Here is a 487,587-nt window from a genome sequence, read left to right as displayed (position 1 = left end):
GGTTGACAATGGCAGTGCTTGCAAAGATGAATCACCAGCGGGGAAAGCAGTACAAAGGAGGGAAAAAAAAAATCACCAAAAAATCCCAAACCGATACCAAAACAAATTGCACCAGAAAGAAACTCCAGAGAAGAAATACGAGTGCAGTTGTGAAGATGTTTTGTATCATACCTCAACTTGAGGATGTTACTCTGTCTGGATGTGACCTGAAAATACTTTAGAACAATGGAACACTTGGGATTTATGCTTTTGTTCATTTTTCTCACTGCTTCAAATGATGGTTGTACACCTTCCTACAAAACAGTTTTTCACACATCAGAAGTTCTTATGAATCTCTGTGGAATTCTATGCTTCACATTTCTTAATCCTTGCACTACTAGAATAGATGATTGCTGGTGGAAGGATTATCTTTCTTTGTGCTTTCCTACAATCTTCTATTCTGGGCCCCCAACTGTGGGGGCTTTCATGGGAATGTTTTTGTAACAAATCATGTCCATCATCCTTCAATGACAGCAAAAGCAAGAAATACATCACCTTAACACATACAACAGAATAAAGCAGAATTCCAAGACAGGAATGACCCCTTTTAACTACTTCCCACCCAAAACTTTGGAAAAGAGGACAAGTCTTACTTAGCCTTTTTTGTAGCTAGTTAACTGCTAAACCATCAAGTACCTCATGGGGAGGCAAAGGGAGATTTTGCCAATGGATTAGGTGGCTTGCCACATTTTGAGAGCTTTATGAATAATTAAGCACCTCTTCCCCTCACAATGACCTCAGGCGAGCAGCACACAGCGTTGGCAGCAACCTGCACTCCTCCTGTTTCAGCATTCTATGTGAATATGAGCTAGTCCTGGAATGGAGAAGACAAGTGGCTTCTGGGGAAGAAGTCACCTTCTTTACAACTTCATAAGGGTCAAGGCTCACAGAACACGAGGGCCTCTTCACAAACCACTCTCTCAGTTAGCCAGCCAGCTAGAAAACATCACTCTTGTTCTTCACAAGCAAAGCACTCAGTTACCACAGTGTTCCTTTTGCTACTTCCTTCATTTTCACATCTTCTATGAAGAATGGTTTAGGGACTGTGTATCAATCGAGGACAAGTTTTGTTTTGCTTTGTTTTTCTGTGCCCCAGTGTAGCAATCTGAGCAACACCGTGAATCACCTTTTCTCTCAGTAGGAGAGAGTAATTCCAACCCCTGCCTTCATTCAGGAAATGGTAGATATGGAGAGACAGAAGTCAAAATAAACACTGTAACCAGATGTTCAAAACATTTCTTGGTTTTTTTTTTTTATATGAATACTCAATGTATGAATGCCCAGAATACCTTAAATTTCAAAAGGATGCTAGGGTATTCTGTGAGGGGAAGTTACACAGGTCAGAATTACCTACAATAGAACAATACTGTCTTCCCCCGGGTAGATTCTACCACTGTTACCACAAATGTTAAGAATCAAAGCGTGTTCACTATCAGCGGGGCACCTATTCTGTCACTGTACATTCACCTTAAAAAACCCTCTTTCCAGTGTGCATTACTTATAAACGTGCTCAGTCAGATTAACTCTGCCACTTTATGTTCTACGGTGAATTAGGAAAGGGTCTGTTAAAGGATGATACAGGCCATTCTTTTGTGATGGTCTGCAATTTTCTCTCCCAATACATTTTCTTTTTATTTAGCACTTCCATTTTTATCCTGTGTTCCTCTTCAGCCATCTCACACTCTCTTTCTATTTGCTGTATTTTAGCCACGTGAACTTCATTCATTTGGATTAACTGCAGTTGCAAAATAGACATTTGCTGATGATGTTCTTCCTCATGCATCTTTTTCAAAGCACTTTCCTGAGACGCTTTACTTCTGTAGTTCTTATCTGCTGCTATTCTGACATCAGAACATGAAGGCTCAGGCTGGGAGGTACCTTCACACACAGGGAAATGTATCAGCTCTTTCTCTTCATCACAAAGTTCTCTATTTGAGACAACAAATGACTCTGCAAAATGTAAGAAAAGAAGTATTACAGTATGTTCCTCTATTCCCTCAAGAAACACAAACCTGTGACAATAGAGTTACAGAGGTGTATACATCTAAACCTTATGCTTCTGTACCACAAGACAGGAGCCACTATATAACGCTGTTGTGTTACAGAATACTGAGGGGATAATGATTTGAACTGAACCACTTTGAGCTCTGTCAATAGTCCTCTATGACTGTAATGGGAGCTCAGAACACTAAAGCAAATACAGGCAGCTCTAAGTGGGCATCTAAATTTAGGTGGCTGAGCCTGGAGCTGAACCTTAATGCAAACATTCAAACCAAATCTCTACATGACCTGAAATAATTTTATGAAAGAACTGAGTAGCAGGTAAAGGGCTGCATCTACATCAACAGCAACAAATGGAGGAAATACTAGGAAGACTGTACTTACACCTTCTGTTCACTGTACATGCCATAAACAGAGTGTTGTACAACTTTTAGGAAAAAAAACTACTTTGTTCTCACTTTGAGAAGGTTCTATCTATTCTACGGAAGGAAAAGAAACTATTTATGGAATAAAACAGCAACCACTGCAAATATGGCTCTCAAAATGCATTCCTTTACAAATCCAAATTACCACTTATGCTAAATACAGTGAAATTACTGATGTCTTTTTAGCAAGAACAATCTTTTATATATGTTCCTGACAAAGTAAAGCCTACAAGAAAGCATTACAGGTGCCCTCTCTTCCAGTCTTGTATTATTCCTTCCCTATATGCTTGCCAAACAAACAATATTGTATCCAGCCTTTTCAGAAACGCCATTCTTCAATGTGCACTGCAGCATCACATATAACTCTATAAACACTAATTAGTCCTTCTTGAAAACAAATAAGGGAAGACCTGCATAGAACTCTTGCAGCAGACAGCTGTCTATCAATTTGCTGCTGCCACATTTCTGTTCTATTTTTTTACTACTCTGATGTCTTCCCAACAAACTGATACTTTATTAAAGGATGAAAATAGCTGATGCTTGTTACAAAGCTTAAGAAATGTCAATAACTTTGCTTAAAAAAACAAGAAAAAAAAACCAAAACCTCTGTTTAACCCTTGGGGGCCTAAGAAAATGCATAGAGTCTTGTAATACCGCAGCTCTGAAATTACTTTTCTGGGACCAGCAGTTACAGGTAAGTGGATAGATTCAGACTACTGAAAGAGACTCAGCAGCAAAACCACAGACAAAAGAAAATGACATGCACCATCACAATGACATTTATACCTTGACTAGAAGCATCAGGCTGATACTCAGAATCTTCTTCTGGTGGGCTCTGCAAAAAGTATATTTGCTCAGGCATTATGCTGGCAATCTTCTCCTTCCCTATGATGTGAGTATTTATAAGTGGACTAATGCTTTTTACCTTCTCCCGCCTTTCATGTGCCATTATCTTTTTTGTCCGTGCCTTGATATTTTCCCAGCATTTCTTTAACTGTTTGAAGTCTCGCAGAGATACACTGGGCTGTGAATTATATTCATGAGCTAATGCTTGCCAGGTGCGCTGTTTCAGAGCAATAGTCCTTGCATCACTTTTTTTACACTCAAGTACATATCTGTATTTCTCCACTAGTGCAAGTAGCACACTCTTCTCCACTTCTGAGAAGTATTTAGCAGGCTTTATTATTTCGTTTTGCATTTTCTACTGTTTCTCCAAGAAGCCAGAAATCCTACAAAAGCAATGTTAAAAACAAAGAATTAGAACACACGTTAAAACTGCTTACAGCATCAAGAAACTGGGTTTCAGCAAACAACTGCTAAATATAATCTCTGATTCCAAAACAATTTCTTTTCTGGAATAGCTTGTGCATAGTTCTAGGGTAAATAATAAAACATTCACGGCCTAACTGTAAGTTGGCTTCTATTGCTAATTTAGTGGCTACACATTTCCACGTGAAGTATATGATAACAGGAAGACAGTGTCTATCTCTGTTAAAATTTGCACCTTGATACAAAACATGCAGTCTTCAGTTTAGTCAGTAACTTATTTTTAATAACATGTTTCTCTATTCATTACGTGCAGAGAGTTTTCAGAACCCTGAGCTGTGGAATACATTCTGAAGCCCTTGGTAACTCCTGATTTAAGTTTAAAGCCACCTACAGTACATTTGTGTTCCCTTGGATACACTAAAGACCCTTTTCTGTCCATACTGGATGCATATTTACCTCTTCTCTCTTTTCTATAATATTTGGAAGCTCTATGAGAAATGATAGTATGAAGATCTCCTTTTAAAGACTTCTATTGGTTGGGTACGCCCCCAGCGTTCAGCCCTTCTTGACTGACATCCAGGAGGAAGCAGGGTCCTCACTGATGATGCTGAGAGGAGACAGGGGTTGCAAGAACTAATTATGAAAATTAACTATTCTGAAGGTACAGGTCACAGAATCACAGCATAGCTGAGGCTGGCAGGGCCCTCCTCTGGATCCATCTTGTCCAACCCATGGTCCAGCAGGTGCACCCAGAGTAGGGGGTCCACATCCAGATCCCTGAATACAGAATCATAGAACAGTTTCAGTTGGAAAGAACTTCTAAAGTTCATCTAGTTTCAGACCCTCTGACTTCCTCCACTAGACCAGGTTGTCCAAAGCCTCACCCAGCCCTCAACATTTCCAGGGATGGGACACACACAGCCCCTCTGGGCAACCTACTTCAGAGCCTCACCACTCTCATTCTAAAGAATTTCTTCCTATTATTTAATCTCAAACCTACCCTCTTCTAGTTTTTAAACATTACTCCTTGTCCTATCATTATATTCCCTGAAAAAGAGTCACTCTCCATCTTTCCTGTGGGACCCCTTTAAATACTGGAAGGCTGCTGTAACATCTCCCAGCTCTCTCAGCCTGTTTTCATACAAGAGGTGCTCCAGCCCTGTGATCATCTTTGTAGCCCTCCTCTGGACCCACACAAACAAGTCCATGTCAAGTTTGTGCTCCATGGAGGGAAATTCCACAAACTCTCTGGTTTATAGATGGCTGAACAGCTCAGCCATCTACACAGCAAAGTGGTCCCTTACTCTCTACTGTTGAGCCAGCATGTGTGTCACTATTCCTTATGGTTTTGTAGCTAAAAAGAGCTTTGGTCTCACTCAGAGCACTGCTGTATACTTACACCATGTTAACTACCACCTGTCTTCTCAAGCCTAAAACTTGAGAACAGGAAACAGGAAAAGCATAATTGATACCAGGGAACTCTTAGCTAAGGAAGAAAATCAACAAAGCAGTGCTTCCATGAGTTATTAACGTTAAGACCAGAATGAATGAATTTTCTAGTATTTTGCCCAGTTTCCACTACTTTACATTACATTTACTTTACATTATTTTACTTTACATACTCTACAGAACATTACCTGATTATTCAATAGATGTCACCATCAGTTTTCCTCCTTTTCAATCAAAATATTTTTTCTTAACTGCACTGCACTAGCATTCTCTTTGTACCATCCCTGTAATTCCCTTCCTCCAAATGTCCTAATACTTAGAGTTATTCTCACCTTTCCATGAAAATAACTACTTATACATACAAAGAAAGCTGAGAGACAAGCTACTACTGAAAGGTTTCTCTGCTGGCCTTCAAGACTCTGTGCTGAAACCACATATCTGCTTACTCCTGCAATTTGTAGCCAAAACGGGCCTGTCCTGCTGCCCATGATTCCCTTCTTCAGCTGCTCGTGGATCTCCATCCCCAAGGTTTACACAAGAGATAACAGACACCAGCATTTTTAGCCCTTACTTGCAAATCCCTCAAACAGAGTCAAAAAGGGACGATGCTGTTTCCCAGTGAAGCACATAAATCCCTTTTCTAGCTTTGAAAGGGTGCAAGAAACTCAGACTGCAAGTGATTATGTGTAAAAAAAAAATCCTTTCAATTAGCATAACAATATTCTTTTTTTTTTCAGGAGCTTTGGAAATTGAGTCCAAAAGGTTAAGGTTAGTAATACCTGGATTTCTGTATTCCAGGTGCTAAAGGTGCTCAATATTTGGCTACAGAGGCTGACAGATCACCTGATATCAGTAAATATTTAAAACACTTACAAACGCAGCTTCATTTATGTTCACACCCTGTATATTAGGATAAAAGCCCATCTTTCATGGTTGAAGCCACAGCACACACTGAAACATCACTTTTATACGCAAAGTATCACTTTCTGCTGTTATTTTTATTCCAGTAGCATCTGAGATCCCAAGTAATAAGCTCAAACACTGCACAACTAATAATGGAAACGTAGGCTCTGATCTGAAAAGAATACAATATATGATATAGTCTTTCCCTTCTTCATATACATTCCTAGCTATTTTTCTTATACATACACACTGTACCTGTGTCCCTTCATTGAAAAATCAAGGATTATGGCTCAGGATACATAAAAAAAACCCTCAAGAACTTCTAAAAGTAGTTTAATGTGCTTAATAGAGGGAAAAAAATCAAAGTTCTTGAGGATTCTTTTCAATCTGTAATATATTTAGATTGCTTGTTTCAATAAATTAAGGCCCATTTTCAACGTTGAGAGCACTCTGAGATGCAAGAAAACGTAGAGCACTGAGAATCTGCAGCATGTATTTGTATTCACCTGTTTCTTTGTGGATATCAATCACTTTCTGACAGCCCAATGGCTCCTAAGTGGAATATGGGAAAGGGTTCTCTCAAGCTCAATTCATTTCCATTTCAGGATGAAAGATGCTTCCAAGATGTATGTCCAGGATATAATTTAGTCTGTTGGAACTTGTGTTGAAATTGAACTTGTTTACTGAGTATTGTAAAAACAGCAGTAAACAGGACTGTGTAGGCATATGAAGACAGTCATGGTGTATATACTAAGAATCAAAGGATGGAAGGCTTCTCAGACTCATACAGGTGCCCAGGTTGGTAAGACTGCACCGTGCTGCGAGGAATTACTTTGTCCCAATGATCTCTTGGCACAGTTCTACTTGTAACTTGCATTAAAACAAATTAGCATCCTAAGTTCATAAGTTCATAAGTTCATAAGGTTGGAAAGGACCTATAAGATCATCTAGTCCAACCATCCTCCTATCACTATCTCTACCCAACTACTAAATTAAGTCCTTTAGCACCTCATCTAAACGCTTCTTGAACAGCGCTAGGGATGGTGCCTCAACCACCTCCCTAGGCAGGCCATTCCAGTGCCTGACCACTCTTTCAGAAAAGAAATGCTTCCTCAGGTCTAATCTAAATCTTCCCCGGTGCAACTTGTGGCCATTCCCTCTCGTCCTGTCATTACTTATCAGGGAGAAGAGACCTACCCCCTCCTCACCACAACCCCCCTTCAGGAAGTGGTAGAGTGCAATAAGGTCTCCTCTGAGCCTCCTCTTCTCCAGACTGAACAATCCCAGCTCCCTCAGCCGCTCCTCATAAGACTTGTGCTCCAGGCCCCTCACCAGTTTTGTTGCCCTTCTCTGAACACGCTCCAGGGCCTCAATGTCCTTCTTGTAGTGAGGGGCCCAAAACTGAACACAGTACTCGAGGTGCGGCCGTACCAGAGCTGAGTACAGGGGGATGATCACCTCCCTGCTCCTGCTGGCTACACTATTTCTAATACAGGCCAGGATGCTGTTGGCCTTCTTGGCCACCTGGGCACACTGCCGGCTCATGTTGAGCCGAGCATCAACCAACACCCCCAGGTCCTTTTCCTCTTTACATTCTTCAAGCCATTCTGCCCCAAGCCTATAGCATTGCATGGGGTTATTGTGGCCAAAGTGCAGGACCCGGCACTTGGTCTTATTGAACCTCATCCCATTTAGCTCAGCCCAGCTGTTCAGCCTATCCAAATCCCTCTGAAGGGCCTCCCTACCCTCAGGCAGTTTGACACATCCTCCCAGCTTTGTGTCATCTGCAAACTTACTGAGGGTACACTCAATTCCCTCGTCTAGGTCATCAATAAAGATATTAAACAAGATGGGCCCCAAAACTGACCCTTGGGGGACACCACTCGTTACAGGACGCCAGCTGGACTTAACTCCATTAACCACTAAGTACTTCTCTCACACAAACCTTTATTTAAAGATAACAAAAACATCTCTCAAATCCTGACACGCTGAAGTATTGTGTGACGTTCTCCTCCTGAAGTCTATAAGGAATGGACTGTGATCTGCTGGAAGAATATCTTGAGGAAAAAGTCACACAAGTGAAGAAGTGCACATACGCTCCTAAGTACGTCTATGCATATTATTTTGCTTGCACACACTCAGACAAACTCAAGCCAGTTACACAAAAGTCAATATAAAAGAAAATCCCTTCATGCTGACATGCGTGAACATCGTCAGTCCCCGAGGTATTTATTTAGCCATGAGAAAATGCATGGAGAAGGGTATGGTGGAAGTCATAAGCCAAATGTGAAGGTTACTCTGAGAAAAACAGAGATAACAGTTTGCTAGTGAACCGCAGCCGCTCCCGGTACGAACATGGAAGACATCTGTCAATGCCAACGGGCTTACTATCAGATATTGCTAACGGGAATAAAAAGAAAATCTATCCAACTTAAATTACAGTTGAAGCTTTAAGCGCAATTGGCCATTAGCAGCACTGGAAACCAGTCAGTGTTGTACTTTTCACCGTCTGAGGGCGGAAGGCATGGGAACGCCGCCACAACAACAGGTTTATGTTTCATGTGAATGACAGAAGCAGCAGTGAGCAGCGTCCTTCCTCCTCCGGTGTTTGCTTTCCTCGCAGCGCCCATCCGTGCTCCAGGCCCGACCCTGCGAGGAGCGGCACCGCCGGGAAATGAGGCGCACGCTGCGAACACGACCGCGGCCTCGACGGAAATGCTGCCAAGCATCAGCAGCGAGCAGAACCTGTTGAGCGCTATTATCCGTTTTAATACTAATTAACTGACGCCGTGGTACACCCGGCAAACGAGCAAGATCATCTGTTGGTAAAAATTCATCGCGTTTCGCCGACAGACCTGCAACGCATTGTTAAACTACGTACAAGGTGACGTTGCATTTCACGAACGCAGATAGATGTATCCTAACCGGGTCATCCCGACGCCCGCGGAGGCCACGCGAAGCAAGGTGACGGATGCGGGTCGGCATCCCAAACGACCGCCTGAAATCCACCCCAAACGGCCATAAACAGCGATCCTACCAGACTCTCCCGCACACGAACTTCTCCCGCATCAACTCCAGCTCGCTGCCGTCTCCTCGCTAGCTCCTCTTCTGCTCGGCCGAGGCAGGAGAACAGCTCCCAGCTCGACAAAGGAGAACCCTCCACCCAAGGCGGACATGCAGGCTGCAGCTGACACGCGGTTTCAGCAACATCTACCGCGGAGGGATGGATGGATGGATGGAGGGACGGGCGGAGGGACGGACGCCGCCGCGGCCGCGCCGTGCCGGTAACAAAGCGCCGCCGCCCCCACCCCGCTCCGCGCCGCTCCGCTTTGCTCCCCCCTCAGGGGGCTCGCCGCCACTAAGCAGCTCCCCGCAAAGCCCGCGCTGGATTGCCTCCTTTCCGGAGGCAGCGGGCAGTAGGTGCGGCCCCACGGGGCACTCCGGCCCTACGGGAGGAGAAAGGCGGCGCGGGGCGGGGAGGGCGCGGCGCCGCCAGAAGGCACCGACGCGTTTTGCGAGCCCGGTGGCACCCCGACCTCCTCGCGCCGCGCCGCGCCGGGGCTCGGCCCCTGGCCGGGCTTTACCTCCGACAGAGCCCGGCGGCCGTTCAGCAGCGCTCCCAGCGGCCGCCTTGGGAGGCGGTGGGCCGGGGCTGAGCGCGCCGCTACACACCGGGCCCCACCGCCGCCGCCGCCGGAGTGTGTGCGGGCGGCCGTGCCGCGCTGCCTGCGGGCCCCGAGCCCAGCGGGAAGCGTGGCCGAGGCCCTTCGCTCTCTGAAGCCGCCGCTCGGCCTCGGGGAACGCGGGGACGCTGGGAATAGTACGGCTTTGTTCCGCTTCGGGGCCGACCGTGACCTCGTGGGGGCTTTCTGGTGCTCGAAGGAAGCTTCGGGGGAGGAACGGCTTCTGCCCGCGGCTAAAAATGCCGCCGTGGGGACGGAGGTTTGGGCGCTCAGTGCCGCCGAGCACGAGGCGCGACCTAAAAGTGGAATACGCGTAACGCTTGGATGCGCGGAGCCGATGTTTTCCTGGCGCTGAAATAACAACTTTGCCATCTTTCCGTAGTTTTCCCAGAGGTACCGCGGCATCTGAAGGGCGGCAATGGACCCCGAGGCGGAGGTGAAGAAGCAGGTGAACCCTTTCTACTGCAACGTAAGTACTGTGCGATGACAGCTGTAACTAACGCTACATAACTGCTACAGCAAAATCGAACCGAACCGGGGATGCGATGCTTTGAGGTTGGTTTCGTATATTGTTTAAAATCTTGAGCAAAATCGGTGCAGAGCCGGCATTTTATTTTAATTAATTAATTAATTAATTTTCCTTGGAAAGCTTTGGCTGTGTTTTGAAACGGGTGCTTCTTTCCTCACCCACTTCCTGTGTCAGAAGGAAGGAAACAAGACATCTCGATGTTAGTACAGGATCCCGGGTTGGCTGAAGGCTGACACGCGTTGCCTAGTGAGAATCGGTGCAGAACAGGGATTTTGTACAGCTATGGGGGTTATTCAGAGCAGTGCTGCATTGCAACACCCTTCTTTCTTGTGTTTACTTGCTTCTAGCAGTGGGCTTCCTCGAGTTGACCCCTATCGGTAAGGGGGGTCATGCCAAGGGAAAGGCATGGAGCTGCATTAGGGTAGGGTCTTGTTGGGGTTAGGGACAGGTTCTGCACCAAAGGGTGGTGTATGTGGAGCAGTTTGCCCAGGGCAGTGGGCATGGCCCCAAGTTGTTCAAGGAGCACCAGAACTCTGCTCCTAAAAACAGGGATTGAGTTTTGTGTGTTCCTGTGCATAGCCAGGAGATGGACTCCATCATCTTTACGTGTCCGTTCTAACTTGGGATATTCTGTAATGGCATCCTACTAGGAGTGCATGTAGTACAGAGAGACTAAGATAACAACAGCCTGATGCAGATTCCTTGCTGTTATCTTTCCTTGTTACAAATCTGTTTGCCATTTTTTAATATCTTGAAAAACTTGCTGAGGTTTGTTGGTTTGAATTCAAACCAGACAAGGGAGTTTCAATTACTGTGTCTGCCCTACTCCTTACAAATACTGGTGTTAAGAATGGCTGTGTTCACACTGGCTTCTGTCAGTGCTGGGTTGCTGGTTTGCCTCTCTTCTGATCAGTTATAAAGTATTTCCATTTATAACCCACGTCAGCTTTCCTTAGTAGCATTTTTAATGTTCTTGCAAATGTTTCCTATGTGTTCTCTGTGCCATATTGTGTGATCCTTATAAGCTTAGAAATTTAAAAGTTGCATTATTTTTTCAAAACTTGAACAGAAAGTATTTTCGGAGGCTGCCAGGAACGTCAGAATCCCAGGTAACAATAGCTGTGAGGTCTTGCCTGCTAGGTGTTCTGCAAATACAGATCACATTAACACAAGCATCATTTCTTAGTTTGATTATTGCTATTAATGATGTTCAAGAAGGTGTAATAAAGAGTTACCTTCCCAAAATAGGTCTCTATACTTAATGAGATGGGTATATAAATAAAACTTTATGTGTAGAATCAGATGTTTGTCTAGTTAAGGAAGCTCTCCTGTTGGGTCATGAGGCTCAGAAAGACCCCCCCTGCCTTGATTTCTAAACTCCTTCTCTGAGCGAAATCTGGATGCAGCTAAGCCCAGTCTTAGTCCCAGACTTGCTCAATTGTTTATGTCCAAAGGATTATGTATAGCCCTTACCAGGGGGTCAGTATTTGCCTGTTAGAACATCTCAGGGATTTGCATTGAAACAGGTTTGCAAAGTTGAATGGTTGATAGTTTAGCGAGGCAGCGTATAAAACAGATTCAGCAGTGCTGTTGCTAAATATACTAGCTGCATTGGTGCTAAATATCTTAAGGCTAGATGGTAATTAATTAAGCTATATTAACAATTTGCCTGGATGTGCCTGCCAATGGGCAAAGGAGGATGAGTCAGTGTTCCACCCCTCTCTCTGGTTTGTTTTACCGAGCAAAAAGACAGTGACTATGGTGCACTGATCGAGTGTACTAAAGCAATTTATCACATGTATTCTGAGCAAGATATAAACAGGAGTATGAAAAACGCTTGACTTTGCTGAAAAACAAAGAAACTTCTGTTGGTTCCTTAAGACCTCATTTTCAGTTCCCCAAAATGTGAAGAATTGTTCCTATATTCATTATCATACGGTTTTATGGTTGCCATGTTTTTGCCAGACATTTGTTCTTAGAGCCTCTCATGTGGATGTTCCAAGTCAGTATAAAGATCCCTGCTGATTAATTTAACTTCATTTCAGGTTTTTGGGGGTCTTTTTTCTCCTTAAATGTCACTGGAATCAAACTTATGTTTCTCAATAACGACCCTCTTTTAAAGTGGAAGATTATACTGCAGCTCTTGATTTAAAAAAAATAGGTATCTTAGGTGCTGATTCCTATTATGCACGCATATTGGTGTGTAACAACCATGCCTTCCTTCTGGTTCGGTTGATAGGATGTGAGGAAAATGTTGGATCGGTCTTTCCTTATACACACAAGAATATGCCATGAGATAGCTGCAGTGTTCTAGTGACACCCAAAACTTTTATGCCGTGTGGATATTCCTTTTAATTACATTGTTATTTTGGGGGTCTTGGAACCTCATGAAGAAAAGTTTTAGATGAGGCTTTGGCTTGTCTTTAAAGAACAGTACTTCTGTAGAGCTTACTTGTGTTGACATCATGATTGCAGAAGTGATTTGTTTTGACATCAGTGGTGTTATCTTTTTTTTTCTACTGGCTTGTATGAAATGCTAGAAATATACTTCTGCTCTTTAACCTAGATTTGCAAAATCTGGTGCGCTTCTGCATTGAACTTGCAGACTCACTTCCTTGGATTCAAGCACAAGAAGGTAAGATAAGTTTTTCAGTCAGATTTACTTAACAGTAGAATATGGGTTTGAAATATCTTTTTTTTTTTTTTTGGTACATTAATACCATCAGAAAAGGTGCATAAAACTTTGTGTCTTGTATTTTGGATTAGTAACCAGAATACATCAGATTGTTGAAGAATACAACAATACAGTAAGTCCAGAATGGAAATATTTAAATCCTGTGCATATTTTTGCCTAGTTAGATTTTTTTTAAAGTATAATATAATTTTCTTTAAGTAATCTAGAGTGTTAATATAGCTTCTTTTATTAACAATGGAACTTCAATATTGCTATTTTTTGAATCACGAGTGACTTTTTTTCTTCACTGGTGGTTGATTACTTAGGTTGAAGAAGCCCTGAAGGCTCATGGCATTGGTAAGTGCAAGATTTTATACTTCCTATTTTATTTTACAGATGTACCTTTCAGCCTTTCCCAATTTAGAGGAATAAAAAAGAAGACTTTCTCAAGATTTCTGTACCTGTTCTGTGTTCTTTAGTGATGTAACTGTATGAACTTACAGAAAAAAAATAATAATGTGAGAAAAGTTCATTAAAATGCATTGGCTACAATTCGTATCATCACCTACATTAACATTTTGAGAAACATCGAAGAATTTGAGACCTTTATGATTTAAAACGCATTTACAAAAAGTATGCCTCCTAAAGCACTATTCAGTGCACACTTCCTGTTTGGTTTTTAGAAGAGCTTATTAACCCCTCAGTACTGTGTCCACGTCTGGGGCCCTGAACACAAGAAGGGCATGGAGCTGTTGGAGGAGGGCCACGAAGATGATCATAGGGCTGCAGCTCCTCCCCTACGTGGACAGGCTGAGAGAGCTGAGGCTCTTCAGCCACAAGAAGAGAAGGCTCCAAGAAGACCTTATAGTGCCTTTCCAGTACCTGAAGAGGGCCTACAGGAAAGCTGGGGAGGGACTTTTTATAAGGGCATGTAAGGACAGGACAAAGGAAAATGGCTTAAAACTGGAATAGAGTAGATTTAGACTAGGTATTAGTAAGAAATTCTTTACTATGAGGATGGTGAGACATTGGAACAGGTTGCCCAGTGAGGCTCTGAATGCCCCCTCCCTGAAGATGTTCAAGGCCAAGCAGGATGGGGCTGTGAGGAACCTGGTCTAGAGGGAGCTGTCGCTGCCTCTAGCAGGGGGTTGGAACTACTTGATCCTAAAAGTCCCTTCCAACACAAACCATTCTATGCCTCTATCATCCTAATAATTAATGGAAGTGAAGGACTTTGATAGGTTTAATTTATACTTCAGACTTCTCCATTTTTTTATGCACTGATCTTGTTCCACTAGGAATGGCTATAGCTGTTCTGCTACTTCATGATGCACCAAAATATATTTACAGCTTTGTACATTGCACAACTCATATTTATGAGTTTATTATTTCTATTATAGTTTTCTTTAAGTTCTGCAGCTGCAAAACTATCACATGCCATATGTGGACAGGAAAAATATCTGACTGGGGAGGAGATAGCTGCAGAGCTTTTAAGAAAGGTGGGAAGGGTGGGCTGAATTGAGTGCCCTGGGAGGCAAGAGGTTTAAGTGTCTCAGGTTCAGTGGATTTAAACTCATCTGTTGTGGTGTATTAGATTAAAGGAGACTAGAAATCTATGAAATGAAGCTTTGTTAATTATAGCATAAGAGATATTTGTGTTGCAGAGAGTCAGTCAGACTTTTCTCTTGTTGCAGATTGCCTTCTATATAAATTAAATTACAGCCAAAATTACTTACAATTCAAGCCACTCTTAAAGAATTTGATTTTGTATGTGCTTATCCCCATGCTGTGAGATAGCTAGTGGTTGAATTGGTCTTTCTCTGCCTGCTTCTTTGTTTTAATAGAGACATTTGTTGTTGTTTGGTATAAATGCGTGTTGTCTTTTTCTTTTTTTTTTTTTCCCAAGGACATCACATTGTAATTTTCATGTGTGGGTTTCTTTAGTTTAGTTTTATTTTTGTGTTCTAGTTAAAACTGCGAGTGGCGCAGGGGACCGAGGGACAGCACCTGCAATAATTCCTGATTATGGTAAGAATGTTTAATGCCCCTACCACCACCCACCCCCCCTCCAGAAAAAAAAGAAAAAAGGAAATAGGCAAAAGAAAATGTTTTGAGGTACAGGTGTCTGAACCATAGAGCATTTGGAGTTGATTTCTATCAATTTTATTTCTGATCTGAAGTACATTTTATAATAGCACCTAGAACAATACTTAACAAGCTAGGTATTACAGAAAGTGAAAATAGAACTCTGTGGGTTATGTTACTTGATAGCTGACTTGATTTGTGATATGGGGCCCATCATAAGCAGGGCTGCTCTTATGAGTGTATTACTTAGCAGATGTTCTCTGGGCCAAAGATTGGAGTGAGGACTTCATTTCATTTTGGAGTTTTGTGACATGACTTGAGACTATGAAGACTGACTGGTGGGTTTGTAATGTGAGATTACATAAAAGCGGTTTTATCTTACAGTGCAAACAAAGCCAGAAAGGTATCATGGACAGACCTTGGAAGAACAGCTTAATACATGTAAAGATTCGGAACCTGCACTTGGTGAGAGTTTTTAATTGTGTAGTTGCTTGTATGATGTTTATCTTTGGACAGTATCGAGTTATTTTTTAAAATGTAAGCCTTTATTATACATTATCTAATTCTACTGAATGTACATTGATACCCAGTGGTTTGGTTTGTGAGGGGACTCAGTGACAGAATTATTCTATTTAATGTGGAATGTTTTCATGGTCTAGAAGCAACTTAAGGTGGTGTGACAGTAACACTCATTTAAGTCAGTTTCTTTCTGTGTTTTTTTTTTTTTTTCCTAATGTAGTGTCCCATCCTGTGGAGCAAGGGGAAAATGGGATGGACAGGAAAAATATTAAAACATATACAGAAATACCCTCAGTACCCTCTTTTCTGAATCCTAGTTGCTATTAATTTCTAAGTAATTTTTTTTTTCATTGTATCAAGTTCTATGTGGTGAACATAGGGCATCTTAATGACATTTTATGTCTTTGGTGTTGAAGAAGTCTAGAAGACAAGACAGCCAAAACATAAAATAACTTGTTTTCAAAATCTTAATTCGTGTGTTTAACATGCAATATTGATAGTTTCCTTTAATATCTCTTTCATAGATTGTTTCTGGTTATTTGTTTCTTAAGCTCCAAAATACTGTTTAAGCAAACATCTCATTTCCTAACCTACTTATTTTTTATTACTATATTTTTTTAATCAATGCAGGACTTAATTATATAATTGAATATCGATCAAAAGACAATTTTCCGTTTCTCTATGAATGTCAACTGTGCCACTGTAAAACAGGACTGAGCAACATGTTCATGCATGTTTGTGGCTCCAAGCACAGACTGGCATACCTGGTAAGATTTTACTTTAAAATAGTTATGTTTTATTGGTGTGGATTTTGTTTTGTTTTAGCAGAGAATTTGAAAATGGTATTTTTTAATTAAAAAAAAAACAACACTTTTTTTAAGCTGTTATGTTTTGACAGAAGCTTTTATGTATTTAAGCTGTAAGCATGCACATTGGTTAATGTTCTAAAACATGGATTTAGAGTTCACCTCATCGATAATCCATATGCCTGGGTGTTGTGACACTGGGTTATTTTATTTTGGTTGACCAGCAATGCCAATAATGAAATATACAAGTTACTACAAGTAGACTTTTAATTAAAAAAAAAAAAAGTGTTTTAAAGAATTGGATGAATGAAGAACTTGTCCCATCTTTCAGAAGCTAGTGATATAAGACATATTGCATTGGTTGTGCAATTATGTCCTTCTTATACATCATTCTGGTTTTGTTCATTCACTCAGCTGGATGTGCTCAGTACGACTTGTATTGATGTTTTTTGTGCTATTAGCTCTTGTATTTCTTGTTAGCTTTGAATTGTTTCCTTCAGTTCTGAATCTTACCGCATCTGTGTTATATTCTTAAATACTGTAAAGCATAGTAATAATATTTCAGCAAGGATAATGTTTAATTCATGCACCTGGGATTGGTTAGCCTCAGTGGGACAGGCTAGTTCTGAATAAGAACTAGAGGTCCTTGTGACCAGCAGTCTATATAGATGACTAAGTAGTGTACCTTGGCATCAATGGATATTAATAGCAAACTGAGGTATGCGTACAAGGGTATAGCCAGTAGATCAGGGGAAGTGATTATTTCCCTTTTCTCATTATTTCTTAGTCTGTATCTAGTGTACTGTGTACAGTTTTGTGCTCCAGCAAACAAGAAAGTTACTGATGAGATTGACCAAGTCCAGCTGCCAAAATGATGAGAAGGTTGGAACACTCCTCCTTTGAAGAGAAGCTGAGGTAGTTGGACTCGTTCAGACTGGGGAAGAAAAAGCAGCAGGAGAATCTGGTCCTTCAGTACCTCAGGGGAGATTGTGAATAAGACAATCAAGTCCACTGTGGAGGTTCATGGCAGGAATTTAAATTCAAGCAGGACGATTTGCTGCCTGATGTAAGATTTTTCACTATGAGGACAGTCAAACATTGGAGCAGGAAAGACCAGAAAGATCGTGAAATGTCTTTCTTCAGTGCTTTTCAAGATGAAGTGGACAAAGCCCTGTGCAACCAGTTCAGATTTGAGTGTTGAGCTTGAAGATTTGGCTTTGGTCCTCTCAGTTTTTCTGCAATTATGTATCTAAACATTTTAATATGTTCTGTTTTGTATATATACAAGTTGTTTTTTCGCCCATCAGTATTAGCTGTGCTAGATCTTGAGAGGGTTGCATGGGGTAAATGTGATTTCATGATTTGCATTTCCTTATTTATCTAGAAACAACATTATCCTGAGATAGCAGAATCTGATGAAGTTAAAGGTAAAGGCTCTGAACTAAACAGAAAAGTGAGGCAAGTTGCATTAACAATTGAGAAGAAAGAGGGAAGAAAACAATTAAAGGTATATTTCTATGAGAATTTCATAATGTATACAATTGTAAATAAACTAAAAATGATTTATGTTGGGTGGGTATGCTCGGGATGATAGGAAAACTTTAAAAAAAAAATTCTTTTTACCCTTTATTACAAGTACTTTTATCTTCTTAATACTTCTTTCAAGAGTACCCTGGATGCAATTTTCCATTGGTGGTTCTCTTCATAATTATGTCTTGTCTGGAACAATATTTGAGCTACCTGAGTAGGAACTGCAGGGAACATGATATACAGAATATCTGTATTAATATGTAATTAATTCCCAGCTGTGTGTGCAAAGTAACTTGTTTCATTGTTGCTAGGAAACTGCCTTTTATACTTTCCCAAATGTATTTCTGCTTTGTTAGCATCCTGTGGCAGTTGACAAAAGAAACAGATTAAAAAAAGAAAAAAAAAAGGAGTGGAAGTTTGCAGGTGAATTTGGGGTTCTCAACAATGGCCTGGCATCATAGGAGCACTGTGAGCATAAATTGTTGAGGAGCAGCACTATTAGAAGCATGTTCATAAGAAGATGTCTTATATTGCTTTCAGTTGTTCAGACCACAGCAGTGTTTGAAAAACAACTTGATTCAGGTGCTTATCAGTCTTTATTCTGTGCCTTAAATTTGTACTGATTTCAATGTCTGTCAACAGTATGCTTGCTAAGCAGTGCTTCTTGGCAAAAGCTAATGCTAATAAGTGTTCTTTTTGTACAGGACCAAAATCTTGTTAAATTATGCAAGGTCTGGCTTTTGGCAGACTTGTAGGTTCTTAACATCTGGAATTTGTTTGCACACAGGATATTATTGCTTTCAAACAAAACAACATAATGTGATTAATACTTTTCCAGCATGATTATGGAAATAATATACATATATGTTTATTTTCAGATATGTCTCAATGGATATGGAAATAATTGATTCCATTTATATTTTGTAGATTGTTTCTAAAAAAAAAAAAAACCAACACAAACCAAAACAGTTTAATTGCATCTGTAACAAAATCATCCTTAATTTAAGGAACTCTGAAGTATAGAGTGCATAAAATCTGTTATTAATTTCATTGATGTACTTTTCAGAAACCAGATATTTTAGTATTTTACTTTTATTTTATTTTATTTTTATATTTTACTAGTCGTACCAATACAAAGTAAATATGTAATGAAATACTTAAGAATTTATCTGCAAAATATCTAACATAACTGTGTCTTATTTATAATAATTATTTTATAATATATATACTATTATATATTATTTTTTATTTTATTTTATAATTTGTAATAATTATTTGTATTTTTTAGGTTGTTATAGAAGCTCCGGTAATCAGGAAGAGATGGCAAGAATGTAAGTGCTCACTGGGATGTAAATTGTACATTTTTAACTTGGGTAAACTTGTTTTAATTTAAGACAGTTATATCAGGGCAGGTTGAAAGATTTGATCAGAATGACCTTGTGTGCATGTGTTGTTAGGTGTGTTTTGTAAGGTCTGATATACTGAAAATTTGTTGGATGAACAAGTTTTTTTTTTCCATGAGCAACTACAGAGGCCTGTTACTTATGTCTCCACTCTCTCTCTCCCTCTTTCCATTCCCCCTCTCATCCTCAATACCAAAAAGTCTTCCTCGTTTTATAAAAACCTTTGTTGTTTTTTTTTAACCTGGTAACAGCTGTAGTCTCCTCAGTGTTGGCTGCTCACAGGCTTTCTGGGGAACTGGGCAGGAGCAGGTTGCAACTCAGTGTGTACAATTACCAAGCTGTCCAGTAAGCCAGGTGTAAGTCTCTTAACCTGTGGAAGAAAACCTTTGGTTTTACCAGCCATTGGTCTTAGAAAGCTGTAGGAATGTGGTATGTGTGAGACTTCACTCAGTTTACTCTTCCACAACTTGAATGATATCATCTGGGTGGACCAACAGTCCAGTTGTAGGCTGTTCTAGGAAATGGATAGGAATTGGTACAGAACTCTTTATTTTTGGGGCTTGCATGGAGACTTGGATTAAAACTGATGTACGAATTTTAATGCGTATTAATATGTAAACTGTGTCTTAAAATATCTCAGAAATAATATGAAGTCTATTTCTATGCTTATCTTGATTAGCAGTGTCATACTCTCAAGAGGAAAGTTAGCCATTTCAGAGCTAGGGTGGAGTTTTTAAATCCAGTTTCAGTTAATGAGTCTAATTTTGCACATGATATGGCATTCTACTATGTTTTATAATATTTAATTCCTTTAAGAAAAGAGATTTGTGTGTAACTGTAACCAGGCTTTAAAGTATTTAAAACTTTTAGTTAATCTTTTTTATGTTGACACATAATAACGCATACAAACTTATTCTCTTAATGTTTGTAACTAATAATGCACAGAAAAAGTGCTAGTTAAAATTCAAATGCACTTTCTGAACCACTACAATTTCCTTTTAACTTCTATCAAGATACTGTCCATCTTGCTACATTTCAAGCATGTTTGTTTAGATCCTGATGCAGATGATAGCCCTTCGAAAGCTAAAGTTCAGCATGTGGATACGTCAGTTAGTAATGAAGAAGGAATAGACTGTAAAAATAAGGATGGAAAAATGCCAGATCCAATTCAAGGTCAGAGAACAGGAGTTTTGTTTGTTTGTTTTTTAAACTTGTATCACTGCATGAATTATTTATTCAGTATGTACTCGTTTATGGCTTCAATAGCAATGCTCTGCTGTAGACGTTTTTACACAGTGCGTGGATGTGTTTGATATCTGTCAGGCAGAAAGAAAACTGTCTAGGTTTATTTAAAGTTGCTATAGGTGGTTACTTTAGAACAGAAACAGGATTAATAAGCAGAACTTTTAACTGTTTTTACTTTACTTTTTGGAGCAAGGGGCCCAGGTTCTTTTTGAACATACTGACCATTCTTCTGTGTCAGAATAAAAGCAAACTAACAGAGAAGAGCTGCAGGCCAGACTGTTTAGGGCACAAAAAGAATACAAAGAAAGTAAACTGGCTATATATTTTTTGAGCATTTAAAATATTTGATTAATACTTATTTTCTTGAGAGAAAAAAACAGAAATAAGTTACAATTAGCGAATGCCATGTAATGGAAGAAGCATCACAAGTTACTGCTTGTAAACTTAATGTCAGAGGGGGAAGTGGGCTACTGTGTAAGTACATTATATTTATTCTCATTCAGAATATTTCTGGTCAGAAATACAGACTTGGTTCAGCCATGAAGCACAAGTATTTGATATTTAGATTTTGATTTTATTTGGGCACCTTACTTACACTTTATTAATACTGCTCTAAAAATTTTCAAGAAATACTTAAAAAAATCAGAATTTCAGAAAACTGTTACTAAGTATACTGGTTTTTATTATCTTTAGAAGAAAAGAATGTTCAGGAGGAGCAGGAAAACTGTCAGAAAGAACAGGCAGTACCAGATGAGAAGGTTGAAACTAACAAGGCTGTTGAAAGCACTGAAGGTGACCACACTGAAGAAGGCAGCGAAGGGAACAGTTCTGAAAAGTAAAACAAAACCAGATAAATCCATCACCCCTGAACCCCTTAAATTACGTGAGACTAAACTGCTTGATGTTTGTATTTATTAATAGTAGTACTGTTTTATTTTTAATTTAAATCATCCACCTTTGTGTGGGGGGGAATGCCTTTAACATCAGCTACTTTTGTGCAACACCAAGGACCTCAGGGAAGTGTTCAATATGGGAAAATATGCATATATTCATTAATTAATATTCATTAATAGTTCACTGACTTTGCTTTAATGACATTCTTACATAATATTTCCTAATTTTAAACCAGCTGTATACCTATCAGACCTGAAGGGCTGGCACCTTCTGCTTATTTAGGAAAAGGAAAAATGTCTTTTTCTAGACTTTTGCCTTGCTGTTGGGGAGACATTAAGGATTAGTTGCAATTGAATTCAAGTCCGTGTTTATGAATCTTTACATTTATTTGTTCTGTTTCCAAAGGGCTGTAGCAGCTCTTAATCTGGAGAGTAAATTAGTTTGTAAGCATCAGACATAAGGAGCTAATAAAATCTCAGACATTCACATTTAGATTTTAAGAACAGAATCCTTAAGGAAATCACTCATTAGTCTGGCTATTAGGTCAGGTCCTGGGTGATTGTGATCTTGGAAGGCTCTAATTTCAAGACTCTGCAAATATGGGTTAATAAATTTAAGCCATATCAGTCTTTGGTATTACTGTAGCCACACTATAGAGCACTACTTCTTTTCTTTTTTTTTTTTTCTTTTTCCTGGCCACATCTTTGTAAACACAAGTTTGTTGAAATGCTGGTACAGATTAGAAGCCTTGTCTTTCTGCAGTGCATACAGAATTATTATAGGTTTTACTACCAACATACAAATTTTTCTTAATTCTGGCTTTTAGAACTTACATAGTAGCTAATTACACTCAAAAACAACAACAATTAAACAAAAACTAATAAATGAACTTTACGATGGTATCTGGGCCCACTGAAACGTTTGCAAGGAAATATGTGACCTTTCAGAGACATCTTTCAAAGTGTAGTGTGTCAATAACTTAAACTGATGAACAATTGCCTGATAGATCAAAAAAAAAAAGGATAATCTGTGTGCGTGTGTTTGTCTGTGTGTATTATTTTAATACAATAAAAGAAATAGCATATGTTTTCTATCCAAAGATGTGAGACCAATGTACAGCTGCAGGAAGAAAACAAGGAAGTTGAGGTGAATATTTTTCCATTAATGGGTTGTTCCAGTTTACACGTAGTTGGGATTATAATGACTTTATGGCAATGTTTGCTTTTGCTTACTCAAATTAATAATATTATCTACAACAAATTACCCATGAGTTACTAAGCAGAACTTTCACAACGTTTTTTCTGATATTGTTGTGAAAACACATTTTTCTGTGCAAGCACACACAATTTTATTAGAGCAGGCATCTAGAATAACCATAGTAATTATTACTGTTTAATTTCAGTTCTAAATAGTGCACCTAATAGATGTTGCTTATGTTAAACAGCAAGCATCTGTGGCAGCTGCTGAAGAATTCACTAGTCAGGAGGAACTATTGAGTTACCTGGTAAGCATTACATCATAAGCCTTGCAATGTCATTCTTGAAAAACTTTCACAGAATTACTAATTGCTCAAAAATTACTCATTTTGATTAGTAATTAGTCAGTAACAAGTTCTGAATTAGTAGTTGGTAATAAATATTACTCAAACATTTGAGATAAGAACAAAAGGGAAGAGGCAGTTTTCAAGGGATAAAATGTGAGCTTAAAAATAAATACTTAAAAAAATACTTAAAAAATAAATAAATTCCACCTCCTCACGTTGTAAGAGTTGGCAGAACAGCTGAATTCTGCTCAGTTGTCAAAAATATGTGTTGTTTACACATTCACTGCAAGAGTGGTAAGTGGTGGGAATTGTAATTTTGTTAAAAGCTTCTGTGAAGAACTTAATGAGTGTCTTAACGGGTGGTTACTGTGAGTCAATGGCTGCATGGCATTTCAAGCAGTATTTACTCTATTGTGCGTGTATGTAAGTGTGTCTGTATATCTATACATTTTTCCCTCTTAACAGTGAAACTGAAAGGATTCTACCTTACTGGTAAGGGGTCCTCTTTCTTCACCTGGTTGTCCTCTGACACCTAGGGGAGGACTGTTGGGATTGTGACTGAAAATTGTTTAGTGTTAGCATTTTTATTAGTCATATTTTCACAGACTGCATTATGTGTTTCTGTTGATTTTTGCTTTAATCTCTTCCTCTTCTAAAACAAAAGTTGTGTTATGTAATGGAAGGTAATTATACAAGTATATTTTCTGGAGTTGCTCTTCATATTGTGCAGTGATTTCCAGTTGTTTTTTTTTTCAATGATTATTCTTACTGCATAGTTTTTAAGTGAGAAAAATCTGTATGCTCATTTTTTATCATTAATTTTCTTATTACCTGATAGCAGACACATCCTTGCCTGAGTTGACTCCTTTTCCTCCCTAGTTTTTAACAGGAGACACAAACACTATTATTATTAAAAATATAATCTAGTCCCTGCTATCCTGTCACGTATGACTTGGTGCTAGTTCCTGGTGATTACTTTTGTCTGGAGTATTTAAAGGTGTTTAATTTCAATCTGGACAGTAGCTTATTAGCATAGCCACAAGTATGATACACATAGCTGTCTTTGTGAGGGCTCTTAGCGCTGCAACTTTCTTCTCAAAGAGAACCCTCTGATTTTCCCTTTGGGCTTCTTCAGAGGTATTATAAGGGCAGGTGGTGTATATCTTCAAGTTCAGAAGTGTTCTGTCTTTTTGCTGCTTTGAAGAGAAGTGGGTCATGACTATCTGGCCTCAGGGAGGAGATTGCATAAATTCTTTTGAATACAAATAGCTCAGGTAGAGATCAAAACACTTAAGGAAAAGCATTTTCCTGCATGTTTTTTTTCCAGGAGCATCCTGGTGCTATTTCTTTCCAAGTGATTGTCTTGGATAGCTGCTGCAGTGTTCTGTTAGAAGCCTCTCCCATTTGTCCCCTCCTACTATGGTTTCTGGGATTAAAAATTGAAATTTTACTTTCTAACAACAGCCATACCTGACAGGATAGAAATACAAAAATGAAATGAAATTTCAGGATTTATTTATATGTTGTGATACTTGTATCATGTTGTGATACTTGTATCTTTCAAAGGCAAAAATTTTTGAGTTGTGAACTTCATTTTTTTTTTCCAGCAAAGTTTTGAGATACTAAATGAAGATGATGCTGCTTTTATCCTAAAAGTCACACAGACACTCACAGATGCGTTGGTGGAATATCGTCAGCAAGCTGCATCAAAAAAAGTAATGAGGTTTTGGTTCTACAGCTCTATAGATTTGTGAGATGAGGCATTTTTGCTATTACAGATAATTTACTTATAATTAAAATTGCCATGGCATATGTACTGAAAGTTTTGGCTGTTATATGCTCGAAGAATTTTTGAAGTGATGGCAGGATAGACTCACAGCTTTTTTGTTGAGGAGTCTCAATGCTCTTTGTCTTCAAAGATACTTTTTATTGAATTTACTTTTTTTTTTTTTAAGAAGACAAAATGCATTGCATCCCTTGTTTCCCATGCTTTCCCTTGCATCTTAAGTTTTTCTTCTAATTCACCCCTTTTCAATCCCAACCTTTGGTTTTCTCATCTCTGCTGACCTCCCTGACAGTCGTGTTCTGTATTTCCTTTCCTAGCCTTATCCTGCACTTCATTCACTGTGTAATCTAACATTACTGGCATCAGTTTCCTTTCTGTACGATTTTTGGTTTGGTCCTACTCTTAGATTGTTCCTTTTGAGGTCTCTTTCTTGCTCCACTATCAGAAACCCAGTCCCTTTTGACTGACTTGTCTTTAAACAACCACAATATGAAGGTGTCATGTTACATGATATAAAATTCAGACTCCACATTGACATCCAGCAGGGATGGTAGGAACTTTCCTCTCGTTGGTAATCCATTTGACATACCTGTCATTGGAAACCATGCCCTTTTTGCCTCCTGACTTTTCTCATAGAATTGTCAGTGTCAAACAAAATTTTCCTTTCCTGTAGCAGCTACTCCTGCTACTCCAGCTACGTAACTACCTCTTTATTTTAAAAGGTGAGGCTAAGTGGAAAATGCCAAATGAGATACCAGCCAAACAAATTGAAGGGAATCAGAAAGGATATGATTCAGGAAAAAAAAAAAAAAAAAAGTGTGGTAGTTTTTTGCTTTGTTGTCAAAAGCCTTTATTCAGAATTTTATTGTAATTATTTATTTCCCTCTGATATTCCATCTTTACTTCTTTCTGCTTCAAAAAGTCAATACTTCTCCAAGATAAATTATATGCCTATAATTCTCATTATTTACTCCTTTTAACTTCCTTAATACATTTACATTCATCTTATCCCTGCTGTTATTTCATAGAAGATTTTTTGTTGATATTCATATATAAAGAGGGCAAAATGCTTCAAAGCAGTTGAGGTCTAACTGAAGTAACTTCTAGCCTATGAGTTACTGGTAAAACTAATTACTAGTTTTAGCTTTCTAGCTAAAATAAACTGATTTGGGAAAACTCTTAAATATCCTGAATCTTGATCTTTCAACAGGTACTTTTTTTTAATTGAAGTTTGAAGTACTTGCTTATTTTGATCTGGCAGGCTGAGAATTAGGTTCTATAAGCAGCAGTTGGCCTAAAATAGTGCTTTCTAGGTATAGACTGATGCCATGAGCAATGTGCACAGAAAAGTTCATTGCCAGCTATACGATTTTCAAATAACTTTGTTTTTCAAATTTGGTAGCAGGAAAAGTGTTGTCTCATCTGTTTTTGTGGTCACTAAAATGTAGCATTGTCATTTTAGAGTTTTGTTTTGCTGAACACAACTATTTTCAAACTTGTAGGACCTCTTAGACAATCAGCATAATGGAGAAGAAGCGTTGGAACGTTCTACTGAACAATCTGAGCTGACTCCTGCAGGTATTAGTGATTCTGATACTGGTAACTTTAGCATAAGCGTCTTGAATTGCTTTAATCTAAACACTAGTTAAGATTAAATTGTAGAAAGCTACTTTTATTTTTCTGCTTCTCTAAAAGTAGAGTTTAAAAGCAGAACAAGGCCAAGTAACTTAGATTAATATCTATGCATCCTCTACAGATGTATAGAGAAGGCAGCCTACTAATAAACATTCATCTTACTCTAACTGGGTGATCAGTTCTGATTTTCCTCTGTCTAAAAGAAGCTCTTTCTAAAGAAGCTTTCAAAGAATAGCTCTTTTGTTTTGTTTTGTTTTTTATTTTTTGGCACATCTTTTTCTGTTTTTGGTGGAGAAGAGGCTTAGTGCAGGTCTAGTTCAAGCAGGATGGTAGCATAAACAAAGCTGTTAAAAATTTGTGTGTTTCCACTGCTTGATTTCAGTACTTCTGATGAATCTTAAAAAAAAAAAAAAAAAGAAAAAAAGAAAGAAAAAAATCTTGGGGATTTCTGTGAGAGTATTTCATTTTCAGTATTAACAAATCATTATTTTTCATGTAATTTGGTAGGAAGTACCACTCTAAATTTGGAGAAAAATATTCTCAGAGTACTACTGTATCTGTTTTGTGACATTTTTTTTTTTCTATACAGTGGCAGCTTTCTTTTCTGTAAAGCTTAACTTTTCAAGACCTCAGTTAATGCAGTGCTAATAACAAAAATTGCAATTACTTGCAATATAAAAGAATTTGAACTCTTAGATGTTTTTTGTAAGTGACAATGGAAGGAGCTTTTACTCATATGCCACCTGTGCTCTCCTGGGATTTTCTGTAAATAGAGGTCATTCTTGACTCTTCAGTTGTGTGAAAATATTAGTGGAGTTGGATGTGGCCTTTGCTAATGATGCTGCTGTGCTAGACTGGAAATGTTAGTTTTGAAAAGCTCTATTTAGAAAACTAAGTAATGAAGACTCTTCAGAATCTTCTCTAGCTGAAAAACAATATTACTTTTCTTTAAGACTATTCAAGCAGCCGATCAGCTAAGAAGTCCTTATCAATAAATGAGGAAGATGAATTGCAAAACTTTTCAACTGGCTCTTCGGACATAGCACATGAGAACAACATCACCACTGAATTTTTGAACAGCGTAAGAAATATGGATGTTGAGGAAGTTACTGCTACTCTACACAAAATAGCAGCTACGAATCCAGCTTTCAGAGGTATTTCGTGTATACTTGAAGACAGAAACGTGTATGAAAATGTACATAACAATTTCATTAGCTCTGTGAAACATCAATGATTATATGGGGCAAAGAACTCTGTGATACTAGAGAGGTTGTTGCCTTTTAATTTTTAAGCCAGTTTAGGCTGCCCCTACTTGGGGGGGCAGCTGTCCCAGCTGCATCCACTCTCAGTCTCTTAGATTCATAGATACATTAGGTTGGAAAGGACTAACAAGATCATCTAGTCCAACTCTTGCCCACCCTCAGCCTATTCAGCATGAGGGTAGTGGGTGGGGAGAAAATGGGAGAGTCTTGGCATTGTGAAAACTGTCTTTGGCAAGAGTAATAACACTGCTGTATTATCAGCATTATTTTAGCCACAAATCCAAAACACACCACCACATGGGCTGCTGAGAAAGTTAACTTCATTTTGTGCAGAGGCAGTACAGGGTTCTAGAAGATCTTTGAAAATACCACCCTCTGTTGGCTAGGTGAATAGAAACTATTTAGAAAAGCAGGGTGGAATTTAGTGAGCGCTTGGGTAAATGGGATCTGCTCAGAGTGATGGTATTAGAGATGAATAAGAAAATTCTTCCATATAGACTTCCTGGAAATGTTTGAAATGGGAGTCAGATAAGGTTATTCAGTTTGTATAGTCAGTCTGGAATTCCAGGAAGCTTTTTATAGATACTTTTGATAGATCAGAGGCTTTGAATAGAACTAAGTTGCTGTGGGAAGAGAAGGACGTCTTTGCACTGTTTAAAAAATAAACAGATAGCAAATGGACTATTATTTTTTTTTACAGCATATTGAGGTCCCAGTAGAACTGTGGTCCTGTGGTTAAGGACTGCGCTGTTTAAATGACCTGAAAAAAGGGATGAGTATCTGAGTGACAAACTTCTGTGATGACAGTGCTGTTCAAAGCATTTCAAGTGTTGGTGACTGAAAAAGTTAAAATACTCCTCACTGAATCAGTGGGAATAACAGCTTACTAGTCTGAAGAACAAACTGAATACAAAGAGATAAGGAAGGAATGAAAAGCAAGATGAGAGTCATTATTTTGTTATTGCATAAACATGCTTTGCATATATCTGGAATAGAGCATATGGTTCTATTTTCCCTTATATTATATCAAGGACTTTAGAGCTGCAAAGGTTTAGAGGAGGCAACAAGATGTGGGGACAATTTCCATATAAGAAGCAATAGAAAACTAGAACTGCTTTTGACGTGGAAAAGAGATGACTGAAGTTATAAACAATCTGTAAAACCGTAAGTGGGTAAAGACTGGATCAAAAGACATAGGAAATAACAGATTCCTAAACGTGGAGTATAGAGGAAGCCTGATTTCAACATGGTCAAAAGATTATTCTTTATGCAGTAGGTAGATGATCTATAGGTTCATAGGTTCATTAGGTTGGAAAGGACCTACAAGATCATCTAGTCCAACCATAATGGAATGCATTACAACAGGATGCTGTGGTTATTAAAATATCACCTGAGTTCTTGTCTCTCCTGTCTGGGTCAGACAGTGTGAGACCCAGTGAGCACTACTTAAAAGTTTGCCATAGCAGACTTGGAAAGTTACCAGCTATAAGGAATAACTGAGGCTGGGAGAATGCACTGTTCTCACAACGCACCAGACTTCAGATACACTTGTTCTGTTCTTCCTTTAGCATTTGGTTATGGCCACTGTGTGGTGGTTACCACTTGAGCTGTCCCTATGTTTCTTATACTACTCCCCTACCTCCACCAAAGTAGTATCCATCACTTTCATCAGAGCAGCATAAGCTTCTTGCTTGTGCTCAGGAGAGACCATGGACTTACAGGTACAGTGATAAAACAGAGCACTTCTGGTAATGCCTTACAAATTATCAACTGCAGAAGTAGCGACAGGATGAGGATAAATGGCTTTAAACTGAAAAAGGGTACATCCAGACTAATTAGGAATAAATTCTTTCCTGTGAGGGTGGTGAGACATTGGAACAGGTTGCCCAATGAGGTTGGATGCTCCCTCCCCTGGAAGCACTGAAGGCCAGGCTAGATGGGGCTTTGAGCAGCCTGGTGTAGAGAGAGGTGTCCCCCCCTGTAGGGGATAGGAACTACATGATCTTAAAGATCCCTTCCAACCCAAACCATCCTATGATTCTTTTGTCTTTGTAAGTCAGTAACAGACTAGATGGGGCTAGGCATACCTTAACTGAAACAGTGCAGCTTTTCAAAGGAACGTGGTTTTTCAGTTTCTAGGCAACTACGTGGTGCATTTTGCTTGGTAATGGGGTATTTTTTCACTGAATAAGAGCTCCAAACTCATGTTATCAGTCTTAAGTGTTTCAGTATAACTTGTGCTTTTAAATGTTGTATCATCAGAGCACTTAGTTTTTCTTTTTCTTTCTATTCTTTTCTTTACCTTTGACAAAGGAATGGATATACCAAATGTTGTAAAGATCCTGACTGAAAGTGGGACTCTGAGAAGAACAAGTAATGGCAGCACACAGTGATGTGGTAGTTAGCAGAATTAATATTGCAATGTTTACTTTCTGTAAGTTTTAAATCATTCTTTTGCTTAATAAGACCTCATTGTAGCTGATTTTGCTATATCCAATTACAGCATGATGTTCTTTCAATTAATAATTTGGTTTTAAGATTCTTATTAATTTCTCCTATAGTGGAAATATTTGTGGAAAAGTTAAATTTCATGTTCTTTCATTTTCTGTTGGCCTGTATTTTTAAAATGAGTAGCTGTTATTTTCCTGAATACCTTTGCATACTGCATATTAGCAGTCTGATCTCTTCTTAGTGATTTTTATGGCTCTTTGTAAGAGTTAATCACAAAATTGTAGGGGTTGGAAGGGACCTCTGGAGATAGCCCTACTATAGCAAGTTCCCTACAGTAGGTTCCACTGGAAGTCATGCAGATGGGTCTTGAATATCTCCAGAGAAAAAGACTCTGCAACCTCTCCAGTGTTCTGTCACCATCAAAATTTTTTTTTTCCCCACATTTACATGGAACTCCCCGTGTTTCAGTTTGTGCCCGTTGCCACTTGCTCTGTTTCTGGGTGCCACTGAAAAGAGCCTGGCCCCACATGCTTGACTTCTGTCCTTTGGATATTTATAAGTGTTGATAAGCTGCCCCCTTAGTTTTCTTCAGACTAAACAGTCCCAGGTCTCTCAGTCTTTCCCATAAGGGAAATGCTCCAGGTGCTCATCATCTTTGTGTCCCTCTGCTGGACTCTCTGCAGAGGTTTGGTGTTTTTCTTGAACTGGAAAGCCCAGAACTGGACACAGCATTCCAAATGTGGCCTCACCAGGGGAGGAGGGAGAGGGGGAGGAGAACCTCCCTTGATTTGCTGACCATGCTCTTTTTCATGCACTTCAGGACCTCACTGGTGTTCTTGACCACAGGGGCACACTGCTGGCTGTCCACCAGGACACCCAGGTTCCTTCTCTGCGGAGCTCCTCTCCAGCAGGTCAGCCCCTAACCTGTACTGATGTGTGTGGTTATTCCTCCCCAGGAGTAGGACTCTGTACATGACCCTGGTGAGGTTCAACAAGGGTTTCTCTGTCCAACTCTTCAGCCTGCCCAGATCTCACTGAATGTCAGCACAGCATTCTGGTATGACAGTCACTCCTCCCAGCTTTGTACAGTCAGCCATCTTGGCTGAGGGTGCATTCTTTCTCTTCATCCAGATTATTGATGAGGATCTTGAGCAAGACTGGACCCCATACTGACTCTCAGGGAACACCACTAGCTGCAGACCTCCAACTAGACTCTGTACCACCGATCACAACCCTCTGAGCTCTGCTAGTTAGCGAGTTTGCCTGACTGACTACTTGTCTGTTGCACAATTCCTAAGCTTGCCTATGAGGATGTTGTGGGAGACAGTGTGAGAAGCCCAGCTGAAGTCAAAGTATGCAACATCTGCTCCTCAGCCCCACCTACCCAGTCAGTCCTGACGTCATAGAAAGGTACCAGATTGGTCAGTGATGATTTCCCCTTGGTGAATCCATGCTGACTACTAATAACCTTCTCTTCCATTACAGCAGTCAGTAGTACAAGTGCATCCTGCAGCAAACAGTCAAATTATCCCCTGTGGCTGCATGGCCATACTGAAAGGCTATTTGAAATTAAGAGATATCCACCCATATAAAGATTATGAATTGGTCTCCTGTTTTGCAATAAAGATTAAAAATTGTAACAAATCAGTGCTGCTGGTCCAGTTCTGAAAAGTGTGTGGATTATAAGTAACTTTGGGAGAGAAGTTAACTGGAAGTGTTAGCAAACTCAACAGAAGTTGACTTCTTTGGAAATTTGGGGATGTGTCCCAAGTGATGTAACCAGACTATATTTAAGAAATGCTGACATGGTAATGAAAGAATCTTTTGTCTTCTCTTATTTTACCCGTATAAGCATGAACTGAAAGGTGGCTTATACTTTCCTTCAATTTATGCTCTTTTAAAGTAAGGTTTGTTTTTTTTTAACCTATAGCAATAATGTTTTTGACATATATAGACAGGGATTCTGTATGTTAGCTGCTATTAATTTTGTAGGATGATAGAAAGATGTTTTGGATGGTTACAGATGTGTTTGGGGAAAAGAATTCAAAAAATTAGAATTGTGTGATTCAAATTTGCATTCTGAGTAGCATTCATTGCTTCTAAAAAACTCTTCAGCATTGCTGTCGTAAGTTGGTACAATACAGATATGGTGGAGGCAGATTGCAAACAAACCTTTTAATGTTAACAGAGTCTTTTTGGAGATCTGGATGAAATTAAGAGTCCTCATCTTTGTGTTTTCACATCTTCACATCCTGGAATGCAAGATAGCATGAAAAACAAGATAACAAAGAAAGCAGCAGTTAAGGAGGATGGTTAGTTAGGAATGAAAACAGTTCCATGACAGTTAAAGAAGTTAAAACATAGAACAATTACTGCTTTAAAGTAATAATGAAGAATCTTAGAATGCCTTTAAATATGTTCTCGTGAGAAACAGAGGTGGAACCATAGCTCTTACAGCTTGTTTTCACTATCATAGGGACAGCGTTCATATCTACTTAGTGAAGATGTGCTTGGTCAGTAAAAACATCTTAGAGTTTACATGGAATATAAATATGTTCCTGAAGTATCTGCAATAATAGCAACTTCATGTTGTTGTCTGTTGTTTTTTTTTTTTGTTTGTTGTTTGTTTCATAGTGCAGAACATTCTATTAAAATATAGACTGTTCAGCTGTTGTAAATGGCTGTCTCTGGTACATCATCTTTTTTCACTTGCTGTGAAATCCTTCCTAATGGAAATAAAATTGAGGGGAAATTACTTGGATTTAAGTATTTCTTCTTCCTCGGGTCCATTAAGCATATGCTGAAAATGGAAAGACTTTTGAATCTATAGCACACTGATATAGAATGGTTTGAATAATATGCTGCAGAGTGCCAGTGTACTTCTCAAAGACAAAATAGCATAATGCAAAAATAACAAAGTGCATGCTTCTGGAAACGTTTCGGGAAGGAATGTCTAACAAAGCATATTCAGTTGTGCAACTAATCTTCCTTTATAGCTTTCTTTTCTGGTGCAGACAGAGGCTGTAAGAGAGCTAGATTATTTTGTTTGTTCTTTTGCCTGCCTGTGTTTTGTGATGGCTTGCTATATTCTCACAGTAGTAGAAAACTGTATACCTATTCCAGAACAGTTTTTAAGGATAACATCTAAATTGTACCAGAATTGTGTGGTTTAAAAGAGAAGAAGAAAAAAAAAAAGGCACTATCTCACCATCTCTGTCAGTGATACTTAAGGAATGTTACTGACTGTATTTGATGTTATACATTGATTGTTACAGTACCATCGAGACACAAGAAAAAATATACCGAGCAAAAATTGATTTTTCTTTTAGCAATTTGTTAGTTCACCATATTTTACTGAGACACCAGAGAGCTTTGGGAAAGTTGTCTTTAACAAAACTGCAGAAATTGAACATCTCTTAGAAGGCATAAAGTCGAAAAGAGAATGGTATTCGCAGGTGAATTGACAGGAAATTGAAAGTTTTGACTGTGCAACAGAAGACACTGTCTGGTGTAGGTTATAATGTTCTCTGTTATAAAGTTCTGGAAACATTCCGCTGTTATAGAATCATAGAATCATTAAAGTTGGAAAAGAAGTTCAGCCACCAACCCCTCCCCACCATGCCCACTAAACCATGTCCCTCAGTGCCACATCTACACCTCTCTTGAACGCTTTGAGGGATGGTGACTTCACCACCTCTCTGGGCAGCATTACCACTCTTTTGGAGAAGAGATGTCTCCTAATATCCAACCTGAACCTCCCCTGGCACAATTTAAAGCCAGTAGGTCTCATTCTATTGCTAGTTTCCTCTTGTTTTGCTTCCATTTTCTTCTAGGACTGTGATAATGTCTTTCTCGGTAAAGAAACGGTTATCCCTTTTGAAGCAGCAGGCCCTGCCTTGTGAACCTGATCTAGGTATCAGTGTACAGAATCACTGACTGCATTCCCTTCACAAAAATTATTCTCAAGTCATTTAAGTGCTTTTCTACTTTGTAAACGCAAATGTTGGTGTGTTTGTTTGTTTGTGGAAGGAAATATTATTAGCTGGGTTCATTTATGGAACATAATTAAAAATATTTTCATGGAGCACAATATTGTTAAAGTTTCATTGAAAATACTCATTTTAATATACCTGTTAACACCTACCTTCTGTCACTGCAGGTAGAGCGAAATAGAATTGAGCAAGTTTTAAATGACCTCTAGAAATTCCTAAAAAGATTCAGAGTAAATACTGACAGAAGGTAAGAGAGACACACAAGGTAGATTAGCTGTGCTTAAAAAGGTGTGAAAGTGATCCTAGTATGTACTACAACTTTGAAGTCTGAGGCAAGAGGGCTCAGATTGTAGTAATTAAATCATGTAAGGCCTTGTGTAGTGAAATGCTTCCAGTGCTGTTCTAACTCATAGTGGATGTCCATGCAGGATCAAATCAGAACAGTGTAATGTAAATCCCTTCAGTGACCTGACTGAGTTGTGTTGAGATGGGACGGGCTGCTGTGGTCAGAAAAGAAAGCGGGGTGAGACCTGCAGGCTGCCTTGAAAACCACATCAGCAGCACACTGCAGAATAGATCTGTTCCCTTTCTGTATCTGTCAGAGCTCTGCAGAGCTGGCATAAACAAAAACCAGCGAGTGGACTCCTGAAGATGAATCCTTGTTAAATAGTGTGGGTACAAAATACTTACTTCGAAAAGGAAAAAAAAAAAAAGTACTTAGAATCTTGTTAGCAAGGAAGCTGACAGTAGAAAAAACACAGCCGGCGCAGCAATTTCGCTTGAAGGAGCGACTTGGGTGGACCTCCGGGGCGGCAGGGGGCGCTCCTGGGGGAGGCGCGCTCTCCACGGCGCCGCGCGCGCTGCCCGCCGCTCACGTGGGCGGCCGTTTCCGGGCAGGCTCTCGGGGGCGGAAGGGGGCTCCGCTGCCGCGTGGTTGCTGAGGGGCCGGGGTGGCGCGCTCGGGGCCCGGCGGCGCCGTTGTGCCCGCGAAGGAGGACGGAGGAGGGGAAGGAGGCGGCGCGGCCCTGTCCGCCCCGCGCCGGCGGCCGCCTTTTGTGTGAACCGCCCCCTTACCTACGCGGGAAAGCGGCCGCCGCGTCCCGCGGAACCGACAGCCGGCTGGAGGGCGGCCCCGCCGCACGGCACGGCACGGCACGGCACGGCGCGCGGCCGAAGATGCGCCGGGAGGAGCGCGCGGCTGCCTAGGCGGGCCCCGCCTGCGTCGGGCGGCGGGTACGGTACCGGCGGCGGGAGAGCGGGAGGGGTGCGGGGCGGGCTCCGGGCCCGGCCCTGTCCGCCTCCTGAGGTCCGCGCGGGGCCGGGTTCGTGGGATCGCGGTGGAGCGGCGCTCCGTGCGGCACGCCGAGCCCGGTGCGAGGGAGGCCGAGCGGCGCCCGGAGGCGTCACGAGCGGGCAGGGCCGGGCTGGCGGAGCCGCGTGGCTCTTGGTGCTTCGCTTCGAGCCGGAGGCGGTGGGTGCGCTCGGCTCGGTGCTGCCGCGGGAGGGCCGGCAGCTGGACGGCTGGGGCTGCGCGCTGTGTTTCGCCTCGCTGAGACGTGCTTGGAGCCGTGCGCGGGCTTGCTGGACGCCTCGTTGCTCCGGTGTTGTCACAGCTCTGCTTTTGTAAATGTTTTCCCTCCGGTCTGGCCTCCTGCAGGACAGCTGGAGACAGGCGCCTTGAGGTTTCTCGGAAGTTATTTCTAAAATGTGCGGTGCGAGATAAACTGCTGCTCCCTGCTAGAGGGAGGTGGTATATTTTATAGGCTTTCTCCTTTAAAGTAACTGTAATTTTATTTTCGTGCGTGTATGTCTCCATTTATAAAGGTAATGTTAAGTGGAAGGCAGATGCTTCATCATGTAGGGTGAGACTTAATGTCTTTTAAAGCAAGCATGGCAATAAATGTGCATAGAATCATTCAGGTTGGAAAAGAACTACTAAGACCATCTGGTCCAACCATCAGCCCACCCCGCCATGCCCACTGACCATGTACCTCAGTGCCACATCCACATGGTTCTTGAACACCTCCAGGGATGGTGAATCCACCACCTCCCTGTGCAGCCTGTGCCACTGCCTCCCCGCCCTTTCTGAGATGAAATTGTTCCTAATATCCAACCTGAACCTCCCCTGCCACAGTTTAAGGCCATAATCTCTTGTCCTGTTTTTTTTTTTTTTTTTTCCTAAGGGAGGAGACTGACTCCCTCCTCGTTATCAACTCCTTTCAGGCAGTAGAGTGTGAAAGGTCTCCTGTGAATCTCCCACGCTCCAGACCTCTCACAGCTTCACTGCCCTTCTCTGAACACGCTCCAAGGCCTCACTGTCCTTCTCATAGTGAAGGGCTCAAAACTGAACATGCCACCTGAGGCGCAGCCTCACCAGTGCTGAGTATAGAGGGAAGATTACCTCCCTGCTCCTGCTGACAGTGCGTGTTCAGCTGTTTGTGCAATTGAGGAGAGAAGAAACTTTGTTTTATTTTTCCCTAAAGGATAAATGAGGTTTAAAAAAACACAAAACAGATGAAACCCCAAAAGGTTATAAAACCAGAAAGCTAATGTGTCTTGTTTTTAAAGGACTAAAACCTAAGGTATTTTTAAAACTTTTCAGACGTTAAATATTAGAGCAAAACTTCAGTTCAGGCAGCCTTACGTAGAGCTATGATGTGGATATGAAGTAATATAATGCAGCACAGATGTACCAGATCTGAAGTCCATTGAAAAATCATCTATGGGATTTTATTTGCTAGAGTGAGTGGTGATCACATCTGCTTTATAATAAGTTTTGCCACCAATGTATACTTTTTTTAAAAATAAAATTAGCATTTAAATGTTGAAACTTATGTTCACAATGTCATATATTAATAATGTCCAAAAGCCAGTTACCCACAGAGTGGCTCAGAAGAGAGATTCCCTTATACTGAGAAAGAATCAAGTTTATAGGCCTGACAGCAGGAACCTTTAAAGCTGGATTTAAGTGCTGGATGCATTGAGATCTGGAAGCAATCAGATTTCCAGCTGTGAAATGTTAAACATCATAACCACTTTCTACTTAATCTCCTTCCTTCCCCTTTTAAATTGTAGTAATCTCCACAAATGCTTCTAGGGCTCATCAGACCATGGATTTGTGGTCTTAATTAACAGAAGTCTGAGTGTGATTTGTGCCTGATGTTGGGTATTGTGGCCTTCAGTTTAAAAGTATGGGAATGGCGGGGGAAGGAATGTAAGGAACCAGTGGTGTAGCCTGTTTTCTTTGATCTGGCTGATCTAAGCATGCTCTTACCTGTACAGATGTACTGAAGGCTGAGCAGAAATCGAAGCGATGGTTTGAATTTGTTCTGCTCATTGCATGTCTAGTCCAGTATGACAGTGCATCTAAGTAGAGCTGTTCATACCACCTTTTTTTTAATTCCTTATTAAATATGACTTAGCTTTTAAGCATCTTTTCACTCTCCATGTCCTTTTAGCCTTTTGTTGTTCTTTTTTCCTCCTTTCTTTTTGTTAGTCTTTAATGCACAGCTGCACTTTTGAAAGCATACTGGAAGTTTGCCTGGTCCTGTGTGCTGTGCTATCAATGAAGCTATCTCTTATAGGTATCTGTGGTTTTACCTGTGCAGATGAGTGTGCTGTTTGTGATGGAGTTGTTAGGCAACATGCAGATGAAATAAGACATTCCACTGAACTCTTTAGCCTTGACAGGTGCTGGGTATATAAAAAGTTGCTGTACCAGCAGGATTTTTTTTTAAAGAAAGAAACAAACAAAAAAACAAAGAACCCACAACTTCGACATATTCTTATAAAGCAGTGGAAGATGAAGATCTTCAGGTGATCTTTTTCAGTAAAGTTGTTCTCAGAGTGAAGACAACCAAAGGAACAGCAGCATGTTTTCTAGGCACTAGGACAGCTGTAGTGGATCAGCCTGCAGGTCTGCTTAGCTTAGCATCTTGTCTCAGTAGCAGGCAGTAGTTTATGCAGAGGAGATATGTAAAATCTGTAGCTTTCACTAGGAGTTTGCTGCTTTTTGGTGAAAAATGTTTTGTGTTTAATCAAATTGAAATTCTGAATGTCTTCTTGCAGAGAATCAGGATGACTAAAAAAAGGAAACATCAAGAAGACTTCCAGAAAGTGAAATTAAAAGTTGGGAAAAAAAAGCCTAAACTAGAAAATGCAACAGATACCACTTTCAAAACCAAGGCCATACAAATTCCTGAACAGCTTAAAGAAGATGGAATGCTTACTACGCAAAATAGAAAACTTAACATTAAGGTATGTTCTGGGCAATACGTTCTGAATTGACAGATAGTGACTTGATGTTTGCTTGACTTTGCTTTGCTTAGAGGGGAGATGGTCACAGACTGATGCACAGGAAATTTGGCACAAATGTGTGTGGGAACTTCTTCACAGTGCAGTGAAGGAGCACTGGCACAACTGCACAGAGAGGTGGTGGAGTCTCCTTCTCTGGAGACGTTCAAGGCGCCTACCTGTGCAACCTGGGCTAGGGAGCTGCTTTGACAGGGAGGTTGGGCTGGATGATCCCTTCCAACCCCTACAGTTCTGTGATTGAAGTTCCTGTAATAGATTCTAAGAAAAAAAGATGGATGTAAAAAAAAAGAAAAACCAACAACAAAAAACCTAGGCTGAGCCATGAACTGAGTGACTTAAATTTCTGGGCCAGCATATAACTCATGGCTGGGCTTTTCAGCAATGGAAGGCTGAAGTTGTGTGCTCTTCTAAGTGTTAATTAATTAATTAATAATTAATTAATGCTGTTTTTGAAAGTCTTAGATTAAAATGTAAGAGCTGGGTTTCAAAACCTCTGCTAAGTCAGTAGGGTTGTATATATACTTCAGAATGAGAGTTATCTTGTTACCTGAAGAACAAGTGGTACATTGTTTTTCCTGTTGTTTGAATGTTGCTGATTTGGTCATTGTTACACCACGTATTTGTATAATATATTTGTTTAGAAATTACATTGGTTTTACAGACAGCAGTGCATTGTTAGAACAGATTCTGTATTTTTTAATGTTTAGGAGAAAAAAAGTACTAGAACGTAGGTAAGGAAGTCAACAAGTTTAGAGTAATGGAGATAACAAATATGTTTCTTTCCTTGCAGGATTTACTTTCACAGATGCACCATTATAGTCCTGGGGTTAAACAAAATGCGCTTCTCGGGCTCAAAGAACTCCTGTCTCAGTATCCGTTTCTAATTGATGCACACCTTTCAAACATAATTAGTGAGGTGGCAGCAGTGTTTACAGACAAAGATTCTGGTGTCAGGGGAGCGGCTGTTCACCTGCTTCAGTTCTTGGCTTCAAAAATAAGAGCTGAACAGATTGCTCCATTTTTTCCTTTGGTAAGTGCCCATCTCTCCAGTGCCATGACTCACATCAGCGAGGGAATTCAGGAGGATTCATTGAAAGTCTTGGACGTTTTATTGGAAACGTACCCAGCTCTTCTTACAGACCGCAGTAGTATATTACTGAAGAATTTTGTAGAGCTTATTTCTCACCAGCAACTGTCCAAAAGACTGAAAAGCAAAGACAAACTTTCCTGGATGCTGTCTGTTAATCCAAACCGCAGAGTAACATCTCAGCAGTGGAGATTAAATGTACTTACCAGGCTCAAGAAGTTCCTCCAGGCAGTGGTGGATGGATCTAATGAAATGGAAGATGAGGGGCTTCAAGAACAAAAGGATAGCCCTCATTCTGTGAGGAACCCAGTGTTTATAAGCTGGAAGGTCCATGCAAATAATCAACAACACGTACATCTGTATCAGAATGATGGCTTACGACCAAAGATGAACTCATCATTTAGATTGAGGTGAGAAAAGTTTAATTCCAAAATAACTTAATGTTAGCTGTATGATCACAGTTAATGGTAAACTCTGGCTTATTGATCTTGAAGGTAACTATTTAGTTCTTACTGTGGCATTGCCTCTGAAGTGTCTTCCAGAGCATATAGGGTAGTGTGAAGTTTTACTGCAGTAGCTTGAAAACTGGGCAGTACTCGGCGGATGAGTGGGCTGTGTGTGTAGATAATGAGCTTTCTTGCTAGCAAGTTAAAACTTTATGATACAATAATACTGGAAGAACAACTCTTCTCTTGAGTGTTTTCTTTTTGGATTGCAAACCGAAGACTACAAGTTATTGCAGGATATCAGACGTGTAGGGGCAAGCAGACACATTTCTCTGTACTGAATGTAAATGTATTTGTTATGCAGTGGTAATGAATTTGACTGAAATTTTATGCTTTTACCTTAGGAAGTATAATAGCCTTAGAAGGAGTCTAATTTCTTCTTCTTGAAGTAACCTCTTTGTAAAATAGTATGTCTGGCTGTTTGAAGTTCCACTGAGTTTCCAGTCCTAGATGTTCTTAATTCATCAGTTTATATCTTCACTATGAATAAAAGGTGTTTCTTCTGAGACACATTACTGAAAGTGGGAAAAGGTGTAATTTGTTTAGTCACAGAGAGGTCTGTGTGGTTTTTAGTAATTCTGTAAATAGGTCTGAGGTGAAGTTTAGGGGAGAAGTAACTAACAATATTTGTTACTCTCCCTCTTTTCTGGTTCACTCACTCCTCAAGCCAGAGGGGAGCCTTCCCTCCCCAGCTTTTTTCTTATGGTAACTTTGAATGTTGCCATCCTCAAGTATATGTGCTTCTGTAGATGTTACACGTGTGGTGACAGAACACCTGGAAGGAGCTACCTGGGGGGGGAAAAAAATGTTGTTTAGCTGTTACGTTACTTTTAGTCCATAGATTTCAAAGCAGTTTGAAGAGAAACCACAATCCTTGTTTTACTGCTGAGGAGGACAAACTACACTTAAGTGGGTTTGACCAAATTCGTCTTAAGGAGGTCAGTGACAGAAAAAAGATATATAAAACCCACTGTGTTGCAAACTAGGTTTTTAATCCATCATTAAGTCTCCCTCCTATCTTTGAAGGAGGCACTGAAGGAGTGGTGTTCTCCTTTAGTACCACAGGTCTTGGTCTGAATTAGCAGGTCTTTTCCATCTCCGTGTTGGTGACGTGCGAGTGACTGTTTCATTCCTGTTCTCTTAGGCTTCCTCTTGGTAGAGAGTGGATTACTTAGAGTAGTTACAGGACTCTTATGTTAAGGTAATTAAAATGTGCAGCGTATTCTTAGGAAAGTGACTGTTAACTATAGCATAGGAGTTCAGTCACAACCAGCAGTATCTGCTGCGGTGAAAGCCAGTCTTGAGGCAGCAGAGGGGGTTCACTGCTTAGTGAAGAACAGTCCTAAGGATTTCATCTGTGCAGTCAGCATCGTACAGTTAGGGACCGCAGAATATCAGGGGATTCTTTTATTGTGCACTGAATGATACGCAGTGTGTGATGTTCCGTGCCCTGTAGTAGTTAAAGGTGCATTGTATCCAAGGTCTAGGAAAGTAAACTTTACATCTGGTGTCACCTGAATTGGATTCCCCTTTTCTGAGGAGCTAGATTTCGGTGAAACATCGTGATCCACTTCTGGTTATAAATACTTTCAAAAAGCCATTTGCAAGCGTGAGGAGGAGCCAGAAGAGCAGAAGGAAACATTGCTAACATCCAAAGCAAAGTTGGCAGAGAAAGCTGTTGGGAGCGGAGCAGAAGAATGGAAAGAGAAAGCCTACCCGTACAAGGTACTTGAATATTCTTTTTATTGCATATGCTCATGGCTTTGGTGTAGGCTTTTTTTTTTAATTATTTTTCAAGGACTCATAAAGCTTACTTTACTGGATATTCATGGTGTATATTAAGAGCAAAAAGTATTCTGCTAGCTTTTGTATTTGATGTAAGAAACAGGATGGATACCTACAGCATGAAGCCCATCTCCGTGAAATCTTTTCTGAAGAAGCTTAGTTCTTTTTCATCCAGTCCCAATGATGGGGATTTTCATTTTTTCCTCCAGTCCCAATGACAGTCATTCTTTTGCCTCTGCTGTGACCGTTACTTATAGTGACAAAAATGACCTCAAGTAAGAGGTGTGAAAGGTCCTTAATGCTCTTTGAAGCTAAAATCTCAAACAGTGTATTTTTCTTTTTTTTTTCTTTGAAGAAGTCAATGCTGAAGTAATGAAGTCTTAACTATAGGTAATAAGAGCCATTCAAGCCAGAAATAACTATTATTTGCATCGTGTGTGCGTTGATGATAAAAGGTCTCATCACCAATACTACAAATAAGTTTCAACTTTATTCCTTAAAAAGTACAAATATCACTAATATTATTTCAGTTTTTTTTGTTGCCAATTTGTGTTTTTCTTGGAAGTTCTATAGTTAGGGGGTGCCAAATCCTAGATAATCTAGTGATTACAGAACAAGGTTTTCAAAACAGGCAGCAGTGTCAATGTTTGGTAAACTGTAGATCCCTTCTGAGCTTGGCATGCTGAATGGTCCAGCGGTGCACATCATAAGACTATTATATCCTGTCGTGTGTTAGGTTTTCCTACTATATGTGAATAAAAGATCATAATAAGTAAATTACTGGGATGTTCTCTGCCTTATGTGCTGACTGCTGCATTCTGCATCAAATTCATTTCAGGTTTGGGAAAATGGAAGGCCTGCACAACTTGAATTTGGTGATACCAAGGTGTATGATCTTGTTTTGGACTGGAAATGGTACTGAAGCAAAACAGTAGAGCATCTGTTCCTGCTGAGAAAGGACAAACTGAAGCTGCATTGTAAATTGGAGAAGACTTGAGTGGCTAAAATGGAAGACAGCATAGTAAATACATGCTGTGACCTGTGTATCAGATAGACATGTGGAGAATTAAGCTGAGTGTTTTTCTGCTGATGGATACACCTGTAAGGAAGAGGAGCTCTGACTTCAAGACCAAAAAAAAAAATTGATAACTTCCAGTGACTTCCTATTTTAAGCAGCTGGCAGTTGTTTTCCTATTTTCTGTTTCTTTTGTGCTTCCTTGACGTTTCTTTCCAAAATTTCTTTTGCTCTCCTACTCTCGAGTTGTAGATACGCTGCCACAAAAAATAATTGTTTGCTATTTTTCAGAAGAATGTTAGCATTTTAAGGGAAGTGACAGCGTAAAGGGCTGTATGTATGAGTGTCTGACAGCTCCCCTCACTGATATTTTCTCCCGATGTGAAGATAAGGTGCTTTCTGGCTTTTTCTCAGAGCCACCCTACCTTTAGGGAATACTGATAATGGACATGTGGCAAAAGGGTCAACACTTCATTTGACATCCAGCTTTCCTCGTTCCTGTGTCCACGTGTTGGCAAAGGATATTGCACTCTTCAAATGCATGCTGAACAGATTACACTTATACATGTAATCTGTTACTGTCAGCCAAATTTCATTGAGTCCTTTTGCTGTCTTACTTTGAATGTGTGAAAGAGAATATCTTGAGATGTATGAGCTTCTTTTGTGGGGAGATGTAAAAGTGTTCTTGCCCAGATACTTTCAGTATCTGGTTGAGTTCCTGTTGGCACTGCTTCTCTCTTCTCTGGGTTTTTATTTTTATTGTTCCCTGTTCCTTGTTTCAGGTATCTATTAAAATAGCTGATTGTGCATTATTATGCTTTTGTGCTGATATTCAGGTATTGCCAACTTCCCATGTTTTGTGCTGTTCTTCTAACCGGGTATTATATTTAGAGAAATGATGAAGAAATAAGACTTCAGATCTGTGTTAGCCAATTACTGACGCTATGCAATTTCAGCCAAGTCTTCTCACGTCATTAACATTTACAGGACAACTGTTCAGTAAAATTACAGGTATAAGCATATGTCAACTTTCTTGTCCTGTGATGCTTTAAGGCTCCGTGATGGCCGTAACTGGCCAGGTCAAATTTGTCTACCATGTATTTAGATGTCTACATTGGACTTAACTCACCCTAAACTTTGTAGTCTGAAAAATCTGATGCCTTAACTGTGGTGTCTACAGTGTGTAGACAATTAACAAAAAATGCTTTAGTTTAATAGGAGAAAAGCCCGATTAAGTTGACCAGGTATGTTGGTTGCTGCTGCTGAGTTTAGAGGATGAGGGGAACGTCACAGAAAGATGTAACTAATTGGATGGCGTGGAAATTGCAGAATCATCAGAGAAAACAGCTTTGTCTCTTTAATCCAATCTGAAATTGAACTGTTTATAAACAATCTGTGGCAAGAAAGCAAGTAGTGAGTCAAATCTAATTTTGAATGTGTGTCTGTAAGGAGAAGTATCTTTGAGAATATCATTGAAAAGGATTTAGTGGGAAATTCAGCATACATTTTTTGCATGCATTAGGAATTTAGAATTATGGGAATTCCTTAGCATGAGCATTCTGTGAAAAAATCTTCATGGAGTGCAGCATCAGCACTTGTAAGTTGAAGTTGTTATTGCTCTTCTGTGTTGGTTTTTTTTTTTTTTTTTTCCCATATCAGGTTTTTAGGGACCCATTCAGAAGTTTCTGTATTGCTTAAAAACAGCAGGAGTTCTTCAGGTGTTCCTTTCTTTAAAGAGTTTTCTTTACAGAATGGATATAAATTGTCTGAATTTATCCAGGAGCAGAATTTTGTCGTCAGTGTGGATAATCCCTAGAGAAGTGTTCTGAGAACCTCGTTTTTTTGCTTTCTAGGATATACGTAGTTTAAACTATCTCTTTATTTTTGGATAATTTTTGTCTTCATTAGCAAGTAATTTTAATAACTTTTGAGCCAGTCGCTCTCCAGAGCTTTATTCTAACTTAAACCATCACAATGGTAATTGATCTATTTTTGCTTAATTATTTTTCTATGATTATGAGCAACCATTGTGTTAGTTAATAATGATCTTCAGCAGTAACTGTAATAAACCTCATGTGTTTGAAGATACGTTGTAGTCAGTTTCATTATTTTGCTTCAGGGGACTTAAAGCTTTTTTATTCTGTTGTGCTGAGCACAGTGGAATTTCATCTGTTGCTGGAAATTGATATGATAATGCAAGTCGTATTTCTCCTTTTATGTAGACTTTACGTGTAACAATGGGATGTGAAATAATAACATGTAAGAAGCTGTTCTAGAAACACGAATATGTGGGGACTCAGGACCAGGTTTGTTGCACTTGGTTTGAGCTCCCTTTTAGATTGAAATATCTAGTGAGAAAAAAGGCTAACTTAGTGTGTTGAAAAATATATTTTTTACTATAAAGAAAGCAGGAAAGTGATTTTGCTCTAAACTGTTTTTAAAGGTGTGATCTTTATCTTTTTTCTTTTTTTTTTCTTTGCTTTTTGTCGTATAGGTCTCTGGCAAGTGTAATGGACAGTGCAGAAAAAGGCCTGTCCTCGGCTGAAAATTTGAAAGGTTTTATTGAGATAATAATTCCATTACTGATTGAGTGCTGGATTGAAGCATCTCCTGCACAATCAGCTCCCATTCTCGGAAATCTTTTGGAATCAGATTGTCAGCAACTTATGCAGCAAGTGCTTAGTATAATACATTTGTTGTGGAAGCTCACAAAGCGACACGATGAAACGTACAAAATGGTAAGGGAGAATTGAAATGTGGTGTAATAATGAGAGTCCATTTTTGTTTTGATCAGAAACCAGTGAGTTGGTTGGTGAGTTGGTGACTGGAAGTAGTGGAAGTATTTTATTGAGTAAGAGACAAAAAGCCTAGGCTTTGAGCAAAACTTGAGCTTGGATTTTTTTTTGTTTGTTTTAAGTCTTTAGGGAAGAAACCAGTGAACTCATTGCTCAGTTCAGCAGTAGTCTCCAGGAATCCTTGATGACTGCAGCACAGAAGGTTTTAAGACTGAAAGTCATACTGGAGAAGAGGAGCATTGTCTCCCAGATAACCTCTAGAATATAAATTTGAGGAAATGTGGAAGTGTTTGTTCATTTAACATGTTGAAAAGTTTTACACATTGGTGAAGCAGAGGTAAAAACAAACCCTAAGCCTTTGGAAAGGTAAGGGATGGGTGGAATGAAATCCTCTGACTGATTGGTAGAACTTACACTGCTATGCCATGACTGGTAGTATCCCCCATGGCACCGAATCAAAGCATCAGGTATTTTGAAAACATCCTTGAAGCATTTTTGCTCTGATTTGTCTCTTTACTTGATATATGGACTGCCTTTTTTGTTACTTCTGCTGCTCTTCAGAAGACCTTGCAAGCTGGCAAATGCATACTTTCCATTTCAGCTCTTGAGGCCAGTTGGAAGGAGAATCTTGGCAACAGCTCTTTGGTTTTGTCCGTGTATGGGTTTGTAGAACTACTCTGTATATGGAACATACAGAATAATTACTGGAAAAAAAATGTGGAATCAACCCATTAAAGCAGGGTTAGCCCACATACACAGCCTGAGGGGTGAATTTGATGTGTCCAAACAAAACATGCTGTTCCCATTCAACTTTTCATCCTTTTGCCAGGACTGCTTGTAAGCAGGCAGGATCTTGGGCACCTGCTGCTGCTGACCTTTTTTGTTAGGCTACTTCAGGGCTGCTGCCCTTGGCTGTAGGGTGCCTGCCTCTTGGTCACATGGAAGAAGTACTCCAGTGTCAAGGTGTGAGACGTTTTCTGTATGCACAGTTGCATTATGACCTCAGGGTGTTTAAAATAAAATGATGGCCGTGCAACTTATTTTTTGAGGATAGTGTATATTATAATTGTATCCTCTCTATTCCTTCATAGTCACCTTTATACTTAAAAGTGCGTTCAAATAGAGCTCAGTTTGAAAATGAAAGTGCTGCTCATTTAATAAGTCCTTGGGCTATAAGGACCAAAGTGGTTATTGGAGGCATCTTATAAAATTGCTCTGAATGTGCTTGTTAATCTTGGAAATAGTTTGGTCATTTTCTTTATACTTGAAAATAAAGATTATTGTGCTAGCAATGCAGGCATTTATGTGTGTGTTGAACAGTGACTGAGTGTCTGGTAACCCACAAACTACAATTATTTTTGAATATAACAACCTTTTTCTGTAAGGATAGACTTCTTAATGGAAGATGTCTCATATTTGTAGTTCAAAGCCTGCCAACATGTTAAAAATGGGAAAGATGAAGGCATTGTCAGAATATGTCTTTGGAAAATTCAAGACAGTCACTCCAAGTAACTCATAGCATCACTCTGAAAAGCTAATGTTAAAAGCATTTTCAGTTGATACTTTTAACTCCCTCGGTTTAATATTGCATATATCCACATTAGTGTTTGCTTGGAGCACATACCAGTCCATTTTGGATTAAATGTTATAATCTTGAATTGTATGCTGTGTTTTGTGAACCTTACAGTTTGTGCATGATGTCTTTCACTTACTAGCATTTTTTCTGTCGTCTGCTTTCCTTAATAGGAAGTATGGCTTCGAATGAATTACCTTGTTGATTTCAAGCACCACTTCATGCGTAATTTTCCTTACTCTTTACAAGAAACAGTAAAACACAAAAAGAAAGATGCATGCAAAGGGTAAGAATAAACTCAGTGTTGTGCGACAGCTATTAAGTTTCCTAAAATGAGACAATATGTGTGAGTCAGTATTAAGTTTCTGATAATTCTAAAGCTGTTTTTATCATGTGTTCCTTGGAAGGTCTGTGCAACCAGAGGGTTCTGGTTGTACTTATTAAAAGCACTGTATTAGGAAGTCATCTTGATCTCCTCCAGTAGAAACGAAAACGCTGTTTTAAAGAAGTGAAAGTAGTTTATTGAAAGCTTTTATCTGGAGTTTGCATATTGTTTAATAGTGATCCATGTTAATTATGAAACTAGTCAGATTCTGTTTTCTTGGTTGAATTGCATCAAAACATGGTTAAAACATGCTTCTTCAGCCACATCTGCTGGATGAGTACAGCTGGAGAGGTGCGTGGGTCTTGTTGTGCCTGACCTTTGTGGGAAGGCAGTATGGAACAGGCATGGAGAAGCTGAACAAACTCATGCTGTTCTTAGCTACTGAGCTGGCTAGCCAGAACAAAACATGGTTTTTGTTCTGGTACAGGCCAGTAGCAGGCTGTGTCCCTTTTCAGCTCCCAGAGGTCAGACTGTATTAGCACAGAGTCTGTTCCGGAGTTGTTCTCTGCCATTGCAGTCCGTGTAAATGGGTAGCAGCCAGCATCTGTATCATAGTACTACTGGTAGCATTTAACTCAGCATTTTCTGAACACAAAAAAAATGGTTAAAAGTTTGTGATCTGTAAATGATGCCGCCCATAGGTTGGGATTTATCTCCATGTATCGTAACAGCTGACTATATTGAATTGAAGATTAACTGCACTTAATGTTAGTGCAGTTTCACATGCTCTGCTGTGTCACTTCAAACCTCCGTGTTCTGAATTAGGCATTCCTGTTAGCAGCTTTCTGCAGATAAATTTCATGGTAACTCTCAATTTTGACTTTCAGACCTTGGTGGGATATGGTGATGGTGGCAGATAGCTTTCTTATTCTACAGGAGTTAGGAAAAAAGGCACATAAATGATTTTTTTCTCTGTTCATGGTGCTTATTATTGTTAAGTGGTAGTGACAAAAAGCGCGTTTCCTCTCAGGAAAAGAAATGCAAGAGAATCTGAATATGAGGAGTCATTTTGTGATATTCCTTTCCCTGTTTTAGGCTCCCGGAAGTGCTGCTATGTCAAGGTAAAAATGCCCAAGAGCTATAGGGACACAATTTAGAGCTTTGGTTCTTGTTGCCACAATAAACATGAGCAAGAGATATCATGTTGGCAGAACTAAGATTGAAATTAACCTAAATGTGGTGTAGAAGTCAGATATGAAGACTTTTGAAATGTTTGCTTTAAAACTTCAGCGTTTATTTTTTTCCCAACATAGTGTAATTCCTGTCAAAGTAACAGCATATTGAAAGACGTAGAATGTTTTTTGAGATGTTTCTTTTTCTTCCTGCTCCTCATTAGCAACAAGTATTGTACGACATCATCAAACAATGTAGACCATCTTTTGCTGAACTTAACCTTGTGTGACATAATGGTTTCACTAGCAAGTGCTTCAACGCTTCAGGCGGATTCTGGTTGGCTGGACATGATAAGGAAATTTGTGACCGATACTCTCCAGGATGGCAGCAGGCTGAATAGCAAGCAGGTGAATAGACTGCTGGGCGTGACATGGAGGCTAATGCAAATACAGCAGAACAAAGGTAAGATAAGCTTCTCCAAAGTGACATCTGTGCGCTGGGAAAGGTTGAGTAATTTTGTTGTTTCTGGGTCACTTTGTCTTATATTCTTGGTTATTACAAGCATGTTGTGTCTATACAGGTAAATTGAATTTCACACATGGCATTGAAAATTGTTTCATGTTTTAGGTGCTGACTTTGTACTGCTGATACTTAAAATCTAATGTGTACAGTCTTGTATCCGTCTTCTGTTTTCACTTCTTTTACATCTTAAGACGTTCTTAGAAATGAGAAGACAGAGTTCTCTTTACTGGAAGAAGATAAGTACCAGGGAGGAGAGTTGTGTGATGCTTTCATATTTCAGTCCTTATTTAAAATCCTTAATGTAGCTTGTAAGCATTCTTGAGTAATGCCAGATAACAGTAATAGTTCTCTGGTAACATGAAAAGTGCTCAAGGCCAGGTTGGATGGGGCTTTGAGCAACTTGCTCTAGAGGAAGGTGTCCCTTCCCTTGGCAGAAGAAATGGAACTAGGTGATCTTTAAGGTCCCTTCCAACTCAAACCATTCTATGAAATACCAGGGTGGTTCTGATGAAAGCTGTTGTAGTGTTTGATTTTAATCTATTTCTAAGGGAAAACACATTCCGATTATGACTTAGTGGATCACTAGAGTGTTTTGTGTTCTCTCTGCCTTGCCAAAATAATGCTTGATTGTGATCCAAATAAGGCCTTGCATGACGTGGTTGATGCCACTTGTGGTCTCATTGGGTATCAGTGTTGTAGAACTGAATTCCACAGCCAACTGGAGTTTATGGAAAGTGCTTTGCCCTTAGCAACAGTTTTCGTTGTTAGTGTTGTAAGACAAGATTATGTCAAATGTCCCTGAAATATATTTTGGCAGTTGGTTTCTCCTTTCAAATCCATTTTGGTTAGGAATCTGTCTAGTACGGTCTCCCAGACAACAAAGATAATAACTAATCATTCCTATCTACACTCCAAAATTTAGCCTCCTATTGAAAACAAATGATAGTCCACAGTCAGAGATGTGCCCATCTCATCATCTGAGCTAAAGCAAAAGAGCTGTTACTTAAGGAATATGTTTACAGCTATTATTAAACTGTTAAGTCAGGTGCTTCATGCTTTTTCTTGTATTAAAGCATTTGCTTTGTCTGCCAGACTTTTGCAAGACAGTAGAAAAAAATGTTATCTAACTGAAGTAGCAGTTTTGGTAAAAGAATTTTCCTAGAAATGGCAGAAAATAAGTGAAATGAGCTTTAAAAAATAAAAATATAAAAAAATAGTAATTAAAAAAAACCAAACACCACAACAAATTCTTCCGCAAAGTGAACTTTCAAAAGACTGGTATGTATGGATATTGTCTGCTGATTCTGTAAAGGCTTGGGAATTTTGCTGCATGTAGGAAATTGTTTACCTCAGAAATCTGTATGTGTGTGGACAGTTTCCCTTGTCCTTTCTAAATAATCCTTGTGCAGTAGAAAAAGCTTGACGAGAAGTAAGATTAAACCTCATTTACTAGATATTGAGGAAATACACCTTTAACAGGCTGGATAAATGTGCTAGCAAGAACCTCATGCATTTCAGTAAGAGGAAGTAAACCTGAGGAAGAACAGCCCCATCCATTAGTACATGCTGGGGCTACCCAGTTGGAAAACAGTGTGGCAGAAGTCAGCTTTCAATGGAAATGAGGTTGATTGTGAGTGAGCAGTTTGCAATTGTGGCAGAGAAGGCCAAACACTATCCTGGACTACATGAGGAGGAGCGTTGCCAGCAGGCTGAGGGAAACGATCCATCTTCTCAGCACTGATTAAGTCACATGGAGTACTGTTGACTGTTGGACTTTCAGTTTGAGAGATACAGTGCAAGTGGAGATAGTCCAGTGAAGGACCACAAGATGATTGTTTGTTTGTTTTTAAATTTTAGTTTTTATTTGGTGCTGTAGAGAATCTAAACTGTATTGTGCAAGATTATAGTCCAAAACTTGGTACATACTGAACACAGAACTCTGAATTGTTTAAAATTTATCTTAAATTGAAATGAATGGTCTGAAACAGTTTGCTTTCTTTAGAAGACAGTACAAAAGAAAAAATGAGCTATTATAGTCACTGTTTTCTTAGAAGACAATGGAAAACAAAGGAGGGGAAATCTAGTTAGGAAAAAACAGATAAAACAGAAGCAAACAAAACCAAAACAAAATAATCCCACCACCCCAAACCTAAGAAAGGAGAGATTAAGTAAAGCCCATTATTAACTTCCTCAGCATTATGCAACACAAGTTTGGTGATATCTTTGCGGTCTTTGTTTGTTTGTCTGAGTGTGTCTGTTTTAAGTAGCTATTTATGCTGGGGTGAAATGCACCACTTAATTTGCATGTCTAGAAGAGCTTTGAGCTGACATCTGAGGATTTCTCTCCGTTGTTTAGGATCAAACTCTGGATCTGGTTTTTATAATAAGAAGGTTTGCTTCTTTCTTGCATTCCTCAGGTATGACTTCAGGTGCAGTTTACCTTCAAGTTGTATTTTTGATCATTTTTCTTCAAATGAGAGGGTCACTTCAGAAGTAGAGTTGCCATGTGATTAAAACTAGGGTGTGTTAAAAGCCATGAGTACTTGCATTTTGTAAGTCTCTACATTTTGGACCTTTTAAATACTACTTTTTTAATAGTGGATTTTCGAATTTTGTTTTTAAACTTATGTCATTTCTAGGAACCAATTCAAGCAGTAGAACTTGCTTTACAGAATGTGCCATGAGGAGTTATTGGAAAGTGGCTGAATGTTCTATGTGCTTAGAATATTTATTTCTTACTGCAGTTCAGTTAACATTTATATCTTTACATGATTTCTAGCTAATTTATGAACTGCTAGCAAATTAAGAATATGCTAATGTGCTGTTTAAGAAATGTCCAAGATAGATCTTGGACATGTGAATGTGAAATGGGTAAGTTAATGCCCCTGATGAAATCAAAATAATGTAGTAATTTACCTTAATTAAATTTTTTTCTAATATTTGATTTTTTTTCCAGTTGGTTGACAAATTTGTCAGATTTCAACTTCTAAATGACTGCCTGCATTATGATTGAGTATGACCATGCCATTTCAGGAGTTTTTTATAGTGTGTCTTTTACCCTGTATAGTAATTCTGTATCATAAATGTAGGGTAACTTAAATATATTCCTTGTTTTTGGTGGAATTTTACCAATGGGGACCCAACCCCTGAACTGGATCTATAGTCACTTTTAGTGACTAGGTGATTAGGCTCATTCTTGTTAAAACGTTTCTGTGGACGAAAGTAGCTCAGTTCTGTTACTTTAACTGGTTTTGATATATAACTTAAACTGCTTTGTTCATTTGAATGGAAAACAAAGGTCTGTATGGTCTTTTCACTCTTAAGTTTTACTTCCAGTATTTTAGACTGGCTTCTAAAGATGTTTCATCTTGTTCTTAGTGTATTGTACCTTCTTCACTTTCTGAGCAGTTTTAGCCAACTTTAACGTGAGGTTAGAACTCAGACATCATTTTAAGTCTGATGATAAAGCGTAGCTGTCTGAAGCTACAGAGAAGAAAAGGTTGCAAGTTTGGCAGTTCTCTTTGTAGTGACTCACCGTTGCCTGTGGAAGTATGCATTTTCTGGTTAATCAGCAAACGTGACTTGGAGCTGGCTGCTTCAAAGATGTGGAGAGGTGACCAGATTGATGTGCGTAGGGAGAAAGATAGCTGAAGGCACCGATGCATAGATGAAGAGTAAAGGAGAATGTTGTTATTGCTGTAGGGAAGAAGGCTGTGGAACGGAGCTGTGGAAAACAGGACTTCGTTAGTTCTGAGCTACCTTGCAACCTGATGAGCTTATTTGTCTTCAGGAGGCTCTGAGCATTTGCTTTTTGCTTTTTTTCATAAGGTGCACAAGAAGGTGATGTAATGATTTAGAAGTGTTCAGCAGTTGTTGTGAAACATTTTGGTCCTTTGGAGATGACTGCTCATATTTTCAGATGCACACACAGGACGTATTATCAGTATATATGCGTGAAATCAGAAGATTGAAAAGCACTGTTTCAAATTATTATTATTTTTTTCTTTCTAGTGGCTACAGAACCCTTGATTAAAGCAGTATATACGCTATACCAGCAAAGGAATCTCCTCTTTCCTGTCCGTACACTGCTTTTGAAATTTTTTAGTAGAGTTTACCAAAAAGAAGATTCAAAGACTCAACGAATCAGGTAAAAAACACTTTGGTATTCTTTTTCATTCCAACACAACGTATTTATTTCAAAAGTAAGAATATTAATTTTCTGTGTCTGTGTGTTGTGAAATGTTCATGTGGGTCTGGTTTGGCAGTGCTACTGAAATTTCAAAGTTCTGGTTCTCTCTGAGTTGAGGTTGATACATATAAGCCTCTGTCTTTTTTTTCCTTAGTACGAGTACTTGGTTTAACGTTTAACTTGCAGTAAGTTGCTGCAAGCTCACTGTTCCTCATTGTTTCTCATTGTGTGTTAACCTTCCCTAAGGTTGTCAGTGCTGTGCATCTATAGCAATGGACCTGCATCCGTTACTCCAGCCCGAGGTCGTGGACTTGTGACTAAGTAGTTCTGTTAGTGCATGTCTAGCCTATTGTGTTATTTTATTTAATAAAAAACTTTGCTTTGATCACTTTGGATGAGTGGCTTTGAAGAGGCTAGGATTAAGAAAATGTTCTTGTCCTTTTGATTCCCAGTTTCTTGAATCTATTACATACCAGAATTGCTTCAGGTAGGAGGAAATGATTTTCTGTGTTGCTGTTAGAGTTTTTCAGTGCCTAAATTATTCTAGAAAAGTTGAGACTTGGCAACTTATTTGATTCCAGCTATGAAAAATCCTTAAATACAGATCAGTCTGCATCAGTTTTGAGAACTGAAGAAGGACATATGATTAGATCCACAATATCTGCTTCTGTTGCTAGGTAAAAATCAAACCTCAGGGCTCCCAGAAATGGTGCTGCTCATTAGTGAAGTCAGTCTTTGGGAATTCTTTTCTGCAGTTCTTCTACTCTGTCAAGTCTTGTAAAATGGGCAAGACTGAATATAGATAATTGGATCTAGAGACTACTTCTACTGTTTTAACAGCAGGAAATAATGGAGGGAATTTCAGGGACGGGAAAAAAGCTAGGGAACATCCTGTTTTTCTTTCATATATACATGTATGTGTGTGTGTGTGTGTGTATATATACTCAGTTCTCTACATAGAATGGTGGCATTTTCAGTAACAGAAAGTTTCTCTGTAGACATTTCTTCATCATGATTTTTGTGTCAAATATCCTTTTTCTAATTGCTAATCCTGCAAATGGAACTAAATTATTCTTCCAGTTCCCCTTATAATTCCTTTTGATAGTGGTTTCTGCGTTTGCAGCGTTCTGCTTTGTGTTAATGTTCACAGGGAAAATGAATTACTGTTGTCTCTGAATGGCTTGTGGGTAGGGAGAGTAATTACATACATGGATTGGTCAAAGTTTTCAGTGTGATTTTGAATATCTGGAGGTAATAGATCTGTTAAGAGAGTGAATGTCTTTGAATAACAGCACCTTTAGGATGTCACAGCTGAGGTAGTTTGCCTACATGCCATAGGAATTCAGTGGTGAGGCAATAAATAGGATACAAAAATTCTTAATTATTGTATTAATATTTAAATTGCACCAAAAGTATTTACTTTTTTTGAATATACATTTTTTTTTAAATATAGAAATACAAATTTGGACAGTGTGAGTAGATGACCATCTAAAAACTTTAATCATTCTCATTATGTATGTAAATAAAAATGTAATAAAATTTAAAAAGACAGAGCAATATTGTCAGGTCAGTATTTTTGGTGGGGAGGAGGTAATAAGTTTTGGATTTGTTTTTGAAAACATCTACTTTTTTTAGTCTCATTTTTTAATATTGTTGCTTTTTAATCATCATTTGATTAAGAAATGAAACTAGATGAAAAAGAAGTTTGAGATCTTCAGTGGGGGGAAAGAAGATGAGGAACTTCATTATGGCTGACATAAATACTTGATCTACTGTAGTAATTGAATTGAGAAAGAAAATAAACTAAAGTAGTGTTATCAACTCCTACTGAAAGGAATGAGTTCTAGTTTGTCATTCTCTTTTAAGACGTATCTGATTTGAAAAGCAAGATGTCAGTAAAGGTGTAATTGAATTTGAAAGTCTGCGAAAAAGAGTAAGAGCTTGACTGGGGAGTTCAGTAGTATTCAGGATATAGTAATCACATTGAATTTCAGCTTGACTCATAATTCATTAAATACAAAATGATAGAACTCAGGAGAAATGAAAATGTTGCTTTGCCTACAGTTCACAGAAATACTTTCAAGAAGAGTTGAAAGTATGTATTGCAAAAACTATGGACCAAATAAATACCTTTATTATAACCCTAGTAGCACGCCAGCGTGCTCAGCTCTTCATAGGAAATATTAATGTATTATTATAAGCGAATCATTTTATTGCAGTTAGTTGTAATTTAATTACACTTAACATTACAGCAAGTCAAGACTAGAAAGGGTAAATGGTTGTGGTTTTTTTCCTCCCTTTCTTTAGAAGTCGAAGTAAAGTTTTATCTCGCTGGTTGGCTGGTTTGCCTCAGCAACTTGCTCTGCTTGGCCTGAGAAACCCTGAGCTTTCAAATCAGCTCATTGATATCATTCATTCTGCTGCTTCTCGTGCGAACAAGGAACTATTGCAAAGTTTACAAGCCACTGCTGTTCAAATATACGGTAAGACTTTGCACTACAGCATTCCAATTTTTTTCATTCAGTTGGCAGGAAAGTTGCAGTGTGTTGAAAATCATAGAATCACCGAGGTTGGAAAAGGCCTTGATCATCCAGTCCAACAATAATTCTCTCTAAACCACGTCCCTCAACACAATGCCTGAATGTTCCTTGAACACCTGTGGGGTCGGTGACTCCACCACCTCCCTGGGCAGCCCATTCCAGCACCTGACCACTCTTTTGAAAAAGAACTATTTCCTAATGTCCAGCCTGAATCTCTCCTGGCGCAGCTTGAGGCCGTTCCCTCCAGTCCCATCACGGGTTACACGAGATCAGAGGCTGACCCCAGCTCACTACAGCCTCGCTTCAGGTAGTTTCAGACAGCAATAAGGTCTCCCTTGCGCCTCCTCTTCTCCAGACTGAACAATCCCAGTTCCCTCAGCTGCTCCTCATAAGGCGTGTGCTCCAGACCCCTCACAGCTTCGTTTTCCTTCTCTGAACAGTGCAGAAAACACAGGTGTATCTAAGTGAATGTCAAGTGTGTATTGTTTGTGGAGAGATCTGGTCAGTATCTCACAACGAAGATTGAATGGAACCGTGGCACCATAGGTTCCTAGGTACATTAGGTTGGAAAGGACCTACAAGAACATCTAGTCCAACCATCCTCCTATCACTATCCCTACCCAACTACTAAATCAAATCCCTTAGCACCTCATCTAAACGCTTCTTGAACAGCGCTAGGGATGGTGCCTCAACCACCTCCCTAGGCAGGCCATTCCAGTGCCTGACCAGTCTTTCAGAGAAAAAAAAATTCCGTGTATGTCACTTGCAAAAGTTGAAAATCGGTTAAAGTTAGCAGGACTTCATTGTGATAGAAGTTTTTAAAGAAGTTTGAAATTTGACATTTTTAATGCTCTTTCTAGAAATTCACAAATATTTTTTCTTCCATTCATATACTGTACCTGTAAACTATTCTGCTAAAAAGAAAATACATTTCTCTGCAGACACGTTGTTGTGTGGTCTGACGATTTTGTTGCGAGTGTTGTGATACACTTAGTTGTCTCAACCAAGGCGTATGAAGTGGCCTGGTTTATTTTCAGTTCGAAGATGAGCTCGGTCTCCTTGTTCTTGAAAATGTGAAATTTTAAATGTGAGACAACAGATTTCCACACTTTAAATAAATATCAAAAGAGAGAATGTTCCAAATGTTGCTATGCTAAAATTTCTTAGCGACTCTAGGAGAATCTAAAATGTATTTTGTTCCTAGCTTGTAATTCTTTCTTTGTGTTGTTTCAGACCCACTAGATGGCACTCTGGTTCTTCTCCCAGCCGAGGCCCAGCGGCGGCTGGTGCAGCTGGTGTACTTTCTCCCGTGCCTGCCCGCCAGCCTGCTGACCTGCTTGAGTCGCTGCTGTATCATGGGAAGAATGTCCTCTGAGCTCGCGGCCACCCTTATTGGGATACTGCGCATGAGGTAATGTGCTTAACCCGCTCCTTCACGAGCAATAAAAGCACCAGTGTTTTTGTTAAACGTGAACGTGGTTACTGGTTGCACTTGTTTAGAACATGGAAGATCAGTACAGAATGTAAGAACTGACACCATGAATGTGGCTTAATGCTCTCAAATTATACTCCTAGACTTTCCCTTTGACTGTGTCCTTAACACTGACCGATTTTCTGCAGTGCTTGGTCACAGACTCCTATTTTTTATGCTCTCTACCTACAGCGTTAACACTGGTGGCCTTTGGTCTGCCACTGATGGTAGCTTTTTTCATAAGTGCTTGGGCTTTCTAGTATCTGAGGGAGGCCTACAGGAGAGCCAGGGAAGGACTTTTTATAAGAGCTTGTAGCAGCAGGAGAAGGGCACATAGCTTTAAACTGGAAGAGGGTAGATCTAGACTAGATGTTAGGAGGACATTCTTTCCTGTGAGCGTTGTTAGACATTGGAATAGGTTGCCCAGGGAGGTTTTGAGGCCCTCCCTGGAAGCATTGAAGGCCAGGCTGGATAGGGCTTCAAGCAACCTGCTCTAGAGGGAGGTGTCCCTGCCTATAGCAGGGGCATGGAGGTAGATGATATTAAAGGTCTGCAGCTATAATAATAATAATAATAATAATAATTCATTACCATAAGCTGGAAATTCATTGGCAAAGTGAACAAATCAAGGGAAAATGTTTCAAGAACTGAAGACAGTAATAAACACTGAGGTGCTTCATTATTTTTTAATTAGGTCTCATCTGATTTTCAGTTTGGGAGATTTTTGTAGTAACAACATAGCTGTATTCTGAAGATTATCTGAAGGTGCAGATGGGCTGTGAGCACTTGATCATTTTGGCAGAAGATGTGAGAGTGCTGAAGGGCAGCATACTTACCAAAAGGAGGTTACATCTTGGTGGCGAAGGAGAAGGAGCAACTTTCATTTCTCAGAGGCGCAAAGAAAGTCCTTTTACCTTAATTTATGGCATTTGGAACATGTTTTACATGAAGTTGCATTCAGAGGTTGTGGATTATCTTCCTAAGAAGTTGATCTGAAGTAACTATGAAAAATGAGACTTTGAAAAGAGATTCTAATCTTAACTGAGCATTGTTCCTCTTCGGTATGACAGTTCTCACTGCGTTAAGAGGAGTCACTGTTAAACAGGAACTTGATCCATTGTCTTTAGAAATGCACCTGAAAATAACACAAGTCCTTGTAAAGATTTAAATAAGGCTTTTATAGACAAAGTGAATTCAACAGCGTTGAGAATACTCTCACCTACGCTGCCAACTTTTGTAGCAGAAATCTTAAAGGGCTTGAAAAGAGATGACTTTTTTTTTGCTGTGGCTCAAAAACTTTTTTTGTGAAAGGTGTATTTTCTGATCATGATCAAAGACTTTTATCGTAAGAATTTCGTCACAGGATGCCTTTAAGAACTGGAGAACCTATTATGTCAGAAAGTGGCTGATGTGAAGTGGATGTCTAGAAAGAAAATTCTTTGGGACCATTCTTTGGTGACTGAAATTAGCCACCAGCTGTGCAAAAAGCAGAGTGATAAGTAACAGTTGATATTAACTTCTGGAGAACAGAACAGTTGCGTATGTCTTCTTGTTGGGAAGAGATTTGTGCAGTTGAGGAAACAGTAGTCCATTCTCTAGATCTGAGCTCTGTCTGGGCTTTTACAAACTTCATTACCTGTTATGTTAAATAATGGTTTCAGATTAGTGGCTTCCTTCTAAGTAATGATGTGGACAAACTGGACTGAGTCTAAAGGAGAGCAGACTAAAGAACAGAAAGTCTGTTAGCTGTGATAATGGTGCATGACTAACAAATTGGCATTGTTAGGCAAAGAAGACTGGGAAGGAGGGGGAACTTGTGTATGTAAAAGGCTTTTGAAAAGGAATGGGAGAAAACATTTTTATCAGGATTAAAAATACAGATACGAAGCGTAAGAAAAATAATTGCTTAGAGTGCTAGAGATGTGTACTAAAGTAAAATGTGTCAGAAGAGGGTATAGAATATGTGCCACAGGAGATATTTAGAATTGAATGGATGAAAGTATACTGTGGATGACAGAGGATAAAACGAAAGAAAGAAGAACTAGGAAACTTCAGGCAGTCATTTATTAGAATTGTGTCATTGTGTTTTTAAGTTAAACATGAAGTTCTTGACTAACAGTACTATTTCAAAATGATATTTATAACTTAGTAGTGCTGTGTCCCAGTGTGATTCATTGGAGATTTTCTGTAGCTTTAGCTTTAAACTTTGTTTAAAGCACCTGTTAGAAATCAGCTCCTTCAGAGGCCTCATTTATCAGTCCAAACGGTATTGTCACTAGGTGGCACTGTTTTTCTTCTGTTGCATTTGTGTTCTCTTTCATAAATTTCTTTTTGCTAAGCCACCTGCTTATCTGTCATGCATTTAATAGATTGCATTCAGTAGCATCAGAAGCTCACTGCTGTATGTGGGAATTGTTTTCAGTGTCTTTGAAGGCCTTTATTTCCACATTATTTTTGACTCATGGACCATGTATGTTCTTACGTACGTCTGAGGATGTGCATACATGCCCATGTATGCTTGCTGGGGAGAAGCTGTGTGAAAGTAGATCTGATGGATGTACATATGGATGATAATAAGACTGTTAAAATTATCCCAGGAACAATCATAAACTGAAAAAGCACACTGTGTGTGTGCTTGTGTGCAAACTATTAAAGTACACAGTAAATGTATCTGGATGGCTTAAACCACAGTCCTGTTATGTTATCAGTTAGTGGACATGAAATTATAACTATTGTATACTTCGAAAGCTTTTGTTGATGGGGAAATTGATTTTTAAGACATACTGTGTTCTTCTTATTTTTGTGATGGTAAAATGTACAGCCAGGTGGTCTGCAGGAGGCCACCAAGTGAGCCATGGTGGACTGCATGTGGACACTACTGCTGTACGTAACAGGAAGGCTTGTAAGAGTGATCACCTGTGCTGCTAAATTACTAGAACAGCTCCTGACACGCTTTTGGCTTCTGTTGACTAAAGCTGTCCCAGAGAGTGCAGGCCAAGGACCATTTGGAAATGTACAGTGGCTTAAATAGAGCCACACTGTTCAGATTGGTGGCAGTTTAGAAGTGCGAACATGGCCAGACAACACTAATTGATGTCTGCTGCCAGGGAGCGAGCCTAACTGCTGTCAGTTCTCTAGGTTAGATACAGATGATGAATTTCACATGAAAATGAGAGATTGAATGTGGTGGCTTGGCTTACTTTCCCCTCTCTTCTTCTCCAGTGCCTACTGGGCAGGATCTGAGATGTAATTAACTTTAAATCCAGTCAGGTTGGGATTTGAGAGATGGAGAGTCAGGGGATGAAAACTCCTGTAGAAGAGGAAGGGTCTGGAGGAACACGAGAACTGTCTGTGCATGGTCAGAGTGAGAGAAATTAGAGCGAAGAGCTTCTTGGAAGGAGATGAGTTCTGAGTCACTCTCTGGTTTAAGCCTCTAACAGGCTAACACTTATGGAAGCAAATGGAAGGATATGGGAAATGTTTTATTAAGTGTTTGCCCTGAATCTGCAAGATGGAGTTGTCATTATTTAGATGGCACTGCTTTGATGTATTAAGACAAACTTTTCATTGTGATGCAACATGCCACGTTCCCAAGACAGTTAACATCAAAAATTATTTTTCATTCATGATTTATTGGAATAGCTTTTAGATAATCAAATAGTAGATCTCTGCTAATTAAAGAACGGTTAAAATGTGTTGAGCACAGAATACTCTTAATAAGATAATGCTTGTTTTCAAAGGAGCCTCACAGATAACATAATCCAAGTACTTAGTGTGATGTATTCTATTCTACAAAATTTGGATTAAGAAATGCAGACTATGACGTCATAATCAAATATCTTAACTAAGATATTAGAATGATGATGCTATGGGAAAAGCTCTGTCTCCTCTTAATGTGTTCTGTGGTACAAATAAGGAAAATCTGTTCGGCATAATTACATGAATGCAGTTTATTTGTATGCTTTATTTGTATGCTTTATTAATGCGTAATAGTTATGAGCTTTTAAAACCTCTTTATCTACTGAAATGGAGCATCTGGAAATCGCTGCAACAGGGAATTAAACAGATAACATTGTATTGCCTAGATTTAAAGTAAAAAGGTGTGTGGAGGGAATTAATCTGTGGTATTTCTCATACGAAGTGTGCGTAAGTAAGATAGCCAGTGGCTTCTCCCAGCTGCTTCTGTTGCAGTAGAAATGGAGGATGAAGGCTAAGCACTTTGTCTGAGCAAGATATAAATGATGTGGGAAGTCCTAGTCTTTATAAGTTATTATTGGGGATCACTTCCATCCCTGTAAATGGACTATTTACTTAAGAGAGAGTGCTTTAAACTGTTCTGAAAAGAATGGCAGTTGGCATCTCATCGAGCAAGTGGGCATGTTGGTTCCTACTGCCCTCAGGAGTCTTGTGATTGGGAAGAACATGAGTGGACTTCTACTTTCTGCTATAACGAACACCAGATATGTTATCTGAAGTTGTTTTAGGACATAGTTTTTAGTTATTACTACTTCTCTATACTCAGTTACGTGATCTACAGCCTTCTGCAACATGGCTTGAGGAGTCACAGTGAGAATGTGAAGTGTAGGTCACTAAGAGATTGCACTCTGCTTTATTAAAGACTTATGGAATCCACTGTTGTAGTAAGGAAGAACATCTCCAGGAAGTATTTACAAGCAGGGAAAATCTTGGAGAGAATATTGTAACTAGTCTCTGCGTATGAGGGCTTTTATCTCATTTGAGATAAAACAACACCCTCCCTCCATCCCTGCTTTCAAGTGGTACAAGTCATTACAAGTGGTACAAAGGAAGGTTAACTGGATTCACCTTGGAGTATAAGCTGAAAAGCATACAGGTGAAGGAAGTTGTAGTTGTTATGAATAGGTTGCTAAGAAAAATATAAGAATATAAGACTGTATTCACCCTGAGATTCAGATCTGGGGTGTTTCATAGCTCATTCCTTCATCCAAATCTTGCTCTGTGTAATGTGAAGCCTAAGACTTGAAAGGGAGAATGCTAAGCTTTTAAGGACATAGCCTCTAAATTTGTCCCCACATTCTTGTTTGCAGTTTGATATCCCTAACCAAGAGAAGAATTATATTACTGCATTTACGGTTGCAATGCGGTAAATGCCTTTTGCTCGTTAGTGAATGTTTCTTCTGATTTGTGCTGTCATTTATAATGCGTAAGCATCTTTTTTCTTCATACAGCTTTCACAACCTTAGAGCAAATGAGTAGCAGACAGGCTTACTTTTAACAAAGCATAGCTCAAATTGTTATCTTTTTCTTAAAATAGGATTCATATTTTTCTGCAAATCCTTCTTAATTCCTTCCAGATGTTTGTTGTGTTTTGACACATCTCCAAATGGAAGCACTTGATCCTTAAAGAGATAACCTCACACCGCTAGCAAATGATTGCCTACATACAACAGCCTGTTAAAGGTAGAGGAAAAGCTCTTCACTTGCTCTCGTAGTTCATGTTCAAGACGCATGCTACCTGCAGCTGAGTTGGTGTGAATGAAAATGAGGTGGAGGCAGGGCTGGAAAAGAGTTCAAAGATGCTGAATTTTCTATAATTTCAATGTTTGCATGTCTCGGCTTCCTGCCCTTTCAAAATCTGGTCTGCAGACACGGTGTCCTGATCCTCACTGACAGTGTAACACTTAACTGATTTGTTTTGTGCACCCATTCTAGTACGGTGTTTAACATGTGGATTTGTTCCTTCCAGTGTGTTTCATTGTTTATGTTCACATAATTCTTGAGAATGAGAACGTGGGAATGTTGAGGATGTGTTGTAATGTGCTTGCCAAACTCTTCAATGCCAGCTAACTCCATGGTTGTTTCTTTACCTTATGTTTACTGGTGTTTTTACATACAGGCACCAAGTTAAAGGTCATTGGCACTGCTGCTAGTTGTGCAGCTTGGTGCGTATGTAAAACATGAGGGGCTTGTAGTCCTTCTGTGTGGAGACTTGCTAGGTGAGAGACCTACATCATACTGTCCTGGAAGGGTCTTAGTCAACATCTTGGACAGTGATCACTGAGCTGTGTGCTGCCCAAATGGGAGACCTCAACTCAGGAGAAGCTGCTGTGGCATCTTGGTGGAAGTCTCCTGCTCCCAGTGAGAGTTAGCTAAGTGGTTTTGTATAGATGGTTGAACTCTCTGGGCTGGTATCAGGCTCACCGTGTTCAGAAAGTATAGATGACCTATGTCATTGAAATAGGAAGTCAAAAGAAAGAGGAAACCATTTCTTCGCTTCTTCGGAAGACTTGTGAGCACAACACCTGATTGATCTCTCTTCATGTAAAGACCTTCTCTCCTACATTGTGGCTTCTTAGTTTTCTGGATTTCTTTTTCATGAGTATTACAGGTTTTTCCTTATTCATGTATGTTTCCCCCTTAAGAATGCTTCTAAAAGCCATGTAATGCAAAAAGTTATTTTTGAGAAAACGCTATCTGTTCCCAACCCCAAAATACATTTTCATGTATCAACTACTTCTATCCATCGTGGTAGCGTGTATAAATCTGTCCAGTGCAGATGTTAATTTTACAGACTTTAGTTATGGTCAATTTATTTTAATATTAATGAACAGTTGGCATCATGTTCCCCACTTCACATCTAGATGCCAGGTAGCTTCTCAGGTGGAAGCTTAACTCACGGCCGCTAGCTGTTCAGTTCATCCTTGTGTTCCCTTAGGGCTCAGGAGTGAATGCCATCATGTCTTGGTTATTCCTTTCTGCTTTGTTTGGTTCAGTAATGTCATGTGTTAGCTGCTAGAGGTTACAACAGTACATCTCCTGAGTCCTCAGGAGAGTTCTGCTGAGTTGGGAACCTGCACAATTTCTTCTATAGTGAACAGAGATAAGTGAGTTCTGCCTATAGGCATAAGATGGCTGAATGCCTTCCTCATGTCCTGGTTGTCTGTTGGATGTAGATCTTTGGTAAGTTTTCTGTTCCTGATGAATTCAGAAGGCAATTTGTTATCAGTATTTCAGTGTTTAACACACTTGCTGAGGATGCAGAAAATTCAGGTTTGCTACCTTCCTCTGAAAGGGAGGCCTATTCCTAACAGAGAGACTTGGTCATTGGACTGTTTCAAAGAGGGGTACTCCTTAAATATATAATGATTATAGCTAAGCTTTCTTAATTCATTTTTCACTGAGTTGGGGTCTGGTGGACTTCAGTTTTGTTTTTCTAAGAAATGGGTGAATCAGCTGATGGCTGTTCCTGACAGTATCTACCTGTTCAGGAGTGTACCAGCGGAAGACATACAGAACTCCTTTTAGGAAACTCCTTTCAGAACAAATCTGTAACCTGAAAGTGAAAGGACAATTGTAGGAGGCCTTGATTTAAATCTCTGATCAGTGGTTAAACTAAATTTTTAATGGGCTCATTCAGCACGGAGTGAGTTAGGTTTCTCAGCCTGTTCTCTTTCAAATGCTTAAATGCTTCTGTAAAATTTCAGGAACACTGTGTGCCAGAGTATCCTCTGTTATGGCAACAGAAGCACTTTCTTGGAATTTGAAAGAATTGGATTTCAGTTTCCTTGAACAGAAAACTCAGATTTTTCATCTTAGGCTTCTTGAACTGTGCAGTCGTCACATTTATGAATAAAAGGGTGATGGTATCAATGTCTCTGAAAAACAGTGAATCTTGTATTTGATTTTCCTTTTTTACTCTAACTGAACTCAGTATTTTTGAGGTTTATTACACTTATTTTCAATTTTATTACTGAACGACGACAACAAAAAAGCCAAAATAACCCAACCCAAATTCTGAGCAAGGTTTGCCATATTTGATAGGTGCATTGCTGCCTGGAGTCTGAGCGCTGTGTTTTATAGGAGGACAAGTAGAAGGTTAATAATTATTCCAGCAAGTTTCATCAGAGTTCTTCTATGGGAGCCCTTCTTAGGCTTCTTAGGACTCTGTCAAAACCAACTGCTGAAGCCTGAACCAGAAATCAGTTGGTAGCTACTTTAGATCAGGAAGGACAACAGCGATAATAGGATGTGGTTGAGAAATCACTTGTGTACAAACTGCGGTTCACAAATTTTATTTGCAGTCCTTTGATGTAACCTAAGCTGAAGATAATGTCGTGAACAGAAATGGATCTGCTGTTAAGTGTTAGCAGCAAGTGGTAGAAGTAACGATATGCATGTGTGCTGTCACAGATAAATATGTTCTATGCTAATGGCAAGGGAGGTGGTGATTTTTAAGTTAATTGGATTGAGATTTCCCTTTATTACCATTTGGTGTACAAAAAGGGTTACCTAAAGGTGCAGTTCTAAGTCTTGGGAGAGGTGTTCTTACAGAGAGCAGGTAGCCTTATAGAAATGGCAACATTCAATTCTTTGTAGTTAAACGTGGGTTTGGACTAGCTGTCAGAAGGGTCTCACTCATACAGTTGGTAACAGGTTCCCATTGTCAGTGAAAATCTGTTCGAAGAAGGGAGATTATAATGAGCTTGTTGCCTCTGTTCTGCCTACAAATCATTTTTTATTAAATGTCTAACATTCCATTTATGAGCACTTAAACATTATAAAATGCACATAGTTCTTAGTCATCTGTAGCAGTAGTGTTACTAGATCTGACTAAGATCTCTGAAATGATTTGTAATGTGATTGTAGTACATCAGTATCTGTTCCAGAATTAAGTTTCAGTTCTGTGTTCTCTATTTCTGGCTCGCCTTAGCACAAATCCCAAAATTGAGTAGCTTCGGCTATGCTACAGAGATTGGGATTCTGAGCTAATTGAGTTTGTGTTTGCATTAACTTTATGCTGTAGTGCTCTTCTTGTGCTTGCACTACTACTAAGCACATGGGACTTAGTGTTAATCTGATACAGTGTATTTGTGAGATCCTGATCGAGTCCTTGATTTCGTGATCTTGTGTTGTTTTTTCCATGCTGCATTGTGTGCTGAATGCACCACAGTCACCAGGGGAGTACTGATATCAAGTTATGCTTTGTCCTTTGGGAGAAGACCCTGTATTTTATTTACTGTATTATGTCTGTATCCTTGGATATCCCTTAGAAGACCAAGTGATTTCCCCTGTGTGTGGGATTCTGTGCTGCGTTTTTCACAGCTGTACGAGATGTTGGAGAAAGACACTGGCTGCCCACACAAATGAGGAACTGAGGCAAGGAAAATGTGAAACACAGAAGCACCTGCTAGATGGAGGAATGTAATGAAACACTTAGGAGCTGGTTTGTCAGAGTTCTTAGCGTTTTCTTCCTTGAAACCAGAAGACTGACTTTGATTTCACTCTGAGTGCAAGTAGGGCACTAGAGGTAGGGCAGGCCTGTGAGCTGCTCTTGTTGCTGTCCTTTCAGTCTTGTACTCATTTTTGAACTTTCACAGTGCTAACAATAGGAAGAAAAGCGTAAGAGGAACCTCCACTCTGAATAAGGTTTTTCTGGTCTGAAAAGAATTAGTACCTAACTTGAGGATGAGACCTGATGGGGAATGTTACCACTGAGTTAACTGTCTCCCAGTTTTAAAAAGTTTATGCTTTTATCTCATGGAACTTCTGCTGTTCAGAGAAGGATGCAAACCAGTATGCCTAAAACCTCTTTGCTCACCTGAGTTTGTAAGCTGCTCCATTCATACTTTCCATCTAATTATTAAGGTTATTAAGGCAGGAGCAGGTCAGACTGTGGTATCCTTTGTTACATAATCTTGATTAGTCCATTCATCTGTGAGTTGAATGAGGCAGATTTATGTAGAGACAGTGATATGTAACAACATCGTACTCCAAGGCGTACGCACAAAGGCAAAGCTGAAGAGTATAGGCAACTTCCTCTGTCACTTTCTAAATTGAGTGCTAGATTATTTTTAGCCTTAGTGCCCGTGTAGCAGCGAGGCTTGTTTTTATGTATGTGATAGCTTTGGCATTTTAAAAAAGTAGACTGTAACTGAGTTCCAGATTTTGGTTTTGTATGTGCATGTGTCTGTGCAGCTCTGCTTACAGATGAGTCTAAAAACACTCAGTAGTCTCTTTCTGTGGGTTCTGTGTGATCCCAGAGCAGAATAGTGGTGCTTCTCTGCTTCCTCATCTGTAGACATCAGTGACACTTAGCATGGCATCCTGTTGGGCTGCTTGAAAGGCTAGTTCTGTTTCTGTGAGTGTGAAAGTAGTTAGGTGTGAGTAGCAAACCAACACTGGTAAAACATGTAAAGGAATTCCAGAGTCTTAGCCATAAGCTTCAGAATCCTGTGTGTGTGGGTAAGCTGATGTGAGGAGAAAGTAACAGCAGTGACACTGCTTTGGACCAAAGATGCACATAGCCCAGCGCTGCCCATGGCACCAGCTACAAGTGAAATGCATAGGGAAGAATGAAAGCAGGGCCCTAGCACTCAACGTTACATTTCCACACGTATGCATGGTTTTTAATTTGAGAAACAAAAGTGGACTTCTTACAGATGGCCCCTAAAAAGGGAGAGGTCAAGCAGCTGCATAGGTTTTAGCACATTGCTCCATCATATGCTTTAAACTGCAAAAGCGGGTCTTTAGTTCTGTGTTTAGTAGCTTCAGCTACTCTAAAGTAGACAACAAAGCTGCTTTCAAATGGAATCTATTGTTATTGCAAAGGGTTCTATCAAAATCAGTGAAGGTAATGAAAAAAACGAGTAAGGGAAATGAAACTAATTTACTGCGTGTCGGCTGTTGTCACTATAGGAAAGGTTATAATGGTGTTAATGAAAGTTTGCTACCTCAGTAATTTAGTCTGCGTGACAACCAGAGCCAGTGTAGGGGCACGAAATTCAGCAGTACCCAAGTTCTGGGTAGAACAGAGCAGACCAAGTTCTGTTTTTGAAGCTGTTTAAAATGCTACTCTGACAACAGCGGTTAGAAACAGGAATGCTGAAATTAATAATTTAGCCATGCTAATTGATTGCATTATGCCATTAGGTTGTGAATTCTTAATGACATGTTTTTTTTAATAAACTATCTGCTGTTGGTTTTGTGTAGATCGTCCTTTGCAGGCTGGAAGTGCCAAGTGCAGGATAATGCAGTGAATGATGTGGACTATTTCAGCTTCTTGTTTTCAACCCTTATAGGTAATTCACGTGAATGTCATAATTCAGATTTAACAACCTGGAATTTGTTTTGGTAGTTGGTTGCTGGGTTTAACTTGGAATAGATGGTAAAGTAGTTACTTCCTGAAAGTGCTTCTAATCTTGTTCTTTTTGTTGTGATATATCCTTTTTTTTGCTCTTGATCCGTTTTCTGACAGTCTGTTTATATGCTTTGATTTTCCATTTTGGCTGAATATTTGCATTCTTTTTCTAAATGTCTAGCAAATATTAAAAAAAAATTACGAGGAAAATCTAAATTCAGCACGTAGCTTGAATGAATTGTTCTAGACTTGAAATGCCTCTGATTGGTTCATAACAGTATGAATTTAGAATGCCTTTTGGATTTCCTATGGACGTGTTTGCACCATTAAGAACATTCCATCAGAATGAAGTGATCAAAGAATGTTGAAGTGAACTGCCCAGAGATGTCACTTGTACAGAACCACCTCCGTGCTACATTTGCACTCAGTTATCTCCACGGAACAGAATTATTGTTACAACTTACTTGGGGAAGGTGCAGTGGTTAAAATGGCATAATGCTACTGAGAAATATTTTCCATTAACTTTCCCTGTGTAAAGAGAAGCATTTCTAATGCTCAACTGCTTTGCATTCCTAAATTACCTTTTTCCATGAAAAACTGATGGCAGCGGTATTGATGGTGCAGAAAATGAAAATAAGGATGAACTGACTGTTTTGAATCAGCAGTTCTGCTTTATTAAAGCATTTAATACCTGGCTAGAAATAATTAGGTGAATTAATTTTTTAAGCCCCTGGGGCTATTTGAAAGCCCTGCATTATTGTGAACACCCTGTGAATCGTCTTGCATTATATCTGCTTTTTCAGTTTTTGAAGATATGTGTGCTGAAAATATAATGAGGGCTCTGTACGGTCTTGCCCCCCATGTTACAGTTTAAATTGGTATTCCTTCAATTTGGGGTTTTCTTTTGGAAATGAGAGCTTAAATTCTGATATACTTAATTTAAAATACCAAGCAGGATCTTGTGAATGATGCTGTTGAAGTAGAAGAGTGCTTGGCTTGTCTCGTGACACTGTTGTACTGCTTATTTTTCTCTAGGGTTTTCAAGAGAGGAGTTGACTAGTCTCCAGGGCATTAGAGGAAAACCACACATTAGCCAGACACAGCTTTCACCTGTCCGTCTTTACCTAACAGATCTGGACCAGTTTTTACACCACTGGGCTGTGACAGAGGTAATACATGATGCTAATTCTAAATGACAGCATTCAATCTTGAAATGCTCTCTATCCCTTTTCTGCAGGTGTCTAAAATCTTGTCCCGAGTTGAAAAAAAAGAATGAAAAATGTTACAGCAGTCAAATCCGCTAATGTTTTCTTACAGCCAGCAGATAATATTTTGAAGGAAGCTGCTTTAGAAGGTGAATGTTAGGTGTGGTGTGCAGAACAGTGGACGTGGAAAAGAATGGGTAGAAGCCTTGGTGGAAAGTTCTCCAACACTAACAAGTTTAAGACCAGCAATACAGTTCGTACCTGTTTGTAAGATCCTAAGTACTGAGAACCAGAAGCTTAATTTTATTATTGGTTCTAGAGGGATCTGAGCCACCAGACTTTATTCAGAACTGGTAAATATTAATCTTCATTGTGGCTCATCTCTTTTTTTTTTATCGCTTGGTCCACAGAAACCATATCAAGGTGTGAAACCACGTGTCAGTTTTACAGCATTTATGAAATCTATCATGAATACAGAAGGAAGAATATAACAGTTTTAGCTGTCTGATGTATTTTGGTTTTTCATTGCAGTCTTTTTTGGAGCATCACGGGGGATTTTTCTCTCAACTTCCCCTTTGTGAAGTTGAAGCGATAATCTGCTAAATGTAATGACAGTCCTAGGCATATATTGCATGTGTGCTGTTTTCCATAGAAAACTTGTTTGGTACCATGACTGATACAAACCTTACAAGTCCTGCCTACAGTTAGTTGGCCTCTGGAGCTGTTGGATTTTCCTTCTCATTTTCTTCACTGTCTCTTTTCTGCCTGCTGATGACACATTCTCTCAGCAAAACCCCTTTTCTTCAGTGTTGAAACACTAGAACATTCATTTTTTTCCACCTGCACTTTACAGAATACAGGATTGTCCCTCTGTGAACTCACCAGAGGGATCATTTCCCAATCTTTCCCAGCATATTACATATATTTTGTTAGCTTTTGAAAATGCTGCCCTTGTATCTTCTTTCCATCTTCTTTTTTGATTCCTCCACAACTGTATTAAAATTGGCTGAGAGAACCACACAGTAGGAATATGTTAACCTGGGGACAGTGAACTTGGTGGGTTATAGATGGATTGTTTGCATCCCTGGTTCCTGCTTTCAAGTTTGCTTTCAGGTACTTCTCTTAGCTTTGGTGCCAATGAGTAGAGTCGTTACGAACAGAAACTTGTTTTTGTCAGGTTCTCCAAAGTGAACTGCAGTTTGTTAAACAGTGAGCTGGATATCCCTGATTGGTCATGGAAGAGGATTTGAGCACCAGGCCGAGCATTGCAGTACTGATGCATTTATGTGTTAGGCTGATGTCTTTTCTGGGACTAAGTAATGAGAGAAAATAGGAACAAAAGTCCCTGTGTAAGGAGCAGCATGACCTTCCAGATCCAGGGTGTTTTTGTAGATTCTTAACCAAAAGGATGTTCTTGATAGCTGGTTACCACCCTGAGCTTGATAAGGAGTTTGGAGGGCTTTCCTCCATAGTGTAGATTGTGGAGAGAAAATTAGGATGAGATAGGAAACAGTCAACATGGATTTATGGAAAATGAATTGTGTTCAATCAGCCTGAGAGCCTACTGCATTAAGGCAATATCATTTATCTTGAGTTTTGTGAGGTTTTTGATACTGTATCCCATAACGTTCTTGTCTCTTCACTGACAAAGAGTGGTTAGGTAGCTTGACACTGAGTTGAAAACTGCCTGAATGGCCAGGTAGATCTAGAGGGTGATCAGGGACACAAAGTCCAGGTGGAACCACATCACTGTGATGGACCCCAGGAGCCAGTGCTGAAGCCTGTACTTTCTAACCTCTTCATTAGTGACCTGGACAGTGAGGCTGAGCGAGCCCTCAGCAAGTTTGCAGTTGGGCAAAACTGAATGGATTGTGTGGTAGATGAGTCGGTTGCATTGCTAGTCCAGAAGGATGGAGAACTGGGCAGAGAAGAACCTCATGAAGTCCAGTGAAGGGAATGGTAGATTCCTGCATCTGGGGAGGAGTAACCACGTGTACCCTTAAGTGCTGGAGCCTGGCCAGCTGGAAAGCAGCTCTGCAGAGGAGACGTTGGCGTTCTGGTAGCTGATAGTGCGTTGGATCTGGGTTTGAGGCATGGGTGGGTTCTTTCTTCTTAAGGTTGAGGGAGATAGGTTTGCTATTAAGTGGTTTCTAACAAAACCCTTTTGAGGCCGTTGCTGTTTGTAACTGTTTCGACTAGAGTGCAGTAATTGCTAATACTGGCAACCCAGAGCCACCTTACTTTCGTTGCAGAGGCTCGTAGGCAGTTGTGATTTTTCACTCCAGGAGCAATGCTTGAGAGAAGCGTCCCTCTAAATACTGTTTTGTGTAACTATAAAGGTTCATCTTCAGGTTTCGTCTGAAAGAGATGAAATGTAAATTTGGAAGCCTTGCTTCGTTTTCTGGAGCAACTTCTACTTAAAATGACTTCTGCCTTATTAAAGCCAATTATTTAAAATCATATCCCTGCAGCTAAAATAGATGGAGCTCCAGAATAGATTGCTGCAGCCTAAAGGGAGAGGCTTCAGACTCGGTTCATTTTAACGGCGCCCATAGTGTTTGTCGGTAATGTTGTTCACTCCCCTGTAATTGAATTGCTCTGTCAGGATCAAATGAGAAAGCGCCGACAGAAACGAGCAGATTAACAAGGTAACGACGTATACGTGATCATTTCTGTTGTGATAATATTTGGTATTTGTGTCATTTGAATGCTGGGGGAGGAAGAAGGAAAGCACCATTCTGAAGTCCTGCTTGAAGTCTGCGTTCTGGAGTCGTACTGGGCACGGAGCTGACTCAAAGGGATAAAATGATCGGGAACACATTTAAAATGGTTAAGAGCAAACACCAGGGAAAGTCAGCTATTAAAAGAGGGCTGCGGCTCAGAGCTCGTGGGATGGATGTAATGGAACGCACAAAAAAGTGGAAAAGTTTTACAAATGAGGTAGCTGTGAAGGCTGATGTGCTGTGGCAGACTGAGCCAAATTGCAGGCTCTGTGAGAAACAAGAGCTCGCTTCTGAAGGGCATGCTCTCCAATGTTTCAAGTTCTTTGTCATGGAGAGGGGGCAGGATGAGCTGGGCTTTTCTTGTTTCTCAAGTATGACTTCATTCTCCTTCTGGATCGCGTGTTAGCTATGGAGCCCCGTGTTCTCACTACATAGTTTCTGAAACGTCAGTTTTTTATCAAGACAGGACTAACTGCAGCCAGGAGTTCTGTGCCTCCTGGTACAGGTTTGGTTGGGACTATGCTGCAATTGGTGCCATTCAGCAGATGCAATCCAAGACTGTGTGCTGTGGTTACTGTTTCTGAGGCAGTAACTGGGCCTTGACTGCGTTCCATAGTTCTTCTAAATGCTTGGAAATATGTCGGATGTCAGCGTGTAGAATAATATATCATTTTGAATTCTTTTCTGATGTGTTTCTTTGTCATCCTGCTCTGTTAGTGCAGAGTTAGGCACATGCTGTTTTTCCCCGTTGCCCAGCTATGTAATGCTCTCCTGCAGACTGCATTTTTCCTTTGTTTCTTATTTTTTTTTCTTTTTAACTTAGGTTTTGTTTCTTGTTGTGATGGTGTGTGTTTGCTGTGTTGTTTTTATCCTTTTTTTTCTGGAGTCACTGAATCGGGAATACCTTTCACATCCGCCCCCATGAGCTCAGCCCAGGCAGGTGAACAAAGATCTCTGGTTGTACGCGGCTTTCTCAACAACTCAGGGCACTGTTAATATTGCCCTGTCAAATCAATTTAATTCAGAAAGAGAAGCGGGCCCTGTCAGGGGAGTACATGTCTGATAAGGCAGGGCGCTTCGGGGGAGCGGGCCTGGCCTCGGAGGCCAAGCTTCATTGCCTGCCCCATCACCTGAAAACTTCTCATTTTCTACGCTCTGCAGTAACGTGTTACACTGAGCAGGGTCCTGCCTGCAACAGCCATTTCTCCAGGGCTGGGGAATTGGCTGCAGAACAGCCTGTTGTGTTTCAGCCACCGTTGTTCGAGGTGGATGGGAACGGGGAAGTGCATTTTAAAGTTGGCATTGGGATACAGCGCCTGGTGCTTGCCAGCTTGCCCTCAGAATACCATCGCTTCTCTGGGGTGTGGGCTGTGTGTGGGTCTGACTGCACGCAGGGCTTGTTCCTCCTGCCTGTTGGGTTCTGCTCTGCATGCGTGTCTTCAGTGGAAAGCGGGGATTTTTCTGTGAAAAAGAGAATACTTGGCAGCGTGATTAAGCTGCAAGTAATAACACTTTGTTATTTTTGCTGGACAGTTACTGATAAAATGTTTCCCTTGAGGCTTTTTGAGCGCAGAATATCTCATGTTATGGGAAACAGGGAGTGATGCAGGGAGTGGGAGCAGTTCAACATACGGACAGAACGTGGCTCTCGGTTCGTCATTTGTCCTTTTGCCATGAGGGCTCACACTGAGCCTGAGGGTTCCTTCTAAATCCTTCTTTTGGAGTTGAGAGCATCTTAGAGATGAGCAATATTAAACGGAAAGGTTTGGGCTTTTATTTATTTTATTTTTTTTTGCTTAATTTGCACAAAGTGGGGCATTCAGACAAAATGGAAGACCAAACCCACAGGCCTAAACCAAACCTGTCATTAGATACTCGTCTCAAAAAGGCGTAAAGCCCTCTACGATCAAAAAGTGCCCCTTCTCTGTCCATTCACTTTGGTGATACTGTGAAACAAAATTGCTCTGGCTTTAATCCAAAACTCATCTGCAAATGCACCAAAAATGTGATAAATGCTAATCAAATGTAAAATAACGAATCAGCTGTGACATTTTATTATGGAAATTAAACACCACGCAAGCCCTTGCCTAAGGAAAATAAATTGTCGGGAAAAATACTAATTTTCAAGGGATAATTAAGTTTTCTTTGCTTTTCATTTCCATGTCTAATAGCGTTTCAGTTTCACTTTTTATAACAGACATTTGTTATGAAAGCCATTTCAAGCAGGATTTAATTTATAGAATTGAAAAGGATTACCACTCCCACTTAATCATATGAAAACAGAGAGCTGGGTGTAGGGTGTGTGAGTGCTATTTTGAGGAAAAAGTGAACCTGCCAGGCACTGTGCACTTCAGCACAACCCTTACAAGGAGATACGGTGCTGCTCAGTGCTGCAATGGCTGTTTTCCTTCTCCAGTTCTGGAGAAAGCTGAGTCTCAGCAAATTGCACCTCTTATGAAGTGCTTCTGTAACTTGTTGTCTAAGGGACAGCCTTTGTGGATTGCTGGGGCTTTTCTAGGGGCATAAAGATGAATATTTAATGAGGGTTTTATTATTAGTGAGTCACAGTTTGCTGGGCAGGTTTGGCAGACCTGCCTTCTAGGTCTTCGATTTGTTGACCTCGTGGTCATGTATTGAATTAAAAGGGATCTCTGTAGGTTACTGTCTAGTGTGTTACATAGTCAGGAGCTTTTTTGCACACTTCTTCTGTAAACTTTCTGAGCTCTCTCAAAAGGGCAGCAGAGGTGTCACGTGCTCTCTCCAGTAAGCCTTTCACCATCCTCCTTCCTAATTTTCAACCAGTCAGCCGGGATCATGGCCACTGGCGTCGCTGTTTGGATATGTTTGTTCTCTCACGTCAGTTCTCACCTGCTGTTGTAAGAAGCACTGGCATACCTGCTTAGCTGTAGCTCTGCCAGCCTGAGCAGGTGAAGTCCTTTCCATTTAGCTGTGTAAGACAGGTTCTCCATGCTCCGGGTGATTTTTCTTGTCCTGTTCAGTTTAAATGCACCTGTGTTGAAGAGGAGCACCTCCTGTGTCGTGGTATCTCAGGACGGATGCGTGTAGGGTCTTTCTGTTTTCTGAATGTCTTCTCCTCAGAGGCAGGCAGGGTGTAGCCTTGCGTTGTAGGATACTTGAGCTGGGTGGAGTATTTTTGGCTTTCTACTTTGTTCACAGATGTAAATGGAAGAACACCATTACCAACAGGACCAGTGGTGCAGGTCATCGTCTCGTTAAACATTGAATAATTTATGCTGACAGTGTTACTCTGATACACTGCCAAGAACCAGTACCTTTAGAGACAAAGCTGCCATGTCCTCGTAGGTACTTTGAATTTAAGTCTGTGCAGGGAATGGTTGCTGGCTGTATTTTCAAGTGCTTAAATATAACTGGTTTATTAAAACAGGTGATCTGTCACAGCTTGTCCACTATACCTTCCCAAAGTCAGTGCTTTGACATTCTCCAGACTGGCATCTGTAAATACCTGGTAAGTCACATTTCGTTTCCCATCTTAACTTGCTTGTGATAAATCTTGTGATTGTCTCTGTAACCCTCAAATCCAGCTGAGCTGGTGGGGGGCAGCCCTGCCCACAGCAGGGGTTGGGGATGGGTGGGCTTTGAGGTCCCTTCCAGCCCAAGCCATCCTGTGATTCTAGAGTGCTCTCATCCCTGTCGAGCACACTGGATTTCAGAGACCAGCTCTGATATGGGTATCGTGTGCTTTTTCTTTCTGGAGAGTTAAACTCTGGGTTTCCTTCTACTTCAGTGATGGCTCACTGCTGCTTCAAGACACAGAAGGGGTGCTCTGTCCCATGATATGTGTTTAAAAGGAAAGACCTGTTCTGTCTGAAAGCTGCTTTTGTGTCTGTACCGTCCTCCAGAGGAAGGCTTTAAAGCATTGTTTTCTCTTAAATACATTTGGGATGAAAGTTGTCTTTATTTAGCGTGGATGGAGTTAAGATTCTTGTCTCCTTAACTGGTTATAGCTGCTGTTAGCTGTATTTTTATCTGAAAGGCCGTGGTTTAAGTGCTGGAGAAATTCCTTAGAACTTTTGCACTAACGGGGCTCTGTTTCAGTACCGATGCTCAGAGGATGACCTAAATCTGGACTTGCAAATTTGCTTCTAGATTTTGTCCTCTTTTTTTTGGCTCTCTGTATCAGACACACAAAAAGCAGCTCTGTTCTGAAAGCCCCGTGGGGTGCAGGGATTTTGATAAATGATGGATGCTTTCCAGACCTAGTGTTTCTTCAGGTAGGGGACTTCCAATGAGAGAGGCTCAGGACCACCTGTCACGCTGAGCAAGGAGAAGGTGTACCAATGAGCACCACTTTTGGTTTGCTGATTGTCTCTACCTCTTATCTGTCTCTGCAAAATGTCCCGGAAGTGGTAATGCTTTCTCTAACAGGCAGTGGGTGCTTGGGCTTAAGTACTTTTTAACCTTCAATGGCTGTGGTTTTTAACCTTCAATTACTTGCTAAGGAAAACAGGATTTCGTTTTTAAAATGCAGCAGTATCTGCTAGCTTGAATAGAAACAAAGTCATGTTTGTAGTCGTGTGAAAGAACAGGCACATTCTGCTTTGGAATTGTGTAACAGCAGAAACTTGTGTATAGAGCGATGAACTTGGGGGTTTTTGTTTTAATCCAGGTTGGATTGGTTGTAATACCTGATAGCACAGCTGGATCTGTTCTGTGTGCCATAAATAAGCTCTTGGATCAAGCCTGCATCTTGAGTGAAAATCTGCACAAGTTCTTAGCCTCCTGTTGTTACAGCCTCCTGTACTTCCTGCTCACTCTGGACAAAGAAGATGCAGAACACGTACAGAAAAGGTAATGCTGCTCTTCACACCGTACGAATTCTCTGCCTTTGTAGCACAAACATTTAGAGATGTAAAGCCAAGGGCCAATCCCTCCGACTGCAATTTACTTTGCCCTTTTGCAGGTTGATCAGAGTTTACTTATAAGACTCCTCCCTCACTTACTGTATTTATTAGTGTATCTATTACAAAACACTGATTTGCATTTTTCTGTATTTTTGTTGAGCCTTAAAGATGTAAAAGGTTCAGGTGTATCAGAATTAGAGCTGAAAGAACCCTTCTTCACTGCCTCAAGTGGAAGTCACACTGCATGAGGGCTTCAGCAATATCAGTAGCTTAATTAATCAGGACCTTAATTTTTTTCCATCATTTTAGCATATTTTCAAGTGTAGTGGTTGCCAGGACATATTTTCTGCTTCAGCACTAATTGCAAATGTAGCTGTGCCAACTGCCATCAACACAGGAGTACGTTTCCTGCTCCATGCAAGGCGTCGGCTACAGAAGCGTGTCTAAAATGAGCTGCTCTGATCACTTCCCATTTTCATTCACTTTCTTCCCAGGGATATGCTGTGGGGATCGTGCATTTCTGCATTAGCGCTCCTGCCGCGGCTGCTGAGACTGATGCTGCAAAGTCTCCAAGTGAGCAGGATCTGCCGGGAGGAGCTGCCCGTTGTTGCTCAGCTGCTTCGCTTACTGATGCAGCACGGTCAGCTCAGGAGCCATATGATGACCAACGAATTCCTGGTGCAGCAGATTATCAAGGACATCATGGTAGGAATCCTGCTGTTGTCTGCCAGGCACCGCAGGCATATACGTTGTGTTTATGTTGAACAGTGATTGCAAACCCTACGCTCAGTTTGCATTGTAATCGACTGTCCGTGGCAGAATTGTGAGGTGAGCAAGCTGCTGTAATTAAGAGTAAGAAGTTGCATCTGATAGAACTGACACACTCCATCACGTACCTCTGTGTTAACGTAGCAAGTGGTAACACTTTATTTTGCCAGCACTAACGGACGTACCGTGTTTAAACATACAGGTTAAATGAGGAAAGTCATGAGGTGAACGAGGCCAGCGGGTGTCTGTTAGCAGAGCACGTGCTGAGCTGAAAGAGCAAAGCAAAGCTTTACAAATGCTGTTGCTGAATTCCTTCCTCCCCCTTTATTTTCTAGACCCTGAAGAGTGGTGAAGTCCAAGAGCAGTGGCTGACAGACCTCCACTACTGCTTCAACATCTACCTGGCCTCTCACCCCCAGGGACCCAGCCCGATAAACACGGTATATTAAAGAGGAGGAACTGCATTTATTGTAAAGCATTTACTTCTATTTAGTTTTGAACGGGAGACGTTGGAACAAAGCTTGTCCATTTTTTTGTAAGTGAAACAGAATAAAAATTTTACAAAGAGCTGCATCCCTCCTGTAGCCTTCTTTTCAAGCAGGTAACCGCAGCTGGGTTTCCTAGAAGGGATCTCTGCGAGGCTTAAAGTGCTCGTAGGGAAGCAGAGACTCTTGTGGAGTCCATCCAATTCAAGGACTGGAATTATGTAGTGCCAACTAGGAAAAAATTCACACATCCACCACTTGAAAAATATTCTATTAGAAATTCTAATTTATGAAATTCCTATTTTTGAAGACATTGTGCGGAGTAAATACTGTACAACAGCAGCTCCCACTGCTCTGAAGACAAGTTTCCTACTAGCACAGGCCCTGCCCTGGTTTGCTTTCTGTAGAAACTCATTTTGTGTGTGTATAAAAATACAGTTCTTAATGAATAAATAACAGGATTATTTCGAAGAGTAGAAAACACAGCTAGCACTTTCCATAGGCTGGGGGAAGACATTTACTTACGGTGCAATTTCTCTGTCAACATTTTTCCTTATCCTTCCAAATCCCTGGTAGATTGAGAAATGACTTATTCCTTGTGTTCTATTTCTGTACTAAATTCTATGCCTCCTTTGCTGTTTAGGTTCTGAAATACATTTTGAGGTGCAGCTGAGCAGCACTTAGTGCTACAGCTCCAACACAGTTTCGCTCTCCTTTGCAATTGCATTTAATGAACACATCCTCAGAATTATGGCTTCCAACAATGTAAACGTTTGTGAACCACTGCACCTCTACTGCAGGCTTAGCACTTAATTGTCTGCTTCCAAACACAGCTCTGATTTCATCACAAAAGTAAATAAATTAATTAAAACTTAAAAACAAATTTGTACACAGAAAGTCCAGCTCCTTAGCAGCCTGCTTGGCATGCCATGCAAAACTAAAAATGTGTTCAAGTTTATATGCTGTAGACAGTTTGCCTGTGATGAAGTCACATTTGTAACAGAACACTCCTTCAGTCCCAGACACCCACTTTTTCTTAGTGCTCGAGTCTTGTACTTTTTGGTTTTGGAGCAGTGGTCGGTCTCATGTTATATGAAAACTGCTTTGATTTTCCCATGCTCTCCAGCAAATTAACATATTGCAGGTTGTTCACTGTAAAAGAACAGAACAGTTTCGATGAATAACTCCAAATGAGGAAAGTTTAATCCATGCTGGTTCTGTATTTCATAAAAGAACTTCTCCATCAGCAACATAACATGCCTTGTTCCTGACATCTCACTGTTACCTGTAAGTAGTTCTGTTTCCGTGGCACTCAGTACAGCTTAAACGTGGCTGTGCTTGTTCAGTGCAGCCCGTAATAATGGAGCTTAAGATTTACCTTGATGAATGAATGAGCGCTTTCAGGCTGATGGTACAGTCACTAACTCAAGTTCTTGCTGCTGAAGAAGAGCAAGGGATTGTGCTTCCACCTTTTCTCCCTGTCATCCCTTCCCGGCTCCCCTGCCCCTTAACTTTCCATATTTCCTTTCACTACTTCCTATGTCCATGTCCCCACTCCGCAGCTTTTGCTGAGAAGCTCACTGAGCTTGGTGTCAATCCCCTGTCAGAGATTTGTCACGGCATGCTTTTTCCACCAACTACTTGAAGGTGAAAACCAGGGCTGATAGTCAGTTTTCACCTCCCCAGCTGCACCTTCCACAAGAGAAGAATCAAACTGAGCAGTCCACGCTGACCTACTCCAGGCACCTACGTCAGCAGCAGAGAATCTGGCATTAGCCACTGACAGCTCTGAACTTTTCCAACAAACCTAATGTTGTCATGCATGAAGGCAGGCAGATGAAAAACATGTTACTGTCTTTAAGGAAGGGCTAAAGTTCCCCCGGCTCCTGGTAGGTGAATCAAAGTAGGTAGTGTTCTGAGGGAGCTGGGCAGGGTTCCTATCGCTCTCCTGTTCGTCACCGCGTTATGAAAGCAAAGGACGGGCAAACCTCACAAGAGAGCCTTTTCATTTCAGAAGACAGGGACAGCCGTTGTCCTGGAAAGCTAAACGAAGAGCTGCTTTATTTGCTGAAGCTCTTTCTTTTAAAATTTACATTGGTGTCTGTATGAAGAGGTGGCAATCGAACACCTGTCTGGTCATGCCTCTTAATTAAAACAGTTTAGTCAGTTATTTCAAATACTGGAAGAAAGAAGGCTTTGTCTCTTTCTCACCAAGGCAGAAATTCACCTGCATTTCTAACTAATTCAAGGCTAAGGCTGCTGCTGGATTTCCTTTTGATTTCAGAATGTTGTAAACTAGTAGGAAAATGGGTTTTACTTTCCTATGCACGTTATCTGAACTACTGTCTCCTTGAAGCATTTCTTCATCTCCCCTCAGCCTGCGGCCTGGCTCTGAGCTACATGAGATGCAGCCAAGGCTAAAGACCAACGAGGCACTGACTCCTCAGACAAAGGACTAAGATTACCACAGCTCCTAGCCCTAAGTGCATACACTTGAAAAATTCCCCCAAAAAAGCGATTTACTAAAAAGGAGTATCCATAGAACCGTGTATTCTACCCTCATTTTTAAGTTATCTGTCCAACTACTGCCCCACACGTAAATCTTCTGACCTTGATAATACTCCTGCAAGCTGCATTCCTGGATGCTGTTCTGGATGATGCACTGTAGCTCCATCTCTGCCTGCATGTCCCCATCAGCCAACTCTTGAGGTCTTGTCTGAAAACTGCTGCAAATTTTCACTTACAGAACAGAGGATTTCCCAGGGAAAACCTGGTAATAACTAACTACACAGCCTCTGCTAAGCAGCGGATTAATGCAGATTGATTGCTTTAGAGCCCTGAAACGTACTGCACATAATGTTCTGTGATCTGATTGAGGCTCTGCGCACAGGATGGGAACACCATTGCAGAAGAAAAGATGGAGATTAGATCCCTTTGTACCTTCAGATTTTATCCCTGCACTAAAGCATGCGTTTCTAACAAACAGGTGTGTTAGCACATGGTACGTGTAGAAATCCACTACTTTTACTTCTGTCAGTCTATTAAATATCTGTGCTGTGTTAGTTACACCTCTTGATCTTTATGTCCCAACTCTTGAAGAGGTTTCTGGTGATTTTTCTTTGCTAAGAGGAGCCCAATCACACACACATACGTAAAACACAGAAGTCATTTGCTCTGTACCCAGTACTGTTGAAAGTGTCTTACCTGAGACCAGCTGCACATCAGAAAGTTTCAGCTTAGAAGGAGGTCTGGCTGGCTGGCACGCTCTGCCTTCCTGAGAACGCCCTTGAATAAACAACACAAACAGCTCCGTGTTTATTCACAGAGATATGGCTATGCACTGCTATAAATTAAAAGAGGCTGCAGCATTATTTTACCCTCAAACATTCTCATTTATAATGAGGAAACTCCTAAGACATTCTTCATTGCAGAAAGTTGTTACAACGTTCACTTCTTTTTTTAAACTTTGGTGACATCCTGCAGTTGCTATGTAGAAGAAGGAACATTAAGTGATGGCCTAAAAAGATCTTTAATGAAATAAAGCTATCCAAACTACAAACCCATGACAAGTTGCCACCTGTTAATGTGCGCAGAGCTAGCTTGTCTTTACTCCATTGGTGATCACAGTGTAAAGGAACTTGAGTTTTAAAAACAAATGCCTTTCCTCCCATTTCCTCAGGATGCATTCCTTGGCAGAATGAGCATTCAGACTTAGTGTAAAAGCAGTGCTGTGCTACAAAAGATTATCTCGCTCTTCCAATAAAGACTGGATGTCTTCAAGCAAGGAATATACTGATATCAAACAAGATCATATTCTTCACATGGGAATATTTAAAATATGATAAAAGTTTAAAGCAATGCTTAAGAAGTTCAACTGTGTTCCAGACAGACATACAGCCACTGTGCATCGATGCAGCCAGCTAGGCCCAGTTTAACAGCTCTGTTCTCCTTTCACACTTATACATTTGAGCAACTCTGGCAAGGGAATATTCAATTTGGTGGCTGAAGAACTATGGTGGAATAATGATGATACAGTGATTCAAAACCATTTTAAATCACCAACGTAATTTTTTTCAACCTGAAACGGTTACAGAATTATCCAGAACACTTGAGATTTCAGACAAAATGTTGCAAGTAGTTTCAATCCCTAAAAATTGAGCCGAAAATGTATCCAAGAATTCAAAATATAGGGAATGTTTTGTTATAAAATTAATCCTGTGGTTCTTGAAAATAAAAGTATAGTGAAAACGTTACCGTAGATCTGCTTGAGGATGGACTGCTTGCTGGTTTTTATGGCTGAGCTGGTTTTGTTTACAGATTTCAGGTTTTTACATGAAGGAACTGACTTCTGAGGGCTATGGTTCAGCTGTTTCTTCCAAGCAACTTGAATGAGGAAGGCAGCTGTCTCTTGTCTCCATTTGTCTTCATCTTCTTTGCGCTGCTGCTTAGCACTAAGAAGCTGAGACAACTCCTGTCTGAGATGGTAACTAGAGAGCACAAAAGAGAAGAGCACTTGTTTTAGGTGACCTGTTTTAACTTCAGTGCTTTCCATGCATCAGTTCACACGGAGGATTACATGAGTAGCTGGGAAAACAGAACTCCCACTGATGTGCTAAGTCATTTGGACGAGAAATGTTTGCTCAGAAGTAAAAGCGGGAACTGGATCCAATTCTACATGCACCCATTATTTCACACAGCTTATAAAGATGTGGTATTACAGGCATCAAAATTACAGCTCAGTAACATCTGCTTAACCATACACAGAAAAACTGGAGAACGCAATCTATAAATATTAATAACAGTACGATGACAACTGCTTTCTCATCTTCCCTAGACTCATACAGTAATAGCAATATTTCTGCTGCACTTCACCACTTTGCATTTGTGAATTGGTTCAAGAAGCCAAATATAGCTCTTACAGGTTCAGCTGCACATTACCTCTACAGAAAACCGTTTTCTGTGTGTTGTCTGAAGGTGCCCCCCTCCCACCTCGTTTGCAGCAAACTCCCTTTTGCTCTTCTCCCCTTCCCTTAAGAGTCTCCCCATCTCCCAACCCAACTCTGCCATTGCTGCTTAGGTGCAACATGAAAGCAGCTGAGGGTTACCGGTCTTCTCCCTGAGTACGATGCCATCCAGCAATGGCATCAGCAAATGGAGATCCTTTCTTGGTCTCAAATGAGATAAAAGTAATCCCTCAGATACTGGCATTTCATGCTCACAACCGGCCTAGCAATTAACTCAGAATCTTCCCAATACAAAACTGTCCCAAATGAGTATAAAATATTAATTAAAATTGTTTGGTAACGGGTGAAAAAACATTGAGTGCCATCCCCACTGACCTCAGTAAAGGGAAGGGAGGGAGAAAAGAAGTGAATTTGTTCCACTGCTGCACCTGCAACGAATTCTAAACTAAAATAACACAACCACACACAAACTGTTTAAAAATGTTTAAACAGCCAATGAGCTACAGAATTACAGCAACACAGCAGCTGTGTATAGGAAATCAGTACATAAAAGTACAACAGAGCCAAAGGGATGTAATGGGATGCCCAGTTAGAGTTCCACCAGTTTTAAACTTTCAGAAAGCTTGGTAAACTACCTCTCTGAAATGTGCTGTGTGAGAAAAACATATTTAATCTTAATTTAGTGGAGCTCGAGAATTCAGATGCACTGTTCCACAGCTTGTTAGAGTACATAGGCAATGTGGGGAGCAACTCCAATGGGCAGTAACATCTGTAGTGCCTACAAGAGGTAAAGCACCGCACGGCTTCAGAACAGGAGCACTATCAAAAGACAAGAAAAATGATTGTTTGGTTTGATAACACATCTCTTTGAACTCTTCAGTGGAGAACAAGCACGAGAAAGTGAGGGCAGTATGATGATGACTTGTGCCTCGCTAACGTAACTTTTGCTAGGGATGAGCCATGTGAACACCCCTGCAGGAAAAACAAGTGGGGAACTGTTTTAGATGTGAGCGGAAAAGAACAGTAAGCTGTTGTGTTGGAATTCAGTAATTACTGCCAGAAGCATTTGCTGATGCTTGAAATGAAGCATTTGCATGTCTCCATGTTTGCACCCAGATAGGATTCATCCTTTGTAGTTTTCTGGTAGTTTTGAGCAACAAGAGAACAACTCTGAGGCTCTGAAACAGAGATGTAGGCAGTTATCTTTGGTGTGTGTATGTGTGTGTGCTTTTTAAATTAAGCTCCTCCTGTAACAAACTGTTCTGATTCTAGTGAGGAAAGGCAGAACGGGACCAAGTTTGATGCTGTGTCAATCAACCCAGTGCCTTAACAAAAACTATTTCAACGAAACTACTGCACACAGATGTGGAATGCAATGCAGAACGATGAGCAGTATTCAGGTGCACTGTTACAAAGGCTCAAACCTCGAAATGCTGCTGGTAAGGTAGGTATGCAGCCATAATGGATTGGGAACACTCAACTCCAGCAGGAGACCAACAGTATGCCAGCTCACTGCCAGCTTCTGTCAACTCACTGTGGACCACGGAGGACAGCGGTGGCCCCAGTGCCCCAGATGAGAGTAAGGCAGACACGGGATCTGCAAGCCTCAGTGAGCAGGATGAGCAATTGACCTTTGGCAAGGCATACACCTTGAAACACACTTCTGAGGAGTACTTCGATTGTGGACTGTGGGAATTGAAACGTCTTCCCGAGAGAGGGAAGTTTAGCATGCTTTGGTAGACCAGAGCCACTGTGCTGCAGCTCACAACAGCTTTTGATACATTCTCAGTTAAGAAAATTATCCCTGTAAAGTTTGCAGAGGCAAAGGTATTTAATCCTAAGTAAAGAAATGGTAGATCTCAAGCACACACCACATCATCAGCATACTTCTATACTAACATGCAGTTCTCTTGCTGTCTACGTGTGCACCTCTTTTACCAGCGCAAGCCTGGACTCAAAACAGCAACCAGGAAGAAGTCAGGTTTCCAGTTAGAAGAGAAGTCAAAGAACAATGGAAAGCACATGGAAAAAATTGGAGCTGGTGGCAGGAGTGGTGGATTAATGGGAAAAAAAAGGGATTGCTTTGCAGTTGAGTGTAGATATAAGGAATATGTCGTATGCTGTAAATGGAGAGCAAAGGTTACAGTACAGAAGTGCTGTGCACAGTGATACTGCACAAAAATGTCAGAATTTTCACACACGCAAAAAGCTCAAAAAATGAATTAAAAATAACATTCTCCAAAATTTCAGCTTTCCACTGGAATATGAATGTACTTAGAAAAGTCAACTGCACTTTCACATGCCAACAACAGCAAAGTGATAAATAAGAATATGACTGGACTGTAATGAGCAATATTTAGATTGATCAGTCAGAAAGCAGGAGCAAACAAAGGATTTCCCTGAGCCATTAGCGATGTTTAAATGGTCACATTACAATTTAGGATGAACTGCTGTGAGAAAAACCCAGCAATCCATACAAAAAGTGAAGAAATATTCAGTAAAAATAGGAAATAAGAACTGTATAGATGTTACACGCTCCACCTACTGCATCCACACTCTGTCTAATTTAATAATAATTAAAAGAGCAGCTCTATCAAGAGTAATTCCCCTTCTGCTCATGAAAGCAGAACAAAGCTGTGGGAAAGCAAACACTGGAACATCTCATCCCTCCCATGTGCCTCTTTTGTACTGCAGTCATTCCTTCTGAATAAAATTACTCAGGTTAGGCCTAGGTTTTGACAATAAGCTCCATCTGAGCTTCCCAACTTTTTGTTGTTTGGTTACTGAGTTAGAAGATAATTTCAGGTGTTCCATTAAATGGCGGTGGAAGATCCAGTAACAAAAAATATTGCTGGAAGAAAATTACATTCCTGCATGTTTGCTAATGAGCACGAGAGCAGTAACTCTAGGCTCAAGTGAGTGTTGATCAGCACTCAACAAAGAAATATCTATGAAATAGAAGTTTAGTAAGTTCTCCAACTATTAAAAGTCATCACTTACTTTGCACTTCCTATGAACTTACTGATGGCAGTCTAGGGAACTGGAACATACTTCCATTCATTGGGTGAAAGATTATTACGTTCCTGATTTATCACAGTTACTGTTATAAGCAAAGGGACCACATAAAGAACACTGCTGATGTCTACTGCCATTTACATCTGAACGTATCTCATCCTTAGCTACTGAAATAGCAGTCTTACCTTCTCCATGTCCTCTGTATAACTGTAGCAGCATAGTTTTTCTTGCGAAACAGCTCTTTTCTTGTTCTTTCTTTTTCTATTATTTGCATTCGAATCTCTAAAGGGATCAGTTCAATGTTTGTACTTTGCCACGCAACAGAACATAGTTGGTCATCTGCATTCCTGGATCCAACTTCACCTGTTTTTTCCAAGTTCAAACTGCCATCAGGAGCAGAACACGTTGCTGGATTTCTCGGCCCAGTTCCTGTAGATTTGGTCTCAGCAGACAATAACAGGGAGGCCTTTTTTGCTAATTCATTATTTCCCACATTGCTAGCATGTTCTGTGGCACGAACACTGGCACTTCTGGTGTTTACAAAAACCACTTTGGCACTCCCTGGTCTACTAGAGCCAGCTGGTGAACACCTGTCGTCATTTACCTCTTTATGTCTGGATTTTTGCTGATGCCTTTTGCCTTTTGGAACAGCTTCACACTGCCTGGAATTTCTTGCACTTCCACCAGCACAACCGACATCGCACGATACCACGGAATTTCCTTCACAACGGCCCCTGTTACCACCAGATGAAGACTGACTTTGATCTCTCGTTTTTTCCCCAGCACCAGCAGTCCCACAGGCAGAAGCATGCCTTCTGTTACCACGAGCAGAAGCACCATTTGCCTCCACAGTGTGCTCTTTGTGCTTCTCTCCATTCAGTTCTGTAGCAGCTGCAACCTGATGTTTCACTTCAACTTTCGTTACGTCTTTCGCTTTGCCGCAATGGAAATGGACACAACTTGGCTTGCTTTTGATGTGTTTTCTCAATAATTCTATAGACAGAAACAAACATTCAGTCTCTGATTGAGCAAAACAGTTTATTACTCTCATTCCCTTTTGCTCATTCACCTTTGAGGCACACTAGGATCTACTTGAAGAAACAAGTAGAATCGGGAAGAATCAGGAGAGGTAATGATTACCTGACTATCATCCCAAACTTCCTCACTTGCTTACCATTCTGCATGTCTCGCTCCCTTGCACTACATTAGAATTCGATACCTAAGAAAGTTCACAGAGGAATTTACCTACCTGAATAAAGCAGTCTTTTCCACAGAAATAAGCTCACCGCACAGCAAAAGAATGCAGCTGTGTGAACACACCTGCTGGTTCCAGTGACAACACCCTAACAGACTGTCATTGTTTCCAGCTTGTTTGCTGAACTTCTGCTCTATCCACCTTGCATCCCAGCACATCACGACAATGTAACTGACTCAGGAAACCCAGAGGGTTTGATTTGTCAATACTTCTGATTTCCTAAATGAAACTCTGAGGTCCTTCCTGCTTTTCCCTTGCTGCAAGATTTCTTTTCCCAGTCTCCAAGGCCACGGAAGAAAAATAAATCAGATGTTCAGCTGCTTCCAAATACTACTGTGAGAATGATGTGGCAGCCAGACTGGAGCATAAATGCCTGGATTAACCAAAACCTGGTAAAACCACGCTTTGTTTATCCTCACCATAGCACCTTTACAGTACACTCTCTTGTCTGGATGGCCGAATGTAGCAGAATAACAGTTTATACAGAAGAAATTCAGGATTATTAGCACTGATATATCTGACAGAGAAGATTTATCACAGTGACTGGTCAGTATGGTTTGAGAGTCGATTCTAACTTATACAGGACTGTCATACAGGTAAATAGACCTGTACACATTGTAAGACAGGAAAAAACAAACAAACTAATATATGATCTATTTTAATCTATTATTTGTTTAAGCAATTATTACCTCTTTTAATCTTTCTTTTTTCCCCATCTTCCAGAATACAGAAGGAAATTCCTTCTCTCTCACTACACCAGTGGAACAGATGATTTAAAAAATGTGCTGCTACAATTTGAAAAATGTGCCTTTTAACAACAGAATTTCTTAAGGCATAATTCCACTCCCAGTGAAGCCAAGTATAAAATTACCAGTGTAATCAATAAGAACAGTATGGGGCTGACATTCAGTTCACAAGCATGAAATTTCCAGCACTGTCACAACACTGTTTTGACTTCCCCAAAACTCAGTTATAACTCATATATAACTCACCCAAAATCGCTACCTGATTTGTAAATATGGGATGTAGAACTCCTTCTTTTATTTCAGTCCTAAAACATTCAAATCTTTGAAGAAGTATGTATAAAACTTCCCAGTCTGAACAACTTGCTAACTCCAGAATTGAGATAAGAGCATTAAGTATTCTAGATCACCTTCAGAGATTGAAAACAACTTTCTTACACAGAAGCAACATCAAGTACAGAGCTCAAAAAATAGCTTTTCTGTTGCTAATGCACTAAGGAAACTGCAGTTGCAAGAGAGATAATATACATAAAAACGAGGTTTTCAGAGTGGAGATAACAGATAGAATAGAGTCATTAGCTAAATTATAGCTTTTAGCTGTTGAAAGATCTTTCCAAAGTGCCAGCCCACAGGATCTAAGTTTATATTTATAGAATCATAGAATCACGAGGTTGGAAAGGATCTACAAGATTCCACTGAAACTTCCAGTGAAGTCCACTGAATTTAAAGTCACTAGAAAATCGACTGTAACACCTCATGAGAACCAGTTAAAGGACTTCAGGAGTTGATCTTTACTACATTAACTTTACTGGCATCAAAACAAAGAATATTTGAGTAAATGTATGAGTAAATATGGCATGCATTTTTGACTGCACAAGAGGAAGTTCTCTCAATAACCCGAAGGTAATTTGTTTTTACTGTGTTAAGTAAATGCATGTTACCATGCATTTTCAGTAACACCCTGTGTCAAGATTTTTGTTCTCTTTGTGCTCAATACTGTCATGGGGAAGACATAATTAAAATGGTGAAGCAAATCATAACTCCATCGTTGGAGAATTTCTTCTATCAAATGTATACTGGAAAAAATAGCAACAGAAAATATCCAGGCAACGGCCTATATAAGTTAAAAATTTACTTATAAATCATCAGCATGGAAAAACTATTCTGGCATAGCTAGTTCAGGAAATCTCCAGCCTCAGGGAAGCCTTTAAAGCAAAAGTTCAAGCTATGAGCTACTGGCATTTACTGCTGGTTTGAATTCCCCAGGTATATGGGAAAAGTGGTGAATACAGCTGAACACAGATGTGCTTTTTTTCAAACCTAACCATTAGAATCCTATGCAGAAGATCCGGCAAATTCAGGCCTGATCTCTGAAGTGACTTTGACCTTATACTCCACGTTTCCCACGTAGCTACCTACTTCTCCCTTCAGGTTGTTATTTCACTGCAACATTATATTTGTTCCAATAAACAGTGGAGTCTTGACTGATGCAATGCACTGTTCCATTGGTTTTACCGATGGAAAATTTTGGCAAAGAATGGATACAGCAGTCAATAAAAGGCTGTTCATTTTTCTTTTATAATTTTCTTAGTCCTTCTCCTCCTCTTTTCCCTTCAGTCTAAACCTTTCTCGTCTCCTCTGTTATCAGTTTCTCCTCATTATGTTCATTACAATAATTCATTTCTCTTTGGTAACTGCTGTTTCTGATTACTGCTAATTTCAAGTGTTTGACTTTGCAATCTGATTTTAATTAGCATATTTTTGTTTCATATGTACTCAGATAAAGCCTGCTAGCATTTTTAACATCTCTGTTAATCATTATTAAGTTATTAAAGATATATTAGGATAAAGTAGATGTCTGCCTTTACAATGATAACACAGACAAGTATTCTGTTTACAAAGGCATTCCCATCTAAAAGGAAAATCTAGGTAAAATTACTTAGTTGGAAAAGCTCTTTAATGTAAAGGAAAAGAAAGTCACTGTAAAATTCCAAGTAGCAGTAATTTTACATCTGAAAAGGAGCATTCCTGCAGCTTATGTTTAACAAACAACTTATACAATTTTTACTCTTAATGACAGCAAAGATGCTTTAACATGACTGTTTTTCCTATAACTGGCTACAATCAGAACTGACTGAAACATTACTCAAGTGTGTGTCTTGCAAAACTAATACAGGACTAGTTAACAAATTATGATAAACAGATGATGCACTTACAGATACAGTAAGAGTGTACTGTATCAGGGCAAATAAAGTAACAAAGAACTCAGACACGTTTCTACATTTCTAAAAAAAAAAAATTAAAAAAAATCCTAGCATGCTCTCAGAAGGAGGAATTAAAAGGCAAATCATAGGAAAAACCTGTCATGGAGAATGAAGCTGCCTTCTGTATGTTAGAGATGCGCCTTGGAAGAAATTTTACCCTTGTTTTTAAACCAGTTACAATTCTCCATTAACATTCTTCAAGAATCCTATGCGTACATCAAATATCTTTAATCTCCTTTTTTCTGAACAGTGTGGCTAATAGAACATCTCCTGACCTCCCATTCTCACATATTTTAGGTATTGCTACAGTTACTGTGCATACCGATATCTTTAACTACCCAAGATGACAGAACACATGCAAAAAAGAATCTGTATCTAAGTTTATCCCATGTGATCTGCTTAAATAACAACAGAACAATGAATAAAACGAACAGTAAAACATATATAAAAATTCCCCAAACATGGACAAAAAAGGATAATCACACCAACTAAAAGTGATGACAAACCTTGCCTGTTGTTACGACCTTCGCTCTGAGGTTCTGAAGACAGGCAGCTCTCCTTTGGTGACCCTTTGCTGTGACAAGCTTTAGGGGAACCTCTACTGTTTCTCCCTAGTTGAATTTGGGAAGTGCTGACAGAGAGAGGTCTCTTATTCTGTGTATCAATTTGTTTATTAGATAGCTGCAAGGTGTCGGTAGTCTTCTCCTGATCAGCTGTACTTGGCTGTACCTGAAACTTGTTTTGTTCCACTTGCTGCATTCCTTTCTGTAGCTTGGCTTCTTTTCTCTTACTTTCTTCTTCACGTTTCCTGTAATTATAATAAATATCATGAAAATTCCAAAGACAAAATCTTGGGAGCATGTACCTAACTCGTAGACATTCATCTCCAGAAACCTGACACTGCCACAGCAAAATGTTGGTTAAGTGAAATGAAGGTTAAGTCCTTAGTAGACAGTTTCTCATTCATTTCGCAGCAGTTGGAATTATTTTTAAAACAAACCCTATGTATATATATGGATTTGCACAAGTGATAAATAATGAAAATAGGAGATGTGAATTAATTTCTTTTTTAGCAGATATTTTATCCTTACAATATTTGGTTTCCAAAAATGAAAGAAGTCGTGTATCTCTTAAATAGTGCAGATGTAAAAGAGGATTTTGGACAAGGATAGGAAAGGCACATCTGTTCAATAATGTTTTGCAGCCTATTCTGAAATACAGTGGAACGTCATTACACTTTAGCTTTTACAATCTTCTTCCTGCAAAGCAGTATAAACCCAATAACAGGCAGCAAACACTACATATCTACCTACCATTGAACTTGTTTTTATAAACTAAGCACTGGTTATAAGATGAAGTGACACTTTTCCTGTTGGAATAGACAGCTGGTAAATGTCGTATCATGTAGCTGCCTGATATTTTAACTTGCTTCCAATGCTACAACACAGTTTGCAGACTGTTGACACATTAGCTCGCAGCACAGCATATGACAGGTTAGTTATGCAGCATGCCATCCTCAGTTCCTGTGAGTCGTATCAATGCCAGTGTATGTCATTTCAGTGTGATATGCCAGGGAGAAGCCTTAACTTTATCTGTCAGTACTATCTTATCAAGCACTTGCTGCAGAAGAAGCTGATTGAACTTTGTACCTGAAAAGCTGTTAATTGATCTAAAAAATACACTCCTGGCAGTCTGAGGCTCAGTATTCCCCACGGCACAGAAAAAAGTGGTTAGTTTCAAATAATATCGGCATTCCACGAATAGGCCATGTGGGGATGTCTGTCTGCTGTACAGTATGGATCTCACTGCCATTAGATTTGATAAATCAAATCTTAGCCTTCACAAAACAGTCATTTTTATTTTTTCTTCACAACAACCAAGCTACCTATTAGCAGCACCCACCACTCAGGGTGGTAGAAAAACAACACATGAGCCAAGGCTGTGCAATACACAAGGAAGCCAGAGCAAGCCTGCACTCTGGGAATAGAAGATCAACTCAAAACAACATCAGCAACAAACTAATTGTGAAGTTATTTAAATGCCACAGAATAGAAACTGAGAAGTAAGTAAAAGGCTGTGGTTGTTGCGTATTTTTTTTTTTGTGTATTTGTTTTCTCACTCTTTTTTTTTTTTTTTTTACAGTCTTGTTGGCATGCTGATTTTTCAGATAAAACTAATGAAATCATAAAAGGAAGGGATTTCAAACCTCCCTATTCACAGGTCGCCATCCTTGTCAAAGTAGAGCTTCACTGATTAGTAGTTATCTGAATACCTATAAACTTCTCCACGGAGAACACTTTCTTTAAAGAGAAATTCAGTTTGTCTTACAGTGAAAGATACTATCAAAATTACAATTTTCAAGTTTTAATCTTGTCTAAGTTGAGAGACTAGGTTTCATTAGCAGGTAAGGGAAGAAGACAAGTTTCACAGCTCTCATTCATTCTCAGGAGGTTCCAGCAACTCATCAGGATCCAAACTCAGTCTCTAAAGTTAGATAAGTACAGCTACAGTAATAATATACTAAAATTATCTACACTAACTGCAACAGAATTTTGTCCTTAGGAGTCATAAATTTATATTGTATTGCAGAAAGTGATAGAGCAGAAACTAAGGTTTTGGCATCTGCAAAGGAACAGTTTCAGCCTTAAGCATTTGTGAAGACACAGAGATGCTTTGATTTTTTAATTCTGCTAAAATGAATTCAATCTTTTCTGTTTTGTTAACAACACTTTGATTTTTCTATCTATTCTGTGGAGGACATTTTAAGTTTAGAACATGTCCATATGCCCAGAGAGCATTTATAGAGTTATCCTTGCAGAAGAAGTTACTTTAGAAATTGTAACTGCAAATATAAATCACCAGCTGTGATCCTACCACAATTGAGGCTTTATCTTGACCAAGAGGAGTTATATTGCCTGATGTATAAACAGCTGTCTCTTGCTAATATGGTCTCGCACATGTGCAGAGCTATGCATTTGTCCTTACCCAACCTCCTATTTCCTATGGTTAACTCAGTCATTTCTCATATGCATTAACACATTCTAAATTAGAATTCAGTGTACTCGCAGTCTTCTGCATCTTGGTACCACTTCCAAATCTAACATTTTAATTTTCAAGTGAAAATACTGCATTGTATGCGATTCAGCATGGATTTATGAGAACTTCTAATCAATATGTACTTCCAGTTTAAGGCTGAACCGTTATGAACTGCTCTGTGTATGTTCCTCTAAGCAGTTTTTCACCCATATAGTCAATGTTTTGAATCAAGCTGTATTGGCCTGATTTACTACTGAAATGTATGAAAACTTCAGGCAAATCTTAATGGCAGCTACTATTTCTCCGTGGCCACAAAAATTGTTACTATGGTACAAAAGGAAATCTCATTGGTTTGACAAAATTCATTTTAGTAAAGTCAAGACTGACATTAATTCTTGTTTTGTTCTGTTCCCGATACATAGAAATAACACTATTACTTATTCCAGTACAAGAAAGATATGGAGTTACTGTAATGAGTCCTGCAAAAGACCACAGAGATGCTTGAGGGACTGGAGCATCTTTCACAGAAAGAAGCTGGGAGAGCTGGGAGTGCTCAGCTTAGAGAAGGCAAGACTCAGAGAGCAGACTGCCCAGAGAGGTGGAGTCTCTGTTTGCAGAAGTATTAAAAACCTGACAGGACACAGTCCTGGGGCAACCTGGGCTAGCTGACTGTTTGAACAGGGGTGGGGACGGACTATATGATCTTAAGAGGTCCATTCCAACCTTAATAATCCTGTGATTCCATCACTCTTAGACCTAATTTCACAAATACTGCAGCCCAGCAAGTCCTACACATCCTTTTTTAAAGGTAGCAACTTTAAGATTATTTCAGCTAATTTCCAAAATAGCCCAGCATGAATTTTATCAGCCTAAGATGACCTGAAATCATCTAATACATCCAATTAGTCTCTAACTGTTCTTCCAGTATTTCACAGTGTGCTTTTCTGCCTTTTGTTTCCAGTGTGAATTTCATCTGCTATTGAATATCATTTGACATCTAATGAAGACTGAAACAAAGCAAAACACTTCAGTCTTTCCAGCATCACCTATGGATCAATACTTTTGTATTCCTTTTAACATGTGAATGTTTACCATCATTTCTCATGATATATCACATCTCTTACTAGTTGCTCTTATTTTGTGCCTCAGTTTGTTTAATTTTATCATTGTATGTTATTTCCATCCCTCTTCTTAGCAATGGCATCAACTTTCCCCTATGTGCTTTCCCTCCTCAGGTTGCTGAAAAGCTCATTATTTTCTCTTTGCTCGGTGTGCAGGCCTTGCTACCAGTTTTCTGATGGATCTTATAATCTATTCACACTCTCTTGCATCCTGGTAAACTCATTTTACTGAAAGCTATTTAATTGTTATTGTGTTATTTTCTTGATGTTCTTCCCTTCTTATATATGACTTATTTACTCATTCATTTTTGTCCAAGTTCCCTCTCACATTCACAGTCTAAAGCAGTTGCCTCCAACTGGCCAGAATCTAATCCTGAAGTCTTTGATAAAAACAGAGAAGTAAGGGTTCAGGAGCTTATTCTGAAAAATTAAAAAGGATGGTAAAGAAGTGACAAATGAGTTCTGAAGTCCTTTCAGATCTCAGTATGTTGGAAACTGTTTTTTTCTGAATACAATTTAAACCCTTTATATGGACTGTAACCTTTATGACTTCCTATGACCAAACTCTCTATATGGTCTGTCTTTTAAAACAAAAGTCCGTTTCTGAAAATGTTTAAAAGTCCTGACTTAGTCCTCATTCGTTTCTGGCAGCTCTCCTCTTTCTTGAACCATTCTCTAAGCACAGGGTTTTGGGAGACCTTCCTGGGGAAGAATGAGGACAAACATCTCCACCTCCTCCTCTAATTCTAACCAAATCCCACATGCTATTCAGCAACGGGCCCACACTGCTCAGTTCTTAGAATCAGCACAGAAGCAGAAGGTGAGCAACTTGCCTGGGCTATCCCTTTTGATCTTAGCTTTCAGTTTCGTCTTTCCTGATGCCATCCCTATGTGCCCATGTGGTGGTAAGCTCCTCTTTTTTAGGACTGTCCCTGGTTGCACCTCTGACATACTGCCATTTTACATCTAAACTCTGTCAAAGCTTCTCTGCTTAGCCATGCAGGTCCCCCAACATGTCTCTGAAGCAAATTTTTTTTGTTGGTTTTGGTTCTTTTTCAATCTAGGCATTCACCATCATTCTGGATTTGCACATAACATCTACTTTTATCTGGAGAACAGATTTTTAAACATGAATAGGGATATTACTTGTTTGTGTGTAACAACACCCTGGCCAAGTTTCACTGTGGAATGCACAGATGGGTATGCAGAATGATGACAACATAATGTCCCCTCCAGTTTATTACAGATCATAAAACTGCAATTAAATAAAATTTGTTATGTGACAACTTGATTTGCTTGTATGCTCCAATTATATTTTAATTCTGTTTTTATGGTTTTTGGTATGCAAACTTTATTTCTATTGTTTTCAAACAAATAACAACAGCTTAGTAAGTTTCAGAAAGGACATTAGAAACTCACAAAGGGAAACAATGATAAAAACATTCCAAAATTTCTATCAGGCAAACCCTTCTTGTATAATGTGTTGGATGGGGTATCACAGATACTTCCAAAAATGACTGTCATCACAAAGAATAAAACTACTTCAACTTTGTAACGTCATAAGATATTAAGGATAATTTCAAAGACAGATTCTCCATACTTCTGACTTAGTGATACTGACTTCAGAAAATGCAGGAGTAGGAGGGGCTTCAAGTTACCACTTCAGGATCTAAAGACGTGAACAACAGACTAATTAACTAGCAGTTCTAGTTTGATTCTTAATGGGCATTAAACAACTATAACCGATATGGTAGTAGCACACAAACTCAATGAAGGTCAGACTGGCCAGTTATGCAGAGGACCAAGCTAACTAATTTGAAATACAGCACTCTGCAGCTGACTTTGCCTAAGATAGACAGACACACAAAAGAATCCTCTATGTTCAGTGATTACTGTCTATCAATTAATATGACCCCTCTTTATATGAATAATACAATGAATATTTTTTAGAAACATTATATCAGAACTACTAAAAATATTTTCAGATTTGTGCTTTTTATTTCAGAATCAGACCACTAAGAGAAACCATGTGCTAATTTGTTACTTTTTTATACAGCAAATCTAAAGGATAAAGACTAACCAATCAGAATATTTTGATGATCATTTATGTATTTTTGCATTTTAGAATTTTGTCCTTTTGCTACTCCAGTTCAATCAGAACCTACACATCTTAAAAACAGCTATCTGAATTGTGTATGTTAGTTACATATAATCTAATATAATGATTTCACGATAAATGTCTAATTCAAGTGCAGAAAATCTCATTGCCAGGACAGAAGTTGCAAATAAAATCTGGAAGGAGTTCAGTTTTCTAGAAAAGCTAAGCCTCCCATATGAAGCAGTTAAGCCTTATTTAATCAAACTTTTCCAAGTACCTATTTATTTTCTTCATCTACTTATTAATTTAATTTCAAAAGTTGTATCAAAGAGACACGAGGCCAACAATTATTTTCATTATTTTAGAGTGATACATGTTTTCCAAATATTTTCATCATCACGCAGATTATCAGCTAAAGATAATCATTAAGTTAATATGCTAGTTTCCTGGCCTTCCATTATTTTGCCTTGTTCATGTACATCATATAAAGACTGTTATTTAATTTGGGATTATCTGGAAAACAGTTTTCATATGTGGAAAAAAACCGTCTATTTTATGCTTGCACATTTCATGAATTTTACTAAGAGTATATAATAATAAGTATGATCAGTAACAGATAAAATCATGCACATATATATAGAAACTTATGACAAAAGTCTATTTGCTAGAATAGATTCTGAGTCTCAGACTTACTTGGCAGCAGCATCTTTTCTCAGCTGTTCATGTTTCATTAAAAGATTCTTCCTCTCCTGAAAAGCCTTTCTAACTTTATATCCTTTATAGACAGCCTGAATTTTGAAAGCAGCAATGTCCTGTATGGCAGCTATAGAAAGAGCTCCATGCTCTAACATGAACTGAATCACTTCATGGTGTTCACCAAGCAAGGCATAATCGAGTGGAGTATACCTAAAAAAGGACAACAATTAACAATGTAGTACATTCCTAATCATAATGTACATTATGAGATTCATGTTGATTTCATAATAAGGCAACTTCTAGTATGAAGACTGCTTAAACACTGCTTTCAGAGGATTGCTGCTCTTATTTTAAACATTATTTTCCTGTCTGTTTTTATTGTGCATACCATGATAATGTTTAAGGCTTATTTTAGTTACCTAACTTAGAGGAGGTCAAACAATATTAAGTACAGTACTACAAAGTCCTTTCCACAGAAGTAACTGCTTCTGAACAAAGTGAACAACGACGTTAAAGTTCATACATTGAAATATTATCTAAATAAAGCAAAACATACTTTGTGTTACTTACATATGCATTGAAGTTCTGAAAATTTACTGCCAAATCTGACCTAGCTTCTAGAACAACTGAGGACAGTATAGTAGCTGACCAAGCAGCAGTATTAAACTTGCATTAACGGATAACACCTTTTATTTTTATTTAAGTACTAGAAAGAAAAGTCTGCCTTCAAATCAACACATGTGATAAAAATATGAATCGCCTTTGCTTTTAAATAGCATTGAACCTACCTAAGCACTTTTAATACAAATTCCCCTTATTTCCACTGTCTGGATAGGTGCAAAAATGTGCCTGCCTCCCTCACAAGCACTGAAGCATAAGGCAAAGACATTCGGTGATGGAAAATTATCAGTCACAAACCATAATCAAGACCATATAATGCAAGACTTTCAAACAGTAAGTGTCAATGCATGTGATTGTGAAAATTAGGGCTCTTCTTGATGGTAACTTGCTAGGACACAATGCTGGTAAGCAAAGAAAAACAGACAGAAAGAGCACAATTGGACTTGCCACACAGTAATGATTTGATGGAAGGATTAACAGTATCTGAACTGAAGTGTCTGTGGGAATAAAGACAATGACATAACATGAAAATTTGTATGTCAAGGCGTGTTGAAGGCATTTAAATAGCTACAGATTTTTGATAACCCAAGAATGGATACTTCAGAAAGGACCTCATTTCAGAAAGTGAAATTTTAAAGTATAGCTAGTTTTGAGTATTTTAGTTAACAAGTACAGAAGATACTGAAGTAAACTTTATGCTGCTAATGTGCATGTACCAAAACAATGTACTGTATTACGGATCGCAGTCATGCAGACTCATATTCTTAAACGTGGATTATCTGACTCCACTCAAGCTACCTTAAGAATTAAAAAAAATAAATAAAATCACTCAAGTCCAAATAGGAGTCTGTGTAATCAGACACTACCCATTCAAGGTTGCTTACGTATATTACTACAATTACCCATTGCTTGTGTCAATTCAAAGCCTGCTAACAATTTTTCACTGGTTATCTCTAAACTAGATAGCCTTTGAATCAAACTGGTTTCATAGCAAAACACACACAGAAGACATCAGCCAACAGCTGTTACACCTGGCATGAACATGGTCAAGCAGCAGTTAACTTGTCACCACTTGATGCACTCGTAACATACAGCTGGATTACCAAATGCAAAAAACAACAAAACTACCACCCTCCACACTAACAATTGATTACTCGTGCAAAAAACTGGGTAACTTTGAATCCTAGATGAAATCCCAGCTCTATCTGATTTAGTTTTAACTGCTGGGTTTGAATTTTGAACTAATTTGTCATATTGCACTCTAAGAACATGAACAAGAGCAGCATCATTATGAAGGAATATCAGAAAAGAATACTTCTTTGTGAAACTGTAATTCAGTAAGAAAGCATTTACATCCAATTACAGATGAACCATATCCACAAGGTTATTTCACTGTGAGAGTAGTCACTTGACATTCTTTCCTATTTTCCAAACTTCTTCTGTCTTAACAATAAAACAAAGTTTTAAAAACAAAATAATGTTTTTACTAAGAGTCAACTGCAATTTTTTTTTCCATAGGAAAATTATATTTACAGACTGATTCATCTAGAAATATTGAAGATGAGTTCTTTTCTGCACATGGCCTAGCGCTCAACTGCACCCATTCAGAATGGTGCTTGTTACACACAAAGTAATCTAGGCTTATATATTTGAATACACATTAATGCCAAAATATAAACAAAATATACAGTAACTGAATGACTACAGTAACAACACAGCTATGGTATTTTCCTGGCAGTTGAGTACCATTAGACCATTTCTACAATGCAAAGAAAAGAAAGGCATCCTTTCTAGCAAATTACTGTCTTTTCATCTCACTTTTTAAGAATAATTTAACTACAGCTGTTTACTTAATTTTCTATCAGAAATTTCTAGAGAGAGTATTGGCACTACTTAGGAACTACTTAATGTTTTCATTTGTTTCTCACTAAAAATGAGAATAAGCAATCTGAATAGCTGGAGTAGAGAACAAAGGAGAAATGAAAGGAAAAGAAAGCAATTAACTGGGGTAAGGAAGGAAGTCTCCAATTTAGCTATAAAATATGGGCCTTAAATATATTTAAATGATTTAAAACTGAGAAATATTAATAATAAACACAAAGGTCATAGTTTTATTTATGATTAGAATGAGGTCATCTACTCAAAAAAAGTTGTCATGAATTTCTGCTAACAGTAATTATCTTCACGGCCAGGTGACTACTTTGAACTCAAATCACTTTAAAAACTATTATTTATGTGTCAATGAAACACAAAGAAAAGACGTGCAAATGTACTGTCTCTTTACAATTATAAGAAGCAAAAAACCCAAACCAAAACAAACAAACAAAAAAACCACCCACCCACCCAGGCTTTTAGAGTAGTTAATTACCAGTAATTTGTAATCATTATTTTAAAATGCAACAATGCATTTCTTCCATTTGCTTTCTTTTCACTGTATTCCTAACAACAAGAAAAGAGAAACTCCAGTCTATTCTAACATTTTAATCTTTCCATCGTTCATATACATTGTCAACTTCATCTAAATGAAAAAGATGCTTAATATTTGAAATGAAAGTAGAATGAGTAAATGCTTGCATAAATGTCCACGAGCTCAAGGTGCAAATGTATAAACAGTTGAATTTTAAAGTTGTAATGTCATAATTAAACAAGAGATTCTTCACATTAAAAAAGCTCCTTACACCAAAGCCCAAAGGTATAGCACTCCTTTTACATACTAGGACAACCATGATAACGTGAAAATATCTGAACATTAAAAATTCAAACCAATAGGTAGAATTTTTGCTGAATTAGAGAACGATTCATTCAGACCAATAATACCTTTCCTCGCTGTTCTCCATATGATTAGGGAAAGCATCAAAACCAAGCAGTAACTTTATAGCATCAAGGTAGCCATTGTTACAGAGCCAGTGTAAAGCAGTTCTTCCCTGTAGACAATAGAAGAAAAAATATAATAATAATAATACTCCCCATCTCTATCACACCACAGTAACAGTTGCAAATAATGCTGCAACTCGATGCTTTTCTGGACACCAAGGACAAACATTCTTCTAAAACAACTCCCATGTTAAAATGAAAGTACATCACTTAAAACTGAAATCAGATACCTTTTTCTTTTTAGACTACATTACAACACTAGTGCTATTCCATCTAAAGTAGCTGAAAAATAGCATTAGGAAACTAGTTCTAGAGTGGATTTCTGTGCAGCTATACAGCCCCTGCTCTGAAAGAAGCTCTCAACTACTTCAGTCATTCAGACTGTTTTCTAGGCTGATCCAAAATACTGCAGCAAGACAGAGAATTATTAAGGAGACCAAACTCTGATGAAGTCAGAGGAAAGCTTATCAGCTCAGACAAATGCAGAATGATTCCAGCTGTCCTTCCAAAAGGAGCTTGATTTCAGAAGTCTTGTTTCTCTCACATAAAGCACAAGTCCAGCTCACAATACTCAGTACACTAGCTGAACCATACACAGCCAGCTCCTGGCTGATATCTGCCCCATGAATACCTAAGGGTCTGTTACTATCAACAAACACAGGTATTCCACATCACTTCAAGGGCATGCCCCCTATATCTATGTCTCGCTTTTCTGAACTCCCAATTTAGCAAATAGTTAGAAAACTGGGTTCTGCATAAAAACAAAGAAATTTTGAGTTCAGTGCTAACAAGCTGCAGCTTTAACTCCAAGTGCTGAAGATTACGCTGCAGTAACTCTGTGTGAAATAAAGAGACCTGAAGCTGATGTCACCTGTATTCAATCTGATGCTAGTAGCAGGTTTAGAAAATGTTTCCAGTATACTCTGGGGAACCCATAACAAATAACACTTTTCCACTTTACCTAGAATTATTCATGCCCTACAATGATTAACTAAAGAAAAATTTAACAATTTGTGTGAAATTGTTTTGACTCATGAAGTTCTCTTAACTTCAGAGAAGTTATGTCAAATAACAAAGAAATCTGTTATATGTTGCACAATTATTCTGGCTCCTAATTTCACTTACTGTTTGAAAAATGACACAGAAGAACATTTAAACAAATCAGTGTTCTTTTTTTTTCCACCAGGAAGAGCTATATACTGATAAATAATTGATGAAGTTCATCTGCAATCTCACTTGCAATATCTTACTTGCTCTATCTCACTAACACATGCTGAAGAAATACACTACAAAATCACGTTCCCATATCAATTGTTACTAAGGAACCACAGAAGTTAAAAAAATAAGATGCTAAAAATGACTCCTCATACGATCACACTTGGATAAGACAAAGACAGAAATGATAAAGGACAAAGCTGAGTCTTCAATTAATGCTGAATGTTACACCATTATTTTTTCATTCAAGAGTTTAGAAGTGAAGACAGAAAATTATGCCAGGATGCATTTCCTTCCACGATAAACAGCAGAAAAGACGTTTCAGTGTCCCAGAAAACAGACTGACCTTTACATTTATAGTTATTTTAAACTTAATGAAATTGCCCAGCAAAGGACAACATACCTCTTTATCCTGAATATTTGGATCTGCGTTATTTTCCAGTAACACCACCATGCAGTTGATGTAACCTCCATAAGCAGCACACTGCAGAGGGGTTCTACCTGCATAATCCTGTACATTAGGGTTGATTTTATTTTCTATCAGGATTTGGCACACATCAGCATTTCCTCCCAGGGCTGCCCAGTGAAGGGGTGAATGGCCATCTTGATCAACCAAATCTACTCTTGCTCCTCCTATAAATACAAATACATTTCTGAATTAAGAGAAAGCAAATAATAAGTTTATGCTCAACTGTAACTTCTTTGGCAAATTGACAATTCAGAGAAGTATTTCAGAATGATATTACCTAAATCAAGCTGAAATGGCAATTGAAATAATTTCAGTCAGGGTCAGCGATCTAAAAACTTTAGATAATCCTAAATATCCTCCTCTCTGACACTCTGGAAACTTCAGGTCTGTCAAACAGCCTTGAAAAATCTAGATATTATTTGTATCAGGCCTACTAATTTTAAATTAAACTTTCTTAATGACAAAATCACTTTTGAAAATTAGATTTCAGACTCTTTAAACCTCTAAAACAGTCAAGATAAAATATTAACAAGGTAAGAATGAATTCTGAAAAAAGTTCTATCTTTTTTTAATTCCAAGCATGCTGAAACTCTTATGCAGACATTTTCTCTGTCATCACATAAGATGCAAAAACTCATCACAAAAATAAGCTTAAATACAAAGTAACCATCAAGAATGGCTGCCTATATCATAAAATATTTAATCTATTGTAACTCAGATTCTGATCACCCAAGCTTACTGTATCCATAAAAACTCAGGGGGGTTAGAGTAAGAGCTTATCAGAGCATTAAAATTCCTCCAGCAAATAACAAAGGGAAGCAAGCTTCACTAAGAAAGGTTATTTGACAGAAAATGTGTAATTTGGTAGTTACACATTTGTCACCAGACAATAAATGGGAAAATATCTTGAGTAGGAGAAAGACTGCTTCCAGACCATGCAGAACTTTTCTGTGAGATTAAAATGAAAGAATTTTGCACCTAAGATACCTCTATTATTTCACTGAGTTTCTTGCAGTTCAGCAGAGCACCTACAACTATTTAGGACTATGTACATTGTTTTGTTTCATTTAAATTTACAAATAATACTGTTTCTAAAAAGCAATTATGGAAAAATATTAATGATTCAGAATTTGATAACTATCTTAATCAAAAGTAAATATTTTGATATTTAATAAGTAATTATATTTATAAAATTCAATAATTATTAATAAATAAAATCTAAATGGTAAAAAAAAATTCCAAAGATGACTACAAATGCTTTCTCTCAGAAGAAAAGAAAGTGTAATTTGATCTTATTTATTGAAAGCAGAAAAAAAAGAAGAAAAAAGCCACCAAAACAATGGCTTGCTGGGGGAAGAGACAGTTGGAAAGATTAGAATGTATTTGAACAGGCTTGGACAGAGAAGAGATGTGGAAAGAACTATCTGTTTTCAAAGTTCAGATTTAACACTTGTAGTCATTTTGCCCAGTGCTCTGAAAATCTCTTCTGTTTCCTAACACTGTTCCACACAGGATACTTACAGACAGTATCTTTTTTAGAGGAGTAATTTTCTTCTCCCGTTCTTACGCAGCAACCCTATTTATTTCACAGCCCCACTTAAGGGAACATCAGAATTCTGGACAGGTTTGTAAATTTGTAACAGCTGACCTTTAATGAGTGTCTGTATCACTTCTTTGTGTCCCATCTCACAAGCTCGGAAAAGTGGAGTGTGTTTCATGACATCCAAAGCATCCACCTGTGCATTATGTTCCAACAGCAATTTCACTGTGCTGACATGGCCAGAAAGTGCAGCGGCATGTAACGCTGACAGAAAAAAGCAGTAGGAAAAAAGGGGTCACAGTACTGTGAGCTCTGGAGGTTAACAATTAGAACAAGCAAATTAAAAAAATAATTTTGATCATTTTGGTAGAAAATGCTGCTTTTGAAAAGTAAGCAATTAAAGAACTGTAGCAAGTGATTGCAATCTTCAACTATATTTCCTTACCATACAAGCATTACAGTACAGTAAAGCAGAAAAGAACATTAGCTCTGAAAATGTTTTTAACTTGCAGAAATGTGAATTTTAACCTTATCAGCTGCAGGACTGGTTTATGCTGATTATTTGTGTCAGGTTACCAGCTTTTGCATATAAAAATTAAGAGATCATAGTAAGAACTACTTTTGTCTGTGTTCATGGCACTCACCCCGACGGATACGAAGCTGCACATTTCAAGAGAAAGAAAGCTTTCATTATTTCTTTAACATTTTCATGTTCATTTTCTTTCAAACAAGCAGAGACATCTCAGTTAAAACTAACTCCAGACAAACACCCAGTTGTTTTTCCCCACTCCTCTTATTCATTATCAGGAATTGCCTGGAGAAAATTTTATATAAAACTATGAAGAAAGGCCATTACATCTCCACATAGTACTTGCATCTCCTTGCTCATTCAGGAAAAAAAAAGATGGACAAACCACAGAATCACAGAATAGCTTGGGGGGTTGGAAAGGACCTCAAACATCATCTAGTTCCAAACCCAGTGTCAAAGGCAGAGTTGCCAACCACTATATCAAGCACCAGATGAGGCTGTCCAGAGCTCCATCCAATTCGGCCTTGAACACCTCCAGGAATGGGGAATGACAGCCTCTCTGGGCAGCCTGTGTCACACCATCCTCTCAGTTAAAATATCTCCCCCAAACATCTAATATAAATCTTCTGTCTTTTAGTTTAAAACCATTCCCCCTTGTCCTATCACTATCTAATCATGTAAAAGGTTGATTTCCCTCCTCCTTATGGGATCCCTTTAAGGACTGGAATGAACTTAGAGATACCACATTTCCTTTCACCCCTACAGTATATGAAGTTCCACTGTATACAAACTGTGCAAGCTGAGTTTGTGGAATCCTACAGTTACTGATAGTAACTGCTGGCACTGCATTCCAGGGTTGAGGAAAATGCAGAAATGCCAGTACAACCAGCTCAGCATTCTTTCTGAAGGAAAGAACAAAGGCAAACTACATACAGCAATGAGATTTCAGACAAACTGAGGACACATTTATGTGTTTTGTGTGATTTCACTTGCAAATTGATCTCAAAATGCTTTGGATTATTTCCTACAGTCAGCAATTGAATAATCTGTGTTCTCAGAGGTGTACCACCTTACATCTGAACTAAGTCAGAGATGACAATGTACAATGTATGCAGAATGAAAGTAGAGAAATGTGCAATTCATAAGTGTACTTCATAGCAGAGGGGTTGGAACTAGATGATATTAAAGGTCCCTTCCAACCCAAACCATTCTATGATTTTGGTGCAGTGCATTCTTATTCTCCCAAGAAACTTCACAAACACTCCAATTTGGGGATTATTTTGTCTGGTCAAACCAGCAAGACGTGGGGCTGTACACAGTACCTACATCCCTCTACTTACTTCAGTTATGACAGGCACAGTCAGGATCCATCAGAAGCATTGCACAGAAAGACACACCACAAAAGCCACCAGAAAGGATTTACTAGAAGACACTAGAAGGAATTCACTAGAAGGAATTACTTCTAAAATCATATCCAGAGTGTCAAACTGCCAGGCTTTCTGAAGTTGCCTGTTACTGTTTACCACTGACAGCACTTCATGAAGCTTATAAAACAGTGGCCCAGCATATTCTGTCACACAGATGCTACTAAAATGTGCAGGTTGTTCATACTGACAGTGAAGCCTTGCAACTTCGATTCTCAACATCAGTGACTGGAGTTGTGATACAAATAAGGCATTTCCTATGAGAAACAGGGTTGTGGTCCGAGACAACACAAGTACTGCTGCCTTAATAACTGAAATCCTGCTTTTACAATGATTCAAATGTTCATCTGTTGCAGATGTCATGGGGAAAAAAAAAACCTCTCACATGGACATTCATCATATTTGTGAAAAATATCTGTAAGCGGCAAGTTCTGCACTAGCTATGTGAGTTGGAGGCTGTAAGTAGAAATTAGACAAGAATGAGATCCCTGCTGCTTGGTGCATTTGGACGAGCCTAGTTTTCATGTTCTGACCTCACTGTAAACTTTAGGTTCTGGTTTTTGTACTGCATTTCTTATGAAAGCAAAGGCAGTAAACCACTCAATCCGATGACACATGGGGTGTGCATAACAATACAGTAGAAAAAGAGCTGCTGTGTCAGCTTGGCTGCTTCCTCCCCTCTATCACTCATTCTGACGCAGGCATCTCGTTTCGCACTTTGTGCTCAGTATTTTCTTGCAAGCCAAATTTTCTGTGATGGAGTCACGGTGACTGAAGAGATTCCTCGGCCAGCTGCTCACAATGGGACCTTTGTTCGGCCGACAGACAGAGCCCTCACCATTGTATGCAGTGACGGCAGAGCTATAAAGCTGTCCTGCAGCGCTGATCTCTGCGAACAGGGAAATTCCTTTCCCTTGGTGTCATTCCCCTACACAATAAGCAGTCTTGAGCTGAATGGAGAACTTGCTCTTTTTAAGTAAATGCAAAAAGCTACGTTAATGTAACAGTATGACTGAGCTTAACCGAGTTCAGCACAAAAGTCAGCAAAACACAAACTTGAACTCTCCTCAGCAACTGTACCCTGGGCGCAGCCATGTACACTATTTTCTATTACTCCATGGTTTCCTGTTAGAATACAATACTACTCTTCCCCCACCGAAACCTGGGAAGGATAACAAACCTTCAGGAAAAAAAAATCATGTCTACAATTAGAAAGTGATTTACTGGTGGGCTTCATTTGAAGTTTACAGCTCACTGTAATAACGCTCACCCTGCTGCACACATTTGCATAGTGGTGAAATTCAGATTGCTTGGTAGATAAGTGAAGAACAGCACAGCTCTGAACTTCAACACTGTTAGTGCACCCCACACAATGGCAGTTAAAAAAAAATGGAACATTCACTAATTCCCTTGAATTAGAAGTTCTGCAACAAGATCAGGACTAGAAAGTGATTACACGTTACTGCTACAAAAGGTTTAACACTGGTAGATAACAGCCACCCGAATTATTCAACCACAAAATCCACACCTGAATCATTTCAGAAACAGTCTCTGAGTACTGTTTGCAAAGAATAAGCTCCTTTAAAAGGAAATCTGCGCAATGATTACAACATTACTGTTTTTAAGATCTGGAATACTGACAGGTGTTTAGTAGGGACATACCACAAAGCAGGAAATAGAAGTGGCAGTAGCAAAAGATGAAACAACAGTCAAGGAGTATAAAGTTTGTAGAGTCATCAAACAGGAAGACTGAGATCTTACACATTCTGTTTGCCACAGTATTGTTTTCTTATAACACAGAACTTACAAAACCATCATAATATGGAAAGACTAATTTCAGGTGTGTTCATTGTAAGGAAAGACTAAAAAAAAATTTAGATTTCTAAATAGAATTTTATGGGAACTGAAATTGACAATGCAAGATCCTAATAACTAAAGGAAGTGAAAACTGCAAATTGTAATAGTCATACTTCCTATTTTTCAAATGCTGAACCACAAAACTTCACAAATGCAATTATTTACCATTTTATATAATTCAAATTATACTAGAAGCTACAAGTGTGATCTGAAAAGTGAAAACGGTTAAACTTTTTATTTTCTTATTTGGAATACATCATCACAGTCCTCAAAATCTACCCATGCAGCTTAGTCTAGTTCATGTGTGTGAAGCTAGGACAATGCCAGCTAAGCATACTTTAAAACAAAGATATTAAAATTCATATAAACAAATCCTACAGCATGCATTCTTGTTTGTCCTGACTGCATCTTCATAATGAAGTTTTCTTTTAAGGGGAAATACTTTCCACACAGGAGAGTTTTTCACTGTATTACTCAAACGGGTTCTGTGAGGATTGCTATCATTTTAGTACTTATTATGTTAAGAATACATTTTTGCTCTTACTTTCTGAATTTGTGACTTTGCTGTGACTGGTACGGAGCAGTCCATGACCTCTCACACAAGGCTACCCATACATCCCCCCCACTACCAATTTATGCCAAAGATACCTATACCTTCCACTTTTTATATGGTGTGCTAATGACTTCTGTATAACTCCATTAGTTTTATTTTCAACATTAATGAAAACAAAAACACCTAACACCCGTCTGTCAGTATTGCTGATTCTGTTTTTCCTGAATGTACTACATAGATATTTCCACTAAAGTTATTACAAGTTTCCATTAAAGAACATTAAATTTATACTTTCTATGGGAAAATTGGAATTTCTTGACTTGTGCGTTTGAATTCTGAAACACTGTTGAATAATTATCTTTTGCTTTGGGCAGATAACAGGATGAGCATTATCAAGTTTAACCTCTTGTCTAGACAAAAGAAATGCAATAGCTCTATTTTTTTTACACTATCTTCACACAAATTTGTGGTACTAAATGATTTTAATGGTGAGAGTTCAGCCACTTCACTGGTTAGTTTGCTCTATATTGTTTCAAGGTTAATACTGATAAATAAATAACTTTTTTTTTCATTAAGAATTGTAGGGATTGGAAGAGACCTCTAGAGATCATTGAATCCAGCCCCCTGCCAAAGCAGCTCCCTAGCCCAGGTTGCACAGGTAGGTGTCCAGGTGGGTCTGGAACATCTCCAGAGAAGGAGATTCCACCACCTCTCTGTGCAGCTGTGCCACTGCTCCGTCACTGCACTGCGAAGAAGTTCTCATGCACATTTGTTCAGAACTTCCTATGCTTAGTTTGCAGACATCTCCCCTTGTCCTATCACCACACACTGCAGAGAAGAGTCCATCCTCATCCCTTTGCCTCTTTAGATATTTATAGATGTGAATCAGATCCTTTCTGAGTCTTCTTTTTGCAAGGCTCAATAGACCCAGGTCTCACAGCCTTTCCTCATGTTTCAACAGACGTTCTCGTGGATAGCTTTTATGTTACTATATATCATTTTATTCTACAAAATATACAATAAATAGCTTGTCTTTTCCCAGGGTTATAGATCTACTACATAGAATCACAGCAATACAGTTCCTCTTACAATGTTTCAAATGATGTGGTCCAAAATGTAGAAACAATTTAATTCCTTCCAATGACAAGGCAAAGAATTGATTCACATATACAATTAGACTAGTGCAGAAATATTTTCAGGATTATGCAGTATCTCTAGGAAAAGATTAATTTTGATGCTAACAATGTGTTTTATTTGTTGAAAATCACAGTAACTGAAGGAAACAATCAGTGTCTCTTTACTGAAAAGTACCTTACCTGTCCCAGCGTATTTGTCTGTCATATTGATATCAATATCCAGTTTCAAATCCAGCATAGTCCGAATGACATCGTCACTGCCTTTCCCAGCTGCCCACATGAAGGATGTTCTTCCCTCAAGATCTGAGTCATCTTTTACAGAAGGATGTTTCAAAAATACTTCAACTGTTTCCTGGAAAGATGTACTATTGTAATTAATATTAAAAGAAATCTGTAACAACAAGAAACTATTCTGTCTCATCTGGCTGTCTATGAAACAAATCAATGCTTCATTTTTCTTTTAATGTTTATATAGAGTAATGGCTCAACAGGAGGGATTGTATTTTCTGCTATGCCCTTTTCCTCTTCAGCATTCACAGCCACATCCTCAACTACTATAATACATCTCTTTTAAGTGTCAAATATCATGTGTTCATCATAAGGAAGTGAAAGACACTGTGGTCACTGTGAAAACTTTGAAGAAAGCAAAGGAAAATGGGAAAAATACTATTGGCTTATCAAGATATTACTGTAATAATACCATTCTGCTTAAATATTTTTTCTTCCAAATACTTTTCTTGCTACATTTTTTAATTTAAACCTGAATATGACTACACAAGTAAAATTTTTAGTTTGCTCAACTTGACTATTCAAAAAAGCCAAACAAAACAAAACAGGAACTTTAAAGAAAAGACATGCATTTCCTAATATTTAATTATATCAGCAGGCTAATAATTACTGAAACAATGCAAGTTAAAAAAAAAAAGAATAAATTCCTTACACTTGAGTCCAGACTTTCTACTATAATCACCACGACTAAAATCTCTCTCTAAATTCAAGAGCTTGATTTCAAGAATATTTCTTCAAATGCCATGTTTGTATTAAGCTCTCAGCAAACAAGTCCACTTACTTAACCTTCTGATCTACTCTTAATAAGCCACACTGTACCAGAAAGGAAGAGGGGCAATCACTGCTGCAAGAAAAACAACTCGGGAAAGGTTTTTCCTTTCCTACCTAAAGGCTCACAAATGTTGTGTATACAACAGCTGGTATACATCTATTAATAGTCACAGATAAGATAACTAAAACTGAAAAATATGAGCTTTACTATTTTTTTTAATTTAGCACTGGTGCTATTTTAACCTTTCCCTCACATGATCTGAAAAGAGCTCTGTAGCATAAGAATTCTTTGACTGTGGTATCATCTTGGCTGAAACATATACACTTGCATCAAAAAAGTGTTTAAGAGGCTAAGCCCAACTAATCAGTAGATTAGTTGTTTGTTTGTTTGTTTTGTTTTTTTGTTTGTTTTTTTGGGGGGGAGGAGCGAACAGTTATGCTTTCATCCCTGTACAAAAAATAGGTAATTTTTCCTTCATTCTACGTTGAAGTGATCTAAGATCCTAACAGCTTTATGAATTTGGGTTCAAACCTGAAAAAACACTTTAGAATAAAAAGGTCCAGGCAGAAATAATGAGGAACGTAAGCATTAAGCCTTCCATGCAAAACAGCATGTGTTTATAGCTTTGTGTACTCAAACTGACTATCATCACACCTCAAACACAAATGGCTACTCATGAGGCCAACCGCTCAGCACCCTACCAGAACCCTGCACTGCTTGAAATCCTGCAAAATGAAAAGGCAGGATCTCTTCAGTACCAAGGCACACATCTTACAAACATAAATAAGCAATTTAATTTTCCCATTACAATTCAGCAAATCTACCTTTCTTTTAGCTACACTTCTTTTTTTTCCCCTAGATTTTTTAATGGAAAAAAAACAAAACAAAACAAAACAAACAAACAAACAAAAAAACAGAAGAAATTCCTGTACTGCTGTAAGAGTTGTTTTCCAAACTGGATTTAACATAGCTTGAACACTGAAATGGAATGAAATAAGAAAAGGGTCATTAAGAAATCAGAAAACGGAAATATCCAATCATTTCAACTCTACATGCATTTTGCCATAGAAATTAAATCACATGTACTTTTTCTTTGTTGAAAATGTGGAAAAAAACCAAAACAAAAACCAGCAAAGCTGAAAAAGAAAGAGAAGTAAACCTGGATCCCCTCATCCTCTGCTATCAACAACCTGTGAGAAATACTAAATATTCAAAAATAAGACATAGGTATCCATATTTGGCTTACCAGGTCAATCTACATGAGTATGTGGAAATGAAATACATATTATTGTGGACATACCCATGAAAGTTAAAAAAAAAAATAATAATAATAAAAAAAAATGTAGTCCTGCAATCTGCACACAAAGATCAATACTTCAAACATGGAGTTCAGAAATTTAAAAAACAATGTTTGTTTTGAATCTTCTGTGGGATGCACAGGCCATCAAACCTTCAGGCAACCTATTTAGGTCTTACATTAAGAAACCTTTTTTCTAGAATTATTCATTATATAAAAGTGGGAATAAGTAAGTCTTCTAAACGCTTCACCTAGATTAACTTACAGCTTCAGTCTCTAAGAAAAACAAAGAGGTCATATTAGAGTACATACATAACCTGAGGAAAAACAACAAACAATAAGATACTGAGTTCAGTAAAAGTGAGAACTACCAAAATATTTACAATAAACAAAAAAGATCAAATCTTCATCTTCTTAACAGACAAAGAAAAATCTCATTTTAACTGAGAAACAAACAATGCCTACGGCCAGTCTGAACAGAACAATAACGTGGCTCTGAAATCATAAATATATGGATGCTATTGCCAAAACAAACATGGATGAGTCTCCCTTCAATTGTTTGACTGTGCATATGGAATGCAGTGGTGGGAGGTAGTCTAGAATTTTCATCTAATAGAAAAAATATAGCAAATATTGTTGCACAGAACAAACCAAAGTGGTTAAGAATTAAAAAAATAAATAAATAAAAGGAGAGAGATAGAAGCTCCAGGCATAATTTAGGCATGCATAACCAACAGTTCTGGGATCACATTATCAGCCCAAAGAGCCCTGTAGACTTGAGTGAGTCTCCTGTTCTGTTTTTCATCTAAGATGCAAAACAGTAAATTCATTGTAAGTACACAAGATTATAAAGGAATGTCTGATTCCATCACCTACTTTGCTTACCCCTAAAACCTAAAGATGTCATAGTTTGGCTGGCTGATGGGATCAAAAGGAAGCAACATAATGAAAATGTTTCATACAACTAAATCAAGCCCAGAAAAAGAAAGTCAGTATGAAAAATTATTTCGTAAAGAATGCACCAGTATAGAAAAGAAAAAAAGAAAAAAGCGTAAGAGGATAATCACTGGGTTATCGCTATCTTTCCCACAGATCATTCCCAGTTTGAGAATCTGACTCAGACTTGAAAGAAAGGCTTTCACAAGATAAATATTTCAGGCATGTGAGTCTGACACAAATTGTATATATCACATTGTAATAATGGACAGTAATCAGCATCAATAAAACGTTCTGTAAAAATGCACAAGCTACACAGAACAGATGTGCTCCAATGAATGTCTGAATTTAAAACAAATGAACAACTCTGCAGGTGTTTACTAAAGACCATCTTCAAAGAAAAATAAACAGAAAAAAAAGCACCCCATTTCACAAGGAAACATTGATCAGTTGTCTTTTGAAGTAGTACCCAGTATTTGATAAATGGAATGATTCTCAAAGATACTAAAATTTTCTGAAAATTAACATGGCAGTAGGCAAGAAAAATCCAAATTAGTGCTTCTGCTAAGAGAATGGTGAAATATAAGTAACATTATTATGTAAGTATGTCAGTTAGAAACTAGATAACCCTTTTCTTTCTTCTTTTTTTTTTAAACAGGAGAATGTAAATAACACACCTTAAGAAAACTTATAGTGCAGCTCTTACTATGCACAGAATAATTCTACTACAAGAAATAGAGCAACACAAAAGAAGTCATCTTAAGTTCCAGTGGTTGAGAACTACTTCCACAGTACCTATGGCCAGAAACTGTCAAAACTCCTAGCTTTTTGAACTTAACTCTATCACATCATAGAATGGCTTAGGCTCTGGACAAAAATTACATTTTCTAAACAAAAACATGAGAATTTGGCTTTTTGGGTTTTGCTAAAAACAACCTTCAAAAGCAAAAGTACTGTACAACAGTAGGTGTCATTCCCATTTCCATTGAAGTACTTAAGTGCTCTGATGCACACAGATACAAAAGGTCTTTGGTTATAAAGAAATCCAATTTTTAAAAGTTATATTTATAAATTTAGTTAATTTCAAATTATTATCACATTACTAGGAAAACTCCGAGTTAAAACTGTGCTGACATTGTTTGCATGACATTAAAAAAATATCTTATTACATTGTAGATATTTCGACTAAATTACTTTAATTTCCATTTAGGGTGTCTGATACTTACAGCGAAGTTGCTCTGTGCAGCATAATGCAGAGGTGTTGCACCCTGGCTATCAGATGGGATAGTTCCAAACTTATTTCTTTCTAACAAGAGATGGACAATCTGAGCATGACCTGAGAAAAATGCAATAGTAAGGTAAGTTTATCAAGCCCTAAACACTTCTCTGTTAAAAGAAAAAAACAAAAGCACACAGAAAATGAACAGACTTCTATGTCTGAGTTGTAGCCACAATGGTCTAAAAACTAAGACTAAATCATAAGTCCACATATTTGAACAACTAAGCCTGGCATGTACCTTTTTCTCAACAGTGTTCCAGTTCCACACTCTGTATCCTCATTTCTGAGGAACACCATTATAGGTCAGAATGACCTATTAATAGGAACACGACAAATATTTTGCATTTCTTTTAAACGAAAGCATCAGAGCACCTCCTTAAACAAAGGAACCAGCCGTAGCTGGTCAGAAATCTGCAATATTAAGACTATACTGAATGAGGTGAATAAGGCCAGAAGAAGTTCAGATAATTCAGCTAAGATGCTGTGTTTGAATGACAGGCCAGTAAGAAGTAAAATAGTCAGTACAGATCATATCTCACCATGATCCAAGTGTGGATTCCTAACTTAGGTTTTTATTCAAACAAAATTTCAAGTGAAGGTGTATAGCAGAATCTGGAGCATAGACTGCTGCTAGCAGCCATATCTACAATAAACAACAAACTGACACACATAATTCCTTCCATTACGACAGACTTGAATGCCTTTAGATTAAAATAGCAAAAATTTGGGGAGCAAGGAAAAATTTTATATCCACTTCACAGACAATATAGTATACTGACACCAGAAGCATCAAATCCTTCTTATACATTCTTTTAGTCGTATATGCCAATCAGAGAATATATTAATAATTTAATATTTTGAAGACGATACTGTAAGGCATAAATCACATAAAAATACTCTCACTTCACAGGTGCAATCTTCCAGTATCTCGTGTGTGAGCAAAACAGACTATTTTGCAGATTGTTACTTTTCCACAATTGACATATAGAAATAAAGGAAAAAAGTAAAGTATTCTACTAGTAGAAGGCTATTTAATGAGAACACTGACAATAAGAAAATGTAGCTATGTAACAAACATTGTGGGTAGCATTTAAAAATCTAAGATATAAGCTTCTTTTGTGGAATAACATTTTCAGACCATGTGTGTACAGAAGTAGGACAGAAAATGGTCAACCACAGTGAAAAAGGTTGAACAGCTATTTGGGAACTTAAGTTTTTCAAGAGATGTGGAATCAACAGTGTTAGGGTGTACAGGAAAGTTCTCCTAAGCGATTAAGACAAGTATGAAAACAGTGTCACTTCCTGCAGAAAAACACTGAAAAGAAATAAACTGCTACAGTCTTTCCATCTCAAGATTGTAAGAACTGAATAGAAGCAGGGGCACTGAAAGAAGTTGGTTCTGAGTGTATTCATGACAAGAAAACCAAAAGATACTACTGATTGTGGAAAAAAAAGTTGTCTGAACTTTTAGGACACACAAGTAAAAAAAAGGGCTATTGAATTCTGTAATCAGTGCAGGTGGTCTACCTAAATTATCTATAAAAAGAAAGACTTGAAAGAACTGAAAAAAAAAATTGTACTTGGTGCAATAGTAAACAAACTCGTACAATATGGACAAACATTCTAACTCAAATCTTGAAGTCATTTCTGATAGTTATTGACTTCAAGAATTGAGTTATAATGTTTGTCATATTTTTGTTTAGAAGAGCTGTAACTTGGCTGACACTTTCATGCAACCTGACAAAACAAAAAGTAACAGGAGAAACAAAGCCTGCGAACCAGTCATGAGCATCCACCACCTTGAACACTCTATCCCTCCACTACCTGAGAAGTCCTACTGTTAAGGTCAATTAATAACATCCTAGACTCTTGGAGATCTACATCAGACATTCTGAATCTACCTCAAAAAGAAAAAATTCTCAAAATTAATCAAGATTTATCACTAAGAAATTCCCCATGGACATATGCCACCTAGAGACCTCAAGAAGTTCACATAGTACCGTGGTGGTCTTGGCACATCTTACCCCTTTTATCCCACACTGATTAGACAATCTGTTTTTCCAGCAGACAAAACCTCTCAAATACAATCAATTTCAAAACACAATAAATTTTGCTTCTTGGACAGAAACAAGTAATAATGATTGTTTCTTTGGGAGACTGATCCAAGGACACTTAAAATGTTTCACGACTTCCCTGTGAAAATTCAATATATCAACTTGAATCCAAATGCAAATTTGAGGGGAAAAAAAAACAACAATCAACCAAAAAACAAAAACCATAATCAAACTATGCATATATTGTCACTGAAGTTGCAAAGTAACTTGCTCCACTGAGCAATTTGATTCTTTTATTGACATCCTTTGTCTGTTGCATCCCAAAGGGTCATGGGGAGAAGTTTGTTAAAGGGAGTGAGAGTGTTTGGATTCTTTCTTTATATCAAGCAGACAATCTATTTTTTCTTCTTCTGAGGAAGAGAATGGAAACTAGGAAGTCAATTTTTCAGTTGGTATTATTTTTGTGCCTGTCTTTCTATGCATTTCATTTTCATTACTATTTTTTTTTAATATATTTAATCATTTTTTTAGCTGCTTTGCAAACATATGATTTTGTAAACTGTAAAAGCAAAGAACACAGAATTCACATATGCAATGTTGTAATTTACAGAGTACCTGAATCTCAGGTTAGTAATCTAAACAGAAAAAAAAAAAAAACGAAAAAAAACCCTTAATCTGAAGAACCAGCAACAGCACAAAACAGGGAAAAAAAATCTTAATGGATAACATTTAGGGGAAGAGAAATAACTTTTTGCCTTTGTAGTAACTCTTCCTTTATATTCTCTCAAGAAAGTCACTGTATTCAGTGACTTAAAGAAGACACTAGTATTAACAAGTGAGCAAGATTTCCTATTAAGTCCTGATCTCTTCTTCTGTTTTTCATAATAACGGCAGCATAATGTTGAAGAAATATATTAATGCAGCCAGTGATACAAATTTGGGTAGCAGTTGGATAAAAAGTACCTTGGGAGAAATGGATCTGGGGGTTCTGGTGGACAAGCTGAACAGCAGTCAGCCTTAATGACTGGTAAGGACAACCTCAACTGAATGGTTAACAAGAGCACAGCCAGCATATTGATGCAAGTCGATTATTGCCCTCTACTGAGCACTTGCAAGATTGTATCTGGAACATTTTCCAGTTTGTTGCAGCTGGCACGGGAAAGGCTTTGAGAAATTGGCTGGAGAAATGGAGGACCACCAAGATGTCTGTAACACTGTGTCTACTTTCAAGCTTCCCAGCAAGAAATATGTTTTTAAACTGGAGTGAGCTCATCAGAGGACAACCAAGACAGGAAAAGGACTGGAGCCGTGCCATGTACAGAAAGGTCAAGCGACAAGGCTTTTTACACCTGATGACAGTCAAGCAGGTTGCCCAAGGAGGCTCTTGTGATCTCTATCATCAAAGGTTTTCAGTACTTGCACTGTGTAAAGTAATCTGGTCTGACTTCACAGCCAACACTTCCTAGAGCAAAAGGTTGGATGATCTGATGTTTTGAGACCTCTTCCAACTTGATTTTTTCTATGATTATATGAAACATCAATATTTCTCCATTTACTACACCTGTTTAAAGATGAACTATTTAACTTTCTCTTCCTGAGGTCTTCAATTCCCCTATCCCAATTTCTTTGTATACTGTGGAACACAAAATTGTCTTTGGGCTACTGAATTATAATTCAAAGAAGGAAAACACAATCTCCAGACTCCAGGACATAGCAGGGGGAATGAGTGTATGGTCTCAGCAAGGATCATGGAATTTTAACCTCAGAATTTTTGCAGAAGCTCATGAGATTATCCACTTATTTTTTTACCACTCAAGACTTCTAATACCTCACTGAAGGAGAAGAGGCTGATATGGTAAGTCAGAATGATAAGTTATTAGGCTCAAGAAATGGGTTATTTATAGTGACAAATCACACTTCAACAAGCCTTTTAAGCTCTCTGTGAGGAGAAAACCAAAATAACTTCACAGACATTTCCTACCTCATTAGAAAGTATTTTAGAGCATTATACTATTTAGAGGTCTTGTTTTTTAAAAATTAAACATGATTCATTCTGCAGTACTTTGTGCGTTTCAGACTTCAAATTCTTTGCCACAATACCATTTGTATGAATGATACAGTGCACAAATTTCATGTGTGATGCTAGTTGTGCAACTATATCCTGAAACCTATTTTTATTCCAGTCAAAGAAGTCACACCATAAGTAATTACAGTTTTACCATAAGCACTGCTTTTATCTAATCATTCACTGCTGAAAATGTATCTTCAGTACATCTTCCCTCTAGTGGCTCACAAAAGCAGTAGTTCTCGGTCAATTTCATTACTGAAAAAGAATCTAGCAAATACCATACACTGAGACAGTTAGAAGCATTCATAATTTATTCAACTGTACCACAAGCCTTCCACACTGTGTACTTTGCTCTAATATCTGTTTCTTCAGCATTATCTTCTATCTGCGGTTACTTTGCAGGAATCTTTTTAAGTCACTTGTCTGATTGTGAGTGGTTGTTCAGCAAAAACTAGATAGTATAACCTGTGAATCAACTTCACTGAATACACAGAAACTCTAAAACGTCACAATGTGCTGAAAGCAAATGAATAAGGATACGACAGTCAACCTCTCTGCACTGTGGAACAGTAACACTTCCCTCAGTGCATCTTTTGAGCTGTATGTGACTGTCTTGACATGAAGTCATTGTAAAGCTTAATTTCTATCTTTTTTAAGATAAAAAAAAGTTTGGCTACTTTCTTCATGCACTTCAATACATTGTCTGGGTATGCATTCCACTTTGGAGACCGCTGCTCTAAAGCAGCAGGTTTTTTCAGACCTAGTTTCCAGAGAAACTGCTTGGGGTTTTTTTTGAATCTATGAATAAAGCTACATGCAAGAACATCTCATGTACTCTAGTTGTTCTTAAACCATGAGCGTATATAGCCTGCTGAGATAATGCATTTTACAGTGCTTTGGAGAATCAGTCTAAGGCTGAAATAACACTACACACAAAATTCTAATACTAGTCTAGCAGAAACTGAGTATTATTTTTCTTAGAGATTATAATGCAATGCTGGAATCAAATAAAAAACAGATACAAAGATTAAATACCGCAATCAATGGACTGTTAAATGACTTTGGCTTTATTCAGTTTACCAAGTAATGCTGCCCAGTGAAGAGGAGTTCGAAACAAGTTGTCATACGATGTCACATTGCAGCCTTCGTAGGAGGTCAGGACATCAACAACTGCCACATTCCCATCAGCAACAGCAAAATGAAGCGGAGTCCGCCCTTCATAGTCTTGCCAGTTAAGCAGAGATTCAGTAGGTGCAGCCTCCTTAAAAAAAAAAAATACAAAATTCAAAAAATACTCAAGGCAAAGAGAAAAACTACATACTCTTCACAGATATTTCTGGAGTCTTACAGAGATAAACTGCCTTTGTTCAGTAGAATACAGCTTTATCAACGACGGTTTTGTCAATCTGTGATCTAAGTCCTCACACAGATCCTTAAAAGATTATCTCAGGCTCACCCCAACATACCTTTCTTCAATGACACTCTCCTTTTAGCACAAATTAAGTCTTACAGCTTTCATTATATTACTTTTCCTACCATTTTAAAACCACACTACTGTTATAGTATTTCCAGAAATGTCAAGCTGACAGGATAAAAATAACAAGAGTACTTCTAAGAAACATAGCTACTTGTAATGAGCTTAATTTTGAACAAAGCCTTTAAAAGTAATATGATTATTCATTTGAACACATAACATAGAAATCAATAGATATAGCTTCAATTTTCATCACATTCTGAAAAAAAATAATCAGTTACTTTCACATAAGCCCCCACAGTATATAAATTCATATTATGATGATTTCATCAACTTTTTTTCTAAACAGATTGCTCTTCATGAATTTCTTTCTCAGCCAAAAGAGCAGATTCAAATGATCATCATTTTAGTGCTGCAGAGATCTCCAAAAGGTGAATACAATAAAGCCCCACAAAATAATAACTCTAAACTTCATTTTCCAGAAAAGAAAACACTATCTCAAAAGAAAGCAGTAAACCAATCAACACAAATTCAGGATGCAAGACATCAAACATCTAGAGCAGAAGAAAAATGTCAAAATAAGAGCTTAAATAAACTATAGGGTCTGAGTGTGCAGATTTATTTCCAATGATTCAAAACAATTGTGTGAAGTCATGTGAAACTTGTGCAAAAAAGGAAGAGTCTTGAGATTTTTAAACTATAATGACTTCCAATAGCAGAATGGGTTTTGAACCATGATAACCAAGAAAAAGAATCATCTCGAAAATAATGTGCCACGCTATATTCCATAATATATGAAACAGGAGGGAGAGACTGTGATCAACAGCTTGTTAACAAAACAAAGATCCTGACTCCTTTCTCTTTAAAATAATTGAACTTTTTCCTGTAGGCTTTATGAGCTACACAAGAGCATCGTAAAATTACTTGTATTTGCATTATTTGATATGCAGTATTACACAGAAAACTAACACCTAACACTGAGATCATTAAATCAAGCAGTAGAAAGTCAGGACATGATTTCTACCCCAATATTAATCTACAAGGCTGTACATTCTGTATTTTCTATTTAATAGATAAAAATAAATTTAATCATATTTCTTAAGTTCCAACTGGCTACATTAATACTGCAGTAGGAAACTCATCTGCAACGCCCTGATTCTTTGCATCTTACTCAGTTCTTAAAAACGTCAATTTAGACTTCCTAATATTTAATTTTCTAAAGTGAAACAGTCACATATTTTCTACATTGTATTTAACTGCTAGTTATGTGCTCCATCTTACACATCCAAAATATCTTATGCCATTTTTTATATTGATACCATTAGCAATGGTTTACCAGACAATAAAAAAATAATCTACTTGAAACATATTGTCATTCAGTACTATATCTAGTCTGTAGCACAATAACAGATGATTAAAAACGTAAAAGTTGATAAATGTGAATCTCTAATTAAAAATAAAATCAAAGTTGTTACATGCAAAAATCATAGTAATCAAAGCACAAATTATTTCTTCTAATAAGCATTAAATTGCATTTTTCTAAGTCATTACAGTGGAAGGTGAATGCCCTTCTTTAGCTTTGACAGAAGCTCAGAAGCAAGCTGTCATTACCTTAATTTCTGTCTATTCAAACTGCTTACCAGAGGGAGTATAGAATCCATTGCTGGAAAAATCAGAACTGATATTTGAGAATCACTTTTAAGAATCACTAAAATCAAATGATATGCCCAGATCTAACTGGCACCATTAGAAAATCTGTCTGAACAAAATGGGCAAAAAAAAAAGAATTATTCTTCTTGTTAACTGTAATTTCTTGGTGTAAACTAGAAAGCTCATTTTTGAAACTTCCAAAGCATAAGGCGATACTAAATAAATGAATTCTAAAACTCTTGGCTGAAAGCCACTGACATTCTACCAAACATATCCAGGGATGGACATCATCATTTTTTCAAAACAAGAAAGAATACTTTTATGATAAAGTAACTGTTTATATTCTAGTTTAAAAGTATTCATGTTTTCAAATTTTTAGCTACTTGAATAAAAATTTTTTTTTTAAATCTCTTGCCTACTTTCAAGAATATTAATTCTTTGTACTAAGTGCTTTTGCTGTAAAACTACCTACAACTAAACTGTCATACTACATTAATATTTTAAGCACAATACACAGAAGAAACAGAAGCTACACATTTTTTCTGTAGCAATTAGAACAATGGAATTGCAGGCAACAATGGAAAGTGTTGTATAAATAAATGTCATGTCTCTTACCATGAAGAATAAACAAAGAGAAGAGATACAAAACAGAGACAGAGTACTAAGCAGTTGCTTCCATCATATTAATGGAACTATATCCTGTTCTTTTCTCCTTAAATCTTCCCAACGTTTTTCATGTAACCAAGCACTGCTGAATCTGGAAAGGTGGAAAAGGAAGGTGACCATGAGAGGACCTCCAGATTACAGTTGCTCTCTACTTTACATGTTTAATGTCAAAAAACGTAATTGGTTTTATTTTTCACCGTATTTCATGGATTCTGATACTAGATGAAATCTATTTTGCTTAATTGCCACCAGTGTAATCTGAATTTTCTTATTTAGCACTGAGCTCTTTTCATTATTATGTTTACAATCCCAATGGGCTAAGTACTGTATGAACATGAAGTAGAATAATCATTCTTACTTCTAAGGATTTAAAAACAGGAGACAACAAATGGAAACATTCAGATGGCAGAGCACAGAAAACCAAGACAGTATTTTACAGTATCACACACTATGCTCTCATTAAAACTGGCAGCTTAACTTTTGTCAAGGTTTTGTACAGCAGTATAGAACAATTCTAAGTAGGATGATAAAGAAAAATCATTTACTGTGGAATTCTTTCACAGTGTTTAAGGTAACATGACAGAAACAATAGCACTGTTATGGCAAATAACTTAGTCAACAGCACCAAACGCTGCCAATGCACATTAAGTGGTGATAGATATCAATATCTGACCACTGTTTGAGCAAGAGTACATAGCTTACAGCACTCTATCATGAAAGCACAGTTTGTTCTGATATGACAAAAAAACAAACAACACAACAGAAGGGCAACAGTGACTCTGCCACAAGAGCGGACCTTTTGCACTACTATCACTACAAAACTCTTCTGGTGAATTTAGAAATGCCATTATATAAACACAAGGTAATAGTTTCATCTGTATGGATGCATGTGCTAGAAACAACATGCAGAAATAATCTGAAAGTCTACAGTGTTAACCTGGATGCTAGGACCTGGAGAAGTACAACAGTCAAAAGTAATGCTTGGGCAACAGACTTAGAACTTTGTAATATGATGAAAAGCAACTAAGGAGGGCAAGACTGTAAGCTCTACACTAATTGTGTTGCCTTAACACTGCCATGCAGGTATCTAAAAAGATAGGTCAGAAAAACACTTAAGTTCTAAGACATGACAGTGTTGTACTAAGGGGTTAAACTCAGAAGCACCCCACAAAAAAAAAAAAAAGTATACTTAAAAACAAATTCAATCATCAGAGTGTTTGAGAATATCTTCAGAAAACAATAAATATTTTTGAATTTTCCTAGTGCACCTTCCTCCAATTCCCTCCCTACTATATAGGGGAGAAGCAAGTGGGTGGTCTGGGCCTGGGTCCTCACTTATGTAGCTGGGGTCAATCTGTGTTTATCATCATAGAATCATTAAGGTTGGATAAGACAACAAAGATTACTTAGTCCGGCTGGACACCTACCACCAATGTAACTCACTAAGCCACATTCTCAACTACGTAAAGTTTGAAAGTCTAAATTTTAATCCAGCAATCCACAACAGCTTTTCAGCAAATTCATTTTCCTAGTGTGGCAGAAAAATAAGATGGGATATATAAACTAAAATTTGTTTAATCTTGTAACAATTTAGATTGAAATTGCAAATATTTTGAATAAACACAAGTAATACAGAAATAAAATCACATTAATAAAACATTAGGTTTTCAAGTTTAAGTTTTCAAAAACTATTTTTATAGTAAAAGAAATATTAGCAAAGATTATCAGCGTGATTTAGGTAAGAACCCACATATGTTCACATGCCATGGGTAACTTTTCAGCTTGCACTGTAATCAGACAGACACAGAAGTAATTATAGTTAGCTTACAATCAACGTGTCTCATTCTGAAAGAACTCTGAAGGTAGAGGTGTAGGGAGACTGTTATATTGAGAGAAAATTAAACTGAGACTTCTGTATCTTTCCAGGTTACTGAAGTTTAGAGACGTACATGGAACAAAAATAAAGGTTGAAATCAAGCTGAGGGCATAATTTCAATGTACTCACTACAGCTGTCAGCTAAGGAAATGAAACTAGAAATAAAACATGATATCAATGTAGGATTATTTAATATAAACAAAAAAAAGCATTTGGAAAGTCTCTCAAACAAGCAGATCAAGGGCTGACTGACCACTGATCAACTATTTCATAGAATTCTAACTCAAAAGACAAAATTTGGTATTACAGTAGTTAACTAAAAATAAACCTTCAAGCAATGAAAGCAAGACATACAACAGAGGATTCACCATGCAATTGAGACGAGTAACGTGGTATGTTCATTTTAACTAGGAGAACTTAAAAACTCTCAAAATCAATAGTTAACACAAATCAAACTGATTAAAAGAATATAGATAACACAACTTAGAACAAAGATATTCACCTACAGAGCATGGAAGAAACATCCGTCACTATAGCAAGAACATCTGAGACGATTTCTTACTAACTTCTAATGATTTAATTTTCAAAGACTCAGTGGACTCAAAAGAAAAATTTCAAGAAAACAACAAATATTTGTACCACAGTAAAGTAATAAATACTAAAAGGGTATACAATGGATTTTCTTACCAAAATACATTTCACTGTGTGAATTGCCCTAGGGTCCTTGTTGTTAGCTGCCCAGTGAAGTGGGATTTTTCCTTCAATATCAGGGATTCCAATATTTGAATCGTGTTTTATGAGAAGTTTCACGTGCTCGGGATTATTGTAGTAGGCACTCCAATGCAATGCAGTTTGCTGAAACATAATATTCACACGTTTTACACACGTGGTAAAGAATAAACAGAAGATGGAAACGTTTGTTAGAACTTGAAATATGATTTAATTATATTTTCACAGAATGAAAGAATATTTGAGGTTGGAAGAGACCTCTAGAGATAACCTAGCCCAATTCTCCTGCCCAAAGCAGGGCCAGCTAGAACAGGTTCACAAGGACACTGTCCAGTCAAATTCTTAATATCTTCACACCCTCTGTGGGCAACCTGCTCCAGCTCTGACTTCCCCCATGGTGGAAAAAGAAAATACAAAACATGTATTTCCACAGTTTTAAATACCAACTTCGGTATTTCTTGAATATCAATGTGTGCATTGCCTCCTTCAATTTGATAGTTGCCACTTCATTCTATTTTCTTTACTTCCTCTCACCAGCTATTTATACAAATTTGTAAGAGCTCTCATGAACCTTGTGTTGTTCAGGCTAAGCAGTCCCAGCTCCTTCAGCGTCTCCTTTTTGTCAGATGCTCTAACCTGCTAGTCACTTCTGCAGCTCTCCACCGGATTTGCTCCAGTAAGCTCATGCCCTTCTTGTACTGGGATGTTCTGAACTACACAGTGCATTCCATTCATGGTTTCATTAGTGCCAAGAAGAAGGGAAGAATCACCTCTTCTTCTGAACGCAACCAAGGATGATGACTGCCCTTCTTTGTTATGAGGCAACACTGCTGGCTTATGCTCAACTTGATGTCTAGCAGAACCAGTAAGCCAGGCACACCCAACCCACCACCTGCGTGTGGCCCGGCCCAAATGGTAACACCACCCAGGCCCTATCCTACACCATCTGCTCCCGCTGCAGCTCTACCACACCAAGAAGCCTGGCCAGGCCCCAGGAGCACCCCCATTGCTTAGCAACTGTCAAATGTCAGCACGCTATTAACACTGTCTCAGCTGCAACCAGGGGGTGTGGAGGGTGCCATGAAGCGTCTGCTCAAGTCATAGCAAATAACTACGTGCACTTCGATCCACTGGCTAAACAGTCCTGTGAACAGCAAAAAATATGCAGTCTTCCTTTCCATTTTGATAAAAGAATTTCAGAACAGGTTCAAGACTGCTGAAAAAAAAAATCATCTCTTTTTGGTAATTTGCAACTCTCTTTTCAGTTGACATAAATATATTACCTGAGAATAACAAAATTGCAGGGGTTGGAAGGGACCCTCAACAGATCACTGAGTCCAGCCCCTGGCCGAAGCACGTAGCCTGCCATAGGTTGCACAAGTACGCATCCAGATAGGTCTTCTCCATATGAGATTCCACGACCTGTTCCAGTGCTGTCACCTTTACTGTAAAGGAGTCCTTCCACATTTGTACAGAACTTCCTGTGTTTGAGTTTAAGGCCATTACTCCTTGTCCTACTGCTCCACAACACTGAGAAGAGCATGGCCTTATCCACTTGCCTCCCACTTCCCATCAAATATTTATAAAAATTAATCAGACCCTTCCTCAGCCTTCTTTTACCCAGGTTGAACAGACCCAGGTGAGTCAGCCTTTTCAAATTCAGGAGATGTCCCAGGCTCTTTATCATCTGTGAGGCCCTCTGCTGAACTCCTTGTAGGAGATCCTTGTCTTTCTTCAACAGGGGAGCCAGAACTGGACATAGTATATTGTTGCAATCAGTCATTCAACTCAAAAATCTGATTGTGTCTTTTTACTTTTATAAGCTTCATCTTATCAGAGAAAAACATTCCTCACTTCACAGTCACACCTTGTTCATGTCATCACTTTTTGGCAGTACACACATTTGTGAACAACTGTTTTTAAGGAAAAGTACAACTTCATACAAAATCTCTGACAAACACCTTAAGAACGCACTAAGAATTGCAGCAACCACCACCAAAACAGTTTCATACACTAGCATCACAAAAATAAGGTCAAATATCCTGTGTTTTTGTTGTCCTCCTTTTATTTATTTTATTTTAATAAAAATGTTAATGATTAAGTTTTATATTTATATATATGAACTATATTATGTATTTCATGAGGGCTGCTCCAAAGCTAATGCCTTCTATTTTAAAGCACAGTGTCAGAGGCAGATGTTGGTAGTATGGCAGCAGAGGCTGAACCTTCCCACCAGGGTTCCATTACATCTCATTGCTGTGCAACAGATGGCAGCAGAGGGGCTCTCTGACAAAATGGTGTCTTCCATAATAGTGCGTTATGAAGGATAGGTATGTAAATGAATTTATCCATGTGGGAAAAGGGGCACCCACTGACATTCATCAATGCTTGCTAAAAATTTGTAGAGGATGTGAGCACACTGAGGTGGTGGGTCGTACTTCAGCAACAGTGACAGTCACTGGGTCCCCTCCACTGGTGCAGATATTAGCAAGAACAACTTGCAGGCTGTTGTTCCTATTGGCAAAAATGCATAACTAATGCTGGTGACTGCATTGGAGAAGTGTTTTGTAGCTGAAATTTTGCTCTGTCAGTGTTATTGTGCACTTTGTGCGTGTAGCAGAACCCATGGAAATAAACAGGAGGCATTACTTTTGGAGCATGCCTTGCACTGCATATCTTTGTAGCTCAAGATAATTCCTGTTCACTCAGTATGGCCCAGGCTAGTCAAAAGGCTGGACATCCATGTCCTAGGTTGTTTTCTGCCAAGATGCTTTCCAGCCAGTTGGCCCCCACCACATACCAGAACATACAGTTATTCTTTCTCAGGTGTATGACTTTTTACTTTTACTGTATTTTTCAAGTATGCAACAGCCTCTCAATACTGGTGTCTGGTAAAGGATATTTTATACAGATAACAGGCATTAATCCCAGGTAAAACTGGCTTTAAACAACAGTGAACAAGCCATCTTCAATATACTTAAAATAAAAAGGACAGTAAACGGAACATCAGTACACAGGGTGAATGACAACTCAAAATCACAGGTTTTTTTAATAAATAAATAAATAAAATGAACAAGAGTCCTATTTACCTAAGTGAAGAGTAGCTACTCAAAGATCTTTGCTACTGAAGCTTGACCTAAGCCTAAGTCATACCATCTTACAAGATAAACATACTGGGAGGTTCTTCTGGTTGGGATGCAGTTATTTCTGGTAGAAGATTAATTGCTTTGTACGAGGATTTCTTTGACTACGGCAAGAGAATAATACACATGGCACTTAGCCAGCCAACAGGGCAATATCATCAGGTGCAGCAATTTAAGGCCTAGAGAAGATACTGGATTTTGGCAATAAGCAATCATGTCGAGGTTAGAATAATCACTTGCAGGAGGTCTCAACACCACAGCCTCACCATGCAGAACTGCAGTGATTAGTTAGGTTTTTCTTCAGTTATCATTCAGAATGACAGAAATTAATGCAAAAGCATATAAAAAGATTATTTTCTGCTAGAGGAAGATAGCACAGAATATCAACACTAGGCACAGATTTGTTTTGACCAAGGGTTTTGACATTGTCCTTTGTCACTCAGAATTCTACAGGTTGAGTACTACTGAATCTAATGTGTGTGGACCAAGAGTAATCCAATAAAATGCCAAGTAAATCCATGTTCACATTGCTAATACCTGACTGTCAGTGTTTTTCACTTGCACTGTCAATGTTCATCATCACAAAAGCAAATGTTAGCATATTAATAAGTAATCTACTCATCAGTCACATCTCTCCCAAGTGCCAAATAATACAGGGTTATAAGAAGCAGAATAATTTTATTTCCCCCTCTTTTCCCTACCCTCACATGCCAGCAAAATATTACATAGCACTCTGATTTAAAATCAGAGAAATAACTGTTGCAAGACATTTGTGTCTAAATTAGCATCCTTGAATGATAAGACACAATGTGTGAGCTTACTACCCTATTCTTTATGCCTTGTAAAGGAATAAGGCAAAAGGAACCTATTCTTTGTGTTCGTTGCTTTAGGCTGTTAGTTTTGTACCATGGTATCATAGAATGATACTGAATTTTGTTTACTCGATTGCTCACTGAAAAAGAGCTCATTCTAAGACATAACTAGAGGGGCTGCAAAAAGAAGCCTGAAAACTTACACCACATACAGTGACATACAGCCTAGTACCATGAAGCATGCTCAAACCATTGCAGTCTGTCAAAATATGAATTTTAAAACTTCTATCAATATAAGTTTGAAACAAGTTAACACGCGCCACTTCTTAAGTGAAGTTAAAGCTGACAAATGCATATGGGCATAAAAAGGTTTAATTACTAACAAACCAAAGCAGCTTTCCTTTACTGTCTTCTCTCACAATCTACTTCTCAACCAATTGCCTACACAGAAATAAATGTAAAATACAGTTATTCTCTGTCATTTTCAGGAATTAAATTTGACGATCTTGATGCATGTAGTTGCAGTAAGGGAAATGAAAGAAACGTGCCAGTCAGGGTTGAACCTGTTGGACCCAAATTACATCCTTGCTACTTTGACTACTCATGACAGGAACTGGAATCAAGTGCTCTACATTTTGTGGAAAATCTGGCAATGCTTTAATACTGCTTTGGAAATCTGTTGAACAAAAGGCAAGGTTCCTAAAAGGTTTTGGCTGGTTTCCAGATGCTTTTGTTAATTAATTAACGTGGTCAGGAATCAGCATGACCTCTCCAGAGTGAATGCTGCAATTACAGCCAAGGTTTCCATGATACATGTTAGAACACCCTGGAAGGCAAACAGCCGATTGCTACGGCACAGGCTGGTTCAACTTTATTGTCTGGAAAAGACAGCAGATTCATTTATTGGAAATGGAGCTTGCAGATGTCTTATTCTGCTTTCCTGATGATAGAATTAGACAAGGATTTCTGAGTTTACACAATGAAACCACTAGGAAGTCCAGTCCTCTTTTGATACAGTAAAAACACACTGTATGAGATATGATGATGCTCACTAAAGCCAGTCTTGCCAAACTGGTATGGTAATTGTGAAGTGATATAAGTGCACTTGATTGGAGCACTGACATTTGAATTGATTGGTAGATCACTGCCTGACTGGAAGATTTTCTGCATGAGCTCCATGATCACTTACAAACTGTGGAAAGACAACCTTAAAAAGTCTCCACTCCTTATCAGTCTAAGTACTCACAAGACGAATATCAGTCAATTAGACACAATTAAATTTTACATTACTATCATCAGAAAAATGTTAATGTTGTTAATGGTGATCACTACAATGTCACGTTTGCCATTAATTAGAAGAGCAGAAAAATTTTGTTCATTTACTGGAATAATTTTTCCCACATAACTGTTCCTTGCAACCTCAATTTCTAAACCTGCTACGAGAGTTGCCTTAAAATAACAAATATTTTTACCTTGTTTTTGTCCTGCGTATCCACTTCTCCAGGTGCCATGTGTTTTAGCAGCAAAGCTAAACATTTAGGGCTTTTGTGACGTGTAGTTAAATGCAACGGTGTCATACCCTCTAAATCCTTCTGCATCCAGTTCCCTCTATGTGCCAGTAGAAGTTTCATGAAGCGGTAATTTCCCTGTGTTTGGAAAATTAGGAGGAATTTCTGTTTATAAAATTAAATGACCATACCATTTTGATATTTTTACTGTTGCATAACAATACTTAAAAAAAAAAAAAAAACAGGAACAAGAAAACAAGAACAACATCTCTAAGACTTGGAAAACCTTAATAAGGATTTTTAAAGAACCTAAACATTAAGTTCATATCTTCTGGTAGTAGAGTGTAAGACCTGGCTCACAACGTAACAATTGAAATAAAACCATTAGATACGGTTTCAGAAGACTGACAGGTATCAGATAAGGAATAAAACTAAATATAAGAAAAACTACAATTTTCAAAGTGAGAGTAAGAAAAATAACATGGAACGATTTAGAAAGAGAAAATGAGCTCATCTGAATGAGTAAAACGTACATGGAAAAAAGAGATTGTTGCTTATGCTTTTAGAGACCTGTATGCGAGTTTGAGCTATTGCGTGCGTGGGGTGGTACAGGTAGCCTTGTAACATTCATTTTAAATTTAATTTAATAGATTAAATTTAATGGATTAAATTTAATGGATTTAATGTTCTCAAAAGAACATGTTCACACTCAGCGATAAGTTGCAGTATTTGATCAAGCCTTATTAGACAACAAACACAGGAAAAGTAACACACAGAAGTCATATCTTCAGATTCTTCTCCTTATTGAACAACCTGCAAATTAACATGTTCCACTCTGTGATAATTCATTCATAAATCCTGTATGCTAACTTAGTCCCTTTAGGTTGACCTTGAAAAAAAAAAACACAAAAAACAATGGGAACAACACCACCAACAACAAAATGTAGCCACGTGGACAAGTGAAAGCAATTGTAAGGAATGGGGGTATTTCTGTATGTCCTAAGACTCAGAACTGTCAATCTGCCACCAAAATGATAGGGCAGAAATGGGTCAAAGAATCCCACAGATGCCCACAGTACCCTGTGCCTAGGCATACAAATATTTCTTTTCCAAAGGGTGGTACAGCATCCATAAAGATTAGAAGGGCAGATTTCACATATGTTACCGTTCTGGTCCTTGCCTAAGAAACATGATGTGTTGAGCTCTATGTGATCAAGCATGCCTAAAACAAACATATCATACACTATTAAAATACACTATTTTTTCCTGTTATGCCATTTTATTTCAAAATAAAAAACAGGGAAGACATATAATGAATATGCTTAGCCAAAATAACGTTTTCTGCTTCCATAATTTGTTGTCATTGACCCCTGTTCTTCAGTGAAACCCCTACAAGCCCTACACCTGACAAAAATCTTACTACAAACCTGTGTGAAAACACAAACTTCTGTTGCCAGAGACAGTAAACAGAATTCACAGCAATTTGAGCAAGTAATAAGTGACTAATTCTCTTTTTTCTGTTTGATATCATAGGAAGCATAATGTTAGGATTCTATCATTTTGAAACACAGACATGCACCAAGGCATGCACTGATGAACTGCAGAACAGGAAAACATCTGAACAGCTACTAATCCATGCAGTACACATACAATATGAATTAATAATAAATTTCAGGATGAGTTAGGGAAAAGAAAACTTTCCATTATTACCATCATATTTTACAGGTAAATATAAGAAGAATTTGTAAAACTCATTAAAAAAAGAAAAAAAAAACTAGCAAGAAATGCAGTGTATCATGCTGTGGTTGGCAATTATACTGGGGAAAGACAACATTAAATAACTTGAGGGAATATTAGACTTGGAAGAAATAGCAGCTATTCTCTATCATAGAGGATAATACATTTGTTTTGTTTCCACTATTTCCTACTCAATATCCATGCACGTATGTGAAAGAAAAAAAACTTGATATTCTCATGTTGATGGATACTCATTGAAAGATTTGCAAATATACTGTTCTTTCAGAATGAATTAAGTGGGTAAGAAGACTGAAAGTTTAAAGAATACATAAAACTAAGGAAACATTTTTATTATTATAGTTATAACTAAGGAAACATGCTTTTTCATTACTAGTTTCTTTCGCTGTAATCTATTTTATCTTTGCTGTTACCATTTTTCTACCAGCTACTCCTATATTAAGGTTGCATGTTTAGCCACCAACAAATACCCCCTCCATAGGAAATGACTCTATAGTAAATCCCCGCAAGCATGAAACACTTTGTTTCTTCCAAACAATTTATGATTTTTTTTTAAACATCACCGGAGATGACAACAAAGTAATGACAATGACCTTTTACATTACTTATTCACAGTTCTCCTCTTCCCTAGCAAAGTACTGGATGATGGGATATCTGAAACACAAATGAACCCAACATGGGCACAAGGGTACAGGCAAAGAAAAAGAAGAAACATCATGAAGCCACATTAACACCTGAGGTTCTTCTGGTCCAGGTTTCAGCCCCTAAAACACACAGGCAAACACAGGTTCTTACTGGCCCATAGTTCAAAGCAGCTCAATAGTACAGCAACATTGAGAACAATAATTATTTTGGTATTACTATTATTAAATAGCATTATCCATCTCTAGTAACTGGCTTTCCAGTAGCACAGTAGGCCAACCAACCTAGCATATGGCAATATAAAAGTATAGCTGTGAAAATATTTCAGTACACAAAATAAAAAAGAATGTAGATGTCTTTGTTTCCTACATTACGATATCTAGCAGCATTGGAAAGATAGAGTTGAAAATGAACTGTATTTTTTTAAGTTACATCTTCTATCTATCAAGTAGATAATGTAATACATTCCATGACAAATTGTTGAAGTCTGAATCTTAGGCTAACGCAAAGCTAACCACAAATTACTGCATTTCATTCTGTTTTCTGTGAAGGTTGTATCCCACCATAACCTCTGAGAACCAGACAACTGGACTTGCCAGCAGAACACTAAACTGCATTTGGTAGAATCCTCACAACATCAGCAATGGATCTCAAATGGAACTCAACTGGGAGACAAAAGAACAACCACAATTTATATTTACTAGGAACACCTCACTTTCTCTCCTTCTCTTAACTGGATAAAATCTAGTGCTTTTCTCATTCAGAATTAAGAATAAACTGAGCTTAGTTCCTGTGAACTGAATACAATTTTCTTTTTATGAACTGAAAGTCAAATAAAGACATTTAAGGTAGCATCAAATGAAACATAAAGGTAAAATCATGAATTATTGACTATTGCTAGGTAAAATGAAACACCAAGTGAAGTGCAAGCGTCACTATTATCTTAATACCAAGAATGTGTATATTGAAGTATACATATATAATATATATATATAACAGTAACATAAATAACCAGATATATATAACATGTATATATAAATATATATTGAAAACACAGATGCCTCTTGGATATTAATTAGATAGATAAGGCTCCAAACACTTTCTGAAATTACAGATAACAAAAGACAGCAGACAGGCACACTTATTAATACTGTGGGAATCGATCCTCTTGATCTCTAAATATTACTTCTCCTTATACCACTTCTATTTGGCATAGTAAAAAGATTCAGTAAATTGATACTCATCTCCTATACCAGGTATGGTTCTAGAAGAAATGGGAAGACTTAAGGGAAGGGGACAATAGGGGACAAAGATGAATGAGAGTGAGCATTTTACACAGTAAACTTTCAGAGACAAAAAAAACTTTCTTAAACTGTTTAACCTAGATTTTAGAGACACTCAACTGGCAACACAACAAAGCTTTGTGAAAATGTACTTCCCTTCTCACCCCACAATTTCTTGGTTAAGCTGGTCATTATAACCCTATGCTCTGACTAAATCATTCTATGTAGAATGTATATACTTCTGAAGTTACAATTTTCATCTCTGGATTAAAAAAAAATAGTCACCATTTTATACAGGGGGAAATTTAGCTGTACAATATAAGGTTAACAGACTGAGGAATACATGCAACTTTCCAGGCACCAAGAGTTAGGCTACCACCACCTTGTCACTGGTGGGCTAAAGAGGGCTGAAGCCCTCTTGCTTCTCATGGAGAAACCATGGCTTATTTCCCTATTCATTGGTGAAATCAAATTTTCAAAAAACATAACTCTAACCCATCTGAAATATTTAACATGACTTGAAATACAGATTTGTAATAAGTTGTTAAAAGTACTGCATGTGAATTGATGACTGCTACAGCACAGCTAAACACACGATGATTTAATTGAATTTAAGGGTTACTAGAAAACTAGAAAAAAGGCAGCCCAACATCTATATAGCTTCTTGGTAGACATGGCATGGCTCATTCAAAAGAATGTCAGGCTGCTAAGCTGTGAAGATGTTACTCCTGTGGCTCTAATTCAAAATCAGAAAACTGCTATGCTAGTCCTGGGATCAGAAAGATAAAAAAATAAAATAAAAACTATTCACAAGTACGAAGGAGGTGATTTTTAGGTTCTCCAGTACTGATACAGTCATAAACCCTAAAGATGCAGTGAGGGCAAATACTTCCAAGCAGAGCTGAAATAGTAGAACTTCAAATGAAATTTATTATGTACAAAATATAAATCGAAACTGAAGGTTAAAACTGAGCCTCTATGTTACTGAAACCAATTCTCCAGCATCATAAGTACTATGATTTCTAATTCTTTTTAACAAATTCCTAGATATTTAATTGGAATTAATGTGTTGTTTCATCCATACTTTTATCAGTCTTGTCTTAATTAAGAATTACACTTCTCCCCTCCCCTTACACTCTTTCTACCTATGGAAATACAGCATAGGTTTTAAAACCTAAACAAGAATTATCTTTTTACCTCAGTAATAAAGGCTAAGCCCTATGTTTCCCTCAAAATATTGCCAGTTCTCTGCATTCATTCTGGTTTGAACTCAATTTTTTGAGCACAAGAAAGAAGAGATTATATAGGTCCCACTAAGAAGCCTACTGAAAGGCAGAAATACTTCTCTATTGCTAGTGCAAGTATCTTATCAGACAAACCTAAAAGCGCATTTGCCTCATCAATCAATCCATTAAAACACTGATGTCCTTATGCAGTCACTTCAAAATTAAGTATTCCCAATACAGAATAAATTGTTCTGTTTCTGTGCATGTGAAACTGTATTATGAACCATCATGTCTTCAGCCTATTTTAGTATTCTCCTAATTCTCCTATTTTAGTATCCTCTGCTACTTGTAGTGTTCTAAACATGCAATCCTGTCTTCAACTAATAATAACGCCTTATCTTATCCTTTGAAAAAGTACTACTTGTGATGCCAAGTTTCTTAATTAAAAATATTGACTAATACTAGATTCAAGTGCATCTGTTGAGGAATTCTAATATATTCCTTCCTATCTCATAACGCATATTTCAACAGTACTTGTTTTCAGCTCATTATCAAATTATTTACCATACTTTATGTTTTATGTCCTAATTTTCCATTTAACTGCAATTTTCCACCTAGCACGACACTTAAAGCTTTTGTGCAGGCGTAACAAAGGCTATTTGTTGAATTTATGTCTAGAAAATCTCTTAGCAAAGTGTCAGGTTAGTCTTGAAGAACCTTCAATAAAGTAGCACACATCTTCCACTGTTTTCTATTTACGTTTACATATCTGTCCCTTAGAAACTTAGTTTAAATCCTTGCATGTTACTGAGGTCAAGTGAACTACTTCTCTCAGTTGTTTTTCTCTCTATCTAAAACATTACTTGCCAGAATTACAAACAAAAGACTCCAAAACCCAAATTTTGCACTTTTAAGATTCCTGAAGAAAGTCTAGTTGATGAAAATTATTTTTCTTTTCGTCCCTTGCTGTTTCTATATTGTTAGAATGAGACTTAGGAACATCAGACATTAACTAGTGATAACAGCTCCTGACACAAAGAATGGCCATAACTAAGTCTAGACAGTGAGTGCACAGAACACTGCAGACAAGTGGAAAAACGAAAGTCGACACAGAAGTAGGGAGAGCTAAGGTCTGGCTGTTTTAGAGTGCGTTCCAAGAGAACAGAGAAGGAATAATGATGCAGCAAATTAATTATCTGTGACAGAACAGATTTAGGATATCTGATAATTATATATAGTTTAATAATGTATTAGCTTACAAATTTTTATTTTAAAAACACATTATTAAGTAGCACTTACATAAAATGTTTTATTACAGTTTTCTCTATATTCTTTCATGAAAAGAGAAAGCACTTAACAATCAATAACCTCTCTTCAGAGGACTATAATTCACTTATTTTTACTCTTTCCAAAAACAACCAACCACAACACTAATAGGTTATTATTGAATTAATTGCAAACTTATAACAAGTCTGCTTTTCCACTACTGCACCATGTATGTGGTGTGCACCATGTATTGTAGTATGGCTAGTGATTATACTTCTACAGCATATCACCAGTGTTTTTAATTTTCCTTTTTAAACTCGTAAGTCACACTTAAGAAAATATAACTGAATACAAAACAACAGCCTGAGAGTAGGAAAAGAATCACATCATAGCTTATTACCCACATGTTCACTAACATACACTGCTTATTTGGTTTAGATCCAGTCTAGGACAGAACCAGAGCTGGAAGCATACATGGAAATTCAGCATGTTAAGGCCAGTTATGTGCATTTCCAAAGAAAAGCCCCAAATCCATTACTTCCCCACCAAATACATTATTTGATATTTTAAGATGATAAAAAGTCAGATTAGATATTAAGCTTTTTAAACTCAAGACTCCTTTAAAGGTAATCAGAATTTATATGGAGTTAAGATGTAATCCTTGTCGTGTCAAACACAAAGCTATCTATAATTTTAATGGTGACATGCAAGTCTCTAAAATAAGTATATATCTACATGGTGACAAATACTGAATTGTACTGTGCCCTCAGATACTTACTGAGGCAAAACAAGAAAAACACAAAAATCTTCCAGATTTTTAACTTAAAATCTAAATGAAGTATAGCAGCCAATTTGTACTGCGTTTGCATGCTTTGCCAACAGATTAGCACAGATGCTATAGACAAAGTTGAGAAATGCTCTTCACTATCAGATGCTTTCAAGACTCAAAGAGAGTCAAAGAACTTGAACTCCTAAATTGCTGGCTAAACCATAAAAGGACGAACATATACATAAGCTTCCTCTTTATAAACAAAAATGGCAAAGAAGTTATTCTGCTCATATTCACAGACAGTGTAAAACTGCTTCCTGTGACCTATCCAGTCTTACAGAAGATAATCTAAATATGCATCTTTTTATATATAGTAAGACTTGCTTTCTCTTCCCAGCAAGTAAGTGCAGAAGAGAGAATGCCTCACCCCACATAAACAACTTCATCACAGATTTTCAAAACCCGAGACTTTTAATGTCTTTGGAAAGAAAAGAGGTTATGCAGATGCTAATTAACACTTTCTGTTGAGGTTGTTTCATCTATTAGCATCCTTTGGAGAAGAAGTATGTTCCCAGAATGACTTAGAATGACATGGAGCATATGATGGACTTTCTGTCATTAACACCTGTCAATGTTAGTAGCTTTTCAGGGAACACTTAGCTGTGACTATCATACTTCTAATTATATATATATGTATACATATAAACAGAATATTGTTCCAGAAGAACAAGAAATTAAAATTTCAAAAGATGTCTTCTGATATGCTTACATTATCAGTTAACTGCCAGAAATCTGACAAGAATTCTTCAGAAAAGTTATTAAAATACAGGCTGGCAAGTTAAAATGTTAATTAAACTTCAAATTATTATTTAGAGTTAAAATTTAAGAAAATGTGTATTTTGAATTTTTTTTTTTATATATGAAATAGAAAAACTTCTATATTTCTAGACTCTGAAGCTGAATTAATAATGTCTGTTTGCAACAATTACTAGCACTGTATATATGGCTGCACTGTTCTGACACTCTTCAGTACCACTGCTTATTTTAATTTTTGAGCAGTTCTGGGGAAGAATGGAATCCATTTAGTTACTCAGAACCTCAATTTTTAGTTAAGTAAAGACCACCAAAATGGCAGGCTGTCTCTCCAGTTATGACATACTACACTGCTACGTGAGCTCAACACAAATAATATTGTTAATTGAGCAAAAAAAGCTTATGACTTTATACATTTTAATGTGTTAAAAACTTAATACACTTCAATATAAACTGCCATGTATCAAAATACACAAAATTAGAATCAGAGACAAGCTCCTAATAGCTTCACGTTTTCAATAATAAATATGACTTTGATAAGTAAACTATGAATAAGGAAGGAATCAAGAACACAGATTCATAGACTGGTTTGAGTTGGAAAGGACTTTTAAATGTCATCTAATTAAAGTCCCCCCACCATCATAAGCTGGGACAACTTCTAGACCAGGTTGCCCAAAGCCCCATCCAACAATGTCACAAACATATTCAATTATGGGGAATCCTCTTTTAGTTTTGAACCACTGCCCATTGTCCTACCACTATATGCTTAGATGAAGAGCCTCTCCCCATCTTTCTTGTAGGTTCCTTTAGGTACCAAAGACCATAACACAGCTGCCCCAGAGCCTTCTGCAGGCGGAACAAGGCCAGCTCTCCCTCAGCATTTCTTCACAGAAGTGCTCCAGCTCTCTGAGCATCACTGCAGCCTTAGGCTATTTTATCTATTATATTTTATCAACAGTTCTTAAAATTTGGAATAATCATTCTTCACTAAAACATGGAAGGTACAAAACTATATCCCTATTGAAAATACACCAAATGAGAGGTTGAACAATTTAAAGGACTTCATAAACGGTGATACTATTCATCGTTCTGATTGCCAAGTCCTAAAGAAGAAATACAGTTAAGTGTTTATATTAAACTAAAGACATCCTCGATCCTTTCAAATACTCTCATAAACCCTTGGGACATAATGCTTGATATACTACTGAAGATTCCTACCTCATTCTTCTTTGTGTACTACTCCCTGTGGTAGTATAGACTAAATGCAATGTAAAACAAAGGCAACTGAGGTAGCAGAGAAAGCCATTTGCTGTTCTCTATCCTCCTTAACCTCCTAGCAGATGGCAGACAAATATTTGATTTCCAAATGTACCTTCAATAATGGAGTTGAAGAGGAACTGAAAATATTGTGAATGGAAACAATCCACACCTGAACATATAGATCAACTGTAATAACATAGTGAGTCAAACTAGCATTTACTGTAGCTGTGGAAGATCTTCATTTATGGCTGGACAGCTGGTTTAATTCAGAATCAGAACCTGAAACCAAGTACGTAGGTAGTTTTGAGTAAAAATAGGCAGCTAACTGCTTGATTAGAAATGTAATAAAAAATTGCTTTAATATGAGTAAAAGAAAATCTTCAGTACTGTTTAGACATAAACATTAACAGTCCTCTGCTGACTTGCAGCACTGAAAACAGAAATCTGTAAGCTAATTATTACCTCTGAATGGACATGGATGCTGCAATGTCTTCTGCGCAGCAAACCATCAGCGGGTTTAAACAAGTGAAATAATTCTTTCAAGTAAACAGTGGCAAAAAACACCACCAATTTTGACACTAGGTTTTATCTCACCAAGTATCTTTTCTGCAACTTTGTAAGCAGCATCCTAGTTTCAAAAGTGAAAAGTACACTGAATAGCAGAAAAGCTTATTTACAACTTTCCAAGTTGATCATGTTCATCCATCTGGCAAAGTATCTTAGGCAATATATCTGCCAACGACATCAGTAGACTTGAGACCAGTTCTATCAGATGTTTTGACTGAAAGCAAGCCAGTGTCTGAACTTGAAGAACTTCTTCCTAAAGCCTTTTGCAACATTGGCTTTAGAATCTTGGTTTCCATAGGAATGTACAAAACTATCAACTGGCATACAATCAAGGAATACAATAGAGACAAAAACTGACCAGTGCTGTAAAAGAGAAGGTAAAATTGTTTCCCAGTGCTTACATCTTATAGTTCTTGAACTGATTTATCCACAGCCTGTAGATGCTTTTTCTGCGTGGTGTTTTCAGCTCTTCAGCGCTCAAATTTTATAGACTGTCTATAAAAATTAGATGTTTTCATTTAAAAAAATACTTCAAGTATAAAGATGCAATTAGCATTCTAATTTCCAGTTGATCTCTTCTACTGCTATCTGCATCCTCAACTGCCAGTTATTTTTCTAGAGATGTAAGACAATGATGATTGTTCAAAAGCATTTTCGCAAGACAAAAGATGCCTATACAGAAAAACTGTACAAGCACATACTTTAAGAGGACAAAACTCTATCAAATATCTTAAGTTCTTTAACAAACCATTATGTGAAATGATTTAAGAACTACATACCAAATTCTATTTTAAAAGAAAAGGTCTCCAGCCACAGTGAAACTTCCAGAATTATTACATGAGTAGAAAACTCATACACCAAATAACTGTTAACAGTGTAAGTTTACTCTTTAAATATTTATTGAGGTTACTTACAAAAACAATATTTCACAGCTTCTAGAGATACTACAGTGAAGCATGAGATTAAAAAAGAAGTCAAAATCTACCCACAGTACTGAGAAATAAACCAAAGCCTCAGTAAGCTATACAGACCTCAACATTAACAAAAGTACTGCATTTATTTCTCAATTTATTTCTCTACTCAAACTGCGGGCAGATAAAACAATAGTTCAAGCTTTGTTTTATTTCAAGTGTTTCCCCAAATCTGCAACATAGCTGTAGAACATGAAAAAAACCCTTGTTCTATGCATACGTATAATTATATTTAAATATTTATATTGGAAGACTATGTATATAGTTGTTAATAATATAAAACAGGAGTATTTCAGTAGAAATAATTCCTCTAAAAAATGGGTAACATTCTTCATTAATAAAAGCCTAAGTGTTTGAAATAGATCTATAAAGAAACCAAGAAGATCATTTTAATAGATAAATTTAATCTATATTTCAAAGAAATTGTGTTGATTTTCAAGAAACAGAGTTTTCTTATGTGGTCTATACATACCATTTTGTCTTGAGTGATTCACCTAATGCTCTTTCATCAACAATTTAACCTAGTGTTTACAGACAAAAAAAAAAAAAAAAGAGACAAATGAAAAACAAGCGCTCCTGGAGTTTGTGGCTTGCCATAAGATCTGAATTTATATTTCAAATACCGTCTATCGCAACAGCCTTTCACTGTGAAGCCAGCCTATCTAGCATACTATTGATTCAAATGACAAGCCTGAGCATCAGATTAAGGATGTGTCAGTCTCCTGATAGAAGATTCCCAGAGAATTCAGCAGAAAGGTGTCATGTTTCAAAATGATCTGCTCCTGGTACTACGTGTATTGAAGAGTACGTGGAAATATTTCATACAAAACTAATCCGTTTACATTTAAAATAAAACTAATAATCTGTGGAAGCAAATACCTTCACTTTTTACTATGGAAAGCCTGAAAAAGTCACCTCATTCAGAGAGAAATCAACAAACAGCTCACAAAACTAAACTAAGCCAAACTGATGAGCTAATACTAGCAATAGTCCTGCTTTAATTTGTCAGTGACAAATCTGGACACAAACAAGTAAGTGGTTTCTCAGTCCTAACAACAATATTTCTTCTTGTATCCATTAAAGATCAGTTGTGAGGTCAGCTGTGGAGAGATAATTAATGCAAGAAGGATGTTTTGGAAAGGACACTCAAACAGGGAGATGCATTTGCCTGTAAATCTATTTTGTAAGATATAGACTTGGCAGCATCAGTGTCCTGGGAGAAGAGCTGGGCAGATCTCTTGTGCACCGAGGGATGCCACAATGCTACACACACTAAAGGAACAACAGTAAGTGAAAAGAATGAAATCTACACAAACTCACAACACATCAAGCACAGTACCAAGTTTAGTAAGAAGCACACTTTTAATGTGCAATCACCATTTACAAGTTCAAATGCTGAAGAAAACCAATTATTTGGAAAAAAAAAATGAGAGAGAGGGTTATCATTGGTAAAAGCATGTAAAACTAATCTAATACTTGAAAACCAAGATAATTAAGTCAACTTAAAGCAGACAAAGATCCAACAACATGGAACAACATTCTGTCAAGAACAACCTCTGCTCCTGCCTGAACAAAGTACTTGTTTTGATGGGTCCAACTGTCCTAAAGCACGTTTAAAAGCTGTTCAGTTCTAGTCTGCCTCCCCAACAAAAATCTCTGAGCCCTTTTTTTTTTTTTTTCCCCCCACAACAAGATCCCTTTATTGTCTTATTTATTCACTGCTATCAGCCTGAAAAATTATTGCTATGGAAGTGGAGCTAGAATAGATCAGATAATAACGTGGAAGCTGTCAGCACAGATGCTCTTCTAAATTTCACTCACAGAAGTATGAAAGTGAATTTAATAAATGAAAATAAAGTAATTCTACCAGCTGGCTGTATAGATATTTAAGATATCATTCCATATGCTATACAGAATTAGTTCCTTTTTGCTGAGGCTTTAACACAAGGAGAGCTTCTCTATGTTCTACTGTCCTGGTTTGTACTTGATCCATGACTTCAAAATCTTTTAGAAAAATCACAATAGTTGGAATTTTTTTCCTGTTCTTATTTTTTAAATGAAATCTGAAATGCTTAAGACCAAGACTGCTCAACTGAAGCACTAGTATGATCGTACATGTTTGTGGCCTGACAGCATCATCTTAGGCAGATTGGATTGTGAAAGCTTATTTCAGGCATAGGAAAGATGGTAAAAGTAGATATAAGAGCAAAGCAAGACAGATCAGCAGTGCAAGAAGCACAGCAGAGACGCAGAGTGGTGAAATTATATCACGCTAGAAAATGAGAGAGATGTACAAACTGTACATGAAAGTAAGTCAATTAGGTTAACAAAAATAGAAGTGATATTGTAGAAGGAGAAGAGAAAGAAAGAAAGAGACAGTGAAGTCAATGTTCTAGTTTGATAAAGAAGGGGATTAAAAAGGGCAAGGATTTTAGTAACAAGTATTGGATTAAGCTCTAAAAAGGATACCAAACTATGACACCCTTTTCACTACAACGAATAAAACCTTTATTATTTTAAGGTCATCAGCAGTTAAGGATGCTAACTCCTTGAAAAAAGATGGCTGCTCTATCAAGGCTGACTTCAGCTAAGTACTGCAGAAAAGCAGTGAAGGAGTTACATAGAAAAAAAGATACTGGTCTTATTCCAGTTTAGACTTAATTTGAATAGAGCAACACAACAAAATTAAAAAGAAAGCAAGCATTATTCTATTAATTTTATAAATAAAATCCTATTCTAAAATCTAGCCCAATTATTTTTTCTGGTAGATACTAGTTCTGTAAACCTTCTGAGACATTAATATGAAAAAAATAATTTGTTTTACTAACATAGTCGTGTTTTTATTGGATTTATCTTCTTCAGAAAAACACAAATCTTTCTTCAAAAAAGCAAGCAGAGAGCGAGGGATAAAAGCAACAACAGTTTAAATTCAATGGACAATACAGTGCAGTACTTGATAATAGTCCTTATTCCATGTACAAAAGCACTGAAACAACTCTTTTATCTCTAAACAAACAAATAAATAAAAAGAGGTCCTCTTAGCCTGCCAAATCTTTACAACAAAAGATTATTAGTTTCTTCTTAGCTTCTGATAAGTGATTTCCCCCACTGGTGGTTATTTTCCTTCTCTATGTCATAATCTTCCGTGTTTCTATTCCCCACCTGAGTAGTCAGTTTGCTTTTTTGCAAGACACAGAACCAATCTGACTTGGTACCATGCTGCCAAATCTGTCTCACACAAATTCTGCACATGCCTGCATGAAAAAGAGAAGATGCATATGCTATACATCCTCATTAGCTGGAGAGAGATATAATTAAGCATGAGGGGGTTACAGTGTACATTAGCCTATTCTAATTTTCTATCACTTTTTTAAAAGCTTTCATATGTCTTCTTCCTTGTTTCTGAAAGCTAACCATCCCTTCCTCCTTTCAGTAAGGCTGACATTTGACAGCTTAACACAGTTGACAGGGTTACCCAACAGCCCACCCTCCCTATTCTCAATCCAATTAGACCTCTAATCCTCCAGATGAAAGGCCCAACTACTCACGTTCCTCATGACAACGACAGCTATTGATTATTTGTCACTACAGCTAACACCTTCTCTGTCGAGGCCACTCTGACAGAAGCAAACCTACCAAATTAGACAGCACTTTATCTGCCCTGGAGGCCAAATGGCACAACAAGTAAAGGCTAATAAATGGTATAAAAATGAACAAATCATAACATTATGACAGGTTGATCGTTGCCAGCAGCTTCACAGCTCAAGCTTGATGCTCTGTTAGACCTGTTCCTTCTCTTTTCTCTTCCACTCATGCTCCAACTTTGACTGAATTAAAGGCCAGAACAATTAAGGCATTTGACCAGCAAAGATAAGCTAGGATAGAAGTATCATCAAGGGACAGAAATGTCAATAGCAGACTACCATTTGTCAATAAAAACATTCCAGAGATGCAAATGCTCATGACTCTGCTCTCCACTAGGTTGTACTGATTCCCTTCGTATAGAACTCTTCACAAACTCACAGAGAAACTCTGCAAAAATTAACCCCAGAAACACCAGTCTGAGATAGGAAACATAGTTAGCAGACAAGGACTCGCATCATTAAAAATGGAATCTCAAGCTTTAGGACAGAGATGTTACAGTTACCATTTTGACTGATATCTGCACAATTTTCCTTTTCTTTTTTTCCTCCAGTGGAGTGAAATAAACCAGAAATACATGTTTTTAATTCATCATTATAATTTTTCTTGAATTGATTCTCAATAAAAATAATCTAAGTTTGTAGGGCAATATACATATGCTTTCATAAGCCACACTGCTTCATGGCAAATTCCAAAAGCAGTAACAGTGATAAGAGGCACAGCCCCCAAACTGAGGCTGTTTAACACAACAAATGACAGAAACAGAACATGAAAAAAAAATATATACAGAATATTCCAAGCCCCCATAACCCTGGGAACATTGTTAAGATCATGCAATTATAGGAATAATGTGAGTAAAAATACATAAGTTCTTTAAGTAGTTAAAAAAACAATTAGCACTTGTCCTACTATAATTAATCAGTTTGTTTATCAGCTCTGGCAAAAAGAATGTGTTTTCCAGTAGTGTACTTCTACAGGTCTGAAGTTACTTACTAGCAATAAAAAAAAAAACATTAAATAAAATAACATTAAGATTTAAATGAAATAAAAGCTTCTTTGGTTTAAGCAGATAAAAGATATGAGTATCTGCTATTCTAATTGCTATTCTAAAGTACAACTGAAAAAAAATCTAGAGTTTAACTGAAGAGAATGTTACTGTGCAACATCTACACTGTCCATATCCCTAGAAAACTAAGTACAACGACAGCCTTATACTATTTTTTAAGGTCTAAACACTATAAAGATGTAATAAATAAATAAATGCATTATTTGTCTTCAGACCACTGTAACTTCTCAGGTTTATAAAACGTTCTTGGTGGCAAATGTGTATTTATTAATTACAATCACACACGAATGGTTAAACCCTCTGAAGATGTGCATTTCACATATATCACCCTAATTAAGTAATAAGTAATACCATATAATATCATAAAATACAGATATCAAAATCAACAGTTGGCAAACAGAACCCTTAAGATTAACATCGCCCTAAGATATGAAACTAAAGAACATTTAGGTAAATTGGGTCACATAAAATTCACATAAACTGGTGAAGTTACTGAACATTTGAAACTGTGTATATTATTTCCAGGAATAAAGTTAAATTATTATTATACTTCTCAAAAATGTACTATGAATATAATAAATCACTGAAAAGATTACTATGGTGTTAGAAAATCCAGACAGTTAAACATTTATTAGATATATTTTTTATTTTCAGTTTTTAAAACTCTTAAAGGTAATTTTTTCTTTTCTAAAGCTAGGTTAGTTCAGAATTTATAAAACTCAATTGTCACAAAACTACCTGTACAGAAGGAGACCTCTAGTGGTGGATGCAGCTGAACAAAACTCATGCACTGGCAATGAGGAGTCCATAGTATTCTCAGGAGTCATTCTGGACTTCCAACAGGAAAACTTCCCTTACTGTCTGTGTTATCAACCTCCTATTTACCACAGGTTACATGCACTGCACTACTGAGCTGATTCTTTTTAACACATATCTTGTCTACTGAGCAAAGGAATATATACCATTCTCCCCATGTGATTACATCTACATCATTAGATGTGTCATTATTTAATCTTTTAATTTTAAGTCTCTCATTTTTGTTTTTAAATCTTTAACTATGATGGCTAAAAACCATGATGCCAACTAGTGAAGAAAAAATAATGTTCTTGATTTCTAATCTCACCAGCAAAATTTGCAAATGCATATCAGATGTATTTACCCAACACGCTGTTTCTTCTACGAGTATTCCTGAGTTCTCTTCTGTAAGACTTAGTTATGATCTTTTGTTAATGACTTTTTAGTAAGTGTGTATCTTTTCAATCACTACAGATCAGAAATAGAAATCATACATCATAATAATCTTCAAACTGTGTTCCACAACACATGCCTCCCTGAGAACCATATCTGTTACGTATCACAAGAGTTAATTTTTTCAGCTTCACAAAAATCATAGATGCACTTATTTTTTGTTCTATTTTTAAATTAGGTTTGTAACCCTGACAACTAGACCAAAATCCTTCAAAACAGGGATGCTACAATAACGGCTATCAGTCTGAAACCTCAGCTTTCAGAAATTAAGTGCCCCAGGCACTGGAGATCAACATTTAACACAAATGTCTGCACTTAAAAGAAAAGCACTACGCTTTTCAGACAAATATGCTTTACTATGTAGTATTTAACTAAACACCCCATAAGTGCCCCTACCTGGGCGTCCCATCCACCCTCAGGTTTTGTTTCTACTACTCTACATGAGGAAAAGTAGTATACTACTACGGCAGCAGATAAACACATTCTTGTCTATAGCAGACTACAGAGCAATTCCACCAGACAGTTGAAGTATAAAACATTCTAGTACATCAGGCACCTTTATTTCTCCTCTTTTGCAATACAAACCTATCCAAAGACAATGAGAGACACCACTTCATTACTGTTTTAGGCACGTGGCAATTCCTCTGATGCATAAAATGACTGCTGGAAAGCAGGTATATTCAGGGAGCAGTCATAAACTGTAACCAGCATTTTCAAAAATACTTTATTAGAACAAGTAAGTTTATTTAGTAACCAAGTTACTAAAATAATTTTTGAGACAGTTTTACTACCAAAGCCTATAGACACTTATGATGTATTTATCAGCGCAGACTGCATAGAAACAGTGTCTGATCTTAAGCTCTGAAATTCTAATCTAGATCTTGAAGCTAAAAAAACTAAGCTGGGATGCAAATTTTGCACAACCTTTTCCTAAACTGTGATTTTATACTGACATAAAACCAGAGAGAAAGCAGATTCAAATGCCTTAGTATTTGCTGTGTGAATGAAATCAGACTTGTAAAAATAGTATTTCTGAAGTTTTATCTTCTGCAGACAAGAGTGCTGACTGGATTTTAACCCATAGTTTGACAGTAGAGACAGTTAACTGCTACATACCAAATGTCTAGAGACTTAGCATTTAATAAGCAATCAACATGTATGCTTTTGTACTGCTATGAAGGCATGACAAAGTGTGTATGCTGAAAACGTATTGCCTGAATATATAAGAGCTGTATATTAGTCTCTCAAAGTTAAATTCTAAATTAAGGTCTCCACATCATCAAAACTGATATTAAGCTTTTACAGAAAGATGAAGAATCCATAAGAAACTGGATGTCATTTGGTTTCAGTTAAGCTGCTCCACAACATTTACCACAAGTGAATTGGAAGGCCTTCCCTCTTCTTCACACCTTTGGTGCAATAATGAATCAAGACAATGAGTTTCTGAAGTTGAAAAATGCACAGGACAGTTTTCTGATCATTCTCTTAGTATCTAGTGTTGCTTGACTTCCTAGAATCATCTCAGACCAAGGGCTTTCCCTTTAGCTACATAAAAAATAACTTCCCTGACTATCATTAGTTTCCACAAGATGCTCCCTTACACATTTCAGTAGAGAAACAGTAAAGTTATAGATGCTATGCTGGAAAGCAGATCTTCCTTAGAAAAGGAAATATTTGATACTTTGATTTCAAGATCATCATGTCAGACTTCAATATTTAGCTCAATGATTTTTAAAACAATATAGGTTTATGCAGAGGTAAAAAAAAAAGTCTGAAGAAGACTTATGGAGACAGACAAGACACTGAAAGAAAGCCATAGCTTCTATTTATCAGATACAAAAAACTTCAGAAGGCTTCCCTTGTCCTCACTCAACTCGAATGGGAAGCTGCTAAATTCTTCCCATAAGGTTTAAAGATTTTATTTCTTTATTTTAATTTATGGTGTGAAGGGTCATTTAGTAAATTCCAGCCTTGCACTGTCTCTGGCTATTTTATTTTTCTTCCTCAATGATGACAGAGCAACTTTCTAGGGGGTCATATTGTAAATCACACCTCTGTATCAAAATGAGTTGTTTGTTTGTTTGTTTTTCCCTGTAGGTATTTTTATCCTTTTCAATTACCTTGCTTACAGCACAAATAAACAGTAACACCTGCACAGCCAATACTGAAAAGCATATAGAAGCATGGGAACTTGCACTCAGTGGGCAGAAAATGAATCACTGTTTTGTAGAATTCTATTGACTCATTGAACCGAGAGCAGTTCTGCAGTTGTGAAAAGTGGGTGGGAAGAAGGGGATGGGCATTAGCTTATCTGTAATGTGACACATACGAATAGTACACAAGAAACTTTGCATTCCGCCCCCAAGCATCTTCAGGCTGCCTTCACAAAAAATAATCTTTTGTTCAGGAAAGCAAAGAAAATATTTTATGTCACAGTTATTTTCTGTAGTTTACTTAAACACAAAAGAAACACAGTCCTGCAGGTAAAAAAATAAAATCAAATCCCATATTCTGGCCGGTTGACTACATGCATGTTTCACACAGTCTGTTCAGATTTTTAACACAATCAAGTTGCATGTTTGTATGAAAATATGAGAGAACGATGGTAAAGCTCATTCACACATCAGGAACCTACATGCATGGAATTAGTATGTACTCACTATGAGGCTTCACTAAAGAGGGAATTTCAGTAGTTATCTGCTTAGGATAAAAAGAACATCAACTGACCAAAACAATCTCTGAAGGACATCATGATTATATATTTATATACATAATAGAGATTGGGAAAGAATATTAGAAGTGCATGTGTTTATTCACTGCAATTAATGCCTTATGAATGATTAAGAGGATCTATACTACATGCTACTGAGGAGCATATTATAGCTCCAAGGAATACATTCAGAACAAGGCAGTGAGGAAAAAGGGTGTAAACTCACTCCCAGCCAAATTTTATTCAGGAGCTTTTAAATAAACACCTTTTCCTTGGTGAAGAAAGGAGAAATAGCATTCACAGAATCACAGAACTGTAGGGGTTCGAAGGGACCTCTAGAGATCATGGAGTCCAACCCCCTGCCAAAGCAGCTCCCTAGCCCAGGTTGCACAGGTAGGCGTCCAGGTGGGTCTGGAACGTCTCCAGAGAAGGAGACTCCACCACCTCTCTGTGCAGCTGTGCCACTGCTCCGTCACTGCACTGTGAAGAATCACATTTGAGCAGAACTTCACCGGTACAGCTACTGATAAACGTACAGGAACAACCCATCTTTTCTAGTTCAAGAAAAGTTAGAATTAAAAATCATTAAAATATACACAGCATACATACAACATAAAATCTACACACAAGTCCTAACTGCAACCTAGACATAATTTATTTATCAATAACTGTGCCAGCAAAGAATTTATTTAACTGACAGAATATTTAAGGCTTTCAGACAATAAAAGGTGTATTTTCCCACCAGGGCAGGATGAATGCTCCCAAAACCAACCTTCTGACAGTTAAGCAACCCGACAGATTATTTTAAGCACATTTCATTAGCATCCAACAACAAAACTATTGAATTTTTTCTTCTATCATTGTTAACACAGAAGGCCGTACTTAGGGAATTCATAGAGACAGTTACTTCCCCAGAGTAAATAGACTGGTAATAAGTGAGCTTCCACTCTTGAGAAAATCAGAAGGAAGCAGGCCTGCTTGTCTCTGTTCCCCCTCCCTCCCTTTTCTTTTTTTTAAACAAAAAATAAATATATATTAAAAAAAAATCACATCCAGGCTATTTGGACATGTAAAAACATTTTTGTTCTACTTGTTGGTATTTACATAAGATGCAGTTCAAGATGCTTTAAGAGGAAAATAATTACTAGTGAAAATGAATATCTCATTAAACTGCCACCTCAGTACTCACATCTTTCTCCACTGCAAGTTTATTTCATAATAATTTAAATTCTACCAGCTTAAAAGATCTACACCCACACACTAATACAACCGCTCAGTGTGAAATTACTGTCAAATCATGTTAATGATTTTACTTCTGTTTCAATTAGTTGCTCTTTCAATTCTCATTAAATTACATACATGTTTACAAAGTCACAAAGTGTCATCTGAAACTCCTTTGGCAATCTTCACAGTGCACTGCTGCAATGTTGTTTTTTTTTTTAATGTTTCTGAAGTTAGGGATTGGACCTCCTCCCCTTCCCTTATTTTTACTTTTTAAATAATGTAGACTCTTAAAATTTTTTGAGACACCTGTCTATTTTAATATGAGAGACCAAAACCTTTACCTTTTCCTTGTATAGTACAACAGAAGAAAACTCAAAGAAGACCAACCAAGTAACTTCATTTACAAAGCCTTCTGTCTATAAAGATAGAAACATCCACCCAGCCCCATCTGAAGGATGGACAAAATAAAGACAGTATGAAACACCATATAAACAAAGAATTGAAAATTACTTGCTAAAAATGCATGCCTTGCATGAGAGTCATTTGCCACAATTTAGACATCTATAACATCAAAAGTTAGATTAGTTGGTTGCCTAAAAGGATGACTGTGCTAATACATGTGTCCTAAGGTGGATATCTATGCTTCAGGGTGAATGAATTACACCAGGGAAGCACTTGATTCTCATCAGCAAGTTAAAAACTATCTAGAACTACCTCAGGTTTAGATGTCTGCAATATAAATATCTACGTTTACATTAGATTATTCTCACCTCAACATCTTGCAGCTGCATTAATTCCCTCTTTTCAAGTTCTTTAACAGAGAAAACATTCATAACAGATATGTAATGAAAAGCACAGAAGACTCATAATTAAGAAGATAATTATTATCATTAAACTACCAATCAGCAAAAGTTATCATGTCAATGTGTAGCCATGATTTCTTTCCAAAGCACCGATAATCCAAGTAGTATTAACAGTTGAATTATCCAAACCTATCTTATTAACTTCAAGAAATTCAGGCAAAATAAGGTGAGAGCTAAATCTTCTACTAGTAAAAGGGGGATAGATGGACCAGTAAGGGAGTATTCTAACCCTTTCACTTCTTGAGAATAGTTCAGAATAACATCAGTGAAGTCTGAGACAGAGATATTCTGTAAACCCTTTGATGAGAACCCAGTATCTCTCCCAAGGTAACTGCTGTGAAGATACATTCTAGCCACAGAAGTTACTCAGACAAAGCATGGCAAGACAAGACAAGGATGACATACTGACTCTGAGTTCTGAAATCTGTTTCCTCATTAAGTGGTAAAAGGCAAGCAATATCAAAACCACATTAGACAGAGTTGCTGAAGTTATCACATCAATTTCACTTTTTACTTTTGTCAAAACCTCTGGATCTAATAGAACGTGAAACAGCACAAGTTGGCCTGCATAGTAGCTATGCCATGAGAAATATTCTTGAGAGACTATAAGTCACAACATCTTTAATACTGTTTATTGATTTCTAAAGCCTTATCCAACCAGAAAACTATCTTAGAAAGACAATTACTGTCCTAACTCATTTTACTTAATACTGATGATTTATGACTGAACTCAGGGGAATACTGTATTTCAGATGTTTTATTCTGTAACAGGACTAAAAACTGTGCAAACTATTTTACAAAGACTGAAAGGCAAGAAATGGTGATCATTTTATTAATCACTCCCTAGTGAGAGGAACACAAATAGCTTCATCTTAACCTAGGTGTATACCTACCAATGCTTTTGCAAAACTATTTGATACAGGAAAGAAAATAAAGGAAAGCAGCTTATATTGGTGCAGTTTTAAATAACACTAAATGAAAGTAGTACTGCAAGATTCTCTGACCAACAAATGGCAAAAAGCATCTTCCAGAGAAGAAAAACAATTTCTCTGTGGATAATCAAGACAACAATATGGCAACATATTCTCCCCTCAGGGTCCTTGCTGTGATCTGATGAGTTACATGTTTCAAAAGCATTTCAAGATGCTTTAAATTAATAGAAAAAGAGCATTAAAACATTTACACTGGTGGCACTGGTAATTTTTGTTAAGTAGGCTAAATATTGGTGTAAAATTAAATAAAATCCCTTTAGCAGCCTTTCTCAGTACCATTCTGAAACTACAAATGTAATCCAAGAGTAAGTCATTTTTTGATTAAGGATGGAAATCTATCCTTGTTGTAGAAGATAGCATGTAAGAGGAAGACAGACTTGGCTTGCAGAACCTACTGCTGTGGAGATCTTAACAGATTTGCTATAAGTTTCCTATTTTTGGTAAGGAACCAAAAAAAAGAAAAACGAGAGACTTCAGAGGAAGTTTTTGAGATATTAATTCTACTTTCCAGAGAAGGAAAAGTCGAGGGAAGGTGTTAGTAAGCACCCGTGATTACATTCAACATACACAAAATCTATGAATAAACAAATTCCATGGAATTAAAAAAACTAACCTGCAATAGGAAGTGCGGAGAGAGAAGGAAGGAGTCTAAAGTAAATGTTTAGGAATTAATTTAAGTAGTATCTTTTTTCCCAGAAAATTAGAGCCAATTTTTATCACAGGACAAGAATTGGAGTTGCATCTTTTATGTACAACCAGAAGATAATTGCTACATAGTATATTATTTTTCATATCTGTAGGCCAAACAAGGTTTAGAGTCACAAAGCAAAAAGAAATAAAGATGGGAAAAACCCTATTCAACAAACTGCACATCCCAGAATTTGAGCACATAAATACAAAGAGAACTAAAACAGTCAAGCAGAAAGCTCCTCTCCATTGCTTACCCTTGTTGAAAGTGTTATTACTCTGGTCTTATGGGTGATCACAAATCTATTATTAAACATTCCACTTCACATTTCCCTCCCCTCTCCCTGCCTCAAGGGGAGTAGCAGTTCCTAGACAAGGGAAGTTCCAACTCAGGATGTCCTACTTCATTTCACATCTATCTGCTCTAGTTGAGAATATGTAGAAAAGGGTTTTCTCTTTCCTGCCTCTTCACGTGTTGCACATAAAGGCCTCTATTAAAAAAAAAACTGAAAATCAGGATGCAAGTGAAGTGCAGCTGGTACTCTGCAGCTCTGAAATTATACTTTGTTACCTTTTTTTTGTTTAATTTTTCCTTCAGCACCTCTTCCCTGGGACAATGACATGCCAATATTACAGACTGAAATTGTAGAAGGAAAGACAAATAGAAATGTCCCAGATTTGGCATTCCACAAGCTAAGTATTCTCAAGCACAGAACCAATAATTGACAAGATATGGCATTATATCCACCAGAATAAATGGTAAAATAATGGTAATATTAAATGGTAATTACATCAGGGCATACAAAATTCTTTCTTAGAACTAGCTATCCCAAAATAGACACTGCACATTTGTATGAGTTCTTAAAAAGAGCAGTGAACCTTCTCTTCAGACAGCTACAAACACAACAATTAAATAAATATATAAATATTACTGTCCTCTATAACAACAAAAGTTTCTAAAGACACTAGAAACATTCAGTACAAGAAAATCTCTTTTATACTTGCTGTGAGTGCTCTAAGTTTCTATTATGGAAGAGAACTTATTTAATTACCTTCTGTGCAGCAAGATGGAGAGCAGTTCTTCGGCTACGATCAGCTCTATTAACATCTGCTCCAGCCTTCAGCAATGCCTCTGCACAGTCTACTCTGTCAGCCAACACACAGTACATAAGTGGAGTTCTTCCAAACTGGTCCTCTTTATCTTTCAGCTCAGAGTTTCCTAAAATAATAATAAAAAAATTATATAGAATAATTAATTCCGTGATTAAAAGCAGTATTTTATATTAATGAGTACTTTTGATATAAACAGAGCGATCTAAATAATGGAGCATCACATAAAATCAACATTACTACTCTTTATTTTTACTGACACTTAGAGGACATTTTTTCCCATTCCAACGATCAGGTCATTTTTGTGGCCCTCCTCTGGATGTGGTCCAATAGGTCCACATCTCTCCTGTAGTAAGGACATCACATTTGGACACAGTACTCCAAGTGACATCTCACCAGAGCAGAACAGGAGGAAGGAGGATCACCTCCCTCAACCTGTAGGCCATGCTTCTTTTGATACAGCCTAGAATATGGTCTCATTTCTGGGCTGTAAGGGCACACAGAGTGCTGAGTCATGTCGAGCTTACCATGCAACAGTACCCTCCCTGTCCTTTTGGCAGGGTTGGGCTCTATCCTTACATCCCTCAGCTTGTACTGATAGTGGAGGTTGTCATGATCCAGGTACAAGACCTTGCACTTGGCTGTGTTGTACCTCATGAGGTTCACCTTGGACCAACTTCTGGAATCTGTCTAGGTCGCTCTGAATGACATCTTGTCCCTCAGGCATGTTAACTGTACTGCACAGCTTGTTGTCATCCGTAAACTTGCTGAGGGTGCATTCAACCTCACTGTCAATGTCACTGACTAATAACAGCACTGGTCCCAGTACTGACCTCTAAGGGCCAACACCTGTCACTGATCTCCATTCAGACACTGAGCCACTGATCACCACACTCTCAATACAATCTCATAACCAGCTCCTCATTCATCAAACAGTTCACCTGTAAATTCCGTATTTTTCCAAACTGAAGAGAAAGATGTTACAGGGGATCTTATCAAAGGCCTTACTGAAGTCCAGAAAGATGATATCAGTGGCTCATCCCTCGTTCACTAATACAGTTACCTATCATAAATAGCAACAAGGTTGGTCAGGTAGGACTTCCCTTGAAGAAGCCTTATTAGAAATCCCATATCACCTCCCTCTACTCCACATGCCTTAGCAGAGCTTCCAGGAGGATTTACTCCATGATGTTCCCTGAGCACTGAGGTGAGGCTGACAGGTCAATAGTTCCCTGAATCACCCTTCCTATGCTTCTTAAAAATGAGCATAACATTGCCTTTTCTTCAGTCTCCAGGGGCTTCATCTGACTGCCGTGACTTTTCAAATAACATTGAGAGTGGCTTTGCAACTACTTCAGCCAATTCCCTCAGGATGTTCAGGTTCCTCAGGCAGTCACAAAACCGATCTTTGCTTACTTCAGGACAGTTCCCACCTTCTGAACCATCCACTCAAGGGCTGTGTGTAGAGCAGTTCCTAGTGAAGACCGAGGCAAAAACGTTGTTAAGTACCTCAGTTTTCTCCTTGTCTGTTACTACTAGCCTGCCTGTATCACTCACTAGGGGGTAAGCATGCCCCCCTGGACTTTCCCTTTCTATTTCATTTACCTATAGAAGCCTTTCTTAATCTTTATGCCCCTTGCTAAGTCCAGTTCCAGCTGAGCCTTGGTCTTCTGACCCCATCCCTAGACAGCCTAACAACAAATATACTCCTTCCAGGTTACCTGTCCATGCTTCCACTGCCTGTGCATGCTCCTCTTGCCCTCCAATTTGACCAGCAGGCTCCTCATTTCCTACACTTGTGAGTGAAGAACTCTTGCATCTTAAGGAAAGCTTCCTTAAAGATCTACCAGCATCGCTCCACTCCCTTGTCCTTGAGGACAGACTCCCACAGGGTTTTGTTGACTAACTCCTTGAAAAGCTGGAATTTGGCTTTCCAAAAGTTAAGCTTCCTGATATTTCTCTTTGCTTGTCTGATATCCCTCAAGAGTGCAGACTGGACCACTGCATGATCACTACATCCCAGGCAGCTTCCAATCCTGATGTCACCATCAGCTCACTCACAATGGTGAGCAATAGGTCCCACATTGCATCTGTCCTGGTAGGGCTGCCTATTACTAGGCTCAGTAAGTTATCCTCAATACATTCCAGGAGCCTCCTAGATCACCTACAGCTTGCTGTGCTCCTTTTCCAGCAGATATCAGGGCGGTTAAAGTCCCCAAGAACAAAAGCCTACAAACATGATGCCTCCTAGCTAGAGAAAGAAGGTTTCAAGCTTCTGAAGCTTCTAAGTTTTGAAGCCTACACACCATAGTGTTTGTTTAAAAAGTACAAAGATTACAACGTTACCTCAATACTATTATTTACTTCATTGTGCCTTATGAAAGGAAATAACACAATTATCAAGCTTTCTTGAATTCACATGGACAGCAAAGCAGCAATTAAGCAAAATAAGAGGTCTGAGGTCTCATTAAAACAATAATTCACTGTATTTCTATTCAGAGCCCACAAAAATTTACAGTATGCATCTGCCTCAACAAAGACTCATATTTCTACTCTGTCACCACACAGAAACTAACACCTGTAAATTCTTAGTATCAACTGTCCTACACATCCTGATGCCAAGAACATCCCCAAAGTGGAAGTGTCATCTACGGTTATTTAAGGAACACTGTATTATTACAGGTGAATTTTCTTTTTAAATATTCCCTTGTTTGTATGACTGTTGAAGCTCTGGAAGAAGTTCAGCAGAGGCATGCTCTTTCTTTACAGAAACAATCTTTGCTCTCCACAACATATTATATTCAACTAATCCAGCAATTAAGTATTCTTAATTATAATTTCAGAAAGGAGTCAAGGAGATTGATATTCCCCTTAACTCATGTTTAAAGATTAAAATTTGCTCCCTGCCAACCAAGCTTCTCACAAAAACCACTGCTAAGCATGGTATTACAAGTTACAGTAAATATTTGCCCACTTGCTTACTACTTAGGGACATAGTTTAGAGGATGATACTGGTGGTAGGTGGATGGTTGGAGTACATAATCTCAGAGCTCTTTTTCAATCTTAATTATTCTATGAAACCTTATCTGTGCCTACCTGTATTCTTTTACCTGTATCTATCTTCCTCGGACAAAGTTATGTTTTTTGAAGAACACCTTTTTACTTTTAGCATCTACTCTCACACTGCTGATAAGCCATACTTACTTCCCATTGACCTTCCTAAACTTATTATTTTGCCAAGTGCTTTTGCACTTGCTTCACTCTGCAAGCAAGGAGTTTACTTTTAAGACTCATCTTCAGATTCTTCATAGTGAGCATTTTTATTCTAATTGTAGAGTTCACAACTGTATCAGGGTGGTGTTTCTTATGCACATAGCTCTGATTAAGAGTTACAAAATCTCTCTGAAGCACTCTGATACAGGTCCTACCACAATCAGGATCAACTAAAGAGCTGATCCTGTTGTGCATTCAACAAAATCTCACTTGTTAACCCCTTAATTATTGCTAACAACTTTGTTTTAGGATCAGATCCTCAATATGCCACTTAGCCAATACACAAGAGTAACCTGCAATACTACCATGATTGATTAGATAAGACAACAATAAAATGTTAACATGATAGTTTCTTACTTATGACTTGAAGTTAGGAATCTTCAATGCAGCATTTGCTTCCTGCTTTGGTTTCAAATGTGCATCACTACATTTCTGCCTACATGGCTTCCTCTGATATCTCAGAACATAAAGTACACAGAAGAAACATTATCCACACTGATGCCTTCCCTTCCATAAATTGTATATTCTGACTCTATTATCAGTAGCCTCATTTAAAATACAACATCTATCACTTCTGTCTAATTTTTTTTAAGACTTCCACCTTGTATGTAGAAAAATATATACATCTGTTTTGGATTTCCATGCAACTTCAAACTATTTAAATAGGATGCTATCTTTTCCTGCTGCATTACTGCCTAAGAGAAGACAGAATAGCTACAATTCCACCTTCTGTAGATAACCACTCAGAACCACACATATTCTTGTCAGCTTTTCCTCTAGAAACTGTCTCATAATGAACATAACAGGCGAGTCCCAAACTTACAATAAACAAATGAGCAAAGTATGTTTTTGTATGGAAGAAAAAAATCAAATAATGGAAATTTACATTCGTAACTTTATATAAGCAATTTTTTCCACTGTGGCCTTGTATAAAAACTATGTAAGAATTTGGTCTGAACTTTGCTTTGAATGGGAGGAGTATTGAACACACCCCAGAAACTGCTCTTTGTATCAAAACAGAAGATATATATATATAAAAAAACACCCTAATTTTATGGTAGCATTTTTAAAAGTAATTTTAAGATTCTTACAATTAGAGTTTGCATTATGCTTCTAGATGCAAGGTAAAAACGAAGTTCAAAGGTATTTGGCTAACTATGCCCTATAATACATTAAAAAAATAGGAAATATTTTACTAGTACATGGTAGATGAAGCTTTAAAAATCCAATTTTTCACTAAAACCATTGAGGAAAAAAAGGCTTTTTTATTTAAATATTTAAGTGTTTTAAGTGTTATCTCAATTTTGTTACTGAATTGTGAAATTTTTCACTTCTGCTCAAAATTATGTCATTATTTACTAAATTCATGTTCATTAGGAAATAATTCTACGCGTAACATACGAGTTAAATACTAGAATTATTTCTTTTTTATTTTTCTTAACTTGAAAAATCTTTTGCTAGACTTTCTATTCGAAAGCACTATAATCTCACTGCAAACTGGCTGCAGCTTCAAAGAAATTCTTCCCTCTATTATCAGAAACAAAAATTACAAATGTATATATTGTGAAACTGTTGATGTCTTACATCTCAACATTTCAGCTGACAACAAATGCTTTTTCAAAGTTACACCTCTGCCATTCCATAAAGCATTTTACAGAAAAAACAAAGCCAGTTTCAAACAACTATGTAGGCCTGCACAGAAAGACACACAAACTGAGCTCCAAATCATAACTTAACATGGCACTGATCCCAACAAACATGCTGGTTTCTCCTAATTGTGAACTATAGTCAGATGCTCTTCCAGTACTGGCAGTTCAGTTCCACTTTTCAGTATTAACAATCTCAACAACACATCATATTTATTAAAGCTGATGGGACTTACACAGTCACATTTTTGAAAATAAATACAAAAACATCTCTCCCAACCAGACATACATATGTGGCTTACACTCACATGACATTTCCTCTTAAATCAGCAGTTGAGTTAAGCCTCAAATTCCAAGTTGTCTGCTATATAATGTTAGAGGATATGCAGAATGGAGAGACTAAAATAAATGGCTCATGTTAAAGAATAGCAAAAATGGCCTAAAGCTCATGTACAACTCTTTTTTTTAGATGAGGAAATGGACTAAGTGTACACTTAGGTATAAAAACTGCATAACACATTTCTGTGTTCTCATGAACAATTAAAAACAATTAGGTACATCTCATCTAGATACTACATAAAAATGTTAAACTCAAAATGATTATCCCAACAAATATATTAACTGTTGATCCCTTTGTGCCAGGGATTAAAATAATACAGATGATTTTTAACACAGGAGGTACAATTAAATACATGTTCAGTGTTGCAAAAAGCAACCAAGAAAATACTGTGAGCCATAGATTGCACTAAAACATACTAAAATACTAAAACATACTAAAAAATACTAAAACAGTATGATACAGCACTAGTCAACTCACAAAATGCAAGACTTTGCATGTGGGTTATACAATAAACACTTGCCATACACTATGCTTTATGTTATTAAACTTACAGGCTGACAAAGTAAGTGCTGTAATTAAGCATCATTACCTGTTAAAACAGAGGCTAGTTTATTCCAAAATTCCCTTTCTCTATGTAAATTTTCTTCTTACCTTTGATTTTGTCTATTTATGCTGCCTAATTTGTACAGGATGTCAAAAAAATCAAACAAAATACATAGACCACACTGTATTATTTCAAACACCTGCACCTCTAAAATTGCAGGTGGGGAAGATTACATATGTGTCCAAATTCATAAATTATAGGAAAATACACTGTATATGTTTGTATACAGTCACACATGCTCTGTCAAACCACAGCAGGTGAGAAAAGAAGTAAAACCAAATAGGGAAGACTCAAAGAGGAAAGTAATAGTTATTCTCCCTCTAAAAGAGAAAGTGAGACTTTATCTTAGGGGACATACTGCTGTCAACACAATCAGCTGCAACAGCTAGCTGTGTCAGCAGCACGATGCTGAGCAACCCAGCATACGCACACATAACACTGGTGTACTGTCCTCAATCATGTAGTGTGGCTAAAATGAAGTCAACAAGTTCAGTGAGTAACATCAATTGCTCAATTTGCTTTTGGCATCAAGTTATACTTTCAACTGTGCCTGGTAAACAGCTAAAAATATTACTGATGCATTCTTCTTCTGCTAGGCAATACTTTTTTCGTCCTGTCTGGGCAAAAGTAAGGTCTGTGTCATATCCTGTAAAGACACAACAAGGCAGAAGAGCCAAATTCTGCCATTACAGCAAAGACTGCAAGGCTCATGCAGTTTTCACTCCCTCATTTACAAAGAGTACACCATTTTTATTTTATTGTTAGAATATTTTTATTTTATTGTTAGAATTTTTTGTTGTTTAGAAAAAAAAAAAAAGTGATGTCTATATCTGGTCCAAATGTGTGTTTTGCATTATGTTTGACAAAGCATACCAGCATACAGAAATACTTGTTCCTTTGCATTTTCAAAGTATATTTTGGCTTTGAGACTAATAAAACCGAACTGAACTTAACAAAAACAATTCATGTCATTTCTGATTGTTAGCCAGGATTTTTAAAATCAGACTTTTCAGCCTGCACAGAGATAGAAGGGGAAAAATTTTTAAATACAAGTGTTTAAAGGAGTTGCATCCCACAGATTTCTACAAGTATCTGCGTATCAACCACTTATTTGTTGTTTACAAAATGTTCTACATTAGTTTGTTGCCATTAAAAACATTATTCCCACTAAAACAGACAGTTTATACCGTTAACACAACTAAGGCTTGTTTGTTTGTTTTATTTCATTTTTATTTCAGTCATTCAACCTCACCAAGTTATAGGAACAGCACTTCCAAAGAAGGCTGAGCAAAAAAAACTTCTACATAATCAGCTGGAATTGCATTTAATCAGAAGTGCTGAAAATTGAAGTCTTCAGCTAGATAGCCTTCCAAATGTATATAAGTGTTTTTAGAACACACAATATAAGCTGCTTTAGAAAATTATTAACCAGGAATACTCTGCCAGTTCTTAGAGAGGGAATGTGAAATTTTGGGCTTTTTAGTGGATAGAAACATTCAGGAATGTTTTAACTTCAGTTTCCATAGGGTCAGCCACTCTCCTTATCTTTCTTTCGTCATGAGAAATGTTATTAATGTGTGAGTATCAAATTAAAAAATAGGACTTATTTCTAAGAAGTGTCAAGAATTTATTAACAATACAAATCACTGGAAAAACAAGTTTTTCTAATTTACCCCCCAAAAAAATCAATGATTCTAAACAATAAGGATATGGGGTCAAAATACCTCAGCTCAGAGCTCTTCTCCACCATCTTAAATTCTTTGAAACACGAGTCCTGAACAACTCTTCTGATTATATCATTTATCAATTTTCTGTTGTATTTCACATGGAAGTACTAATCAAGGGCAACAGATAATAAAAAAGTAAGAAAAATCAGTTCTGTTTTCAAGACTACACTTTTTCTAGAAACACAAGTAATCAAGAAACAAAAACATATTTTAAAGATCAGAGCAATAAGCCAAAACCAGAAAGCATGTACAGTAACAACATTTACCTGCTATTAGCTTTAGGAGGGTACTCTTATCCCCATTTACAGCAGCAGCATGCACTTCAGATGCTAATGAGGAACCACTGAAGAGGCAGTTTGCTGAAATATTCATACTCTTGCAAGGTATTACCATAGGTCAGATCTGTACCACCAACATATTTTGTAAGAATTCAGTTCTAGGGGAGGAAAAACAAAATAACCAAATTAACACTAAAATGACACAAACAAAGCTAATGAGAATAAACTGTCCCACTGAACAACAGGAGAGAACAAATGCATTTCTTATTTTGTGAGCTAAATCGACCTCTAGTCAAGATTAAATTAACAAAAGCCAAAAAGCATAAAGCATATACATAATTAGTCCATATATAATTTTGTTAACTTCAAAATAAATTTCAGTCAATAAGCTTTGCAAAAGTCTGCAGATAAGATAGTGTTTCTCTATACATTCAACAGATCCTTCTTCATAGTGCTGGTATGGATGCTTCGAGTAACCAGCAGTGTTTATCTCAAGTACTGACTTGATATCTGGTGGCGCTTCACCATGATGGTTTATGAATACATGCAGAACTGGGCTTATAACCAGAAGCAGTATCTTTTATTTGACCAACTGGCCTAGCTGAAGTAAGTAAACCAACTTTTTATATCTTGAGTCTTCTTCAGACCTGAATAGAAGTAGGAAAATGTGTGCAAGAAAAGTCACAATGAATCAGATCAAGCTCTGTCTCAAACTGGCCAATGCCAAAGAACAACTTAAATATATTTATGATTTTGTTCCTGCTTCCTAAACGTTTTCCAACTTACAACTATTTAAATCACTTCCTGAAGTGGGATTTATTTCTGTGTATTTAGAGGTCATCAGATTCTGTTTATTTGCTTCAGTTAATTTTTCTTCTACAAACCTGTCTAGTCTCCTCTCAAGCTTATCCACTACATCCACTGAAAAAGAAGCGCCACAGCACAGCCAAACACTGTATGGATGAACTGCTTTCCTCCATCTGTCTTGAGATAGCTCTTGGCATTTGAGGACCCTTAAACTTTGTATTGGAAGGGAAAGTAAACAGAAGTTCTCATCCATCAGTAATTATTCTACATATCCCTAACGCAGCTTTCACAATCATAAGTACCTTCAGCTGAAAGCGTAGGACACTACTTAGCTGTTCCCTAGGCAGAAGATTTTATGTACGCCTAAACATTTTAATTAGCATTTTTGGACCTTTTCAAAGTTCTGTTATATCCCTTTGAGATGGAAACTAAACTCTGCTAGGTGTTCAAGACGTAGGCAAAAATTGGAATTAGGCTGGTCTAACGGTCTTCTTCTCTCTTTTTTCTTCTCCATTTGCCACCAAAATTACATGCATTAGTAATTCACCTTCCCAGCCACTTTTGAAGTAGAAGTACTATATTCATTGATCTACCAGTCTCAAGACCTTGATAATGATCAACTCATGCCTGCATTGTGTAACAGAAATGAAGAAGGGCCAGCACACTCAAAAGCACATTGTTTTTCTCCAGTAGTATCAAGCAGTAGAATGTCTACCTCCAAATCTCATCGTACTTACCATTCGGAGTGAAAAACAATGATTGTGTATGCTAGCAAAGAAAAACAGAAATTGAAAAAGAAAAAAAAAAAAAGGAGGCACCACTGAACTTTGGGAATGTTTCACCTCACCTTCTGTTCCATGTTAAATCAAACATACTCCTTTTGTCATGACCCATATTTACATTGTAGTACACTTTAAAATCAGCAAGAGGAAGGTACCTTGCTTCATTGTTGCCTTGAACCATCTTTAGTTTATTTATCTATAAACTTATTATGTTGGTATACAGTATTTGTTGCCATTAATTGCAGATGCATACATATTAACATCAGGAGAACTGTTATTAAAATGTTCACTTTTTGGTTGAACAATGTGAAATCTTCTACAGAAGATATTAAACATTTAGAAATAAAAGTAAAAGCCTTTACTTGCAAGCAAACAAAAAAAAAAAAGCAAAAGTTTATAGCTTAATATAACTGTAGACTCTTCATAGCATGCACCAAGCTTCCTAGGAGAGCTGATCAAAAAAATGACTGCAACAAGCTCCATGCAAACCTAATCACTTATTCAGTGATCACTGCACCGTAAGTTCATATCCCATCCCTGTAACAGCCATAAATACAGAGCCAGGTGGCCTCTTGATACACTGCAATCTTATCTATAAGAAAATACACCCGCATACAAAGCATTTAACATATAGCACCAAAACTGCTGTTTGTCCATCCTGTCCTCAATTAAGCAAGACTCTGCTATGCCACTTCTTACAACACCTAAATCTTCTCACAAAACATTCTCTTTCTAAAGCCTGCATGGCTGAGTTTTCATGAGCCAACACTGAGCACGTATGGCATTCATATCTGCCTGAAGTGATCAAGTGTGAGGACATAATAGTGCGTTCACAGCACCTCAAGTTTGCTCAGTTGATAATGCTGGTATAGAGGCAGGAGGATGAACTCCTCATAATCTTACAAAAGCATTTTTGGAAATATTACTGGAAATAGTTCTGGAGCATCGTCTGGTCAAATGAAAGCTACAGAACAAAAGGATCCTGTCCCTACACTCTCCTCTTCCACCACAAACTTCAGCATAATGTGACAACGATGAAGTCATGGACACTTCCATCCTTACCAAACTCCTCTATGTTCCAGAAAAGTCACCAAACATCTTTTGGTATGTTTGTTTTACAACGTAAATAGATGATGTTATAAACTGAATGAGTGTGATTAATGGATTCACAGCCCTAGCTACTTCTAGAAGAAGACAAGATAAAAGAGTTCAAAGAGGCAAATGCGAGAGAAGGTTAAAAATATTCCCACTTTACAGTCATGAAAGACAGAAAAAGTGCCACAAAATACTACAAGCAAAAACATTACCGTACCTAGCTGCAATAGGAACAGGAGGAAAGAAAGAGAAGGAAGAAGGCTGCAGAGATGGATGCCACATAATTTAACATGCACTTGATACACAAGACTGCAGCTTGAATTTAAACTGTCTTGTCTTTTTTCCCAAAACGCTTCCTGTGGATAGAAAGATAATCTCTATGTTTTAAGTGGACCCATATACACCACTGGAATTTGACACATGCTGGGATACTGAGATAGTAGTTTTATCCCTAAAGGTATCACTGATGTATTTTCTTCCATTTTCTTTGTATTTTACTTGCATATTCTCTCTTCCACTATCATTCCAGCTGGTCTAGACATGCACAGTTGGAAGATACCTCTTCATGACTTGTCCACTTACTGTATCTGAATATTCTGGACAACTCTTTTACAAGTGAAGAATGCTGCCTCCAGCTCCCGTACTGCTAATCCTGAGCACCCTCAAAAGGCTCTATTATTTGGGGTATTCAAAAGGATGAAGAACCAAATGTTTTCCTCATGTGCTAAAGGAATAACTGCATCATCTGGTTCTAACACAGTTTAATCTTCCATGTTGTCAGATGGAACCAAACAAAGGAAACTGTAAAATAGGAATCACAGCATGGCTGAGGTTGGCAGGGCCCTCTGGGCTCATCTGATCCCATCCAGTCCCAGTTCCAGCATGGCCACCCAGAGCAGGGTGCTCAAGCCTGTATCTCAGCAGCTTCTGGATACCTCCAAAGAGACTCCACAGCCTCTGGACATAGAATTGCTGCCTGGTGCAGATGAAACCTCCTGTGATTCTGTCTGCACACATTACCTCTACTCCTGGCATTGAAAAGAGCCTGCATTTGAGTTATTTGCGATCTCACTTCAGATACCTAACAGATACTGATGTGATCCCTCCCCTCCCAGGATCCCTTCTCTAGGCTGAAGTCCCCTATCAACTTTTCCTCAAAGGAGAGGTGCTTCAGCCTCTTCATCATGTCTGTGGCTCTACATTGGGCCAATTTAATAAAAAGACTCCAAAAAGCATCTGAGTTAAAGACACAGTGCTTAAACACAAACCAGAAGAACTTAAAAAACAACATATGTTTTTCTGTTTTATTATTTTACGGGGATACTTACAACAGTTTTTGTTTTGAACTAAGAAGTTAAACTCAGAAGAAAAGCAAGGCCTAGCTTACAAGATAAGGTTTACACTGCTGTGAATAGAAACTGGCAGTAACGACAGTTGGAATACAAATGCCAGCAAATCTCTGTCAGTATTTTTAATATTATATTTGTTCCAGCTATATTTTGGAAAGGTTATGACAAAAAGTAAAGGAAACAGTTATGACAGAAGATGCATTTGCCTACCTCATCTGTCCCAGTGCTAACAACATAGCTTGGTTAGCATTAATTTTCATTTAAAAACTCCCCACTGCTGACAAGTCCTTACGAAGTCAGATTACAAACGGTTGAGAATACATCCACACGTCATAGTGGATGTGTAGTGAATATTGGAGATATATGGAGTAAATAATGGAGACCTTAATAAAACACCCAAAACATCCCAGGTATAAGTCAGCAATAACATTAAACCAACTGCACGCTGCAGAAAGTTAGTAATGATGCTCATAACTTCCAAGAAAAAACAACACAAGACAAGAAGAATCACTTCTGTACAAAGTGTCGGTAATCACATCGGTAGTGTCAATTACCAGTGCAACAACTTTTAGCGGAGCATCATCGCTGCTTTGAAATACCTAATTGTGGACCCGAGAAATTATGAGATATTAAGAGGACCTACAAAAGGAAAAGACAGAGACCCCTGCAGCGCGACCCCGCCAGGTGCTCGGTGCTGCTCCCGGGCTGAGGTAGTCCAGTTACGTAAGCGGAGAGAACTTTTCCGAGCCCGAAACAACGGAAAGCTGAGGGGGCGGCCCCAAAGCCGAACGACGAGCCCCAGGTCGGAGCAAGCGGCTCAACTCGACTCAACGGCTCAACCCCTCCCAGTCCCACAGCCGCCCCGCCGCCCCAGCCGCCGCGCCCCAGCCGCTCACCTCGGCACCGCCCGCCGCTGCACGCTGGGATAGCCGGGTCTTCCGCGCGGGGCGCGCCGGGAGGCCGCGCGCCTCTCCCTTGTCCCGGTTGAGAACTACGCTTCCCGGCGTGCTCCGCGGGCACCCGGAAGTGAGTGGCGGAGGCGGGCGGCGCGGGGCTCGGCGGTGGGACGGCCGCGGGTGTTTCCTGGCGACGGGGGAAGTGCGGAACCGCCGAGCGTGGGAGCCGCGTTTCTCCCCCCGCCCCGCCGGCAGGCGCCTGATCTACCATGAGACCCGCCGTCTTCCCGCTCCTGCCTCAGCCCGGCCGCCTCTTCCTCCTCTTGGTAAGCCGCCGGCTCCTCCCTGCCCGTCCCGCGGCCCTCCGCTCCGCCGGCAGCCGGCACCGGCTCGAGGCCCTTCACCGGGCAGGCCGCGGGCTGGGGCGGCGCCACCGGCACCTGCAGGGTCCGGGCTGGGAGCGTGCGGCCGCGGTTGGCGGAGGACGGTGTTGTGGCTGTGGCTGATAGGCTGCGGGGCGGGGCACGGCCTGCGCCCGGCGTTCTGCGGGGCTCCCGCCTCGGGCCTGCTCCCCGCTACGCTCGGGGCAGGGCTGCCCGTCCCGCAGCGGCCCTTCAGCACACGCGGGACGGGGACAGCGGTCCCCTCGGAGCTCACGCGCTCGAGTTGGAAACTGCAGAGCCCGAGGGACTCGTGGCATTCAGTTGCGGTTGTCAGAATGGGGCTTTTTTTGTTGGTTTTGTTTTTTTTTCTCGTAGCTGGCCTTACATCCTCAATCTTAGCTACCTTCTGCTTTTGCAGACTTGTGAATCACTGATGCATGTCCTTTGTGGAGATAAGGAGGCCCTCTTATCTTTTAAACAGGCCGGTGCACTGATTCTTTATTTTGCAGGCTTGTATTGTGCCAGATCCTGAGCCTCCACATAGCATAAGGGCTTGTGTGAGTTAAGTTTAATGAGGTTTTGCCTAATCAATTTATTAACGTTTGGGAGAGTAAAACTGGCCAGAAAATCAAGGAATCATTGGAGGTGAAGTTAGATAAACGAGCAAGATTTTTCTTTTTTTTTTTTTTTTTTAGCTGTACTAGCTGTTTAAATAGTGAATGTTACTTATTAGATCATTTGGAAAAGGTTCTGCACCAGAAGGTGGTGGACGTGGAATAGGCTGCCTAGGGCAGTGGGCACAGCCCCAAGGGCTGGAGTTCAAGGAGCAGTTGGACACTGCTCTCAGGTATAGGGTTTGAATTTTCAGTGGGTGCTGTGTGGAGCCAGGAGTTGGATTCAGTGATCCTTAAGGGTCCTTCCAGCTCAGGATATTCCGTGATAGTTGAAATTGTGTGATTCCAAATAGAGTTTTGGGGATCCAAAGGGAAATACGCAGCGGTGCAGTGGCTAATGAATGAATAGAAACTTGAAAACGGGTGCTTAATGAACAGATCATTCCATCTTTGAAATGTGCACTTCTACCCACATAAATTTCAGTTAAATTACAATAAGCTTGCTGCAGTTTCAAGTTTAGTAAGCATACAGAATTTGTGTGGTTTGAAAAAGACACTTTTGAAGTGTATATATAGATGGCTGTTTATAGTGTGTTAGCTCACTGTAGACTGCATTGAGGAACCTAGGATTGTCAAGTCATATCTGTGCATTAAAACAACTATAATGTCTATATGCTAAAATCAACATTTTAACCATTGTTCTGAGAACAGACTCCAGTGAGTGAGAACTAGAAGTGTGTGCTATTTTAAAATACTGTTTAAATAGGCAAGTACAAGTTTGAGAAAGTGGTCAGGAGGTAATGAAAGCATTTTTCTTTCTTCATGGTACAGTGGATCCATGCAAATTTAACACTCATCACTTAGATACGTGCATGTCAACTGAAAAGTAGATTGTGGCAAAGATCTGAATCTTCCCCACATTTTAGTTGCTGTTTCTTTGTGTGTGGGTCATTTAAACCAATTTCTAATGAGATTAAAAAGAGTTATATATGAAACCTCAAAAAGAGTACAGATCAGAGGTGATGTGGTGTTTGTTTTTTTTTTTTTTAAGAGTTGTTGGGTTAAGTATAATTATGTGTAATGTTATCTGTGTAATTCTTCAGCTTCATACCCTGTGTTGTAAGGTGCCTGGTTATGTACTTGGATCAAGACAGTAAATCACTTCTTGCAGTGGATTTGATGTGAGCTTTGGAAAAGTTGTCCTGAGCAGAGTGGGAGTGTGAGAGGATCCTTCTATTTTTTTTAAAGTGGCTGTAAAAAAATAACAGTGCTTGTTTTCTCATGGCATTTGGAGAATCTGGTAGTACGTATCGGACTGACTGCAAAGTTCCATTAACTTTCTTTCTCATCTTAACTACTATGAATGACTGGGACCAACAGCACAATTGGTTTTGTATGGTAAGGTTTGAGGGAGCCCTCTGCTTTGTGTCCAAAGGATGTGCTGTCCACTAGAGCCTCTTTGGGCATGACAGTCAGTGTATTTTGTTGACGTGAGCTTATTAGTGTTACATCAGTGATTCCTGGAGCAGAATTCATTGATATGCAGCTGTGAAAAGAGCTTACTAAGCTGGACTTGCTTAGTGTTAGCAATAAAGTCTTAAAGAAATTAAATTTCCAAACTTTTGGATATACATACTTCTTTTTCTACACAGCATATTCAAGCATGCTTCTCTAAGGGAAAGAAGTTATTTATTTTTCATATCTTTTGCCTTTGTTTTGATAGTTCTGCACACCAAAAGTATGATGGATGAATTTTTGCATTGCTATAAAATGATGCTCCCCATCTTGTCATAATACTCATTTATCTGAATGTTCAAAGCAGGTGCACACTAAAAGATGCTAAATAGCAATTTCCAAAAAGGTAAAGAAAAGGCGAGGAGAAGAATGATCACTGCACATTAGTAAAGCAGGACAAATAATACAGTAGTTGGAGGAAATCGAAGTAGACTGGGTAGAGAAAGTATTTATTTGTAATGAAAGTACAGAAACCTAGATAAAAGACACTGAGAATTGAAATACTATGAAAGAAACTGATATCGTGTCTGTGTCAAGTGTAGTTCTTTTGTCTAAAAGTTATTGCCAGTAGATCACTAAAATTTCAGAGAGCTTTGAATCACTGTATGTTTCCTAATATACTTCTCAATCTCACTAAAGGTTGATTTGCTAGCTTTGAGGTTGCAGTACAGGGATACCTGCCAGGCTCATTTCCCTTCTCAATTTGAATTCTCATGTGCTACTGTAGTACTGGATCAGAGCAGGGCTGCTGTGAAACAAACAGTGTCTGGAGAGAGAGGTAAGGAAGAAGTTCAGGGTGGTGCGAACTTTGTTTCTGTAATGCTGGAGCTGAGTAAGGGTGGGCAGGGCACAGCCCAGGCTGCAGAGGAGGATGCAGAGATGATTGCAAGATTGGAGTGAAAAAATGGCACGTGGTGCTCTTCTTGCTCATACGTGAATGATGTTTCTGCAGTGCTGGTATATTACTTAACACTAGGTAGGACAGATCTGACAAATTGAGACAGTGGAATAAATGCTGACGTGATGCTGCCTCACCACGTTCTTCTGTAAGGCAAGGTGTGGCTCTTTAGTTTTGCTCTAACCAATGCTTTTGTGTTGCCTTCACTTGCAAATGCTTTGCAATTTTTGTTAAGATCCAGTACACAAGACGCTCCATTGCACATGCTTCTACTGCATATGTATAACTGATACTAGTCATATTGCTCAATAATCTTCTGGGAGACTCATGCATGTGATGTCCCTGAGGAGCAGATATGAACAAGAGAAACTACCAACTGATAGGGAGGAAAGGGAATGCGGAAGTTATTTTACTCTCTTTACATTATTTTTTCCCCTCAAGCAACTGTAAAAAAATTTCCCTATTCTTGCACACTGACCACTGGTGTTTTATTGTGTTTCAAAACTCTACTGTTATGCCTTTTCTTTGTAACTTGTTTGGAAAGGTATCCCAGACAAAGCAGGAACACCGATTTCTTAATATATTTGACAGTGCTGTTGGAAGAACATATTTGTCCTGTGATGTTCTGAGAATGTGAAAAGCTTTCACAATTTTGAAGTATACATGGAATCATAGGATGGTTTGGGTTGGAAGGGACCTTTAAGCTCATGCAGTTCCACCCCCCCTGCTATAGGCAGGGGCATCTCCCTCTAGACCAAGTTCCTCGAAGCCCCATCCAGCCTGGTCTTCAGTGCTTCCAGGGAAGGGGCATTCACAGCCTTTCTGGGCAGCCTGTTCCAGTGTCTCACCACCCTCGCAGTGAACAATTTCTTCCTGATATCTAATCTAAATCTAACCTCTTCCATTTTAATGCCATTTCTCCTTATCCGTGCCCTTAGAAAAGTCCCTCCCCAGCTTTCCTGTACTTCATTTTCTAAGTAATGTCTTCACTTCGGGTTTCTGTGGAAGCTTAGTGGATGCCCTGCTGCCTGTATTTTCTTTCCTATAAGCTGGCATGGCTTGTCATTATCAGGTAATACTTAGTGTTACAATTTGTGTTACGCTATATTTTTTGTATTTTTAGCGAAGCTTTCAAAATACTTGCATAGTAATGCGGTGGCAGCTGCTAGGAGCAGTAACTTTGAAGAGGCACTGGAAAATGAATTTTGAATTTTCTATTAAAATTTTAACTAGAAAAAATGGTATAGAGTAATTTTTCTGTCTCGTTTGATTGCCATTGCCTTTTGTCTTGTTAGTATGACATCGAGTATCCAAAGAGAGAAAGTGAAAATTAAATAATGCCTTATCTTGCTGTTAAATGCAGAAGGAAGTAGTAAATTGCGCAAAGAGGAATTGAACTGTGTAATCTTGCGGTGTGTAGAGTGTGTTTCTATGCACTTGCTTATCTCTGTGTGGATCCTGCTCTAAATGCAATATTCTGAATTTGAGCATTATCCAGATGTCATAATTATAGGCAAATCTTACGTCACTGAGCCTTATAAAATGAAAGGGGGTTCCCTGTGAGAGTAGCACAAGAGTTCCTGGTAAATCAGTTGTTAACTGAAGAACCTCCCTACCCTACTTGTGCTCTCCTCCTAGGGAAGTAGGAAAAGCTTATTACTGGTCTACTGCATTCTTCATGCTATGCCATGCAATTGGCAAGCTTCCTCATTGGAGCACTCAGCTGGGAGAGGAGAAACTGAAACGATTCTTCAGACAGAAGACTTGAGACAGTGTTCAAAAATGGTAAAGGAGTTATTGAGTACATAGTGTTACAGATCGTCTCGCTGGCAGGTATACTCTGGTGGTGATCCCTGGTGATGTTATTTTTTTTAATATCCTCACTGTCTGCTTTACTTTCTTTTTTGGAGGGGCAACTTTCTTAGGTGTGACGGTAGTCCTCATACCACCTCTTTGGGAAAGCAGTATGTCGCTCAGATGTGCACAGCAGTCATCTCCTTTGTTTTAATCAAACTTAATTTTTTGGAAAGAGTTAAAGACTGTAAGTTTACCTTGCAGGCTCTTTGTGAACCTCACTCATAGTTTCCAGTTATTCTATGACTTCTATGACTTCTTGGCTTTTTGTTTTGTTTTGTTTACTTACACCTTATTATGTGAGTCTATTGAATGTAGTTTGCTTTAAAGGAGAGAATCATCTCATGTGAAGAGAAAATATTATAATTTCCTTCTCTGAGTTCTACCTTCACACTTCTGTGTTCTGATGCATCTTCGCCAGGAGCACTGAGAAACTGACTGTTACAGAAGGCAAGATGATTTCTATCTAGTTGGCTTCTAGCCTGTGTGGGGTTATTCCACCGCAGATGTACGACTTTGCCCGCATCATGAGATTCCTGTCAGACCATTTCTCAGACTGATGGACATCTCGCTCCTCTTGCACAGTTCCCCAGTTCGGTATCCTCAGAAAAGTGCTGACCGGGCACTTTGTTCTACTATCCTGGTCAGTAGTAGAGACAGACATTTCTTGTATCCAGTATTGATCCTGGGGAAACTCCATTAGAGACCAGTCAGACCTGCTACCTTTGAATAGAGCCCTTTGAGCCCAGCTGTTGTGTCATTTACTTTATATTTCACTTACTCAGTTAACATATTACCAGTTCAGCTCTAAGGATGCTTTAAAAGACTGTGTCAGAAGCTCGTTAAAGCCGAGGCAAACAATGAGTAGTATTATTTCCTTACTTTCAGAGAATAGTCATCTTATTACAGAAGACAATCAAATTTATCAGATTGATTAAATATTTCTAAATCTCTGCTGGATCTGTGTGACTTCTGGGAAGAAAATCTGCCTCCATGATTTTCCTAGGGACCCGGGAAAATGCATGCCATCTGGTTCTGAGCGTTTGTGTACATCCAACTTGTTTAATAGGTTTCTGACTTGATCTTACTTACATGTGGCTCTAGTCTTTTTTATTCTTCCATTTGTTGCCTGCATAACTGTAGAAACCTGTTGATCTTAAAACAACCCTCTCTAGTTTCAGTTCCAGCTGGGCTTGGGCTTTTCTAATTTCATCTCGCATGCTCAAGCAGTGTTTTTATACTCCTACCAAGTATTCCTTTTCTTACTTACCTCTGCCTTCTGTGGACTTTGGTTTCTGTTTCTGAACTCATCCACAAGTTGTTTGTAGGTCTTCTGCTATGACTGCTTTCTGCATAGTGAAGTGGGTGGGTTTTGTGCTTTGAAGAGGTTGTTCTCAATCGACTGATTCTCACAGGCCCTCTTGCCTTTCAGAGCTGTGTTCTGCAAGCAGTTGTTATTAAGACCTGACTGTCTTCAGTTTTTGAGTTCTGCCTCTATTACAAAAAATAATCATAGTAGATGGTAAATGGGAATTATGATGACTCCTGGTCATTAGTGAGCTATAGCTGGAAGCTTTGTCAACTGTTGCGATGAAATGAACCTCTGGAGCTCCATAAGGCTTATTTCACGGAAGATGTGGGTTACCATGATGATTGGGCATCGCTGTCATACATAGGACTTGAATTTGGGGTGGTCTTGCGTGGATCCGTAGATGAGTCCCTTCCAACTCAGGATATTTTATGTAACAGAAAATGAAGGCAGTGTTAACCCACATGGAGATTTCAGATAGATGATTTACTGCATGCAGTTCTGAAAGGAAGGTGCTCCCGATGGTAGAGGAGTGAGGGGTTTGGTTTTGTTCATTAGGTTTTTATCACTGAAGCTTTGTATCCCAAATAGTGTTCATGAAACACAAACTGAATGTATCTAGTGGAGCCCTAGAATGAGCAGGTTCCTTGGCAGTACTTCTGCTGCCAGCATGTCTCCAGCCTTGCCTGGCATCAGTGATTCCTGCCTGGTTTCAGTGTGTGTGTTTTATCAAGGTGCGTCCAAAAAGAAGTCTGTGACGATGTCAGTTTGTGCTATATGGGCTTTCTTTGGGTGGTGTTCTTTTCTTCTTTTTTCTTTTAGCATTTGTGAAGAGGAAAAGCATTCTAATCTCTACTGTAAGATAACTGGCAGTGTAGCTTAGATTTCATCTCCAAGTGGATTCATGTGGAATTGGGCATAAGCATGGAGATAACTCGTTCATTAGGAGCCGTGTGAGGAAGTATTTTGAAAGGCAAGGAAAAGGTGCCTGTTCCAATGGTCTTGAAAAAGAAAACAACAGCTGTGATAGTGTTTTGCTGTTTCCCATAGCTGTCGTGATTATGAAGTGATGATATAATTAACTTTTTCAAAAGCTTCACAAAGGGAAAGTGTTTCAGATGTACTCACATTTGTAATCCCAAGAGCTTTTTGTTCTTTTGGTCTCTGTCTATCACTTCTTTCTCTGCCACAGTTTATTGATATATTCCCTTTCTTAAATGTAGTTGGAAATGCTTTAGCCCTTAAATCCTTTGCCAGTCAAAAAAGTGATGGATTTTCATAAATATGTGTATGAAAGTATTCTTTTTTTCCTTCTCCCTGTTGAGACGATTCACTTGGGAATTTTGGCTAGAATGACTGAAAGACAAATCGGTAGCTTCACAAAGGTAATTAAGACAGCATGTGGTGCTGAGGAGAACAGTTAGGGGTTCTTTCTTACTAATGATCCGTTAATTAGTGATGGGATCTCAGCGATGTGTAGGCCTCTCAGGAATTGCCTTTGACATTTCAAAGTGCTTCGGTTAAGAACATGTAATTGCAGGGGGGAAGGGGCTTTTTATTTCTGTGTATGTTTTTTCTGTCAACTTAGGCCAACAAAATTTACTAAAATGGTGCAAATATATACATAAAATTAGTATTACGTAGCTGCTGTGTATTAGCTTATTTTACAATAACATATAGCTGTGATACTGCCATCCGAAATCTCTATCAATACCTTGCTGAGGATTTTCATTTTGATTGCTGTATTTAAGAGAAAGCAGTGCCATGCTTTGAAAACGGTAAGCTCACTACACGGAGCTGGTTGACTGCAGAGCTTGTGTCTCTCTGATACTTGCTACCAGTTCATGCACTGCACCATGCAAATGTTTTAAATATTATTTTTAGGACCTGTCTGAAATACTTGCTCGGAAGCTTTCACAGGAGTCAGCCTCGAACTTGGTGCAGTTCATATTTCCTGGGGGATGTCAAGTATTTTTGTATCACGTTCTTTTGTGCATTCCAGAATATCTGTAGCATGTGTTCTGTCCTCTGCATTATTTCCTCTTCTGCTGCCCAGAGTAATCCAAGAGAAATTGACTGCATGTGTGCAGATCCTTAGCAGCTGCTTAGGGTAGAAATAGCTCCTATGCAGCCTGAAATGAGCCACTCATTCCAACTACAGTATGAATATGTAAGTGCAGATGTGGCCCCAAAGGTGATATTTTTTCCCTTCCGGTCCAGGTTGCTTTGAGTTAAGTTACATTCTAATGATGAAGAGTGCAAATTAATCCACTGTAAAATGTTTTGTTTTTTTTTCTTCGGTTAAATCGAGAGATTTTTCCAATGCCAATACGTGGATTAGAGTGCAGCTGCGAGGCAGTATTCCTACTGCTGCTTATTTGCCCTATGAATGGAGTTAACAGTGAATGGATTTGGGCTTTTCAGAGTTCACGTGGTGTGGGAATGAGAAGCTGAGGCAACAAAACCCCTTCGTGTTTTAGAAAGTTTATAATTTAGAAACTCTAAGGTATTCTTCCTTCTGTTTCCTCAGAAGAAGAGGGTGAAGAGCAATGTGGGACTGAATCTCCAATGTTTTTAATGTATAAAAAGAAGTTTCACTTGCCCTGGGTGGCTGTGTTGCGCTGTATTTGTCTTCTGATAGTTGCACAAACCTTTATCTCCTGCTGGAACATGAGGAGGTGTCTGAGGGAAGGTGGCAGCTCAGTCATGCTGAAGGAAGAGAAACGCAACACCAGGAAGATGTTAGTGGTGCAGGAAGTACTGGTGCTAAAGTTGTAGATCTGAGGTTAATGAATCCTGGTGGTGGTGGTGTGCATATTCATGAATGGGTTCCTTTGGCTGTGGTACAGCAGGACTGTGATTGTAAAATTGGAAGAGAGTAGGGATTTAACTAGTTGTCATCCGCACGCTTGCTTCTCTGCTGCTTTACTTGTAGCACTTGTTGCCTTGAGGAAAAAAATTTGGGCCAAATCAAGTTGGCTGTGCTTCTATGTTTGGAAGCCAATTTTTTCATTCCTAAGTACAGCTCGGCATTGGCACAGATATGAGCGGCACAACTCGAGCTGTTATTGGAGACTTAATTTGTCTGCTTGTGTTCCCTAATATTGTTTTCAGAGTGGCATTTAAACTAATGTGCTTTTCTTCCCCTTGGGTAAACTTGGTGGCGAGAGTGACCCTGGCTTTACTTTTCACTTTAAACATTTTTGTTTGTGTGGCTGTCATTTTTGCTGGGCTTTTCAGTTGTTTTTGTTTAAACCAGTGCATCAGCTGAGTAGTTATTATCTATGTCTGTATGTTATTACGGGTGCTTCTGTGTGAACCTCTGGGATGCTTTCATCTTTGGATGGAAAAACAGCAACAGCATAAAACCACACTAGCAGCAAAAAGAAGCAAACTAAAAAAAACCCAACAAATAAACAACAACAGAGAAGCACCACAAAACAAAAAACAGCAGACCAAACAGGGTCATCTGTTTCCCAGACATTGCCCCCCAAAATCATCCACAGCATGTTACAGATATGTGAAAATGCAGGTTGCTGTAAGGCTGCGCTGTTGTTTCACCACCTGACTGATATTTTATCTAAATTGCCTCTGAGGTATTTTTTATCATTAGGGCTAGTTCGTATGTGCTTATGATAGCCTTTTTATTGCATTTGAACAGCTGGTTTCTGTCATTCCTGCTTACTTTGAAAACAAGCTTCAGCCTGAAAGGTAAAACTCCACAGGCTTGTCTTTGCTGAAAGTTCCCATCTTTTTTCACACTGCAAACAGATAGAGAACTTGATGTTTTGAAGGTGAAGTGAAAATAAATTGTATTTGCAGTAGTGAATGCATGGTTAACGAAAAGATAAGTGACTGAAAGTGAGTAGGTGTTGAAATAGAGTATTTTGCTGGAAACGAGCTGGCTTTTGTCTTGTTGAACAATAACACCGATATGTATTGGAATCTACTGAAATTAATACTGAGCAGGAATTATGTTATTTTTAAAGCACTGGAATGTGTGTAGGCAGCAGATGTGGAGTAATCTGAAGGAGTGAGTGTATAAGCTGGTAAATTAATTTTCCACGACAGCAAACATTCATGTGCTATATAGAAAATTCCATTTCTGGTGAAAACACTACAGCTACTTCTAGTTTCCACCTCCAGGATTGTACTTTGAATAGAGTTTGGTTGCTTCTCCTTCCACGCAGTGCACTGAATCGCAGAATTGCAGGGGTCAGGAGGGATCCCTAGTGATCATCGAGTGTAACCCCCCTGCTAAAGCAGGTTTCCTGCTTTTGGGAAGGGTAAGGCTCTTGGTTCCTTTCTAATATCTGTTTCCGTTGCTTGTCCAAGAATGATCAGGACAAAGAGAGAGTGAAAATGCAGTCATAGAATGGTTTGGGTTGGAAGGGACCTCACAGCCCACCCAGCCCCACCCTGTGCTGTGGGCAGGACTGCCCCCCACCAGCTCAGGCTGCCCAGGGCCCCATCCAACCTGGCCTTGAACTCCAGGGTTTAAACTGTCTCCTATGAACAGTTCTGATGATGGCTTTTGTGTGCAATAGCAATTCCCTAAATGGACAACAGGCCTTTTTCCTTGGTGCAGTGAAAAAGAGCAGCAGAGTATTGTGTTCTGCTCCCAGAATTGCCTCCTGGACAAGATAAGACCAAGCAGCCCTTTCTTTTACCTTGCTAGATCATACCTTTGTCAAGTTCAGAAGCATGAGGGTACTGACTTCCATAAACAGCTGTTGCTGTTTAGCTGGTGCTAATCATTTCTGTTCTATGTACTTTATTCCTTCCTGAATGTGAATTGGTGTATTGGTGCCAGATAATCAGGCCACTTAGCAATAGTAAAGGAAGCTTTAATTGAATATGAGGTTTTGCCCCTCTTTTGTTTGTTTATTACAAATCTGTGCAAGTTAGACTATATTCTTCTAGTTTCTTTTGTAAGAATGAAAAGCACGGTATATAAAATATCTAGAAGAGTCAAGAGTTTTCAGTTAGTCTTTTCAGGGGCTGAATTCATGATCTCAAAGCCATGGAAGAAGCTTTAAGGGAAGTTCATGCTTCTGCCAAAGTGGACTACTTTAAACCTTCATTTTTTGTGAATCAGCATCATTGTTTAGCACTGAATTAGCATCATTGATTAGGCACACATTTACATCTTTTGTAGATATATAGACTACATACGTTTCAGACAAGGAAAACCCGTGTGTAGTAGTCCTGACTGGAGTCTGTGCTTTTTTTCCCCTCTGGGCCAAGGAGGGAAATAACTGAAAATTGTGGGAGTTGAACTGAAAACTGCTTACTTTTATCTCTGTGACATTTTTTTAAACACACCTCATGTCATTTTTGAGCCCTGGTTTGAACATTTCTTTAAAAGCCAGTGATCCTTAAATATGTGCCCAGAGACTTGAGCTTTAAAATGGTGTTGAGATGTGTGGGTCTGCTCTTCATAGCTTTATGAAAAAGTGTGATGCCTTGAATCGCATATTTTGATAGTGGGGTTGAATTTTCTTCTCTGCAGTGGACTTCTTGAGTGAACATTTTGTGATATTAATAATGTACAAGCTGTTAAGAGGTAAATTTACCCATTTTTTCAGGGGGCCTTCAGTGCTGTGCTAACAAGCCATTGCAAACCGTACCCTGGCATGAAAGTCACAAATGGCAATCCCTTACCATCTCGGCACGTCAGTTATTGTCAGTTGTAGGAATTATGGGGGAATTGTGAGGGGTTTTCTTCTCATCTGGAGCATAGAATCAATAACATTTAGTGTTGCAAAGTACGGTTATAAACGGCGTATGATTTTTTTTTTCCAACTTCTTTTCTGCAAAAGGTTATAGGGATGTTAAATGCACCTACAGCAAGTATTCCTCTGAGGTGCTTGTAAAGTGGGAGTAAGTGACGTGGAGAAAAATGTAAAATTGCATTGCCTCTTAATGTAGTACTCTGTCCACCTAGCTTTGTGCAGTTTTTATAGCGCTGTTTAGCCTTAGTAGACCACTCAATTTTGTAATGATTTAGCCAAAGAAGTTTAGCTTTTGTGTCTGTGTGTCTATAATGTAATCAGTATTTCAGGTTAGTTAGGAACAGAGAGAAAATCTAGTAGCTTCTCCCAAAACTATTTTCAGTAGATTCCTTTGAGTCCTTTTAATTTCCCTAATAAAATTTAAACATGGCTGCTGAAAGACAGCAGTAGGAAAAAGATTGTTTGGTACCAATTTAAAAATTGTTCTGCTAGCTTAAATGTAGGATAAAGCAATCGTTAATTAGCATTTTGAACTAATACAGTATGTCATGCTGTTTTATAATAGCAGTAGCCTACGTTACTAATAAAAACCCAGTTTGGTAACGCAGTAAGAGATGGCAGCATTCAGTGTGAAGCTCAAAGTGTTCTGATGCGCCCTGAAATACGCGATGGCAAGAATTGAACTGTTGTGACAGAGAGGGGGAGTTACTCTTTTCCTGATCCTCCTCAGCGTTCTGTATTTACTGTTGCCTCTCTCAGCTCTGGGCTCTGTGGTTCATTATGGGGCTTGTGGGAACACTACCGGTGGGATGTTCGTGATTGATGGCTCTGAAGCCCAACTTTAGAGGCTCTCACAATACCTGTCAGCTTCAGCGCTGCTTTCTCCAGGGATTCTTTTCAATGTGCAGCATCCTACAGCAGGCTGTAAACCCGTCTGCTTCCTGTTGGCTCGGAGTTCAGTGCTGATTTCAGAGCAGCAGCTGATCAGCAGTGTGCAGAAGGAAGAGGTACTTGGGGACTGAGAGTCAGCCACGAAGTCCTATGGGGCTGGGACTTCAGGTAGTAACTTCAGTATGTCAGCATAGATCACAAGTGAGACAGAGCTGCCAAGCATAAAAGGGCTTTGTGGTTGAGGAGAGGGACTGTTCTGTTGTGTGCCTTTAGGGTTTCACAGCAGGAGAAAAGGGTAAATAGGGAGTTTAGCAAGTGAAAATGAAGGCTGGGCTTCCGGACCACCTTGCAGGTGTACTGAAATGAAACTCGGGAAAGAAATACCACTAAGCCCATAGATCAGACTCTTCAGTCCAGTCAGCGACCGAAGAACCAAGTGCTAATTGCTAAGAGTAAAATGTTAAAAGTTTGACCTAAACCCTCTGAATAACCAATGGGCTTCCTTAACTGGGTGTGTGCGGTGCCTGTTGAACAGCAAACCTGTCAGCAGAAGAGCCATTACATTGGGTTCTTTTTTGTTTCCTTTTTGTAAAAGGGATATGAGATCTGGTCAGGATTGCCTGTGGGAGGAGAGTCAGGGAGAATGGGATAGGTTTTTTTTTTCCATGCATTTCATTCTGTGTAAGGCAACTTGAGTAGTCTTGTGCCTCAGAGAGGGTACCATCACTGTGCAGTGCTTTGAGGTGGTCTGTTGGAAAAATACCAATTCAGCCCATGTGGAATTGCTTCTCAGAAACAGGTGCGTGCTGGCTCCTGCCACTAGTTGCTCCAGCCTAAAGTGAGACAGTTTGTTGCGATTTCAAAGTCTCCTGCTATGTCTCTCACTGGCTCTTCTCACAGTACAGCACCTGGTTTAATGGGAAATGCAAAAGAAATCCTCATGTTGTTACTGCATAATATTTTAGTTTTCCTTAACAACTGGAGAAAGTAGGTCAGCAGTAGTAGGACTTCTGTACTTACTCAGCTTCCCCAATGAAAAATATACACGGTTTTATCTTCAGAAACCTCCAGGAAACTGAGCTGATCTATGCAGGCAATGTTTAATGGAGTTTCTGAGGTCAAAAGGAATGTATGTACATGTGTGTCATCTCCTCCTCTTCCTTTCCCCTATATCAGCTAGGTTTTATCTTTGCCAATGCATTGTTTGGTTCCCATCTTTTCTTTTTTTAGCAGTGTGTTCTGTAAGTGCATAAATGGTTTCCATGCTCACTTTCTTTTAGTCCTTATTTTGTTTTGTCATTGTTAAATTTCAAGCCAGTGTTCATCTAACTGATGCAATTTAACTCTTAAGTATATAGAATTTATTATTCCATTATATCTTTATTTTTTGTCAGACTCTCTGATAGCTATGTAGTTTTGCTTGCAGGTTTTAGTGACTCAAGCATTTCAAAACATGCTCCATCTCAGTCCAGCAACATGCAAAACCGTATCAAAATACAGCTAATTTTCTGGCACAGGAGCAGCTGCCTGAATTGTTTCCTACTGGCTACTTACATCACTAATTACAATTTTGGAGTGTTTTAGCAACATTTCTCCAGTTAGGTTATAGCTGTCTTGTGCAATTGGTTGGATTATTTCTCTTCTCACAAGTGCGAACAGTTACTTGTGTGTCTGTCTGATGTAGGCCAAATTCAGTATTCCATTGTACTTAAAAGTTAAAAAAATCATAATTAAAAAAAGGCTTTTTTGTAAGCCACTATTTTTTCAGAACGTTAAGTTCAATACTTGTTTTATTATGTGTGCAGCTGACATTCAGAAAATGCTTCCTCAAAAAATATCTTGCTTTGTGTCCCTGGATATCCAGGATCCCTAGATATCTATTCACAGGCCTCATCAAAGGTCAGAAGATATTCTCAAAACAGCATAGCTTCTTGACAGTTTGAATTAGAATCTGTATTCCTTCATGTTAAATATTAATACCAGCAATACCATAAACTCCCTTGAATCTCTGGGGACAGCAAGATCACTGGGTCAGAAGGGTGTGTTTTCTTCCTCACAGGCATTGTACTTTGATGAAAGCTTGAGCTGAAGTGAGTCTTGCATATTTATTGGTGCTTCTTAAAAGAAGGCTTTTTTCCCTTAACTCTGTGTACTTAGTGTGAAAAGACACCTACAATTATTTAGTCAGTATAAAATGTTTAAAGATATGTTTATGAATATATTTTGACAAAATGGATATTTTCCACTTCTAGTGGGGATAAAGTATTTTGATTATCAGAAGATTTGTGTAGCTTTTGGGAAAATAAGTTTTTAGACTCAATAGCTTTCCACTTCTGTTTAATATGAAGGGGCAACAGGATACCCAGCTTAACTTTCACCTAATTTTCACCTTCTGTATATGATGATGTTTGAGGTATTTGTTTCAGTACCTATGGCTTTCACCACATTTTTCTGCAAATAAGAGTTAACAAAGCATTGAGAAATCTTATTTGTTCTAGAAAGAAATATTAGTTTTAATGCACCTCTTCTGTATGTGGCACAGAGTCTAGTGGAGGACTGTAGGAAACCCTACAGTTTGATTTTGCTGTTAAATATTTGCATTGCAAGCTGAGGCATATTGTAGCAGTCTACAAATTAAACTACAGTTCCTGGTCCATTAAAATATATCTGCTAAATAACACAACCTGTTTCCTGATTGCAAATGGTATGCTTATCTGTGTTATATTTAATTTGTGCTTAGTTCATCCCATTAGATGAGATTAGTGTTGCTGCTGCTGTAAATTTATGTTAGAAAAAGCCCTGTGGTTTAAGAAACTGATATCTCTAACTGGTTTGGTGTGTTAAGAAAATACAGCATATGTTGTTCCTGCTTTCTAGAGGGTTGTGTGGACTTTCTTAGTAAACAAGTATTGTTGGAGATTAAGCAGTACAGGTAGGGTAGCCCTGTGATCCTCAAACGTACAGCCAGAGGATTCTGAGAGCTTGCAGGGCAGCTGAAGCCCTGCAATGTACGTTAATACACAGTGATTTTGCAGTCACTTGTGGTTGGATCAGATGGCAGCCAATGAAAGGAATCTAATGCAACATAACGTACCAGAAAATGTATGCCAACTCACTCATAGGCTTAATTGACCAATTGTCAGAAGTGTACATACTCCTATCTGCACCTCCACAGAGCAAAGGTTTTCTGTTATCTCCCTCACCACCCAGGGGTGATGGTGAGGTGCCTGTACTGATGGCAGCTATCTCCTCTGCGAGGGCTGAAGGCAGTCTTCTCTTCTACCTGGTTGGGCAGCAGTCAGCTAGCAGCTCTTCAAAGGTGCTTCCCCCATACTGAACTGCCAGGTCCTGTGCATCCCGCAGCTTTCTTACTCAGATACTTTTATAGCAGACAGTGTCCATGTGCTGTTAAGTTTCCTCTGTGAACTCAACCATAACTTTGTTTTCCACACCATCATCTTGATGGTGTAGAATAGCTGTTGGACTTTTGCCTCCGGTAGACTTCAGGTGCCACAGGGGGACTGTGCAAGCTCCTCCAGAGATCTTAGACTTGAATACAAAGATGTCCAGTTAGCAAGTGAAAAGCAGTGGTGGGCATTCTGTTTTACAGCAGCTGTCAGCCTGTAGTGTAAGACAGTCTGTATTCAAGCCAGCAGTCTATATGGGAAATATGAGGAGATGAGTGTCTTCACTGAGAAGCATTTAGTGATGCACAAATCCCAAGGAATTGAAAATCATTGCTGGAAGCCTCACCTACGTGCTGCTTACAGTGATAGTTTCAGACTTATTGACAGTGTCTCACTGCAAAAGAGTCTCATCATTTTTTAAGCTGATTGTAATGGAAGCAGACATCCGCTATGTCTGATGTTTTTGAGAAGTCAATATTTGATATGCGTTCACAACAAATGCTGGAAGACTTGATGTTTGGCATTGAATTAGTCTCTTGATAGAGTGTAAACAGTGTCAAAGACAAGCATGCTCTGGGGGCTCACTGCTTATAGTTGTTTTCTAAATCCATCACACCCTTAGGTGCTCAGCCGCCGGTGTGGCTCTGCTGTAGGGAGGGTCTCGGGCTCATCCAGAAATGCTGAGCTCCTCATATTACAATGCTCCAGCTTTTCCACATGTGGGGATTTGAATGCTGCTTCCAGCTTTATTTTATTCCCCCTGCCCCAATGCCTTTAGAAGAAGCAGCCCTCAGGTCTGCCTCTCTGGTCAGATGTTTCTTTGTTGCTACAAGAACTAAACCTAAGGCCCTGAGGATACTGAGGGGAGGCCTTGTGACAGCCTACAGCTCCTCACAAGGGGAGTGGAAGGGCAGTGCTGAGCTGTGCTCTCTGGTGTCCTGCCCTGGTCAAGTTGGTCGTTTGGAAAAGACTCTTCAGCGGATGGTGGTGGGCATGGAAGAGGCTCTCTGAAGCAGTGAGCATGGCCTTAGGTGCCAGAGTTCAAGGAGCATTTGGACACTGCTCTCAGACATAGAGTTTGAATGTTGGGTAGTGCTTTGTGGAGCCAGGAGTTGGACATGATGATCCCTGTGCAAGCCTGAAATGCTTGGATACGCTGGAGCAGCATATCCTGTATGACTCCTCGACCTGAGTGTGTTTCTGTCAGTTTTCTACTGGAAACCTTCCTTTCCCTTTCCTGTCATCTCTCTTAGCTTGAAGGATTGTAGGCTCATTGGAGAAAGTAGGTTGAAAGACATCTCAGTGGAGCATTTGGTCCACGCTCTGGCCCTAGTTAAGAAGGGTTGACTTTCTGAATGGGTTGCTGGGGTAGGAAATGTTGACATCCCAGATCAAGAGTTGACATCCCAGATTAAGAGTTTGTATTGTTGTGATCAGAGACTTGTGCAGTTACCTCTTCCAAAGTACAGGTAAATCACAATTCACACGTTACTACTTTCCTCCACCACATTTTGAGGTAAAAGGACTGCGCTTATTGCAGTGAATATGAGAACATGTCCTTTCATAAAACTGAATTATTACGAGTTTTGCATTAAGAGCAATATGGATTGCTTTGAGATTCAATGATATGGCTGATATGGTTTCTTCAGTTCTTAGCAGGTCTGCTAAGGTTGTGCCAATTACATTCTGGTACCGAGGCAGTGATACAGGAAAGATACATTTACATTTAGATATTAGAGCTATCTAATTAAACTAGCTGCTGTATTTTATTTTCTTTAAGAGCAATAAAAATGGATACATTTGCAAGCATTACCTAGTGGAACATCTTTTAGCCAGGCAAGTCCTGTAAGTAGCATCAGATATGACTTGTCTCTTGCTGAAATGGGTGGGCCTACAGGGTTGTGCAAGGGTTGTGCAAGGTTGGTGGGTGGCTAATATGTGGGCTTTGTTTCTTCAGAACACATTTAAGAATATAAGCTTTTCTTAAAGGTATAAATATCACCTGTAACATTTCTGCCGGCATAAATTTTCACTGACATAATAAAGAATTCTATGAAGAGACAACCAGTTTTGGGTTAACTGTATAAGAATGTTATATCTGTGAACAATGTTTTTTTTTTTTTTGCCTTTGTGACAATGCTGTCATCTGAAATACTTGGACTGATTTATAGTTATTTTACCATTTGATTTATTATTATTGCTGCATTATTTTACCATTCCAGCATTCAAATGTTACTGCTTTGCTGTTGAAATACTTACATACTGGTTTGGTTTCTCTTGTAGGTGTCTTGGCTTTTTAATCCAACAAGGAGTGAAATAACAAGTCTAGATAGTGGAAATATAGATGACATTTTAAGTGAGTACTTTGAATCTTTTTTTCTTTTTTTTTTTTTTTTTACTTTGCACAGTGTACAGACTACTTTGTTTATAGCCACTTATCTGTGAGAATTTTGCAGTGTTATTAGATGAATATGTATACTGTAGCTCTGAAAATATGAACTGTAATCTCAAAGTTTTCGTGCAGACAGCTAACTTAACGTATTGCTTAACAGATTGCCTAAGTATAGTCTAAATGATAGTTTGAAGTGTCTAAGTTAAATACCCAGTGTCGTGTTTGCAGATGAGAACCTTCAATTATAAATAACCAAAGCCTGTCAGGAGGGTGTTTAAGAGTTCCCAAACAGTAGCAGCAACTGAAACTCGTGGTAGTGGGTCATATTAATGCCCTGCTTGTTCAGCTATGCTTTTTCTCAGGTTAAATGCTGTCTTGATTTCTGATGGCGCGTAGAAAAGAGACATAAATTAGTATTTAAAACATTGCCCTAAAGTAAACAGATGTATATTGTCCGAAAAGGATGCTTGTTGTCAGTATCTGGTTGTGTTTGTGAAGGGAGTGGTAAGAGAAGGGGAATCAAAAAACAATCTTACATTGTTGCAAATATATTCATAAACATATCTTTTTAATTAGAACCGTTCAAGGGGGATATTTGTTTTTAATTTGCTTTCTGCTGCAGGATTGCTTTGTGCAGTAAATGTTTGGCTAGATAAAATCTGTTTGGAAATATCTTTTTATATGCTAGAAAACGTAGAACCATTTGTCATAAAACCATGGACAAACCAGAGCAAGTTGCACAGGCAGCCTGCACGTTCTTCTAACCCAAACAGCTACTGCTTGTCAACAGTTTGCTTTTAACTTCTTTGAGCATTTGCAATATGTAATGTTTTAAGAGAGTTAATTGGAGTGCAGCTTCTGGATCTCAGTATCTTCATTGTAAATCCAGAATTTTGTCTAAAGTGTCATTTATTTTGTATCCTATGCCTTAAGAATTGACATCTTTAATGTTTAATATGTAAAATAATTGCTTGTCTGTAGACCTCCTTCATCACATTCCCACTTGCTATAGGTAACTTTTCAGCTAAGATTTATCCTAGTGCTCTCCTAGCAAACTGTGTGCTGAGTAATCTAGAAATGCTTTTATGTTCTTTACACACATTTTTTTTTCTGTAATTTTGGATTAAAATGCCAAGAACTTTGCCTCACAATGTGACATTGGGTTCTTTTCTTCTTCCCTTCCTAGACAATGCAGATGTTGCTTTAGTTAATTTTTATGCTGATTGGTAAGTTACACAATTTTTTTTTCCTATGTTTAAACTTGTTCCTTTTGAAAACTGTCACGTTTGGCAATAACATCCTAATTAAATATACACTGGTATGTTACTTTCACACTAGATCTTTCCTGTTAGTTTTCATTTGATTTGTGGTCTGTGTGTGTGTGTGTTTGTTTGTCTTGATTACTTCCCCTTCTACTGTTCTGTCATCTTTAGTTCCATTCAGGGCCTTTGTCAGAGAAAAAAGGGTTCTGTGGTAGTAAGGAATAACTTGTTTTGTGTTTCTTCATTTGGGATTTCTTGCTGTTTTTGTTTTTTTTTTTTTCCTTGTAGCAAGACAGGTTTCATTAAGTGCTTGCATTTTAGCTTAAGGTTGTTCAAAATATTCCTTTTTTGGTTTTGATTCTCCTGTCTGTTTTGTGTACTAGTAAACAAAAACTATGAAATTGCTTTCAAGAACTCAAATTCATCTCTAATAGAAAGCCTTCAAGGTAGAGAACTAGAGAACTGAGGGATGTCCGTACTTGTTCAACATCTTTATCAGTGACTTCGCTGATGATACAAAGCTGAGAGGAGTGGCTGACACACTGGAAGGCTGTGTTGCCGTTCAGTGAGACCTTGGCAGCCTGGAGAGTTGGGCAGGGAGGAACCTGGTGAGATTTAACAAGAGTAAGAGCAAGTCCTGCACCTGGAGAGGAGTAACCATGTGCATCAGTAGAGGTTAGGGGCTGATCTGCTGGAGAGGACCTGGGGGTTGTGGTGGACATCAGGTTGGCCGTGAGCCAGCATGTGCTCTTGTGGCCAAGAATGCCTATGGTATCCAGGGGTGAACTGAAAGGAATGTGGCCAGTAGGTCACTGGAGGTGATCTTTCCCCTCTGCTCTGCCCTGCTGAGACTTAGACTACTGTGTCCAGTTTAGAAATGATAGGGATCTCCTATGAGTCCAGCAGAAGGACACAGAGATGATAGAAAGCCTGGAGCATCTCCTGTATGAGGAAAGTCTGAGTAACCTGGCTCTATTCAGCCTGCAGAAAAGGAGTCTGAGAGGGGATCTGACTGATGTTTTTAAATACCTAAAGGGAAATGGGAGGCAAATGGATGAGGCCAGGCTCTTCTCCGTGTTAAGTAGCAGTAGGACAAGGAGTAATGGCCTAAAATTTGGAGATAAGAAATTTCTTACTAACATGTGGAAGGACTTCTTTGTGGTAAGGGTGGTGGAACCCTGGAACAGGTTGCCTAGAGGGGTTGTGGAGTCGCCTTCTGTGGAGATATTCAAGATCTGGCTGGACACTTATCCATGTGACCTATTGTAGGGAACACGCTTTATTGGGGGGGGTGGATTTGAAGATCTCTTGAGGTCCCTTCCAACCCCTCCAATTCTGTTAAACTTGAGCAAATAGAGAAGGGAAGAATATGCAGTCAGTCATTGTGAAAGACATACTCAGTGGGAACTGTTTGATTTTTAAGTTGCCTATAAAATCATTGTTAGGAGTAATTTAAGCACCCATACTCCATTTTTCAGTTGTGTTGGAATTTAAATGTTCTGTTCAAGCATTTATATTTCTAAATGGACCTTTAACAAGAAGGAAATGGTAAAAGTATTCAGGGGAAATAAAATTCAATATGCAAATTAATATTGAAAATGAGGTGAGAGAAATAAATCACTTTCTCTGTTCCTCATTTAAAGTGAATTTGGGTGCAAATAGCTTTATAACTTAAACAAATATATAAACCATGGTAATATTGTACTTTAAATATTCCGCTTGCTGTTTTGCTTCATGAACACAAAACGTTGACTGTCAGAGTCAAAGGTCATAGGACAGATTAAAGTTCTGATTCTTTTCACCTCTTTCACATTCTGTGTATGCCAAAATCTGTAGGTCTGTATGGCCTAGAAATAGCAAGTGTGCGAATTTATGATAGTTTGCCTTTACTGATAATTCATTCAACTAGTAGTTAATTTAAATTGATTTTAAAAGTGATTTTGAAAAAAAAATACCCACTTTTTCTTATAAAATCAACTTTTCACTGAATAAGTTTTCATTTAATCCTTGCTTAATGATAGATACGATACCAAATTCAGTTTGTTTAGTAACCTTTCTATATGCCTCTAAAATTTTATGGAGAGTTTTTGTGATCAATTTGTTTGTGTCTCCTCAAATCCTGTTGATATGAGAAATGATGAAACCAATAGGATTTTTGAGAGCAGTTCTAATACCCTGAAACGTGGCATATTCGTTGCTGTTGAAAAAGTGTTTGACTTCAGCAAAATACAGTCTACAGATGGCTAAAAATTAGTGTTCTGATACTTGCTGTGATTTGGGGAAGATAGTATTTTAAAACTTGATACAGAAAGATAACAGAAGCCCTGCTTTAGGTCTCTGTTATCACAAGACATAATTGCAAGATAAATGCCATTATAGTAGGCTGTAAATTTAAAATATGAGAGCTTTAATTAGGATCGTTATACGTAGACATTTAGGATTCAGCTCCTAACATTGTGTCTTTCCAGCTTTTGATATGAGTTGGATGAGGGCAGACCAGTTTTGCTGACACGGATATACTGCTGTAATAGAGGAGGAGAATGAGGGGCAAAGAAGCCGTATGTAGCATATAAATGCTAAATAAATGTGGCATGCAGTTGTTGTGGCCAGAGTCAGATTTATTGCAGATGAGCTTCAGCCCTATTAACCACTTGTGTGGTTAACTACAGAAGTTGTGTAGTTCTTTCTCTGATATTCCTTGAAAGTGGTCGTAGGTGAATATTCAAATCTTTTATTAAAGCTTTAAAGCTACTTTTACAGGAATAGTTTGGGTAGAAAGAGAATGATGAGTGAACTCTCTGAATATCAGAGTATGTTTCTTAAAGACTTAGTTGATTAATGCTGTTTCTTAAACTGATGAAGCATGGGAACGCATCTCAAATTATGTATTCTTCTAGAATTTTTTTTTCACTTGAATTATTCAAATATTCCTTTTAAAAAAAATTTAATTGTATGTTAGGTTAACATTTTGAAATTCTAATGTTATGTTTCTTCCGCAGGTGCCGCTTCAGCCAAATGTTGCATCCTATTTTTGAGGAGGCTTCTAATGTAATTAAGGAAGAATACCCAGATAAGAATCAAGTAGTGTTTGCTAGAGTGGACTGTGATCAGCATTGTAAGTAAATCTCAATTGAGTTTTCCTGTGATATCCTGCCAGTAAGTTGTTAGAAAGCAATCTGGAGTGTAGTTGGACTTGCTCCATTGTTTAGTCCAGAGGCTGTTGCTTGCATGTATCACTGAACCTCTTCAAAATTTGTCATGGCAATTTCCATGCTGCTTTCTCCTTTTCTCCATAGATGTGCAGTTTTTATCAGCTCACCCTTTCTCATTTACTGGGGGGAAAAAAGGAAATGTAACTGTGAAACAAATTGGCTGGGAGTCAGAGAAGCACTGGTGCAAAGCAGCCAAGAGAAAGGAGCAATTGTCAGCATGGTTTTGCTCAGTTATTTTCACTATAAGTCATGGTGAACTACACGCTGCCAAAAGGCATACCTGGCAGTTTCAGAGCTGTCCCACTTTGCTGTTTGTACACATGAAGAGCTGGTTGCTTATTTTGGTGTGCCTGTCTCCTTAAAAGCATGAAAAAGATCCTTATTTTATTATCATATTAATCTCAAAAGTTTCTTGTTAATCTCATAATAAGTAAAACGTAAGGAACATCTGTTACCTACTGAAAAACAGATGGAGAGCACTGAGGTTATTGTGGTGATTTTCCTAGTGTAAGATTTGCTTTGCTATTCTGTACTTCTGGAGTAGCAGCATTTGCCCACATAGTTTGTTTATAGAATTCCTAGACTGTAGTAAAAGTTGCCAGGTGGCTTCAAATCCCAACAAAGTTTCAGCTGTAACTGATGCTAATTATCATATTTAGTCTTTACAAAGTGTTAATCTGCAGGGAGAATTGAAGAATCATACTTGGAAAGCTGATGAATTGCCATTCATTTGTAATTCATCTCTGGAATTTACCATTGGGCTGATAGTTCAGTTTTAGTGCTCTGTTTCAAACACTAAAGAGAGAAAGAACACCGGGGGGTGGAAAAACAGCATCTCTGTGAGAAGTAACTGATTTCATTTACTTTTTTCTTCTCTCATTTGGTGATCTAGGTTTTTGGTGCTAGAGAGGATTTTTTTTTCCCTTGAATTCTCTCTGCTCTCAATTGCAAATGTTAAAGCCAGTAACTTCTGTTAGGGCATCTTCCTGTGGCAGCAATCCGTGTTCCTTTTTGAGAATGTGCATGTAGACACCCGACAAAACAACACCTAATTTGTGCAATTGAAAGAGATCTCAAGCTTCAGAATGCATTTAAATAACTAAACAGTATCAACTGTGAGGTAGCTGAAGCTGACTTCTTCAACTGCTAGGGGTGGCCAGTGAGATTCTGTCCCATCCCAAAGATCTGTAAGACCAGTTGATGACCATGGGAACCCTAAGTATATCTGTGAGTAAATCTTTGAAGTCTGCATACTTCACATTTCTCTTGCACATACTTCTGTGTGTATTCTGTCACTTTCATTAGCAATATTTTTTTCAGAAAATCGACTGATTCAACTAGAGGGGGGAAGATTAAGGACAGTCTGACTTATAGTTGATTTATTTTGTGTGTGTGATGTCCTTAGTCACATCTTCTCTTAGTGTTTAACAGTCTGGTTTGCTTATCTTCTCTTTGGCACAAGATGATGAAATTTTGAATGAAGTTCTGACAAAAGACTGTAGTAAACTCAGCATATGTTGCTAAGGTCTGTTATTAAGATATACATTAACAGTTGAAGGCTTTATTTAGTTTGCTGCTGCTTTAGTTACTTGGATAGCTCAGAAATAAGCTGATTGCTTATGTTTTACCCTGAGATGTGCTGGTTTGGGGCAGTTCATAGGATCACAGAACGGTTTGGGTTGGAAGGGACCTCAGAGCCTATCTGGCCCCACCCCGTGCCGTGGGCAGGGCTGCCCCCAGCAGCTCATCTGCCCGGGGCCCCATCCAACCTGGCCTTCAGCACCTGCAGGGATGGGGCACCACAGCTTTTCTGGGCAGCTGTGCCAACATCGCACCACCCTCTGAGGAAAGAATTTCTTCCTAACATCTAACCCACATCTTTTAGTTTAATGCCATTACCCCTTCTGCTATCACAGTCTGCCTCATGTAAAAAGTTACTCTGGTCTCATAAGTTCCCTTTAAGTACTGGAAGGCTCAGTAAGGTCTCCCTGCAGCCTTTTCTTCTCCAGTATGAACAAGTCCAGCTCTTTCAGCCTTTCCTCATAGGAGGGGTACTCCAGCCCTCTGATCATTTTAGTGGCCCTCCTCTGGACCCATTCCAAGAGCTCTTTGTCTTTCTTGTGCTGGGGGCCTCAGACCTGGACACAGTACTCCAGACACAGGCCTAGTGAGGGCAGAGTGTAGGGGGACAGTGACCTCTCTTGCAGTTGTATGCCTCAGGATACTGAAACAGTTTAGAAGCTTGTTACTTAGTGTCCAGATAAGGAAAAGATTGAATTGAGCTGATCAGAGGCTGTTAAGAGAGCTGACACCTGGAGGAATAGGGAAATGCAATAGTGCATCGTTTACCTTCCTCTTGGATTGGAGTAGTGGGCTAGATAGTTAAGAGGCAGCCAAGAGTTATGGCCTCTCTTTTTAGTACTGGAATACTGGGAGTTCTCTGTTTCTACACTTTTTGTTTCTAATTCAATAAGTAGATGGAACGTGTCTACTGCTGCACAAACTGGAAAATGTGCAAATTAAAAACAAAATCCTGTCATGAAGATGAGCTTCTTCCTCCAAGTAGCACTGCCTTCTTGAATTAAAATAGGAATGGCCTTCTATGTCATTCCTGGTTTTCAGTGTTTATTTGCTAGTTGTAGGCAGTGGGACATCTCATGGCACACAGTTACTGCTTATATCCTAACGCTGAAGTATTTTAACTCTATGATTTTAATGTATGTAATAGCTTTTACTATATTTATCCAACTTGAGCCATCTATACTACTTCAGTAAATGTTGGAATTGAGATTATTACCTAGGTTTTATTTTTAGTATGTGTGTATGTATTTTAGCAACACTGAAAGGTATGCGCTGATATTTTCAGGGTGTTTATGCCTGCAGATTTCATTAGTAGCTGGCCATTAAGATGATGATCAAGAGATGGTGGATTATTTGCATTACAAATAATCTGTTTCTTTTTGAAACCAGCGCTCTGCAGGGAACCCAAATAGCTGATTTCAGGACACTCAGAAATAGCTTTCAAATGGCCAGCTAGGCATAGATGCTTTCCATTTAATGCACTATTATTGAAGCACTCTGCAGGTCCCAGCAGCTCACACCAGCTTCTGAGGGCAAAGCAAATTAAAGAGAATTATTGATGCGCTGACAAACGTTTGATGCTTAATGACAAGGCCATCATTCTGTCTGCTCTTATAACCAATATAAAGATGTTTTTTCTGAGAAGTGGTAGTTGGTGACAATGTGATGTAAAATCCAAGTGCTAAATATTAACAGTCTATTAAGGCTCTGTGTGTGTTACGTTTTACACCAATTTATCACTATTCTGTAAGATGATTGTAACAAGTGTGTACATTAAGTCTTTGGGCTATTTTTGCTCATTAAACTGGTGTGGAACATACATTAAAGGTAAATCTGTTGAGGCGAGTACTTTGTTTTCAAGACCATATCTTTTTATAGCTTATAAGTATCTAAGTTCCACCTCATTCTTTGCTGTCAAAATCTTCCATGATTTCAGTGTGTTTAAATTAGTGATACTTAGACTACAGAAGTTATACCTTTATTCTAAGCATATAATACCTAGTAAGTGACTTTCCTTATAAGTGATTTTTCTGCATATATATTATTAGGAAGGTTTTACTTCATGGGTTTTTTTTTTGACAACTTTTAGGTGGTTTTGCTTTTTTGTTTTTTTCTTTGTGTTAAGCAGCAATGTTAGAAACCCACTTTGTACCTTGATTTACTGTATTTCTGTTCTGTAAATGAGTGAATTTACAGTACAGAAGGACTTGTGTTTCTGGAGGATTGTGAATAGTTTATATGAATTTAAAATTAGGATTTTCTGGTACAGAATTCTTATTTTTTAAATGTATGCCATACCATTATTTCCTTTTATATAAAGGGGTTTCTGGCTGGAAAAATAAAACAACAACAAAAACAACACAGAACTGGTTTGAATCATAGAATCATCCTGAAAGGCCTGGGTTGAAAAGGACCTCAAGGATGATCTAGTTTCAACACTCCTGCCATGGGCAGGGCTGCCAACTGCTAGCCCAGGCTGCCCAGAGCCACATCCAGCCTTGCTTCAAATGCCTCCAGGGATGGGGCATCCACAACCTCTCTGGGCAACCTGTTCCAGTGCGTCACCACCCTCTGAGTGAAAAACTTCCTCCTAACATCCAACCTAAATCTCCCCTGTGTTAGTTTTTAAACCATTCCCCTTGTCCTATCACTGTCTACCCATGTGAACAGTCATTCCCCATCCTGTTTATATGTTCCCTTCAAGTTCTGGAAGGCCACCATGAGGTCTCCCCAGAGCCTTCTTTTCTGCAAGCTAAACAAGCCCAATTCTCTCAACCTTTCCTCATAGGAGAGGTGCTCCAGCCCTCTGATCACTTTAGTGGCCCTCCTCTGGACCTGTTTCAAGAGCTCTACATCTTTCTTGTGCTTGAAGATGTTGAAGAGCACCAATCCCAAGACCAACCCCCGGGGGACACCACTTGTGGCTGGCCTGTACCCTGACATAGACCCGCTGATCACAACCCTGTGGCTGTGACCAGCCATCCAGCTCTTGAATCTTTGTACTCAATTCTTTGTGTTTCAAAACAGCAAACTTCTCATGGGTGGGATGTTGAGGTGCGTTGCTAGACAGACTCCTTTTGAAACACGTTAGTGAACTGCTGATCTGTAAGGTGTGCTAAAGTCAGTCATAAATGCATAAATTAATTGTATTGCTACTGTGCTTTTGTAAGAAGCTCAGCATAATAAGCTTTGGGGTTCATAAATGAAGAAGGAATGGAGTTAAATGAAACTGTAAAGAAGCTGTAAATGAACGTAAGGGCTTTGTTGGATCCCTACTATTTCGGCTGGGAAAACAAATAACCAGCCTGCAAGTCATTTTTGGGTAAAATAAAAGTGTTAGTAGTTTGGGGAGGCTGTTGATGGCTCTCCTCAGGAGAGGCATTTTGTTAGACTGTAAGAAAAGGTTATGGGATACCTACTGATGAGGCTCCGCTAGGTGTAGTTGTCAACGCTCCTTTGGAGCAGAAGGTGGTCTGGATTTGCTGTTTCTCAGCTTCTTAGTAACTGAGTCTGATGTAGAACATTGATTGCTTTTCCTGTACCTGTACAATCAAGTTACCTGTATTTTGGTATCAGAGTAGGATACCAAGTTTAGGCCCCATATTATGGGGTAGGCATTCAGGAAAATTGTCAGTGTTTTCACTGTTTCTTGAGAGAAAATGCACCTTGAAGCCAGTCCTTTGGACTTAAAATCTCAGTATTTTTTGGTGGTATGAGATAGAATCCTGCAATAGTGAATTAATGGATTAAGCTAATGTTGGGATCATACTCAGATTGTTGTCAGTGATTCCTTTGTAAGAAGGAGCTTCTTAACTGTTGTGAGCAGGAATCTGATGGAATCGTCTGTCTCCATGCAGCATTTCAGTATGTTCCTGGCACACCTAATTTCAGTGTAGTGGACTCTCAGTGACACGATCCGATGTTCCAGCTCCGTTCTGTGGATGGAGTATTGTGATGTTAACCTAGAGTAATGAAATCTGACGCCATCTGAGAATGAAGTCATAGGTTGCATGTACACGTGAAGCTGTAGCTTAGGTACAATGTCAAGTGCATTGTGAGAAGTCTGACTTGCCCCCCCAACACAGATCATTTCTTTAAGTGGAGGAATGTGTGACACTGAGCAAGAAGTGGCTGGCAATGCAAGATGAGCTAGTACCTCTTAAAAGAAAAAAAATGAAGTTATGGCTGGAAGAGGAGGTTCGGTTTGGTTTTCGTTAAGTAGATTAGCCCCATCTCTTTCAAGCACCTTTTTTTAACATTTTAAAATTTAATTTAGGGTTTACTATAACTAATGTGATCTGTGAATGAATTCAAACAATATTCCATGTATTTGCATTGCGTATTTCCAATTTTAAAAGGAGTGTAATGTTGTAGTAGCTCTTCTTGTGCTAACTCTGCCTGTATCAAATGCCAGGGTTTAATGAAACATTTAAGCTTTACTCTGTTTGACTTGTGAATGAATTCAAATAGTTTTTCATGTACTTGCATTTTATATTTTGTGAAAGGATGGTTTTCAAATACTTACTTGTGTAGAACTATCATCTCTCTATGTTAGTTCAAATAGCAGCATTCGTGGAATCTCGTTGTAATTTGTGAAGATCATGCATTACGAAGTAAATTCAGTCTCGGCAGTGGGCATTCCATTACCATTAATTTCTTTATACAACTACTTCACTTGGTGAAGATTCACAAACCTAGAGGCTCAAATGTCAGTCTCAGGTAATGTTCAAGACTTCCAAAGATGAGGATTCTGGAAGGCGTGTATCCTCATGTGACGGTGGAAATCTCTGAAAGAAAAGGTCTGTATTGTGAGGGCTAAAAAGAAGGTAGTTTGGTGTTATGTGTGTGGAGTTCTGTAGCACAGAAAATTTTGAATCTCAGTGCCTTTATGAGAAGCTTGGATGGGTAACCTTGATGCGTAAGGCTCTTTTATCAAACCGTGGTCGAATTATGATAAGCTGCCATATAGTCAGACCAAAGGTCCTTCTATCAACAAGAGGGAGACAGCAGATACCTGACTTGCCTGTGTTGTTTTTCTTCTGATGAGCAAATGTGGCTATGCTTATCATAGTATCATAGAAGACTTGGGTTGGAAGGGACCTCAGGGACCATCACGTTCTGATCCCCTTGCTGCAGGAAGGGTAGCCAGCTGCTAGATAAAATACCAAATCAGGTGACCCAGGGCCCCATGCAACTTGGTCTTAAACACCTCCAGGGATGGGGTGTCCGCCACCTCCCTGGGCAGCATGTTTCAGCACTTCACCACCATCTCTCCTGACTTCTTGGAGGTGGCTATTGCATACTGTAACTAAAAAGTTCCAGCTTTGGGAAGGAGGAAAAAATATTGGTCAGACACATCACAGTGAATATGTCGATAGGTAATTAATCATTCCTTAAGAAATTAGTGTGAATTTGATTTAAAAATAGTCTGAATTTTGGAGGTAAAAATATCATTGCCTCAATTTTGACTGCAGTTAATGACTTAAAAACTCTGGAAGGATAAATAGGAAGCAGGTCAAATCCTTTCTCAAGGGAAAAATTGATAGTCTTCTACTTGGGGCATATTTACAGCAAGGCAAAGCATTAGGAACCAGGCTTAGCTGCTAACCATCTCTTGTAGTGACTCTGGTTTTGTTTTTGTTCGTTCTCTCGTGGTGTGTGACTACTGGCTCAGAGGCTCCACTTCTGTGTGTACAGATACACGTATAAGATACCACACTCAGTGTATTTCTGTATCTGAACATTTCCTTCTGAATTTATTTTTCAGCGGACATAGCTCAGAGATACAGGATAAGCAAATACCCAACGCTGAAGCTCTTCCGGAATGGAATGATGATGAAGAGAGAATACAGGGGCCAGAGGTCTGTGACAGCAATAGCAGATTATATCAGGCAGCAGAAGAGCAATCCCATTCGGGAGGTCCAGGATTTGGAAGAAATTAATACTGTTGACGTAAGTTTTTCATTTCCTTCCTCCTCAGTATGTGCATGTGGAAGATACTTGAGGAATGTGTTTACTTAGTGGGGATTTTTCATTCAAAAATATTGAACTAGAAGTAAAAATAATAATTCCAGCTTTACAAATGACTCCAACATAATCTGTCTTTCAACTGCATTAATCTTATTACAATTTACAGCCTATTTTATTACAACCTATTTTAATCTTAATCACTTGCAAATAATGAAATATTATCGTTATGTCACATGCAAGATCATGAAAATATTTGCAGTGATGCTTCTGATTATTAAAATTTTTAGTCTTTGTATTAAGGGCATTGCTTGGAGGCAGAACGAAGTGCTCTGTATACTTGCTGGTTAACTGTCACATAAATAAACAGCATCTCTATATTTAATATCCTGGTGGAGTATTGACAGTTTCTAATAATCTGAGATAACTTACAGTGTGATCTTTGTCCGTACAGCGCAGCAGAAGAAATATCATTGGATACTTTGAGCAAAAGGACTCTGACAATTACAGAACGTTTGAAAGAGTAGCAAATATCTTACATGACGATTGCATATTCCTGTCTGCCTTTGGGTAAGTTGTTTTTTTTTAATGCTTCAATTGCACAACTTGGTTACTGAAATTATGCAAATGAATTGTCTATATTTTAATTAATTGGACTTTTAAAATATTTCAGTGTATCATATCTGAAGAGACTAGACCTTCTCAGTTAAATTCACTGAAAAAAGTGAAGGAGAAGGAAGCAAACTCTGTTTTCCAGTTTGTTGTGAACTCTAACTTGTTTACCTTTTTTTTTTTAATCATTATTTGTCATTTCAACATAAATGGAAGGTTTAACAGGGGGCTTGCTAGGCAGCTGTGTCTCAAAACTCTGCTTCCTTAGAGGGGAAGAAGTAGGGAAGAGTTGGAAAAGTTTGGTTTGGGGATTGTTTTGGGTTTTATTTAGTGGGTGTTTTTTTTTTCCCATAAAAATATTAAAAAATGTTCACTAGAGAAATCAGAATAAAGTGGGAGCAAGTCATTTTCCTTTTAAGTAGCGTAATAGAATACAATTCTGGACTCCCTTTTCAGTGTTTAAAGTACTAGGAGCAACCAGTGGAAAGTGATTGGGCATTAATGTGAAAGCAGTGGTTTACAGTCTACCCACAGTTAAAGAGCAGGAATTTGTATGGATTATGCTGGCTTTTATGCCATGTACAGTTGCCCTAGGGCTCTTTTGAATTGGATGTAGTGAATGAAGAACAGTGAAGGCACTGGATTAAGGTAGAAGGTGTTTCATCTCTCTGAACAAAACTTCTTCTCAATCACTTACACCTCATCCTGTGTTTTTTTTTCAAAAAATGGAGAGTAGTTTGGGAGCAGAGAGGAAATTATTTGTAACATAGAGGGAGTGGGGGGGGGGGGGGGAGTGTCCTGGTCTCTCCTTTTATTGCAGTCCTGTGACTGTGCAGACAGGCATGCGTGTGGGAGAATAATCATCTTGTGAAACTGAAGTTGGTCTGTCAATCTCATTCCAGAGAAGTGTCCATTATCTCAAATATGGTCTCTGATGAGCACATCCGTGTTCTCAGGGCAGCCATGCTGACTTACTAATAGAATTTGGAGTTATTTTTTGCCTCCTCAAATGACTTTTCATTCTTAGGAGAAATACCTTAAAAGATCGTTAGGCAGCAGTACTTAGAAGAATCTCTGCCCCCACTGTTTGAGTCTGCTAGTCTTTAGTTTGCTATTTGTCAGTGGGGTATAATGAGAAGTACTCTCACTCCTGGGCTGCTGACACTTGATTGCTGGGTGCTATTCTTAAAGTAGGCACTATGGAGTTCCTTATTTTTTCTTTAGATAAAAACAGTAAGCATACACAGTGCAACAGTCGGACTTTGTTTGCTGTAACCTGCCCATAACTCATGATCCTGAAGCAGGCCTGTCCTTTTTCTCTTCACCACCCTTCTTTTCACTTGCTGGCCTGGATCTGTTAGTATTTTCAAGTGAATGAAGCCTTCCAGATGGTGGTCCTGGAAACTAGATGTTTCCATCTCTGAGTGGCTGTGGCTCTCAAGCTTCTTAAGAATTACATGTCAGAGGACTTCCAAGGGAGATCCTGGCTCTCTAACAGTGTTTGCTGCTGGGGTTATAAATAGTCAAGTGTTTCCTTGGGAGCTCTTCTGGATTACTTGGGCTCTCTTTCCTCAGCATCCCAATGGGCCCTGGCAGGGGATCTGTCTTTGGTGTGGGTGGAGTTTCTCAGGTATTATGGTATGGCATACATAATGGTAATGTGAGTTGTCATGTTCAGATGTGCAACTTGATACTTGAGGTTACTTTTAAATCAGATGATCCAACAATTATATTGCAGTCTGCTGTAGCTGTAGCAGGGTGAGTGAGAGAAGAGTTTTGGGCAGCAGGAAACATACTCTCCATATGCCAACAAAGAGATGCTGGAGATAGTGTGTAGAAGGAGAATGACAGTGGGGGAAAGTCTCAGATTTTGTAGAAGTGAGGAGAGTGGCTTTGTGCTGTTGTGCTGCAGCACAGAAAGTCAAATGCAGAAAGACAAAACAAGCCTACAAAAAATACATTTGTCTTAAGAACTGTTCTACCGTTAGCAAGCAAGTATGAGAGGCTAATATGGTTCCAGAAGGTTCACTTTCTAGGTTATTGCTTTAAGGGGACATGAATCACAAACTGTAATGTTTCCATTTTTATTGCTTTAAAATGGAATATCTTCGGGCATTCAGTATTTTCATATCATGTCCCCAGTTTAGCTTGTCTGAAACAAATCAGTCACAACTGCAGTTACTGAGATGGAAGAACACAGAAGAGAGTCTTTTGGGGACAGCAACAGACTAACCCAACAGTTTCTATTTCCTAGTGGAGTATTCTGCATTTACTGAGCAGTGATCGGGCTGATGTGTATGTCTTTGCTTTCTTCTTACTCAGGGAAGGATTTTTGGGGAACAGAGTGGTTTACCTCAGTGATGATAGTTCTGTGTTGTTGGAGTAGTCATGTCTGTTTTAAAATGCACATATCTAAGCTGGTGAACATATGGATAGGTACAACATGCTAAGCAAGGCATCTTTCACATGTGATGCGAGATCAAAGAAAATGAATGAAATGTAGGTACTTTAACATAAGCCTCGTGATGTCTTTTTTCACTTTGTCCTCTGGTTAACTCAGAACCCTGGGATATTTACTTCACCTTACAGTGAGATAAATTGAGATACTGTACCTTCGTCTCTCCCTCTGCCCCCTTCCTTCTTAACATTGTCTTCTACAGTGCTTCTATTGAGTCCATATAAGAGATTCTGTAAGTGGAGAAGCTGGATCACTTAGTTAAAGTTCCCAGAGGCTGACATACTTTCTTTTTAGCCTATGAAAGAAGGGAAAGAAATTAATAGTTCATCTCACTCTGATGCAGCCAGTTGATTCTGTTCTACCAGTGTGATTTATGATGGGACAGCAAGGCATGGTGGAGGAGGAGAAGAGACCTATTGCAATGGATGAAGGTGCTGAAAAGAGTTTAGTTGGAGCTTACTTTTCTTACCTTTTTTTCTCTCTTATGCTGGATGTATATCATCCCCTGTTCTTTTAATAAGTGATCATTTTGTGGGAATCTGTTGCGACTGGGATTGAGGAGTAACAAAATATGGCAGAGACAGGATGTGGAATTCATTGAGGTGCAATACTAAGCTATGTATCAGGGAGAGGCTTCATATATTCTCCAGGTGTGCACATACCAAACCGTCAGAGATGATGCTGCCCGCTGTGCCTAATTGAGCTCTCAATCTTTTGGGGGAATAAAATGGACGGTGTTGTCTTACTTGCTCTTTACCTTCTCATTATCTGTGCCAGTAGAGTTCTGCAAAGTCCTCCTTTATCAGATAAGAGCAGATAAGATGTAGTTTGTTTAATTTACAAGGTTGTGTAAATTCATTGGCATCTGTGTATGATAGTTTTTTATCTATGGTTGTACAACTGTTCTTCTCTTTGATGCCTCTACTCCAACCTTCTTATCCCATGGATGCGCCTTGCAGCTTCCCTTACTGCCCTCTCATCCAGACACACCGAGTTCCTTTATGGCTTTATGGTTTCTTTAATCTCTTCATGGTTTCTTCAAAGAGGAAGCATTTTAGTTTGGTTTTTTTTTTCCTTCCAAATTTGAGAAGATAGCAAATGGAAATATGGTTTTTGCTAACTTAGTTATTTTGTTTGTCTGTCCCAAGACATGCTTACTGGTTGGTTTGTTGTAGGGCTATTTCAAAAGCAGAGCGATTTAGCGGAGACAATATAATCTACAAGCCACCAGGGGTAAGTGGAACTATGTATTTTATTCTGCTTGTTATCTTTATATTTGAGTATGAGCTAATAGAGACTGTACACAGACCATTCAGCATTTCAGTGCATCTCGAATTTTAGTTTTATTTCATTGCTGAAGAGAATGAGAATTAGTGGGGGTCACAGGAACTGGTACGTCAGAGTCTGGAAAAGATCTGTCTCATTTGTTGCTAATGAACTGTAAAAAGCCTGTGCTTTTAATTTCAGTGTCCAGAACGTTTTTGCTTGGAAAAGCAGGCAGCTTACCATGTGCGTAGATACTTTGCATCCAGTAGAAATCTTAAAAAATCAAATCTGTGAAGCTCAACATCTGGTGCACCTTACATTTCTCAACACAAATGACAATTAGTGGCTATTTTCTGACTGTCACTTGCCTGTCTTACGTAGCTTAGCACACTGGGGAGCTAAAAGCTGTTCACTTAATCCAAAGGAAAAGTAGGAAAACACGTTAGTGAACTGTCTCAGCTGAGAATGAAATAATTACAGAAGAAATGTGCAGGACTTGTTTTTTGGAAACATAATATCTGAGCATGTGCTCCTTTCTCAAATTTGATGTTGGGAATCGCTTTAAAAAAAAGGCAGTACAACAACCTAAGGGGAAGGACAGGTTCAAACCACTTCCTGCCAAGATGTTTTATGGCTGCCTAGTTTATTTGGCATGTCTGAATCAATATATGCCTATTCATGCCTCAGCTTGGAAAACTCAAACTGTAATCACATTTTAAAATGGAAGCACTGAATTCTGAGTTACAGCTCAAGTAAACAAAGGAAAGCTATTATTTATTCCAGTCTTTGGCAACGGAGAAATAAAAGAACAGTTTCAAGACCTGTTGTTTTTTTTTGTGAGATTTAATAACTGTCAGCATGGAGGAGCACAAGATCTGCCCTGGGTATCCATCGCAATGGTTGAAGTTCTTTTAGATACTGGGTTACTGTTTCTCCAGCTGACAGAAGTCAGTTCTTCTTGTCTTAGAAAGTGGAGTTGATTGCAAAAGCGTTCACATTTATTTACTTATAGTCTTTGTACCATAGTTTATGGAGGTGTTGCATGCACAGCAGTTGTGTATTGATGTAATTGGATTTCAGTATTCACATAGGCATTGCCATCTTTGTATCAGGTCAGTAGCAATGTCATTTCTACTATTTCTCAACTAGTATTTTTCTTTTCAACAGGAGAATGCTCCAGATATGGTGTATTTAGGCTCCCTGACCAATTTTGATTTGATTTACGCGTGGACACAAGATAAATGCGTACCGCTAGTTCGAGAAATTACATTTGAAAATGGGGAGGTAAGAATTTTTTCTACCTTTCTAATTTTGAGATTTCTTTCTCAAAACCAAAACGTCTCCCGGGTTTTTAATTCACGCCAGGCACATCTGCATGCTTTGCTTTTTACAGAAAGTAGCCACTCTGTATTGTCTTTTCACTGTTCTGGGGCTTGTTAGTTACACTTGAAGTTCACAGGAAGAAAATTTGTGCTGATTTTCATTAGACTACTGAAGTAAAAAAGCTATAATGTATGTATATCATATACAAGATGTCTGGAGATTCACAGAGTGTGGGTACTTAAGAGTGTACACATGTAAGAATGTGTCTGTAAGTATGGGTCAGTCTGTAACACCGTGGATAGATTGTATTATTCATCTAAAATGCAGGTGTTCAGGGGAGATGTTGAATTGTAACAAAACCCGTGTGATGGCTTTTGTCAGTGTTTAAGCACTGATTCCTTCTTCACCTTTTTAGGTTCACGTGTCCTTTTCCTTGGTTTTCTGCCTCTAGCTGTAAGATGGCATTTGCCTGGACGCTTTCAACCTTCTCATTATCCTTTCAATGCTTTTCTTTTTTGTTTCTTGACTTACTCCTCTTTTTCACTCGTTCCCAATTCTGTATGATAATTCTTTTGTAAAAGGAAGAGAGGGAAAGCAAACAGCTAGCAAGCTGACAGCAGCTCAAAAGGAGCATTTGTCCGTAGCCACAGCATTTGCTAGAAACTGGTGAGCTTTGTAACAAATAGCAATGAGTTGTCCTCGTTGGATTAGAAACCAAATAATCAGTATGTGATGGAAGAACCCTTTGTTCTCAGCTCAGATTGCTTCTTAATTGCTTTACTGTGAGCGGTCAGTGTGTATAACACTGATGACACACAGAACTCTTGATTTGCATGGTGGAGAAATAGGGTGGGATGCTCAGATATTTGGAGTCCAACTGTCCTGTCAGTACTGTCAACTCCTGCTGGAGAGTTCTGTTAAAGAAACAGTAATTCTTCCATTGTAACTGAAGCAGTATGTGAAAGATGCCACATGCCAGCTTGTTTAGAACTGCTCAATAGATTTTTCAGTGTACTTTTCCCACGGTAAGGTTGGACTTTTGTGGCTTAGAAGCCAAAGTTCATCTGTGTCAGTCTGTACCACATTGTGTCTTGGTTTTTTGCTTGTGCCCTCAACCTCAACCAGTTCCTGGTTTCTTAGGTAAATATTTTCAATTCCAACCTGACATTTGTGCCTAGCAACATTTGTTTAAAAAATTCAGAGCTGCTGCTACCCAAACAAATTTAAATATTATACAAATATAAATTATTTACATGGGCTCTTAATGTATACTGCACAATATTACAGAGTAAAAGTATAGAATCAGAGAATCATTCAAGTTGGAATATTATCACTAAGATCATCTTGTCCAGCTATCAGCCCATCCCTGCCGTGCCCACTGACCACGTCCCTCAGTGATGTGGCTGTTAAGCTGTGTTCCTGGTAGTGGAATACTTTCAGATATGTGCAAACATTTCTACTGTGGACTTATGTTAAAAATGAGAATGAGTAGATGTGATTAGTGGTTGTTTTTAGAGATTTGTTTGGGAAGCTTTGGCTTTGCCAAGAGCACTGAACTAGTGAGGATCCTTGGAATCTGCTCTGAAAAGATGGAGCTTTGGCTGGATGTGCATGCTTGCTTGGAAAGACAGTGACATCTATTCTGCGGTCTCTAGATGTAACTGGCTGCATGCTGCTGGGGAAAGTGTTTCTTTCAAATTGCTGGAGATGGAAAGGATCTGAAGAAGCTATTAACCTTGCTGGCAGAATGAACAAGTGTCAGTCATCTTTCTTAAAAAGCACAGACTTCATTTGGGTACAGAACAGAGTAAAAGAATAGCAGCTCCTGCTCGTGTATCAGCTGCACAGATGCGGGGTCTTTGGCATTTTCTTGGATAAACAATTATTTCTTCAGTTGATCTCTAGTATATTGAATGGATGGTTCACTAAAAAAGTCACTTTTGAAGAGATCAGACATGTAGTTTATGCTTTGTGTTGGCCTGAAAGAAAAGAAAATCCTGAATAAAATATTCAGTTCATACACTTAGCCCCTGGAGAGAGATCTTCAGAAGGTACTTAGGAAGCAAGAATGCGTTTCTTCAGGGAACTAAAGCCTGCCTGAGACATTCATTTGTTTGTTGCCTTTAGTAATGTATTGGCTGTGAATTTAATAATGGTATGTTATAGTTGACCAGTCAGGACACACTTAATGGCTAAAGAGTGGATCTTAACTGTAAGTGATTCAGCCATGTCATCAGTTTCTGCTTTTTTTTGTTTGTTTGTTTGTTTTTGTTCCCTTTAGATTGTTTAAAGACACTCATTTGTAGTCTTGAGCAAAAGCACTGACTTAGGAAGTGAACCAGCACAGGACATGGTCCAGAATACACATTCAGTCTTCATGTAGCATTCCATATCATGCTATTCAGGCCCTATTGCTATTTCTGTGATGATGTGTTTTGAGAATGGGACTGTTTCTTTTGAGCAGTTATTCTGTTACATGTGTATCCTTTCCTGAAATGCTGATAATGCAATACCTTTATCCTTGAACTGCTGCATGTGATAGGAATGGGTGGATAGTGATAGGACAAGGGGGAATGGTTTTAACTAAGGTGGGAGATTTAGGTTGTATGTTAGGAGGAATTTTTTCACTCAAAGGGTGGTGACGCACTGGAACAGGTTGCCCAGAGAGGTTGTGGATGCCCCATCCCTGGAGGCATTTGAGGCAAGGCTGGATCTGCTCTAGTGGGTGGCTGCCCTTCCCATGGCAGCGGGTTGAAACTAGATCACTTTCGAGGTCCTTTTCAACTCATGTGATTCTATGAAACATGGTTAACTGTATCACTTGGGTATCTTAAATGAAAAGTCAGCACTTAATGTCCTTACTTATGTTGTTTTGGCTGTTTCTAAAGCAGGAATCTTGCTGGCTTTGAAAATTGCTGGAATCTCTCAAGTGTCTTCAGAAAATGGAAAAAATGTAACTTGTCTTTTGTTTTCTGTCCAGGAACTGACAGAAGAAGGCCTCCCTTTCCTCATACTTTTCCACATGAAGGATGATTCGGAGAGCTTAGAGAAATTCCAGCAGGAGGTTGCACGACAGTTAATAAGTGAAAAAGGTTTGTACCAACTCATTGCTGCTGGAACAGGTTGGTTTTGTTTTCCAAATGAACTCAATGTAGAATGAAAGCAAATGCCAGAGTCCTAGTTTTGTTGTTGTTGTTGTTTTACTTCTTGACAGTGAAGATTGTCTCCTCTAGAAAGGATTAAAATAGAGAACTTAAGTAATTGTCTAAGAAAGCCTTTTTATCTAAATGATTTCATACGGTTTGAGAGGACATTGAACAAAGCTTCAATTTGTATTGTGGTCAAAACCACTTTCAGGTAATCTGTTATTTCAGTATGCCTCGTTATTTAAATCTGTTTTCAAGTTTTGCATGTTTTATCTATCTAATGTCCTATTTATAGAGGTATATAGAGTTCCAGGATAATAAAAAGACCTTAACATGGACTTCTTTATTTGCTCACAATTTTAAGGTACAATAAACTTCCTCCATGCCGACTGTGACAAATTCAGGCACCCACTCCTCCACATTCAGAAGACTCCCACAGATTGTCCAGTTATTGCCATCGACAGCTTCAGGCACATGTATGTCTTCCCAGACTTCAACGACCTGTCGTAAGTATTTTTCTCTCTGCATTTTGTGTTGAGAAGAACAAGGGAAACCACGCTTATATTTTAAACAAGACGGCGATAGGAAGATGAGTGAATGTGGAATAGGTAAAGCTGCCTGCACATAATTCATTGTGAGAGCCTTTAAGTGGTGTGAATGGTGAAGTATTAATTTAAATGGAGTTCATTGCATTGAGGATCTCATGCTGGATGCTGCTACTCTCTCAAAGTTTTGCTGTTTTCCTTAGTAGTTAGGTAGTGGTTAGAGACTGATGTGGAATCTTCAGTGGTGCTCTTTATGCAGCAGTTGAAAAGCTTTAACGTAGCGCACATAACATCTAACTGTTGTTATCCAGTGATTGTAAAATCCACCATGTGAGAATTCCCAGCCTGCTGGTTTGGCTTTTCCTGCTCTGTGGTTCCACATTTCATTCATGAGTCTAGCCTTGGAGCACTGGCAAAGAAGTTCTGGTTACTGGGTTTGTGAAGTTTTCCAAGTGCAGCACGGGAAGCAGCCCATCGGTGGCATATTATTTTGATGAAGTATGAGAGAGAAGTTATCAGGGTACTTTAGTGAATACCACTTTGGTAATTCCTCTTTACATCAGCCTGTCCCTTTGTAATGTACTGCCTCAAAAGCAGTCATAGGAAGCAGATGTTTAGGCTCCTGAGCTCACTTGAGGAGTGGAAGTGGGAGCACTCCATCTTCAGGGACCTCTTTAGGTGTTCTGTCTTTGTCTTTGGGTTGTGCGTTAAACTCCATTTTCTGTCTCAAGTGAGACAGCAAGCAGTGTGTGTGCAGGTATGTCTTGGGTAGGAATCTATGCTTTGAGACTTGAGCTTTTGCTCACTCTTGCTTTTAAAAGCTCAGTACATTTTCATTATAATTCCCTTTGGTTGAAGCCAAAGATTCAAAGCAGATACTTAGCACGTGGGGTGAACATTCCAGGAGGCATTTTTCTGCCTAAAATGTTTATGTCTGGTAGGAGGGTTTGGTTCCAGCTTCTCCCTGTAAATCTCCACAGACTTCTTCTAGAAGTGTAGTCTATCAGTGTTATGGATCTGTAACAGTGCTTTTCAGACATCTAAAGCTATGCATGTTGAAACCCTGATTGTGACTATTCTTTTCCTTTTGTTCCTTTTTCTTTGGAAGAGGATCATCTTAACTGCACACCAGTGCTTAAAAAAAATAAAATAAAATAGTGGGATATTTGCATTTTTAAAGCACTCCGTATTGTCTCTTTTAAAGCAGTCCTAAAATAAATCATGATGGATATAATACAGATGTTTAGGTTAGACTTTCACGTTGCCTGTTTTACGCCTCCTGTTTGTGGTGTCTGAATAATAACAGGTGATTGCTTGCTTTTCCTTTCCAAACTGGCCCCAGGCTTCCCCTTTCTGCCACCAACCAGTAGTGTTCGGATGCGCACACTTCCAACACTAGCCCACCAGAAGATTTCTTTAACCTGTAGCATTGCTGTCCTCTTTCAGCAGCTGTGTGTTGCAGAACAGCCACTTCAGAGGCAATTCAGACCATCTCCCAGTATTTTCTCCTGCCTTGGCCACCTGGTCCTGTTCAGCCGGCTGCTGAAGTTCGGAGGTGGTAACAGGGACTGTTCAGTGGGTCAGTTGTAGCTTTTCAGAGAGAAGTGGCTGAGCTACAAAGCACCAAGTGCCCTTGCTGCACTGGGAGAGAAGAGGTTGAAAGGGAATGCCTCCAGCGATGCGGTTGACCTTTGGGAGCGTAAAATAGTGCAGGGACCCAGGAGCAGCAGTTCTGCTGTCTGGGCAGCAGGGCTGCAATGAACGCCCTTCTCTAAATCAGCTCTAACTCCAGATCCAGTCTGGGAGGGGAAGAGGTCCCTCCAAGTATCAGCTTTACAGTGATTCTATGCCCCATCCCTGGAGGCACTCAAGGCACGGCTGGCTGTGGCTCCGGGCAGCTCGAGCTAGTGGTTGGCGACCCTGCCCACGGGAGAGGGGTTGAAACTCAGTGATCCTTGAGATCCTTTTCGACCCAGGCCATTCTGTGATTCTTATCCATAAGATGTAATGGTGATCTGGAGTGTTGCTGGTAGCAGTCTCACCACGTTTTGTTCTGCTTTCCTAAACGTACTCACTGGTGTATTGAAGGACTGCCTACGATGCCTGTCTCTATTCATGAGTTATCTTTTGATTGTTTATATGGTGATGCTCATATTAGTTTTTTTATCTCATCTTTAACGCTTATTAGATCAACTTGCTTTAAGCTTCTTAGTCTATTTGACATCTCCCAAATAAATTCGGATGCTGCAGTTTAGCATGCTTGCTGTGGGTGACAGTAGATGATCTCAGATTAGATTTAAATTGATATCCTCTTAGTGCTTATCTCCAGTGTACGTGCAGCTACTCAGGCAGTAGAGAACCTTTCAAAGATGTTTTGTCAATATCGCTCCCCAACTGTCATTTGTATCTGTAAACTGTGCATTTGGAGCCTGCTGTTCCCTCTTACATGATGGTTAGTGGAGAGCTGAAGCGAGTATACAATGAAGTTATTGGCTAGCTCAGCTCTGTGGGAGTTATTGAAAAGACGAAATACTTGCTGTGTTCTCAAGAGACGGCAAAGAAAAAGAAGCTGGTAGGATGCCTTAACCAACCACTTGCTTTCTGTCCTGCACTAATCACTTAAAAGTAGGCATAGTGTGCCAGATGGACACAAGTTGGCCGCTCCAAGCAGTGCACTTTGTCTTCTGTGTTTGGACTTAACTTCTTATAAACACGTTGATCTTTGGTTAATTTGTTTCAGAGTTCCAGGTAAACTGAAGCAGTTTGTACTAGACTTGCATTCTGGAAAACTGCATAGAGAGTTTCACCATGGCCCTGATCCAACTGATGTAGCACCTGGTCAGGTAAGGGTACACAAAATACATTTAATTTGGCCATTTATTAAAGACTTTTTTTCCCCTCCTTTTGGTAGCTGTACTTCTTAATGCATGTTTACTTTTAACTTCAGTCTCCTAAAAGAGCAGTTCCTATTTTGCTGTTTAACCAAAGCTTCTTTTGGTTAAAGGGAGGGACAACATGAGGGAAGCAGGTCTCCTATTTGCTGTGTAAAAAGGAAGAATATAAGAGTAGCTGTTTTCTCCACTGAAAGATCCTGGGCTAGATGGCTGTTCTGAGCTTGTAAAGCTGCTCTGATTTCAGTGGGGAAAACTGATTTAATCTATAGCTGTAGAGATCATTGTTGCTTATACAGTGCACTGAGACAGTGCTTCTGAAGGGCAACGTTAGTTGACTGTTTTAATTATTTACTTACTCGTGGTCACCAGTTCAAGCAGGAGGGAGATTATTAGAGCATCAGTGAAAGACTGATAAGCAGCAGTAGGGCTTATTACATTTATTAATGCAGTTAAAAAGCAGCATGAATGGTGGTCACACGCTGCATTCGTCAGCTCAGATTCCTGACGGTTCTGCTCGAAGACTCTCATACTCTATTGACACGTGTGGCAGTCACTCCTGGGATCTTTTCAGGAAGAAAAGGAAAAGAATTTAGTAGATCCTTCTCCAGACACCTCACTGCTTTAGTTCAGCCTAGCATGCAGCAGAAAAGAAAGGATGTTACCAGCCCTGATTCCCTCTGCTCAGCCCCATCTGTCAGTGTCTCAGCCTTCCATCCTCATGATGCAGCCTTCCACTCACGTGTTTGGTGAAGAATGCAAACACAGGTCAGTCAGGCAACCTTCTCAATACTTCAGGCCCTGCCTATAGAAATAACTGGTTTTAGAAACTACTTTTGCCTTAAATTGTTTATTTTCTAAGGCTTAAAGAGCTGCGTTGGTCCCAGAGGGACCCTTCCTTCGTGTATTAGAGCACTTCTGGGCTGTCCCAGAACCCATAGGTCTGAGATAGTTAAGGTCCCTTTTCCTGGTTATCTATAGAGTGGAGTGAGGATGGCTCCATGCTAAGGGTGCACAGCCTCCTTTTGTTCTGTCAGTTAACAGAATTAAAAGCAGGAAAGCCCTGGAGGAGGGGCAGGGCAATAGCATGTAGTGTAGGGGTGGAAGCTGGACCAGCAGCTGCAAAAGCCTGCAGATGGCTGAGCTGGGAACTGTTCCCAGTACTCTGCGGCCAGGTTGTGAACAGCTGGCTTCAGAACAGAACTGCATGTTAAGGTCACAGTTGTCCCTGGTGCTGGAATACGCTGAGCTCCTTGCTGTGCCAGCGCTCCACCCCGTGCACAGGTTGTTCAAGCAAACTCAAACTGGGTTTGGGTTTTCTTTAGGGAAACAGGACTCACGAGCAGTGCTGTCATCAGTGCCAGGCAGGGCAGTGTAAGGCTCTGAGTAGAGGGTACCCATAGCTGCAGCCACAGGGAAGGAGCAGGTTGGTTGTGCTGTGCAACAGGAGGCAGGGGGGGTTGCCTTGAGCAGGGTGGGGATGACTGACTGCTTTTGAATGTTATGACGACTGGCTGCTTAAACAATGAAGGCTGAATTTTTCCTGTTAGTTCCTTTAGCTGGGAACTCCCTGTATTTCTCAAGACAATTACAAACTTGAATTCAGGTCAGTGGGAGGAGAGGAAGATGTGCTTGAGTGGAGCTGGAGACTGAGGCAATCAGAGAGTGGAGCAGGAGACTGCGGCTGTGCACACTTGGAAGCAACTGCAGGCTCCCTGCGTGGAGCTGTGGACTAGCTTGTCTTCTTTCTCTCTTGAAAAATGCACCCAAAATCCAGCACCCTTAGTTTGTTTCCTTTCTCATCTGTGTGTGGTATCCTGCCATCATGTGGAAGACCTGCAAGCCTCTGTGAAGGAAGTCGTGGACGTAAATTAAACCAGCGGCTGCTGTGCAGTGTCATTTGTGTCCCTTGAGTTGCATGCATATGTTGCCTTAGTTTTTGTAGGAAATTAATTTTCAAGTGTTTTGGCAGCAATTGTGCTTTTGCCCCGGTGACACACAAACCAGAACGCCTAGAAGCAAGTGGTAGGCACTCGAGTCTACAGTAGGGTGCATTTGAAAAAACACTGTGAACATCAACTGTGGCTGATGCTCCCATTAATAGTCCGTGTAAGGCAGAGCATTGACCATCCCAACGAATCTAACATGTGCTGTTACTGTTCTGTTTTTCAGCCAATTCAGGATGTAGCAAGCAGCCCACCAGAGAGCTCCTTCCAGAAACTGGCACCCAGTGAACATAGGTACACCTTATTGAGGGAAAAAGATGAACTTTAAAAACTTGAAATAATCTTGCAAGCCTTTCAGACAGCAGCATTGACTTCCGTGTGGTGGAAATAGTAAACCTCTATTTTCATAATTCTATGTGTATTTTTATTTTGAATAAACTGAAAAATAATTTTTTTCTTCCCCAGGCTTGTAAATAAATTGGTTTGGTGGGTCCTTCTGTCCACATCTTTCCAACAAGCACGTTCCTAACGCTCTAGTAAAGTACCAGAGACCCACCCAGACACTTGATGTAACAATTCTGTAAAACTTTTCTAATCATCCAAATGAAGGTATCCCTGCCAGAGACATGCTGTTAACTTGCACTACCCCATCCAATAGGATTTTTGGGTTGTTTTCTGTGTAATCTTGGTAGTACGTGCTTTCTGTTCTTCATGTGAACAGCTCTCCTGGTAATCTATTTCTTTGTCACGTTTTTCTCCAACTTAAGAGGGTCTTCTATTCTGGATACTTGGGAGGGGAATAAATTAAAGTTTTACAGAATCTTGTGTGGTGCTTTACTGGGCCTAAACGTTTTAGCAATTAAGTGCTTGATCATTGAAACTAAGTGGGAAAGGTGAAGTTGTAATGATAACGGCTGTATTTTGCATGGTAGGGCTGTGTAAGCCTGCTGTGTTGTGCATAATGCAATATGGGCTTATCTCAACAGATGTAAAAGCTGCTTGGTGAGGTGAACATCAACTGTAAGATGAGAAAAACACCTATTAATTCTTGGGCGTGGCTGGAGCCTAATTAGTTCTGCATTTTGCATAGCAACCAAGTCTGTGACTTGGGGCACCAAAGGGGAAAGCTCCTTCTCTGGGTGTGGTTCAGGTGGGTTCCTATTTGCTTCAGTGCGTGCCCCAACTTCTGCAGTTCATGACTCGGGATTCCTTTTCCTCTCAGCTCAGCCAGCTCAAGTACGTGGCAGAAGAGTGATGCGGGTCTGTGCAGCTGTGCAAGCACTGCTGCCAGCACAGCCTGCTCAGTGAGCACCTGCAGCCACAGCCACGTGCTGAGGGGACAGTTTGGTGCTCTCAGCACTAAGCTGCAGCTAACCAAGCAGATGCAGAACTGGTAGCTCACTGCAAGGCTGTTCTTAAGTTGTTGGGTTTCTTCTGTTGTGGTGGACTGCTTTTTTTGGCCTGTTTTGTGAATCTGCATTTTGGAGTTTGCACTGAGTTTCTAAAAGCCAGGTCTTCTGTTTGATGGCATGTCAAGCATTTTTTTGGAGCTGTCATTCCACTTTCAGCTTGAATCCAAAGCTGTCAACAGGGTGTGGTTTTTAAGGCTGGAATTCCAAGAGCTCTGCACAAGGTGCCAGTTAGATGACAGGTGTCCTGAAGTCACGTCATTGTCTATTTGTTGGAGTTGGACTTGATTCTTGTGGGTTCTCGGCAATCATGGACGCACCAACTTTTAAGTGACTATTCTCTCTGTGAGCAGTGATGAACAGCAGAAGTCTAGTTACACCTAACAGGACACGTTCAGCAGCAGCTGAGCTTCTGAAGTATCTTCAGGTGCAAAGAATTTACCTATGTAGAGCAAGGAAGGTATTGCTACCTGATGAACTCTGATCAACTCTGATCTCCCGCCTTGGTCTTAGCCCCTTAGTGCTCAGCAAACCACTCCCCAGGGCTGTCTGGGGAGCTGTCAAACAACAGCAGCATCACCCCCACACAGAACAAAGATGTTCCAAAGTTGCATTGAACCCAAGGAGTTGGTTTGAAGTAACAGAGCTGCACCAGCTCTTAAATGCCTGGAACACTTTGGGAAGTTGCGTTGATTTCAGTCAGTGTCAATATTTCAGCAGTGGAAGCGTGTGATTTAGTAACTCAATACGGGATTCATTAACATTAATAATAATTTTATTAACAGATTTATTGAAAGGTTGATCTTTTTGATGTCAAAAAGGAATAAAAGCCAACAGTCTAAATCAGTTCTATACAGATGATGGGCAAAAACTTTGGTTTGGTCTGGAAGCATTATGTATAGCTTACATATCTTCTGACCCACGTGCCTACCCGTTCCGGTGTCGTGTAGTCACTCACCTGCCCATATTTTTTTGCTCATGTAAGTTACCCATCTATTTAAAAATTACAGTAAAATTGTAGCTTAAATAATAACCCTCCATATTTAGCGTGTGCACAATGGTTTGAAATTGCTTCCTTAAAGCTTCTAGGAAGAACACAGTCCTTGTGTGAGTCGCTTTATGAAGAGAGCACAGGGGAAGCTGACCCTGGCTGAGCAGTAGCAGGGTGTGGATTGTCCCGGCCTTATGGGGAGCGAGGAGGTCCCGTGCCATCTGATGTGGCTGCTGTCATTTAGTGCACGGGGTTCAGAAGCAGATCTGGCTTTTTTAAATCATGCCACGAATCAGTCAGTTTCCACTTAAACACTTCTTCCTTTGTTTCTTTCATTAAGTGCATTTACATCCAAAGTAAGTGCATTTAAATTAAAGGTTTTTTGCATGACAGGAGGAAACGTGCTGAATTACTTGGATCACGTCTCCCCCCTCCTGCTGATTAACAGACGTAGGCACTGTGGCTTTAGCACACGCAGTGTTGACAATGTTCACGATTACTTGTGAGAACTGTTCTCGTACACATAGCTTCCCTGAGCCTCAGCCCTCCTTAAAACAGGTGTGCTGCTCTGGCTGACAGCAATTCCAGTCACATTGTAAAGGTAGGATGGAAGAACTGTTCAAAAAAGATGCTTGTGCTGTAATTAACGGTTGCTTACAGTGTCTCTAGGCACAAAAACCTGTCATTAGCAGATGGTTCTTTCCATGGTTAACAAAAGGGAGCTCTGTGTATGTACAGTCTGCTTCTTTATCCAGCATTCTCTGCTAGGGAGCCTGAGGACAACTATTAGAACCAGACTCGAGCAATCCTACAGAGCTCAGGAGGAGCTGGACAATGTAACACTCAGAGCAGCAGTTCCCCAGCTCGAACTTCTGCTCCCCCAGCCAGCAGCAGCAGTAGTGTGGGAACCGTTCTGAAAGGATGGAGGTAGGAGCACGTGCCTGACAGTAAGGTGATGCCAAAATAAAAGCATTAGCGCTCTCAGCAGCAGAAGTTACAGAAGCAAATAGCTTCTGAAGCAATGAAATCAGCAAGGCAGAACGTTGCTGAAGCAAGCCAGAGAAAGCCCTAACAACACGTCCCAAAATCTCTACTGAAAAGGCCAAGGGGGAACGGAGCAGAAGTCCCAGAGCTGAATGATGTACAGGTGCTGTGCAGCTGAGCCTGAGTAAGGGTGGGTCCCATACTGCCAAGTGGCCAGCACAACAGCCGCCCCATGGAACAGATTTCTCACCGTGCCTCGCTGCTTCTCCACCCTCAGTATAGAAGATATCCATCCTTGGGTGAAGGCCACAGAGGGAGCGTGCTGCCAGTGAAGCTCTCCCCCCCCATAGCACTGCTGGTGCCAGGGCAGGAGAAGAGAGGGCTGGAGGTTGGCACTTCATTCTGAGCAAGGTTCTTGACACAAACCAAGGAGCTGGAAAATGACCCTTTCCCCCCAGGGCTGCTTCTTAGGCTTAACTACACTTTTAATGACTAGGGGGTACACTAAATTGAATAAATAAGAGATGCTGATCTGAGCTGGCTGATGCAGACAGATGCTGGATACACATATGTTTCTCCACATTACTCACCCAGTGTTTTAACCTTACTCTGGCAGATGGTGCTTCCCTGTGCATAGTTGCTCTGGTGTTATACATGGGAGGAGTTTGGGAATCCAGATAAAGGAAAGGAGATTTTAAAGTGCCCTGAACATGGAGGACAGATGGGAGCTTATGTTCCTGTCTCTGGGGGACAAGAATTCAGAATAATATACAATTACATAATACAAGCTCCAGCTTCTGGGGACTATTGATGAGAAAGCACTAGTTTTCTAAATCTCTTTACCTGAAAAGCATTTTGTGCAAATCTGGCTTGAAGCACCTGTCACCCATCAGCTGTTCACATATTTCCTCTAAACATTTCGTAATTAAAAGTTCTTCTGTAGTTCTCAGAGTTAAAAGACTGAAGTCACTTATCACGTCTAAAAAGAGAAAGCCCCGAAGTTCTGACGTTACTGCTTCACCCCTCCCACGTAACTGTACTGCTGCAGAATTCACACCTCTCAGCCTCAAACGTAAAGCAGAAGCTGCAAGTCTGTCATTAACACAGCTACCGTACTTCTGTTCCTCATTGTAACGACTCTGTACTTCAGCTGGATTTTTTGGCACTTTGGCAAGAAAGCTCTGGACAACTGCAAGAGACCTGCTCAATCTGCTTTTGTTTTCTTCTCTGTATCAGTTTTCCACCTGTGAAACCCAGAATTCCACCACCAAGTGCTGCTGCAATTCCTGCCACTTTGAAGCCTGCAAGGAGACCAATAGGACCCCCTACCACTCCTCCAATGACTGCACCTGCCACAGGCAGAGCTGCCAGCTTGTATTTTGCAGCCTAGAAGAAGAAAAAGAAAGAAGGGTTAGAAGCCTGTAGTGAGGTGCGTTTTTCCCCTCATTGCTCTTGGCAATGACTGGAATGCTCAGCAATAAATACACTTGACGAATTAGTCTGAAAAAAAGAGATGCTCCACTACCACACATGTATGTATCCAAAACAATTCATAACTGAGCTCTCACATATGCAGTTTGGAGCCAGCTCTTCTACACACGACTGGCTGACTACATACACTATTTATTACCTCGTCCCTGTCACTAAATCAAGTGAGAAGCAGAAAATGCTCTGACTTTTCAGTAGTGTGCCTGCAGCCAGGTTTGTGGCTTCTCAGCAGCTCTCAGTGGCACGGTGTCCGTTGGAGCTGCGTGTCCCTGCATGCTGTTTCACACCCATCTGATTCCTGTGAGCCAACTGCTGAATGTACACCGAAGTAGCATCGGAGTATCACATAATGTGATTTGAAGCAAAAAAAAAAAAAAAAAAGTATTTTCTAGTAGCCTGGCTGCGATAGAAAATTACAAGAGAGATTGATTTTTTCCCCCCTGCAACCTGTGGGTCATTTCTTCCTTATTTCCTTAATTGCTGGCTCCCTCAGCATTAAAGACGGTGAATCAATGGGGGTTAATACAGAGGCTGCTGGGAAGCAGAGTACCATTGATCCAGCAGCAGGAGCAGATCCCTACCTTCGCCAGGTTTTTGGTTCCCTCCTCTGTATTCGCAGCAGCACTGTTGACATGGTCTTCAATCCTGTCAATCTTCTCCTGCTGCGACTAGATGCAAAGGAATTACGAGTGAGGGAACCTGCTGGGAAGCAGCGGTGAGCCAATACACACCATTTTAATGCCTGTAATCAGGGCCCCACAGCCGCTTTCATCTGCCACACACTGCAGCCGTGCAGCCCTAATGGCAGTTCATTAATAGGATCTGATAAACTGCACTGAAATTAAAAACTTACTATGGTGTGAATATTACAACATGCGTTGCCACCGTTGTAGAAAACAACCCACAACATATGATTTCTAAATCTTCTCTGTGAATAGATGAGCTTGCACTTCAAAGGGGAAAACAATCCAAGCTAGCATTTGCGTTTCCCGCTGAGCTCCGTGTTCAAAAAAATGTCTATAAAAAGCATCCATCAGTACCAACTCCAACATGCAGAGCTGCGCCGAGAAATCTAAACAGAAGTATTTGATTATGTCATTATAAAAGACTGCCCTCACTTAACGAATACGACAGCCATTGCTGAAATATACTTGCTACCGCTTTATCTTTGACTGTTCTCTGGTTTAAAAGAAGCATCCCATCCTTCCTCAAAATGCAGTCAGATTGCCCTGCGGTCTCTCAGAGAACACTGGGGCAGCAGGCAGAGAGAGGCTTCTGTGGGTCTGTTCTTACTAATCTCCGTGGTACTGAGGCCACAGATTAATCATGTAGCTGATAGTCGCCTGAAATACAAGGCACTTGCAACTTTTTCCTCTTTCAAATTCAGAAAACGCTGAGTCCAACTCCGGTACCTTCATCTATTATCAATCATACACCACTGAACGATTCTGACTCTTGTCTAACATCTAACGATGGTTATGTGTCCAGGGAACAGGAAGCCCTCCTTTCCAAAGTCCCTTTCCAGCCCAACAAATCTCACACCTGAAGCAGCACAGATTCTGCAGAAAGAGCAAAAGCTCTCTCATCCATCCCACACAGCCCAACAGCAAGAGGATGAGTGCAGACAGCCCTCATGGCAGATGAGAACAGTGGGTTTAAACTCCCAGTGGCTAAGGAATCAGGAATTAAGTGTGGATGACAAAAGATGCCACATTTACGAATGGAAAGAGCATGATGGAGGTGAGGGAATCTTTGGACTTTTCCTAGTACCCCTGGTTAAGAGAATAAAGTACCTGAAAGCTGCCCAACCTGTGCAGTGAAGTCTATCACCACCATTACCATTAGAATGTAAGAATGAATGTGGCCTGCCTGGCTGCAAGTCTGATGTCGGGTGACAAGGGGCACTGCCTACAACATCAGGGGTTGCTTATGAGCAACTAGCAGCACTAGTGCTGAAATAAAAGAATTCTGCATCCTCACAGGAACAGAAGAGGAACAGGCAATGGTCCTTTCCCTTACTACTTGAAAACTAAACAAAAACCTTCCAAAGTAGTGCTAGATAATTCAGTATAAATGTAATATTTGTATCCATCACCTATGGCTTCGTGAAGTGTCAAATGTACTAATCAACTGAAACTAGAGGTGTATTTACCTTAGTGCCACATAGCAAAGTCAGGACTTTTACCTGGGCATCCCAGCTAACTGTGGGGAATACTCTGCCTCCACTCAATGGGGGACATTCCCTGAAGTTCCCAACAGTTTCCAGGATTTCACAATCCTAATTTAACTCCAGACTGAATAAATTCCATTAATGTGATTCTGCTATTCTGTTGCTGTTATTAAGTGGTAGCCAGCTCAGTCTGCACTCAGGTTACAGACAGGAGTATTGCTTTCCTTTTTTCCCCAGCAAGGTGTAGTCCCCACTCACCCTCATTTTTGACAGCTTCTATTACAGAACGCAGAATTAATACTTACGCTGACTAACACAGAAAAGTCAGTCACCAACTGGCTAAGCTGAATCAAGTCCTGCAAAAAAAAAAAAACCAACATAAAAAGTTACTCCGTAACAGCTGCTAAAAGCAAGAACACCAGTAGGATAGTAAAGGAGTCCCAGCACACCTCTTCCAGCGTTTCCCAGGACTCAGCTGCATTTTCATTCCGAGGTATCTCAGGAAGGGGAGAACACATCTGGATTAAGCTTTGAGAGCCATCCTTCACTTCTATGTTGGACAAAGTTTCTGAATGAAAAAACCATGATGTTTATAAATAAGCAGGCTGAATCAGATTGCAGATGGCATGCAAGATTTCTCACTCTTGATGTTTCTCATGGATAAGTCAATATTTTAAATGACTCAAGGCTAGCAACGGCTCTGATGACTACCATGCAGGCAAAAGCCCTACTCACAGGACTACACAATTTCCTAAAGGAAGTTATTGCCAAAGAAATGGGCTCATTTCTAACAGTGCACTTTCACAATCAATTCTGAGAACGATGAGAAACTTGTACTGCTGAAGTTAGGGCCAGACCATCAATTTTCTATTAGCTGAGCTTTAAAATTTTGCAGAAGAAAATTGAGCTTGGGACAAAACCTTCATTTACATACAGTACCTAAACACTGCACTTCCAAAGCTGATCAACTGTTTTGATTACTGTTCTACCACAGCCTAGTTTTCAGCTGTTTGGGTCTAAGAGTGGGTAGAGAAAAAAGGTGCTGCAGTAGAAGCAATGAAAACCGAGTACCATGCTGTCAAACACGTAGTGTGCTCTGTCCCACTGGTGCAGTGATGATGGCAAACATTTAAAGCCCAGCAGCGTGAAGGGGGTATGCCTGAGCATCTTCCTTTCTACATTGCCTGCTGAGTGTAAAAGACAGTTAACACAAAGTACTGAGGAACAAATGTGGAAGGAGAGACAGCCAGGTGGCACGGTGGGAAGCAATGGACAGATACAATGGACAGATACACACACACCTCCTCCAGCCAAAAGCCCTGTCTTGAGCCATTATGGTTGTGATGGACAACAACCTTACTACGGACAACTAATTCAGTGCCAGTTAAGAACAGCAGCAAGTTTTGGTTGCTGCTGTAAGGAGTTAAGTAATAGCTTGGGAGTATGCTGGAGAGCATACGTACCTCAACACAGTGCAAAGATCACGCTAACTTAGACAGCTACAATTTCTGAAAGGTGGTTAGTAGGACACTGGTGTTTATTCCTTAGGAGTGTGGCATCAGGAGAAAGCTTAATGTGGGGAAGACTGGAGAGGTATTTCTAACAATACTGTGGTGTAAATATTGTATTAAATTCTTCTGTAGAAGCAATGAATGTGCCAAGGTACTGTAACAATATTATAAAACTGTTACTGCAACCGATACGAACAATGGAAAAGAAATAAAAATAATCTTTCTCAATAAAAATTGAGTAATAAAGCATGCTTATACATGGAATTAATTTAAGATAAAATAAAAACAGTACATTTTTATAACATGCCCATTTTTCAGCATTTTTATCCCGGCATCTCAAAAGACAGCATGCACCAAATCTTACTGCTCTCACATCAATACAATTCTAACATCAATGAAGCTGGTGTTCAGCCATATTTGCTAAGCATGCAGAGAAGCAGTGCAACAACAGTAGACTAAGTTTTATTTCAGGCCTATTTTTTAGTTACTTCTATCCCTTTTCCTTTCAAAATCCAGACAAGGAAGGCACTTCTATTATCATCACTTACTCTTCCAAAAATATATCTCTGATCCGTAGCATTAGATTAGTTAGAACCACAGAACATCACATGTTGGATGGGACCCACAAGGATCATCAAGCGCAGCTCCTGGCTCCACACAGAAACACTCAAAAATTCAATCCCTATGTCTGAGAGCAGTGTCCAAACGCTCCCTGAACTCCAGCACTCGGTGCTGTGCCCACCGCGCTGTGGTGCAGAGCTGTCCCTATCCCCCAGCCGCCCCTCCCCTGACACAGCTCCATGCCGTTCCCTCGGGCCCTGTCGCTGTCACACAGAGCACAGCTCAGCGCTGCCCCTCCGCTCCCTGGGAGAGCTGCAGCCGCCAGCAGGCCTCCCCTCAGCTCCTCTGCTCTGCGCTGAGCCAACCCAGGGACCTCAGCTGCTCCTCACACATCTTCATAGTGCTCCTTTGGACGTTCTAACAGTTCCATGACCCTTTCACACTGCGGCACCCAGAGCTGCACAGGGTGCTGGAGGCGAGGCTGCACAGTGCAGAGCACTGTTCCCTCTCCGCAGGCAGTACTGGGCCTGGGGCACCCAGGGCTCTGCCAGCTTTTGTCACGGGGCGCTTTAAGTACAGCCTAGCTTGCCAGTCTTAATACTCCTTTTCTCAGCATAGTTAATCCTGTATCAAAATGTATGTACATTTTGGATAAACCAATTTTCCTGAATGTTCCGATACTGATGTCCTGATATTGGTTTTGAGCATTTCATCCCATTCAATAAAGCTCTTCCCTCGATTCCAAAACATAAGGTAAAGAATAAGAACGATGTAAAAGAAAAAAAAGTAAAGTCACATTTGGGCCGAAAATACAGCAAGAAACATATTCACTAGTTCACATTTTATCAAGGCTAACCAATTTTAATAGAACTGAGAATAGAACTGACTCCACCACTTACAGCACTTCCACAGAAATGCAGCAATACAAAATACGTCTGCAGACCTCACAGAGCAGCTCCGTACCTCATCACATTCATGATAAAAATCTAACGCTCTGCAATATTCAATATCCCGCTTAAAAGAGTTTAGTAATTTTGAGAGCAGAGTCTCACCTTTTGTTAATATTTGTTTAAAATGCAATTAAATTTCATTTCTATTGGATCTGAGCTGAGGTGAAGGAACTACACCATTTCGCTGACATGCCTTCCAAACGGGCAATTTGAATCTGTAAACTCCGTACTTCTGTACCAGATGGGAAGCAACATGCAATCAGAACGGGCGTGCTGAAGCTCCTGTGATTAAGATCAGCAGCCAAGATTTCCTTTCAGGACTGCAGGCTCTAAGCACAAAAGAACAGGCAATACATTGCATCCGTGCTAGCAATTCAACAGAGCTGCTTTCACAGCAGTCAGGCAAACCTTAAAAAAAAGAAACAAGCCCTATATAATTAAATCTAGTTGTCCGCCTTGGTGTATGTTTCAGTTGAAATGGGATGAGCTATTTCTGTATTCCTGAGCTGACATATAGGAGTATGTCGCTCCAGAAATTATTTCCTATCTTCTCATCTCAATCTTTACAATCAATTTCTTGTCTTTTTAAGGTGTGGTTATACTCAGTCTCCAAAATAATTTAAAGGTATTTCAGGTTAAAAAGCAGCGCTGAGCTCTGAAATTGAACTTTAGTTCTCAGCTGCCACCCACATAACTGTTAGAAAAGCAAAAGGCCCTTCCAATAAAATAACCAAATGTACTGAGGACAACTGTAGAAAGCTACCAAGTAAAAAGGAGTTTCACATTCTGACTGGAACACAGAAGAGGTCATAAGGAGCTTGAAAGTAATGGCTAAAACAGATAAACACCAGAGTTGCTTACCCTAAATCTCAGAATAAGACCAAAACCAGCCAGCACCCCAAAAAAGAAGTATCAACAAATTCAGCAAACTGGTTAATAAAACCTATAGGAAAGGAACTCCTAAAGGATAAAGGAATGCAGAAGAGCTGGCAGATAGAAAACAGGTTCAAAATATTTACATGTATTCGAATCCTGAAGTGACTCATGAAATTCACTCCGGATTATTTAAAAAATAACCTCTGAAAACACAAACATATTTCTTTCTCTGTGAAGAGCATTAACAGTACCCCAGAGGACGGCAGGAGAACAAACTCATTTATCTTCTTTTATCTGGAGAGGAAGGAGGATGCAGCAAATAGCAAGACTTCAAAACCCACAATGATATTAGGATAAACTCCTGAACAATCAGCTCAGAAATATCCAAAAGCTAAAAGAACTCTATGTTGAAAATAATCAAGAATCATATGTCAAAAGCCAATTAAACCACTTTTACCAGAAGGAGGCACCAATTGCAGATTTGATATACTATGGTTTTTGTACCACTGTCCGATACTACTGCACACGATGTTTTTGAAAGCCCTTTTTTCCTCATCAACTTTTCTCTCTGTTAGTCTTACCTCCTTGCTAATTACACTGGAAACAGTTCCTGTGGTTCTTTATATAGCAGCAAGAAGGGTCATGAAATAAAACGTGAGGGCAGGTTCTCGTACAATGCCATGGACTGAAAACACACCATTTTAAAGATGCATGAAATTGACAAATAATTTTAAACAATGCTCCTTCTGAAGTAATAAATCTAATTACTATCATGTAGAAGGATATAACTGATATAATCAACTTCCTCACAGATTGGCAGTAGAGAATGCTGGTGAGTGCCACAGCAGAGTAAGTATTTCCCCTGGAGGCAGAATGGCACAGCAGAATGAGAATCTATTTTGCGCAGGAAGGAAGGAAAAATAGCCAACATCTGGCCTGTTGCATGCTGTAGTGTGTTTTCAAAACCTTTAACTTAAATCCATTTATAATATTTTCTGCTTTTTCTGTGTTACCAACATCAAATGCTAAAGGAAGACATCTCTTTTTCGTGGAAGGCCACACTTACTCCATTTAAGATACTTAACTCAGTAATGGGTCATAAGAATAGTGTGGTATAGGGAAAGAAAATCCACTTCTGAATTAACAATTATTGTTCAAATGCAATCTCTTCAGTTTCTTTCATTTATACCTGGTCAAAAGTGCTGAATGAACACATCAATATCGATACAATAGGTAGAGAAATGAAATGTTACTACCTCCTCCTGCAGTTGCAGATCTGGTTAAGGAGGCATCCTCCTGTCCTTCTAGTTGCCTTTTAAGTTCTTCTGCAGATTCGGAATGGAGCTGCAGGAAGTGTTTTATGGCAGATGAAGCTTCGTCTTTCACTGGATTTATCATTCGCTGCAGAACTGGGATGTCCTCCTGTCGGACTCGCAAACAAAGTTTTTCCATCTCTCTCATGTTGGCTCGAAGTTGCTGTAACAGGTTTAACACATTCGACACCTTCTGTGGTTAGGGAGCAATTGCTGTTTTGATCAATTGCATTCTCTAAGTAATCATAAAAAACGCCATTTCTGAGTTTTAATAAACTAAGAGAAATAAAATCTCTAGAAGTCTGTACTTTAATGCAACCTTTTAGTTCTTGGCCACCTCTCTTCCAGATCCATTTTTTTTCCAGCCTGCACTGTTTGAATGCTTTTGATTCATTTACCAAAGACTCCCCCCTACTGCAGTTAAAGCTGTAGCCTCCCGTTGCACGCTAAAACCTCCCTCAGAACCTCTCCTGGGTCTTCTAGATTCTGCTGTTTTATGATCCAGAGCTATTCCTGGGTCCTTTTGTACCTCTCTTTCAGAAAAGTTACCCCATAAAACTGCAAAGAAGTCCTCACTTCACGTGCCACAACTTAAAGCCACCCTGTCTGGAACAAGTGGTCAGTCTCCTACTCTTTGTAAGCCACTACTGCAAGCATTCTGCTTCACAGAAAGTGCTTCTGAGTGTGCTTGACTTGGAAGCACTACTAGATCATAACCAATTTGTTATGTCTGTTGTATTTCACATATTTTCTTGTGCGACGTCACTCTGTTTTCTATAATAAAGAAAGTAGCCATACACACTTAGATGTATTCGTCAGAGTCTTTTTGGAAGCACCCCAACCTTCCATAACAGCAATTAATCCATCTGCTCCAGAAGAGTAAGAATCGAAGATCAAGGAAGAGATGGCACCTATTACATTTTTTCTGTAGTATCAGCCAACCACAAAGCAAGGGGGAAATATTGTTTTAAGTCATCCCCATCAATATTTTTGTCTCCTTGTTGTCAACTTTATCCACTTCTCCAAGTTAAGAAGTCAGGCTGCTTTTGTTTAGCATTTCAATTAAAATATATAACTGATCAAAGAATGGTTTGGGTGGGAAGGGACCTTTAAGATCATGTAGTTCCAACCCCCTGCTATAGGCAGGGACACCTCCCTCTAGACCAGGTTGCTCTCAGCCCCATCCAGCCTGGCCTTGAACATCTCCAGGTAGGGGCCACGAACAAATTCACTGAGTAACCTGTTCCAGTGTCTCACCACTCTCACAGGAGAGAATTTTTTCTTGATATATAGCCTAAATCTACCCTCTTCCAGTTTAAAACTATGTCCCCTCATCCTGTCACTATATGCCCCTTTAAGTCCCTCCCCAGCTTTCCTGTAGCCCCCCTCCTGTACTGGAAGGCTGATATAAGGTCCCCTCATCCTTCTCCACGCTGAGGAGCCCTGGCTCTCTCAGCCTGTCCTCGTAGGGGAGGAGCTGCAGCCCTCTGGTCATCTTTATGGCCCTCCTCTGGACCTGCTCCAACAGCTCCATGTCCTTCTCGCGATGGGAGCTCCCAATTCACGTAACGTACTTTGCAATTATTGAAATTATTTTGGTCTCTGTGCCAAAATATTTACACAAGTTGCACAAAGTCTAGATGCCATCTAAATAAAGTAAGTGACCGCTTCTTAGAATCTGTGCTTTTGTTGTTTGTTTGTTTTTTAAACAAGTGACTGTGGCAATTAATGCACTTCAACATGCAATAGTTTGTGATCCTCAATTTTCCCAAAACTATCATTTTTATTTTGTACAGACATCTTCAGGGATAAAGACACAGAAATTTATCTTTAATTACAAGGGTTTAAAGCACACATTAACTACTCACAACTAGCAAGAATATCCTGTATGCAGGCATCTCCTGTGACATACATTTTTGTCTACAGCAAAAATTTCACTGCCTAGGCATTTAGAATCTGGAAATGCATGCAACTTCTCTTTCTCTAAATAGGTAACAAAAGAAATTGATAGCCCAAATTATACTTCTCATTGTTTTAGGGAAGTTTTTATGGTTTTTTTTATATATTTTTTTTAATAAGACTTCAATAAAAACTATATTCATTGCATTACATTATAAGGAGATACAGTAATTTATATTATTCATTCCACTATTTACCAACTGTTTTAAATATTCTTCTCATAGCAGAACAGAAGAGTGGATTAGCACCAGGGAGTGGTTAGGAAAATAAAGTTTTTTTGCAGTAACAGAAACCAGGTTCAAGTAATACTGCCTTAGAGAAGCCATCTTGCATATCTGGAAAGGCAGGAAGTAATTGGAACTTATTTTATTTATACATACCAGCAGAACTAACATTTCTAACGTGTTTGAGAAAAGTCACAGAATTATAATTAGAGAAGGAAAATAATTCAACAACAGATTCAAGTAACGCTGTATGAGACAGATTGGGCAACCAAAGAACTACTGATTCATGAAAATCATTTGTCAGATTACTATGAGAATATTCTTTTGTATGTTTAAATTAATACTATTACCAGTCAATTTAGGCTACATTATTTAAGGTTAACCCCAGGTAAAAACAGTAATTAACAACAAAATAAATAGGGAGATGGACACAATAAATAGTTATGCAAGATACCAAGTTGAATTAGAAACACAGTGCAATAATTTTCCCTATACATTCATCTTAATCTTTCTCCCATGGTCTCTCAATGAGCACTGAAAAAGGGAGAATGCTATCAGTGCCACAGTCCACCACATACCAAAATTCTCACTTTATAAAACCTCAGAATTTAATTTCAAAGACCAAATGGGACTATCTAGATACAATTCATTATTTAGTTTGCAGGAACTACATACAGAGGACTGAGAGGTGATCAAGTTGTTTTGTTTCAGGAAGATACTATCCTATCTTTAACAGAGACAGAAAATGGTAAGCCAAACAAAAACCTGTTGTTCAGCAACCTAGCAGCCCATAAGGAACAGTGACGACAATGAGTTTGGTGTGAGCTAATAATGCCCCAAAAAAGCTTTTTAAAAAGGAAAGTTTCCCAGTTAGAAATGAATTAAGATGTAGCCCTCTGAGGGATTAACACCACTGCTAGTTAATGGAGCAAATTACCAGTATAGCCAAAGCATGAGTATGATCACAGAATGGCTTGGGTTGGAAGGAATCTTATAGACCATCTTGTTCCAGTCCCCTGCCATGAGCAGGGAAACCTCCTGCTAGACCAGACTGCTCAAAGCCCCATCCAGCCTGCCCTTGAACTGTTCCAAGGATGAGGTACCCACAACTTCTCTGTGAGCCTCTGCCAGTGCCTCGTCAATCACCATCATGAAGAATTTTTACTTACAACTGGTCTAAATCTACACTTGTTCAATTTAAAACTGTTGCCCCTTGTCCTGGTAAGGAGTCTTTCTCCATCTTCCTTACAAGCTCCCTTTGTATATTCAAAGGCTGCAATGAGATCTTCCTGGAGCCTTCTCCAGGCTGAACAAGCCCAGCCCCCAGGAGAGGTGCTCCAGCCTTCCTCTGGACACACCATGGCAGGTCCATGTGTTTCTTGTAATAGGGACCCAGCTACTGCACAATGACCAAAGGTGCTGGAGCTTGCAAAATCTTCAAGAGATGGAAACTCCAAGGCATGGCTAGGTCTAATTCTGAGTTTCACTGCACATTATTATTTTGCTGATCAAAGATAAATATTTGTGAGAAAGAAGACAGAGGAATCAAATAATGGCATTTGCATATTTGGTGAAATGTAGTTTTAGTACATCTTGGTCTGTAGATTTGGAAATTACTCTCATTCAATTTATTGTCAATTAAACAAGCTAAATGTAATCAGCCTAGCAAGGACCCTAAGCCCTGCTGTGAGGAGACATATCAGAAGCTCACCAGGGTGTAACCTGATAAATGCTACAGAAATGCAAATGGCTGTGACTTCGTTTCATAATCATTTTCACAGGACAGAGCTCACTTTCTGATGGAGCATAAAAATACATTACCTTCTTCCCAACTGATCCCAGTTTTAAAAACATGCTTTCTCAGCAAGGAAGGTGACACAAAAAACCTGTTCTCATTTATGCAAACTCCTCAGTTCTGAATTCACCAAATTCAGCCTAAAAGTTGCAGAATTTTTCATTGTGATATTTGGGATTCTGGTCTGTTAGCTATCAAAAAACGAAACAGAACTAAAGAACTCTCTGTTTCAAGTGGCTTTCTCACAGAAAAAAAAATAGTAGGATAAAGCTGGCAAACTCTTCGTGAAGTCATCCCTTCGAAGAGTGACCTGCTGTCATTATTTCATTTCTGACAGTTGCTTATCTAATTTAGTCTCAAAAAGACTTCTTCACGTCAAGCTACAGCCTTCTTGACACAATACTGTAAGGCTTCACTATCCTAATTGCCACTACTATCTGAACAGCTTGAAGAGCATCACATGCTGGATTTACACCATCACTGATCCTTGCCTAAAGACTGTCTTTGTCCCTACCCAAAATCATACTGATCTCAACATCATTATACATTCTAATCCTGTCCTCCCCAACAGAATCCCTGAGTCTCTCGCAGCTTTATGCTGTTTGTTATACAACAGAAATAATATGACATGGCTATTATTTAATGCTTTCATCCCTAGATCTCACAGGACTTATGAGGTTCACAGTTCATGAATGGATACAGAACTGAGGAGAGACACAAAGCGAGCCCAGTTTTTCCAAACTGTCACAGTTGAGAGATCCAGCAGGATGCTATGTCACGTGAACAAATATATACATATACTTTTTTTTTCCAAAATGGAAATGGGAAGCACCATGATTTTTTACAACTATTCACTGTTTCACTGCAACGCAATTTTCAACACATTCAAAACAGAAAGAAGCAGAATGAAATCATTTCTCTTTTTAATCTTTTTTTTTTTTTCAGAGCAGTATCTTTTTTAACTGATGGTAACTAAGATGAACTTTCAAAGCAATGTAACTTGAAAAATAGATCTCTTGTTTCTATCAACTCACATTGGGCCACCAAAAAACTCCACTAGTTCATACTTGAATATGTAACACTTATGAACATTACCAGAAACACTGTACCAGCTACACTGGTCTCTTGCATGCAGGTGACTTCATGGTATTTGAAAACAAGCAACTGCTGAAAAAAAAAAAAAAAAGAAAGAAAGAAAAAGAAAAGTAAAGAAAAGAAAGGAAAAAGAAACAATGGAACTCCCATAAAACTGCAGTCAAAATTGCGTGGTGACCTGCAATGCCATGCCATGGCACAGAGCCTGGGCCAAGTGCAAATAACAGCACAATGGAAAGAGGTAGTTACAATTAACATTAGGTACATCTCACTGCTTCAGTGTTGACCCAGGAAGAAACCCTGACACCAGAATCAACACAGAGTCATCATGGCCCCACCTTACATTAATATCAATGGGCAGTGAGGAGGCCAAAGGCTCTGAAAAGCAGATAGTGCTTGAGTTTCAGGATCATTTCATATTCATGACTTCGGTCTTCTCCACACAACATGAAGTATCTCCATCAGTTCTGGAAAAATCTAAAGTTCTACCTAAGGCAACAACAGCTAACTTAACATACTCCATGGAAGTACCTGCTTCAGATATTCACTCTTGGCAATACTGATATCCCACTACACACAGAAAGTCCAGCGTTTCACTTACACTACCTCCATCAGCCTACACAGTACCACCACCAGTCAGCCTACACAGTGCCACCAACTAACCAAATCGTTGTGATCAAGTCAGTACTACGTTCAGTCTCTGTCATGATTACTTTTTTTCTTCTTCTTTATTATCATTAAGTGTGATGTCATATATGAATTCCAACAATTTACACTTCAAATGATTTATGCTGAAATGGTACGTGGAAGCCATATGATCTGCCGCCTTCAATGAATTGGACCCTTTTATCTCCCGACTTCTGTGTGTCACTCTTAACACTCCTTCCACTGTGTACAATGTTTCAGTTTAAGAACCAAATAGCACCTCTAAACAAACCTATCATCCAAACCTCTCTCAAGCATCAGTAACATTTTCAAGGAAGTATTACAGTAGCTTTGCTGTGTAAACATACTCTTGCTGTCAGTTACTTTCTCTGGGCTTCATTCAACATAATGTTACAAAGGATAAACGGTTAAAAAGTTCCTGGTATAGGTCAAATGAACTATAAATTATGGCTATATTGGCCCTACAGACAGCAACAGGCTGCAACAGTGAGCTGATTTTACATGATCCTTCACTGATCCCACAAACAATTGCATATACAAGAGTTGTTTTCTCAGTATTTTTGCAAGGGCATCATTATGCCCCACACGGACTTTCCATTCTCCCAATTTCCTTCTTAGATGCTTTTCCTGTGGCACTCAGTCACCAGAAAGAAGAGGTATACACTTATGCTCACCTATATACTTCTATTAGAATTTTGACCGTCATCAAACTTAAAACAGAAGTAATTATTCTGGGTAAACTGAAAATTCAGAAAAATGGCTAATTATGTGCACATGGATTAAATGTAGAGTGGCTGTGCATATATTTGTCTAAAACCTGTGGCGGATGCCTGGGGTCAATATTGACTTAGGGATTCCTAATGTATTTTTACAACATCTAATTTTGAGAGCAAAGTGTGTGCTGCAGAGAACATTTGGTATCACAATAATTAATCTGATTTCTTTGCAAATAAACAGATCACAAGTCCATTGGTAAACATTTAAACAGCTTACAGCAAACACATTCTACATGTCATATAATTTATTATCAACTACTCCAGACTACTAACTATTTAATTAAAACAAAGACCTATTCTACACTTCTTGCACATCCAGATCCAGATCCTTATTTGGCTCTCTGGGTATCTGAATGCGACTGGCTTGATACAGAACTTACGTCCTGATCTATATGCAAGAAACACTAAATAAAAAGTAAGAAAATTTATTCTGACTGAAAGTGAAAATTGCAGGCTTTAGGCCACAAGGAATATAATCTAGAGACACGTAAGAGATTTTATTACTACAACACTTTACGTGTTTAAAAACAACATTCTCAACACTATTACTATTCTCTAATTATTGATAGTTTTGTCTTGGTAGACACGTGACACTGATCATAAGGTGCCCCAAGAGAAGCCTCTTCTACCCCTCAGATGTAGATTAGAGCACAGACACAGGCAAACCCCTGAACAGGACTGATTTTGCAAACTCCTTTGGCACACTTCTTAACGCTACAAGGAATAAACTTATTTTAGATTCAAATTTCAAAAACACTTAGTGAAAAATATAATAAGCACTCAATCTCCAAATAACAGAAAAATCCAGTGTATTTCACATGTAACTTCTAATCATCTACATTAAAAAGGCTCATTAATACCTTCTATTCCTCAAAAAAAGGTAACTCTAGCTCTCATTCTGTCTAATGCTGTTATTCAATTACAGTGAATCTCTTTACAGGTTTGGTTTTTTTTCCTCATTTTTATTCTAGCCTAATTTTCCACAGGAGTCAGGAAGGTATTGCAGTAAGCATGGTATTTTACAGTATCAGAATTCTAAATATTAGGACTGTGCCATCCACACTGGGAAGACCTGCTTGATGCGGTATAGTCACAAAGTCACGCCCCTGCTCTGAAATACACCCATAAAATCAACACAGGATGCCTCTCCTGCTGCCTAAGATAGGTCTGTTGCCATAGTTTTGCCAGTAGTAGCTGTTGTACAGTTGTGCAGATCAGTTGTGCAGATCTGGACTTTGTGGTTTCCTGCAGTCTATTCTGGCAGTGTACTACCAATGTTTGACATTATCTTTGGCACCCATTTTCATCAGGACATGCTTTGTTATTGTTCTAAAAGTAGACATGAGTTATGGTTGACTATGTGTGAAGTCACTGAGATTATGCCATGCAGACAAATGGGTCTGGTCTTTTATCCTCTGAAAATATGATGCATGTAATAATAGATTTGCACATCAAACTAGTAGTGCAGATGCTGTTTTTTGTCTGAAACTATGCTTCAGAATTAACAATGTCTCATTATCTCACTATTTTCTAACTCCCTAACATAATGGGATGGCTCACAAAACACCAGTCTCCTGTCCCCACTTTATGTAAAGCTATATACAAACACTAGCTGGGATATCAGCAGTCACCTATGCATTCAGAATCATGCACAGTATCAAAAAAATTCACCATAAATTTACACAAAATAATTTAATATAAAAGCTTGAAAGCATGTCTAGAAAGTATTTGTCCAAGAACTTTGAACATTCCCACTGATATGCCATTCCACTCGCTTCAAGACATTCCTGATGGTATTTGCCTCAGAGGACCAAACTGGGAAATCCCTAACCCTTTAAATAAAGTAAAGCACTAACATTTCAGCCAAATCCCTCTCTCAAATATAATTCTTAGTAAGGATCTGTCCCTGAGGCACCAGGTTTTATAGATGTAATTTAATTCCATTTACATCACAATTATTTTAATATCCTTACCTGAACTGTTCGTCCTGCATTAATGTGCTCTTCGTGCAATCTGTCCCAGAGTCTGCATCTTTGATACTAAAATAAAGAAAAAATACTTTATATAATTGCTTCCCACCACCACCCCCCAGGTGGCTAAGTAGAAAGAGGAAACCTCAGTAAATAACCACTTTAATTTTTTTAAAAAGCTGAGTCATAGGCATTTCTGATGCAAATTTAGAGAAGTAAATGGCAATAAATTTTGTGGATAATTTTGCACAACATATTTTCATTGAATTGCAGATAATCCAGGTTTTGGCATCAGTTCTTAACAGCCAAGAAATACTGCTGCACGCTAACACTGCTGTGGCATAAATCACTTGATGGACAGTAAGAGGAAAGAAAAAAGGATTGTGGGGTGGGGACTGGTCACACAGGACGACAAGGTACCTGATATTATTTACAAAGAGAATCACATTCATTACAAAACACTACTGTTTACTTTTACAGTTTCCCTTTTTAATATGTAGTTACACAGTTATGATGCTCACCAAGGCAGATTTGGCACCTGTATGAAGCTCCACTAGCATTTTAATGGGAAACGATCCATACAGCACTTCACACAATACACACCAGAGTATTATTCCACTAGATTCAAGCAAGTTTTGCAAAATCACTATGTATCAACACATATAAACCTTTTCACTATTAAAATATATCAATCCCTGCTACCACCTGTTGACTTAAGTAATATATATGATCAAAGTAGAGAATGCCCTTCGTAAAATAAGAATAAAGCAGAAGTTATGAATTCTGGAACATGTGATAAAATCATCAAAGAACAGATTTTAAATTCCAGACAATATTAGAAAGTTCTTTTAAATTGTTTAAATAACAAAATATGTATCTCTATTTTTGATGTATTTTATGTAAATTTTAACTCCCCAGTTTCCTTATATGCTTTGGTCCCAATTAAAATACCATTTTATCTACTGTGTACATCTTTCACTGATTATCTCTCTACTTATAGGGCCCAGGGCAATAAGGATCACGCAAGTTACTTATTTCCAGAGAAAACAGTTCCTTCATGTTACAATTTTGTAGTTCTCTCAAAGAGAAAACGTTAAACATTCAGTTAAGTGATATTAAAGTTATTTTTCTTGAAAACGAGCGACTTCTGCATAAATTATCATGCTGTTAAAATTATAGCCATTACTCTTTAAAAAAGAGAATTCATAAAAAGCCTGGACCAGCATTAGACCTTCCAGCTCAGTCATCCCTGAAGAAGTAATAAGTAGTTCTGAGGGTTGAAACAAGAAGGCTTTGTCACCCACCAGACAGTAGGCCATACTGCTGTCCAACGTTCACTTTATTGGGCTGACAAAGCAGACATCTGTCTTCAAAGATTGCTACTGCCTCTATTTAGCATTAAGAAGTACACATAAAAACTAAGGTCCATGAATTAAAAATGCCTATAGAGTACTCACATATTTAATTGTGTCACAGCCAAATAGTTATACTGCACATCAGAAATGCAAAACATAAGATTATTTTTAGATACTCAATCCCTCTGCCTGCTTGCCCTATTCTCTTCTGAAGACTGTCTTAAAGAGACTTGCATGTTTATGTTTTGAATCTCTTCCATTTCTTCCAGAAAATATTTATTAGACATGGAAAAAACTCAAAACATTTCAGAATGCCTTCTGCATTCATTTTAATTAAGATTAAGCCTGTTACTAATGTCATTTTAAACAACAAAGGTCTTCACCAAATGTATACATTAGGATGAAGACTGCAGTGAGACTCAGATTTCTGTGGCCTTCATTTTGTGTCATCTCTCCTTCATCCATCTTCTTACCATGTCAATAGGCCCACGCCAAAGAGAACAAGTGTTTCACAAAATACTTCAACTGAGAGCAACAGAGAAAAGATTACTATGGTTTACAGTATGTCTTTTTTTATTTTTTTCCCCCTTAGGGACTGTTAACCCTCTCAACAAAGCTCAGGATAGCATGCCAAAACCCCAACTTTTCTTTCACCTAATGGGGATGAGCAAAGTTGAAGCTCCCATGGATAAGCATGCATTTTATTCCCTGTTTCAGAGTGAAAGAAAACAGGAAGTCTTAAGGGGAAAAAAAAAAAGAAAAAAAAAAGGAAAATAATTTTAAAAACCTCACAAGCACAAATTGCCAATTTCTTAATTTTTAAGTCTCTAGAAACTTACACGTGGAATGCTGGATTCAAAATAGTGTTTCACTGTCATCTTAGAAAAGCAATACTATGATGGTGGATTTATGGTATATACTTCCCCTGGAAAGGTGTACTCAAGGTCAAATTTCATTATATATTGATTTTATAGTTTCTTCAAACAGTGATTTAGTAGATTAATTGTTTGGACTGTTTCTGGAACCTCAGGTTTAAATCAATATTCATGAAATGAGGTTAGAGATATTGGCTTCATCATAAGTAAATAATGTTGCTGCTCTAAGCAATTTGACATAATTAGTGATTTTTGCTTAAAAGTAGCCTGTAAAATAAACAAGACTAGATTCTACAAAATTATCCTTTTACCCCCAGGGATATTTGGTTTGCACGGCTGAAAGTTAAATTTACAAAAAAAATATTTTTGAGAAAACCACTTAAGCTGCTGATGCTGACAGCTCAAAGAAAAACTGTAACATTCATTTCAGCCAAAATGCATATAAAAGATATAAAAGTGTAAATCATTGTGGAACTATTTCAACCAAACTATTGCTCAAGTCCTAATAACCTAAAACTATCTTTAGGGACAGATTTCAAATGCAGGTTTGACATACTTTTATTCTTACACTCTCATTAAGCTGTCAGTGATACAAAGTTTGGAATAATAATAGTTCTTACAACTTGTCAAGTATTCAAAAAATAAAGAAACTTTGAGATTTGAAGAACATTACCCTAAGTGTGGACTTTTTAAAGAATAAGGCGTTCAGAGGCTAATTTTATACTTGGATATATTACCTCTCATAAATGTTTATGTCATACTTTTCATAAATACACAGTTCTGAAGTCTTCAGTACTGCTAAATACCTTCTGATACAGTTGCCAAGTGTTTCCCTAAAAGTTTTATCAGTAGTTACTTGTTTCTAGTAATTCCACTTGCTAATAATTCAAATATCAAATCTTCCAAGACCTGCATTGTTTAGAGATGCAAATTCTTTTTATTAATATTAGTCTGAAGTCAGAAAGACAAGACGTTGCTCCAACTTTTGGCTTTCATAAAATAAATGTTCTACAGAAAATGCACTTAACACCTTAATTTTAAGATCACTTTACAAATACTTAAGAACTATTCTGGTATGCAAACTTACTACGTTGATTATATCCACATAAATGATCTGTTCAGTCAATAACCTAAATAAACTTGAGAAATGCCCAAAATACTGTTAGATTGCATCAGATTTTTACACTAAACTATAAGCTACCCAATAAAGCATGGTATTTTACTGAGGCCAACCAATGTCATCACAAAAACACTGGTTTGTATTTCCTATAATTAAATTGTGGCGAAGAATGAGCGACTCTGACAGTGCTTCTAAGTGTTAAATCAGAACATCTCTAACACCTCATTTCATCCCTCGTGCTATTATTCTCTGAGTTTTCTTCTAGACACAGAAGAATCATCCTTAAAAAATTCCCTCTTCTGTCTTCAGAACAGGAATGCTTAACTCATTTGAGTTGCTGGGCCAGTAAAAACGCCAGTTGATCAACACAAGGCTGAATTAAGTGGAATGTATTTCACCCCTTTCCTGACACCATGGTAACAATTTCTGGCTGGACACAGCGTAATTATTCCTTGTTTAAATACCTAGGAGATTTCCAGTAGTATCAACTAGTAGCTGCCTTCCCCTCCACACCAGCTAGGTGCTGCTGCTAAATGCGACAGCTCCCAACATCATCCCTCACACTAATTGTGTCTCTGTTTCTCATTAAACTACTCAAAGCCATATGAAGCCCCTTGGTAGAGTGTTTGTGGATGCTAATGCTAAATAAGGGAGAGTATGGGGTTTTATTTGTTACATATATGGACAATATTTGGCAAAAATTCTTTTTAGCTGTCCTAAGCTAAATAGCCCTAAGAATATTGTTTTTAAGCCCAATTTTACCTGAAGCCAAGAAAACCTCTACTGCTCTGCAACCAAGAGATTCCTCTTTATGCTGGGAAAAAAGAAAAGGCAAAAAGGCAGCTGGGAAACTTCTAGTTAAGACAAAGAAGGCAACAATCTAGCTAACAAGCCTGTCTCTATTTGAATAAAATAGTCTGTGTGGAAAAAGCACTACAAAGCTCTCCCCTAAGCACCCCAAATCCCATCCTATTCCAGATCATTCTTTGCCATTAGCTTTCTCTATGGCCATGCACACCACCACGTGTACACACTGATCCTAGAAGCTTCCACTGATTTAACAGTTGAAGCTCCTTGTTTCCCCAGCCCACTCACCCAAGAGTAAGCTAATACTGATACTGAATCTGTATTGCTCTGCAGTCTGGCTACAGCACAAAGTAACTCGAGCAACTATTCGTGGTGGGAGAAACTGGAGATCAGCTTCTGGCCACTAGAATAAAATGGGGATTCTGCAAAGCAGCTGGTTCCAAGGCAAGAAAATGCTGAAACCACTGGCATCTAGGTAATAAAGTGTATTAAATAAACAAAGAATAACAAAGAGTAAACAACATGCTCTGACTGAAAAAACTGTTCATCTCATTAAGAAGCCATTGCTTCAGGCAAATATTGTACTACTAAACTTTTCAATTTGTGAATATTGCAGTTCATATCCTAATTGCATCCTTAATACACTTTTACAAGGAAATAGCCCAACTATAATCAGCCATCACTAGTCTCAGCAGTACTAGATCTTCCTCATCCGTCCCAATTTTTTTTTCCTTTTATTTTTTCATGGTCAATCACCACTTCTGCACCATCACCTTCCATCCCAAGGTACTTATTCACAATTCTTCACCTATTACTCAAATGAGCAAGGAAGTTGCTTCATGAGCATGCTCCAGAATTAGATAAATCCTTTTTCTGTCTTCCAGAATAGTCCCTCTTGACCAAAACATTGCAAACGTTCAGAGCCACTGCAAAACATACAATCTTTACAAAGATCACCCCACAAACAAACCACAAGTTGTTTTTTTAAAAATTGGTGCTACAGAATAACAAAATTGCAGGGGCTGGAAGGGACCTCAAGAGATCACTGAGTCCAACCCCCCACTAAAGCAGGTACCCTATGACCCGTCGCCCAGGCAAGCTTCCAGATGGGCAGACACATCTTGAATATCTCCATATAAGGAGACTCCACAACCTCTCTGGGCAGCCTGTTCCAGTGCTCCACCACCTTTAGCATAAAGAAGTTCTTCCACATGTTAGTACAGAACTTCCTATGTTTGAGTTTTAGGCCATTACTCTTTGTCCTATTGAAAGACAGCACTGAGAAGATCCTGGCCTCACTTAGATATTTATAAACATTAATATTTGCTTCAGTAGATCTCTTTCCACCTTTCTTGACAAACCAATTTCTCAATTTCCACAGACCATATATTTTTACTAACAAACAGAGAGATAAAAACATGATAAAATGTGGTACAATTATCCTCCCATCCAATTATCAGTCCCATTTAAAAATCAATATAGGAAAGGACGGTTACAGTATGTTATTCAGAACAATGGCAGCAAACCACTCTGACTGAAAACACAGAATATTAGGATACTTTTCTTACCACAGCTTTTTAACTCAAAACAAGAGTGGTTCTTACTGTGTAGGTTGATGAGTTCCCACAGATGTAAAGGCTTTTGTACACAATGAATGACGAGACAATACAAAGATTTTACTTTTAAGCCAAATTTGAATTAAAGCATTTAATAATCGACTTTTCATCGAAATGCATGCATTACCTTTCAGTGTGACTGCTTCTATGCTGTAAAAAGAACTATATTTGCAAAAAGTGAACACTAACCTTCTCTATATTTATTTGGTGTTTTCTTAATCTTTCCAAATCCGTTGGAATTGCTACTTTAATGAACTTTTGAATGGCAGGTTCAATTCGACGGAGCTTAACTTTTTCATCGTCTTCAGACATCCTAAAAGCACCACCTTTCAAGGAAGGCAATACTTCTTACTCGTCCAGTATACCTTTACCAAGGTAAAATCCTCTAAAAGAGAGAAAAGAAAAAAAAAATGCAGGCTCACAAGAATGTAGTAATTTAGATTTTTAAAAGAAAGCAAAGTAAGTTAATTCATTTTTTCCAACAAAACTGCATTTGAGTACAGTATTACCTATCTACAAATTAATACCCTACTAGCAGTTTTATTTGCATTTGAATGCATCGTTCCCATTTATTTACAGGGCTTGAGGATCTTCTTTTGTAAATAAACTGACAAGAAATAGCTAAATAATTAAGGTAGATGCACACAAAGATGCGCAAAGATAGGTGTTGAAATAGCACTTGTGATTAGATGCTTTGCTTGAGTTCAAGCTCTGGCAATTTATATCCTGAATCATCTTTAAAATTGTAAAACATACCCTGAAAAGACAGTAATTCTGGAATTTTCACTTTCTAGAAAAAGTAAGAGCTTCTGACTAAAGACTTCTACTCCAACTTGCATTTGTCCTCTCCTGAAGTCACCAAGGCATCACCCAGCAGAGGGCTAGAACAGGTTGCTGCAATATTTGCAGAATCAGCACACAAGCAGCTTGAACTCTGTTCTCTGCATATGCATAAAACATAACTTTGAAGTCTTCCATCTCTAAAATAAGGTGTGTATGTAACACCATGCATACAACTGTATATAACAGCATTTATATGTGAGCACATGAGTAACGTAAAGGAATGCCATTATGCTGAATGGAAGGGACAAGAAAAACTATTGTGAGATAATATTGTAATTTTAGTACTGTATAAACAGAGGTTACTTAAATGAAATTTTCTTTCTCTACATCCTTAACAAAAACAAGAACTTGAATTAACGGTAGATACGTATGAGAAAGTTTTGTCACGACTGTCAAAAAAGATAAGCTGGCTTAGCTGTCTTAAATTGCTTGTGCTGCAACAGCACCTTCAGCAGAAGCCTGATTTTGCTCTTCCAGTAACCAAACTAATTTAAAACAATCAACCTAGCATAATCCTCCTGTTTACAGATGAGGGTTAGGAAAACATAACAGGTTAATTTTTTTTTCCAGGCAGTCAAGCATATTAGTATTATTAAAAATATATATTATTTTTCCTGTGTCTAACCACAGACAGTGGGCAATCCCTGCCCTTGCACCTACACTGTAGGGACAACTCCTACAAATTCTCTTAACCTTCAAAGGAGGAAAGTGGTAAGCTTGGTCTTCCACCAAGCCAGTGTAAAAGGTAAAAAACTTCAGGCAAAGGGAAGCTGGCCTTCTACAGAAGAATCCCAGATTTATCACATTTTCCAGTACAAATACGAATAAAACAATTTTGAGGTTCTCTGAAAAAATGAAGAATGCTAAAAGACTCTCCCCATTCACGTATCCCACTCAGTAAGGAAGCTGTGAAGTTGAACAAGTTAAGAGAAGACAAACTGTAAGACTACACTACAGAATTACCACTGAAACACCTTTTCCTTCTTCAGAACCGCATAAGAAAATTATTTCATCAACTGATTTTGCAAGCACTACCAAATCATCCCCACTTCAAATTGCACAGAGATATGCCACCAAAGAGCCCTACAAATCCCTTTCTAACCCCATGCATTCAATACTAACAGCTCTTTGTCCATATCTTCAAATGGACATGCAGTGCACAGCCTCACTTCTTTCAGGAAAAGAACTTTAAACCCTTGTGTGTTGATTTACTGTTCCCATCATACTAAAACCAGTGGGCCTGGTCCCCGACCCCTCTGAAAGAGTCACTCGTACCCCATGGCTTAACTCCAGTTGGAGCTTAGCCTGGATTCTTCTTGCCATGAGCAAAAGATAAAAAGCATTATACACCAAACTGTAGTACTTCCACTTTGAATACACATTTAATTTCCTTGCAGCTTATAAGCTAATCCACTAGTTTATGCGCTAGAATTAATTAAAACTTGGTTCCTTAAAGAAATTCAGTATCCAAGTCATGCTTTTCTTTAATACTCAATCACATTGAAGAAGTGATGATACAAATTCTTTGAACATAACACACAGTGTGAGCTAGTGGGAAACCACAACTCATTCCGTGTCAGAACAGCTGAGACCAAGTAAAATTCATCCTAAGTCAGTACCTAACCTTTACTGGTATCTAGAGATAGATGAGAGTCAAAACCAACAGTTCAGATATCAACTGGACCACTGTGAAGGAGGGTTAATAGAGCCAACAGCCATACATCTTGAGCAGGAAATCTGATACAGCGCTTGGTTTTAAATCCAAGTATTTAGCTGCATGCAGGGTTTTGGGTAGTAGCTTGTGTTGACTGCCTTTCAGGGAATCATGGAAATTGATAGGTACCTTTGGAAATCATCTAGTCCAACTGCCTGTGACAGTGGGTTTCCTACAGCAGGTTGCACAAGAAAGCATCCAGGTGAGTTATAAATATCTGCAGAGAAGGAGGCTCTACAGCTCTCCGAGCAGCCTGTGCCAGAGCTCTGTCTCACAGCAAAGAAATTTTTTCTCACATTCAGATGCAGCTTCCTGTGTTTCTCACATTACTGCTATGTACCTCCAAGCAGAGTCTGCCTCAGAGACTAATAGCGCCTGAGGTGTCCCACTCATTGGATGTTTACTAAATAAATTCCTATGTAAAGCACACGAAAATCTTAGTATAGCAAATCACTTCCTCTTCCAAACAGGAAAAGTCCAAGCAGTGTACACTATCTTTTTCATCACTTACATTAGATAATGTAAGGGGTAAAAAGATTGTCCGATTCTGTATGACTCTGAACAGTTGAAGTACATCCACTTCTTCTGCAGCAGAAAACACAGTCACACAGTTGCAGTCAATCAGAAATTACAATGTACAATAACATATCAAAAAATTCAGTGAATGCTGTTGCATGGATCAAAGGTTAAGCTGCATTGCTTAACTCAAATTTGGCAGAAAAAACAGAGTAAACCTGAAGAGTTCTGCTTACCCAAAGAAATGCAATATAATACTCCCATTTGAATGGAAGTAACTTCTGACACTTCAAACAATGCCATTAAAAATAGTACCTCAAGCACAGATGCCTCGTTTTTAAGGGTTGAAAGGTCAAAAAGCTTTCTCTTTTTATCAGAAGTTACTATTCAAACAATCAGAACATAGCAAAGTGACCTGAAGAACTTCTCAGAACAGCGTGGGCCCCAGAACTGAGTGGCAGAGAATGTTCACTACTGCTCACTCGGCTGTGCCTTGTAGTTAGCAAGGAATGTGCTCCTGTGGCAGGCTGCAGTCACCATGCACTTTGGCTCTGAACGACAGCTTTACTGGAGGCTGAAATAAAGCACTGTGGCCTGTCCCAAAGCGCTGATTTAGTGACACAAAAACACATCTATGCGAGAGGGGCTAAGAGCTGTATGCAGGAGGTCTCCTGTGGAACCAGCAGCATCAGTGGCTGAGCCCAACAGCACATAGAACCCAGCAGGCCCACGACCCTGTGGATCACCCAGCAAGGCAAACATCATCCAGCTCAGTCATGGGCACACGGCTGCATTTGGGGGAAACCCCAGCAAACGCTGGGCACCGTGCACTGCTGACCTCCCAGCCCTCGTCCACCTGCAGGAGGCCGGCCAGCACATCCACTTCCTCACCCCGAGGGACACCAAAGGCATGCGACCAACACGTCAGCATTTCAGCAGCCAAGCAGAACCGGAAAAGCGAGCTCCCAGAGGACCGACAGCCACCAATACGTGGGCCACAGCGTGTTTCGACCCGAAATTAAGAGCCCTGCTTTCTGACTCGCCCACATTCCCGGACTATAGCTGCAACAGGTGACCGCGGCCCGCGCTTCCTCAGAGGGACGGCCGCCCAGCGCCCGCTCCCGGGACACCGTACTCCCATGTGGGAAGAACCGGGGCCTACAGCCGCGGCTACGGGAGCGGAGCGGCTCACACCTCCGCTCCGCGGCACGCTCCTACCGTACGCAGGATCCGCGCTCAGGCCCCGGCCCCCGGCTCGGCCTTCCCGAAGGAGCGAAGCGAAACCGAAAGCAGCCGGACGGCCTCCGTCCGTCCCTCCCTCCCTCCCAGGTGCTCCCGCCGTCCCCCGCTCACCATGAGACGGCCGGGCCCCGTGATGCCAGCACACAGGCGCCGCGCTGCGCTCCCTGTCGGCGGTGCGTGGCCGGGCCACGCCTGACGCACGCACACACACGCGCGCGGCCCCGGGGCGACTTCCCGCCTCTGAGAGGGGCTGACGCGCTGCGGTCGGGGGGTAGCTCACGGTCCTGGCAGCCACGGGGTTCCTGTGGACACTGGCACCATTTGAAGGGCTTTTCTTAAGTTGTGGCTCTGCTCAGCTCGCATCTCGTACCGCGTGACTTAGGTGGAGCCAGGCACGTTTCCCCGCGGGATGCTGGGGTTCATAGTGTAATGAAGAGCGTCGCGAGTTGGATGAGTAGGGGTCATCGAGTGCAGCTCCTTAGGAACACGCAGAATTCAGTCCCTGTGTCTGAGAGCGGTGTTCAGACACTCCTTGAACTCCGGCTCCGTCTCTTGGGGCTATGCCCACCGCCCTGTGGTGCAGAGCTGTCCCTATCCCCCAGCCACCCCTCCCCTGACACAGCTCCATGCCGTTCCCTCGGGCCCTGTCGCTGTCACACAGAGCAGAGCTCAGCGCTGCCCCTCCGCTCCCTGGGAGAGCGGAGTCATTTTGCCAATTGGTCAGTTGCCAATGGTGAGCTGCCACCTCTAAATAGAGACAGAAAACTATCTAAGTGGAAATATCTTTATAGCAACAATTAATGAGGGTGTAGTGCCACTGTTAGCATAGAATGCTTTTTAATTGTCCTCAATTGTACTAAGAGAACTGACAAATTTGATTTCTGTGTTCCAAACAAGATTTATGTCATCTGTCATCCCGTATCCTTTGGGCCAGTTCTGATGTAGTTCAGAGAAACTCATTCCACTTATGTAAGTTTTGTGGGAATTGATATTTAAACCTAATTTTGTTTCTTCAGCCAGAGCAATGCAGGCAAGAACCTCAGTTCCTACACATTCTTGTACCTATATATCAGCCATCTGCTTTGAATATACATCATTCCATAGTGATAGTTGTGATTTTTGTAGGGCACGTGGAAAACAAAATGTAGTTACTGCAGTTAAAATTGTTTAAGGGCTAAAGGATCCAAATCCACAGCCTTAATTGGTTCTGTTGCAAACAACACAGCTGGAGAGTGCTAAAATACTAAAAAAAAAAAAAAAGTACTAAAAATGTTTATTCTGCACATATATTTAAAAAATGGTAAAGATGATGTGATCTGGCATAGGTATGAGTACTCCAGAAGAAACATGGAAGTGCTGACCTGTGATAGTTATTAAATACACATAATTAAATGCTACTGCATACGCTTTTATGGAAAAGATTTGATTAAATATGCTTGAATTTAAGTTTATTTCATAAAGGCAATAATGTTGATTTAATAGATTTTATCTAAGATAGAACAGTATGATATTTTCATAAATACAGCTTAGAAAGTCTGTGTGGTTCATTGTAAGTGGATTAAAAACTGGTTCAACTGGGAGTTCTCAGGAGAAGTGATTGTAAATGAAGGTTTATCATGCAGATGTCTACTGGGGAAGCTTGTTCTTAGTCTGGTGCTATTAGCAATGACTTAGAGAAAAATACAGAATGACAAATGACAAAATTACAACTCTGCTGTTGTAAATAGTAATAACAGTGAGTAATGGCAATGCCATTTGTAAAAATACTTTTCTTAAGACAGTCCAATTGAAGGCTGGCATTCAAACTAAGGCATCAGAGCCACCCTTGGTGTCTGAAGGAGAGTAAATGGCATGAGGCAGCACTGACAGGAACCTGGACATTATGATACATAATGGAACATGAACTCCTAGAATAAAACTTCTGCTAATACTCTGAAACAAACCTAGCGGAACATCAAATACAACTGGATTTTTTTTTTTTCCAAAGAGATACTATAGCCTAAGTATATACAGTGGTAGTTTTGATGCGAGATACATAGGCAGATATGTTGTGCAGTCTGATGTGGTGGTGTTATGACCACAAAATTATACTCTGTCTTTTCTGTCCTTAAATGCCTTGGCTTCAGAAGATGATCAAGAAGTCTACATATGAGGCAGCAAAAGAAGGAATAGGATACCAAGGGTGTTTCCAAAAGGAAAGATTTTTTTTTTTGTGAGTTCAGATAGGCATTGTCTGAAGAGCACCTGGCACATCTCATTGTGCTCGCAAGGTTCAAACCTGACTGTCTAGTTTTGCTACTGTTAATGTGATCTCCCAGACAACCAAGCAGTGACTTCCAAGAATTTTGTATTTCTTCAAGGAAAAGAAATGACAGTATTAAATGTTATGGCAATCATATGAAGATCATCAAAGGAACAAGAGTTCCACCTTCAGGTCTGGGAAAATACTACCTCTGATGGCAAAAGATACCTTAGAAAAAATGTCAAGTGCAGATGGAGGTGGACTTGATGAATTACAGACAGGCTCAGACTTGTATTGCATGTCTGTGGTCAAAGGCCCTCTTGTAGATCTGATGACTGTGTATTCGTATTGAGTTATCAGAGAAGCTGTTCAGTATTATCAATATAGAAAAGTGATCATGAGGACTCCCAGCAGAGTAGGGAACTGCTGCACATCCAGCTGAGGAAGAGCATCCACAAGTTCATTCTTAGTCCTCAAATATATGAACTGAGAGGCAGGATCCAGATATGAGATTCATTTAACATGGTTTTTTCACTTCATCTTACTGCTCTGTGCTCAGTAATCTTTCCTTTATGCGCAGTCTCTGAGATAACTCACTCTAGAGATGGCATTTCAGTGAGCTTTTTTCAATAAACACAGAATTTCCCAGATACTTACATTATGTTCCCAAAGATAGATCTTTTTCCAGTAGAGCATTTCAACATTCTGTTGCCTTTTAAATGCATTGTTATTTAAGATACACTGTTTTCACTATCAAAAGACTTGTGCTGGCAAGAGCTGGTAATAAAGCTTCCATTGTGTCATGGAAAACAGTCTTTACTGTGTTCCAGCCAACACTGCTCTCTCCCACAGTCTTTAAGGAGCGCAACGTGGTTCAAATTGAGATCTCCTTCTTACATATGTCCCTGACAAAACCAAACTTTCTCAGCGATTCTTGATGTGGTGTTTTGAGGAATATGTGGCAGCATTTTCTGTCTTCATGATCTAAGCAAAATACTGCGTGCTGATGTGGGGGGGCAGCTGTTAGCTGCAGTTGACAAAAGCTGTGTTATAGTTTTAGGGCTGGAATTCTGATAAATGCCTTTTAGTGTAATTTGCTGCAAAACCAGCTCATGTTTGGTTGACAACTACCTGCAGAGAGGAGGTCTCCAAAATGACAATGAAACTGAAGAGGTTTACTGTATGTTAACGTATACATCAAAACAGTTACATTGAATTAAGTGTAGAGAGAAATCTATTAGTGCAAAGCAGTTTTATTTGGAGAGAAACATTTCCTCCCTGCTCACATAGGTTATTTTTGTCTTTTCCAGCATATTGGCAAGTCTCACACTGTGACTTCCGTGTACAGTTTACTGTAGCTGCTCCAGAAACAGTCACCCAGGAAAGTTAGTGGCTACAGAAACTACCCACAACACCTGGACCACGGCAGAATGGCCCTGCAGAAAAGGAGCATCGCTAGCTTGTGACAGCTCACACCTTGGGCACTCCAGGAACACACGTGTGCTGCACTTCGTCTGGGGAGCCTGAAATGGCAGAGCTCCTCCTGTGCTTCCCAGCAGTCCACACACTGGTATAACCAAAAGAGAGAAAATTTTAAAGCAAGTACTGCTGGATTTGTGGCTGGAAACCACCACATGACTGCAATTTAATGCATCCTTTTCTTCAGATGCCTTCTCATTGCCACTGGATCTGCAGAGGTATTCTCACCCTTAAAACTGTCAGCTTTCATTGTGTGCCATATGCCAATACATCAGATATTCTTGGTTTCATTTGGAAGGTCACATAAGCAATTTTACTTTATTGCAGAAGAAGTTTGAACTAGTTTGGTTAAAAAATTCTCAGCAGGACTGTGTTTTGCGCCCTTTTGTTGTTATAGGACTGACCTACATCAGTATCAGCTTAAGCCAAATCCCTACAGGTCACTCTAATTGAGAAAGGAGTTTCCATGCAAGACACTTTTACCAACTGAAGTAAATGTTCATTTTTTGTTTTTATGTAAGACCTTAGAAATTCTGTATCAACTCTTAGTGCCATTCAATTCAGTAGTAAGATTTAGAAGGGTGAGGATTTCATTCTTTGTCCAAATTATGACATTTCTGAATGCAAGTAATTATAAACTGTAGTCAGGGGGAAAAAATAGAGGCTGGTGAATCAGCTGAGCAAACATTCTTTTTTAAAGTTCATCCTCCATACTTACTAGTAAACATTTATTCGGTAAAACTATTCACACTTGAGAGAGGGATTCAGAATGTCGTTTAACTGCAGACCTGAGGTGTCATATTGTGGGCTTGCATTCATAAGTAGATTAGATTAAAATGCTTTTGAAGTGTTTTAAATTTTTCTTTCTTCATTAGGAAAGTAATTCTGATCCCACTGTTTCCCTAACACATGCATGAACAATGGTCTGTTCAATAAAAATTCCAGGGAATTTTAGGAATAAAGTAAAAAGTAGAATATTCACATTTTTCACTGGCTTATTTGATGTTATGACTACTTTTAAGACTTCTAGAGTTCTCTCTGCCTTCTTTGCTTCCTCTTCTCCCCCTTACCAGATAACCAGAAGGACAGTATGTTGTTTAGCTGCATCAAAAAGGTTGTTCCTGCTCAGAGAAGAGGTGCATAAAATTTACACTGGACAGTTGGGATTTTGGGACATTTCCTGGGAATTCTTTTTTCCAGAGATAAAAAGTTTATCAAATTGTTTCTAATTTAAAATCTGTGTCAGCCTTCAAGTAGAATCTCAAGTTAATCAGGAATTTCCCAGCCTTTATAATGACCTACTAATCTTTGTACAAAGGCCTTGTATGCCATCTAGCTTTGTATTGTCTCTAGCAGTGCTTGGTGAGGGAAAAGGAAGAATAAAGCAACCATTACTCCTTAACATTCTCCTGGCCTTTAACTTTTTTTTTTTTTTTTTTTTTTACATTTTGGGTTTCCTGAACCAGATGTGCTTGGTTTCCCCATTAACTCCAGAAGATGTCTGTTTCAAGTGTTCACCCAGTCCCCCTACAAAAGAAGTAGACTTCTTTCAGCCACAAAGCTCTTTGGCAAGGATTTGCACACATTTGCTGCCCTCTGCATTACAAGCCTGGCTCTTTCTGGCAAATGATTCCTGCCCACCCTCTCCATACTACTCAGTGTCATGTACAGCTCATTTCTGCCCTTAGCTTTCATCTTGGGAGTCTGGAATTTCCTGTCTTTTTCAACCACTCCTTCTGGACACATTAGTATACATCTTTTCTCATCCTTTTTGTTTTAATCTGGGCTTTTTCCAGTTTTTATATTACCCTATTACCTTTTTTTGTTGTTGTTGTTTTTGAGATGAGGGGAACAGAGCTGCACACTGTATTTATTTTGTGTGCATAAGACAAATTTATTCCATCTAGCAGTTGTATTTTTTTTGCTTTGTTGTCTATTGTTTTTTAATAATACCTAGCATTTGATACATTTCTCCTCTTCTGTTTGGTTTTTAACTGTCTAAAAAGCTTTCCTAGAAGTCTCTGCTGTAAAAATCCCAAGGTGTTACTTGGCCAGCTCAATGGTTGTCTACTTAGCTTAAGAACTGTCCATACAGGTGTACTGAAAATGATTGAAAGCTGCATAATAAATAGTGACATTGTACGGAGAAGTCCTTTCACTCACAAGAAAGAAGTTCTCACTAGGAGGAGGCAGAGTAAGTCAGAAGTGGAGAGAAGGAATGTCAAGTTAATATGACATCTCTTACTAGAAACTAACTGTCATTTCTAATATGTGGCAAGTGGTGTTCAATTTTAAATGTAACTGAAACATTATCTTAATAAGTCATAAAATATAATCTATCAAATCAGAGTCCTCTTTGGTCCTGCACTGCTTTATTTCTGTCTTACACATTTTCTACTATCCATCAGTCCAGGGAACCCATATGACCTGGATCTTTACAGTGATGCTTGCTGGTATTATCTTGAAAAGTGTAAGTTGCTCATGGCAGAAGTCAGGCCCTTTTCTCTGAAAGATGCAGAATGAGAAGATAGTCACTTAGAATTAACTCCGTCAGTGTCTTCTTCTTGGTAGGTCTAAACCACAAGTTGAAATGCTGACATAACGTAAATGGCTTAAGTTCAGATGTCAAACGTGTTTCTGCCTTTCTAGGCTGCTGTGCTGCAGAGGTTCTCATCATCATTTCTTGAAATGAAGAATGGTTTAGTGTCAAAGGTGCAAAGGTGAAGGATATCAAATCCATTGCAGAGATATCCCTTCACTGTCTTTCTCATGAGGAGTGTCTTTTATACACTGAAACTCTGAAGTTCTTAAGTACTGCAGCCATGGAGTGAAGATGCTGCATAAACAAATATATATGATCGATCCAAAGAGACTTAGATCCCCACATAGAGCGTTTTGTCCGTTGTTTTTTTCTTCTTCTTTAATGTTTTGAATCTTACTCTATTTACTTTTAATAAAGCAACAACATTGTGAAGCCCTGAAGTTCAGTCTTACCGAGACTGAACTCAGAGAAAGAAAGAAAGCCTCTAAAGCCTATTTTAGTTTAAAATGTAATTGAAAGTTTGTATTTCTTGATGAGTACTTTGGGAGACATGTTCAGCTAGCTGTGTGGAGAATTAGCCATGCAAGTCCCATTACCGCTAATGCTACTACTAATTTCCTGCACATTGCACTGAATATTTACATCTTTGTGTAGTATTTAGGTGAGCCATTAAAGTGCTGATTTCTTACTGTTACAGTCATCTGTCAAACAAAAAAAAACACAGGTGTAAACTTGCAGGGAAAAAAAACCAATTTTTAGTTAAATTGTTTATTTAAAAAATACCTTTATTATGATTTGAATTAAACCCTAAAGTATGACTAAAATTGCTTCATTTCTCACCTCAGAAATAGTAATTGGATTAATGTTCTGTGAGGCACTGAGAACAGAGATATTTGCTTTGTGTGCAAAAGCTTAAGAGGGGCATTAGCTTAATGCTTGGCTGGTGCAGTAGGAGTTATTTTAGCAATTTTAAATCCAGGTGGCAAATTTGTCTACAGGATGGATTTCAATCATTTATGAGTGGTCATCTTCCACAACAGCCGCAGATGGGTGAATCACTGGGCAGAAGCCCTTCAGTTGGTGTGTGGCTGTGTTTGGCAACTGCACAGCGATAGCATCATTAGACTAATCCGATCAGATTTCATTTTCAGTGTGTCTAACTGCTTTATCTTGAGGGTCATCTCTTGAGTTGGACAGCAGTTCCAAAGTGAATAGGATGGAGGTGATGAATACAGAACAGCTCTTACAAGCCTCGGGCCTCAAAAGAAACTGAGACAACATTTCTGTGGTTCTAAGTGTGAAGTCTGCTATCCAACTTTCTTTTACAGTGGTTTCCTAGTTCTCTTAGGTATTCTTCTAAGTAGGAAGTTTTAATGTAGCTGTTTTTCTTAGGGTTTTGTTATTAATTTGACTTCTCCGTGGCTATACTTATTTCTGACTTGTCCAGTCTCTTGCTGTGTCTGCTCTTCAATGGCAATACTTGTCATCATTTTTCCAAGTGATACAGCGAAGTATTGGAGGATCCAATACCTCAGGAGATCACCTTCTTGTCCTTCTCCCATCTCTATTCCAGAGTGTATGAATCATTCTCAAAGTTCTTTATCTGTTCAACTGTCCAAATGTCCTATGTCTGTGCTGCTCTCTGGCAGACCTAGAAGCCCTGCAGCGTTGCTAAAAACACTCCTAATAGCATGTAGCAATTATTACTGTAAGGAGAGGAAGAGATGTTAAAAATGGACATTCACAGCCACCAACAGTTGAACCAAAGGACACTCGGATGACTCTGGTGACCAATGTGCCAGTGTTGCATAAGTCACCAAAGCTCTTAATTTGAAAATGCTGAGATATCATGGAATCATTAATGTTGGAAGAGACCACCAAGATCATCTAATCCAACCATGGTGGTCTGTGTTGCACGAGATGAAGAAATGTGTTATACATCTAAGGCTATTCTTCTGACAGAGCTTAATTCCAGTCAGTGCCATGAAGTGCAAGGGAACAATGCTTTCCACTCCGTTTCTATTACCAGTTCCAAGCGGGAAGTAATGTTCTATCTTCTCAGCACTGCCCTAGATTTTTTGGACCCATTCAACAAGCACACCTCTCCATGATACCTTTGACTGTACTCTCAGCATCATGCCTGTTACCTTGTCAGACTCTTCTTAGGAGATAAGACTGGCAGTAAGTTTTGAAACTTGCTGTTTGGTCTATTTTTCCTTCACAGGTTGCAGTTATCAAGCAATCCTACTCTAACTACCCAGTTGCTCTTGAAGTAACTTGCAAAGAGCACAGAGTAGCTTTTTGTGACAAAACTAGTAGTACTTCTCAAGAAGACTGTTTGAAAAGTAAAAAATTTTAATGCAAAATAGTAGGTTTTCCGTAGATATACATGATTATATACAATTATTTTTTAATTCTTTTATGAATTTGGAAGTTATAAAGAGACGTTGAAAGCAATGGCATACTAAGCTACATTAAGTTGTATTTTGTCAGTTTAGTATTTAATTTTTAAAGGAGTGCGCCTGTTAGAGTTTAAAACAAATAATTTGTGATATAAATTTCTCAGATAATATTCACCTTTTATCAAAGTAAATTACTGATTTCAGTGTCACCGGGATTTGACTTATTTAAGATTAAGAAAAAAAGTCATATTTCAGTGCTGACATACTGAAAGTCAACCAAAATATCTTATCATAGTTATAAGACATAGAGTTGTATTTCAAAGTTTAATTTCCTTTTTTTTTTTCCCCAAACATCAGAGGTTAGTACTGCAGTTTTGGTGTTGTTTCTTCCCTAGAGTGGAGTCTAACCTTGCTTCAGCCTTTCAATAGCAATTTTCTGCTATAATACTGTGTTATTTGTCACTAAGTGCACGTGGATGTAAACTGAACCAGGAAATCAGGACTCCTAAACAGTAGAGAGAGAGAAAAAAATAAAAAGAGGTGCAAGGAAATTAACACTGGAATTTTACAAAGTGAGGAAATGTTTATTCTTGGGATGTGGCTTGGCTGCATGACTGTATTTGCTGAGATGTATTACAGGTAGCACTGAATGAATGCATTTTGAAGATTTTTTTAGTTTTTCACTGTCTGCATTTAGTCATTTTCATAGAACTATAGAATGGTTTAGGTTGGAGAGGACCTTAAAAAATAATCTAGTCCCAACCCCTGCCATGGGCAGGGCTGCCCCCAGCAGCTCAGCTGCCCAGGGCCCCATCCAACCTGGCCTTGGGCGCCTGCAGGGATGGAGCAACCACAGCTTCTCTGGGCAGCTGTGCCAGCGCCTCACCGCCCTCTGAGTAAAAAAATTCTTCATAACATCTGATCTAAATTTCCTCTTTTTGAGTTTAAAGCTGTTACCCCTTGTTCTGTCACTATCAGACTGTGTAAAAAGTTGGTCCCCCTCCAGCGTGTAAGCTCTTTTCAAGTGCTGGAAGGCTGCAGTGAGGTCTCTCCAGAGCCTTCTCTTCTCCAAGCTAAACAAGCCCATTTTTAGTGATGAAGAGTGGCAGTAAAAGCTCATTCAGCAAAACTGATGTGAAAATGTGCGCATATGTGACACATATGGCAATTATGAATACACCAGAGGTTACCAACCGTGTGCGTTTACACCTCTGTCTTATGAGAGAAAATGGAAGCAGAGTTTGAATAAGAAGAACGCTGGGATTTAATCCATTTCTTCCCAGTGTGCAAACATCTGTATTGGCAGTATTTAGCAAAATTACAATATGTTGTCCAGGATGCATGTTTGGCAGCCACTGCTGGGGAACCCTTGGATAGTGTGCTGATTTATATATATATATACTTTTTTTTTTAATGTCAATTTTTTTTTGGCATAGGAACTGTAGCTGTGATCTGTGACCCAGTTGTATGGTCTTACAGACTGGATGATTTTGGAAACATTGACTGGAGGGTGACTTGTGTGCATAGGAAGAAGGGGAATTTTTATCACCTAATACTGAAATTGCCCTGACGTGCCTTGAATGGAGAATTTTTACCACAGGCTTCCGGGCTGCAAAATGGCACAGCCCAAACGTTCAGCTTTGAAGGGGAGTTTTAATGACGAACAGAGTGTGCAAGGCAGGGGAAAACTGTAGAGCCTAATAAGTCAGGTAGACCAAAGCAAAATGCTGAGGGCAATGAAAGCAGCAAGGAAAAGAATAAAATAAAAGCAAGTTTCTCCTATGCCCCTAAGTTGTTCTGAAAGTAATGCCTCCTATTTATTTCCAAGCGAGCTGCCACAGATACAAAGAGCACAATGACACTATTTAGTAGAGCAAATTCTCAGCTACAAAACAGTCCTTTTCAACACAGTCACAACCATTAGCTATGCATTTTCATCAGTGATGAACAAGAGCCTGTATGCCGCACAGTAAACATCTGCACCAACAGACATGACACACTGCTTCACTTTGTTTGACCACGCACTGCCTCACTGTGCTGACATCCATTGTTTGGTCTCCATAAATGTTCGGCAAGTGTCGATGAATGTCAAATGAAGGAATTCAGTTCCACGCTTCTACTTCATCTGCACTTCCATGTCAGATGCCCATTGTGTCAGACTGCCCCTCTGCTGCCGTCTGTCTCACCACAACAACATGTAGCTACTGCCATACCACCACCGTCTGCCTCTGATGTGGTGGGACCACATAATAAAATAGGAGGCTATTGCTTTCAGAGCAGCCCTCATACAAGCTGATGCCAACAGTAAGAAGTGTAATCCCCATCATCACACTCCTGGGTCCCACACCCAGAGCATTTCTGGGGTCTAAACGATTGTTAAAAAGCAGTGCTCAGAAGGGAGACACCATATGAGGGCTGTGGTGGGTACCTGTGCATGTTGCAAGGTGAGGGAAAGCCAGCTTCCAAAGTATAGCTGCCTGGAGGCCTAGTGCCAGGGTTTGTGCTTCAGACTTTACTTCAGTAGGGGATTTCCAATTTCTCTGCCTGTCATGGAATGTCAGTGAGATTTCCTTCCTTAAACCTCAGCTTTTCTGTCAGATTTGGTTGAAATCACACCATGGGTTCAAAAGTGCTCGGTAAAGGACTGAGGGACAGAAAGATAGCACAATACTGTAAGGTTCATTTTTCTGAGAAAACTGGGCCAAAGGCAATATTAAATCATAGGATCACAGAATCATAGGATTGCTTGGGCTGTAAGCAACCTCCAAGATCATCTAGTCCCAACTCCCAGTAATGCTATGGGGGCTCGTGGCATTGGAGGCTCAACTTGACAAGGAAAAGGTGTTCTTTGCATTAAACAAGGCAAATTCCTGAGGTGAAGCAGCACATATTCATATAATTAACGATGTATCCTAATACTTCCATATAAAGGGGGAAAATAAGTTTCCTCAGGCACGGAACATTCTTGGCTCTTTTATTTCCTACCTTCTGAATGTGTGATTACAGGTAAATAACTTTTCTAACATTTTATGTGTGTGTGTGTGTGAAATACATGCATCAAGCACAGCAGCTGCTGAAACGTGGATTTATTTTTAAATAAAATTGACTCCTTGTATTAGAAGAATTTCTGTATTATCATCATCTATCTCTTGAGAAAGAGACGGATATTTTTACCTTGACAATTGTGGCAGCAAGGTGGAGGCAGTTTTACAATAATCTGAATATATTTCAGGTGTGCAGTTCATTTTTGAACCTAATAAATAACTGCATGCCCGAGTGGGTGGCTGGAAAATAAGAAGCTCTCGGATTAGATGGAGAAGGTGAAACACGTTACATTTCTGCACATAATGTATCTGCTAATATTCCTATACGTTTGATACAGTCACTGTTAAATGCCATTTTCAATGCACGTGACAACAACCGGTTTTCTTCCAACACTGATTCCAGGAAAAAAAATACCTACATTTTAGAAAACAATACAACTGTTTCATTGAATTAAGCCAGAAATCAAATTATTTGCCAGTCACATTTCTCCTGTGGTCCCTGTGGGGCTGTAGGCAGAGATGTATAATCAGTCCAGGGTAAAACAGAAATTGGTGCAGGATAAAGGGACTCATAACGCAGCCACTTAACTGACGGGGGACATAGGATTTCTTCTGCTCCAAGTAGCTTCCAACACCTCTGGTCTGTGGCTGCCTCACATGGGTACTAAAGACAAGCTACCAAATGCTTTGCTCACACGCAAAACAAGCAACAAGTAATCAATAATAAAACAACAACTAGGAGCACTGAAGCAAATAAAGGAGCATGATACTGAGAGAGTGCAGTGGAAATGGCTTAGCAGCTGACAATAGAGATTGGGACACGAACCATAAGGAGTAACTTCAGTCACTCCTTCAGTGCAGAGAGATCTGCAGAGATTTCTTTCTTTAACCCTTCTTCCCTATGGGCAAGAAAATGAAAGCAACATTTTGCATTGCTAAAAGTTATTCAGTAGGGAAAGAAACATCCCTTGGAAATCACGTGTACAGTTCACAAATCTATTTGGCACTGACTTAGTTGCTTTATATTTCCCTCTCTTTTTTTTCCCTAGATAATTTGGATGTAAAATATGGAACAAGATACCTGTAAATCACTTCTGAGGAGGACTATGGTCCCAGAGCTCATAGTGTTTCCTGACTACATACTGTTCCAGAACAATTTCATTCAGTGTATGTCTACACTTCCACTGTAGGTCTCTCAAATGGTAAGATCATCTAATTCAGAAATAATTAATTGTTTCATATTGATTAAAAAAAACCCAAACTAACAAAATCCAGTAAATTGCAGCATTCTTATCATTTGTACAAAAAAGCAACATTTTCAGTGAGGAAAAAAGGGAGTGTGACAATTAATTCAAGAGCCTGTTCATGTAAATAGCCTCTAAATGAAACATCTGAATTATGTGAATAAATCTACATTCTGACGCTTGATATCTGGAGCATATCTTGACACATCTTGGGCATGCTTGGGGAATAGATCCAGTAATAAGATTGAATTTCTACAGTGAGTGAATCCTGGGAAAGAGAGCAGAGGGAAACCAGAAGTAGTGTTCCTTGGCTCTCAGTTCCCATGTGAGAAATTAATGGCATAGTAGCCTTAATAAATAATGCTAGTATTAGTGTGTGGTCCCTCTTACCAAGATAAACTTTCTCCAAAACAAATATACATATACTTCTGAAAATCAGAATAAGTTTAAATGTACTGCAATATGAATCTTAAATGTGTTTCTGTGGGATAGTATAACACAGGGTGAGGGGACGGGGAGAGAAGAATTACAATATAAAGCAAGGTTGATGCCTGGGAAAAACATGTATGACAGCGACTGACAGCCCTACTGAAGGCCTTCCTGTTTTCATGTTGGCTTAGAGCATGTTCTCTCTTATGTCATAGTTTCCTTGGTCACTGCAGAAATGTGCAAAATAGCTAAATTCTAATCCCAGGGGGAATGGTGATTTTTAAGCAGAGCTAGATTTAACAGTTTCAAGACTACAGCATATTCCCCTTTTTTCTCAGACACAGCCACAATCATACCATTGTGCAGAACGTATTACCTAAGAGAGGGTCTGGTAAACTGATACTTGTAGAAGAATCTGATTTATTTTGAATTTTGAGAGATGTGTGTGGGAAGGAGAAGGAAGATCTCTACACCATCCTTGCTTCCTATGATTGATACCCAGCTGCTACCATCTTTGAATCCTGATTTATGTCTTCAAGGTTGTCCATGAAAAAAAAAAAGGAGACAGAAACTCGATTTTAAAATGACATGCCTGTCACTGTGAGGTTGCACTTGAAATAAATTGCTAGTTCAGTGTATATTAGCATAAACCTCAGAATTTTCCCACATATTCTGGAGAGGCAGGAACAAGAAATGGGTGCCTGGGGCCCAGCTTCAGCATCTGTTTGCCATATGTTTTTACTAAGAAAATGAAATAAAATGTTAGAAAATCTGCAAAAGGTGGCACCAAACTAAAAATAGCACTGCTTATGTGGAGACTGGGCAGCTGGGGCTTCCTGGGCTCACCATGGAGTATAGTTAATGGAACATATTACTGAGTGCCTCTCAGGCAGTGGTACTGTCCTCACAAAAGCCACATCTTATCCATGGATCCCCACTGACCCAAGAATATGGAGGAAGACTACAGGCAGGCACAAGAGATATCTACAAGTTAATAGTTATAGGTTTATGAGGGGAATGTGTGAGGCAGGAAGAGAAACATACGCTGACACCCGTTGCAGAATAGCTTGAGAGAACCCTAGGAAACAAAAACGTCAATGCTGACTGATACAGACACTGCTGGTGAGATAAAGATAAAAGCTGCATGCCCAGCTGGTTGGGGAACCACCATGTGAAACAGCACAAGGAAAAGGTGAGAGGCCTCTGTGGAAATAAAATATAGACCAACAGACAGGAAGCACTGCAGGAATTAGAATGTAAATGTATGCACGTCTGCATATAAAACTTATACACAAAGCCTACTAAACTTCTTAAAAGCTGATAGACCTATATAAGTTCATAAGTTCATAAGTTCATAAGGTTGGAAAGGACCTATAAGATCATCTAGTCCAACCATCCTCCTATCACTATCTCTACCCAACTACTAAATTAAGTCCTTTAGCACCTCATCTAAACGCTTCTTGAACAGCGCTAGGGATGGTGCCTCAACCACCTCCCTAGGCAGGCCATTCCAGTGCCTGACCACTCTTTCAGAAAAGAAATGCTTCCTGAGGTCTAATCTAAATCTTCCCTGGCGCAACTTGTGGCCATTCCCTCTTGTCCTGTCATTACTTATCAGGGAGAAGAGGCCTACCCCCTCCTCACCACAACCCCCCTTCAGGAAGTGGTAGAGTGCAATAAGGTCTCCTCTGAGCCTCCTCTTCTCCAGACTAAACAATCCCAGCTCCCTCAGCCGCTCCTCATAAGACTTGTGCTCCAGGCCCCTCACCAGTTTTGTTGCCCTTCTCTGAACACGCTCCAGGGCCTCAATGTCCTTCTTGTAGTGAGGGGCCCAAAACTGAACACAGTACTCGAGGTGCGGCCGTACCAGAGCTGAGTACAGGGGGATGATCACCTCCCTGCTCCTGCTGGCTACACTATTTCTAATACAGGCCAGGATGCTGTTGGCCTTCTTAGCCACCTGGGCACACTGCCGGCTCATGTTGAGCCGAGCATCAACCAACACCCCCAGGTCCTTTTCCTCTCTACATTCTTCAAGCCATTCTGCCCCAAGCCTATAGCATTGCATGGGGTTATTGTGGCCAAAGTGCAGGACCCGGCACTTGGTCTTATTGAACCTCATCCCATTTTGCTCAGCCCAGCTGTTCAGCCTATCCAAATCCCTCTGAAGGGCCTCCCTACCCTCAGGCAGTTTGACACATCCTCCCAGCTTTGTGTCATCTGCAAACTTACTGAGGGTACACTCAATTCCCTCGTCTAGGTCATCAATAAAGATATTAAACAAGATGGGCCCCAAAACTGACCCTTGGGGGACACCACTCGTAACAGGACGCCAGCTGGACTTAACTCCATTAACCACTACCCTCTGGGCACGGCCCTCCAGCCAGTTCTCCACCCAGAGAAGAGTGAACTTGTCCACACCACGGGCTGCCAGTTTCCTTAGGAGAATACTGTGGGAGACCGTGTCAAAGGCCTTGCTGAAGTCCAGGTAGACTACATCAACAGCCTTTCCCTCATCTACCTGTCTGGTCACCCAGTCATAGAAGGAGATGAGGTTGGACAAGCACGACCTGCCCCTGGTGAACCCGTGCTGGCTGGGTCTGATCCCTTTATTGCCATGCACGTGTCGTGTGATCTCCCTCAATAACATCTGTTCCATAACTTTCCCTGATACCGAGGTCAGGCTGACAGGCCTGTAGTTCCCCGGGTCTTCCTTACGGCCTTTCTTGAAGATGGGAGTCACATCGGCAAGCCTCCAATCTTGTGGGACCTCTCCCGATAACCAGGAATGCTGATAGATGGCAGAAAGTGGCTCGGCAATCACCTCTGCTAGCTCCCTCAGCACCCTTGGGTGGATCCCATCTGGCCCCATGGACTTGTGGGAGTTCAGATGGAGGAGAAGATCTCTGACCGTCTCTGCTTGAATCACAGGGGGTGCATTATGCACCCCGTCCCAGACTTCCAGGTCAGGGCAAGTACCATTTGGATAACTGTCCTGTTTATTAAAGACAGATGTGAAGAAGGCATTGAGAACCTCAGCCTTTTCCTTATCATCTGTGGTTATATTGCCTGCCTCATTGAGTAAAGGAGGGAAATTTTCCTTAGTTTTTCTCCTGCTGTTAATATATTTGTAAAAGGGTTTCCTGTTCTCCTTTACAGCAGTAGCCAGCCTAATTTCAAGCTGGGCTTTAGCATTTCTAATTTTCTGCCTGCAGATCTTGGCCAGTTCTCTGTAGTCACCCCAAGTAGCCTGACCCATCTTCCAGAGGACATAGACTCTCCTTTTCTCTCGGAGTCTCAACAAAAGATCCCGGTTCATCCACACTGGTCTTTTGCTCCTCCGGCTTGACTTACAGGACTCCGGGACTGCCTGCTCCTGTGCCTTTAAGATTTCCATCTTGAAGAGCATCCAGGCTTCCTGGACCCCTTTACCCTTCAGGAGCAAGTCCCAAGGGACCCTTGCAACAAGTGTCCTGAACAGGTCAAAGTCTGCCCTCTGGAAATCCAAGGTAATAGTTTTGCTAGTCACCCTCTTGACGGCACCCAGAATAGCAAACTCCACCATTTCATGGTCACTCTGGCCAAGACAATCTCCAACCTTCACATCCCCTACTAGTCCTTCCCTGTTAGTGAAAAGTAGGTCAAGCAAGGCATCTCCCCTGGTAGGCTCTTGCACCAGCTGAGTCAGGAAGCAATCATCCACACATTCTAGAAATCTCAAGGACTGCTTCCTCTGCGCAGTATTGTATTTCCAGCATATATCAGGGAAGTTGAAGTCCCCCATGAGAACGAGTGCTGGCCATCGTGCAACATCTACGAGTTGTTTATAGAACATCTCATCTATTTCTTCATCCTGACTAGGTGGTCTGTAACAGACCCCCACCACGATGTCACTCCTAAGGACTATCCCCCTGATCCTAATCCATAGACACTCTACTTTGTCATTTCCAACCACTAGTTCTTCAACATCAAAACACTCTTTGATATAGAGAGCTATGCCACCACCCTTTCTTCCCTGTCTATCCCTTCTGAAGAGCTTGTAGCCATCAATCCCAGTATTCCAGTCATGGGAGAGGTCCCACCATGTTTCTGTAATAGCTACAAGGTCATAGTTAGCCTGCCTCACAATGGCTTCAAGCTCTTCTTGTTTATTGCCCATGCTGCGTGCATTGGTATAGATGCACTTCAGCTGAGATATCTGCCTCACCCCTTTTTCCAGCACAGCCTCCTTAGGCGCTTTACTGGAGAGCCCTGTTTTATCCCCTTCCCCCGTCACAGCTAGTTTAAAGCTCTCTCAATGAGTCCAGCTAGCTCCTGTGCTAGGATTCGTTTCCCCCTTTGGGATAGGTGTGTCCCATCAACAGATAACAGGCCAGGAGCCGAGTAAACTGTCCCATGGTCAAAAAACCCAAAGTGTCTATCTCTACACCAACCTCTCAGCCAGTTATTCATCACTTGTGTTTTCCTAGCCCATTCTGTGTCCTTCACCGCCCCAGAAGGTATGGAAGCAAACACCACTTGTGCTCCCACCCCTTGAACTAATCGCCCTAATCCCCTAAAATCTCTTTTCATAGTTCGCAGACTTCTCTGAGATATTTCATTGCAGTCTGACTGAACTACTAGTAATGGGTAGTAGTCGGTGGGGCGAATCAAGTCCGGGAGTCTTCTAGTAATGTCCCTGATTCGAATCAAGTCCGGGAGTCTTCTAGTAATGTCCCTGATATGTCCTTCAGAACACTAGCGATCATTATCAGTGTGCCTAGTGACATTTTCATTCAGCTTTTCCTTCTGAGCTAGTAGAGCTGGTGTAACTGTCAGAGCTAATGGAGACAACAGTTGACACTAGACAGAGGAATGAATCTTGCCTGTTTGCACACAACCTTTGTCAAGATGGTGCATAAAAAGATAACTGTTGGTGCATGAAAATACAGTAACCAATTGGGTCTATGATGCAACATCATCAAGTGTGTTACATAAAGTATAGGATAATTTTAGCTTTTTATTTATATGGTTTTCAGAGTCCTCACCTGAAAATTGAGAAGAAATGTGATAGCTATGCTTATGGGTTGTTTGACTGTTTGCTGCTTGTGACATATGATTGATCACTTCGGTTTTTCTGCTGAAGAGTTTTATGTTAGAGTTTGGATTCAGAATTAGAACATTATCACTAATGATCAACGAACAGAACATATTCTCAATTATGCATCAATAGCCATGTTTGTAACTGAGAGCTCAGATGAAAACAGACATTCTCAACACATTTATGCTAATAAAAATCAGAAATAAGAAATGAGATAGAGTTGGGGCTCTTCAGCCAGGAAAAGGCTGTGAAGTGACCTGATAGTGGCCTTTAAGTGTCTAAATTTGAGCTACAGGAAAGAAGGGCATAGACTCTTTAGCAGGGCCTGTGGTGATAGGACAAGGGGAAGTGGTTTCAGGCTCAAAGAGTATAGATTCAGGTTAGACTATGTAAAAAAATCCTTTACAGTGAGTGTAGTGAGGCACTGGAACTTGTTGCCATGTGATGTGGTTGATGTCCCATCCCTGGAGACTTTGAAGGTGAGGCTGAATAAGGCCCTGGGCAACCTGATCTAGCTGTACATGTCCCTGTTCCTTGCAGGACAGCTGGTCCAGATGACCTTCAGAGTTCTCTCCCAACCCTAAGGATGTGCCGAGAATTCAAATACAGTTTCATAAACTTTTTGCACTATGTGTCATGTTCTGAATTTCGGCTTGTAGCTGTCAAATTTGGAAACTCAGAAGTGTCCTTCCCAAATCTGGTTTATATTTGTAGGTCAATCTAGAAAGCTTTATGAAAAACGTTTCTCAGGCAACTTAGGCCAGTCTTGTGCATAAAGATCATGAGGACTCATCCTTAAGCTAAGCCCTGCAACTTTAGCTGGCCTGGAGTCCTGGTGTGCCAGGAGCAGGTTAGGTTGTTCTATCTCACCAAGATTAGCATCCCCTGCAATTGCTGGGACAAAATTGGCTATACTAGAATTTGTGATGATCTATTGAGTTCCTGCTCTGAAGGCAGTTTTTAGGATTGTAGGGCTGTATATCTTCTCTACACTGTGTGTCCTAACATTTCCAAACTAATTTTTGTCCCACTTGTTTTTGTATCCTGTGCGAACTTCACCCGTGGAAACAGTGTAGCACTGACAGAATTGTTCACCAAAATACTGATAGGAACTAATTCCCAAGTTGTATGCTTTTTTTTCTGTGTACTGTCATGTTCAAAATATGTGCTCAAATGACATGAAGACAGAAGCCTATGAATATACTGTATGAACACAGCTGTCTTTGTGAAACAGAGCAACAAACATGAAGAAAAGGAATGAAGAAGATAAAAAAAAGTTTTATATTCAAAACCTATGCTTCCTGAAACTGTACTGATCATTATTAATTGCATCTGAAACATACAGTTCTGTTCTCATTGCCTCCTAAGTGAAAATTCTCATTATATATCCGGATTCAGCATGTGACTCATTATGTATCCAGATTCAGCATGTCTATATTTTCCAGGATCATCTTTTAATTTATTTATTTTTAATACTTGGAGTAAGTTGGCAATTCAAAGTTCTTTTCCATGATGCTCGTTTCCCACTAGGCTGCCTGATTTGTAAATGCGTAATTGCGAGTCACACTCTTCATTCTTGATGGCAGGCTTTCTGCTCCATCTACAACATTTTGTTGGGTGGGCTTATCCTCCTGCTTCATTCTGAAATGGGAAGAGAAGTAGTGGTGAACCCATCTGTCTTTTCTGAGCCTTTGTTCAGAACAGTGATGATACCTGTTTGTGGTAATGGAGATACTTGGTGTCGATTTTTGTTTTCCTGTAATTTCTTTCCCATACATTCCTTCTAACTATAATGCCCACTGAGCTTTTCTTATACTGCTGTGTTCAGCAAAATGTTTTTTTACATTTGCAGTTTACTGCCATTATCCTTTTTTCATTCTTTGTATTTTGATTGATGGCGTTTGACTAACATTTCTGCATCTTCTGTATTTCACACGTTCTTTCTTCCCCAGCATGAATTCTTTCCTACTTGTAGATTTGTGGCACTTTTTTTTTTTTATACCCAGTAGAATGTTCTTGAACAATTTCCAGTTCCTATTAATATTTCCCACATTAAATTGATGTTCCTAGCTTGTTACGGCAACGGGGTTTTTTTATGCTTGGACAAATTGTCCCTTTCTGTTTCTAACCGGTATCACATTCAGTGTGCATGAGGAAAATGCGAGTGTGTCGTGATTGCTGGTAGCCAAATAAGGCAGGTCTGCACTGCTTGAGTGAGGGCCGGTGACTAACATGTCTGCAATAAATTATTATTTATTGTTTCTAGAAATGCTATAAAAATTGGTGTGGCATCCTCTCTAGCAGTGGTCTCCAAAGCAGGGTGCCCTCACCTCAGGGAATGTGCACGATAATCCATGGGGGTGCGGAGAGAAAATGTCAGAATTTAAGTAGTGCATGGGTGTGGTTTATAAATAAATGAAAATGCATATGTCGGGGGTGCACATTCAAAGGTTTTTTGCTGACATGTTGCACAATCCCAAAGGTTTGGAGATGCCTGGTAAGCATATTTTTAGGCTCTACACACTTCATTCCCAGTTTCTCTTGGCCACTGGCAGGCAGGACACTGGGGTAGGTTGACCCTCTCTAAGAACTGGCACAGGACTACTTACGTGATTGTGACCCACAAAACGTAACCCACCTCAGTGACCGAGAAATGTCTGCAGCTTTCTAACCATGCATAGATTTTGATTACAGAATGTATTTCTCCTCCCCCTTCTGTCCTTAGGGCACTGCAGTCTTTTAAATGCTCGGGTCATATGAGTCATTCCTCTAATAGCAAATGTCAAAGTGTAGATAATAAAACTCTTCTCTCTCTCTATATATATATATATTAACCACCTGTAAAGACTGCAATCACTATACAGTTACTGTAGTATCCTTTGCTTTGTATATTATGCCATACCAGATAGAAGGCCACAGACTTCTATAGGTTGGACTGACAGCTCTTCACAGCAGATGGGGCTACAATCTGAGATCCAAAGCAGTAGCCCAATTCCAAAAGAGTTCTTACAGTTTAGATATTTCTAAGTCTGAAAACATTGTCTAGGCTAATATAATACCAATTTCTATGATGATATTTTAGGGCAGCCTGCTGAAATGCTGCCCATTGCAGCCTCATGTGTCTGACTTCAAGCACAGAATGGGCAGTAGCTTTTGGAGGAATTACTTTTTAGACCATCTTAAACCTACAAACGTGATGGTTTATGCAGCCCTGGTTGAGTCTGATCAGAGCTGACATCCTTGTGCTTCTGTGAGAGCTGTGGGAAGGATGTGCTAAATATGTCAGGTTAGAGTCTCCCCAAGCAATTTGACAACAGCTAGGCTGAGTGCACCATTTTGGAAAAGTGTGCTGACTCATGACATAAGAAAGGAAGGATATTTATTTTTAAGGAGTAGGCTAATATGGTGGGATCCAGACTCACTTTTCAACTCTTCCAAAGTTCCCATGTGACAGCAAATCTCTGAATATCTCTGTACATAGACATTCCTTCTATACATCAGTTGTAACACTGTTTTCATTTGTGTTGCTTCATCAATTTTAAATGCCTTTGGAACAGGGGGTGTCTCTAGTTAGGTGGGTATAGAGGACTTGGCTCAATGGGTCTCTTATTTCCACAGGGAAATCTTCAGGCTACTCCCATTAAATATTGCATGGCAGTAGTGTCAGAGGGGTACCTGCTGATCTTTTCCTCCTATTTAGAGGTACAGAGCAGATCTAAAAATTATCCTGACAGCAAATGGGAAAATTAGTGTGCATGAAAAGTGCTGTTGACCAGTAAGGAGAGCGCAGGAAGAGGAGGTTAGTTTTAAATCAAACCAGGTTCTTGCTTTGTTTCACCTCCCATCCCTGAAGTCAACACTACTGGCCTGAGGCAGGAACACACTGCAGTGGGAAGCAGTAGCTACACAGGGTGACTGCTCCTGACAGCAGATTTGCCTTACACCAGCTAGGAATGCTTGTGGGGATGCAAGGGACCTCGAAGGGTTGGAAGGGACCTCGAAGCCCCCATGCAGCCCCACCCCGTGCTGTGGGCAGGGCTGCCCCCAGCAGCTCAGCTGCCCAGGGCCCCATCCAACCTGGCCTTCAGCATCTCCAAGGGGCATCCACAGCTTCTCTGGGCAGCTGTGCCAGGGTCTCATCACTTTCTGAGTAAAAAATTTCCTCCTAATATCCAATCTAAATCTTCTCTCTTTTATTTTAAAGCCATTCACTGTGTTCTATCACTATTAGACTGTATAAAAAGTCAGCCTCCCCTCTGTTTATAAACACCCTTCAAGTAGTGGAAGGTTGCAGTGAGGTCTCCCTGGAGCCTTCTCTTCTCCAGGCTGAACAAGCTCAGGCTGAACAAGCTCAACTCCCTCAGCTTATCTTCGTAGGAAGAGCATACACTGCAGGGATCGTGTGTTGCTTGAGCTGTAATCATTCACTACAGAAAACTGGATAATGTTTACACCGAATAGCATTTCCACTATTTGTGTTGGATTTCCACAAGTGTTTTTGTCCATAAGATGCCAGAAGTGTGATTCTTGTTGTGTTACACTCTCTCTCATAGGAAGAAATGCTGCTTTGGAGGAATGGAGTAGGAGCTTTATTTACAAAATCTCATGTTTCGTAAGAATTTTAAGGTTTCATCTTAGCTCTTGACACCTGCTTTTTAATATCTCAGTCTCAGCCGTTCTCGATAACTTCCTTTAAGAAGTCTTTCTTTCATTTAAAGCTATCTGGGAAGCTTTCACTTCTGTCTACAGAAGGGGATGTGATTCTGTGTACAGTGGATCCTGGCTCCCTTTCCAACAGGCTATGCTGCGTCAGCTTGCCTTGCTGCTGGAAATGCCTTCCCTTGTGCTTCTCTCAAGAGATCAGTTTAAAACACAGCATCCATAGCTCTGTAAAACTTGATCCCAGATTTGTTTCCCAACTCCTTAATTTCAAAGGGACAGCAATCTCCAGGACTTTCCTTTAGAAATGCGATGAAAAGCAGATATATGTGCTGAGCATTGCAGAGCCCTGTATGACAGGCGGGAAACGTCATGCAATAAAATTACTCAGGGTGGAAATTCTTGACTGTGGCCCAGCTCACAAAAGTCATGAAAAACCCTGTTATGAGTTCAGTGACGCTTTTTGAAATCAAAGGGGGAGGGGAACAAAGTGAAGCCGTGAAAACAATCACAAAAGCTGGAGGGCTCTGGGTTCAAATTTTTCCTGACTGTGAGTGTTATGTTTTTAAAACTGAGTCTTACAGTCAATGGCAGCAGAGTGTGTTTACAAAAATTGTACAAGCTGGAACAGTTCAGTCTTTCCTCAAAGAGAAAGACGCAAAATGTACTCATGAGAGTCAAAAGCGTTTTTTTTTTAACGTCCTTCTTTACGTGTCCCTGTAAGCTCATCCTGCCATTTGTTGGAATACAGGATTTCTTCCAGTGCTTTCCTTTTTACTTGAACGTAAACCTCCCCCACCCCTCCTTTTTTTTTTTTAACTTTTTCAAACAAATTATACTCTTTATTACAATAAGTTATCCTTATCAAATACAGTAATTCTGCCCTGCTTTTAATTAAAGTCTCCTAAAAACATCAATGTACTGTCAAGACAGATTTCTGGTAGTGTAGAAGCTTTTTACTTCAGATTGTATAGGGTAAGAAGGTGGTGGTCACACTGAGAATTTAGTATTTTGATATTAGTTTTCTAATACTATTTCTAATACTATTTCTAAGCAAGAAACAAATATGACTTCACCTGCAACCTAGTGAGGAGGCTCCAGTTGGTTCCATCATTTTACTCCTCTTTTCTATTCATTTAAAGCGGCTTGGAATGGAAGCATACTCCAACTGGCCTTCTTTGCTGTCTTGCTTTCTGAATTAGGGCAATAGTGGCATACTTTCTTTACTTGGCTTTATTTTGATTTCAGAATGGGAATCCTGACTTTGCTCAGTGATGTTCCATTGACTGACCAGGAGAATAGGTTGCTCAGAAAGCCTGTGGACCATTGGTTGGATGGTCACAGACAGAGGGTTGTTGTCAGTGTTTCTACGTAGAAGAGGAGATAGATGACAATTGCTATCCCCTGGGGGTTAGTCTTGGGACTGGTGCTCTTCAACATCTTTATCAATGACATAGTGGGATTGAGTGTACGTTCAGCAGGTTTGCAGGTGACACCAAACTGAGTGGTGTAGTTGACACAGTAGAGGGAAGGGATGCCATCCAGAGGGAGCTGGATGGATTTGAAAAGTGGGCTCACATGAAGCAAATGAGGTTTACCAAGGCCAAGTGCAAGGTGTTGTACTTGGGTCGAGGCAATCCCAGGTATGTGTACAGACTGAGAGAAGGACTCCTAGAGAGCAGCCCTGCGGAGAAGGACTTGAGATTCAAGGTAGATGAAAAACTGGACATGAGCCAGCTGTGTGCTCTTGCAGCCCACAAGGCCAAATGTATCCTGGGCTGCACCAAAAAATGAGAGGCCTCCAGGGTGAGGGAGGTGATATCTCCCTCTATTCCGTATGTAGTACTCTATTCTTGTGAGGCCCCAGATGGAGTACTGTATCCAGGCCTGGAGCCCTCAGCATAAGAAGGATAAGGAGCTGCTGGAGCAAGTCCAGAGGAGGGCCATTAAGATGATCACAGGTCTCGAGCATCTCTCCCATGAAGAAAGACTTCGGGAGCTGGGCTTGTTCAGCCTGGGGGAGATTCCAGGAAGCCCTCTTTGTGGTCTTCCAGAACTTGAAGGAAGCTTATAAGCAGGAAGGGGACTGACTTTTTACATGGACAAATAGTGATAGGACAAGGATAAATGGTTTTAAACTAAAATAGGGAAAATTAAGGTTAGAAGTTAGGAAGAAATTAATTAATGAGAGGGTGGTGAGGTGCTGGCACAGTCTACCTAGGGAAGCTGTGAGTGCCCTGGAGGTGCTCAAGGCTAGGTTGGGTGGGGCCCTGGGCAGCTTGAACTGGTGGGGGGCAGCTCTGCCCATGGCAGGGGTTGGGGCTGGGTAGGCTTTGAGGTTCCTTCCAACCCAAGCTGTTCTGTGATTCTGTGATTCATTACTAACACAGAGTTTGTTCTAGACTTCTAAGTCAAGGCCTTAACTCAAGTGGATAACCACAGTATACAACTAGTATCCTCCAGATAGTAAATTGAATGTCTGTGAATGTTCATGATCTGCTTGAATTAAAGTGAATGATCTTGAATGATCACAGAACTTAAGTGTAGGTGGACAGAAGGCTTGTTCTCCACTTGAGTAAGGCTTGGCATCTACCTTTAGAAGTAGCTGGCAGCATGCTTATGTGTGAATGTGCAGCTGTGCATCGGTACCTCAACTTGCTGCTTTTGCACACATTGGTACAGAAACCGACTGGTTGTACTGAAGCCTGGATTAATTTGAAGTTTAAGAGCTGGAGATTAGCACAAATGCTCTGTAGCTTTGTCTTATCAGGATAGGTGCAAATGAACAGATGTATAGAGAGCAGAGACAGGTAAATCAGGTAAAGCTTACATCTTGAGGACGTGAGGAAGCACTGTACATGTATTGAGGAAGACAATCACTAAGGTAAGGTATAATGAAAAATGGATAAAAGAAGGAAAATTATATGGGACTGTACTGAAAATAGCCCAAGTTGCCAGCCCCAATTAGTGTTTGTGAAATCCCGGGCTGTTGCTATGGGAATAAATGTGCTACTACAAATGCAGCATTCTGGCTTCTTCACAGGATCAAGCGAACTTGGAAAGGAGCAAATCCCTGTGTAAACATCAATATCGTCAATTAATTAGGAAACACAGCAAGATAAATAATGAGACCCAAAGAAAGGTAAATTAATTCCTGTTTTCTTTGTGATAGGTTTGAAAGTTTCTCCAGTTTCAAACTATCTCTGCAATTCACTTTGATTCTACCTTATCAAGGGGAGGAACCTCTGACCACAATGCAAGGTATTGTGGAAGATTTTGTAAAAATTAATTATTTTAAAATGCATTTCTACTACTTAAACACATTCCTTGCTTGAAATTTCACGTAGCTTATTTATTTATTTTCTTAATTTGAGATAAAATTCCACATAAACAATCCCAGAGTTCTGTGTTCTTTTAAGGAAAATTGATAAACAATCAAAAATATTCAACAATGAAAAAAAAAAGGCATTTCCAATGATCTTGTATCTTCATGACTTCGTAATCTTGTAGTTGACATTAGAGTACATCTATTATACACCTGTACATTTGTTGAGATAGACACAGTACTGAATTACAGCTGCATTCCCACACTTCTTCAGAAGGAAACCCTTCCTTTTGTGAGTTCAAGACAGAATCTGATCCAGCTCTCACAGCCATGCCACAACTTCCCATATTCAAATTTCTTCTGTAACCCAATGCAGTCAAAACATCCCATACTGTGAATATAAAAGGGTATCTTAAAAAAGGAAACAAAAGAAAAAATGCTGACAGTATTTCCATAGAGTGAAAGAGTTTTCTTATCTTGCATTTGACAAATTGCTGTATCTGTAGTTCTTACAAACGTGGGTCAGAGATACAGTTCTCAAATACGTTCTCAACTGTTAAGAGTTTGATTAATTGACTCCACATTTATTCAATTACTGCATCAATAGTTTGGCATTTTCAGAAGTTAATCTTTTTTAGCCATTAGTAATTATTGTTTAATCCATATTTTGTAATATTCCTGGTGATCAGCTTTGTTCATTTAATAAAGAGCAGCAAAGTAGCTCCTTTCCAAATACTACCTAGCTTGAATCACAGCTTCTAAACTTTGGATCGAGCAGGATTTTGAAGTCCCATGGATGACAGGGCACCTCTCATGCACACAGGGCAGACAAGATCAGTTGGAATACATGGACATGTGTTTGTTGTGCTTGTATAAAGTCGCCCCTGGAAAGAAAATCAGAATCAGAGCCCTCCCTGGCCGCTAGCTCATCAAGTTGAGGTTTTTACTCCCAGCTATGAGTGAAATGCCACCTGCCCTTGAGCAGCCTGTACGTTGCTCCTTTCCTATTGAGTTACCTTCTTTCTGCTTTTTCTGTTTGGGTAGAACTTCCCCGTGTGGGTGCAGTAGGTGCAAATTGGGGTAGCTACCACGCAGGGTCCTGATCTCTGCTGTGGCCTCTAGGTGTTGCTATAATACAAATAATTAATCAAACAACATGTTTCATGGCATCCATAGAGGGAGATGCCAATTTTTGTCAGATATGCTTAATTATGTACTGTCCAATCTCTTTCTCTCCCCTCCTCTGTATCATAGCTGAAATTTGAACTGTCTATATTGGACAAAGTAACCTGAATGTGAGAAGTAATGGTAGGAAAGATGTAGGAAAAGATTTGGCTTGCCTCTGATTGCAGTCATTCATTTTGGGGTGCCTTAGGGCCTCCTGCCTAAGGATGGTCTCTACTAGATGAGGCTCCTGACTCAGCCCAGGCTCCTGGGGCATCGCATCGCTTTGCAGGGACACAGCCACTGACACAGTAATTTAGGAGTAACAAGCACATCAGGTACATGTAAGGATATGAGTGCAGGTGATCTAGATAGGGGCTGATGCCTAGGGACACAACTTACAGTCCCTGCAGTAACTACAAACTGAAATACATGCAAGCTACTGAGGATAATCTTTGTCCTGTGGGCTTTGAATTCATACCCTGGGTGGGGTTTGTCACTAGATCTGCGTGTCCCTAGCGGGACTTATTATGCAAAACTCCTTGACATACCAGCTAGGTATTTTAAGAACAGTAGTTTAATTTTTAAAATACTCTATTAAAAAAAAAAATGAAAAAAATATATATATTGGAATAGTTTGCACATCACTTTGCTTTGCCACATTTCCAAAGAATGGACTGCCAATCTTGCAGCCTACCAAAGCTCATCACTTGGTGCAGCCACCAGCTGAGCAAGTCCTGCAGGAGACTGGCTGAGGGACAGGCGCCTCTCAGAACTGCTTAGAAAATGGATCTGTAGTCAAATGGTTTTGCCTGCTAGGGGATAAGTCATCCCTCCTGCAAGGCAAGGGAAGGAGGAGAGCTGGCTGCACACAGAAAGTGCTGCGTGGGCCCACTGGGGCCTGGTGCTACCAGGGCAAGAGACGGGATGAGAGCACTGTCCTCTTTCTAGCCAGACACGCATGCTGTGGGATGGCTACAGCCGTTCCCTCCCTCCCTTGTGGCTGTCATCATGTGCAAGTTAATTACTACTTTTTGCTGACACGGAGAAGCGAAGTGAGGAAAGGGGGGTCTCTACAGCAGGGCCTCTGTGACAGCCATGGTCAGGAGCTAATCGAGGCCGGGTAACAAGGCACTGCGGGTCGCACTTTATTTATATGAAAGCTCTTTTAACCTAAGGTCTGGCCATTAAACTGCCAGTGTTCTTAAGCATGCTTCACCAATTTTTCCACTCTTAAGACTCAAGTAGACAATTTTTTAATGTTTTATAAATGATAAAAAATTCACATCAGATTTTAACAGAATTAAGCATACTTATTCAACACACATGGGGCCTCTGGAAAAAAAACGTTATTCAATTTAATAATTTTAATTTACATTGTATATGTACAAGAGCATTTCTTTCAACCCACAGGTTAACACCACAAAAAGAAAAAAGGAAAAAGAAGAAAGTACTGCAGTTAGCGGAGTGAAGAAACTCTCGAAACACTGTTGTCTGAAACAAAAGCAAGGCACTCTCCCTTAACACCTGATATATTCCTGAATTCTGCCTAGACAAAGGCATGTTCACACTGAGAGAGCTGTGAGGAAGGTAGGAGATTTATTCTGCATTAATTCTTCCTTTCACCATCGTGACCTGTCACTGGCTGCACTCTACGATGGGTCTGTGCACTGGAGTTGAAATGAAGGACTGTTCGGTAGGTGACGGGATTGGGAGAGTATCACAGTTAAGACTATCCATGGAAGACTGAAGCACACCGGCTACATGAAATCTCACGTGGGGCTCTGGACCTGCTCCCTCCGTTCACATCCCACTGGATAAATAAACCTCGCTCAACGAAAAGCAATTTCACCGTGCTGTGCTGAACACTCAGTGGAAGGGCCCGCTCACAAGGAGCGCCCATGACCCCTTCGCTGGTGCTCAGCGCCTGGCAGGCTCTGTCCCTAGGCAGAAGTGATTTCCCAAGGGACCTTGTGTCTGACACAAGGAGACAAAGGTAAACATACTTTCTGATTCGGCTTCTGTATGTTTTTGTATGCGCACATGTGTGTGAGTGTGTGTATATATATATATATGTATATATATATATATATATTTAGTATATACAAAAGCAAGTTCAGTCAAAATATATTTGTCTTGCTGGTCAGGCTTGTTACAGCAACCTACAAGAAACATTAGCTTCTCTGATATTTAATTATGCTATTATGTTTGCACATAAGCTTAAAAGTCAATACAAAAAGCAATACTTTTCCAAATATTATCTGCAGGTAAACCGGAAATATTAACTATAGTGATTAGAAGTCTGTTTCCCTATTGACACTACTATAAATCTTGATATAAGAATAATTTTTTCATAAAAGCACATCCAAACATAGTAAGTGATAAAATACCAGATTACTATTTGAAAACCATACAGTGACTCGATATCTGGGTTATCCTTTGCAGCAATTAGGCAATTCATTTGGCATCTGTTTGATTGTATAATTTAATTTCCATATAAACAGCATAGTTTAAAAAAAGACAAAAGCTAGAATGTTTAAAGCTAACAAAAGATACAGTGACATCAGGTTGACATTCAAAAATTTCCTTAGCAAAATGACCAACAAAATTTTGACTTAATACAGTGCATATAAAGTTTTTTTAGAACTAAAATTCTTTAAATATTATTTGAATTTAGCAAAACGTGAGCGAGATTTTAATATCAAAGTGCTAAACAGTACTGCCTTAGAAGTCACTGCAAATGAACTGTAAAATAGCTCTGCTTGTGATCTGACAGATATTTTATATACAAATGGTTAATAAAAAGACACGCGCACGCTCACGCACACACACACACAAATATAGGTATATACATATATATATATACACATTATATATATGTATATAGTTTCCCAACTGGTGTATCTGAGTCAGTGTGAACAGCCCATTTCCTTATCGTGTGTAACAGGGCTCCAATGAGCTGGCAGTCATCGCAATAAATACAGGCGAAGCCAATACAATATACCATGCATACGAACGTTTATACAAATAAAGACACTATGCAACAAATTATTTCATATTAATATGGCATCAACAGTATAAACATACAAAAAGGAGTACGAACACGGAATGTTTAAACGCAGCTCACTATATCCTTCCTAGCACTTACATTCATACTATTTTACAAGACTCGCTTGTTCTTGAAACCCATCGTGCGTCTGTTTACTAACCAGGTACTTCTGTTGAAGTCTAAAGGCAAACCATCCCTGATGCTGACCCTGTGTGCTCCAGCCACTACTTGCTCGCATTTCCTTGTCTAGGGAACAACTGAGCCGCGGTCGTTCCCGTGTCTCCCACAGACATTTGTCAGTAAGTCACGCTACACGGAGTCAAGTTTGGAAAACTCTGTCATGTAAGTTAGTGCACGTCAATTTCTCACTTGGTTTCTTCCTTTTATTTTCATATTAAAATAAATTAGGTAATAAACAAGACTTAGTAAGACAGCACTTTAAAAAATTGCACTTGAACATGGGAGCTAACAGCCATTGTCATTTTGCTATATTGGATTGATATGAAATGTTCAATCGAATGTACTTTGTTAAAAAAGTGAGATTTTTGTTTCGATTGTGCTGATGTATGTGCCCTTGATGCAGGAAGTATGCTAAAGGTATCCTCACAAAACACATACTACCCTGGCAAACAACGATTTGCTGTTCTTGTTTTCAAACACACAGCTTCTACCACTGTATTCCTCATGTCCCATGAGGCGTTAAACAACAGTTTGAAACAGTCGTGTTAACCTTTTACTGCTGCTGGGATAGCATTGTCCAAAAGTGCCATATTAGCCGTTTAAAAAACCCAAATCACACACACACACACGCACAAAAAAAAAACAAACCAAAAAACAACCAAAGAACACAACCCCAAAACAGTAAGCCAGTAAGTTTTAGGCCTCTTGTTGTAAGGACAAAGCGCCAGAAAAGACCTCATTTTAGAGCTGGAGCTGCTTTTCTCTTAAGTGAGGGCAGAAATGTTAGCGGTAAGTCACGATCCGTTTGCCTGCTCTGGTGGGCATTTGCCTTTCAGGAGGGTGGCTGGACTCAGAAGGGCAAGGTGTCCAGAAACAGCCTGTCGATAATGGAAGGGGCTGGCACCAAATCTTCCAGTTTCAGGTAAAAGATGCGCTGCAGTCCCAGTGTGCAGAGAGAGCGCAAGTCAGCAAGAACACCCAGTACCTTAGGCTCTGCGGACTCGAGCGGCTGTCCTTTGTTTTGGCAACTGAAAGTTAAGTGATCTTTCAAACTGCTTGTGATCTTGTTGCATAGCTCTTCCACTTTCTTTGGTTCTTTTAAGCCATGTCGTTCTGCAAAGCGAGGGCACAAGAGAAAAAACACAGACACGTCAGCATCCCTACTTCAAGTGGAGGGGACTCGTTTGCTTCAGCGTAACTATGCACTCGAAGCAAAAGATGCTTCAAGAAGTGTATGGTTTCTTAAAACAGTTTGGGTTGCGTGATGTCAGTTAACCTTTCTGTCACACAAAATAAGAGATGATAAGCCCCCATTTCTTTTCAGCTGCTATAACAGGTAACAGAGATGCTCAGTCGTGACTGAAATTGTAGTACAGTGCATCCAAGCATCCTGCGTATCTCATATAATTTCTACGATAGCAGACAGAATTAATTGGGTGATTTTCCAGCAAAACTATCACAGGAGGTGTTTTGGAGAGTTCTGTGCTTCCCCACCAGTTGTGAATGCTCAATAACTATGGCAACCATTATTTATTCAGTGAATTCAAGTGGCGATCGATATCCCTAGCCAGCTCCATCAGCACCAGGCCCAGAATTCCACCAGGAATTTGCAAACACTCCTATAAGAAACTAAAAGCAACTCGCCATCCTTTGTTATTTTGATCAGCTACTGCTTTTTAGCTTATTCTTCTTTAAAAGGCTCGAGATAAAAACAGCCTGGAAGTTAACTATTTTGCAGTGCCTAAAGTGAAAAGGCTGCTATGTTATCCATCACAAAAAATCTCAATATTCCTAAAAGGAAGGCGAGCCAGGGCCTGTCCCCATTCGAATAGCTTTATAAAATGCTACAATGCTGCTAAGCACATCCCCAGTTCCTCAAGCTTAGGTACAATGAATCAGATGTGTGATTCATTCAAAGCTGGCTCTATATTAATACACGAGAGAGATAATTTCATGTTGTTTGCTGTCAAGGTTTAGTGGATGAATTAATTTAACATTTCTGAAGAATAATCTCAAATAACTTTGTGGCCTTTTGATTCTTCCTTTGACTTGGAAATTCACAGACAAGTAAGAAGTGGCTTCACAGTAAAGTGCTCACCATTTACACACAAAACAGCATTATATGGGATACAGTAGTCTAAAATAACACAGGTTAAATTAATATTAGCCAACTACAGTGGCTACAGATGGAAAAAGTAGTGATGGTATAGAATGAGCAGTGAGGGAACGTGGCATTTCTTCTGTTTGATGCATCTGAAGCTATTTGCTTGCCCCATTCCTCTCCTCCACCTCTGGCAGCCATGGGCCATGTTGCGCCCACTGCCCCAAGTCCTGCTCCTTACTCTTTACTCCAGGAGGAGATGGCAGTAAATAGTTTCTCTGTCCATCCCCCTGATAAACACTGGAAAGAGCATAGTTTTCTTTACTTGCCCTGACGTGTGTGTATAAACTACTCATGCCTCCTCTTACTGACGTTTTTGGCTAGATGCTCTTGACAAACCAATAAAACAGATGGAATTCAATGAAGGCAGTCAGAAATGGAAATGTCTGGTTTTCCACTGATTTTCAGCCCTTTCACACTGTTTCAACTTTACTGACTTACGCAGAGCTATCTCCTGAAAAATACTAGTTTGGGATCAGAACCAGGAGGCACGCACGTACATCTCTGGCCAGGTGAAGCAATGAAGTACCATCAACCTGCTCTGCTGCTTCAGAGCAACACTCATCCAAGCAGCAACATCTGCTTCACACATCTTTTTCACCTTGAAAGAATTTAAAATCTTGGGTATCCTAAGTGCTTTGTTTACATTAAAACATGACGAGTCAATGAATATTTAAAGCCTTTCCAGTAAATGTTGAGTAGTGTAATTATGTAAACCTTAACTACACAGGTCACTAGGAGTAAATACTTAGCCAGATTCTGCCATTAAAAATCTTGGGGGATAAATATTTTATATGAATTTGAAAGGCTGTAGGTTGTTGTTGGTTTGTTGTTTGTTTGGTTTTTTTTCACCCCTGGCCCACTGAGAATCTGCAGACATTAAGTCAATCTTGCAGTCTTTGAAAAGTTTCCATCTTTTTATCTGTTCTGATGTTGTTTCCTGGCTATGTAAGTGAAGATATAGATTTACAGAGCTGAAATACTAGAATGGATCCAACACTGACTTCAGAATAGCCGAGCACATTTTCAAACCAGTGCCTCGGTAGATGTGTACGTTGCCATAGAATATGGAAAATGATCTCTGGCTCTTGAGCTCACAGCAATGTTGTTAACATTTCAAGTAAGAACTAAACAGTCTTTGTCTTACGCTGACAAGTTCAGAAGGTTTCATGAACAAACTGCATCTCTGACGTCTAGCCATGAAGCATGCCAACGCAAAATACGGTATGTGCACAGACTGTAATGTTAGCAGACTCACTTTAAATAACAAAATTAAGGAAATTCAAGAGTAAGACATGCTACAACCTCAATCTGCAATCTGGTCCTACAACATGAAAGCAGTGTCCAATGAACGAGACTGTCCTCTCCTGCATGAACTGCCTACATACAAGTGTTTGATGTCTTCTCTGTCTTTACAGGCGTCGTTTCTCACAACTGGAACTGCCTCACTGAAAGAAGGGATTTGCAGACTCCAATCCTTCAAGTGTCCCTTCAGGGCCTATAAAGTCAAAGCCATTGATGTGGGAGCCTCTCCGCTAATGATGGGCACTTTGCCCTGGCATTGCCACTACAAGCTGATCATTACCTCTCTTAGACTTAAGGAGTCTTGGTTCTGAGTCACATCAAAGATTTAAATTTAATAATTAGGGATCAAATAGCACAAAGCATATTTTCTTGCCTCTTCCATTCAGCCAGTGACTTTAGGACAAAGAAAGACCCACAGTCTTTGGTAATGAATCTGGAGGGAGCAACATGAGGCAGTTGTGGTAAGCAGCCCTGTCTCTGAAGTCAGTGGTCTCCTAATCATTTGTGGTATTCCACAGGATGTTCTTATCCACACATAACTGATAAGGTCAAGATTTATCCCAAGAAAGACAGCTAGTCAAAACCAATAGATTTTCTCTAACTGATCGAGGAGGTGTGTAAATATTATTGTATTCAGACTTTCTTATAAGGACAATTAAAAAGGCATGGATAAAGTGAATATAGGATTTCTCAGCATTCTGGTTTAGGATACCATTGATTTTTGCAAGAAAAACAGTGATTTATGGCAAAGATGCTCTCCATAAGCCTGTCAAAATGATTCATTGGAAATCTTGCCTTTAAAGCTCTGCAAACTTATCAGCTCATTCTGGCAAAGTGAGTGCAGCGAGTTTCTTACACCTTTCTCCTTTTCTCACACACAATTTCCGGGAATCTTGAGGTGATTCTGTGCTATAATTATGCTGATCAGCACAAGCTTGATAGGAAGAGAGTCAAAGAGCAAGAAAAGCAGTCACTAGCTGTGCCAGTCCTTTCCCTGGTCTCTGTCTTAGGGCAGATGGCACCAGGGCTAGGCAGATTCAGTGCTACCTTTATGAAAAACACTCTCAAAAAGAACAAGTGTTTTGAAGATCTCGAGTAGCTGAGAGACCCTTAGGCTCTGTGCTCTGTGTCAGGGCAGGTCAGTTTTAGCTTTAATTAATTCTGAGGTGTCAGAAACAGTCCTGTCAGATATGCAGCAGATTAATGGTACAGACTTAAAATAGGCCTCTTGATTGTCTCGGTTTCAATACAATTATCTGATTTTCTCTTCCCCCTTCACAATCTTCTTCCCCTTCTCTAACTCAAAGAAACACCAGGCTCTGTTGCCTACAGTTTTCTGATTGCCTTACACATGGCTCGGCTGCACAGCAAGGCGGCCTCTTGACATACTCAGGAGCACCCTTACCCATTGCAGCTCGGCCCACATGCACACTGCCTAATTTTCAAGCTTCACTAAGGCCCCAGGCTGTGGGAAAGGCTTCCTGAGCTCCTTTTACCATCAGTGGAAAGACGAGTGTATCGGAAGGTGGTTTGGAATTGAGGTGGGTGAACCACCTTTAGGAGGTGACCCATATTCTTCTGGGCAAAGAACCTAAAGTCAGGTGAGCTGGATGACCACTCAGGAAACCACCGTTTGCCTTTAGGAAAACCACAACCTAACGCAGGCTACCGGGAGCTACAGGAGAAAAGAGCTCTTGCCTCATCAAAAGAGTGGGAGGGGAGAAAAGAGGAGTGAGCGCTTCACTTCAGATGCTGACAGTATTTCCCCCCATCAAAGTGAAGAGGGGAAGGCAGACAATGCAATCTGGAAGGATTTTTTTATAAGCGGCTCTCCTACACTCCTCCAGTCTGCCACCTGCTCGTATATAGACCCAGCACACGAAGCACCCACTCCGGAGAATCCTGGCAACGGGACTGAGGGTATCTGCTGCCGAAGAGGAGGTGAGCCTCCTCGCCTGAGGAAAGTCAGGCAGATCCATGTGCAGAAGGGAACTGCAGCAGCCAGACCCTTTTTGGCCACCCCAGAGTCATTACTACTTCTCGGTATGACTGATGATGCTAAAGTCTCTGTCTGTAAACTGCAAGGGAGAGCCCAGCAGTAGGAAGAAATATAAATATACAAATATAAACTCACCATTAATTGAAACCTCACAATATTCCTCAGTGTTCTAATACCAGTCTAACAAAGCCATAAGAGTGTGAATGAGCCCAGTATGCACAGTGGCTCTGAACTGGTCTGTAAAACACTTAAATTAAAACATATGCTGAGCTTGGCTAAATTAGGGTGAGAATGCTCTATGCTCAGCAGCGTCCCACTGAGAGTGTCAAGTGGGCAAACAATAATGTGTGGATGTGGACAGAGAAAGGAAGAGGCAGAGAGGAAAAGATCAACAAGAGAGAGAAAGAAAACACAAGCAGTTTTAGAGCGAGCACAAACTTGAGACTAAGTGTGAGCCCTTCAGGTGGTCTTCATTGTAATCTCAATCTATTTTGACATTGGTAGAAGAATGCTATTGATGGCCATTCAGGAAATTAGGAGGATATTGTAAATAATAGCCTGAGCTCGTATCTTGTCCGCTCTGCAGGTCTTCACCATCAACACAGTGTAAGAATTAGAGGAAGTCCAGCCATAAAGTGGTTGTACAGAAACACTTGGGATCTATACTAAACAGATGTGATCATCATGAAACTAAGGACAGAGCCTTTCTTTCCATGTTGGCACTCCTGTTTAGCTCGTTAGATCCTACATCCCAACAGAACAAGAGACCCAAAAGAATAGGACAGAACCTGATTTTTGCTCTCTTGGGGATGTGGGGTGAGTGTCTTCTATTTACTTTCTTCTGGCTGATGCTCAGAGCACTGTTGATATGCTGTGAGGAAGTTGTGCCCAACCCTTCTTAACCAAATGAAGGAAGTAAAAAAGGAGAAGAGAGACAGAGAGAGGAAGATCCTAAAGGAGTACCTTAAAGAAAAAAGATGGGCTATGACATTGGAGAATTTTAACTGTTTGCAAGCCACACACAATAAACCGAATGTCATTCATTCTGAGTGCTCTTTCCAGAGGATTTCCTATCTGAAAGAACTTGAAAATTCAGTAGCACTCTGAAATGGTGCTTTTCTTCCTACAGCACACTGGAAATTCCCAGGAAATATAAAATAAACAGGAAAAGCACAAATATATGGGTTTGCTAATGGATGAAAATTTACAAAATCTTTTCCTGTTTACCTTATGCTATGCATACCAGCAGTTTTACTCAAAGAAAGCAGTGAATCAGTGAATACTGTGATATTCAGTAGGTCTCCTGCTGATCTCTTCAAGATTACTGAACAGAATAAATATTGGTGTATGCTGATAGCTATGCATCATACACTGTGACCTGCAGCTGCAGTTGAGATAGGACATGGAGCTCTGCAGATCCAGGCAAGTCAGTAGGGTTAGTTACAGGGCATCGGAATTACCACGGCTGTTACTGAGGAGCTGATTTGATTTCCCAAAATGAGAGATCAGCCCTCGGCACCTTGGGACACTGGGAACAGTGGGATGTCTTTGACTCCCCAGCACGAAGCGTTACATTTATCCCCTCCTCCGTTACTGGGAGAGAGATGTTTATTGTTCTCGTCACCCTCACAGAACAGCAAATATATGAAAGCAAGCAGTGACTTCCCTTACTTTCCTCCTTCACCGATACTTTCAATGACTACAAGAGATTTTGCTTCCTAAGAGCAAGTCCTTGTTTGGTCTATGGAGAGCACTCATGAAATCAAGTGGAACAAACAGGTCATCATTCTCAGGAGCATTTTCTCTACTGGGAGAGAGAATTCTTAGACTTGGTGCTACTTAAGGTGCTGTACAGTATTTAAACCAGCTATGACTCTTACACATCAGAAGTTTATTCATTTTCTCTGACAAATGTAAAATAAGAACTGGAGCAACTTGTGAAATAATGAAGAAAATGTTGCTCAAGCCAACATTTTGTTGCGCAGCACTTCTAATAAAAGCAAACAACTAAATTCACAGAGCAGCTTTCCTGCTCCTTCATATTTTGCAGCCTAATGACATGGATATTCATCTGGGACATAGGAGGTTTGTGGGGAGATTCTCTTCCCGCTAGAATCACATCAGAGACTGGGATTATGGTGTGTCCTCTGAACACCAGTTTGACCCCAAATCACCACACACAGCAACCATTCTGTGTCCCAAGAAACGTGTCAAATGGCCTCAGCACAAAAGACAGTGACACTCAGTATTCGGATATCCTATATCCCTGTAAAAAGGTCATTCTCTCTCACTCTAACTTGCAAGAAGGATTTGAGCTGGGGTTTACTACCTCCTGCCTCCAACAGTTCGTTACAGGAAAGAAGAGTGTCTTCTCTGTAGGATAAACATCCACCTGAATCTAAGCCAAGACTCAAAAAAGTTATTTAAAAACGAAACAGATACCAGATTTCCAAAATTCATCTTCATTGCTCTTCCTTTTTGCCAGGACTATCAGAAAACCAGCATCTGATTTGTCATACTCAAAATGTCAAGAAAAGACAGGACGCCATTTCTCATGGGCAAATCTCAAGGCTTTCCTGATTGTGAATATTACAAATAGACTACTGCTGAGAAATTCTGAAAAAACCCAGCACCTCAGCATTAGTGATTAGCCATAGTTACCTGATTACCTCTTTCATTTTCTATTTTTTAATATTGTTCATCTTTATACAATACCATTCATTTTTAGGTGGCCACATTTCTTGACTGAATCCCTAAGTGCCCTTAGAGATCTGAAACGTGTGAATATAAATCACTAGACACAGGAGCCTCGATCTAATTTAGATTGCATGGAGGGGGCCTCTCTTCCCAAGAGCAAATCAGCAGAGATATTCTGGCATTGTGACATAAAAGAATAAACAGAAAACTACATGAATTTTAAGCACCATTTCATACAGGGGAGAAAATCACAGTCGTAGGGGTTGTAAGGGACCTCTGGAGAGAATCTAGACCAACCCTGCTACAGCAGGTTCCCTACCATAGAGTACAGGAAATCAAGAAAAACTTGACAAATAGGGAAAACCTTAAAGCTGCTAGGGACAGAAATGCTCTCCTTTTAAAAGCACCAATTATTTGTTTGTTTAGAAACTTCAAGAAAAACAGTACAAGATAGCAAACTCATGAAAGGGCTGTTATCAATGAAATGAAGGAATGTGGGGCTTTAGCAATTAAAAAATATTTCCATTAAATACTGTATGGTGACCTGAGCCACTCACTGGATGTCCTGGATTCCTTCAAGGTATCTAAACAAACAGTGTCTGACTCAAAAAACAAACAAACAAACAAAAAAAAAAACAGGACATGGCTTTGCAAGGAGAAAAGACTTTTCTTCCAATAGAACAGCCTTATCTATATTCACACTCCTCTTTATCTACCTACATCCCCTCAGCCTCCAGGAAGGTAATCAAGAACAAGCTCCATCAATCTGTCTCCCTAAAAAGACGTATCAGGTATATCAGCAATAACCAAAATCAATGACAGGCACTATATATATGTGAGCATATATGCATGTGTGTATGTACATATGGAGAGAGATAGTAACTGTCCTTGATTACAGATACATAAACACACACACATATGTACAGTATTTGTACATAGGTATGTATATACACATACATATGTATTTATAATACATATATACATGTATGCTTGTGCAAGATCTTTGTATAAAGAAGTAAAAAATAAGTTGGAACACTCTTTCTGAGTTTAACATATCATTCATTTCAGATTTATTTTCACTTGAACCCCAGTAAGTTATTCTAGACTTATGAGTTTCATTAAAAAAAGCAGAATCTGGACCATAACATGCCCTTTCCAAACTGCAGAAAAAAAATCAAATGTAAATTAATTAAAACCTGAGAACACTTCTGGTGTTAGTGCTACAACAAGTATAAGTGAACCCCTCACTCAAACACAAGAGAGAAGTGTACCACCTAACCTCTGAAGTCAAAACTTTATCCCTACAAGTGTCAGTGTGAACTAGCCAATATACATGTTTTTGCATTTGACACTGAGCATTTTATTTCAGTGTTTCCCAAGCGTCAACTCATCCAAATAAAGACTGCAGCTGATTTAGTTGAGGCTACTGCCTGCAAACTGGTCGTTGCTTAAAATGCAGGAGGAAATCAATATCCTCAGGCAGCCTCAGCTCGAGCCATGCTGAGGTGCTGGCTCATGCTGTCATCACACCTGCAGCACCTTCCTGCTAGCACCTTTTCTGAAGCGAGAGTCAGCCTTTCAGCTGCTCTGAGTTCCCGTGGCTCATCAGATGCCTTTACTCCTAGCACTCCTAGCCGCTCCCTCCCCTCCAGCCGTGCCTCCTGAATTACCAAAAGCCCAAAGTATGCAGCGCACACTTCAAGAGGCTTTGTTGGTTTGGGGACGAGAAAGTGATACTTCATAACATTATGCTCCCTTGTTTTGTACTTCCTAGCCAGATTTGGCAGGTTCTTACTTTACTTTCCAGCTGTTCACCCCCATCAGGAAGAAGAGGAGATACGGGCACGTATCTTGGCACACCCAGAAGCTTTTGCAAAGCTGCAGAAGAGACCTTTTTTCTTACTATTCTCCTATTTTTCTCTCTCAACAGATCAGAATGTGGAATACCCACAGCAGCTTGGCTCCCAAAAGCACCACTCTTTCAGCCACCATGCGATATTAGCTGTCTAGCTTCTAGCTCTCCAGCCACCCTGATGTCAGTATTCCAATGCAGAAGACTTCACTCTGGTGATTTGTTGTTTTCTAGGAATTCAGCAAGGATTTCAAAAGGCTTCTGTGGGAGCTACTCAGTTTGCCTGGAAGCATTTTGCTTTTTAGAGACAATTCCAAGGAAACAATGAAAACATGAAGAAATAGGGAATTAGATTACTATTTAGTAGATGTATCTGATGGTCTAATGTTGCAGTCTACACTTTCAGGGTGGTCATTATAGCACTTAAAAACTGCAATTACTTTATCCGGAATATCACTAAGTTAACTGAAATTGCTTGAATCTACACTAAGGTAAAGCACTGGAGTCTGAAGCATTATAGTAACAAAGGAACACTTACCTGTAATCATAGTTAGAGCTGATAAACTTGCTAAGGCTGGGATATCAAGGTTAAGGCTCTTTAAGTTTAAGGAAAAGTCTTTAATAGAGTCGAGCCACTCCCCAAATCCACGAAGGCACTGAAGTCTATGAAGCACAAGTCCATTGCAGAATACAAACTTATCCTCAGCAGTATCAGACCTCAAATAAAAATAATTGAAAAAATTAGAAGCGCATCTTCAACTTTACAGCAAAATGCATAACCGATATTGAAGCCTCTGTCATTTAAAATCCAAGGCACATTATCCTGAGACATATGTGGGCATTCACGTTTGACAATATGCTTCTCCCTTGGGGCAAAAGTACAACAAACAAGCTTCTATGATTGCTTACTTCGTAGAGTTATAAGCCTGAGGTTAGCTGTAGCATGTGGTGTAGACTGTCTAATTAGTTAAGATTTTGGTCCTGCCCAAAGGCATAAACAGAGAAGACATTTTACATTAAATACTGTATGTTTGAACTGCAGTAATACTACGTGCGTGCATTTTGAAATGCAAAACTAATAAAAGCTGAAGAAAGATGAGGTTCTGCAACTCTCAGCACTTACTTAGTCTGATCTGCATTTCTCATATTGTAAAAATTAATAAAGAAAAAAAGCAACAAAGGAAAATGCGTGCAATAATGCACAATAAACACGACATAATAGACTCCTTTATGTGAGAACCTATCGCAAGAGTGATGTTACTGCCAAGCTCTCTCTCCTCCCACCCCCCATTGCCAGTATCCCTGTTAAGAACTACATTTAAAGGTCATTTTCAACCTAAAGAAACAAGGGCATAATTCAAATCACCGGTGTGGAATTCATCCAGCCCCTCAAAGTGTCTTTGGTGAAACATCTTAACTAGTGCCAGGCTGACAGATAGCACCTCGCTCTGCTGAGTGACTTGGTATTAAGGAGAAAAATAATCTCAACGGGATTTTAAAGCTCCTTTATCCCTTTCAAAAACAGACTAGAGAGACGTGCACAGGCAAAAAGGAGAAAAAAGGAGATGCTTTTATACTCAAAGTGCTTTCATATAGCTTACGCTGATGAGTATGAAGCAAAGTTACTCAAACTGTACCCAAGGATCAATTTTGATAACTATGGAAGAAGAGGATGCGGTATATCAAATAAAAAAGCACATTAGTGAGAACTATGCTCCCTTTCTAAATCACTGCCATATTTTTTCTGCAGCATGAAACAAATTATACGTCATATCCTGTGGATGCAGACGTTGATGTTTTATGTCATAGATTCATAGATTCATAGCTACATTAGGTTGGAAAGGACCTACAAGATCATCTAGTCCAACCATCCTCCTATTACCATCCCTACCCACTAAAATACTAAATAAAATCCCTTAGCACCTCATTTTTTTCGTTTGTTTGTTCTTTGCAATTGATGATATTCCAAGGTATCACCATTTTTGTTCCCAAGAACGTGTAGATGGGTGATTTTTCACATCAGCTGAAGAGAAAATGAAATAGTTACCTGATGGAGAGTCTTAGTACAAACAGCTCCAAAAAAGCTGATTCTATGAGTAATGTCTGATCTTCTTTTGGGAGGTCAGTAAATCCTGGAATTTTTTCTGCCCAGCCTCTGGATATGTCAATGGAGGCAGTCAGAAGATTATAGAACTGTTGTACATGTTCTGCATCTGTGCCTGCAGCAGCCTGGTCGGTGGAACAGTACTGAAAGAAAAAGCACAGACAGCAACATTACAACATGACATGCATTTTAGGGCATCCCAAGGAGCATACAGTGCTACCTGCCTGACAACACTTCCTTCTGCAGCAATGCTGGCATAAGCATCCAAGGTGCACTGAGCAGGTCTCCATCTATCTACCTGCTCAGCTACCTGGATGCATTTTGCTATTCAGATGCACATTGAGAAGATTATTTCCACTACTGGAGAAATTGTTTGAAATTTGTAAGTAATATACATTATTTATCACGTATTGCAAGTAGCTCCATGCTATTAACAAACAGAAGCAGCAATCTGGCGGGAAGGATAATTTCAACCACAATAAAGGAGGAACACTATTTAGCTTACTGCAATTAAACATTTTGCCCATTGATGAATTTGTCTCAGTATGTCCAAAATGCAGATTTCTTCCCCAGCCTCTCAAACTGCATTTTATCTGACAGTGATAGAGACTCGCAAGATAAATCATCTTTTATCTGACACGTGCAGCATGGCTTCATTTGAATACAGAATTGGTTGAAAGTAAACCAGCTGCCCTGTATCACCTCTTATCCTGCAAAGAGAAGCGTTTCAGGCTCAGGAGAACCTATTATCCCACTGATTCGGCCATAACTCTTCCAGATGACTGATCACTGCTCAACAGCCCCAGCCTGAAGAACTTCCCCACAACCCTTCTGCATCCCCCTCCCTGCTATCTCTCACTTCCTCAGCACTGGATCCCTGTCGCCCCCAGGGCACGGCTCTTTTTAAGAGAAAAAGTAACAGGAGCTTTTGGTGTCTGATTATGTGCTCGGAGCCAAATAATTGGGAATGTATTGTAACAGCAACTTGTCCATCAGGCATCGTTGTGGGGTATTTCTGGGTGGGACTTTGATTGAGCCCTGCCTCTGAGACAGCCAGGGAAAGGATGCGGTGATCTCCATTAGTGCACACCCACTAAAAACTACTTTCCACACTCAGGGCCTGAGTCCATCAGTCTAAAGGTATTCCTAGCAGCCCACGCCAGAGGAGAAGCAAAAAGACCTTATGTCCCCACTCCACTGAGTGTGGTGGGAGCCTGGAGGGATCTTACTACAGGCATACCCCTTTGGCTGCACTTATCACCCAACGTCCCCTCCATGCAGGGCAGAGAGGGGGGAAATGCCAGCAGACCCTCTTGAGTAGGCATCCTGTTCCCTGCCTGCCCTAGTTTGAGCTGGTTGCTGTGGATAGGAAAGGAATGAATGAAGGACACAGCTTCACAGTCAGACTGACTGTTGAACCACAGCAAAGACATGAGAAATCCTAGAAACCTCTAACCATATCTGGGCTGTTGGTGCTCACACGGAGACAAATTCTGTCACAGCCACTCAGAAGGAAGAGAGGGATGCAAGAGAGGGCACAAAATATAGAGAAGATGGGAAACAGCAGTAGAAAATTTGTACACTGCAAAAGGTTTATCTGTTCAGTCCTCAAACTGAAAGAAGCTGATAACAAAGCTCATGCAGTGCAAACCACTACCCCTGGCACTGAACTGCAGCACAATGCACTGGGGAATGGTTAGTGGGTAGAAAAAGATGGTATGCAGAGACCTTGCAGCCCCTGGTAATGAAACTAAGATAGCAAGTATGAGGTGGTGGGCTTGTCCAGCTTGTGGTCTTCAGCTCCTCAACCTCTAAAAGACCTTCTCTGTTGTGCAGGAGCTGAGCTGACTCCTTTCTCTATGAGAGAATAGAAAATATGGGCTGATGGAAATTCCTGCCTTGCCTGCAGGTAGTGTTAAGGCAATACACGTTCTTGACCCTCTGATCAATGACAAGGGGGGAAAAGATAAAAGATACTACCCTAAATTCACCCAAAATATAATGCATTGCTAGTTGGTGTATTGATGTCAGGTATTGAGTTGTTCTCAGTAATTATAAAGCATGCCTTTAGCAAAAGTAAGACAAAGTTTGAATATGGTCCGACAAAGCTGAATGCTGCATTAGGTTACATAACTGAATGCTACAGTACTATATACCCCACGTGGGCCACTTAATTAAATTGAATGCATGAAAAATTAACCCATGTGTGTTACTACAGTTCAGCCCACGAGAGCATTTTTAGAAGAAAGGTAACGGCTATAGGGAATTATGTAGTTTTGAACTGCTATAATATGTCACTGCTTGCTACACAGAGTTAGCACTTAGAGAGAATAGCTGAAATAAAATATTATTTACTTCCAACAGTCTTATGTGTATATAAGAAGACATAAAAAAAAGTATGTTGCTGTTTTGTGCACAAAAGATTTTTTTGCCTCATTTTGATTTAATTTAGGAGAATCACAGAACGGGTTGGGATGGAAGGGACCTCAAAAATTATCCACTCCCAACTCCCCTGCCACAGGGATAGCCCCAGAAAAGATAGCTCTGCCCTACTCAGTGCTTGCTGCCCTGCTAGGAATTAAACAACACTGACTGGTTCAGGGGGGAGATGCGTGCATAGCAAGTAGCATTAATCTATAAGGTTTATCTAAAAGGCTGATAGCTTGCTAGCATGATCCAGCCCGACCCTCTGCCTACTTCTATCAGACCACCACGGACTGCTGCAGCTACAGAAGTCTAATAACGATGGCTTTGCATATTTGTAGTACGACAGCTAGAAGCTAGGCTTGTTTCTCCATGCATCTACCCTTCCTGTTTCAGAAGCACCGATATTTGCTACATTTTTTAGCAGGGGCTTGGGGTGGGATTATTGGCTGAATGCCCCTTCAAAAAATAAACATTTCCATTTAAGTCGGCGTCTGCTTTGCCTGAAGAAGGACAGCAAGGTACAGGGTCTGCTTCTCATCTCACTTACTGAGAAGTCTAAACCCGTGGAATTGTACCAGTGAAACAGGTGTGAGACCTGACCACGGCCCTTGGCCTTTAAAAAGTTCATAAACCAAATTCTGTTCCTAGCAATTGCTTTTTGAAACCAAGTACCTAAATATACCATTGCTGTGGGCTGGTAAGTTAAAACCAGTGCTGAAATGAGACGTAGCCATGTTCTCAACAGAACTGGTTCCACTGTGTTTTGTTTTAAAATTCATGGCTTATGTAATTTAACTTTGTTTTTTGGTGTAGTTTGTTGCATTTGTTCGGAGGGAAGAGGTGCACGTTCCTCTCCAAAACTCTTATCTGTATTTTTGCAACAGTCAAGACGCTGCAAACATCTTGCAAACATGAAGACCATGCTAAACATTAAGGTCGTGACTATGGAAGCGTTAGGACTGACTCCAAGCCAGGCTTGGATCCACCCATTTGTGGTGCACGGCCGGGTCACGGCCGAGCAGAGCGTGCCACAAGCCCGTCCCTACCGGTACAGGGTCCTCTGCATTAGTTTTGAGTGGTACAGTGGGATTCCTGCATGTTTCTGTTAGTTAATCTCAGTCTTTACTCAGCAGTGCTTTCTGATTTCCCTGAACTTTTTTAAAAAAGTTTAAGGTTTATGAAAAGCATGAGAATCTATTACTTAGCTTATTTTTTGTATTTTCAGCGCTGCCGAGCGTAACAGGTAAGTATATATTTTAATGTAAAGAAAAACATATGTATTAGTGTGTCTTAACAACCATATGTAATCTTTTAGCTACCGAAACTAAATTAACCTGCTGTCAATCTTATGCTTTCTGTAACGACCAACAGGACTGTTCAGCAGTGAGATCTGAGGGCTGTTTCCATATGAAGAGGAATAACAGCCACAGGATAAAGAAGAAAGTCACATTAAAGAAAAGCCAGAGTTTTCATTTGATTATTATTATACATAATGCAGAGTAATTTTGTTTCTGTAGGTAAATACATGAGATTGGATAATGCTCTCACGGACTGAGCTGTCATGCTCGTGTAACACTACAGAACCCAGCAGATTCCTGTCCAAGAGCACAGCTGGACGGAGGCCTCGGTGACTGCAGAACGACCCTGGGACTCCCTGGGTAGGTTAAAATACATGGAAATATGGGCAATGTATTCTCCCTCAAAGGCCGTCAGACTCTAAACAATTCATTCACAAAAATAATCTGTAAAACTGTTGGACTGTATACATACTGACTAGCTTGAAGAAATTACAGCACACCTACAATTGCTAAATTATAATATATATTAAGAAGTAATTAAAATTTATACATGTAAGCGTATTCTAAGCTCAAAGAGTATATTTTTATGTAATCACGACATAACATATTTTAGCATTAAATATTACTTAGCAACAAGTGATAAATGGACAATGTGAATATTGTCTGAGTACAGCGGTATTTTTCACAGTCTGAGACTTAATCATATTTCATTATGTGGAAGGAATTTGATCTTGTTTTTCCGTAGCTATAGTTTTTCCTTTTCATATATTCAACCTTCCTAAGAATGCAATTTACAAGCTACATCTACACTATATTTTAATAACGGCAGAGCAGTTTTATAAGCTTTCAAAACATACCCTATCAATATTTAAATGGTGTACAGTACACATTAAAGAACTAGAGTATAGAAGTATGTATTATTTGGTGAAGCTTTGCTGAAACAGTCTTTTAGAATTTTGATTTAGAGGTTTGTTTCCCAAATGGGAGTTTTACTTAAGAAATATTCCTGCTGGGGTATCCAAAGCTGGGCTGTGTTGTCATTTAACTAATGGCAAATGTCCTATATTTCAACGTAAACAGACCTATCCATTGAGTGTTATTTAATGCAACACTCCTAGCTGCTCATTGTCAAAGTTCTGTAAGATTGTAGCATGCACAACCAGACATATGGATACTCCTGAGTTTGGCAGATGAATCAGTTGCATTGTAATTACAGCCTTTTGCAAGACAACTGCTCTACTTATCCACACATTTTTGCTTCCACCATGCAGTAGATAACCTCGAATACAAGACCCTCACCATGAATAGCTGCCAAGTGAGCGCTGGCACGCCTCCTTCCCCACCATTACCCACCCGCCCAAAAGGCACGGCCAGCTGGACAAACTTCTACTCTTGCCCCAATTTCACATTTATTTTCATTTCAGCCAACCAGCCAGGAATGCAGCCCGTGACTCATTTCCATGCAGAAAACAAACAAAGAAAAGCGAGACGTACTCGTGAATAGTCGAGCTCCCTGGGCGTGGAATCGGTTAAAGCTCGTACGAGGGCGTTCATCATGCTGATGGGAGGAGAAGGCGGGGAGGGCTGCGAAGGTTCCTGCTGCAGGGGGCTCTTTGGTTTGGAAGGCAGCCGACCTCTTCTCCCTTTCAGGCTGTCTGTGCGGACAACTACATAAAAAAGAAGGGGGTCGGTGGTGAGGACACGGTAAAACGGCAGAGCAGCACGAGCACCTGCTTCCCCCGCGATGGCCAGCCCAGCAAAAATCAGAGCACTCTCCAATTTCAGCACACGCTGTCAATGCCTTTGATTGCAAACAAACGGTACCAAAACTGCTTAAAACCACGACTGTAAGCAGCAGCATAACTGCTTTCTTGGAGCCCAGCTGCGTTCCTAGCACTCGTGCTTTGTTTGCAGCACGCCTATGTGCCCCTATATGTGCACACACAGCCTTACTGCTGAAAGAAGGCAGTGTGAAACACAAATGTCACCTGCTATATGGCAGGGCTGTTCTTTCACAGTAACTTTAGCTTTCTCAAAGCAGTCAAAAAGCATGGTTGCAATATACAGGCTGTATTACCCATGTCAGTATTTGCAATAGTACTGCTTACACAGTATTACTCACATATTTAAATATTTGCAGAACTTGGACTAATGAGTTGATCCTGTTTCCATTTAAATTAATTGCAAATTTACAATCAGCCTGTGGCCACGAGACAAGATCCTATGCAAAAAAGCACCCCACACAACGAAACACCGACGTCGTGAGGTAACGCGCAGAAGCTAACTGCATTATTGAATGGCATTCGGAGTTCATAAAGGAGACATTTTGGCCAGGGTCAAATTATCCCCTCGTGACCTTGTGATCCTTCAGCTCTGGGCTCTCAGAAAGCCTCAGCACGATAAACCAACTCACTCAGGCGACCGGAAACAAAAAAAAATCAACATGTTATTATTGCACAGATGCACAACTTCGGGGGCCAGCTAGGAGTCTAACATTGCCAAGTCCGTAGTAAAGACATCTCTGTCCACACACACACGGACACACGTGCTCGTTAACCATAACGCTCCAGCTTTTGAGATAATAATAGCAGTAGCCCTTACCTTCTTTCACCATGCCGACGCTGAGACACTTCTGAAAGCGGCAGTACTGACATCTGTTACGGCGTCTCTTGTCCACTGGACAGTTCTTGTTTGCCAGGCAAACATATTTTGCATTTTTCTGAACCGTCCTCTGAGAAAAGGCAACAGAAAAACAGTAAACGGAGAGTTTTGCGAGCAACTTGGAACCTGACAACATGTATTTTAATTACAACATGAAAAGCGACAGTGCAATTCATATAATTAGATAAAATTAATTTCCTAACACACTAGCCTGCAGGAAAAACAATTTTATTAGTGTTAGCTACTGACAATGAAAATCATTGAGGATTGTTCTGAAGCAAGTCTCCGGAGACAGGCAACTTTGAATGATAAAATCATATCTGAAATTACCAGGTCATCGCATCTACCTTTGGGGATTAGATTATCTCCGCTTTTAATATCCCTTTGGGAACAATTTTCTACTTGGTTCATTCCCTTGATTATTGCTGACCTTATTAAAATAAAATCAAAACGATCTGTGATGTACTTCTCCCGCTACCGCTATTGTTAGGCGAATGCCACAACAACTGGTTTGGATGGCCGTTAAAACCAGCGGGGAGAAAAGTAAAAATAGCAGAACTCCTCCAAATATATTTAGTTAAATATTCTAGGAAAGCTGACCTGACTTTTTTGGGGAAAAAAGAAATGGACTGAGTTAGACTGTAGCCATATATATGTCATTAACGCTGAAAATGTTTTAAGAACCATACAGTACATTAAAAACTTTTAGAAACCTGGAGAGCCTCGAAAGAACGTAACAGAAGTCGTCACAAATATATATATATATAATAATATATTAGGATATTTGTATATCGTTTTCATACTTGAAGTCAAGACAGCTTAGCACGGAAAGATATTAATAGGAAAGACATCAGAAGAGGATCAAATTCATCAGTTCAGCGTTCGGTATTAAATCTTTCACTGCAATTAAATTATTGGGGAAATGCTATTTTAAATGGACTAAATACAAGGGACACAGCAAATGCCATTCACTGCAGTTCAGAACTGAGAAAAGAACCGTGCAGGACAAGCTCTGGATCCTGCCCCCAGCAAGGGACATTCTGTGGGTTTCCACGGGGGCAGGATCTGGCCCACAGGAGCTGCCATTTCCAGGTTATTTGTGCTCCATTTTATATTTATTTTTAAATAGCAAGCGAGTTGCAGGGGAGATGTGTATTTTAGCATGTTGCCAAAGGATTATTACTGAGTAATAGTAGCAGCTCTGCACACAACAACAACAGCGTAATGAGGTGAGCCCTCCCTTCCAACTATTCTGGGACTATTTTTGTTCCCATCGTAGTTAGGATATCTTTTGCCAGAACGGGGGCACGACTCCTATCTGTGCTGAAAGAAATACATTGAATCGATCCCAGATTTCATAGACTCAGAGAATCACAGAACGGTCTGGGCTGGAAGAGACCTCACATTCCCACCCAGCCCCAGCCTCGTGCCATGGGCAGGGCTGCTCCACACTAGCTCAGGCTGCCCAGGGCCCCATCCAACCTGGCCTTGAATTTATCAACTTTTTAGAAGTCCACTGCTTAAAACTGCTCCCCAGAAAGTCTACCCTGAGTGCTTGGTTGGTGCCATTTCTAAAAAAAAATACCGAAACCTGAACTAAATTCACTGAAATTATGAAGTGCCTAAATCTAAAAGCAGAAGAAATTCTGGTCTTAAAAAAATGTCAGCATGTGGTTTCGTCTGCCTCGAGTGGATTATGGGTGTCAGCAGTGCTTCAGAGCTACAGGGCTGGGACACCTGGACCAAGAGCAGCGCTGAGGCAGCAACCAAACACGATGCCGCCTGAGGTTCCCTCCTCACGCTGGCGCTGCTTTGCCCTCTGAGCCACTTCTACCACTACTGATGGCGGGCGCAGGGCTTGGAGCCCAGGGGCGGCAGGCAGGGAGCGGAGCGTGGTGTCTCACCTTGAAGAAGCCCTTGCAGCCCTCACAGGTCCTCACGCCGTAGTGCTGGCAGGCAGCGTTGTCCCCACAGACGGCGCACGTGCCCTCCCCGGATGAGGAACTCCTGCTGGGCGGGGAGGGCAGCCCGCCACCGCCACCACCGCTGGCCTCGCCCATGAGGCCTGAGGCGGCCGCGTTGAGGCCGAGCGGTGAGAAGGCTAAGGTGGCCGGCCGCTTGGCCAGGGGCAGCCCATAGGAGTGGCTCTCCATGGGCGCCTGGCTGGACGGTGGTCTATCGGAGCCCAGTGGCAGGCTCAAGGAGGCCGGGTCGTAGCACATGTGGGGGCCTGCTGGCGGTGTGTGGGGAGGAGAGTGCTTGAAGTGGAAGAGGGGGAAGCGCGGAGGCGCAGTCTTCATGGGGGCGGCCTCCATCAGGTGTCCGGGGGGCAGGCAGGTCTGCGTGGGTGGCAGCGGGGGCTCGTCCCATAGGCTCTGGTGTGGGGGGAAGCCAGGCGTGGTGGGCGTGGAGGGAGGCGACTGCTTGAAGTACATGGAGGTGCTGGGCATGCTCTCATCCACCGAGGGGGGCAGCGAGGGCTGGTAGGTGGAAAGCCGGGCATCTTCCATCTTGATGAGGGGCCTCTGGCCGGAGGAAGCGGATTGCATTTGGTAGAGGCAGGAAGGCTTGAGCTCGTAGCTGCCGGAGTAACCCTCCATGAAGGTGCTGAAACTGGGGAGGGAGGTGGTGGCGGTGGCAGTGATTTCGGTGCCGCTCAGCTCCATGCTCAGCTTGCCATAGTCCGGGTTCATGATCTCCGAGCTGTACTCCGAGCCATACGCGTAGGTCTGAGCTGCATAACTCGAACCGGGCGGCGAAGGGCTATACTGCGCTTGCACACAGGGCATATCTGCGGGGGCAAAGGGGGAGGTTACAGCCAGCCCCACAGCCCACCGCCCCACTCACTACCTCCTTCCCGACAACCAGCTGCCCACACTGCCCGGAGCTCCGTCGGAGCCTCCAGCTCTCACCTGGAGGTGAGAAGCATAAATCTGCCCCGAGCTGCTGCCCTTCGGCAAGAAACGTGCATTGGGGGTCTGCTACTGGGAAGCGACTCCGATCTATAGCGGTGTCAGTGGGAGAAGGATCCATCTCGGGCTGCCCCAGATCCGCTGCTCCACATCCATAGGTGTCAGTGAGAATTAGATAAGCAGAACGGGAATGGTTTATGGCTCTAAATCTATCCCTGTATGCGTGCAAGTGTGCCATAAAATCTTCATGAAGGGTAAACTAGATTACCAAATGCATAATATTAAGAACGACATTTATTACGAAAGCAACAACATCAGCAGCAGGTGTCAGAGCTCAAACATACCCCATATCGGCAGCAATGGAAGAGAAAAGGGATGGGGTCTTTCTGCTTTTATAATAGAATTGTTTTTCATCCATCAGTCCTACAAGTTACCGTGGCTCACCAAGAGCTGGGATGCTTTCGGCCACAGAGACTTTGTCCTGTTCCATTTCAAACTGTCCCCTTTGTTGCTGGCAGGAAACTGTGGCTGCAGCCCCACAGCCCATGTGAGGTTCACCTGACCGCAGGCTGCTGCCCCACAGCTGCCACCCAAACCCGAGGTGCCCGGCGTGCACACATCTGTGCCACTTCCCCAGTGAAGGAGAAGAGGAGCACGGGAAAGCGGCCACCAAAATTAAGTTCATTTAATCTTAACTGCGGCGATAAGCAGCTGATAAATAACTCCTGTTAAAAAATAAAGCCGCGTGGAAAATAATGGGGCTTGCTTTGGTATTTTAAGAACTCCCTCCGCTAGTTAAACTTTAGATATCCACTTGAATGTGCCATGCAAGAACCCAACTAATAGGTGCCAAACCAGCCCGCAGCTCTGCTGCGCAGGTACGTGGGAACCAAGCACCAGATCTCACTGTGCTATCACACGGTGCTCCGATCTGTCTTCTTTTTGAGTCAGCATTAAAAAGTGGCAGAAAAAAAAACCCAAAACAAAACAACACCAATACAACAAAGCAGCTCCGTTTCCTCAAACTGCTATTTTTTGAAAGAAGCCAGGCAGCAGGGCAGCGCTCTCCCAAGCCTCGCCTCCCAGCCCTGCCTATCTCCCACCATTCCTTTTCTTCCTATCGATATCTGCGCCCGTGCCAAGTCCCGCTGCTATCGCCGGTTCGGCTCGAAGAGTAAATACGAAGGGAGAGCGATGCCTTCCCTGCACCTCCGCACCGCCAAGCGCTGGGGCAGGTGCAGCCCGGTGGGGGAAAAGGGCTTTCAGCAGCTCGCAGCAGGAGCGGGTGCTGAGGAAAGGGCGCGGTGTGGGCTGGGGGTGTTTCTGGGCACGCCGGGGTTACGGCCTGCGCTCTGCTCAAGGCAGACTGTGAAAGCCCAAGCCTAAAATAAGTCTGACCTGGGGACGGCAAAACAGACCTTACACAAAGGTCCGCTGCGGCCACGCACAACTCCTCGTCCCCCGCCCGCTGCCTGCTGACCCCAACCCGACCCTTCCTCTCGGGGCACCGACACCGATGACCCCGCGGAGCAGAAGACTCGCGGCGCTCCCTTCTTTCCCCGACGCTGTCACGGAAAGCCGCAACGAACCGTGCCACCGAGCAGCCGAGCGGGAGATCGGCACCGGAACGCTCGCCGCTACGACTGCCGTTCTCCCATCCCGCCGCCCCGCGGGTCCCCCCCGCTCCCCGCCCACCCACCCGCCACCGCTCGAGGCGGCCTCGCACCTCCGCCCCCCGCTCCCCCCGGCTCACCTGGCGGGTACCTTGCGCGCTGAATGGTGGGGCTGGCGGGGCGGGCGGCGTCGGGCGGCGGCGGGGTCGGCGCCGGCTGGGAGCTCTCCGCGGAGGCAGCGGCGGGGGATGGCCGCGGCGTGGGGCGCGCTTCCGACCCGGGGGGTGCTGCGGCGGGGAGGGGGGGAAGGAGAGAGCTCGGTCAGCGGCCGCCGGGGCTCTCCCGGGCGGGAGGGCCGGGCCCCCCCGCGCTCACCTGCCGGGAGGAGCCCGCGGCCGCCCCCCCGTCCTTCCCTCCGTTCCTTGAAGCGGGGCCGCGAGGCATCCCTGGAATATCTCTGCGTGTGGGTTAGGAGGCTGGAGGCTGTGAGATTCCCTGCCCGGCAGCGCACCTCCCCCCAGCTCCCCGATCCCGGTCCCAGGGGACCCTTCCGTTCCCCGGTTACCCGGAGACGCGGCCGCGCTGCCCGGCACGCGGTTCCCCCCGGGCTGCGGCCGCGAGAGCCGGGAGCGCAGCGGCGCGGGGCTGTAAATCAGGAGGCAATGAGCGGCCGTGTCAAAGCCCTTTTCTTCCTCCGTGCACTTTACATCGGGCCCCCGAGTGACGGCCCTCCCCGCCCTGTAACACGAGGAGCGAAGCGTGAAACACTCCATTGTGACTGCGACTTCTTCAAGCCGAGTTTCGAAACCTCCGTTTACCCGGGAGGGACCGCGCAGGGGGAAGCTCCGTTCAATTAAAAGTTCCGAGCTCCGTTTCCAGCTCCGTTTCCCCGGGGGCTCGGGGCCACCCCCGGCGGAGGCTCCGCTGTGCCGCAGCCCACGGCCGGAGCGCGCCCGGCCCCGGCGCACGGCGGTCTCCACGGAGGAGGGAGAAAGCGGGCGAAGAATGTCACCGAGCGGAGCGGCTTGGAGAAAAGTTGGCGGCTCGCTCCCAAAGTTTTTGGTTTCTTTTTTTTTTTTCCTTTTCTTTTTTTTTTTCCTCGAGAAAGGAATGAGTAAATCCAGCACCGAGCCCCTATGCAGGACGCTGCGTTTCTCCGCTCTTTCCCTGGGAAATTTCCTCGCAGCGCAACGCAGCGCCTCGAAGCCCACCGGTGCGGGGCTGCGGCTCACCGACACGGCCGTCCCGAGCACCGCACCGCGACCGCGTGCCCTCGCGGCTCTCCCTGTGCCCGCGGCCCCGGCCCGGGGGCACCGCACGGCCGCGGCGATGCTCCGTGCGCGGTGCCCCTCGGGGCGCAGCTCCGCGCCAGGAGGTGAAGGCACACCGCTGCCAACCATCCATCCATCCATCCATCCATATCCATCCATCCATTCATCCATCCATCCCCGCGCCGGCGGCGGCATCATTTCCATGACAACACCCGGCGGAGAGAGCCCGGCTCCGGCCGCCGCCCCCCCGCCCGGGGCACGGCTCGGGCGGACAGAGGCTGCATCCCGGGCGCACACGCCGGGAGCCCAAAGTTGTCCTCCGCTCGCCGAGCTCCGAGCGCGGCGCCGCAACTTTCCCCGCCCGCCCCGTACGTACTCGGCTGCTGTGGGGGTTCCGTCTTTACATCCAGGCGCCCGCTCCCTCTCAGGCGCTGTCCAGCGGCCGTGGGGCACGGCGGGGCTGCCGGGCGGCTGCGGCTCCGCACCACGCTCTCCCCGCGGGCATGGGAAGGGCCCTCCGGAGCCCCGCGAGCAGCTGCCGGGCGGGCGCCACGCTTCGTCCCCGCGGCGGCTGCGAGCGCCCCGCGGTGCGCGTGCGGCGGTGCCGGGAGAGAGGACGGCGGCGGCTGCTCCGCGCTGCTCTCCGCTGCCTCGCTCGGAACGTCATTTATGTGAGAGCGGCCCTAGCGGCCTCTCCATAGAGCGGCTGGAATGCGAAACGTCAATAGTGACGCCATGGGAGCCTGACGCTACTGACCCCCCCCCACCCCCCCCCCCCCGCGCCGCACGGTGCGCGCCGTGCGCCCGCCGCTGAGTGCCGAGCGGTGCCGAGCCGCGCTGAGTGCCGAGTGCCGAACCGTGCCGAACACGGTCGAACCGAGCCGAGCCGAGCCGAGCCGAGCCCCGCAGCGCGCTGCCCGCGGGAAGGGCTCGGAGCTGGCTGCTTCGGGAGCCGCTCTGAGGCTGATTAAATACCTCTGTGATTATGATTACTATTATTATTATTGTTATTATTATTATTGTTGTGATTCTGATTATTCAACGACAGCGGCGGCGGCCGCGCCGCGGGGCTGCTCGCAAAGGCAGCGGCTCAGTGCTGGGCGCTGGAAGGCGCCGGGAACCTGCGCTGCCCCACGGACGGCGCTGCCGGCAGTCACCGCAGGCACCTTTTTTATTTTTTTCCCTCCATTTGTCTGCTTTTTCTTTTTTCTTCTAACTTTTTTTCCTCTTATTTTTAATTTTTCCCCTTATTTTTTCCTTTATTTTTTCTCCTCATTTTTTATCTTCTGTTCTCCCCCTTTTTTCTTTTCAACTTTATTTCCCTCTTTTATATTTTTCATTTCTTTCTTTTTCCTTTCTTTCGACTTTTTTTTTTCCTTTATATTTTTATATATATATTCTTTATTATTTCCCTCCGTTTCTTCTCCCCGGTGCCGCCCTCCCGCAGCAGCCGCCGTGAGTTGCATCGGGGACCGCTCCGGCTGCATGTCTGTCTGCCTGTGTGTCCGCCTGCCTGCGTCCTCCCGGTGGGTGTCCGCCTGTCTGTCACTGTGCCTCTGCGTGTCCGCCTGCGTGCGTGTCTGTCCGCGTGTCCCCGTCTGTCTGCGTACCACGGTGCACCACGGCGCCGGTTACCGGCGGCCTTCACACGGCCCGGCCCAGGAGCCGCGAGCCGCTCGGCGGAGGAGGGCCCTTCGCCTCTGCCCGCCCCGTGCCCTCTGCACCGCTCCGCGGCCCCGAGCCCGCGGGGCCTCCCCACGCGCACCCCCACCCCCCCCCCCGGGGATGCCGCCGGGCTCCCCGTACGGCGGCGCTTCCCCTGCGGCCGCCGCCGGCCCCCGGCGGGGCCAATCAGCGGCCGTACGTCACGGCGGAACGCCGTCCTCACTCCGCCGCGGCCAATCCACGCACAGGACGCGGCGGGCCCCGCTCCAAGGGGCGGGGCGCGGCGCGCTGACGCACGGCGGCGGCGTCATTGACGCAAGCGGCGTTGCTAAATTTAGCCGCTGGCTCCGCGCGCGGGAGGGGGCGGGGCCGGAGCCCATTGAGCGGCGGCGGCCGCGGCGGTAGCGCGGGGCGAGTGCGCGCGCGCGCGGCGCTATTTTTGGTCCCCCGGTCGCGGTCCGGCCAAACCAAATATAGGCGCGGGAGGGTAAAAATAGCGCCGGCCGCGGCCATTGTCACGGGGCCGTGCCCCCGCCCGCGAGAGGCTTCCTCCGCGCTCACAGGGGGGCCGCGGGGCCGGAGACGCGAGGCGGCGCGCGGGTGGGGGTTTCCCCGCCCGCCCGGCTCCGTGGAGCGGAGGTGCTGCGGGACGAGCCGTTCCCCCCCCCCTCCGCTCGGGACGCGCGTGGAAGCGGCGCGTTTCCGCCGCGGGGATACCCCGCTGGGCGGCGGCGGCGGGGATACCCCTGCGTGACGCAGCGGAGCGCGGCGGGGAGGCGGCGGTGACCTCATGGCGGCGGCTCGGGGCCTCCCCTCGGCGGCTGAGTAAGCGCCGGGAGGAGCGAGGAGGCCGGGCAGGGGGATCCCCTTTGATGGCGCTCCGGCTCGGGCCGGCGGCACTTTCCGCGGCCCGCGTTCCGTGCCGTCATCCCCGCTCCGGCTGCCGGGAAGGGGCCGTGCCCCACCGAGGCCGAGCGGCGGAACCGGCGGTCCCGGCGGCGCCCCGCTCCCACCCGCGTGCGCGTTCCCGAGCCGTCTCCCACGGTGTGCAAATAGCGTCATCCGGGGAGGCTAAAAAAACACCCGATCCACCCCAAAGCGACGACGACGAGAGCGTTTGAAAATAATCCGCCGGGCGCTATTTCGAGCGGCGCCGCGCGGGAGCTGGCTGTGCTGGGCGAACGGAGGCGAGCGGCCGCCGAGCTGCGTGGCACTGCGTGGGGCTGAGCGCTTCCTGCGGGGTGCGGGGTCGCTGCCGAGCGGCTGTTGCTTAAACGAGAGGTCAGGGCCTGCGCCCTTCCGAGGGAGTCGGAAGGAAACCCTTCGTGCGAGGAGATCCCGGCCCCGGGAGGACGCGTGGGCAGAGGGAGATAAGGGCTGGGAGCGAGCGGCCGGGAGAGGCTGAGGGCTTTCCTCCCAGCTCCCGCTTGTGTGTTTGGGTGTAAGCACAAATAACTTGGTGACAAACTCCTTGTTGGAGCTTGCAGTCGTCTTCTTTCAAAATCAGACGTCTAATTACCGGGGTAAAGGCAATGAGAACCCTATGGCTGTTTGCTGCAGGATTTATGTACTCTAGTCAAAAAAGAAATCCCATCCAGCTGCTGTCTGTCCATGGCACCATCAGCGGTATAGCGCTGCTGTTCAGAAGGCTGCCCAGCCCAACCTCCTACTCAGTGTGCATCCTCTGCATCACTGCAGGCCTTCCTCCAGCAAATCATCCATTCCTCGGCCTGAGTGCTGTTTTCTAGGAAAAGCCCATCAGAGGATATCACACAACAGTTTGCACATAAAACAAGATGACTGTGGCCAAGGACTTTCCTCTGTCTGGGGCAGAGGAGTGAGGGTGGAGATCATACAATGGCTTGAGTTGAAAAGGACCTCAAAGATTATCTAGTTCCAACCTCCCTGCTGTGGGCAGGGTTGCTAAGCCCTAAATCAGGCACTGGATAGGTTGCCCAGGGCCCCATTCAATCTGGCCTTGAACACCTTCAGGGATGGAGAGAGCCAAACCACATTCCCCAGCTCCCAAAAGCCTCTGTGATCCCTGTGCTGTGCTGGGTGGCATCTTACCCGCCCCTTTGAAGTGGTGAAAGCACTTTCAGGCTGGTGCTTCAGGCTGTCTGCTGGAGCGGAGGAGTTCTGCGCATCCATTCCTGCTCCAAGGATGTCTTGTGTATTTTAACATTGCATGCCTATAGCATGAAAATACTGCCATGGCCTTACATGAACTTGCATTCTCGCCTGATGCATCCCTTCTGTTGAGCATGATTTCTGTAACAGTGGCTCCTCTTCCACTCCATACTTTCCTAGATAGCCAATAACATGGTGCTTAGCTCACTGTAAGTCAGAGCAACTTTTTACATGGGCAGATAGAGATAGGACAAGGGAGAACAGCTTTGAACTAAAAGAGAGGAGATTTAGATTTGATCTAAAGAGGGAGTAGTACTCAGATGACTGTGAGGCACTGGCACATGCTGCCCAGAGCAGCTGTAGATCCCCATCCCGGAACGTGTTTAAGGCCAGGATGAGGTCTTGCTCTGGTGGAAAGTGTCTCTGCCCATGGCAGGGGTGTGGAAGTGGATGGCTTTGAAAGTGCCCTATCCCTGAAGACACTCAAGGACCTCATCTAGCCATAGGTGTCTATATTCATTAGGGGAGTTGGACTGGGTGACCTTTAAGGGTCTTTTCCAACTCAAAGGATTCTATGATTCTACAAATGTTTCTTTCAGGGTATACAGCGTTAAAGACAAGTGTGCCAATTTTAGCTTGGTCATCTAAGGCGTGTGTTGAGTTTAGCTCTGAGCCAGAATCCTACCCCCACAGAAATATCCTGCCATACTGAGAATAAATGTAGAAGGCTCTGCCTTCTCTTCTGTGCAGGATCAGATCTGAGGGTTTCTGTGTGTGAGGTGGGATACTACAGCAGGACCTCAGTTGGTCACTGGTGCATTTCCAAACTGAGGGAGGAGCTCACCCCGCTGCCTTTGTGTCTCTCCATGGGTGAGGTGCCTGTCTCACTCAGAGGTCATGGCAGGGAAGAGGGCAAGGCCTAGGGCCTCGTTCAGCCTCTGCTGTTGTGTTTGGTAGGGTGTCCCTGCCTAAATTAAACCCTGATCTTGACTGAATTAAGCCCCAGTCCAATCTAGTTTTCCATCACACATTCACGGGCAAAAGTTATTAATTAATTATTTTATTTATTTATTTATTTGTTTTTCCCAGCTAGAGAAATAGCCAGGTGGCAAATGCCCAAGTTTTCCAACTGCTGTCGCATTGAGGCCCCGCATTGAAAATTTCTGCCCCAAAAGGAAGACATTTTGAGAAAGATTCAAATGATTCCAACCAAATCTTTTATGAATGTTAGAAGTATGCACAGTATGCTTTGTTCACAATGGCTCTGTTTTCCCAGACAGAAGCTCCACCAACTGGTGGAATTGCCCTGGAATTCTGCAATACCACAGATGGGAGGCCTGAATATTCCTGGGCTGACTCAGTCTGCTCACTTTGCCTGGCTTGCGAAGACAATAGGCGATTCTTTCTCGCTTGCGGGGATCCGAAATTAAAAGTAAAGAAGGTCACACGTTGAGGGAAGGCACGACTGACTTTCAGACGAACCCACAGACCAAACTGTGATCATGTTAAATGGTGGGGCTGTTGGGAATGTAATTCCTCCTGCCCACGTAAGAGCTGATTAGGCATGGGAGAAGCTGGGTCCAAACGAGGTTCAGACATGCAAGCATAGCAGATTATTAAATAAGGAGATGAAGGAACATTCAGAGGGATCTTAATTTGAGTACGTTAACTATGTAATAATGAAGGGGCTTTTAACTGGATTTATCATGGATAGACAAGAATTCCACTTAGCATTTGCCTTCATTCCTTCAGGACAATCTCATTTCTGTTCACTCAAAGGAAAAAAAAGGGGTGGGTGATGGGGTAAAAAGGAGAAAAAAGAAAGTTCATTCTACTTAAAAATTAGTAAAGTAATGGGAATTATTATTTTGTGAGTTATTTTTCCATGGTTTCCTTCTCAGCCTTTCATTTCTATAGTTAATTCTTGGCTGAACTGCCTATCTCTAGTCCCAAGGAGGAGTCTCTTTATTTACCACGTGGAGTACTTTGTAAATACATCATGACTGCGAAGACTGACCGTTTTTATCAGATAATCACTTAGGTTTCTTCAGAGGGCACTGCAACAACTATGGCAATGATCTGTATGTTTCCTTTTACCTATGCATAGTGCTGCATTGGTTGTGCCTCTTCTTGGTCTGCCTTCTCTTTCTGTCCCAGTGTATTCCTGCCCGTTTGTGACAGTTATCTTGTGGCAGTGTTATCTAAACTGTCAAGAGGACTCTCACCAGTTTCTTGGCTTGGACAGATTTCAGATGAGGATGAGGTTGTTTGGCTGCCAAGGCAATGGACCGTCAAGGTGTTGGTCTTGCCTCATTCTTGTGGCTCACGCCTCTGCACTACGCTATTCACCTCTGCAGCTGGGGATTTAGGAAATAAAAGCCACACAGATGGATGAACACTCAGTGCTATTATTGTTTACGCCTTACTAATGCACGAGGCCTTGGATGCCTCAATTGCAGCAATTCCTTATTCTCTCACACAAAGAAATGAGTAACTGACCCAACAACGCCTAGGCAACTTCTTTCAAACACCCTAAAGACCAGAAGTGAGCTGTAACACCACGCTGCACTTCAAGACAGGTTCAACACCACCCTCCTTCAGCTGCGAGAACTTGTGCTATGAATTCGCTTAGGTGCACAGCTGGATGGGCTGATGAATCGGGCTGAACGCGTTGGTCTCGACGATCCCCAGAGGTGCTCTTCCAACCTCTACAGTTCTGTGCCTCAGCTCCGTCGTTCCGAAGGGCCGCCCTTACAAACGTCGCAGCGAAACCCAAAAGTGGAGCGCGGCTTCTGGCACCGAGCCGCTCCATCCCGCTTCACCCGTCCCGTCCCCCATCAGCGCCGCGTGAAGGCCGCCAGCCCTTCCCGGAAGCCGCCGCCGCGCACTGAGCGTTTATTTTCCGTGGGTTTTTCCCGCGTGGAGGAGGGGGGATTCCCCCCTCCCCCTCAGCGCCCACGCCCCGCCATGACCTCTGCCCCGCCCCGCGGGGGCGTGGCCAAGGGAAGGGCGGGCACCCGAGCGCGGGCGGGCGGCAAACAAACGGCCACAGCGCCCCCTCCCTCCCCTCCCACCTCCCGCCGGCTATAAATAGATCACGCCGTGCGTGTGTCACGTTCCCATTACGTACGCCTTACGCTGACGCACGGGGGCGGTGCGCTCCGTGACGTCAGCGCGTGTCCGGCCAAGCTATAAATAAGCTTCCGGCGGCGGGCGCCAGTAGCGGCTCTCCCTGGGGAGCGGCCCGCGGCGTTGTCATGGCGACGGCGGCCTGCCTTCCTGCGGCCGCAGCCCGCCCCTAAGCCCGCCCCGGGCACGGCTGCGAGACCGTGGCGTGAGATCCGTAGCGGCGCGTTGAGAACGGACGGCTGATGGCTTTGCTGGCCCGTGCCGTGTGGCTTTCTCTTCCCGTGATGACTGGTCTCACCATCCCCAGCTCACGTTAGGTGCCTCAGAGCTAGAGATGTGGCAGGATAATTCATTTTGCTAGCAGCCGTGCTAGCTGAAGGTGCAACTCTTTCCCCAGTGATTGCAGCCTCTGCCAAAGTTTCCATTCCCCAAAGCTAGTGGATAAGTGAGCAGCTGGGTGAACTGTGCCCGCATCCCCTTGAGCACGCTCAGGAGGGGTTGTACAACCACTTGTTGGCAGCAGTTTGGATTTGGTTATGTATGGTGTTTAAGTGATGATGTTACACGGCATTAATGCATTCACCTAATGGAGTGATATTTGAAAGAAAATTTATCTGCTATTTAAGGCATACAGTCAACTTTTTTGCAAGTTCACGATATCTCTGGGCTTGAGTGAATAGGTAAGTGCTTGGATCAGCACAAAGTAGTGTCTGTGGGTCTAGCCCCAACAGTGCTTGATGCTTGAGTAATCTCTTCAGGTTACTCTTCAGGAGAACGCCTTTGACTTGCATGTGTAGGGATCACAGGTGATTCCTAAAAACACAGATTGCTGCACTCCAAGAAATGTTTGCTTGACTATAACAGATAGTGACAAAGTGACATGACGTAGATAGCTTCTGAATACCTCCAGGGTATATATATATTATGTCCTAAAAAGCATTTATTTCATTGTGTAAATGGATGAAGTACCTTGTTTTACTCAAGCCATCCTTCTGACAGGAAACAATCCCATAGGTAATGGATAGGTCCATTGTGTAAAGGAAGATCAAGTAAGCCTGCAGATACTATCTCAGACACTGGTGATATTACGCAGTCAGGAAGGCCATTTAGTTATCTCACAAAATAACCATATATTTCACTACACAAGTGAGCAACAAACAAGTTTAAAGGAATTCTTTTTCTTCTTTCCTCTTTCTTTCTGCCCCATTATACTGGTGTTTTCCCATACCCACACCTCGCCGGTGGCACCAGGCCTTGAAATGGGGTCATCAGGACTGAGGGATCCTTCTCTTCTGGGATGCTCAAGAACTGCACAGCCAACTTTTTGTTCACGTTATACCATCACAAAGGTCAACAGGGGTGGTGAACTGAAAATTTTGCATGGGTCATATCAGTGGTTTGGTGGACCTACTGAAAAACAGTTCTTGGAAAAGGAATCCAGTTCTAGTGTTCAGAGCACTGAAAGATGGTGTAATGAATTTGTTGCCTTGTTCTGATTGTAAGCTTTCTGGGCAGAGGATCATCTCAGTTGTGGAAGACTCAGGCCTTTTATTCCTTTAGTCTTGGTGTATCTTCCAAAGAATCCTAGCGAGGATTCAAAATAAATTGAAATAGACACTGCTTAATACAGCATTTATAGTATATAGTGCTTGGTGTTTTAGGAAATCCAGCTGTCTTCCTAGCTTGCTGGTGTGGAGTATTTTTGTGCTTAATTTTATTGGTCAACAAATAAGACTCCATTGGTTTGCTTAAATTATAGAACGTGAAGTACTTGATGTTACACTTGTCTTGTTCTTTTATATCAGTGGAATTTTAAAGTATTTTTTGTTAAGAGAACTGGTGTTTTCAATGCTTGCGGAGTTGCATTAAGTTGTGTGCATTTGAGGAGTTTTGTGTGTATTCTAACCTTGGAAGACAAACCTCTTTGTCCTTGTTCAGATCGAATGGAAGTCATACAAATAGCGGTCTGTTCAGAAGTCATGCTTGTCTTTTCCTATCTGTAGTCAGTGTGCTTCAGTATGCCACTTCTATTGGCATATTGGAAGCAGAAATATTCTTAGGGAAGTTGAAGCATTTGCAGTTTTACGATCCGTGTGGTTTGTTGGAATGTCATATAGAGACTATGTCAGTCCTCAAGGAGTTCAGATTTGATGGTGATAACAGCTTCACTTCTCAAGGAAAATTGTTTGCTGCAATAATTGTATTCTTGGGAGAAACTCGGAGGTTCTACAGTTGCTTTATCTGTAAGATTTGTAGTTTTCTGGTGTTTTTTCCTAGACAATATGTGTGGCTACATGGGTGAGCTGAAACTAGGAGCAGCTAGCAGCTCGGTTATCTTGGACTGATATCTAGGGATGCTTTCTGCTGTTGCAGTAAGGTAGACGATTTACAGCACTGGCAGTGGGACAGCTACCATCTTTGCCTTTATCTCCTGCTCCCCAAATATGAGTTCCACACCATTGGTAGCTGTCTAGAGTGTGATGAAAGGATGAGGGGATCTAGTTGTGATCAAGCCTTACAGCTAATCTCACTCTGAAGGCAGGGGAGGCAAGTCACAGCACTGTCTTCCCAGGAAAAGTTTAGTTAGAATTTCTGCCCTGTGATATTTCAAATAAAACTTCAGATGGAGCTGTTATCCAGTGCCACAGGTGGGCAAAATGGGGTCTTTAGATGTAGTTAGACGAAAACACTGCTATTAAGCTTTCATTAAACTTGTGTGTTCTGCTAATGAGCTTTATGTCAGTTGATGCCTAAAGGTCTCTTAAAGGTTTGCTCTGTAACTTCATATAATCTGGAATATTTTAATGAGTGGAGTCATTGCAATCTCTCTCAGAATTCAGTGTCATGTGATTTTAATAAGAATAAGAAAGGTTTGGCTTGCTTTCTATTACTTCTGCGGGGTATGTCTGTAAAAAGAAGTTATGTTTACCTTAAGCAAATATTGTTGCTTCTTTTCTGGAAATGTTTCATTTTAGATTAAAGAAAGGTAAGTTAGAAAGTCATGTTTGAATCAAATATAATAATGTGTGTAATTGTACTAAAATTCAGTTTGGTATTTGAATTACTAAAAATTATTGCTTGGTGCCATTCTTCATTGTGTTTGTAGCAATACTATGCAAGGGTTCCTTGTTCTAAAAAAGTTTTAATTGGCATTGTTTTCCTTGTTTCCTTGTTTTTCTTTTCATGAGAAGCAAAAATGTGCCAACTTCATGATTCAAGTCTGACACTGTAAGCACGAGAGCATAAGATAATGTGGTTTGTTAATGTCACCCTTTGGTTGCAGCTTATGCTTGTGGTAACACTGAAAAAATGCCCTCCTTGTTTTCTCTGCCTTCTGTTCTGCTTCTCACTCTAATCTCTCTTCTGCCTTATGGCTTTAGAGTTCCCAGTCTGTTTCAGGTCTCCATCCTTCCACAAGAAGCCTGTTCTGGACTTTCCCTCATCACATGTCTGACTAGTTCATTTCTATATTTAAAGGGAAATCAGGAGTGTTTTCATGTAAGTTTTGTAGGATTTTAATAAAAAGTATATTTTGACAAGGATGTTGTCTTGTGGAAGACACGCTAATGAAAACTGTAGTTGCTGGTTGATGCCTAAATAATACAGTTTTTTTCTTTGTCTGCCTTCAGCCTTTTTGTAAACCTTTTTGTATATTTGGTTTTCGTTATGCACTCTTTTGCTATTGACTGTCATTCAAGACTGACTTCAGTTATGAGCAGAAAGTAGAATGTAGTTTTGCTGTATACGTTCAGGGTTCAGGTATGTAATAGAGACAGAAGCTGCTCATGTGCAGTGACATTTGTCCATTCCTTTGCATGTGATGCTCTCTTCCCTCCATCTGCTTTAGCTGGTTTGTAGCTTGGCTCAATCTTCATCAATGAAGCCCAGATTTTTGTATTGGAGAGGAGGTAAAAACCTGTGATGTGATCCTTTGGTCTCCTTTCTTAGGAGAAGAATCAGTCTGCCTGTAATATTCTTCAGGGCTCTACACAAAGTGGCAGGTAGCCTCAGAGGATTGAGGACTTCCTTCCTGTTCCTGTTCCTTCAAGGCGATAGAAGGGCTTGGTCTTTCTACAAATATTCTACAAGCTAAATTAAAAGCATGTGAGAAAAGGCAATGTGATCATTGTGGAGTGGAGAGTGGGCTACTAGAATGCTAGCCCTTGCAATCCTATGTCAGAGAGATCTGGTATTGTATGCATTCAGTAACTTTTTATATAACTATATACTTGGATATTCTTATTACTCTCTTTTAACACGTTTGATGTTTAAAATGTGCATCGTGCACATTAGTTTTGGACGAAGTGCTATGGAAGTAATAAAAGGTAGAAATAACCAGTGCAGCCATCTGAAATATGTTCTCATTTTGAATGAGTTTCCTCAGTCAGTCATGGGGAAAATCTAGAGAATGCGTCTGGGAAGTCAGGGGGTTGTTTTTGGCTATGGCTGTTTGATACTGGTCAATTATTGATGCAGATGGAGGGGTGCCTGAACAAGGTGAATGGTGGACATGACTGGTTATGGAACTTGATAGGACTGGTAAAACAGGAGGAGCAGAAAGTGTGAAAAATCTTGTTAATATTGGATAAGATACCTTTACAGGTCATAAATGATGGAGAAAGTGCATTGGGAGATATATACATATATTTGAGGAACCAGAAGAAAATACTGGAAATGTCACACTGAAGTTCGGTAACTCAAGAATAAAGGCTTTGTTTGATTTTGAGTTTGATGAAAACAAACTATGATGTGAGCAAGGACTGGTTCTGTTAACCTGTACTTCTTTGAAGGATGCCAGAATTCCCTTTACAGGAGTCAATTTGCACATCTTTGTAAAATAATGGTGTAGATGTGAAGATGTGAGCTTGCATGTATGCTTCCTCATAATCCATAAATGCTTTCTATTTGAAAACTGTCCTAATTGTTCTCAAAACTGAAGAAAGAAGTTTTTATGTTAAGAATTAAACTAAAATGGATTCTTGGCTGAACAGTGTGTGGGATTCAGTAGAATCGTGGATATATAATTGTACAGATTTATTTATATTTAAATAGTTTCCTGAATTCATATTGTGCCTCTTGCTTGTATAAATACTGAACCTGCTCCCCAGTTTCACAATAGCTTTAGAAGCTGCGAGTGCTTGTGCTCTAGTTGGCTACTGGCTTTTAGTAGCCACTCATATGGTATAGATTTACAGAGCTGACGCAAAATGGAGCAATTCATCTCCTCCGTAATACAGGCTGCTGAAAGCGTAGCACCCTGAAGCTCTGCTCATTGCACTGTAACCCCGCTGAGTACCGAGACAAGTTCAAGGTTTTGGTTTTGGTCTTAGACTTTACAATGCTTGATGGAAGTGGCCCAAGCTGCCCTAGGGAACACCTTCTGCAGTCACGGCCGCTCATGACAGCTGCATTCCACGGAAACAATGGCATTGTTGGCAAAATGGGAAATGAATGGGAGAGACAAACTGCTTCTGCAGTTAGCCCACAACTAAGGGAATCATTCCTGGAACACATCAGAATGACAGTAAACCTCGCTGTCCTCGGAATGAAGCGTGAAATTCACTTGCTTCAATCTAGACGTTCCACACTGAACAGAAAAAAAATCCCTGGGGTGTGGACAGGGATGATCTCAGTTTCTTTTTAAAAAGAAGTCCAAGCATAACAACGTATGTGGAAGTATAGAAGAAGCTAGTGTAATTTTGTCCACTGTTCCTGTACAGCTCTTAGGAGTCTTTTGTGTGGTTCCCATACTGAGAACTTTCAGTCTCCTGGCCAGTAATAAAAATGCTATTTGAGTTTGCTCTTTGAGTGAGGAAAAATACCAGTTGAAGAGAAGACAATAGGAAGCTAAGTACAAGAGCAACATAGAGGAGAGTTCTTAAGAATTTAAACTTCATCTTTATTTTCCTGCTCCCCTCCTTCCTCTACATCTCTCCTTAACACAGTTCTTTTTACATGTTGCTGATTGTTGAAGTGCAACTGTTGAGGAAATGTTGTGAGTTCTTGGGACAAGAACCTCACTCATCTATCATAGATGTCATTTCAATCAGAGTGGGTAGATTATTAGGAGAGGGAAAATGACATCTCTTTTTTACCCAAAAGAGTGTTGGACAACGTCGATAGCCCATCTGGTTGTTGTAGTACTTTTGATCTCTTGTTAATTTTTGGGCCTGAGCCTAAAGAATCAGCCCGTTGTGATATGGCTAACATAGCTCAGTCTTCAAAAATGCTGATATGACAGAAATCCACCAAGTCATGGATGTCATTACAGAGCGACTGGCGACTGAGTGTTTGCTGTTCTAGAGGAAGCTTGTGGGTGTCTGGTTCAGAACAAGAGGAGGTGGTTTCTTTGCACAGTGTGTAGCTAAGCTATGAATTCCTGTGAATGCCCGAGAACATTATGAGTGCTAGAAGTTTGAATCCAAGGACAGAGTAAACAACTGCATGTAAAGGAGAACCATCAATAGTATAAAGAGTGAGCATAAAGAAAAGACAGCCAACAAGAGTAGAAAGATGCACTGTACAAACACAGGAGGGGCTGAGAGTGGAAAGTCTTCCAGAGCTGTGTTCTGGTGCTGTTGCTTAAGCATCTTTCTTTTTAGTCAATATTTCACAGAATGCTTGGTTAGGAGGATCACTGATCTGACACGGTGCAGCTGTCTCTGTACTCTGTGTTTAAAAGCAATCTGGGGAGAGCTGAGGGAATGATAAAGCTCACAGACATCAAAGCTAAAGCTGGCTGAAAAGCAGTGCAGAAGATCTTGCAATTCTGCGTGACTGAGTGAGAAAATGGCAGATGAATTTCGGAATCAATAAATGCAAAATAATACACACGGAGAAAAACAACTAATTATACGTACACAGTGATGCTCTCTAAATTACCTATTATCACTCAGGAAGGATCCTGGACTCATTGTGAATGGTTCTGTGAAAATGTCAGCCTGATACTCAATGGAGGTCAAAAAGGCAAGTACAGCAATATTAGGCAGGGGTAGAAAGAGCAAAAAGGAAAAGAAAAAGAGAAAAATCCATCAGGCTGTTGAACAAGCCTATGGAGATCTTGAGAACTGCATGCATTTTGGGCCATCTTATCCAAAGTTATCCAAAGGAAGGTATAGCAGAATTGGGATAAAAAGCTGAAAAGTGGAACAAGGATCACTGGAATATTTTTCATGAGGGCAGAAAAGTATTTCATCTTAAACAATAGATTTCAGAAGAGTGGGATTGAATATGATAGCTCTCTGCAGAGGCACAAATGGTGAGGAGGGCACAGAGCAAATTAAGGTTTCTTTTTCAGTAATATAAGTGAAGTCTTCAGGATGTAAAAACAGGAAAGAAGAGGCATTGTTAAAGGAGAAAAACAAAACAATTATTCCGTGGCACATTGCTGCAGGCAGTTTGAATAAATAGGTTAAAGGAGTGATTTGAGAGATTACTGGGACAAAGGTCCACCAAGGATTGCCAAACACAAAGGTAGTGGTGCATCTGCTGTTTCAAGACGACCTTAAATTGCCTACAGCCAAACCATGTACTGTTCCCAGTGCAGTCTCGTTGGCCTCTGCCAGGGACAGTGTCAGTGAATTTATGATGTGGTAAGTGGAGCAGCCACCCATCCCAGGCACCGGTGCGGGCAGCAGTTGCTGTGATGGATGGTGCTGTGGACTGTAGCAGGTGAAACATTTTGTTCACAGCACGTGCTGAACAGTTGAGGGAAGATTGGCTTTGTTCCTGAGTGTGAGAAGATGAAAGTAACTTGAAATTCAGCATAAAAAGCATGCAGAAAGCCACGGCATGTTCTGGTCCCTTCCATGTGTTGATTTGATGAGTGATTGTAATATCAAAATGTTTATGACCTTTCAGTAGGTTGGTGAGAGATGATATGTGGGGCTGTCTGAGGGCGTGTAATCTCGAGTACATCTTAGTAATGTTTTTTGATTTCTCACTGCAAAGCCTCGTTTCTTTTTCTTCCAAGTTTGTTTTAGTGGTGTCTTTTTCAGCCAGGTGTCAATTTCTTAGGGACAGAGGGGACAGCACTGTCTAAGTTCAAGGGAGAGGAGATGAAGGATTAGGTACTGCCAGTGTACTGGTGATGCTGCAGCCCGAGCTCTGTCACTGAATCATTCCACAAGATTGCAGGAAAATGTTCTGGCAACAGCTGAACCCATGTGGCTTCTTGGTCAGACCGCTGTTTGTGCATGGGGAGCTGGTTGTAGCAACCCACAAAATGGGTCCTAGGCTGGAGGTGTCATCCAAAAAGATACTTATTTTTGTCTCTGAAGCCTTTCTAAAGCAGGGCAGGAGAGAGAAATGTTAGGTGCTTTTAATGGAATTTCTATTTTTGTGAACTTGTGGATTCAGGGAAAAACATAACAAATGAAACAATCTTGTTAATACATGTACATACAAGAGGGCAAATCCTTTTGCTGCACCATGGTCTAATAATAAAGAGTTGAAATGAATCATATGATGCTGTTCTTTATTAAATCTTCAAATACAAACTCGGCACCTCTTACTGTCATTGTCTTTTTTCTTTTTTTTTTTAAACCCACAATGCATAAAACAAGCAAGATAATGCTGAAGTATACATTTTCTAGTGTTGATTTGCTTAGTATCTCGTAGATACTAAGATCAAGAAGGTGGCCCCAGGGAAAGTATCTTCTGAGTCAAATTGAAAATGTTAATAGAGATTCTGTGGTTAAAACTTCTGCATGATACAACGTTCTGGGTACTGGCGTTTGATGTCCCATCTTCAATACCAGATAGTATTTAGGTAGCTAGCGGAATAATTCATATAAAGAAAATAGGTGTTCCATGCAAGTATGCCACCTCCTAAGATTAATGAACAACGCTAAGTGATTTTTAACTTCTAAAAACATATACATATACATACATATATATATATATATATATATATATATATATATAAGTTCATAAGTTCATAAGTTCATAAGGTTGGAAAGGACCTATAAGATCATCTAGTCCAACCATCCTCCTATCACTATCTCTACCCAACTACTAAATTAAATCCTTTAGCACCTCATCTAAACGCTTCTTGAACAGCGCTAGGGATGGTGCCTCAACCACCTCCCTAGGCAGGCCATTCCAGTGCCTGACCACTCTTTCAGAAAAGAAATGCTTCCTCAGGTCTAATCTAAATCTTCCCCGGCGCAACTTGTGGCCATTCCCTCTCGTCCTGTCATTACTTATCAGGGAGAAGAGGCCTACCCCCTCCTCACCACAACCCCCCTTCAGGAAGTGGTAGAGTGCAATAAGGTCTCCTCTGAGCCTCCTCTTCTCCAGACTGAACAATCCCAGCTCCCTCAGCCGCTCCTCATAAGACTTATGCTCCAGACCCCTCACCAGTTTTGTTGCCCTTCTCTGAACACGCTCCAGGGCCTCAATGTCCTTCTTGTAGTGAGGGGCCCAAAACTGAACACAGTACTCGAGGTGCGGCCGTACCAGAGCTGAGCACAGGGGGATGATCACCTCCCTGCTCCTGCTGGCTACACTATTTCTATATATATATATATTTATAGGAAAACAAACCCAGGTATATATGTGTGTGCTGTTTCTTCTCATTGCTAGACTGAAACGATTTTTGTCAGTGTTACTCCCAAATCCTTTACCCAGGTCTTTGCCGAGGGCCTTAAGCGCTCATTTTGTAGTTAGAGCAGGGTCTCAGTGTTTCAGTTTGAGGACTCAGAAAAAATGCAGCAGTGAAATGAATGCCTGTAGAGCACCTTTAAGCCTGTGAGAGTTATCTCCATAGTTCTGTGGTCTCTGAATTCACCAGAGCTTTGGGGGGTATCCAGGATTCAAACCTTTGATTTTTTTTAAATGATACTAAAGAAAAAATATATATACATATATAAAAGCCAACCCTAAGCATGTTCTTTGCATGGTAGCTAACAAGTTATCCCAGGTACATTACTGGATTTGCCAGTAGCTTGCTCTGCACATTTCTGCAGTCATCGGCTGGCGTTTTCTTTCTAGATACTAGCTAGCAACTACTTCATCAAATTAAATGATGCTGGACCAATAGCATCCATTTTAAGTCTTCTTGCCACGCAAAGGAAGTTATGAGCTGTTTGAGAAAGTGGTGTTCTGTTCAAATATTACTCCACGAGTCATCGTTTCTTCGTTGTGATGAAAACTGATGAAATATCCTTGTCTTTTTGTTTGTTTGTTTGTTTGTTTGTTTGTTTGTTTTGTTTATTCTTTTAGGAATTTAGTCAATTCTCTTTCATTAATAGCTTTTATTAGTTAGGTCAGCACAGAGGTCAGTTCTAATAGTTATGACCCCTGAGATCCCTCTTTATGCCATTTTAAAAGCACTCTCGTGCTGAGTATCTCACATTTCCAGAAAACAAAATTGATTAAAATGATAATTTAAATGGCATGCATGATTAGTTTTGAAATTTGGGGAAAAATTTCTTGACATCTTTGGTTTTGTCTTGATTTATTATAACATGGAATTCAGCTAACCTGGGGTTTGTGCCCACCCTGCTCTTTTAATTCCACTGGTCTTAAATTTTATCCTTGATGGCAGTGCCTTCTGACTGTGGATATATTATGGTGTCACTAAAATAGAGTACAACCCCGAAATACCAACAAATGTAGAATGTAGTGTACTCATGAGAAAGTCCTAGTCCCTTCTCACAGATGTTATCCTGACAATCAGCCTGTTGAGGGAGAAAGCTTATTAATCTTATGGCATTCTGAACTTAACTGTAAAATCAATTTCTTTAGTGAAAAACTGTCTTTGCTGATCCCATGCATGTATCCCAACCACTCGTGAAATTTGAAGCAGAGAGGGCTGTGAAGTTGCTGAGTCCTTCCTAGAGGGATGAAAGATCAAAGGTGCGACACGTGCACATGGCATGTGTATTTCCAACACTTGCCTCTTTGGTCTGCTGGTTCCTTTATATCTTTTTCTCATTCTGAGTGGAAGTCAGGAGGTCAGGATGGAGCAGGAGGGATGCACTCATCAGAGCTGCTTTTTCCTGATTGTCTCCTACCAGGACTTCTGAGTCTCCTCGGAGGATGGAACTCGTGCTTCAGACTCCCAGTGCAGTCAAGTCAGTGGTGTGATGTTTGATCTGTGCATCTGGTGGATGCCTGTTTGGCTTTGTGGTTTCTACAGTAAGCTTTTGTGTGGAAGCAACTTGCTTGGTGAAATAATTTCTCTCACAGTGAGTAAAATAAACTGGGCCAAAAAGAGAAATTTTGCCAGCTAGGTGGAGCTCCCCCACTAAGTTTATTCTCTACTAGATTTTGTATAGACTTCATCTCTGTTACTAAACCTGTAAAATCATTTAATAGACGGCCAATTTACAAAGAAAGCTAAAACCAAAATATAGGAGAAAGTTCTCCACAGTTGTTGCCATAAGAGGGAAGTGCAGAGCAAGCTGGACTGTAAGCAAGCTGGACCATGCACCTGCTGAGGTTAGGGCTCTCTGTGCTGCTTTCTTTTTCCATCAGCACAAACCTTGGGGCATTGGCTACTCTAGTTTCTTTCTAGATAATGTAGTTAAAAAAATTCCTTGTTCTGACTTCAACATAGTCCACAGATTGATGTAAGATAAACTTATAGTTTAACTGTAACAAGCACCTGTTCATAGAAAAATTTGTTCATACGTGCAGAAGTCATTCTTCTCTAAGCCTGATCTTCGTTTCCGTACTTAGATTAGTTAGTTGTCCAGAGAGGTGGTGGATGCCCCATCCCTAGTGACATTCAAGGTCAGGTTGGACAGGGCTCTGAGCAACCTGATTGAGCTATAGCTGACCCTGTTCATTACAGGGGAATCAGACTAGCTGACCTTCAGAGGGCCTTTCCAACTCATACGGTTGTATGATTCCATGATTAGATGATTCCATGATTGTTAGGCCAATTTGTCACTCCACATGCTGGAGTGACAAATTATGATACAGGATTTGAAATATAATAAAATAGGGCTACTAAGAAGCTAATTTATTTTTCCATAGACCTAGTTTTCAAAGTGAAAATGAGCTTTTTAAGGACTATACCGTCTTCGTCAGTACTTGTATAATTAAGTAAAGCTTGGTTTAAACAAAAATAGTGAACAAATAACTTTCTTTGCCAAAATTCAAAGACATTTGTTTGAAGCTAGACCTCTCCAGAGGATATTTCATGTAGATGTGTTTCTTTTGTAATATGTCACTAGACTTCTGCAATCATGTATGGAATATATTCAACTATTAGTAATCAGTGTCTCAATTCATCAAATAACCAATTAAAAGGAGAAAATCAGAACCATGTTGTAGCATTAATAATGGCAATAGAAGACTTTTAGATTGAGGCAAGTCCTTCTTTTATTTTCCCTAAGGATATGCATATATTAATATAATGGGAAAATGTCTTTCAGTTCTTAATTTCAAAGAGTTTAAGGAATTCTTTTAGTTTGGATATTGAATGACAGCAAGGTCTGAGATTCCTCCACTTTCACAGATTACTGAAAAGTAAAGCACTGGGGAGAATCAGCCTCCCATCAGGTAATGTCTCAAGTTTTCATAACTAATGGTGCCACGTGTGCACCTTTTATCACAACTTAGGTAGAACATGGAAGAAGAAACATCAGCAAGAGAAGGGCAGAATTTGTAGGAAGCCTTAGAGAATTGTTCTTACATGCCTGACTAGAGTGCTAGCTGCATTTATGATATTGTGCGAAGAAGGATATTTCAACGGAACGCTAATTTAATTTTATAAATACAGAATGATTTTATCATGAAAGTGAATATATTCATACATACTATTTGTTAATTTAATCAGAAGATTGTTGAGACTAAGACCTATATCTGATGTTAAAGATCAGCAGCTTGTATTTATTTACATTTTAAATTCCTTTCATTTATTTACTGAAGACTTATTAGCTTAGTGTACAGAATAATTATATTAAGTATTCTGTTCATTTCCATTACACTGTAGGCATAATCTGTGTCATGAGAATTTTTTGTAGTTTCTTTTGACCACATCTAAATTTTGATAGAAGATGTGGATTTTTGGCTTCTGTCTCAGGGAAAGGTTTCATTACCTCTTCAATCCCAGGTGCACCTTTCTAGCTGATGATTTTGAGCTGAGGAGTGACCTGAATCACAGAACTGTAGGGGTTGGAAGGGACCTCTAGAGATCATCAAGTCCAACCCCTACCAAAGCAGCTCCCTAGCCCAGGTTGCACAGGTAGGCGTCCAGGCGGGTCCTGGAAAGGTGACTCCACCACCTCTCTGTGCAGCTGTGCCAGTGCTCCATCACCTGCACTATGAAGAAGTTCCCATGCACATTTGTGCGAAACTTCCTATACTTCAGTTTGTGGCCATTTCCCCTTGTCCTATCACCACACACTGCAGAGAAGAGTCCAGCCTCGTCCCTTTGCCTCCCACACCTTAGATATTTATAGACATGGATTAGATCCCCTCTGAGTCTTCTTTTTTCAAGGCTGAATGGACCCAGGTCTTTCAGTCTTCCCTCATAAGGGAGGTGCTCCAGGCCTTTATCATCTTTGTAGCCCTCTGCTGGATTCTTATGAGGAGATATCAGTCTGTTTAGTACTGAGGAGCCCAGAACTGGGCACAGTACTCCAGGTGAGGCCTCATCAGGGCAGAGTAGAGGGGGAGGATCACCTCCCTCGACCTGCTGGCCATGCTCTTTCTGATGCATCCCAGGATCCCATTGGCCTTCTTGGCCATCAGGTTACCCAGGTCCCTCTCCTTAAAGCTCCTCTCCAGCAGGTCATCCCCCAACCTGTACTGATGCATGCAGTTATTTCTCCATAGGTGCAGAATTCTACACTTGCTCTTGTTAAACCTGAAATTCATTGGTAATATTGGGTGTTGGTCTATGCCAAATATCTGAATACTTGACTTGCATTAATAACTCAGTACGTATGCCAGCATTGTAGAAAAGATTCTGGGTACAATGCTGTGTTTATCATCAGAGTTGCTACTTAAAACAAACAAAAACCAGCCAAACAAACTAAAAAGACTTCATCCTTAGCAGAGCTATGTAAGAAAAGCTTCATGTTCTGGGCATAGTCACCAGGAGATGTTAATACAAGTGCTCTACTGCCAACTCAAAGTATTGGGCCTTCTTGTTCTGTGAGGGTGGTGAGACACTGGAAGAGGTTGACCAGCAAGATTGTGAATTGCCCCCTCCCTGGAGGCATTCAAGGGAGGGCTGGATGGGGCTTTGAGCAACCTGCTCTAGAGGTGTCCCTGCCTATATCAGGACAAATGGAACTTGATGATCTTAGGGGTCCCTTCCAACCTAAACTGTTGTATGACTCTTCAGACCATTTCCACAGAAGGGGAGTGTGCATTTCAGTGCTTGTAATAAAGCAAGATTACAGCTCAGCTTTAGTAACTGGAGTCACTAGTCAGATTTCAATCAGTGATGCATACAGTGATTTATATGTAACTGTATGGTAATGGCAGGGGAGTCCCCATCCTTGAGGCAACATAGAGGTATGAAGTTGTAAATCTTCAGATCTTGAAAGTTCACCCTGGAGTAAATTGCAGGCTGAGCAGGGCCAAATGTGGGATCCTGACAGGCATTGCTTTGTTCTGAGTCAGTCGCTTAAGGCTGTGGTGACAGCCGCTGACTTTGCAAATACCAGAGCTGGCTGAGGATGTCAAAATATCATCTCTTCATTGCCGGCCCTGCTGCTGAAAAGTATCACCCTGATAAATCTTGTAATGGAAGTAAGTGCACTTACCTCATCTGCGACAGGCACAGCTAGGTTAGATTAAAACAGCTGATGACCTCGCCAGCCGGACTGATGTGAGTGCTCGTGCAAGCTCTGCTGTTAGCTGGGCTCTGCAAGCAGTAACCTGCAGCAGGTGGGCTATGAGCAGCAACCAGAAGTGGTGGCAAGTTCAGCCTACACACCTGGATCTGAAAGAGAATACAAATATGCAGAACAGTTTGTTCTTACTCATCCTGCTGCAGTTTATATCAGTATAGTTGTAGGAATACAACTTCCCCTTCCCTGAACACAGTTATTATTAGTACAACTTTGTGTACCAGAATTTTATCCTCATTGCTAAGTATGTGTTTGCCTCAGTGTTGCTGAAAACATTACACCCTTTACTGGAATTGTTTTGTGGCTAGCAAAAACAAACCTCTAAGTATCCATGTGATTGCCCTGCGGCAAACCTATCTCCTGATAGGTAAGTAAGGGAAAATGTTAAATCAGAGTGTCTTTTCTGAGTAGTGTAAACTATTCATAATAAATGTAGTAGAATAAATTAAACCAGCCTTATTCCCCCCCCACACACACAACTTGGGGGCAGAGTACAAATATTTAAAGGCTTCTCAGTCCTTTGCTAACTGTGTATTTCTTTTATTTCTGGCCTCTAATCTGCGAAGAGGGACTCAGAAAAGGAAGTGAAAAATGTTTTACAACTTGAGCAAGTTTTAATTTCTAGCAGAGTTGTTACAACATCTATACAAGAACCTGCGGGGAGCATAGGTATTGTGAAAAGGAAAGTTTCATGCATGCTCAGATGCTGTTGCAGGTTTACTATCTTGTCATCAGCAAATGGAGTGACCTTGTATCCCAAGGCTTGTGACTAGGAACATGCTGCCCTTCAGAATGAGTGTAATTTACAGTTAATTTTTTCTTATTTCTGTCTACTATTTGATTCATTAATGTGAATTTATGTATTTGCTTTCTAGAATACTTTGTAAAACTAACATGATCTAGACGTATTGCATAACTGTTTCTGAAAATAACATACCTCTTAGGGAGTAGCAGGTGTTTTCAAAACCATTTCAATGTGAAGAGACTAGTTAAGAACTGCAGTTTATTTCAAAAGAAAATCCCTTGTGAAATGTATTTGCACAATGGAGACTATTACTTTATTTGTATCATAAATGTGAACAAACTCCTCAGCCATTAATAGAAGGTTACAAAGGTAACAACTGATATTTTACATATATGCTAGAGAAGGAAAAAGTACAAATGATGAGATTAATATGGCCAGGTGTACATGTAGTTTGTACTGTCATGGACTGAGCAGCTGTAGGGTTTTTTTTTAATTTGTAATGAGGGGTGTAGTAAGTGAAGATTATACATGTTGTGTAATGGCACAGTTTCTCTGATATTAGAAGCTATGTGCTTCTTATACCTGCAGATTGTCCTGCACTTTTGGTTACGGTAATAGTGTCTGCTGAACAAAAAGATGTATGTTTCTCAACTGTCTTTAGAGCACTAATTGCAACTGTTCCTACTTATCTGCTGTCTGTTGTCCTCACTGTGAGCATTCCTAATATGACTATATTCCCTAAAGCTATATTTATGGGACTCTTGTACTGTTCTTAGGCTGTTTGGGATCTCCGATGGAGCAGTTTTCAACAAAAACAGACACATTTTGAAAAAGCATTGACATGTCACAGAATGTAAACCCAGTACTTCACTTTGTCTCTGCTTCTTGCTGACAGCTTTCTTAGATATGTGCACAGAGGAATGCCATTCATCCTGGTGGTACAAGGAGTGGAAGAAAGGTGAAAATAGTAGAGCCAAGGACAGAAAAAAGGATAGGAAACTGAAACTCTGCTAAGGAGAACTAAGACTTGTGACTTCGAAGAGCAGTTGAATATTTAACTTCTAAATACATTACTTGTGCCCACCTTTATCAGGTCAAATTGTCAAGTTCTAGTGTGCCCCTTATTATAGTATATGATGAATACTATGGCAGAGTTTCTAAGGAGTGAGGAAGGGTAGTAGACAGCACTTTAATCTTTAATGTGGGCTCCTTCTCTGAGAAAGAGCAAAACAAATTCTTAACAGTAACTCCAGGAGCAGCTCTACTTTATGTCTGTAAACAGGAGATACCTGGAGACTAGTTTAAGGTCAGATTTAAGTGCCATATTGACTGAGGAGACTTTAAAAGGGTTGTGCCTTCTCCCACTGTGCATCCAGGAGAGAGTTTTACCAAGTCAGAATTTTCAAAAGAGGTTAATGACATGTGTTGTAGAATTGATAAAAGCCATGAGACTGGCATCAGACATGCATCCAAAACTGGCCATAGCTATTGCACAAAAAAATGCAATTTACTGCATCTCCACCTGAAAAAAATCTAAAAAAAAAAAAAAAGACAAAATAAACAGAAAGGGAGTTGTATATATTATACTTCCTGTTGGTTTCCTCACACAGCATTCGTAATTCTGTAGTCACATTTTTTCATTTAGTGAATGAACTCCAAGTGTTAAGATTCCCAATATTGGTTGCAGAACTAGAAGGGGGTAGAATATACAGTAGGATTTCATAGGAAGATAGATGACATTTGATACATGGCTTTGGGAACACACCTCAGTGAAGGGCAAGTTGAGAGCAGATCTTAGAATAATACCACCTCTGACATACAGAGCTCAGTTCGTGCAGTGGCTGCCTAATGACACTAAGTCTGTGTGACTTATCTATGTTGCAATGTTGCTGATCCAAATTTACAGAAATATTTCTTTGACCTAAAACAACAATGAATGGATCTTAGAAAGGCATCCTTTCCTTTTTATTTCTTGAAAGGAATAGCTTCCACAGAGAGTAGTTTCTTAGGCCTGTAATGTTCCAGGCATTGTGAAATACAGTGTGGATTCAAGCATACAATGTTCAGGTCACTCATTTCACAAGAGATCAGACTGGTGAGGGAGAGCAGGAGAGAAGTCTGTAGCAAAACTAGCCAGTGTGAATTCCTCTTGGCAACAGGGCAATATTCTTGTCCGGCATGCTGCCAGTCAGCAGCTGGGAGCACTACTGCTGAAGTGAGAGGTCCACTTTCCTTTCAAGTGGCCCGGTGTAAGTGACAGGAAGCTTGTAGGTGTCAAAATCCAGCATTTTCAGGTCTTCCTACTCAAACATAGAACGCTTACGCAAGATGAAATCAGGCCATCTAGAGGCTATAAAACTAAATAGGGAAAATGTTGGGCAATACCTGCTGACATCACTGTCACTGGAGGTACACCATATGGGACTGCCGTTGGTTGAAGTATGTAAACTTTACTGGACTGCGGTGTGTGGTGAAGGTTACAGTTCAATCATGCTGGAACTCATACAAAAAGCCTCTACAGGGGAGTCCACATCTCTGGTGTTCAATGCCCAAAAAGAACTGAAAAGGCAGAAGTTCTCTCATGGTAGGAATGACCATGTTGGTGAGGTAGTCACCAAGCCGACCCTGGAGGTGGCTCTGGAACCTCCAGAAGAACCAGAGCCTCACTGGAATGAGGAAGCAGTGATGGTCCTGTTGGAGCTTCAAGTCTGTAACAAGACATCTGGTAGAAGGGGCTGAAAAACTCTGCCAGGACTGGGAGGATGAGGGAAGAGTATTTTAAGGTAGAAGTTCCCAAAGTTTCTGACTATTGGAAGACTGTTAGCCTTATTCTTTCTCTGGCACTGCCGCTGAGCTGTTTCTTCAAACCTTTAAGATAGACACTGTTGAAAACAGTGTTTTTAATAGTGTTTTGCAGGCCAGCCTTAAAGCATTTAGGCTGGCCTTGTGGACCATACTTTGGGAGTGCCTTCTTAAGGGGAATTCTGGTCTACTTATTCTAATAAAGCTCTCAATTCATCGTCGGAAGACTGAAACTCTTCTGGGGATTCTGCACTATTGTCATTTGACATGGTGGCTGTCGGGGATTGTGGATGGTTTAGAGGCATAGGAGGTTATTGGCCTATCACAGATTCCCTGGGAGCTTCTGTGTGCGATGGGGGGCCTTACAGCCTATTCTCTCTTGCAGAAGGGACATGCTCTGCCACCCCCAAGGAACAATAATGTTCAGACAAAGAACATTTTTTCCAGATCTCTTTTGCAAACATGGAACTGAGCATGGAACCCTTTCTGAGCCAGGAGGAAGATGCAGAATTTTATGTATTTGCTTTACCTTCAAGCCAGGATGAATATTGGGCAGAGGCTTTTTTGTAGGTAGATGTTTTGGGACCATGTGAATGCAGATAGGTCTGCTGAACCTTAGACTGGAGGTTTTTCATTCCTGTCATTAAAAACAACTCCACTAAATAATGCGGAAATGAGATGTAAAGGCCAAAATACTAAGAAAAGCAAAAACGGAGTGCTCTGAAGCCATAGGAGAACTCTTGGTTCCTGAATGACTATGCTAATTTTGATGCAATTCCAGGATTGGTGCCATGTATCTGAGATCAATTTGGTGTCTGTACCACGTGCAGAATATGTAGGAGAAATCCACTTCTCATGCAGTGTCTTTTTAGAGGATGGTCAAATGAGACATAATGGGCAAACAGAACAGTTCACTACTACCAAAAAGATGAGGTCTTTTACCCTTCTCTCCCTTTCTCTTTCCATCATAACTTTGTATTTTCTTTAACACTTGTGCCTCTCCGGCAACTTATTTTTTCACTGAAATGGCAGACCATTTATGCCATTTGTGTTATGGATGGTTTTCTGCCATTTCTCTGAACTGAATCAAGCCATTGAAGTGGCTGATGCTACGGCCATAAAATACGACAGTGGGTGTTGTGGCTGTGAGCAGGAGAGGAAGAGAGCTGTGGCGTAGAAGGAGAGAAGCAGGAGAAGAAAAAAGGAGCAGATGGATCTCATACTTTCAGCTGCAGAGGCCCATGAGTTTGGCTTATCTACTCATCAAACAGAAAGCTGTGGCTTTATGCCACTTAAAGTGCTTTTTTCCTAACCAAATCTAATACATTTTTGATAGATAAACTGCATTTTTATCTCTTCCCATGCCTGAATTTTCATGAACTTTGTGACTTAATGTTAATCTTCTCCTATTTAATCCATTAATTACCCCCTCCCGCCCTCTCCCCCCCCAAATCATTTTTCTTTCACATGATTTCATCTCTAACAAAATCTAACAAAAGATAGATAAGTAGAAGTCAAACAGCAACAAAATACTGCGTATGAACCATGTGGGATTCAGATTTTTTTACTTGGCAGCAATCTTCACTGCTTTACTACAAGCAGTTATTTCTCTGGACATTCGGACTAGTGCAAGAGGACATCAGCCACAAATACAAAGGTCTTTAGTAGAGATGACTAAATAGGGAAAGGCAGGTCAGGTATCAACCAACAGCTTTAATCTCAATCCCATGACAATTATACGCTGGTAGTTAAACATAGATACATGCTCAATTAATTAAGGCCAGAGAAAATATTTTGGGGCCAAGAGAAGCCAAGTTCTTTTATTTTGTAAGCCTGTTTTCTTTTGCACAAATTGCCTTGGGTGGCTGATATCTTCAACATTCAATTGACCAGACCAAAACTCCTCCTTTCACTCAATACCATAAGCTATTCTTGGCTGCCGAAGACCCTTCTCTCTGTGACAGAACCATGAGAAAATCTAGGTTTGACATTTTGGAGTGTTACAATCCCTGTATACTCTGTTCTTTTAAAAACTGTCTCCCTCAAATGATGACAGACTCCACCAACATGCCAACTCACACCTACTCTAGCTCTTTGGATGGGGCTAGGCTCTGTGATTTTATCTTTATATTGTTGTTTCTTACAAGAAAAGTTAAATGAAAAATTTCAGCAAGAAGTGTAGCACCTGGGAGTGAGAATGGACCTGGGGCTCGGAAGGGGCTGGAGCACCATGGGGTGGTGGCAGTGAGTGTACAGACTGCAGCCTTAGACTCCAGCCCCAGGGAGGAGGATCTGAAGGGAAAGAATGGGAAATGCTGTTATTAGGTGCATGTGGGCACAAGGGGCATAAAAACAACGGATGATGAGGAAGACGGTGAGTTACAACAGTAATTCTGCTACAGTCTGTTGGTGTGCTGTGATGGGATGGAAGAGTTCCACGTTTCTGCCACTTATATGCTGTTGTCATATTGGCTGGTTTGCAGGCATATATCAGAACAGTCATTTAAATTTTTACAGTTATATCTGAAATCTGCTCTAGAGGAATTTGTAGGTCCTTCAGCATAGGCTTTTTTTTCCTTTGTCTTTGTAAAAGCAAAGTTCAGCCCCCAACCTCTCACATTTCCTAACTAATTTTGTATTGAGGTGTTTATTACATCATTCTTGCTCGAGGAGAATCCCATTTGTCTTGAGCATACAGCATTTTCTTGTTTCCTGTGAAAAAGCTGTTCTCAGTAGGCTGTGCTTCAAAGATATTTGCTTTAAAATGCAGGCTCAACAAAAACCATGCAGTTCACTCTCTCCTATCTGCTTTAAGCAATCGCATAGTAAGAGCTCTCCTAAAACAAATAAACACTGCATTCTAAATGCTGAGTACCTTTATCAAGGTGCTAATGGGAAAGTGTGTTTTAAAAGAAATCAAGTGAGTGATATTTCTAACCTAATTTTTAAACATTTTAAATTTACAGCTCAAGTAAATGGTAGGGCTCGAAAGGGAGGGTGAGGAAAAGTATCCACTCTTTCTCTCTTTTCAGCTTGTTTACTCTGTCCTTGTGCCAGCACATTGTGATGTGCAGTTTCTCTCTTTTCCTAAGAGTTTCTACGGACGTGCACCAATTTTATTTCTGTGATTATTCAGGAGGGTAGATGAAACCTGTTGAAAATGCAGAGGATCCATACCAATCCTCAGAAAATATCCGATGGGATGTGGAATTTGCTCCATTTAAAATCTAAAGACTGGGGACAATTCTGTCTTACATAGAGATAGCTTTGCAGAGAGAGCTGCAACAGCCTGTATATCTATGAGCTGCTCTGAGGGTGGCTTCGGAGCATGACAAACAATTTTTGGCTCACAATAGTAGGTTTACAACTTCTGACTCCAGCAGCACACACACACCCCCTTCACTTTGTGTATCCTGGGTAACACACGACCAGGGGAACAGAGTAATGATTCTCTAAATATCTGATCAATCACAGGAAATAGCTGGCACACAGTTGCTTCTAATCTTCAATCTGAGATCGGTTGCATGGGAGAATTTTCTTACTTCTCTCCATGGTTATAATCTGGCCTTGAGGTTTTTTTTTTTTTGTTTTTTGTTTTTTTTTAATCGAGATAACATCTGATAAGAGATTAAGGACATGATAAGGAACTGTTTTATATGAAATTTAAGAGGCCATTAACATTCCATTGAATTGTAAAATTGTCAAGCTAAAAACAGCTCTCCTGGTGTTCTGCACAGATGCAATAGCAGATCACTGAGTCACAGGAAATGATTCAGTCAACATTTCTAAACTTTCAATGTGTGCTTTATGGAAGAAACTTGATGTAAATGTTTAGACAGTTATGGTTTTGGAGATAAATATTGCAATTTTATGGAGTTTGGGGTCTGACGTACCAGAATTGTGATGCATAGCTGTCAATTTACTGAACATCTAAAGCTGTTCAATTGTTGTATCCAGTTCCAGTGTGGGATGTACTTTCTTTGGCTAATGAAATACAGTGTTGTATTTGTGTATAACTGTTTACACGTCAGAAAGTCCAAGCAAGATTAATGACCCAGGATTCCCTCTGCTCTGCACTGGAGAACTTGTAGAGATCTCCACACAGTTCCCCTGAGCTTCTTGTCACCCTGTAAATACAGTGCCTCAGTGATACGACGTCTCACAGCAGGTTATCCTTAACCCTAAATGACTTCACTGGGTAAACTGCTTTGGAAGGGTAAGTTAGAATGTTTCCTCTCTTATTTTAATTGCATGAATTGCGACAGATGCAGTGCTGAAAACTCAGAATTCATTTATTTTGATGTCAATTTCTTGCAGCTAAAGTGCTTCCAGTATTTTTCAGTTACTTTATTTCAGTGGGATTTTCTTAAATGCTTTACTTGCTAGGAAGTTGAGTATACTTTCAATGTACTATGACTTAAAGGACATGTAATCATTGTTATAATTACTGTACACAACTGTTGTTCCTAGTTATATTTTTGTGAATCTGAAGCAGCTCGTGTAGGTGCTCTGGATTTACACTGATGTACCTGAGAACATTCTGGGCCTACATTTTAATATCTATGATTACAGTAGCAATGAGACAAGAACTTAGAGTTCTTATTGCTTGTTGTCATTAAGTATCCCATAGCAGGGCGTTTAAAGAAGACCTACCTACCAGCATCAACACACCAAATCGATTTCAGCTTCAGCCATGTAATTTTCATGCACCTAACTTTTCCTTAGAGGAAAATAATCCCCTGAGGTCATTTCTGCAGGTGAGTTATTGTCTTGTTCATATGCTAGGTCAAAAGGAAACTGAATCTAGGGTGTGGGCATGGATGAAAAATCTCCTGTTTCTTCCCTTTTGTTGCAGAATTGTGGTAAGACCAGCCACCCCAATATGCTATTTTTTGTTGCCAGGAGCAAGCTTTAAAAAGAAGGACCATTTGTTATTTTGGGGGTTACAGAGACTAAACGCATGGCACCTGTGTAGTCCAGGATGAAACATAAATAAATAACAGTTTTTTCCCCCACTTTTCCTGGGGACATTAGAACATTAACCTATTTTTCATTTGCACCAGAGTTCATCCACCTTTCATTTTCTACTCTGCTGCTGATGTGTGAGAATCAATATTTGGACCTGAGCCAGTGGAAAACCAGTAGCAAGTCCAATATTTCTAGTTGCAACAGGTGAGGATAGGCACGTCAAAACCAGCAGTGCCAGTGTGGTTCTAGATATCCACCCAGAGGTGGTCTGGGTTAGTACAAAATGAAAAGAGAGATCCCTCTGGACAATTGCTATGTATCTGTAACTCTGAAGAGCCCAGATTATGTGTTGGCCAAGGAGTTCGGTTTAGTCCAACCAGTGTTGTTTTGGGTGTGAGTGCTACTAGGCCCCTCTGTGAGGTGAAGTTGGGGCTGCCCCATGCTGGACACAGCCAGTGCCAGTCGACTCCCAACAGCCCTGCAGCAGGCCATGACCAGGCCCTGCTGTCAAGATGACAGCATCCTGGAGAAAACGTATATAACAGAGGGCAAAAATGCTGTAGGAGTGAGTCAGAGAAACAAATGAGAAGCGTCCCTGCAGCCACCAAGGTCAGTGAAGGAGAGGGGTGGGCAATTCTCAGGGTGTGGAGCAGAAGCTCTGTGCAGCCCAGGAGATGCCCATCGACGAGCAGGCAGTCCTTCGCAGCCCATGGACACCACACAGAGCAGATCTCTATGTGCAACCATGGAGAAGCCCATACTGGAGCACAGGAAAAGTGTGAGGAGAAAGGAGTGGCAGAGAGGAGCTGTTATGGACTTATGGCAGCACCCATTCCCCATCCTACTGTGCTGCTTGGAGAGGTAAGGTTGAAAGAGTGAAGCTAAGTATGGGAAGAAGGAGCTGGTGGTGGGAAGATGTTTTTAGTTTCTGTCTTTGTTTCTCACCATCCTACTCTATTTTTAATTGGCAGAAAATTGAATTAATTTTCCCCAAGCTGAGTTTGTTTTGCCCATGGTGGTAATGAGTGAGTGCTCTCCCTGCCTTTGTCTTGCCCCATTTTCTCCTGTTGTCCTGTTGAGGAGGGGGAGTGAGAGTGTCTGGGTGGGCACCTGGCAGCTGCCCAAGGTCTGCCCATCACCACTGTGTTTTATTATCTGTGCTAACTGTGGATATTTTAATTCATCCAAATACCTGCTGTGTAATTTTGATGATGAGGTCTTTGATGTCAAACTGTTTTCAAGGGAAATGTAAGAAGAAGCAGACATAATGTTGAATAGATGCTCAAATGGCAAACTGAACACAAGTAGCTTTCACTAAAAATTGTCTTGAAAGGATTGTAATGACAATGTTTCTTGATTTTTTTTATCTCGAGGGTGAATTTTAAGAAAAAGGCAATAAACAGTTTAAAAATCACAATGTCAGTGACGTAACAGTAAAATCAAAGCTTCAAGAATGAAAATAAGTTTCCTTTGTTCAGCAGCCTGTAATAGTTAGCTTTGAAATTTCAGTCCTGAATCTTTTGCATTTCCTTTTTAAAAGTTTAAAGTAAATGCTACTTCAGCTATTTGGATTTGGTCTCCTTGAAGGGACAGAGAAATATATCTTTATGGGGCTTGTACCATATATCCTTTTGTTGTAATTTTAAAAAGTTTTTGAAAACTATTACAATGCCTGTGAAGTTTCCCAGGCAGCAGGTGGTCAGAAATTTACTTATTTATTTTAACAACAAAACCCAAATCTCCCCTGTAGTCACTGAAATATGTAATGAATGGAAACTTAATGAACCTACTATTAGCATTTTTCTCAGTTTCCTCTTTTATCTTCAAATCCTTTTAGATACACCTGTTTCTTAGTGACATTCACTTTTCCTGGAGAGTTGGCTTAAAGTAAATAATTTAAGGATTGTTATAACTAAGTTTTAATAGTGAAATTATTGAAAATGTGTACATACTGAAAGTACTGTGACCTGCGGTTTATCCAGCTAACTACAGAGATCAAAAGCTGATTTATTTTGGTGTATGATTTACTATGTAAATTCTTATGGGTCTATTGAAGCCAAAATCGTTAGAGCAGTATATCTAAAAATATATAAGGCAAATGGAAGACAGTGAAAAAAGAATTCATAATGACAAACATGACACGCTATTTTATTTGTCTTGTCTAATCAGATTTTAAATGTATCTGGAATTGTGTAATCCACCTCTTTAAGCTAATATGTAGTAAGATGACTCTGCAATAGTAAAGCAAAGCAGAAAGGAGGAAAATGTCAAACTACAGTTTCAAAACCATCTATGGAATTATCTGTAGTAATGGAACAAATGGAAATTCAGTAAGAATGAATGCCGAGTCCTGCACCTGGGAAGGAAAAGATATTCAGGTTGGAAATTAGAAACAATTTCTTCTCGGTAAGAGCAGCAAGGCAGTGGCACAGGCTGCCCAGGGAGGGAGTGGGGTCACCATCCCTGGAAGTGTTCAAGGACTGTGTGCATGTCTCACTGTGTGACATGGTCTAAAGTGGTCACACGTATGTACTGATGATTGGACTTGATGGCCTTATTTGTCTTTCTAACCTTCATAACTCTTTGATTCTATGAAAGACCCTGTGGAAGAGTGCAGACTGAGGACAGAGTAGTGGAAGCAGCTCTTGGGAGGGGATCTGAAGGACCTGGTGGGCAGCAGGCTGGGCATTGTGTTCTGGCAGCACAACTGGCTCCTGGATGAGCACTTGTTAGATCATGTTTGCATACTGTTTTCAGTTTTGGACAACCAAAAGCAAGAAAGAAGGTGGTAAGCTGGAGAAAGTTTGGTGGAGGGCCAGATCCAGGGGGCTGGAGCATTACACTGTGGAGGGAGACTGAGGGAGCAGGTCTTGCTCAATCTTGGGAAGAGACAGCCTTGGAGGGCCTTTAACAGCAGCAACCCCTTGGCTGTGACAAGGTCACAGAAAGATGGAGCCTGGCACTTGTCAGTGGGTTGCAGTGCAGGAGAAACAGAGGGAATGAGCAGACGTTGATGCTGGATTGGTTTGTAGCGAGGGCAGGGAGAAATCTTTTCACAATGAGGACACTCACACTGGAACAAGTTGTTCAGAGGAGGCTGTGCGTACTCTCCATTCTTGGATTGCTGAGACTAGATGAGTTAAAGCCCTAAATAACCTCATAACTTGTTCTGCTTTGAGCAGGACACTGGACTCAGTGACTTCTTTAAATCCCCCCTCACCTGAATTTCTCTGTGATTCTATGTGACTTTATTATTTCTATTTTTCCTTTTCTGTGAGAAGATGGAAGACTGTTAAAAAAGTGTCATTTGCAGAGTTCACATTCAGCCTCATTTCAGTCCTAAAGACTTTTCACTTGTGTTACATGTGAGTTGATATACATGAAAATGTTGCTTAACGCAGAAGACTTCAAAATTCTTGATTCTGTGATCTCAAGACACTTAAATTATGACATATTTTTCCTCAAGTGAAAGTACTCCCTGCTCATTTTGGCAAATATTTATTCTTTTCTTCTGTTTTAACTGGGGATTGAAGGCATGAAGTATGCCTTCTTTATAAAATAAGAATTTATTTTGCAAATTAAGGGTGTAATTTGAAAATAAAAGATCATTTTTGAATTGAACATGTTACTTATATTCAATTGCTATTTGTTACCTATTTTCAATGTATGCTTTGTGAAAAGACCTATGAGTATATTCCTACGCTCAGTGTAAGGTGCAGTAATTTCATTTTCTGGTTTGAAAGTTAAGTTCTCAAACAGACCTTACAATAGGCTCAAGTGAGCTAAAAATAAACTCCAGGCAGTTCATATTAACTGGGTAATAACAAGCAACAGCAAAAAGCTATGATGAAAACAGGAAGTTCGTTACACAAGCTGCCCTTTCCAGATAGGTATGAATTCTTAAAGGCTTAACTAAAATAATAATCCTTCAAAGTTTTTAATAAAGTGGAGAGCTGCCTATTGTTCATAGCCCAGTGAAGACAAAAAACATGCACCCTGGTACATTGTGAAAGATTTGCTGTGTTCTGGGAAACAACGCTATTTCCATTTAGTAATTGGTAACCCTGATTTCAATTTTAAGTTACTGTGGATTTGATGCTGCACAAGGCTGAGTATCTAAGCCCTGTTTGGCAAAGCTGCATAACAGCATTTAGCCCATGGTATGTTGAGATTGAATGTAGAAGTTGCCCCTGACTGATGTGTCAGACCTGGGTTCTGGGCTCTCCTTGATGTTGAAGCTATCCTCAGCACCTCCAGGAGATAAAGTCCCCCTCTGAAGCCACAATTCTTTCTGCTTGTTCTTGGCCAGCAGAGGTAACACTTGTCCTTAGAAGTGATGAATGAGGCAACGATTTTTGGCCACCCCCAAAGCTGTTTTGCTACTTTTTCCTTCCTGTGGCTAGACATGGTTAAAAGAAATTCCCTCAGGTTCAGAAGCCAGAAGCCTAAATGCAGTAAGTCATGAGAACAGCATTTCCATCTTAAAGGGCTTTAAACTAAAAGAGGGGAGATTTAGGTGAGATGTTTGGAAGAAATTATCTACTCAGAGGGCAGTGAGGTGCTGGCACAGCTGCCCAGAGAAGCTGTGGGTACCCTATCCATGGCAGTGCTCGAGGCCAGGTTGGATGGGGACCTGGGAAGCTGAGCTGCTGGGGGACAGCTCTGCCCACAGCAGAAGGTTTGGAACGGAGTGATCTTTAAGGTCTTTCCAACCCATGTCATTCTGTGATTCTATGATAGATGTTGTAGAGCACATGAACATCCTAATTGAAGAATTGGATATCTGTTGTCTGTTCTGGCCCCACCCAAGATGCCTGAAAAGGATCTTCATTTTCGCAGACACTTGTTCTGCTTGTGAAGTGGTAAAGTGTAGTTGTGTGCACAAATACCCTGCCCATGCAGCTTCCCATTGCCTGCATCAAGCTGAGTACACCAGTACAGTATTGAATGCAGGACCATTTTATTTGCTTTTTGGAAATTCACACTTGATGAGTTAACAGAAAAAAATACAGCAGCATGAGCACTTGTGTTTTCAGAAATGTTCACTGAGGTCCAGACTCAGTAGTGACAGGATGTCATGTATCCAAGAATGCTCATGCCTCAATCTAGCTCAGGCCTTTCTTCCATCCTGCAGTATTTGCTAATCCCTGGTACCCTTTCATCCCTACACAACTGGGGTCCCTCCTCAGTAAAGCTCTCCCAGCTCTCAGGAGCCCACTTGTTCACAGTGTGGCTTTGTCTCTGATGTTTTTAACGGATATGATAAACACGGTTCAATACAACTCTCACTCACCCTGCATTTTCATCATGTGTTTGCATGACAAAAGAAATGTCAGTGTGTATTTTCCTTGCCAAATGAAATCATGATAGACTTTTATGTTTACTCTGATTTGGATGCTTTTTATCTAATGTTGCCCATCCAATAAAATGACCTCAAATTAAGATGTTTGAAAGTCAGAATTGACTATTTCCACTCAGCAGGATAGAATGCAGTCATATTATTAAATAATGACAATGTTGATTTACCATTAACAAATTCTTCATAGAGTTTAAACACATTAGACTGTCTGTGCAGATGATACTGGTATGAACCCAGAACCATGGATATACTGTAGCCATTATGATCTTATCACACACAATTCTGGTTCTCAAACTGGAAAAAAGCTGGTACTTTTTGTATAGTTAAATGACTACATGATCTGCAAGGGCCCCCTATCATGTTTCAGTGTACAGCACTTTAATAATTTTTGTAATATATGGCTGGAGAAAGATTCTTTGTACTCCTATGATACGGTTTCCTGTGAAATCTCTTCAGATTTAAAAATTGGAAGTCATGTGATTCCCTACTTGACTGTGTTCAGCTTGTGGATTGCAAGGAGTGCTTCCACATTTAGAGTCATAGAATCATAGAATCCAGCCCACCACCACCACAGTGTGCTCTGACCATGTCTCTCAGTGCCACATCCACATGGTTCTTGAACACCTCCAGAGACAGTGACTCCACCACCTCCCTGAGCAGCCTTTCCACTGCCTCACCACTTTTTCTGAGAAGAAATTTTTCCTCATATTCAACCTGAGAACCAACCAAGTTCTGCCCCAGTATTTCCAACTCAGTTAGAAAGTCTTTTCACCCCCCACAAATTACTGATAAAAAAAAAACCAAAGCTTTGGAAACCTCTTTTTATTATATTCCCTCATTTCGCATAGTTCAGTGCAAATTGATGTAGTTATTCTATTCTAAACACTAAATTCTAGTGTTTATCTATTCTAACGTTATGTCAATTAATTCAATTTCAGACTAATTAAAGTTTTCCCTACCACTGAACTTCAATGTTAATCATGTAATGTTTTTCCCTGATATTTGTGTAATACATTCTTGTGTCTTTCTATCTAAACGATTCTACTAATGAATGAACATAAAGTTTAGACATTTTAAATATTGGTTGTAGATGTAATAATAACTTAGCTGTCATTTAGCCAGTGCTATGTAAGTATTTCTCTTTCCTTCTTTTCTTTTAGCTTGTAGCCTCCTTTAATTGTTGTTGTAGCTTTTCTCTGAACTTAATCCAATTTTGTCTACATATTTTTTTCTGGTAATTAGTTAGATGCTGATAGTGTAAGAAATTGGAACAAATTCCACCTGTTATGTGTAGAACCATCTCTTTTTATTTCTTCAAACCTGTCTCCTGCTAGTTTTCATCAATGGATCCTACTTCTTGTGTCTGAAAAAGCAGCAAGCCCTTGATGTCTAGCTGTCTCCTCTATGCCACACATAGTCTGATTGTTTTGTGTTCCATAACTCTCTTATGGTTCATTTATTTTCATTTCCATAATTGTTTACTGTTATTTTTGTATAGGAGTTTGTTCTTCCAGTGGATGCAGGGATGGTGTACATTCTGTTCTTTCTAAGTAGAGCTGCTTTTATTTTTTCTCTAAGATTCTACTTATTTAGTTATAAATTCTCTACCTAAATCTATGGCAGTCTATAATGCTAATGCTTACCACATATCTGTGAGCATGTACACAGCTCATCTGTCAAAATAATGCTAGTGTGACAAAGTAAAGATCTCAAAGGGAAGACAGAGTTACAGAATCAAGAGTTTTTAGTGTCCTGGTCTTCATGTAGATACTTTTCTTTCCATGAAATGTGTCAGGCAAGAAGTCATAGGAAAAATCAAGATTTAAACCAAGGTTTTCATTTTCCGAGCTCGGAGTGCTAGATCTCACAAACTGTTCTTCAAACATCAGTTTAGGGAAACAAGGGAGGAGAGGTATAAGTGAAGTTTGTCACTTTGGTAGTTTAGTCTTACTGCTTTCATGTGTGGTTTCATATTCTCTGTGATCTGTACTATATGAAGACATAGTAGTTATATCTGTATTGATTTTAGGGATTGTCCTGAGCTTGCCTACAGAAACAGTGCTGATCTCTGTTGGCAATGAGCTGCAAGGGTGGTTAGAAGTGAGGGCAGATGTATTCATGCACAATGCACAGAACTCTCTCATACAGCAATTGTGTGTAGCTGTCACATTGGGCTTGCATGGTGTAACCACTTTGTGTGTTCCCCCTCTGTTAACATACCTAGGTGATGCCAGACCTAGGTGTGGCACACTTAATGTGCTCAGTGAATTTTGGACAATTTTAAAATAAACCTTTCCTTTTCTGACCAAGAGGAATGCTTATGTGAGATGGACTACACTATGATGTGAGACACATTCTGTTGTTCTTTCTCTTTGCTGGACCTTCTGTTTCTCATTCTGAATTCAGGCATTCTGTGGCAATTATATGCTCAGTCTGTGCATGACTTTACATGTGGTTACATGGCAGTCTTACAGTGCTGCTCTTCCTTGCCCTCCAAGCAGTGCACGTAAGTGCTTCAGTTCTTTCCCCTGTAAAACTGGGTCCAAACTGCTGGAAAGAGCTGAGGTGCAAGTGGAATGGTGAAGGGCAAAACCAAGCAGTGGGTGAGTACCCACCCATACAGTCAACAAAGTACCTGTATATATAAGTTGTTATCAGACACCATAATGGCAGAACTTACAAATTCATCAATAAAACCTGGTTAGGGTCTGATTGTGGAATGATTCTTTGAACTGGTGGGATTTTCTTGATTGTGGAATGATTCTTTGAACTGGTGGGATCTCACAGCCCATGTTTTATCAAAAGTGAGATGAGAACCTGAAGCTGTGCTTCAAGACAGTGCGCTTCTCTCTCTCAGTGAAAGACTATCAAGGTTCCAGGCAGAGTGACAAAAATTAAGAAGTGTTTTGAAAGCATTTAGAAATCAGGTATTGAGTACAACTACTACTGAAAGATCTGATGGAGAAACAGCCTACTGTAACTACTACAGACTGAGTGTTCTGTGTTATTATTTAATGTGAGATAATTAAAGGAAGCCTCTGATAAAGATTATTCCTTCCAGATTATAGCCACAGAAGGAAGCTAGGAAAACTAGAGAATGTTTGTATTCAGTGACATTTGTAAGAACAGACAATCAAACAAAAAATGTCTCTATTTTGTGAACTTTTCATTAACAGAAGTTTGACTTCTGTAAATTGTTTTTAGCAATATAGATTTTGGACATACTAAATAGTTTATTTAGTTTTTCATTGCCCATTGTTCTGCTACAACAAAAGAGCTTGATCTTTTGGCATCCAGTAATATTTTTGCTTTGATCCTGTAAGTAGCTGATGCCAACCACAAAGTGAGTTTAATTTTGTTATGAATGCACGTGGGATTCATTTTCACCGCATCAAAACTTAACTCAAAGAAACAATTATATGAGTGCGCTACTGTCAATCAATATGTGGCACTTATTTTACTGAATGATTCAGGAAGGTGTCTAACAGTCTTCCTTGACTGCTTATAGAAACAACTGTGAGTTTATGAAAATGGGATTGGAATTGTAAACTAAACAGGAGGACTATAGATACTATACCCTTTCAATATTATTTAAGTTTAATTGTAAAACAATACATAGCAGATAAGAGGAGAATAATAGGCCCAGTAATTCCTATTAGAGAGGCTAAGAGGGTGACTGGACAAGACTTTTTGCTTTGGGCTTTACATTTCACCTTAATTCTGCTTCATGTTAGTGTATTAGCATACACAACTGGTGCTTTACAGCATCCTTGAATGGATTCAGCCTACTTTTATTCCACAGTAAAAGAAATTGATTAATTGATGTGTGTTTCTCTACTTGAGGCCACTCATGTACTGTGACTGCAAAGAGAGAAAAAAGCCACCTTTAGCTGTGTCTAACCAGAATTTATAAAATCAGTTCTTGGACTTTTTCTTGACAAATGAGGAAAAAAAGATTATTTGAAAACATAAACATCCTGGGAGTATAAGTGAACAAATAGGTATGTAAGCAAAAATGCATTACTTTTGAAAAGAACAGTCAATTATACCCAACTGAGGACACAACCCATGAATCAATTTATGAAGAAAAAAAAATTATCTGATCATTTCTATTGATCTTAACAGGAGGTGTGCAGTAGGTAATATTGCAGGAATGTAGAAGTCAACAAAGTGCAGGACAGAGTTGGGGAAGGGTATTTGGGAAGGAGAGGTAAAAATAAGTTAGGTTAAAATAATGTAAAAAGTAAACATAAAATCTTAGAACAATTTGGGTTGGGAGGGACCTTAAATATGCAGTTCCAACTATGGGCAGGGTTGCCCCCCAGCAGCTCAGTTGCCAGGGCCCCATCCAACCTGGCCTTGAGTACCTCCAGGAATGGGGCACCACAGCTTCTCTGGACAGCTGTGCCAGTATCACTCCACCCTCTGAATAAAGAATTTCTTCCCAATATCTAATCTAAACTTGACAGATATATTTTAAACCAGTTGCAAATAGTTATTATAAAGAGTTGTCAGAATGATAGGCCTTTCTGGTTTGCTTCTTGGGAAGAATACTGTCACGTTATTCAGTACTTTTCCTTTGCTCAATAACTTCCACTTAAAGAGGGAGAAAATACAATCACTGCTGGAGACTGATTCTCTGAACTACAATTTACTGTTTGGTGTATTATCTGATTCATGAGTACTGCTCAGCCTTTGTCAAGGCAAAAATACTTTCAGTAACACCCACTGGACATTATTTTAATCAAACATGCTGAATCTCACACAGCTATGTGCTGGAGAGATACATGCTTTGCTGAAGGGGAATGGCCTTTAGAGTTTGCTATTTAAAAATTTATTCAAATGTGTGTAGTTTTGAATATTGTTAGCTACCATGTGACATAAGCACATTTATACTTTTAAAATATGATGGGTGACACAAAACCAATCTGCCTTCTTTAGGTCTTTTCACTTCCTAATTTTTGTCCTTTTCTTCATCTCCAGTAAATCATCCTGCAGAACAGAAAATGAATGCTGTCTTGGGGAGTCTTTGCTTTCTCCATAGTCTCCTAATGGGTGATAGATTGTGAAATGTGAGAATTGCCTGTAGTTGAACTGGTGCAGGAGATGGGAGATATTTACGGGTTAAATAAACTGTTGGGTGGTGTGTATATCAGACCTATTATTCCATGACCATTTTGAGCTCTTAAATGGGACTAAGCTGCACAAAAACTTTTGGGATAGTCTTCTACAGAGTAGCGAATATCCTTTTCTGCTTATTCGTTTCCTATTTAAATTTTCTGGGGTTGTTTCCTTCTTTATGCTTTGTGAAGCTCGATGAGAATACAGCATTGATCTATCCTGGCATCCAAACATCTCAAACAGTGTCTCCATTCAAAAGTCTTATTTTTGGTTGAAGTGTATTTGTTCTTTTATTAATACCTTGTTTAACACTGACTGTTCAACCACTCAAAGTCAAGTTGTTGAGTATTTGGTGTTCAGTATTATATAATTATCACATTTTCAATGTAAATTTTGGAATTGTAATTTATCTTGAAGACAGAAATGCATTTATTTCACAGTTTACAAACAAGAAAGTCATGACACAGTATGTGAAATGAAGATAAACCCTTAAATGATACCTATTCTCCATGGGAATGTCTGAATTGGGTTAGTTTTGCTGTGGTAACTTCTGAATGTTATTTTTACCCACTACTCTAAATATTTTTTTTAATGACCTTTTCCTCATGGCCTGTTTCAGTGGAAGGATCATTTGTCTGAAAGCTTAAAGGTTAGCTTCTTTTGATCAATTCTATGGTAGATATTTTAATTATCCTAACTGTTCGCTCCAGGGCTATTCCTAGAAGTCAGAAAAGAAACGTTTAATTGTTAAATGACAGATGCTAAAAAAAAAAGCCAAACGAGCATTAGGCAGTCAATTAGGCTGACCAAAACAGTGAGCGTTAGGGACCAAATTTATCTTATTATATGTATACTTTGTGCACGTGTAATTTTCCAGAACAGCTTTGCATACACAAGAAGCTGTTGCTATTCAGATAATACTTGTCTATGATCACAAGCTTGAGAAGCTTGTCTCACTTGTTGTGTGAAAAAATCCTGGGCAATTCTTGCAGAGGTGTATGCATCAAAACAATTGCTTCTGCTGCTAGGCACAGTGCAGTTCCCAGTCTACTTCTGGGTTTGCTCATTGCCTTATGTAGACCTTTTGAATGGCCCTGAGCAACTTGATTATGTAGGAAGGATGAGATAGTTGGAGAAGAGGTTACAGCAAATATCCTAGTTTCCTGCAGAAAACTTAAGGTTCTCCAAACACCAAATAACTAAATTATATATTACTTAGAATTACAGTCTCATTGTATTTCTATGCCCATTTCATGAGTGTTCTGAATATTTAACTTTTTTTTTTTTTTTTAATAGCCAACAAGAAATTTCAGATTTCTCCCTTGGGAAAAGTTGTAATTACTTTTCTAACATTGAACCCTCAGATAGTAGTTTTAGTTGAATGAACTGCTTAAGAGAAATTATTTTTTAACTTGACTTCAAGACTTTTGGAAGAGACTTATGCTGTTTCATTGTCTGTCTGTCCAATAGGTTCTACTCTAACATATTCTGAATTTGTTGGACAGATTCAGCCAAATCGGAGTCACCCAAAAGAGCTCTAGATTACTTTATGTCACATAAAGTCACATAAAAATTAGGGGCTGCATGGAAGAGACTCAAATTAACATACTGCTGAAGAAAGCGCAGTCTGGAAGCAAACAAGATGTTCTACTGGGGTGCTGAGTTTGGTACTGGTGGGCTGAGTTTGAGTTTGGACTATCCACAGTACATGTGCTGTCTTGCCTGGTGGCATGATGGGAAAGGTAGTGTCAAGTAGCTTTATGGAGTGAAGGGGACCATCCATTCACAGAAGAGCTAATTTGACTGTCATTGCTATAGCTACCTCAGTTCAAATAGAGATTTTGAAAACCAATATCATATGCTTTATTAAACTCAAGTCTTAAGTAAGGCTCTATATAATCATTTTAATTTCTGAGGCTTCAAAGTAATCCTAGATAAATATATAGAGAAAATTTATCATAAGATGTTAGCATCATTTTTCTTGATTATCACTTACTGAGGTCTCAAAGTACTCGCTTCAAAGTGCTTATAAGCCACCTTTTATTTTTTTCCCTTGCCACAGCATCCAGTAACTTAATAAAAGGCAGATTATACTGATCTACTGTGAGGACTAACTAAAATATATGGGTTTTTTTGCATGTCTACTCCATATGATTTTGAATTTTTGCATGTCTACTCCATATGATTTTGAATCACTACAGGTGATGCGTATAATTTTGTAGTACAGGTATAGAATGCACATTTTTCTTTAAAAGTAAAGGATGTGCTAGAAAGGGAGCTTTCACAGGTAAAGCCAAAAGGTCTTTGTACCAGAGGAATCTCTCTAAAGATGTGGTCATTGATGAAGCACTGTTCTTTGTGAACTTTGGTAGGTCACCACAATGCTATTACACAGCACAGCCTTCCGCCTCTGAATGTACTGCTGTCTTGTAGGCAAGCTAAAGCTAATCTGAGGCTGCCAGTCTGACTGTACCTGGTGTATCAGCAAGGTGCATAATGCTTTTTCTGGGGAAAGTCTATTGCATTTGTTTTAATGGAGAAATGCAGTGAAGATTAGACTGGTGACAAAGATATATATTTTTCAGTCCCTGTGAAAGTTCAGGTGCAGGCAAGTTAGAGAATCCCAATTACTGCTTAGGTTACATATGCAAACAAAGGGATAAACTTATCAACTAGATTATTTGAAGTTGCTATATACTTGATCTTTAATATCCTGGTGGTTTGGAAGGACACAATGACTTTTCTAAAGCAGATCTGCAGAGCCATTTGGAAATATAATGCTTATGAACTAAGGAGTGCTGTGTGTTAGAAGTTGTGGCCCACCACCAGTACCTTCTGTTGCAGTGTGTCTCCTTTGCTGTGTATCTTCACGTGACTTTTGCCACAAGCTGACTCCTCAGCAGGTAACATGTCCCACATTGGTGCTCCACAGGGTTTCAAGACTGATTTAGTGCTCCAGGGAGATTTAGGAATTGTAGGTGGAAAAGGATTATCAAAGTTCTTAAACTGTGTGGCTGAGAAGGTAAACAGCCTGATATCAGAAGAGACAGCTTTCATGGAGTCACAGAATAGTTGAAGTTGGAAGAAAGATTGTCTGGTTCAACTACCTTTCTCAAAGCAAGGTCAGCTAGAGCAGAGTGCAAGGTCAGCTAGAGCAGAGTCTTGTTGGGTCTTGAATATGTCCAAGCATTGAGACTCCCCAGTTGGCCTGTATAACCTGTCATTTTTTTTTTCTCATGCTTAAACTGTATTTCCTAAAGGTATACATACTGATAAGATGTGCTTCCTTACCACTGTCCTCACTCCCAGATTTTCTTCTCTACGTGAAACCAATTCCTGCTTTCCCAGATTTTGTTCTTATGTTAGACGCTCCAGTTAATCTTCATGGGCCTTTGCTGGACTTGCTCCAGTATCTCTGTGTTTGTTTTAAACAACACTCCAGCTGTGATCTTCTCACAGATCACCAGTGCAAAATAATCACCATCATCCTGACAGTAATGCTCTTCCTAATGCAGCAGGCTGCTGCTGGTTGCCTTTTCCTGCAAGAGTGACTTGATGGTTCATTTTCCACCTGCCAACCAGTAATTCAATGCCCTTTTTTGTAAGCCTGCTTTGTAGTCAGTTGTCCCACAGCGTGTCCTGGTGCATGGCATTATTTCTCTTTTGAGTGCAAGACATTGCATTTCCCTTTGTTGTTTTTCTGGACATTCCTTTTGGCCCAATTCTTCAGCCAGCTGAGGTACATCTTGTATGTCAGCATACCTGTTGGACATATCATCCATCTGTCTTAGCTCAGTATGATCTAAAAATGTGCTGAAGGTACACACTATCTCATCCTTCAGATCATTAAACAGTAACAGACCCAGTATTAGCTCCTGGAGTACACCACTGCTGATTTGCAAACAGCTGGACTTCATGTAGACCAATGTAGAACTACCTTCCTTCCTCAAAAGTTCAGACAATTTTCAGTCCACCTGTCTGTCTGTTTTTCAGTTTGTTCGTGAGGATGTAATGGGAGAGAGCATCAACAATATCAACACCGATGTTCCTTCATCTACCAAGCCAGCCATTTCTTTGTAGAAGGCTATCAGGTTGGTTAGGCATGAGTTCTCCTTCCTGAACTCATGCTGACTTTTCCCATTTCCATTGTCATTCTTAGGTTTAGAAATGGTTCTCTGGGGAATTTATTCCCCCAGCTTCCCTGGCACTGATGTGAAGCTCACAAGCCATATTTCCCTGGATATTCCTTCTTGCTCTTTTTGAAGAAAGCAATGGAACTGGCTTTCTGACAGTCCTGAGGAACCGCACCTGATGGCTGTGGTCCTTCAAAGACTAACTGTGGTCTTGTAATGACATTGACAGCTCCATCAGTCCTTGTGAATGCATTAAGTCAGAACACATGGACTTGTGTATCTCCAACTGCTTAAAATGTTCCCAACTTAATCATCCATGATGTATGGGAAATCTTAGCTCCAACTGCTCTCAGTGTCCTGGGATTCCTCAGGAAAAATGCTGCCAGTAAGAACCAAGGCAAAGAAGGCTATGTATGTTTTGGGCTTTTCCATGTGGTTTATCACTAGGTGTCTTGACCCATTCAGCAACAGGCCCACATTTTTTCTCCCTTTTGCTACTTAGAGAAGCCCTACTTTCTGCCCTTCATGTCCTCTGCCAGATCCCTCTTTTCTCTAGAATGGTTAGCCATTGCTATTGTTCTGAAGGGATCCCTGAACAGGCTATAGTCTGCTCTCCTGCAGTCCAGTGTTGTAATCTTGCTTTTTGCTTTTTGTTTTTAATTTCTCTCAGTATCCTGAATTCCACTATCTTATGGTCACTGCAGTGACCACTGCACTCCTTATATGAACTGCTAAAAGTCAGGCAGAGACCTCTATGTGATGGGTTTACGTATGCTGCTGGTACACAAAAATTGTAAGTGACATGCACTTATAATCGAAGAAAATTTCTTATCAGATGCTACAAACCTCTAAAGGCTGCTGCCACATTTCTGAAGAATGGTAAGCTTCTAGAAAAATACTGGTTGTTTTTTACTCTTCTTCTACAACAAGATAATCCACTATAGGATGAGGGAAAGGCTTTGGCTATTGTTTACTTGGACTTTAACAAGGGCATCAATGCTGTTTCCCACAGCATTCTCCTGGAGAAACCGGCTTCTCGTGTTTTGGATGGATGCACTGTTCCTGAGGTAAAAAAGTTGACTGAATGACTGGCCCCAAGGAGTTGTGAGTGGAATTAATTCTGATTGGTCAGAAGAGATGTTCCCTAGGGCTGAGCACTGGGGATAACTTCATTTAATGTCTTTATCAGTGATATCGATTATGGTTTTGAGAGGATAAATGCTGGATCCTACAGTTGGGTCATAACAACCCCAAGCAATGGTATAGGACTGGGAAAGAGTGTCTGAAAAGCTGCTTGGCAGAAAAAGACCTGGGAGTGCTTTGTTTGCAACTGAACATGAGCCAGCAGTATGCACAGGTAGCCAAAAAGGCCAACAGCATCCTGGTCTGCATCAGAAATAATGCAGCCAGCAGGAGCAAGGAGGTGATCGCTCCTCTGTACTCAGCTCTGGTGAGGTCCCACCTCAAGTACTGTGTTCAGATTTGGGCCACTCAATACAAGAAGGATACAAGAGTTGCTCAAATCCAGAGAAGAGCAGCAACACTGATGAAGGGACTAGAAAACAAGGTATTTGAGAAGTGGATGAGGGAACTAAGGCTGTTCAACCTCTAGAAAAGGAGAAAAAGGAGTCTGAGGGGAAATCTCATTATTCCATACAACTATTTGAATGATGGTTGCAGCAAGGAGAGTGTTGGTCTTTTTTCTTAGGTGACAAGTGATAAGATGTAATTCAGTAGCCTTAAGTTGTGCCAGGGTAGATTTGGCTTGGATATCAGGAAGAATTTCTTCACAGAAAGCAGGGTTAGGCATTGGAACAGGCTGCTCAGGGAGGAGGTGTAGTTGCCATCCCTGGAGGTATTTAAGAGATGTGAGGATGTGGCACTGAGGAGTGTGTATTTATTGTGGACTTGTAGTGGATGGTAGGACTTGATCTTGAAGGTCTTTTTCCAACCTAAATGATTGTAAGATCCTAAGTTGATAATGTAGAGTCAAAACCTTGTAAGATGTTGGTGCTGGCCACATTCCAGTTGTTTAGTGGTAAAAGAGCTTTTATCCATTTATAGCTGCTGGTAAACTGAGATTCTGTCACTTGTATAACAGAATTAGTAGAGTCTCCAGAGAAAAGGGAGTTCTCTGGAGGAAGGGACAAATCTTGAGATCATCTGAGCACATGGGAGGAGAGAAAAGTTTTGACACATACTGGTCAGGCAAAGGAGGAATGTCTGAGTCTGAAAGCTGGCTGAAGAGCTAAGAGATGGCTGTGGAGAGTGGGGAGCAAGCACACAGCCAGGCCTGAGTGATTTCTTAGGATCAAGAGGGGACTGCACATGCTTTACTGCAACCCAAAGCCAATGACCTGTCAGTTTGTCAGAAAGCGCAAAGGAAAGGATGTGCTGCAGAAGGATAAAATAACCAGAGGACTTTCTTTTGCAAATCTTTTTAATATTTCAGTTCCTTCTTACCTCATTTTTTGGCTTATCCCTGTTTTAAAGACTTAATTCTTCTTGTTTGAATTTTAGAAGAACCTGTTTTCCCTTGGAAATTTTAAATTTTAGGATTTTAAATTTAGAAACAGTGTTGTTAATTTTGCCAACTTTATGCTAATCTGCATCACTGTTCCCAACCAAATCAAATTTATGTCTCTGGTTCACCTGAAAAAATTCAATACCAGGTTCTCAGGAACTAGCCATAATTTTGCCCTTTTCTAACCACATCTAGACTGCATCACCACAGTGCAGATTTAGTTCTGAGTATTAAAGGAAATTCCTTCTTTCATTAGTTTGCCACATGAATCAAACTTTTGCAGTGCAATGCTAAATGTATCCTGTTGATTAAATCTCATTTTCAGTATGGAACTCATCCTGAAGAAATATTAATACTATCCAGTGCCATTCCTATGTGACAGATGATTAAAGAGGTGCTTTTTTTCCAAGGTTTATTTACAACCCAAGCAATACTTCTCAGTGGAACTAGAATTTTAAGCAGATATTAATAATTATTACTCTTTCAGTCAAGAAAGCAATTAAAAATTAGATTGGAAAAGGCATACCTTTTCTCTCTTGCCATCGTCTCAAATTATGAAAATATCAGTGTTTTAGATGTCCGTTCATTATTGCAACTCTGAAAGGAGAATAAGCCTCTTTCTCTTGATTTGTTCAAAACAGCAGTGAAACTGCATTAGAAGTATTTGTAAAAGTGCAGAGTGTTCAAATAATTTGGCTTTTGGAAACTTACAAGCATTTATACCAAAAAAGAAAACAAGGATTTTCCAGAGACAGTAATAGCTTCTTGCCTCTCTTATGCAGTATGTAAGTCATTATTCAGTTTTAAAATCTGTGTAATTATGTTTGTAGTCGCTATTCTTCATTTGCCAAAAGAGTTACAGAATTATAGAAGAATTTTCAGTCTTAAATATTTGGAACAACTGAAGCGTGTCTCCGCAAAATTATTATCTGAACTATTAACTTCAAATAACCGCATTGTCTTATTAACTGTGCAGTTGAAGGGATTTTGAAAAGCTTCTCCACTGTTCCCAGTTACTTTTCTACGTTAGGTGAAGATTGCTAATTGCAGTTTTTAATTTATTTGAGAATGGTGAGGTTGGAATCGGTGCTGTGAATAACTAAACTTAAAAGTTTGTTTTTATGGTATGCTCCTAAAATCACAACCACCTGCTCTCCTGTGTGCTGGAGTTAATGATGTAATGCTTGCTGTGGAAGGTAAGCTCAAAAAAGAGTTGACAACTGAATCTTACATCATCCATTTCTTAAAAACATTTCACATCAAAGCAGAAAAAATACCAAGCATATCATTCACCTTTCAAATACCTGAATTAGTACTTAAGCTGGAACAACAAAATTAAATTAAACTGACCTGTTTGCTTCCTTTGGAAAAATGTGTTGGCCTTTCAGGAAACCACAGATTTTTATGACCGACTGAACTTCCAAGGGGAACCTTTCCTTCAGGATTATTAGGGGAAGGTAAGAGTTTCAGCTGTATACCTGTTATGTGAGCCTTGTGTAAGGAAATTGTCCAATACTCTATCCTTAAAATCTCATTCTTTCAGTATTATTTCTGAATTCTATCACTTGAATATGTCCATTGCTATCTTGATTACATACTGAAGAATTTTTTTCTTTTGAAAACAGGTGGTGTGGAAATTTGCTAAATACTGATTCTGCTAAACCCAAGCTACAAATTTACGTTAATTTCAGTTGAATGTGTAAAAGCTATATAAATTGATTTTGAAAAATAAATAAGTAAAAAATAAACAAAAAACACCTGAAGAATAGAAATGCTTGAAAAGATATTATCAGTTTAATCTCTATAAATTGAAGTTGAAACAGTGAGGGTGACAAGAATGCTGAAAGAGAGAAAGTTGGATGAGAAATACTATTTCCGTTTTCTATTATGTTTTCACCCATGAAAGATGATGAGCCAACTTCTGAGGCAATTAAAAGCTGGGTTGTCAAGAATATGGCATCCCATATGGATTTCTGGTATCGGTAGTGCTGGTCCACCCTTTAATCAGAACAAAACTGATCTCTTTAAGCTGTAACAAATATATAGGTGTCTATAAAAAGTGACAGTAGTTTCAACTCATGCAGCTTTCATCCATGAAGCTTGTTGTATTACAGTTTTGCTGTTTGTAAAGACTCTACTCATAAACATATTGCAAGCTCCTGTAATATAGTGACAAATAATAATATATAAAGGCTCTTTTTGGGCAGGTGGGGAGAATATATCTGGGTCCTTTAATAAACTTTAGAGGTTTTCTAATTGATTGCTCTTTGGTTTATTTTTTGGGGGTGGGTTTTTTCATAATCAGCTTTTAGAGCTGTGGTACTCAAATCCAACGTCTTTATTACAATTAAGGTCTAGTCAGTGCTGTCTAGACTGGAGTAATTATGTTGGTTGTTTTCCTGTAATAACCCTATTGATATGCCCCAAAATAGCACTGGCCCTTTTTTTATTATTATTTTTTTCAAATAGCTGATGTCAGCTGATTGTACAAATAATGGACCATCATCCATTATATGTAGCCTGATTTTTGACATAAAGGGATGCTGTGCATTAAAGATAAAAATTGTCTTGAAATGGAAGGGAAGGTTTTAGCCTAAATGACGTTTTTCAGCCCCACTTGGGGAAACTGTCATGTAAGGTCTATGTATCAGGTTGTGTGGCTCTAGGGAATTGTGTCTGCTGTTTTCTTCGTCCTTCCCGGCTAAAGGATGAAGGTGAGAGCTGGGTTCTAATGATTTTCAGGCCAGAGACAAATTCCATTCTGGTAAAAAAAACTATGTTTTGACACCTTTCCAATAAATGGGGTATCAGCCCAAAGTTCACTGTGTTATCTTCTGTTTTTTTTTTTTTTTTTTTTTTTTATGGAAAGCCATCTTACTTACCTAAAGGACCTGCTTCTGAGCACTGAGAGTTGTGTATCTGTTATTTGTTGGAATGGTGTGACTGTAAGATTAGGTCCCTGTCTGCTAGTGGCTGTTCTTGGACATAGTCAGAGGTCATTCCAGAGGATCACTGGCTATCTGCATGGCAAGAAACATTTCTGTGTTAGCTGTCAGTATACAAGTTGATCTGGCAGATCCATTCACCTCAGGCTTGTGATTAGGTCCTTTTGCCATCAAAAACCACCTGTAAATAAACTTGTAAAGGTAACGTGTCTCTTCCATGTTGTCAGCTTAGTTCAGTACTTACGCCTTTCTTCAGTTTGGAAATCTCCAGCTCACTCTTTAGTCTTAATGTAAACAAGAGGAAAGGATGGCATAATTTCACAAAGCTATCCAGATTCAAGGTGTGTATTTTGAAATGGAGCTCAAGTCTGGTTTTGTGTAGACTCAGATGTTTGTGATTTAGTTGGAAGATGTATCAGAATGATTTGATCTAGCTTGATCTTCCCTTGTCTGTATGGAGAAACCTGCTTTACCTCTTTAGTAGGAGACTTTTGGATGCCTTTGGTATGTCCAGAGATGTGGCAGTATTGTGAAATTGTATGATTTACTGTTATATTCCCTTCCTTGGAACATGCCAGCTTGGGTGGTCAGACTACATGATCTTAGTGTTTTTTTCCAACCTTAATGATTCTGTGATTCTTCCAAGCAAGCACTGTATGAACATCCAGAGAGTTCTCATCGACTATTAGCAGCAGTGATGAGAAGCTTTAGGTACTGGAGAATGGCATAGTTGGATTTTGCCTGGGTGTATTGCACTGAAGTACAGGAAGAAGTCTGGTACAAGGACCTCTGTCATTAGATGCTTACATTAATGCTTGACGTTATACATGCTGCTGTGATCAGGGGAATGCCAGCCAGCCAGTCTCCTGCTCTGTAGGAAGAACAGACTATGAATTTCCCTGAGCACAGTGTGACTCTGCACTGTCTGCACTGGCAGACATTGTGCTAACTACACAAAAAATCCTTCACAGGTGCATGTTTGGCTGGGAGAGACTTACCTCTATTTTTTTTTCTGTTTGTTTGTCTCATTAGAATTCATGACTTGAAACAGCAATAGGCCACAATACGCATGCATTTGGAATTGAAGGACTTGCTATAGCTGAAGATTTCACACAAAATCATGTGAGAGGGAGTCAGGCACATGACCGACTTTGAATGCATGTTTCCCACACAACAGAAACCACAAATATGCTCAATTGATGATCAGCTAAACCAAACACTGTGTTGGTGACTGTTGCAGCTTCATGTATGGTGCTCTGCTTGACCACCACTCAAAAACTTGCTCTACAAATTCTGCTAGAAGGCTGTATTCATTTCAGACCTTCCAGAGTGTCTGGAACAGTAATCCTACAAACAACTCCTTGTTTTCCCATTTCCTTGACCCTATTGCAAGGCCAAGGGAATGGGACTGCCATGGGCAACTGCATGTAATCTCATAGGCTGTGCATCTCAAGTTGACCTCTGCTGTCTGATGAGTGCATCAAGCTGGGAGATGGGAGACCAGGACTCTCTTCCTGACTACCAAGCTGCTTCTGTTTTGTGGCTAATCTCTTTATCTTTCAGTTTCCTTGTCATCTCAAACAAGGGACAATGCTCTCCTGGGGAATAGTTTCACCTAGAAGAGACAGGCAGCTCCTCAAAACAATATGGTTAGTTCTGGATATGTTACTACAGAAAGTACCGCATATTTGCTGCAGAAATAAAAGCTCCTTGCCTCTAACACATCCATTTCATTTTTTTTTTCTGGGCTTTTCCACAGTATTTGATCATGGATTCTAGTAGTTCAGTTTTCAAGTGAAGCAGGGCTGAGTGTTTTCTATTAAGATGCATTCAGTCAGAGAGAGAAGTGGTTGGAAACTGTGCACAATGTGCTCATAATTTTCAGAATATTTTTTGCTATCAGAAAAACAGAAGAATAAAAACAGCAGACAATACTGTTTAGGGCTATTTTCATTAGTGAGATTTGTGCAAATTTAAGATTCTATTATTTTTTATTATTATTATTTTATTTGTAAAACTGGTACTCCTCCAGGGAGAGAAATTAGGTTGATCTCTGTTGGCAAGAGGCCTCAGAACTTGAGAGAAGTATTAGAGAAAAGACACTCTGAATTATATAACCAGAGAGAGAAAAATATAATAAAGAATGGAGAGAAAAGGATGAAAAGTGATGGCTCTTTTTTGCATATGTATTCCATAGTAATAATTTGCTAACAGTGTAATGCCAACATTAGTAATGCATATGTTTTAAAGTATATGAAATGAACTCAAACAGAAGTGCTCCTTCTACCTGTGTCCATGCGGAACCCAATCCAAAACAGTAAGATTATGGCTGAGTGTGACAGCTGTGAGAGCTGCAAGCAAATGAATAGATCATAGCCTAGACTCTGGCCTGAAATTACGTTGATGGAGCAGAAATTATTGGACATGAAACTGGAAATTCCTGCACGACACAACAAAGTAAGAAGCTGACAAAAGTTGCAGGTGTTGCCATCAGGAATATCAGAATAACCTGGGTTTCTGCATAGAGTGTGTTTATATCACAGATCTCTGGGAAAAATAGCAGTTAGGGGTGGTTGGTGTTTACTTGGGAGAAAATGAGCATAATAAAGAAAAAGAGAATGAGATTGAGAGGATAAAAAAGAATATATAGGGGATAGCAAGACTTATTCTGTCTGAAGATTGCTGTTGGGCAGTTCTGTGCTTGATTGTCTAAAACCAGGAAATCAAACAAACCTGATATGACCATCCCATGTGCATCAACCCTGCTTCCCTAGTGAGAAGGACCAGGGGAGCAGCTTGCTTTCCTTGGGTCACCAGGGCCAACAGAGAAATATCGTGGTGTCACTGTGGCTATGGCTGTCTTAGGCCCAATGGTGTTGGCATCCTCCTAATGACATCCTACCACAGTCTAAATGTGCTAGTGGGAAGCTTGGGTGTGCAATCACACCCAGAAGAGGCTCTTCCTGAGGCCAGTAGAAGGAACTTCATAAGTTATCTGAAGTGGTTGGAAAGACCTCTCATCACCATCTCTTCTGCAGTTTGGCTTAAACATAATTCCCCTAAAGTTCATTTATGAGGCACATGCTATCTCTGGAAAGTACTGGTTCATCAAAAGAGCCCTGGAAATAATTCTGGTCTATGAAAGAGGTGAGACTGCAATGTGATTTTGAAGCTGATATTCCTACAGCTACTAAAATGAAAAGAAAAACGTGGGTAGAAGAATCAGCTTTGCATTGATAAAATTATTGTTTTGCTTTCTTCTTTAATCCAATTTAGTGTTAAAGGAGATCTCAGGAAGCTATACTCTTGCCATGTGAGCCTAATACAGTCTGACTGGAAAAGGTGGTAGAGAAAGGGTGCGCTTGGGTGGGTCTCCTATTTGACACCTGGCACCGCTGTCCCAGCAGACCCAGCCAACCCTTTGGGAAGAAAGCAGATGATTGCAGTAGTGTAAAATGAGACAAAGTAGTAGGGAACTGCCTTTAGGATTTCAAAGATTTAACATTGCTAGGGACATCTCTGCTCTGGCTTTCTCAAAACCAGGCAGCATAATAGGATATCAGAGTTTAAGGTGAATCATTTTAAAATTAACCCTTCCCCTCCATGGATGGACCAGAAGGGTATTTTTCCTTGCCAAATAATCTAGTTTGCAGTTACCAGACAGCCCTGTCCGCATTCACCTATGGGCCATCCATACTCATCGTGCAGGCTCAGAGATAAGTGCTATTTACTTCCATATATCTACAACCTTGTTGGCCAACAGAAATGCTTTCAAGACTTGGCAGGTAGCTCCGGACTACTTCCACAAGGGCACACAAGTAAGCTAGCAGGTATGCCCTGATCCATGGAAAACTTATAGCTTTTCCCCGTTTAAGATTACACCACTTCACATAATTTTTAAGAAATTATTAATATGATTTTCAATTTGTGTTAAATTATGACAACGTTCGTTCTTTTTCCATGGGGAGGAATTCTCCCTCCTATTTTATTCTGTCACTATTGTGACAGACAGTAAATGGCTTGTAAGATGGTGGGAGGCAACTCTGAGGAGCACTGAACTTGGGAACAGTGTGTTTATCCTCTCTGGGCTCTGTATCAACACCCCAGTGGACTGATGTAAAACTGCTTCCTGAGACTGAACGTTTTTCCTTCTGGAGATGAGGGGATGCTTGAACTCAATAGTGATTCTACACACAAATCTTATAGAGGTCTGCAGTCGCAAGATTCAGACTGGGGGAGAGTCCTCTGTTACTTGGATTTATGTCTTGTTTACATTTATATTGTAAGGACCTAGGAATTTTATTAAGTATATGTTTTTAGCCACCATAGTGTTTCTTATCAGCTGTCTTCTAGCAGGCCTGTTTAAAATCTGCACATTCTTGCAGCATGTTCTCGTAATCAAAGGCAGAAATCACTGTCCTTATTTTTTTTATAGATCCATGTATTTATCGTGACATGAACTAAGTAGTGGTGGAGTCTTTATAAACTCGTCTGTAAGTAACAGCAGGAGAAGGGGAAATGGTGTTAAGGTAGAGGGAGGGAAGATTTACGTAGGATGGCAGGGGGAAGTTCTTTATGATGAGAGTGGTGAGGTGCTGGAATGAGCTGCCCAGAGGGGTTGTGGCTGCCCCATCCCTAGAGGTGTTCAATTCCAGATTGGATTGGGCCCTGGGCAGCCTGGTCTAGTATTAAATGGGGAGGTTGGTGGCCCTGCCTGTGGCAGGGGGGTTGGAGATTCACAATCCTTGAGATCCCTTCTGACCTGGGCCATTCTGTAAGTCTGACTTTTCTCTTTGGTTTACTTAGCTCTATGACATAGCTGCGGAGAGCAAAACGGTGAACCAGAAGGCTTGCAGTTCCAGGGGTAAGTTCTAGGAGATGAAGTATATCAATCTGAGACAGCCTTTTTCAGTCCTGTAGAGACAAAAGCTGACTGCATCTTTTGGGTCTATTTCCAATGGTTTGTTGGAACTACTGGCTTTCTTTACAGTTTGGCTTTATTTATTTATTTATTTAAATATACTATGATATCTGCTATTGTATCTGTTTGATGTTACTGAAACTACCTGTTCCTGTCTCTTATGGTTTTCCCACCTCTTACTTGTTGTGATGGGAACAGGCATAGGCCTGTTCCTAGGATATCTGCCTCAACAGCATCTCAGTGAGACTGCAGTAACAGGCCTGTGATCCAGAAGAAAAAACACAGCTAAGGAAATGATGTATGGGAGGCTTGCAAGGCTGCTGATGAAACATCAAATCATTGCTACATAGTGCATGATTCCATATGCTCCACTACAAATCGTCAAGAAAGCATTAAGAATATAGATTTGGCTCCACAGCATATGTTTCTTTTTTATTCAGATACCTCCTGGCTTGGATTTTAAACTGTGAACCAAAGTACCACAGGCAGCAAGTCCTGCTCTGTGCACGTATGTATGTTTATGCACAATATGTGTTTGTAAAATACTGGAAAAGCCTGGGACAGAGTCCCACACAGACCACATAAGGAAGGGAAGGACAGCCTGAGGTGTGTTTTCCCTGTCACAGGGCATCCAGAAGGTCCTGAGGCACCAAATGCTCATTCAGGGAATTTCTCAGCCTCCTCTAACACTACTCAGAGTTCCTAAGGACTGGTATGCCTCTTATTCCTACTGTCTGAAATACAACTTTACGCGAACCTTCCAACCCTCAAATGGCTTCTATCTAAGGATGGGAGGTGACTTGTTGCAACTCCAGCACTGCCTTCAGCTGTATGAGAAATAAAATTAATTGTCACCTGGCCCCAATTAAATGGATGACCACAAAAGCAATAGTGTTGAATCAAAGAGACAGTAGGAATGGTTTGGCATGAAGTGAAATTATTTTGTTAGATTTCCTTCTAACATGACAGGGGATTGAAACTGTGAGGGTATGATGCACCAGCTGCACAGAATAAGCCTTCCTGCATCTCTCCTTCCTGAGCAGGTACGTTCTGATCCAGTGGAACAAATCTACTCTGCTCTCAAAGGCAAAAAACTGCCTTGGAAACTGAAGTCAAACCCAAGAAGGGGAATGGAGGCTACCACAAGTGTTTTATTACAGAACTCTACCTCATTTCTGGTGTCCTGTCTGAGATTTTAAAATATATGTAAGTGTATTGATTGCTGTGAGGTGGCTGGAACTCTTAATTCACTGAAAATCTATTGATTACCTCTGATAAAGAACAACAGTGGGTACTCTTTCCTGTAGTTTTGAAGATCTCTACTTCTAGTATTTCTACTGCTGACTGTATGAGATTTCAGTCAATTAATTTGTCAATTTTAGCCTATGAGAAAAGGAATTGCCTTGGGGCAGGTGAAGCAAATATTCTTAATAGTTTTGTCTTTCAACACTTTAAATACTCTTCAGAAAACAGGCAGATTAAATACTTGAGATAAGTGCTGGAATTTTAGCTGAACTGCTTTTTTTTTTTGTTCTTGGTGAACTTAAGGAAAGGGGTCTGCACAAGTGTCTGAAAGAAAACTACCAGCTTCCTTTTGTTATTGTCCTCTTAGAAGAGCTGTGCTCAAGTGACTAAGTTAAATAACACAAGCAAAAGATGATGATTCATGCTGCTTTTCCTGATAGTTTCTAATGTTCAAAAGCCAGTATCACAGCTGCAGCTTTGAATAAATGCGTGGGGAAGAGAATAAAATTATAGTAGGTATGTTAGCGTAATGTTCCCAATGTGCGGCCCGTGTATGTGATTACCTAATATTCCTTACCAGCTGTTTCTTAACATTAGTCATAGTGATCTAAAACAACCACCCTCTCTTCATTTATCTCAGTAAACATTGTTCTTTTTGAAGAGGTAAGCTGTTTAGGAACAAAAGTTGTTCCCTTCAGCTCTTTCGTGTGTGTGTCGTAATCGTCTTGAATGTACAGCTATAGCCAACTTCATGGGTAATAAACAGTGAAGAAGCATTTAAATATGGTAATAGCTATATTTGAGCACCATTATGAATGTGTTTCATAATGTAGTGGAAAAATAAAGGCTTTGTTCTCATGCCAGGAGAAAACAAAAATAAAATAATTAAATGTTTTCACTTGTTTAACGTGGCATTTCTGTCTTTCCAAATAGCACTGAGATTTTGCCTTTCGTTCTTTGCCTTTTCACTTTAAGTTGCTTATACTGTTTAACTATTTTGGCTCTATTTCAAACTTGTGTGGCTGTCACTTAGTACCTGCCAGCATCTTTGTAATCGCTTGCCCCTGCACCACTTCCTGACAGTGAGCTGTACTTTCTTTCAGTTTGCCTCCCAATAAACTCAGTGGTATATGTGTTCCCAAATACGCTGGAACACACTCAGTGGGAGCAAAATTCTGCTCAGGAAGAGTACAATCTGCTCAAGGTGTGTCCAAATGGGAAATGGCAGGAGTGCTGGTAAGACCGAGAAGGCAGCAAGTGGAGACAGGGCAGTGACCTTCCTCAACAGGACAAGCTGCAAACTAAAACATCCCTACAGCTGAACCCACAAGACTCTGGTCTTTTCCTGAATGAAGGAGCGAGTCCAGACATAAAATGACATTTAGGGTCATAAGCTGATCATAAGTGACCTGGTCTAGGCCATGTGATCACTAAGAGGGCTTTGTTTTTGCGTTATATGTTTGTCTATATGAATAAGAGTGTGGTTTTGACCAGGATTAAAGCAATTATTTCTCACTGCTTGGTCTCAGGAAAGACCAGATTAGTCTGTATTGTGCTAAGTGGAAGCTGAAATTTCCTACCTGTTCTTGAGCACAAACCAGATGGATGGGAATACTTTCTTGTCAGCTACCAGAAATAAGAAAGAGTTGCAAAAATAAAGCATTAATGAAACAGAAAACATTTACTAAATGTTTGGATTTGTTTATGAAGAAGCATGTAGAAAACGTTATTTAAAGCCTTGAAAAACAATCAACCCAAAAGACAAACCATCGTGGTAAAATCATCAAACTTGGAATATATGGAGATAAAAAGTACATTATTTGAAAGTTTGCAGGCTAGTAAGTAGTAGTATAACCCAGATATCAAGGAAAAAACACAGAGAAGGGATCGTTTGGGGCTAAACTAAAGGTGAGGAGGAGTCATTAATATGTGATGTAGTGTATGTGTCTCTTTATCAGTGTATAGGTGGTGCAAAATTGAAAGTTGATTTTTGTACTGAAAAAAGTATTTTCTTTTGTCTTTTTACTTGCTTACTGAAACAGTGTCTGCTTCTCCTTCCATAGGCATTATGTTCTGGCCAAACTGATGTGCAACACAGAAGAACCTTCTGGTCTTGGTCTGTTTTATTTATTTATTTATTTATTTTACTGTTGAAAGGACAACCAGCAACTAAAAGAAATTCTAGTTATTTTCTCAGTACCTGCTACTACATGACTGAATAGCCAAAGCTTTTCTTTATAGAAAACAATCATATTAATGCCTTCCTAGAAAATGGAATGTGTCATTTACAGACAGTTAACAGCTTTCAGACCTGGAGTGCATTAGTTGGTACAGCACATTTTATGTTTAAAGTTATTTAATATATGGTGGATATCAGTATAAAGGAGATATGGTCAGTGTTTCTCTTTGTGCTTCCAAGTAGCTGTTTGTTGCAGCACAAGAATGGATGTGTCAGTTGAAGCATATGTTAGGAAACCTGACAGACTAAAATCTGAGGAATAGTGCTCAAATACAGAGCTCATATCTTTTGTGTAGGTAACCAGCTGTTGTTTAACAAAAAGATACCACATAATTATTCATAGCAAAAATATTTTTAGTGAGCACATAAGCAATGAATGTACCTGTTCTGGAATACTTTTAAAAACAACTGTGTAAAGGCAGTTTATTTTTGAGGATGCTTAATCCAGTGTACTCGTACTCCTGCTGTTGACTATACAGTATGTTCATGAAAAGTAACAGTGATAGCATCTGTTGTCATTACAGGATATTTTCAGCAGGCCATTAACACACATTTATCCCATATACGCAGCCTTTCCTTCTCCTCATCTCTTCCTCTGAGATAACTGCCCCTTCTTCAGTGTAAACATGTGTTTACGTAACCTGAACTCCAGAAGTTGAAAGGCATTCGTAACATATCTGGATCTTTTGCCAAATCCTTCTTGGCTGTGAGCATACAAAACTCTCTGGTTGGGAAATCCTCAGCATTCAGGGCTCTTGAAAACGAATAGTCACTTCTCTTTAGTTTACCTGATTCAGCAAGGAAGTTCCCTGTAAACAAAATGCGAATATTCCTGAAATCCCAGCAAAGGCAGCAAACCATCTCCTGGATTTCTGCAAAACACTTCTTAGTCTGGTTGAGTCAAGATAAGGATTTAAAAACTTGAATTTCAGTTCTTCTTTGTTTGCTCTTTTTTCTTTCCTTTTGTACTAGCTAATAAGTTAATGATATACTCATAGTTCATAATTCACACCCCCCTCACCTCACTGCCCAAGTAGATAATCCTGCTGTGGAATTTACCTTTCATTGGTAGAGGCTTGCTTCATAGAAAATGATGAAATAGCAACTATTTATCATCTGTTTAATACTGGGAGAACCTATTGTGATGATATATCTTGGCCTCTTTTTCCACTTTTTGTCATCCAGCTTGTGGGTGTTTGGTTATCACTCAAAGCCTGACTGGGTCTGATTCAATCACTTGAATCACTTGAACTCTGTCTTATCAGCACTTTATAACATCCATTTCAGTGCAACACACAAGGTTGCGTCTCTACATCTAGTCAGCAAGGTCTTCTACTGCTTCACACATCTGCTTTCCTCATAGCCAGAATAAATTATCAACAGCATTGTAACAAAAGGTTTCAAGATCATTCAGAAAACAATAATTCAATGATCTATGATTAATTTCCAATGTATCTGGTGATTACTTCTGTCAAACTGTATTTCCATAAATTCCAAACCCTTCCTAGGGTATAGCTCTTGACAGTCATTGACAGTCTTGATGATCATTGACAGTAACTTGAAATTTCTGTCTGTGCTGACCCCATGTAGGCAAAACTGCCTATTCAGTAACCTTATCTTCCATGATATGGAGATATTGTAATTGGTACATCTGTACTGTGTGACTGCTTGAAGACACCATAATGTTCAAAACAGCTTTCGGTTCACTATTGCTGTCTGTAAAATAATGGTAGTACTCAGAACCTCAGCCTTGTTTTTACACTGATCTGCCCCATTAGTATCTGCAAATGCCCTTGTCTTTAACAGTGATTTGCCAGATGAAGGAATAACAGGCTCTTGGTGATACAGTTGGACCTATGCATCATTGCAAGCTGTTCATTCCTTTATTACTAATTGGAGACTTACAATGAAACAGCATTACAGCTGCTGTAGTGCAGCTAGAGAAAGCTGTAGAAGAAACATCTTAGTAATCATATTTCAGGGGAATCACAGGATAAGAGCATAAAGTTTACAGACCATCTCCTCTCCAGGAAGGAAACAGACTGTTCTCACCATCACTTGCTGAGACTTTGTGGTCTGGTCTCATCTTCAGCAGCAGTTTCCAAAAGACACAGCTTGTGTTTCATCTAATCCTGGTCTCTGATTAGTAAAGCACTGACCAAGTGAACATTTCTGCTTGCACACATTGCCATGTAGATTTTTTTATATTCATGATGCTACTGTAAGAGCAAAAGTCCTTCTTAAAGACTTTATTGAACAGTTCAGTTTTGCTCCCAAATGCATCACGATTATTAAAGGGAGAAAAGGCAGTCGTGCATTCAAGCCATGTTGTAGCCTGGCAGTGAGAATAAAAAAAGCCACCAGGATCAGTTACTCTGAGAGACTTTGGCAAGTGCCAGCATTGTAGTGCTGGATGCATAAATTTCATATAAATGAAACAATATACCTGTCAGGAAAGGCAATGTAGCTAAAATGAGGTCTTTTGATAACATGTCCTTGCTGCCAGATAAGGAAGATACAGAAAGTATCCTGGAAACAGTGAATGAGGTGGTGAAACGTGCTTATGTCTCCTGTTCCACAGCTCAAAGTGTAATTATTGTACTACTGAGCAAAGACATTCAAAGTGGAACAGTCTGGGAGGTGTGATATGTAGGGACAGGACAGAGGAGGTGCAGTTTCTTCCCTCTTACGTGTCCTGGAGCATACATGGCTTCTCAGGTAGGTTTCCACAGTGCATTGTAAACTGGTTCTAACACAACATGCATCATTCTGTCTGTATTCAAGTTACAAATTAACAGTGTGAATTATTATTTCACCTTCTAAAAGGTTTTTTAATGTTTTGCAGAATGGCTGCTACATTTCTTATGGAAGAAAATAAGATACCAACAGTACTGGGAGCAACGCTGCCCTTTAGCTCGTGAAGTTGTAGGGTAAAATTCTGTCTCCAGTCTGAGGTCAGAACTCATAGGCCCTTTTGGCCTTAGAAACCTATGAGTTACTCCAATAAATGTAACACTTGGCTCACTATAGGGATTAATTCCAAAACCAGACATAGAATTCTTTTATATTTGTGTTACAGCATACAGATATAAAGAAATGAGAACAGGGCCAACAAAAGTAATGACACTTAGAAAGTAGAACGTACAAGAAAAGAGACAATAAAAAGTTATGAGAACATATTAATCACAGAGTCTCACCATCTGTTGACTCCATATATATACCCCATCCTACTGCTCCATATGGTACTTGAAGATAAATACATATATTGATGGATAACAAGTGAAAAATAGCACACAAGAGGTCTAACACACGCATAGTAAATAAGCATATGGCAGAATGACCCCGTTTTGGTTTATCTGTTATGACCTCTCAGGATACACAGAGAAAGGAAGAGAAGTGATCAGTAAGTGAGCAAATGTGGCGTTAAACAGATCTAGTGACTTCACTATGACTGGTGAGAGTCATAAACCCAAGCTATGGAAGGAAGCCTAACTGAATATACAGACTAGGATTATTAAACCTCAAAAAGAATGGGATGTCATACAACCACAAAGCTCTGCCCAAGTACTTTATCAATACTCTTCTATCACTCTCTCTCTCTTCTGCATGCATCCAAGAGCAAGTGACTTTTCTATAACAAAAACTGTTTTGTTTTTTCTTTATATGAAGACTTCTCATTGATGGGGTTGCACATTTAAGGAATTAGAAATCATTAAGATACTGTTCTGTGGACTGTGTAGCAGAAGACAAAGGTGGAGAGTCTCAGCTTCCTCTTTTTCTGCAGATTTTTCCCTGTTCAGGGTGGATCATTCCTTAGTTAAGAACCATGCCTTCTTTCACCCTATGTTCAGCACTGGTGAGGCCGCACCTTGAGTACTGTGTTTAGTTCTGGGCCCCTCACTATGAGAAAGACATTGAGACCCTGGAGTGTGTTCAGAGAAGGGCAACGATGCTATGAAGGCTCTGGAGCACAGGCCCTATGGAGAGTGGCTGAGGGAAGTGGGATTGTTCAGTCTGGAGAAGAGGAGGCTCAGGGGAGACCTTATCACTCTCTACAGCTACCTGAAAGGAAGTTATAGTGAGATGGGTGTTGACTTTTTCTTCCAGGTAACAGCAATAGTATCAGAGTTAATGATTTTAAGTTGTGCTAGGCAAGGTTCAGGTTGGATACTAGGAACAATTTCTTCTCAGAAAGAGCAGTGAGGCAGTGGCACAGGCTTACCAGGGAGGTGGTGGAGTCACAGTCCCTGGAAGTGTTCAAGAAATGTGTGGATGTGGCACTGAGTGTCATGGTCAGTGGGCATGGTGGTGATGGGTTGATGGCTGGACTAGATGATCTTAGAGGTTTTTTCCAACCTTTTTGATTCTATGGAAGGATGTCTGCCTGTAGGGCAGGTTGAAATAATACTGCTCAGAAGGTGGATGGTGTTTCAGAGGAACTGGTAACACTCCTCATTCTTTGCTTTCTTCCCCTTTCTTCCCCTGCTGACTGAATAGGATGGAGAACTCCACTCTGTGCAACATGAAGGTTGGTCACTCATCTAAATGCTGCATTTTATTTCCTCTTCCTGCCAGAAGAGCAACTTTTTTTTCCCAATATCTAGCTCTGGGAGCTGTAAAGAGTCTTCTTCAGCTCTTCATTCTAGCTATAGGAATCAATTTGACAAACATCCTATGGTCATTTTCAGATGTTGATTTCATGTCATTCAATTCCATCATAGATTTTTATGCCAAATACATAGTTCTACAGTCTTTCAGATTTTATTATATTTGTAAGTAATGAATGGATAGAATAGTCTGCATTTCATTCTGAAAAAGAATGAACAATGGACTTTGACTTGCTGTAAATGGTAGCAGTTGCTGAACAATTTTTCAGATGGAATCACCTCTCATGTCAAGGAACTGGGCTGTGCCAAACAGGTACACCCTACCTCCAGTACCAGCCTGTTTGTAACAGAATTTCCTGAGATGGAAAGGATGCAAACCATATGCCATGCAAATGTTATTGTTTTAGAGGCAATTCCTTTCATTTGTCCCTTTCTTCTGTCTATATCGTTTGTGTTGACTTCTGTGCCGTGCAGAAGTGATGAGCCTCTGGCCATTGGTTACTGCAGTTTCCATGGCAGCTACAGAGATTAATTTGGAAACCAGTTGACTCTTGCTGAAGTCTTTCATCTTTATTTCTTAATGAGTTGAGCTCAGAGTTCAAGTATTTACTATATATTTCTGCTCCAGTTACAACTCAAAGGATTCCCATGCTTTTTATGGGGATATTTCCTTCCCACCGAGTTTTATGCCTGCAAGACATACACTGCAAACTGCCAATCTACCAGTGAGTGTTCTGCATCCACTGCCCTGCACATGGCTTGGGCTGAGACTCTTCTGAAGCATGGAAGAAGCAGAATCCTGCTTGAGTACTCTACCTGCATCCATGTGCAGCTCCAGTATTAAGGCCAAATATTGTTATTACCGTTATAGAGGTACCTAACAAGTAGGGAAGTGATTAAACACGGTCTGGTTGCTATGTACTTTTGTGATTAAAACCACGAGCTCTTGTCAGGCTCTGTTTACTATCCTTAGTTGTGTTTCCTGCAGCTATGTTGTCCTGGATGGATGCTGACCATTGTAGAAGCCCTGTTTATCACTCCTGCTGTCAGAGCAGTGATGCGTGTTCTGCCAGGTAGAATTTAGGGGCACATATCTCTCTGTGGCTGGGAGGATTTCACAAGGGAGATTTTATGAGTATTTTCTATTTGTTGACAACAGATAATGGAAGAAAGATCTGAGATGAACGTTCATTTCTCTCTGGAAAAGAGACCATTCAAGAGGTCAGCTTTTTATGGCTAATCCTTTTTCTTTAGTTTCTGGTAATCTCTCTTCTTTCTAGTTTGGGCTGGAAGTAGAAGTATTGCCCTGCCATGAGAAATGTTTTTCCTGGGGTATTTTTGATCCACTGAAGCAGTGATGTGCAGGAAATTGTGAGAAATTCTATTCTCATGAAATTTGGAGCTGTGTTTGGAGCTGTTTTCTCAGCAGCATGTCTTCACTGAGAAGAAAGAAGTTGGTGAGCAGTGTAATGTTGCACCTGTAGCAGTAGAGTTTATTAGCAGACAGTGGCAAATCATGACATCTTACTGTGTCATTCCACCCACTTAGACACGGGGCTGTCTATTGGCTAGAATGCTTTGATTTATTTTCAGTACTTAATGGTGACTTAAGAGTAAGTACTTAATGGTCTGTATTGACAGGACTTTCTGCTTGATAAGCCAAAAGCAAACTCCAGCCACCTTATCTCCAACCCAGCGTAGCTTATATGAGTAAGCTTTCATACTAATCTGTGAAGTAGAGAAAGTTCAAAGATGAATTGAGCTAGCTCAAATCAAGACTGGATAATCTACTCTGATCACTGGATCACAAAAACTTGATAACTTCTCTGTAGGCATGACAGAATATAAAGGCAAGAGGTGAAAACTGCCTGTGCAGGTGGCATGCTTGTCCCATTCAAGGGGCCATGAAGATGATCAGAGGACTGGAGTGCATCTCTTATGAAGAGTGGCTGTGGGAGCTGGGTTTGTTCATCCTGGAGAAGACTATACTCTGGGGAGACCTCATTACAGCCTTCCAGTACTTGAGGGGCACTTATAAACTGAAGGGAGACTGATTTTTTACATGGACTGATAGTGATAGAACTAGGGAAATGGCTTTATACTCAAAGAGGGGAGAAGGAGGTGATGAGGCCCTGCCACAGGGAAGCTGTGGTGCCCCATCTCTGGAGGTGCACAAGGCCAGGTTGGATGGGGCCCTGGGCAGCTGAGCTGCTGGGGGCAGCCCTGCCCACGGCACGGGGTGAGACTGGGTGGGCTGTGAGGTCCCTCCCAACCCAAACCATTCTGTGAATTTTATGATACAACTGGTATTTATGTTTTCTTAGTGTGCTGTGGGGCTAGGCCTTGGTGAATCTATCTGGGCTGAAGCCTTGCCCTTATTTCTTCCTTGCACACCAGACATTTATTTATTTATTTATTTATATTGCCTTAGCTTTTGTCTCAAGCTAGGTCTGGCTCAGTAGGTACTGTTCTGTTTGGTATACTAGCAGTACAGTTTGAGATAGGCCAGTAAGAAAATGAGACTGATTTTCAGAGTTTCTAATCTAAAAAAGGTCAAAGAACATCCAAGTGCTCTGAAAATCTTGCCATGGGTTGGTATGTTCAGTTCAGAAAGCAGAACAATTGCTGGTGATTTATGCTCTCTTTAGCTGCTGCTTCTGCCACATGTTTTTCTTCTGGCTCTCTCTGTGATTAAATTTTATTTTTACAACTTTATCAGTTGCCTGATTGGGAAGCTTTTTCTCATGGATCCTACAGATTAGTTGAGGTTCTTGGACTTCCTCTTTATTAACTTACTTCTTAAAACAAATAGCTAATTTTGGAGAAAAACCTAAGTATATGCTTTTAGGGAGCATAACATCACCATAAAAACTTGTACGCAAAGGCAATAATATCATAAAGCAACTTTGAGCATTTTCTAAGTTAACCTGGAGTATTCTGATCCTCAGTAGTGATTATTTGGCACTGGAATTTTATAAAGATTTTACCAGTTCACCTCTACTCTTGTGTACATTCTGTGGAACAGGATCAGTTACCCAAACTGGGTACATATGTGTGTACAAGTGACCAAGTCTTTTAGGAGAAGCTCCACAAAGATTAGCCACGTTTTCTCTCCTATTAGAATTCATTCCCTAATACATCTTGTTTAAAAACATGAATTTTTTGCTCTATGAAATGGGTACCGTTGTTTGGCCAAATCTTGTTGCAAGCAGAGGAAGAGACTACTGAGTTTTTTGCAGCCTGTTATATCTAGTACCTGATTTAATGTTTGGCAACCCCGCCCACAGCAGAGGGATTGAAACTAGATGATCTTTGAGATCCCTTCCAACTCAAGCTATTCTGTGATTCCCCAATTCTGTGTAGGAGCATAACTAGCTCAGCACAAGCCATCCTAAACTTGAACGAAAAGTGCTGTTCTGGACAGTGACAGGTACGTTGACTTTGCCCTGTAGTGTACTGAGTAGTAAAACTAGACTGGTGTAAATGGTATCTGTGGTTTGAATGGTCAAATGTCTACTGAGTTAACAGGATTTCTGTGAACTGTGCTGAATCAGTGTAGTTAACACCTCTCTTGTGCCTTGTGATGCAAAATTGATTCTACAGAACACTTGATAGTTGTACTGATCAGAGTACTAACTCTTGACTATATTAAGAAATTACTCCTATAGCAAGGGTAGCAAAATAAGAGTCCACACACTAAGTTTCCTTCAACTCTCATTCATAGCAAAGAAATCAAGAAGGGCCAGAATAAAAATGAGTTCGTAGCAGACAGATGAACCTGGTATGTGCAAAAGCAGATCCACCTGACCCTTCATCTCTTAACCATGGTAATTAATGTGAAGTTGCACAGTTTTAGTCTAAATGGAATAACTAATCCTCAGAGATATGTGTAAATGAAAATAGTGTTCATTTGGAAATAGGATCATACAAAGGCTGAGAAGATGGCTACTGTGTGTCTATGCCTTCAAAGGAACCTTTAATTCTGTTCAAGCAATAAAGGAAAAAGAAGGCCCAGGTCCATTCATGCAAAACAGTGAATAGTTTCCTGGCTTTGGGGAACATGCAGCTCATGCTTCATGAGACTGTCATCTTCTCCTCTGAGAAAGCGCAGTGGAAATACCCTGGAGGGAAAAGTCACATGGGAGAAGATCAAAGCAACCTGATAACTGTAACTGAATGGCATCAGAGAGGCAAGGGGGAGGGATGATTTAAAAAAGCACCAAAAAAAAAACCAAAAAAAACTTGCTACTTAAAGACTCTGGTACTAGTAGGGTAGGGAAGAAGGAGCTCAGCTGGGATGAACGGAAGGCACCTGCAAGAAAACATTTGCCTTTTTGTGCTGAAACCATTCCCAAAGTTGTCTACTAGAGTACTATTCACATACCTCAAAGCAAACAAAATAGACTATTCCCCCATGACTGTTTATTTTACTTCACAATATTTTTTCTATGTTTAAATAAAGCTGCCTGACAACCTGTGTGCCTTTTAGGTTTTGGGAGTTCAGGAGAAACCAGACAGAGACAACATGCTTTTAAGCTACAAGATCAGGAACACAGAAAGAGCATATAGCTGGACTCTACCATGCTCATAATGTGCCATCACAGAGTACAGACTATGTACTATTCAGTTGCTCTGAGGCCTGAGCTATGCAAAGCTTGCCAGTGCAAGTGCACATTCTTATCAACTCTACTTAAACTCTGCAGCCCATTTTTTCCCCAGCCTGAATGAATCGTCAGTTACATCTGAATTTTCTAGAAAAGGATCTGCTTATTACAGCATTATGCACAGTGTATAGCTCAGAGGCCTACTGGTCCTGTTGGAGCTTTGGATTCTAAATTTGTAACATTAACAAAGCAGTAAGTGTCTCGTGATTACAAGTGAAATGTTTTCATATAGGTCTGAAGTGACGCTTCCTAGCCAAAACCTTTGAATGACAGAAGAGGGTGGCATCACTTCCCAATTCCTTTTCATTTAGGAAATATCTGTGGTCAGAGTGTTTTCATCCACTGTGAGCCTGAGACTCTAGGTTAAGAGAAGTGGCTAAAATGGATTTTTATAAATTCAGTTCAAATGTCACTATTTTGAGGAAGTGAATTTCTGCTACAAGATGCACTCTTCTGAACTTACTGCTCGCTATCCAGGTTTCATGATCTAAATGATTTACTGTTTGTTGCCTCTTGAGAGGTGAGAAATTTCATTCTTATGATGAAAACTCCTGGGGAGATGCACTCGTCTGTAGAGTGCTTCAGTTCAGATGAACTGTATGAGTGCATGAATAATACCGGTGTTGGCTGAATTATTTCAATATATACTTGAGTTCTTTTGAAAATTTTTACATTTGAGGCACAGTGTCTGGGGATTATAATCTTGATTGGGACTTCCAATTCAGAAAGGGAGCAGTAATTCTTTCCTTTGTTAAGCTGGGGTTTATCAGAGTAGTGCTTATTTAACCTCGTGGGCGTTGTCGTGTGATACCACTTTTAGGCCTGACAGGCTTGGGAGATTTCCTTCTCTACCACCTATGACGTAGTTCCCTGAATGAAAAAGGGAACTTGCTTTACTTCAGGGAACAAGTTGCTTGTAGGCTGATAAGATTTGGTGTCTCTCACATCTCAGCTTACCCAGAGTTCCCAGAAATTAAAAAGTGAGGATAAACTGATTCCAGATTAGCTGAGCCAAATGAGATTTTTAATCCTGCTATTTTAAAAGTGATACTGAACAAGTTTGTTTGCTTTTTTTGTTGCCAGTTATCTAGTGATCAGGGAAACTTCTAAAATAAAGTTTCAGGCCTGGAACTGGTGCATGTGTGTGCAATTGCAGGTGCCTTTTGAACACTTCAAATGAGGGAGCATGGTAGGCTCTCATTAGGTAGACCAACAGCAGCTTTGTGCTGGCACTGGTTGTGCTCAGATGGGTGTGTGCTGCTGTAGGAGAAAGCAGGACAGCGGGTGCTGCTAAGCAGGGGTTGAGTGCTTTGGTGTGGGATATAGCTGCTTATAAAGGCCAGCCCCAGCTCACAATATGACTGAGACCTCTGAGGATCAGTTACTACCTCTGACTAACCATATTGCTCCCCTCCCCTTGACTTTTCACTGTGTGTAATAAATGTATCAGTCACTTAAAGACTTTGGTATGGAGCTCATGAGGTTTGGAGGATTAACCCTCCTGGAGATGTGCCACCTCTTCCTCTTTCCACAGCTAGTAGGTCATGGCTGGGAGCCATGCTCTGCCTAGGCATTCGTTGCACAACGCTGGAACTCATGGTGGGACTGCTTGTGTAAAGCTGTATGTGCTACGTCCTTAGTAGAAACACACTCACTCCCTCTACATGAACCTCTGTGGAGCTTTGACCTTACCAGTGCTTTAGTTTGGCTTCTCAAGGAAATTCCAGTTATGGAGGTGTACTGTGTGGTTGCCCCCTTTTCTCCATACCCCTTCCTCCTTCATTAGCTTCTTACACAGGCAAAAGGTTCTGATCTTAAAGAAATCTATTTCCTATAGAAGCCATCAAGCTGCCTAAAACAGAACAAGCCTGCCTGTGCTCTTACTAAAGTTCTGGTGTCAGTGAGCTTGTCTTCTTCTGGACACCAGAAAGTCAAAGACAGGGTCCTTATAAAGGCCTCAACCATGAGTTCACCTGAATCTCTTGCCTAACTGCATGCCAAAATCAGGCATGTAGATACCATGAAGCATGTATCTGCAGACAATGTGACTGCTTAATTCTTTAGCTGATGGAATGACATTATACTCTAATGCTCTCTAGAGGCATAGTCTTAGCTGAAGATCTTCCCTTAACCATCTCCAGGCCTGTTGTCTTTGTGAAGATACTCAGTGAGGAGAGTTTTATTTCCAGAATTCCAGACTGAAGAGTAGAAAGGAATAAAAAAAAGTCCACAGGCAAAATGAAAAGAGAAGGCCACTGCCTCATCTTCTTTTAACTGCTCTCTAATGCTGTGTTCTGCATGAGTATCTGGGGTTTCTGCAGAAAGCCTTGTGCTTGCATCAGTGCTGCTGGTGCTCTGCACTTGGATACTACAGGACATTTATTCATGTAAGAGGAGGAAGAGATGTGAGGTAGGGGTGTCTTGGACTGCAGAACATTTTGGGGGTCACAGAAGGTTTGGCATGTTTAAAAAAGTTATGTGGAAAATGCAGAGAGAGACGTTTAAGGAATGTTATGCATCTCTACTTAGTGCCCAATGTGGAGAGGAAGCATTAAGTCTCAGCTAGGAGACAGTATTGAACTTAATTTTGAACATTTCCTTTCCAGGCATCCAGATGAAGAGAGCATATCAGCTGTTCTGCGTAATGTTCTGTACCTATATAGAGGTTCATATAGAAAGACCTTCTGGTCTCTTCACTTTGAAAGTGCTACAGTTTAAGCCCAGATTTCTGTTAATAGAAATGATATGTACTTTAATTTGTCACCTTGGAGGAAGTTCACTGAAGTCTCTGCTAGAAATCTGAACTCTCAAATCTCTTCAGTAAAGTTTCACTGCAGGAACCTAAAAGGAAAGCAGGAGTCTGGTGTTACTGACACTCTACTGGATGAAACAAGTTACCAAAGGATTCATGATGTGCTATTCAAATCTGTGACCACTGGCCACATCCATTATTTTCAGTTTGCATACACAGTGATGTCTCTGTATTTTAAAAGCAATTTTAGTAGCTAGAGCTCTCTGAGTGTTTCACACATACACAGAAATTGCCAAAGTTGTTGCTGGTCACCTTGGTCAATCTTGAAAGCGTTGGCACATCAGTAGTCTCTTCTCTGCAGAAACAGAGAGGAAAAAGTAGCAGATTCCTTTGATTAGTGACATAAATAAACAAATAAAGAAAAAGCACCAGATTCTTCAGTTTTCTCTGACTTCTGGCATAAACAAATAGCAAGGCCCCTCTAAATGTACTTGAAGAGATCAGCCTGGGAATAGAGATGATTGCTCTCTCTGTCATGTTCTCTGCTTCTGCAAGTTTCCTACAGCAGAGGAGGCAGGGCTTCTGCTGAGACAAGCACGGCTAACCCCAGTAATGAATGGAAAGTGATGTCTGACCATGTGATACAAGAACAGCACTTTCCATGTTTGCCTGATTATCGAAGAACTGGAATCAGCATTGACGAAGATAATGTGATGTCACTCTTTAATCTGGCAAGCCTGTAAAACCACTTCCTCTCTGTGTAGGCTGGAGGTCTCATGATTGCCATTTCACTCTAAAGCATTCATTGAAAATGATGTAAGACAGTAGAGCTTTGACTTTCTCCCCTCTTTTTTTTAATGAATGAATGCTATTGTGAAACTCTGCAGCTACATTAGGAAATACGCTGGTTATTCAACAGAATATACTGATTATCTAACAAAAAGGAAAAATTAAAAAAGATCAGATTAATCACAGAATTTAGGGTGGTTTTTTTTCCTGAGCTTTATTTCTGATTTCATTTAATTTAACAGATTAATACAACAGCCATCAAGTCAAAATTCATGATCTGATGCACCTGAGCATTGCCAGGACTGGGGAGAAGTTGGTTCTTTTAAAGATGAGGGGGGTTCATTTTATAGCATGAAGATCTTGTCCATGACTTTCACTTAATATGGTTTTTATAGGTTCCTTGTAGTAGAACACTTCCCTGAGGTTTCCACGTGACTAGGAAAATCTTGCATGGAGGCTACTTCTCCCAGGATTTGCACTGCTCTGACTTGGGAATTGGGGCATTTGCTTCTGCAATTTGTAAACTCCTGGTGGCCTTGCGTCAGTTAAGAGATGGCAGTGAGTTCTCCAAGTCCTTTTGCTTTGCACAAGTAATCCATGCTGCTACTGACCGGGTGGGAGTTGTCCAGTAAAAATACATTGTAAACGTGTTCATGTACATTTCACTCTTAGTCAAATGTACTCCCAATAGTGGCCAGCAGAAAGTCTTCCAGCCATCTCTAATACTGTTTTCTTTCTCTGCTTCTACTCTCTCCTGCCTATGAGAGTTGTGGATGCTTTAGGTCAGATGGAAGACCTCTTCCCATAGCTCTACTATAGCATCTAGAATGTGAAATTGTGAGGTTTTAGATGGGGGGCATTTAGAGCCATACGTGCTGCAGATAATATTCCTGTTTCCTTACTAAAACTTCTCAGTAAATCTTTTTTATTTTATTTTTTATTTTTTATTTTATTTTATTTTGGAAAATACATTAAAGAATGGAAAAAAGTCCAAGCTATTTTTTTCGGCATGTATATGAACCAGATTCTTAAAAATTGCATAAAAGAGCAGAGCAGACATTGGACAGAAATAAAAGATGAGAGATACCATAGCATTAGAATCTATTAGTTTTTGTGTACGTGGATTTTGAGGAATGTTGCTTTAAAAATGTGATTTGAGCTCTTTAGAAACTTCTGTTCGTGTAGAAAAACTGAAGATGTAGTTGTTCAAAGGGTGACTGAGAAATATAAAACCTGCAGAGATCTGCAGTATTCTTTCAGAACATTGTCATTTTGGAGAAAGAAGTAGGCAGGCTATTTTATGCTGTTATTGTGAAAGAGGTGGGAAATTAAAAAAAGAAAACTGTATATTTTGTTTAATACAACTGCAACCTTTTCTTTCCCTTTGCTTGCTAGTCTTTAGATGGCTGAACTGAAAAATATCAATTATTGGCATGGCCCAGTTCAACACAGATTTATGTGTGTGTACAGCAGGCTATAGGACTCCTTATTACCTGGATGTTTATGCCAACTCTTATACAATAGGACAAGCCTTCTTAAAAATATTCTGTACTCTGTGTGACATGATACACAAGCATGTGTGCACACAGTCTGGGACAAGATGTGTCACTGAGTGTGACGGTAAGGCACAGTGTATGCAAACACCAAAGCTTGAGGGCACAAGTGAACCTTTCATGGTCACATTGTATGTGCTGCTCTTTTTCTGCTGGGGCTTGACACTGGCTTAAGGGTGACCTGGAAAGATGAATACTTGGAAGAAAAGATGGTAGTGAGGTAGTGTTCTACTGATAAATAGAAAACACAGAAGGATCTAGAGTGTCAAATGGGAGGAACAGATTGATTTAGTAGTTAATGTGGTCACTGTCTTAGAGTCACAGGATGGTTTGGATTGGAATGGACCTCAGAACCCACCCAGCCCCATCCTCTGGCATGATCAGGGCTCCCCCCCATTAGCTCAGCTGCCCAGGGCCCCATCCAACCTGACACCCACAGCTTCTCTGGACAGCCTATGCCAGTGCCTCATCACCTTCTGAGTAAAGAACTTCATCCTAACATCTAACCTCAATCTCTCCTTTTTCAGTTTAAAGCCATTCCCCCCTGTTCTATCACTATCAGTCCATGTAAAAAGTCAGTCTCCCTTCTGTTTACAAGCTCCCCTCAAATACAGGAAGGCCACAATGAGGTTTCCCTGCAGACCTCTTTTCTCCAGGCTGTTTACATGGGTTGATTGTGATAGGACAAGGGAAAATAGTTTTAAGCTAAGACAGGGGAGTTTTAGGTTGGATGTTAGGAAGAAGTTTTTCACTCAGAGGGTGGTGACGCACTGGAACAGGCTGCCCAGAGAGGTTGTGGATGCCCCATCCCTGGAGGCATTCAAGGCAAGGCTGGATGTGGCTCTGGGCAGCCTGGGCTAGTGGTTGGTGACTCTGCCCATGGCAAGGATGTTGAAACTGGATGATCTTTGAAGTCCTTTTCAACCCAGGCCGTTCTATGATTCTGTGAACAAACACAGCTCCCTCAGCTTATTTTCAAAGGAGAGGTGCTTCAGCCCTTTAATCATCTACATGGCCCTCCTCTGGACCCACTGAAAACAGCTCCACAGAGTACAGTTACTTCTGTAACATCAAGGTGAACCCAGTGGTTTCTTTCTTAAAGACAACTGTGAGCTCTGAGAAGTTTGCAAATTCTATTATTCAAAATCCTGGCCAACGCCTCTCCAGTATCACACTCTCAATCACTTTCCTGGCTTTTGTGTCACCTGTGGTCCAGCTGACAATTCCAACATAAACGACTTTTGAACCTCAGCACAAGCCATTACTTGGCAATTCAGCTTGTGAGTTAAGCTAGGTCTGTGCTGATGAACACATTCCAACACATTCCTTGGATGCTTCTGGTGATGCTATTGAGAAAAGTTTATTCTTACACTGCGCTGTGGCTCAGGGAGAAATGGCAATAATTTGAATAACCTTCACTAAATGAAGAAACTAAAGGCCTTCTTGGCTTCCTGTATTGTACCAGGATTATAAGACAGCTAGGATAGCTTCGTCTGTGATGCAAGCAGCAACATCATTTAGTAAATGAACAACTTGTCTATATTTCTGTGATGATAACAGTTCTCTTCTGCCATTCACACCTTGTCCACTCTGTGGTGATATGCTTTTTTGAAAAGTAACCATGCATACTTTTAAAATTAGGGAGTAATGTACAACTGTATTTCTTTTTCTTCCTAAGTAGTTGAAGAATTTTGAAGAATTTATCTTTTTTTTTTTTTTTGTAATGTATTCTAGTGATTCTCACAGACCAATTGCTTACTCCAGGATATTTCTAGCTCTGGAGATTCAAGCATAGTAAACCTTTCATTCCATAGGCAAAATACTAGTGAGATGGCCATATACGACAGGCACCACTTACTGAACCATTCAAGAGAAACTGGAAGATGCAATTCATGAAGTTGCCTTCCAAATGGCTTTAGTCACAAATTCTGCAGGAAACAGAACTTTGTAACAACCTAGAGATCGAAACTGATTCACAAATCCATCCTGTCTCCCTTTGTCTCTGTTCAGACTGCTGTATAATGTCCTTTGCTACCATAGTATGCATCACACTATGTTCTGAGGATGCTTAAAAATATATTTTTGTGTCTTCCTTTGCATATGAAAATCAGGTTACTAACATGCTGTAATTAAAGGTTTTGTATCAGTCTGGAGCTTGAGAGGGAGGATGCTAAGAATATGGTTGGATTGGGATCCCCTTTTCTAGCACGTCTGGATGACTCATTAAGACTAATTTTAAATACTGATGACATATCTTGTCAGATTGGCTTACTTTGCCATTATACTTTATCCCTGCACTCAAGGCCAGTTGCAAAGTCTATGCTTTGCTTTAGTCTCACTGTAGGTGTCAAAAGTTCATGTCACTGTGCTCTGCAGCAGTTGTTTAGCTGCAGAGAACCCTAATAATGGTCTTCTGAGTCCAAGATAACACCAAAGCTCAGAGAAGAGGTCAGATGACCAGCTTTTATATCCCAACATTGTGGTTGGCAGAGCTCTGTTGATTTTTACAAAGGAACAGAATATCCAGCAGCACAGAAAGAGTGGCTGTTCTAATTCTTGACCTTTCCATTAAGGCCTTTTGTTGCTCTCCTCTTCTTCTAGAGAACTCTGGGAGGTACTAGCTCTGCAACAGTACTAGTTCTGATCTGTCACTAGAAAAAATAAATTTAAATGCTGTTTCCTTCTGTATTTAGTTTCTTTATCTGTGTTCTTGGCTTCTTTTAAGGCTTTAATATCATGGTCATCTTACAAATGTTAACGAAATAATCTTGTCTATCTCCTGTGAAAAAATTTCAACATATGTTTAGGTACCTGCTACAGAAATCTGTTTCTCTGAGTTACTGAACTTACCAAGCTTTCTTCTGCTGAATGAGAGAGCAGATACTTAACTGGCTTTTGAGCATATATCCCAAAGCAGAGGTTTCTGTGTTTCAGAAGGAAGCAGAATGCAGAGAGACACAGTGATTTGTTCATCATTACACTGGAAGCCAGCAGAAACACATAATTGGAAGCCAGATCTCTCTTCTGCCCTCAGACCTTTTCCCCAGCTTTTAATATGTTGTGTCTGAAGGCCAGATGTCAGGATTTTAAAAAAATGGAAAGCTGTCAGAATTCGTTACTACAGACCATACCAGATGAGATGACTGACCAGAGTTTCCTTCAGTCCAGAAATGGTCATCATCTTCTGCTGTCATCTGTCACATGTCATTTATAGTAGGTTAACTTGCAAGACGGGAAAAGTGAGCTGCAAGGCTTTCCTAAGGAGAAAAGAGGTAAGAGGCTGCATAGCACTACTCTTTCAGACACTGGCTGTTTTAAAATTGCAGTGGGGAGTAAAGTATTTCCTGTCTAGCATCTGTCTCTGGCTGGGGTGTGGGCCTGTCCTCTGTAGCAGAGAAGTTGAGTATGAGATCTGTGTCTTCCTAGGAAGTACTGGGGGACACTGCCATCTACTGTCTTCCTTACCTGAAGTAGTAGTATGTGGTTATCGATTTTGTTGTAGAGACAGGTTTCTTCTGCTGCTGCTACTAATTTTATTTATTTATTTATTTTGCAAGTAATGGTTTTCAGTTTCTTGATTTTCCTACTGGAAGATGGGATTTAATGTGTTCCAGTTTGTACCCATTGCCTCCTGTCTTGTCACTGGGCACTATCAGCAGAGCGATTTCATCTTTACTTCTTCCTATCAGGAATTTGTACCTTTGGCAAGATTCTCCTGGAGCTTTCTCTTCTCTGTACTGAACAGCTCCAACTCTCTCAGCCTCTCCTCAGGTGAGAGATACTCCAGTCCCTTAACTATCTTGGCTATCATTATATGAATGTACTCCAATGCGATTTTTCAAGCAAAGATAATTACAGAAGTGTATAAATACAAATATTTTTCAGGATAGCAAGCATAAAATACTTACAGAACTGAAAATAATAACATCTTGTATATATTTCTCATCTTCCTCATCAGTTTATAACACTTTAGCTAGTTCTCTAGAGCAACAAATATCCTCTTTTTCATGTTGAGACTTCTTCCCAAAGTACAGAATCTCTCTCCTACCCCACACCCTGCCCCTTTTCTCCCCTCTCCTTCTGCTCCTTTGTCTTCTGTCTTATTCTGACCATGACTAGCCCACATATCAGTCCATATGCCCCTTATGTTTCTCTCATTTGAACTTTCCATAGCTTCTAAAGCCATGATTCTTTCTTTGGCCTTTCTGTGGTACTAAACTGAGGGAAATAAGAAAACCTTCCCTGAGACTTAAGTCATCCTGCCTTTCTGATTATGCTACTGAATGGTTTTCCTCTTTAGAGGAAGACTTGTAGGTGTGATGCTGAACATAGATCATGAGAACCACAACAAAAGACCATTGTAAGACTTGAAAGGACAGACGGTCCACAAAAACAAATTGGATTTTGTGTTTTGTGGAACTATCTTCTAACCTTTAGCACCACTTTCTGCAACACCAAGGTATACTGTCTGTCTTCACAGAACTTTGGCCTCCTGTTCATCTTTAGTACAATATAATGCATCAGGAGTTTATGCAGAAGCTAATACCTGATGATCAGAAATGTGAAGAGCCTTGCTGTGGTGTTCAAAGTCAGTTGAGTGAAGATCAATCACGATAACCTGCAGAGAGTAGAACTGGGAAAAAGGGACAGACTTTAATATATGATAAATTAACTCAGGGCTCTGGGTATCAGCAAGAACAACTTATACCAGAATATACTGTTTTTCTATTTACTGTGTCTTTAAAGATAGTGGTAAATGCAGGTAAAACACAGAGCTGATGCACCTATCTGAGAAAAATCTTAAAACTTTTTTTTCCTGTTAAGCCTGTAGAATAATAAAATGGCAAGCTACATTTATTGCTCTGTGGTAGATGTGGTCAGAAGTAGATGAGTGATGTAGTTCAGAATTCATTTACGGAACTGAAGAGATGTAATGGCTGCTTGAGGGTCTTCCTCTATCTTGTGGAGTTATCCGTGCATCTAGGGAAAATGCTCTGTCTCTTAAAGTTGCTGCTGTAAACCCAACCTGACTTACAGGATACTTCCCCATACCACTAACATAGATTGAGATCTCCAACCATTGGCTGATACTGCCAGTTACAGATCATTTTATGTTAGCTGTTTTTTAGACAGATACAGCCTTGTTTTAAGTCTTTACAGAACTTTTTTTAAGTATTACAAAACCCCATAGAACTGTGCTATCGACTGCGTTGCCAACTTGGAAATACTTGATATCATTCATAGTGAACCCTGTGATATTTCCATTACTGCACAAAATTATTCAAATAAATACTCCTCTCGTTCCTTGAAGTGGTTTGAGCCAAATATCGCTGTGATGTAGGAAGTTATCTAACCAATGAGCTGGTTATATCCTTAGGCATTTGAGTCTGAATGAACAGAGGGAAAAATCGTTTGTATTGAGTCCAGACAATTTACCTAAGAAAAAAAACCTCATCTGAGGAGCACAGTATATTCTGATGCTGAGGTCTTCTGCATGGTAATGTCAAGATAAGATGTACTGATGTACAGAGTATAGTATCACTCAGCACTAAGTGAGAAGGAGAACTATCATTCACCAAGGTACCATGAAAGGATTGTTCACAGTGCAACCTGGACAATAATTTACAAAGCAAAAGATGAAGAAACCCTAAAGAATAAGCTAGTCAGCATGCAAAAGAATCTATATATATAAAACCTGAAGAGGCATGATGGAGACTAAGTGTCTAGTACAATACCACTCCTCACAGAAGTTAGACCAGATGAGCTTGGCAAGTCAGTAGCTAGGAAGAAAGCTCTAATTGTCTTCATTTAAAAAAATAATAAATCGTAGTTTTAAACAGTCAAAGATGTACTTGAAGCAGTCTCAGCAGTGCTTAACAGTCTGTATAATTGTTACAAGGAATGCACAATGAAATTATAGCAGTTTCTACTTATAAACCTTATTTATGGTTGCCCATGCAAACGTTCTCCAATATATCTTTAACAGGGAATGTCTCAGTGTTCAGTACCACGTTGCCCAGCTTAATAAAGGCAAATGGCAAATCTCTTAGATGTTCGTCTTGCTAGTAAGTTGTCCTATTGATTTGAAAAGTACAGCTAACTGCAAAATAGAAGTTTGTTCTCACTGTAGAGATTGCAATGTGCGTGGGGCTTGCTTGCTATCAGGAGCTGTTACTTTTCATCATCTGATTGTCACTTTTTGTCCTCTATGGAGTTTCTAGATTAGTCTTGGGGAAGCTATAGTAATGATGTGTGTGTGTTTAAAATGCAGTCTGAATTGTTTATTGCCATATTTTCCATAAAACATGAAGTACCGGAGCTAAGAAAACAATGGGTCTGGGAATTTAACCAGTTTTCTTTAGACACTGCCATTGCTATTTCCTACCATAACTGAGCCTTTCTGGTTGGAAGTAAAGCTTAGTGTCTGTGACTACAGCTCAACTGTGAACAGCAGTTAACTATCATTGCTTTTTCCTTCTTCCTTGCCTTCAGATACAAGAAGCAATCTTCTCACACTGACACAGATCATAGAGTCTCTGTCGGAATTGATAAGATGTGCATCCCAACTCTTCCTTAGCCATGGGGAATGACAAACCAACCTCCTGCTCCTGTTGGCTGATCTCTGAGAGTAGCTACGCCAGTGTCTCTCTTCCGCAGCCAAGTTCTTAGCACAGGCATGCTCAGTCTCCGGGAAGAGAGCTGTGGTCTTATTCTCTTATTTTTTAAATATATTTTTGATTTTATGTCCTTTCTTTACCAAATTCTGAACCGTGATGAAATTTATCTGAGGACTTCATGGATGGACAAGGAGAGATACAACAATATTCTGTGATTATGCTTTACATTGGGGAAAAAATAAAGGAAACAAAGATTGGATAGGCTTCTTTTTCCTTCCTGCATGGTTTTTTCATTTATTTATAACCCTCCTGATAAGACTTGACTGGCCACAATAAAGACTGGATTTTTATTTGAGAAAATGCTGAAGAAATACTGTCTGACTCCTTCCTACTAATGATCCACTAAGGCTCCTGACACATCACTGGTGTGGCTTCCCACACTCAGCTAGGACTTCATTCTCAGTTTAGGATGGACAAGTGACAGATGCAGTCTTCTGTGGATAAGCTTCCCTCTCGAAGGAGCCAGAGATCTGGGATGCACATCTGCTCTTCCTCTACCCTAGCTTCTCACCATTTACCATCTCCTTGCTCTGGTACTACTTTAAGCTAACCATTGTAATTTTTTTTTTCTATCAGATCCTATTTTTCAGCTGTTTGGTGAGAGCATTGGAGCATCACAGTGAACTACACTCAGACCTCTTACAAGCAGGGAATAGGTTCTCTTATCTCTTGGTTGAGAAAAAGCCTGAATAGATTCTCTTACCATCTCTTCACTCCATCTTGCCCTGCACACACAAATGATGGTTTTGGAGCCAGCATTTTCAAGGTGTCAACATATATTAGGGAGACCACTGATTCCAGATATACTCAGGCATAATCTATTGCCTTAGATACATTTTTTTTCAGTCTGTAAACCTGTCTCTGCTTATTAATATTTCTCATCTTTTTCCTTTTCTTTTTTGCCAAACAAGATAAAACAACACCTCTAAAACAAATATTTCGAAATTTTTCACTAACTTTTTTCATCCATTTCAACTTTGCAGGACTTTACAGGACCAAACAGAGGGGAATGGGAGAGAAGAACAGCTGAGATGAAGGTAAGATGCTTTAACTCATCTTTATGGTATTTCTCATGCACATATTAATGATTGGACAGACACTGGACTCATAGAAATTATTTAGATATTCAGCTGAATCTCAGCCTTGTTACAGAGAGAGAGCTGTGGCTCTAGAAGTCTGGAGGTGAGAGCTTGTAGATACTTCTCCAGAAAGCTCTTAGAATGCCTGCTTTGTCTTCTGTATATCTGATTTCCTAATCAATGGCATCACCATTGTATTGTCTTCTGAACTTGGATATAATGGATTATACAGCTACTGCAGAGCCACCTGCATAAGAAAACACCTACTTGTTTGCCCCTCTCACTCTCTGTACATAGATTACGTATGTGGTATCTGTCACACCACTGTACATTAACAGAATGTTAGAATTAATTCTGTGTTCCAACTGATGAAATTTTCTGTAGAGCAGTGTATAAACTAGTCTCTTCCAAATCATTTGTCTGAAAATATCTTTGAAATCCTTCATTCGGGATGGTGTTATCAGACATGTGAGAACACCCACAGAAGCCAGGTTGCAAAATAATTCTTCAAAACTCCTGCAAGGAGTCAATGGCTTCAGTCAATAGACTGATGCCATTTGCTCAGATCTGCAGTAGGAGAAGTCAACAGAAAATCCTCATTACTGCTGTTTATGTTTCAGACATTTCAGCTTCAGAATACATACTTTTTTCTATTTTTTATTTTTATTATTTTTTTAATGCTCTACTGGCCATTACAGAAGAGCTTATAGTTATTCTGGAGCTGGAGTTAAGCAGAATGTATTAACACCACAACATTGACTCCTGCTGGACACTGGCAGTAACAGTCAATTTCTTGACATGTCAGCTAACACCAAATCACATCCCCAAAGAATACCTTCTTCATTCCTACATAGTTCTCTAATGTTGTAGCAATGGAAAGGAGATAAATTTTACTGTTACTGTTCTTCGGCCATTCTTTTATGCTTTCAGGACAGGAAATAAATAAGATTTTTTTGGTCCCATTCTTCTTCAAATGATTGGTGGCTCTGACGATCACCTTCTTGTTTGTTGCTGTCTACCAGAAGACACTTATGCATCTCCAAACATGTGTGGTTCAGAGCTAAGGCCTTTGATTTATTCTTTTGGCTCAAATCACCCCCAGATATGAAGCTTTATGTTCTCTAGCAGGTGTGCTGGATGTTTGGTGTATGCATGTGCTGCAGTTTAATATATTCTTCATATACTGAATAGCAAATGTCCATATAATTACCTATTCACTTAAAAATTGCTCTTAATTCATCATGAAATAAAAACATTTATTCGCAACTTCCAAAACAAATGATGTGATTGCAAGTATCAGTGGCTCCTGCTTGTGTCACAATTCTGAAGAAAAAACTGCTTCAGGTTGATAAAAGGCTGAGGGTGTTTCATCCCTGTGGTCTTCTTCCAGACCTACTCAAATGCTGATTAAAAAAACGTGAATTGTGCTATCTTTGATAGTTTTCATAGCTTAGGCAAACCTGAAAATTAAAATAAGAGAACATGGTTCTCCCAGTTGTGTTCCTGGCACTGCCTTTGTTCACTGTTCCTTTCATTTAGCAGGACTGGCATTGTTCATTGCTGCGAGATCTGTGCCTTGGACTCGGATTCATTGACCATATTTTATCTGTGAGTGAATGGTGAAATCATCTGGTTGTTTCTGAGAAAGTGTTAAATGAAGGGGTAGAATAAAAGGACCCGAGGGCCAAATTTTGCCCAGACTAACACCTGTTTGCCTTAGGGATTTAAATTAAGACAAAATTTCTTTCCTAAGCTAAATTCATCTCTCTTATGTGCAAGAAGCTTTCACTTAAGCAATTTTGAGTGTTGCATATCTAGCAAAACAAAATATGGCTTTTTGAGAAGAAGCGCCAAGTTTTATTTCATTTGAAACCTCACTGACTTCATTTGTGCTACATACAAGTGAAAGAAGGCATTTTAAACTCAGCAGCTTATTGGTGGATGCACTGTGAATTGGAATATGTACACACTGTCACTAGGTCTTTCCAAAGGAAGATTTTCTCAGCCCTTTACAGCTGAGGGTTACAGGGTTACAGCTATATACAGCTCTGCTTTAAAATCTCCCCTGCTGCCACAAAGAATAATGGCAAATGAGGAAACTGTATCTAGACTGAAAGTGATGGTAAACTGAGTTTTACTTGGAAAAACAGAAAGGATGAATTTACTTCCCTAGTTCAGAAAGTTCTCCAAATTGAAATATCTGAATGGGTCCTGGTGCGTCAATTTTCAGACTTTCTTTTGAACTGAACTACATTAAGAGGGCAATTGCAAAGACTGCAATGTAATGCCAAACTTGTGAGGTTTCTGAAAAACTGATTGGCAATCAGCTTGGTCTCTGATCGTTTAACATTGGCCCTAGACACCCTGCAGGATAGTTGGATTCCCACGTTATACCATTAAATACTGCTTTTGTGCTAACAACTGTCGGAAAAAACACACAGAAAATAACTACTGATCTCCTTTCTAAAGGGTGACTGAACAGCCAGATACTTGTGTAACATGGGCACATAAATAAGGGGCTGGTAAACAATACACGTCAGCTGCGAGGTGCACTGTTTTGGGCTTGGTTAAAGAGGTTTTAACCAGATTTGGACAGCTGTTGGAAGACTATGAGGGAAGATGACTTTGTATGGAGTGTAAATTAAGATAGAGACAGGGTTGTGAAGATATGTCCATCTCCTGACGGAACCTACAATAGGATAAAATGTGTGTGGGAGAGAGAGAGTTTTGTTCACATATTAAGTCTTACTCCCTAACATTCTTCTGTTAAAGGAGCTATGAGCAGACACTGTTTGTGACTGATGTCCTTAAGCTGCCTTGGATAAGCACAGTAGTTCCAGTAAGTCCCACATGTACCTGGTACATTATCTGAGGCAGAGGTGCCATGAGGCACCGTGCTACAGTACTGGTGTGGTCAGTCCCTTCTGATCTGGCAGCTCTTCTGATCTCAGGCTCTGATGTGCTGCATGACTCACATCAGGCTGTAATTTGCCCCATTAATCAGCCTAAATCATCACTAACAGAAAGAGAGAGTGGAGTCTTGACTGCAATGTGATTTCTCAAAGGAAGGGTAAACACACAGTTAAACAGTACTTTTACTTTTTTGGACTCTAAACTTTGCCTGATGACTTAGTCACAAATTGAGAGGCCAGCCAGGCTGCTGTGCAGCACAGAAATGTAAGGAAAATTGTCAGGCCCTCCCAGAAAAGAAGCAACACTGCTAATGTTCATGGTAACATGACCATATCAACTCATCCGTTTCATTGTTTGAGATTCTTAAATTAGTTTGTAGATTTTGTACTGAAAGAGAATGAAGCCCTGAGAGCCAAATGCAAGAGAAGTTGCTTTGCTGTAGTTTTTCCTTTGCAGATCAGTTCTGAGAAAAAAAAAATAAAAAATAAAAGGCCTCCTAGTTGAACAACATTGCTAAAATTATTTTCTATTTTGAGCTTGTGTTTAAGCTAATCCTTTTGTTCCATTCAGAGCTCATCCGGTGATGCAGTGCTCCCGTTTTTAGTTCTCAGAATTGTTGCCCATAGCTAATCTGTACTCATATCTAAGCCTCCAGAGTTATATCCCTTAATGTGGACACTTCAGATTTCACCCATCTGAACTGCACCCTGTGAAAGTCTGAGTGAATGGCATGAACAGGGCCCTGATGACAAAATGTCTTGTAGGACATGCAGCCAGCAGAGAGTCGTAAAGCATTCACAAAGAATACACGGGTCCATCTCTGTTCCAATTTATCCTGTAGCTCCCCAGTGGTTTGGGCCTCAACCAGTCTGAGAGAACAAACTCTCTCAGACCCCTTTAAATCTTCCTTACACTTTTTAAAAGCAATATTTTGCTCATTCTGTGGTGGGCAACTATCATATTCTCCAAATTGCTCTGATCTGGTCTTGACTGGTATGTCTAAAACATAAAAAGGCATTTAATTAAAAAAAAAAAAAGGGCTATATTCTTCTCTCGTTCTTCTCTCATCTCTACATTACCTACTCGATCTATTATGTAAGATTAGTGCTTAAAATTGCCCCTCCAAGTGATACTTTAATTTCTCATCCACATAACGCCACTGTGCCAGCATGTGTGGCCTTAGGTCCTGGCTACATCCTACAGCATTTCACTACTAATTTCTCTTACTACTCTGTTATCTTAAAGTTAAATTTGAATAACCCCTGGGTTATGATTCCTTTCCTGTTCTCCTCAGGTGTTGACTCACTTCCTATCCAGCCCATGGAGCAGCTCACAGCAACACAATCTCAGCTTTTAGGAATGAGCACAATAACCCCATATTTCTAAGAAGCAAAACGTCTGTGTTCTGAGATCAGTGAAAGGATCAAACAGTGATGAAAACAGTCTTTCCTTCCCCTTATGCTGTGTGAGGGTAATACTAAAGGAATCTGTAGAAGTAGATGTAATGCCTCACCAGCCAACAATTACCTCACATAGTGTGAATTCTTGTAGAGATTTTTTTTTAATTTCCTGGTTAATTTTAAAGTAATCTGGAGCTCTTTCCAAAGTGCAGAAGCCTGTCCCATAATTAGTCCCCTTTAGTCTTAGAGACTTCCATGTTTCTCCAATTTCCAAATTTTTTGAATATGTCATCACAGTACTTCTGTAGCACCATAAAGCATTCAATCTCTGCCAGCCCCTGCTAGAGCTTGGTGCTTACCCAGGGACTGCCACAAGTAGGACAATATGTGCCATTTTAGCAGTACTGCCAGTTTCAAACCCCTCACGCCAGAGACAGCTGCAACTCAGATCACTGAAAACATAGTCCTTGTCCATGCACAATCTGTTTTGGATTGGGACAGGCAATAGGAGCAGTGTTAGCTATTCCCTCTGGGTGCTCTTTTGTTAAGAAAGGGAATGCCGGCGTTCTTCTTATTCTGTGGGGTCTTCTATATTATCTTGAAATTCCCTAAAGCAGATGAAATCCTCCACAGATGGTCTTCCAAAGAGGTTTTCTATGAAAGCTTAACTTGGTCGTTACATCTCTCACTAGTTAAGACACACCTCAGTAATTTCTCTCACTGGTTGTGTTGAATGCCTACACACACCTATCAGCTGAAATTGTACCCCAGCAGGGAAATAAGAGCCAGTTATGTGCACAAAGGACTGAATTCTTTTCATCTACTGTAGTCTAACTCACAATGCCACCAAGACTACACTTGTTTGAGGTCACGAAGATTTTCTGTATCTGAGGTTAAGGATGACCAAAGTGATGTGATGTGTGAGAAAATGGGAGCATTATGGGAAATGTGAAGCCACTCTGCAATCTCCTCTAACTGAAGGCATGCACCTTCCATTTACACTGTAGATTGTAGTGCATCTGGATTCCTTACTGAAAACACTTGGATATTTTATAGTAAAAACCATGTTGTCTTTCTTGCTCTCTCTCCTCATTTATTACATTTCCAGTTTTTATTATGGGTCCATTTTGCATGTTTTATCTACTCACTGATAGATTCTGCCAGATTCAAGGTGTTGTTTTTTGTTTTGTTTTTTTTTTTGTTTGTTTGTGTTTACAGTATCCTCTCTATTATCAGCTTGGAGCAGTTTTATGGAGATGAAAATACATTCAGATTGAATTAGTATTGTAATATGGCCACACCTGACAAAAAGGGAGAGGAAGGAAGAAGTCAACTTTCAGAAAATCCTATTTTTTCTAAAGTGGAAGAAGATGAAAGATGCTTTCGTTCACTCAGACTAGGAAAACCTTTTTGGCTGTTGCCTCTGTGGTGAACAAAACCTTCGAGGACCATGCTAGAGAAGTGATGGCTTTGAGCAAGAAGCCTACTGACTTTTATCACATAAAAATGATTAAAAGCCATTTTAGTAAGTGTATCAATACTATAGTGAACCAAGATGTATTTTTAAATTGCATATGATAATGTAAACTCTTAGAAGAATTTGGAGTGGAAGAGATCCTTGTATGCCATCTTGCCTAAAGTGGGACAGGCTTTGATGAAGTTGCTCAGGACCTTCCACGGGTAAATTCTGATTGTCATAAAAAATGCTGATAATTAGTTTGTTAAACCTATTATACACAGAGAAATGAAGAATTATGTGGAAGACATTGTGGTAATTTTCTTTCAGTGCAAGAGCACAAAACACTATTAAAATAATCTTTTCTGACTATAGTAGGTCTCTTGCCTTAACTACAGTCTACAAAAAATAATCTGCATAGTTAGGATGGATGACCGATATGCATGATAACAGTAACCTCAGAAAAATGGAAAATGAGCTAGGCATCAGCTCTCTGGAAATGAATTAGGTTCATACAGTGAGCGTGAAATAAAAAGAAGAGATCTACTCAGGCCTTCCAGCCTAAAGGTTTTTATATTAATACTAATGTATTTTACCAAGGTGTGCCCTAAACAACACAATATTCATGCTGTGAAAAGCTGTTGTTTAGGGTAGATGCAGCATTTTGTGTGCACATTGTGATGACATCTTTTTCTGTTACTAAGATTGTTAAAAATAAGCAAACAAATTGAGACGATGCATCTGTTATGTCACGAAAGACACACAAAGGAAATTTCAGCGTCAAAGATTCAGCTGAAGTTGAGTCCCTGATATCAATTTAAAGTAACACTATAAATATATATATTTTTTTCTCTAAGCATAGAGACTAAATATATTTAGATAATAAATGCAGGATTAAAAGGCTCGGAAATGGGTATATTCTAAATTCCATACTACATGAATATGTAAGCTCTGGAATTCTTTAAAACTCCCTAAGAAATTTTAATAGTGATAATATTTAGCAGATCTACTTGGAGAAACAGAAATGATGGTTAAGTGCATGAAAAGGATCTTTACATCATACACTGAAATGCACCCAGTATCTTAAAAGTGATGTCTATTTATATGCACGTAATTTGAAGTCTATGCATGAGAATCAGAGAATAGGTGCATTTGTTTTGTGGTACAATATGTCAAGGATGCATTGAGAAGTGATTTTTTTCTTTCCTGCACTGAGGTTTTATACTGCAGTTGTGTCTAACGTATTGTGTTACTATTTAACAATCACTGCCAATACCCTTTCATTGATTCATCTACTGCAATCAGCTGCCATTGCTTTTGCTGCTCCCAGGGATATTATAAAGATCATATTCTGAAAAATAGCTCTGTTTTAGATAACTGGTAGAATTTGTTTGTTATGTTTTGTTTTGTTTTGTTTTGTTTTCAGCAGTTATGGAGATTTTTTACTGCAAGTACATAGCATTTAGCCTCACAGAATTTCTTCCTTTACTAGTGAAAACATCACTTAGAAATACAGAAAAATTTGATGAGAACAGAGTTACTTAAGATTTCCTGCCATAGAATAAACATTCTCTAATGTATTTTCATCTTTTTGTAAGGCTGTAATTTAATTTTTTAAAGGTGAAAATAATTCCTGCTGTTTTTTTTTTTGTTGTTGTTGTTGTTGTTTTGTTTTTTTTTTAATCTTTCAGGAAAGATTCCCTTCACTTCTGAACTGGACTACAGGTCAGGTCAGACTCTTTTGTAGTATTCCATGCACATACTTGGGAAGCCAAGGGTTCATATGATGCAAAAGTAATCCTAGAGATCTTAAGGAGATGCAAGCACAGGACCATAAAATATTAGAATTTTGAACTTTAGTTCAAAATGGAATGTTCAGTGGAAAAAGAATTACCAACAAGCATGATGCATTCCTACCTGTGCTGTTGTTTACTTCTTTCTTTCCCCCTGAAAAAGCAGAAACCTCCACAACCATACTTTCTTCCTTTTTTTTTTTTTTTTAACCTGGTAGAATTTGGAGGCAAACAATATATTTCTGCATCAGGATGTTTATTTGCATACCTTCTTCTTTCATATCTTCCTCCAAGACAGAACATATGAGTTTTTGATTGTTTCCTACTGTATTGTCTGTCCTGATGATTCTCTCATAGTAAGGACACAACACAGATCCTGTAGCAATTACTCTTAATGTTTCAAGGAAAAAAAATGTTACAGAATCTCGGAAGAGGGGACAAATTTTCAAATACAGAACTGATAGTGTTTTGTAGCTTTTGGTGAGATTATGAGTACTTAAAGAAAGATAAAACAAATGAAGCAAATAAAACAAAAAGCAAAAAAAGCCCCCCCAGGTCCCATAGGCCACTCTTTTTGTTATAAAATCAATTGAAGACACCAAATGGGTTCAGTGGAAGGGAATGAAACATAAATTCAGAGAACTTTTATATAGTTTGACTTGCTCTTGCCTGTTAGCTGTGGAGGAATCTCCCTACAGTGGATGCCTACACCATCTTCCAAGGCTGGTCTTGTGCAATGCAGACTGTGAGTCTCTATGTGAAGCTTTGGTGCCAACAGAATACCTGAGTGTGCTCACTGGGACAATGCGACACCAAGCTGGACAGGGTGCCTGATCTTCTCGCACCCGGGCAATAGTGCTGAGGATGAGTGATGCATGGGAAGCCAAGCATGCTGTGCCCCTACAGAGACTCTCTTGCTCAGTGGTGTGCCAGTTTTGCCAGTTCTTGTGTGCGTGCATTTTCTCCTCTTTTTCTTTTGTGTCTGGTCAGCAAAAGGGTTATCAGAAGGTCTGCTGGTGGCATCTCTTAATAGAGTAGATCAGCATGTTTTCCAGGCCTGAAACTGGTCACATTTAATCAGTGCATTTTAGTTCTAGGCTGATCCTTCAGATTAGAAAAATAACCTATTTACAACATTTGTATACAATCTGTTTCCTTGTTTATTTGCTTGTTTGTTTGTTTAAATTGCAGGCAGAGAGGACCGCCAATATTTTGTTCTCCCTGGGAATTACTGGAGATTTTGACAATGTCCGTCACAATCTGATCTCTTGTTTAAAAGAATAAAGCAATGCAAACACAGAGATAAGAAAGGGCAAATAGATGTGATTTGTCCCATCTACAGTAAACTCTACAGGCAAATAACAGTGGCAAAATGTGAATGAGTGAGTCCAGCAGCATCTCTCTGAATTCAGTAAGATCTGCTTGGGTAGAGGTTTCAAACACTTTTTCCTCTTAGTTTATTTAGTTTAGTTTTAGTTGGTTTTGGTTTGGTTTTTTTTTTTTGTCTGATGACGAAGATCTCAGCAACATGCACAGCTTTCTCCTGGTGCTGGCGATTTCAGTGCCTATTTCAGGCTCTAGCATGATAACGTCACTTCTGTATGGTTCCAGGAGAGCTGAAGTAAACACTCCCATGCAGTGCTCTGAGAGCCCACATACAGTGGCTCATACTCGTTCTGCCAACAGAGCTGTTTCATCCCAGACACTATATTGTCTGCATAAATAAACTGTAACAGGAATTCATACACCAGTCATTCGTCAGAGATTTTATTTCTATTTTTGCAGCTTGCAGTAATTATTTCCTCATAGGGAAGCTGATTCTGCTTATATGGACTTTTCTTAAGATGGAGCATCTTTTCTGTACTTTTCTTACGCTTTTTATAAAGAAAGATTATTCATCTCTAAATTTATAGCATCTAGACATGTTCCCACTTGTAGCACCCAGACAGTTATTCACTTAGTTCTTCTCAATAACCATGAAAAACAGAACCCACTAATATTTTCTTTTTGAAAATTACACAAGTTTTTTGTCATCATCCATAGGAACACCTTTGTGATTTAATGGCATTACAAATTGCCATTTTTTTTCTTGCTAAAAGTAAAAGTGCTTATTTAGATTTGTTTACTCTCTTATGTACATTCTAGTATTACCATGTCGTTGACCAGAGAAGCTATCAGTGCCCCATCCCTGGAGGTGCTCAAGACCAGGTTGGATGGGGCCCTTGGCAGCTGAGCTGCTGGGGGCAGCCCTGTCCATGGCACGGGGTGGGGCTGCATGGGCTGTGAGGGCCCTTCCAACCCAAACTGTTCTGTGATTCTGTGTTTATGACCAAAATATAATAAAATTGTGTAAAGTAAAATATGAATTTCATTAGCAGAATTTATAGAAATTTATAGGAAGCTTATAACCTGAACAGATAAAAACACTTGTATATTTAATGAAAGAACCTTGTAAAACTTACATGATAAAGCTTGTTCGTGGGTTTTGCAGTCAAACTTCATGAGGCTAATCACTGCTGATAACTTTTTAAAACTAAGTTATCCTTCTCTGAGAAACTGATGCTGCAAAACTTTCAAGCTTTTTCTGTGTGAGGAAGGTGAACTTGGAAGCTTTGAACTGAAGAGGGAAAGTGCTGAGGTCTTTTTTTTATGTGCACTACAATCTTCTAGCTCACTGTGATGGTGAGAGGTGTAAAAGATTACTAGCAGTACATATGAGAGTGTAAAGGCTTGTGGCAGTGGGAGGAAAAAAGTGAAGGCAGGTTCTTGTTGCATCAAATCTGACCAAGTCCTCTTATTTAACAACTTGGGATACGTATGAGGAGCAGCTGAGGTCCCTGGGTTGGCTCAGCGCAGAGCAGAGGAGCTGAGGGGAGGCCTGCTGGCGGCTGCAGCTCTCCCAGGGAGCGGAGGGGCAGCGCTGAGCTCTGCTCTGTGTGACAGCGACAGGGCCCGAGGGAACGGCATGGAGCTGTGTCAGGGGAGAGTCAAGTGTGCTAACTCCAACGCTGCTGTCAGAGTGGTGGGAGCTGGGCTGCTCCACAGCGAAAGATGGTATGGCAGCTAGGGGGTGATTGAAGCACAAAGGGCTCACCAAGGACAAGCGGAGACCTCACAGAAGAGGAACAGCTTAAAGCTTGATGACCACGGCAGGTTCTGTTAACAGTCTAGTAATCATTGGGCAAAAGCAAGGCAACAGTCAGATCTAATATTAGTCCAGAGTCAGGATCAGGTACAGCTAACCAAGGCTTTGAGGAATCAAGAAGAGGCCACCAATCATAGAATCATTTGAGCTGGAAGGGACCTTTAAAAGTCATCCAGTCCAGTTCCCCTGCAATGAGCAGGGACACTTACAGCTCAATCAGGTTGCTCAGAGCCCTGTCCAGCCTGACCTTGAGTGTCTCCAGAGACAGGGCATCCACCACTTCTTTGGGTAACCTGTGCCAGTGCTTCACTACCATTTTCAAAATAAACTTTTTTTCTTATATCGAGTCTAAATTTCCACTCTTTCAGTTTTAAACCATTTCCTCTTGTCCTATCCTGTATGTGGTCTATTAGGCCATATATTTTTGGACGTGCCTGGGATCACTTTTTGCTGAAACTGCTGATTACCTGTTTCTTAGCTGTGAGGTTGTCTCTTACGTTGAATTCCTGCTTTGCCAGAATCATTCTTCAGGTCAACACACTTTGCTTGCCGTAGTTATGATTTTTTAAGCCTGTCTCCTGATTTTTGGAGTCTGACTCATGGTTTCTGTGCAAAACTTTGGCTTGGCAAATGCTGAAAGCAGTGGGAGTATTTGCAGCTTTAAGGCACTGTTCAGTGAGAGGAAGGGTGGAGGAATCTGCCCCTCAGCAATTAGTAGAACTGCTTTCTACGAAAGGACGTGTCATTTGGTAGGTTATTTTAGCATGCTGTACAGATGCAGATTATTTTTTAGAATTTTTAATTGGTGATACCATAGCAACTTTATACAATGAAAAACAGTCCTGGCCAGATTGTGCCTGACAACCAACTGCCTGTCTGGGGGAGGCATAAAGCTGTACTGACCCAGGAGGACTTTGTGGGGCTCTGGATGCTCCAAGTCTTAATGTGCAAGCTTGTCGTACAGGTGCAAGTGTCGTATAGGTGCAAGTTCATAGACCCACAGCTAGAGGGGACAGGCCTATTGCCTTGCCTCTCTTACTGACTTTCTGCATCCTTTGGGATTGGTCAGGGCATTGCAGCTGAATTTCTGAGACGACATAAAATGACTGTGATTTCAGTGTTGTGGTAGGTTTTTTTCCCTCTGTGCAACAGTGATGGGAGAATGCCTTAAGAAGCAGTGTGTGGTAGAATAAGTTTAACAGATTGCTTTGTTTCAAGGCCTACTAATGCTGCACCACTCTAGTTTCTGTTCAGTGATCTGTGAGAACTAGTTTATTTATTTTTTCTCTCTGCATCCATCTTAAACACTGGCTTTGGGATGTGTTTAGTTCTAGCCCAGCTTTCCTTGGTATCAATCTGACAATGAATGGTATTCTCCAACAACAGAGATCCTGTGGTGTTCTCTTCTTAGCTTGAGGACTGTTTTCTATTTTTGAAAATCCCTTCATGTTCAGGTAGAAGACAGAGAATTGTCCAGATAATGAAGAGATAAAGAAGCCATGTTCAATTCTGTGTAGTATTGTGATTTCATGCATGAAGATTCTGCCTTGCTGTTACATCTAAAACTGATGTTTGTGCATGACTATGAGATGATTTGAAGTCATTGACAGAATAGAAAATGGGCTGTACTTGACTGACTGAATAAGCTAGGGACCAGCAAGCAGAAAATAAATATCTGAGGTAGACTGAGTGGATGTAAGGATGAGGCAGTATGTGAGAAGGGAGGAAGTTGTTTTAAAGATGGAGAGTGGATGTATCGTGATTATTGTGGTTCCCAGAGCACTTAGGGAAGATGAAGAGGGATAATAACTTTTAAAGTCATTGAGAAACAGAGCAATGTATAAAAAAATATTTTCAGGAATGTTGAAGAGAGGCTTTTAGAAGAAAGTAAGATGGGATCATTCCACTGTGATACATAGTTAGGATAGGAGAGGCTCAAGGTCATGCTGTGTATGCACTGTTTTTGTGGATGTGTTACAGCAAGGACAGTCTTCTAGCAAGTTAGTCTTTTCCTAGAGACAAAATTCAACATGATTAATTGCACCTAATATGTAGTGAGTGATGATTCTAGGAAAGGAAGATAATAATTAGAGAGAAATTTTACAAACTGTGCAGAGTTTGAATGGAAAAACTAAGATCGATGTAGCTAGCCAAGACATGAGGGAAGTATCTGACACACAAATTTTTCCCTTTCTGCATGAAACTAGAAAGGGAGGCATAGAAGGAATGTAATTGGCTTGATAATATCAGACTTTCTTCTGTGAGGGTCCCGATAGTATTCTGCTATACACAAATAGGTGTGTGGGAAAGGAGCATGGAGGAAGAGAAATCCAACACTCAGGAGCTGTCTGCTTCATTCCCAATGTAGATTCATGAAAAACCTAACACAGAACATCTCAGTGCTAAATACTCGTGTTCAAACATTTTCCCACCCTTGTGTGTAGCCTTATGTCCCTGGTGATTCCCTAGAGATGTACACAAATCAGCTTTGAAAATACAGCATAAGAGGAATGTTGCTGAGTATCCCTTTATTCAAACCACTTCCCATGGGATTTTCAATGGCAGAAGGCCACCTGACTGTGGGAAATTAAACATTCTTGAAGGTATGAGCACAGTTTATCATGAGCTAATGCTATCACAGTAGAAAAACACCTGAAAATATCCCTACAGGTCTTTTGATAACGTTTAATGGACTTTTATTTAAAGATGGAAGAATATACTGCATCTGTGCATATATATGTGTTATGATTCACCTACAAGAATTTAGCTTTATTTACCAATTACCAAAAAGAAATTCAGGAAAGACTAGTTGGATATACATTTGTTAGTTTCTGTTGCCTATGAAAACAAAGTTCTGCATTTTGCACAGTGGTCTCTGAATAAGAGAAGAGATTATTTTTTAATTAAGAAGTATTAAATACTGAAGCTCCTTCTGCCAGCGATGCCCCTTCTGCCAATATGATCAATTAACTTCAGTTCTATCACTGCTGGAATGTTACATTTTAAAGACATGGTGGAGGTCACTTATTTTTCAGAATGCATTCATAGTAATGAGTTGATTTTTTTTTCTCTCAACACCAAATTGCTTTTAATGAGAAGCTACATAGGAAATACCTATAATGAAGACAAAGCTTATGTATCTTCTGGATGATGCTGTGCTCTCCAAACCCCTTATCTGCCTCATTACACTGTAGATAACTGTTCCCTTTTCCAAGTAATCTTAGTTTGGTTGAAAACTTCATGTGTGATTATGACAACAAATTCTCATTTTCTTAAAGAAAGATATTACTTCACCTTTCATAAACATTAATTAAACAACTCAGCTTACGTCAGTACCAAGATTCATTTCAGCAGTGCAATTTGTTATTGTAAGATTAGTTCTGACACATTCCTTCCAGCACAGCAAGCAGTGGGATCCTGTGCAGTACTGGGAAGAAGTCATCTCTCTAGAGACTGCCAGTAGATATCCAATAGGAAGGAAGACTGCTTTCTTTAACAAGATTAAAAAACTGTCTGCTGTCATACACCCTAACTGAATCATCTCAAGCTGTAAGTCTCACCATGCAGAAGGAACGAACGTATCACTCAGCACCCAAACTTTTCCCTCTACAACACTGTTAGGCCATTTGTATCATAACATCTACAGATCTACATACATAACATCTACATCTGCGTCTGCTGTGTGGCCATGAGGCTGGCTTAAGGATCCTTCACCAATCTGGTCATGGATCATTCACAGCTGCAATAATTGGCAATGATTTCTTGACTGCAAGAACATCAAATGAGCTTTGTTCCTTTGAGCAATTACTTGCTGTGATAGAGATGCAAGGGTGAGAAATGACCTTATTCTGTTCAGCTGGCATGTACACGGCTGCTTCAAGGGCATTCACTGGGCTCTGCTTACAGGGGTGCTGGTAGTGGTGTCAGTGTCTAAATGTGACCATTTGAGTTAGCTGAGATATCATTATTTCAGTGCCCAGAAGAAAACTAAGTAAAAAAGATGAGCAGAAGAGCTAAAAGTACACTTCAGACTAAGCACATGTAGTTTCAGCAAATAAAGTAAGAATGCGGGAAGTAATGCCACCTCATGCACTTTGCAGAATCCATATCATAGTCGTTGTCCAATATGGAAATGTTTTATCAATATGCAAACGCTGGTATTTTAAGAGCTCTGTAAGACATTAGATCTTCTTAGGAGAGGTCATCCTTGAAAGAATTGCTTTAATTGTTCAGTTTCACAGGAATTCTGATGCAGCACCTTTTGTAATTTATTGGATTTTATTGAGAATGCTTGTAGTTGCAGACTATGGTGACAGGGAGATACAGAGAGATGATAGTTCAATGCAGTACAGAGACTGCTTGCACAGCTGTGCACTGTAAACCACCAATCTACCATATTTCACAGCATGTTAAAACCCAGATTTTCAAATTGTCTAAGCACTTGTGTGTCCAGTTGGCCTATGCAGTAGCTGTGAGTGTGTGAGCAATTGTAATAGAATGTAAATGTAAGGGCAGGAATACAAACCTAACGGGTCATTTGTTTGTATGCCTAAAGTGATTCAATTGAGTAGTGAGCTCACACTGAATCTTAATCTTATTGCCAGTCTGGCCTGAAGACTTGGATACTCACAAGAACTGAGGCACACACTAACATTACTGTCTATGCTAAGTGTTGTTTTCTCCTTTTTTTTTCTGTTTGCAACAGATTATAACATGCTAGATAGTACATTTAGATAATATAATTTTAATACAAGTGCTAAATGGAAGTGCATGCATCAAAGCAGATACTGTCCTCGGTCATTTTTTCTGATTCATATTTGAAAAAGCAATGAGCACAAATTGCCAAGATGTGTCTTCCAGGCATATGTGGTGCTGTTCTGAGCATGCTGGTGCATGGAAAAGTGATAGAAACGTGAGGATTAACAGAACCAATTTTACTTTCTGTTTCCATCTTATACTGCATGTCAAGTGGGAGATCAAAGCATCTCTAGAGAAAACAAAGTTGTGAAGTATGATCATACTTTTTGGCTTTGATACACATAGAATAGAATCACAGAATCATCTAGGTTGAAAAAGACCTTCAAGACAGTCAAGTCCAACCATCCCCCTGACCCTACAAAGTTCCATAACTAAACTATGCCCCTTAGTGCATTGTCCACACATCTAGCAAAAACAACAGATAAGTCCAAGCAGTATATTATTAGAAGAATATAAGTCTGCATCACTGGAAGTAGGCTGATCAAGATTTGCACTCACAGATGCATGAGAGCCTTGAGATTTCTCAGTATCTCAGACCGGAGGATGCTTCATAGCAAGAGCTGATGAAGTGAGTGAAGATACAGATGTCCAGGCTTGATACATCAATCAATGACTTTACCTTATTATTATTATTATTATTATTATTTTAAGATAGATATATGATTTTAATCTATTCCCAATCAATTCTAAGACTCAAGTCAAGAACTCACATTACATTGCCACATGTGGGTAGGTAGCTGGAGACAAAGGCAATTGGGGTCATCTTTGAAATCTTCAAGGATTATTCAGAGTTTTCATTTGTTTGTTTCTTTGATTCATTTACTCCGAGGTCTGTAGTTTAGACAGCACATCATTATGTGCAGAATAACATCCCAAAGATAAGGGAGAGTGCTAAGAAAGGCTGTAACAAATAAATCAAAGAAAAAAGGCATTAAAAAAGAGAGAAATTAGTTTCATTAGTGTATAAGAAAAAGGTGGGAAAATTAATGATGACTCAAATTACTGTGATTTAAGTTTGAAATTTTTTCCTTCAGTTATTTTTAAGTTGTGTACAATGTTTTGTGTAAAACACATGAAGAAAAAAAAGCATTTATTTTCACTTGAATAATTTAGAAAACTGTTGAATTGACAAGAGAGAAGAGAGGAAAGGAGAGAAGAAGATAAAAAGCAAACTTGGCTGAGAACAAATATGAAACATTTCAATTCTAAAGATTTTTTTTCTCTCAGTAAATGGAGTCTTTTAGAAGGAGTTATGAGTAACTGAGAATACTGTGAATGGGAAATTGGACTTCACCTTCACAGATAGCCAGCTAAACATACATACAGATACTTCGTGCATGCATGTTCCTTGATTTTCATGAAGAAGTATGACCTATTGCATCCTCATGCTTAAACTAACTGCAATTTCAAATGCATAACATACATATCATTAAGTTCTGGGGATAGTAATATCAGAATGCTTTTTAAAGTGTACACCATCATGGTCTATTCATCAATAGGTACATAACAGGAATTTGGGATGGTGGTTATTATAGAGAGCTGACAGAGTAACTGGATTTTCACCAGAAGGAAATAATACATGCTTTCCTCAAAGCAGAGATTGCTGTTAACTATTCCAGAACAGCAACTGTTAAAGCATTCAGTCTCAGAGATACTCTAATGAAGACAGAAGGTTTATATAGGCTTGGCTAGTCCCCATGGTAACAGCCTTTCTACTGGGTTACCATAGGAATCATCAAAGCCTTTGTAAGCCTCTCTTAATAGAGCATACACACTTTCCAGGCAGACTGGAATATCTGCTAGAGGATACACCTCCTGTTGTTAAATATAAATATAAACAGATTTTGTTTTGGAGCAGTACACATCTCTGTTTAACTAGCTACGCTACTCTTTACATTAGAGTTATATTAAACATTGGAGTCACCTGTGATGTAGGCAAATGTGTGAGAGCTGAACTGTTTTAGGAACAAAACAGCCCATATGCATTTGTACCTCACCCGCAGGGAACCACACGCAGGAACACTGTTCTGTGCCACACTTCCGACACAGCCCAAATATTGCCGTACGCTGCTCTTTCACCTTCCTGTGGACACTGCAGAGCTTCAGTCAGCCTGAAGCTTTGGTGGACAAAAGTTATGCAATAGGAAACAAACAAGAAATAGAGCCAAAGGCAACAAACAAACCCCAGCTGAATGGAACGAGCAGAAGGAGAGTGACTTCAGCTTTGTAAATCTTTCCAGTCAGCTGTACTGAACTTCTAAATAGCACCCCTTGCAACTGTCACCTGGTTGAAGTAGCAGTTGCTTCTTGGATACCTAGCCAAGACTTGCAGTTTTGTAACTTTGATTCTAGGGCTCTGTAAGAAGAGAAGTACAGTGGAGAGCCCTATGTTGTGCGGGAACCACATACCTTCTTGTCATCAGAGCTTCCTTTTATTGAAAAGGCCTTGACAAATGAAAATTTTAGTATAATCTGTGTTGTGTTTAAGCTCCCAGGATTAACACAGTGTCCTTCATACAGAGAAATGGCATTAATAAGACAACTTGTTAAGGAAATGTAGCCAACATCTTCAGAGCTTGTTATTATTCCAAACAAATGGCAGTTACAAGGCTTTCTACTGTAAAACTGACAGCATCATAATGCTGTTATATTCTACTTTCCACTTGGCTAAATTTCATTATACAGTTAGAGCTTATAAATCAGTGGAGCTGAATTGAAGGCAATGGTCTTTCAGGACAATGATAGCAGAGAATTTGGCCCTGGAGTTGTGGTTACCAAGATACCAGCTTCTACTGATATAAAGTTGCCTATGAAAAACAGTGGGACTAGTTAAGTGTTTTGGTGGGGTACATTCTTCCTTGTTTTACCAGACAAAAAATTGAATTATGCCTGGAGAAAACTAAAGTGTTGGAATCACCTGAAAGTAATTTTATTTTAAAATAGGCCCACAGACATGAAAATTGCTGTGCATGTTGTAGTGAGATCACACAGACAGTATGGCAAGACAGTATATACACATCACACCCTCCAGACCTGGTAAAAAGATGTTCTGTTTTTCCAGGAAAATATTTGAATGAACCCAGAAATGTCATTGATTTCACAAATAACAGAGGTACCACTATGGAGAACGTTTTTGCACACACTAGTCCAAAGATAATCTCTCTAACTACCCAAGAGCTGGTTGTGAATATATGAGGACAACAGTCATCCAGAGGCCATCTGTGAGATGAAGTTCTATTTACAGGGAATGGGTAAGAGAGAAAGAAGAGAGGCTTTGTAGAGGACTTAATAAGAGATTCTTTTGAGCACTGATAATATAAAAGCTGCATTAACAACCTGTTGCCAGTTATGAGTTGCTCCTACACAGAAGTTGATCCATATTTTTGGTTCCATTTTTGGAGCTGTCAAAAGTCATAAAGATGGTATCTGGAGCAGCAAGAGAGATGGGATTATGTAGGATATGAGAGTATGAGAGCTCTCCGATGGACTCTCCCACTAAAATGCAGAATGCTTACTATTTTTGGAAGTCTGACTTCCCTAGCCATGCATTGTCTTGCCAGAGCAGATTGTTTCAGGACTGACTACCTGAAATGGAGATCTAAAAATACAGTAATGACTAACTCATTATATGGTTCAACTAGTTAGGTGTTCACCAAAGCAACAATGCTGCTTGAATTTCAGGCATTTTGTTCTTTGACCAAAGGAACAAGGAGGATGATGTGGCCCACGTAGCATTAATAACATTCTTTAACTCACTTTTATTTTACTGCCTCTAAAAGATCTTTTAAAAATGGGTCTTCCTGTAGGCTTTTTGTAAGAGTACATTCAGTATGTAAAAATGCCCCAATTCATCCAGATCCCCTGCACTGAAAAGTAGTTTTGCAGAAACTGTCACAGAAGATTTTGGAAGTGAGGAATCCACCCAGTTTGTTTGTGACTTATGTTTTGAGATTTGTATGGCTGCATTTTTCCCAGGTGAATCAGGTGGTGAAGAAACTCTTAAACTCACTGTACTACCAATGAAATAGCCAGTATGTGTGGTATGTTTTTGTCTTTGCATAAGAAACATCTCACCATCAGATTATATTCCTGTGCAAAACACAGCACATGAAGAACTTGCCTGGCCTTTAGGGCATGCAAAGGAGACATGTTTGAAAGTAAAAGGTTGGAAAAGTCAACTAAGATCATGTAGTCCAACCACCAACCCATCCCAACCATCCCCAGTAACCACATACCTCAGTGCCACATACGTGCAGCTCCCGAGCACCTCCAGTGACCGTGACTCCACCACCTCCCTGGGCAGCTTATTTCAGTGCCTCACCACTCTTTTTGAAAAGAAATTTTTCCTTTTATCAACCTGAAACACCCCTGGCAGAATCTGGGCTGAAGAGATGTAAGCCTGGTGCCAGCCTAAGGACAATTCTGCTCTTCTGTTGTGTGTTGACCTCAGTAGATAGTTTCTACCCTTATTTACCACGTTTGCACTATCACATTTCATGTGTGCTGGTAGGACGAAATATTTATTCCCTGCTCAGCTTCTCTCTCTTACTTTGGAACTACAGTGAACTGAAGCCCTGTGCTGCCATTTTCTCTCCTCATCATGACCCGCCAGTGTTGTACAGGTGATCCAAGCATCTGCTGAAGTGTGCAGGCACCATAACTAAGTGTTTGAATGGTACAGAACTAGAGGTACTTTCTTTGCCTCTGTGTCGACACACACCTATTGAACATGATTATATTCCTGCTTGGAAAACCCAATACTGCATGAATGAGAAGAAGACTGAAGTATCTCAACCACGGGAGGTGCTGTCAAGGAAAATCAGAGGCTTTTGATAGAACAGAGAAAGGGTGTGAAGGAATTTCTACCTGCTGTGTCATGGGCATCTTTCTAAGAAAGCTAAAGCATTCCCATAAGAAAAGGCTCAGGGAGACACCTGCAGGTGCAAGACACAGTTCTAAAGGAACTGATTAGCATTAGATGCTGTTAAAGAAATTAGGTTGTGTTTCCCTTCTTGACATCAAAATGTTAATACCAAGACTCAAGTAGAAAGGCAGGGAATTCACCTGCTTATAGGTTTACAAACTCAAGGGGTTTAACAGCTGGGGAACAAGGGCAAGGCTGGCTGTTGAGGCAGCAGGACAGTACTGAGAGCTGAAGGGAATGGAGGTCTGAGATCTTTTGAATTCATTTAGTTTTGCCTGTTGAAGGTATTTCAGCAACTGTACAGCCTGTAGAACAGCCTTGAGTGCAAATGTGCATGTCTTTTGATTTTTGTGGAAGCGTTCATGTGAATAAACTCACCCGTACACTTGATTGGGATGCATGCTTCAAATAATCATTTCTTCATTCAGTTAATTGCTATTTATTTAAAAGTATTAACATCCAGAAAACTCCAAGAAGATAAAATGGGTGTATGAGGTATGAGTTAAGCAATGGAGCAAACTGTAGTGTAAAGAGGCAGAGTAACTTGGATGCCAAAAGAGCTGCTGAATGGAAATGTTCCAGCATGGGAAGTAGAAAATTCACCCCTTACCTACAAAAATTATCTTTCTTTCTGCTCACAGACTGTTAACAGTCTTCAACATCAAAGCACACATGAGGAAGAGAAATAATTTCAAAAGATCCCATAAATATTGAGTTGAAAGAAAGGGAGTGAATGTTAACAAGTAAAATGTATAAAAATATTAACTTTTGGCAATATAGGCATCCCTTTCATACTGAATGAGAGGGTTAGGATTTTAAATCATAACCCCTTGAACCTGATGCCAAGATAGAACCTAAGGAGAAAAACTGAACACTGAAAAATTATTCCGGAGAGTATTGCTTGACACATCCTTCTTTTTCATGTTTAGGGCAAAATTTTAAAGATAGAAATGATGAAGAAGACATAATCTGAAAAAAATAAGCATCCAAATCTGTCTGCAGTTACTTGTTTTCTGGTTAGCTGGTCAATTAACAAAGCTCTAATGAAATGTTTTTCTCACTTCCATCTACGCTGTAAGTATTGACTGAGCAAAGAAAATTTGAATCACAAATAATGACTTAAGAAAAACAATCTGCAATGCCTGTCTGTAACAGACTAAGTATGTACAAACTGTACATACTTACTATGTACAATGGTTGGAAAATTTATTTTCCAGAAGAGTAAAATACTACTGAGATCTATGGAAGAAGATTGTGACACTGTTATTTCAACTTTTTTTTTTTTTTTTTTTTTTGTCTGGGATTTATGATCCCTCCTCTTTTTCCTTCTCATTGGAAGTTTTAAGTGTAAATTTTCTTCCTCTTTCTATCTTAATATGGATGTCTATTGGTGTAATGGCAAGAGGGAAGATTAAGGAACACCACTGGACAAAACAAGAGCAGTGTAGGTTATTCTTTGCAAATATAATGCAAACTAGTTGAGACTATTTAGCTCTCATGTTTTGGAAAGCACAAAAAACAAAACAAAACAAAAAAAAACCAACCGTGTTCTTCCTCTTTTGAAGGGCTTTCCAACTTTCCATAAATGTAATATACATATGCAAATAATTTTCCAGATGCATGCATTTTTTGCCCTCAGAGGAATTGCCATGTGTCTGACCCTGTGAGCCTACAGAGAGGCAGCAAAATCCCCATTGAAAGCTACCCTTTATAGCAATCACAAGAAGCTATAACTTATTGCATATTGTAAATGATTTCCTGTAAACACTTGTTTTTATAACATTTGTAATGTCTTATTTAAATATTTTAAAGTTCTCATGCATCCGTGGATATCTTGTTAGCATTATCTGGATATTTCATAACCAGTACTATTTCTGTCTTATGCAATGTTGCACTCCAAACCCTCATTCATAAACACATTCCCCACATCCAGGTTGCAAAGGATTCTTTTGAAACTCTACCAGCTAAAAAGTATTAAAAACTGCTACTTTTTACTCATAATAGATTGTTCCACTATACATTGTCCATGAGCATTTTGGGGTGATTCATCCCAAACCTGCATTTGAAAATTGGGAAATCAGAGATTGTTGTAGCATCTAAAATCAAATAATTCCAAGTATTCTGAGTACAAATGATGTTTATGGGTTTGTGATTGAAATTAGCACCTTCTACTTCCTGAAGCAAACTTTAATAAAACTAATTTTAATTGGCCACTTTGCTACCATCCAAGTAGAAAAAAGGTGAGCAAATGGAGGAAAAAGACCTGGAGCCAAATTCTTTTAAACCAGACTAAAATACGCTGATCGCCCTGTAACCATCCATACCTAAATATAAACATTCACTTCATCATTTTTTAGTTTTCTAGCATTAAAGAAACACATTAAAAAGTCACTTCATTAAAAAAACACTTCAACATCTGTTAGCATATGTTTTTATGTTTGAGAATATTATTCCTGAGATACAATCATAATAAATCTGCACCTTGTATAACGACTAGATATTTTGAGTCTTTACAGGTCTTGGATATTCAGTATTGCACCCAAACTTATTATTTATCCCTAAAACACTATAGACTGAGTTTCCTTTATGTTTTTGTTCCTTTGGTTGTGTAAAAGAGCCTTGAAAATGGCTGCAGATTTGGCAGGAGCTTACATAGACATGTCAGTCTTGATGTGTTCATAATGACTTACAGTGCCCAACATATGAATGATGAAAACCAGAAGAGAGTGGTTCATTGACTGTCATTTCCTATGCTTGTCTTTACTCATGCAATGTGGCTGTGAAACATTTTCTTATTGACAATATTGTGTTCTGCATATTTTATGCAGTCATTTTCTACATATGTAAATAGAGCCACAGGGTGCAGGATTCTTCTGTTTTAAAACCAGTTCATTCAGGATGAAATTATAAAATATAATGGGAACATAAAGGAATTTGGAAACTGTGACAATGGCAAAAGTATAAATGTATACAAGAAAATGTGTCTTACATGATAATATCCTTTACGTACACACACACTTTTTGTCAACAAGCCTGGTCCTTTTGAAATGGAGTTCAGACAGACAATCATAGAAGCAAAAGTAGAAATGACTGGAGCTTGTGCTCAAATGCAGGCTTGGCATAGCACCATGTAATAAATTCATAAATGCTGTTCATAATAGCTTGTTGCAATTAGAGATTGGATTTAACCGTGATGAGTGACATGGCCAGATGACATCAGAGGAAAATAAAAGCTGTTTTCATGATACTCTTGTTTTCTATTGTGCTACTTGCCTTTATGTATTCATTAAGTCAGAAGTCTCTACCTAATAGCAGATAAGATTGTATGCCTATTACCTAGTGCTCCTTGAAACCTGGATCTTGGATCTAACTGTGTGATTGCTGCATTCGGCTTATTTATGTGTAGAGGACATTCTTAGTTCTTCCTGTCATATCTATTGAGATCTGTGGATCTGTAGAGGCTCTTCTGCTTGAATAAACTGGTATATTTAATGCAAAAATATACATAACTGAGCCAAAGCAACATATGTTTTTCTTTAGCTTCCTGTTTGGGTTCAGTTGTGACTAAAGTTTTCTGCTTGTGCCAGATACAGTTCAGTGTGTTTAAGTGGTACACACTGCATATATGTGTCTTCAGTCTTCAGTATCTGGGGCTCACTGATATGGTCATAGAACAATATAACTTTCACAAGTTAAAAAGTGTTTATGATCTCAGACAATTGTGAAGCGAATCTTCTGAAGAGTTTCACGGCAAAAATTCACCATTCAGTTTTCAGTAATGTGCTGCAGGAACTTCTGTGTCTAGGGGCGAGGGCAGAAATCTTTACTTAAAGTCATCCTGAAATGGGAGATGGGAAGAGCATTAGATTTTTTCAATCTTTACAAATTCTCTGATGAGTTGGCTAAATAGTAACGGAGAGCAGAAATTACTGGTCTCTTCTCTAACCTTAATCTGAAATGATTAAAATAAAAGGAATGCAATAACTTGCAAAAGTAGTTCACCTTACAAATACCAATGTAAGAATAAGATTAACAGTCACAAATTGAGAAAATCGTGATAAAAATCAACGTGCCCTTGTGATTAATGCAAGTTTGGTGAGCATCAATAAGCCTTTACAGTTAATATGTATCAGCCTGGTATCATACTTTGAGAATGCTTTTGAATGTTTTTAAAGGTTCTGGTTTAAAACCACCTCCTTAACTAAAATAAACATTATGGTTTATTTATTTATTTATTTATTTTTCACAGATTAGTTCTGTTAGCTGGCTTTCATGTATCTGAGCAATAATCTTTCATGTAACTGAGCAATAATGTTAAATGACCAATTAAGGAACTGGATGTGACTCTTAGATATGATCTGGACCAAAAAAAATCATAAAAATGTTGTCTCAAGGGAAGCACATGGAGAAACTGTCCCTCTGAGAAACCCCTCTTGGAAGTGTTTCTCTGCTTTTCCTTGTTCTACCTTTGTGATAACAATGTAGTAAAGTGATTCCACCTTAAAAAGATCAATAATCTCAACATCTATTCTGTGGGCTCAGAAAGATGCTTGCACGTATGATGGGTTGCCTGGGTCAAAGCAATGATTCTATGCACTTGTCAGTGGAAGGAGTTCAGAAATTCTGAGCAGAATGTTTCTCAGTGAGAAAATGCCAATTAAATCAGTTGTAAATGTTCTGTGGGAATGTGTCAGTATTGACTATACTTTGTTTGTTTGTTTTCCTTTCAATCAAAGCAATGCTTTTTGATAACTTTTCTGTAATCTTGTCATGACAGAATATTTGAGTATTTCATTTTGGAAGAACATTTCATTCAGGATTGTGTCAGATATTAAAAGCTAGGTAAAATAATAATAATAATAATAATCAGAATTAAAACTTTTTATCTAAATTGACCTTTAGTAGAATTTTAAATGTCCTGGGGGAAATATTTACTTTGCTTCATTTTAGAAGGGAAGAAACATTAGGATTATTCAGAAAACAAAATTATACTTCTTGAGAAATATCCTACGCCACTACTGTTCATTCAGAAATGACAGTTGTAGACTTTTCAAAACAACCTAAAAGTGTCCTTCAACTAATAACAATTTCTTCAGGTGTTTGGAAGTGGTTTCCAGGATCAGTTGCTCCAACACCTTTGCAGAGACTGATCTGCTGCAGACTGAACTTTAGCTCCCTGAATTTTCCCTCTTACCTTTGAAATTATATTTGGTTTCTATGAAGATAGGAGTGGTGTTTGCTTTCTTTCCATTTTCTTTGCTTTTGTGTAGTTCCTTTTGCCATGAAGAGACACAATATTTCATGTTCATCTGTTAATTTCCCAAATGCACAAGCAGTGTGCTGGATCTCCTTAGCATATACACAGGTATTGTACAAGACTGCTCAAAGCAGTAGGGAGGCCAAGAAGTAGAACATATAGGACCCTACAGAACTTTTGTTCTTTACTTCTCTTTTCAAGATACTGCTAGAGCTTATGTCAGTTCTGTTACAAAAGAGCAAGAGAGCCAAAGATGTATGGCTTCTTCAATTCAACTTTGAATAATAATAAAATTTCCCTGCTTTGATAGTGGAGATAAACTACAATTCTGGAAGCACTTTTTCCCACTTCTAATAATGACTGTTTCTTTGACTGAGGATGCCAGGAGATGGAACATTTTGGGAACAGATTGACAATGGAATTAACTGTGAGAAATTTTGTATATATGAGCTTCTTACGAAAAATTCCTTCTTTGGAAGAGTTGCCGTCCCTGGAAGTGTTCAAGAACTGTGTGGATGTGGCACCGAGGGACTTGGTCAGTGGGCATGGTGGGGGTGGGCTCACAGTTGGACTAGATGATTTTAGTGTCTTTTTCAACCTTAATGATTCTATGTTTCTATGATTCTACAGTACTAAAACAAACTGCCTCAAACAGACAGCAGTTTTCTAGATCAGGAATTATGCTGGACTTGTAGGCCTTCATGACCCACTTTCCAGATTCTCTTGGTTTATCTTCCTGGTTTAGTTTGAAGAACTAAATCAGTAAAACTGACTTTAAATTCCATAGTGCAACAGTTTTATCAGAATTTCAGTAACATATGTATCCGCCAAGCAACAGGGATATTTTATTCGAATGAAGATAACGTAATAGAGAGCTCGTTGCTTCATTTCATACTTTCACCTACGTGTTGGCTCTCAATTAATGTCAGCAATTTGGCAAAGGCAGAAGACTTTATTAGTGATAATAAACAGCATGAACTATCTTGAGGCTATAGAATAAATGTATTTATGAGGGAACACATAGAAGGGAAGAGGCAGAACACTAGAGAAATATCTGGGTTCAAATGGAAAGATAAAAGAAGGACATCAAAGACTAGCAAGGTTTTCAGTACCAGTGAGATACTTTTTGATGGCAATTTTCATTTACGAGTTTGTGAGAAGATTCAAAAAGAGGAAAATATGCTGAAAATAGAATTGTCTTCTTCTAGAGACCACCAGGCTAGATCAGAATAATAACATATCCTGGATCTACTCATCTGGTACTCAAAACCACATACTTCTTTACCCATGAGAGAATTCTAACTGTGCAGACATCTGCTGGCTAACAAACATTCAAACTCAGTTCATGAGAGTGTAGTTCCACTGTTAAAAGGAGACATATGATAATGACATCTAGGACCTCCGTGTTGTCTCTCAAAGAAGAGAGACACTCTATCAGATTATTTCAGCTCTCTAGCTAAAAGATGTTTCTTTAACATTAGCCCACATGCATAACCTTATTTCCTCAAGATAGTGTGAGTTTTCTGCTTATCAGGCATCTCTGTAACACTCTTCTGCCCCTGATACCTTGGCAGCCTGAACTGTAGACTATTCTATGTGATCAGACAGCAGAAAGCATAATATGTGAAGAACAGATGCAGGTTCTCATTCTAGGGTTCCTTTGCTCTGTATTCTTAGCGAACCTGAACAACATGCTCTATGGAGGGCATCTAGCTGAAGCAAACCCTTTGCCATCCAGCAGTTTAAATTGTCCTTGTGAGGACCTGTCCTCTTCAAGGCAGACTAATTTTCTTGTCTCTTTCTTCTAGAACTCAGTCTGAGCCTAAAAGAAAATGTGAAAAGTGATAATAAAAAATGGATTTATAGAGAGCAGTTATGCAGTTTAAGGAAGGAAAAAGATAGTAATGAAGAAATCATTAACTACAGACCTAAATTAGGTTCATAGGTTCATTAGGTTGGAAAGGACCTACAAGATCATCTAGTCCAACCATCCTCCTATCACCATCCCTACTCACTGAACTACTAAATCAATTAGGTAAGCAGAAGGTGCTAAAGAGTGAATCACAAAGAAACCACAATGTTGGCATACAATGAGGGAAATAAAATCAAGGTGTTTACTCCTGAATTCTAGTGTGAACACTGCTCTTTATGTTAATTATCTGACTGGGACCTCTGTCTAACAAATATAGCCAGAAGGCTGAAAAGTATAAGTCAGAAAATTCCAAGAGAAGCACAGAGAAGTTCACAACAGAATTGTCTGCTAAAATGGAGAAAATCTGAATAGACAGTGAATTGACTCATAAAACAGGGAGAAGTAAGACCACATTCTAGAATTATAGGTCACTCTGCTTAGCAGTTGCTCCTACTATATACAAAATTAACAAGCATGAAAGTGCTGGAGTCTGTCCTTAGACCTGGATTTGAAATAGTAGCTTTAGTATCCAAGTGAATAATTTCCCCCTCTAGTTTTTAGACTCTGATCTGTTCAGCCCCTGTGATGTACATGTGTCAGACTTTTTACCCACCGTCACAGAGTGGTTTCTGTAGCTCTATTCCCATGGAGGAATTCCAGCAGTGTTTTCTTCTGTTACAGTCAGAGAGAATGGCAGGAAACGTCTGTCCCCAGAGCCCTGTTCCACAGCTACCATGGGTGCATAATTCAATATGTGTTATGAACACATACTCTGCATTTATAATCTTCAGAAGAATAGTCAACTAATTTAAATTAAAAAGCTTCTGTGTACTTTGTGTGCTTCTTGCCCCCCTGGTTTTGTCCAATTATTTCTTCCATCAGTAAAAATAGGTGAATAAGTCACATATTTTAAAAAAGGACAAAAAAAGATGCTTTGCATAATTTATTTTACAGGTTATGACAAGGCCATATATTGTATCTGCTGATAGACTGGGGTGAATCAGCAGAACCCTAGTGCTGAATATATAAAATGCTTCACTAAGAACTTTTAATCCATCTAATCAAATGTAATTAATATTTTTCTCTTTGACTTTTTTTTTCTCCCATCCCAATGTAAATTAGGGATAGTCAGCCCTGTCTCTTATATCTTAATAAAAAGATAAATTAGTTGACATTAGTAAACACTTCTTTACTCAGAAGCTACAGTGATAAGTACCATTAGTGAGCTTGTAGAATCACAGAAGCACAAAATGGTTTGAGTTGGAAGGGACCTTAAAGATCATCTAGAGTCAATCCCTTTCTATGGGCAGTGACATCTTCCACTACATCAGGAATGGGATATTCAGTTCTAAGTGTCTTAGAGTTCCTCATTGACTGACTGACTGAATACCTGCTGGTTGACTTCTAAACCGAGGTAGAAATTGCCTAGAAAAAATAGAACAAAATTAGTTAATTTGCTTATTCATTGTTACATAAAAGCACAATGGAACTTGGTTAAAGTTACATAAAGAACTGTATTTTAAACATTTCTTAACTTCTAAACATTTTACTTTGCAAATGTATTACTAACTTAATGCAGATTTTTGATGTTTTATAGCACAACACAGACACTTTGGTAAAACTTAATGTTCAGGAATTTATACTGCATTCTATGTGCTACCTGGCTTTTTTTTTCTTATCTTAGTTGTTCTCATTAACAATGACATTTTCTTTTAGTTTCATCTTGAAATACTCTGTGACCATTTCACTCCTATGCACACTCTCGTTGTGCATTGCCATCAGTGTCTGCAAGACACACATAAAATACTGTTGACTGATGCCAATATGCATGCAAAATATTGTTCCCATAAACTTTAGTGTGAATAGAAATTTACAGGAAGTTTTCATTTCAGAAAGAACATAGAACAATTTACAGTTCAGAGATGTAATGTGTGGGGGTAAGCAAATAAAAGAGAGAGATTAAATGATTTCATGAAAAAAACAGTTTTACTTTCAGCTTTCTCCTAATGACTGACGTACAGAATCATGTGCTCCACAGAGAATCTGGATTCTGCTTACTTCTTGTGCCACTTTTGTTTGGGGCAGGTACAGCTGTCTTTATAACTCCAGTTCAGCAGATACATAACTTTAACTAAACAAGGAAACTAGTTGACTTTAATGGGGTTACTCATGGTGCTCTGCCCCACTTAGCTAATACATACACACAGTGTTCCATTACTATACAGTGTTTCAGTTAAATGTAAATTGGAATAGCCAATTTGCATTCAGATAAAAAGAGGAAAAATTGCCAAATCTCATAAATAAAATAGAGAATATAGGGAAAAAAAATCTAAATTATTAGTCTATTTGTGACAAATTTTACCCCACAGGGAGCCTTGTTGTCAGACCCTTGTCTCTGAAAAGGAGTGATATTGACCCAAAGTTTAATATTCTTTTTCATAACAACATTGATCCCACTCCTAACCATTCTCAAGAGCTCGATTTCAACCGGCTAGAATATACACCACAATGCAAATCCAATATGGCAGTTTTTGTAGTGATGCATCATTATTTTATATGCTGCAAAGCAGATGCAGAAGTTGAGAGCTTATTTTTCTGGAGAAAGTCTATGACATCACAGAAATATCACAGTTTCATCTGCGCACCAGGTGAAAGTCTCAGCCTACAAAAAATGGTCAAGAAATTGTCAGTAATTAAATTACTGGAGCACAAAGCCAGCTCTCTTATATCCCTGTCATGTGTCATTTCTAGCTGTCCCAAACTGCAAAACGCACAGCCTTCCTTACAGTGCCATTTTATGGAGGTATGCTTTAGCTCAGATCTCTTTTATATTCCATCAGCTGGTTCCCCTTTCAGAATTTTGTTCAAAACTTGCCAAAGAATGTTTGTGGATAAGGTAAAAGGCAACAAGTAGCTGAACTCTAGCAAATCTTAGCACTTATTAGAAACACAGTCCATTCAACATCAAAATTTCTTCAAGGCATTTTCTTTCAAGGAATGTGTACTCATGGTGAAGTTCTGTTTTTTTTTTCCAGTGTTCCATATTTGTTATTGTCAGTATCTGGAGCAAGTGAGTGGAGACCCAAGCAACCGTAAACTCAGCATCTGCAGGATCATGTAAAATATCTGATTTAATGTCCAAATTACAGGGGAAGCTGATCAGCCAGTAGCATAATTTTGGCACATTGCTGTATTATTGCAGATACTGTTTGGCAGCTGCCTCCAATTTTGTTTATGAAATATGTTTCCATTTTTGATGCTAAGGGCTCTGTTTTAAAGGACAGTGTTTAGAAGGTATGGTGTTTATTACTATGCTTGCTGGGTTTTGCAGCTTCCTGCCCTGCCCTGTCCTGTCCTTCTTTTGTGTGAGAAAAGGAATTGATTTCAGCAAAATCTAAGAAGGTAAAGGTATGGTTTTATTTCCTGAAAGCCCCATAGCACATTAGTGTGGCTTAGCTGAACAGGTGTTTACTCAACAGAAGTGCTTACATTTACAAGGAATAATTTTCTACTATCCTTTCTGGGTTTGAGAAGAGACATTTTCAGCATGTGATTTTCCAAGCTTTTCATGTTCCACATTTTCACATTTTTTCACAAGCTTAAAAGCCCTGCTTTACTCCAGTGTTCCCCTTTCTGCTACAGTACCTGTTTTAACAACATTGCTACTTAATTATTTAACCTTGTCAGTCTTTTTATGAATTGATAGTTTCTTGCCATATATTAAATGCAGTACAACTCTTAAATTCCTTTTCTACCACTTTGTGTTGTTTTCTATGGCTTTCACAAGAACTGTAGGGCCACAGGATGTTTTGTCTACAGTCTGGAGCAATATGTGCAAAGTGTTAATGGTGCATCAAATTCTAATTGTGTGACCATAGAACAATGTACCCTTTCTTCTGTTAGTTGCATTGTAATGAGTATATGGAAGAAAACTTGAAGGTCATCATGTAGCTGGGAAATATTCTTGACACATCTTGGCCCCATTTATGGCCATTGGACTGTTGCCATTTACTTTGAGGATGGTGTGGACAATGCCTTGGGGGTAATGTTCCTCTTTCATCATTGCAGCATGAGTACACACCCAAGTCAAAATATTAATATCTGATACATGTGTTTTCTTTTGGTTTCAAATAGCCACAAATAAGCAGGCTCTAAATGTACACATTTCACTGTACTATATGTCCTACAGATTCTGGTTGATGTGAGCTAGGGGTGAGTTTTCAGTGTTTGGCTGGCTTTCAGTAAATTCCTTTTTTGAGTAGACAGTTTTGTTGATTGTGAACAGCAAATCCATCCAAGGGCAGCTGAGGCTTGCAAGGGAAAAACATTATTCTATATATTCTATGATGAGATCAGTCAAAGTCTGGAAGAGATTCATAAAAACCACAGTTTTCAAAACAAACATCAGTTTTCACAAAGAATCCCATGTCTATTGCTTTGCATGACCAACCGTTTTAGTATTTTAGGATAATCTAATCCTTTACATGTAGAATAAAAGTTGTCAGTTTGCTGTGCATATAGATGATATATATGTATGTATGTATGTAACTTTATTCCCTAAAAAACATTACAGAGTTGATTACCTTGTGTAAAATGATTGGGATATAATAGGGGGATACAGTGTGCAGAGGATATGAACAACCACAGCTTCCACAGTAACTGTCGGGACACAGGATTTTTTGTCTCTAGTCTGGAGCAATATGTGTGAAGTGTTAATGGTGCATTCAATTCTAGTTGTATGGCCATATAATTGCCTAACAATAATTCTCTTTTCTTTCTGAGTGATACATGATTGTTTTATTTTTACTCGTGGAATTGGTGTGAGTTTGGGATATACTTTTTTCTACTACCATAGCTTAGTAAGACATTACTTATTTACTCCTTAAGACTCTTTGTTGGCCAGTGAAATCTTCAGTTTTCATTCACATGTATCCAAACCCACCTGGATGCTTTCCTATGCAAACCAATCTAGGGAACTTTCTTTAGTAAGAGTGATCGGACTAGATTAGCTACCAAGGTCCCTTCCAACTCCTATGATTCTTAGTTATTCTTTTTAAAGTAAACAGATAAATGTTTTTTCAGGCTCTCTGAGCTATTCTTGCTAGATTCCATAAATATTCAATTATAATATTACAAACTATTCAGACCATCCTTTTAAAAACGGGTTGCAGCATATCTAGTAAAGCGTTATCCTCTTTTTTTGTATAATGTCTGACTTAAGAGTAATTTAGAGGTATAAATAAAAATGATGTAAGAATATGGTTCCTATTTTCGAAGTGTCAAGTGTCCTGTTTATTTTCTGCTACAGGAAGTTATCCTTAACGAATATTTCAAATTTGCTTTGAAGTTAATTTTATTGTCCAAAATTAAAGCAGTTAATAATAGTAATAATGATTCTATGCATGTTGTGACCCAGAAGAAGTCTAGTTTATAAAATTTTTCATAAATCTAAGACAGGGTCTTCTGTGCCCTCTCCAGAGAAGCCAAATCTTTTGGCTGAAATTTAATTATTCAAACAAACAAAAAGCTTTATTTTGGGGGAATTACCATGTTGCTCCATGATAGTCACAAAAATGTACCCAAACACCCCTGCAGAAAAATACAGATGCACTCACAGAGTCATTAGAGATGAATGAGCAACGAGTGGACAGAATGTGTTGCTTGGCAAATATAGCTCTGCCTCTGTCTGCCACTTGTTTGTGAGCTGCTTTGCTCTCCTTTACCTCTATTTGTTACTCTAAATCAGTCTCTAGTCATGGTGGCAGCTCTTGTGTGTTCCCATGGCCCTGGGAGTTGCGCCAAATGTTCTGCTCCATGCAGAACCTTCTGAAATGGGCAGGCTAGGGAGGATGTATCAGAGCCTGGTGAGTGGGCAAAGGCTGAGCATTCTTCTCCTTTTGACAAAAAGACAAATAATTATCCCAGAAAAATAACAATTACTCAGGTGTGGAAAATGGACTTAGAGCTGAGAATGTGGAACATCTGGATCTCATTGAAAGCCAAATCCCATCGAAATAGGGTGAAGTAGTTATCTCAAAAGCACATCCTAATCTCTGAAGAATGGAAAATAAATGGGACCTTTCAGAAGGAAAATTTATCCATATAATTACTGGTTTTGAAGCCAGTTGTGACCAAATGTGGTATCAGTGTATGTGCTCTCACTGAAGACACAGTAAATCAACTCTAGAAGAACTCAAGAAAGATGTAACAGCCTCCAATCTTGAAACTAAAATTATCTCGACACTGAAATATTAAAGTAGGAAATGAGTTGGAACTATATCTGTGACACACCATACAGTGGAATCACACTGATCAATTTTGCAGATCTAAAGACTGTCCTTATTTTGCACAATTGTGTTTGCATTACCATTCAGAGATGGAGCCCTTATCTTAGCAGATACTGTGTAAGATAGAAAACTGCAGACTTAAATAAGTGAAAATAAGAAATAGACATGGCTAAAGCAGAAACTCCAAAGAACAAGCAAGAATCATGTCGTACTGTTCAATCACCAGGAGCTGGCTTTAGAAGACCACTGATTGAGTGCAGATACTACAGCTCTGGTATAAGGCATGCAAACATATATCAGTATCTCAGTGGTGAAGTGGATAAGGGAAGTGATTCTGAGCCATTGTCTAGGCTTCTAAACCACTTGTGGAAGCACAGTTAGATTTTTTAAGAATATAAGGAAGTGGTCAGAGCAAGAGGGAACAACAAAGTTTCTGACAAGCTATTAAGGCAAAGGAACTTAAAGGTTAAAGAGATAAACATTTATTTGTGTATTTATTGTGAGAAAGGATGAAAAAAAAGATAAAGTAAATGGGAGGTTGAATCCCTGTTCACTGAGGTGGGAAGAGTAAAAGACTACTGCAGGAATTTATTTCCTTATAAGATGCCATCTAACATTTATATTTAAATGTGTTCCTGACTACAGTGAAGAAACATGACATAGAGTGAAGTGAGCTTGAGAAGTTGTGGTATAAACTACCAGGGACAATACAACTGGATCTAGTGGGGCAGGTTGATAGAGCAGTGCCAGTACCTTTACCTTACTTTTATAGTTCCAGCTCTGTTTAGTATTCCTTACAAGTGATTGATATGCACAATATGATGACATATTTTTTTTCTGTACACAGGCGTGGAGCAAAAGTTAGTGGAAGAAAATGGTGATTATATGTAGCTGAGGAGAAATCTGAGAGTCGTGCTTCTAATATGAATATAGGTATGACAAGAACCTACAAACAAAATCTGCTCTTTGGTTTTCACGCTGAATTTACAATTTTGGAAAGCAATTCCTACAGCACAGTTGTCATGAATAGATGTGAAAACCAGGCTTGAAAAGATCGTACAATCTAAGTGAATGGTGTTTTCTGCCTTGAATATATCCAGTATTCAAGTAACTCCAGTACTTCTGTAACTCTAATTTATTTATTATTTAATTTCCTCTTGATCTGGGCCTTGAGCTTCACTTACTCAATATAGAGGTCAGAAGTTCTTAACAAATCAGATTATTTTGTGAATGGTTGACATCTAGAGAATATATTCTATATTTTTGCATCAAGCCTCCTTTGTAATATCTCTGGTTGTTGCATATGTAACAATAGCTAGTTTCAGAATGTGAAGTTTTTGATAGGATTATTTCAAATAAATTGAAGAAAGATATTTTAACATTACTTTTCTATGAATTACTATTTAAAAATTCTCCAGTGGTTTTGTACCAATTCTAGATGCCTATCTGACTCAAGCAAACCACCAGATTTCTGACTTACAGAAAACCTGTTAATCAACTGTAAAATCACTGTATTTTTGTGATATGTGCAAGTGGATTGATTTGAGGGAGGGGATTCTGAAAAAAAAAAAGGACTCATATAGCCTGGAATGGGGGACAGAAAAATTGCAAGGATGTTCTCTGTATACTAAGACGACATCTACCTATTAAGGACACTGAAGCATGGTTTGTTTCTGCTTAGCATTAAACTATATGAAAGCAACAGAGACCAGCAAGTTTGTACACGAAACAAAGAAGGACCTGGTAAGGTCCATGTAAAATGCCCTCTCTTTGCACCCTACCTCTCTATTTTAATGCAGTAACAAGCTATATATATATATGTTTATATACTTAAACAGCTATTTTTTTAAATAAGTATTTTTTGCTATGTTTTGATATCATATGACAAGAAATCAACACTAACTGTATTTTTTGTTGAAAAGAGATAAGTTCTTAGAAATACATTGAACTTGCTCTGTATATATACTGTTCTATTTGCAGTTTATGTACTGCTATATTTAAATACAATTTTTCTGTATTTTCCCTAGTGGTATATTTTTATACTTGTGGCATTGATACAGTTGTGGAGGTATTTTCCTACAGATTAATTGACATTTAAAATTCTATTCCTTGTGGTCAACCTTTATGTTGTGGATGCAACAAGCAATGCATCAGATACCATACACGTTGAGTATCTAAAATTCATGGGATTTGGATTGCATTTTATTTGAACACAGCTGGTTAGTGTTAGACATAGCATTGTTTCCTCAGAATTCTGTGAAAAAAAAAAAGAAAATCAATTCTGTTCCAATCTTTATAACCCACCAATTCCCATGGTTTGTGAAGTCCAATAAAATCATGCATAAGGTAAATGGGAGGGGAGAATAAGAAAGCCATGTTTATAAATTCAGGGTTCAGAGCAGAACTGAAATCACCTTTTCACTGGCAAAAATGAGACCACACATTCAATGGGACTACATCAGAATAATTAAGATCAGAAGATGACTTTTTAGGATGTCCTGTTTGCACAGCTCTGTAGCAAAAATGGGACAGGGAGCTGCTCCTAATAGCTTGCACAGAGATCTTCACCACACAATGGCAAAGTGGGCACTGTTAAACCTATACATCCTTTCAGTCTCTGTACCTCTGCTCAAGGGAGGCCTGAACTTAGCAAGGGTTGGGTAATGTGACAGAGATGACTTTAAGAGAACTATAAAATAAGAAATAAATTATGTGTATAACCTACATGTTTCAGACACAAGTAGAACTCTGAGGTCTTTATAACGTACATCCTCTGTCTGGAAACTGCACAGCTTTTTCCACAGGATGCAGAATGTGTTCCTTTCTGAAGTGAGAGATGAGTGTTAACATACAGATGTTCTGTTTTGATCTATGGCACAATGCAACTTCTAGTGTTCACTTTAATGTTCCGAGCACCTGTGCTCAACAATTCTGGGGGATGCAGGGGAAAAAGGAAAAGGAAGGAAAAGAATAAAACAGTTTCTCCAAAAGACAAATTATGTGGTTGCTTCAAAAACCTTAGCTAATTCAGAAAAATGAATTCAGTTTTTCACAGACTGCTTTCTGAAGAAGAACAGAAGAATTTAGAGTAGTGTTATGGGTGGCAGAAGGAACTATAGTTTCACAAATGCTCTGACTGCAATGAAATATCAATTGAGGTTGATTGTCAACTTATGGGATTGGGGATTTGTTTTCTGAGTATACAACAAAAAAGCATCCCTATTCTTTTCACAAAATATAAATATCTCTTTGACAGTAACAGTAGTAAAAAAGGCCAAGAAAGAGAAGAGTTGTAGAGAATATATTAAAATAATGATATCTCAACAATGAACATACTGGTGCCACTATTTGAAGAGAAGTTTTTGAACAAAGGATGCATCAGAATTATTCAGTGGTAAAAATGGATTATGTTTTGATTCTGATACAATGGATCCAACATAAAAAGTGATGTGAGCTGCTCAATTACTATTGTTTCTTGTTCCTAAGGAGACAAGGTATGGGAGTAGATTGTGGGTTGTCAGTCCTCTCCAGTTGGTAAAGGTTCATGTAGTTACAAGATGGTGACCACAAGTGTGGTGAAATATATGTTTCTACAGTGCACTGAAAGCATTGCTTGTTCTCAAATACTTACCCAGATTTGTATCTGAATTTTGCAGCTATGCAAACCATGGAAGTTAGTCTAAATTATTGTTAGCCCAGATACATCCTGAAATTCAACAAGGCCCAGTTACTTTGAAATGATACCATCAGCTTCAAACGGGAATATGGTCAGACTTCCTTTGATTTCAAACAGATAGAATTTTCCTGTAAATATATTTCTTTGAAAGAGGGGTCAAGCATGGAATAGGCTACCCAGTGAGAGAGTTGTGTCACCGTCTCTGGAGGTGTTTGAGAAATGTTTAATTGTTGTATCAAGAGACATGGTTTAGTGTGGAAATATTGGCGGTAGGTGTATGGTTGGACTAGATGATCTTGGAGGTCTTATAAAACTTTGGTGATTATATAATTCTATAATTTACACTGATGGTTTGATGCAAGTCTCATGATCTTTCAGAGGCTGTGAAATCTTTTCTATGCCAGTAGCATAAACCAAGAGATGTCTAGTGCTGATTAGTTGAGTTGAATGAAAACTTTTTGGTTGATTTCTTTGTACACAGTAAATAAAAATTTTTGTGAACACAGCTTGTTTTAACTGAAAACATACCAAATTAATGCTGATTATTTCTAAACAAACAAACAAAAAATTAGAAGTTAGTTGCACTTTATAGTAATATAGGAGGAATCGGAATGCTCCTTCTCCAGTGGTTTCTCGAACTTCCAGTTGAGAACTGTCTTATTTCTGCAAATCCTAACCATACATAACCAGGGACAATCCTGTTTCCAAAGACCTTCAAGGTTTATGAAGCAAGAAAGAAAAAGAAGTATCAGTATTCCTGTTTTATTCCAGCTAGATACTAAGGGACTAAGTGATTATGATACTTGCCTAATGTCAGAAAGGTTTGTTACAGTAACAGTAACCAAACACGTCTTTATTTTCCCAGGTTTCTGATTTAAATGAAGCCCTTCTTTCCTTCTGTGAAAATTTATTCTTTCTGAAATGCTGCATTCAATATTCAGAACGGTCAAACCTGAATATTTGAACATATATATTTCAAATCTGTTATATTTCGACAAGCCTCAAAAAAAATTGCCTGCTAATGTTTTTTTTTTTTTTTTTAAAGGCCATTAAATAGTCTGGTATTGGATGTTAGGCCTCACTTTCAAAAGTTCTTGCCAGTAAAAATATCTTCCTTATGCAAACAAATCAATATTTATGTGTTCTAGTTGGACATTTACATGAACAAATACAAATTTTGCCTGGGCAAACACTGATACATGAAGGCTTCACTGGCATTTCTCAGGGTAGAGCCCTAACTAAACATGTTTTCAAGCAATAAGTAAACTATCCATTCTGACAGTGTAGTTTCTATGATTTAAGAAGAATGATGTTTTTCATATTTGTAAAACCTGTAGGTATAATAAACTGATAAAACTGAGCAGAAGTATTTCCTGTATTTTTTTTCCTAAATTTTCAAGTTCAGTAAGATTTCCTCTTAGAATGTTATTGTTTGCTCTTCTTGCAATGTAGTCTGCATTTCTACCATAATTTCTAAATGCAAGTTGTTCTGCAAAAAAGGATGAACTCAGAAACATGAATTCATGACTACTCAGTTTTGAATTAATTGCTTTGATCAGAAATAAAAAGAAGCAATAAATCAACATCTTCAGAGGTAACAGAAAAGGGTGAAAAATACTGTGATTTTAATTTGGAATGGAAGAACTGTCTGTGCCATTTTGCTTACAGTTTGACTTAGGTTAACTTTGTCTACTTTATCTGTCCATTTTCATCAAATGCAAAATCCTAACCTGAAGACTGTAGGCTCTCCAAAGGACATGGAAGTGAAATAAATAAATGTAAATATCCTCCTACCTACACAATAATTCTTCTATTCAGACTGGGAGGTCTGGTGAGCAGTTCTCTTCTAAATAGGTCTTGTCTCCTTGCTCTCTTGCAGTATTTTGATATTCAATCCAGAAAAAGTAGTGCATGCCTAAATTTAACACTGCAACCCAAACACAGTTTACTTGCTGCCAACTCATACAAGTTTCTAAACTCTATAGTATGTCTTATTTTTTGTCTTGGTTTCTTCCTCAAGCCCTCTCCTTATCTTCGTGAACCAAAAATCTTTGCAAGTCAAACAACCCATAATTTCCAAACAACAACAGACAAGGATCATATTTTTTATTTACCTTTGCAGACAGGACCAGACACTCTATTCATATTTTTAGTCAGCTGCAGAGGTGTGTAACCACATTCACTGAAAACGTATTTATACTGATACACCAAATACAAAGAACAGGTGAAGTCATACACTGTTCTTGCTTGGCCTATTTCCCTGCTGGTGCAAATCTTGAATTTCCTTCAGTATTCTAGAGACTTTTTAGAAATCTACTTCTTAGCTTCATCAGTTTTTATCAGGCATAATACAAGGATATTCCTAAAGGCTTAATCTGTCTTAGTGAAGATCTTAAGCAGAAGGCCCATCTCCCTGCACTGGAAGAGAGAGATAAGCCATTGTGGATGCTTCTGTTATTTTAATAACAATTTATAAGAAATACTATTTCTGAATATATTTAATTTGTATATATAAATATTAATAAATACATGCCAGACTGTGTAATATTTAGTCTTAGAACTACTTAGAACTAGCTGCAATACATTAATAACTTCAAGAAATAGTACACAGATACCTTTCCGTTAACAGTGTGGGGACATCTGGTTACTTCTCATATCTGCTTTCTCCTCTACCAGAAGCAGCTTTCTGACAAAACACAAAGAACTAGTGCTGTCAAAACTGCCTAGGTATTTAGATGCCTTCTGTTCAGATAAGAGGGAAGTAGTTGTTCACAAGCATTTGCCTATCTCACCTTTAACTCTTACCTTTAAAGTCAGATTGTTTAATACAAATCTAGTTTTGATGTTTTTCGCAGCAGGCTGAAGACTTAGAAGTTTAAACATAAAAGACCAACCTGTCTCAGTTTTCTTTGTAATTCTCTATGTGTTAAATTGCTTGAGTGAGTAAAACCTGTCTAGAAAGTACATGGAAAATAGTCTGAAAAGTCAGAAAGCAGAACAAGAAGCGATTCATGATTTCCAATTCATTTACATTCAAACAGAAAGGCTTTAAGAAGTTTGAGTTCAAGTAAGCCTATAAGCCACTGACTTGGTAGAAAATATGCTATGGTATGGCTCATGTAAGCTTACCCAGAATCAGTGCACAGAGAGTGAGGAGATGCTATGTATCTGATAGCAATGACAGGCAACTTTTCTTTAAGCTACACATAGAAAGGTAAGACCAGCTTGCACTGTTTGAAGAAAATGTAATTCTAGGGATGCATTAAACCTACAACTGATGACTTGTTTGCATTCCCATTCAGTCAACCTTCATGCAGATAGGACAAGGAGGAATGGCTTTAAACTAAAAGAGGGGAAATTTACGTTAAAATTTAGGAGGAAATTCTTTACTGAGAGGGCAGTGAGGTATTGGCACAGCTGTTCAGAGAAACTGTGGATGTCCCATCCCTGCAGGCATCAGAACAAGTTTGGATGGGGCTCTGGGCAGCTGAGCTGGTGGGGGGCAGCCCTGCCCACAGCATGGGGTTGGAACTTAAAGATTTAAGGTTCTTTCCAATCTAAGCCATTCTATGATTCTATGAAATCCTCATATACTTCTTTGATCTTCCCTCAAACATCGTTGATATAATTATTTGAGTGAATGTCCTCCACTCCATGCAGTGTGAGGAGATCTCCTTGCATTGGTGATTTCCAGCACACAGCTAGCAGATCAACAGTGTAAGCTTGTGGCAATTTACAGTACATGTTACAGGAATTTATTTATCAAGAGTGTCATCTTTTCTAAAGTTGCAATCATTCTGCTGTGCATCAGAGAAACTTGTGAGAGAAGTGAGCTTTTAGGAAAAATATGAGGTAGTCACCTATAGTCACATCTGTCATAATCCTGCATCACATTAAATATGGTTTCTGAAGAGAAGAACCATTTAGAACTGGGTTTATGCTCATTTGAAGTTGATATTTCAAAAATGGAATACTTTTTCATACAAAAATTACCTTCAATTTCTCCCAGACCTGGCATTTATCATATTGACACTACATTTTCTGTTCTCCATACACTGCTCTTCATCCTAAAACTCTTATGTGTTTAGAAAGTGTTTAGAAATGTTCCCTCATTTAAAGGGAAAGCAACAGAATTTCAGAAAAAATCTCTTATTACAATATTTTGCTTAGAGAGGAATACAGTTTATGAAACCTTAATGTCACTTGGAAATAGAAATTTGTATGCTACATGTTAATTAATAAATGCCATATTAGCTTTATTTCCGTAGTTAATGGTTCTATTTCAGACATGTCAGGAATTTTATGAATCAATTCTTCACACATTTTATGGCCCCATTCAATCCCTCGGATAGATTACAGTAGATAAAGGTCAACCAAAATACATTAGCTCAGTTCTTCTGAAAGCTCTCTGTGTGTATCTCTGACCAAAACTTGTAGACTTCTGACACGCTGTCTTCACCTATCTCTCATAAATGTATGGTGTTTTTTTTTGTTAATTTATGTTTAGGTATTATGTTTTCATACCAAAAGATTTTCTGACCTTTGATAAACACTTTTTGCTTCATTCACACAAAGTAAAGCAGGTTTTATTTTTCCTATTAAAGAGTAAGTCTCTAGTTCAGAAAGGTGGGGATATCATGTTCAAGTGTGCAATAAAAGCACAGTACATGTATTATCTATGGTGAATACAGGCCATTTTAATCCTTTAAAGACAATGAAATTGATATGCTTGCTAATTAGTAGATGTACATAGCTGCAATGTGAAGCAGAAGAATCCAAGTTGTTGTTACGAACTTAATCTACAACAACGTCCATTTAATTTTACAAGAATGCTATCTATAATACAGTTTGGGCCTTCAACCTGTGACTGTGGTGTCTCTGGTGAGACAAAATGCTCAGAAGGCTGTGAGGGGAACTCTTACACAGCAGAATGTTGATGTGGGAAAGGTGTAAAAAGCTTTTCCTTTTCCATTTGTTCAAAGGGAAGACCACCAATAAAAGAAAGCTTTGATGCTTTCATCTGAAATTCAGTTGGGTGTTAATAAACAGAATACTTTATTGTGCTTTGACAGACAGTTGGTCATTTGTAGATATTGGATGGGAGTGTGAGTGGGAAGCTGAGACTGGCAGGAGCATCTTTTGATAAAAGTAATTTGAAGTCTCTATAACGAACCAACCAACCAACCAACCAAAAAACCTCACCAAAATAAAAACTCTCACTGTACCTTTCGGAGAAACTTGAATCAGAAGGATGAGCTACGCAAAGGGATACTCTGGACTGTCTCCAGGACAGTCTCAAGCAGCCAGGATAGCTTTTGACATGGCAGAATTTCATACCTCTTCTGTTCTCTAATATAGCAAGTGATAATTAGAGAAATCCTTTGCAGAGTTGCTGCCATTTGTTTCAACTTATGAAGTATCACTGAAAATGTGTAGCCTTGGAAAAGAAAAGATTTGGAAGCGGTGTTGGAGGATTTTGGATAGTAGAGGTTAAATTTCCTTAGAAGAAATGGTACTAATGATCATATGCATTATGAATGAGATTGTAGAATAAAGGAGAAGAAAAATTAAGATAGAAAGGTATTATTACAGTCCTACTGCAGAAGCAAAGTTGACCAGCGCTGTGACAAAAAAGGTCAGGCTATGATCTCATTTCCTCACTGGTCTCTTGGGATGTTTAATAGCTTTGGAGAAAAGGCTTAAAGTAACAATGTATTGATTTATGTGTGCAAGTTTGGCTACCTTTTTTTCGTACTGTTGTTCATACTGCTAAAATTTGTTAGACATTTTAAGAGCATCTACTTATCATAATGAGAAAGGAGAATGTTGTGTATGGGGCCATGTAGGGATGGAAGATAAGAAGGGTGAAGCACCCCTCCTATGAAGATAGCCTGAGAGAACAGGAGTTGTTCAGCCTGGAGGAGAGAAGGCTCTGAGAAGACATTATGGAATACCTAAAGGGGGGCTACAGGAAAGCTGTGAGGAACTCTTTAGCAGGGAGTGTAGTGATAGGACAAGAGGTAATGGCATTTAATTAAAAGAGTGTATGTTAAGATTAGATAGTCAAACAATTTAGTTACTATGAGGGTGGTGAGGTTGCCCAGAGAAGCCATTGATGGTGCATTCCTGCAAGTGTTAGAAGCCAGGCTGGATGAGACTTTGGGCTACCCAGTCTAGAGGGAGGTGTCTCTGCCCATGGCAGGGTTTGGAACTGGGTGGTCTTTAAGGTGCCTTCCAAGCATTCTGAGATTCTATGGCTCTATGTTGGACATTTCTGCTTGAGACCTGGTGCAAACGCTATTCCACCTACAGCTTTGCTTAATTTCACTTTCTCTTGCATTGGACTCATACATTCTGATGTGACTTTTAATTGTTTGCAGCAGGGTGATTTTTTTTTCCAAAATCTGTGTTCAGTCTACTCTACATTTGATGTTTATCTCCTGAACTAGTGCTAAGCCCAATTAATATGTTCTATATTTCTGTAGATAATGATTTCAGTTAGGTTTACTTTATGATGTTCTGGCCAGTTTTTAAGATCAATTCTCCACTATGTTGACATCCATCATGCTTGCTGGCCATCCCTCTTGTGTTGATGACAAATTGAAGAATGCTCTCCATTTCTTCCTATCATCTGTTAATGAAACTACGAAACAGCATCAGATCTAGAACAGACTTTTGGATTTCTATTCAGTTCAGTCTTCAGGCTTATTGTGAACCATTATAAAAAACTGAGTATAAACATTTTCAGCCACTTTTTATTTGCTTAAATGAAGTAACTTAATCTAGCCTCTATATTCGACTACTTAGTGATCATATTTGGAGAAGCAGTGTGTCTTCGGCCTGTTTACGTACAATGGTTTTGTTCAATTGACATTTAGATTGACACTTAGATTCCTTTAAAACGGCACTAAAACTGAAGTTCTACTCCATGTCTGTACTGAAAGCTCTGAAGTTGTCACAGAAGCTGGTGGGGTCAAAACTAGTGGTTGGTTCTTTAGGTATCTTTGAGCACATGCCTACTGTTGTGCCCATTTAATTTGTGCCAAATTACTTGCTGTGCAAGAGCATTTTCCAATCTTGTGAGACTATGATGTGAGACAAATTTGAGTCTTATATATAAAAGTCAAAAGTATAGGCTTGATTATGAATCCACAGCTGTGTTACAGTGGCTTAACTCCATCTCTTTTGCGTTTTTGTTTTAACATACAAATGCTCCTATGTGTTCTGTAACTGAGGGAATATGTATCCACAAAAGCTTAAATGACCTCTCACTATGTTATGGGAATTACAAATTATCACATCAGTGAAAATTTTGTGAAGAGGGATTGTAGTCTTTCTCTCTGAAAAGTGCCAATTTGAGCATGCTACTTGACAAAACTGGTTTTTTTGTTTGGTTTTCTTTTCTAGTTTTCTTTGTCTGCTTTCCAGTCAGGCAAGGAATGTGCCTAATAAGACAGGACTTCTATCTATATTGCTCTCTGGGAAATACTGTTGTTGGTGAGATGTCTGTTGCCAACTTGTAGGACATTGTATGCGTGTTCATAGTTGTTGCTAATAAAATGAATTCTATGATCTTCTAAGCAGCAGGAGTCTCTGTAAAATTTTTCATAATATTTGTCTTTCTGGGGCAAAGAGCCAATGTGTGCAACTGAGGGAGACAAATGAAGGGAAAGACAAGTTTAATCCCCTTCCCCTCAATGAAAGCTTTATGTTGGGAAGCCTCAGTTTTCAAAAAAAAAAAAAAAAAAAGAAAAATTGACACTTTTGAACTAGCATAACTGGGATAGTGAAAATTGGTGAGAGGAAGCTTTTGCTGAGCATTGTCCCAGATATAAAGATATAAATGGGTAGAGTTCCATTCCAGGAGAGTCTGCTGATTTACACTAGTTGTATTTTTCTTCATGGTGCTTCTGAGTGTCTTCCCTGACTGCAAACTTTTGCTGTATTCTCTGAATCTTTGACTTTCTGAGAGCTGCATATTTGTTTAGTAGCATTTACTAAAAGATTAAACATTTAAATTTTAAATGCATTTATCACATTTTCTGCTTTGTTTTTTCTTTGTTTGGTCTAATTTGCCTTCTGTGCTTTTTGCTAATCTAAAATGATGCATTACAGTAATGGCAGAACCTTTGGTGAAAGCATCGGGCTCCACATATATTTGTTATTGATATACACAGAATTTTCTGCTCCCAAAAGCAAGAATGACAGCACCAGTAGCTACAACACCAAGACAGCTACACAGTTGCTCAAGGAAAATTATCGTCCTGTGTCACCACTTGGGTAAACCATGAAGTCCTTCCAAAGCTTCTTTGTTTCTCATCAGCCACATGGCGCACAGTCACATGCTTTATCTCAGCCTCACACTTGCCATGACTGGACTAAGGCAAGCAGAAAGTTTATCTAGTCTATCTTTGCATGGAAAGTGCTGTGGCAACAGGGCTCTGCGCACGTCCAAACCGAACTTGTAACTTTACATGGTAGCCTCTGCAGTAAGGATGTGACTGAGTTATTTAGTAAGAACTGTGACCATCTTTGGAGTGACTGAGAGCCAGTGAAACTGGAGTCTTGCCCTGGAGTTACTGATGAGATGTCTGTGGTGCCTTTCAGAAGAATGACTTCGATATAAGGAATAGCTCAGGCTGTTGAAACTGATCTTCCTAGATTTCTCCAAGGGGGAATTACTGACCTAATCACTTGGTTGGCCTCTGTTTCTGATCATTGATTTATATGATGAAGGCCTTAATTAAGACTGAGGCCTATCAATATATTTTGTATATATCCTGCAGTTACTTTCTCTTTTCTGGGGATCTATCAGTTTCAGGAAATGAAGTGGTAAACAATAAATAATCCTGTCTTGTACAATTTTTGATGGGTTGTGTGGGCCAGTCAAAAGGCAAGAAATACTTTTGAGAAGGCTTTGAATGAATACGAATGGATCTCTGGTTATCATCCAATTGAGAAGCAAGTCATCTCCTTTGTAACATTTTAATTCTTTCAGATGCTCATTGTTGCTTGTGGTTCTGGTTCCCAGGAGTTGGTCTGCATAAATCTTCATGTGAATGCAACGAATTCTATTCTGATTTATGTAAGATGTGTTAAGATATGGAAAAAATAAAAAATAAAATAATAAAAAAAAACAAGATAGACCGGTTTGCAGAAGACATCTTAATGCAGTCAGATGCAGTCAGGACTAAATATTTTCAGGCCTAGCTACAGTCCAGATCCTGCTGGTTTGCATTACTTTCCACACATTGGCCTGGAAGATTCTTTGCTGGTTTATTCTGTGTGTAGCCTTAGGATTGTTGGTCCATAATTTCTCAAGAGCAAATATTTTGATCAGCGTGCCCAGAAATGTCCATTTTGAAGTCAGGAGAGTTCTCATGTAGAAGGTCTTGTCACTCCTGTGTTTGTCTACAAGTCTGTGTGATCACAGTGATGCAGCATGAAGACATTTGTCCTGACTGCTGTCTGCTTGGTCAGCCTGTGCTATGAAATAACAGGTTATGAAAGGATACAGACCTGTCTATAGCAGATATCATGCTACTGCTTCCAATTCATCAGTAAGGATTGTGTCACACCTTCATATTGCCTATTTAACACAGTTGACTGGTGATCGTAGGGTCTGTACTTTAACTAAATAATCTCATTTTAACAGAGCTTTGTGTCCTTTTATGTACCAATTAAATACACACAAGGACATCTGTAAGAGAACTGTTAGGTCACAGCTTGAACTGGATGTGCCTGGATGTGCCTGGCTCAGGGAGCACAGGGAAATCATTTGCATCTCTGCTGCCCACCTGGCCAGAAGGGGAGGACCCAGGGTGGAGACACCCTGGGCTCACACATGGGCAGCCACTGAAAAGAGACCTTTTCTTAGGCCTCGGCTGCTTTCTGTGTAGGAGTGTTGTATGCCTTGAGAGCTCCTTCACTACTTGGGTGAGTTTGACTCTCTATTTGTCTATTGGCTTATCTGAGAACAATTTGAATGGTATTGCCGAGAATCTGTCAGAAGCAATTTTTCTTTTTTTTTTGTGGTGAGCCAAACATGATTGTATCAAGTAATCATGCTCGATCTGTGTTATATAATGAAAAAGATAACAAAAGCTGCTTCTACAAATTTAACAAGACTTGTGGTTGACTAATGAAGCTATGAGTACTCTCCTCATACTATAGCTCACTGCTGCTTGAGTCTGATGGAAACACCAGCCTGCTGTGTCTGAAACTTAAGCTATAGTACTGACCCATGGTAATCGTGACAGACTAATAGCTCCTGAAACAGCAGTATGCACCAATATGGTGATAAGCTCAGTATGAAACTGAGTGTGATTTTTGGACAGCTGAGTCATGTATATGTGTTTCTTCTGATCACACACAGCCTGCAGCTGGTTCAGGGCAACTTGTTACTTCTGATGCTTTTTCTAGGTATCATAATTAGTTATGTTTGGGTACCGAAAGATGTGAATACAGACCTGGATGGCTGTGAAGTGAGTGCCATATATTATATTCTCTGTGCTTCAGTGTTCAAATATACTGGGAGAACTGGAGCAGCAGGTTTACTACAAGCTTTGCTGAAGCAAACCATCCACCACTATGACAAAACAGTAACAACCAAAATAAAGCAAAACTGCCACACTCTCAAAGACTAACACTGCAGTCAGTGAGAATGGTAGCACTTTGTCTGTGTTCTATCTCCACCTTCAATTCAAATTCAAAATGACCTCACATGAAGCAGTATTCGTGCCTTCTTGGTTTTTGACTCTGGGAGCAGTCATCTGCAACTCCTGGGAAGAGCAGTGAAAAACACTGCTGTCAGGAGATGAATCCTGGGTTGAATGAATCCTGATGAATGAATCAGGATTCATTCATCTATCAATTCAGCAAATCCTAAATTTCTACATCTGTTCTGTGGACATGGCTTGCCTTAACAGGAGCTCAGACGCACTGTGTCAAGGCACTGTCACAGTCCTGTTTGAGGCTGTCATAGGATATGCATACATTATGCAATGAAGTGTTGGTGTCACCGCATTCTACAATGTACTTCAAGACATATCAGCTCAGATCCTGGAGCGGTAGCACTATGGGAAAGCAGCGTTCTGTTGAAATAGATCATCTTTTTCCAGTGTCAGTATCTTCACATTATGATCTACTGCACAAAGTATATGCAAGCCATTTGCTTCTTCCCTTCTTTTCTGACTGTAAACTGTCAAGGCGTTCATCTCCTTGAGAAGTTGTGAGTTAGGGTAGCAGAAATTCTTCAAAGCTGTAGAAAGGAAGGTTTTCTCATCAGTTTCTTACACTTTCCCAGGATTGTACCTTATATCATTATTTTGTCTTATTGTATTCAAAGTGATATTTTCTCTTCCTTCAAATGTAAAAAAAAAATATACCCAGGCTACTAACTTTTCTGAGTTCTGTCAGTTATAAGGAAAACAGAAGTGAGTCTATTTCTTACTTGGTGTAAAACAATATGATTCCATTGGCAAGAATGCTATGCCCTAAGGTTCTGGTTTTCGTGGTAAAGATGAGCACCTATTTGTTATGCCTTATTGCAGTCAGATTCCTCTCAACTGATAACTGCTAACTCAATCAACAATGTGATCAACAACGCTGTCTTCATGGACAGTGGGAAGCAATGAGCACTATTAGCATGGAACTCATTTGACTTATATTAAAATCTGTTTATGTCAGGCTGTGGTAATTAGGCTCACTAGACAAGCACACGCTGACTCTAAGGAGGACTTAACATGATTAGTTCCTGTGGAAATGTCCACGCTGCACCTTTCAGTTATCAGGGAAATGGTATTTCTAATAGATGGAATAGCTGATTCCACATTAAAGTACCAAGATAACACAGGAAGCTTAGAGAACATATAAATATAGGGACCTGATGAGTTTCAACAAGAGCAAGTGTAGAGTCTTGAATCTGTGGAGGAATAACCACATGTATCAGTACAGGTTAGGGCCTGATCTGCTGGAGAGGAGCTCAGCAGAGAAGGACCTGGATGTCCTGGTGGACAACAGGTTGGCTATGAACCAGCAGTGTGGCCAATGGTGTCCTGGGGTACGTTAAAAAGAGTGTGGCCAGCAGATAGAGGGAGGTGATCCTCCATTCTGTCCTTGTAAGGCTGAATTGGAGTTCTGTTTGCAGTTCTGGGCTCCTCAGTTCAAGAAAGACAGGGAACTTCTAGAGAGTCGAGCGGAGGGCTCCAAAGTTTACTAAGTTCATAAGTTCATAAGTTCATAAGGTTGGAAAGGACCTATAAGATCATCTAGTCCAACCATCCTCCTATCACTATCTCTACCCAACTACTAAATTAAGTCCTTTAGCACCTCATCTAAACGCTTCTTGAACAGCGCTAGGGATGGTGCCTCAACCACCTCCCTAGGCAGGCCATTCCAGTGCCTGACCACTCTTTCAGAAAAGAAATGCTTCCTGAGGTCTAATCTAAATCTTCCCTGGCGCAACTTGTGGCCATTCCCTCTCGTCCCTAAGGGCATGGAGCTTCTCCTGTACAAGGAAAGGCCAAGAAATCTGGGGCTGTTCAGCCTTGAGAAGGCTGAGAGGAGATCTCATCACTGTTTATAAATGTCTAACATGCAGAAGAGGTTCAGTGGGCTGCAGAAACTAGAAGACAGGAAGTTTCATACTAATGTAAGGAAGAACTTCACTGTCAGTGTTGGAGCACTGGAACAGTATGCCCAGAGAAGTTATGGAGTCTCCTTTTCTGGAGATACTCAAGACATGCCTGGATACCTGTGTGACCTATTCTAGGGAACTTGACTTATCAGGCAGTTGAGCTTAATCTCTAGAGGTCCCTTGTAATCCTTACAATTCTGCAGCTCTCAGTGATTCTGTAAATATTTTAATTTTTTTTTTTTTTTGTGCTTCTGTTTCTGACCTGATTTACTTCTCATAGTGCTGCCATTACTACTCTTCCTCAGAGTAACATGGGAGATACATTAAGGTATAAGGGTATATGGAACAGAACACATCTCCCAGTAACAGATCTCAGTTCTGCTTTCTTGAGTCTGTGCTCTCCTTAGGCACCATCATTTGCAGCAAGCACTCAGCATGCCTGGAAAGCAGGCTGTTTCTGCTTAGGTGTCCTCTGTGCATTTGAAATGCTCTTAGCTCATGCTTATTATGGTACTAGGCTTTGTATTGGAACATAAAGTGAAGCAAACACTCCATTTTTACTAACCCATAAAAAGGATTCTCCCCTTTCCCTCCTATTTGCAACTCGGTTTTTAGAAGAAAAGGCTAGCACATTTTTTTGGCATAGAAACACTTCCAGATTGTGTCTTATTTCTTTGAACTAGGCAGGCTAAGATAATGATATAAGGATAATTATATTTCATGCTTCAAACTGAAGTTGATAGGAGAGAAATATCCTTCTGTGTGGAGCTTTTACATCATGTTTAAAACATCTGTTATTAGCTGAAGCCAGAAAGACCTATGCATGTATTTAAAGAACAGAGGATACAACCAGCATTATAAAAAAACAAAAAATCTCTTTCCTCCTTGTATTAGCTAATTTGATATTTTAGTTGCATCAGCTGTGAAGTTGCTTGTGACGTGTCCCATGCTAATCTGTTTCATCAGTGTACCAGAAAGTTAATTCACTAGATGCTTCAAAACATGCTGTTGCCAGAAAAAGATAAATAGCACAACTATCTTTTGCACCCCTTCCCCCCCCCAAAAAAAAAATAATCCATCGGTAATCCCAAAAATGTCTTCAAGAAAATCTGCAAGAAGGATAGAGAAAGCTTCTTTTTTTGAAACATCTTCACCAAAAAGGAAGTGCAGTGGTTTAGACTGGTATTCCAATCATTCACTTCTATGTGAGGGAAAAAGATTAGAATCAGAAACAGAGGCTGTTGGCTGATAAGGTTCATCATAGAGGGAGACCATGGTAGAACTGTCTATACTGTGACAACACCTTTCTCTGAATCCTGTCACTGTTTGGGAAGCTGAGTAATGATATAGTAGAGGCTACTTCAAAATAAATTATTAGACAGGTAGGTGCAAAGATTGCCCATCTTTCGGGTTGTGCACAGTGTAAAGACATGCCAAGTGAACGCAGAACATGTAGTGAAAGAAAATGAACATGGAGACTGCTTGGAACTTTGAAAGAAGCCTTTTCTGAATGCCTTTTCTTCCAGGAATGGAGCTGGAACCAGAGCATGTGATAGTAAGTGTAAAGGCTGTTGGCATCCAGCCTCCTCCTGGGACATGAAGCTACAGGATTCCTGTGTGACGACTGGCAGGGCAAAACGAGCACAATGCTAGTGGATTAAATGAAAGCCATCTCTTGGAAATGAAGTGGTGGATGTCAGTCTGTTGTACTGCACCTGAAATATCTGAGACAAATCCTTTCATTTTTATCATGTTTCACTTAGAATACTCTTGGCACAGATCATTTCATGAGAGGGAACTGAAACAGCATTGAAAACCTTATGTTAACAAATGAATTCCTTTGGAAGAAAGTGCTTCCTTCCTTTGTTGCTTTCCTTCACCCTCCAGAATAGATTCTGAAAAGCTACAGGATTGTTTTCTTTCTTGTCCGGTACAAGTACTAAGCTTGCAGAGTGCTTGGTTAATTTATTATCTTATTCTTTCCCATTACTGAACATTTTTTTTATACTTTACAAATGAATGTCAAGTTCTTAATGGAAACTGATAAATAAATAACTTGCAGGTAGCAACAGATTTTGGATTTATAAGGAAAGATGGAATACAAAGATTACCAGGCACTGGTAAGGATAAGTCTTACACATTGTTAGGGTAAGAAGGTGCTCCAGAACATGAAACTGTGCCATTTGTAAGGAGATGTGGTAGTGTCTGAGTGGATATTTGACATATATGTTTGCTTAGTATATCTCTTGTTGTACATAACACAAAGCTGAGCACTGGCAGAAACTCCTTGAGTTAAATGATGTTATTTGGTCCTCCTTTCCTCTGTGACTGGCAGTGTGACAGCAGCTGACTGATTAGCTAACTTGCTGATCATCATTTTTAGCCTTGAAATTACGAGGCTGTGTTTTTGGTTTTGTATTCCTTTGTTGTTATAGAACAGGTTAATAAGTCATGGAGAAATGCTATAGGTTTGAACCCCCCACCAACACCCCCTTCAAAAAAAAAAAAAAAAAAGCAACAAAAGCCCCCCAACCTTTGCTAAACAGTTGGCATTCAGTTCTCCAACAGGCAGAATTTAGAATAAAAGGTTACTAACATTTTGGCAGTGTATTCCTCAGGCTTTCTCTTGTATTTCTGCCAAATATCTCACAAGGCTCAGATTTGATTAAAATGGCAATGCTCTCTGCTACTTGAATGTAATTAGATCCATTCATTACAGCTTCAGTTGACAGTTTGGCAACCTGTACATTTTTCTGAATATGGACAGCATTCCATGGAAACAGTTCAAGGGAAGAGTGCAGGGAGAGGGTCTTCTCTTGAACTGCAGTAAGTGGATGGCTGCTCAGGTTTAGATAAGTTTACAGGTTTGAAGCTGCAAAGAATAGCTCTAATTAAATCGACATAGCAGAGCACCATATTTTCGTCAGTCAAATCCTGGAAGTTCCTGCTATGCAGTTATCATGTAGCCTACAAGACCATTAAGTATTTCTGTTGCAAGTCATTCTGTTTTGCTGTAATTAATCCTGGTTTTAGAGCACTGTTTAAAGAAAATAAATCAAGAAGATATGTTTGCTTGTGTAAACCTTTTCTCCAGGCTGTCTTTTTGTGGAATTTCAGAGATTTTTTAGTCTACTTGAATTTCCCTACCTTCTTGATTTATGTCAAATAAGTAGAGTTCAGATAAAATCAGAGCACATCTGGGCTTCTTTTGGTTTCCTAATGTATTGCATCTTTGCAATATTGTTAACTGTTGTTACTTTTCATTTTACATTTTTCAGTGCCATGCCCAGGAATTACTGAAGTAAAGCCAGAAATGCTCTAATTTTAAGCATATTCTAAAAGCAAACTCTGTTGATTTCAATCACTTATTTCTTGTGACTAAAGTAAGAAAGACTTAGTCTAAAACATGATGAGAAAAAAAAAATTTCTCAGTGGCTTACCACTGTTAAAAGGGAAATGGAAGAGAGGAGATTAATTGTTGGAGCAATCTGTAGTTCAGTGTTGCGTTGCTTGTTGCTGGGCTACTTCAATATGCTAACCAGGGGATGATAGCCTCATTGCCCTTTTGGTTTCAAGGCAAACTGAATACCAAGGCTTTGCAGGAGAGTGGGTGCATCTGGATGAAAAATGGGTTCAAAGTTGGGATAGTCTTGAGGTCATTTGTTTATTTACAGAATTTACACAAAACCCAGTTCTTCTCAACAGCAAAAGGAACACACAAACCATGAGCTTTTTCCAAAGGCTCCCACCAGTGAGTTTAGTCATGTGCCAGGGAATATCTGTCACTTTCTGTCTCAGCTCTTTTATTCTCTGACATTTATCTAATTTCCTAATTCCCATCCATGTTATATGTCCCAGCCTTAAGCCTGAACCTCAGAAAACTTCATTACTCCAGATGGAACCATGCCTTTGGACTGACCTGTTAGAAATGCTTTTCTTCCGCTCTGCGTGAGTAAAAGAGCAGTTTCAACTTAGGACATGCAAGGGACCTGTTTCTTTTCCTCCTATGTCAGCTGAACCTCCAAGAGGGAGCTTGATATCATTACTTTTTGAACACCTGTGATGACCACTTGGGTAATTGCTTGCTATGTCTGTCCTATTTGTCTTCCCTTAAGCCTTGCACGTTTTTATGCTATGTGAGATTTGTTTGACAAAAAAGCAAGTGAAGTTAAATGACATCCTTGTTGTCAGTGCAGGAAATATGGTAGGATGTTCTTATATTGCTAATGCTACATAGAGCTGTTGTAGTCATATGAATGATACTGCTGGGATAGGTGTGATTTTATCAAAATACAGTAAAATCAGTATTAAGGCAAATCTGCTACGTTGGTAAAGGACCAGCAAAAATTTATCTCTAATGGTGTCCATCTACTTGTTGCACCAAGTGACGTGGGTTAGTTACATGGCGGTGGTGGGCTGACAGTCAGACTGGATCTTAGTGGTCTTTTCCAACCTTAATGATTCTATGATACATCCATGCAAACTACCACTGTGGAGCCTGAGGCCATGGCTTGATCCCCGTGATAACCACTGTCAAACATACATGAAGACAGTGGAGCAAATTAAGAGTCATCATAAATGTTTACTTACACACTAATCTTTCTATAAGAACTTTTCAGCTCATCATAGCAAATCAATTTTCTTCTCCTTCCTATTCCTCCTAGAACCTCTATGGGATCATCTTTCTTTCCAGGACACTGTGGAAAGAACTGCTTTCAAATACTTTTGTTTGCATTGGCAGAAGGCTTCACATGCAATACCCGCTCAAGTGATTTGAACTCACAAATTGGAATTTTACTGACCACCTAGCTTTATTTGGTGCCCACTTTTGTGCAAATGCATCACAATTGTGTTGTGTTCTTCCACGGGTCAGTGAGTTCTAAGGCTTTGCTTCTCATAGGAAAGCAGTACATACATTACAGTTCAGAAGTTTTCCTACACCTTGGAAACATTTTTATCCAGTTCTGTTACACATTTTCTCTAAAATTTGTATGCGCTTAGATGTATTAAGTCACTCAAGTTGCCTTCAGAAGCCTCCTTAGTTCTGTATTCCAAGACCAAGACAAAAACATTAATATTTGTGATGAACGTGAATAAGAATTTGAAATATAGGTAGGTTTAGGTACGCAGCCTGACTCAGGGACTGGAAAATGTCTATCAAAGGGAAAGTAAAAAATTCTGAGGGAAAGTTCTGTAGTTAAATTTGTTTCTAGCACTTTGCTAGTAATTCACTCGGCATTCCCCCCTCCGTACTGCGGTCCATGCTGAACATGTGACAGGCAGAGATGGTCACAAATGGCCTTCAAAAGAGCTTCTTACCTGCTCAGGTTGCTCAGCACCATTTTTTTCCTCTGATGAATGAGAACTTTTATGGCCAAAAGCAACACGTAAGACTCAAGGTTTCACATTTCAAATTCTTTTATATCTCTCCTCCTCAAAGGCTGTTATGGTATATTACTGATTATATCATCGCCAGCATTAGGAATTTTTTTTTTTTATCTGGGCACATTTTGACACATTATCTCCATTCAACATGAATTAGATTATATAGCTGCAAATTCCCTTCTTTTTTAGTGCTTTAGGTATGTCTGCTTTAACAAACTGTTACCAATAAGGTCTGTGTCATCGTGTATAAAAAATTCAATAATTAAATTTTATTGCTACAAAACTGAAATAACTGGCCAGAGTGAATTTCTTTATAGTTCTTATATCTGTTATAAAACCTCATATGGAATGAAAATAGTTTTTCATTGACGGAGTGGTTGCAAGATCATACCTAGAAAGTAGTGGTCAATGGCTCAATGTCCAGATGAGGTTCAGTGACAAGTGGTGTTTCTCAGGGGTCAACTGAAGCTCTTTAACATCTTTATAGAGCAGGATCTGAGGGAATGGCGTGGGACTGCATCAGCAGAGGATCAGGTTGGGGGTTAAGGAAAGGTTCTTCACTAGAAAGTGGTCAAGCCCTGGAACATGCTCCCAGGGCAATGGCTACTGCCAGAGTTCAAGGAGCATTTGAACAATGCTCACACGTATGGTCTGATATTTGTGTGGTTCTGTGTGGAGACGGGATTTGGACTTGATATGCCTTGTGGGTCCCTTCCAACTCGGGATGTTCTATGGTTCATCAGTGTCATTGACAGTGGGGTTGAATGCACTCTCAGCAAGTTTGCAGATGACACGCCTGAGGGATGGGGTTTCATGCAGAGAGACCTAGACAGGCTTGAGCAGTGGGTCCAAGGAAACCTTATGAGGTTCAGCAAAGCCAAGTGTGAGGTGTGGCACATGGATTGTGGCAGCCCCCACTATCAATACAAGCTGGGGGAAGTAAAAAGAGAGCACAGACTTGTTGAAAATGACTTGGGGGCACTGGTGGGTGGGAAGCTGGACATGAGCCAGCAATGTACCCTCACAGCCCAGAAAATCCTGGGTTGCATTAAAAGTGTGGCTGAAAGAGCTGGAGCTGTTCAGCCTAGAGAAGAGAAGGCTCTGGGGAAACCTGGGAGTGGCCTTTAATTATCTAAAGAGGAGCTCTAAGAAAGAAGGGGACAGATTCTTTAGCAGGCTCTGTTATGAAAGAACAAGGAGAAACAGTTTCAAGCTAAAAGAGGGGAGATTTATATAGGATATTAAAAAAATAAGTTTTTTACAGTAAGGATGGTGAGGCACTGGCACAGGTTGCCAAGAGAGGTGGTGGATGCCTCATCCCTGGAGAAATTAAGATCAGTCTGGACCAGGCCCTGAGTAACCTGATCTAGATGTAGATGTCACTGCTCACTGCAGAGGAGTTGGACTAAGTGACCATTAAAGGGCCCTTCCAACTCAAATGGAATTTATGCTTGAGCACCTCCTTCTGCAGGGCTGATTTTCACAATTTTTCCTCACTCTCTGTCTGTGTAGTGTTTTCTGCTCAATCACTGAATTATAGAGGTTGGAAGGGACCTCTTGAGGTCTAGTCCAAGACCCCTGCCAAAGCAGACTCTCTAGACCAGGTTGCACAGGTAGGCATCCAGGTGCATCTTGAGCACCTCCAAAGAAGGAGACTCCACAGTCTCACTGGGCAGCCTGTTCCAGTGCTCCATCACCCTCATTGTGAAGAAATGCTTTCCCAGAAGTGCTGCCATCTTGGCATTAAGGCCCTGCTATGCCTTTCCCTGGGGTCACTGGAACCAGCAGGCACTGGCTGTGTCCAGCACAGGGCAGTCCCAGCCTCACCTCACATAGAAGCCCAGTGGCAACCCTTGTCATCACCTGAGCACTTACACCCAATACTCATTTCTATAACAAGAAAGAGACATAAACCAGAGTAGAATTACCTTTTCCATGACACATATAAGGCAGATGTTAATGGCACTACTTTCATAGTGACTGGTCTCCTTCTTCGTCATTACTAGTTTCCAGCATACTACAATCAAATTCTGTCACAGTAGCTTTCTTTATTTTTGTGTATTTGATCACTTTTCACTGGTCTTGATAAGTTTAAATGAAATTCTGCTAAGCATCTCAAACTGGAGTACCTTTAATTTATCTGACATGGCCTCATGGGTATGAATTATGTCAGGTACAATTTCTCTCCAAGTTCAGCCTCTGCTTCTGCTAATGAACTTAAGTCCCATGACCAGAGTGGTTGTTGAATCCTGTTGTTTACGTACCAATAATCTTCCCTAGGGAAAATCCTTCATTTATTTTTTTCTGGACAAAGTTCAGTTTAATGAAGCTGACTTGCTTATTTTGACTGTTCAGGCTCCTCTCTATCCTCACCTTCCACATAATAACTGAGGTGGTAGTGTTAAGTTGGACTCCTCAGGATACTTTCACCCTCAGGTTCCTGAGGAGTAAGAAAGTAGGAAAATTGTAAATACCCTTCTCTGCCCAGGCTTTTTGGTTGGTTGGCCTCTCAACTTGTCATGGTATCTCACTACTAGATCTCTGCACAGTGGAAAAAAGAACATTCTAATGACTTGGTTGTTTTTTCTGGACTTCCGTAACAGCTTAGATGAAATTGAGATGAATGATTTCACTTTAGATGAAATTCCTTACTTTTACACTGAAACCCATTTCAGAATTTCTCATGGCTGTTCTTGGCTAAATTAAGTATTACTTCTCTTCCTTGAGATCACACATCATAAGCTAAGGATGATCTCCTGTATAGTTCTGCTTAATGAAAAATTCACTCCTATCCTCTAACTTTGGTGATTCATAGGCGTGTATCCATGTGAAGTGTTGCTATGTGGACTTCACATTTTACAGCAATATCTTTTAATAGATAAGCTGGTTACAAGTGAATTAGGGAGTAAGTGCAGGTAGATCACTGCTGACTCTCGGTTGAAACCAGACACAGTGACACTTCTGCAGCAATTTGACCCTCTCTTAGCCTTTTTCACTTCATCTCCCTGTGACACAGCTGTCAGTCTCAGCTCTCCCTTTCCTCTTAGCACTGTGGCTGAGGCTGTGCCTACACTCCTGTTGTCAGTGCCAGCTCCAAACCACTGCATGGTGTTTATGTGCTGATGGGTTCCCAGGAAGGCATTCATCTCATCATAAAGCAGACTGCTGCAATTGCTCAGGTAGTCCTTGCCCTCAAAGTGCCCTCTCTCCTTTGAAATTGAAAGATGAAGGGTTTGATTGAAAACATGAGGGTTTTATGTATGGGCATCAGCACTGCAGGCAGTGTTTCAGTGTTGTCTGTGCAAGATATAAAAATTGTAGTGATTTGCAGCCCAACTGGGATAACGTGAAGATAAATACTATGTTATCATAATTAGACTGTTGGCTAGATAGCACTTTTGAGCTATATCTGCTTGATACTCTCTTCTGTAATTTGTTTCTCCAGTTTTTTTGCTCAACTAATTTCAAGCTTTCTGGATCCTAATTCCTTAAATACCTTCCTTTCCCTCTCCAGGAAGATGACTGAGCAGAAAGGTACAAATAATTTCTTTGTACACATTAATTTTTATGGTAATGTAGATGCATTTGAAGAAGATTGAGTTCATAAGTGAACCACTTTTAAACAGAGTATGGCAGCTATGGCAGCAAAGCCACTGTTTGCACTGTATGTCAGCAGAGCCAGATAGGTTTCCAACTGTGCTGAAGTTCCCAGCACTCAGCAGGATGTTTCTGTGAGTACTAATACCTTTAGCTTGCAGTCCAAGCTGAACAGTGCCTTACTGAATGCTTCAGGATGAACTCTGGCACAGAAATAGAGATCTAAAGCCATACCCCTCCGTGAATGCTGTTGCAAAACCTCTGTGTTGCTGGACACTAGGAAATTACAGATATCTGCCTCTGTTTTGGCAAGGCTGAGGGCCCCTTACTAACACAATTTTGGCAGTACTTAGATCTAGTTTATCTTGTGCTTCCGTGTACCTTTGGAGACTGGAATCTCTATTCTTTTCTGAAAACAGAAGCTGGTTTTCTACAGTACATTTCTGATGTCCCAACTTTGTTACAGGACCTTTGTCTGAACTTCAGGGCAGATCTACATTGACACTTGTTGCCCTGCCAATGTACACACACAGATGGCCACCTGGCTGCTGTCCTGTAACCCACACAATGGCTGGATCCCTCTGACAGCACCAGCTCAGTTCTCTTTCCTTTACCCAAATGACAGCACATGTTGAAATGTCTTAGCTTTGACATTCTTCATCCATATGCCAAATGTGAATAAAATTACTCAACTGTTCTGAGAGAGGAGGAAAGGCAGATATATGAATGGACACACTGTGATCATCTGAACTTCATTTCCTTTGAAACCTGAAGAAGTCATGGATCTCCAGAATCCTGGAAAACAACATAACTCTCTGAAATGTTAAAAGTAGTTATAAAGGGGAAAATATGCATGACAGTAGTGAGGCTGTGATCTTAAGACTGGGAAAATATATGGGGAGTGGAATTGATTTCAGTTCCAGGAAAACAAAACTTGATCATCTCACCCCCAGTTTCATAGAATCATAGAATCATTAAGATTGGAAAAGACCACCAAGATCATCTAGTCCAACCATCAGCCCATCACCACCATGCCACTAACCATGTTCCTCAGAGAGACCTTCACACATTTCTTGAACACCTCCAGGGACGGTGACTCCACCACCTCCCTGGGTAGCCTGTTCCAATACATTACTACTCTTCTTGAGAGTAAATTGTTCCTAATGTCCAGCCTGAACCCGGGCACAATTTAAGACCATTAACTCTCATTCAGTTGCTGTTACTTGGGAGAATAGGCCAACCCCTACCTCGCTATGACTTCCTTTCAGGTAGCTGTAGCAAGTGATAAGATATCCCCTGAGTCTTCTATTCTCCAGATGGAGCAATCCCAGTTCCCTCAGCCACTCCCCATAAGTTTTGTTCTCCAGACCATTTGCCAGCTTCGTTGCCCTTCTCTGAACACACTCCAATTTCATTCCTCTTATACCATTTTCTGAGGCAGAGTTTTTCCAAAAGAGAAAAATTAAATATTTCCTTGAAAAATATTTATAGAACTAAGTAAGTCTACAGGCTTGTGGCATCAAATCACAAATGTAGTGCTATATTGCCCTGTGGGCATGCAGATTTCAGGCTTTTTAGTATGATTTTGACATTATAATCATTTTAAAGTGCATTTGGTGTAATTTCTGGTGACACTTCAGTTGTACATTGGCTTACAGACTGTTATCACAATTGTAGAAGGAAAAGAAGAAAATATTTATATTCCCAAACAGCCAAATTAGACTGACAGGCCTGTGCTATCTCTGAGAGATCAATGGTGACTTCTGTTTTCCTTCACTTGTATAACTGCTTTCCAACCCTTACGCAGAAAGCATTAATTCTTGCTAGAAACAAAGCATATCTATTCATTAAAAAAATCTCTTGGAGATTTTATTACAGTATGTTTTCAAAAAAGTTTTTAAATGCTTTCACTTAATCAGGATAAATTAAAAACAAAGATTGGACCTGGAAAAGAATCTGTGACTTCTTGTCAACCCCAGCATTTTTTACTAGCCTTGCTGTCACATACACTTTGTTTGTATGTTATCAGGCTGTTTTCAGACTTGTAGGACTGTTTTGTGTAATTGGGAAAAACTGGATTGTAACAAACTGGGACAACAAGTGACAATGTATGATTTAGCCAACAGAAGCCATTCCAGATCTTCAGGATTAGAAAGTTGTGAGTAGATTCTCCAGTTCATGTCTTTACTTCCCAAAAACTCTGATTTTCTTATGCTGAAGTGGCTGCTCACAGGTTGCTGTCTTGAATAGCCTCAGTGAAGTTTCATAGCTTTTCCTAGCATTGTTTCTGCATTGGCAGTGGGCTTCCTCCTTCATTCTCGTATTTACAAAAATCTCCCAAATGCTTAGTCTTCATTTTTCATGTTAGTACTTTATTTTATTCATTTCTGGTCTTCCAATTGGAAGTGAGACTGATTTATCTGTCACATCTGTTTATACTTCTGTGCATAACCCAACTTCCTCTTGGTCTTTTTTTTTTTTTTACTGTGAAAACTACTCTCTAGTTGAAGATGTTATATATATATTTCAAATTTGTCCCCATATTTAAAATATAAAATGCATGCCTAGAGCTATCTTCCTGGCTCTTCTGACCTAAGAAGAGCTGACTGCACTGCTGTTATGTTGTAGAAATATAAGCAAAGGTAGGGGAAACTGCTGGGATAGTGGGAAGGAGCTAGTAGCTGTTGGAAGAGGGAAAAAGGCATGCAAGACTGAAAATCATATCTAAGCTGAGACCAGCAGCTAGAGAAGTCATTTTCTTGCATCAGTGACTGAAGACTGATATGTTATAGTCTCATGTGCCTCTTTGACAGCAAACCTGCTGAAGGTAACATGGTAAAGCTTCTCCAAGATTATCAAGAATTTCCTTCCTGAGTAACTTAATCATGCTGATTAAGACAGAAATGGATTTTTGTAGCTAGCAATTCTGGGGCTTTCCTCTATGTTGTCTGAAATAGATCTTCATTTTTTCACTAATGGCAGGAATTGTAACCAGAATGGTATAAAACTATCTAACCCAGGTGTGAACTGCTATTCTTTGAAAAGAATGCTTCCTCCTTGTCCAACGATTTTTCCAATCTGATTTGTAGAATAGATTTCCTGCATGGCATTGATTAGCATGAAATGTATCGCTTGGTATATCTTCTCACTTGGGCTACTGCTAGACTGGAACCATGCATTTCAATGATTGTCCACATCATGTCAGAGAAAAACTCTTACTATTTGTTTTAAAATTCAAAACGGAGAGGTGGTATTTCAGTCATCACAGGATTTATTCTGGTTCCCAGTAGCCAGACTCTTCAATGTTTTTATTCAGTTACTTTTCCTATCTGGATACTTTAGTAAGACTAAACTAGGTTGTATTTACCCTATGAAAAGACTGCTGTGGGATTTAACTATGAAGACTTAAAATTTCTAATAAACTTCTCCATTATTTTCCATTCTTGCCCCCGTTCTGCTCTTACAGAATCAGCAGCTTATTTTGGGTTACTGGTCCTCTGATAAACGAAGAAGCACTCTAACTTTGCTTCAGCTTCACGTGTCTTTAACCCTTGCTTCCTGCTCACTAGAATGAGTGTTTTATTTCTTGTTGTTATGAAACCACCCCTGCTCAGACTGTATGTTAACAATGATGATATTCTGTGATAAGATACTGTACAACTTTACAGTGTCACACACTAAGCACAGCAGCGTGCAGGAGCTCACATGATGGTCATTTAATATCCATGACTCACAGTCCACAGGACTAGGACTCTGGCCAGCTGGGATTTGTTCTAAGTGGCGTGAAATGACAAACAGTGCATGAGATACAGCTCAGATACCAAACATGGTGGCCAGGTTTAAAAAAAAAAAATAAAAAAAAGCTCCTTGCCTTCTAACAGAAAAAAATAACAACTCATGCAAAAGATTCACCTAATACCTATAAGATATTTGAATATTTTTTGATAATGTATCATCAGGTGCCAAAATGAAAAACGTAATATCTTGCCCTTCATAGGCAGGTTTTGCACCTTCCCTAATCTCTGGCTGTGTTCTTTTCTTACCTTTGTTTTAATTTCTTGGTTTATGAAGGAAATGGATAACTACTCTAAACATGCTTGTTCTTTCTGCCTGATTTTTCGTATTTAAAACTGCAGTCCATTTTCTGTGGCTTGCTATTCAGCCAGGATGTTATATAGTTGCAGAGTGCAGGAGGGATTAGATGTTACTCTGTGATTCACCCAGTCCCTGAGGAGAGCTATATAAAGATCATCCTCGTCTCCTTGGCCCCAGGGAAGCTAGGGGGCAGATTATGAGCTAGCGGAAAAGACGTAGGTCTCACCATCTGCAAAGAGGTTCCAGGAGTACACATCTCCCTGTCCTCACATTGTGCAGAACTGGAAAAAAGGTGTGCTCTATTGCTCAACTACTGTTAGTGTAGCCATGGAAGGAGAGTTTAAATAAAAAGACAACCACTGGAAGTTCTCTTTCCCACTGTGCAACTGCTCCTTTCACAGGAATTGCTCAAGGTTTCCTTTTCCAGAAAGAAGATGATGATGTGGAAAGGCAGAAATGAGGGACTTTGTTGTTTACAGATGCCTTTTTTCCATAGCCTGGGAATCCTGAAATACAATTGCCTTGTAAGGGCAGGTTATTTTCAACCACTCCCTTCATTTATGTTCCTGTTAAACCCATGGCTTAAGTGGGGCTTCTGTGTTGGAGAGATTTTGCACTGGCCGTCTGCCCAGGGATGGATTGCAGCAAGAGTAGAGTCTGACAGAAATAGGTGGTTATGTGTGTAGAACTCTAAGTCTTGAAATGAGAATATCACTGCTAGAGGTCAAGGTTTATGCTTGCCAGTATTTCCCTCATTTACTGAAGTTGGCTCTTGTTTGCCAATGCTGTCTATTTCTGTAGCATTCTCACTATGGTGGGGATTTTCTTATTTCAGACCTTGAAGAAATGATGCAACTTTGGATACTTTTGCCTCTGAAACTTTTTAATTAAGAATTTCAAACTTTGTTCTCATACTAAAATTTCTTCTAGATTATTTGTGAAAAGTGTTCTAAAGGCACTTCTCTAAAATATTAAATTGTTTTTGGTTTTTTTTACATGTTTTTCCTAAGGTTTTGACATTTGGGGAAAATTATTTGTTCTCCAGAAATCTTTTCTAGTCTTTCAGAAGCAAAGCATTGAATTCTAGAAAAGAAAATCTTAAATATGCAAAAAAATTTTAATCTGCTTTTAAAACACTTGGAATTATGGATGTAAAACCAAAAGTATGATAACTGCTCCTTAATTTGCTCTTCCGTGCTTTTTAAGGAAGACTCAAGATGTTATATGGAAAATTTTGGATAGAGAAGGAACCTTTAAGTTAACAACTATGACAACACCTGCTTCAGATTTTGTATTCCTTGTTGCACATTTAGTTATATTTGTCCATCTATTTTTGCATCATCATTTTGTCCAACATCTTATCACATGCATCAGAGTTTTCCTGCTTCATACTGTACATAACTGTAAAATTTCCTTTAAATGTAGGTTATTTCATATAACATCATATATTCATAATTTTATAATTTTTAAAATTATTTTATAAATATATTATTATATAAACATAATATAGTATGAAATCATAATTATATAAATATATTATTAATATAACTTATAACTGTATAGAATATTATATATATTATAAATAAAATTTTAAATTTTAAAATTATTATAATTTTATATGCTTTCCAAAATAGATGTCTGACCTTTTTGCAACAGGAACAATTACATTTTTTTCAGTTTCAAACAGAGTTTTGCTGTATTACCACTACCTTTACCAAGGCTTTGCTGCTTTGGATTTTGTTTTTAATATCTGTTTGATTAAAACGTTACTTTAAATACAAGTTGCTGTTCATTTTTCTGAAAGCAAACTCAAAGAGCCTTGTACGAGAAAGGAATGAGATTTGTAATGGTCCTCAGATCCTTGGAGAATTGTTTTAGCCTTAGATGACACTTTGAGAACTTAAAGAGCCTTAGAGAACACTTTGTCCTTGCACAAGCAAATTTTTCTTAGTTATAAGAACATGCTCACACAGGGATTGCCAGACAACGAAAGTCATTCAAGGCTGATTCCAAATTTTGGAACTGATATTTTTGAATTTGAACTTGATCTTATTCTCACGTGAACCACATGAAATTCAACAAGACAAGGTGCAAGTTCCTGCACCTCTGTTGGGATGATCTCAAGCATAAATATAGAGTAGATGGGGAATGTTTGAAGGTAGCCCTAAGCAGAAGTACTTGGGGTTGTTGATGGATGAAAAACTCAACATAAGTCAGTAATATGCATTCACAGCCCCAAAAGCAAATCCTATCCTGGGCTGCATCAAAAGAAGTGTGGCCAGCAGAACAAGGGAGATGATTCTCACATTCTACACCACTCTTGTGAAACCTCATTTGTAGTACTGTGTTCAGGTCTGAGGTCCCCAACATAGAAAAGACATGGACCTGTTGGGGTGGGCCCAGAGGAAGCCATGAGGATGAGCAAAGGGCTGGAGCACCTCTACTATGAAGATAAGGCTGAGGGAGCTGGGCTTGTTCAGCCTATAGAAGAGAAAGGTACCAGGGAGATGTTATTGATGTCTTTGACAGGCCTTTGACACCTAAACAGGGCCTACAATGAAGCCAGAGAGGGATTCCTTGTCTGGGAATGCAGTGACAGCAAGAAGTAATGGCAGTAAATCAATACTATAGATTTAGATTAGGTATAAAGAAAAAATTATTTACTTAGAGAGTGGTGAGGCAGTGGTGGTAATGGTAAGTTATTGCTCCATACCTGTAAGTGTTCAAGGTCACACTGGATGGAGCTTTGAGCATCCTGGTCTAGAGGAGAGTGACCCTGACCTTGGCAGAGGGATTGCAACTGGGTAATCTTTAATGTCCCATAAAACTTAAACCATTTTATGGTCCCATTCTATGTTTCTGTGCCTAATTATCTTAATGTTTATGCTGTGATACAGAGGAATGAGTATCTTTTCTTCACATACAAATACATTGTGCTATACATGGTTGTGTTTTTTTGTTCTTTTTAAAAAGTTTTCCGATGTTCTTTGAGAAGATCAGACAGAAAGCAATATTGAAATTAACAAAGATTGTAATGACTTCACTAGGTCCAGGATTTTACCATAGAATAGTGAAAAACAGAAATGAACAGAAATGGGCAATGCACTGCACTGTCACTCTTGGGATCTGAAAGGTCAATTTTGATATGAATGCTGGACATCAACAAAGCACTATTTTGAAAATGAAGGATGTGCTATACATGATGTGGAATACACACAATGCTACCTAATGGATTTTTTTTTGGTTGATCTGCATTTTGTTTTCAATAGCATGAGAAATGGAGAAGTGAATTTGTAAACTTCTCTTCCCTATTATCAGACTACATTGCTAAGATGTATTTAAAAACTGGGCTGTCCGGCCTCAATTTATCTCCTTTGTGACAGTATAATCCTTGTTCATTCCAGATTACTGAATGCTGAATCAAGAGATTTCTAAAGAAACATTTCAGCCACCTTTTGATGATAACCATTCCTTTCTAGCAGTTTGCCCTGGGTATTAACCTACTGAAATACCATCTTTGATTAGCTATGTCTGAAGTCTACTGATTTGCTCTGGTAGGTGCATGAACGTTGCTCAGGTTTGCAAGAATCTATTTTTCCTTACATTTTTCTTCACCTTTCTCTGTGATTTCTGTCACCAAAAGGGAAAGAATTAGCACTGTGTTCCCTGGATAAAATTTGGATGATAGTTTGCTGAGCCCTACCATGCAAAGCTGTAAATTGCATCTTTACCCAAACTCCTGATAGCTTTCACAGGATTCCAGATGAAGGGTCTGACTCAAAGCATTCTGCCCATTAAATTGACAGCACTGCCTCTCTGGGTGCATTAACAATTAGCTTAGCTTTCCTTCCTTCTACTGCTCTGTGCAATTTCTTCTATCCTGCCTATTGCTGTAAGAGGCACACATACAACTGCGAAGGTACAGATGACGTATATTTCAATTTGCATAACTTAGCAGTTAAGATGCAATGACTTCTGTAGTTGCCATCATGCTAGTCTGATTGTTTGACAGGACTCATGTTTAGAAGATCATGAGTAGGTTATTTCACATATTATTTCGTAGTACTAGTGCAGACAGAATTGGAAGCAGTTCTGAGTAGGTATTCTGGAGAGTACATGTGAAATGTCAAGCTGGAGGAGCTGCTTAATGTAACAAGAGGACAAGAATCTAAAATGATTGTATTAGACTCTTGATATGTGATAATATTATGTGAACAGAGCAGTGGGGAGGTGGGGGGATGCGCAAGTGGAAGAGAAGAGCAAATAGTTGGTAGAGAACTCTCCCTCCTCCCTTTGTCATCCACAATGGTTTATGAACCTCTCTGTGGCTCTGTCCTGGTCTCCTCAGAGAAAGAATCCAGTTAGCTTTCGCATAATGGCAGAAGTAATTAAAAAGGGGATCAACTTCAGAGGAACATAAAACACACACAAAAAGTCTGTCTCTTTAATGATATCCCCTACATCCTTTACTGGCGGGGTTTCTGCTAATCTAATACCTGTTATTTCCTTTCTAATTAGGGCTACAGCTCACCAGAGGCTGTTTTATATTTAATGTAGTTACGGTTAAGGGGGGTAATCCTCTATTTTAGAAGAAGCAAGTGGAAGATTGGAAGACACGATACACAAGATATTGGAAGATCAATAGTTCTTTTTATCTTTGTTCAAAACCAGAATGAAAGATACATAGAGTTTATTGTATGAACAGAAGGAAATTTTATAGGGAAGAAAGCTCAGTGTAGCTGAGTGACACTGAACTGAACCATTCAGTGTCACTGAAACAGTTTTAGACAATGTAATATAAAAAATTGCATGTCTTTGGTAAGTACCAACTATGCTGTTAGCAAATGGAACTTTGAATATCTAGCATCCTCTTCTTCTCTCCCTTTCATCTCTCCCATTCAGAAATGAGGCAAGAAAAACATGAGGCTGCTGGACGAAGACAAACTCTGAAAAACAAATGTGCACATTTTTTCTTTTGAGGTTAAATGTTCTGATTAAATGCTAATCAGAAATTTGTCAGTGAAATAGATTTTGATCAATTAAATATTTGTTGAGCCTGAGTATTTTCTGAGTATTTTTAATTAATTTGAAACACAGGTGTTTTGTATAATTCCTGTAGGAGTTGCTGTATTCCTGGCAAAGCAGCTATTCCAGAAGCATTTCAGAGGAAATCCAAAGAGGAATCATAATCACAGAATGGTTAGGGCTGGAAGGGACCTTAAAGCCCACTCATCCCTCATACTGTGCCATGGGCAGGGCTGCCCCCAGCAGCTCAGCTGCCCAGAGCCCCATCCAACCTGGCCTTGAGCACCTGCAGGGATGGGGCACCACAGCTTCTCTGGGCAGCCTGTGCAGTATTTCCTAATTCTGGCTAGCCAAATGTGTTCAAGAGTGTAAGGCTTCCTAAACCTGTAAGTCCCAGGAGGCAGTAGGTTCTGAAAGCTGTGCATGTTCCCATCACAGAACCAGGATTCAGGTTTTAAGTCTTGGAACATGCTTCCAGGGTCTGTGGCTGGAGTACTTTCTTCGTTAACAGAGCCGTGAATCACCATGAAGCTGCCCCTGCAAACAGATTTTGTGTTGGAACATGATTAGCCTTCAGTGGTGGCTGTACTAAGATTGTTTTGAAAATCAGGTCGTTCTAGGATACCAGCCCATTAATATAGCTCAATGTGTCTCACAAAAATTTCTTGCTAACAGAAAATTATCTATTTTTAGCTCTACTTAGCGTAGTCAGTCAGAATTCTTGTCTACAGTACATTATGAGAAGTAACTTCCCGTTAGGTTGAAGAGCAGTGTGATCAGCAGAAGCTTCAGCCTCATGGCTGCACTGTGAAATCACATTCCATCTGAAACATCCTCAAATTTTGTTGAAGGAGAGTAGACTAAAGCCTTGTCAACAAATAACCATTTTCTACATTTTTTTTCAGAGACTTGCTAAAATTAAATTTGAAAAAAAAAAAAAAGATTTTAGGACATTTGGTGTTTATTACAGAGGTAATTCTTTACTATACGATATCAATAGCTTGATCTATCTGAAATCAGTATATGGAGCTTTCCTTAGAGGTCACACTGGACTCATTTTCAAAGCTGGAGAAGTAAACTTTAGGAATTCACTTGAAGAACTCATGCTTGAAGAAAATTTGCAAATATTATCACACTGACAATGGAAAGTGGGTTTTTGCCAGAAGATGGGTAGGATGTTACAATGAGAAGGTGCCTGGAAAGTCAGCTTCTTAGTCAGCTAATGGAGCTTTATGAACATCTGTAATGCCTGTAGTAATGCAAAGCACCAATCAGGAGGAAATGAGGTTAATTGTTTTCTGAATTCTTCTGTACGTCTTCCATGCATTTGTCTTTCATGCATGTCTTTACCTACTGACAGAGCTTGCACAAGATTGAATCAAACTAAAGAATCTGGAGGTAAATTTCAGCTGGAGTGTTCCATGGCATTTTGAGCATAATGCTTTAGAAATTATTTGGGCCAAATAGAGGTACCCTGCAGAGACCAAAAGGACTAACTGGAGACTGTGGCCAGCAAGAAATTAAAAAAATAAAAAAACCACAGAAGTCCAAAGGAGGGTGAGAGAAATATTACTCAGATTTACAGGAAAGAAAAGTCTTCTTGAAGCATTCAAAATAGATAGGAAAATAGATCTAAATATGAACAATATAAACCATAGGTCTGAACTGCAGTAAAGGAGATTAGGATCAAATCAAAGGAAAAATATTAAAGAGTATTCTAGTAATTAATTATATTTCTTGGGAAAGCTGTTATATTTTCATCACTAAAGGATATATTTGCCATTGCTTTAGGCAAGCATATCTCAGGTATACCTGGATTAAAAAGGAAGAACTAGGTTGATTTTTTGAAAACAATTCTAACTATGTTTTCTGTGAAGGCTGCTCTGAAAATAATGCCTTTTATTTTATTATGTTGGCCCACACCATCAGAAGTGAACGTCGGTATTATAGCAGTAGAAATTGAACCTTCTCATCAAAATTCCATTACATTTTGTTACTGTGTGAAAGATAGCAGGAGGAGGGCAGTCTGACAAAATGGCATCTGACGTGGAAGTGCAGATGGAGCAAGGGTATGTGACTGAACTCTTCCATGCAGAAAAAAAAAATGCACTCATTTACTCAAAATACAGTCATTGATGCTTTCTAAAAGTTTATGGAAACCAAACAGTGGATACGAGCATGGTGAGGTGGTGGGTGGTGTGTTTTAGCAGTGGCAACAGAGTTGTGAAAAGCAAGCCACATTCTGGATGGCCACACAGATTTTTGCAAGTGTGGCATGCTCTTGTTCGTTGCTCTTAAAAATGTGACTGTGTTGAAAACCGGTGTTTTGTAGCTGAGAATTTGCTCTATTAAATTGTGTTACCATGCTTTTTGTATCTATTCTAGTTTCCATGGGCATAAATAGGCGATCTTACTTTCATAGTGACCTATGTATACCATGATTCACAACAAGTGGGGAAGGAGAAGTTAATTCCAGTTTGAAGCATGAAGATTTATTGCTAAATATTATTTAAAAACAATTCAAGGAATTATTGCTATCTTCCCTAACCCATGAAGATTACAAAAAAAAAAAAAAATAGCTGGCCACTGTTCTACTTTGTGAAATGTGATGAAGCAACACCCCTATTATTATTATCTCTCTCCTTGCTCAGTTACTGAAGGCTGAGAATAAAGATATAATTTTCCCTAATAGTTTTGGGCATTACAGCTCAGGTATTGTTCTCAACTGTTGCTCTCTGATCTTGAATGAGACTCAAAACCTTTGTAATACTCTTGTTATATAAAAGTCCTCAGAGACTAAGGCATATGTTACCCAATTTCTGCAGAGTTTGATGAAGGTATTACAGGGAAATGTAAGATATTAATATTTATTGTTCCTTTCATATATCTGTTCAGAACCCCCACTTTTCTGATTTTGCAGAGCTTTTCCAGCCTTCCTGCAAAAACGATTTCAAGAGTGGCTCTTGGTGATTTTTTCTTTTCTTGCTTGCTTTTGTAAGAAATGAGACTCATGCATCCCTGCTTCTTTTATGTGTGTTTGTATGAGCTGGTCAGTTTTGGTAAGTTCTGAGAGAGGACCAGAGACAATTAATGTACTCGGTTCCTGCCTAGATGCTTCACGAAATTAGGTACAGAAAAATAAATATGTGATTCTTCCAATCTTCATGAAGGAAAATAGCTGTGTGTTATCTGTCAGGTTGTATATATCCAGCCACAGGAAATGCTTTGTTCAGAAACAATGGCTGCAGGCTCCTCAGCAAAATTTTAGTTCCTGTGTAGACTCCCTTTCTCTGGTCGTTAACAGCGGGGTTATGAAGTTTAAAAGACAGTTATCACAAGAGCGAATGCTGTTCAAAACTAGGCTACATCAGTTCCAGTGCTCACCCAGCTACTTGTTTCCCTGTAGAGAAATTCAATTAAAAAAAGTCATGATCAGAATCCTAAGGATGAATTTGAGAACTACAAAAGGTGAGAAATGCAAAAGTAATTCTGTGCTCTTGCATAGAAACCATGCATAATTAAAACACTCTATTAAGATAGTACTTTCTGCTAAATTTTACAGTGTTTGTCTTAAAATCTATGTAATCTGAGGCCTTTAATATTCTTCCTAGACTCCCCGTAAGTGTTTGTTTGCTCCTGGCTTTTCTGGTGTAAGGAAAGCAAATGTCATGTTGGCTGGCTGCCTCTTCTCTTGGGTATGGTCATTGTAGATTGGCTCTAACCATTGTTTGTTTTTCAAATGTTCTGGGGCAAAACTTTGGGACAGGAAATGGCCAAGCCTACCTGACACTGCTGCAGCATTAGATCTGCTGGAGCAGCTGGGGCTCATTACTTCATTGGGTATTCCTTGGCTCAGGCCAAACTCTCTTGGCCCTTTTTCACCTATTCTGATTCATAGCTCCTAAAAAACTGTCAAGAGCCTGTGTGCATTGATGTTTTTAATAGCTCTGATAAGCATCACCTGGTACTCCCACTCCATTCCCTCCACTCAAGGACTCCATTACATCTCAGCCCCTGCCCAAGTTACACTGTAAATGTGCCTGCCTATAGCTCCAGCTGTGTTGCAGTAATGCCTGGCAATGGGCCCTTTTCACCTAGATGGATCCTAACTAACGGACTGTGCCCCTAGCTTGGTGTTGGACCTACCTTGTCGCTATGTATTTGCCTGGTGATTGAGCCTGACTCTGTCAGTGCTGACTCTGTCTTGTGTTTCTGGCTTCACATAGGGCCAATCCTGTTACCATACACTTGGCTTCTGTCCCCCACCACTCCCTTGCAAATCGGAGTTTACATTATAAGAGCTAAGCAGAGTGGGACTCCAGGACATGCAAGGCTGCAGTTTGTCTTAAAAGGGTAGAGCTGCTTCCACTTGGTGACCTTCCCTCTGCTGGTCTTGTAAGGAATGGAACCAAGCCAGACAGAACCAAGCACTGTGATTTTAATTAGCATGTGTACATTAAATGAAATTTGCTCTTTTCCCTTATTCTTCCAGATCCATCTTCTGCTGTGGCATGGCTTTCCCTAGCTAACCCCTGCCCTAAGGAATGTAAATAGCCTTCTGACAGGAGATACTGGGATGCAGATTCTGTGACTTTCTGTTATAGGTGGAGGAATGAAGAAAAGGCAGGAGAGCTGGGGATTTTTCTATCTGCTTCCCTGCGCCTAGTACACATTTCTGCATGGATATTCAGCAACAGTCATTGATGATCCCGTTAGCAGTAATGTCTCTTGATGTTTGCAGTCCCTCTTAAGGAGGAGAGGAAGTGGAATACCATGTGTAATACGAGCTGAAGTTGGGAGGCTGGTGGCAAGTGTGTAGGGAATAAGGACCTGCCTTGTGTGTGGAAAAGTTCCAGCCACTCTGGCATTTTCTTTCTGAGAGGAGCCAACAAGCAGGTGCCTGCAAAAGAATGGGAGAACAGAGCACTTCTGAAGTAACTTGCCTGTTGGTGCATCCTTCTTCCACAATTCTGTTGGTCTCCAGGGTTAGCGACTTCCTGGTCAGGAATAGAAACAGTTCTATCTAAAGACTCCCAGTGGATATGCATGTATTTGCTGTCTCTGAGAAGTATGTTAAATACCCTGGACCTACCCAGCACTGGGTGGCAAGGCATACATAGTTTAAATGTGTATTATGCAGCTGCACCCTCTCTGTGTTTTCCTGTTCTGCAAGGGCTTTCTTTTTAGAGATCTACCTAGGCCTGCAAGGGCTTGTTCAGAAAAATATGGTTATGATATTGCATCTCCAGTATAACACCTCATCTGAATCTCCTTCATTCCCATGAGCTTTTGCTAGTCAAGTTTGGATGGTCTGTTCTCCTGTGCTTTGTGCTCTTCCATGGGAAGGTAGTGCAGAACTTTTCCAGCTGATATATGCTTTTTTTTTCAGTTGAGCATGATTTCTTTTGCTGGGTAGAAATGAAACAGTACGTTATCTTGTACCCTAATGTATATGTTCCTAGAACAATTGGTCTTACATGACTGATGAAAAATAATTCAATTGTTTTTCCAATTTGTCAGCTACATCTTGTACATCCACACACAGTATCTAGAGGTCCAGAGCTTCCTTTCTGATACCTCAGTGAAATTCTGTATCTAGGAATTCTAATTCCTGTGTTTTTGCCATCCAAATACCACTGAATATTGCCTTTGACTAGCTTCTGTAGACAAAATCAGACCTAGAACAGTTATTCTTTTGAACTAGCTAGAGTAAGCTCATATATTGAAAGCTATTAGGCGTATGGCTAGATGGGCTGATTAGGTTATTTGGTGACATGAATGAATTTATATCCATTATTTTAATTTGACTTTTTATTCAGTTTGTGTTTTTTCAACAACAACAAATATCTTTGGCTTCAATGCTCTCCTTCTCTTTCAATATAATCCTACCAGACTAGACTGGGGAGATCAGAGATTTTCTGAAATTCATTTTGCTATAGAGATAGGTATCCTTTCCTTTATGCTGTTTCTGCAAGAGTGGTAGGGACCAAGTCATGGGAATTGCTTGCATGAAAATTAAGCTTTGTGAACTGAGATAAGCAGGATGGTAATTCTCTGGAATTAATGTATCATTTTGGGATGACATAACGTGCTCTCATCAGTTGCGGTCTGTGGCTGATCACCCTTCAGTTGGCCTCCTTCCTGGCATCCACAGAGATGGAGCCTGAGGTTTGGAGTTTAACAGACATTGATGATCTTCAGTCACCAGTCTGGAGCAAGCCAATGCTATGCTAGCCCTTGGTTACCCAGAAACTGACATCCTAAAAACCAAAAATTAATGAGTTCCCTTGGCTGGCTTATGATCACTGAATAATGTGCCATAGAGTTCTGCTTTCTTAAGCACCATGGACTTTGCTTATCCGTGATCTACTCTCTCATTTTTTTCCTAATAATTTCCCAGTTGTTTGACTGGTAAATAATTTGTTTTTTGCAAAGCTCTCTGGCAAAAATAGAACTAAGAAAGATCTCAGATGTATTTCAGAAAATCTGCCTTATCTTTATTCTAATGTCTCATAAGTGAATATATAATAAAACGACAGAAAGACAAGGGAAACAATAAAACTATATATATATATAATTATTATTTTTTGTAACAGTAAAGAATGCTTTTGAGTTAATTATTCTCATTTGTATAGCAGTCTTCCTGTGCCTTAAAAAGCACTGGGGATATTTTATGTCAATTAAAAGATGGTTTTGAGTTGAATTTAATCAGACTTAGAAATTCCACCTTAAATACTCCAAAGATGGCATTTGCTTAGGTTTCTGAAGATGGGAATATGATCTGCTAAAAATCAGACAAGTGAGCAGAAACAAAGTATGACTTCTGCCCCAGGGGTAATGGAGATGGAGATGAATCCTGACAAGCACACACATGACAAGACCTAGGCAGAGCAAGAACGGGTGACTCACAAATTGTAGTGGCACGTTCTCTCCAAGGGCCTCGGTGTGCAGTAATGCCTGAAAGATCTCAACCAGGATCACATGATGCATGCAGTGGTTGGCTGACTGTTGAGCCATATAATAAAACCCCAACAAATTAAGTATGAAACAGCCTCTGGTGAGCTGTAGCCCTAATTAGAAAGAAAATTAACAGGTATTAGATTAGCAGAAACCCCGCCAGTAAAGGATGTAGGGGATATCATTAAAGAGACAGACTTTTTGTGTGTGTTTTATGTTCCTCTGAAGTTGATCCCCTTTTTAATTACTTCTGCCATTATGAGAAAGCTAACTGGATTCTTCCTCTGAAGAGACCAGGACAGAGCCACAGAGAGGTTTGTAAACCATTGTGGATGACAAAGGGAGGAGGGAGAGTTCTCTACCAACTATTTGCTCTTCTCTTCCACGTGTGCACCCCCTCACCTCCCCACTGCTCTGTTCATTTAATGCTATCACTGGCAGAGTTGTTGCCAGTATTCTCTTTATGCATTGGCACATGGTGTTCCCTGATGCTAGAATTTTTCTGTGAAATGAACTCACAGCCAGCCTCAGCTGAGCTAGACATTTCTCTCTTTTCCCACACTGGCCAATTCAGTTATAAAACTCATTCCAATCCTTCATATCCATTTGGTGTGCAAACCCGTAATATTTTATGGCTTGCAGGCTCCCAAGCTGCTTTCATCTGCCTTTCCTTTTCAGCTACCCATTTGTCCACTCTTCTTTTCTTTGCCCAGTCTATTTTTTTCCTTTTCTTTCTGCTCTCATTGCATCTCTTATAGCTTGTCTCAGTTAAGCCATTCTGCCCAGAATACAAACCGTCATTGCTTCTTGCTCATTTTGCCAAAGCACTGTACTGTCCCTGTAACCCCAGATACAGATATTCTGTACAAGTTCAGATTTGAAAAGTCCTCAGAGCACAGCAAATGACAGTGACAATGGGGATTATCAGAGCTCTTTTTAATTTCTTCAATGACCTTTTGTTAGCCCATCCTCCTGAGATTCTGAGTTCATGAGAGAGACACAGCAACTGCATCCCCTAGAGTGGATTCTGCAGCAAGCCATCACTCATACTGCCTTCTCAACCTGCAAGCAGACGGTCTATGTTCTTGCCTGTTCTGCTAGGTGAAATAAAGGCCACCAAATTTCAGTTCTAAAAGTAGGAGGATTCTCCCATATGCCTACTGGAACTTAACTGTGCCTGTACAGTACTAAACACCTGTCCCATATGTAGTGGGCATACTTCAGTTATAGCATAGAACAATTTCGCTCTCATGCAGCAGCCATCTGATTATGATTACAGTGAAATTACAGTCACAGTTTTGAATTTCAAATTCTGCACTTGCCCATCTCCCAGCCCAAAACAGCAAATTTTAGGTCAAAGATGGGCTATATGTAAAATCTCGAAGGAGAGAGTTTCTCTAAGAGCAGTCCTGTTGGGGGAACAGATTAGACAGTCATGTTCAGAAAGGAGGAAGTTTTCACAGTGTGTTTGTAAATATCCTTTGAGAAATTCAATTATGGAATTCAGATAGCTGAACTCCCAGAAAGAATGGTTGGCTCCCAGGTTCTCAGGTAAGTATAGCTCTCAGGAAGTGTTTTTAAAAGTGTTATTTCAGGATGTAATGATACGTCCTAGTCTGGATCATTATATTTTTACAACACAAAGAACTCCCACTCAAGGTCTAAGAACATTGTTTATTTTCTCCTAGGTGTGCCCTGTGCTGATGGCCGTCATGTATTTCCTTCCTGTTAGATGTGACTACATTTCATGAGTGATGGCAAAGATTATGTCTGAAAGATGGAGAGATTTTGGCAAATCTGATGTCCTTTTGAAGCCATTACCCTACAAGGCACACATGGTATGAGTTGGCTGACAGTATTCTGGCAGACTCTATAGACAGCTATTGAAGTCAACTTTTGGCAAGGATGTAGGGATTTGAGTTGTTACCACATGTTTTTTTATAGGTACCATGGTTTATTTTGACATGGAAGGGGTGACATAACACTGATTTTAAAAAAGCTTAGGTTGTTGCCACTTTACTTTTAAGAGCATAGACATCAAAGGGTGGCAAATATATTACTGCAGCTTAATGAGTTACCGTTTGTCACTGCAAATCAGTTGAGGAGTGTTAGCTTGTTAAGCTTGGAAACTTAATTTCTTCTTCTTTTTTTTTTTTTTTTTGTGAAACATTATTACATTCATTAAGCATAATATTACAAAATTATCTTGTCACCAATAACTCTGAACATACTTAGAGTGGATCAGCCATCCTGTGATATTAAGTAGCACACCTGTATTCTTCCCTAACCCAAGCTCATTGTCTTTCAAATTTGAGCAATGATGACTGTACTTTAGTATTTGATGCCCTATTCATTTACTGTATTCTCAGCAAATAAATGAATTAGAGAATTTTTTGTTCGGCATACAATCCATAACATGCTGTAAGGGCTCTAAGAAATTCTTTTTAACTGTTAGTTAAGGCTTGCATTTGTATTTAACGGAACTGGGGCATAAACATGAATTTAGTTTCATCACATATGATGTTAATCCCTTTGTTTCTTCTTCTCCAGACTGCACATATACACATGTACATGCATGCGCATGCACATGCATACACACATTGTTTGTCATAAATCAGTACAGCTGGTAATTTTCAGTTCAGCAGAAGCTCAGAACAGCAGAGAAATCGTTCAGTCAGGCTTGATGTGGAGAACAAGTGTTTGCACACACTCCTCACTCTCTTTCTTGGGGGAAACTATCAAAAGAGGTTTGAAAAAGGAATGTCAAAGAGAAGAGAGTCAACACATTTGTCTGTTCTTTTTAATACATGTATTGCTGATACACAGGTGCAGGTCTGCCAAGGTGTAGCTGAGATGAGAAGCAAGCGTTTAGATACTGCATTGCTTTAAGTGGAAATGTGGGCAGGAGCAGAGCAGATAGCATCTCATGCTTGGGAAACTTAAGCTCAGTGGATCATGTCAAAAGAAAGGGCTTGAAAAATAACTTTTTTCTCTCTTTCCTGCCCCAAAAGACTGGAAAACGTAACATCTACACCCTCCTCTGAAGAGGCAGGGAAACACACGGCCAGAAAAGTGTTTGTTCAATAAGGAAATGCAGCAAAATATGCTGGGGATAAAATGGCTGGCTCTCTTCCATTCTTCCATCCAAATACCAGACAAAAAGTCTCTTAGGGACTATATATTCAGATCCAGAAAAACTAACTTATTCCAAGATGACCAGTAGATTCATCTGTACTAAGAAAATAAGTCAGAGTTGCATAGACATGGAATTAAGAATGCTTCTATTTCTTTTCTCTTTCTCTCAGGACCAACATATTTATTCAGATTTACATGTTACTCACCAGTGAAGATAGTAGGAACTAACAGAATCTGAAGGAAACTATACAGAAACCAACTCTTGTTTTCTACAGTAAAATAAGTTTCTTTTTAAACATGAATTCCAGATACAAACTCCACTTGTCAATAACCAGTCTTTCAAAAAATTCCTCTCTCCTAACTATATTAACTAAGCAAGGAGACTGACTAGTTCAACATCTGGTCTTCTATGATATAGAAGAAAAAAATAATCCATTTGGTTATAACATTAACATCAAGATTTACAAGTTAAATGTGTTTGTCTACATGAAACAAATCTTAAATTTCATGTTTAGTGACACCAATTACATGTACATCTGGGAGTAGCAGACTGTGCTGAAATCCATCCTTCTTAGTCATTGGCAGTATCACATAAAGAGGCCTAAATGAAAAATGAAATACGAAAGGATTTAGCACATTACAAATACAGATAAGTATACTTTTAATTTAGATGCATTGAAGAAGCATGGGAACCAGTTAAGTTTCTTTGAAAATGCCAAACCAATTGTTTAGCTGCTACATAGAGCTGTAGGCAAGTACCCTAGTAAATTGCTCACAATATATGAGCTTTTGTTTGTATTATACAGTGAAAACAGACTAAATCTGAAACTGTCTCAAACTTTATTGCAATATGATCCAATTAATTCACATCTGATACTGAATAAGCAACTGTGCTGTATTCTGTTGCTAATAACTTTTGCCTTTTTTCCTTGTGGTGTTAGTATTCGTGGCCTGGGAAATCTTGGAACCTCCTGGGGGAGGTCCAGCCACACCCATGTGACTCCCTCCATGTTCACCTTATATGCCCTTGTGGTTTTGTCATATTGAATCCTTCTGGTATCTCTAGTTACCAGGATATTCAATTTTATAATTCCTGGTTTCATCTTTCACTATAACAGACAGTAGAAAGTAAAAAACCCAATTGTACCTTTCACACACTGAAGGCAGAGAGACTGTCTACCCAAAGTTTTAAACTGGAAATTGGTTTTGGTATGGACGGTGTGAAAATGTACCACACAAATGGCACAGTATTGTGACTGCAGGAATAACTTCATAGCTTGTTGCTTTTACTGTGACTTGGGTGTGTTCTTAGATCTTTTTAAAACTGTCTAGAAATTGGTACTGACATTGCTTCTCTGTGGTACAAGGGCCAATTCAAACAGAAGACAATTATAGAATCACAGAATCATAGAATTGTTCAGATTGGAAAGACCTTCAAGATCATCAAGTCCAACCTCACCCAACCATACTGCCCTAACTCTAACAACCCACCACTAAATCATGTCCCCAAGGACCACATCCAGACAGTTTTTAAACACATTCAAGGAGGGTGACTTAACCACCTCCCTGTGGAGCCTATTCCAGAGCTTAACAACACTTTCTGTAAAGAAGTTTTCCCTGATATCCAACCTAAACCTCCCCTGGTGCAACTTGAGGCCGTTTCCCCTTGTTCTGTCACGTGTCACCAGTGAGAAGAGATGAATCCGACTCTTGCTGCAATCACCTTTCAGGTATCTGAAGAGAGCAATAAGGTCTCCCCTCAGCTTCCTCTTCCCCAGATTAAACAGCTCCAGCTCCTTAGTTGCTCTTCATAGGACATATTCTCCAAGCCCTTCACAAGCCTTACTGCCCTTCTTTGGACCTGCTCCAGCACCTCAGTGTCCTTTCTGCATTGTGCACAAAAGTAAACACTGTTACTTGAGGTGAGGCCTCGCCATTGCCAAGTACAGAGGGAGGATTACTTCCCCAGTCCTGCTCACCATTCCATTTCTGATAGAGGCCAGGATGCCATTGTCCTTCTTGGCCACCTGGGCACATTGCTAGTGCATATTTAGTCAACTGTCCATCAGTACACCAAGGTCCTTCCTGTCAGTCAGCTTTCCAGTCACTCCTCCCCAAGCCTGTAGGGTTCCCTAAGGTTGTTTTGACCAAAATTCAGGGATCCAACAATTGGCCCTATTGAAACTCATACAGTTTACCTTGGCCCATTGATCCAGTCTATCCAGATCCTTCTGCAGTACCTTTCTACTCTCCAGCAGATCAACACTCTCTCCCAACTTGGTGTCGTCTGCAAACTTACTGAGGGCACACTTAGTCCCCTCATCAAAATCATTAATAAAGATGTTGAATAGGAGTGGCCTCAGTACTGATCCTTGGGGGACACCACTCGTGACTGGCTATCAACTGGATTTAACTCAATTGACCACAACTCTTTGGGCCTGGCCATCCAGCCAGTGTTTCACCCAGCAGAGTGTGTGCCCATCCAAACCATGGACAGCCAGCTTCTCCATGAGAATGCTGTGGGGGAAAGTGTCAAAGGCTTTACTGAAGTCCTAGTAGACCACATCAATGACCTTACTTTCATCCACTAACCGTGTCACCTTGTCATAGAACAAAATCAGATTTGTCAAACAGGATCTACCATTCATGAACCCATGCTGACTGGTCCTGATCCCCTGGTTGACCTTTAATTGATCCATGATGGCTGCTGAGATTATCTGTTCCATAACCTTCCCTGGCACCAAGGTGAGACTGATAGGTCTGTAGCTAGCAGGATCATCTTTCCAACCTTTTCTTCAGAATGGGCATGAGCAAATTTTGGCTGCACAGCATGAAGTCTATTGCATTAAGTACTGTGATTCCAGTGGAATATGATTCACCTAAACTAAGTAATCTATACTGAGGGTAGCAAGGTTGTTTTCATTATTCATTGTCACAAAGTTAACTCCTATTATTTGACATTTAATAATCTGCAAGACATAAATAAATATTCTTCATAATATGTTAAACTATTCATTCATTATACCAGTAGCTGCCTGATGGGCAGGTGGTGTAAGGATGTAGGAACTGCCCGTGAAATACTATGCTTTGACTATTGGAGTGTTGTTTGTGGCCTGATATTTATGTGACTACTGTAAAATAATTTAAACAAGGATAAGAATTTTAATGGATGAAAATATTAATGGAAAAGATTCAGGAAATGAGAAATTATCCTGTTTGTGAACAAATAGATATGTCCACGCAAGAAATTAAACATGAATGGTGTGAGTGCCACTTAGCATCCATCAGAAGAAGAGTACATGGGCATAAGTGGTCCTGTAAAGGACCCTGTGGACTACTGTAAATTTAGTATGTTTCTGAGGGGAGTAACAGCTTCCCAACACCTGCACAGACATGCATCACTGCTGTTCTGTTCTCATTCTAACACTGTCAGTGGGTAATTAACATCATCAAGGGACATTCGTAGCAGTGAACCATTGGGTACTGTTTTGAGCAGTTCCAGTGCATTCATCCAAGCAAAAATATGAGTATGGTGTTAGTATATTATATAGATATAGGTTGGAAAATAGTAGTGGGAGCAAAGATTGATCAGTTAGGAGAAAAATATAATGTCTGGGCTGAGCTGTACAAACAGTACATGATAAAATACAATAACCTGTTATTTGCAGAAAGAGTGACCTGGAATGTGGTGACTGAATTAGAGTCAAATGTGAATAAACGTCTCTTGTCTTGGGATAAGAGTGCTTGAGCATTCTCTATAAAAAGCACAGTTGTGAAGTAGCAATAGGAAGTGGTACTGTCTTAAGGAAACTGCCACTCGCATCCTGTCCAGTCTCTATGCACCAAACAGTTTTGTGTAAGAGAGGAGTTCAGAAAAGAAGTGCAAGTCTATAAAACCTATGTAAGTGTAAGTGATTAAATAAACTACTTTGTTGCTATAAAAGGAACTTAAAAGACAACTCATTGATGATACACGAGACAGCTCATGAACTCTGAAGAAAATACTTGTCATGGACCAGAGCAAATTGATTTGTATGTTCTATAATTATTGGATGAAAGAAATACATAAGCAGAACAATTTTATGAACTTAATAGAAAAGAAGTTATCAATACTGAAATTCTGAGCATTTTCCCACAATAAAAAACAGTACTTGTTGATTTGCCTGTAACAGTAGAATCTCATCTCAGATTCTGTGAGTAAGGAAGTGCCTCACGCGACTTGCAGATGAGTTACAATGCAACTCCAGCATGAGTGTGGTTTGATATTAAGATGCATTATTACAAATTTTACACATAGCTGTACATTATTTGACATATTCTTCCTTAGAGGTATTGGCTTCAACCTGTAGACTAATTTTCATAGTATGAGGTTGCCTGAAAAAGCTTGTTTTGTCAGTTCCTGTCTCTGACATGAAAGTTTAATTGCTTCTGAAGTCTAATATCTATGCCCATCTCTTTTGATATTTTCATTCCTTTCCTTCCTTAACACCCTCTTCTTACCCTACTTTCCTATGTCTCTTCTTCCCTCCTTCATCTCTTCTCTCTTGTCCTCCCTCCTTATAGCATCACAGAATGTCCTGGGTTTGAAAGGAACTCACTGTAACCTTCTTGTAGGGAACCTGCTTTATCAGGGGGTTGGACTAGATGATCTCCAGAGGTACTTTCTAACCCCTATGATTCTGTGATTCTGTGATCACTGAATCCAATTTAGCCAACTTAGACTACCCTGGGATGAATTCTCCTGGGTCTGCATATTATATGCTTTCAGAAAAGAAGGAAACTGACCCACAAAGCTCAAAGAGAGAATCTAGTGTATGAGAAAAAGTATGTACTTCCCCAGGCACTGTTATATAAATACATTTTCATGGTATACAAGCTATAAATACAGTGAACAAACTGCTGGCAATGGAAGCTTCGATAGCTTCCATCTGGACTTCTGACTCCATTGCTGCCGAAATAAAGTAATGTACGAGCCAGCTTATAGAAGACTTATCTGCCATTCCATGCGTCTCATGACTGAGGAATAGAAAAGGGAAGGGGCTTTAAACAAAACCAGATAATGACAATCTCTGCATGGAATAGTATATTTGACTGTTTTATGTCTGTTTGAATGACAACCATATTTGACACTTCTTACCTAAAAGTACAGTTCATTCACATCCTTGCTTCTAATTTCATTAGTAAAACTAATTTATGTCATTCATGTTTTACACATCTTACATTTTTTATTTAGTACAATAAGAGTACCCTAAAATAGGCTTCAGCATTGTTAAAGATTAGTGTTTAAGAACAAGGGGTTTGGGTATCATGAGGAGCTCCTGAAGTCCAAATGGCTATTACATATATATATATATGTATAAGTGAAACGGGAAGCACCACTCTGTTGCCATTGAAGTTAATAAAATTCTAATGACTTCACTATCAATATCACAAGCCTCTTCAGGAAAAAATCTCCTCATAAGACTTGAGGGATTTACTAAAATTATCCATGTTCAGATTTATAAAGAATAATTACGTGTGATCTGTTTCTATCCATCAGACAAAAGGAAAAGAGGGAGAATACATAGCTAGTTTTATTCATGACCCTTGGTTAGTATTGCAGTATTCCTGGTTTTATGTAACTAATGATTTATAATGTGTGTATCTATAAAATTTATGTTGTATGTTTCTAAAGAAATGAAAACATTTTTAATGTCTATTATCTACCTATTTAATGCTTTATCATCTTATTTAGTTATAAAACAAATGCAAAAATGAAAAGATTAATCTCCATATTCTCACGCTGTACAAGCAACATTAATTAATTCAACATGACAAGCTATGTGAAGTATCTGGGTAAGTCAATCTAGTATCATTTTGTTCATGAAGCCCAAAATATAGACTGACAAAGCACAAGTATGAAATGCATTTCAATCAGTTTAATCAAATGTAGTCAATGTAAAGAAAAGGGGCATTGTCAAGATGTGTCAGTGAACATTTGACCTGCCTCACAGTTAATATTGTTTTGTACTGTTATCTCTTGAGGGGTTACCCTCTCTGATCTGTTCTGTATTTCAATTTTAAAGAATGAAAATTATGTTTTTGATCTTGTGAATGGTAGTCTATAGTAAGAATGGATATAGGAAATACATCCTTTGGAAATCATTTTCCACCTAGTAACTGGACACAGGCAATCAGAGCTGGGCAACGTTTATTCCTTTTTAAGGTAGCAGAAGGGGTTTGCCCTAGACTGCTTTGGTATGAGTTCAAGAGCAGTAAAATCACTCAGGATTGTTCCCAGGGGTCCCCAAAGATGCACTAATTCTCTGCATCCCAACTCTCCCCTGTCACTTTCCATGATCCTTGTAATAAGCAGAACATCATTCAGGTCTGTGTTCATTTCTGAAAATCTCTCTCCAGACCTCTTTCCAGTGCTTGATCTAAAGCTGTGGTTTCTGATTACTCAATATTGAGGATAACATTGGTAGTCAAACCATAACACCAAATAATTTTGCTTTGCCTTTAAATCCACATTTCTGCCAGGGGATAATATGGCACTTATAAAGGCTTTAAAAACTGTTAATCTGCCTGAAAACTACAAATTGGCCAGGATTTAAATCCAATATGTCTGAATATGAGCACACAAGCACACCAGAAATCAGAAAAATATCTTTTAACTTATTTTGTTGTTGTTAAGTGATGACAGGGCTGTGGGGGTGAGCAAGATTTGTAACAGCATTAATATTTAAGTTTTAAATAATATTTAAACAGTAATATTTAAAGGTTTTGTTCAATTTCCTAGAATCTCAGCTTTTACTATGTAAAACTGTCACTTTATAGCTACTGTGATCAAGTATACCTTGGGCATGTGAACCAAGCTTGATGAGATACAGAGATCTGTGAGAAGAATCCTTACTCAGTACCTGAGTTAGAAGCTCCATCTACCTCTGTGAAGTGATGAATGAAGCCAGGAATGAAGTCTGAATTGAAAGTGTTTCATGCCTCTTTTGAGAGATGAAAGGAGAAGGAAATCCACAAATGTTTAAGATTTCAGCACTTTTGATAGTTGGCACTTCCCCCAGCATTGTCCCTTCCCCTCCCCAAGCACAGATCCATAACACCCAGAGCTCTGCAGAGCCCATACTCAGCCCCACTGCTGTATAAACCCAAGAAGTTTACAAATCTGGAGGGCCCTCCATCCAGTTCAGTGTTTTTCTCTGATCTCTTGAGACTGCAAAACTATGTTCATAGAATTATAGAATGTCTTATGTTAGAGAGTACCCTAAAGATCATCTAGTTAAAACCCTCCTGCCATGATCAGAATTGCCACAGTCAGGGCCCCATCCAACCTGGCCTTGAGCATCTCCAGGGATGGGGCACCACAGCTTCTTTGGGCAGCTGTGACAGCACCTCACCACCTTCTGGTTAAAAAATGTCTCCCTTACATTTAACTTAAATCTCCCCTCTTAGTTTGAAGCCGTTTTTCCTTGTCCTGTCATTATCAGATCAGGTAAAAAATGTTGGTTCCCCTCCTGCTTGTAAGCTCCCCTCAATTACTGGAAGGTCACAGTGAGGTCTCCCCAGAGCTTTCTCTTCAAGCTGAACAAGCCCAACTCACCTCAACCTTTCTCCATAGGAGAGGTGTTCCAGCCCTTTGATCATCTTCATGTCCCTCCTCTGGTCCTGCTCCAACAGCTCTGCATCCTTCCTGTACTTGGGGCATCAGTCCTGGATGCAGTATTCCAGATGGGAGCTCATGAAGGCAGAGTAGAAGGGGACAATCACCTTCCTATCACTGCTGGCCATCCCTCTTTTGATTCTTCTGCAAGCATGCACTGCTGGTTCACACTTGGCTTTTTGTCCATCAGGACCCCCAAGTCTTCTCTACAGGACTGCTCTCAATGAGTTCTCCTCCCAGCCTGTGCTCATATCTGGGACTGCCACGACCCAATCCCTTGCACTTGCCCTTGTTAAACCTCATTAGATTCTCATGCGGACAGTTTTCAGTCATGTCTAAGTACCTCCATATGCCATTCCTCTCTTCTATTGTGTCAGCTACACCACTCAGCTTGGTGTCATTTTCAAACTTGCTGAGGGTACACTCAATCCCACTGTCTATGTCATTGATAAAGATGTTGAAGAGCACTGGTTCCAGGATGAACCCCTGGAGGACACTATTCATGACTGGCCTTCACCTGGACATAAAGCTGTTGACAACAGCCCTCTGGCAACAACCATCCAACCACCTCCATCCAACCTCTAGCGCTGAAGTACCGTGAGTCCTGTTATATGACTTTTGAATGCTTTCTGCTTCAAACCTTGCTGGCACGAGTTTAGAGCTACATGGAAAAGAATGATTAATTGCAGTTTAACAAATCACAGGAAAAATTTGTGCCTCGATCAGGCTTTGTAGATGCACTTGAATCAGTTTTTAAACTGTTTTTCTCTTTTGTTTTACAACCTGCAGGTTCAAATGGCCAAAATGATCTGAAGTGCATTTTGATATTTCCAGCATTTTCAACACAGTATTTTATTTAGTCCTTTCTGTTTTTCACAAATATATGCTGCTTGGTCCTTGACTAAAACATTTAATGTGAAAGTGGAATATTTTTCTGCTACAGACTTAGACCTTCTGAAGAGCCTAATCAAAACCAGATTTTTTTCTCTAATTGGAAAAGAAATGAGTGTTTTGCACTATACACTAGCTAGTTAGTGCTATCATAAGCAACTCCCTATTAATCACGTACCATTTTTTGCAGCTGTGTACAGTAACTGACCTGCCTAGATACACTGTAACTGAAGCAATTAAGGATCTTTTGTATTTTTTATGTAATTACCACTTCTGAGCCAGGTTGCTAAATACTTGGGACTTTTGGGGGTATAATTTCAAGGTCATTATATTTTTGTTCATCTCATTTCCTAGGAAACCTATTTGCAGACTTGCCTAAAGCATCCCAGATACTGTACATTAAAGTATGGCAAATTAATTTAATCCTACTTCCTTCCACTCAGTAGGTAAATGTCCATTTTTCCAATGCATAATACCTACTATATTTTTAAATTGTAAACTATTCCTGTTTTTAATGATGCAAACAATAGAGAGAGCAAATAAGCTAAAGGAGCTAACACATTTATCTCCACATTCTGCCATCTGTTTGAAACTGCTGATGTAATTCCAGTTTTAAATTACATTAGATCCTGCCTTCTGGACCCCTTTCCCTATTTACTTTTTTTTTTTTTTTTTTTTTATTTAAGGCTTTAGAGAAAGCAGTGCCTTCAGGTTGTTGACTACTTAATAAGAAACTGTGTCTTCGACTGTTTTCAATCTGGACTTAAATGAGGGTCTCCTGGAGAAAGATGTAACAGTAGTAATAGCTTTATTTCTAAAAGATGAAACTTATTCTCTGTGTACGATTTAATGAGGTCTGTTTTCAGCAATAATGCGAGCAACCAGCAGATTTGTTTATACTGAAGAAACAGCAGAGATTAAGGGTTGTGTTTTTGCATACTCTATTGTCTAATGAAGGAATTTCTAGTTTTCTCTCTCCGCTTCTGCTTTAGAATTAGTGTAATTTATTCCTTGTAGTCACTCCCCCTTATTTCACTAGTTTAATTAACAACCTTTTATTTATTTTTCTCAGTATTTCCTTTACCTTTTGAAACCATAATGGAATCTGGTGGCTGGAAATACTTCATTGTCTGGATCTGATACTAATGCTGATCTTTTAAGGATTTGCCTAAGGGGATACTGCTTAGGCTCTGTCTCCAGCAAATCCATCAAACACATATAGCTTGAATTTTGCAATGTCACATTGAAGAGTTGAAGTCATGATTCCAATTTTAAAAATACATCGCAAAAATCAAATGAATGCATTTTGTTTCACTTTGTTTTCTTCTTCTTTCTTTTTTTTTCTTCTTTCTTTCTTTGTTGTATTCATTGTGTACTCACAGGATAGTCAGAAGGACAAAGATTTAGGAAGAAGGATTGAGCCCTATACTAAGAAATTTGCAGACTAAGCATAACTTTTCATTTGTATTAATCTTATAAAACCGGAATGCCTAATTAAAAACAAAGACAATACAATTCAAGCTGTATTTTATTTATCATGGTGAAATATTTTTTCACAAACATGTTTTCTAAAGTTTTGTATAGACATGATAACAATTGAAGAATAATTCAGTTTTTAAGATGATTTAACATGTTCCCCAGAGTTTCTGAATCATGTCAGGCAAAAATCTGAAGAAAACGCAGAAACACACCAGTTTTATTCTAATCCTTTTATAAAAAATTTAGCTTTAAAATTAAAAATTAAATCATACTATTTTTTTCTAAGACTTATTTGGAAAGTTTTAAAATATTCAAATGAAAACCCACAAAATTAAACCTTATTGGTTTGATTTTGTAAGAAAACAGACACCAGGTTCATTTTGCATTTAATGGATGATTTTGTCATTCACTATTTGTCTGAAAAACAAACAAACAGAAAAAATGTTATTATTTAAATTTAATTAAACATAGAAATTATAATGCCTAAAGAAATCTAGTCCTTTTACTGAGATAAGTAGGAGCTACATCTAGCACTGAATACACATCCTAGAACTTGTTGATTCATCTCCCAGAATGGTAGCAATTTTGATTGATCACAGACATCAATTTTGGTATCATCCAGATCCTTTCTAAACCTAAAATGTGATCTTTCTAAATTGTACATATAAGAACATACATAATCAATCGCCATGGCTCTAACTATCATTCAGTATGATTACAGAAAAAAAAAAGCTGTTTAAAATACAACAGACTTGCTGTAGGCTTTCTACTTTTCCCTCAGCTACTGAATCAAATGGTTGAAATAAAGAGGTGGCCAACTGCTGGGAATGTTGATGATTCTTTGTCAGTGTGTTTGTGCCTAGCCTGGCAGTTACCTGTCTACGTGTAATGGAAATTGTGAACATGGAGCTGAAATATTCCTTCTGTACCCCAGCACTGCCTTCCCTGGCAGGATGGAAATGGAAAAAGTCAGCAGTTTTCCAGGTACTGTTGAAAAAAAAGGCAAGTGGTATAATTTACAGCTCTGACCTACTGTATTGTCAGGGTCTACTAAAGAACCATGTAAAACATTTACTCCATGTTTTAATATAAGAAAATGTTCAATGATGATTCATCTGCAAAAAATGTTACACCATAGATATTCAGGTAAAAGCATGTGTATTTTTAAAATAGGTCTTAAACTTACAAACATGCCAAAATATTGTCAGTTACAACTTGCTTTAGGAGCTCATATCAGCTTTTCATGGATACAGATCATGGGGCAGAGTAGAGCAAAGAGAGCTGATTTTCTGCTTACAAAAATACTATTAACTTCAAGAGCCTGAACAGTGTTTCCCAAACAAAGAATTTATGACTCTACCTAGGCCTATGAGGAAAAAATAATTAAAGTCACATTATTTCTTCAAATACTCAGATTCCAAATATTTGGTAGCCAGTTCCCTGTTGTGGTAATGCTCTCACTTCTACATAGAATTTGTATTCTAGACCTACATGAAATCAGTATATGAAATGAACAGAGTGAATGATTTGTTAGAAGAACTTTTTTGTTGTGAAAATGTAATGAATATTTCATGGTTCAAATTCAAAGCAACTATAAATTTAAAATATCAAGTTTTGCTGTGATGCATAAAAAACATTTTTCATAACTGCTAAATACAAACCATATTCACTCCTGGTAAGAACCATAAATATGACAAGAAGTACCGAAAGAAAGTTGTAGTTGTGGCTAAGAAGGAGTCTGCGTAATGAATACAGTAAAATTTCTTCCAAATGTTTTAAATAATACTGTCTTTCCTGAAGAAAGATTGCATTTCATCAATATAAAGATTTGCAAATCAGTCAGGAGCACCAAAACTCAAACACCATCATTGCACCCCAGCACAGCCTAATATTAAATTGTATTTTAGAAATGAACAAAAAAGCAAAGAATATGTCTTACAAAGCCCTGAGCAAGTTTACTTGCAAGAACTTCCAAACATTTTCTCCAGCCACACTGTGCACAGCAGGTCTTTCAATACAGCTCCTAGTCTTAAAGAGTCACTATGGAAAGAACGGATTCCTTGGTTTCTGAAGAAATCTTTAGTGGACTGAAATTTAGCATGACTAGAATCATAGAATTGTAGAATCCTTAATATTGGAAGGAACCTTTAAAGGTCATCTATTCCAACTGCCTGGGCTACCTATTCCAGTGTCTCACTCCTGTCACTGTAAAAGACGTTTTCCTTATATCTAACTTAAATGTCCTCTCTTTGAGCTTGAAACCATTTCCCTTTGTTCTGTCACAACATATCCTGCTGAAGAGTCTGTCCCCTTCTTTCGTGTAGCTCCCCTTTAGATACTGAAAGGCCTCTATTGGGTCACCTCAGAGCCTTCTCTTCTCCAGGCCGAACAGCCCCAGCCCTCTCAGCCTGTCCTTTAGGAGAGGTGCTCCATCTGACAATGTACACTTGCAGCCCAGAAGGCCAACTGCATCCTGGGTTGCATCAAGAGAAATGTGACCAGCAGGTTGAGGGAGGTGATTCTGCCCCTCTAGTCTGCTCTCATGAGACACCACATGGCATACTTGTCCAGTTCTAGAGCCCCCAGTACAAGACGGACATGGAGCAGGTCCAGAGGAGGGCCACAAAGATGATCAGAGGGCTGCAGCTCCTCCCCTACTTGGACAGGCTGAGAGAGCTGGGGCTCTTCAGCCTTAAGAAGAGAAGGCTCCAAGAAGACCTTATAGTGCTCTTCCAGTACCTGAAGAGGGCCCACAGGAAAGCTGGGGACAAGACAAGGAGAAATGGCTTTAAACTGGAATAGCATAGATTTAGACTAGATATCAAGAAGAAATTATTTACTGTGAGGGTTGTGATACTGGGACAGGTTGCCCAGTGAGGTTGTGAATGCCCCTTCCCTGGAAGCACTGAAGGTCAGGCTGGATGGGGCTTTGAGCAACCTGGTCTAGAGGGAGGTGTCTCTGCCTATAGCAGGGGGTTGGGACTATGTGATCTTAGGGTCCCTTTCAACCTAAATCATTCTATGATTCTATGATGCCATACTGTGTCAAAGGCCTTACTGAAGTCCAGATGACATCAGTGGTTCTTCCCCTGTCCACTGATGCAGTGACACCATCATAAAAGGCCACTAGGTTGGTTAAATAGGATTTGCCCTTGGTGAAGCCATGCCAGTTGTCTTGTATCACCTCCCTGTCTTCCATGTACCTTAGTATAGCTTCCAGGAGGATCTGCTCCATGATCTTTCCCAGCACAGAGGGGAGACTGACAGGTCAGCAGTACCCAGAGTTATCATTTTGACTCTTCTTAAAAATGGATGTGATTTTGTCTTTCGCCCAGTCGCCATGGAGTATATTTCCCATGAAATGAATTATATGTTGTTGTTCTTGAGATGTATGCCAATGAAAATATCTGATACTTTCCAAGCACAGTGGTGCATGAGTTCATATGATGGCAAGAATGATTTTTAAACTGATTGGATAAATTTGGTTTGATTGGTTATCTTATTTGGTGATGCTGAATTCAAACATTTTCCGCCAGCTCTTCTCTTGATATGTAGGAATGCATTCACTGAAAGAAAGCCTATTCAATCACTCTTAGTACTTGTTTGAAGTTTGTAGGGAGGAAGATTTTTCCAAAGTCTGGACCCAGCTAAAAATTCCATTTACAAACTTTAAAAAAACAACAGTAGAGGCTATGAAGTATGAGTGTGAAGCATTGTTTGTATAAGCTAATTTTCAAGATGCATTATACATTTCCTTTATACGCTTTCAAAGACACTCTGTGTATACAGCTTGAATCCAGCTTCAGTGTATTTGGCAATGAGCAAGCTAATAAGCTTCTGGTTTTGAACAACTTGACTTCATTTAAAACGATTAGGCCCTCTGAGAATCACATCATTCTTGTTTTCAGAAAGGATTCAAATCTAGCTATTGGAATGTTGAAAAATACTGCAGATCAGTCAGATTCAGAGATTACTTAATCAGTAATAAAATGTCATTGTAGGCAGCATAACAGTACTTCCTTAATCCCTTACTGCATGGATGGCTTATTCCATTAGAATCTGTGCTGGCAAATCTCCAAAGGTACAGAATTATTGCTATGGGGTATTATCTGTTTCTGTTAAGCACTGAGAATTCAACATTTATTAGCGTTAATGACTGAAAAATAGCTAAGCAAGTTCCTAATATATTGTTCATCACTTAAAAAAATATCAGGGCCCAGCCCTATACTTACTTTGTTATAACATGACTCAGATCATCAGAATAAATAGCTCTGCAGCTTTAGTCCCTGTGCATTACATGAAATGTGCTGTTTGCTATTTTGCAAATGACAGACTTTTAACTGAGAAATCCTTTGCTTGGAAATAAGGAAAATGTAAATTGATTTCTAACAGATATAAGAGATATATTTGTCTACCGATGTTTAATCCTCCCTGTTGGAACAAGTATAATATATGTAAGTATATTATATAATAAATATAATATATAATATAGTCCTATGTGGATAGGAAAAAGAGAATATAACTTAGTCTAGCATAATCTTACCTGACTAGAAATATCATTCTTTTAATTAGACTGCAGAAATCATAGATCATCATAGTGTGTATTGTACTGTGTTGATAAAGCTGGGAAGAGAAAAACACAACTAATAACCAGTTGTAAATTCAGAATTACAGCACATTCAGTGAGACTTCTCAAATTTGACACTTTTCATCAGCAATCAAAATGTGGGTTCCTTGAGTTTGAATGTGATTTAATATTGGCAAACAATTCACTTTTTTATTTATATTCGTAATTTTTATTACAAACATGTATACATAGGTCACTCTGACCTATGCATAGCCATCTGGATCATGGTTTATCTTTCATGTCACTGTCACCGCTGCTGAAATGCGCCACTCACGGCCTCACTGTGCTCACAGCCACTGCTTGCTCTCCATCAACGTTTAGCAAACTCTGATGAATGTCAATGGATGCTTTTTTATTTCCACATGGAAGAATTCAGTGACACACCTTTGCCTCATACGCACTTGTGTGTCAGACGCCACTGAGTCAGACTGCCCCTCTGCTGCCAGCTGTAACATGGCAACAACAGGTAACAGAACGTTGGTGGAAAAGTTCACCCTCTACAGCCATGCCACCAATGTCTGCCTCTGATATCATGGGCCAGCATCATAAAATTGGAGGCATTACTTTCAGAACAACCCTCATGTCATATACTATAAAGTTACAGATAAAATAGTCTTTTAATTCATAGAATCATTAAGACCTTTAAGATGATGTAGCTCAAATACACTCTTTAAAGAAAATGAGCTGAAAACTTTCTATTCTAGAGAATATAGAGATGGTAGCTAAATTTAAAATAAATTTGATAAAGCACTCCAATGCAACATTATTTTTCTTTTAGAGGGTCTCTTAACAGAAAAGTTAATGTTTTTTTAATTGTGAGCAGGTTCTCTTATACTTTTGTGCTTACAGACAGTAATTTTCCATTAACAGTTCATTGGTTAACTATCCTGCTAAACAACAGCAAGTGTTTTATGAATTCTTATCAACATGCACATAGCAAAGTAATGCCCAAACACAAGGTTCCCAATGATCCTTCACCACATCCTTTGTTTCTTCCTTTCTTGATCATCTCCCCCAGGGGTTTATCAGGAGTCCCATGTTTTCACCAGCTTTAGAATTTGCTGAGCCCCAAGGCAACATTCCCACACCTTCCAACCTGAATTATCCTTTCTGATTCATTTGCTCTTTTCTGTATAGTGGGTGACGGGGACATACAAAGAGAGTCTTCTATTTCTGGGTAGTATTAGGTATAACAGAACTGAATCTTTTGGAAGGCTAGTTCTGGGTTATGAATTTGGTCTTAGATGGGCGATCCATTCTTCCTAAAATGAAAATGAACAGGTCAGGAGGATCCCTATGGAGAGGGGGCATGGCTTTTGACTTGGGAACACCTAAGCTTCTCTCTAAGGACAGAGATCCATGCTGGCACCGAGAAGCTCAAACACAACAGGAACTGGTTATAAGAGGAAACAGACGTGTAGACCTCAGAGTCGATGGAAATAAAAAAAAAAATAAAAAATCCTAGGGATCAGAAAAGACAGCACAGTCAGCTCAAACCCACCAAAGAGGTAAAGATATGTCTGCAAGGAATTCATATTTCCAATCTATCTTATCTAGCAACTGAATTGTCTCAAACAAAGCTTACAATAGTTCTAGTTAATATGAAACGGTCAACTATTTAGTTTTAGGGTTTTTTGTTTTATTTTTGGAAGGGGGAAGTTAATGCAAAGGGAAGTTTCCAGGCACACCTCAAAATTCTGAAATGTACAGAGCTCTGTAGGATGAAGAAAGAAATTAACCTAGATTAAATACATTTTTTGAGTGAAAGTCACAAGAAACTTATGGTCTCGTGAGAATGGTAATTAGAAATACAATCTGGTCCTGGAATAATGCTTTTGTTTTTTCTCTTTCTTTTCCTAGTGCCTCTCCAGTGAAAAAATAATGAAATTGATAGAGCTGGGCTATCATTTCAGGTCAGTGATTCAAATAACAGAATGTACAAAACTGCTTAACATAAAGCTTCCACTGCTATAAGAATAATTTGGCAGACTCATTCTTGAAAATGAGACACTTCTTCCTATGGTGGACGAGTAAGAAATTCAATCTAGTCCTTGTGGATATTTAATGATAAATTTTTCTGGTGTTTCTGATGGTATCAGACTTTTGTTATTTCAGAAGCAACCAAATTCACATGGCATATGGATTTATGGGTGAAGTTGCTTACAGGAGAAAAAATTTGTATAGACATAGTGTATTTACTACCTCTTAGCACGATGTCAGCTGTCAGTAAAGAGGAAATGTTTTAATTTGGTTTAATAGGTAACAATCCTTATACAGAGATAATGTGCCTGTCTAGGGAGACTGCAGTTTGAACTTAGAGAGGGAGAAGTATAAAAGCAGGACAATTTTCTTAGAGGTGCAACTTATGAAATCAGCAACATGTCTTTTCTATGGATGAGAAACTGATGAAGGGAACAAATGAAGGATCACATCAGAGTGATATCAGAATTACTTGCAGCTCAGCTAGGATCTGAACTAAGTTCACTTACCTTCCAGTCAGGATCCCTATCCACCATTGCTGAATAGGCGATACAGTGAGATATTTCACACTTTTTCTCAATATGTAAGATGTTTTAGAGGTTAGTGAGAATTCAGAATTCCCTGTGGTGCATTACAGAACCTGGACCACAAAAATTTGATTAAAACAAAGAGTTTACTCCTATCCCAGAAACATTATTTGGTGACATGTATGAAGTCAGATACTACAGAAAAAATGTATACACATCATTCTTGCACACAGAGCCACTCAAATTTTCACAGCCAAGAAGAATGTGCATACATCATGCATACCAACAGCTTGAAAAGGATTCTCTAAGAGATGTTCAGTTCTCTGCATCTTCCCTGGAGCCTGTTTCTATGAATGGGGGTAGATGAAGTCCAGAAAACCAATAGGAAGCTTTAATTTTCTTTGCATGATAATTATCATCCACTGAGAGAAAAATGTATGGTAGTGAGTTGAGAAAGCTTTCTGTCAGCGCTGGACAACAAACTGTTGTAAGGATACTTGTGTTTAGCTTAGCATTGCCTATACAACAACTTCACTTGGAACAAATATTTAGGTCTGTTCTCACAGAGCTCAAACAAAAATGAGAAAGAGCAGAATGAAGCAGTGGGGTAAATGCACCAGTATCATAATTCTGCATTTGACTTCCTCTAAAAACTTGTAGATAGCTTCTTTTAAACTCCACATAGCTCAATAAAGCTGAGACAGCTTGCATCTGAAGTAATTGGTGTTCTAGCTACAAAATAATTGGAACAAATAAGAAGGAGATCATTGCATATGCAAAGTGAGAATGAGACTTTCATTTTAGAGTCTGAAAAATATAAATACTTGGAAATACTTGGTTTATGTCAGCTCATCAGTAAAAGTAGTCAAACTGCCAACCTCCATGTGTGTTTGGACAACTAAAAGCACTGGATTTTCACAGTAATAAAGAAACTGGGATTTCACAGAAGTATGTAAAAATAAGTTTACCCAGAAAGCAATGGCCTGCTGGGTGATGAAGCTGAATGTAAGGTGCAACATCACTTACAGCGCTGACTCAAATATATGAAGCTCTGTGATGGGTGGACAGCCAATGAAAAAAAAATGACTAAAATTCACATGAAAATTATAATGATCACTAATGGAACTTAGAATCATAGAATCACAAGATTGGAAAGGACATACTAGATCATTTTGTCCAACTGTTCACCCATTACCATTATTACCACAAGCTACTAAACCATTTCTCATAGCTCCTCATCTAGATGCCTCTTGAGCACTGCCAGGGATGGCAACTCCACCACCTCCCAAGGCAGGCCATTCCAGTGCCTGACCACTCTCTGAGAGCAGAAGTTTTTCCTTATGTCCAATCTAAATCTCCTCTGGTACAACTTGGGGCCATTTCCTCAGGTCTTGTTTGTTGCCTGGGAGAAGAGACCAATCCCCTCCTCATCACAACCCCCCTTCAGGAAGCTGTAGAGTGCAACGAGGACTCCGCTCAGCCTCCTCTTCACCAGACTAAACAATCCCAGCTCCCTCAGCCACTCCTTGTAAGACTTGTGCTCCAGACCCCTCACCAGTTTTGTTGCCCTTCTCTGGACATATTGCAGAGCCAACACATAACACATAGCCAACTTATTAAGGAAAGAAGTCCCATTTAATTTACTCCAGTCCAGAAAAAAAAAAAGGCTCAAAGAAGGTTAGACAAAGTGGAAAATCAGAATAAGCATCCATTAAGTGGAAGATAAACTATCTTAAACTTTTTCTCCTTATTACTAAGGCTGAACTGAATACATGCTATGTGCTATTTTACCTTTTCTTTACAGAGCAGCTAGACATACTATTACATTGTGCTCTTCCAAACTTCATAGACCAAAAGGTATAAGAAGAAATGATAGATCTAGAAGCCTGAGAAAATTCTTGTAAACATATAGAAAACACTTCTGTTCAACAGTCAACTAACTGTCAAGGCTACTTAATGATCAAATCAAGATCTGCAGACACCACAGCTTGCATGCTCTTTCTTAGAAGATTTTAATCTTTGTCCTTGTCCTTCAGTGGAGGTTCTTTCCAGAGCATCTTGGCTTAATAAACACCTTTCAAGAAGACTTCAGCACAAGTGAGAGAGTACTTGTATAGCAATCTGGAGTTCTTATCAGCTGTATAGTGATCAGGTGAAGGAATAATTGATTTCAATAAGCAACACCTGTTTTTATAATTGCTCAAGTGATTATAATTCAATAATAAAAAGCCAATTTAGCTATCTTTAGTCAGATATTAACCTCTGATATACAGTGTAAGAGCCAAATTGCACTAGATTAGTCTTCCTTAAGAAAAGAGATTATATATATTTATTCTATTTTGGTCTGTTTTGTTTATTTTCACTTGCTTTTTTTTTTTTTTTTAATTTTTCCTTTAGGAAAGATGTATTTATACATTTATATGTTTTCTATTCAAAGAACCTTCTCTGATATATTTTTTTCTTACTGTTGTGTCAAATGTGTCTTTTCTCTCAACCAGCTCATTTGTTTCCTGTTTTTCCTCATATTTCCTTTTTATGATTTACTGACAGCATTATTCAGCCTGTGATCTCCTATATTACCTAGAACAGTTTCTGCAGAAATGCTGCTTAGCTATTCTCCCTCCATGTTTGTATACTTCCTATTTCCTATCTAAGTATTAAATACTTGCAGTTGCTTTTACTGAACTTCATATATATACATATATTTATTTTTTTCCCAAGATATTTGTATTCTAAGCTTGTCTTTGTGTGCTTTTTGAAATTGTTCTCAGCCATGTGCTTGTTTATTTTGTGGGTTCTCCAAACCATTTTCTAGGTCTGCCATAATAACACTGAATATGAAAAGATCCAATACATGTTACATGCTACTGCAGATCTCTTCTCTGGGCATCTTGTCATTCTGCCATCAAGTTATCATTAACTACTAAGATATTGCATTTCCTTCATCTTTCATTGTTATGTGATATTTGTTCTGAAAATAAAAGCAAAGCTAAGTCAGTGATTTTCCCTGACCTACTTCTCCCTTCTATGAATTAAAACATGAGTTTGTCTTTTTCAAATCTTTTGGCACCTCCCTTTCTTCTGCATGTTCTCGGCAACAATTACAGATCTCTACTTGTGACAAATGTCCACACCAGAGTATTTCTACATGATTTTTTTTTTTTGGATACAGCTCATCTGAAAACAACCAAATATATTCTGTGATCTGTTCTAGTAACCTGTTTTATACTTTGGCTCTGGTATGTGAGTCATTGACTTGCAATTGGCCTTTTAAGTGAGGAGTAAAGAAAAAAATGAAATTCGACTTGCTGATGTTCTTGTTCTCAGTCTCATTCATCAATAACATTAATTGTCTTGCAACAACCAGACCAAAGGCTTTCTGAGCACTGCCTAAGCACTGATGCAATTACAGAAAGTATAACAAGACATTACTCATATCCCTCACTGGGTATCTCACATAGGCTTTTCTAATTTTATCTGTATGTGCTTAAGCTATTTTTTTATGCTTGATCTTACTAAACTGACCTGGTTTCTACCTTCTGCATGCTTTTTTCTTAATTAGAATATGAATCTCTCCAATCTCTGTTCTGAAAAAGATGGAACATAATGTCACCTATCTTGGCCACCTATGTTGGAAGGTAGCAACATTTTTTTCTTTGTATTGTTGTGAGGGACATAGCTATTTTTCTAAATTATCCAACAAGTAACCAGGATTAGTGTTTTAGGATCTCTCTGGAAAAATAACCAGTGGCTCAGAATTTGCTTTGAAGCCAATCACAAAGAAGGAAAGTGCAGCTGCCCTGGGGACAGTGCTGTCAATCTTATCTCCATGGTGCCACCTTCTGAGGTAGTCTCATCGGCACTCCCAGCGGTGCTGCTTGACAGCTAGCTCACAAGGCAAATATCCCTGCAAGGAAGGACTAGCTAATGCAGTGGGATTGGCCCTGTGAGAACTCATCTGCCTGAGACTGGAAATATGTGTCTGTGTTGACAAAAAATGGAAGCTTCAGGATCACGTACTGGCATTAATCTTACTTTTTGTATCATTTCTTCCGAACTTACAGCCTGGGAAACACAAAGACTCAAATAGTGCACAAATGCTGGTAGTCAGGTGTATGTCATACAGAATGGTCAGTAATGAATGAACTGCAGGAAAAGCAAAATTTTAAAAATATTTTGTTCTACGGGGAGCAAACTTGAAAACATTAGTACTCATGTAACTGTTCATAACAGTTTTGGTTTAACTTATACTATGGTGACAGCAGATCTAATAGATACATTTGCAATTGAGAGAATTGATGAAATAGATATTAAGTCTTTCCAGTCACTTGCCACAGCTCCTGAGTGGCTTATACAGAGATGAGAGCAACCACGAGGCAGTCTGTCATCAGCATGAAATGTATGCCTTGTGCTTTTGACTCCAGTCCTCATTTTTTTTTTCTCTCTAAATCCCCCATTCTTCATTTAACCTCATATATGAGAGGAGAATGTAGGCTGGGGCTGAGTGTTACTTGCTGTATCAAATCCTTCTTTCAAAACTTGAGTCCTTTAATGGCAATTACCATGAATACCTACTGGTACAGGCAGTGTAGGTGAGGGGGATCTATTAGTTTTTCTCATACACTGAAGTGCTCTTGTATCTACCTGGGAAAAGAGAACTCGAAATGGATCCATGTTCGTTGATGGGCTCTCCTGCTTTTTGTTGACTCAAATCTTAAAGTGTTTTGGGGAAGGTGCATAAGGAAAATGTAACCCCTCTCTAACTATTCCAACTTCAAAATTGTGCCAGGAGTTCAAAAATACATTTGAAAAGGCATCAATTTTGTGTATAAGATGCCATGGGGAAAAGAATCTGATGAAGAAGTTACTCTTTGTAGAAACCGTTCCTCTTCATAGTACAATGGCTCTCTTAACTCTTCCAAAATGATGTGAAGTCCCCATCCCAAACTGAATGAGTTAAAGAAAACTTCCAGCCATTGTGTTTTAAAATATAATTTTCCTCTGGTATTTCTGCTGCAAGAGGTAGATGCCAATGGTTTTCTAATGTGAAGTTGACACCTGATACTCAAAATGTGAACTGTTTTTGTAGTTCTGATGTTTCAAGTAATTGTGTATTGTTGCCTGTTCTACAGGCATAATGCCTGCAAGACAGAAGGCTTGAAGAAACCAGGGGGCTTGAGCTCTCTGTCCAAGAAAACAGTGCTGCAGGGAGCCTAGCAGTAAGCCGCCTTGGCAAATTCTAGAAAATTAAAACTATTCAAGAGACTTTTCTTCTTGTTTGTTTGTCTGGTACAAAATGATATTCCCAGTGGAGATATCTGGAACACTGCCTAGTTACATTAATATGAGGCAAAAATTCACCATATTATTAAAGAAGAGTTGAATCTACAGCAAAGGTAGTCCTTAGAAAATGACACAGTCAAAACTATATTGCTTTTGTGGCAACTGCTGTGTTCTATCTTTAACCCTTCCGTTTACCATTTTGGGAATACTGCAACACTTTTTTACAGAGTGTATGAGCAGGATGTTCTCTGTGAAATGGAATTTATCTTCTGCTTCCTCTTGGGAAGCTGCATACATGACCACTGTGCATGGAAAAGCATTACAGCACAGGCGTACTTACACATGGCTTCTTTACTGTTTTGAAAGACCATCTGTGTTTGTAAAGAAAGAGAAAATGGGTCGGTTTGAAGCTAGCTAAAGGTGATTTTGCACATCCCCAAAATACACAGAAAAAAAATAAAACGATGTTTTATTTTTTCCATGGGTGAGGGCCAAAGAGTTTGACCAAAAGTTCTTCTCTAAAAGAACAAATAATAATAAAAATCTACCTAGAAATTTGGATGTATCTGTTCAAAAACTTGCTGAGTTTTCCAGGTCACAGAAGACCATTTCCTGCCAGTACAAGAAAAAAACTAAACCACTGATTTGCTTATGGGCATGTGAAAATTCTGTGGCTTTAAAGTGCTTTGTGTGTGGGGAGAGGGAGAACAGGGGAGGACAGGGGGATGAGCGGTGGGCTTTCTTTTAAAATAACATAAAAATCATATTCTTTATGCGTTTGTCTTACCTGCAAGGTGACAAATGATTGCACTTAGTAAATCAAAGGTTTTGGCATAAAATCTTTCTTTAGCAAGCCATATCTGTTCAAAGTAACAAAGCCTGGATTGAATGTAAGTGGTTGTCAGATCAAGAAGTAAACATCTATCTGTTGTATAACTAGGTCTACTCTTCTTCCCTAAGTAAGGAAAACATCAAATCTAGAGCTTCATTTTCCTCCACATGCAGATTAAGGGACCGTTATCTCCTTTGCAGTTAATGGAAGGTTGGAAGGAAAGATGGCCACAGTTCTGTGCTGCCCAATTGTAGGAAGTGGGCATATAGGTACACCTGTGTCGGGACACTATTATCTTATACAGCAGCCTGGTTTAGTTGCATGTGAGCACCACATTTTGAAAGGGTGAAACCTGCTTGATAATACACCTGCATAAACACCAAGAATATACTAGATATACCCATCCAATAACATGTCCCTGTGCACAACCAAGTAACATGTATTGTCCTGAATAAGGCATTGCTATAGCAATTGTAACATGAAATATGGATGAGTTTGTGAGGGTTTTTTTATATGTGGGTTTAAAAGAAAGACAAGAATCAGGATACAGGAATCATTAATAGAAGTTAATCCAGAAATGCTGCCACACAGCATTCTGAGCAGAAAGAGAGGACTGATTCAGCCTGCGCAGTCTGTATGCAAATTGATCTTGCACAGGGAGAGAGATTGTTTTTGACAACTTGACTCCAGCAGTGCTTCAAGGCACCTAGAATGGTCCTACTTTCTATTTTTTCCAGCTCCTTATATTCCTTGAGGTGTTGATAATGAAAGACTCCTGCCCAGACTAAATGTAGCTCATGTTGACAGAGACTGTAAACACACATGGTGGCTTTCATGTCTCTGTAAAGTCTTTTGACTTTTTTTGTGCCTTTTCCATAGGACAACCCATTAAACAACATACAATTTCTGTCACCTGTGTTGAGACTTCAGTGGGACTATGAAATATCTGCAAGGCTCTAGAAGAACACTCTGAAAATGATGTTTAAATGATCTTTGGACTCCCTTTACGCTTCAAAGGAACTACATCATTTTCTCCTTAACCTCAGTTATTGCTGTAAAAAAAAATATTAAAAAATATCAGATTTTTAAAAAGAAATCGTGCAATCTAGAAACATACTTTCCATCTGTGTATTGCGGCTGAAATCCAAAGCAGGCCAGCTGGTCATAGCACAGCTCACATATTCACGGTATCTGTCCTCTGAATAAGTCATTTCAGCACAAACAGTGGAAAGCACAAAGCAGAGTCTGAGCTTCTCTGATTTTTTCCCCACATTTGACACTTAAAGGACTGGCAGGTACTAGAAGATTCTCTCTGATCTTAAATTTGATATTGTCATTGCATTTTATTTGCTGCTCAAATATGTCTTTTTAAAACTGTGTGATCCAGGATGTGAAGTGGAATGTTTGTTGTGGCAAACGCCTCTCTTCATTGGAGCAGTTTGGTCTGGCAGAGTTCCCAGTTTGCTGTAGATTTAGCAAGTAAGTTGTGCACAGTCCCTGGATTTCTGTTCTTCCTTTTTGTGGCTCTCTCTATATATCCTGAAAGCACCTGGAGTTTTACAGTAGCGTCTTTCAGTATCATCATTTTAAACTTGATCACAGGGACTGGTCTCAGCAGACAAGAAATTTCTCTTTAGGAAATGGGAAGTCTCTCCTCCCCTCAAAATATGAAACATTTTGCTTTGGTAGCAGACTCTGTAGGCAGAGGCCACAGCCTTTCCCATTGCCTGCCCTGGCTCCATGGACAGCCTGGAGGTAGTGAGTGCCACTCTGTTGCTGAAAGGCCAAATTCTTTTAAATAAAAGGTAGAGGTGATGTGTCAGCTGGTGGTGAGGGAGGTGGAAGTTAAAAACCATAACAGAACACAGGGATCGTGGCTGATAAGGGGAAAGTTAAGTCACTATAGTCTTTTGAGGGGATCTAACCCAGTTTTGGTTTGTAGATGAGCAGCTAATGACCAAGTTCCAGCTGAATCATAACCTGAGGAGGAAATACGAGTGTGCCTGAGGAAACTTGTGCTGTTACAAAAGATACTCCAGCTCTCAGCACCACTTGGTGAGGGTGGGGACACTGGACAGTATCAAACTCAAAGATGGTTCTGGCACTCCTTAAACTCTTACAATTTTCTTCATCTGTACTCTGGGGAGTTTAAATTACTTTGTTTCCCTGAGCTGAATGCCTCAAATATCCATGTGATTCCCCATTTGCTGAAGTAAGTATCAGTTGTGCACAAAACGACTTTGTTATGGCATGGCCTATACATCACTTTGGAAATCTACATCCACATCAAGAATTGCATTCCCAGCAGAGCTTCCAATTTAGTTTACCGTGGAAGAAATGTAGTTCGATGGCTCAGAGGACTGAGTGAGCACATGAGAACAGTCAGAGGATATGCTCTAAACGGAACCACCTTTGTAGGCGAAGCAGAAGTTTCAATTTCTGAAGCTTGCAGATGTATGATAAAAAGGGGTGTGAAAAAAAAAAAGGATGGCATAAAGCTAAGCAGATGAAATTCACAAATGTTGTTTAAAAAAAAAAACATTATATTTTGCTTTTTTATATTCTCCCAGAGTATCAGTATAAACTGGAAAACCATAGGATAATTCAGGTTGGAAGGACCCTCAGGCGTTCATCTAGTCCAATGTCCTCCTTAAAGAGGGGTCAGCCATAACGCCAGACACACTTGCTCAGGGTGTCATAAAATCTTTTAAGAATGAAAACTATACTGTCTCTGTGGACATCTCACTCCAGTGCTTGGACATCCTCTTGCTGGTCTTTTCCAACCTAAGTCATCCTATGATTCTTTGGTGAAAATGATGTGATCATTTTCAGTGTTGTTCAATCTGGAGAGCTAAGCCTGTCCACTGCAATTGAAATAAGATCTGAACTTCCACTGTCTGTGAATGTAGATGAAGTAGAGGCCCCTGTGCCTCCCCCTTCCTGTGCTCTCTCTGTGGCCTGGCTGACTCTGTGTGCTTATTCTTCTGTTACCTTCATAGTAAGATGAATATCAGTCACAGTCTACATGAATATCCTGGTTTAGCACCAGAATGAGCAGCTCTCTGAAATGGTCTCTTCAGGTGGACTATTCAAGCACAGCTATCAGTCTTTTCATATTTACTTGGACAGTATTACACACAATGAATTTTGCCTCCTATCCCAGAAATAGTTTGTTCAAATCTGAGTGTGTTTTAGTGGCTAAAGCACAAACAATCACTGCCATTCAAGTAGGATTAAGTGTGTTTTATACACACCTATATGTAAGCTTGTGGTGTGGTTACATTCTTAGAGCTGCCTGATTGTTGAGTTCTGCACTTAATTCTTTACCTACTCATATGCTCAGCTTTACTGTTAAGTAATGCCGCTGAAGTTCTTTCAGACCAAAGTCTGTCTCCGTATCAACTTGCTGTAATGAAAATGTAAGATAGCCAGAGCAAACTCGAACTACATATACAATCGAATGTGCCTTCAATTGGGCCCGTAGGATAGAAAGCAAAAGATTGCAAATGGTACAGGTTTGCAGTAATTCATAATCCTTTAAGCATATAAATCCACCAGACAGCTTAGAAGTGCAATTTCTGCCACCAGCTATGTTGAAAATGCACCCGCATACTTAGTACTAAACTATGGCATCAAGCAACAAGCTATGCTCCAGGGATACTGTAGAGCCCCTATCACTCCCGTGCCTGTTCCGGGACTTGTCATGTCTCAGGGAGCCAGAGTGCCTCCAGAGCTGCTCTTGCATCACTATTAATTAGGGTGCAGTTTGCACTCCTTTCTGCATCTTGTCAGTTTCACTGGCTGGTGTGTGGGATGAGATAGTCTCGTCCCCTTAGTGCATGCCATGAGAGGTGCTGCGGTGGGTCATATCAGGGGTCCAGCCAATCTAACACACGTTTTCTGACAGTGGCCTGCAGCAGATGTTTAGAGAAAGAGAAGAAGAACTGGGCAATTACACAGAGAGACTTTTCAGCAATTTGCCAGGGAAACCAGGGATGTGTGGGCTTCTTGAGCTAGTTATCGTGTCTCCATGTTACTGCATGATAGCTAGATAGGCTGCCAGTGAGCTTGTTTTAATCCCTCTTTGAATTATTTGTACTCCTTTCCAATATCTGGTGGCAATACATTCCACAGCAGTTCAGTGAAAGGTGATTCCTCCTGCTAGCTCTAAACCCGCCAGCTGCTGGCTGCTCAGGATATTTCCCAGTCTGCTCCAGCTCCTGTACTCTGCGCCAGTGGGCTACACCATCCTTAGCTGCAGACAGTCCCCTCCTGTCCATTGTTTGCACAACAGGAACAAGTTGGGAAAAGGATATTTTGTGCCCAGGTTTTGCACAAATGTGTGAAGAAAAAGGTTACAGTCTGGCATCCACCCTCAAGAATTAGAGTATATTTATGAACAGAGAAGGCTCAGCTGTGTGGTTTCTTACCACAGATGGCAACAAGGACCAGGGCAGAGTTCTCTATCTGTACCAAGAACAGCAAACACCTTTCAGGAAAAGCAGAGCATACTTCTAACAGCATTTAACAAACAAACAAACAAAAAAAAACCCACAACAACAATATGGACTGGATGCTTTTCCTTTCTCCAAATTAATTGAAACATCTGTGCAAAATTGTTTTCATTCAGAAAGAAATGACATTTCTATTTCAAAGCTTTTGAATTATAGTTAGTTTTGTTTCTTTAGAGGAATGTTTTCTTTCATTTCATGTCAAAATTAAGTTTACTGAAGTTTAATTTTAAAGAAAACAAAGGAAATCAAGAGAAATGCAGTGAAAGCAAGAAAGCCTGCCTTCCCTTCCATTGTGAGCTGCTTCTGATAAGAGTGCTTCCCATCCCAACAACGAGGCCCCACTGCCATCTCTTACATAAAGGATTAGACCTATTATAGAAAAGCACTAGTGACTTTGTCTCTAAAAAGGAAAGCCGTGGCTTTGGGCATGATATGAGTGTAGTGCTAAGCAGCCTGCACTTCGTGACTGATAATTACGATCAAAGTTACACATTACTGTATGCCTATGTTTTAAATAAGATTTGAGGTAGCTAATTGGAAGGGGAGGATATTTACAGTGCGGCATCTTATTTTCTCCTCTGTTCTCTCACAGTTTTCCACAAGGAAATGAGAATTTTTAAACTATCACCTGCAACTGTTGAAAATTGAATGACAAGTATAATTTAATATATTAATTTAAAGAAAAATGAAATAAAATAATTTTTATATTGTTCTTAGAGGAGGCCAAAATGTGAGCCAATGCTGAAAAAGTGACCAGACAATAATCCCTTTTCATTCGTTTGAAAAAGAACAAAATAAAAATGAATGGCGTCAGTGGCCTTATGTGACATTTCTCTCCATGGTTTATTTATCAAGTTCCAGGAAATGTACAGTGAGGTAAAACAGGTATTAGTACTGATAGCTGAGTAAAGGAGCTTTGAGGTGTAGGAAATAGACTGTGAGAAGAAAGGACTGAATATTCTTTATAATAATCTTTCAAGCAATTGATCAGTATTTATTTTAGGAAATGGCTGAAATACATGTAATCATATATGTATCAATAAACTGCAAGGAAGTGTTCTCCTGAAAGCCAGTGTGATTGCCAAAAGACTATTGCTACGTAAATGAAAAATCTGCTGATTGTTTAGTGTTGCCAAATGTTTAACTGGCCTCTGAAACTTGGCATACACAATGAAAATGAGTTACCAAATGGATAAAACAATAGCAGTTATCCAAGATGAGTGATCTTGTTCTCTCTGAGTTGTGTGCTAAGATCATAAAATCATACAATCAGCTGAATAGCTTGGGTTGGAAGAGCCTTCACACTGTGCCGTGGGCAGGGCTGCTCCTCACCAGCTCAGCTGCCCAGGGCCCCATCCAACCTGGCCTTGAGTGCCTGCAGGGAGAGGGCACCTACAACTTCTCTGGCAGCTGTGCCAGCACCTGGCTGCCCTCTGAGGAAAGAATTTCTTCCTAACATCTAATCACCTTTTGTTTAAAGCCATTGCCCCTTGTCTTATCACTATTAGACCATGTAAAATGTTGGTCCCCCTCCTGCTCATAACCCCCCATTCAAATACTGGAGGGCTGCCATGTTGTCTCCCTGGAGCTTTCTCTTTTCCAAGTGAAACAAGCCCAACATTCTCATCCTTTCTTCATAGGAGCCTTCAACTCACAGGAGACAAGCTGGACAAGATGTTCAGGGTCCAGCATACAAAGGTTTCTCTACAAGGGGCAAAGAGCTGTGTAACAACAGCAGAGGCAGTTTGGCATCTAGGCTTGGTGAGAGAACATACAGCAGAAGGTGCAGCATCGGTAACAGAGCCATATTTTCCTGAGGAGAAGCCTCTGCGTGCTGGTCTTCATCCCTCAGCCTGAGGTGTTGGTGTGGTTGGGAGAAATGTCTGGGCATATGGATGTCCATCACAATGTCTTGGGCTTTGAAGGTACCAGTCTGTGATGGCTTCTGGAAAATGGCAG

At 39.7% G+C, this 487,587-nt stretch overlaps 7 protein-coding genes across 14 annotated transcripts; 3 read left to right on the top strand and 4 right to left on the bottom strand.

Moving 5' to 3' along the window:
* Positions 1-208: 208 nt before the first annotated feature.
* MSANTD3 (Myb/SANT DNA binding domain containing 3) lies at positions 209-9,315 on the bottom strand. Of its 2 annotated transcripts, XM_065752415.1 has the most exons (4): positions 9,124-9,315; positions 3,391-3,694; positions 3,252-3,300; positions 209-1,989 (listed from the first exon to the last, which is right to left on the bottom strand). In XM_065752415.1, the coding sequence occupies exons 2-4, from the start codon at positions 3,661-3,663 to the stop codon at positions 1,580-1,582; spliced, it is 732 nt and encodes a 243-aa protein (XP_065608487.1). In that variant the 5' UTR covers positions 3,664-3,694; positions 9,124-9,315; the 3' UTR covers positions 209-1,579. The 2 variants fall into 2 exon arrangements, with proteins under 2 accessions (XP_065608487.1, XP_065608486.1); XM_065752414.1 differs by having other exon boundaries at positions 3,252-3,694.
* Positions 9,316-9,785: 470 nt separating this feature from the next.
* LOC136059383 (uncharacterized) lies at positions 9,786-32,886 on the top strand. Of its 2 annotated transcripts, none has more exons than XM_065753540.1 (17): positions 9,786-9,906; positions 10,152-10,238; positions 12,865-12,933; positions 13,299-13,329; positions 14,941-15,000; positions 15,442-15,522; positions 16,207-16,343; positions 17,767-17,889; positions 19,201-19,243; positions 20,369-20,488; positions 21,254-21,395; positions 22,555-22,600; positions 22,899-22,958; positions 24,605-24,712; positions 26,286-26,361; positions 27,372-27,572; positions 29,994-32,886. In XM_065753540.1, exons 2-17 carry the CDS (start codon positions 10,188-10,190, stop codon positions 30,071-30,073), a joined length of 1,428 nt encoding a protein of 475 aa, XP_065609612.1. In that variant the 5' UTR covers positions 9,786-9,906; positions 10,152-10,187; the 3' UTR covers positions 30,074-32,886. The 2 variants fall into 2 exon arrangements, with proteins under 2 accessions (XP_065609612.1, XP_065609613.1); XM_065753541.1 differs by having other exon boundaries at positions 9,786-10,238; positions 29,994-30,114; positions 31,088-32,886.
* Positions 32,887-35,278: 2,392 nt separating this feature from the next.
* Positions 35,279-78,837, top strand: TEX10 (testis expressed 10). Its single transcript, XM_065753536.1, has 15 exons — positions 35,279-35,356; positions 38,192-38,380; positions 39,228-39,934; positions 45,325-45,568; positions 47,372-47,484; positions 48,920-49,158; positions 53,230-53,365; positions 55,715-55,890; positions 57,181-57,358; positions 68,387-68,475; positions 69,570-69,703; positions 75,869-75,949; positions 77,111-77,292; positions 77,840-78,050; positions 78,449-78,837. The coding sequence occupies exons 2-15, from the start codon at positions 38,201-38,203 to the stop codon at positions 78,560-78,562; spliced, it is 2,784 nt and encodes a 927-aa protein (XP_065609608.1). The 5' UTR covers positions 35,279-35,356; positions 38,192-38,200; the 3' UTR covers positions 78,563-78,837.
* Positions 78,838-79,590: 753 nt separating this feature from the next.
* INVS (inversin) lies at positions 79,591-167,471 on the bottom strand. 4 transcript variants are annotated; one of them, XM_065753532.1, is made up of 17 exons: positions 167,452-167,471; positions 162,511-162,680; positions 154,597-154,763; positions 130,525-130,698; positions 125,056-125,223; positions 119,783-119,963; positions 114,528-114,637; positions 110,189-110,360; positions 104,618-104,773; positions 102,904-103,133; positions 101,229-101,335; positions 97,788-98,000; positions 91,346-91,647; positions 86,763-87,570; positions 82,853-83,085; positions 81,803-81,883; positions 79,591-79,750 (listed from the first exon to the last, which is right to left on the bottom strand). In XM_065753532.1, the coding sequence occupies exons 2-17, from the start codon at positions 162,635-162,637 to the stop codon at positions 79,635-79,637; spliced, it is 3,345 nt and encodes a 1,114-aa protein (XP_065609604.1). In that variant the 5' UTR covers positions 162,638-162,680; positions 167,452-167,471; the 3' UTR covers positions 79,591-79,634. The 4 variants fall into 4 exon arrangements, with proteins under 4 accessions (XP_065609604.1, XP_065609605.1, XP_065609603.1 ...); XM_065753533.1 differs by lacking the exon at positions 167,452-167,471 and adding an exon at positions 167,279-167,374; XM_065753531.1 differs by lacking the exon at positions 167,452-167,471 and adding an exon at positions 167,110-167,193.
* A 147-nt stretch (positions 167,472-167,618) lies between these two features.
* Positions 167,619-213,472, top strand: ERP44 (endoplasmic reticulum protein 44). The gene is made up of 12 exons (XM_065753542.1): positions 167,619-167,777; positions 186,341-186,413; positions 187,636-187,675; positions 190,711-190,826; positions 198,272-198,456; positions 198,926-199,041; positions 202,717-202,774; positions 203,975-204,091; positions 207,111-207,222; positions 207,641-207,782; positions 210,562-210,664; positions 212,885-213,472. Exons 1-12 carry the CDS (start codon positions 167,721-167,723, stop codon positions 212,984-212,986), a joined length of 1,221 nt encoding a protein of 406 aa, XP_065609614.1. The 5' UTR covers positions 167,619-167,720; the 3' UTR covers positions 212,987-213,472.
* Positions 213,473-216,169: 2,697 nt separating this feature from the next.
* On the bottom strand, positions 216,170-243,694 carry STX17 (syntaxin 17). Of its 2 annotated transcripts, XR_010623212.1 has the most exons (9): positions 243,596-243,694; positions 239,359-239,554; positions 233,400-233,465; positions 224,855-225,074; positions 220,150-220,268; positions 220,006-220,056; positions 218,112-218,198; positions 216,886-217,428; positions 216,170-216,785 (listed from the first exon to the last, which is right to left on the bottom strand). XR_010623212.1 is itself a non-coding variant. In XM_065753587.1 (8 exons), the coding sequence occupies exons 2-8, from the start codon at positions 239,479-239,481 to the stop codon at positions 217,189-217,191; spliced, it is 906 nt and encodes a 301-aa protein (XP_065609659.1). In that variant the 5' UTR covers positions 239,482-239,554; positions 243,596-243,694; the 3' UTR covers positions 216,170-217,188. The 2 variants fall into 2 exon arrangements, 1 of the variants encoding a protein (XP_065609659.1); XM_065753587.1 differs by having other exon boundaries at positions 216,170-217,428.
* A 28,640-nt stretch (positions 243,695-272,334) lies between these two features.
* Positions 272,335-299,266, bottom strand: NR4A3 (nuclear receptor subfamily 4 group A member 3). 2 transcript variants are annotated; one of them, XM_065752895.1, is made up of 8 exons: positions 299,000-299,266; positions 297,493-297,639; positions 294,732-295,618; positions 292,768-292,897; positions 291,661-291,833; positions 286,385-286,584; positions 284,876-285,054; positions 272,335-275,436 (listed from the first exon to the last, which is right to left on the bottom strand). In XM_065752895.1, exons 3-8 carry the CDS (start codon positions 295,614-295,616, stop codon positions 275,174-275,176), a joined length of 1,830 nt encoding a protein of 609 aa, XP_065608967.1. In that variant the 5' UTR covers positions 295,617-295,618; positions 297,493-297,639; positions 299,000-299,266; the 3' UTR covers positions 272,335-275,173. The 2 variants fall into 2 exon arrangements, with proteins under 2 accessions (XP_065608967.1, XP_065608968.1); XM_065752896.1 differs by lacking the exon at positions 297,493-297,639.
* Between the last annotated feature and the right edge of the window lie 188,321 nt (positions 299,267-487,587).

Source organism: Cyrtonyx montezumae, unplaced genomic scaffold, assembly GCF_038088225.1.
Source record: "Cyrtonyx montezumae isolate F1298 unplaced genomic scaffold, pur_monq_1.0 scaffold_8, whole genome shotgun sequence".
NCBI classification, from domain to species: domain Eukaryota; kingdom Metazoa; phylum Chordata; class Aves; order Galliformes; family Odontophoridae; genus Cyrtonyx; species Cyrtonyx montezumae.
This window is presented reverse-complemented; position numbering and strand designations above follow the sequence as displayed.

Excerpts from the sequence above, each read along its gene's own strand:
- MSANTD3 (XM_065752414.1), bottom strand. The coding sequence starts at position 3,663 with ATGCAAAACGAAATAATAAAGCCTGCTAAATACTTCTCAGAAGTGGAG. Across the intron at positions 1,990-3,251 it reads GCCTGATGCTTCTAGTCAAG|AGTCATTTGTTGTCTCAAAT; the intron begins GTATAAATGTCA and ends TACATTTTGCAG.
- LOC136059383 (XM_065753540.1), top strand. The coding sequence starts at position 10,188 with ATGGACCCCGAGGCGGAGGTGAAGAAGCAGGTGAACCCTTTCTACTGC. Across the intron at positions 26,362-27,371 it reads ATCTGAGCTGACTCCTGCAG|ACTATTCAAGCAGCCGATCA; the intron begins GTATTAGTGATT and ends CTTTTCTTTAAG. Across the intron at positions 27,573-29,993 it reads TACGAATCCAGCTTTCAGAG|GAATGGATATACCAAATGTT; the intron begins GTATTTCGTGTA and ends CCTTTGACAAAG.
- TEX10 (XM_065753536.1), top strand. The coding sequence starts at position 38,201 with ATGACTAAAAAAAGGAAACATCAAGAAGACTTCCAGAAAGTGAAATTA. Across the intron at positions 53,366-55,714 it reads TCAAAGACTCAACGAATCAG|AAGTCGAAGTAAAGTTTTAT; the intron begins GTAAAAAACACT and ends CCCTTTCTTTAG. Across the intron at positions 78,051-78,448 it reads AGATTATCAAGGACATCATG|ACCCTGAAGAGTGGTGAAGT; the intron begins GTAGGAATCCTG and ends TTTATTTTCTAG.
- INVS (XM_065753532.1), bottom strand. The coding sequence starts at position 162,637 with ATGGTAATACCTTGCAAGAGTATGAATATTTCAGCAAACTGCCTCTTC. Across the intron at positions 98,001-101,228 it reads ATGGAGAACAGCGAGGAAAG|GTATACTCCACTCGATTATG; the intron begins GTATTATTGGTC and ends GTCCTTTTTTAG. Across the intron at positions 87,571-91,345 it reads AGGTCGTAACAACAGGCAAG|AATTATTGAGAAAACACATC; the intron begins GTTTGTCATCAC and ends TTCTGTCTATAG.
- ERP44 (XM_065753542.1), top strand. The coding sequence starts at position 167,721 with ATGAGACCCGCCGTCTTCCCGCTCCTGCCTCAGCCCGGCCGCCTCTTC. Across the intron at positions 202,775-203,974 it reads TAATCTACAAGCCACCAGGG|GAGAATGCTCCAGATATGGT; the intron begins GTAAGTGGAACT and ends TCTTTTCAACAG. Across the intron at positions 204,092-207,110 it reads TTACATTTGAAAATGGGGAG|GAACTGACAGAAGAAGGCCT; the intron begins GTAAGAATTTTT and ends TTTTCTGTCCAG.
- STX17 (XM_065753587.1), bottom strand. The coding sequence starts at position 239,481 with ATGTCTGAAGACGATGAAAAAGTTAAGCTCCGTCGAATTGAACCTGCC. Across the intron at positions 225,075-233,399 it reads ATGCAGGACGAACAGTTCAG|CAACTTCGAGCCAACATGAG; the intron begins GTAAGGATATTA and ends AACCTGTTACAG. Across the intron at positions 217,429-218,111 it reads GAACCAAAAACCTGGCGAAG|GCTGCAAAATACAAGCTGGC; the intron begins GTAGGGATCTGC and ends TTCTTCTTCTAG.
- NR4A3 (XM_065752895.1), bottom strand. The coding sequence starts at position 295,616 with ATGCCCTGTGTGCAAGCGCAGTATAGCCCTTCGCCGCCCGGTTCGAGT. Across the intron at positions 291,834-292,767 it reads CGTCGGCATGGTGAAAGAAG|TTGTCCGCACAGACAGCCTG; the intron begins GTAAGGGCTACT and ends TTTTTTATGTAG. Across the intron at positions 275,437-284,875 it reads AGCTCTAACTATGATTACAG|AACGACATGGCTTAAAAGAA; the intron begins GTAAGTGTTCCT and ends CTCGCTTTGCAG.